Consider the following 572,842-nt stretch of genomic DNA (forward strand, 5'->3'; position numbering starts at 1 on the left):
CCATGGAAACGTATTGGTCGACATGAACCATTAAATTGAATGCTTATTAATATAATGGATAAAATGTATTCTAACTAATAAAGCTCTGGCAGGCGACTTCTCTATTACACTACTCATGGGTATTCTGCTTCTTTGTCTGGGGTCAGTTTATGACCTCTGCTTAGTAAATGCAGTTCTGCCTCATGGGATCCATTCCTAAAGCGGCCCCAAACCACAGCGAAGAAAACTAAATTAGCAATGGCTTTAACTCCAGCAGGCAGTTGCATATTTTAATCTGCGTGTCCTGCTCCTGTTCTTAATGTTGGGAGATAAACATTGTCCCTCAGCTTGGTTTCCCCACTACATTTAGGTGGGGGAGGGGAGGTGGGTGGACACTCCCGCTGCGGGATTTTTAGGACTGGGTTCTCACTATAGAAGACGCTTGCAATTTAACGGGTCGGGAGACCCAAATTCCCCACTCGCTACAAATCGGAGTTCAAGTCCCCGTTTTAGAAATCCGAGGCCGATTCCCCTTATCCCCTGAATAAGGAAATTGTTCTGCACTCTCAACTGGAAAACTGTCAAATATTGTGAGATTTGTGTTTTTATAGGAGTTAACAGTGATACTTTATTAAGTTGCTGTAAGTTGGTCACTTCAACAAATGTCATCGACTGGAAGAAGCAATATTTGTCTTCTCGATTTAAAATGCTGCTCATATTTCATGTTGTGAGGCGGAATGATGCCGAAAAGGGGTTTTATTGCATCAAGAATGATATCGCCTTGCTTGCAAGAGTAAATAAAAACTCTCTTTCATCCATTATAACCTCTGCCTATCTAACTCAGTACATGCCTTACCTGTCCAACCGTCTGTGTCTAGATGTTTGTAAAAGTAGCCTTATCTCTAAAATAAACGCAAAATACTGCGGATGCTGGAATTCTGAAATAAAAACAGAAGATGCTGGAAAAACTCAGCAGATCCAACAGCATCTGTGGAGAGAACGACAGAGTTAACGTTTCGAGTCTGTATGACTTTTCCTCAGAGCTGAAAAAGCGTCATACGCACTCGAAACGTTAACTCTGTCTTTCTCTCCACAGATGCTGTTAGAGCTGCTGAGTTTTTCCAGCATTTTTTGTTTTTGTTTTAGCCTTATCTCTATCTAGCTGGAGATCTATTGGCTCCATGTCGTTGCTGGATTCTGCACTACACATGTGGCTGATTCTCTTGAGTCTTTGGGCGTTCTGATAGCTGGAACCAAAAACCTTCGTTCTGCAGTTTGCTTTGAACCTTGAGACTCGGACCTCGATACCGAGTTAGTGTGCTGCGAGGAGTTACACCACTGGACCATTTCCTCAGCCACTTAACAATTACTTCATTTGATCTGTGATTGCATTGAACAGCTTGAAAAGCATGTGTCACATTTCGAAGCAACTTTCTTCTGTTCAACGGTTTCATTGCAGCTTCGATATTATTATAATTATTTATGGAAAGATTTAAAAGCAAAGCTCTACTTGCCACTAAATGAAAAATGTTCAGCCCCGAGACCTGCAGTCATTTGCAATTCAAATGATGTTTCAGGGCAATTGAGTTTGATTCAATTAGAGTTAGTAAATAATAATTTTGAAAGTAAAAGCCTTTTGGCATTAAAGCAATTTGGGCTAAGCAGAAAGCTATTTTGTCTATCTAATCCCCCAACAAAATCTTCCAGCACTTCGTGGAGGCTGAGAGATCACCCTTGGAGTGAGCAGTGATCCTCCCTCCCCCATTACTTTCACCGTATTTCAAATACAGAATTCAAATCTTAGCATTACAGACTGCAGATAATAATAATAAAAACCGTGTTAATTATTGGAGCCGGGAAGTGATTTTGCCACCTGCTGTTGGATCTTTGAAAACATGTTGTTATTTAGTAATAGTCTAAATGGAAAAGTCCTGGGGCAGAGCCATCAAACAATTCTCTTTATTTTTTGGGCTGAAGAGGTGCGTTTTCTCGATGAGTAAACACTAGATTCCGGGCTCCTGGAGTTTAGAAACGGACGTGGAAACCATTATTTAATATTTGCCCGATTATCAAATCGCATTGCGGGACGTTGTTGTGACATTTGCACCTATGATAACTTATTGTGCATCATTTCGATGGCAGTTCTTTTGTTCGTTTTCAGATCGGACCAGGAATCACTGAAATTTCGGTTTTGTTTTAAGCTGTTACGGTGGGGTGGGGGGGGGCGGCTGAAATCTCACACATTTCAGTGACTCCAAGCATTTATCATTAAGCCCATAGACATTCTACAAAACAGCAGGAAGTGCATTGGTACTGCTCGCCCTGCAGTAGTGGGGGGTGGGGGGGGAGGGGGGCAGCAGAACTGACGTCATAATTTACAGCCTTGCCTCCAGAAGGATCCCAAATACAAGAAATCTGTGGGAATCATTTGACCAAACGTCCTCATGTTTCCGGAATCAGCATAAAGCGATTGCTATAGGATGAAAAGATTGCTATAAACAGTCATTGACGTCTTCCGCTATCTAGGATTAGGCCAAAGCGTATTTTCATCTGCAACAATTTCCCAGATGTAACCAGCGTTTAATGACAGTTAATGATAACCCCTCCGCATGGATCACTGCTGATGGTGTCTCTTAAATCAAGAAATAGTCAATTAACCAAAAAAACAATTAACGTGGCTATAATCATGGGCTTTATGAATAATGCATGCCATTTTCATAATTACAGCTACAGATTGGATTTCGACTAAATGTGTCCAAAACAGTGGGTAGCTTGAAGCAGTAAAGTTTTCTATTATGTGTTTACTACATTGTAAATATTTATAATTTACTATACAGTGTTCCAGGAGGAACTATCAGCAACATGTTCCGTATATGAATTACTTCGTGTTGGTAATGACTGATATTTACAGTAATATTACTTCGAACTATTTTCTGATACTCGTCAGGGCGGGTGCAGCAATTAATTATAACTGCACAGTTTGTAATTCAACGGGGGACTGTCCCTGAAGCGTTATGCGATGACACACAATCTCCAACTTGGGTCAATGTAAAGAAAAATCTAACTATCTCATTGCTGAGGTCCTGACATGCAGTCATTTTCCTGGAGGGCGAAGACAATTGGTCTGTTTTTATTAATATACTGCTTATAATTCAATCAAAAAGTTGATCGATTTTTTGAAATGTCACTGTGAGACTTGTTTTCTCCTCCTAAACTTTCACTCTCTTATTTGAGGAGCCACTAGGGTAAGTTTGCAATAAGACAAACCAGCTAAAGGACGAAGCTCCCGCACTACAAACTAACCCAAGTCTGATACGTGAAGTGCCTGTGCACTTCAAACCTGTGCGGTTCAACCCATTACGCTCCTGCATATATGATGCTGCTGCTGTTTTTTCGCTCTCTCTCTCTCTGGTGTGGAGTCCGGGGTTGTGCAATCAACAGGAGAGTGAGGACCTGTCAATCATAGCGATCTGTACTAATAAAGCTGCCGGCAAGCTCCGCTAGGTAGTGCCAGCTTAGCTCACACACTACCTGGATTTAAACGGGCGTTCCTTATGCTTGGCAGATTCACAGTGCGGCTATAGCAACGGCGTTTCTTTTGTGATGTGGGGTTAGAACAATTCGATCCTTTCCCATTTCCTGACTAGGTCGGCCAGTCCGATATTGATGTAGTTGCCGGAGAACATGGAGAAGACCTATTCTTTGACAGCTCACTACGACGAGTTCCAAGAAGTTAAGTACGTGAATAAATTTAGCTCCGGGACTCTGCACAATGGTTTAAACCTCCACCTGAGCTCCCGCAAGCATGACAGGAATGGTAAAAGTAGAAAGCGAGAACTGAGATGGAGCAAGAGAGAGATCTGTCTGCTTTCTGGCTTAGTGTTTGCCACAGGGCTATGCATCATTCTGGCGAGCATGCTGGTCCTGAAGTATTTAGCATCAGAACAGGAGAGTCACTGCCGGGAGGACTGCAGCCGCAAGAAAACCTTTACGAAGGCGGCCAGGTTAATTGCAAACAGCATCGACCCCACCATAGATCCGTGCAAAGATTTTTACACTTTCTCCTGCGGGGGGTGGCTCAGAAGAAATGGTATCCCCGAGGACAAACTCAGTTACGGGACCGTCACTGCAATCGCCGAGCAGAACGAAGCAAAATTGCAGCGGCTCCTGATGCAACCGGTGAAAAGATATTACAAGAGGTCTGCCGAGAGGAAAGTCAAGCAGTTTTACAAATCGTGCATCAACCTGAAAGAGATAGATCGGCTAGGAGCGAAACCCATGCTGGACATTATTGAAGCTTGCGGAGGCTGGGACATCACTGGGAGCTGGAAGAGGGCGGCGCGGAGTTTTGGTGAACTTTTGTATAAAACGCAAGGAGTGTACAGCACAGCCGCCTTCTTCTCCCTGAATGTGAACGTGGACGATAAAAATTCTTCCCGGAATGTGATCAGAGTAAGTCTTGTGAGATGTGTGTAAACAGAATGGAAGACACAGGTATCCTGCACTAGCTCGCTAAACGAGACCGTTTTCCGCCCTTCAGTCAATTAAGGGATGTAAATAGATCAAATGTAATTAACTGCACACGTTTAATAGTATTGGTTTAAGTAAGTGCACATATAATATCTAGGGTATCCTAATACTCAATTTTTTGACAAAATCTTTCATTGGGAAGGTCCATCATAATACTGTGGCGGATAAATCTGACTGAATAAACGATATGAAAACGCTAAGAGCGGAAACAGGACCAAGCCTGTACTCGAAAACAGACCCAGTCACATTGTGCTCAACATCACAGGTTTTTGATTACAGTCTTGAGACAAATACATTTCTAATTTGCTAACTAAACTCCATTCTAAATTGCTCTACCTATTAGAACTCTTGCACAATAAGACTAGTTTAACCTTTATCTCAAATCTAATTTATCCCACTAACTGTGGGCAAGTTACTAGAATCTATTATTAAAGAGTCTGAGCACGTGGACAAATATGAACTGATCAGAGAGAGCCAGCAAGGACACGTGAAGGGGAAGTCAGTTCTAACAATCTAGTTGATTTTTTTGTGGTAGCGGTATCTAAGGAAGTGGTTATGCATGTTATATGGAATTCCAGAAGACATTCAATAAGGTTCCACACAAGAGGCTGTTCTCAAAAATGAAAGCACATGGAATTGGAAGTAATCTATCACCAGGCTGGGGAACTGTTTAGGAGGTGAGAGAGAGAGAGAGAATATTGGGTATGTGCTCAAACTGACAGGATGTGCCTGGTAGTGCGTCCCACCACGCCCCCCACCCCACCACCACCACCATCCCCCCCAACCCCCAATGATCTATACCAAAACCTCAGCTTTTGGCTATAAATGAATTGGACAAAGGAATATTGAGCCATTTACAAAGTTTGCTGATGCCACCAACTTAGCTGGCATTGTACATGGTGTAGATGGAAGCAGAAAGCTGTAAAGGAATATTGAAATTTTAAGTGAGTGGAGGCTGATGTGAGGTCACCCAGATGGAAGAAAGAAACATAAATCCGAGTACTTCTTAAATGGTGAGAAACTAGGACATGTAGGCAAGTAGAGAGATTTAGGGATTCATGTGCAGTCATCAATAAAATCTAGTACGTAGAAAAACAAGTAAATAGATTAATTTGATGTTGATCTTTATCTCATGGGGGTTATAATACAAAGAGGTAAAAGATATATTACAGTTATATAAGGCTTTGGTTAGAACCCATTTGGAGCTTTGTATTCAACTCTAGGCACCTCACCTCAAGAATGATATCTTGGCCTTGGTTAGTGCAGTGCAGATTTACTGAAATACTTAAAGGGTTAAGTTATGAGGACAGATTGCATAGGCTTGGTTTATATTCGTTTGAGCATAGAAGATTAAGGAGTTACCTAATTGAGCTCTTTAAGATGATTAGAAGATTTGATAGAATAGATAAATTCTGTTTCCTCTGGTGGGGGAGTCTACAAGAAAGAGGCATAACCTTAGAATTAAAGTTAGACAGTTCACGGTCATATCAGGAAGCACTTCTTCATAAAAAGGGAACCAAAAAGGCTCTTGATGTTGGGTCAATTGAAATTTTCAAAACTGAGATTCCTAGTTTGCATGAAGAGCAACAGGTTTGAGGGGCTGGCTGGCCTACTCCTGTTCCTAAATACAACATCAATCTTCTTCTATTTCAAGATACAAGCATTGTTATAATTTTTTTGGGTGGGGGGGGGTCGGTGGGTGGGGGGGGGTAGTGGTCAGACACCTTTTAATCATTAAAAAGCATAATCTTGGCACAGATGAGTTTGGAGAGCAGCTTTTGATTATAGCTGTTTATCATGTGGGGGATTCAGAATGTAGGAGGAGACCCAGCTTCAGTGGATCATTAGGTCTGAGAAGTGACCACTCCCTTCCCCAGACAGAACACTCTGTGTAATGCAGCACAACAATTTCACATGGGTAAAATTTAGTGTCTAATTGACATGAAGTAACAGTGCGGCAAAATATAACTCACAAGCACAATAAAAAGTAGACCTTTGCCCAACAAGTGCATCATGAAAAGTAAAATAAAATCAGCCAAAAAATATAAGTTATATACAACTTCCTTCCTATTGCTTTTAGTTCAATATTAGCTGAGCCTTTCTGGCTTTCAGACTATCAAATATCCAATGGTTTATTTTGCTTTGTGAATTAAGCTTCAGTTGAATAATTTGCATCATAAATATAAAATAATTATTTTAATGTAACAGCAAACTGTAAAGAATGTGTGCCTACTGGTCTCCATCAATTGTAGGGGAAGTAAGCATATTATTAAATTATGTATACATCCTGGATTCTCGGCCTGGTCCACATTTCAACTGGTTTCCACCTGTGATAGATTCTTGTTCCTTTACACTAGGAAGCTACCAACTTATCTTTGCAAACGCTGTGGATAAAATGGATTTTTTGCTGGATCACAGAAATGAATCTGTCCTGCCCTAAGACCTATTCAATAATCTTTCCTTAACTGCCTTTGGGTTGCAAAGAATCATTATGACCCAATCAATTATTTTCCCCAGTTACTACTCTCCATGTCCTGCATCCTTTGTAGCTCTGGTCACAACCTGACCCAGAACCCACTCTCCTTGTCCTAGATCCCTATCCTAGGTACCAAATAAAAACTTAGATTTCTTTTAGCCCAGGTTTTGAATCCAACCATGCATTCCTAGCTCCAGCTGACTTTAATCTCTTTCTCTCAAGAATAACTTTCCCTCCCTTTGGTTGTATCTCCAGTCCAACAAAAAAAAAATACTCTGCAAGTTACCAGCCTAATACTTGCTGCAACCTCTGCTCAAATATCTCATAAAAGTTTTTTCTTTCTAATCATAATCTTGCTCCCAGCAATATTTTCGTCCTGTCTCATACAACATTCAGGTTTCAAGTTGTCCCTTTGCACAAGGTAAAACCTTATAAAAACTTCACAACTGTCAATATTCAACATTAATTAACTGAATCTGCTGGACCATCATTTCTTAAACACATCATGTTATCAGTTCACTGCAGAGATAAAATGTATTATAGCCTGAAAAATGAGTAAGCAGGATAACATATAAGAAAATTAAAGTGTCATATAAATTATAGGACATCGGAAATCATTTGACATTAACTTTGTTGCATTCTCCAGTTGTGAGTTATTAGTTTAGTGACATTTGTGTCATTAAATGAGTCAAACATGTGCCATGTAAGGAAAAGCAAGGAACCAAAGCTAAACCGTCATTTGCAAATTAAGAAAGACCCTTAAGAACAAACAAATTCTACAATAAAGTTGATTGTTAAACAAATTTGCTTCAAGTCAAAAAAAAAAACTTGCATTTATATATCATCTTTCACAACTTCAGGATGTCTGTGTTTTACGGCCCATGAAGCAATTTTTTAACTTCATTGTCTACCATTTTTCCTACATTACAACAATGTGTGCACAGCATGATCCAACAAATAGCCAGGTAATCTGTTTTTACGATATCGGTTGAGGGATATTTGTCAGGACATGGGGAGAACTCCCCTGCTCTTTTTATTCATTTGTGGGATGTGAGCATCACTGGCAAGGGCAGCATTTATTGCCCATTGTGAATGGTCCTTGCAAAGGTGGTTGTACGCCCTCTTTTTAACCACTGCATTCCATGTGGAATAAGTACACCGACAGTGCTATTAGGGAAGATATTCCAGGTTATTGACCAAGCAACTGTGAAGGATCAGTGATATATTTCCAAGCCGGGATGATGAGTGACTTGAAGCGGAACATGATGGTCCTGCCAGGCATTTACTGCCCTTATGCTTCTAGGTGAGTAGTGGTGATGAATTTGGGCAGTTTTGTTGAAGGAGACTTGGTGAGTTCCTACAGTGCATATTGTAGATGATACACACTACTGGTACTGTGTGCCAATGGTGAAAGTGTGAATGTTTAAAAGGTGGATAAAGTGCAGATCAATTGGGCTGCATTGTATTGGATGGTGTCAAACCTCCTGAGTGTTGTTGGAGCTAGACTCATCCAGGTAAGTGGAACATATTCCGCCACACTCCTGGATTCTGCCTTGTAGATGGTGGACAGGCTTTAGGGAATCAGGAATGAGTTATTCACTGAAGAATTCCCAGTCCTTGTCACAGTATTTATATGGCTGGACCAGTTATGTTTCTGGTCAATGATAAGCCCCAGGATGTTGATGGTGGGGTGTTCTGTGATGGTAATGCCATTTAACGTCAAGGGGGGATGATTTGATTCTGTTGTTGGAGATGGTCATTGCCTGGCACTTGTGTGGCATGATCAGCTCTTGACTGAATGTTGCCTAGATCTTGCAGCATGTGGGCACAGACTGCTTCAGAATCTGAGGAATTGTGAATGGTACTCAACATTGTGCAATCATCAGTGAACATCCCCACATTTGACCTCATGTTGGAGGGAAGGTCGTTGATGAACAATCTGAGGATGATTGGGCTGAGGACATTAACTTTAGGAACTCCTGGAGTGATGTTCTAGGGCTGGGATGATTGGTTGCCAACAACAACAACCATCTTCCTTTGTGTTAGGTATAACTCCAACCAGTGGAGAGTTTTCCCCCAACTCCCATTGACTTCAATTTTGTTAGGGCTTCCTGATGCCACACTCAGTCAAATGCTACTTTGAGGTCAGAGGCAGTCACTCTCACCTCATGTCTGGAATTCAGCTTGTAAGGAATATATCTTTTTATTTTCTGTTGGATTGTGAATTGGGATTGCATTGGCTGCAGTTTGAGAGACATGTCCACTGGGACAGGATAAGAGATATATACAATATTGTAGTCCTGGAACAGCGTGCCATGAAAGATAAGATGGTGCTAGAAAGGAGTCCTGGACCAGTGAAGCTGCCTAACAACAGCATTTTAACTGGCTCCTGGCCAGGCGACCAGGGTTTTGTGTGGTAGCAAAGCAACAAAAAGCTCTTGGCCTGCAAAGAGAAAACACCTAAAATCTGTTTTTCATCATATCTCTACAACCTGCTCTTTCTCTGAGGAAACCCCTGTAAAAAGGAAAATGGGAAAACCGCTGTTAGAGACATTAAAAAGCAAGTTCTCTACCAGTGAACTAAATACTGAAAGCCTCCTCGTATCATCAACAAAAGCTGAAAGGAATTTGGAAGACATCAATCAAAATCAATCCATTGAATCTTGTACTCCAGATTGGTGCTATTAGACTGTTTTATCCCACCCTTAAAATCCATGTTTTGTGTCTCTTATGTGTGTGTCTGTGTATGTGTTTTAAGAAGGAGGTAGAGTCTAAGTTATAGTATTAGAAGTTAGAGGTTCATATTTCTTTTGCCACTAGTTAAAGACAATTTGTTAATGAACAGTTATTTACTTATTAAGTTTACAAACGTGGTGCTTGTATTCCGTTAACCTAAATTAACCAGTTAGGTAGAATTGGGGCAATCTGGTGGTTTGGTCAAACTTTTCACATTTGTCATGGCTCAGGGAACAGTGGGGTTTGATATTACAGTGCACCATCCCCAGTAAGTTGTGACAAGCTTTTTGGTCCATGTTTGGACCAACACTGTAAGGAGGTCTAGTGCTGAGTGGCCCTGATGAGCATAAATCTCTGACTTATGAGATTGTTAATAACTGTATGGACCTATGATAGAAAACACTTATAATTTTTCTTTGACAAGACACAAAGGAAAAAGAATATTGAAACTCCATGCACAATTTGGCAGTGCTTCCCAAACATTTTCAGGGTGTGACCCCATTTTAAAGCCTCAGACTTTGTGTGATCCCCCAGAGTGAAAATTGTGGAGGTAGGGGGTGAGGGAAGTGTTGGTGAGCGGGGATGTGTTTTTTTTATTCATTTGTTGAATATGGGCATCACTGATTAGGCCAGCATTCATTGCCTATCCCTAATGGTCCTTGAGGAGGTGGTGATGAACTGTTTTCTTGAACGGCTGCAGTCCATGTGGTGTAGTTGCACCTTTGGTGCTGTTAGTGGGAGTGTTCCAGGATTTTGACCCAGCAACAGTGATGAACGATGATATATTTCCAAATCAGGATGATGAGTGACTTGGAGGGGAACTTCCCATATTCCCATATGTGGTAATATTCCCATATGTCTGCTACCCTTGTCCTTCTAGATGGTAGCAGTTGTGGGTTTGGATGGTGCTGTCTAAAGAGCCTTGGTGAGTTCCTGAAGTGCATCTTGTAGATGGTTCACACTGCTGCCACTGTGTGTCAGAGGTGGAGGGAATGAATGTTTGTGGATGAGGTGCCAACAAAGCGGGGTGCTTTGTCTTGGATGGTATCAAACTTTTTGAGTGTTGTTGGAGCTGCACTCATCCAGGCAAGTGGGGAGTATTCCATTACACTCCTGACTTGTGCCTTGCAGTTGGTGGACAGGCTTTGGGGAGTCAGGAGGTGAGTTACTCACTGAGTTAGCCTCTGACTTGCTCTTGTAGCCATAGTATTTATATGGCTAGCCCAGTTCAGTTTCTGGCCAATGGTAACCCCCAAGATTTTGATAGTGAGGGGTTCAGCAATGATAATGTCATTGAATGTCAAGGGGCGATAGTTGGATTATTTCTTGTTAGGGATGGTCATTGCCTGGCACTTGTATAGCGCGAATGTTACATGCTACTTGTCAGCCCAAGCCTGGAAATTGTCCAGGTCTTGCTGCATTTGAACATGGACTACTTCAGTATCCAAGGAGTCACGAATGGTGTTGAACATTGTGCAATCATCAGCGAAATCCCCACTTCTGACCTCATGATGGAAGGAAGGCCATTGATAAAGCAGCTGAAGATGGTTGGGCCTAGAGATATTCAGCTAGAGAGGGGTTTAAAATTATTGGGTTTGCCCTGAAAAAAGTGACCACCCACCTTTTTACAGGCTGCAGTTATTGCAGCAATCAGGCCTTAAGGAACAGACAGTTAAGCCGTACACATCGACATATAAAAAATGAACATTTCAAGGGGCCTCACAGCTGTCAAAACTCAGGCCGAGCTCCGCTGCTGACATTGCTGCATCAGAAGTCATGGCCTCAAAATCAGAGGCAAGCAACCTGATGAAAATATTCAATGAGGGAAACCCCCTGGGAGCAGGTTAGTCACCAGACCACCTCCCTGGGCTGGTTTTTGGTTGGGGTTGGGTTTGAATTTTTTTTACAATTTTACTTCTCACGACACCCAAGCCCATCCAGTTTTTGGGTTTAAAATTCCGCATTGTGTGAGGGAAGTGATGCCTTTTGGATGAGAACTTTAACTGATTCCATTGCACCATTTGATAATGAACCCAGAGGTTCTCCTGGTGTCCTTCAACCAGGGCCACCAAAATGAAATTACCTGGTGATTCCTCTCACTGCTGTTTGTGGGACAATGCTTTATGAATTGCCTGCTGTCGTGAATGACTATGAAGACATTTCAAAAATAATTTATTGTAAAGTGCTTTGGAACTTCTTGAGGACATGATAAGTGCTGTTTAATATGGCTTTCCATCTCTATCTACATGTTTCCATAACACTGTATGTACAAGTTATACACTTGGTTCAGTAAATTCAACATGTTTGCTATTTAGTAGAAAAATATCTATTCAATAAACTTAATTATGTTTTTTTAATTAAGGGAGTGTTACATTTAAAGACTTTTTGACCATTTTTCCACTGGAAATTTTTCCCAAATCTTATGAAGTTTTGTACTTTAAAAGAAATGTCCCCATAATCATTCAAAATTTATTGCTAGAAATCCTAGGTATATAAGACGCTAATGAATTAGCTTTGATGTTGTTTCCTCATAGACTGTAAACAATAGGTAATTGTTAGCTTGTCTCAATAATCGATAAACACCTCATACCCATTGTGCTGGGAAATCACTGGCCCAGCTGTTTACACAGGTCTTCCCATTCAAGCTGTGAACAGTGAGAATTGAAAAACACAGGCATAAGCATTGAAGCAGAATTTTTGATTCAGAATACAGATTATGCAAATAAGAGGTTATCAGGTGGAAAAAGGCTATCAAAAGATTGAAGTGCAGAGGAATATGCTCAAATTTATTTTCTTTGAGTCAAGTAATTTGTTACAATAAAAATGCTGGAAATAATCAGTAGGTCTGGCAGCACCCAAAGATAGAGAAAGAGTTAATGTTTCAAGTCAATGATGAAAGATAAAACCCTGTTTCTCTTTCACCTGCTGCTTGACCTACTGATTACTTGCGCCATTTTCTGTTTTTATTTCAGATTTCCAGCATCTGCAGTATTTTGCTTTTGTAAGACAACTTGCTGACTGAGGGAAGCATAATTTATTTGACATGATTTTTATTTTGTATTATTACATGAAAATAAGTTGTACTGAAATTAAGTGAATCTGGTTATAACTGTCATTCTCTATGTTCATCTTCCTTTGAAATAAAACAGCTTATTGATTTGTATCTGGCCTCATCTCATCACATGTTAGCTCTGTCCATCTTCAGAGAAACTGAAGAATCACACATGCAAAACAGACAAACTGTTATATAACAGAAGATATTAAAAAGTATAAGACAATATGAATCAACTCCCATAAAATCAAGACACTCAGACTATTTAATGGAGCAACTGATGCCATGAATCCAAGAAGGTATTTATGGTAGATTCTTCATTTGTAAGATGGGGCTAGGATATATTTCCTTAACTACCTTGAATCCTCCTGATCATTCAATGTGAATGTCCTCAAAAGAAGCTCCGCCAATTGTAAATTGAACTAAACACATCACTGTATTAAATAGTTGTATATTCTTTATTGGGGTTATGGATTTATTAGAATTGGAGGTTTATCAAGATAGTGCGTTTATCAGGTTACAGACTTATCAATCCTGTGAGTATGACGTTTAAGGAATTTAGCAACTTAGAGCAGGCAGAGAAAGGTTCTGAGCCAAACACAACAATGTTTAGGAGCATCATGACAAGTTGTAACTTTGTACAGAGATTGATATATGTTGGTATCCTGCGATAAACAGCACCAGTTTGTATACAAGGCAGGATTTGTAGGTGGTGATGCAACTTATTTAGTAGGAGCTATATGAGCTCTGACCTATCTTCCTGAGTGCATATGCATGGCTAATGCCCTTGAGGAAAACTATGGAGGTTGCTCAGGGGAAAAGTGACAAGGAATGAAGTTGGATTTTTCTTGACTGATTCAAAACATTATAAAAAGTGGAATAAGAAAGCAAGCTATGAAGAGCAGAGTGGTGTAGAAAACACATGTATTCCTGCCTCAGCGCTCCACACACACACACTGTGAGAAAGAAAAGATTTTAGTAAAGTTTTGAGTTACATCATACTGATAATATGTGAGATTGAAGAATACTCTTAGCAGCAGCTCCCAGCAACCCCAACTGCCCATACAAAATTACAATCTTATTCCAAAAGATACCAGAGGTAAGTTTATTTTCCATTTGTGAAATGTTTTCCTTCAATCACACTGGTAATTTTAATCTTGTTCAAACTTACACAAGATAATAAGATACAGAAAAGAAAGGCCATTTGTCCAAACTCAGTTAATTGATTCAGAAAAACCTACATTTTCTGCATTGCATCATCTAAATGCCCGTTAAATAATTTCAAGGCTTGCCTCTACTATTCTAGTAAGAAGTTCATCTTAAATGTTGCTTAACTCTTGTGTGATGAAGAACTTTCTTATATCAGTCCTAATGTTGTATTTTGTTCTCGAACTGGTTTTCACTTGCCTAACTCTCCCAGTTTCAGTTAAAATTGTGTTCTGTACCCTTTTCTATTTTATATACCTTTATACTGTTACATCTCAACTGACTCAGTTGAAGCTGAAAAACCTAATGTCTTCAATTCTTCTTAATGACTCAGTAATCTGATGCTAGGAATCAATTTTATGACTCTCCTCTGTGCCACCTCCAGGGTTTGAATGTCTGCCTTTTTTATGTTTCGGTGACTATATTGAACTCATTATTCTTGATCTGATTTAAGCAGAGCATTATACAGTTTAAGCATGACTTCCTTTGACTTGTAGTTTACGGTTCTGACTATGTCAGCCAGCATTTTAATTGTTAAATGAGAACAACCATTGCTGTAAATACACTGCAGGTAAATCAGCATAAATAAAGAGAAAAGCCAGGTTATTTTGGGTGTGTAATGCTCTGTTACAACCCATCTTTTCTCTTTGCAGTTGCTAACTGATCTGAAATGTATTTCCTGCATTTTCTATCTTCATGTTAGGTTCTCAGGATTTGCAATTTTTCTTTGATACTATTTCCATTGTTGAAAATTGATTGTTAAGTCTACTAAAGCTCTAGTGCCAACTTAGCTCACTTGGTTGCTTCAGAATTAAAAATTTGTGGATTCAAGCCCTATTAACCTATTTGCATGTAAAACATAGCCTGACGATTCAGAGTCGTCAGGATTGCTGCATTATCAGAAATATTGTCCTTCGGATGAGATGTTAAATCAAGGCTCCTCTGTATTTTCTGGTGGTTAAAGATCACGGTATTCAAAGAAGAGTTGAATTCTCCTTGTATGCTGACCATCCTTCCTCTTTCAAGCTAAGCCAACAAAACAGATTGGCCATTCATTTGACTGGTGTTCGTGGGACATAACTGTGTGTAAAATGACATTTTTTAAATATAACAGTACCTGCATTTCAAATGTGATTTATTGTCTATAACATGCCTTGGGACATTTCTGAGAGATGTGATGAGGTGTTATATAAATACAAATACTTTCTTTCTTGATCTCTTAGTCAAGATGTACTTATGTCAAAAAGCAGTACGTGCTAGCTTAATTAATAATTTTAAATCTGAGGTTGGTAATTTTTTGCTAGTCATGTGTATTAAGAGATATGGAGCCAAAGCAGCTAAATGAAGTTAGCGTGTAGATCTGCAATGATCTTATGGGATTTGGACATTGCTTTTAAGACCAGCATTGCCCATCTAGAGTTAGCATTGAGAAGATGGTAGTGAGCTACCTTCTTGAATACAACTCAGTTACTTGCTAGGCCACTTCAGAGGGCAGTTTCAAAATCAGCCACATTGCTGTGGGTCAGAATAATATAAGATATAGGAGAAGGAGTATATCACATGGCCTCTTGAGCCTGCACCACCATTCAATACAATCATGAATAATCTTCAGCCTGAACTCAATTATTCTATCTCTCTCCATATCCCTTGATTTCCTGAGAGACCAAAAATCTGTCTATCTCTGCCTTAAATATATTTAACAACGGAGCATCCACAAAATGGAGTGGAAATGGCACCAATGTTAATGTTTACCCTGCAAGCAATGTGCAGGGTCCCTGCCCGAACCCTGTGCGAAATGGACATGGATGGCTATAGCTGAACAAGAAAGTAGGTTTGAAGGAAAAGTGTAAAGATGACTAAACTCAAAATAATGAGTCTAAATGTCAGTAACCTGGGAATACAAATCAAAGGTCTCCAGGAAACAAAGTGGAAGGGCAGCAAGGCAAGATAAATTGATAGTGGATATAAAAACTTCACTATCATGAACAGGATGGGAGAAGAAATGGTGTTAGAATAGTCCTAGGTACTAATAGTATTGTAACTCCCTCCCTAATAGCACTGTGGGTGTACCTACACCACATGGATGCAGCAGTTCAAGAAGGCAGCTCACCACCACCTTCTCAAGAGCAATTAGGGATGGAGAATAAATGCTGGCCTAGCCAGCGACACCCACATCCCATGAATGAATAAAATAAAACTAAGTGAGGAAATGAAGGACAAGGTGCCGGCAGTGGACAGAATCAGTAACAGAATTATTAAAGTAAAGCTAGAAATCAGGGATGAAATGTAGAACACGGTGAGTCATTCTGCACCACAGAGCAGGTGTGGACCAGAGGAGAAAGAAGAAATCTGGGAACAGATGGACAACACAATATAAGCAATACCAAGCAGTGACGGGCTAGTGGTAGCAGGTGACCTAATGGACATGTGAGGAGAGAAAGAGCAGGACACAATATCATTCAGCTGCTGTGGTAGTACTTGAACTCATCTCTGGATTGCTTATCCAGTAACATAACCATTATGCTGTCATATCCCCTACTCCTACTTCTGTTCATAGGTTTTCCAACTGCTGCTTCTAGTTTTGTATCATCTGTGCATCTGAACAATTTCTGCTGAGTTTTTGAATTCAGATCAGTAATGTATGTTAAAAACAGCATGGGACACCATCACTGATCTATGGGCTACTCAACTCAGCACTCCTCCTCCAGCCCAGCGATAATTTTCTAACATCTGCTTGCTATTTCGTAACATTCATTAAATTTCTTAGCCTTTCCCAGAATCTTTCTTTCAGCTTCAGATTTCTGAGCAGAGTTTTGTCAATACCTTTTTGGAAATCTCCATGCACAACATTGTGCAGCTTTTCTCATTCCACTTGGGGTATCACTTTCTCAAAAAACATTAAGACAGTTAATCAGGCAGCTCTTCCCCTTCTCAAGCCATGTTGGGTGCCTCTTTCATAGTTGTTATTATACAGGCAAGCCTCAGCTTTATTCTTGTTTTACCTAATTGATGAATAAACCATCCCCCCCTCCAAATAATTTTCACTTGAGTGTACCACATCTCATGCATTGGTGATGTGCTACTCAACAGGCTGGCTGCAATGAGTTGAGGCTGTTTATTGAATTTATGCCAATATTATTTGACTGCTGTTTGCAATGCATACAAGAAAGCAAGAGAATTTTCCTGGGAAATAGTAGCAGCCTCAGAATCACACACTAATGAAAAGGAAACTTCATTTAAATTCTGCTATAATACTGACACATTGCTGGTGGTTCTTCTGAGGAGCAAGACTGCATGTGAGAAAGTGAACAGAAGTGGTGGGTTCATATAATAAGGGCACACTCTTGTGGTATTTGGATCAGGCACATGGGCAGGATCAGGCAGTGGGTAGCATCTCGGAGCTGAACCAAGGTACAGGTCCTCTTCTGATTGAGGTTGGATCATGGTGGCACTTGGGAATACAATTGAAACAGGGCCATGAATCTTCAGATTTAAAAAATTGTTGTGATAAATTAACTGAGACGGTAATAAATAGAATGATGAATGTGACCATACTAAACTATTTCAAACAGTAACAACAGTTAGTGGTTACTGCTGAAAAATAACCAGTGGCAGATTTAAGTGAGAACTGATTAATTTGGCTTCAGCGACGTATTGATCCAACTTTTGCCAGATGTATATTTTGTGCCAATGTAAATTCTTGTAAATTCATGTAAATCATATAAATTCATTAATTTCTAAGTGTGAGTTTTTTTTTGGAAGATAATTCAATTTATTAAGAACTGTCCAACTAGATTGATTCCTGAGATGAGAGGGCTGCTCGATGAAGAGAGATTGAGCAGAATGTGCCTATATTCCCTGATGTTTAGGAGAATAAGATGTGATCTCATTCAAACATGAAGCTGTAAAAATTTGTCTCGGGCAGCGGCACGAAACAAGTGGTGTCTAATCAGCTGCCCATTACCATCAACATTGGATTTCAGTTCCGTTGCAGAGAATGCAATTAAACATCAGGTGCTGCATGTAATGGGTGGCAAGTCTGTTTTGTGCCATTGCCCAATGGGAAGTTTTACCCCACAGAATTCTTAGACGGCTTGACAGAATAGATACTGGGTGGCTGTTTCCTTGGCTAGAAAGTCTAGAACTAGGGGTTATAGTCTCAGTATAACAGATCAGCCACTTAGAACTGAGATAAGAAGAAATTTCATCACACTGAGGGTCATGTGCCTTAGTAATTATCCGTCCTTGAGGGCTTTAGCCATTCATTGAATACATTCAGCGGAGAATTTTCTCCCCATCGGGGAGATTGGGCGGGAGCGCAGCCGATCGCCACCCGCAATCAGCTGCGCGCTGCCATTTTACATGGGTGGGCCAATTAAGGCCCGCCCAGCATGACATGCACCCAGAGCTGCTATGCACTCCCTGCATGCTCCCTGTGTGGCCGGGAAGAGGAGGCTGTGTCGGGGCTTACACTCTTTAGCGCATGCACGCGCAAGAGCGCAGAAATCTCTCTGAAGCACAGAGCTGCCTCAGGGAGATTAGTTTGAATTTGAACATTTTAAATAAAGAAAAAAAATAAGACATCCCCTCACGTGACAGTGTCACAGGAGCTGGGACCTGTGTATGAATTTTCTTGAAAATTTTTATTAAAATTTAAAAACCTTCATGAAACCTAATCCCATCCGTGAGTGGGGCTGGCAATTCATTGAAATCTCTGTTCACGTTGGTGGGACTGGAAGATCCTGCTGGCATGAGGGACTGGAAAATTCTGGCCTAGGGATATTAAGAGATATGGGGATAAGGGCAAGAAAGTAGAGTTGCAATCCTGGTGGAAATATTTAAGTATATAAGGAAACAAGTATATTCACTCTTGTGCATATAATTAGCAGACGAGAACCTTTACAAATATTATGATGAATAGATTATAAAACCATTAATGATACATTTGTTTCCCTTCAAATTCTCAGTTACAAAAAGAATGCTAGATTGTAGTTACTTTTGTAAAATGAAACATGTTGGGCAGAATTTTCTTGTCGATGTGTGGAGACACGCCCTGCATGCCAACGCATAAACCGACACATGGTGACGTCAGGTGTGCATCTCAATGTCACTGTATGTCATTCCATTCTTTCATTCGGCAGATGCGCGCCAGCGGCAGCTGCGCGAGTGCCGAACTGTTAAAGGCCTGTTAAGGCCATTAATAAGCCAATTAACCAAATTGACAGGGCTACCTGTCCAATCTTAATGTTGGTGGGCAGGCAAAGAGACCAAGTGGCCTTCGTATTTTTCATGAAACCTCATCCATGGGTGGGATGAGGTTTCATGATGGGTTTATTAAATTAATAAATATTTTTGGAACATTTCATAAACATGTCCCAGTTCACGTGATGCTGTCACATGAGGGGACATGTGTAAATTATTTTTTACCTTCTTTATTAAAAATTCTTATTATGAATTTAATCTCCCGGAGGCAGCTCTGTGCCTCAGGGAGATTTCTGCATTCCTTTGCATGCATATGCAGGCCCCGACTCTCCCTCCTCCCCCCACCTGCACAGGTAGCGGGTCACGCTGGGCGGGTCTTAATTGGCCCACCCACGTAAAATGGTGGCGCGCAGCCGATTGCGGGCGGCAATTGGCTCCGCACCCATTCCCGACTGGTCCTCTCAACAGGGAGAAAATTCTCCCCATAATATACTTTATGAATAGCAATCAAAAAACTGTTGTGGTACATGCAAGTGTTAACGTAAGAATATAAGAAATAAGAGCAGGAGTAGGCCATTTGGCCCTTCGAGCCCAGTCTGCCATTCAATGAGGTCATGGCTGATCTTCTTCAACACTATTTTCCTGCACTAACCCCATATTCCGTGATATTTTTAATATGTAGAAATATACGAGCTCAGCCTTGAACATACTCAATGACTGAGCTTCCACAGCACACTGGGGCAGAGAATTCCAAAGATTCACAGCCCTCTGAGTGAAAAAAATCCTCCTCACCTCAGTCCTAAATGGCCTGCCCTTTATTCTGAGACTGTGTCCCCGGGTTCTAGACCCCACAGTCAGATGAAACGTCCTTCCTGCATCTACCTTGTCAAACCCTGTAAAAATTTTGTATTTTTGAATAAGGTCACCTCTCATTCTTCTAAACCCCGGAGAATAAAGGCTCACTCTATTTAATCTTTCCTCGTAATACAATCCCTCCATCCCAGGAATAAGTTTAATGAACTTTCATTGCACCCCCTCTATGGCAAATATATCTTTCCTTAGGTAAGGAGACCAAAATTGCATACAATACTCCCGGTGTGGTCTCACCAAGGCTCTATATAATTGCAGTGAGACATCTTTACTACTATACTCAAATTCTCTTGTAATAAAGGCCAACATACCATTTACCTTCTTAATTGCTTGCTGTACCTACTTGTTAGCTTCCAGTGACTCATGAACAAGGACACCCAAGTTCCTTTGAAGGTCAACACTTCCCAGCCTCTCACCATTTAAGAAACACTCTGTATTTCTATTTTTAATACCAAAATAGATAACCTCAGATTTCTCCACATTGTATTCCATCTGCCAAATTTTTGCCCATTCATTTAACCATAGTGTTGTAGAATATTTATAAAATATCAATTTAATTTCTTCTGTATGACTAGAATACCAATATATTAAAATGGCATTTAGGAAGAAAAAAAATAAAAATGTACTGTGTTTATTAAAATAAGTTTCTCCAGCAAAAATGTAAATCCAAATCCATTTATGGCATTCATCTCCATATGCAGACAAGTGGGTCATTTGCTAATTATGGAACATCGTTCAATCTTCACTGTACATTTAGCATCTCCATGATAAAATCTACCTGAACCTTTATAGTATGGACTTTAAGTCTAGATTTCCAAACATTTCAATCTAATATTTGTAAGTGCTTCAGTTTTGCATATTGCTGCCACTACATGGAGCATTAATGACGTTTGGGACTGAGACCAGTTAAGCAGCTAATTAGCTTCTTGATAAATATGAAACTAGTATAATTATAGGTCTGCTGTGATTGACCAGCTTTTTGTCATTAAAATACTCAAATTCTCATTTCATGAATCTGACAGAAAGGAAAACACTCACTAGTTGCCATTTTGATTAGCAACCAATAAAATTTAGAATAAAAACAGAATAAAAATGTTCTCTTTACAGAGCAGAATTTTGGTTATTTGAATATATCTGCACTATCACATATTAATGTTATCTCGAGACATTGACATGGTTAATGTATATTGTATTCCCTCAACCAAACCAATGACCATTTGATATAGTGTCACAATGTGATAAGCATCAAATTTTTTGAGACAAAAACTCCAATTAAGATATACAACGGATAATAGGTTTTAGTTCTAGTTTGGTTTGCAGACAAATAAGGTATAGTTTTGCAATGTTCTTGTATTTATTCCTGGTCATGTTTTGTTTAATCTTTGAACAGTAAAACTGAACAAATGTTTTTGCTGCTAAAGCCTATGAGCACATAGTCAGAAATATAGGGTCCAACCAATTGCTGGTCTTTTGAATATTCACTAACATTAATTGGTCTTGTTTCAGACAGCTCCTTAAAAATTAACTGAAGGATTTTTTTGGAGAAAAGCCATAATTGACATTTTAGATAAATAAAATATGAAAGTGAAATTAATTTATTACAATGTTTTATAGATTGACCAAGATGGACTCACACTGCCAGAGCGTACACTTTATTTTGGGCAAGATGAAGAAAGTGAAAAGGTAAAGCCACCATGAATCTTCTCGGTATGTTAAAACATAAACAAAATAATCAGAGGAAAACTACAGATGTCACTTTAATTCAGCTGTGGATAAATAGGTATACAAATCAGGTCAGATTGTGCTCAGATGTCAGGTTAATACGATACTGCATTTCACAGAATCATAGAATTGTTATGGTGCAAGAGGAGGCCATTCGACCCATCTTGTCTGCACCAGCTCTCTGAGCATTTTAATTTTGCGCCAATCTCCTGCCACTTCCCCGTAACCCTGCACATTGTTTCTATTTAAATAATCATCCAATGCCCTCTTGAATCCCTCAATTGAACCTGCCTCCACCATACTTCCAGGCAGTGCATTCCAAACCCTAATTACTCACTGTGTGAAAAAGTTTTTTTCTCACATCACATTAGCTTCTTTTGCAAAACACTTTAAACTGTGTCCTCTGGTTCTCGATCCATTTACAAGCAGGAACAGTTTCTCCCTATCTGCTCTGTCCAGACTCCTCATGATTTTGAAAACTTCTATCAAATCTCCTCTTAGCCTTCTCCTCTTCAAGGAAAACAGTCCCAACTTCTGCAATCTTTCCTCATAACTGAAGTGTCTCATCCCTGGAACCATTCTCGTAAACCTTGTCTGCACTCTCTCCAATGCGTGCACATTGTTCCTATACTGTAGCGTCCAGAACTGTGCACAGTACTCCAGCTGAGGTCTAACCAGTATCTTATATAAGTTCATCATAGTCTCCCTGCTTTTGTACTCTGTGCCCCTATTAATGAAGCCTGTTTGCTTCAGAATACTGTATGCTTTAGTAGTAATACTGTACACTACCTGTCCTGTCACCTTTAATGACTTATGTACATATACACCCAGTAGAATAGTATCCTTTATTTTATACTGTCTCTCCATGTTCTTTCTAACAAAGTGTATCACCTTGCATTTCTCTGCATTGAACTTCATCTACCACCTATCTGCCCACTCCACCAATGTGTCAATCTCCTTTTGAAGTTGTACACTGTCCTCTTCACAGTTTACAATTCTCCCAAGTTTTGTGTCATCCGTAAACTTTGAAATTGTCCCCTGCACAGCAAAATCTATATCATTACTATATACCAGCAAAACCCTGGGTACCGATCCCTGGGGAACTCCACTACAAACCTTTCTCCAGCCTGAAAAATACCCATTAACCATTACTCTCTGTTTCCTACCCCTCAGCCAATTTTTTACCACTGTCAGCTACTGTCTCTTTTATTCCACGACCTATAACTTTCCTCACAAGTCTGTTGTGTGGCACTGCATCAAATACCTTTTGGAAGTCCATATACACCACATCAACGGCCTTGCCCTCATCAACCATCTCTGTCACCTCTTCAAAAAACTCCAAGTTAGACACAAATTTCCTTTAACAAATCCATGCTGGCTCTTTTGAATCAATCCACATTTTTCTATGTGACTATAAATTCTATCCTGAATAATTACTTCTAGAAGTTTCCCCACCACCGAAGTTCAACTGACTGGTCTGTAATTGCAGGGCCAATCTTTACAACCTTTTTTGAACAAGGGTGTAATATTTGCAGTTCTCCAGCCCTTTGGCACCTCCCCCGAATCCAGGGAACATTGGGAAATTATTGCCAGTGCCTCTGCAATTTCCATTCTCATTTCCTTCAACACCCTTGGGCCAGAAATTATCTACGTCGGGTAGGCTGGGTGGGAGCGAGCGCGGGTGAGCACGGAGCCGATTGCCCCCTGCGATGGGCTGCGCGCTGCCATTTTACATGGGCGGGCCGATTAAGATGCGCCCAGCGTTATGCAGGGCCGGTAGCACTCAGTGCTACCTGTGGGGGGAGGGAGGAGAGTTGGGGGTTGCGCTCTTTTGCACACGCGCGAGAAATAGCACAGCAATCTCCCTGAGACATGGAGCTGCCTCAGGGAGATTAAGTTGATATTAAAATAATTAAATAAAGCACTTAAAAAGTTTCCTAAACATGCCCCCCCCCCCCCCCCATGTGACTGTGCCACATGAGATGGGACATATTTTTACATTTCGGGAAGTTTTTTTATTTATTTGGTAAAACTTTCAGGAACCCTCATCCCGCCCGTGGATGAGGTTTCCTGAAAAACGCGAAGGTTCCTTGGTCTCTTTGCCTGCCCACCAACCTTAAGGTTGGACAGCCAGTGTTGTTAATAAGCTTAATTGCTTTTTTAATGGCCTTAATATGCCGTTGACACCTCGGCGGGCGTGCGCTGGAGGCGGCTGTGCACCCGCCGAACAGAAGGTCTAAATGACACGCGATGATGCCGGGACGCATGCCTGAAGTCATCTCGCGTCATTTTGCACTTCAGCATTTCGGTCCCGGGCCCGCACACCGACAGCAATATTCTGGCCTTGCGTGCATCTCATCTGGTCCCGGTGCCTTATCAACTTTAAGCACCAACAGCTTATCCAACACCTCCTCCTTATCAATTTTAAACCCTTCTGGTGACTGAGTTTCCTCCTCTGTCTCCATGGCCTGGGCAGCATCTGCCTCTTAGGTGAAGACAGATGCAAAGTATTCATTTAATACCTCAGCCATGCCTCTTGCCTCTATGTGTAAATCCCCTTTTTGGTCCCTACTTCTCCTTTTACCACCCTTTTACTATTGATATGCTTATAGAACCCTTTGGGATTTCCTTTTACTTTAGCTGCTAGTCTTTTTTCATAATCCCTCTTTGCTTCTCCACATCCCTTCTGAACCTTCTGTATTCAGTTTGGTTCTCAATTGTATTTGCTATCTGACACCTGTTGTAAGCACACTTTTTCTTCTTTAACTTAATTTCTATCTCCTTTGTCATCCAGGGAGCTCTGGATTTATTTACCCTACCTTTCCCTTTTGAGGGAACATACCTTAACTGTGCCCAAACCATCTCTTCTTTGAAGGTAGCCCATAGTTCAGCTACTGTTTTTCCCGCCAACCTTTAGTTCCAGTCTATCTGGCCCAGCTCCGTTCTTGCCCCATTGAAGTCTACTCTCTGCCAGTTGATTATTCTTACTCTGGATTGACCAATGTCATTTTCCACCGTCATCCTAAACCTTATGATATAATGATCGCTGTCCTCTAAATGTTCCCTCACTGTCACATGATGATCTTGGCCCACCTCGTTCCCAAGAACCAGATCTAGCAGTGCCTCCTTTCTTGTTGGACCAGACATATACTGCTGTCAGAAATTCTCCTGAGCATAATCTAGGAACGCTTGTCCCTCACACTGCCCCTTACAGTACCACTATCCTAGGCCATATACAGGTAATTAAAGTCCCCCATTGTAACTACTCTATGATGTTTACACGTCTCTGTAATTTCCTTGGAGATTTATTCCTCTATATCCTTCCCACTAGCTGGTGGTCTATATATTACACCAAGCAATGTAATTGTACCTTTCTTATTCCTTAGCTCTAGCCAAATCGATTCTGTCCTTGAATCCTCTGATACATCCTCTTTCTCCAGTACTGCAATACTTTCCTTAGCCAAAAATGCCTCCCCTGCTCCCTTTTTTTCCTTTCTTATCTTTTTTAAACACCTTATAACAGGGATATTTAACACCTAGATCTGCCCTACCTTAAGCCAGATCTCTGATGTTATTATTACAACATCATAATCCCACAAGGCAATCTGTGCCTGTAACTCCCCAATTTTATTAAGTAAACTCCATGCATTCACAGATATGGGGCAGAATTTTACGGCCTTGTTTCAGCAGGGATGGGGCTGTAAAATGCAGTGAGCCATTATAAACCCCATTGACTTCAGTGGGAATGTAAAATCCTACTGCCGTAAAATTTCGCCCATGCAGTGTAATCCTGATTTGGACTTCATTACTTAATGAAGGGAGCTTAAACCGACTCCATCTGTTAACTTACTATTCTCTATTTTAATGCTTTCTGCCTCTCCCAGCATTCCATCCACCCTGGTATTACTTTCTAATATTCTCTCCTGGTTCCCACACCCCTGCTGAGTTAGTTTAATTTCCAAGCTTAATTTAGAGAGTGAATGGTACAGTGACTTACAACATTTTCTTACCTCAATTGGGATCAGAATTTAAATATAGACATTACAAATGGAATCAATCTTCACTTCATATCTTTGAGTAATAGCCCATTTTGATAGGTTTCAGGAAAACGATGCAGTGAGGAGGCCTGTGAAGATGTCACCATGATGTTCATGATGTTTTATGGAGAATGTTACATGTATTCTCCTCATCCCTATATACCTGCATTGTACCAGTTCATTTTTAATTAAGATTCTTTGGCCATGAAATGGGGCTCCCTAGTGCTAGCACAGCCTAACTGTTAAGAGTGCTTACATGGCCATGCAAGTGGATCATTGGCAGAAAGCAGAAGAGGAAGGCTGGTATGAAGCAAGATGGTATCCGTATGCAGCTTGCACTTCATTTCAGATAGCAGGATGAGGGTGAAGTGGTAGATGAGAAGGGGCAAGAGGCAGGAAAGTACTTTTTTAAAATTTGCTTATAACTGCCCTTGTTCAGAAGGCCATTAAGAGTTAACCACATTGCTGTGGGTCTGGAGTCACATGTAGGCCAGACCAGGTAAGGACAGCAGATTTTAGTGAACCAGATGGTTTTTTTTTTACAGCAATTTAATTCCATCATCTGCCATGGTGAGAATCAAACCCTGGTCCCCATAGCATTACCCTGGGTCTCTGGAATACTAGAAGGTAATTCTGTTTTTCTCTGGAATACTAGTCCAGTGACAATACCACTATGCCACCAACTCTCCCATGTCATCCTCAATGTTCTCGGTGTTATCAAATGCAACAGATTCTGTCACAACTGGCCAAATGCTGCAGAGCACTGTCTCCAGACAGCTCTGGAAATGCAGATTTGTTAGACCCTGGCCAGTTCTTTGCTATTCCCTGCTTTTATGGAACACCTTGACCCGCAAGAGAGAGAAAAGATTTGTTATTGGGCAGAAATTTGCACTGAGCGGGTGTAAAATGACACTCGATGACGTTGGATAAGCGTCCCAATGTCATTGCGCACTCTCGTGATCTTTCAGTCAGCAGGCATGTGCGAGAAGCGGCAGCGTGCCTGCCAACAATTAGGAGGTTTATTAAGGCCTTTAAGTAATTAATTAATTAGTATTTTTCGCTGCCCGCTCAACCACTCGGTTGACGGGTGGGCAAATGGGCCAGGCGGCCTTTGTCTTTTTAATGAAACCTTATCCAGCGGGATGAGGTTTCCAATGGTTATCAAAAAAATCAATAAAAATTTGAACATCCTTTTTTACATGTCCCTCTTCATGTGACTGAGTCACATGTGGGGACGTGTTTGTATAATATGTAAAAAGTTTATTTTTCATTTTAAAATCCTTCAGCTTCCTAAGGCAGCTCTGTGCCTTCAGGGAACTGTCAGTGTGCGCTCCCCCACGCATACACAGGCTTCAGCGCTTGTGCTCCTCCTGCCCCCACCCTGGTAGCACTAAGGCTCTTAGTGCACTTTCCATGCTGGCTGGCCATTAATCACGGGTGGTGGTCGGTCTCACTGCCGTTCCTGAGCCTGCCTACTAGGCCCGATGAGGGGAATATTCTGCCCAATGAGTGTGTTTTCATGATGTGCTTGCCATGGCTGAATAGCTGTAGGTATGTGGAAGCAGAGAGAAGTGGGTGTAAGGCTGGCAGCATTGATAAGTGTATTAGGGTGAGGTAGAACTCAGTGAAGCATTTGTCCTGATTCCTGATGAGTGAATTATGAGTGAATCATTGAGCGGTGTGAAAGGTTTGTGGCACCATCGGTAGGAGATGCCATTTTAAGATGTAGTCACTGAGCTTGACTATACATGAAAGGTGACTGAATTTTTTCTGACATTGGAGCCAGGTTCTCGGGGTCAGACTACAGGAACTGATTCATGACCACCTGATCCCATTCCCTTTTCCCGGTATTCCTTGAGGTGCTCCTTCTGTCTGTGAAAACATGGCACCTTTCCTCCTTTCCATCTCCGTTACTAAGGCCTGCAGCACCCCATGTGAAAATCTGGGATCCCTCTCTCTGACCTGTTGCTTCATTTTCCATGCTTTATCTTTCAGCCAAACCTTGCAGAGACAGTTGCAACAGCTTCTGTTGTATGTAGCTTCTCTTTAAAAGAGACACAGTACCTTGAAGAGGTCTAGACTAGTGTATTTTGTTAGACATGCATGCACCTGGGTGCCATACAATCAGTAAACAGTATGTTTTGTGATGGGCTGGATGTTTAAATCATTTAGATGAGCAAGCTGCACAAAGTTTTTAGTATAATTACACACAGAAAGGATCTTATTAAATATTTTCCCCTCTGTGTTCAACTTTCTGATGTTAAAACTTTGGAACAAAGTCTCCTATATCTTGTATTAGTTCATTTGAAGAAGCCAACCGCACATACTTCAGATGTGGCTCCCCACTGCCCAGCTGGAAGCCCCTCTGGACCATGAAACCCCTAGAATGTGGCATGCCACTCGCTGCTTCCATGCTGCCCCTGTTGCCGGGAATTGCCTCAGCCCCCTGAGCTGCTTCAGAGTTTGTGGTCAGGAATTATTTATCCCCATTGCATCTGACAGCTATTGGTCACAGTGTAATAAGGAAAATGATTTTCTCACTTGTACATCTCTTCGGTCTACCAAGTTTATAGTTTTATGTTCAAATATTTAAGGATTAACTAAATATTGTACAGCTCAAATCACATCAATCAACTCGCAAGCTTAAATGTTGGGTTCTGTAGTGCAACATCAAGAACTTGCCATGCAAAAAAAAAAAACCTCAATGGCAAGAGCAAGTCTAATGTACAGTAGATGCTGAAATGCTCTTCTACAGCAAAATCAGGGCCAATGACTAGCCAAGGCCACAAACCATTACCGAATTTTGAATATTACTTAGAAAATGCTTAAAAATTTCTCTAATTTTACTAAATATAAAGCTTTTAGAAGCCAAATAAATCTGTTTAAATTGTTAATGTTGTTTTTTTTCAATTGCATTAATAATTTGTGAATAAACAGATCATTTTGTCAAATTGTGTCCTGCAACATCTCAATCACGAGGCTCTGAATTTTGTCTCAGAACCTCTGACCATAGTCAGCTAAGGATAATAATGGTTATTCTCGTGGTTAGTAACGGAGATGGAAAGGAGGAAAGGTGCCATGTTTTCACAGACAGAAGGAGCACCTCAAGGAATACCGGGAAAAGGGAATGGGATCAGGTGGTCATGAATCAGTTCCTGTAGTCTGACCCCGAGAACCTGGCTCCAATGTCAGAAAAAATTCAGTCACCTTTCATGTATAGTCAAGCTCAGTGACTACATCTTAAAATGATTTTATAAATTTCGAGAATAAGTATCAAATTAATAATCAATACAAACTACAAGGAGAAATTTCCTTTATAGGTCTATTATTTAGCCTTCTGGCATAACCTCACACAAAGGTACTAAATATTTTTAACAACCTTTACATTATTCATGTCAGGAAGCAAAAGCACGATAACCGTTTTCTTGAACTTTACTAACACAAGTGTAAGATTGAAAATATAGGAATGCACAAATATATCACTAAGTTGTTCCAATTCAGTGACAGAAATAATAGAAAGTATTCACTGTATGCATGATACCAATGCAAACCTGTTGTGTAATTTCCTATCTATTGCACATTTAACAATAAATTTGAACATTTTGCCACAATCTGCTGAATCAAGTTACACCTCTAGATTTTACAAAATTTCATTTTGTAAAATCTGGAATCTGCTGAAGGTGTATGGAGGTTACTTGTATGGCTGCAATAGAGTGGAGAACAAATATATAGAAATATATGTACCTACACCACATGGACTGCAGCAGTTCAGGAAGGCAGCTCACCACCACCTTCTCAAGGGCAATTAGGGATGAGCAATATATGCCGGCCTAGCCAGTGTTGCCCACATCCCATGAATGAATTTTTTAAAAATTCTAATAGAGCATTTCTTAGGGAGGACATTTCTATTGGATTGTTGTGCTCCAGAGATTTTGGCATATAATCTAGGCTGATATTCTAGTGCAGTAATGAAGAGGTGCTTCACTATCTCTGGTAGCATCTTCTGGATGAGACCAAGACCCCATCTGTCCTCTTGGGTGGATATAAAAGATAACATGGCATGATTTGAAGAACAGCTGGGGAGTTTTTCTGGAGTCCTGGTCAATATTAATTCTATGTCCAACAGTGCTAAACAAATAATCTGTTCATTTATCTTACTTTTATTTGTGGCAGCTTGCTGTGATCAAATTGGCTGCTGCTTTTATTAGATTACACTTTAAAAGGGCTTAATTGCTTTTAAAATGCTTTATTCTGAGGTCCTGACGAGCACTCCACAAATGCAAGTCTTTCCTTTTTTCTTTGAAAAAAGTAGGGATGAATTTTAGCAGCTATGTAGAGAAGAAGCTTTAATATTCCCACTTATCTATGCATTTAGGCTTGGGTTTAGTGGATATGTTAGGTTGCAGTTAGTCAAACTGTTGCTCTCATTTACACTTAGTTGATCAGTCAGCTGAAATGAGCTACCAGCTTGAGCTTCACTACATGTTTTGGATATCTGTCTTGGATAAATGTCCATGACATTTTGCTTCAATTTTCCTCTCATTTCCTTCAACCCAGTAAAGCAGTTTGTCAGCAACTTGAAGATTATGAAACTAGCAAAATGACAACTAGAGGATTTTTGTTCCTTCAAGGGCAAAATTCAGCGCCGCCTCACAGTCTAGAACAGGCAAATTAATTTAAGAATTAACATTAAAATTGACCTATTAATGTAGGATGCATGTGGCAATCTCACTTCATTGCAATTAGCTGAAAAACCAGAATAGGAAGTAACAGAATTGGTGGATGGGAATTAATAAATCTAGATTTTCAGAAGGCAGTTGATAAAGTATCTCAAAAGAGACTTGTGTCTAAAATGAAAGCTCTTATGATAAAGGAGGATGTTGTAAATTGGATAATAAATTGACTTCATAATTGGAAACCAAAGTTAGATCAATGGTAGTAATTATAATTGGACAGCTGTGATCAGCAGAGTTGCAGAGTTCAATCTTGAAACTTAAGCTGTTCAGAATATAAATGACATTTTATATTTTAAAAATGTGGGTTGACAGATATCGATGCAAAATGTATGACACTAGCTGCAAAGAAAAATAATATGACCTGTTATCCAAGCAGATTCCTAGAATATAAATCTAAGGAAGTGATTCTGACATTTTATAAAGCATCAGAAAAGCCACATAAGAGTATTACATCAAGGTATGATTACCATACATAAAGATGATTTTGAGGCAGTGGAATGGATTCAAAGAAATGCAGCAAAATGATTCCAGGTTCATATTCTTTCAATGAAGAGAGCACAAGCATTTAAATTTATTCCATTACAAAAATGATTAAGGTGGATATGACTCAATTTTCTTAAATAATCAAAGAAATAGATAAGTTGATTAAGAGAGCTACTTTATGTAAAAGTACAACAGAATAATTAGAGAACATGATCATTAACCTAGTCATTGATTTATGCAATAGCGTGCCACCACTTGTGGTAAATTCTCTGCTGAGGTAAGCATATTCATTTTTGATTCAGTAGATAAGGGGGTTTTGGCTGAGAAGTAGGTAAATTATTTCTTTTTGGAAGAAAAGGATACCATCAGATTTTGAGAAAGGACCTGGATCATGGAGAGAATTGATTGGTTTGACTAATTTCCCAAGCTACTTGCCATGAGCTTGTTGCAATGACTAGTTAAGAAATGTTCTGTGCAGTTGTTGTCTTCGTCTGCCTTTAGTGTGATGTTGATGTTTGGTGTTCTTCCCAGAAGAAAAAAACAGTTCGGACCAGTACTCTTATTTCCCAGTTTTACTGGTGCTCCATTTTAAGGTATACAAGACCAGCTTAGACCAGTATACACTACTTTACATACAGTAGCTCTCTTAATCAACTTATCTATTTCTTTGATTATTTAAGAAAATTGAGTCATATCCACCTTAATCATTTTTGTAATGGAATAAATTTAAATGCTTGTGCTCTCTTCATTAAAAGAATATGAACTTGGAATCAAATAATCTTCTCTTGTTCCCATGTCCTTGTGTTCTAATGAATTTTGCTGTCAAATTAAAATATTGGTTATAATATTATATATTATAATATTTCTTTTTATATTCCCAGCAATTCACTTAGGTGATTAGAATAGGTTTGTTCAGGCAATAATTTCCCAAGCTATTTGCCATAAGCTTGTTGCAATGACTAAGAAATGTTCTATGCAGTTGTTGTCTTTGTCTGCCTTTAGTGTGATGTTGATGTTTGGTGTTCTTCCCAGAAGAAAAACACAGTTTGGACCAGTACTCTTATTTCCCAGTTTTACTGGTGCTCCATTTTAAGGTATACGAGACCAGCTTGGACCAGTATTCTTTATTCCCAGTTTTACTGTTTTTTTTTCTCTTCTTGGTTCTGAGGGGTGGTTTCGCTATTTGGGGGAAGGATGCACTAAGTGAGACTCCAAGTACAGGCCCCAGGCTATCCAATACATGGGATAAAACAAACATCACTTGCTTGGTTTGGGGTATGTCCCATAGATGCTTTATATATATGTTTCTTGAAGAAGGCTGAACTCTGCTGCAGTTTGGGATGTACCTTCTAATCCTGCGAGTAGTGAGAACTACATTAGTCTCTGACAGTGATCCATCAATAAACAGAATTTTAAATTTGTGGGTTAACCTCAGTATAGGGCTTCAAAAGATTATCATAATGCTTAAGTAAACTATTAAAATAGAATGATATTTTCAGCTCCATTAGAAGAATAATTTGCAAAATATAATTGGATCATGCAGAGTTTTGGGGAGATAGAGGTTGAAAACATAAAATGGCTGATTTTAATTTGGAAGTCAATGGCAGAACATGAACCTCTTTCCCATTGTTACTGGCATGCGAGCTAAATCATTTTGAGACTTGGGCCTTATTTGCATGCTGTCGGTAAGTTGTTACAGTCAAACTGGGCATTGTGAAGTCCAAAGCCATGCTTAAGAGACAGAGATAGGAGGGAGAGGATCCAGTTCTTGTGGTTCATATGGGTACCATTGATATAGATAGGGATAGGAAAGAGGTTCTGCTTAGGGATTATGAACTAGGAACTAAATTAGAAAGCAGAACCTCAAAGGTTCAACTACAGTGTAACTACTGTTGGGGCGGTGTGGGGGGTCGGTGGTGTTGGTGGTAGGGTGGTGGGGGGGGGGGCTGGTGGGGGAAGCTAGAAACTACTCCCAGAAGTGACTTCTTACCTTTACTATTTTTTGGTGAGTTGTATAACTAGGGTGGTAGAGAGGGCTTTAAACTAAATAGTGAGTGGAGGAGATCATGCGAGAGGAGATATAGTAAATCAAAGTAAAAGGAAACAACAAAGCACAACAGCAGAGTAGTGATTTGGGTAATGAATGTGGCAGGAAGAAACAGAATATGAACTTAAGAGTGCAGCATCAGATAAAGCCAGAGGTTACAAAAATGGTAAAAAGACAGAGGTAAAAGCACTGTATCTGAATTTGTAATAAAATGGGTGAATTGCTAGCACAGATAGAAATAAATATGTATGACCTGATAGCATTACAGGGACATGGTTGCAGGGTGACCAAGGCTGAGATCAGAAAATTGAAGGATATTTGGCATTTCAAAAAGATGGGAAACTAGGAAAAGGTGGTGGGGTAGCTTTGTTAATTAAGGATGTCATTAGTACAATAGTGAGAGATGACCTTGGCTCTCAAGATCAAATTGCAGAATCCATTTGGGTAGAGATAGATAAGAAATAGTAAAGGTAAGAAGTCACTTCTGGGAGTAGTTTCTAGCCTTCCCCCCCCCACCCCCCCCCCCCCCACCACCACCACCACCACCCCAAACAGTAGATCAAAGTATACAGGAAGAAATATCTAGGGTGTGTAAGAAAGGTACCGCAATAATCATGAATGACTTTAATCTAAATGTAGATTGGACAAATCAGTTTGGCAAAGGTAGCCTGGAACATAATTTCACAGAATATATTTGGGGCAGTTTCTTAGAGCAGTATGTTCTAGAGCCAACCAGAGAGCAGGCTTTTTTAGGCTTGGTAATGAGCAATGAGACTGGATTAATTAATAACCTTATGGTAAAGGAGCCTCTACATGACAGTGATCATAACATGATAGAATTTCACATTCAGTTTGAAGGAAGAAGTATGGATCTAAGACTAGGATTTTAAGCTTCAATAAAGGTAATTATAATGGTTTGAAGGCAGAACTAGATAAAGTGAATTGGGAAACTAGGTTAAAAGATATGACAGTCAAGAACAGCAAAAGGCCTTTAAGGAGATATTTAATAACTCTCAGCAAAGATTTATCCCAGTGAGAAAGAAAGGTTCTTTGAGAAGAATGTATCATCCATTTCTAAATAAGGAAGTTAAGGGTAGTATCAAATTGAAAGGAACACTGTACAAATCTGCAAAAATCAGAAGATTGGTCAGATTTTAAGAACCAGCAAAGAGTGACTTAAAAAAAGGAGAAAGTAGAGAATGAGAGAAAGCTAGCTGGTAATATAAAAAACAGATAGTAAGTTTTTCTACAAGTATTTAAATAGGAAAAGAGCAACTAAGCATGAGTGTTGGACCTCTAGAGAGAGTCTTGGGAAATTATAATGGAAAACAAGGAAATGGAAGAAGCATTAAATGGGTATTTTGTGTCTGTCTTCACTATAGAACACTTAGAAAACTTCCCAAAGATACTTGAATGTCAAGAGGTAAACAGGAGGGAGGAACTTAAAACAATCAACATCACCAAGGAAAAGGTGTTGGGAAAACCAATAAACCTAAAGGCTGACAAATCCCCAAGACCAAATGGCCTGCATCCTAGGGTCTTAAAGGAAGTGGCTGCAGAGTTTGTACGTATATTGGTTATAATCTTCCAAAACTCATTAGATTCTGGAAGGGTCCCAACAGGTTGGAAAATAGCTAATCCTTTATTCAAGAAAGGAGGGAGACAGAAATCTGGAAATTATAGGCCAGTTAGCCTAACTTCTTTCATAAGGAAATTGTTAGAATTCATTATTAAGGAGGTTATGACAGGATACTTAGAAATTCATAATGTGATCAGGCAGTATCAACATTGTGAAATGCTTTGGGAAAGAAAATCATGTTTAACTAATTTTTTAGGGTTTTTTGAGGAAGCAACAAGCAAAGTAAATAAAGGGGAACCTGTAGATTTGGTGTACTTGAAGTTCCAAAAGGCATTTAATAAGGTGTACCATGGTGTAGGGGGTAACATATTAGCATGCATAAAGGTTTGGAACTAACAGGAAGCAGAGAGTAGGGATAAATGGGTCTTTTTTGGGTTGCCAAATTGTAACTAGGGGAGTGCCACAGGGATCTGTGCTGGGGCCCCATATATTTACAATCGATATCAATGACTTGTATGAAAGGACCAAATGTAAGGTAATTAAATTTGCCAATGACACCAAGATAGGTAGGAAAGTAAATTGTCAAGAGGAGGAAGATTCTGCAAAAGGGACATAGATGGGTTAAGTGAGCGGACAAAAATTTGACAGATGGAGTATAATGTGGGAAAATGTGAACTTGTCCACTTTGACAGGAAGAATAGAAAAGCAGCATATTATTTAAATTGAGAGAAACTGCAGAACCCAGCGGTACAGAGGGATCTGGGTGTCCTGGTACATGAATCAGAAAAAGTTAGTACACAGGTACAGCAAGTGATTAGAAAGACAAATGGAATGTTGGTGTTTATTGGAAGGGGAATGGAATATAAAAAATAGGGAAGTTTTGCTGCAGCTGTACAGGGCCTTGGTGAGACCACATCTGGAGTACTGTGTACAGTTTTGGTTTCCTTATTTGAAATAAGATAAAATTGCATTAGGATATTTTGTTATGAAGAAATGTTGAACAGATTGGGCCTATACCCAGCGGAGTTTAGAAGAATGAAAGGCGATCTTATTGAGGTGTCTCTTGTAATCTGAGGTGAGGAGATTTTTTTTCTCTGATGGTCATTAGTATGTGAATTCTCTTCCCCGGATAGCAGTGGAGGCTGGGTCATTGAATTTATTCCAAGAAGAGTTTGACAGATTTTTTTATCGACAAGAGAGTTGAAGGTTATGGGGTACAGACAGGAAAATGGAGCTGAGACCACAACCAGATCAGCCGTGATCTGGCAGGACTGGCTCAAAGGGCTGAAAGGCCTACTCCTGCTCCTAATTCCTATATCCCTGGATCACAAAATAATTTAGAATTATACAGAAATTACAAGAAACAAACAGGTTATATGTTCCAAAAAAAGCCTATGTAAGTATTTCTCCTCCACGGGATTATCGCATATTTGTGCTATGTTCCCATATCTCGGTTTCTTCCCTTTCCTTTAGCCACCAATCTGATCAAGAAACTGAGCACTTCCCAGATCTTCTGGTGAGCAGCGGAGTGGGTATGCCCGTCACTGACCTATTTAAACTGCCCACTTTACACTGGAGTCTTTTACACTCCCCGGTCCTGGCTCCAGTTTGAATCCAGCGACAGAGTCTGGAGACCAAGTGGCAAGTGTAATTCCAGCGAAGCCAGCCCTCTTTTACATCATGACCTGAAGACACCTCCCTGAAGGTGTGTCTTCAGTTAATTGACTTACACTGTTTAAATGGACCTGTCAATCTCCAAAACTGCACAGCCTCCCCCCTGACTGTCATGGGGGGTTGGTGGGAGGGGTGGTAATATGTGTGCACAATATTCAGCCCTCCATCCTTATCCCCAACAGTGCTCGCCCCCTCTTATCCCCCGACAATGTTCATCCCCTCAACCCCTGTCAGTGCTTACCCTTCCTCACCCCAGCACCTGCTAGGAAAAGCTCTAAGTAAATCTGCAAAAACCAAGGTAAGTATAGGGTAAACAGTCCAAGTCTGGGTAGATATGGCCTCTCATTCCACTGTTATAAGGAATCTGGACTGGGTAAAACCGGCATCCCGAAATTTAAACTTCCCACATAAGTGCCGCACATCAGGAACTGCGCAGGGTCCCGAGGCATATCAGTGACTGCGCCGCTCCCCGTATTGAAAAATTGAGGTCATTGTCTTTATGGGCCGTAAGATTTTGTACGTGTCCAAGTTGCTCTCCTGTTTTTGACTTGCTTGAGTGCAACTCGCAATTAATTTAAATTATGGATACATTTGTGCCGTTGTCTGACTGAGAACTGGATTAAAGCTACTTCTATGAAAGAAGTACAACGGATTGCAAATTTGCAATGTCAGCCACACTTATAGATGTAAGTGATCTTTATTGTTCAGATGACAGCGGAGACGCAGTTTGTGTTGTGTTTTGCCAGCTGCTGTCAGATCTCTGGTTAAAATTAAGAAGCACAAGCCCTAATTCACTGAATGGCAAGCATGAGTCTTCGACTTCTAGTAGGTCTTTCTTACAAGACGTGGCGCTAGCAAAACCGAAGAAGCGCAATGCATTGTAATTGCAAGCCTACTGTTTGAATATCATGCCCTGAAGCTCTTGAGAAAATATAAAAGCATCTCTAGAATATCCTGACTTCTTTCACTTCGAACATTTACAATCAACAATTAACAAAGCAAGCTCACATCATTTCTGTTTTAAAGAAAAAACTTTGGTTTCAATTTCCAGTGCCAATGTTGACAGTTCGTTGGGCAACTAAATAAGAACATAAGAAACAGAAGCAGGAGCCCGTCATTCAGCCCAATGAGCCTGCTCCGCCATTCAGTAAGATCATGGCTGATCTGATTGTGGCCTCACCGCCACTTTCCTGCCTGCTACCACCAACCCCCAATCAACCGCCCACCCACCCCCCCGACTTATCTGTAGATTAAAAATCTGTCCAACTTGGATAGAGTTAATGACCCAGTCACCACTGTTGTCTGGGGTAGAGAATTTCAAAGATTAATGACCCTTTGAGAAAAGAAATTCCCTCATCTCTCTAACTGGGAGACCCCCTATTCTGAAACTGTGCCCTTTAGTTCTCATTTTCCCTATGAGAAAGCATTCTCTCAGCATCTACCCTGCCAAGTCCCCTTAAAATCTTATGTGTTTCAATAAAACCACCACTCGTGCTTCTAAACTCAAGCGAGTATAGGCTCAGCCTGCTCAACCTTTCTTTGTAAGACAACCCCTTCATCTGGAATCAACCAAGTGAACCTTCTCTGAACTGCCTCCAGTACAAGTATATCCCTCCTTAAGTAAGGACGCCATAACTGTACACAGTATTCCAGATTTGGTCAACTCCACTGCACAAAATATGAATCCCTCTTTTTTTTAAATGTGGCTAATGTTTCTGGCTACTTTTTCAGATGATGGCATTTATTACATTCATGCTTAAAAAATACCTGTTTTTTGTGGAAAACATAATGCAACATTATATAAATACTTGATACTTGTTTGTAATTTGTTATTTGAAAAATCCCCAAAATGTAAGGAAGAGATTTAAATTATTCAGCAACTACAGTGCCACAGGTTGATGCTGTAAAATCTCTTTCATTTTCCTGTTGTCTATTTGCATTTGTGATAGTGAATCAGTGCTTAAATTTTTTTGTTACTAGTAGAATCATTTTAAAACCAAGTCAGAGAACCCTATAGAACAAAAAAAACTATAAATCTTGAAAACCTGCTCTAGGAACAACGTAATTTCAGAGTTCATTCTGACATGAAGGAGTCACGAAGCTCATGAGGAAAAGAAAAATGCTCAGTTTAAAAAAACTACAACAATGTATTGGTATCTTATCCATTAATGGCACACAATTTTATTGAACAGATTTTGGTAGCATACAAAGATCTGATGGAAAAATTAATAAATCTCCTCGGGGGAGATGATGCCAAAAAGAAGACGGAAGAGATATTACAATTAGAGATGCAATTGGCAAATGTAAGTAAAACAACAAACTGGCTGTGACTTACTGTAAGGCTTTGACATAAATCAATTTTAAATTGATTATTCCTCTTTTACTCCTAATTACAGTCATAATTGTTATTCATAAGAGAAGGCAAATGGAATACCATAAAAGTAGGCTATAAATAATGTGCATTGTCAATTCTAGGATGCACTAGATATTACCGAATAGTGTTGGGCGTTAGGTTATGGAACTCTCACACTGATCAATATTTACTTCAGTGTCCTTGACATTACCACAGTGTGATTGAGCGCCAGTTTTGGATCAACATGAACACAGGATGTCATAACAGATAGTTTTTGAAAGATCAGTAAAATACGGTTAAACTATGATGGGACCAGTGAAAAAGAAAATGTACAGTAGGTAAAATGGCCAGAGGTCCACAAATGTAGCCATGGAATGATAAGCCAATATATAGCAGCAAAGCCAGCATTAAGAATACAATACAGCATTTTTATAATCTTATTTTCCAATTTGGCATGACCCACCTGAAAGGGTGGTGGAATCAGATTCCATAGTAGCTTTCAAAAGAGAATTGGATAAGTATTTGAAATGTAAAAAATTGCAGGGCTATGGGGAAAAAGCAGGGGAGTGGGACTAATTGAAACGCTCTTTGAAAGAGTGAGCACAGACATCATGGGCTGCATGGCCTCCTCGGTATAATTCTAATTTCAAGGTCTATTTCATAAATTCTAAATCATCTAAGGTCTCCCTGTTTTCAGGGTGATTTAGCGAAAGACCATTATCAATGAATACTTGCTTGAAGACAACTAACATAAATCAACAGAGTTTGATTACAATAAATAATGGGAAGAATTTGGACAAAAGCATACATCACATGAGAGTGTGCAGTGCACCAAGACACTGTGGCAGTGTCATTGTAAGTTTCCCCAAAGATGTGATTGGAAAGTGCATCCATGTAATATATTTGGTTACATTTCATTGTGAATTTCAAGCATTAAAACTTCCACGAATCGGAGAAATCACAAGAGAAAGGCGAGTTTTGGGACCACAGCCCACATATCTTGTTATCTTGTACTTTTGCTTTGACATTGTTTCCTACACAAGACCCAATGGAAGTGGCCACATATTGACATTGAACTTGGATTGCAAAAAGTCCAATCTGATTGAGAAAGTAGCCAAAGAGTCCACCACTGTGTTTCTGCCTTTGTCAGTATCCAGCAGAGATCAATAGTACAACCAACCAATAATGATTTGTGTTTGTGTTTTCTTTATTGTTGATATGTGAGTAACAGGTCAATTTAAGGAAACTATTTGTTGCAACAGTGCATTTTATGGAAATATCTCATATAATATATTTTCCTTAAAAAAAATAACTAAAGATAACAATTTCTGAATCGGATACTCTAAGAAGAGACATCAATACCATGTACAACAAAATCACTTTGAGAGAGTTGCAGCGCATTGCACCAACTGTGAGTAGCTTTATTGAAAAAATTATTGTAGAGTTAATCTTCTCACCGACAATTGTGCATGTAAGTACCATCCTTTTTCATTCCACAGGTTCAGTGGAAGCGTTTACTGGACAGAATATTTCATGATAACCTTTCAGAGGATGAAGAAATTGTAGTGCTTGCTACTGATTACATGCAGAGAGTTTCAGAACTCATATCAAAGACTTCTCCAAGGTAAAACGTATCAAGACTATTAAATATTTTTAACTTGCTGTAAAGTTATTTTATTGAATCAATTTCTTAATATTCCCTCATCTATGTTTAGTTGATAATTATGGTACTATAATTCATGTAAATTGTGTATTTAATAGGTTTAAGAAATAGAGAAAATACTTCGTAGGAAGTGGAATACAAAATTAGCCTATTACTGGGAACCTGATAAATATTGAGCTATATAGGTGGGCCATCCTTCTAAATGGAATATGTAGATTATACCATAAGATTCCATTGGATATTTCCTGTAGATAGTGATAAATGCTGAATAATTATGCAAACATTCTGAAATTAGGGCTTATTGTTTGATATTACAATATGAAATAAATAGGCTACAAGCCTTCTCTACATTTTGTATATAATATCCTTAGACTCAACTAGCAGGGAGTGCACAAAGTGCCTTTATGCTACAAGTGTGCAGACTACTGTGGATGAAAAGTCTTCCTCTTTCCACTGCACTTCAAAGCAAACCAGGGTTAACAATTAATGGCAGCACAGATTCCTATGTTGGAATAACACTACAGATTTTAGCAATGTTAACTTGGGGAGCTGAACCTTTATGTTAGCTCTCTGAGTCTTCAGTTTCAAAACATTTATATATTTATAGAAACATATTTAAAGAACCAGCTGCTTTAATCCAAGTACAAAATCAGGACAACAGCACATGGAGGATATTCTCAAATTAGATGCAGTGTTAAGAATGACCATAAGACCATAAGACGTAGGAGTAGACATAGGCCATTCGGCCCATCGTGTCTGCTCTGCCATTCAATGAGATCATGGTTGATGTAATAATCCTCAACTCCACTTTCCTGCCTTTTCCCCATAACCCTTGATTCCCTTACTGATTAAAAATCTGTCTATCTCCGCCCTGAATACACTTAATGACCCAGCCTCTACAGCCCTGGAGAATGACTGGAGAAAAATCCTGGGTAATAATTTTAGAAATCTCCTTGTCTCCCCTAAGCATGGTGCGAGCTATATACTTTACATCTCCTGTGATCACTATCGATTTGATTACATATAATAAAACTATGATTTTGTATGCTGTTTTGTTTCATTTTCTATGATTGCATCACTGCATAATGTTGGGCTGTTCCATTAGATCAGCTAAGACAATCTAGAAGCCATAAAAATTTTAATATCTGTTAGGATATAAAGTTTAATACCTGTTTGATATAAAGTAAGCATTCTACCAGCATTTATATACCCATTTCAAATAAGCGACTTTTTCTTTGCTCAGATAAGTCATTAAAGAAAGAATTCAATTAAATTCTAGACAATAAACAGGGTGCAGACATTTTCCTGAAGTTCCAACTCTAAAAGGTACATCTCATTTCTGTGCTTCAGTCTCATTCCTTCAAACTCGGCATCTTTAGAATCACAGAAGGAAAAGATTCAATCAATCATTCCTGTTCACTTGTTTTTCTTTGTAATTATCATAAATTTATGTTCCCTAGAATGCTACAGAGAGAGTTAGAAGAGAGCTATGTCGCTGGTCTCCTCAGCCTGGACAAAGCTGGCCTACAATGAGCTACTAGAGGAAAAAGACAAAAATTGATTTTATTGAGTGAAGAGTCAGGTTAAAGCAGCTTTATTTTTTATTCATTCACGGGATGTGGGCTTCTCTGGCTGGGCCAGCATTTATTGCCCATCCCTAATTACCCTTGAGACGTTGATGGTGAGCTGCCTTCTTGAATCACTGCAGTCCATATGGTGTAGATACATCCACAGTGCTGTTAGGAAGGCAGTTGCAGGATTTTGACCTGGCAACAGTGAAGGAACGGTGAGATATTTCCAAGTCAGGATGGTGAGTAACTTGGAGGGGAACTTCCAGGTCGTGGTGTTCCCATCTATCTACTGCCTTTGTCCTTCTAGGTGGTAATGGTCATTAGTTTGAAAGATGCCGCCTAAGGAGCCTTGGTGAATTTGTGCAGTGGATCTTGTAGATGGTACATGCTGCTGCTACTGTGCGTCAATGGTGGAGGGAGTGAATGTTTATGGATGTGGTGCCAATCAAGTAGGCTGCTTTGTCCTGGACAGTGTCAAGCTTCTTGAGTGTTGTGGGAGCTGTACTCATCCAGGCAAGTGGGAAATATTCCATCACACTCCTGACTTGTGCCTTGTAGATGGTGGACAGGCTTTGGGGAGTCAGGAGGTGAGTTACTCATCGCAGGATTCCTAGTCTCTGACCTGCTCTTGTATCCACAGTATTTGTATGGCTAGTCCAGTTCAGTTTTTGGTCAATGGTAACCCCCAGGATGTTGATTGTAGGGGATTCAGTGATGATAATGCCATTGAACATCAAAAGGCAATTGGTTAGATTCTCTCTTGTTGGAGAAGGTCATTGCCTGGCCCTTGTGTGGCACAAATGTTATTTGCCACTTGTCAGCCCAAGCCTGGATATTGTCCAAGTCTTGTTGCATTTGGGCATGGACTGCTTCAGTATCTGAGGAGTCGTGAATGGTGCTGAACATTGTGCAATTATCAGCAAACATCCCTACTTCTGACCTTATGATGGATGGAAGGTCATTGATGAAGTAGCTGAAGGTGGTTAGGCTGTGGACACTACCCTGAGGAACTCTTGCAATGATGTCCTGGAGCTGAGATGACTGACTTCCAACAACCACAACCATCTTCCTTTGTGGTAAGTACAACTCCAACCAATGAAAAGTTTTCCCTCTGATACCCACTGACTCCAGTTTTACTAGGGCTCCTTGATGCCATACTCGATCAAATAGGGCCTTGATCAAGGGCAGTTACTCTCATCTCACCTCACCTCGGGAGTTCAGCTCTTTTGTCCATGCTTAAACCAAGGCTGTAATGAGGTCAGGAGTTGAGTGGCCCCGGCGGATCCCAAACTGGGCATCAGTGAACAGCTTATTGCTAAAGAGGTGCTGTTTGATAGCACTGTTGATGACCCCTTCCAATACTTCACTGATGATGGCGTGTACACTGATGGGGTGGTAATTGGCCAGGTTGGATTTGTCCAGCTTTTTGTGCACAGGACATACCTGGGCAATTTTCCACATAGCTGTGATGGCCCACAGCACCTCATGGATGCCCAGTCTTGAGTTGCTAGACTTGTTCAAAATCTATCCCATTTAGCATGGTGGTAGTGCCACACAACAGGATGGAGGGTACCCTCAATGTGAAGGTGGGATCATCTCCACAGTGACTGTACAGTGGGCACTCCTACCAATACTCTCATGGACAGGTACAACTGCGGCAGGCAGGTTGTGGAGGATGAGATTCTCCTTCTTGCTGGTTCCCTCACCACCTGCCACAGACCCAGTCTAGCAGCTATGTCCTTTAGGACTGTGCCAGCTCGGTCAGTAGTGGTGCTACCGAGCCACTCTTGGTGATGGACATTGAAGTCCCCCACCCAGAGTACATTCTGTGCCCTTGGCATCCTCAGTGCTTCCTCCAAGTCATGTTCAACATGGAGGAGTACTGATTTATCAGCTGAGGGAGGGCGGTATGTGGTAATCAGCAGGAGGTTTCCTTCCCCATGTTTGACTTGATGCCATGGGACCTCATGGTGTCCAGAGTCAATGTTGAGGACTCCCAGGGCAACTTTCTCCTGACTGTGTACCACTGTGCTGCCCACTCTGCTGGATCTGTCCTGCCGGTGGGACAGGACATACCCAGGGATGGTGATGGTGGTGTATGGGACATTAGCTGTAAGATATGATTCCAAGAGTATGGCTATATCAGGCTGTTGCTTGACTAATCTGTGAGATTACCCTCCCAATTTTGGCACTAGCCCTCAGATGTTAGTAAGGAGGACTTTGCAGGGTTGACAGGGCTGAGTTTGCTGTTGTCATTTCCAATGCCTGGTCGATGCCAGGAGGTCTGTCCCGTTTCATTCCTTTTTTGAGCTAAGAGAGCTGTCAATTGCAACAGCAACCTTTTAAGTAAATGGAGGCCAGTGAGTTGGAAGACCCATTATTTTTACTTGTGGTGTGTGATCAAAGTGAATCCAGCAGGTTTACCTCTGGGTTGTTGCTGGCCATATAAGTCCATTGGGAGCTGGTGGTACTGGCATGGCCTTTAGCTCAACTTAAAAGCAGCTAAAGAAGGAAGCACTGGACAATATCAAATTAAAAATAAATTTAGTTAAAGCAACTTGATATTAGCACTACTTCAGTCACTGTACTGAAACTTAGGGGAGAATTTTCTCCCAGTCAGGGGGCTTGGATGGGAGCAGGTGTGGGCAGGCGCGCAGCCGATTGCGATTGGCTGCACACTGCCATTTTGCGTGGGCAGGCCAATTAAGCTGAGCGCTCCCTGTGTTGTCGGGGGGAGTAGGTTGAGTCGGGGCCTGCGCTCTAAGCACAGAAATCTCCCTGAGGCAAAGAGCTGCCTCAGGGAGATTAGTTTGATGTTTAAAAATTTTAATAAAGAGAAAAAAAAATTTTAAGACATGTCCCCTTGTGTGACAATGTCACATGAGCTGGGACATGTCAATGAACTTTAATAAAAACTTTCATTCAATTTATAAACACTTCATGAAACCTCATCCCGCCTGTGGATGAGGTTTCATGATTAACGTGAAGGTATGGAGCCTCTCTGTTAATTATTCTAATTGGTGTTTAAATGGCCTTAATTGGCCTTTGACAGTTCGGTGGGCGCGCAGCCGACTCCGATGCGCTCCTGCCGAACTGAGGATCAGATTGATGTGCGGTGATGTCGGGACGCACGACCGATGTCACCGCGCGTCATTTTACACGTCAGCAAGCGGGGCCTGCCCTGGTCACGCCGAACAGAAGATTCTATCCTTAATGTAAATTGATATCAAGCCTGCGTTAATTAGCAGGAAAATACTTGATGTTCAGATAGTGATGGGAAGACTCAGAGAAATAAATAATTATGTTACAAACCCCAAAGGATTGATTCATTTACGTAAATGCTGCATGACATACTTTTCTCAGATCAGGATAGTCTGCTTTCTGATAAGAGTAGCAATTGAGACCTTTTTTTTTCTGCACAATTTATTTCTCATATGGCATTTCCCTTTCCCGCTTTCCTAAAGCGGTTGACTTCTCATTATGAGTAGCCCAGGGCTAGTCATTATTTACATATGAACATTGACCATGATTGTTGGCAGACTTTGGATTTGAAGTATTATTGGTGGAAGTGTCTGCATAGCTGGAGTGGCCAAGCAATCCAAAATTACAGTGACAAAAATGTAGAGGTTGAAATGTAGGCCCGATTTTAACTGGGGGACCAGTTTGCGATGAGTGAGTTTAGGGCCTGATTTTCACTAAGTCAAGTTGACTCGGGAGCCCTTTAGAAATTGTAGGCGGGTCCCAATTCCGGAATTCCCAACCCCATTCCAGAGCTATGCGATTTTTGGGAGAGCCTTTAAAAGGTGCGGGCTGCTCCCTGTCAAAAGCCCACATCCAGCACTCACGACCTGACCAGCTCCATTGTGAAAATAGGTATCTCTTACTCCTTTGCAATTTTCATGGAGTCAGGCAAGGTTTTGAAAGAGTCATGGTTCATGGCCCCTTAGAGGAGTCGTGAGCCCCTGTGTGCATGGGGGACCTTTTAAAAGGTAAGCTGAAAAGGTTCCCCTTCATGCCCCCTAAGCCAAGCTCTGCTCTTCCACACCCACCCCCCCCACCCGCCCCCTCATGCCCCGTACCAAATTCTGGCACTTCCATGCCCACTGACCCATTGTACACTTTCTAAAATCAATGAAAACCATAGTGCAAAATGGGGTATGTAAAAATAAGCTTTGAAAAAAATGTAATCTTTTGATCACTTTTCCCTATGCTTGAAAAAATGTCTGGACAAGCCAATAAAAGTGTCAATCATCCAGGCCCTTTGAAGTTTCAAAAACCAAAAACACCTAGGGCTGGAATTTCCCCTTGTTGGTCGGGCGTGGCGGGTGGGCCCAGGAGCAGTCGCAAAAACAGCTGCTGCCTGCAATCGGGCCCCATCCACGATTTCATGCTGGCAGACCAATTAAGGCCCACCCAGTGTGAAACGCAGCTCGTCACTGGCCAGGAAAGGACGAGCGGGGCCAAGGGTCTGTTAGCCGCCGGGTCCAATGGTGACCCAGCAGCCAGTATAAAGAAGGCCCAAGCAGGCCCAGAAAGACAGCCAGGGAAGGACGTCTGGCTGCCATTTGGATGATGCACTCGAGTGCGGCAGCAAACACCAGGCCGGACAGCAGGTCAGGTGAGCGCTCAGCACCCTGCTTTTCCAATGAGTGCCTCACCGTCCTGCTGGAGGAGGTGGCTGCAAGGAGGGACACCCTTGTCCCCATAGATGGGAGGAGGAGGCCACCACATCTCACCAAAAGGGCATGGAAGGAGTTGGCAGCCCAGGTGAGCAGCCATGAAATGGCGCGGCACACATGGGTGCAGTGGCCTAAGTGCTTCAATGACCTGCTGTGCTCAGGAAGGATGAATACTGTGTTGGCGTGGGTCAGTGTGCAGATGTGTTAATGTTTGGCCTCAGGGTTCTAGAGCCTGAGTGCCAACTGTCAATCACACCAGAGCTGGCCAAGCTGGCTGCTTGGACTGACTGCCTTGTGGCTCAAGGGCCACGACTTGGAACTGCCCTGCCCAGATACTCCTTAGCTGGGGTTCACCAGGCTGCAATGGGGCTGCAGGTACAGATTGGACTAATGAATGCTCCTCTGTTGTTTCAGGAGAAGACGGCCCACAACAAAATAGAAAGGTTGCGGACCGGCAGAGGCCCCACTAGCCTCCTAATCCTCTTGAGATACGAGCATGATGTTCTGGGGCTTGAGAGCCAGCATGCCCCATGTGCAACTAGACGTGGAGAGGCGAGGTGCCAAACGAAGGTAAGAGTGCAGTGCACAGACTCTCGGATTGTGCAACCATTCTGGTGCAGTCTCCTCATTGATGTGAGCCTCGAACATGGCATCCCCAATGATCGTTGGAAGACAATGGCACCATGATACAGATCTCCATTGTCTCACCAGGGTGCCTGGCATGCGCAGTGGCAGTGTGATGACTTTAACTGAATGACATGTCCTTGCTCTCCCTCTTAGGTTCACCAGCAGGTGTCCAATCTGCAGACCTCAAAGGGCCACCCCTGTCGCCAGAGGATCACCGGGCATCACTGTCACCAGCACCTCGGTGGGCATTAGTTCTGTGGCTATACCTCAGTGCAAATTGGTGAGGGCACTTCACACTCACTTGAGGTGCAGGCAGAGACAGAGAGTGCCCAGGGTGCTGGCAGTCGGAGGAGAACTGCGGACCTGGATGATGCTCAGTCCAAAGCTGATGATGAGCTTCTGGAGTCATCAGCAGATGCTGGATGTCCAGCAAGATGTGTAGAAGCATCTGGCGGAGATCCATGAGAGTATGTGTGCCATGATCTTCATGATGGAGGAGGCCACGCAGAGCGGCGCACTGCGTTGACCGTCATGGGCAAGCACACTGCCTCCTCCATTGAGAGAGTGGCGATTCTCATGGAGAGGCATCTCCAGAGATAGAATGAGGGGTTCTTGGGATTCCACTCGGACCTGCAAGCCCTCACACAGGCACTGACCTCAGGTGGTCAGTGTCAGTGTGAGAGATGGATGAGGCACCCCAATATCCCAGCTAACTACCTTATGTTGGTGCACAAGCTGCCTGAGGTCTCTGTGGGCTCTTCTCAGGGCACTCCAGATGACAGCAGCAGCTCCTCTGCCCCTCTGCCAGTGACCATGGCATCTGATGAGGCTGGGGCAACTGGGGAGGTGCCAGCTGTGGCACTGGCCACTCTCTCCCAGGCAGGGTCAGCATGGGCTCCACTGGCCAGAGGACGACCACCAAGGTCATCAAGACAGCAGAATCATCAGGCTGTCTCCGATGCTGGTGCCAGCGAGGGTGGAGCACCTGGATGTAACATTCACAAACGTAAGTTAAAGACACCATGAGCACAAGCGGGACAGGTCACAGGTGATTTTATGTTCATTTATGTTTAGTTAATGAGTACTGGCCTGGGACTTAAGACCAGAGAGGTTGATGTAAATAGTCTGTATTTGTCAAAGTGATATAAATCTGGTTTTGTCGTCATGGCCTGAGTATGCTTCACCTTTTTATTTTATTGGTGCATGGTATGCAGTATGTAATGCTGGCCGCAAGTGCCTCTGAACTTTATTGCACAGGTATTGAGTGTTCTCTGTGTTCAAATGAAAGGGTCCTTTCAGACATCCGGGATATAGGCAGCAGCTCTGGCATGTGCTTGAAGCTGATCTTTGGTAGCCTAGCTGAAGGATCAAGGTATCCCTGGTGTCCCTGCCTCCCAGGAGGTTACCGAGGTCTGCCTGCACACCCTCAGCATTCTCCTCACCATGCTCATCTTCTGACTCACTTCTGGTCTTATCATCTGTGGCCTGTGCAGCTACGTCAAGATCTCTTCCTCCAGTGGGTCCCCCCTTGCCAATGCCAGATTGTGGAGAGCGCAGCATGCTACCACTATCAGTGATACCCACTCTGGAGTGTATTGTAATGCTCCCCATGAATGGTCCAGGCATCGGAAGCGCATCTTGAGAAGACTTATGGTCCTCTCCACCACCACCCTTGTGGAGCCATGACTCATATTGTAACGCTTCTCTGCCTCTCGGATATATTGAGGTAGCTGCATTGCCGCTTGTAAACCCTGGCCAAGGGAAAGTGATGTCTTCTGCGGCCCCTTCCGCCTTGCTGGCCTTGCACCCCTTGTGCCTGTGCCTCTCCTTCCACAGGTCCCTCCCCTGGGACCTGCATAGGGATACATGGCCTCCTCTCCCTTCTGCCCCGCCCTTCCTCCTCAGAGGAGGTACCACCAGCAGAGGTTACAATCGCCATTACCAGGGTATGGGAAGGCTGTCTAATACCCGGAAGGGTCCATAGAGTCTGAATCCTCTGGGGTCCTGGCAGACAGAAATGAGTCCTGAAATGAGGCCTAGAAATGCTAAAAATGAAGCCCTGAACAGAGATGAAGCAGCCAAGTACCAATAGGTAATCGGCTGCAAACCTTTTCAAAACTGCTCACTACTCACACTGGCAATGCTGCTGATCCTTTTAATCCCGCCCTTGGATGAGGTTTGAGCAAGTGTTGGCTAGCCACCTCCCTATTTTTTCCATGAGACGAGCAGAAAACTGCATGGGCAATGAAAAATTTCAGACAATTACATTGTTAAACACCTTAAGTGGCCTGTCAATAAGTGGCAGGCACCACTCCAACACCCACTCGGCCAACATCATAATGCACTATTTTACTCCCTTTCGGATCAGGCACGTGCCCGCCCACGGGACAAAAAAATTCAGCCCTTGAACGCACTTGACTTATGTAAACAAACATTGTAAAATTGACCATAGAGATCCTGAGCTGTCAATCAATGTTTTTTCTGGGGAACAGGTGTTCTGTTATTCTGGTAGATAGGTTGGCGGGTCCAGACATTGGAATTTTCTCAACTCCTCCTCAAAGATGAAAATTCAAGCCCCAGGTGTCAGCTCAAAAGACGCCTATTCTGAAAGAAAGAGGCCCTGGGTATTTTAACTTCCAGGCCTCATGTAAATACCACCTGCTGACTTCCCACACACACATTCCAGGCAGCAAACAGTAAACATCTGTGCAAAGAGGCATACTGATGAGCAGTGAAGTCAATCCCTTTCAATATTTGATGCAAGGAATCCCGACATGAAGATCAGAGGGAAGATTTTCTTGAGTCTGTTCAGAGGTATGTGCTGAGTCTGGCAAATATTGGAACAATGAGCAGGTCAGAGCACGCACCACTTCATCACAACTGAAGACTAAAAGGTTAGAAAAACAGAGAAAAGGGAGGCGAGGGTGTTGCAATTAACAGATATGCCAATCACAGAGACAGATTGAACTTGCAAATTGCTTAATGCAAACATGTAGGATGATAAAAATGATAATCAGTGAGGTAATAGAGAAACACAGAAAGGATCAAAACATTGTAAATAATAAGAGAATCAAGAAGGCAACAAAATGGGGGGAAAAAAGAGTAGAAAAAAAGGAGTGCCAAACAAAGCAGAACTGAAATTTCAACAGCAAACCCTGGCTAAATGCTGTGGCTCTGCCAGTCCAATAACATAATTCATCGCAACAGGGTCAGATCTTTCACATGTACTGAGTTCTGATAAACAGTCTCCACTCTAAATGCTATTTCCTATTTCCTTCCAACTAGGAATCCATAGACTCATCTGATCATATCCAGTGTGTGGTATTAAGATGTTTGATCTCAGCTACACACCAAAATTAGTAAAGTCAATGTTCAGATCAGAGAGCTGTAGTGTACTCAGAAGAAAGATAAAATGCTGTTCCTAAAACCTGCATTGATCCTGCACAGAACAGTGCAGGAGACTAAAGACAGAGATATTGTATGGAATCTTTTAGAGGTTACTGGGGTCTGGAGAGCCGGTGAGAGCCCCACATCGCCTCTTTTAATGAAGGCTCGCTGCATCTTGTTCCGTTAGGCACTTGGCAGACCAACTGCGAGCCTTCTGTGAGATCAAGTATCCCAGGGCTGAAAGTCCTGCTCTCCCCCAAGAGCTGCTAGCCAATCAGAGGCCAGCAATTCTATTGAACGGCAGCACTACTGGGAAGGCAGTGGCTACTGCCAGTACAACACCCAACTGAGGCCGAGTATCATCGCTGGATCCCAGGCCAGAAGGAAGTGATGATGGGATGGGAGTGGTTGTAGGGTAGTGGTTGCAGGGGAGGGTGAGGAGCGAGATGTCAGCAGCAAGCGAAGGAAGGTGCCACTTAGTGGACACCCTTTCCCAATGCGAGGTCCCTTGATCAGGCACTGAGTGCCCTTGAACGAGAGACTAGCACCTCCCTGTGGGAACCCGAAAGCAAACCCTGTGTGGGTTTGCTTGTCGTGTCCCCCACATGGCGAGCCCCATGCCTGGCACTGGGTTAATGCCAGCGGTGAAAGGATGAGGCCCTTAAGTGGGCATTAATTGTCCAATTAAGGGCCTCAACTGGCGGTAGGTTGGGAAGGCCATCCACATCCTTCCCAACACAGACTTAATTGGGTGGGGGCGAGAAGGTGACAGGAGAGGGCACAAGATTCCACTCATCAGGTTGGGATAGAAGGGGGAGTTAAATGGCAAGCCACAGGGAATTCATGATCTTGCTTACAAACATAACAGAGGGAACATGCCGCATAACCTACATTTGGTTTGTTTAACAGGACATCCTACTGTGGGTAAATAGACGGTTGTTCACCTCCTGCGATGAATGAGGAAAAACAACTAGAAGTAGAAATTGTGTATAAGAGAACAAGGGTAGAATTGAAGCTTTAGTCTCTCTAGAAAGCAACAAGTGGAAGGGACAATGTTTACTGGAAGCTTAAGCTATTGGAAACAGGACAAATCCAACCAGGCCAATTACAGCCCCATCAGTCTACTCTCCATCATCAGTAAAGTAATGGAAGGGATCATCAACTGTGCTATTAAGCAGCACTTGCTTAGCAACAACCTGCTCACTAATGCCCAGTTTGATTTCCGCCAGGGCCACTCAGCTCCTGACCTCATTACAGATGGTTCAAACATGGACAAAAGAGCTGAACTCCCCGGGTGAGTTGAGAGTGACTGCCCTTGACATCAAGGCTGCATTTGACCAAGTGTGGCATCAAAGAGCCCTAGCAAAACTGAAGTCAATGGTTTTCAGGGGGACTCTCCAGGAGTCATACCTAGCACAAAGGAAGATGATTGTGGTTGTTGAAGGTCAGTCATCTCAGCTCCAGGACATCACTGCAGGAGTTCCTCAGGGTAGTGTCCTCAGTCCTTCCTTCCACCATGAGGTCAGAGGTGAGGATGTTCACTGATGATTGCACAATGTTCAGCACCATTCGCAACTCCTCAGATACTGAAGCAGCCCATGTCCAAATGCAGCAAGAGCTGGACAACATCTAGGCTCAAGCTAACAAGTGGCAAGTAACATTCGCACCACACAAGTGCCAGGCAGTAATCATCTCCAACAAGAGAGAATCTAACCATCGCCCTTTAACGTTCAATGGCATTACCATCACTGAATCCCCCACTATCAACATCCTGGGGGTCACCATTGACCAGAAACTGAACTGGACTAGCCATATAAATACTGTGGCTACAAGAGCAGATCAGAGGCTAGGAATCCTGCAATGAGTAACTCACCTCCTGACTCCCCAAAGCCTGTCCACAATCTACAAGGCACAAGTCAAGAGTGTGATGGAATACTCCCCAGTTGCCTGGATGATTACAGCTCCCACAACACTCAAGAAGCTTGACACTGTCCAGGTCAAAGCAGCCCACTTGATTGGCACCACATCCACAAACATTCACTCCCTCCACCATCAATGCACAATAAAAGCAGTGTGTACCATCTACAAATGCACCAAGGCTCCTTAGACAGCACTTTCCAAACCCACGACCACTACCATCTAGAAGGACAAGGGCAGCAGATAGATGCAAACCCCACCACCTCAAAGTTCCACTCCAAGTCACTCACCATCCTAACTTGGAAATATCTTGCTGTTCCTTCACTGTCGCTAGGTCAAAATCCTGGAACTGCCTTCCTAACAGCATTGTGGGTGTACCTACACCACATGGATTGCAGCGGTTCAAGAAGGCAGCTCCCCACCACCTTCTCAAGGGTAACTAGGGATGGGCAATAAATGCTGGCTCAGTCAGCGAAGCCCACATTCTGTGAATGAACAAAAAATATATGTCAGAGAGGGACTTACGGCAGGGGGTCTGTGGTGGCAGCTTCATGTTGGAAAATCCAGACATAAAAGAAACACAGAGATCCTGCCGAATTTAACAATGGGACCATATCTGAAATTTCCTTTTCCCTTTCATGGCTGGTTAGCAGCCAAGTTGAGGCTGGCTGGTTGTCATGTGGGAAGGTCTATGCTGGAAAACTGAAGACTGGGAACAGAAAGAAGGAAGGGAGCTTTTGTGGTATCAGAGGTTGGGGTTGAGGTTGTATGGGGGAGGTAAGACCATGGGTATGGCGGGAGATTATGGGGGTTTGAAGGTATCAAGGGGGTTAAAAAATTGTGGGGGTCTTGAGGAAATCATAGGCTGTGGGGTGATTTTTGGATGATGAATGGGTGGAGGCATCCGGTTGTGAGTAGGAAGCTGATTGCAGGGATGGATGCGAGATTTTGAGCACCCGGCTATTCTCGCCTCCCTTCAATTACCAGATTTCCTGATGGAAAGTGTAGCCTAAAGTCACTAAAATTTGAAACATATCGCTCCATTAGCACATTTAAATAGAACTCTCGAGGGCAGGTAAATTGCATACACCAACCCATCTCCATTAAAACTAGAAGCGGGAGCATTTACAATTGAAATTTTAACCTGTGCTCCCAGGCCCCCTCCCTCCCATTGTTGGGGTGAGGATGTGGAGAGTGGGGTGTGGTAGTGGTCAGCAGTGTTAAAATTTCCCCCTAATGTAGTGGTACTTGGATTTTCATATATCAATATGATGAACCTGTGACTTGTACACTGGAAATGCATGAGATGATTTGTAAATTTATATAGCTGAATATCCCTGAGGACCTTATTTGGAGTGATATCATCTGATCTTCATATGACCATTACGGGTGAGGACACACTGAAATAGAAAACTGATGAGGATCCATGTCAGTCAAAAACAAAAACAGAATTACTTGGAAAAACTCAGCAGGTCTGGCAGCATCGGCGGAGAAGAAAAGAGTTTCGAGTCCTCATGACCCTTCAACAGAACTAATATTAGGAGAGGGGTGAAATATAAGCTGGTTTAAGGTGGGGGGCGGGGGGGAGTGGAGGTGAGAAGTGGGAGGGGGGTGGTTGTGTGGTTGTAGGGACAAGCAAGCAGTGATAGGAGCAGATAATCAAAAGATGTCACAGACAAAGGAAAAAAGGGGTTTTGAAGGTGGTGATATTATCTAAACGAATATGCTAATTAAGAATGGATGGCAGGGCACTCAAGCTACAACTCTAGTGGGGTTGGGGTGGAAAGACTAGCAGGGCATACAAGATTTAAAAATAATGGAAATAGGTGGGAAAAGAAAAATCTATATAAATTATTGGAAAAAACAAAAGGAAGGGGGAAGAAACAGAAAGGGGGTGAGGATGGAGGAGGGAGTTCAAGATCTAAAGTTGTTGAATTCAATATTCAGTCCGGAAGGCTGTAAAGTGCCTAGTCGGAAGATGAGGTGCTGTTCCTCCAGTTTGCGTTGGGCTTCACTGCAACAATGCAGCAAGCCAAGGACAGACATGTGGGCAAGAGAGCAGGGTGGAGTGTTAAAATGGCAAGCGACAGGGAGGTTTGGGTCTTTCTTGCGGACAGACCGCAGGTGTTCTGCAAAGCGGTCGCCCAGTTTACGTTTGGTCTCTCCAATGTAGAGGAGACTGCATTGGGAGCAACGAATGCAGTAGACTAAGTTGGGGGAAATGCAAGTGAAATGCTGCTTCACTTGAAAGGAGTGTTTGGGCGCTTGGACGGTGAGGAGAGAGGAAGTGAAGGGGCAGGTGTTGCATCTTTTGCGTGGACATGTGGAGGTGCCATAGGTGGGGGTTGAGGAGGAGCGGGTGATGGAGGAGTGGACCAGGCTGTCCTGGAGGGAATGATCCCTATGGAATGCCACCAGGGGGTTGAAGGGAAGATGTGTTTGGTGGTGGCATCATGCTGGAACTGACGGAAATGGCAGAGGATGCTCCTTTGAATGCAGAGGCTGGTGGAGTGATAAGTGAGGACAAGGGGGACCCTATCATGTTTCTGGGAGGGAGGAGAAGGCATGAGGGTGGTTGCTTGGGAGATGAGCCGGACATGGTTGAGGGCCCTGTCAACGACCGTGGGTGGAAAACCTCGGTTAAGGAAGAAGGAGGACATGTCAGAGGAACTGTTTTTGAAGGTAGCATCATCAGAACAGATGTGACGGAGGCGAAGGAACTGAGAGAATGGGATGGAGTCCTTACAGGAAGCGGGGTGTGAGGAGCTGTAGTCGAGGTAGCTGTGGGAGTCGGTAGGCTAGTCTTGGATATTGGTGGACAGCCTATTACTAGAAATTGAGACAGAGAGGTCAAGGAAGGGAAGGGAAGTGTCAGACATGGAACATGTGAAAATGATGGAGGGGTGGAGATTGGAAGCAAAATTAATAAATTGTTCCAAGTCCCGACAAGAGCATGAAGCAGCACCAAAGTAATCATCGATGTACTGGAGAAAGAGTTGTGGAAGGGGGCCAGAGTAGGACTGGAACAAGGAATGTTCCACATACCCCATAAAGAGACAGGCATAGCTGGGGCCCATGCGGGTACCCATAGCCACACCTTTTATTTGGAGGAAGTGAGACGAGTTAAAGGTGAAATTGTTCAGTGTGAGAACAAGTTCAGCCAGACAGAGGACAGTAGTGGTGGATGGAGATTGTTCGGGCCTCTGTTCGCGGAAGAAGCTAAGGGCCCTCAGACCATCGTGGTGGGGGATGGAGGTGTAGAGAGATTGGACGTCCATGGTGAAGAGGAAGCGTTTGGGGCCAGGGAACTGGAAATTGTTGATATGACGTAAGGTGTCAGAGGAATCACGGATGTAGGTGGGAAGGGACTGGACAAGGGGAGAGAGAAGGGAGTCAAGATAACGAGAAATGAGTTCCCTGGGGCAGGAGCAAGCTGACATGATCGGTCTACCGGGACAGTTCTGTTTGTGGATTTTGGGTAGGAGGTAGAAGCGGGCCGACTGATGTTGGGCGACTATCAGGTTGGAAGCTGTGGGAGGAAGATCTCCAGAGGAGATGAGATCAGTGACAGTCCTGGAAACAATGGCTTGATGTTCAGTGGTGGGGTCAAGGTCCAGGGAAAGGTAGGAGGAAGTGTCTGTGAGTTGACGCTCAGCCTCCGTGAGGTAGAGATCAGTGCGCCAGACAACAACACCACCCTTGTCAGCGGGTTTGATGACAATGTTGGGGTTGGAGTGCAGTAAGTTCAGAGAGAGACAGATTAGAATGGGTAAGAGGAGCAAAGAAATTGAGATGACTAATGTCACGCTGACAGTTCTCAATGAAAAGATCAAGAGAAGGTAAGAATCCAGAGGAAGGGAGGGAGGGATCCAGGTGGAGGGAGAATATTGGAGGTGATGACCCCACCACTGAACATCAAGCCATTGTTTCCAGGACTGTCACTGACCTCATCTCCTCTGGAGATCTTCCTCCCATAGCTTCCAACCTGATAGTCGCCCAACCTCGCACGGCCCGCTTCTACCTCCTACCCAAAATCCACAAACAGAACTGTCCCGGTAGACCGATCATGTCAGCCTGTTCCTGCCCCACGGAACTCATTTCTCGTTATCTTGACTCCCTTCTCTCTCCCCTTGTCCAGACCCTTCCCACCTACATCCATGATTCCTCTGACACCTGACGTCATATCAACAATTTCTAGTTCCCTGGCCCCAACCGCTTCCTCTTCACCATGGACGTCCAATCCCTCTACACCTCCATCCCCCACCAGGATGGTCTGAGGGCCCTTAGCTTCTTCCTCGAACAGAGGCCTGAACAATCCCCATCCACCACTACTGTCCTCTGTCTGGCTGAACTTGTTCTCACACTGAACAATTTCTCCTTCAACTCGTCTCACTTCCTCCAAATAAAAGTGCGGCTATGGGTACCCGCATGGGCCCCAGCTATGCCTGTCTCTTTATGGGGTATGTGGAACATACCTTGTTCCAGTCCTACTCCGGCCCCCTCCTACAACTCTTTCTCCGGTACATCGATGATTACTTCGGTGCTGCTTCATGCTCTCGTCAGGACTTGGAAAAATTTATTAATTTTGCTTCCAATCTCCACCCCTCCATCATTTTCACATGTTCCATGTCTGACACTTCCCTTCCCTTCCTTGACCTCTCTGTCTCAATTTCTAGTAATAGACTGTCCACCAATATCCAAGACTAGCCTACCGACTCCCACAGCTACTTCGACTACAGCTCCTCACACCCTGCTTCCTGTAAGGACTCCATCCCATTCTTTCAGTTCCTTCGCCTCCGTCGCATCTGTTCTGATGATGCTACCTTCGAAAACAGTTCCTCTGACATGCCCTCCTTCTTCCTTAACCGAGGTTTTCCACCCACGGTCGTTGACAGGGCCCTCAACCATGTCCGGCCCATCTCCCACGCATCCGCCCTCACGCCTTCTCCTCCCTCCCAGAAACATGATAGGGTCCCCCTTGTCCTCACTTATCACCCCACCAGCCTGTGCCTTCAAAGGATCTCCTCCGCCATTTCCGCCAACTCCAGCATGATGCCACCACCAAACACATCTTCCCTTCACACCTCCGGCGGCATTCCGTAGGGATCGTTCCCTCTGGGAGACCCTGGTCCACTCCTCCATCACCCGCTCCTCCTCAACCCCCACCTATGGCACCTCCCCATGTCCACGCCAAAGATGCAACACCTGCCCCTTCACTTCCTCTCTCCTCACCGTCCAAGCGCCCAAACACTCCTTTCAAGTGAAGCAGCATTTCACTTGCATTTCCCCCAATTTAGTCTACTGCATTTGTTGCTCCCAATGCGGTCTCCTCTAAATTGGAGAGACCAAACGTAAACTGGACGACCGCTTTGCAGAACACCTGCGGTCTGTCCGCAAGAAAGACCCAAACCTCCCTGTCGCTTGCCATTTTAACACTCCACCCTGCTCTCTTGCCCCCATGTCTGTCCTTGGTTTGCTGCATTGTTGCAGTGAAGCCCAACGCAAACTGGAGGAACAACATCTCATCTTCTGACTAGGCACTTTACAGCCTACCGGACTGAATATTGAATTCAACAACTTTAGATCTTGAACTCCCTCCTCCATCCCCACCCCCTTTCCGTTTCTTCCCCCTTCCTTTTGTTTTTTCCAATAATTTATATAGATTTTTCTTTTCCCACCTATTTCCATTATTTTTAAATCTTGTATGCCCTGCTAGTCTTTCCACCCCACCCCCACTAGAGCTGTAGCTTGAATGCCCTGCCATCCATTCTTAATTAGCACATTCGTTTAGATAACATCGCCACCTTCAACACCTCTTTGTTCCTTTGTGACATCTTTTGATTATCTGCTCCTATCACTGCTTGCTTGTCCCTACAACCACACAACCACGCCCCCCCTCCACCTCCACCACTTCTCTCCCCCCCACCCCTCCACCTTAAACCAGCATTTATTTCACCCCTCTCCTAATATTCACTCAATTTTGTTGAAGGGTCATGAGGACTCGAAACGTCAACTCTTTTCTTCTCCACCGATGCTGCCAGACCTGCTGAGTTTTTCCAGGTAATTCTGTTTTTGTTTTGGATTTCCAGCATCTGCAGTTTTTTGTTTTTATCTCCATGTCAGTCATATGTGTATGATGCCCATTACAGTCAGTGCTCAAGACTACACTTACCTGTTTTCAGAATCAAAGGCGTAAGTAAAAAGCTACAAAGATGAGGGAGGATAACGAAACAAAGTACATTTAAAACTGATGAACATGAGGAAGCCTTAGACACTGTTGTAAATTTAATACAATTGACTCATAAAAATGGTAATATTTATTTACAAAGGCCTGGTATTTTGCCAGGCGTACGGTGTTGATTATGCAAACCTACAATGAAGCGTTATATTTGTTTTTCACTCTCCATGACAGGCCATCAATGATAATTCCAAGTGTTTACACTCTAACAGAACCTCTGAATACTCAAGTGGCTTTAAAGCTATTACAAATTCAGTCTGAATTGATTCTATCATTGCACCCCCTAATGCAAACATTAACTCATTTTGTGACCCATTTTAACCCTTATATTGCCAACAGAATATTTGTTTCTAAAGGTGGAGATGGTTTGTTTTAGCAATTAAGTGCACCCTTAAATAATGTGATAGACTAATTGTTCAATCTGTTATTTGGACAAAAAGGCAAACTAAAGAACCTATTCAGGCACGAGTATGAGTTGATTTAAAAATAAATAATATTATGCACATGCTTAATTTCTGAGAGTGACCAAAAAAGGAAAGCGTCAAAATAAAAACTCTGATTGAAAAAGTCAGGGAATGTAATTACTGGGTTTTGTTATTTATTTTACACTGAATTTCTTTTCTAATCTCTTCTGCTGGAGGCATATACTCCTTGCTAGAAGATAGTCCTATAGTGCCAGATATTCTCCTGTGCATTAAGCAAACGGCCGTTGGTGAATCTTGACAGTGGGTATTGGCAGAGTGATCCTAGACGAGTATGAACACCAAGCAATTTTATTCCCCTCTAACCCAGAGGCACTGCAGCTAATTTGAGTATCCCAACCATCACCCTTATTCATGTCCATTAACTTAACTAGACCTAGGGCACAGTTTTCCCTGCAGGTTTCTGAACCCCATCGCAGACTTAAACGGAGGTCAGAGCCTGCACTGTGTGAGAAACAGTCACTCACCTGTGATTTTCCCTGGAATGGCCAGTTAATGCCCAGAGGGCGGGCTCACCATCCAATTAAGGGCAGCGGCCAGGCTTTCAAAGTTAGAAGGCTAATCAGAGGTCTTCCAGCCTGAAAGAAGCAGCAGGATGCCATGACAAGTAAGTCAGGGAGAGGGCGCCTCAAAATGGAGGCACCTTCTCTCCAACTTTCCAAACTTATAATAAAAATTGCCTTTTCAGCCAGGCCGTCATCATGGGGGCCAGGCGGATCAAAGCCCTTTACAGGGCAGCAAACACCTGCAGCCTTACAGGCAGGGAGACAACTAAACTGGAATCTGGAGGCTGACTGGAAATTCCCAGTTAGCCTCCTTCAACATGCCTTAATAGGCCTTTAACTATTTCAGTGGGCTACCCTCCCTTCGGGCAAGTAACTCTTTCAGCTCCACATCCCAACTCTGGAAAAGAACATAAGATAAAAGAAATAGGAGCAGGAGTGGACCATTCAGCCCTTAGAGCCCGCTCTGCCATTCAATGAGATCATGGCTGATCTTCTACTTCAACGCCATTTTCCTGCACTATCCCCATCTCTCTTGGGCCTGAATTTTACCTTCTGAGTACACCCGAAGTCAGCATGGCCAGGAGCAGACATAAAGCCCTCTCCCAGCCAAGATCGCACTGTGAATGCAATCTTACACTGGCTGGGCAATTAATTGGCCTGGAGAAAGGCTGGGCACTGCCGTTGGGGGTGGGAAGAGGGCGGGCGCTGATGTCACCGTGGGTGCAGGTGAGCGCTTCCACTGAGCTCCCTGAAGGCAGACAGATGCCTCAGGAAGCTGCAGACCTCTAAATAATAAAAGAAAGCACAAAAATGATGCAAAAAAATGTCCATGCAGCACAATCAAGCACCTGAAAGCATTCCTCATTAAAAAAAAGTCCCCAGATATTTCTTTTTATTTTAAATGCTAAAGGAGATTTCATCCCACCCTTGGATGAAGTTTCATCAAAAATATAAAGCCTGCCTGCTGCTTGGTCCATCTGCCAACCATAAGGTTGGATGGGTCACAAAAAATCGCTTTCAATTGGGGCGTTAATGAACGTAATTGCCCGCTTAATTGTCGGCGGGCGCTCTTCCGACTTTTGCACACGCCCACCTGTGGGACGTAAAATTCAGTTCTTGATGTTTTTAATATGTAGAAATCTCTCAGTCTCAATCGAACATACTCAACGACTGGACCTGCATAGCCCCCTGGGGCAGAGAATTCCAGAGATTCACCACTCTCTGAGTGAAAATTTCCTCTTCATCTCAGTCCTAAATGACCTGTCTCTTATTCTGAGACTGTGTCCCCTGGTTCTAGACACCCTCCCGCCCAGCCAGGTAAAACATCCTTCCCGCATCAACCCTGTCAAGCCCTGTAAGGATTTTGTATGTTTAAATGAGATCATCTCTCAAAGGCAGAAAGTCCAGAGAATAAAGGCCCAGGCTATTTAATCGTTCCTCATAGGACAATCCCTCTATCCCAGGAATTAATTTAGTGAATCTTTGTTGCACTTTCTGTATGGAAAGCATGTCTTTCATTGAGTAAGGAGACCAAAACTGTACACTATACTCCAAGTATGGTCTCACCAAGGCTCTTTACTCCCATACTCAAATCCTCTTGTAATAAAGGCCAACATACTATTTGCCTTCTTAATTGCTTGCTGTACCTGCATATTAGCTTTCAGTGACTTATGAACAAGGACACCCAAATGCCTTTGATGTTTAACACTTCTATCCTCTCACCATTTAAGAAATATTCTGTATTTCTGATTTTTCTACCAAAGTGGATAACCTCACATTTCTCCACATTGTATTCCATCTGCCAAATCTTTTCCCACTTGCTTAGCATCTCCAAATCCCTTTGAAGCATCCTCCTCACAACTCACACTTCCACCTAGTTTTGTGTCATCTGCAAACTTGGAAATATTGCCTTGAATCCCCACATCCAAATCATTGATATAGATTGTGAATAGTTGGGGCCCAAGCACTGATCCTTGCGCTACCCCAACCTGAAAATGGCTCATTTATTTCTTCTCTCTTTTTTTTGTCCTTAACCAGTTCTCAATCCATGCTAGTATATTTTCCCCAATTCCATGTGCTCTAACTTTGTTTACTAACCTTTTCATCTGGAACCCTATTAAAAGCTTTCCACATCCACATCCACCGGTTCTCCCTTATCCATTCTGCTAGTTACATCCTCAGAAAACTCCAATGGATTTGTTGAACATGATTTCCCTTTCATAAATCCATGTTGACTCTGCCCAATTCTATCATTATTTTCTAAGTGTCCTGTTATCATATCCTTTATTATAGATTCTATAATTTGCAGGGGCGAGGTGGAGCTGGAGAACTGGCACGATGACCAGTATGCAAAATTCCGCAACACCCATCTCCATTCTTGGCCTTGCCAGGGCCTTAAAATTCTCCCCCTAAGATCAAACCTGGGTCTTTCTCATCTGTATGCCTCAGCTAATTAGTGGATAAACTCAGAACCATTGTGGAGCTTTGGTGATCTCTCAGTGGACTGGTAGCTATTATTATCACCAAATTTAGAAGCTCTCTGTGTTAGAAAAAAATTCAAATTCCCTGTTTTCCACTGAAGATGGTGGAGCTGGGACAAAATATGCAGATTACTCACCTGTGCATAGATCTGTATAGATAATAGTGCTAATCATATAAAAATATTGAGAAGCAGACTTAAGTATTTCTAATTTAATAGTGTAATTATGAATAGTCTATTGAATGTGTTCTTTGATGTCTAGCAATGATATATACGATCATAATTTTGCATTTTCAGAGTACTGCATAATTACATGATTTGGCGCATTGTTGTTGCTCTGAGTGAACATCTTTCCACACCATTCAGAGATGCAATTCATGAGTTCTCTAAAGAATTAGATGGCACAGAGAAACAGATTGATCTGGGTAAAATGTGCTTAAACCAAGCCAATAAACAATTTGGTATGGCTTTGGGAGCTCTTTTTGTTGAAGAATACTTCTCATCTTCCAGCAAAATAAAAGTAAGTTCTTTTTCCATTAAGATCCTGACAGCAGAATAATTTAACACTTTTGCATTATCATGCAAATAAGCCATCAGCTTATAGAACTATGATTATTTTTATTGTGATAAGGTACAACAACTAGTTGAAGACATTAAGCATGCATTTGATCGTCAACTAGATGAATTAGATTGGATGGACGAAAAGACAAAAGAAGCAGCAAGAGCAAAGGTCTGTTGCAGTAATCCTACTGAAATATCATTAAATAGCACTAAATAATATTAGGTTTTTATATCGGATTTAGCATCATGTAATTAGCTTTGACGTGAAATGCAGTCTAAGATCAATGATAATCCATCAGTCCTCGTCCCCTTCTGTAATTAGATTACAGCTGTACATTGTCAGTTTGACTTATTTGCATGTGAAAAAGAAAAAATTTGTATTATACAGTACCTTATCATGCCTCTTAGAAATGTCCCAAAGTGTTTGACATAGAACGAATTACATTTTTCAGCTACCCTAGTTACATGGGTAAACCCTGTCTTATAGTATGAAAGCACAATACTGCGGATGCTGGAAATCTGAAACAAAAACAAAAATTGCTGGAAAAACTCAGCAGGTCTGACAGCATCTGTGGAGAGGAAGACAGAGTTAATGTTTCGAGTCCGTATGACTCTTCATTAGAACTAAAGAGACATAGAAATGTGGTGAAATATAAGCTATTTAAGGGGGGGTTGGACAAGTGAAGCTGGGTAGAGGGCCAGTGATAGGTGGAGGCAAAAGAGAGATTGCCAAAGATGTCATAAACAAAAGGTCAAAGGGGTGTTGATGGTGACGATATTAGCTAAAGGATGTGCTAATGGTGACATTAAAGGTAGAAAGCAGGATGAGCAAGTGACAGATGGCCCTAGTCGGGGTGGGGTGGGGGGAGGGGGTGTGGGATCGAAATATGCTAAAAGATGGAGATAAAACAATGGATGGAAGTACATTTTTAAAATAATAATCGAAATAGGTGAGAAAAGAAAAAAAATATAAAAATATATAATAATTATTAGAAAATAGGGGATCAAAAAGGGGGTAAGGATGGATGAGAGATTTCATGATATGAAGTTGTTGAACTCAATGTTACTTCTGGAAGGCTGTAAAGTGCCTAGACGGAAGATGAGGTGCTGTTCCTCCAGTTTGCATTGAGCTTCACTGGAACATTGCAGCAGGCCAAGGACAGACAGGTGGGCATGAGAGCAGGATGGGGTGTTGAAATGGCAAGCAACAAGAAGGTCTAGGTCATGCTTGCGGACAGTCCGAAGGTGTTCTGTAAAGTGGTCACCCAGTCTGCTTTTGGTCTCTCCAATGTAGAGGAGACCGCATTGGGAGCAGCAAATGCAGTAGACTAAATTGTGGGAAGTGCAAGTGAAGTGTTGCTTCGCTTGAAAGGAGTGTTTGGGCCCTTGGACAGTGAGGAGGGGGGAAGTAAAGGGGCAGGTATTGCACCTCCTCCGATTGCATGGGAAGATGCCGTTGGAGGGAGTTGAGGTGTAGGAGGTGATGGAGGAGTGGATCAGGGTGTCCCAGAGGGAATGGTCCCTACAGGGGGGGTGAAGGAAAGATGTGTTTGCTGGTGGCATCATGCTGGAGTTGGCAGAAATGGCGGAGGATGGTCCTTTGAATGCGGAGGCTGGTGGGATGATAAGTGAGGACAAGGGGGAACCTATCATGGTTCTGGGAGGGAGAGGAAGGTGTGAGGACAGATGCGCGGGAAATGGGTCAGACACAGTTGACAGCCCTGTCAACCACCGTGGATGGAAAACCTCAGTTAAGGAAGAAGGAAGACATGTCAGAAGAACTGCTCTGGAAAGCGGCATCATCCGAACAGATGCAACGGAGGCGAAGGAACTGAGAATGGGATGGAGTCCTTACACGAAGCAGGGTGTCTTTTGGTATATATAGTCTTGTAGTGTTTAATGTTGCATGGAATGTGCAGTACTAACTGTAAACACAGTACGGGTTCAGTGTGACCTCTAACAAAAAAAAATTCAAATGTCAGATTGAACTTAAAATTTTAGTAAGTGGCACAACTTAAAAACATGGAATTAAGGATGTTTTTCATTATATTACAAGGCAACAGCATGTCAAGGTTGAAGCTTGAGGACCTTACTAATGAAACTTGAACTCCATCAAATGTTTATACCATAGATTATGTTTCAGAATAATATTCTGTGCAGTAAATACTATATTAACTTTTTGCCAGTATGGCTAATAAGATAGTCAGCAGTTCATGGGAATCTCTTGTCATCAAATCATGTGATTTTAACAGCAGTAGAATTGGGATTTATTTCCCTGCATGATGTAGGAAAACTACAATGTCTCTGAATATTATAATCTAATGTACTTTTATTGTTTGCAGCTTCAGTATATGATGGTCATGATTGGCTATCCAGACTTTTTATTAGTTACTAATGCTGTTGATAATGAATATGGTGTAAGTATTGAAAATTTTTGTTTCCAAGTGTTTCTAAGAAAAATGACTATTATTAGCAAGCATCCTATATATTTTAGCTGGTTTAATTGATATCACCAGATTGCCATATTATACTAGTTTAGAGTTGGTTGAAATGTGAATGATTAGCAACCCGTGATGCACTATTAACACTGTGAAGAATGCCTAACAATATCCTCTTCATATCCAGTAGAGGACTGTTCAGTATTTAACCACAATGGCATGTACATTGATAATCAAAAGATAAACACATACAATATATACATCTTTTTGTAGTTGTTAGTTTTAATTTGTTTCCAGGAAACAAAATTGAGTAATAATTACTTCGTGTTGGGAACCCAGTTTAACTTCTGAAAATTAGTATAGGGAGACTGGGAGTGCTAGCAGTTTGCAGGATACATGGATGGGTGGAGGATGCTCTTCCCCTTTCCTCTTCTCCCCCCAAAAATAAACAAAATAAAACTAACAACCACAAAATTGATAATATGTATTGCTCTGCACTAACAGGCAATAGTAATGCAAGGCTAGCACATGATGCTTGTAGATCTGTTGTTCAGTACATGCTGTCCAGAGATTGAACAGTCCAAACAGTAGTAATAAGATCAAGACCTCTTTGGAATCACAGAAAAACAGTAAAGCAGTAAAATCCCTTTGATAGCATCAGGTATGGGCAAATTTCTGAAATCTATAATTTAAGGTAGAATTATTAAGCGTATAGAAATGGGTTAACCAAGAACAGCCAGTTAAGTTTCTTAAATATATTTGACAAATTTAACAGATTTTTTTAGAAGAAATGTTTAAGAGAATTGACAAAGGCAATGAAGCAGTAGACATAGTATATGTGGGTTTTTAAAAAACATTGAATAAGATATCTCAAAAGAGGCTTGTAAGAAAAATTCAGACAATATGCTAAAGGTGTTTCAAAGAGCTGACACAGGCACAATGGATCAAGTGGCCTTTTTCTGTGCTTTATCATTCTAAGGTTCCATGGTTTTAAATAAGAGGAAATGTGGCAATATGGAAAGAAAGCTGAGTTACAGATAGGAAACAAAGGGTCAGGAATATGTTGCTTGTATCAGAAAAGGGTTGAATGCACTTTTATTTTCAGTATGTATAGGAATAGGAAACACAATTTGAAAGTTTCTGATAAAACAAGAGTAGAAGAGTTTGCAGATGGTGAGAAGAACTACAACAAACTGCAGGAAGATGTAGAAAGGTTAGTGAAATTGACAGATTGATGCCAGGAAGTGCAAACGATATATTTTTGAAGGTAAATCAAGAAATAGGATTATACTCAATGGAAAATTGTTAAATGGTGTGAATGAACAAAGGGACAAATGCACAAAGGATGAAATTCAGCTTTGGTAGGGCAATAGCTATTGGGTCAGCGGGAACGCAGCAAGACCGGCAGGTATAAAGTGGCTGTGCAGAGCGAGAACACCTGGGGAAACGGAGTGAGACAAGCAGGTGTAAAGAGTGGCAGCAGAATAGAGTGAGACAAGCAGCAGGAACACATCAATAGCAGCATTGAGAACTCACTGAGGGCAGCAGTGGGAACACAGTGAGATAAGGAGCAGGAACACAGTGAGAGCAGCAGTGGGGACAGAGTGAGATAAGCAGTGGGGACAGAGTGAGATAAGCAGCGGGTACAGAGTGAGAGCAGCAGAGGGGACAAAGTGAGGGTGGCAGTCGGGACAGTTAGGGCGGCAGCGGGGACACCGAGAGAGCGGCAGCAGGGACACAGGGAGAGCAGCAGCGGGGACACAGAGAGAGAGGCGGCAGGGACACAGAGAGAGCAGCAGCAGGGACACAGGGAGAGAGGCAGCGGGGACACAGGGAGAAAGGCGGCAGGGACACAGAGAGAGCGGCAGCGGGGACACAGAGAGAGCGGCAGCGGGGACACAGGGAGAGCGGCAGCGGGGACACAGGGAGAGCGGCAGCGGGGACACAGGGAGAGCGGCAGCGGGGACACAGGGAGAGCGGCAGCGGGGACACAGGGAGAGTGGCAGCAGGGACACAGAGAGAGCGGCAGTGGGGACACAGAGAGAGCAGCAGCGGGGACACAGGGAGAGAGGCAACGGGGACACAGGGAGAGTGGCAGCAGGGACACAGAGAGAACGGCAGCAGGGACACAGGGAGAGAGGCGGCAGGGACACAGAGAGCGGCAGCGGGGACACAGAGAGCGGCAGCGGGGACACAGTGAGAGTGGCAGCGGGGACACAGTGAGAGCAGCAGCGGGGACACAGTGAGGGTAGCAGTGCGGACACAGAGAGAGTGGCAGCGGGGATACAGTGAGAGCGGCAGCAGGGACACAGAGAGAGTGGCTACAGGCCCACAGTGAGGGCGACAGAGGGGACACAGTTAGGGTGGCAGAGGGGACACAGTGAGGGCGGCAGAGGGGACACAGTGAGGGTGGCAGTGGGGATACAGTGAGGGCGGCAGCGGGGGCACAGAGAGAGCAGTACTGGGGACACAGAGAGAACGGCAGCGGGGATACAGTGAGAGCAGCAGAGGGACACAGTGAGAGCGGTAGCGGGGACACATTGAGAGCAGCAGCGGGGACACAGTGAGAGTGGCAGCGGGGACACAGAGAGAGCAGCACCGGGGACACAGAGAGAGCGGCAGCGGGGACACATTGAGAGCAGCAGCGGGGAGACAGTGAGAGCGGCAGCGGGGAAACAGAGGGAGCAGCAGCGAGGACACAGTGAGGGTGGCAGAGGGGACACAATGAGAGTGGCAGTGGGGTTACAGTGAGAACGGTAGCAGGGATACAGTGAGAGCGGCAGCGGGGACACAAAGAGAACGGCAGAGGGACACAGTGAGGGCGGCAGAGGGACACAGTGAGGGCGGCAGAGGGACACAGTGAGGGCGGCAGAGGGGACACAGGGAGCAGCAGCGAGGACACAGTGAGGGCGGCAGAGGGGACACAGTGAGAGTGGCAGCAGGGTTGCAGTGAGAACGGTAGCAGGGATGCAGTGAGAGTGACAGCGGGGACACAGAGAGAACGGCAGAGGGACACAGCGAGAGTGGCAGGGGGGACACAGAGAGAGCGATGGACATAAAAGCTGGGGTGGTTCAGAACAGAGCAAACAGCATAAGAGCAGGGAAGTCTTGTTAGAACTGTACAGGGCATTGGTGAGACTGCACCTGGAGTACTGTGTACACTTTTGGTCACTTGCATTCACCAGGCTGATTCCTGAGATGGATGGATTGTCTTATGGGAAATGGTTGAGCAGCTTTGGCCTATGCACATTGGAGTTTAGCAGAATGAGAGGTGATCTTTTTGAAGCATACATCTCTGAGGGGGCTTGGCAGGGTAAATACAGAGGGAATGTTTCCCCTGAAGAGGAACATAGAACGACAAGTACAGCTTTAAAATAAGGGGTCTCCCATTTAAGATGGAGATGAGGAGGAATTCCTTCTCTCGGCGCATCATTGGTTTGGAATTCTCTTCCCCAGAGAGCAGTGGAGGCAAGGTCATTCGATATATTCAAGCTGAGTTAGACAGATTTTTGATTGACAGGGGTATGGGGACCAGGCAGGAAAGCCGAGTTAAGGCCATGATCAGATTAGGCATAATCTTATTGAATGGCGAAGCAGATTTAATAGGCCTAATGGCTTACTCCTGTTCCTATTTCTTGTTTTTATTAAGAGGTGACATTTTGAAAATGAAGTATTGAATTTCAGCCTTTATACAACTATATTTCTTAAAATTTCTTCTCCTGTTTTAGTTCGAAGTGGACGAGAGAACGTATTTTAAAAATGTGCTTAACAGCATAATGTACAATATCAAACTCTCAGTGAATAAAATACGGGAACAAGTGGACAAGACTGCGTGAGTATTTTTCTCTTTCACTTTCTGCAACAAACCCAACCCAATAAAAACCATAATATTGTTATTGTGTTGGTGTTATGCATTACTGGCTTAGAGTGCAGACATACTGCTCTATGAATCTTGTCAATCTTAATTTCTGTAGGGACGCACTGAATATAAACCAGATGCTTTACTCAGGTTCCTGAGCTGTATACTTAACAATTGTAAATTGCTGTGTTGTACTCTTTGTTGATAATTATATTGTCACTGAAATAATTTTCAACAGAACTGTGATAAATTTGCAATTCAAAAATATCTTTGTTTACAGATGGCTACTTCCTCCTCAAACTCTAAATGCTTATTATCTATCCACACAAAACCAAATGGGTAAGTAAATATAGATCAAAATATCATTAGGTTGATTATGAGTAAAGTCTCATTTTCTACTACAACTCTTAGCTGTGTTGTACATGTATTTTATTGTTTCATAATTCAGGCTGTTTTATTGTTTTTGCCATTTTTGGATGTATGTCCTAGTTATACCTTCCTGAGACTAGACTTTTCATTTACTAAAACCCTTCACTTGCAGCAATTTCTGGAGAATAGTTCCTCCACACAAGATGAAGCAATTGCCTCACACCGCATCTAAAAGGACATAATTCCCAAGGGAGGTGTTTTGTTGATGTGGATTAGAAAAATTAGGCACCCCAATCAATATTTTCTTGCATCTTGTTATTTCCCTGAATTCCCACTGCTTAAAGTTAATTAGCAACTTTTATGTGGAATTCTTGTTAAATATCTTATGGAAGTCTAAGTGCACAGGACTATGGGATTTACCACAGCCAGCCAGTGTTGTCACTTCCTCAAAGAAATTAAGGAGATTAATCAGGCCTTATTTTCCCTAACTAAAGGTGTACTGACTTCTGTTTACTAGGTTGTTGTTATTGCAGATCAAGTGCAAATTTACTTCTGTTAATGTGTTAAAATGTAGAAATGAAAAATTACATTTTTTTCTGTATTGCATTTCTGTGACAGCTTGATCAGCTAAGAATATAATAATTAGAATGTTGTGTTTGTTATTTGTAAGGATTTGTTATCTGTTTCTTATTTTTACCTTGACATTCCTCTACATTTATAACTGGACTCTAGGCAATGCAAACATTTTTTTCAATCACATGGTCCTAAGTTGTCATTATTGTCAGAAATATAAAACAGATTGATCAAAGAAAAACAATTAATCTTTAAGCTGCAGTGATTTCATGATCCCAGCAGCGAATCTACACTTAGAAAGAGCAAAATACTGCGGATGCTGGAAATCTGAAACAAAAACAAAAATAGCTGAAAAAACTCAGCAGGTCTGACAGCATCTGCGGAGAGGAATACAGTTAACATTTCAAGTCCATTTGACTCTTCATCAGAACTAAGGAAAAACAGAAATGAGGTGAAATGTGGTCCACTCCTCCATCATCTACACCTTGACCCACTCCCACGGCACCTTCCCATGCAACCACAGAAGGTGTAACACCTTCCTCTTTACTTCCCCTCTCCTCACCGTCCAAGGGCCCAAACACTCCTTTCATGCGAAGCAGCACTTCACTTGCACATCCCTCAATTTAGTCTACTGCATTCGCTGCTCCCAGTGCGGTCTCCTCTACATTGGAGAGACCAAACGCAGACTGGGTGACCGCTTTGCAGAACACCTTCGGTCTGTCCGCAAGCATGACCCAGACCTCCTTGTTGCTTGTCATTTCAACACCCCACCCTGCTCTCATGCCAACATGTCCATCCTTGGCCTGCTGCAATGTTCCAGCGAAGCTCAATGCAAACTGGAGGAACAGCACCTCATCTTCCAACTAGGCACTTTGCAGCTTTCTGGGCTTAACATTGAGTTCAACAATTTTAGATCATGAACTCTCTCCTCTATCCCCACCCCCTTTCTGAATCCCCTTTTTCCAATAATTTATCATTTTTAAAAAAATTTTTAAATATATTTTTCTTTTCCCACCTATTTCTATTATTTTTAAATTTATTTCCATTGATTATTTTATCTCCATCTTTTAGCCTATTTCGATCCCTTCCCCCCACTAGGGCTATCTGTCACTTGCTCTTCCTGCTTTCTACCCTTAATGTCACCATTAGCACATTCCTTAGCTAATATCACCACTGTCAACACCCCTTTGTCCTTTTGTCTATGACATCTTTGGCAATCTCGTCTTTGGCCCTATATCCAGCTCTACCTGTCCCACCCCGTTCAACCAGCTTATATTTCACCTCATTTCTATTTTTTCTTAGTTCTGATGAGGAGTCATACGGACTTGAAACATTAATTGTGTTTCTCTCCGCAGATGCTGTTTTTCCAGCTATTTTTGTTTTTATACTCAAAGAACATTGGCCAGAAATAGGGAAACAACTTCATAACCCTAATTTTCTGACTGATACTCACTTCAAGTTCAGCTGCTTGCAGGAAGCACAGTTTGCCCCTAAGTGTATGCATACAAAAATGTGGAAATCAACCTGTTTGCTAGTAATAGATATATAAACTAACATGAACCAGAGTTGTCAGGATGCAAAAATGTTCCTGCAGTTAAAAATGTGTCTGGCATCTTTTGTATTCACCTCCTCAGTCTTTCCAGCTGGGATTCTGCAGCCTCCACTTTATGATCCTGAATTTCCTCAGTAAGTATTTAAAATCAATAACATGTCCTAGCTCAATATATATTAATCTTCTTGACTACATAAACCACTCTTTAAATTGCTTCATGCCAAATTCTCTGTTGACAGGTCCCTGAACTATGGCGGTATTGGAACTATTATAGGACATGAGTTGACACATGGTTATGATGACTGGGGTATGTTTTTGCCTCAGACAACATCTTATACTTTCTGCTGTTATGTGCCTTAAAACTGGATCAAGTATTTCTATTTCCCTTCTAATATGCAGGGCAGCAATTATAACCAGTGCCCTGGTATTAATTCCGTCACTGCAATCTGTCATATTCTGGTGGATGAACAAGGTATGTGGGAATGTGTTTGTGGCTGCAGCTGAAATCCCGGAGACTTATAATGAGTTTTTTTTAATTATGAACACAGAAAATATTAATGGTAAATAAAAATTATAAGCAGCATTGTCTCAAAATGTTCAGAGCTACTTTGTATTAGTTTTCACAGCAAAGGATGAGGATAAAGTACCAGAGAAACAAGAAAACTAAAAATAAATTAAGAGGAGGAAATAACTGGATTCAATATAAGTAAAAAAAAATGTGATGAAGAAAGTAATCAGATTAAAGATGGATAAATCTCCAGGGGCAGGATTTTTCAGTTGGCGTGCAGAGGCGGGCCCAACATGCCGACATGTAAAATGATGCATGATGACGTTGGGCATGCGTCCTGTCGTCATTGCGCTGTGTAGCGATGTTTCATTCGGCGGGCGCATGCCGAAGTCAGCTGTGCACCCGCTGATATGTAAACGGCCTATTAAGGCCATTAAGGATCTAATTAAGGTTACTGTAAACACTGCCCATCCAACCTTAAGGTTGGCAGGTAGGTGAAAAGGCCAAGTGGCCTTCACGTTTTTAGGAAGCCCCATCCACGAGCAGGATGAGGTTTCCTGAAGCTTTTATTAAATAAATTAAAAATTGTTCATAAATATAAAAACATGTCCCATGAGGGGACACAGTCACAAGAGGGGACATATTTAAATAAATTTATAAACCTTTTATTTATTAATTTCAGAAACCCTTCAAGCTCCCTGACACAGCTCCGTGCCTCAGCGAGATTGAAGAGCTCTTTTGCGCGCATGCATGAAAGAGTGCTGGCCCCGATTTTCCCTCCTCCCTCCACCCGCACAGGTAGCGTTGAGTGCTACCGCTTGCATTTTACACTGGGCAGACCTTAATTGGCCCGCCTGCATAAAATGGTGGCGTGGAGCCAATCGCGGGCAGCGATTGGCCCCATGGTTGCCCCTGCCCGCTCCCACCAAGCCCACCTGCCAACTGAAAAATTGTGCCCCAGGAACTGATGGTGTCCATCCCAGGATATTAGAAGTAGTAGATGAGGAAATTGGTGATGTATTAGTCTTGATTTTCTAAAACTCTCTCAATTCAGGAATTGTCGCCTTGGATTGGAAAACTGCCAATGTTTCTCCATTTTTAAAAATTCATTCACGGAAAAGTACCTTTGCATGTTATCTTAGCCAAAATATTTAAAGTTAGATGGATAAATGAGAAAGGTTACTATTTACTTGTGACTCTACCTTAACCTTTAATCTTTCCTTTCATGTTTCTTAATGTTTTAATCATCTCTTCCTCATTTTTGTCTCTTCTTTCATTCCTTGTATTTTTTTATGAACTGTCTGGAACCTGCACAGCCAATATCTCTCTGGGCAGGGTGGAACTTCCACCCATTGGCCCCAATCAAACTGGAGACTTTCGGGGTTGGACACTTTTACAGAGTGGGCGAGTACCCATGTTACTTCTAGTGCATCTGGGATGCCTAACTCAGGAGGATAGAGTAGGGAGCTGGCCAGTTTTGATTGAAGTGGGGGATCCCTGCTCTCCAACAATTTTGTATCTTTCAATGACTTTAGCAATGCCACACTCCAGGGATCCACAGATGTCCTTTATGTTCATCTTTGCTAAGATTTGTAAGTACAGGAATAATGCACCTGTCACAAAATGGCTCAGAAAATTGATTGCCATAAAGGGGGGAGGAGTTTCAGCATAATCAGGTCTTGTCCTATACTTTCACACTCAGTAGCCCTCCCCCACTTTGAATAATATGTTTGAACACCAAAAATGGCAATGGTATTCTACCCTTTCTTTGCTTTCTCTTTGTTTCCTTCTTTGAATGGGTGTTTCTCTTTTTACTACATCTGTCTCATCTCTGCTCGGTTTTCTGTCATCCATTCCTAACCTTATGAAACTGCTAGTCTTGGCCTTTACAATGTGGTTGTGTGTGTTCATATAGATCAGTTCTTTTCCAACCACAAGCACAAAGCTTTCGGTGGGCTAGAATATGAAGTCAAACTGTTTATGTTCACATCATAACATAAATTTGGTTTAAAATATTAATTTGCCATTTCAACCTAATTAGACAGAATAAAGTTATCTTAAAAAGCAACTCCAAAAACTGTCTTTTGATTACTTATGCAACTAGTTGGTCTGAAGGCCTACTTCTACTCAATATAATCATTTTTCATGCTCTTTGTATCCACCGGAGGTCCCCAGCACCACTGATGCCAGTCTTCAGCCAATTTGATTCACTCCACATGGTATCAAGAAGCGGCTGAGGCACTGGATACTGCAAAGGCTATGGGCCCTGACAACATTCAGCTATAGTACTGAAGACTTGTGCTCCAGAACTTGCCACACCCCCAGCCAAACTTTTCCAGTAGAGCTACAACACTGGCATCTACGGACTAAGTGGAAAATTGCCCAGGTATGTCCTGTACACAAAAAGCAGGACAAATCCAACCCGGCCAACTACCGCCCCATCAGTCTACTCTGGATCATCAGTAAAGAAACGTAAGGGGTTATCAACAGTGCTATCAAGTGGCACTTGCTTAGCAATAACCTGCTCACTGATGCCCAGTTTGGGTTCCGCCAGGGCCACTCAACTTGTGACCTCATTACAGGCTTGGTTCAAACATGGACAAAAGAGCTGAACTCCCGAGGTGAGGTGAGAGTGACTGCCTTTGACATCAAGGCCACATTTGACTGGGTGTGGCATCAACAGGTCCTAGCAAAATTGAAGTCAATGGGAATCAGAGGGAAAAATCTCCACTGGTTGTAGTCATACCTAGCACAAAGGAAGATGGTTGTGATTGTTGGAGGTCGGTCGTCTCAGCTCCAGGACATCACTGCAGGAGTTCCTCAGGGTAGTGCTCTCAGCCCAACTATCTTTAGCTGCTTCATCAATGACCTTCCTTCCATCATAAGGTCAGAAGTGAGGACGTTTGCTGATGATTACACAATGTTCAGCACCATTCACAACTCCTCAGATACTGAAGCTGTCCATGTCCAAATGCAGCATGAGCTGGACAATATCCAGGCTTGGGCTGCCAAGTGGCAAGTAATATTTGTGCCACACAAGTGCCAGGCATTGACCATCTCCAATAAAAGAGAATCTAACCATCATTCAATGGCATTACCATCACCAAATCCCCCACTACCAACATCCTCGGGGTGACAATGACCAGAAACTGAACTGGACTAGCCATACAAATACTGTCGCTGCAAGAGCAGGTCAGAGGCTAGGAATCCTGCGATTAGTATCTCACCTCCTGATTCACCAAAGCCTGTCCACCATCTACAAGGCACAAGGCAGGATTGTGATGGAATACTTCCCACTTGCCTGGATGAGTGCAGCTCCCACAACACTCAAGAAGCTTGACACTGTCCAGGACAAAGCAATCCGCTTGATTGGCACCATATCCACAAACATTCACTCCCTCCACCAGCAACGCATAGTAGCAGTAGTATGTACCATTTTCAAGATGCACTGCAGGAATTCACCAAGGGCAGGATTTTCCCGCGGGCAAGCAAGGGGCGGGGCCTGCTCGCCGCTGCCTAAAATTACGCACGATGATGTCAGGCGGAACTCCCGACGTCACCGCGCCCACTTAATTTTTTCGGTAAGTGGGGGCGCAGCAAAATCAGCTGCACGCCCGCTGACCTGTCAATGGCCAATTGAGGCCATTGACAGAGTAATTAAACTAATTAAAGGACCTGCCCGTCCAACCTTAAGGTTGGCGAGCAGGCCAGGAGCCCCGGCAGGAATTAGAAAAAGCATGAAACCTCATCCATGGGCAGGATGAGGTTTTGTGTAGGTTTTTAAACATTTTAATAAAGTTTTGTAAAAATTATGGACATGTCCCAACTGATGTGATACTGTTACATGAGGGGACATGTCAGGGAAATTTTATTTTTCTATTTTTAGCCTCTTTACATTTAGAGCCGATCTTCCTGAAGCAGCACTTAGCCTCAGAGAGATGAGTGTGCTCTTTCGTGCGCATGTGCGAAAGAACGCACTCTTCATTTTGGGATTCCCCACCCCGCCCGCACAGGGAGTGCATTGCGCTCCTATGAGGACATCATGCTGGGCGAGCCTTAATTGGCCCACCCATGTAAAATGGCGCCGCGCCCCCTATTGGGGGCACCAATTGGAAGCGCGCCTGTGCACGCCCGCCCTTCAACTTCGCTCCCGACGAGGAGAAAATCCTGCTCCAAGACTCCTTCAAAAGCACCATCCAAACCCATGACCACTACCACCTTGAAGGACAAGGGCAGCATTTGGATGGGAACACCACCACCTGGAAGTTCCCCTCCAAGTCAATCACCATCCTGACTTGGAAATATATCGCCGTTTCTTCACTGTCACTGGGTCAAAATCCTGGAACTGCCTCCCTAATAGCACTGTGGGTGTACAACACCACATTGGGTGCAGCGGATCAAGAAGGCAGCTCACCATCACCTTCTCAAGAGCAGTTAGGGATGGGCAATAAATGCTGGCCTAACCAGTGAAGCCCACATCCCATGAATGAATTTTAAAAAAGTAATAAATGAAGCTTGGAGAAATGCTTCACTCATTCCAGAGAATGAAATGCATATTACTTAATAGGTGGTACTTATTACACTGAGTTGTCCAACTGTGAAAAACATGAATTTTGGCAGTTGGTTACATAGAGATGTCATATTAGATCAGAGCTTCATATCCTAATTTCATTCTATAGTGAATTGTCAAATGCAAATACAAAATAACCCAGTTGCAATATAACTGATTCCCAAATTACTATGGAGCTGAGTCCCTTGCAGTTTCAAGAATGTTGGTTTTGTCAGTTTATGAATAAGTTATCAAGTAGTGAATTTCATGGGAACAGAACACTCTACTTTGAGTGAAGTTGGAAGAGTAGGAGTAGAAAATCTTTTTTGTCAGAGTACAAAAATGCTTTTAAATGTAAATTTGCATGTCACATAATGTGAAAATGCCATTGTTTAAAGATGTGGCACAATACTTGTTTTGTTTCAGGGAGTCATTATGACAAATATGGAAATCTGAAAAAATGGTGGACAGAAGAATCCTATGATAAATTTATTAGGAGAGCACAATGCATTGTCAATCTATATGAAAACTTCACTGCTTACAACCAAAGGGTAAGTTTTCCATTGCCCCTTTCTTCTGAATACTCATGAGTTCTGAATTCTCATTTATTTATTAAGTCAGAAACATTAATGTAGATGGTTCCTAGTAACACAAAAGCTTATTTAAAATGTGTGTCAGGATGCTGTAAAGAAAAAAAGCAGGAAAATGAAATATTTTGGAGATTGCATTTGGATTCATTTTGCAAAACCATTCAAACTCATTGAACAGAATATTGGAGCAGGGTCTTAAGATCTTAATATGGTAGAGAATCAAGGTTAAGTACATTCATATTTGATATTTTAGGGCTGAATTTTCCTACATTATGGCATCCAAAATCAGGCAGAATAGTGTTGTGAAAAGGGGTGAAATTAGATACCGAGGCCAAAAGCACAGGTTGGTGTTTGATCTCAATTTCCTTTCTTCACCCTGTGTTGATTGCCGCTGATTGATCCTTCCTCACCGGCCACATGCTAAGACAGGGTGGACAAGGCCTTGGTACCTGGCCCATATATGTCTGATGTGCTTCCAATCCCCGTCTCTCTTGAGGCCTCCAGGTAAATTGTAGTGGTAGATCTGAAATAACTATGAGAGTGGAGTGAAACAGCCAATTAGAGGCATTAGAGGCGTTCTTGTCCTCCAATAAGTTGCCTGGTGTTGGTCCTGGTCTCAGCTGAGGATCTAAACTTACTGAGCTCCTCCATTCTTTAGCTCCTGGCGCACTTTAATGTCACTCACGTCTCTACAGATAGTGCAGAACAATTGCACTGAAGTGCTGTAATTTGTCTTTGCGAATGAGAATCCCCTTTGGAACCTGCCATGACAAGATAAAGATTCTCCTACCAGGAAACAGGGCTACGGTCATAGTGGGGTCAAAGCAACAGTCAGAAGTCCTGGCCTGACCCTATCGGTGTGGCACCTCAAAAATCCAACCCTTAATCTGTTGTTCTTAGGATATTTAAAACTGTTTATTTTGATTTCATCAGTACTAATGATCTCTGTAACAAATAAAATATAATTCTACACTCCCATTTCCCATTAGTTATTAAGCATCGGATAGATATACCGTGACGGCCAGACTAACCTTTCTTTTCATGAAGATACCAGAAACTGAATGAATATATGTTAACCAGGGCTTTAGTTTATCATTCATTTCCATTAAAGTATCATGGATTGGACAAGAGTCTAAATTGTTTTGGGGAATCGAAATTGTATGTGTTATGCACTTACAATCTAAATTGATACAAATTTATGATGCATCTCTTCTGGTTCCTGATAACAAATCACATCCTTCAAATTAAGAGTACTTGAAAGTATATTTGTATAACACTGAGAAATCAGTAATACATCTTCATAACTCTTAAGAGTGATCTAAGTAAGGGTTTGAAATTGCTGAAAAGACTGAAAAGAAATCTGCATATTTACAGTGTATATCATACAAATTTCATTCATTCACAGCAATAAGGCTATGATGAAGAGATCACTCATACCTGTAACCCAAAAAGTCAACGTAGCGTCAAGAAATCAAGAAGAGGTTCTAAGGATGTGTTGCTTTTAGAATGGCAGTAATGATTGCTCCATAGATGACCACCTGAACACAAGACTTTCAGGACATAATTATGAAAATTCAACCTGCTCTTATGCAGGCCATTAACTCAACAACATCCATGCCCAGCACTTCCAAGCTGCATAGTGTGAGCATAGATATCAATGCATTGCTCTCCAAAGCAAAAATACTACAGGAATGCATCTGTCCTGGGTACATTGAGCGTGCAAGTGACATTATATTGGAAGGAATGCTTCAAGGACACTAGCTTTACTGAGACAAGTGGTCCTTGAGGGCTCCATCAGTGCAGTCCCAACCACAAAGCTCACAAACTACTGACACTGAGGTTAACATAGGTGTAAGATCATGCATGAAAATAACCTTAGACACACAGGTTAGTTGTAGTGATTTTCTTTCACAGTTGGGCCCAACACAGCCATTCTCCAGGATCACAGCCTCCACTGAACTTTATGGTCATCCTGGTATTGTAATTGCCCCATGTATATCCCTCGTAGTGTGTGTGAGCGCATGCAATTGATAGGCTATGTGGGGGGGGGGGGGGGGCAGTGGGGTGGTGTGGAAATCAATGTACAAGGTCAGATTCTCAAGAAGCAGCTTTTTATAAAGCAATAGTTTTATCCAGTTTTTCAATTTCTTATTCAAGCAACTATAACCAAGTTTCTTCACTTTTTAAAAATAATTATACAAAAAATAACACAAAGAGTAGAAAGGGAATGGTGTACAATATATGGATGAGCACCAAGACTGGGCCAAATCCCTACTCCCACCCCAAACTTGGACAACTCAGACTTGAACAAGGCAAATGGTGAAAGTAAGCACTGTCTCTCTGCCCAACTGAGAATATGCTGATATTCGAGGAACTGTTTCCCTGGGATTTACATATCCACATTAGGCTGCTCGGCAATAAATTTCTTGACAGGAAACTCAGACTGCTAATTACAAATACCAATGCATGAGGAAATTTTACAAAGTAAAACTGGTTCCACTTATAAACTTTAAATTTTCTGCTGTCAAATATCATGATAGAGGAAATATTCAGGCACAACAATAAACTCAAGTCAATCTGAAAAATACTAACCCCCCAAAAAATACAATAAGCTTGTGATTTTCAGAAAATATGTGATACTTTCTGGGAAATCCATCAGATTTTTAAGGGAGTAATTGTACATAGGAATATATCTACAATATACTTTGCTATTATTGGTCTCCCTCTACAGGTCAATGGCCAACTTACACTTGGAGAAAACATTGCTGATTTGGGAGGACTTAAACTTGCGTACTATGTGAGTGAACTTGTGGTATTTCTTGATACAAATGGATTTTTTGAAGTATGCAATAACTATAGTCAACAGCCATCTTACCTATATTCCAGGCTTATCAGAAATGGATTCGAGATCATGGTCCTGAACGTCCCCTTCCAGGCCTGAAATATACCCACAACCAACTTCTCTTCATTGCATTTGCTCAGGTGAAAAGACAAGGTTATTTCACCCAATGATCTGAACAGGTTTATTTGATTTTTGATGAAGGGTCTTTCATAAGCTCCCATTCCTGTTTTTTTGAATGCACAGGAGATACATATCCAATACAGAGCATTGTCCAGAAAGTGTTTATTTCTCAAAGAATGAATGTAATTTTATGTCTGAATTGCTTTTTGTATTATTGGTCAATGACATAAAGGTGTAATTGTTATTTTAGGAATAGGATAGGCACCACCAGAAAACTCAGAAGTTTACATGGAATATGAATTGATCCAGTACCTTCACTAGGCACTTTAGGAAAGCTGTAACCTACTATATTTAAAGACTACGCATGCTCATTCTTCACACAGTGGGTACAAGAGCATAGTGGTAATGTTACTGAAATATAATCCAAAGACCTGGACTAATGCTCCACAGACATGAGTTCAAATCCCACCATGGCAACTGGGGAATTTAAATTCAATTAATTAATATACCTGGAATTAAAAAGCTAATCTCAGTAATGATGATCATGAAACTACTGGGCTGTTTTCCTTGGAGAAGAGGAGATTTGATGGAGGTCTTCAAAAGCATGAGGGGCCTAGACAGATAGGGAGAAGGATCAAGGATCAGAAGACATCAATTTAAGGTGATTGACAAAAGAAGCAACATTATTATGTGGAAAAGCTTTTTTACACAGACAGTGATTAGGATCTGAACACACTGCCTGAGAGTGTGGTTGAGGCAGATTCAATTGAAGCTTCTAAAAAAGAATTGGTTAATTATCTGAAGGGAGACAATTGCAGGGCCACAAGGAAAAGGCAAGGGGACGGGACTAGGTGAGTAGCTTTTGGTAAGAGCCAAACACAGACACAACAAGCTGAATGGCCTCCTGTGCTGTAACCATCCTATGATTCTTCTAGGTCAAACATAGCAAGGAAACCTCCTGCTGATCACCACCTACCCCCTCCCTCAGGTAATGAATCAGTACTCCTCCATGTTGAACACCACTTGGAGGAAGACTGAGGGTATCAAAGGCACAGAATGATGCGGGGCTTCAATGTTCATCACCAAGGGTGGCTCTGTAGCACCACTACTGACCGAATCCTGAAGAACATAAGTTTTTTAACTTATACTTTCATGGGATGTGGGCATTGCTGAGTAGGCCAGCATTTATTGCCCTTCCCTACTTGTCCTTACATATCTCCCAGACTGTGCCTGAGGAAGCTGGTGAGAGAACCATCAAGAGGGAAAAACATACTTGACCTCGTCCTCACCAATCCACCTGCCGTTGGTGCATTTACCCGTGAAAGTATTGGTAGGAGTGACCAGCACACAGTCTTTGTGGAGATGAAATGCCATCTTCACACTGAGGAAACTCTCCATCATGTTGTGTGGCACTACTACAGTGCTAAATGGAAGGGCACAGCAGCAGAATTGTATTCCACAGAGCCCAGCATATCCCTTACTCTACCATTATCATCAAGTCAGTGAACCAACCTTGGTTCAATAAGGAATGTAGGAGAGCATACCAAGAGCAGCATCAGGCATACCCAAAAATGAGATGTTAACCTGGTGAAGCTCCAACTCAGAAGCACATACTTGCTAAATATCAGAAGCAGCATGCAATAGACAGAGCTCAGCAATCCCACAACCAACGGATCAGATCAAAGTTGCACACCTAGTTGCGAATGATGCAGGACAATTAAACACCTAGCTGGAAGTGAAAGCTCCATAAAAGTCCCCATCCTTGATGATGGGGGAGCCCAGCACATCAGTGCAAAAGACAAAGCTGAAGCATTTGCAGCCGTATTTAACCAGAAGTGCTGAGTGGATGATCCATCTTGGCCTGCTCCTGTGGCCCCCACTATCATAGATGTGAATATTCAGACTATTCAGTTCACTCCACATGATAGCAAGAAACATCTGAAGATAATGGATAGTGTAAAGGCTATGGACCCGGAAAACATCTTAGGTGTAGTACTGATGTTGTGTGCTCCAGAACAAAACATGCCCCTAGCCAAGCTGTGCCAGTACAGATACAACACTGGCATCTACCCAACAATGTGGAAAATTGCCCAGCGGGAACCTGTCCACAAGAAAAAGCAGGACAAATTCAATCTGGCCGATTACCACCCCATCAATCTACACTCAATCGTCAGCAAAGAGGTTGTTATCAACAATGCTATCAAGAAGCATTCATACAGCAGTAACCTGCTCACCAATGCTCAATTTGGCTTCTGCCAGGGCCATTCAAGGCCAGACCTCATTCCACCCTTGGAGCAAACAAGGTCAAATTTGCTGAATTCTAGAGGTGAGGTGAGGGTGCCTTGACGTCAAGACACTATTTTACCTAATATGGCATCAGGGAGCCCTAACAAAATTGAAGTCAAAGGGAATCAGGAGGAAATCTCTTTACTGGTTGGAGTTATACCTAGCACAAAGAAAGCACATCTGGTTCTAGTTGTTGGAGGCCAACCATCTCAGTCGCAGAACATTGCTGCAGAAGTTCCTCAGGGTAGTGTCCTAGGCCCAATCATCTTCAGCTGCTTCATCAGTGACCTACTGCTACATAAGGTCAGAGCTGGGGATGTTTGCTAATTGTTGTACAGTGCTCAGTACTATTTTTCAACTTCTCAGATACTGAAACAGTCTATGTTCGCATTCAGCAAGACCAGGACAACTTTCAGGCTTCGGCTGATCTGTGGCAAGTAACACTTGCACCACATAAGAAAGAAACTGACCATCGCCCCTTGACATTCACTGGCATTACCAACGCTGCATCCTCCATTATCAACATCCTGGGGGTTACCATTGACCAGAAACTGAACAGGACCGGCCATATAAATACTGTGGTCAGAGGCTGGGAATTCTGTGGTGAGTAACTTGCCTCCTGACTTCCCGAATTCTCTCCACTAGCTATAAGGCACAAGTTAGGAGTGTGATGAAATACTTTCCACTTGTCTGGATCAGTGCAGATCCAAAAGCAATCCAGATGCTCGACACCATCCAGGACAAATCAGCCCACTGGATTGGCACCCCGTTCAGCACCTTCAACGTTTACTCCCTCTATTGTGGCAGCAGTGTGTAGTATCTACAAGATGCACTGCAGCAACTTGACAAGTTTTCTTTTCCAAACCCACAATCTCTATGACCTAGAAGGTCAAGGGCAGCAGATGCATCAGAACACCATCACCTGCAAGTGCTTTCCCAAATTACACATTATTCTGACTTCAGGCTAGGAGCTTTTCTGCTGCACTGCTCTCACACAAACCTGGTCACCTGGTCAGGAGTCAATTAAATGTTGCCAGGCAGTTCCCCATTAGACTGGACTCTTCCTTGGCAGCATCCTGTCTTTCATGGCACACTCCGTTCCAGGACAGCGACATTTTATATATCCCTCAAACTGTTCCAGTAGACATGTCTTTCAAACTTCAGCCATTGTAATTTTAATCTACAGTCCAACAGAAATAAAAAGATATGTTCTTTACATGCCTCCACCCATAAAAGAGATGAAACACCTTTTCAACCATGTGTTTCATTACAATGTATGAGACATGGACAACAAAACATAAGAGTTACTTCCATTCATCCTTCCTCCCCCTTGTACAATCTTATAAAATCTTCAGCATTTCTTACCCCTTTAACATATTTCAGTATTTTACACCTGGGACAATGCATCCATGATCAAATTATCATTGCTGGCATTGAGAACAATCTTTGCATTGAAATAATAGACTCCATCTAAATAGCCTCTCATTTCAAGTTTTAAACTTTTCAATGAACTCCAATGGATCATGGTCAGTGTAGATTAGTGTTTCTTTGTTATTGTGTCGGACATAAATTTCAAAGTGTTGAGTAGCCAACAACAATGTTAAAGTTTATTTTTCTACTGTAGAGTCCTTCCTCTGATATAGATTTTGTTTCTTGGAAAAGTACCTCACCGGCTTCAGTATCCCTAATTTATCATCTTGTAATAAGACTGTACCTACCTCCAAGTCACTTGCATCAATTGTCACTTTAAAAGGTTTAGTAAAGTCAGGGCTGGCCAACACTGGTTCCTTTATTAAGATTACCTTCAGCTTTTCAAAGGCTGTTTAGCATTCTGCTGACCATAGCACTTAACAAATTGGTGAGAGGTATAGCTATTGTGCCGAAGTTTGGCACAAACTTCCGATAAAACCCACACATTCCCAAAAATTTCATGATTTCTCATTTAGTTTTAGGAATGGGAATTCTATTAAAGCATTAACTTTTGCTGTTCTTGGCAACACTTGCCCTTGTCCTACGATGTGACCTAGGTAAGTTACCCTCACTTTTGCAAACTCACTTTTGACCAGATTTATGACTAAGCCAGCCAACTGCGATTGATTAAACAGGTCCTCTAATTGCTTTACATGTTCTTTCCATATGTGACTATGTATTACAACATGGCCTAAATAAACCACACGTTTGCAATTCAGCTATGACTTGATTCATAAGTCTCTGGAAAGTAGCTAGAGTGTTTTTAAACCCAAATGGCATGACTTGACATTGGTACAATCCACTTGGTGTAACAAAGGTGAATATTTCTTTAACCCTTGATGTCAATGGCACTTGCCAATACCCCTTCAATAGATCAATTTTAGAAAGAAATGCGACTCTGCCAACCCTATCGATGCAATCTTCTAACCGAGGAGTTGGGTACGAATCTGTCCTCATTGCTGTTTTCACTTTCCTGTAGTCTATACAACATCTATTTGATCCATCTGGCTTAGAAACCAACACTACCGGTGAACTCCAGCTGCTTTGGCCAGGCTCAATCAATTAATTTTCCAGCATATATTGGATCTCTGCTTCTACCTGAGCTTGTTTCTCTGGGCTCAGCCAATAAGGATGTTGGGCAGAGTTTTCCCATCGGCAATTTGGGGGCGGGGCCCACTCGCCAATGGGAAAATGACCCGGGATGACATTGGGAGGAACCCCCAACATCATCCCAGTCCATTTAAATATTGAGGAAGGCGGGCGAACAGCGATATCAGGCCATTGACAGGATAATTAAGCTTGTTAAATGCCCTGCCCGTCCAACCTTAAGGTTGACAGGCAGGCCAGGAGCCCCAGCGGGATGAGGTTTCATGTCAGTTTTTAAAAACTCCAATAAAGTTTATGTACTTCTTATGAACATGTCCCATCTCATGTGAGGGAGACATGTTGATAATTTTAATATTTTTCTATTTTTGAAGATTTTTATACTGTCAGTAAACTCCCTGAGACAGCACTTAGTCTCAGGGAGATGTGCGCTCTTTCGCACTTTGACAAATGGGGAATCCCTCCAACCCCCCACACAGGAAGTGCATAGCGTTTCCTGTCGGGCTGGCCACTGGGTAGGCCTTAATTGGCCCGCCCACTCAAAATGGCAGTGGGCCCCGTTTTGGTGGCGGAGCTCGGCTGCCCGCTCACCGCCGAGCCGGTGGGGCCTGCCCACCCATTAAGGTAAAAATTCTGGCCGTTGTTTTATTGACACTGAGTCTCCTACATTATGCTTAGCTAACGTAGTACATCCAGGTGTATCCCTACAAATTCCCTTGTACTTCCTAAGTAACTTTATTAGATCTTCCAGTGGCCCTTCCTCTAAATATGAGAACACAATGTCTAACGGTCCGAATATTTTCATATTGGCTAGTCGACTTGTCAAAGGTTCGTTTTGTGCGCTGTCTACTTCTTCTACTTTACTCTTACTGTCTCTGTCATCCTCCATTTCTCCTACCACGTGGCATGTATAACACGTTTATAAAGCTGCACTACGTCTTTATGAAGTCTTGGCCAGTTTATCGATGCTTCAGTTTCAGTGTGAGCTGACTGTATTAACTTGTTTAACTCTGGATCTGCTTTCTGAGCCTCAATTAATGAAGACATGCCAAGCACTTCCTTTGAATTATCCTCATCCTTAAAGAAAGTTTTGGTTACTCTAACATCTGCTCATGGTATTACTTTGACCTCTGGTGATGGACTTTGTTTAGCCATTGCTCTGGTCACCACACACAATGGAAAAATACCAGGAACCTGTTCTTGTAACTGTTCCGTCTCTTTAGCCTCGATCGGATTTTCCGTAATTATGGGCAAACCTATAAACTTCACTCCTGCCAAATCATTCCCCAGGAGTAAATCAACTCCATGGGTAATTTCTTAACCACTCCTACAACCACCGATACAGACAACAAATCACACGGCAATTGCACTTTGTATTATGGAACCGGGATATAATCCACTTATCCCGTTTACCAATACTTTAGTGTTCGTTGAACTCTCTGGAGGGAAAACTAGGTCCTCCTCCAGCAAAAAAAGTTCGAGTAGCTCCTGTGTTCCTTAATATAGTTATGGGTTTAGCTGCATCATTTGATGAAAAAGGGGTTATCTTTCCTTTAGACAAAAATCCTTTATATTTCTCATCTACCTTATTCACTCACCTGCATTCACAGCAGTAGTTACCTACAGTCCCTTACTTGTAGTTAAAGCCACAATTTGATCTGTGGCATTTTCTTTTTGAGTTCCCTTTTCGGACTCACTCTTACAAACTCCAATAAGTCCCATGGGCTCTCCTCGCAAGTTCCAGCATTCTGAATGAATGTGTCCCACTTCATTACAATGGAAACACTTAGGCTTTTGAGTTTCACCTCCACCCTCAGTAACTTCCTTCCTGATCTGGAAAAGGGATCTCAAGATATTCCCAGCTATCCATTCTTTACCCTGGCTACTTGCCTTCCTTTCACTTTCCCATTGATGGAAAAAATGGTTTAGTTTTATGGGTCAGCTCATAATCGTCAGCCATTACTGCTGCCTGTCTAGAAGTTGTAACCCTTTGGTCTTCAACATGTGTTCTTATTACAGGAGGTAGGGAGTTTTTAAATTCTTCCAAGAGAATGGTCTCCCTGAGAACTTCATAGGTAGCTTCAACTCTCAATGTTCATATCCTCCGGTCAAAATTACTTTGCTTAACCCTTTCAAGTTCAATGTAAGTTTGCCCAGACTGTTTCCTTAAATTTCAAAACTTTTGTCTGCATGTTTCAGATACCAACTCATATGTACTCAAAATGGCCTTTTTCATCACATCATAATGCCTAGAAACCTCCTCTGACAGTGAAGCATAAATTTCCTGCACTCTACCTGTCAAATTGCTCAGCACAGGCAATGTACTGTTTTCCTTTGGCCAGTTCAGCTGTTTAGCTATCTTCTCAAATGAAATAAAGAATGCTTCAACATCCCTTTCCTCAAACTTTGGAAGAGCTTGTACAAATTTAAACATCTCCCCACTAGGTTCTGATCTGGAAATAAGTCCTGCCTCACCTACTGGTGTCTCTTTTTTAACTGTCAGCATTCTAAGCTGGAATTCTCCATCTCTCTCTTTTTCTCTTTCCTCCTTTTCTATCCTCGCCATTTTTAATTCCCTTTCCTGTTTTCTTTCTCTCTCCTGTGTTTCTGCCTGTTCCCTTTGAAATGCCCTTTCTCTTTCATTTTCTGCTGCTTCTAATTCCAATTTTTTTATTTCCAACTGAATTTGAGCCCATTCCAATGAATCACCCCTTGGACAACTCAATCTCTCAGATATTCCTTCCAGTTTTAAATACAGTGCTATCTCTTCAATTATCTCTGCTTTACCAGCTTTGGCAGGCAATCCTACTCTTAATTTACTTGCCAATTTGATTAACCTAGCTTTTGGGATCCCTTGAAAAATTGTCAGGAACATCTCTTCCACTTGCAGGAAAGCTTTAGCAGTTTCTAGTCCCATCTTATTTTTGATAGTACAAACCTGGTGTTTCCTTTTAACTTTTATTACTTACTAAATCTACACCCAAATCGTCTTTGTCTTTTGTTCCAAAATATCTCGGACAAGCCCCCAAAATTTGTCATGACTCACTGGGGATAGTGTGCTGCAATATCAAGCCCCATTGTTCCCTGAGCAGCAACAAATGTGAAACGTTTGATCAAACCATCTAATTGTTTAACTTAGTTTAACAGAATACAAGCACCAGGTTTGTAAAATTAATAAGTAAATAATTGTTTATTGAACAAATTGTCTTTAACCAGTAGCAAAAGAAAGAAATATGAACTGCTAATTCCTAACTGTATAACCTAAATTCTACCCCTTCTTAAATCCCTATACACACACATACAAGACACATAAGACACACAAAAACTTGGATTTTAAGGGCAGGATAAAACAGTTCAACAGTACCGATTCCAGAATACAGAGTTCAGTGGGTTGATTTTGATCAATATCTTCCAAATTCCTTTCAGTTCTTTGTTGATGACATGAGGTGGTCTTCCTAGCACTTTCAGTCTTTAGTTCATTGGTTGAGCACTTGCTTTCAATGTCTCTATGGTGATTTTCCCCTTTTCTTCTTGACAGGATTTTTCAGAGAGAGCAGGTTATAGAGATATGAGGAGAAAAAAACAGTGAGCTATTATTGGAGAATTATTAGAATCTTACACACATAGGAGAAATTGGTTTTAGGTCTTTTCTCTTTTCAGGCTGGGAGCTTTTCTGCTGCATTGTTCTCACACAAATCTGGTCACTTGGCTAGGAACCAATTAAAATGTTGTTGTCAGGCAGTTCATCCTCAGCACCATCCTGTCTTTCATGGCACACTCTGTTCCAGGACAGAGTACATAAATCCCTCACACTGTTCCAGTCAAACTGCAGCCATTGTAATTTTAATCCACATCCAATCAAAATAAAAAGATATGTTCTTTACAGTTCTCAAATTTTCCAAAGATTTCCACCAATGGCAGCTTCTTTTGCCTCATGTTTCAGCCTATTTTAGACTAATTGATAGAAATTGAAACAGCAGGCATTTAAAGCTTTAGAAGTGAATACCACCAACTCAACATTAATAGAGGACCTCCACCCCATTATGGACCTTAAGTATTTTTTTGAAATTTGAAATAAGCCTGAGTGCTGCTTCACTGAAAGTTTTTTTACTGAGGCTGTTGGGCCAAATCTCCTTTGAAGTTATCCTGGTTTCCTGATGTAACTCAAGCACATAGCATCAGAAATGTGGGTGTGGAGCCATTCCACTGGCTCCCCATGATCACCACCATTTCCAGAATTTTCTGCTGGAGGTGACAGTGGGCATTCAATACATCCAACCAAATATGGGCATCCATCCAATTGTGACAATCATATTGTTAGATCTAGCATCATTATGGAAAAGGACAAAGATCGAACAGGAGTAAAAGGTTTAAATTGGGGAAGACAAATTTTACAAAGCTGAGAGGTGAGCTGGCGAGACTGGACTGGACAGCTATTAGAAGGAAAAACTATGTTAAATCAGTGGGAGGCATTCAAAGGTGAGATTCTATGGGCACAGTGTAGACATGTCCCCACAAAGAAAAAGGGTGGTATTGCCAAATCTAGAGTCCTCTGGTTATTCAGAAATATACAGGCCAAGATAAAGGGGAAAAAGAAATCTTATGACAATGACAAAAGACTTAATACTGTAGAAAGTGTAGGGGAGTACAGAAAGTACAAGGGTGAAGTAAAAATAGAAATTTGGAAAGCAAAGAGAGGATATGAAAAAATATTGGCAGATAAAATCAAAGAAAATCCTAAGATGTTTTACCAGGACATTAAGAGGAAGAGAGTAATGAAGGAAAAGGTAGGGCCTATCAGAGATGTACATGACAACTCTGTCTTCATTAAGGAGAGGGATGATGCAGACATTCTAATTAAAGAGGAGAGTGAAATATTAGGTACAATAAAAATAGTAAGAGAGGAAGTAATGGAGGGACTGGCACACTTGAAGGTGGGTAAATAACCAGGGCCAGATGGATTGTATCCCAGGCTGTTGAAGGAAGCCGGGAGGAAATAGTAGAAGCTCTTGGGGATCAATTTCCAATCCTCACTAGATACAGGCGAGATCCCAGAGGATTGGAGGTCTGCGAATGATGTACCATTATTTTAAAAGGGTGTGAGGGATAGACCAGAAAATTATAGGTCAGTCAGTCTGACTTCAGTGGTGGGCAAATTAATGGAAATAATTCTGAGAGACAGGATAAACTCACTTAGAAAGGCACGGATTGAGCAGGGATGGTCAGCATGGTTTTGTTAGGGGAAGATCGTGTCTTACTAACTTAATAGAATTTTCTGAGTAAGTAACAAGGATAATTGGTGAGGGTAGTGCAATGGATGTTGTCTACATGGATTTCAATAAGCATTTGACAAGGCCCCACATGGCAGACCAGTCAGGAAAATGAAATCTCATAGGATACCAGGGAAGATGACAGGTTGGATCCAAAATTGGCTCAGTGACAGGAAACAAAAGGTATAGTCGATGGACATTTTCATGAATGGAAAATGGTTTCCAGTGGTGTTCCATGGGGCTCAGTGTTGGGGCCCTTGCTATTTGTTGTATATATTAATGAGTTAGACTTAAATGTGGGAGGCATGATTGGGAGCTACGAAGAGAGATTGGATAGGCTGGGGTTATTTTTCTTAGAACAGAGGAGGCTAAGGGGTGACCTAATTGAGGTGTACAAAATTATGAGGGGCCTAGTTGAGTAGACAGGAAAGACTTGTTTCCCCTAGCTGAGGGGTCAGTTACCAGGGGGCTTAGATTTAAGGTGATTGGTAGAAGGATTAGAGGGGACATGAGGAAAAACCTTTTCACCCAGATGGTGGTGGGCATCTGGAATTCATGGCATAAGTTGACGGTTAAGGCTGAAATGCTCAACTCATTTAAGAGTTACCTGGATCTGCATCTGAACCGCTGTAACCTGCAAGGCTACAGACCAGGTGCTGGAAAGTGGGACTAAAATGAGCGGCTAGCTTATTTTTTCTCTTTTTGGCTGGTGCAGACAGGATGGGCTGAATGGCCTCTTTTTGCACCATAACTTTTCTATGATTCAAACAAAATGTTAATGACAGGAAAATGAAATGCAACATATTTCCAATTATTACCACAAGGACAATTTGGACACTAGGGGCCAGATTGTTGAGGAGGAGGTGAAGGTCAAGTTGGGAAACTTCCCACCTAGCAAATCATCCCATTTAAAAAGCACCCCACCCCCAACACCATATTTTTGTTCCCGGGAAGCAGGTGCAGGATGGAGTTGGAAACAGGAATAGAGGTGGGAATCCCAGAATCGAGTCCTGCCAGGCATTTTTAAAGGGCTCCCTATTCGTCACAACTTGGCAAACACTTGGGCCTTGGAATTCAGATGTATTGCTGGCTTCTAACATAACCTCATGGCCCCTCCATGCTTCTTCATACTCCCATACTCTGTCCTATTCCCCATGCTCTATCCATGTTCCATCATATTCCCTATGCCACCTCCGTACCCCTTCATATTCTACATGCCCCTTGCTCCTTCATGTTCCCCATACCCCCATGTTTCCTCCATACTCCCATGTATGCTTCATAGCCATTCACCCAGTATCCACTGTGGGCAGACATCAACAGCCATTTTGAGATAAAAAAAAAGAAACTTCTCCCAATCTTAACAGAGCTTTTAAGCAAACATATTTGATTCTGTAAAAGATTTCTTTATAAGCCTACTCAAAATATTTAAATCCTCTCAAGTATCATCCATTCTAAAAACAAATAACCATCTATTTCACTAAACCCAGCAAAGACAGATAATCCTTTAATACCCTCTTAAAACTGTCAATCAAAGTGTGAACTCAGCCCCGTGCTGAGATAAGTAGTCTTGGAGCTTTTGAAACTCAGTCAAGCATTCACACAGCTATAATAACAAACCCTGGGAAATGTAAATAATAGAGGCAATTGAAACTGAGTAACCAGATGTTTGTTTTTCTAAACTATACCGTCAATCAAACCATCCAGAAGCAGGTAGGGGAATTTTTTTTCTCTAAGTGACTGCTGCTAACAACTTTTTCTTCATTTTAAAAGGACTCTAGGTGTTTAAATCACTTCAGATTATTACACTAGAGATTCCAAGCAGCATTTTCTTCAGTTTTAAGAGCACTTTTCCAATGAGAAAATAGACCCAATGGGAAAAATACTCCAAGGCATCTCAGCACTTACAGAATGCTGATCAATGTAATAGTCAACTTACCTTTGCAGGACAAAGCCCTATAATCAATCACTGTGGTAAAAGCACATCTAACTTACAATACAGCATCTAACTATTGAAACTGAAAGAACATTTTTATTTGTATTTAAAGCCTGTCAAGGAAAAAATTCTGAGAGCAGATGACTGTCTTTTTGTGGTTCCTCACTTGGGATTGGGCTCCCCCTGTAGTTCACATCTCCTCTGAGAGAACATAAGCCACATCTACTTACCGAAGTGGCCTGATACCACTAATATTGTGGGGGTGGTGTTTAAACTGCCCACCCCCACTCCCTCCCACCCAATGGAGTTGGCAAGGGTGGGAGTGCTGTGTGTGAGCTGACTGCCCACATCCTTATCCCTCTCCACTGGAAATGGGAATGGGGGCATGAATCCAGGAATTAAGTCCTGCCTGCCATTTTAAAAGGACTCCCAAATCATCCCAACTTGACAAAAATCTGGGTCTAGGAATTCAGATGCATTGGTGGCTTATAACATTCCTATAATGGGGGGGTAGGGATTGAGGGTGGGGGCACAAGATTTAACATCTAGGTAATCAACTAATGTAATGAGCTAACACTGTTCTTGAAGAGACAAGTTAGAAAATGGTCTACCAAATACTGGGTTAGTGTAGCCATTCAAAAATGAGTCTAAACAGTAAAACCACAAATGCAACAAAACATCCCCCTGTGTCCCATGTTAGATACCTTGCAGCAAATATTCTTCTTATGGTTCACAGTAAAAGATTATTCTGTACAGTCATAGGATAGAGTTTAGTCAAGTTCTGGGATTTAGACCTTGCGCCATTCCCTAGCCTTGAGGTTAGATGTGGGGCCTGAGTGATGTCAGAATGCCTACTCTGATCTAAATGTCCTTAGGAAGATCATGAGAATGTGACATATGCTGGAAAAAAATTGGTCAAAAGCAGTAACTTTTAGCCATTAAGAGTTATCCCATGGAGTTATTCCCTCAGCCAATTTTAAGAACAACTTTATAAACCCCAGTTGAGGGGAAATAATTCATCATATCTGAGAAGCAATTTTTTTTTAAAATTTAAACCTGCTCCCTTGAGTTCTCCATTTACCAAAGTACTATGACCTGCACAAATATCCGGAAGGCTCCCTTATGACCAGACAATCTGTTCCCTTGTCTCTGTTATTGCTATCACTACTAATGGCCGCTAGTGGGATGTGTGACAGCAGTTTGCCTCGCTCTCTAAATCTTCCATCTGGGAAGCACCTGGCTTCCCCTCCCAGAAGGAAAAGCCTGTAAAACTTGGGAAATGACTGGTACTGGTCCAAACTGGTCTTGTATACCTTAAAATGGAATTCCAGTTCAGACTAGTACCAGTCATTTCCAAGTTTTACTGTTTTTTCCTTCTGCTCTCTCCTCACCAACATCCCAGCTAAGATCAGGCTTCAAACTACATCCAATCATTCAGCCTGACCGCTGTCGATTTTTTACATGGGAGTCTCACATCTTTTGCACAAAATTTTTGCAGATGTACTTTTACCGTGGTGACATTAACTCTTTCGGTTCTTATTTTCTCTTAACACTGCATATCCACACCAAGAACTTGAAAGACAACCACGAATCCTGTGTGAGATCAAGCTGGCAATATCAGCATGACACAGTTGCAGCTTTTTCTTTTTTTTGCTCTGTTTGAAGTCTCTGGACAGGAAGAGTTGTCTCATCAGAACAATGAGAGGAACATAATGTGTGGCACAACCTGTGATCTAAAATAGAATTTTCTTTTTTTTAAATCATTCTGGCTTAGCATCTGTATAAATTAGATTGTCATGGGAGTATCTAAAGGAAATATAATCTGTATAAATAGAATTATTTGAAATAACACAGAAATCAAAAATATCACAGCATTCAGGCTGGTCGGGACAAAGGTAACTAGTAGCTAATACTTTTGATATAAAGTACAGTACTTGTTTTGTTGCCTCAAACTAAGTCTAACTTGATTGATCACTTGCACAGCAGCAACAGCACCCACCGTTGGGGGTGTTCCAACGCCACATGGACTGCAGCAGTTCAAGAAGATAACTCACCACCACCTTCTCAAGGGCAACTAGGGTGGGCAATAAATGCTGGCCCAGCCAGCGACACCCACATCCCATGAATGAATAAAAAAGAACAGGAGATCCACTTTACTTATGCCAGGTTGGAAAGTCCAAATAAAGAGTTCCAAAAGGCATTGTTCAGTTCAGGCTATTAGTAGAATCTGTGATTTCTTTGAAAGAAAAATCCAGATTATAGAATCATAGATGATACCGCACAGAAAGAGAGCATTCGGCTCATCATGCCTATGCAGTCCTTTGGTCCAACTATCTAACTAGTCTCATTCTCCAGCTTTTTCCCCTTGGCCCTGCAGTTATTTTTTTCTGTTCAAGTATATATCCAATTCCCTTTTGACTATTACTATTGAATCTACCCTACCACAATTTCAGACTATGCACTGTAGACCACAATTCATTGGCCTGAATCTTCCAGTCAGTGGCAATGCTGCGTTCATTGCTACTGCCTATGAGGGTTCTTCTGACCGGACACTGCTGCACATTTCTTCCAAGATCTTCCAATCCTGGCTGAAGAAGAAATGCACAGTGCAGCATCCCCTGGGTAACTCCTTTGGAGCGGAATAGATTCGGGGGAAGAGGAGACATGCGCCTTTTTACAGCACTAGATGCCGTATGATGGTAAGTTTAAAGGCCCAGTCTTTGAGTGCGAGCTAGTGAATGGATGGGTGAGTGGGTGAGTGGATGAATGAGTGAATGGGTGAGCTAAGTAGGTGGGTGAGTGGGTGAATGGGTAGGTGGTTGAATGGGTATGTGGATGAATGGGTAGGTGGATGATTGAGGCATTGTCATGTCAGGTCAGTGGGTAGTCAGGGCCAGTCGGGAGAACAGTCAGGTTGTGGGGGGTCGGGAGGGTAGTTGGGTCAGGTTGTGGGGGGGAGTAGTCGGGCCTGGTTGGGGGTCTGGTCAAGGGGTAATCAGTTCAGGAGGTCGTCGAGTCTGGTCAGGAGGGGGAGTGGTTGAGTCAGGTTTGGGGGTGATGGACAGGTGTTCGGGAGGAATACTTGGGTCAGGTCGGTGGAGGTGGGGAGGTTAGTCGGGTGGTTGGTAGTTGGATGGGCCAGAGGAATACTGGGTTTGGTTCGAGAGATGATCGGATCAGGTGTGATTGGGGGCATAGTTGGGATAGATTGCGGGTTTGTTGTGGAGTTACTCAGGTGTTAGACTAGGTTTTAACCTGTCTAACATTTCCTGGGTAACTAGCGAGATGGGTCTCTAGCTTAGAATCGGAGGCCTTCGCAAAGGGTGCCATGCAGCAGAAAATTGCCCATCAGAGGTTTAAACTTCCTAGGTAATTCCCAAGTCAATTTTTGCATCTGTACTTCTACGGGGTCCTGATGTGCATCTTCTGTCTTATGTCCAGTCTCCAACGATCCAGAGTCTAGAAGATTTAGGCCGTTGTGCAAAAAAAATCCTCATATCACCTCTGGTTCTTTTGCCAATCACCGTAGGTCTGTGTCCTCCGGTTACTGACCCTTCTGCCATTTTAAACAGCTTTTCATTTACTCCATCAAAGCTCTTCATGATCCTGAATCACTTTATCAAATCTCTTTTCCTCTGAATAGTCAAACTAGCTTCTCCAGTCTCTCAACATAACTAAGGACCATTATTCCTGGTATCATTCTAGTATATCTCTTCTTCACCCTCTCTATGACATTCTTCTGAAAGTGTGGTGCTCAAAATTGAGCAGAATACCCCAGCTGAAGCCTATTCAGTGTTTTATAGAGATTCAATAGAACTTCCTTGCTTTTCTATCTATTCCCCTATTAATAAAGCCAAGGATCCCAAATGCTTTTTTAACAACATTCTCAATTTGTTCTGCCCCTTGAACTATTTGTGCACATACGCCTCTGGGTCTCTCTGTTCCTGTGCCTCCTTTAAAATGTATTATCTCTCTTCATTCTTCCCACCAAAATGTATCACTTCACACTTCTCTTCATTAAATGTTCCTGCTCATTTCACCAATATGTCTGTGTCCTCCTGAAGTTTGTTACCATCCTCCCCATTATTTTTTAAGTTTCCAAATTCCATATCATCTGCAGGATTTGAAATTATGCCCTGTATACCCAAGTCCAAGTCCTTAATGCATATTGAAAAAGCAGTGCTTCTAATAGATGCAACCTTCAGTCTGAAAAACAACCATTCACCACTACTCTCTACTTTCTGCCCCTTGGCCAATTTTGTATCCAAGCTGCTACTGTCCCTTTAATCCATTAGATTTTCATTTTGTTAACATGTCTATTATATGTTACTTTGTTAAACACCCTTTTAAAGTCCATTAACGTAACATCAATCACACTATTCTCATCAATGCTCTCCAGTACTGTCAAAAATGTCAATTAAGTTAGTGAAACATGATTAGCCCTTATCAAATCCATGCTAACTTTCATTTATTAGTCCATACTTTTCCAAATACCAGTAAATTTTTTCTTGTATTATTCTCACTAAAAGTTTCCCCACCATCAGCATTAGGCAGACAGCCCTATAGTTGCTGGGCTTATCCCTCTCCCATTTTATAATCGGTGATGCAACATTTGCAATCGTCCAGTCCCCTGACACCAACAACATATCAAAGGAAGATTGTGGCTTTGCCTCTGCAATTTATAATTTCACTTCCCTCAGTGACCCAGGTGAATCCCATCAGGACCTGGTGACCTTCCTACTTTGAGAATTGCTAAGCCCCCCTCTGTATCTAATTTTATCATATCTAATATCACACCTGCCTCCTTTGCTGCAACATTGACAGCATCTTCTTTAGTAAAGACAGATCCAAAGCGCTCATTTAATAGCTCAGCCATGCCCCCTGGTTCCACAAGAAGATTTCCTTTTTGGTTCCTTATTGCCCTTACCCTTCCTTTTGACTACTGTTTTACATTTTGAGTTTATAAAAGATTTTTGGGTTTCCCTAGTAATCTAGTAAACCAGTAATCCATTCTCAAATTCTCCCTTTTCCCCCTCTCATTCCCTTTTTAGATTTCTTTTGTACATTCTTTATTTAGCTTGACTTTTTTACTGTACCATGAGGCTAACATTTGTCATAAGTCTCCTTTTTATAACCTTGAAATTCCTGCGGCCTATTCTGCTGAAATAAATGCAGCTGATCAGAATTCCAGGCTATCCTAGCTTCAAGCCAGGAATCCATCCAAAATTCCAGGGACAGTGTCATTTGAGGTGAACCACCAACGGTTTCTTTCCTGGCCTCGGAAGGTCTTACCAATCCACTTGAGGCCCAAGTTAGCCAAAGAAAAGAAACATTTTTTGAAATTCAGTGGCTCCAATTGGAGTAACTCTACTGTTCATGAAGATAATTGATCTATTTCAGGATCCCTGCTTTAATAAACAGTTGGAACCTTCACAGGGTCGACAAACCAGCAGTCAACTGGTATGCACTCTGATGATGCCTTTCAAAGCACCAAAAGGAGCAATTTTCCAGCAAAGCCCATAAACTCATTCATGACCTCTTGACATGGGGTTGTAGGGAGACCATGCCTAAACCCCCACGCCCCCTCTACTGCTGACCGGAATCTAGAGCAAGTCTGTCCTAAACATGGCAGAATTCTAGAAAATGTGGGTCCTGGTCCATTTTCCAAGCCCACAAGGTGGAAATCAGATTTACAACCAACCCAAAAATTTCAGTCAATGGACTGATTTTAACTTTGAAATTCCTGCAGCTCAATCTGCTAGGATAAATACAGCTGAGCAGAATTCCAAACTGTCCAAGTGGATGGGTTTTGAGTGAGTTAAAATCTTGCCCATTATATCCAAACATTTAAATAATAAGCCCAAATAATTCTTCAGCTGCCTTATTCCCATTTTTTAACTTACCACAATGAGGTCAACTCTGTGGTAGTTTGCATCTTACTTGAAAGGAAAATATAAATCAGAAGGGATGTAAACCAGGCTGCTGATTTGCTATCACCCATTATACAAATTAATTCTATTGTATGATGACTTGTAACTTTGGAAACAAACAGGGTTTTGATTAAACATACTATTAGTTGCATTTATAAGGGGATATAAGGGCTATTAGAGCCATTCCAGTGCAGTACCTTGTGAGTGCTGCCCCATTAGACGTGCTGTCTTTCAGATGAGACGTTAAACCAAGGTGCCCTCTGCTCTCTCAGGTGGATCCAAAGTATCCCATGGCACCATTTCAAAGAAGAGCAGAACAGGTATCCCTGGAGTCCTAGACAATATTTATCCCTCGACCAACATCTCTTAAAAAAAAGATTGGCTGGATCTTCCAAGCAGCGGCAATGAGCCGCTGTGCTCGAAAATTTCCCCAACTCGACGCTGCTGCACAATTCTTCCAGGGTCTTCTGATCCCAGCTTTCACCGAAATGCACAGTTCCCTCAGGGAACTCCAGGAGTAGGGTCGAGGTAAGATAGGACATGCCCCTTTTTTACAGTATCAGTTGCCATATGGTTTGTTTAATGCTAGTGAATGGTGAGTGGATGAATGGGTGAGTGGGTAAATGGGTAGGTGTGTAAGTGAGTAGATGGATTGATTGGGTGGGTAAGGTGGGTAAGATGGGTATGTGGTTAATGTGGGTGAGGTGAGTAGGTCAGTTGGGTGATAGGTAGAGTAGGGTAGTTGAGTTGGCACATAGTCGGTTTGGGGTTAGTTGGTTGGTCGGGTTGGAACGTGTGGGGTCGTCGGGCAGGGGTGTAGTGAAATCAGTTCAGAGACTAGTTGGGTGGTTGGGGGTAATTGAATTGGACCGGGGGGTAGTCAGGTCTAGTTAGGGATGAAGTTGGTGGTGTGGGGAGATCAGGGGTATATCAGGGTATTCAAAGGGGCAGTAATGGAGGATCAGTTGTTTAGTTACCCAGTATAAGATCTGCCTCAAGTCTCTGACTCTAACTCAGAGTCAGAAACATTCACAGAGGGTCCAGGGGACCAGGGGAATCAGCCCACATGAAGTTGAAAGTTCCCAGGCAGTTCCCATGTAGGTCTGTGCATCAGGATTTCCACAGATTCCCAATGCAAATCTTCAGTCATACATCTGGTCTCTGATGATTCAGAGACTGGACGTTTTGGCCCATTAGCTTGTCATTGTCACATTGCTATTTGTGGAAGTTGGCGTGGCGCAAATTAGCTTCCCCTTTTTCTACATTTCAACAGTGCCCACCCTTCCAAAGTACTTAATTTGTTATAAGGTGCTTTGGGACATCTTGAGTTTGTGAAAGGTACAATATAAGTACAAGCCTTTATTTTTTAGGTCTTGGGCCCAACTTTAGGTCTTAGGTCCCAACTTGGAAAGTTCTCACAGGCAGGAGTAATCCCAGCTGAATCTGAGCCTTGCCAGTATTCGGTCCAAATTAATTTGACAGCTGTAAAGAAAATTGTCATTTTTTTCCTATATTTCTGAGGGATAGTGTGAAGCAGGCTTATGGCGACAGTATGTAATCTTGTGTGTCTGACTAATTTAATTAAACTGAAGACAGCCAGACTGCAATGTTTAAATCATCAAAGGGTTAGGTAAAAGCAAGCATTTTGAAGTGGAGTTGAACAACTAAGATGGGCTACCAGTAGATAAAGCATGAATAGAAAATTGCATTAGGAGATAAATGAGGAGTTGATTTTTTTAGCTGTTGAATTTCAAAGGGAAATAAAAGGAAGTTTTACAACTGGCAAAGATCATAAATGGATAAAGCAACGTTAGTAAGTTTATTTTTCCCAAAAGTCGTGGCCATAAAGGGAACATGAAAGATTTTTATATTCTGGGAAAGGTAACTTCCAAAGAAAGTTAAGAACAATTGGTTTAAAGATGAAAGTGCAAAAAACATATTTAAGGAAAGGTTGAAAGCTGTATGAGGTAAGTGCCCATGTGATCTTGAAGAATGTGTACCTGTGAAGTAAGCAGCCTCTAGCCACCCTAGAGAAGTGTTTCAGAAAGCAAAGTTCCATTACAAGCTTTGGATTTCCACCATCATTTGAGAGTGAGAGAGAAGCCCCTGTGAAATACTTCCCCTATAGCAACAGTGGGTGCCTTGCTGTAATATTACTGGATTTTTTATAGATTAAAAATCTATAGGGAATGTTGTCTGGAAAAGGATGCTTATTTGAGTCTAGCTAAGTAAAAATCTCTTGGGAAATGTTTTAAAACTAAATTTAGCTGTGTAACTGTAATCTTGTGTGTTTAAGTTCTCTTTTCTTTTATTAATAAATGTTTTTATTTAATAAGTAAAATCTCTTAAAATGGTAGTGGAATCTTTAATTCTGACTTCAGTATGCATACCTTCTCGTAATTAACACAAATTGTCAATCATTGTGAAAGCTTGACCAAGTTTCCCTTTGGGATTTGGTCAGCCCGGCAATTACCACCTGCCATATCATAACACAGCTAATTCTGGAGCTAGTGTCAGTTAGGTGTGACTGACATGTCAGGAGTCTATGGCTGTGCTTCCCAAATGTTTTCCCTGGTGACCCCATTTTAATGCCTCAGACTTTGTGTGACCCCAGAGTGAAAACTGGAGGGGCGGAGATGGGGTGGGTGGGGGGATTGAGATATGTTCAGCTAGGGAGGGGTTTAAAATTGTTGGTTTTGCCCTGAAAAAAGCAAAGAACAACCATTTTACAGGCTGTGGTTGCAACAGCGATCGGACCTCAAGAGAGCAGACAATTAAGCCATACCCACCGACATATATATAAAAAATACATTTAAAGGGGCCTCGCAGCTGTCAAAACTCAGTACAAATTCTATAGCCATTGCTACCTCGGAGCTCGCAACACCAAAATCACATCTCGCAACAGCACTGGGTGTCATGACTAGGATTGCCAACCATCTAGGGTTGGCCTGGAGTCTCCAGCAATTGAAGATAAATCTCCAGGACACTACTATGTGCAACCCTGGAGAAAAATGACTGGAACATTAAAAAATGTCTTTTTTTTTGTAATTTTCTTTGAATATTTCTCTTTACCAGATATAAAAATATTGAAAGTGGGGGGAAAGAGCTGTTTGGATGACAGTCAAGCATCATCCAATTGGGTAATGAGTCTTCTTATTGGTGTAGGAAGGCTGTACGTCACAAGGATGAATGTTTTAGTCGACTGATGGTTGGCGTGTGGGGAAAATCCAGAAATACATTTAATCACAGATGGCAACCCTAGCCGCGACCCACAGTTTGGGAACCCCCCCCAGGTATTAATGCCTCACTTAATCCGATATATAATCAGCCATATGTCAGGCCATTTGAAATATGGGTCTTTTTCTGCAGTTCAATAGTGCATAATTGATTTTACCCATTACAAACTAAAGGACCTACTAAGTATAATAAATTACAAAGGGGTACATAACAGTAAATAAGTATCTCCTGCAAAAACAAGTCACCACAAAGGTTTGTTTTTCTCAGCAATAATAATCAATGATAACGGTTATCTTTTCCTTCAGATTGTTTAATTCTTAATTTGATGTTGTGGTATTTAATGTAAGCTAGCAAATTAACTATGGACTAATTTTTAATTGTTACACTGTCTCATTAGAACTGGTGTATGAAGAGAAGAATACAGTCCATCTACCTGCAGCTGCTTACTGACAAACATGCACCAGAACACTACAGGTATCGAAATAATTTTAACAAGCAGTCAAGTCAGAATTAACATTCATACCTAAACTGTATTTTTTCATGTGTTCTAGATATTGTCTTATCACAAAATTGTTCCAAATATTTTTCCTCACACCGAAGTGCTGACACAAACAAAAGTTAAATAAATTTTTGAAGATACTGAATGTGAATACCTCAAATCTGCAACATATAATGAACACATATTTGTCATTTGTTCTCTGGGTGTGAGTTCCACTGGTATGGCAATAAATACAGCTCATCCCTAGTTGCTTTGGAAAAATGGTACAGCTTTTTGCTGCATAGCAATTGTTTTTACAGCTGAATGGCTTATATGGCCATTTCAAAGACACTGGGAGTAAATAGGATATATCCTGATTTTATTTGATGATGTAAAATGGGTGATTGCATTGGGCAGCCCCTTTTACATTTCTCCCTTTTACATTTCTCCTTTTTAAAAATTTTTATTTTGTTCAAAGTTTCAAAACGTAATTTCCTTGTTTCATGAGAGGTCACTTATATCTCCAATAACCTCCAAATGCACCATTTTCCTTTCTTGCCAATTTTCCAGACAAGTGCTCCCATTGTGTAATAACTTCATCAATGTCCTTTCAGTCTCACTCACAGCCACCACCCTCTCATCCTACTACTGCTCCCTTGGGCATTGCCAGCAGATCAGCAGTCACTAACACTTCCTGCACTTCTGTCCATAACTTTAGTTCATACAAACATATGAAATAAGAGCAGAAGTAGGCCATTCAGCCCTTGAGCCTGCTCCACCATTCAATAAGGTCATGGCTGATCTGTATGTGTTTCGAGTTCCACCTTCCCATTTACCCCCGATAACCTTTGATTCTCTTGTCTAACAAGAATCTATCTACCCCTGCCTTAAAAATATTCAAAGACCCCGCCTCCACCACCTTCTGAGGCGGAGTTCCAAAGTCGCACAACCCTCAGAGAAAAAATTTCTCCTTATCTCTGTCCTTTAAGGTCGAACCCTAATTTTAAAACCATGCCTCTGTAAACAAGGGCCCTTACCCATCCATAATTTTAGTGAGGATGGGTAACATTGAGAGCCCGTTTTGAAGGAAGCCTAGTTAATGGTAGCAGAATTTTTCTCCTTTCTGAAATTTCCCCAACTAGTCCAACCTAAACTTTCAAGATTGGGATGTGAACCTTATCAGTTACATTATTATGGTAATTTGCTAAATAGTGCAGAAAGGCAATCTGCTAAGTGTACACTTATTTTGTTTTTTAGGTGAAGAATAAATGTTTTGTTTCTCAAGAACAATGCCAATGATCTGGAAAGAGGGCAGATCATTGGAGCAAACTTAAATGGATGATAGCAGTAATTTACAAGTAACGTCTACCTTCATCCATTTGCCTCTTATCAGACAGAAAGCTCAATTTCTATCTCTTGCTTGGTTTCAACTGTTTTTCCTCTGTTTCTTTCAGCTCTGCTATCTTGTTCTTTCTTTGCTGCCTTTAAAAAAAACAATCAATCCACTTAAGACTCTAGTGGAGTCATTTTTTTCCATTCCATGTGTCAGTTTGGAGCAATGGATTTTCTCTTCACTAACACTGCCAAACCATGGTGGCCATTTTCTAATTAAAAGCTGAGTGCAAAATGAAAGTTTTGTTTTTTGTCAGTCTCTTGAGCCCAAGACATTTGTGCCAGTTTAAATGTACATGATTCAATTCAAACCTTTACTAGATCAGGTGGATCCTGTTTTTTAATTTATTTCTAGCTATACTCCTATGTTGCCCTTCCAGCCTTCAAATTGTCCACAGCTGATTTCTATGCTTTTCCACAATAAGAACGTTTCTTCCAGAGCAGACCTGTTGAGTAAAATATCCTGTTTATTTGCTTTAAATTTTGAAATTGGGTCAAAGAATACTAAATCAGTACATTAGTGCACATAATTATTTCCCTGCCCATTTCTTTCTGAATTCTGAATTTCCCTTTAAATAGTGGGGAACTGTAAAACGAAATTCTTTAACCAGTAGTGTATTTCTTAACTATAGCCAATCTATACTCTATATACTTCATATTTCCTAAAATTATTTTCCACAGCACCTAAAACATACTTACTGTAAATAGCTTATTGGAACATGGAATGCTTAATACGGGTGGCTAAAACAAAATTTAAACCGGAAAAACGAAGTATTTAAAAAAGGAAGAATATAAAAGGATTCAGGGAAAGGGAGATGGGATTAGACAGTACAGTTCCAGCTGTAGAGCTCAAAAGACATTATGAGCCAAAGTTCTATGATTTCACAAACTAAAAATTCTCCTGCTCTTCTGAAGAATCAGAGAGAATGGTTCCACAGGCATTAGTTGCATTTCACTGTGTCACCTAAGTGACCATTCAACATCTGTGAGTCTAAAAAGTATGTCAGCAGAACTATTTGATTGTAGAGGACTGACACCAAACCCAAGCTCAATTCTCTTCCCATTCAATATCAACTTTTAACAGAGCTCACTGAATACAATCAGAACTGGGAACTTCTGCTTTTTTGCCCCCCTCCCACCTCCTCCACCCACCCTCCCAGCCTAGGAACACCAATGTCAATTGTAGTGCTTCAGTGCTGTGTAATTTAGCGCACAGACCAGTGACTGACTATAGGGTCTTCTGATCTATGTTTTGGCCAGGTATTTCTTTTACCAACTAACCCATAAGTAGTTGTTACTAAACATTATCCTGACATAATTATTGATTTATCAGAATAGGTTGCGTATCTTGCAAGTGGTAATCTTCCTTTTTATTTTAAACAGGGTTATTGGGAGTGTCTCCCAGTTTGATGAATTTGGAAGGGTATTCCACTGTCCTAAAAGAGCTCCAATGAATCCCGTTGAAAAGTGTTCAGTGTGGTGATTTCAGATTTACATTTTAATCTAAACAACAGTTTTATTTTTTTCCTTAATGTTTAATAAAATGTGGCCAGTTCTTTTTATCTTGATTGCATTTTTAATTTCTGCAATAAAAATAGCTGAATTCTTCTAAATGATTCACCTGGTATGCACACATTTGTGTAAGAGATTCAAATAAAAATCTTTCTCTTTTCACCATGCCTTCTTGTTACCAGTCTTAAACTACTTTAGGAAATCAATGTTTCATGATCGAGCTGTACTTCATGTTAACATAGCAAAATTGTGTTTCAAAGTATGCCAATTGTTAAAAATCAAACAGGATGTTTTAGACTGGTTGAATATTTGTGCACTTTATTAAAAGCTTATCGAAAAATGTCTTGCAAATAAAAAATGTATCATGTTAAGAAGTAATTGAGTTTCTTTTTCTTTAAGTCCATAGCAGAAAGTGGAATAAAATGCACCAAATTACTTGAGTTTATTAATTTTGTGATACGCAGTAAAACGAAAGTTATTCAGTCTACGACTTTTGTGATGAAATTGAAAATATGGCTAGTTGTTTTAATTTAATGTAATGAAATGATAACTATGTTATCTCTTTAAATGTAAGATGGCTGTAAATATCAACTTTATTTACTCATGCTGTTAAAGAAACTGTCATTGGTGCTTTGAAAAATTGTTTACTATTTCTATGTTTACACTTTACTTTGAAGTTAGACCATGGCTATTGATATTGTAAGAGAGCTTGCTTTCAACATCCTGACAAAATATGGTGAGGAAGCAGATGAATCCTTATCATCCTCCTCTAACTCCTCAACAAGGAGTCATGTGGGGTTTTCCTGTCAGTGTAGATTATGTGATGAAATAAGCTTGACTTGACTCACCAAACAGTTTTAACATTTCATCCAGTTCAAATCAAAAGGAATTTAATTTACTAACCCTTAGTTAACCCTGCTGTGTGAATGAAATAACACTTTGTTACTCAAGTATTAAGCAGGAAGACATGCACTGAACACTATTTATTCATTACAAATAACAACTTAAATTTAAAGCTGGGTACAGAAGCACTTAATAGACATGCATAAATATAATCAGAGTTACCTAACAGTTGAGTAGCAAAACATTAATGCACATAGTTACATAAGAGAAGCAAAAATCATGCAGCTAATTCAGTGTATCACCAAGTCATCACTAGCAGTAACCAGACTCTGAGGTTATAAATTTGTGAGAATAATTCTGTAAATAGCTGACAAATTAACACCTCACCTCAATGAATTTCGGGCTCGGCATGATACTGAACTCTTCTTCCGCCGTCTTCGTCTCCGGGCTCACTTCTTTGGGCAGGAGTCCTCTCCCAGTTCAACGGATCCTTTTACCCATCTCCAATATTCTCCCTCCACCTGGACCCCTCCCTCTGGATTCTTACCTTCTCTCGATCTTTTCATTGAGGGGACTCGAACTCAAGTTCTGTCGAAGGGTCATGAGGACTCGAAACGTCAACTCTTTTCTTCTCCGCCGATGCTGCCAGACCTGCTGAGTTTTTCCAGGTAATTCTGTTTTTGTTTTTGACAAATTAACAGCTCTGGACAGCCAAGCTATCACATAGCTCAATTCTACATGTGTGATGACCAATATTCAGGAATGACACAACCTCACCCTCAGGATTGGTGTGGTTGAGTCAATTTCCTTTCTTTCCTGGGATATGGCTGTTAGCTTTTGAAGTATTGATTCATGGTGGGGTGTCTTTTAGGGTGCTGTAGGTTGTAGATTTAGGAGATGCCACATGGGAGACTGGTCAGGAAAGTGAGATCTCATGGGATACAGGGGAGGGTGGCAGGCTGGATCCAAAATTGGCTCAGTGACAGGAAACAAAGTGTAGTGGTCGATGGATGTTTTTGTGAATGGATAATGGATTCCAATGGTGTTACACAGGGCTCAGTGTTGGGGCCCAAGCTGTTTGTTGTATATATTAATGATGTGGGAAGCATAATTGAGAAATTTGCGGGTGACGCAAAAATTGGCCTTGTAGTTGAGAGTAAAGAGGATAACTGTCAGCTCCAGAATAATATCAATGGTTTGGTTTAGTGGACAGAGAAGTGGCAAATGGAATTCAATCTGGAAAAGTGTGAGGTACTGCATTTGGGGTGGGCAAAAAATGCAAGGGAATACTCAATAAACAGGAAGTTATTGAGAGAGTTTGAGGAAGTGAGAGACCTTGGAGTGTAAATCCACGGGTCCTTGAAGGTGGCAGGTCAGGTAGACGTGTGTTCAAAAAGAATATGGAATGCTTTCCTTTACTGGGTAAGGTATTGAATATAAAAGCAGGGATGTAATGATGGGATTGTACAGAAGGCTGGTTAGGCCACAGCTAGAATTTTGTGTACAGTTCTGGTCACATCACAGGAAGGACATAATTGCTCTGGAGAGGGTACAGAGGAGATTTACAAGAACGTTACCAGGGCTTGAAAGTTGCAGCTATGAGGAGAGATTGGATAGGCTGGGGTTGCTTTCCTTAGAACAGAGGAGGCTAAGGGGTGACCTAATGGAGGTGTACAAAATTATGAGGGGCCTAAATAGGGTAGACAGGAAAGAATTGATTCCCCCAGCTGAGGTGTCAATTACCAGGGGCATACTTTTAAAGTGATTGTTAGAAGGATTAGAGGGGTCAAGAGGGAAAACTTTTTCACTGAGAGGGTGATGGGCATCTGGAATTCACTGCCTATGTTGGTGGTTGAGGCTGAAACGCTCAACTCATTTATAAGGTACCAGGATCTGCATCTGAAGTGTTGTAACCTGCAAGGCTACAGGCCAGGTGCTGGAAAGTGGGATTAAAATGAATGGCTAGTTTCCTTTTCCTCTTTTTGGCTGGTGCAGACATAATGGTCTGAATGGCCTCTTTCTGCACTGTAATTTTTCTATGGCTCTAAGAAGCCTTGGCAAATGGCTAAAATTCATCCAGTAGATAGTACACACTGCAACCACAGTACATGAAGGAAGTAGATGTCTTGGCTAGTAAATGAAATGCCAACCACATTAACTGCTTTGGCCTAGATGGTGTTGAGCGTCATCAGTGTTGATACAGCTGCACCCATCCAAACAAGACAGCATTCCATCACACCTCTGATTTGTGTCTTATAAATGGTGGAAAGGCTTTGAAGAGTTAGGAGCTAAGCCACTTACCACAAAATACCTAGCCTCTGCCCTATGCTAGTGGGCCTGGAATTTATATTACTGGCTCAGTAGAGTTTCTGGATATTCAAGGGTAAGGTTATAAGGAGTTTGTGTGAGAGTTTTACCATTGGCAGATGATGAGTATTAGGATTTGAGCAGAAAATGGGAAAGTAGGTTGCAAGAAAGACAAGATGATATAGGGGAGCTCATATCAGATTGAGAGGAGGAAGAATTACCTTGAGGAAATGAGAAGTATGGGAATTAAAATGGAATTTGAAATGATAAAAGTTCACTCAGTGCAGAGGCTAAGAGAATAGAGTGGGGAATATGTCTTAAAGAAAGTCAGCTGGGACCTGAGAGAAATGCAGAACAAGGGTTGTAAATTAAAAGCAGGATAAATAGGAAAGTATGAGGTACTGTAAGGAGGACAGATACTGGAAATATGGGTGAAAAGGGCAGGCAGTAAAGAATATAGCAAAGTTAGGAAGCTACTATAAGTGGAAAGAGGGACTGCTTGTAAGCCATGTTTCTATCAGTGTCAGACTATAAATCCAATTGTCCATGATGAGATTGTGGATGGCCAAAACTTTGTTTGCTAATGAGCAAATATTCTAGAGGGAAAACTGGCAGAGCTAATTATTGAACTGGTGCCAAGGTCCAAAGGTATAGTGATATTGTCACTGGACTAGTAATGTAGAGACCCAGGGTAAAGCTCTGGGCACCCAGGTCTGAACCCCAGCATGGCAGATGGTGAAATGTGAATCTAATAAAAATCTGCAATTAAAAGTCTGATGATGGCAATGAAACTATTGCTGATTGTCATAAAGACCCATCTGGTTCCCTAATGTCCCTTATGGAAGGAAATCTGCCATCCTTGCCTGGCCTACATGCGACTCCAGACCCACAGCAATGTGGTTGGCTCTCAATGCTCTCTGAACAAGAGCAATTAGGGACGGGCAATAAATGCTGGCCTAGCCAATGATGCCCACATCCCATGAATGAATTTTTAAAAAGCTGCACAGGATAAGGAGAGTCTTGGAGAGATTAACACCCAAAGTAGTCTGAGTGAGACAACTGGCTGGAGGAAAGGCTGGAGCAATTAGGATTGTTGCTTCTAAAAGAGGCAGTGACAGATGCCACAGTGGTGCTGGCAGAGAATGCTGAGGAAGATAACCAGAAGAATCATTGTCTTCATTGGGATTCTATGCTTAGATGATGTCAGGAGAAAAGCTAGGTGGAGGACTTGTGTTTTTCTTACTAGCACTCAATGCTAACTCCCTCTCCAGGACAAGTAGAAGTGTCCAGAGTTTGATTCAATGAACTATTCATTTGTGGCATCATTGTCACCATATTCCAGGTTGTGTGATGGTATTGAATTCCCAACCCATATGAATAGGCAATGGGCAAAATTAGTCTGCGACATGCAACATTTGTTGGTTTATAAACATTAGCAATTGTTAACTGACTCAGGTTGTGGTGGCTAGAGATATCAAAAAGTTCAAATCCAAGGAACAGTTGTTCCAGAAAAGTTCTGATTCATTGCCCTACCCAGGTTTTGGTTGGTACTTGGTTCACTACTAATTTATATCCAGCAACTTGATAGTTCAACACTTTATCATGATGTGCAACAATATGATTTCTCAACGTTAAAGGGTCCCTGGCCTGACACGTCCAGTGACTACGAAAGCAAAATACTGCAGATGCTACAAATCTGAAATAAGAACAAGATGCTGGAAAAACGCAGGAGGTCAGGCAGCATCTGTAGACAGAAACAGAGCTAACGTTTCAGCTCGATGATCTTTCATCAGAACTGAAGAACGATAAGCCAGTGATAGGGGGCAGGAAGAGCAAAGGTGAAGGTCTGTAATTGGGTGGAGACCAGGGGAGATTAAATAACAAAAGATTTCACGATGTAACAGCCAAAGAGGGTGGTAATGTATATAGTAAAGAAACAAAGGTTGTATCCAAATGAGGCATGAATGACTACATAAAAACCATCTGAATGCAACAGAAGCGATAAAGAAACAAGACAAGACCAACCTCCAAAAAAATAGAAAAAACAAATAAAACAAGATGGTGGCAGAGGTTATGATATAAAGTTGTTTAACTTCGTGTTGAATCCCGAAGCTATAGAGTGCCGAGTCGAAAGGCAAGGTGCTGTTCCTGAAGCTTGCATTGAGCCTCACTTGAATACTGTAGCAGACCATGGGTAGAAAGGTCCAAGTGGGAGCGTGGAGAATTAAAACGTTCTTATGTCCAATAGCTGTCCTGATATTGTTGACTAAGCAGCTATGTTTCCAGCCTTCACTGCATGAGTCCTCCCCTAACATAGAATAAGAGCGAGCGCGGTTAAAACAGAGGCCGTTCCGCGCGCCGGGGATTTAAATTTAAATCTCCGAATCACGAGACGCTGCCAACGGCTGTACCTCATGAATAAAGTGCGGCGAAGGGGTTACGTCACTAGATCGACAGTAGAGCGAGCAAATAAGAACCCAGATTGGTGAAGGGGGCGGGCCCATGCACGTGTTGCCCCGGCCAATAGACGCAAAGCGGAGGCGCCCAGTTCTCCTCTGAAAGAGGGACTGAGGCAAAGGGGCCTGGGTGCAGGTGAGTTATTTAAAAACGTGCGAGTCATGGATGCTGCAGGAGTAGCTGGCTGGGGGCAGCGATTCCAGGCTCTCTGCTAAGTGCGCTGTTATGAACCCCTGGCTTTTCTAGTCATCAGCACGTTAACCAGTTGTCAGAATAATAGGTCTGGGCCTAGAGCAGCAAGCGTCAAACACGTTGTTCTTTTTGTTTGTGTGTGCTTTAAAGGATAGAACCCTTCCTCTTCGCGGTTATATTAAATATTTCGTGACTTCTCTTCTGGTAAAGATGTGTCCTGTTGTTCACCTGTTTATTGCTCGATATGAGCGGAGAGAATCCCTAAAAATCTTACATCGGGTTTAAAACTGTGATGATCTATAGAGCTAGGATTGAACTGAAGTGCAAACGAGTACAATACATACCAGAACTCATGCACCCGTTTTTGTCACTAGAGCTAATCAGGTTCTTCTGCTTGCACTTGACGAACCAACTTTGGTACTCAGTTGAAGTCGTGATCGTTTTTCTTTGAAAAGTAGGTATTTACCCAAATGAATCGTCAGCATCTATTTCATAAAAGGTAAAAAAAAACGTAATTGGATTTTTTTGAACAATTAGGCAAGAGAAAACGAGGGCAGTACAGTGATGAATTGTGCATGTACTGTAAGGAGGTCTTGGATAAATTGCCACATAACAGAATTATGACAAAGGTCCAGCTATGTAGCGTTAGGGGTCAAGTTGCAAAATGCTGTGTCAGTGTTAAGGGAGGATTTTTATCAGGGATGCTGTTATTTTACCATATAGCTAAATGATTTGGACTCAAAGTTTGAAGCATTGTGTCAAAAATTGCAGATAACACCAAATTGGGAATGTGGAGTATTGCACCAAAATACAGGAAGAGATAAGCAGGCTTGCATTGTTGGTAAATACTGTATAGCCAGATGATTCACTTTAGCAGAAACATAAGAAGTTCAATTACTCTTTGGAAGGTAAATAACTAAATAAGGTAGATGAGCAAAGAGATCCAGGAATACAGATACAGTACATAAATCACTGACAGCAGTACAAGTTGATGAGGATGCAAACAAAGCTCTAGTGTTCATTTCTGGAGGAATATATTACAGAAGGAGGTGATGTTAAATTTATGTAGAACATTAGTTCAAATTCATGGTCTCCAAAGTATATTGAAATTCTAGGAAAAGTGCAAATAATGTTTACAAGAATGTTACCAGAATGGAGAGGATTCAACTGAGGAGCAATTGATCAAGCTGGAGTTCTTCTTTTCCCTCAGACTAAGACAATACTTGGGGGCCTTTAAAATTATGAAGGGGTTTGATAGGATGGTAAAATGTTGGTAAAACCAAAGCCATCCCTTCAGTTATCAATTCCAACACTCCTCTGCTGCAGTTTCTTCCAATAATCTGATTGAATCTATGCAGCACTCCCTTCAAGGCTAATATTCCTTCCTAGGGGCTGGTGCTTGCACTACTCTCAGTTCTCTGTTCAGGTGGTTTACTAACCGAATGTCTGACTCAATCCTGAGCAAACCTTTAAACCTCTGATCAGGGAGACTAGATGTTTTCTCCCCAGGCATTGCCAGATTATGCTACTAACTCTCTTTCACCAACTAAACCCAAATTCATGTTTGTTATCACCTGACAGGTTCTTGTTATCCGATCAATCTCATTTAAAACTTACAGTTGATATAGCTATTTATGGAAGAGCTTTCCAAATGGCTGCTATCCTTTGTGGGTGCAAGTGTTTCCTGATTTCACTCTTGAAGGGGTCTGTCTCTAATTTTTAAACTATGGCCTCAGTCTTAGACATCCCAATGACCAGAAATAGTTTCTCTATCTATCCTATCTTTTCCCTCAAATGTCTTGAAACTTTGATCAAATCACACTTTAAATTTCTAAATTCCAGGGAATACAACCCTAGTTTGTTGAATCTCTCCTTGTAGTTTAACCAATGGAGACTAGGTATCATTCTGGTAAACCCAAGCTGCATTGCCTCCAAGGCTAATGTATCCTTCCTAAGAGGTGGTGCTCACAACTGCTCACAGAACTCCAGGTGTGGAATAATCAGGGCTTTATATGGCTGAAGCATGACCTCTACACTATTTTAGATATAAATACCAGTGTTCCATTAGCCTTTTTGATTATTTTCTATGCCTATTCATGCTATTTTAATGAAATATGTACCTGGATTTCTTCACTCCAAGTCTTTCTGAACCTCCACTGTTGCTAGCTTTTCTCCATTTTTAAAAGTACCCTATTTTATCCTTTTTAGGTCCAAAATGGATGACTTCACATTTACCTACATTTGGGAAGAACTGTGGCAAATGGATTTCATTTATTTAGTCTATCAATATCTCACTCTATTTTTATGCTTCTATCTAAACTGCTTAGAATGCCACCTACCTTTGTCTCATCAGCAAATTTGGATACGAGGCTTTCTATCATATCTAGGCCATTATTATATAAGGTGAATAGTTAAGGCCCAGAAACAAGCCCGTGTGTCACATCACTAGTCACATCCTGCCAGTTAGACTTCCTGCCAGTTATTCCAACTCCATGTCTCCTGCCGATCGATCAGCCATTTTCCTAATTAGATCAATTTGCCTTCAATTCCACAAGCTTCAACTTTTGTTCATAGTATCTTTTGATGAACTTTAGCATCCATAGACATTTCTCTGTACGCTACTTTAGTCACCTCTTCAAAAATTCTAATCAGGTTTGTCAGGAAGACCTACCTTTACAAATCAATGCTGACCCTGTGATCAGCTGAAAATTTTCAAGATGTTCAGTTACCTTACTACTACTTACAGATTCTGGTAATTTTCTGACAACAGATGTTAGGCTCACTGGTCTCTTAATCTGCTGCTTTTCCCCTCTCACCTTAAGTAGCCAGTAATATATGCACTTTTCCAATCTAAAGGAGCAGTTCCTGAATCAAGAGGACTTTGGGACAACATTTAATGTTGTCTCACCTCTTGAAACTTGAGTTATTAGTTTTTTTTGGAAAGTAGAGCTCTTGCTTCTCAGGTATAAGCTTGTTCATGTATCATAAAATATTTTTTCAACAGCACCCCCCCCCCCCCAACCAACACACCCCCCCCCACCCCACCCCCAAACGACCTTCTGTCGGTTTACCCATGAACAGACTTGCCCAGTTTACTGTGGACAGTCTCTGCCTCATCACATTGAATTAGCCTTAGCTAAATCTAGCCTTGGTTAAATCTAGAATCTTCATAGCTGATTTGCGTTTCTCCCTTTCAAACATTACTTTGAATTCCTTCATATTATGATTGCTATTAGATAAATGCTCATGCACTGTTTGACTCAACTAAATCTGAAAATTACTAAATTTAATATGGTATGTCATTTTACTGCTTCCAGGACACATTGAGCAGAATTTTATGGACAACTACCAACAGGTTTGCAAGTTGGGGGCTGTAAAATTCTGTGGGTGTCCTTCCAGCTGCCTACCTTCCTGTCCCCAAACTGGCCAAGATTTTGTGGTGGGGGAAGGGGGGTGCTGACAAGGCCTAGGGAGGTCCTCCTGCCTTCACCCAAATTGAGGCTCTTAAGTGGCCAATTAATGGTTACATAAGGACAGCTGCAATTTGTAGGTCTGTAAGGGATGGTCAGGAATAGGGTGGGATAGGAGTGAGGTGCAGCCCAGCAAGTTAGCCAGCTGGGCCTTGGGCAGCTACAGGGGGGTGTCTTCCTTGCATCCCCCTTTCCCAGTCAGGGACCACCCCCACAACCACTGGCCTCCTCTTCTGGCTCCATTGAGAGACCCTGGATTTACCTGCATTCTGGGCTCATGTCATTTTTATCTGTGGGACTTGCTGTAGTCCCAACAGTGGACACCACTCCCAGTGACGCTAATGGGACCAGAGAGTTGGTGGCCAATAAGATGTCTGAGGTGACACTTCCTCCTCAGGTAAGGGTGAAAGACCTGTCTCTAACCGATAAATGCTCCACAGAATGCTAAATGTCTGCAAGGCAGCCATCGGTGGTGAGATTGTGTTCCCCCTGAACTTTTCAATGGTGGGGCAAGAAACCCTGACACCAGAAGTTTTCTGCAACAACAGCCAGAAACTTAACCCAGGCACACTCAATAAATTCACCAACTTTCTGGCATGTGCTAATCTGTTTATTGCAATCTATATGAAAGTTAAAATCCTACATTAAAATCACTCTGCTTTTGTTATATGCTAGTCTACAGTCCACATTTATGCAAACTACCACTTCACAGCCAATGCCACAACACCCATTTAGGTCTTCAATCCTTTTGCGTTTTTTAATTCCACCCCTGAAGTCCCCACTGCCTGCTTAGTTCTCTTTATATCCTCTCCTACCATTGAAATAATTTCATTCTTAATCACTAAATGATTTTCCTGATCTTTCCTGTACCTATAACCGGGTATATTTGGTCCTTGCTCCTGACTGTCTTGTAGCCATGTTTCAGTAATGGCTGCCATGTATTGCCCTCCAAGTTGAATTTAAGAGGCATCATGCTGATTTAAAAATTGAAAACTGATGGTAGAACCTTGCGCATTAGAGAAGAAACGCAATTGAAGCAGTGGCTACATTGGATGAGATTGGAATGGAACCAGGAGAGCAGTGCTATAAAAATGAACTGTTGTGGAAAGAGCCAAAAACGGAATGAGCCAACAGTGGTAAAGAGGCCTAAGAGGGACTGGAAAACATTGATGCAGTTACAAAAGATGTAAATGCATGTTGAACATGACTGTGGTCAGTGGTAGGTCAGAAGATAAATTGGTGGGGATTCAAACCGGGAGGGTAGTTGTGTAGTTAAATGATCAGCTCAAGGACCTTGGCAGCATAGGGCAGGATGGAGATAGGGTGTTGGGTCAAAAGAGTTTAGTTGAAGGGCAAAGTTAAAAATGGTGGCCCAGAAAAGGACATTTCTCTTTGAGCTGTCTGCTGCCTTCAATTTTTGTCATTTCTTCCCCACTACAATTCATCTGTATGGAATGCACATTCCTGCCTCTTCCAATTGGTCAGAATCTTCCTGGTCCTTTGGAGATGGGAGACAGGGAAAGAAGTGGAAAACCCTGTTGTGATGGCTCTCTGATGTGACCCTGCTTCTGGATATGCTTCATCCCATGGATGAGCTGTCACTGGATTCATCAATCAAGGGTCATTTTCTGACAATGAAATTTTTCCAATGTTGCATAGGCACAATCTGGTCAGCCATCATTTGAATGGCAGAACAGGCTCGAGGGGCCAAGAAGCCTACTCCTGCTCCTATTTCTTATGAGCTACAACGTGGAAAAATCAGCTGGCAATTGGATTGACCCCCTGATTGTTACCAAATGTCTCCTATGATGGAATTTGACGGAATGGATCTAAGTAAATTTTTTTAATGAAGAAAAGATCCAAACATTTGAAGGTGTAAGTTAGTAGGAAAAACAAGTTGGATGGAACCTTTTCACCAAAGGAGTCTTGGACATGAATTATTTTCTGAAAAAGGCCATTATAGTGGACGTATAAAGTGTTCAAGGAGCAATTTTTTTTGGTGACAGGAGATTGAGAAATGTGGTTGAGAAAGTGGTTAGTTGGGGTTGATCTAAGAAAAGAAAAACTTGCATTTATACAAGCAGACATTCCAAGTCAATTTAAGTTCAATGAAATACTTTTGAAGTGCAGTCACTGTTTAAGAAGGGGTGGGATTATTGGGCCTTATACATTTCTTGCAAAAAAAAACTATGTTGCACAGCATACTAGAAGCAAAAAGCTGGTAGACAGTGTATTCTTTCAGGAAATATAAAACTGCAGAGGATAGAAAATCTACATTTGTAACATTAGCACACTGTTTCAATATCTGCTTTCTAAATTTATATACATAGTAGCAGTAAATATTTTGTCTAATGAAGAACCAGATTGCACCGTATTGCTAGTATGTATTAAAAGATAGAAAAGCCAAAGGACTATAGCAAAAATAATGGAGTTTTAAATTGAACAAGATTTGAGGGCAGCTTAAAAGTATCTATCCATGGAATTTATTGAAACAATATTTATCAAACTCTAGATTCTGTTTAAAGATAGAGATTTGTTAGCATTATTGATGCAAAGGTCTGACTTAATTAATTTAACATAATCTGTGCTATCATTTGCCACTTTGACTTTGTCAATATTAGTCATTACTGAACACCTTTGTTAAAAATTCAAAGAAACACAAGGAAAAGTGATTATTTTTATATAATTGACCACACTTTTGGGAAGATGAGGAAAGCATAATAACAAAAGTTCTTTGAATAGTTTTTCTTCATGGCTGCATTAAAAATTGCAAACAAATGGGATTGGCAGTTCCTGCTTTTAAGCCGCACAAGTGTTTTATATTTCTTCCAACAAACAAAAACACACAAAAAAAATTTACAGCTATGAACTCTGCTTATTACAGTACCATTACCACAAGAACAAATTAATTGCTCATTTGTGAGAACTGCAATAATTGGGGAGGAAATTTTACTTTAAAAATAAATCACCTAGAAGCATTTTATACATATATTTTGCAAATAGACAGTACTCTCCTTTTTCACCTTCCCACCCCCAGACTTTTCATCCTCATTACGTGCCCCTGTTGGTAAGTTGGTATTTTTGGTTTCACTGGCAAAGCCTTCTAATGTTCTGCTCAACCCATATTGGAATGACACCAAGTCAGTGTGAACATTGCCAACAATCAGAAAAATGCCTCAATATGTCCTTCACTAGGTGTGAGATCATTGTAGTCATGAGAGATATAATTAGGGGGTCAATTTGACTTGTCTTACCTCATAGATCCAAAATGAAGAGAAACTTGCATTTACTCATAATGTCCTGTAACTCAAAAATGAAGGCTGATACTCTTAAGTGCAGTACTGAGGGAGCGTTGCATTATTGGAGGTGCTGTCTTTCGAATGAGATGTTAAACCAATGCCCCATCGGCATGTTTGGGTGGATGTGAAAGATCCCATAGCACTATTACATAGGAAGGAACTGTGTTCCCGGCGTCTTGACTGATGTTTATTCCTCTAACAACATCACTAAACCCATTATCTGGTCACTATCACGTTGCTCTTTCTGGGAGCTTTCTAGTGGCAAATTGGCTGCCATGTTTCCTACATGACGGTAATGACTTTGTTTCAAAAGTACTTCATTGGCTGTAAAGTGATCAGTAGTGTGAGAAGTGCAACATAAATGAAGGCCGGTCTTTTTTTTCAGTCTGTTGGATGAGGCTAAGCATTTTACCACTTCCTGTCTACTAGAAAGCGTTCCAGGGTGAAGATGTATATCCTGTGATCTGTCTTAAGTGTCCTTTTCAGCTATTTTAATCAGTTCTGCTGTTCTAGATCCTTGAGTAGTGTTCCAAAATAACTGTAGTTATGCTTTTTTAGTACCATGTGAAGTTCTAGGCTAACGGTTTCTCCAATCCTTCCATATAACTGAACCCTCATTATTTGTTCCACTGCTTCCTTGGCTTGTCTGCTTCCCTTTTGTCTTAGGGAGACAAAGTGAACACTGTATTCAAGGTTGAATCTGACCAAAGCACTGTACCGTTCTGGCATGATGCATTCTAATTGAACTCAAGTGACTCAGCAGTATAACTAAGTATCCTGTTTGCTGCACTTATTTCTGTTCCACTTTTAAGTGCCAACTTACTGAGTCACGAATTCCTGTCAATTTCACTGGTAACTATTTTGCACCATCCACAGTATACTTGTCATATCCATATTTTCTAACAGCATGTAGTACCTTACACTTGATTGTTTTGAAAAATTCCCATTTGTGAATTTTATCTACTTTTATAGGTCCCTGGCTGCTTTTTCTTACTTCCTCCTTCATTTATTACTCTTTGCAAATTTATCTAGTTTACAAGGATTTCAAAATCCAAGCCATTACCGTAAATTAGAAACAGTAGGGGCCCCAGCACTGATCCCTGGGCACTCTATCCAGTATCTCCATCCACCTTGATAAAATTCCCTCAAGTAAAGGGTTATTTCTTTCCCCCAGTCAGTTCCTTTTTCACATAATTTGGTTTTCCAGTGGTTCTCTTGGGATGTCACTTATACAAGAAAGTCAAGATCAGTCAAGCAACATATTTCCCTTCTTAATCTAAATTTGGAATTATTTCTTGTACAATCAACTGATATTTTCCATTTGATGTAATGTTTGAGTTTTTCATTATTGCAAGAATAACTGGGACAGAGCCAGGCAGCCCAGAGAAGCTATATAGATAACACGCTGCTTCAGTATGTTTTCTTTATGCAAAATATTCTCTGATTTGGCACCAGTGCAACCTAAAAATACTGACTTTTTTTGTTTTACAGGGAACCACCTTTGTGCAATGGCAGGAGAATCAAAACCTACAAGTAATCCTTTGGAACAGTTCATTTTGTTGTCTAGAAATGCCAAAGGTCCAGCATTAACGACCCTTATCAGCCAAGTGTTAGAGGCTCCAGGAGTTTTTGTTTTTGGTGAACTTCTGGAAACACCAAATATACAGGAGGTAAGAAAGATTGCAATGCAGAATTTTTTTTAAACATTCTCCCTATTGCTATGAATCTTTGCCAAATTTAAAATACAGAAAACCTAAGTAATTTTAAGAAGCTTCTCTCTAGAGTCTTGAGATGTGCTATTTGCTAACTAATTTGAAACATTAAGCATTTTACTATGTGAAATGAACATAAATAAATGTGAAGGTACACTGAGTAATGTGAGTTCGTTTTTGTAGTTTTCCTATTAGAATAAGATTTGAAATTTTAATAGTCGATCACCATGAGGCATTGTAATTGGCTTCAGCGATCCCAGGCTAAAGAGAGACGAGAGAAGCTGGGATTGTTCTCTTCAGAGCAGATAAAGTTATGGGGAGATTTAGCAGTTTGTCAAAATAATGAAGTGTTTTGACAGAGTAAATAGAATCCATTTCCACTGGCACGAAGACCCTGATTTAAAGTAATTGACAAAAGAACCATTTTGGAGACGAGAATTTTTTTTTTGCTGTGAGTTATGATCGGAAAGGATGGTGGAAACAGATTCGATTATAACTTTCAAAAGGGAATTGGATAAATACTTGATAACATAAAATTTGCAGGGCATGGGAGTGGGACTAATTGAATAACTGTTGCAAAGAGCCAGGAGAGGTATGATGAGTTGAATTATCTCCTTCTGGGCCATATGATTCTCGAGGAAAAAAAATCAGATGGTATTGTTGCCCCGCTAGCTTTCCTGTAGAAAAATACAATGCTTGTATATGGATGTTCAGTTTCAACAAAATCAGACTGACTTCTGATGCTCAAAAGATGGAATAGCTTGCTAACACTCACTGCCTACGCTCATGGAGAGAAATTGGTCCCTTTTGCACCCAATTTCTAGGTTTAAATAGGAGTGGGGGACAAATTTCTAGTTATGATCTCCCATACCTGATCAACCCAGAGGGGTGATAGCTGCCCATTACACTTCTGCATGCCCAGGGCATCTGCCTGAGACAGATGTTAGGCCTATTCTAATCAGGGGCTTAATGTATATCTTAAGGCCCACTGCCAAATTTGACAGCAAGAGCAGAGGGCTACAGAGGCATAAGCAGACATCCTTGAGGGGACTTTTGGAGGCTGCCAAAGAAGAGGTAAGTTTTTTTTGTGATACCCTTGTTCAAAAAGGGTGCAAGAATAAGCCCAGCAGCCACAGGTTACTTGGCTTAACTTTGATGAAAAGGAAGCTTTTAAAAGCGATAACTCAGGACAAAATTATTGTCACTCAGGCAAATGTAGGTTAATTAAGGAAAACCTGCATAGATTTCTTAAGGGAAAATTGTGTTTAACTAACTTGAGTATTGCTGACAGAAAGAACATGTGTACACATTGTGCTTGTTTCAGCTGAACCAAATAAGTGACAGCCATTTGCTGACTCATCCCTCAGGGAAATGCCTTGAGCAATTATGGTCAAGCTGCTTGGTTTAAACTTCAAAAAATGTTTGTCAGTCACCATCACTAGTCCATTCTCCGTGGCATCGCCTCTACCGATTGGAGTCTACTTGCCAACCAATCAGCACTCCCTTATCAGTATAAATTGTTGTTTCCACCTTATATTGGTATTCTTGAAAAGTGTCCTGATGAGTGCAAGACAAAAAGCTTCAACGTGTCTTTTTTTTTTCAGCAATTCTCGAGTTCTGCACTACCAAATGTCTATTACCTAACTTGCTTGAGTTTTTTTGAAGTAACAGAGAGGGTAGATGAAGGTAATGAGATTTTATTGGACTTTCAGAAGACATTTGATATTCTCTGGAGTTTACAAGAATGTGGAGATGATCTCATTGAAACATTCAAGATTATGAAGGGGCTTGATAGGGTAGATACTGAGAATTTGTTTCTTCTAGCTGGGAAATCTGGAAAAAGGGGGCAAACTTCCAGGATTTAGGACTGAGATGAGAAATTTCTTCACTGAAAGGGTTCTGAATCTTTGGAATTCTCTACTCAGGAGGGTTGTGGATGCCCCATCTTTGAATATATTTAAGGCTGAGATTTTTGGTGTCTCAGGGAATTGTGGGATATGGGGAGCAGATGAGAAAGTGGAGTTGAAGCCAAAGATCAGCCATGATCATATTGTGTGGAGCAGGCTCGACTGCCATACGGTCATTTCCTGCTCCTATTTCTTATAAAGTGCTGCAGAACAGATTTGTGAGCAAAGCTAAAGCTCACGGAGTAAGAGTGACAGTAGAACATGGATACAAAATTGGCTGAGTGAAGGAAACAGTAATGGTGAATGATTGTTTTCAGACTAGAAGAATGTTGATAGTGGAGTTCCCCAGGGATCCATGTTAGGACCCCTGCTGCTCTTGATATACATTAGTGACCTAAACTTTTGTGTAAAAGGTGCAATTTCAAAATTTGTGGATGACCTGAAACTTGGAAGCATTGTAAAGTGTCATGATATTAGTACAAAACTTCAGGAGGACTTAGACTTGCTGGTGCAATAGGTGGACAAATGGCAGATGAAATTGAATGTAGGGATGTGTGAAGTGATTCATTTTGTTAGGAAGAATGGGGAGAGGCAATATAAAGTAAGGGTACAATTCGAAAGGAGTGCAGGAGCAGAGGGACAGGGGTATATGAAAGTAGTAGGGCAGGTTGAGGGTGTGGTTTTAAAAAATATATTTGGGATGGTTGAGGAGACTTGTTAGAGGTATTCAAAATCTTGAGGGATCTGGACAGAGTAGAGAAGACTCCAGACCCACGGCAATGTGGTTGACTCTTAAATGCCCTCTGAACAAGGGCAATTAGGGATGGCCAATAAATGCTAGCGCAGCCAACGATGCCCAACAATCCTGTGAGTAAATGAAAAAAAAATCAGTTGTGCATCTGTCCTTTAGGTTGTTTCCACTTGGAGCCAAATATACAAAACAAGCAAGGTGGATTTTAGTCCTGACTTTTTGCTCCTCTTTCCACTCACCCCCCCCATGAACCACCCAACTAAACATGTGAGTTAATGACTTTTTAAAATTCCCTATTATGGTAAATACATACATGTATTGGAGACTTAAACAGCAAAGTAAATAATTAAAATATGTATGGAGAGATTTGTATCAAAAATGTATTGCTCTTCTAATAAAATGTAATTGCGAAAAAGTGTGCAAACCATCACACACAGTCCAGCTGAACTGGCTTCATGTTACTTTGATGCACCTTGACCATTAATTGATAGTTTAGGGTATGAACTTGTGTATAGTTTACTTTTGGAAGACTTTGTGAAGATGACATGAAAAGGTAAGATTACAAAAATTAATGTAACAACCATGCACTATAGACCTGACCTTTAAATTTTCTATTTTATGTATTCTAATAATCTGAGCACAGAACAAAAATGAAAACAGTAAGAATAAATATTACATTCATAATAGGTATTCAAGTGCAGAAAGAAAATAAATTAAGAAAAGAAATTGGAGGAACAAGGTATTAAAGATAGAAGTTTTATGCTGTTTTAAATTGTAAGATATTTTGAAAACTTTCAAAAACTTGTTTTAAAATTATTTCTGAGAATTTTTGAATTGCTGATCTATAACCAGTTGTTTTGCCATATCCACAGTTTTTCAATAATAATCCAAGGAGACCTTGATATTTTTTAAATGAGATGTAATGCTGCCATAAAATCTGGTACAGGAGATGTCTTTTTTTTACATGCAACAATATGTTGTGAAATGAGCAGAAAATATTGTTTTAAATTCCAATTGTTTTAAGTTTTGTTGGGTAATTGCAGATCCTGATGTGATCCAGGATGCTAAAAGTGGAAGCACAGTAAGACCTCTGTGTTTAGTGTTGATGAGGTCAAGTGACTGAGGCAAGGCAATTAGTGCAATAGCGGTAATCTACTGAATCTTGGTATGCTTTGAAAATATGAGCATGTTTCCTCCATATAATAATTGTAATCAAAGACAAAATTTCAATATTATACCAGCTTTTTTATTGGTAGATTACCCACTTTGGAAACCTTCTGCATTGTGCAATTGGAATGCTAATCTCTGCTCAATATTGGACATTTAACTAGATCCAATATTGATATAGTAGGATTTTGTGCACCAAAAGGAAAATAGCTCTTATTTTCAGTACATTCTAAGAGGTATTGTGATGGAGAAAATGTTACAATTTCCATCACTTTGATGATTTTCAGCATCTGGAATCTAAAGTATTTTTGCAATTCTTGCTTTCTTCATTTTGAAAACTAGATGTGTTTTTCCAGGAATAGATATCTAAAGATCTTAATTTCAAACAAGGAAATGGATACTTCATTCATTGTTTCTGTACTGCTTTGTGGTTGGGAGTGAGAAACTTTAATGTACAAATATCAGAAATTATTTATATTATTGATGGTTTCAGCATGCTATTAAGGAGTTTGTTTACAAATTCAGAACTTTTAACTTCTTTCCCTAATCCAACAAGGTTTTACTTTGTGTCAGTGGAGTTTGAAGCCAGCTTCCACTAGCCTTATCATGCTTTTATTTGTGTATCTATTACTTTCAAAGATTACTGCCACTTATACTTTTAGTCTTTCTCCACAGCTAGCTAATGGATCACATGCTGCCTACTTTCAACTGTTGAACCTGTTTGCATATGGAACATACCCTGACTATTTAGGTAAGGAAGTGGTATTTATTCTGTCTGTTCTACTATTGCTACAAGATATGACAATTGAAATTGCAGCGCAAAAGAAGGTAATTATGTGCCAATGCTAGCTCTTCATCTGGAGCTATCTGTTCGATTCCATTTTCTTTTATTCCTTTTGAAATTCTTATCCATTTCTTCTTTAAGATGTCATGGTTTTGTGCGCAAGCGTGTTTTAATTCTATGTTCTATGTTCTAATAACCCTCAGTGTAGTGTTGCGGACCGTAATGGGAGGACTGCACTGTTAATTCTAGCCCTACTTCTCCACAGATCATAACAATAGTTTAAATGTTTAATTCATCCACAAAACTGGTCAGTTGTTACCCTTTGATACTGTTATTCCCAGCATAAAAAGACTAACTAGGCTTCTTTCAGTAAACACACACATAATTGATTTATTATAAAACAAACTACTTCTTTAAAAAAAAAGTTAATTAACTGGTTAGCATATAAGTTGTAGTTTAGAAGTGTAATGATTTTCCCCTTGCTTAAAAAAACACATATTCGAACCCCCATACACTCACGCACAAACACAAAACAAGACAAAATAAGCACAGTCCTCTGCAGAGGCTAGAGGCTGGGAACATTTCTTTTTAAAAGGATAAAATTTGAAAAGATCTTGACACTGTTGATCTAACAGAATTCTGGTCACAGTAGATCTGGAAGTTCCTTCAGATGGATTTGTTGGTGAAACTGTCCTTGGTGACACTTACTTATCACAACTTTCCAGACTTTCAAAATAAAATGGAGTTATCCTGATGAGATGTTTCTGAGGAAATTTTAACACAAAAGTGGGGCAGAGAGAGAGGGAAAGAGAGAGTCTTTTCCTTGCAACTTGTTTCAAAGGCGTGCGCGCACACATTCGCTCTCCCTAAGAGTTTTAAAGACTAAGATGTTCAAAGAATACTTCTCTTAGGCCAGATGTTTTTAACCAATCAGCAAGAGTCTTTTGCCTGGTAACAGCAGTTCTTTGTTAACTTAGATATGCAAAGTATCTCTTCCCTAAGCAGGTATTCCCCGTTGAACATCTATCTTGACCAGTGGTTTCTGAAAGAATGGCATACTCACAGCTCGGAATTAATATTACAAACTTCTAAAAATAACTCAGTGTCCAAAATTCAATGTCCTTCAGCTTTTTTCAAAAACTGGTCCCTCACAGAAGTGAAAGAAAATCAGCATTTCCATAATTTCCATCTTTTAAATTTGGCAACCAGTGGAAATAATTTTTTGCTCTCTGAAAGCCTTTCATTTTTGTAAACTAATTGATTTTCAAAAGTTCCAATCTTTTGAGCTTTCTTCATAATTGTAACTCCTCACTCCTGGTACTGTTCTAGTAAATCATTGTACTCTTTTCATGAATATAATGGCCTTCCTATAACTGAGTGCTATGTTCCGACCAGTGTCTTGTACAAATTCAGTGTTGCTCTTTTTAAAAATGATTTAATGTCCCCCTTTTTATATAGCCAACCATCTCATTTGCCATATGGCAAATCTATCTGCACCACAAGTTTGCACTTTTCTCCTCCATTCTTTAAGTGTCTTGTGATCAAGCATATGCTTCCTTGTACTTTTTTTTCACCCAACTGTACTACAGAATCAGCTGAAGATGACTGAATAAAGGATGTTGCTCTGAGGAACTCCTAAAACAACTTTATGAAGCTATTATCAGCCTCTGGAAATTACAGCCACCTTCCTGCATGTGAAATATGACTCCAAACAGTAATTGGCTTTCCCATTGATAGGGCTCCTTATTGTCATACTCAGTCAAACACAGCCTTGATGTTAAGGCCTACTACACCACTTGCCCACGCTTCCTTTCCTTTTGTGTTCAACTTTTTTCACCAATCCTGGATGAAAGTTATGATGTGATCTGGAGCTGACTTATTTGGACAGAACCTGAACTCTGCTAGTGATCAGGTTATTGTTGAATAGGTACTACATCCTCAGTTTATGCTGGACAGATGTCTATTATTGGGTAAGTGGCACTGATCATTAGTGGCAATTGCAATGGCGCTGCTTAAATTATATCAGACGAGCTGGCTGTTTCAGGCAGTTCAAGTAACTGCGTGCTGTGCAGTTACCTGAAATTGGAGTTTATTGGTAATATGACAATTTATAGTACCATTTGCTCCAGATTTGGGGCAACTTTCCATCCACACCAGTCAGTTGAACTGCCTCTTAAATGGTTCAGGGCTTTAATCTCAGCAAATTTGGCATTCATCATTGTACTGAATGCTGCCTCCTTTATTGCTGTTAGTATAAATTTTAATATTTGCTCTTGTGCAATGAGGTTATGTGGCAGTTTGATGGATCTACAGTCCACTGCATATAGTGGGAAAATTGCATTAGTATGAATATGTCCAGTATATGTGGTGGGGACTGTATTGATGACTCCATCATTTTGGCGATTGGGTTACATCTAAGCAAATGTTAATTGGATGAATTAGACTTATCCTGTTCTTTCCTGGATATAACAAAACCTGGGAAGTTTTCCACGTTGTTGGACAGATGGCTATAGCTCTGAAGAAGTCATACGGACTTGAATTTTAACCGTTTCTCTCTGCACAGATGCTGCCAGATCTGCTGAGTTTTTCCAGCATTTTCTGTTTTTATTTCAGATTTCCATCATCTGCAGTACTTTGCTTTTATCCATGGCTATAACATTGTTCCATATGACCAGCTTGGCCAGAGTTGCAGCTTTGTCTAGTGTACAGGTCTTCAGCATTACAGCAAGGAAATATAGTGGATCCCATAGGTTTTAGTGTAGCCAGTCCACTCTTTAATGCAACACTTTTTAATGTCACATGAAATAAACCATATAGGCTGGACCATATCATCTATGATGGTATGGGCTTCAGGGGGGATGTGGTGGTGAATGAAAGGTCACGTTGGTTTATCCATTGGGCACTTTTGACTGAAATTTCTTGTCTTATCTCTTGCGCTACTGCTGCATTCCACCTTGGTTGAGAATCGGAATGTTCTTGAGGCTGCCTCTTCCCATTAGTTGGCTGACTTCCCACCAACATTCTTGACTGATTGTTGTAGGACAACAGAGATTTATTCTGATCCAATAGTTATTGAGACCTTGTATCTTTAGCATTGTGGAACTGCAAGTCTCTGTCACCAGCATGCTGCTTTTGATGTAGGTAACCATCACCAGGTGGGTATCTCGTTCTATGATATACCAGCTGATGCTGCTGGCACACCTTTCTATACTACCCATTGAACTAGTGTTCATTTTGATGGCAATAGAAGAGTGAGAGGTATATATCAAGTCATAGTTTACAGATTTTTGCTTCTATACCAAAGCACATGACCTTAAATTTGAATTAGGCAGTTCAGGAATGATCAGGAGGCACTTTCATCCAAAGAATAGTTGAAATCTGGAACTACCTCCCCAAAAAGCTGTTGAGGCCAGGTCAAGTAGAAATTTCAAAATTGAGATTGATTGTTTTTATCTTCATCGGTGAAGGTATTAAGGAATATAGAATCAAGCTGAATAAGTAGAGTTGACGTACAGATCAGCCATGAACTAATTGAATGGCAAACAGGCTTGAGGGGATAAAGGTCCTACTAGAGTCATGCTTATGATGAGCCATGGTGCCCCAGTTTTGAACTACGAGATTGATCCATTGTTTGTCCCAGTTAACCAGGCAGTAGTGCCCTGTAACACAATGGAAAGTATTATGGCCAGCTTTACCTGAGAGAGAGAGAGGGGTAGGTTGCTGAATATCAGGTCAAGTAAGGTTGTTGCATCGCTGCATGTTGCAAGCTTAGTCTGGCAGCTCTGTCCTTCAGGATGTACAGATTATTGTCAGTGGTAGTGCTCCCGAGCTGCTAAGTGCCCATTCAGAATACATTCTGTCCCTTCCAAGATTGCTATTTTAGTAGTTCCCCCTTCACTACATTTAATCATCTCATCTGCTCTCAATCAAATCCCTTCAATATACCAGACAATACGCAACAGTTCTGGCAGCATCTGTGGAGATAGAAATGGTTTACGTTCCAGATCATTGACTTTTTGTCAGACCTGGAAAAAGTTAGAGGCGTGACAGGTTTTAAGTAAATTAAGGGAAAGAAAAGGAGAGGGACAGGGAAGGTCTGCCCTAAGTTGGAAGGCAGGAGAGATTAAATAACTAAAGGAGTAATGGAGTATGAATTAGAAATTCCTGTTCAAATGTTCCCCTGCCTCAGCTTCACCCGAAAACAAATGTGTATATATATTACAGTGATATTTCTGTTATCCAGCACTCTACCAACTGGAATTCTGGGGTCGGCTCTGTCAAGTCTGTTTTTTGATGGAAGATGTCAAACTCAATGGTAATACTTGAGTGGGCTGACAAGTGGCAAGTAACATTCGTGCCACACAAGTGCCAGGTATTGACCATCTTCAACAAGAGAGAATCTAATCATCGCCTCTTGACATTCAATGGCATTACCATCGCTGAATCCCCATCAACATCCTGGGGGTTACCATTAACCAGAAACTGAACTGGACTAGCCATGTAAATATTGTGGCAAAAGAACAGGTCAGAGGCTAGGAATTCTGCAGTGAATAACTTGCCTCCTGACTCCCCAAAGCATGTCCACCCATCTACAAGGCACAAGTCAGGAGTGCGATGGAATACCCACCATTTGCCTGGATGAGTGCAACTCCAACAACACTCAAGAAGCTTGACGCCATCCAGGACAAAGCAGCCCGCTTGATTGGCACCCTATCCACAAACATTCACTCCCTCCACCACTGAAGTACAGTGGCAACAGTGTGTACCATCTACAAGATGCACTGCAGGGACTCACCAAGGCTTCTTAGGCAACACCTTCCAAACCCACGACCACTACCGTCTAGAAGGACAAGGGCAACAGATGCATGGGAACACCACCACCTGGAAGTTCCCCTCCAAACCACTCACCATCCTGATTTGGAACTATATCGACGTTTCTTCACTGTCACTGGGTCAAAGTCCTGGAACTCCCCCCTCAGCACAGTAGGTGTACCTACATCACAGGGACTGCAGTAGTTCAAGAGGGCAGCTCATCACCACCTCCTCGAGGGCAATTAGGGATGGGCAATAAATGCTGGCCTAGCCAGTGACACCCACATCCCATAAATGAATTTTTTAGAAGTTATCAGCGGCCTGTATTCACTCGGGGTGGTGAATCTATGGAATTCTGTATCACAGAAGGCTGTGAAGGCCAAGTCACTGACTATATTTAAGAAGGAAATAGATTTCTGGACTCTAAAGGCATCAATGGATATGGGGAGAGTGCAGGAGTATGGCATTAAGAGAAAGGATTAGCCATGATTATATTGAATGGTGGAACAGGCTCGAAGGGCCAAATTACCTATTCCTGTTCCTATTTTCTATGTTTCTATGCTCCAGTCTCAGCCTCCCACTGCTCTGCAGCAAGATCTGCCCTTGGCACTGCTCACTCATTCGCATGGACCTGCACCTTTTGTGGGACTTCAACACCCCCGTGATTATCCTGGAGCTTTCTCATTGGACAAAAACGTGGAACTCACCTTTCATCTCAGTTAACTGGCATGTTTGATTAACTGGCACCTCCCATTCCCAGAGCTTGCTATTTACCAGAGATTTTCATGTATCTTTATTAAACTATTACTGATTTTGCTACTTGAAACAATCCTGTCATTTTCCCTATTTAGCTGTTAGAGGGATGATTGCCAGTGTCCTGTAGCAAGTCCAATTATTTTATTTGGAGTTGATATTGTTTTCTAACCTGAAATTATTTAGATCTGCCTGATAGTGGAAAAGCATTATCGATTGCATTGTTGAGCAGTAAAGGGCTTTGATGGGTTTGGTGACAGCATAAAAACATGGCTTAGCGTTATCACATAAACGTCTTTAAGAAAGTTACTCAAGTGATGATTGTAAAAAGAGTTGCTCATTCTTTTAAAAGAAAAGGCATCCTTGATTTATTGTCAATTCTCCATTCTGAATTGTCTGCTGATTATGGTTGGATTCAATGTTACATTTCTACTTATTAAATTCTCCACAAGCATCCAACACACACATCTTTACCAATAAAGTTCTTATGTTGGCGGAGTAAATTTAACAAAATTCTTCTTGGATACATAGCCATAATTGCAGTAAAAACAGAAAATACTGCAAATACTCTACAAGGTTAGCAGCATCTTTCACGAGAGAAACAGAGTTGACAATTCAAATCCTTTCGGTTCTCAGTTCTGAGGATAGGTTATCAACCTGAAATGTTAACTCTGTTTCCCTCTCCACATATGCTGCCAGATCTGCTAGCATTCCCAGCATTTTCTATTTTTATTTCAGATTTCCAGCATCTGCAGTATTTTGCTTTTTCTATTCCTATTTACTGGTTCAAATTCACAGCCACAAGTTTATCTCTTTTTGGTACCAGGTTTGTTCAGGTGGGGCTTCAAGGATTTCAGAAATCCTGTAACTGCCAAAACAGTCCACAAATTTGAATCCCTCCCTCCATTCTTCTAACTATATCTTCAGCTAACTAACCTTCCATTACCCCTTTGTCATCAAGCATGGTCCAGCTATTATCCTGAAAATACTAACCTTAAGTACTTATTTAAGAACAGAAGATGCTGGAAAGTACTTAGCATGTCAGGCAGCATCTGTGGAGAGAGAAACAGATTTAATGTTTCATGTCAATGACATTCCATCAGAATCAGCCTTAAGTTATTTAATATTCTTTTTAATTCCTCATTCCCATGCAGGATATCTCCCAATCCCTACCAACATTGCTTGTTTCCATATGGATTATGATATCAGACTACTCACCTCACCCTCTCCAAAGTTTGTCTATGCTTTCCTGGATGCCAGAGGAATTGGCTAGCTTCAGCCCATTGAGCGCTCATCCTGATTATCAACTGCCTCCTGCACACAGTTTTTAGATTCCGCTCCCTATCTTCACATTCTCCCAGCCCTTGGTTTTCTCTCTTGCCGAAGTTCACCTGTGCTATAGAATGTCTGATGTAAAATTTCTTCCTCAGATTGTGAATTATATAATGTATTAAACCAAGTTAAACAGCCTACGGTAGTAACTCATGATAAATTAGTGAAAATTCATTAATTCTGTTATGCATACATATTGCACTTCATGGTGCAATATGTATGCATAACCTTTATAAATAACCTGTATATTTATCTTTGAAAATACTCTTACGCATGTAATTCATAATTTTACCCTTTGTCAAAGTAAATCCAGAGTGGTTGGGGAAAATAGTAATCTATTTGTAGATTATTATCCATCACCATTCACGATTTACTAAGAGTGACCTCTAAAGCTAAACCAATTTTAAGGAACAAGAAAATTAAGGAGAATTCTCAGCAAGCATCCTGTCTTTAATTCGTGTCTAAGCTTGAGTAGAAGTCAACAGGTTCTATTTCTGTCGGTCATGGTGATCCTTGAACCTAAAGCAATTTCAGTATGTAAATTGAGGAATGGGAGGGTTTGGAAAAATTCTCAGCATGTATCCATTGCTTAAATTTGATTTTTAAAGAAGTTTATTGTTAAAGGCATGGTTCAAAGCCAACTACCAATATAATTTGAACAGTAAAAGAAACAGTCTTACTTTATCGCAAGAGCTCTCCTCCAAGGCTTGTCGGTACTTTTAAGATAGGTCATATTTTCAGGATTTTACACTGGCTTTATATATGTTAATTTCAAAATGACCCTTTTTTACTTTCTATTGGATATTCACCATCATAATATTTTTGTCTCTAGTTTTATTTTGGAATTTGGCCAATTTTGAGTTTCAAATAAATTTAGGGAAGACTAGTTTAGACTCCCCAAAGCCTGTCCACGTCTACAAGGTGCAAGTCAAGAGTGTGATGGAATAATCTCCACTTGCCTGGATGAGTGCAGCTCCAACAGCTCAGGAAGCTCGATACCATCCAGGACAAAGCAGCCTGCTTGATTGCCACCCCATCCAACACCTTAAACATTGGTTCCCTTCACCATTGATGCACAGTGGCAGCAGTGTGTACCATCTACAAGATGCACTGCAACAACTCACCAAGGCTCCTTCAGTAGCACCTCCCATTCCCGGAGCAAATCCACAACCTCTATCACCAAGAAGGACAAGGGCAGCAGATGTATGGAAATTCACCACCTGCAAGTTTCCCTCCACATAGCCCCATACATGGCTAATTCATCTCTTGCCAACTGTATAGTAAATACCAAAGTATTTGTTTCATTTGTCAAATATAATAGGCATCACATCCTAATGATTGATAATACATGTAAGAACATAGTTAGAGTTGTGAAGCCATAGTTATATTAGTATGAAAATATCTGTCTGAAGTTGAACATTGCACAGTATAGCTCTGTTCCAAAAGGAGAAAGTTTGTTTTACATTGATATGAAAATAAATTGCAATACTATAATCTTGTAGATATTAGGATACTTTAGATATTGCACTTACTGCTGAAATAAGAGTGTTACATCTTTGAAGAGACATCATCTAAACTTGCTGCTGGTTATGTTAAGGCACCTACTCAGCATACAACTAGAATAATCACAGTTCAGTAACAAAAGTAAGAAGTGAGAAAATGTACCCTTAGAAGACACTAGGCTATACTTTTTTAGCTTAACCTTTTGTCCTGCCTTTATCTATTGATGTCTGTGGCCTAATTAATGCTTCATATTTCAAAAGAATTCTCGCATTTCCCCATTGCTAAAGCTACTTCGAAGAAAATAGTTTCCTCTTTTGTACATGGCTCATCAACTTAACTCTATACAAAGCTCAAGTAGCCCAAATCTGTACAAGAGTTGAATATTGTTCCCAGGCTTTACTAGCATCATGAATGGCTTGATAGGCTATAAGAAATTTTCTCTTGAGTTTGGAATGGGAAAATTGCAAATTTAATCCCATTATTTATCACCTACTCTACTATTCCAATGCTCCCTCACTGACATCTCCTCATCCACCCTCCCTAAGCTTGAATTTACCCAGAAGTCTATTACTCGTATCTTACCTGACACTCAGTTCCGTTCACCCATAAACTCCTTGCCCACTGACCTACATGGGCTCCCAAGGCCTCAATTTTAAAATTTGCTTTTTTTAAAATTCAAATCCTTCCATGTTTTCACCCTTCCCTATCTTTGTAGCCTCCAATAGCCCTGCATGCCTCCAAGAGTTCTGCATTCCTCCAATTCTGGCCACTTGTGCATCCTTAATTTTCTTTTGCTCCATGGCTTCTGGAATCCCCTCCTTTAAACCTCACTAACTTACTAATCTTCTGCTTTAAAGTCTTCTTTAAAACCTATCCTTTTGATCAAGTTTTTGATCACCTGTCCGGTTATCTCCTTATGTCGCTTGGTATTAGATTTTGACTGACTGACTGGTATTAGATTTTGTGGAGTGCCTTGGAACATTTAACCATGTTAAAGGTGCTATGCAAATGCATTATTTAAGAAAAGGAGAGATAAACCAGGTAGTTGCTGACCTGACAGCCCAACATCAGTTGTGGGGGAAGTGACTGGAAACAGGGACAGAATGGTTGATCAGAGTCAGTCTGCATGGATTTGTGCAGAGTAATCTAGTTCAATCTAATCTTGTTCAAATTTCTAAGGGAGTCACCAACATGATAGATAAGGGGGTGTCCATGCCAACTCTATACATGGACTTCCAGAAGGTGTTTAATAAGATTCTGTATAAGGCTTTTTTTTTTTAAACAAAAAACAAAAATGCATTTAATTGGAGCCAACCTGTGGCAAGGCATGGAAATTGGTCGAGGGAGTAGAGATAAAGGAAGCATACTTTTTTATGGGATCTGACAAGTGGTGTTCCCCCAATATACTTAGGCCACAGTTTTTCAGCATGTATGTCAGTGACTTGGATGCAGCTAAAAGCTAGTGTACAGGTACAAAAATGATCAAAAAGCCTAATGATGCTTTGGATTTTATCTGGTGGTAGAAATTTACACGTGAGCAAGTGGTGCATCAGTTGTACAGAGCCTGCTTGTAGTGCTGTATTCAGTTTTGAGCATCACACCTCAGGAAGGATATATTGGCCTTGGAGAAGTTGCGGGACTAATTTGCATAAGTGACGCTGGAACTGAAAAAGCATAAATTATGATGACTGGTTCCATAAACTTAGCTTATATTGGCGTTATTATAGCAGGTTGAGGAGTGATCTAATTGAGGTGTTTAAAAGACAATGTTCCTGTAAGGTAATTACAAGGAAACTATTTTAGGATTTTAACATGGGTGATTGGGTGCTGTCTGGGGAAATTAAATGGCCAAAAGTTTAAAGCATGCTGGATTTTACTGAGACAGGGATAAGGGACCAACAGCCAACCTGCTCCCAGGAGGCAGGTAAACATTTTAAATATATTAAAGGGATGGAAGCCTTGGATTTAATCTGCTTTGCAGGTTTAATTGTGGCCAACCAGGCCTTGGGGAAACCCAGCAGCTGCAGCAAAGCAAGAACAGCTAGCTCCCAGCACATCCAAGTAAAAACCCACCTCTTGTCTTCTGATGGGGGAATTCAGAATAAGGGGGCATAGTTTTAAAATCAGAGCTGGGTCATTCTGGAGTGAACTAAAGAACCATTTTTTTTACACGAGGTTAGTAGAAATCTAAACTTTATTTCTGCAAAAGGCTGCTGATGCTGGGACAATTGAAATTTCGAAGACTATGATGGATAGATTTTTGTTAAGCTGGATAAGTGGGGTTGAGGTATAGATCAGCCTAGATTCAAAGACTTCTCATGTCCCTATTTTCCTAATAAGTACACTTTTTTGTTTTTTTTTCTCTTGCTGTTCCTTTTTTTCCCTCTCTCCACTATCTTTCTTACCCTTCTGTCTGCCTGTTTTCCTGTCTTAAAATTGGAGCTTTTACACTTGTCTTTTTTTGTAACCTGTTTTCAAAATCAAGAATCTTTATTTCTCCTACTGTTTTAAAACCTAAGTTTTGTGTTTCCTCCTTGCTGCTTTAAGATTTGCCTAGTAATCTGTTCTTTTTTCAAGCTTGATAGCGTCCTGCACCGTAGACCTTAGGTCAACTAGAATTAATTAATCCAGATATGCTGATTGGAACATGCTTTTAGAAGTTTCAAAATTTGAGGAGTTGGGTGCCTTCCAAATGTTTGGACTGGAACATCTTCAGGAATGACTTTGACCCATGTGGAATTTTCTATTTGGTAAGTATCCTCTCTCTGCAAGTGATGCTTTCAGCAATAGCTTAACCAATCCAAACATTGGTGTACAATAACTGAGCAATAACTGATTGTACTTAATTTCTCTAATATTATTTGCTTAGCATGTATGATCTACTCATGTTGACATACCATATTATTGCCTCTAATATGTATTCATTCTCTTCACAGATGAACCTGGACCTTCAAGAAGTTAAAAGTACATAGCATAACCCACAGATACACAGGTCACATATACATAAACAGCAAAACTTTACCATGCAACAGCATCAAACATAAGACTTCTGTGCCTCAAAGTGGAGAATCACCACCACATGATCCTTCACTAAGTTCTGAAGATGCATTATCATTTGGTTGAAAATGAATTGAAGAAGCCAACGAAAAGGCACAAGTACTCTTTTTATTAGCACTTTAGTACAGAACGGAGGTTGGAGTAATACAAACCAGGAAGCGATTTGTGATTGGTGTATGCTATCAGATTGACAAGTATCTTTTATTCCCAAATGTAAAAAAAATCTTGGCGGTACTTTTACTGCTTTCTACATTTTCTTGAAAATAGAGGAGCCTGCAAGTCATCTTCAGCATTTCTCAGGTGAATGATGCAACAGAAGCTGCTTGCAGGAAATTATTATAAACCATCAAAAGCCTGGAAATTCATCAGCAGTGTGACTTTATCTCCAGTTGATTTGCTGAAGGTTGTGAATCAAGAAACCCTTACATAATACACCAGCTCAATACACAACTCTCAAAAGAGCTGTTGAAGACCTTCAATCTCCAAATGCAGGCTTATTTGTTCAATTTAGGTAGGATATTAAAGTCCATGGATAATCTCCTTAGGTTGTTGGCCTTTATGCTCCCACATCACATTCCTTCTCGTGAGAGGTTAATGGCTGCAGTAATTTCTGATCTGAGCTCATTAGATGTGGAAGATGGGTTTCCTGGCATTTGCTGGAGATGCAGTCTGGCAGTAGTAGGGATAAGCCCTGACTGTGCAAAAATTTAGTTAAAGCGTCAAATTTACACCCCTGGCAATATGTGAATACTCTATTGTGCCTCAACAGTATAATTGGATCATGCACCCAGGATCCCTGCAGTAGTAGCTAAAGCTGTGTTTCCCTCATTCTGCAAATCTAGTGGGCTGACAATTTATGCTGCTAGAACTGGGCAGCAGAGTGGAAAGCAACAGTGTTGAATATCCACTAGTTGCTGTCCACTCAGCAAAAAATAGGGAGGGGGCAGGAGAGAGGAAACCTAACTTTTAATGTCCTGTTTATGGTGTAAAAGGCATAAATTTAAATGCTGGGCAAAATTGTGAGGTGAGAGAGATGGAAATGAAGAAAATGTCTTTCCCATTTATACAAAATTACTGCAAATGTAATTAAGCAGACAAGAAGCATTGAGACATCCTGAGGACATAATTGAAGTATTACTTACAATCTATGCCTTTTTAATTCAAATTATTTGATTCAGTTGCCCCTGCATGCAGCAAGACCTGGACGACATCCAAACTTGGGCTAATAAGTGGTGAATAACATTTGGGACATCGCCCACAAAAGAGATCTAACCGCCTCCCTTGACATTCAGTAGCAATATCATTGCTATATCCCACATATTCAATATCCTGGGGGCCACCACTGACCAGAAACTTCGCTGGGCTTGCCACTTAAGTCCTATGGCTGTAAGAGCAGGTCAGAAGTTGGGTATTCTGCAGGGGCTCACTCACTCCTGAAGCCTTTCCGCTATCTACAAGTTGCAAGTCAGCAGTGTAATGGAATATTCTCCACTTGTCTGATTGCAACTCCAACAATACTCAACAAGCTTGACATCATTTAGGACAAAGCAGTCTGGTTTATTGACACCCTACACTATCTTAAACATTTACTCACTCCACAACCATGGCTGCAGTGTGTACCAATGTTCACTCTAAGCTGTGTGGTTTCGCAAAAGGACAAATAGGTTCTACACCAGTAGCTGCCCCTTTAAGATGTGTGGCTGCTTAGCTATCTTAAAGAGACCACATTGTTTCAAACAGGCTGCACACAGCAAAATGAAATTAGAGGGAACATTGGTGTGTACCATCTACAAGATGCATTGCAGCGAATCATCAAGGCTTCTTTGACAGCACCTTCCAAAACCGTGACCTCTACCATCTAGAAGAACCAAGGACAGCAGGTGCATGGGAGGATCACCACGTGCAAGTTCCCCTCAGTCCCGAAGCATCCTGACTAGGAAATATATCATCGTTTCTGGGTCAAAATCCTAAGTTCTCTTCCCAACAGCATTGTGGGTGTACTTTCACCACACAATCTGCAGTGCTTTAAGATGGTGGCTCCCCACCACCTTCGGTTAGCAGTGGACAATAAATGCTGGCCTTGCCAGCCATCCCACATCCCATGAACAAATAAGAAAAGCTATCAGACTTGAAATTTTTGCTTCAAACTTCCACATTGTTGCTTGCCTTGTTTATTTCAAATTATTGCAAACTTATTTCATTATAAGAAAACTAAATTATCTGAAGCAGACTTTTTATTTTTGAGATGTAACACCTTTTATTTATTACCCACCTCAACGGCAAAAGAGTTGTGCACATATTGTGGAATGACAATCGCATCATAGCCCACAAATCACCTCCATTTTCAATCTTTGGCGTGGTAGTCCAGTATCATAAGCGTAAGGCTATCATATTCTGAAATTTAAATGCAGGTTTGTTTCTTTTGACTTGATTTGTAGGGAAAAAGTGCATACTGTATAAATGTTGAAATCAGTTTGTTCTAAGTGCAAGTGACTGTCTCAAAGGTCAAACTGATATTTCTTGCCAATAAGAATATTGCACATTGCATATGATACTGCTTGTGAAAAGTGTTATCAGTTACATCATATTGTAAGAATAATTGTCAGTGTAAATACTTTATTTAAACTGCTTAACTTTACTTTTTAAAATATAGTGCATTATTGAGTTTATTTCAGTTATGAAAAAGCACTTGTTAACTCTCTCATGCTTAGGAATGTATTTGACATTTCCACACAAACTTGACGTTCATGCAAAAACCAAAATGTTCCCAAATCTTACAGGTCATGTTTATTTAAAAGCACGCCTGAACCAAGAATAGAATTCTAATTAGCTCTTCATGTTTACTTGATTCTACAAGTTGCTGGTGTAAACATAAATGCTCCTCCAATTGTCTTTCCTGTGTCCGTTTGTATAGTAGCATACTAAATGTAATTAATGCACTGTCAAAAGTTACCTAAAGGCAACGGGCTATTTTTAAGAGGAGTCTTGCTACTTTTAAAATAAAATAAATGTTTATGTTTAAATTGATTTGAAGAATTAAATGGACTTTCGGGGAATTTAAAGAAAGCATGATCTGAACATAACCTTCTTTGGAAAACTGGTTGTGCACTTAGCAGATTTGAGCTGTGTATGATTCTTGCTTTAATTAACTCTAAAGGTTCTTTCTAGAATTACATATTTTCTGTTGTTTAGCAAATAAGGGAAGTCTACCCGAATTAACATTAGCTCAGAAGAACAAGCTGAAACATCTCACCATAGTAAGCTTGGCTGCAAGAATGAAGGTACTTAAGATTTTGTTTGTGCATACATGCTAGGTGTCCAGGACGCATTGCCATGTAGTGATTTTTCTTTGTGTTCTGATTCAATTTAGTTTTGTAGCCAGCACATTTTTGTAGGAGCGCAATTGAACTTGTGTACATTGTTTACATAGGGATTAATTTTTCTTTATTTAACTTTAATAGCAACTATACTCTATAATTGGTACTGTTAATGCAATATAAAAGTGAATATCAACTACACAGAAACCCATAGCTAATTTAACGCAGTGCAGTAATATTTGAAATTATTGTTCCATCACTTTAGGGCTATGTGGGAGATCTTAGGTCTATTGTGAAATGCCTTAAAGCCATAAGCACCATTTTATAAGCAAATATTTCATAGACAACAGATGCATTCTTAGGTTTAGGAGATTATACAGTTTTCCTCTCTCCTCTCTCTCACACACTCTCTTTCACTCTCTCACATTCTCTCTCTCTCTCACGCTAGTACAGTTGAAATGTTTAATTTTTCATTTTTATTTAATTGTTATATGTACTGTTTCATTTTATCAAAATGAAGAATATTCCAGGGAACTAGGCGATGCTGTGGGGTGTACCCTACCCTTTTCACCTCTAGGATCTAGGTTTGTGTACAGGGCAAACTGATGGGATGAAAATCTCCCTGACTCCTATCTGTCTTGTCTCTACATAAAATGGATTGGCCAGTTTTAATCCAATTCCTAAAGGTTATGGACCAACAGCATAAAACTGCCCCAAATTGGCTATTAATTCAGAATATACTGGATGGTTGATTGGGGGAAAAATGTAAAACTGTTGCACTGTTACTTTTCTAACTTTGAAATAAGGCAGATTTGTTGGGAAATAGAGGGTGCTTTAGTTGGAGTGTTAACATCTAATCATACTGTTGATCCAGGAGTGTTTGATTCTTAAGCTGGCTGCCAATAATACATTTTGTTCCCTCAGCAGTAACATCCTTTGCAAATTTTATCTTAAAATTTGCAATATCTTTGTGGAATGCAGCACTAACATGAGGGTTTTGTTAAAAATTCCTAACATCCTAAGTAACTCTGTAGCGCTTTAAATTGACATCTAAAATCAGTGTTGTCTTTTGTCCACATTCATTTCTCCTTCTAAACTCAATTTCTCACTTGACTTCTGCTTTTGCAGTTCATACCTCTGCCAGCATTGTACTATCATTGCTGTTGCCTCCATAGTCTAATTGCTAAATAAGGATTATAGGAAAAATTAACTAACTGGAAGAAAAGATTTTACCAGACAAATGACCTATTTGAGAATCTATGTTCCAACGGTATGTTAAACTAGTGGTCTGAGAAGAGATAGCTTGTTTGACAACCTCATTCTATTGAATGCTTAACTGACGGTGCTATTACATGTTCGCGGCTCATGAGCTTATACTTTACATCAAGAGAATGTCTTTCAACTAATCTTTGTAAAGCTATGGTTAATGTATGATACTGAGTTTTATGTCTGTATGAGAACAATAACAATTTCATATTAGCTGGATATGTTGTAATCATTAATATTAATGAAAAAGTGAAACCAAAGTTTTTTTTTCTATTAGTTGTAATTTCAGTAAGATCTTTTAGGAATATTACATTGAAAGTAATGAATGGCATCTCAACAATTCTTTGTATTTTTATACTTGGTTCTGTATTGAAAAAAATAATTTCAGATTTGGGTCATCTTATAGGGATACCTATAAATCAGGAATCGTGTTTTTTTTTGGTCATTGCACTGAAGTTGTTAACCATTCTTTTATAACTTGGCAGTGCATTCCATATTCCATGCTCCTGAAAGACCTTGATATAAAAAACCTCAGAGAGTTGGAGGATTTAATTATTGAAGCAATTTATACTGATATAATACAAGGCAAACTTGATCAGCGAAATCAGCTTCTTGAAGTTGACTTTTGCATTGGCAGAGATCTCCAAAAGCAAGACATCAGCAACATTGTTAAAACTCTCCAGGAATGGTAATTGTGATTTTTTTTTTGTTTGTTCTTCTATTTAGTAATAATTATTATATAACAGGACAATATTAGGGGACAATCACAAAAATCCTTAGACTCTTAGTATCTTAATGAAACAAATTAATGGAAAACCTACTTGCATTCATGATGCTTATTTCATGTCTGTGCTGACATGAAGATAAGTACAGCAAGTTTTGGCCACCACATATAATGGTCCTAAAATAGGAACAGGAGTAGGCCATTCAACACATTGAGCCTGCTCCACCATTCTATGGGATAATGGCTGATCATCTACCTTAATGCCATTTTCCTGCACTTTCTCCATATCCCTTGATGTCATGAGTCTCCAGAAATCTATTGATTTCTGCCTTGAACATGCTCAATGACCAAGCTTCCATACCCCACTGAGGGTGAGAATTCAAAAGATTCGCCACCCACTGTGAAGAAATTCCTCCTCATCCCAGTTTCAAATGGCCTACTCTTTAGCCTAAGATTATGTCCGCTGGTTTTAGACTCACCAGCCAGGGGAAACATCTTATCTGCATCCACTCTGTTATGCCCTGTAAGAATTTTGTAAGTTTCAATGAGGTCACCCACATTCTTAGAAACTCTAAGGAATACAGAGATTGTCTCCTCATAAAACAATCCTGCCATCCCAGGTAATCTGATGAACCTCCATTGCGCTCTCTATATCAAGTATATCCCTCCTTAGATAAGCACAACGAAATGTTTCAGATATGGATCGCTCATTTTATGTCCTTTTTGCCATCCTAAAATCAAATCATACAGATGTATCCCCTCCCAGTGCCTGGTTCTTTCATGTTTTTAATGATTTATTTTATAGTGGAAAAGTAATGTCAACTGAGCGGGCCATGTATTGATTTTTTTTATCTAGTTAAATCTGGACCCCTGTAAAATAGAAATATGAAGCACATGTTCAGCACTTGTATTATCTTTTATCATTTGGGCTTTGCAAATGCATTTCACTCTAAACAAAAGGGAGCTAACCTATGTACTCTTAACAAAATCTGACAGGCACTGGAAATAAATCCTCAATATCTGAAAAGTAGGGATGTTACAAAAATATTAGCAAATGGGCCATTTTGAAATATTTTTTGATGTATACGCAGCAGTTATGTTCAAGACCTATGGCTAACTTTAGTGGAAAGATACTCATCTGTTAAACAATGTTACAATTAGAGAGGATTTTGTTATTTGTTAATCATGTGACATTTTAAAGATACGAAATTATGTCTTTTCTGAAATACAGCTCGTCATGTAATTGCATCATATTCTAGATTCACACAAGTTTATGAAAATATATTCACCAGTTATCTTAAGTGTTTTTTTAATGCATTTCTCTATGACAGGCTGTCTGAAAAAAGGTCCTATTCCAACAACTTGTCCTGTTTCTTAACAGGTGCGATTGTTGTCAAGCAGTTCTGCTAGGAATTGAGCAGCAAGTCCTCCGTGTAAATCAGTATAAGGAAGGTCATACAAAAACTCAGCAGCAGGTAGAAACTGAGGTGAGTTAAGAAGATTAAAAGAAGACTATTGACCCATCAATCCTGCTTTTTCCATCGAACCTGTACAATTTAACTTGTTAACTGGATTTTATCATTAATTCCAGAAGCTAGAATGTTACAAAAAAAACCTTCAAATGTGCAAATACCTTCTGACAATCAAATAATTTGCAAAACATTTCTATAGATTGCTTTTTCTTTGCCCATTCCCTCCAATGCTCATATTCATTACCCCACCTAACTTTGCAGGACTGCTTTTGAGCAACTTAATTAAGGAAAGTGGCTAAGTGTATCCTGTGGATAATATATCCAATTAAACCTTATGCTAACATGGACAAGTACACTTATCCTAGCATTATTGGGCTGCGTAGGTTGCCGGTTAGTTTAGTTGCCTTTTGATAACCAAATGTGCTTTTGTAACCAGGTTAACCATCAGACTTTTGAGCTTCAGTTTGGTTTTATCCATTTAAAACCCACCACCAAAATCATGGATGGGAGCTAGGAGGAGGCAGAACATGGATAAGGAAAAAGCTTTGTTTAGGCTACATTAAAGGACAAGCAAAAGTAAAGTGCTTTACAAATCATTTTCTTAAATGTTTACTCTCCGGCTTCCTGTCATTTGAGTAGTTTACTACAGTAATCAGGCTTCTGTATCACACAGTATTATTAAGTATTTATAGCACAGAAACAGGTCCATGCCGATATTTATGCTCCATATGAGCCTCTTTCCACCTCAATTCATCTAACCCTTTCAACATATCCTTCCAATCCTTTCTCCTTTGTGCCTAACTAGCTTGCACGAATACATGTTATTTGCTACTGCAGCCTACTGGCTGTGAATTCTAGTTTCTAACCACTTTGTTGGGTAAAAAAGTTTCTACTGAATTCCTGATTCAATTTATTAATGATTATCTTGTATTGATGGCACCTGGTTCTGGTTTCACCATAAGTGGATACATCTCCTCGTCCACCCAATCAAATCCTGTCATAATCTCAAAGTCGTCATTTAAGTTACCCCTAAGTCATCATCTCTAGAGAAAAAGAGCCCCAGCCTGTTCAATCTTAGTGTCTTCATCATGCTGTGAAAGTTTATCCAGATATTATTTCTGCAGCTGTATCATCAGTTTACAAGTTATAGTTACACAGTCATTGAATTAACCTGACTTTTCTTCGCTGATATTAATTCAACTCCTTCCTGAATTGTGTTTAGTACCTTCTGTCTGGTAACTCCTGTGTTTAGCAAAGCTGTTGAATAAACATATATTTTCCATCCATACCTTCTCTTTATGACTTATTTTAATGTAGTCTACCTTTTTTCTTAATGTTGTGCTTGCTGACACCACAACTGAAGAGGGCAGACATCCTGCACAACAGTTGCAGTGTCTGTGACATCACTGACAGTGACGTCCCAGGCAGCTGCCTGCATCAATGATGGCACAGACCAGAGAGGGAAAAAAACACACAACTGTTTTTGCTCCCTTCCACCACCATTGTCCACTTCCTACTCCCTTTATTGCTCCCTCCTGCTTCCCACTTCGTCCTGATCTCTTCTCCACTCCCTTAGAACCATAAAAAAAATTACAGCACAGAAAGAGGCAATTCAGTCTAGTGTGTGTGTGTCAGCCAGAAAAAAAGAAACTAACCGTTCCTTTTTAATCCCACTTTCCAGTTCTTGGTCCATAGCCTTGCAGGTTACGGCACTTCATTGCAAATCCAGATACCTTTTAAATGAGTTGAATGTTTCAGCCTCAACCATCAATTTAGGCAGTGAGTTCTAGATGCCCACTACCCTCTGGGTGAAAAAGTTTTTCCTCATGTCCCCTCTAAATTCCTTCTCCCAATCACCTAAAATGCTCCCTGGTAATTGACCCCTCAGCTAGGGGGAACAGGTCTTTCCTGTCTACCTTATCTACCTAGGCATCTTAATTTTGTGCACTTCAATTTTGTTACCCCTCAGCCTCCTCTGTTCGAAGGAAAACAACCTTAGCCTATCCAACCTTTCTTTCTGAGCTGTAATTTTCAAGCCCTGGCAACATTCTTGTAAATCTCTGTACTCTCTCCAGAGCAATTATGTCCTTCTAATGTGTTGACTAGAACTGTACACAGAATTCCAGCTGTGGCCCAACCAACATTTTATAATGTTCCATCATTACATCCTTGCTTCTGTATTCAATACCTCATCCAATAAAGGAAAGCATTCCATATGCTTTCTTTAGCACCTTATCGACCTGTCCTGCCATCTTAAGGGACTGGTGGACATGCATTCCAAGGTCTCTCACTTCCTCAGCCCCTCTCAATTTCCTCCCGGTTAACTGAGTATTTTCTTGTGTTTGCCCTCACCAAATGCATTACCTCTCGCTTTTCCAGATTGAATGCCATTGACTTTTCTGTTCACTCAACCAAACTACTGATATCATTCTGGAGACAACAGCTATCTCTTCACTATCAACTACATGGCCAATTTTTGTGTCATCTGCAAATTTCCCAATCCTCCCACATTTAAGTCTAAATCATTAATATGAACAACAAACAGCAAGGGTCCTAACACTGAGCCCTGTGGAATGCCACTGGAAACTGCTTTTCATTTGCAAAAAACAGCCATCAGCCATTACCCTTTGTTTCCTGTTGTTATGATATGGCAGGTGGTATTTACCAGGCTGACCAAATCCATAAGGGAAACTTGGCCACGCTATCACAATGATTTTGCAATTTGTATTTATTACAAGAAGGCTTTTGCACTGAAGTCAGAAGTAATGAAGTCTACTACCACCTTTAGAGATTTTAAAGATTAAGTTAAAACATTTATTATCAAAAGAGGAGAAAAAACTTAACACACACACAAGATTACAGTTACACAGTTATAACTGTTCCCAAAATTCCTACTTAACCAGACTCCCAACTACACACCCATCTTAAGGCAAATAGATTCCAAATTTATGAAGTCATCCAGCAATTTCACCACAAGCACCCACTGGACAATGGATTTCCAAAGGCTTCTAACACAATTTTGGTTACTGGAACAGTAAACTTCTGCAGGGTAGCTAGGTGCTTTTTCTCCAAGTCTGTTTCACTCAGTCATCTTTCAAGATCTCACACGGCTACACCTCTCAGCCTTCCATCCATCTTTAAAAATATTTACCCAGTGAACCACCCGTGGGAGCCATATACCCATGTCTGAAATAAATATGTCTAAAAGGCTGCAGAATAATAAGTGAGCAAAGTAATGCTTGTAGACAGCAAGGAAGGTTTAAAAATGCATAGGCTTGACTGAGTACTTATCAATGGTCCCATATTTCCTCATGGAGCAGACTCCAAAGGTAATTATACAATAAATAGAACAAAAATTGGATAAGCTTGCAAACGGGTATGAACCCACAAACATCAAGATTTTGATTTCTATCTGAAGATTAAAATACGAAAATAAATCTGTAGCTGAAATTGTAAACAGTACTTTTTGTAAATCCCATTGTTTCCACTTGTTTTTAGAAGTTACTGTGCCCAGAATATATAAGAAGTTCTCAAATGGCAGCACTTTTGGGAAAAAATTCAACGTAATAACCTTGCCTTATTTATCTTGCCAGTTGTAACTATTTTCCACATCCCTTTGAAAACCAAACGCTTCTCCACTTATCTAAAAAATCAAATTTCATTCACACCGTATCTGCTGACCTCACCCTAGCGCTACTCATCTCCATTTCAAATGCCTGTTTTACATCTCACTTCTTTGATAATTTAAACCTTGCAGTCTAACCATCTCTAGTTTGATTAAATTAGCCACACCCACAGAATCATACAAACACACACACATAAGCTGGCTAAAAAGTATCCCACAATAATATTAGGAAAAATATGCTAATTACTTGACACTGTTGCTGAACCCATTTTGGATCCAACTCGCCAACTTCCCCTGTACCCCATTGGATCTCACTATTTTGACCAATCTGCCATGTGGAATCTGTCAAATGCCTTGCTAAGCTCCATGTAGACAACATCCATTGCACTACCCTCATCAATCCTCCTTGCTACTTCCTCAAAAAATTCTTTTGAGTTAGTAAGACACGATCTTTCCCTAACAAAACTATGCTGACTATCCCTGATCAGTCCGTGCCTTTAAGTGACACTTTATTATGTCTCTCAGAATTGATTCCAATAATTTGCCCGCCACCGAAGTCAGACTGACCAGCCTATAACTTTCTGATCTATCCCGTGCATTCTTTTTAAATATTGGTACAATGTTCGCAGACCTCCAATCCTCTGGTACTTTAGTTGTTTCTTGTAAGGATTGGAAAATGATCCTCAGAGCATCTGCTATTTCGTCCCTGACTTCCTTTAACAAACTGGGATACAAATCCATGTGGCCCTGCTGATTTATCTGCCTTCAGGGATGTCAGTCCCTCCAGTGCTTCCTCTCGCATTATGCTTATTGTATCTAATATTTCACACTCCTCTAACTAGAATGTCTGCATCGTCCCTCTTCTTAATGAACGCAGAGACAAAGTACTCATTGAGAACCCTGCCCACATCTTCAGCATCAACATGCAAGTTACCATGTACATCTCTGATAAGCCCTACTCTTTTCTTAGTTATTCTCTTGCTTTTAATGTACTGGTAAAACATCTTTGGGTTTTCTTTGATTTTACCTGTCAATATTTTCTCGTATCCTCTTTGCTTTACTAATTTCCTTTTTTACTTTACTCCTGTACTTTCTATACTCCTCTCGGCTTTCTATAGTATTAAGTCTGTGCCGGTCAAACTACTAGTACCTAACCATTCTAATCCCATTTTCCAGCACTAGGCCCATAGCCTTGTATGCCATGGCATCCTTTTTAAATGTTATGAGGGTGTCTGCCTCTACCACCCTTTCAGGCAGTGAGTTCCAGATTCCCACCACCCTCTGGGTGAAAAAATTCTTCCTCACATCCCCTCTAAACCTCCTGCCCCTTAGCTTAAATCTATGCTCCCTGGTCATTGATCCCTCCACCAATGGGAAAAGTTCCTTCCTGTCTACCCTATCTATGCCCCTCATAATTTTATACACCTCAATCATGTGCCCCCTCAATCTCCTCTGCTCCAGGGAAATAACTCCAGTCTATCCAACCTCTCCTCTTAACTAAAACGCTCCAGGCCAGGCATCATCCTAGTAAATTTTCAAATCTTGTGGGCAGGGTTCTCAATGAGAATAAGCTTTTTGTGACTATCAAAAAGCATAAAAAGAAAGCTTATCTTTCTTTTATGCCTCTGAATAACCCAGGGTGCTCCAGATTTGACAGTACCACCCTTTTTCTTAGTGGGAACATGTCTACACTGCCTGTAGAATAGCACTTTTGAATGCCTTCTACTGATTTGACACCATTTTCCCTTCTGGTAGCTGTATCCAGTCTACTTTCACCAGTTCACCTCTCAGCTTTGTAAAATTTGTCCTCCCCCCACCCCCGATTTGGAACTTTTACTCCTGTTCTAGCTTCGTCCTTTTCCATAAAGATGCTAAATCTAACTATTATTGTCACTATTTCCAAAGTGGTTCCCCCACTGCTACTTGATCCACTTGCCCAGCTTCATTTTCTAAGACTAAATCTAGAATTGCACGCCCTATCATTGGGCTTGTTATGTGCTAGCTGAAAAATTTCTCTTGAATGCAGTTCACGAATTTTATGCCCTCTGTGCCCTTCACACTGTTCGTATCCCAATTGATATTAGGGTAGTTGAAATCCCCAATTATTACTGCTCTATTGTTTTTGCGTGCAGAAGTTTGCCTGCATATAAGCTCTTCTAACTCCCTTCCTCTATTTGAGGGTCTATTGTACACTCCTAGCAATGTGGCTGCCCCTTTTCTATTTGAGCTCAGCCCATATGGCCTCATTTGATGCTTCATTTAGAATATTATCCCTTTTCCACAGCTGTAATTGACTCTTTAACCAATAATGCTACACCCTCACCTTTTTTTATCCCCCCTCTCTATCCTGCCTGAAAACTCTATATCCAGGGATGTTAAGCTGCCATGTTGCCCCTTTTTTTAAGCCAAGTTTCTGTTATAGCAATGATATCATGCTGTCATCTATCTATTTGTGCCCTCAGCTCATTAGCTTTATTTGTTACACTCCTTACATTTACATATACACTTTTTAACACTGCCAAATTCCTATGCTGTACACTTTTTAACCTGTGCTGCTTCTGTCTTTCAGAGTCACTCACTAATTATCCATCCCCCATTCCCTGCTTTGAATTTGCCTTCAGGTTCCTACCCCCGTGCCCCAGATAGCACTAGCAAATCTCCTTGTGGGGATATTCGTCCTAGCCCTGTTCAGGTGTAGGCCATCCAGCTTGTATAGGTCCCACCTTCATCAAAACTGGTCCCAAAGCCTCAGAAATCTGATGACACCCCTCCTACATGAGCTTTCCAGTCACGTGTTCAATTGCTGGAGTAATCCTGAGATTACTGCTTTGGAGGTCCTGCTTTTCAATCTCCTTCCTAGCTCCTTTAAAATGTGCTTTCAGGACCTCATCCCCTTTCCTATCTAAGTCATTGGTACCAACGTGGACCAGGACCTCTGATTCATCATCCTCCCCAGAAGAATGTTCTGCAGCCGCTCCATGACATCCTTGGCCCTGGCACCAGGGAGGCAACTACCATCCTGGAGTCATGTCTATGGCCACAGAAACGCCTGTCTGGTCCCCTAACTAATGAATCCCCTATCACTACTGCTCTTCCCCTCCTCTTCCTCCCCTCCTGTACAGCAGAATTGCCTGTGGTGCCACAAACCTGGCTCTGACTCCACTCTTCCAAGGAACCAACTTCCTCACCAGTATTCAAAATGGGAAACTGATTGGCGAACAGGACCCCAGGAGACCCTTGCACTACATGTCTGCTTCTTTTAGACTGCTTAATAGTCGCCTTTTCCCTTCCTGCCTCCAGGCTCCTAAGCTCCAATGTGACCACCTCTCTGAATGAGTATCCATGTAGCTCTCTGCCTTGCAGATGTGCCACAGTGATTCCAGCTGCCGTGTGAGCTCCGAAACCCGGAGCACAAGGTTATGCAGATAATGACACTTCCTGCACGTGTGTGGGCGTCTAGGATACCGTTGCATCCACGGCTTCCCACATTTTGCAGGATATGCATTCCACACGACCGAGCTAACCTGCATGGCTTCAATTTATTTCTCTTTTATTAACTTTATTTTACTTTGGTTAATTTATACTATTTTATTTTACCTGGCCTTGGCTTAACTTTACTTCCCTGTTGCCAGTGTTTCTTACTGAAATCTAAGTAGCTTCTTTTGAAAAGAATGTGTTTTTCTCATTTCCAGCTACTTGAAGACCATCATTAACAGCAATTTCTCACCAGCTGATGAATTTGTTTCTTCTGTGATGTCATTCTTGGATGTTTTCAAAACTTGGCCCTCTCATGCAGTTTTTCAACTCTTGGTCTCCTGCAGGCTGAGAAAGAAAGGAGCACCTCCCTCGTGTCTTCACCGAACTCCCTTCTCACCAAACTCGCAATAATTCCACTATCTACCAGTTGCACTCCTTTCTTTTCATCCTGATCTCTTTGCCACTCCCTTCTGCTTCTGCTCCCTCCTTTCTGTTTGCCACTCTCTCTTGCCCCCATTGTCTGCATTCCGCCACTACTCCCTTCCACAGACAGCGGGGAGGAAGTGGCAGAATAGGTGGCAGGGAGTTGGAAGGAGTGGCAAAGAGAGCAGGAAGCAGAGGGAGGATGGCAGGCAGCCAGGGGAATGGTGCACGATGGCAGGGAGTGGTGAAGCAGACAACAGGAATCAGGAGGGAGCAGCGGCAATGAGTAGCAGTTGCACAATAGTAAATCAATGGTAGGAGAAACCAAATATCCACCGGCAGAGGGTGTAGGAGCCGAGTTCCTGTTCCTGTCCAGTGGCAGGAATTAGTGTTTATTTAAATGTGGTATGGATGGTTACAGTTGTGATTTTAAACTAGGATTCCATTTGAAAGAAACAAATTTTTATCTTACCAAACAACACAAGCAAGCACTTTTGAATTAAATTATGAAAGAAAGAGAAATGTTACTAGTTGTTTATGGTCGTGGTTTAAAAGTAACATTATGATAAAACAGAAGTTTAATTATTTTTGGTAATGTTTAGTTAACTTAGAAGTTTGATTATTTAAACTTTATGTGTTCTTATATTGACTAATTAGTTATGCATTTTGCTGTTTATGAGATCATCCTGTCCTATATTACAACAGTGGGTGCACTTCACAAGTACTTCATTGACTCTAAAGTGCTTTGGAATGCCCCAAGGCCATGAAAGATGCTGTATAAATGTCAGTCTTTTTATAAGTGACTGAATTTCAAAAGTAATCCATTATTGTGGCATATTGAAACATGCTGTGTGTATATGTGAGAGCACTATATACGTTTCTTTCCTCCTCCTCATGAATCTAATTGAAACAGTTTCTGCATTTTAGATAAAATGTTTCAATAATTTTTCTTCCTTTGTAAATTCTCACCTTTTGATTACCTGATCGACCCATCCCAATTGCCAAGAAGATAGAGGATTAACTTGCTGAGAGATGGCCATGAATGTCTTATGTGGCTGGGTGGTAGGAGGTGCTAGATACTGTTAAGTGTATTTTTTCTGCTTCATTTTTTTTCTTCCTTACTTCAACCAACCTGAAACAGCAAGACCCACAGCCGCAATGAGATCTGGGTATAGCACAGCTTTGGGACATTCCTGAGATCATGAAAGGAAAGACACAATGTAAATGCAAGACAGTCTTTCTTCATTTTTCATTCCTCATCTGAATTGTTGTTCAGTACCTTTGGGTTGCCCTAATAGAACCATTTCTCCTGGAGGTATAGATTTTTATGTACATAACCTTACTACACTAAAGAACAGCTGCTGCTGCTTAAGCAAAATATAATCTGTTTTACAGGTTGTGTGTAAATCTCAGTTTACAAGTCTATAATTGTGTCCAACCAAAGTCCTAAATATTTATTGTCTTTTAGAAGTGACTGGTGCAAAATAGGACCTGGAGAAAACATGCACATGATTTTTTTTCTATTGTAGCTGCTTCATTGAAACAATATATTCATAGTTTTAATTACTGTTCGACATTATAAGCTTAATTTAGAATATTGTAGAACAAAAGAGGGGAAAGAAAGCAGGGACTTGAACAATACATTAGGTGAAAGGTGGAGCAAGCACATTCTGATGAGTTTAAATAGATAAACATGAATAAATTAAATTATCTAGCAGAAAACGTACAGCTTATTGGATTTAATAAATGATATTAAAAGTTAGGTGCATGGCAATATGGTGCCAAATTAACTTTTTTTCTAAAAATCTGAAGTAGTTCAAGTGCTCTGCTGTGCATCATGGTTCTACATTATCCAACAAAAAAGGACATGAATTTTTATGGCTGTGATTTTTGTTTAAGGTGGCCAACATAAAGAAGACATTGAAGGCAACAGCCTCTACCTCAACACAAGATCCTGATCAGCATCCCATGGATCGTGACACGCCACAGCTTGTTGAACAACGTCCATCTACAAAGAAACTCTCAAAATCTAAAAGTTTATCATCTAGCCGTCATTAGAAAAATGTGGGAAGGATTATTCCAATTCTTATAGGGAAACTGAAACTGAGAAGAAATGAAAATATAATGAACTGTGCAACGGTTCTCCCAAATGACAAAGAAAAAGATTTAAATAGCTTTTCTTGTGCATTTGAAAATGTTTCTTTTTTTGTAATACACAGGTTTTATAATAGAAAACTGAATGACTACTGAATCATCCTTTCCTATTAAAAGGTACTAGTTACAAACTGACTTCTGAAGTGATACAGGATTTTTGCATTCATATGTTCACATTTGTTCAGTGTGCTCTACAGTGACTGATTATACGTCCATAGGTACACATTGTACCACAAACATTATTCTGTGATGACGTTACTTTAAAAGTAATCTCTACAGTTTATTTTAAAGAAATTTAAACAAAAAGCTAATAACTAGTATTTTGAGATACTCATTCAAATACTTCGCTCCATAAATCTTGTGTTCAATCATCTCAAATTGAGGTACTAAAAATAATCTACAGGCATCAAATGTGGTTGCTCAAAAACACAATTTAAAGAGATGAAAATAGTACTGGGCTCTTTGATGCAATTAATGGTTTCTTTAACATTAGAGCTAAAAAGCCAAACTTTAGCTTGAAAATCCCTTTTCAAAGCAAAATTGCATTTAAGAGTACAAATACGTATAGCTGCATAACTTTATAAATAGGTAATCTTATTAGTTATAACTCAAACATGATTACATTTTTCCAATGAAAAGCAAAAACTCATTTTTAAACAAGGTGAGATGTTTCAGACAATGAGCTAAAAATTAATTTGCATAACACCACTTGTAGCAGTACTACAGATGGGTTGCATCATTTACTGGATGTGGATTGCATCACCTGTTGCTTCCTGCATGGCGTGAAGGCTTCCTCTGATGCTATCCTGATGTCACATGGTCAAACCAGCTGATGCGGCACCAGATTTAAAATTTCATTTTTGGGAACTTAGTCTATGAATTATTACATCGCTCACCAAAGACTGAGGTGCAGCTGTAAGATGGGACCATTGCAAATTAAAGGGCTGCTACACAAGTTGTAGTTGAGGTGGTTTTCAGTAACTTTTAGTTATGCAAAGTTTATGGTAGCTTTGTGCTGGGTTCCTAGAGGTGTTTTATGTCACGTTAGAGTAGCTTCCAATAGCACCAGGGAATGGGATAGAGAAGTAAGGGAAACTAAAGATGGAATTTTACAGCCCCATTGTGACAGGGATGGGGCCATAATATGTGGTGAGCTGTTCAAAAATCCATTGACTTTGGCACGATCGTAAAATCCCACCAGTGTAAAATTCCACCCCAAGTTCTACAAGGAGAGCAGGAAGATGAGGTGGAAGAAGCAGCCATTCTGGACCCTGTGTAAAAAGAAATGAAAAACTTGCATTTATATAGTGCTTTTCATGACAATTGGATGTCTCAAAATGCTTTACAGTCAATGAAGTGCTTTTTGAAGTGTCATTGTTGTAGGAAATGTGGCAACGAATTTGCGCTTAGCAAACACACACAAACAGTGTGATAATTGCTAAATAATCTTTTTTGTGATGTTGATTAAAGGATAAATATCAGGATACCATGGATAACCCCTGCATTTCCTACATGACAACAGTGATAAAACTGGAGGGGAATGTATCCAAATTTGCTGATGATACAAAAATGGGTGGGAGGGTGATGAGAACATTAAGAATTTGCAAGGGGATATAGATAATTTGAGTGAGTGGGCAAAACTTGGCAGATGGAGTTTAATGTAGGAAAGTGTGAAGTCATGCACTTTGGAAGGAGAAATCAAAATACAGACTATTATTTAAATGGAGAGAGACTCCAAAAAAGTGCACCACTGAAGGATCTGGGTATTCTTGTGCATGAATCACACAGACCAGGATTTTCCTGTCGGCGAGTGAGGGGCAGGGCCAGCTCGCCGACACATAAAATGATGCGCAGTCGAGCAGAACTCCCAACATCAACGCGCCCCATTTAAATTTTCAGGTAGGCGGGAGCTCAGCTAAATCAGCTGTGCATCTGCCGGCCTATCAATGGCCAATTGAGGCCATTGACAGAGTCATTAAAGTAATTAATGGACCTGCCCGTCCAACCTTAAGGTTGGTGGGCAGGCTAAGACCCCTGGCAGGCATGAGAAAAAGCATGAAACCTCATTCATGGGCAGAATGAGGTTTTGTGTAGGTTTTTAAAAATTTAATTAAAGTGGTTTTTAAAGTTATGGACATGTCCCAACTCATGGGAATATTTTTTTTCTCTATTTTTAATATTTTTCAATGAACAGCTGATCTCCCTGTGGCAGCACTTTGCCTCAGGGAGATGAATGCGCTCTTTCACATGCATGCACGAAAAAGCACACTCTTCCGATTTAGGGATTCCTCCAACAACCAACACCCCCCCCCCACCCCCCCCCCCCCGCCCGCACAGGGAGCACATAGCGTTTCTGTGTAGACGTTACGCTGGGTGGGCCTTAATTGGGGGAAAATTCTGCCCAAAAAGTTAACATGCAGGTACAACAAGTAATTAAGAAGGCAAATGGAATTTTGGCCTGTATTGCTACGGGATTGGAGTTTAAAAATAGGGAAGTCTTGTTACAACTTTACAGGGTGTTGGTGAGGCCGCATGCAAGATTCTGAGGGGGCTTGACAGGGGTTGATGTTGAGAAAATGTTTCCACTAGTGGGGGATTCTCGAACCAGGGGACATAGTTACAGAATAAGGGGGCGCTCATTTAAAACTGAGATGTGAAGGAATTTCTTCTCTCAGAGGATAGTGAATGTCTGGAATTTTCTACCCTAGAGAGTTGTCATGGCTAGATCACTGAAAGTATTTAAAGAGGAGGTAGAGAGAGTTTTGAAATATTGGGGAGTTGAGGGCTATGAGGAGTTGGCACGAAAGAGGAGTTGAGGCCTGGGGCAGATCAGCCATGAATGGTGGGGCAGGCTTGAGGGGCTGAATGGCCTACTCCTCCTCCTATTTCTTATGTTCTTGTGTAACACTTCAAAAAGAACTCCATTGGCTCTAAAGCTCTTTGGGCCATCTGATGGTCATGAAAGGCAGTAGATAAATGCAAGTCATTTCTCATGTTGCATTCCTTCTGGGGAAGTATATCCTAAAAGCCCTGTACCTACATTACATGGACTGCAGCGGTTTGAGAAGGCAGTTCACCACCACCTTCTCGAGGGCAATTAAGACAGACAACAAAATGCTGGCCTTGCTCACATCGCGTGAGCAAATAAATATTATTCCTTTGGCAAAGAAACATATTCAAATACATTTTTTAATCAATACTCAAAAGTTGACAGTTGAGATTGCTGGAATATTCCTCTTGCACTTTGTCAAGAGAGAACAAAATAAGAAATTGGCAATGCAATTATGAAAGAATTGTAGGTAATTGTCTGAAAACAAGGTACTAATAAAAGAAACTCCAGTGGATCATATGATTGGAATCTTCATGAAATGAGAGTGATATGACTAGGAGTGATAGGATAATTAGCTTAATATTGTCTGTGGAAATGAAGAGATCTGTTGTAAAGCAGTAAGCGCCTTAAATTGTGTTCGAGGATACAATTATTTTTATTAATTCAGGAAATTCAGTAGATTTATCTAGATTTGCTTTTTTTCCCCAGATGAAAGAGATTCCTGTATATGGTGAATAGGGTGTAGCTTACTTCAGAAAGAGGTAGTATATGTAAAATAGATTCCATATCTTACTGCACTTTGAATATATATGAATTTTAATGCCAGATGTTTTGAAACAACCAAAAACACCACAATCATCTTCGTTATGGTTGTTATAATGGAAAGCTATACCATTTACCAATTAGTCCTGAACAACTCTAAAAGCAGCATGTCACATTTTTATACTTTCATGAACATTTCTTAGTACCAAATAAGGTTTTGAAAAATATTGCTTGCTTTTTGAAGTGAAATGTTACTGAATGAGATTGGAACACAATTTTGCTAGCGCAAGGGCATTTCTTCTTGGCGCCTGTTGCAAGTTTTGTTTCTATGTACAGACCTCTCATCCTCCCTTAAAGTTGCGTTTTACCTCTCTGAAGTGCTGTAAGTATTACTTTCTGGAGCAATTCGATATTATATAAATCTAATGGTGTTTACGGGTGGTGCAGAGTGTTTTCAAACAAGTATGATCCCAAAGAGTCATCAGTTAATTTAGTTCCTTATAAAACAGCTTATCATACCAAGTGAATCAAAATAAAGGATGTAACAATTTTTTGTGAATACCTTTTGTAGCAAATGTATTCTATATAGACTAATATGATTTGGCTATAAATAGCGAACACATGAAATCTTCACATTGTGAGTTGGGCCAGGAGTATTTTTAGCCACTTAACAGCCTTCCTGTCAGGGCTTACAAAGAACACTGTATATTGAGGGATTGGAAAAGTTATTTGGACAATTGAGAAGTAGCGGCTCATGACTGTTAGATTATTGTAGCAATAGTATTCCACACTGGCAGTAAATACTGATTTGAATTATTCAGAAGGGATTAGATTGATTCCTTATTCGACAGTAAATTGCAGGAATAAGAGTTTGGAATAGAAAAACGTTTCTAAACAAAAAATGGCCAGATTGGATTCTGAAGCAGAACCTGCAAGACGGAACAAATTGAATGCTTAAAAAAATTTTTTTTTGTTCATGGGATCTGGGCATCACTGGCAAAGTCAGCATTTGTTGTCTATCCCTAACTGCCTGTAAGAAAGTTGTAGTGAGCCTTCTTGAATCGCTGCAGTCCTGGTGATGTAGGTGCACCCACAGTGCTGTTAGGGAAGGGGTTCAAAGATTTTATGTATTTATTTTCTAAATGTTCATTGTTTCCACAGAAGAAATTATAGCATTTAGGCTACTGGCCACAGATGGATATTTGAACCGTTATGGTCATAACAAAATGCATAATATTGAATACCATACTAAAATATCCCTTGGTAAAATATTGGCAATTAGAAATCTGAGAATGAATTTTAAGACCTGAACTATCAACTGGCTGACATATTTCTCCAAAGATACTCTCTGAACTGTTGACTATCACTAGCTTTTTTAGGTTTTTTCAAAATTTCTTACCACATAACAGTTCAAATATCACAATGAAACAAATTGATTTTTGAGCCACTAGAGGGAAGCAAACATCATGTTTTCAGTGTTCTTCATTCTGGCCAAATTAATTTTGTTCAGATAGTCACAGAATCACGGTGCAGAAGAGGCCCTTTGGCCCATTGAGTCTGCACTGACATGTGAGAAACACCTGACCTACCTAACTAATCCCAATTACCAACACTTGGCCCAGAGCCTTGAATGTTATGACGTGCCAAGTGCCCATCCAGGTACTTTTTAAAGGATGCGAGGCAACCCGTCTCCAGCACCCTCCCAGATAGTGCATTCCAGACCGTCACCACCCTCTGGGTAAAAAGGTTTTTCCTCACATCCCCCCAAACCTCCTGCCCCTCCCCTTGAACTTATGCCCCCTTGGGACTGACCCTTCAACTGAGGGGAACAGCTGCTCCCTATCCACCCTGTCCATGCCCCTCATAATCTTGTACACCTCGATCAGGTCGCCCCTCAGCCTTCTCTGCTCTAAAGAAAACAACCCAAGTCTATCCAACCTCTCTTCATAACTTAAATGTTTCATCCCAGGCAACATCCTAGTGAATCTCCTCTGCACCCTCTCCAGTGCAATCACATCCTTCCTATAATGTGGCAACCAGAACTGCACACAGTGCTCCAGCTGTGACCTCACCAAGGTTCTATACAACTCCAACATGATCTCCCTACTTTTGTAATCTATGCCTCAAGTGATAAAGGCAAGTGTCCCATATGCCTTTTTCTCCAACCCACTAACATGCCCCTCCTCCTCCAGAGATCAATGGACACACACGCCAAGGTCCCTTTGTTCCTCAGAACTTTCTAGAGTCATGCCGTTCATTGAATACTTCCCTGTCAAATTACTCCTTCCAAAGTGTATCACCTCACACTTTTCAGGGTTAAATTCCATCTGCCACTTATCTGCCCATTTGACCATCCCATCTCTATCTTGCCCAAGACACTCAACCTCACTGTTAACCACCAGGCCAATCTTTATGTCGTCCGCAAGCTTACTAATCCTACCCCCCACATAGTCATCTATGTCATTTATTTATATGACAAATAATAGGGGACCGAGCACAGATCCCTGTGGTTCGCCACTGGACACTGGCTTCCAGTCACTAAAGCAGCCTTCTGTCATCATACTCTGACTCCTACAACTAAGCCAATTTTGAATCCTCCTTATCAAATCACCCTGTATCCCATGTGCATTTGCCTTCTTTATAAGTCTCCCATGTGGGACCTTGTCAAAGGCTTTGCTGAAATCCATATAAACTACATCAACTACACTACCCTCATCTACACACCTGGTCACCTCCTCAAAAAATTCAATCAAATTTGTTAGGCTTGACCTCCCTATGACAAAGCCATGCTGACTATCCCTGATCAAACCTTGCCTCTCCAAGTGGAGATAGATACTCTCCTTCAGAACTTTTTCCAAAAGTTTCCCTACCACTGACGTGAGACTCACTGGCCTGTAGTACCCTGGCTTATCTCTGCAACCCTTCTTAAATAGCGGAATCACATTAGCTGTTCTCCAGTCCTCTGGCACCTCCCCCGTGGCCAGAGAGGAATTAAAAATTTGGGTCAGAGCCCCTGCGATCTCCTCCCTTGCCTCCCTCAGCAGTCTGGGACACAAAACATCCAGACCTGGAGATTTGTCCACTTTTAAGCCTGCCAACACCTCCAATACTTTGTCACTCCCTATATCAATTTGCTTAAGAACCTTGCAGTTTCTCTCCCCAAGTTTGATATCTTCATCCTCATTTTCTTGGGTGAAGACAGATGTGAAGTACTCATTCAATACTCTACCAATGTCCTCTGGCTCCACATAGATTGCCCCCTTGGTCCCTTATGGGCCCTACTCTTTCCCTGGTTATCCTCTTCCCATTGATATGTTATAGAATATCCTGGGATTGTCCCTACTTTTACCCACCAGAGCTTTCTCAGATCCCCTCTTTGCTCTCCTAATTGCTTTCTTAAGCTCCACCCTGCACTGTCTGTACTCCATTAATGCCTCTGCTGATTTGCTTCCTTTGTACCTGCTAAAAGCCTTTCTTTTCCTTCTCTTCGTAACTTGAATATCTCTGGTGATCCATGGTTCTCTGGGCTTGTTACTCCTTCCTATCACCCTAGAGGGAACATGTTGAGCCTGTACCCTCCCCATTTCCTTTTTGAACACCCCCCACTGTTCCTCTGTAGATTTCCCCACAAGTAACTGTTCCTAATCTACCTTGGTCAGATCCTGCCTTATTTTACTAAAATATGCTCTCTCCCAATCCAAAATATTTTTTTGCAACTTGTCGATGTCTTTGTCCATAACAATCTTAAACTGTACCATGTTGTGGTCGCTATCGCTAAAATGCTCGCCCACCACCACCTCAGCCATCTGTCCGGCTTCATTCCCCAGAATTAGATCCAGCAATGCACCGTCCCTTGTTGGACCCTCTAAATATTGACCTAAAAAGTTCTCCTGTATACATTTCAAGAAATCCACTCCGTCCAAGCCCTTAACACTATGTCTATCTCAATTAATGTTGGGAAAGTTGAAATCACCTAATATAATTACCCTATTGTAATTGTTTTTACACACCTCCACAAATTATGCACATATTTGTTCCTCAATTTCCCACTGACTATCCGGGGATCTATAATAAACACCTAATAATGTGGTTGCCCCTTTTTTATTCCCAAGCTTTACCCACAAAGCTTCATTCGATGCCCCGTCCAAGATATCATCTCTCCTTACTGCAGTAACTGACTCCTTAACTAATAATGCAACGCCTCCTCATCTTTTACCCCCTCTACTGTCTTGCCTGAAGATTCTATATCCCGGAATGTTGAGTTGCCAATCCTGCCCTTCCCTCAACCACGTCTCAGTGATGGCTACTATATCACAATTCCACATGTCAATCCTCACCCTTAACTCATCCGTTTTACCTGTAATACTCCTGGCATTAAAGTAGAGGCCATCCAGCTTTGCCTTACTCCCTTGAAGCTTATTGCAACTGTACTCCCTCTGACTTTATTGTTTTACTGTATTATAATGTGTCCATATTCTGTTAACATTCTGTATCCCCTCCCCCTGCCGAATTAGTTTAAACTCCTCCCAACAGCACTAGCAAACCTGCCCACAAGGATGTTAGTTCTGCTCTGGTTCAGATGTAGTCCGTCTCCCTTGTACAGGTCCCACCTTCCCCAGAAACAGTCCCAGGGATCCAGGAATCTAAAACCCTCCCTCCTGCACCAACTCTTAAGCCATGTATTCATCTGCACTATTCTCCTATTTCTGAGCTCGCTAGCATGTGGTACAGGGAGTAATCCAGAGATTACAACCTGAGAGGTCTTACTTTTTAGTCTACTGCCTAACTCCCTGAAATTTTGATGCAAGACCTGATCCCTCTTTCTACCTATGTCATTGGTACCAACATGTACCATGATCTCTGCCTTATCACCCTCCCCCTTCAGGATGCCCTGCAGCTGTTCAGTGACATCCTGGACCCTGGCACCAGGGAGGCAACATCCTGGAATCACGTTGATGGCGACAGTAGCGCCTATCTGTTCCCCTGACTATGGAATCCCCTATTACTATTGCGCTTCCTCCCTTTTTCCCCTCTTGTACAGACAGGCTGCTTGTGGTGCCAGAAGCTTGGCTCTGTCTGCACTCCCTGGAGGAACCAGCACCTTCATCAGCCTCCAAAACAGAATACCGATTTGCAAACAACCCCAGAGGACTCCTGAACTACCTGCCTGTTTCTCTTAGACTGCCTGGTGGTCACCCATTCCCTTCCTTCCTTAAGTCCCTTCACCTGCGGTGTGACCACTGCTCTAAGTGTGCTATCCACAATGCTTTCAGACTCGCAGATGCTCCACAGTGTCCCCAGTCACCGTTCCTGCTCTGAAACCCAAGCTTCCAGGAGCTGCAGCTGGACACACTCCCTGCACACATGCTGATCCTGGGCACTGGAAATGTCTCCGACTTCCCACATGGAGCACACCATGGCTTTGAGCGCTCCTGCCATGACGTATCCCTTTAAATTCAACCTTTTAAGTCAATTACTCTAGGGCCCTTCTTTCCTGATCCTGGTTACTGTAGAATATAAAACTGTAAACCACTAAAAGACCTTAAACTATAAGCGATTAAAGTAGTAAATAACTTACTCACTACTTACCAGTGATTCCTTTCCCTTGTAGCCTCTCCTGCTGCAGCACCCTCCGAAGATTTAAGAAGTTGGATAGCAAGGAAAAAATGCAAAAAGCACCTTGTTCCCTATGCACCGAATTCCCGCTTTGCACCAAATTCCGAATACCCACTGTGGCTGTGCCTCACTCAGGATGTGCTCTCTCTCCTGTTCATGTGCAAGCACTTTTGTTATTTAGCTTCTTCTGCCTTCCACCCTATAAAAGACCTTCAGTTTTGTTCTTTCCTCAGCTCCCACTTTACCTATGTTTGCAATTGCTTAGAACGCGTTACATCTCTAGTTTTTTCCAATTCTGATGAAAGGCCACCTGCCTCTCATGCAAGTGTTGTCCCTCCTTAAGTAAGGAGACCAAACTGTACACAGTACTCTCGGTGCAGTCTCACCAAAGCCCTGTGGCAAGACACTTCCACATTTGTACTCCATCCCCTTGCAATAAAGGCCAACATTCTGTTTGCCACCTTAACTCCTTGCTGAATCTACATACTAATTTTTTGTGATTCCAGATCCCTCTGTACCATAAGAGTTCTGCAATCTCTATTTAAATAATATTCTGTTTTCTAATCTCCTTCCCAAATTGAATAGCGTCACATTTTCCCACCTTACACTCCGTCCACCAAATGTTTACCCATTCATTTAAGCTATCTATATCCCTTTGTAGACTATTTGTATCCTCCTCACAACTTGCTCTCCTATCTATCTTTGTATTATTAGCAAATTTAGCTACAATACACTCAGCCCTTTGGTCCAAGTCATTGATACAGATTGTAAATAGATGAGGCTTTAATACTGATCCCTGTGACACCCAACTTGTTAGTTTTGCCAGACTGAAAATTACCTATTTCCCCAACTCTCTATTTCCTGTTAGTTAGCCAATCTTTTATCCATGCTAATATATTACCATCAACACTATGAGCTCTACCTTGTGCAATTACCTTTTATGTGACACCTTATCAAATGCCTTTTGGAAATCCAAATATACTATAATTACTGGTTTCCCTTTATCCACCCTATTTGTTGCATCCTCAAAGAATTCGAATCAATTTGTCAAAGATGCCCTCCCTTTAATAAAACAACATTGACTCTGTGTGATTGTATTCTGATTTTCTAAATGTCCTGCTACTATTTCCTTAAGAATGGATTCCAGCATTTTCCCAATGACAGATGTTAGGCTGACTGGTCTAACGATTCTTGCTTTCTGTATCCCTCTCTTCTATAGAAGTGTTATATTTATGGTTTTCTAATCTGCTGGGACCTTTGCAGAATCAAGGGAATTTTGGAAGATTACAAATAATGCATCTGCTATCTCAGCAGCCACTTCTTTTAAGACCCTAGGTTTCAGGCCAACAGGTCCAGGGGATTTATCATCCCTTAGTCCCATTAATTCACCTAGTAGTTTTTCTCTCGTGATAGTAATTTTCAAGTTCCACCCTCCCTTTTGCATCATGATTTTCTACTATACATGGGATGACTTTTGTGTCTTCTACTGTGAAAACAAATGCAATATACTTGTTCAAAGTCTCTGCCATTTCCTTGTTTTGCATTATTAATTCCCAGTCATCCTCTGAGACCAATGCTCATTTTTGTTACTCTATTCCTTTTTATATAATTGTAAAAGCTCTTAATAGCTATTGCTAGTTTATTGTCATTCTAATTTCTTTTTAGTCACCCTTGCTGATTCCTAAATTTTTTTCAATCTTTTAGCCTAGCATTAATCTCTGCAACATTGTACATCTTTTCTTTTCAATTTGATACCTTCCTTAGTTATCTGCGAATGGTACAGCCTTCTCATAGAGTATTTCTTTCCCAGTGGAAATCATCTCTGTTGACGGTTTTCACAGAATCACAGTGCAGAAGGCCCTTCGGCCCATCGAGTCTGCACCAACACATGAGAAACACCTGACCTACCTACCTAATTCCATTTACCAGAACTTGGCCCATAGCCTTGAATGTTATGATGTGCCAAATGTTCATCCAGGTACTTTATAAAGGATGTGAGGCAATCCGCCTCCACCAACCTCCCAGGCAGTGCATTCCAGACCGTCACCACCCTCTGGGCAAAAAAGGTTTTCCTCACATCCCCCCTAAACCTCATTCCCCTCACCTTGAACTTATGCCCCCTTGTGACTGACCCTTCAACTAAGGGGAACAGCTGCTCCCTATCCACCCTGTCCACGCCCTTCATAATCTTGTACACCTCGATCAGGTAGCCCCTCAGTTTTCTCAGCTCCAATGAAAACAACCCAAGTCTATCCAACCTCTCTTCATAACTTAAATGTTTCATCCCAGGCAACATCCTGGTGAATCTTCTCTGCATCCTCTCCAGTGCAATCACATCCTTCCTATAATGTGGCAACCAGAAATATCTCTTTAAATGTCTGCCATTGCTTCTCTACCATCTTACCCTTTAATCTGTTTTCCCAGTCCATTGTAGCCATCTCTGTCTTCATACCTTTGTAATTGCCATTATTTAAGTTTAACACTCTAGTTTCAGACCCACAATTCTCACCCTCAAACTGACTGTGAAATTCTATCATGTTATGATCACTCATGTCTAGAAGACCCTTTAAAATGAGATTATTAATTAATCCTGTCTCATTACACATTACCAGGTGTAAAGTAACCTATTCCCTAGTTGGTTCCAGAACAAATTGTTCGAAGGAATTGACCTGAGTATGTTCAATTAATTTATCCTCAAGGCTGCCATTGCCAATTTGATTTGTCCAATCAAACAAAGATTAAAATTGTCCATGATAATTGCAGTCCTTTTCTTACAAGCCCCATTATTTCTTCTTGTATACTCTGTCCTATAGGGTAGCTGATGTTAGAGGGCCTATAAACTACTCACAGCAATGACTTTATATCCTTGCTACTTCTTATTTCCCACAACCATCCCCCCCCCGCCCCCCAAACTGATTCTACGTCTTGATCTTCCAAGCCAAGATCATTTCTCATTACTGTGCTGATCTCATTCTTTATTAACAGAGTCACTTCCAACTTCTTGTCCTATATTCTGACATTCTAAAATGTCCAATAGTCTTATCTCCAGTGTGCTCACCAATATTTAACTCTCAATCAACAAAAGGCCTGGATTTTGCTGTCATTGACAAAGAAATGGCAGTTGCCACTGACCTAGAAGAAAGCTGCTTACAAACATTTTGTGATCTCTGGGTATGTATTTAACCATTTTGAATTTTAAAGTTATAGGTGATATCTGTTGTTTAGCAAATGTGATGTCTTCAGGCAGGCTTAGCAGCCAATCACATTAAAAAATTCTCTGAAATTAAAAAGCACTTTATCATTTTACAGCAAGGGAAATGAAGATTAGGATGTACACATGGGCTTAAGGTAGAAGCTAAAACTTTAAAAAAAATGTTATTTTAAAAATCTATAGAATTGTATCATAATGGAGAAATTTGATATTCCACAAATATATGTTTTTCAGGGCCAGAGGAGTTAAGCAATAATTATGACTTATACATAGTTACACTTGTAACACAGTAGCAGTACAATAAGGAAAGTTTGTAATTTCTTTACTAAGGTCTGTAACATCTAAATTTATGTGGAATTTTAATTTTTTTCATAGGATATGGGCATCACTGGCTAGGCCAGCACTTGTTGCCCAGCCCTAATTGCCCTTGAGGAGGTGGTGGTGGGTTACCTTCTTGAACTGCTGCAGTCCATGTGGTGTCGGCACACCCACAGTGCTGTTAGGGACGGAGTTCCAGGATTTTGATTTTCCAGTGACAGTGGAGGAATGCTGATATATTTCCAAGTCAGACAGCATGTGGCTTGCAGGGGAACTTGCAGGTGATGGCATTCCCATGCACCTGCGGCCTTTGTCCTTCTAGGTGGTAGAGCACATGGGTTTGGAAGGTGCTGTTGAAGGAGCTTTGGTGAGTTGCTGCATTGCAACTTGTAGATGGTACACATTGCTGCTACAGTATGTCAGTGGTGGTGGGAGTAAACGTTTAAGGTGGTAGATGGGGTGACTATCAAGCAGGCTGCTTAACTTGAATGGTGCTGAGCTTGAATTTAGAACCCAACCATTTAATTTTGAGTGGACAATTCCACATTGACTTCACTTGTATTCCCATGTGGTTTTCACAAGTGCTGTTCATCTCAGGAAATGTTACCATCCATTTTCCATTACTTCAGGATGGGTTCCCCCCCAATTTATCCAATATCTTCTGTGACACTACTGTCCACAGGTGGCTGTCTAGCTTCTGCTGCATTTCCCTGTGGCACTTCAACTAAGTGAGACATCTCCCTCACTTTCCAATTGCCTGTTTTGGAACTTTCCTGGTCCCTACTTAAATCTTAGAAGAAGGCCACTAGTTACCACACCGCTGCTGCATTCACTTCAACCTCTGCTGCTTCTGTTCTAGCACCTTTACGTTCTCTGACGTCCTTTGGTCCAGTTCAGCCTCTTTAAATTCTAGGTGCTCTATCCTGGCCTCTTTAATTTCTACTGGCTTTCCTTTATCTTCCTAATCTTTACTATCCTTATCGCCTGCTGTGGGATCTTTGGGACTCCCTCACCCCTCTGCATCTATGCAAAATTTTGCTTGTTCTCCTCTGTTTGCACAGTCACCATGGAATTCCCTGGAATCTTACATAACTTACAACTGGCTAAGTCATTACCTCACAAAAGGTCCATCCCTGCGCAGGTAACTTGGGATCACCCTCACCATTACTAGCCCAATAACTAGCTTGCTCTGCAGGTATATCTTTATTAAAGGGACCTCTTCACATTCTCCCATGAGTCCCTTAAGCAACACCTTGGTACCCACTCTGTTTTCGAGAAGCAAATCTCAATTTCCTTTCATAAGCAAGATTTGAAACCGGAGCTTCATGCCCAAAGGTATGGACACTACCACCGCACCGTAAGACCACCTCAAAGTGAAATTTAGTTTATTATTTGAAGTATAATCCATCTGTTAATTCATGTTTAATTTACATTGATTTTAATATGTGCTAAAGTAAAAGTAACAAAAAGTGAAATATTGTTGGTAATTTCTTCCTTGGAGGTCATTTGGTAAATTTTGTTGTTTGTTCCATGGTTCCCCCATGGCAATCACAACACACTTCATTTGACAATGTTTAATTTTTTCAATAAGTTTTACAGTGAGACTGTAAAAGTTGGAGTTCGCTTCAATTCAAGTGGTTTGTAAGATTTCCTTCTGCAAGGACTTCTGTAGAGGAATGGGGATTCACTGACAGGAACTTCTGGATTTCCACTTTAACTGCACATGCAGTATCACAGTGTATTGACAGTGAATGCTAACAGTTTTTCTGACAGCTGCAAAATACAAGCCATTATCTGGTCATTATCACATTGCTGTTTGTAGAAGCTTGCAGTGCACAAATCAGTTGCCACATTTCCTACATCACAAGCGACTACACTTCAAAAAGTACTTCATTGACTGTGAAGCACTTTGGTCCATCCTAGAATCATGAAAGGCCCAAAATAATTGCAGCTTGTTCTTCCTTTCAATAATACTGCTGTCTTAGGAGATACTGAGCTGGCACTCAGAATATTTGTCATAAGAGCTCTGACTGAAACCATTTCCATTTTGGAACTGAAGTTCACAATGATGCTTTTGACAATTGAAAAGCGATTATTGTACATACAGAGATTCTTTGTATAATTGAAATCCACATGCCAACCCAATGATGATGCTTGGAATCCATGAGTGGTGAGTATTCCATGTTCTTTTCTAGATATAGACACAAATCTTTTCATTTTTAAAATTAGTTTCATTTCACTTGAATAACAGTTGTGGAACTGGTGTAATCAGCAAGTTTGCTCTTTTCAGAATTTGCTGTAACACTAAAGTCTTTAAGGATCTATTGTGGAATTGTATGCCAATTCAACAAAGGAAGCTAATCCCAGTTTAGAGCCAAACTGATGATGATAACATGACACAATAATGTTCAATTTATTGCAGAAGTGAATGGAAACTTTAAACTAAGTGAGTTCATGTTATCTCAAATAACTTCTTAAAATAAAAGAAAATTTGATCCTAAATTACCAAAAGTTAGGTAGTTCAAGTGATTAAGAAAGCTGTAAGTAAGTTTTATCGAAGTGTGTAAGTATTGTTCAGTGGGTAGATTGCTTTTGCTGTGTTAAGCTGCAGTGCATGCTGCCTTGTAAATAAAGCTGATTATTCAGGGGTTGATAATTAAGTAGACCATCATCTTGTCCTGCACTGCATAAGATGGTATTTAAAAATAATAATTAGTTGCACACCAAACTACATCCTGTTCAGTCTTTGATATCTTTGGGGTGGGCTAAGAGATAAATTGGCTTAGCCAATTCCTGGTGGTGACCATGCCTTAGCTGAGTTAGCTTATAGAACATGACTTGAGAGACAATTATATATCACAGACATAACCCTAAATTTTTAATATTCCTATATTTTTGCCAGTCACCCTCTAACAAAAGTACAGATAGACAAAGCTATCTCTGGCTGTCTCCCATATGCTTTGTGTTGGGAGAAGCAGAAGTATAGTCTTTAGTTATCTACTATGTTTCACAAATTTTACTTCCCTGGAGCCTTTTGCAAGTCACCTACTGTCAGAATAAATATGGATTAGAAAGGTCAAACACCTTAGTTCATTCCCCTGATAGGCACTGCGTACTCCTAAGTGCAACATCTATTTTTTTAAATGATTTCAGTTTAAAGGATTTAAACAATTAAACAGTTTTTCACACTCACAATTCAACCGAGGTATCCATTCCATATATTGATTACTCCAATTTCTTCTGTGGTTATACTTGAGATAATGCAAAAGAAACATGCATTTCTTCCATAAAATGCATGACCTGCAGCTGCTAGATATACCACATATGAAAGAATACCCATCATATTGATAAACACAACATTCACAAAAATAATATTTTTGAATAAATTGATTTGTCAGTTGCCAGACAGAAAGCATTATCCAAATGAATTGGTACCTGTTACAATTTTAAATGAAAGGTCTATCAACTTACCAAATAAAATTGATGTATTTAAACAATGGAACATGGAAAGTTCAGAGTTCTTTCTCCCTTTCAGAAAAATGTTGGTGCTGTTTCTACCCCACTATCTCCACTGGTGAGGACAGTGAGTAATACACCCATACAGATTTTAAAATTCCAGTTTCAGTCTCCATTCTGTGCTGAGTTGGCCAAAAAGGGAATCATCCAAATTTTAATTTAGTCAGAAGAATTGATTTGCTTCAACATTTGTTTTATGGTCATTTACACAAGGGAAAAGTCAGTAAACTGAGCCTGTAGGATAACTTAGATACGGGAATCTTTTCCTGTTTCTGCACCTTCACATTGGATCTTGAGATAAAATGAAGTGTTCAAAAGAAAGGTTTTTTGTGTCATTTCAATCTTTGGTTAGTTATTATTGATGGTAACATTTATGAAATTTGATAAATTCATTACATCCAATGTGAAGAAATGATCACATGCTGATTACTTGTCGTTTTAGCCTGAACCATATGTTCGCTATCTTTCTGCCTATCAAAAAGATCAGGAGTTATGGTGGGCATTCTTAACACTTTTGATCAATTGCTCAGTTATGCAGGAAACATTGTTGACCCTGGAGCACATTCTTCCCATTCAGTACGTGTTTCGAATGGAAAGTTTTGGCTAATAAGGAACATATGTTCATCTATGGAAACTAATCTTCCATGAACACCAGTAATGAAAGCTGAGAGAATTGTACCTTTATTTTAATTGGGGACACCATCTTTTACATGCAATTTACAGCACAGAAACAGGCCAATGAGTCCAACTGATTTCTGTGTGATTTTAAGCTCCACATGATGCTTCTCCTACCCCACTTCATCTAACCCTACTTGCATAAGTATCTTATTTACTGACCTTTAAGTTTTTATTGGCTATTTTTGAATTAGTTGTTATACAAGAATGGGCAAGATGATTTATTACACCCAATAGGTGTTAGGGTTTCAAATGGGAGCTGTTTCTTCACTAAGAACAAAATGGTGGACTTCAGGAATTATATCTGTGAAAACTAGGCAGAGTTATTCATAAATTATCCAATAAGGGGCTTCTTTTAATGTTAATATCTGCAGACTGATATGTGATTTTAATCATTGCCATATGTGAAAATAGTCTTATTGGAATACATATGAAATATAACAATTATATTCTCTACTTAGGAGTACAGACTTTTTTGCTTGACTGCATCAGTAATAGCTCAGAAAGATAAATGACTCCATTCTGGCTATGAGTCCTGGTGAAAATGCAACACTTTCATGGGCGTAACATTTCATCCTAACACAATTGAAGACTGCATGCTGTGTACCACAAAACAGGAGAATACTTGTCGGATTTATCAATAGAAACTATTCCATTAGGAGAATCTGAAAACAACATAGGCAAAAGGTATATTAACCCTTTGTGCACTCTTGCCACTTCTCATACATATATTCTGCTGTTTGTTTTGTTTGTTTTTGCTTCCGTAAGTCATTTTTAAATTGTAACTAAATGCAGACCTCATCCAACTTGCTCAAACTTGCAGTTTCGATTGTGATATTTTCTATCTTACAGGTTGAGATATTCTCCAATAAACAGCTCATCATAAGACAAAAAAAAGCATTAATTGTTAAATGTGAACTTTAGTAGTTTGGCAGAAAATAAAGGATGAGAGTCTCGGGTTTGTAAGTGATATCTTCTGCTCATGGAACTTGTTGTCAAGTCACATCAGAGGAAAAAAAAATGGAGAAAACCACGGATGTAACATTACTACTAATAGGTCCTCTTGCGAATGTCAGTTTGCTTCTCGGTCAGTATAATGATCTGAAAATGGCAAATTTCCATGGAGGAATTAAAATATCCTTTAAGATTTTTTAATGGGCAATAACCCTCAACATTGGTTGAATATCCTAAATTGAAAGCATCCTCATATCCTGATATGATTTTAAATTTAATTTAGTAACAAAGTGCAGCAATAATAATATAGAAATGTACATAAATTAACATTTGGAATAAGCCTATACTACATCACAGTGCTCAGAAAATGTCAAAATATTATTGGAAATCTTGATGTGTTAGAATCCTTAAATCCCCGAAATTATGAATAAAGGTGAAATTTGTAGTGATTTATTTTCATTTTTTTGATGCTGGCAATGGTGGACAGCCAACAGATGGCAAACTACCAACTGAATCATGTGATTTAAAATGAAATGTTAACGTAGCATGTGATTTGAATTGTAATGTCAGGTTTTTATTTCATTGTATAATAGAGAAGTAGCATACTCTGCCTAAGATCTCAAATAACAAATTAGCTTTATTATAGTTTAAATTAAATCTGAAAAACAGTTAAACAGCCTGAATGTGTGATACCTTGTGTTAATTTGTAATACTATCATAATCAATTACAAAAATTATTAAGATGTGCATATTAGTAAAAATAGCATCCGAGTCATTGAGAAAATATATAATATACATGGCAAAATATTGCTATGCTAATTAATCATTACTTCGTTTTAAAGATAATCTGCAAATTTTAGTGCTTTGTTAAAGAAAAAGGAATTTTACCTTCCTTGAACCAATTCAATTTCTTTGTGAAAAATTTGGGTATCTCTGTACATGTACATGGAGAAAAAATGTTGCCTATGGCTGTAAGGTAATATAGTTCTGTGCAAGTAGGAGGAATTACTGTTCCAGATACAATAATTTGAAGCTGTTGCATTCCTGTACTCACATACATATAGATATTGTTTTCTAAAAGTAGCATGTTGCACCCAAGAGGAAATGTTTGAGGTGTCTTTGCCATAGAACAAATGATTATTTTCAATGAAACTGATTAACTCATTTGTGTGGTCCAACTACAGAGATCATATGCACAAATATAAAATTAGAATGTGTACCCTGTACTTAACATGCATTTAATAAAAAAGGAGTAGTTAAATCTGACATCTTAACAGCAATGAAAAATAGCTGCAGATTGGGGGAAAAGAAGGAATGTGTTTATGTTTCATTCAGCAAATGACACAAAATGTGCTAAAGGACATAACATCTACTGAGGTTACCAAGGCAACTGATACTGCCAAATTCTGACAATAAGACTGAAAGAAAAGTATTTTCATTTTGAACTACCAGATTAACAAATGACATGAACAAATTAACAAAGCTCAATGTAACTTCCTTGGTGGAATTTAACTCCTGCATAATGTTGCCGTATTGAATACCATTTTATATTATAGCACTCAGGTGAGTACAATTCTTTTCCCTAGAATACAGAGTTGTCTTTAAAAATCTGCTGCTGGAGATCTGTGTCTTGTCTTTTATTTTTTCTAACCCTCTAGTCAGATCAGCTTTTACTTTCCAGTTTAAACCTAGATCAGAAAACTGAAATTCTCCCTTCTCTGTGGAAGCACAGACCTTGGGTTGCAGTAGACCCAACCTCCTAGTATAAAAAGCTCATAAGGCAGAAATGACTTTCAAATTTGAAAATTTGGCTCTCCAAGGATATGGAAGAGTTCGGAAATTTAAAAAGGGTCATATAGATAATAGTTGGTGAAAGGAGGCAAAGTCTGTTTGAGACTGGGTACACAGTAGATTGTCAGATCTAAAGCAGCTTAAACCTTATGTTTTTCTTTGATGTTATATTGACAATAAGCTGAAAATATTATTGTTAATAGCCCTTCCAGGGGATGAGTAATAAAAATAGATGAATTATCGGAATTTCACCTATAGATTATTTGGGATAGTCAGAAATCACTCTGATTCAATCCTTGCCCATGTTCGATTAGCATTGCAATTATAACCATTATCGTAAAGTCGACCAGAAAACTGCTAGGCGCAACCTGACTAAAAGCTGAATAAAAACAAAAAAACTGCGGATGCTGGAAATCCAAAACAAAAACAGAATTACCTGGAAAAACTCAGCAGGTCTGGCAGCATCGGCGGAGAAGAAAAGAGTTGACGTTTCGAGTCCTCATGACCCTTCGACAGAACTTGAGTTCGAGTCCAGGAAAGGGCTGAAATATAAGCTGGTTTAAGGTGTGTGTGTGGGGGGCGGAGAGATAGAGAGACAGAGAGGTGGAGGGGGTTGGTGTGGTTGTAGCGACAAACAAGCAGTGATAGAAGCAGAATATCAAAAGATGTCAACAACAATAGTACAATAGAACACATAGGTGTTAAAGATAAAGTTGGTGATATTATCTAAACGAATGTGCTAATTAAGAATGGATGGTAGGGCACTCAAGGTATAGCTCTAGTGGGTTTTTTTTTTTTTATTTTATATAATGGAAATAGGTGGGAAAAGGAAAATCTTTATAATTTATTGGGAAAAAAAAAGAGAAGGGGGAAACAGAAAGGGGGTGGGGATGGGGGAGGGGACTCACGACCTAAAGTTGTTGAATTCAATATTCAGTCCGGAAGGCTGTAAAGTCCCTAGTCGGAAGATGAGGTGTTGTTCCTCCAGTTTGCGTTGGGCTTCACTGGAACAATGCAGCAAGCCAAGGACAGACATGTGGGCAAGAGAGCAGGGTGGAGTGTTAAAATGGCAAGCGACAGGGAGGTTTGGGTCATTCTTGCGGACAGACCGCAGGTGTTCTGCAAAGCGGTCGCCCAGTTTACGTTTGGTCTCTCCAATGTAGAGGAGACCACATTGGGAGCAACGAATGCAGTAGACTAAGTTGGGGGAAATGCAAGTGAAATGCTGCTTCACTTGAAAGGAGTGTTTGGGTCCTTGGACGGTGAGGAGAGAGGAAGTGAAGGGGCAGGTGTTGCATCTTTTGCGTGGGCAAGGGGTTGTGCCATAGGAGGGGGTTGAGGAGTAGGGGGTGATGGAGGAGTGGACCAGGGTGTCCCGGAGGGAGCGATCCCTACGGAATGCCGATAAGGGGGGTGAAGGGAAGATGTGTTTGGTAGTGGCATCATGCTGGAGTTGGCGGAAATGGCGGAGGATGATCCTTTGAATGCGGAGGCTGGTGGGGTGATAAGTGAGGACAAGGGGGACCCTATCATGTTTCTGGGAGGGAGGAGAAGGAGTGAGAAAAGCTGAATAATGTAGGCGGCGGTGGCCGTCCTCAGAGAAATTGATTGAGAAGCTATAATCTCACTATTTTGAAGAAAGAACAATCAATAATACGTACTGTCGATCGCTGGGAGTTCTCGATTGACAGATTTAGTACAGACGAGATGAATGTGATAAAAGGAAAGCAGACCTAAATCGCAGAGAAATAACTGCTGATTGTATGACAAGTGCTCTTAAGGACATTGCGCTGAATTTAAACGCGCGCTGCAAAACAAAACAAGAAACTAACACCATAGGGTATTTTTATGTATTGCACGGATTATAATAAATAAGGAGACTTTTTAGACTTTTGTGAAATGCAATTTAACACGAAACAGCTATTAGGACAAATGTTACAAACTTTGTATTTCTTTCACCTGCAATTCATCTGTTCGGTTGTTACATAAATAATTTTTTTTATAAATATCTCTCTTTTATAAACATATAAATAGTTTAAACATAAATACATTTATGCAGAAATGAAATGATCAATTTATAGTAGCGACAGTTTACAGGGCATTAGTTCCTACAAAACTTTCCTTCGCATTTCTTTCCAGTAAAGACGCTGGTGATGTGGTTGGTCGTACCGGGAGTAATGGCATCGTTTTCTTATTAAACGGTACTTTTAGGGAGACAATAAGATACACAAGTGGTTTTCGGAGCCCATCATCAACGCGGTATCCTGTGAATAGAAATGTATTGTCAGTGTGGCAGGGAGCGAGTGTCCGACGCAAACTGCGGCCCGATTTTTAACCCTGTGTAATTAAATGGGGCTCAAAAGATCAATGTATCCCAACCTTGTATGGATGAAAATACCGGGCAAAACATGCATTTTAAATTACACTCGGATACAATCTATATGTAATATTTTGGAAACTTTACACAAGCTATTGAAAACATTGTCGAAAACTGTCGCAATGTAACTAAAACGCTTTACGTTTCTAAGTTGCAACCATAGTTTAAGTAATTTGAATCTGAACAAATCTTGGATTTCTTCCTCCTGAACTGAGTCGTGTGTAGCTGTGGCTGCTGTATCCGTGTAGCAGACATCAGCTGTGAATATTTTATGGGTCACAAAAGGCGGCGACGAGAGGAAGTTTTTCAAAAATGTTTTGAGTTAAATTGCCAGCTAAATAAATCAAGCAATCTGGTACATTTTTTTTGCAGCGGTTACTCACCGTCGCTAGGTGTCGTAGATCTAACAGCCCAGGCCGCTCATCGCTCCTATTCTGTCCAGTTTGCGCCCGAAACAGCCCTTGGACGACCCTTTCTTATTGATTCCTCTGAACTTCCTGGGGTTGTTGTAGTCGTTGAAAAGCCGAGCCCAGGTGCCCTTTGATCTGGTGTTCAAGCTGAGGTCTCGTAAAAACCGGGCCTTGGGATTCCCAGCTGCATGGACAGCCCCTTCTTCAGAGGACAGGTACTCAGAAAATTCTTCATCTAATAAATGTGCAAGATTCTGTAAAGGGAAGCGGAAGTAGACAATCACAGCACATCAGAATCTATGTAAAGTAGCTCAATGCCATTGTTTACCATTATAAACATGAGAAATGCTTTTCCAGTAATGTATTTCAACCTTGCATTTTTAAGGCCACCGTATTTTTACCTGAATTTGTCACCAAATAGTAGGAATGAAACGTGAGATCACAATATCAACTGAACTGAATGCGCTGCGTTTATTAATATATCATTGTAATGTTAAAAAAAAGCTATAGCAGTTACAGGAAGGATTAATAAACGAAGAGAGAATGCACCTGTTTTAAAAACAAATTATATTCATTTCAGATTTATAGTTTCTTTGTAAATATGAAATTTATCAGTTGATTTAACGCGAATCATGCAAAATGTCAATGCACTGACATTCAGGTTTAAAAGGCAGCAAAGCGGTCCGATAAATTCCTGACAGTTACGCAGTTACTCATCTTAGTCGGATTAGTGGTGTGGAGTTAGGTTACACAAAACTATGGATGGTCCTCAATACGGATCGCCCATGTCTAGTTATCCTAACAATTGTCATCAACTTACTTGCTGTGAGCGAAACATGGGACTTGCACTCGTCCTTGTGGTCAAGAGAGCGAGGAATAGTCCAGAAACCAAAATCCAGGAGATGCTCATTCTCGTTTGATAAGGTGGCCAATTCTACACTTAGCTGCAATAAAGTTAAAGTTCGTTGGTTAGGGTTAGAGTTCTGTCTGCCTCGAGATCAAGAGTGGTCTGCTGCTTTCTCCGCTGCTTTTCAATCATTTTATAATGTGAAATGACGTCACCACACGTCTCTTTTTTCTGGAACTTGCTAAGAACAATCAGAGGAAGGAAAGTCCAGCCTTCTCTTCTGCCTTTACTGCTTTTAGATCATTTTTTCCCCTGCTGCTTCACTGCAAACTGCTGGTTTTAAAAATTGCACGCTCTGATGGTTCTCCAACAGTGGGTCTATCAGTAAAATAATTAAATCTTGGCATTCACCCAATGGAAATATTGGTAATTTTATAAGAAGGAATGGGTGGATGGATTGATAACCACTCATCCAGCTATAAAACGGCATTATGCATGGATACAATTTTATTTTAATTGTGCTTTTCTCCCATTCCCTCAGCAAGCTATACTCACTCCCCATATATGAAGCAGAAGTTCCTAATTTGTAGTTACCATGTCCATATTGAGTTTCTCATATCTTCGCACGGGGAGTGCTGGAGAGATCGTTGGGTGGCTTTGACTGGTGCAGTGAATCAGAAATACACAAGTTCCTTTTACAGCGTTATTGTCTGATTTCTATTTCTATGCCATAGTAACTCAGATGCGGCGAGAACAATGTGGAAGAACTGCACAAAACAGTTCTGGTTGAAAACTATTAGCATTTTTTTATCCGGGTACGTTTGGTGCTGCAAACTATATTCTTTGAACAATTACCATTAGAAACACTCACCTAAATTAATAGTGGCGTATAATGCCATTAGAAGTGCATTTTATTTTAATTATAGAAATAATCCTTTGGTGTATATTAATGATTAGATGTAGCACTGAGCTCAAATTTGCAGTTTAGACATGAAAACACGGAGAGCAGTCTGGGTGCACATCGATACAAAAAACTTCTTAAATATTTTCATTTTTTACAAAATTAACAACGTACACAACCGGCAACTGAGCTGAATATTTTTGATTGCAACTGTATTATTGCACACTTCAATATCTTATTACTAAAACTGGAAGTAATCCATCATATCTCGAAGATGTTCTAGATTCAGTAGAAGAGTTCGCTTTATTCGTTAATTTCGCAACGCTTAGAATTTGAGAAAACAACTATACAATTCAGTTTCATATAGCTGTAGGGATATGAAATTTTACACAACAATCATGCAGATATATATTTTCAATATATGTTGCCAGAGATAAGTTAATATGATGCAGCACTGCAAATCCTTGTAACAGATAATGCTACATTTACGAGTATTTGGGGTCTTGCGCTTGGGTCAATTCCTTGCTTCAGCCCCAACAGAACAACTTGCTGAGAATTGGGCGCTGCTGTTGTATCACGTCTGTAAGTTAATTCATCTCATTTATTAAAGCAACAATAAATCTATGTAGATGTTTGCAAAATATCATTTAATAATAGGAAATAAACGCTTGTCCGTTTTAATTGCATAAACACCGTCTCTATATAAAGTGCCCCCTGTCAATTAAAATGTAAGATTAGTAGAATCTAATTCAGCTCCATTGTTCCAGCGCGAAAGCTAATCGAGCTAAAAGATTTTTCAGTCTTTGATAAATCGCCATGTATCAGATATTCCAAACCGCATTCACGAGAGTATAACACACGTGACAGATTTTAAAGAATGGCACAAGTTTTATTTAGGACATGTGTGTCAGAAGAATTTATGTGAACTATGGCTCTACATATTCTAGGATCCAAATATCGAACATTCATTCTTCGTCAAACTCTTGGAGAGGCGCGAAAATTCAGGGCCGTTGCATTAATTGGCATAACAGACTTCTTGCCAAAGATTCTCCGCGGGAAAAATGCCACATTATATCCAATCAACCTGTGAATGGAACTGATATTGTCTCAGACCTGAGCTGAACGGGGATATGGGCAAGTGTTTATATGGATCATATTTGTAGGACAGCCTGGATGGTTCAGATGAACTTTTCCTGTCTGTCGTCGTTCATATGTTCTTCATTAAGTTTTTACAACAAGTGTAATTTTGATGTTTCACAATATTTTCGCTAAGTTTTCTGTTTTGTTTAAAGAGTCCGCCGGAACTCCGGACTAGTTGTACAAGGGGCTATCCCTGGTCTGTCTATAATTTGTATTTATGTTTGTGTGTGCGCTTGGAGGGTGGGGGGAGGAGAGTCAGGCTCTAAATTGGAGGTATCGAAGCTGCAACCCACAGGCCACGTAGCCCATCACACCCCAGCCTCCCCCGCCCCCTGGCCCTGGCAATGTTTAGTCCAGAATGGACCGTTTTAATTTTGTAGGCATAGGGCTTTAGGAAGGGTTGTCTCATTGCAGTTCCCTCCTTGGAATACGGCTAAACCGGACACCAACATTTCTTCGTATGAACAATTTAAGTTATTTAGAGGCTCGACCGTAAGTACCGAATGTGGCCAAATCTCTGGTCAAACTGGTAATGGTAGGATCATTTTTCACGTTAGGAAGTGCAGAAACAGTTGACCACGAATAAATGCATGACTAGATTATCAATACGGGTGCAATCCAACTTCTGCAAACTGCCAGTAAAATGATTACTTTGGCATCGTAGCTGGGACATTCAATCCGAAGTGAACAAAAACGCATTTCACACAAAGATTTTACAAAATCCCTTTTGTGTTATTATGAAAAGATGAGTATTTTTAAATGTGCCTAGAGTCAAAATCTGAACGAATGGGAATGACCTGTTCTACAGTCTTAGATCAAGATTTTATCTGCACTTGTAATGCTTCTTATGCATTGGATTTCCATGTTGGGAGTCCATTGTAATAAATGTCTCAGTCTTTACAATTTCTTACTGGTTTATATTTTCACTTAATTTTCTTATTTGATTTCTTTTCCTGCATCATTGTACTATCAATTGATTTCCCCTGACCTTAAACTCGTTTCCACTGAAACCTTAATCCATTGGTCATCTCCGGGCTTGCTATCCATGACGGCCTCCACGAAAGGTAGACTTTACCTCACAAAGCTCTGTTCCCTGTTCTTCTTTCAGTTTAGTATACTGTATTCACTCTACACTGGGGAGACCAAGTGCAGAAGAGGTGACTGCTTTGAGGAATATCTCCTTTCAATCAGCAACTGCTCCCACGCTGACCTTTGTCCTCGGCCTCCTGCAGTGTTCCAGTAAGCTCAACATAAGTCTCAAGGAACAGCATTTCATCTTTCCATTGGGCACTTCACAGCCTTCCAGACCTAACACTGAGTTCAATAGTTTCAGACCTTAACCTTTGCCCTCATTTTCTTTCCTTTTTCTTTGCTTGAATTGGTTTTACTCTTTTTATTTTGCTTTTGGACAGCAGCTGGACGTCATTCTGCCATTTACATTTCTCTAGATACACCTTTCGTTTCTTGTCCCAGTCCCACCCACTTCGGCCCTGCACCACCCTCCCTTTTGGTCATTTAATCTCTCCCGCCTTCCACTCCACAGACCTTCCCTTTTGTTGTTTTTCCATTCACGGCCACTCACTCCCCACATTCACTTGCTTAAAACCTGTTACATCTCCAACTTTTCCCAGTTCTGACGAAAGGTCATTGACCTGAAACGTTAACTCAGTTTCGCACTCCACAGATGCTGGCAGACCTGCTGAGGATTTCCAGCATTTTCTGTTTTTATTTCGGTTCCCTGCACTCCCTTTTGCTCCACTATCACTCTTGTCCTTACACATATTAGTTCTCCCGAAGTACTTGTCTTTACAAATCGCTCCTGCAACCTCCAAAATGTGCCCTGCATTCTTCAGTGGCAAAGCTGCCTAAACTTTCAAACCATCTCCCTAAAACCTTTCGACCTTGCAACATCGTTGTTCATGTTCAAAAGTCATCGCAAAACTTACTTCTGCTACCATGTTTTCCCTCACCCCCGACATGCTGCGACTGTTTTTTGCCTCTCTCAGAGACCAAAGGATTGGATACCACTTTGAGAGTATTGTACAAATGCAGATTTCCACTCTACCAGCGGATGGTTGATGGTTGTCGACAACGGGATGTAACAAATACGGTCCCTTTCTCCCACTAAACTGAGTTAAGTAATCCGCATAGAGTGGATTATGCCTCGCTTGTAATTAAAATGTTTATTCCCCCAAACACGATGGTGAAATGCAAAAAAAAACCTTACCTGTGATATTGTAAGTAAACAGTGAGATTTGTTAAGGATAAGAGTCAACAACTACCCTCGGGTATCTAATTATGCATGAGTTCATTGAAACACAAGGAATTATCACGTTAAATGATTCTTTGAGAAAATTAAGGCACGGTAATCAGTTGGGCTTCCGTCAGGTTGCATTATAGAAAATCTAATTAGCTCGGTACTTTAAAAACATTTACGCTAAGTCCCACAATATTTTAAGTTACATGTAATAACAATGTAGCGTCTCATCTTTTTCATTCGATGCTTATATTTTATTAACAATTTATGATTTTTCACGCATGGTATTTCTTTCTCGTGTTCGGTTCCTCGTGTTTTTTTGCGTTCTCTGGCCAACACAGATCCACTTGATGGAAGTAGTCACCAAGAGAGAACATTATTTATTGCTTTGCAAGGAAGTGGCGCACCATCTCCCCTTCGGTTAAACTCTTCGTGGACGTTTGAAGTAACGTTGTGGTTGAATGGCACAATCAAAGGAAGGAAGTTGTCATTGCAAAATTTAGTTCATGCCGAATTAAAAATATTGCATAAATATTGATGTGAAGCATCAGATGATCCTTGTACATATATGTGATTCTAAATGTTCCATTTGGTTCAGTTCCTTTGTTCCTTATTTGCTTATTTTCATCGTTACATACTGGGGGTAATGCGCTTCGAACCGTCAACTTCACATGCTTACCTCTAAAGAACAAATCAAAACATTTATATCTTTTATTAAATCGGGACAAATCCTTCCCTAGAGAAGATCCGATTATAAGGCTGTAGGTCAACATAGTCCAACACTCTGTATATCAAATGCGGTCGACTTCCAATAGACCAGCGAAATTGCCCCGAGTGTTGCACAGCTAATTCCATCTTATGGATTTCACCAAGTCATACAAACATGAATAGGAAAACCCCTGAGGACAAGCAGTGGATTCGATCGTGGCTCAACTTGGTTTCTTATATTTTAAAATAAATGCATTTTTATCATTGTTTATTTTGTCAGGAACTGCATCTTCTTAAAAACGCACAAAATAGTTATAAAATAATGTTTTCATACGTAACTTTTTATTTAGTTTAAGATTACTAAGGCAGGCTGTTGTTATGTCATCCAATTTGTCGTTAAAACATTTATTTTGTTCACGCTTCATGGCAAAGTAAAAGGACCCTGATTTCAGTTACATTGCAGCCAGGTAGTAAAGTGGATTATGATAGTTTTGGCAGATCATGTATGCGTGCATTATCGAATGGCAACCCGAATTAAACATAAAAGATTGCGCAGTATTGGCATCGACAATACATGGTCGCATTTCCAACAGTTGTACAGAGGAGCTGTCCTGGGTAATGTACTACGATATGTCCCATTCGATATTATTAATGTAACAATCACTTCAGGATAATGTCACACTGTCGATTCGTTGTATATATGAAATTTATCTATGTATTAGGGAATTTAAATCAAATGCGAAACTGGGAACATCAAAAACCTAAATACAGCGTCCATCCGCATGGCGATCTCGCGGCATTGTTGCCATTTTTATGTATGATCATTTCGCAGATTTTACCCAACAGAATAATAATCAATGACACTGAATATACCAGTCGCTTAAAAGCATTCCCAATTCAATATTTCCCAGGAACTGATTTGTTTAAACAAAATAGGAAACTGACCAAGTTAGGAGTTTTGATATGAAAACGGTTGTATAGTGTAGGTTATATTGGTACCATACTAAATTATGGACGCGTAAATATTCGGATTATTTGGAGCTACGAGGAAAATTCGTGTTTCGCGGAATCGACTGTGGTTTTCATTCTAATATTTAACTATTTCTAAAAATAAAGGAGGAAATCGCTGCAACTACGTCAAGGAAAGCAGATTGATGTCAGCTTTGTTGTGTTTTCCTGTGTTACGAGGTACCATTTGTCACTTCTAAATCATTTATTAATTTTAATGCAGACGCATCCTATCGTCGGCTGCTTTGTTATCTGAGTAGTTGCTGTCCAAGGTGGTGACAGTGATTGATAGTGGTCAAAAACAGGCAGCTGTTTCAATAAAGCAGCAAAATTCGACATTTTAACTTGTTTTTAAAGATGAACCTTGCAAAGGAGCGAAAGAATGCACATGTTATAAGACGATGCATGTTTTTGATGTAAGGGATGACAACAGAGGGACTACAAGTCTGGCTGCAGGTTCTGGGGCCACTAAACACCAACACGAGGGATCGAACAGAACACTTCTCCCACAATGCACAGCACCGGGCCCCCTGGCTTCCGGGGGGAAGGTGACCCGGAAGTAGTTCTCTGGTGTATAGCTCTCGAGCGGCTCCCGCAACGGTTTAAAGAGAAATTTCATCAGCATTTGTCAGCCTTTCCCCCTGTAAGTTAGAGGAGTTGGGAGTGGGTGTTTTGTTTAATACATTGTAATGATGGCGAAGTTTGGAAGGGAAAAACATGTTTGAGTCGCACCGAGTCTGAAGCCGTTTATTTTGTGGCCTTTCTGGTTATGTGAGCGCATTGCAACAATGGCCTTAAATTGGTAAAATACACTGTCTCCAATTCCTTATCTTGTGCCTGGACACGGCCTTGCTGGGGGGCCCAATGCTAGGCTCTCAATATGAGATTCCTTCCTTGTGCATTGGGATCTAGACTGAATTGTTCTGCGTGCGCAGTAGGGGACGATTTCTTTTTTCTCCATTTGACAGACTCCTAGGCTGCTTGCAGCATTTTCCACTCAGATGAGCCCGTTATACATTTTTCTTTGTGGAATGTGAGAGCTTGTAGCCTATATTTAATTATTTGTGGGGCGGCCTTTGAGAAGATGGCGGTGAGCCACTGTCTTGAACCACTGTGTGGTGTGGAGCTGCAGGCAAGGGAGTTTCAGGATTTTGACTCAGTGATGGTAAAAGAATGGTGATATTGTTCCAAGTCAAGATGGTGAGTGACTTGGAAAGGAGCTTGCAGGTGGCTATATTCCCAAAATCTGGTGCGCTTGCTCTTCTAGGTGGTAGAGATCACCAGTTTGGAAGGTGCTGTCGAAGGAGACATTGCAAGTATTTGCAGTGCATCTTGGAGATGGTATACACTGCTGCTACTGTGCATTAAGGGCGGAGGGAGTGAATATTTACTGTGGTGGTTGGGATTTTGATCAAGTGGGCTGCTTTGACCTGGATGGTGTTAAGCTTCTTGTGTTCTTGGAGCTGCACTGATCTAGGCAAGTGAAGAGTATTCCGTCACATTCCTGACTTGTGCCTTGTAGATAGTGGATAGGCTTTGGGGAGTCAGGAGCTGAGTTACTTGCTGTAGAATTCCCAGCCTCTGACCTGTTCTTGTAGTCACAGTATTTATGTGGCTGGTCCAGATCAGTTTCTGGTCAATGGTAACCCCCAGGTTGTTGATGGGGTGGTTGGGGAATTCAGTGATGCTAATGTCATTGAATGTCAGGGGGAGGTGGTTGGTTTCTATCTTGTTGGAAGTAGTCATTGCCTGGCATTTATTGATGTTACTTGCCAACTCAGGCCTGACTGTTGCCCAGATTGTGCTGTATGCGCACATGGACTGCTTCAGTTTCTGAGGAATTGTGAATGGAACTGAACATTGTATAATCATTAGTGAACAAATCCACTTCTGACATTTTGGAGGGCAGGTCGTTGATGAATCAACTAACGTTGGTTGGGCTTTGGCCTTTGGCTACTTTGTGTGGGGTGGGGAGGTAGAGAGTAAATTGGGTAGGGTAAATTAGATGCCCTAGTCAGTCTGCTCCTTGACCAGGTGAAGATGGCAATTCACAGGTTGAGGTGAACTCCACCAAAAGGGAGGGGCCTTTTGGCTGCCTGCCTCACCTCTATGGTCTTGTCTGCACCTAGGTAGCCCTGGAGAGGGTGCATGTAATGTCCACTGGTGCCACAGAGAATGGAGTATCAACAAGACATGCAATAATATTATGATTTATTTTTAAGTTTCTTTTTGGTTTTGTTGAAGTCTGTCTTTATCTTTCAATTTTTTTATATTAGTTGTGCCTCCTTTACGTATCATTTTTTTAAAACAACTAATCACTCCAGCTCTTTTGCTTAATCCTTCTTATGCCCCTCTCCATCATCAACCAACATCTGTTGTTATCTCTCAAGATTATGAGTAAATGTATGACTATATTAGTCAACTAACCAGGTTCTCATTCTAATCCAATAAACATGCACAGCCACAAACTTAAATTTGAGTCGCTGTGAAGTAAACAAGCTGCCCATTTATTCTTGGACTTTAGTTTGTGAATTAGAAAAATAACATTTTTGACAAAGGTTTTAATGATGGCTTAATTGAGCTACTGAATCATGCAAACCAGTAAAGTACCATTTTCAATCAGGTCCGTGCTGGGTTAGCAGACCTCAGCAGTAGCAATAATGGAGATGTTGCAATTAGTCTCAGTTTCTTGGGGTGTAGAGAAATCAACCAGGGTATGCATTCTGATTACTGCCCAAGTGATCTTTTGCAGAAAATAATGATGTGTGGCAAATTGTATTACGATAGGATTGGGTTCAGCTGGTACACCTGTGCTTAAATAGCCTTTCATGGAGAGGAATCAAATGATGATTGTAATTTCATGAAGTATTCTGGAATTGTAATCCATTAGGATGCTATCTTCTAAACACCAAAGGAGTAAAGTCTTAAAATACACTTCTGTAGAGATCACCACCGTTAGATAATAAGTATTAAATTTAGAATAATGGACTTCAGTGATTTTATAAATCAAGTGCAATAACATGAATGTACTTTTTTTAACTCTCCTGTGAAGTGCCTTGGAATGTTTACTATGTTAAGTTTGTTGGCAAGTTAGCAAGTTGCATGGTTTAAAAAAGAATGTTGAAGAATGAATGTTGGGTAAGTTTTGATTAATGATTGAGCAAAGTGTTTCAAACTCTTTTTTTCCTAATATCTGAAGAAAGTAAAATGACAGTTGATTTCAGTATGTGTAAATTCTTATGATAGCAATTTCCAATGTATGAATCTTAAAATTATTATTGAATTAAAGAAGTTAGTCTCCAGTGTCATTGCTTAAATGAAGAGGGTTTAGAGAGTATATTTATTCAAAAAGGGAGAGAGATAGAAAGCAGGAAACTATAGGCTAGTTAGCCTAACACCTGCCATAGGGAAAATGTTAGAAGCTATTATTAAAGATGTTATAGCAAGGCACTTAGAAAATTTAAGGGCAATCAGGCAGAGTCAACATGGTTTTGTGAAAGAGAAATCATGTTTAACCTATTTATCAGAGTGCTTTGAAGGAGCCACATGCTGTGGATAAAGGGGAACTGGTGGATGTACTGTACTTGGATTTCCAGAAGGCATTTGCTAAAGTGCCACATCAAAGGTTATTGCAGAAAATAAAAGCTCATTGTGTAGGGAGTAACATATTGGCATGGATAGAAGATTGGCTAGCTAACAAGAAGCAGAGAGTTGGCATAAATGGTCTTATTATCTAAAGCTTATTATCTAAATGGTAAGAGCCCTGAGATTCAGAAGGATCTGGGTGTCCTAGTGCATGAATCACAAAAGATTAATACAGCAGATAATTGAGAAAGCTAATAGAATAGTTATCTTTTCTTGGAAGGGGAATTGATTACAAAAGTAGGGCAGTTATGCTTTAGTTGTACAGGGCATCAGTGAGACCACATCTAGAGTGTTGTGCACAGCATTGATCTCCTTATTTAAAGAAAGATGTAAATGCATTAGAAGCGGTTTGGAGAAGGTTTACTAGACTAATACCAGGAATGGGCACGTTGTCTTACGAGGAAAGGCTGGACAGGTTGGGCTTGTGTCCACTGGAACTTAGAAGAGTAAGAGGTGACTTAATTGAAACCTTTAAGATCCTGAGGGGTTTTGAGAGGGTGCATGTGGAGAGGATGTTTCCTCTTGTAGGAGAACCTAGGACGAGGGGTCACTGTTTAAAAATAAGGGGCTCCTCATTTAAGACAGTTGAGACATTTTTTGAGGGTTGAGTGTCTTTGGAACTCTTCCTCAAAAGGCAGTGGAAGCAATCTTTGAATATTTTGAAGGCACAGGTAGATTCCTGATTAACAAGAAGGGTGGTGGTGGTGGTGGTGAAGAGAGAGAGAGAGATGGTGAGAGGTTATCAGGAGTAGGCAGAAATGTAGGGTTGAGGTTACATTCAGATCAGCCATGATCTTATTGAATGGCGGAGCAGGCTCAAGGGGCTGAGTGGCCTATTCCGCTCCTCTAATTTGTATGTTATGATATGAAACTTTGTTTGGATGAGCAGCTGACAAAATTGAACTTTATTCTGATTGGAAGCAAATGAGAGGTGTACAAAATCTGCAAAGGCATGGATTTCTTTTTGATCATTGGGGTCAAAATTGTATACTGTAGCCCATGGTTGCACCTTATGCCTTTGCACCACTATCCTAACCATACAAATCAGTTCTCTTGCTTTTTTCTTTTTTATTTGTTGATTTGCCTATTTTGATTTTTGTAGGCTGGAGGCCTGTTTATAGATTTATTGTTTTATTTATCCAAAGACCATGTTTTCCAGCATTCAGAAATGTGTAGCAAACAGGTAACAGAAGTATGATTTGAAAAACAAAAGGTTTTGAATAAACATCATTAAATGTTGAGTAGAACATCTTTATCTTATTAAACTGCTTTTTATGTGATGGGACATTGTTTTAAAGCTATTTCAAGCATTTAATTTTGGATTTTCAAGGCTAATATGTTATTTATATCAGATATTGATGAGTATTGTTTCCTCTACAGCTTCTCTTGGTCTGTTTTGTGACTGTCAACGTCACCAATGGATCATTCAGGGCAAACAAAGGAAACATTACCCGCTATTGTTGCAAAAAAGACTATTTATCCACCAAAAAATGCTTATTCCAGGCTGGTAAATCAGCACCGTAGTGGAAGATTTAGAGCGTATCTAAACCAATTTGCTCAGCAAATTAATTATATGGACCAAAATGATGAAAGTGGAATTATTCCTGAGACTGGTTTGAATCTTTCAGAAATGGAAGTGGTGCAACCAAAGGATGTTAATAATGGACAAAATCTAGGAGGAATTCCAAAATACAGTCATTCTGTGGACATTGATAGCCCTGCCCCGTTTACAAACACACCTGCTAATTGTTTGGAAAAAGTTGGGGATTCTGGTGTGACAGATATGCTTGACTCTTGGAGGAAGAAGCAGGGTCTGACAGCCAGAAAGCAAAACAAGCAAAGAGATATCAACAACAGCCAGGATGGAGATACTGAATTGGGAAATGAAGTTATGTTCAAAGAAACTAGACCTAAACAAGTCCATACAAATACACATTCAGATCGCCACAAAGAGTTTGCAGGGCTTGCAAAAACAGTAACTGCTGGGGACAGTGATAATTACTCTGATTCTGCGTTGCCAAGGCATAAGCAAACTTCTGACAATTGTATCCAGGATATTGATCTAGGGAAAACAGCGAGTAATTTGCAAATAACTAATGAGTTGGAATTGCAGAATAATAAGAAAAAGAGAAATAGAAGAAAGAGCAAAGGGAAAAATGACCAAAACTTGGGTGTAACTCAGTGTTCTAGTGGAGTCTGCATTGGAGACCAAGTTGCTGCACTTCATGACTTGGAACCTACTCTGCCAGAGAAAACCATTGTCAACCATGTGCAAAGTAAGGCAATAGACGACATATTTCACTGTTAAACTTTGTTGAATTTTTTGCTATAAGTATTAATGGATCAATTTTTATCTGATTGCAAAATGTTCTAAGAATTAATTAAGTTTGAAAATTAGTTTCCTCAAACATACTGCTGTAATTTGCATGAGCCTTGCAATTGTTCAAAGTCAAGTCAATGTCTTTTAACCGGGTTAGCAGATGCGAGTGAAAACTGAGCTAAGAAGAAAGTAAAGCTTTAAAAACTTTGGGAGTTGATTTGATTTTGGCAAAAATGAAACCATTACATGCATCCTGTTTGTTGTGATCTTGCAGATAATTACATTGCATGTATAAATTCCTATCCCCAAGCATTACTTCCTGTAACACCTTTCAGTTCAAAATTGGCAATAGAATTGCCAATCAGAAATAATTACAATAGGAAAATCCTGAACTAAATGTTACAAATTTTGGTCTGCCTTACACTCTGGTATAAGAGAGGTCACTGCCACAAATGGTCTGAGCGTTCTCTTTTCAGAGTACTGCTTAATGTCTAATTAATATCACTCAAAGGTACAGAAATAGGATCTTTTATGTTCTGAACAGAATATTGTGTCTTTTACAGATGTCATCATATGTATTACTTTCCAAATGCAATTTTTAAAATGCTGTGGTCCGATATGAATTGTTAAGCTGCTTTATTTGCAGAAAAAAAATTTGCATTTGTAAAATGCCTTCCATGACCACAAGATTCAGGGTATCCCAAAGCTCTTTACAGTTAATAAGGTACTATTTTAATTGTGGTCACTGTTGTAATGCAAGAAACATGGCAGCCAGTTTGTGCACAGCAAGCCCCCACAAAGAGCAGTTTGATAACGAGGTAACCTGTTTTTGTGATGCTGATTGAGGAATAAATATTGGACAAGACATTGGGGATAACTCCCTTGCTCTTCTTTGTAATTGTGCTATGAGATTGTCTATGACTATCTGAGGGGCAGACAGGCCTGTGTTTAACATTTCCTCTGAAAGCTAGTACCTGCAACAGTGCACAGATTCCTCAGTACTGCACTAGATTGTCAACCCTGAATTTTGTGCTCAAGTCCTAGGATTAAGACTTAAATCTGTAACCTTCTGACTTGTGCAAGAATGCTACCAACTGAGGCAACTCTGACATTGAAATTAATGTGTAGAACAAGAGTATGAATCAAATCTTCTCCTGATTCAACTAACTACACACCCCTTCTTCTTAGGGTAGAAAGTAATAAAAATGTACCACACGATTCCATTTAACTTTTCCGGGCCAGGCTCCTTAACCTGACTAGTTCTGGGCTTTTGATGCCTGCGTTTCCTCTCATTAGCATGCTTCCTTCCTCAGCTTAGCTGACTGGGTGACTGCTTAAGTGCCTCTTTGTTCTTTTCTTTCTCTGTTCCAACCAAGTCAGATGGCTGCCTGATTACACAATCAATGACGTTGGTAGACATGTCAACTGTACTATATGCTTTTCCTCCTTTGAGGTGTGGCTCTCCACTGATCATCTCCTGTTGCAACCAAAATGAATAAGGACTATCATTACCTCTGCCACTGAAGGTGGGTGGAGGTAATGTTTTCACCCCTGTCTGTTAGTGTGTTACTGTTTGTAACAATATATGTCAAAAATTAATGGATGGATTTCAACAAAACTAGGTGCATAGATAGGGTATGGCTTAAAGAAGAACTGATTAGTTTTTAGCACAAATGCAGATCCAGATCCTGGAATTTTTTTTAAAGGACCTGTTAACATTCTGAGATTGGGCAAATTGACTTTATTTTTTAGAATGTTGTTTATTGTTTTAGAATATTGTGGATTGTCTCAGCAGCTGTGGTGGAATTTGTCACAGCTGTCAAAATGTGAGCAGAGTTTTCAAAGCAGGTTGTTGGATGTGGATTGGCCTGAAGGCTCTTCAGTGCAATGGAAGCTATTAATAAATATAATTTAGGCTTTTTAGCTTTGAGCATTAACCAGGCAGGGAAAAGCCTCAAGGAAGAGCTGCATACTTTTAATAATGTTGAGTTAACACAGTGTGGCAGAGGTATGTGCTCCACTGAATGACCTCTTCACTTGTTGGCATAATGAATCAGGGATGAGTGAATTTATTTTCCTTGTCTCCATTTGAAGTGGATAGCTAGCCAACATTCTGCATGTTAGTTTGTCTACCTTTGGCAAACATCCTTAATTATTGCAGTGGGTGATTTTTAAACCTGCATAAATTAATTTTGTTTTTGAATGCAACATTTAAATATCTCCCAAATCCTATTTGGCTGTCTGATGCTAACTTATGGCAAAGTCAGAATTCATTTGCAATTGAGCATCAGGAAGAGCAAAACAATTGAGGCGGAATTTTCTGCAGTGTTGAGATTACCAACGTACATTGTAGCTTTTGACATTTTGAGCACTGATCTCCCCATTGCTAATTTAGTCGAAAATTTCTGAGCCTTCTAATTAGGAAGTGTTGCAGCAAACAGTAATTCAGAAGGAGCATAGTATATTAATTCCTTAGTGCAAATGGTGCAGGTGATAATCATTCCATATTCAACAGAGATGCTATAATAAAAGAAAATCCTTTCGCTGCTACAGAGACATGTATCCATATAACCTTTGCTGAACTCAGTAGAGACTCTCGTTCTGTAAAGCATTCAGCTGCAAATGTATAGTTTATAATAATTGGCATTTGTCAATTTCACAATATAAAATAAGCATTTGAAGCTGGAAAAATGTCATGATTCTATATAAATCTGTAAGAAAAGACAAAGTAATACGTAGTATTTACTATTATGTGGATATGAAGAAATCAGTCCTGATTGCAGGCGACAGTTTGCAGACCCAGTGAATTGTCCCCTGCTGTTCCCCATATTGGACAAAAACATACACAATATACCTGTACTAGCTACTTGGCATGTATTCATTTAAAATATTCTAGCCTATCAGCACGATGATCTCTTAGAGCTTCGTAATTTCATTCAAATCATCTCATTCGTATGGAAGACATGGCTCTAATTTGGTAATGTTCTTTTAACACTAGTTGATTCCAGAACTTAATTTGTTCTACCTGCTAGATATGATAGAATTCCTGACCCTGGGCACAAGGATTAGTACTTCCTCCGCTAATATCTTCCTTAATTGTCTAATACCTCTGTTAAACCTTTCTCGCCATTGTTAATGCAAATGTTCGACAATGGCAATACCAATTAAAACAGCATACCCCTCATACTTTCACTGCAAGTTAAAGATCTTTAAATCCACAAATCACACTGCTGCCAGGTCACTCCCCATATTTGTCAGTCCAAGTGGAAAGAAAACATTACTTAATTCAGGAAAATGCAATAACCATTGATTTTAATGGGAGGAGCTATGTTAATTTTTCATTTTTCCACTGAGTGTTGTCACAGAGTAGTTCCAGGAAATTATGGCAGGGCATAAGTCACTTGGGCCATTATTCGTTCTTTTGCAGCATAAAATGAGAGTAGGGAAAAATGGGTCTTTGTCAGGTTGGCAAGCTGCAATTAGTGGAGTGCCACTGGGACCTCAACTATTTACAATCTACATCAATGATTTGGTTGAAGGGACTGCTTGTGTGGTTGCTAAATTTGCCGATGGCACAAAAATAGGTAGAAAAGTAAGTTGTCAAAAGGAGGTAGAGAGTTTGTAAAGGCTTATAGACCTGAGTGGGAAAAAAATTGGTAGGTTGAGTATAATGTAGGCAAATGTGAATTTGCCCACTTTGGCAGGAAGATTAAAAAAGCAGTATACTATTTAAATGGAGCAGGAGATTTCAGAACTTGGTGCTACACAGGGATCTGGGTGTCCTGTTACATGAATCACAAAAAGTCAGTATCTTGGTGCAGCAAGTAATTAGGAAGGTAAATGGAGTGTTGGCATTTGTTGAAAGAGGAATGGAATATATGAACTTATGTACACTCTCCTCCATCCCCACCCCTTTTCCGATCCCCCTCTTTTTCCAATAATTTATATATATTTTTCTTTTCCCACCTATTTCCATTTTTTAAAATGTATTTCCTTCCATTGTTTTATCTCTACCTGTTAGCCTATTTCGATCCCTTCCCCCCACCCCACTAGGGCTATCTGTACCTTATTTGTCCTGCTTTCTACCCTTAATGTCACCATTAGCACATTTCTTAGATAATATCACCACCATCAACTCCTCTTTGTCCTTTTGTCCATGACATCTTTTGGCAATCTCTAGCTATCATTGGCCCTCTATCCAGTTCTACCTGTCCCATTCCCCCCTTAAACCAGCTTATATCCCTTTTCTATTTTTCCTTTGTTCTGCTGAAGAGTCATACGGACTCGAAATGTTAACTGTGTTCCTCTCCGTAGATGCTGTCAGACCTGCTGAGTTTTTCCAGGTATTTTTGTTTTGGTTATGGAATATAATAGGGTAGTTTTACTAGAGTTGTACAGGGCCTTGGAGAGACCACCTGTGGACTACTGCATACAGTTTTGGTCTCCTTATTTGAAAAATTATATAATTGTGTTAGAAGCAATTCAGAGAAGGTTCATTCAATTAATTCTTGCGATGAAGGGCTTAACTTATGAAGAACGGTTGGACATGTACCCATTGGAGTTTAAAAGAATGCGAGGTGATCTTATTGAAACATATGAGATCCTGATGGGACTTGATTGGGTGGAGACCAGGAGGATGTTTCCTCTTGTGGGGGAGACTAGAACTAGGGGACATAGTTTAAGAATAAGAGCTTTCCCTTTTAAGATGATGATGAGAAATGTTTTCTCTAAAGGGTCGTCAGTCTGTAAAATGCTCTTCCCCAGAGAGTGCTGGAAACTGGGTCATTGAGTATATTCAAGGCTGTGTTTGATAGCGTTTTCATAGACAAGGAAATCAGGGGTTATGGGGGTACCAGACAGGAAAGTGCTGTTGAGACCACAACCAGATCAACCATGATTTTATTGAATGGCAGAGCTGACTTGAAGGGCTAAATGACCTACTGCTGCTCTTAAGTCCTATGTTTCTATGTAAAATGAGCCTACTGCATTGAGTACCATGACAAAGTAGGACCCAAGAACTGAAAACTATGTCACCAATGGTGAAGTGATGTGTGGGGTGTTGGGGGATGTACAAAAGGTGAGAGACAGAGAACAGCGTGTTTGGGTTAGGGGAGCTATCATCTCTGACCCCTCTGCTGCCTTTGTGTTGTGTCTAACATCCAGCCTTGAAGAGTTGTAACTGCGTCCGCCAAATATTCGGAAAACCGAAGACATGACCTTTGGACTTGCCATTGACCCCCCTTCTCCCTACCTGACCATTATCTTGGACAGAACCATAATGCAACCTCTGTCCTGTTCAACCTGGAGCTGAGTTTCTGACTACATATCTTCATGACAAAGACTGCCTGCTTCTATCTCTGCAACATTGCACACTTCAGCCCATCTGCCCAGTGAAACACCATTCAAACCGCTGTCATCTATTCCGCTCTTGTTCTGGCTGGCCTCCCATTCTTCATCCTTCTTAAACTTCAGCTCATCTAGAACTTTGCTGCCCTTGATCCTGTTCTGCATGATGTGATATTTAACCACCCTGCCTATGCAACTTGTCCTGGGTGATCTACCATAATACTGAGTTCTTAAGCCTCAGAATTAAAATTCTCATCCTTGTATATACATTTAATATTGGTATGGCCCTTGACAGATCTTTGCTCCATCCCTCACATACATCCTTCACTCTATTCTGACAGGCCCTGTAATTCAGCTCCCCCATGCCCCATCATCTGCAGTTCTAGAGGATGTTGGGTGTCTACACCACAGAACTGCCAGATCAAAGGATCCTCTTTAACTATTGAATTCCAGGATCTCAGTAGCAACACTACCTGCAACAGATTTGCTGAAGCTCAAGAGTGTCCCTAGGAACAAGTAAACCCTACTTCCTCTGCCCTGTATTGTTAGTACCAGACAATTGACAGTTTTCATAGAATAGTGGACAGTTATGAAGTTCTCTCCCTAAAGCATCCCAGTTAAAAATCCTAACATTTAATAAAAATGGAATTTGATTTATTTGGCCTTTGTAAATTAGTGGAGCACCTATTTGACCTGAATTCTGGGGTCAGAAACAAACAGGCATAATTAGCTGTTCACACAAGCTTTCCACAGGCTTTTGCAATGGAACTTGCTGTGATTAGAGAGCCAAAACAGTGCAGTGCCCTCTACAATGGATCTGAGACCTGTGAACAGAGCAAGCAACAGTGTATTTACTTAACCAATCAGATTGAGGAATCCTTCCAAAGCATGCAAAGAGTGAAGCAGAAGTGTTTAAAATAGCTAATTCATTGTCAAACCAAGAAGAAAAGCGAAATAGAGAGAAAGAGAGATGGAGCAGTGTGTGTGAGAGAGAGGAGACAAAAAGTTTAAAAAGTTATTTAAGTTTTTAAAACTCTGCATCCATAATTAAAATCTGAAAGAATCAGATACCTCAATTGTAAAAGTAAATTTTCAGTGCCAGAGAAGTTGTTTGACAGTAATTAAGGCTTACTATGCCACTAATAAAATACACATATTGAAATGGGCAAGCCCTAATTTTCTGGTGAGTTTTGTGACTTACTTTCAGGTTAAGTACTACAACTTCCACATGTTTTAATGCTGAATTTCTGGATAATATACTGATATAGCAAAACTTCTGGAGAAGCAGCTTCCTAATTTGAGTTTAACTGTGTATGTCATTTGTCAGATGCTGCTGTTCAGCGAATAGAAAAGCAAATCATGGGAGAGCCAATAGCAATATGTTAAAATTATATGAATACATGGTTAAGATCCCCATAGAGGATGATGATGTTTAAAAAGAAATTCAAATTTGTAGTTTATAGCTGTAAAGGATGATATGACAAGATTTCATGTTTTAAGATTTTTACACTAACAAATGACTAAAAACACTTAGCCACTTTTCCGTAGGCAACTTATGCTTTAAACTACAGAAAGGAACATTCCTCTTTTATACTTAGCACACATTGTGCTGTCCACAGAATTACAATCCTTACCAAACAGTTGCTTCCAGCTAACAAAGGGCTCATGTTTTCCCATTTTGCCGAGTAGTAACCTCGAGTGGCCATCTCGAGGTGCTTCCCTCAATTTTCAGAGAGTTTCCCATATCTATTACCAGCAGGAAAGCCTACTCTGATGATTTTCTTCTGCCCTGGCTAGGCCAGGATGAATCTCCTGGATTCTCTGGATGACTGTAGAATACATATCTTTGACGAAAGACTGTCCCCCTCTTTATGACTTCAGTAGCTGTCAAAGAGCCTACAGCCTCTTCTCTTTGCTGACCACACCAACTGCTGTTCTTTTCCTATCTCTCTTTTTCTCTTATGCCCCCAAAAGCTTGGGACTGGCAAATGTATTTACTATCAGCACAGCTGTCCTTGCCCTTTGTTCCCAGGCATGAGAACTTTGCACCTTGCTCAGCCAGTCCCTTGACTTAGCCAGGCTTGTTGTCAGGCTGATTTGGAATAGTACACATGACCCCCTTAATTTTTAACCTAAATTTATAAAGACACCGTCCAAAACACAATGTTATAAAGCTCACAATTGTAACAAAATAGTTCCATTACACATTCTTTTTACATTTATAATGGGAACTGCATATGGAATTATCACACCGTAATTACTTCCTGCTGCAATAGGAGGTGGTGCAATACAACCACTAACCAGAGGAATTTAATTACAGTGTGAGATATTTACAGTTTAATTTTAAAAATGTGGATACATACATTTATAATGTAAATATAAAACGAAATATATGACTTGTAAATTACATCTTTGTATTCTGAATTTTCTCAATTCCTGTGATCACATATCACTTGAAAACTGCCCTCAAACTTGACTCTTCATCTGCAATATCATGTGATACTGATTAAGAACATAATACATAGGAGCAGGAGTAATCCGTAAGGCCCTTCAAACCTACTTCACCATTCCATAAGATCATGGCTGATCTGATTTTGCCTTCAACTCCATGTTCCTCCCTGTTCCCCATAATCCTTCACTCCCCTATAGTTCAAAATGTGTCTTTGTCAGCCTTGAATATATTCAATGATTTAACTTCCAAAATTTAGTAATATAAATAATATATAATAGCATATTAAATATTTGAGTATATTCATTATAAAACCCTGTGACAATATTTATAACAAACACCACTATATAAGCAACTGTGTTTCTCAAATTGCTGTCAGTTTTGCTAATTAAATGTATTAAGTTATAAGGATTACATGAAAAAAATAATTCCCCGTGTTAGTCATATATCATGGGCAGAATTTTATGGCCCTGATGGGGGTGGGGTCATAAAACGTGGCGAGCCATTCAAAAGTCCATTGACTTCGGGACTGTAAAATCCCATTGACGTAAAATTCCGCCCCATGCCTACATGCTGGCCTACTTACACCATGTACATTACCCCTTTCATCTGAATACTATACTTATTTTTGACTCTCTGTTTAACAGCATAGGAAATCAACTAGTACCCTATTTAGAAAAAGTATCTACCTTCAGACATTTCCAGACAGCAAACTTTTCTTACAGCTATTTTGTATTTTGGTTCCAGCTTTGTGCCAACTTTTTCATTTTAAGTTCCTACATGTCCAGTTTCCATTTGCTTATGTTAACTGCCACATTTGTAATTGCACTCAGGGAGGCTGTGGTATTGTCACTGGACTGGTAATCCAGAGACCCAGGGTAATGTTTTGGGGACCTGGGATCAAATCCCAACACGGCAGATGATGGAATTTGAATTCAATAAAAATCTGGAATTAAAAGGCTGATGATGACCATGAAACCATTGTCAATTGTTGTAAAAATCCATCTGGTTCACTAATGTCCTTTAGGGAAGGAAATCTGCTGTCCTTACTTGGCCTGGCCTACATGTGACTCCAGACCCACAGCAATGTGGTTGACTCTTAATTGTCCTCTGAACAAGGGGAATTAGGGATGGGCAATAAATACTGGCCTAACCAGCGACACTCACATCTTGTGAACAAATAAAGAAAAAAAGGTTTGTGTCCCTGCTTGCCCCTCTTCTCCCCACCCCCCCCCCCCCCCCCCCCCCCCAAAAAATTATGACTGCAGAGCCTGAAAAATGCCTCTAGTTGCAGACAGAATCTCCTTTTCCTTAACAGCATGTTCCAGCTGCTGCATGGTCTCGAAGGCTACCATTGGAGGTTCTTATGATTATTTTAACAACTGTTGCAGATGGATGGCCTGCAAGAAAAAGGTGAAAAATCTTGGGGAAGGAAACAAGATGAAAGAGAGAGAAGTGGGGGATTGGTGGAAAGAAAGCAGAGAAGTTGAGAGATGAGGACAGGGAGATGGAGAGGGTCCAAAGACAGATGTTCGGGGAGGGAAGAGATCGAAAACAAGTTCAGAATAGAAAAGTACCAAGCACGGAGTGAAACAACAGTGCCAACAAATGTTAGAGGGACATAAACCAGTGCAAAAGGGACACATAACCATAGAAAAGTTACAGCGCAGAAAGAGTCCATTCAACCCATTGTGGAAACATGGGGGAATAACAACAGTACTGACACAAATATAGGAGGAAGGAAAAACAACATTCAGGATAAAAAATGGGAAAGTATCAGGTACACAATGTGATGGCTTGCATAAAGAAAAAGGCATTGAGGTACTTAGATACCCTGTACCACTGCTGATCCCTTACCGATATCAGAACGGCATCCAATGCTAATAAATCAGTATCCCTGCTAAACTACTTGGGATAATGCTGTTTTTAATAAAACCTCCAACTAATTGAGAGATCTGTATTTTTGTGCCTGCACTTACCTACATATCTAACGTAAATTCAGAGTTCGACCAGCAGTAAAATAACATCTTGCTAGTGGCAACTTACTCTGAAATTTCCTATCAGTATATAATGTAAAACAAGCAGAAATTAGCATTCAGAGCTTGAAGAAAACACAGAATATGCATTATCTATCTTCTTTATGCCCCTCTATCTTATTGGCGTTATGCCAATTAAAGTTTGAAGTCATCAGACTTTCATTTATGCACATTAAACACAGCATGTTTAATAAAATGCAATTGTGGAAGCTTTTATCCTTTTAGTACTATTGATTCTGATGCAATAAAAAGGCATTCAAATATATAAAAAATATGCAGCAATCTCTTGATAAGAAATTAAAAAAGTGAATTGCTATAAAGTACTGGGGACCTGCTGTGTCTAAAAGTTCAATCGTAAATTTATGTTCATTCAGCGCTGTTGTAAATGCCAGGCAAAATCATTCTGTGCTCTCTTGCATTTGGGTGGAGCTATGCTAACGAGCTAAGCAGGGTTTTGATAGATTTAACCCCGGAGTGGTGCAAACGATTGACAAAATTTGCACAGAGCAAGATTTCAGTGTAATCTGGCAATCTGTTATACTTAAATTCCCTTGGTGATAGAATAGCACAACTCTGTACTCAAGCTATAGTTACATCAATATTCCAGAAAATTCTGCCCATTATTTGTATTTAAGAGGATCCATTCATAGAAATTCCCCAGCCTTTGATTAACATTTGAAGTGGGCTCCTTTCTAATTTGGATTGGAAGACTTCATTGTTTCTTGGATTAAAAAAGGAATGAAGTAAGTTAAGATTTTTCCAGGTAATTCTGTTTTTGTTTAAGAGTTGTGACCTCCTCTGACATTTACTATCCAAACTTAAATGAAGCATGGCTGCCTGGTGAGGTTATGGAGAGTGGCTGGTCTCTGTGGAATACATTGTTCCAAGGAGTCAATGCTTTCAGAAAAGGAGACAATAAAATAATTTAAACCATAATTATTTTTGGGTCGATTACAATTTTTGACCCACTTACAGGCTCCTAGTTGTGCCATGGTGTAACTAGTTACTTGGTGGTGCTTGAAAGTAATTCAGGATGTTTGCTGTAAAATTTAATATTTTTGCACCCATCCTCTGAAGATTCACAATATTTTCTGTTTGTTTCGCCATAGCCAAGGGAAGAGGCATATGAATTACTGTTCGATCTTGCTTTTCTGATCAGATTTGCATCAAGTCATGGCTCTCCATAAATTGCACATTGCCAGTATGGAAATATTTACATTGCATGTTGGTTTAAATTTAGTCTGGAGAACTTTTTAGCTGGTTGAGAATGGGCCTACTGACCAAATGTTGTCTAAGATGATATCAGTATTTGCCGCCTCCAACTAATCCTGCCCATCTTACTGGTGTGATAGATAATGTTCTATAATATGGACATCAGGACTTTTGCATTCTTTGTAGACAAATGTTGTTTGATAACACATCTATGGAGCACCTTGAAATATTATATTACACCAGAGAGATTATGCAAATGAAAGTTGACATCAGGATCAAGGCTCTTTGGATGCACTTGGGTGGCATTTATATGCAAGCAAAATAATTCGTTTGCCTAAATCTGTGAAGCCGAGTGTCATGTTAGAGGGTTGATCACCAGGACAGCTGTTTCTGCTGCATAAGCTGAAAGGATATTTTTCAAAACTGAGCTAAAACGTAATTTGTAAAATTACAATGGATAATATAGCCTCTTGATCTTGTTACCAAAGGGTCATGCAGATTTGTACTTGGAGGGGAAGGAAAGCATGGGGCGTGAACAAATAACTTCTATTCACACGCTTCCCCACCCTATCTTCATTGAAAAAACAAATAAATGTATTTATATTGTCTTTATGAAAATTTTATTGACTTTTACTGTTTGACACAGCCCTGTCATTTCTTCCCTATCCAGCTGCCAGTGTCCTGCAGCAAGTACATTTATTTCATTTGGAGTTGGTATTTCGTTTCAACGTGCAATTATTTAGAGCTGTCTGACTCTGGAAAAGCATTACTGACTGCATTCCTGGGCATTAGAGGGCTTTCGTAGTTTCGTAGACAGCATAAAAACATATTTGTGTGATAACACCAAACTAACGTTAAGAAAGTGAATTGATTGATGATAGGAAAAGGGAGTTACTCTTAAAAGAAAATGTATCCTTGATTTATTTTCAATTCTCCATTCTGTATTGTCCAGTGATTATGCTTAGATTCAGTTTTGCATTTCTACTTGTTAAATTTTCAACAAGTATCCAACGCATATGGGATAACTATACTAATAAAGCGCTTGTTGGCAGAGTAAAGTTGACAAAATTCTACTTAGACCCAATTCTATAATTGCAGTAAAAACGGAAAATGCTGGAAATACTCAGCAGGTTTGGCAGCATTTTTGGAGAGGGAAACAGAGTTGTCGGTTTAGGTCCCAGTTCTGAAGGTCATAAACCTGAAACTTTAACTCTGTTTCTCCACCGATGCTGCCAGATCTGCTGTGAGTACTTCCAGCATTTTCTGTTTTTTCTTCAGATTTTCAGCATCTGCAGTATTTTTGCTTTTCCATAATTTCAGTGTTCTGGCAAGATAATGTCTGCCAGAGCAAACAAACTTGTAAGATGTTAATTTGGTGACATAAGTGATATTTGCCACTTGCTTTGATAATATGAGCATTTTACTTAATTCATGTGACAGTTCACATTGCTAACGCTATGTAGTGTGATTCCTTCAGTTGAATTTCTAGTGAGAAGGTAAACCTCAACTAAATTTCTTGAGGTTGGTGTTTGTTCTGAATCCTGCCTTTGAATGCCATTTGAACAAAGCATTTAATACACATTCTGTGTGTGCAGTTAATAAGAGCTTTGCAAAAAAAAAACTGGATGGTTAATGCAGACATCCAAACACAGACATATGAAGAAAGGTGTATGCGATTTAAAGAAGCTTGTTGAAGTAATGAAGCTAAAATGGACTTTATCCAGAATTGGTCAGAGATGACACTAATGTTGGTGATCAGAATTGAAATGATGTACATAATGCATTCATTTTCCAAGTCAGTATGTTACAAATACATTGAGAAAACCTGCAGTAATCAACTTGGTTCTGTGCAAAATTAGTTGACGACACTATAAGGAAGAATGCCTTTGAATTCAGGTGGTTTATAGACAGGTTAGAGGGCTTGGACGGATAAGTAATAAATACAGTTCACCTAAATAAATGTGAAGTATATTTTTGGGGAAAATAAAAGAATGAAAATCTTAAATGGAAGTATTTCTCTTGTGGAAGAACAAATGTTAGGGGTACAAATGCTTATACTTTCAAAGGATTGCAGATGGAAAAAAAACATAAAAAGTATTCTCTATTTCAGTATAAAAACAAGTGTACCATGAATTTGATTGAGGCATTGGTTCATTAAAATGTTAATGAAATACAGTTACACCCATTGTTATGCAACTTGCTTAACTGCAATTCTTGTTTTAATAATCATTATTAAAGTCACATTTTGCACTTCATACTTAGAATTGTGAAAAGTTTGTTTTATTCCTAAATCTCACTATCTGTTTCTTTCTCTCTCTCTCTCTCTCTCTCTCTCATAGTTCAAGATGCTTATGAAAATCTACCAAGCTTTTGGCTTTCTGCCTTAATTTCACCTATGTGGCATCATTTTCTTATGTTAAAGGCGTGATATAAATATAACTTCTTACGGCAATTCTGTTTATAGCAGTCCCTACTTATTTGTTAGAGTGATGCATAAAAATTCTACTTAAATGATAATTGTCACCTTTGGTGTCTTTCACCTCTCAAGCTAATTGGGTTCAGTGGTCAATATGCCTAAGAACAGGTTTGAACAGGTAAGAACCTGCTTGTTAGTATTGTTTGGGTAAGGGAGGAATGTGAGCCAGGTTTCCATATTGTTCAACAAACAAAGCACTGTGACTTGTTGCTTTGTGGGCAAGTGGATGTTTTGAACAGCTTGATGGAATTGAGGATTCAAAAGCTAGTTGCACTGAAAGCACAGCAATTCTGAATGACAAGTTCCTAAAATTTGTGAAAATATAAGCACACGCCTTGAATAATGAAGAAAGAAATTGAAATTATGATCGGAAACTAAAGCGCAAAGCTGAGTTTAAGTGAATAGTGAAAAGTTTTAATGAATTTTATACAGAAGGAAAAATGCAGATGTTGATTTCTGATTTCCACAAAAACAATCACAGAATTCATTGCAGGAGCATTTTAAAAGATGTTTTACTGTATTAACCCATGTTTTAAGATGTATATAATTTAGACAAATAAAAGTTGTTATGAACCACAACGGCCTTGAACTTTGTGGAAGTTCCAGTTTCTTTGCAATTTGCAAAGTTGTCTTAAGTAGTTGCAATTAAAAGGATTCCACTTCGCTGTGTAGTTTGGGGTACTTCGTGATAATGCATATTGCAGCAATGTGAAACTGGGATTCATTGGATGATATCGGGATGAAAGGGACATAGTTTTATTGGAGGTAGAAAAACTAGACCTGTCTAAATTGTAGCAGAGAAGGTTAAGGGAATGATCTAATTGGAGTGCTGTCATTTTTTGACAGGGTTGCAAGGCCAAGTAATGAAAGATTTCTGCTCTGTGAAACATTACTGAAGGGGCAGAAACTTCGAATTTGTGGAAAAGAGTTATAAAGAGGTGGAATGCATAAGTCAAAAGTTTGTAGCTTCAGTGGCTAATTAATGTAGAATGACCTCATCCATATCTGTCATTCATTTACTGCTTTAGTTATGTGGGAGTGGTGTGGGGGGGCTGAAACAATTATGATTGGATTGATTAGTATCAGCCAGGCATTTAGTCTTTAACTGCACAGCACTGAAATAGATTTGGAAAATGACAATATAGTTGAGAAAAACCACTTACCCAGAGTGCAAAAGAGGCAATTTGCATTCCCTTCAATATATCAGTAGTCTTGAATTTATTCAAGGCTGATTTAGATAGATTTTTGTTAGACAAGGGAGTCAAGGCTTATTGGTGGGGGGCAGACTGGGAATTGGAATTGAAATTGAAATTAGAAAGCTGCGATCGCAATCAGATCAGCCATGATTTTATCAATTGGCGGAGCAGGCTCGAAGGACCAAATGATCTAATCCATCTAAGATCTATATTCCTATGAACGAGTTCAAGCTTTTTGCTTTTATTGTTCTACCCAAACTCCTGTTACAAGTGTTAATTATTCTTTGTATGTAGTTTTGTTCCTGACATTTGTCTTAAATTTTCCATTTTATCACAAGACCCCTTATCCTGTTATAATGTTATGATGTGGCAGATGATGGTGTCAGGCGGACCAAATCCATGAGGGAAACTTGGCCGTGTTATCTCAACGGTTTTGCAATTTGTATTTATTATGAGATGTGTGCACTGAATTCAGAAGTAATAAATCCACCAAGACCTTTTAGAGATTTTAAAAATTAAATTAAAATATTTATGAACAAAATATAAAAGCTGTCAAGCACATCCACAAGACCACAATTACTTACTACTATAATAACTCCTAAAATTCCTAATTACCTTGAACTGCATTTACACCCCCTTTTAAGGCAATGGTCCAAAATAGATTTTAGATTTAAAACAGAACCGGCAAATCAGCACAATACCCACTTGACAGTGGAATTCAAAATGGCTTTTTCCCCAACTTCAGTTTCGTTATATAGGAGACTTATGCATAAATACTTGAGGCTACATTAAGGCTATTTCACACCTGTTAGATCTTACATGGCCTTCCAAATAGCCTTTCATTATATATATATATATATATATATATATATATATATATATAATATTTATTTCTCTCTTTAACATGTAAATTCCATTGTTCCATATGCCTTTGAAACTGTATCTTCCTCATAATATAAATACTCCCATGTTGCCGATATATTGTTAGTAACCTTTGGGAAAAATAAACACACTTCTTAGCCTTGCTTATCTGGCTAGTTGTAAAGAGACTGAGATCCCTTTGAAATCCAAATCTCTCATTTATCTAAAAATGCAAATTCCGTTCACACCTTACTTGCTAAGCAAGCATCCATGTTTACTAATCAGTGTGTCAAGCACCAAGCTTCTTTTGATGATTTCAAACTTGCAGTCTACTTGAGGCCAAATGTAATTAATTCACGCACAGACCCAACTATACTTACCCCATAAATCTACTTCACAAGCCAGAAAAATATTATGAAAATTATTATGCTTTCATCATAATAGTGGTACATTTTGAAGTTGTGCTGTGGATTAGCTTAGTCTTTTCCTTAATATCATGCACACTTCCTTTAGCTTCTAACTGTTGAAACATATTTTCAAGGTTGAGGAACTCCAGTTTCTCCAATCTTTACTCATAACTCAGTCTTTTGAAGTTGGGGATTAGCATTATGCCTCTTTCTGCTTGGCTTAGATAAGGCACTGGTTTTATTTTTTGTTCAATGGATATAATTGTATAAATAAGCATTCTGTCGGCCTTGTTTATTACGGCTTCCAAGTGATTTCAAATTAATTCCTGAATGTGCTGTTGACTAGGTTAATTTTTTTTCACCTGTGAGCTGTTTTTACATTGTGCATTAGACGTTAACTTTTGTTGCCCATGTCCCTCTCTTAGAGAGTTGGTACCTGTAGAACTAGATCAGGAGAGGAGGGGTGGGATTGGGCTGTGAACAACAGTGACACTTGTCAGTTTATTTTAATGGATCTGTAACAGACAATAAAGGGTTGGTAGTGAGCAAACCATTGCCTGGTCATGTTACTAGGCTGTTGTACTCAGAGAAATATAGCAGGTGAAGTAAGAAAAATGAAAGATGCCTGTCTTTCTCCATAATTAACAAAATTGATGGAATGTGTAATGTTGAATTTGTGTGATTTTTGAAGTTGCAGTTTTTAAAATTATAGACAAAAAGGGTGTTCTTCATTTTTAAAGAAATTTACACCCTGTGGTTTTTATTTCCACCTGGATTTCTGCCCACATGACATATAAAGTGTTGCCTGCCTACTGCTTAGAAACACATTACATATTATAATATTACTACCCCAAACGTAGATTTGAAGTAAGTAGATACTTCATGTGGTACGTTGTGTTCCTTTTACAATGCAACATGTGTGTTTAATTTTAAAATGCAGACTACTAGAAAATTTTCTAAGAATTGTAAGTCATCTGGGGATTGCTGGGCAGCAAAATGGCAGCATTGGTAATCTCTTATTCTGGGTGTAGAGGATTCTGCAAACGAAGCTTCATCTATAAATTTATTGAATCCAAATTGGTTCCTGCAATTTAGTTGATAAAATTATTTTTAATGTAAATCCTAATTTCTTGGCAGTTTGGGTGTTAAAGTTAAGAAATTGCTACATTAGATTAGTGCTTTACAGATGGAACTACTTTTAATGGTTTTGTTGCCAAAAATTGCCACTATATTTTGCATGATATGTGAAAATGCAATTTTTTTTTAGAAGTAGGAACTGGCACTAATTTAGCCAAGAGTAGTGCACTGATCACTAAATATAATTTTCATAATCAAGCTTATTCCTTTGCCGATGATTCCATTGCTAAATGCAGTTAGGAATACAGGAACAGGAAAGGCCATTCGGTCCATCGAGCCTGCTCCCCCATTTAATACAATCATGGCTGATTGTTGAGGGGTTACTTGGCCTATGTTAGCTCATTATTTAGAAGGAGCCAACACTCCTGCTCATCTTGGTATCTAACTTTTTAAAAGATGATTCCACGGATTGTTTTGCCTTCAGTGCGTTGACTGTTCTTGAGTAGAAAAGCAAGCTTCTGATGTCAATCCTAAATTTTGCTCATGGTTTTCTTTGAAGTTGTGTTCTGAATTTGGCTTTTTCTTGAAGAATATTCCTACAAAATTACCTTCAACCTAGGTTTCTATTAAAAGAGTAGTAACATACAAAATTGGAGCAGGAGTAGACCATAAGGTCCTTTGAGCTTCCTCTGGCATTCAATATGACCATAGTTGATCTGCTTCAACTCCACTTTACTACCTACCCCTGTAGCCCTTGATTCCCTGAAAAATCAAAAATCTATCTCAATCTAAAATATATTCAACGTTGGAGCATCCACAACCCTCTGAGATAGACAATCTCAAAGATTCACAACCTTCTGAAATTTTGCCTCAACTCAGTCCTAAATGATGGACTCATTACATTGAGACTGTGCCCCTGTGTCCTAGAATAGAAGAAAATCAAGAGGCAAAAGAAAGAGGAAAATGTACTAAGAAAACTATTGGGACTAAAGGCTCTCAAGTCCCCTGGACCTGATGGCCAGCATCCTAAGGTCTTTAAAAGAAATGGTTGCAGCAATAGTGGATGCAATGTTTCTAATCTCCCAAAATTCCCAAGATTCTGGGAATGTCCCAGTCGATTGGAAACTCACAAATGTAACGTATCTATTCAAGAAAGGAAGGAGACAGAAAGCAGGAAACTATAGACCTGTTAATCTAACCTCTGTCATTGGAATCTTTTATTACAAAAGTAGTAGCAGGAAATTTAGAGAACCATAATAAAATTGGGCAGAGTCAACATGGTTTTATGAAAGGAAAATTGTTTTTGTCAAATTTATTAGAGTTTTTTGAGGATGTAACAAAGAGGGTGGATAAAGGAGAAGCAGTGTAGTATAGTTGTAATTTCAAAAGACATTCAATAAAATGCCACATAAAAGATTACTACGCAGGAAAGGAGTTCATGGTGTTGGGGATCATTAGCATGGTTAAAGGATTGGCTAACTAACAAAACAGAGTCGGGATAAATGGGTCATTTTTGGGTTGGCAAAATAACTGTGGGGTGCCATAGGGATCTTTGTTGGGGCCTCTATTTACAATCTATATTAATAACTTGAATAATGGGACCAAGTGTATTGTAGTGAAATTTGTTGATGATACAGAGATAAGTAGGAAAGCAAGTTGTGAGGAGGAGCCAAAGAGGATACAGAAAGGTTATGTTAGTGGGCAAAAGTTTTGGAGATGGTGTATAATGTGTGAAAATGTGATGTCATCCACTTTGGCAGGAAGAATAGAAAAGCAGAAGATTATTTAAATGGAGGTGGAGACTGCAAAATACTGTAGTATAGAGGAATCTGGTTGTCCTTGTACATGAATTACAAAATGTTAGCATGCAGGTACAGCAAGTGATTTGGAGTATGCAAGTAGGGAAATCTTGCTACAGCTGTACAGGGTATTGGTGAGATTGCATCTAGATTACTGTTTACAGTTTTGGTGGTCTTACTTAAGGTATATACTTCATTGGAAGCAATTCAGAGAAGGTTCGCTAGGTTGATTCCTGGGATGAATGGGGTTGTCTTATGAGGAAAGGTTGAGTAGGATGGACCTATGTTCATTGGAGTTTAGAAGAATGAAAGGTGATTTTATTGAAACATATAAGATTTTGAGGGGGCTTGACAGGATAGATGGGGAGAGGATGTTTCCCCTCATGGGGAAATCTAGAACGAGGAGGCATTTTTAAAAATAAAGGATCTCCCATTTGAGATGGATGAGGAGGAATTTCTTCTGAGGGTCATTAAGCTTTGGAATTCTCTTACCCGGAGAGCAGTGGAGGCTGGCTCATTGACTTCCTCTGGAGGCCCCCAGCATCACAGATTCCGGTCTTCAGCCAATTCAATTCATTCCAAGTGATAAGAAATGGCTGAAGGCACTGGAAACTGCAAAGGCTATGGGCCCTGACAATATTTCAGCAATAGTATGGAAGACTTGTGCTTCAGAATTTGCCACATCCCTAGCCAAGTTGTTAAAGCTACAGCACTGGCATCTACCCAGCTATGTGGAAAACCACCCCATCAGTCTACTTTCGATCAGTAAAGTAATGGAAGGGGCCATCAACAATGCTATCAAGTGGCACTTGCTTAGCAGTAACCTACTCACTAATGCCCATTTTGGGTTCTGCCATGGCCACTCAGGTCCTGATCTCATTACAGCCCTGGTTCAAACATAGAAAAAAGAGCTGAACTCCTGAGATGAGGTGAGAGTGACTGTCCTTGACATCAAGATCGCATTTGATCAAGTATGGCATTAGGGAGCCCTAGCAAAACTGGAGTCAATGGGAATCGGCTAAACTCTCCACTGGTTGGAGTCATACCTAGCACAAAGGAAGATGGTTGTGGTTGTTGGGGTTCAGTCATCTCAGCTCCAGGACACCACTGCAGGAGTTCCCCAGGGTAGTGTCCTTGGCCCAATCATCTTCAGCTGCTTCATCAATGACCTTCCATCATAAGGTCAGAGGTGGGGATGTTCACTGATGATTGCACAGTGTTAAGCACCATTCGTGACTCCTCAGATGCTGAAGCAGTTTATGTTCAAACACAGCATGACCTCCTTGATAGGCTTGGGCTGAGAAGTGGCAAGTAACATTCATGCCACACAGGTGGCAATGACCATCTTCAACAAGAGAGAATCTAACCATCGCCTTGATGTTCAATGGCATTACCATCACTGAATCCTTCACTATAAACATCCTGGGGGTTACCAGAAACTGAACTGGACTAGCCATATAAATAATGTGGTTGCAAGAGCAGATCAGAGGCTAGAAATCCTACAACGAGTAATTCAACTCCTGACTCCTCAAAGCCTGTCCATCATCTACAAGGCACATGTCAGGACTGTGATGGAATACTCCCCACTTGCCTGGATGAGTGCAGCTCCCACAACACCTCAAGAAGCTTGACACCGTCCAGGACAAAGCAGCCCGCTTGACTGGCACCACATCCACAAAAAACATTCATTCCCTCCACCAGTGATATACCATATCAGCAGTGTGTACCATCTGTAAGGTGGACTGCAGGAATTCACCAAGGCTCCTTAGCACCCTCCGAACCCATGACACTACCATCTAGAAGGACAAGGGCAGCAGATAGATGGGAACACCACCACCTGGAAGCTCCCCTCCAAGTCACTCACCATCCTGACTTGGAAATATATCGCTGTTCCTTCACTGTTGCTGGGTCAAAATCCTAGAACTCCCTTCCTAGCAGCACTGTGGGTGACTTACACCACATGGACTGCAGCGTTTTAAGAAGGCAGCCTACCACCACCTTCTGAAGGGTAATTAGGGATGGGCAATAAATGCTGGCCCAGCCAGCGAAGCCCACATCCTGTGAATGAATAAAAAAAATATGTTCAAGGCTGCGTTTGACTGATTTTTCATCTACAATGGAGTTGAAGGATATGGGGGTCTGGCAGGAAAGTGAACTTAAAGCCACTATCAGCACAGCCATGATCTTATTGTCTGGCAGATCAGGCTTGAGGGGCCTAATGGCTTACTCCTATTTCTTATAACCTTGTGTTAGTTTCCCCACCTGAGGAAACAACCTCTGTTTCTATCCTGCCAAGCCCCTTGAGGGTGGTCTTTCTTTCAATGAGATGACACTTCATTCTTCTAACTTCCAGAGAGTATAAGCCTAATTTACTCAACCTATCATATAATAGAATAAATCATAATATTATTACAGCACAGATGCCGACCATTCGGCCCATTGTTTTTTGTGCTGACTCTCATTGTAGGATATTCCAAGTACCAATTTAATGAATCTTTGCTGTACTGCTTCCAATGCAAGTATATCCTGCCTTAAAAATGGAGACCAAAACTGCACAAAACACTCTAAGTGTGGTCTCACCATGCCATGTACATTGGTAGTGAGATTTATTCATTCTTGTACTCCAACCCCCTTACAATACAGGCCAACATGCCATTTGCGTTCCTAATTGTTTGCTGTACCTGCACAATAATTTTGTGTTCTTGTACAAGTATACCCAAGTCCCTCTGTAATCAACATTTACAAGTTTCGCACGTTTAAAAAATATGTTGCTTTTCCATTCTTAACGTTACACTTCTCTACATTATACTCCATCCACCATCTTGTTGCCTACTAAGTTAACCTGACTATAATTCTTTGCAGTGTCTTTGTGCCCTCCTCTCAATTTACGTTCCCACCTAACTCTCCTGTTGACAAAGTTGCATTCATTACTCTTTGTTTCTTTGTCTAAGTCCTTATTATAGTTTTGTGATCATGATCCTTATGGCACTCCACTAGTCACTGCCTACCTACTTGAAAATGCCCCTTTAATCCCTGCTCTCTGCTTTCTGTCTCATAACCAATCCTCTGTTCTTGCTAATATATTACTCCATGAGCCCTTATCTTGCATATCAACCTTTGTGTTGTAACTTATTGAATGCCTTTTGGAAATCCAAGTAAATTGCATCTCGCTTCCCCTTTACTGCATTAGTTATATCCTCAAAATTTTATTAAATTTATTGAACACAATTTCCCTCTTGTAAAACCATGTTGATTTTGAGTGATCGTTGTATCATTTTCTTTGCATTGTTCAGTCTTCCTTAATAATAGATTCCAGCATTTTCCCAACAACTGATGTCAGGCCAACTGACCACTAGTTCCCCGTGTGTTCTCTCCCTCCTTTCTTGAATAGCATTTTCTGACTTCCAGTCTGCTGGAGCCATTCTGGAGTCCAGGCAATTTTGAAAAATCATAATCAATGCATTCACGGTCTCTGTAGCTACCTCTTTTAGAACCCTCGGATACAGGTCGTTAGGTTCTGGGAATTTGTCAGCTTTTAGTTCCTTAAGTTTCTCCATTATATTTCCTCTGCTGATATTAATTGCCTTAAGTATCTCCCTCTTATTAACCCCTTAGTTACAAACTACATACCAGAATTAGATGGCATCTTTGACTGTGAAGAGATGCACAAAATATTTGTTCAATGTCTGCCATTTCTTTATTCCCTTTTAAACTGCTTTCTCAACTGGCCCTGTCACTTTTAACAATTTCTGCATGTCTACCCCCAGGTCTCTCTGTTCCTGCGCTCCCTTACAATTGTCTGGTCAACATGTTAACCACATGTGGATTTTAACGTGTGAAATTTTCTTCATATTCCATCAAGTTTGGGGAAAACAACTCAAAATGATCTTTTTGCACTTATTTTAGAAAATTGCTATGATATCATGAAAGGCTTCACAGTTGGTATCACTACATATGCTTGCTTTGTTATATATGTTAAGGTTATATTTCCTTGTACCTGAATCCCCAATTGGAGAGGAGTCACTTCCTATCAACCCAGTCCAATTTTCTTAATTATTTGAAATAACTCAATCATGTCACCATTTAATTTTCCAATTTCTAGAGAATGGAACCCATTTACCAATTTTGTCATGAGAGGCAAACCCCTTCGTTCCATTAAATATCCCTGAATAATCACACAATTTAGATTTGTCATGAACTTTTTATGGCAATGAATTTGCCATATTTCTGAGATGATACCTTTCTTATAAATACCTAATTATATTTTCATCAAGTTTATATGCCCATGTAAAGTCTATTTTTGAGTTTTGATTTTAAGATTTTGACCAGGTATAGGATGTTCTGTGATGTCATCACATATGTATGACTGAATAGCCCAAATATCACAATGCTTAAAATTCTACATGAAAACATGGCAATCCTGTCTCCTTTCAAACCTGCAAACTTCACTGCTTAAAAGGATGAGGACAGCAGATGTGTGGGAACACCATCACCTGCAAGTTCTCTAAGTTATTCACCATCTTGACTTGGAACTATATCACCATTCCTTCACTGTCAAAATCCTGGAACTCCTGCCTCAACAGCACCGTGGTTGCAACTATACCATATGGACTGCATTAGTTCAGGATAGCAGCTCACACCACCCTCTCAAGAGTAATTGGGGATGAGCAATAAATGCTGGCTTTGCTAGCAATGCCCACATCCCAAGACCAAAATAAAATAAGTCCAATCTTCTGAACCAATATGTAAAAGTAAGGGCAGCGCAGGTACATCTGCTATAGCAGCAGCATAATTGGTTTTATAAGAGGAAGTACACACGGATGTAATATTTCTAATAAGATATATAGATAAAACTGCAGCAGGTAGGTTTACAAAAAGAAATGGATTGAATGAAAGATCCTAAAAGTGACATGAAAGCATGTGACCAAAGGATCGCAATTGCCTATTCCCTTAACATGAAATCACATGGCTGAAGGATAGAAACTTTTGGTGTTGTAGCATCTTAATAATAATTATATTTGTCCGATAATACCTTAAATTCTTCCATTATTGCCCCTGAGTATGTTTTGCCCCATCATTAAGATGGACCCACCAGATGTGCGAGCACATTGCTCTGTGGTTGGGAGGGAGTGGTCCTTGAATTCTTCAACAGTGACGCTGAACTCTATGACGTCTCATAGCTTTAGGCCAAACATGCCAAAGAAACCTGCTGATCACTACAGATGACCTTTTGCAAACTGATGAATCCTGTTTTCCTCCACGTTGAACATCACTTGGAGGAATTCTTAGCGAAGCATGGGCACAGAATCCACTTTGGGTTGGGGATTTCACTGTCCACTAAAAGAGTCACTCAGCAGTATCACCACTGCTTGAACTGACTGAATGCTGAAGATCATAACTTCCAGATTGGGTTTGCTCAGGCATTCAGCAAATTGACATGAAGTTTCCTTCTTAACCTCAGTGTGACACTACCACAGTACTAAAAAGGACAAGCGAAGGACTGAGGTTCTGGGGGCATCAGCAGCAGAATTGTATGACAGCACAATTTCCAACTTTGTGTCTTGGCACATCCCTCACTCTTTGATAACCATCAAGCCAAGAGACCAACTCTGTTATATTGTGGATTTGAGAAGGAATGCCTTAGAATGAGATATGAACCTAGCAAAGTTTTTATACAATAAAACCAAAAGCAGCAGACTATAAACAGATTCAAGCAGTCCTACAGTCAATGGATTAGAGCAAGGCTCTGTATCTCAGCCAGATCCAGTGAAAAATGATTGTGCACGGACTACTATTAGGATGAGAAGGCTTCATGAACATCTGCAGCATGAACCACAGTTGAGCCCAGCATGATGCAAGAGTTGTTTACAAGTGACTTCAGCTAAAGTGCAGGGTGGATGATCCTACTCTGCCTCCATCTGAGGCCCTCAAATCCATAAATGTCAGTGTCCAGGCATTTGGTTCATTCTGCATGGTTAAGCACCATCCGAGTGCTCTGGCCATAGCATTGGGCCTTGAATGTGTTCCAGTTGAATTGCTAAAGACTTGTGCCATCACTGTTTTAGCACAGCTATGAACTGGCATCTGCCTGACAATATGGATGATTACCTAGGTATGTCCAAACCACTCAATTCCACCCTATCAATAGGAAATGATGGAAGGTGTTATGAGTAATACTGTCAAGGAACCTTCTCACCAGTACTCTGCTCAATGATGCTCTGTTTAGGTTCTGCCAGAAAGACATGGCTCCAGACATCATCAGCTTTGATATAGACTAGGACATGGCTGAATGCCAGAGAAGCAATGGCAGTGGCTACTCTTGATAAGAAAACATTAGATTAAGTATGCCACGTAGGAGCCCTACCAAACCTGAGACCAGTGGAAATCCAATGAAATTTCTTAAGTGGTTAGTAATATCAGCACAAAGGAAGATCATTGTGGTTGACAGACATCAATTAACACAACTTCAGAACACCGCTGCAGGAATTTCTCTGGAAAATGTTGATAGTCCAATTCTTGGTTAAACAAGTTACAGATAACACTCACTCTACGTGAGGGCCACATGATGACCATTTTGAATGAGAGAGAGCCCAGTAATCTCCCCTTGATTTTGTATGGCACAATCATCATCAAGTCCCCCACCATGAACATCCTGAGAGATCACAGGGTGGAGGCTGGGTATATTACAACAAATGGTTCAGCACTTGAATCCTTAAAACTCCTACAATTTAGAAGGTTTGCCAAGGACGTGATGGAATACTTCTACTTGCATGGATGATATAACAGTATTAACGTTCAGGAAGCTTGACATCCATTCTGGACATATCAGTGCACCTGCCACTGGACTCAATATCAACCCCTCTGCCATGTCTGCATTGTGGTTGCAGTATATTCGATCTATAGGATGCAATGGAGCAAAATGTCGTGGGAACATGGAGCAGGAGTAGGCCTTTTGGCCCTTTGAGCCTGCTCCGCCAATCAGTAAGATCATGGCTGATCTGGTTGTGGTCTCAGCTCCACTTTCCTGTCTGCCCAACCCTTGGGTCCCTTGCCTAGCACAAATCTGTCTAACTCAGCCTTGAATAAATTTAAAGACCCAGCCTCCTCCACCTTATGGGGAAGACCATTCCACACATCCAATGACTCTTTGGAAGAAAAGTATTATCCCCATCTCTGTCTTAAAAGGGAGACCTCCTATTTTTAAACTATCTCCCTTAGCTTTAGTCTTTCCCACATGAGGAAACATCCTAGGGTATCCACCTATCAAGGCCCCTCATATGTTTCAAGAAGATTACCTCTTGTTCTTCTAAACTCCAATGGGTATAGGCCTAACCTGTTCAACCTTTCTTCAAAAGATAAGCCCTTCATCTCAGGAATGAGTCTAGTGAACTTTCTCTGAACTGTTTCTAAAGCAATTATATCTTTTTTTTAAAATAGGAGACCAAAACTATACACAGTACTCCAGATGTGGCCTCACCAAGGTCCTGTACAGCTGCAGTGAAACTTCCCTACTTTTATATTCCTTTTCTCTTGTGATAAATGCCAGCATTCCATTTGCTTTCCTAATCACTTGCTGTACCTGCCTCCCAACTTTATATGATTCATGTACCAGGTCACCTAGATCTCTCTGTACCATAGAGTTCTGCAATTTCTCTCCATTTAAATAGTATACTGTTTTTCTATGCTTCCTGCCAAAGTGAAGAATTCCATATTTACAAATGTTATACTGCATCTGCCAAACTTTTCCCACTCAGTTAACCTGTCTATATCCCTTTGCAGACTCTGACTCCTCTTGACAACTTACTTTCCCACCTATCTTTGTGTCATTGGCAAATTTAGCTACCATACGTTTGGCCCGTTAATCCAGGTTATTTCTGTAGATTGTAAATAGTTGAGGACCAAGCACTGTCATGGTTATTTTGATAATTCTTTCCTCCCCGACAACCTCCACCACCAGGAATGTCAACAGCAGTAATGTGTGGGAATACAATCACCTCCAAGCTCCACTTCAAGTTACACATCATTATACATTGGACATATATTACTTTTACAAAAACAGAATTACCTGGAAAAACTCAGCAGATCTGGCAGCATTGGCGGAGAAGAAAAGAGTTGATGTTTCGAGTCCTCATGACCCTTCCACAGAACTGAGTGAATATAAGGAGAGGGGTGAAATATAAACTGGTTTAAAGGGGGGTTGGGGAGAGGAGGAGTGGGTTGGGGTGCGGTGGGTTGCGGGGGGGTGGTGTTGGTTGCGGTGTGGTTGTAGGGACAAGCAAGCAGCATATATTATTTTTACTTCATTGTCACTGGGCTAGAATCTTGGAGATCTGGGCTTAACACCATTTTTAAAAATTCATTCGTGGGATTTGGGATTTGCTGGCTGGGCCAGCATTTATTGCCCATCCCTGTTTCCCTTGAGAAGGTGGTGGTGAGCTGCCTTTTTGAACTGATGCAGTCCAGGTGGTGTAGGTACACCCATGGTGCTGTTAGGAAGGGAGTTCCAGGATTTTGACCCAGCGACAGTGAAGGAATGGTGATATTTTGTAGTAATTTTTTTTACATAAACCTTTTCCGTTATTAATTTTAGATAGTGCTGCACAGACATATCAGACACACTCATCACTCAATGCTTTCTGTACATTTTCATCTCCATGGGCAGAATTTTACAGTCCTGTTTCTGTAGGGATGGGGCCATAAAATGCGGCGAGACATTATAAACCCCATTGACTTCAGCAGGAATGTAAAATCCCGCTGCCATAAAATTCTGCCCCATTTTTTTCAGTTTCCATTTCTCTCAGTAATTCAAATTTCTAACATCCAAAATAAAATGCAAGCACAATTTTAGAAAATCAAAATAGACACATTTCACAGTAACACAATTGAATTTATCTATTCAATTATCCTTAATGTCTTTTACTACCTTTTTTTAAAGTTTTTACTTGAAGGCCTTGGCCTTTCCACAGAAACCTGGGGTTTGGGCTGTATGTTTTTGCCCAGAGCTGGGATGCTTGCAGTTGAATTCACATTCTCAGCCAGCCAGCATATGCAGGGCACCAGCTTCCCAGGTTTATTATTACTATACAGTTAGCATTACTGACGGAGTATTTTTCTTCAGCTTCCAGCAATTTGTGTTCTGCTTTCAGAATTATTTGAAGAAAAGCTAGGGGACAAATTTCAAAATTTTTAAAGGTAAAGTTCACATGGAGGTTTTTTTTTAGGTGGTATGCTATGCTTAGCTTAAAAAAACTTAGAATGGTGATCACATACAGTAAAATCTCAATGAGGCGAAATGCAGGGGAACTGTCTCCAAATTTATGTTAAGTTAGCTTCGTAATAGCCAAGGAGGCCCCATTCTCACATGAATGCACCTTGATGTGCCTACAAATGCAGTCTCTATCATAACCAAGATTCAAATTGTGAATGAAAATGCAGTAAAGCAGCTAATGTGTGAAAAAGTCTTTTCAATTATTTCACAACTTACAATGTCCTGACCTGGCAAAAGGCTGGGCTTTGCATTGGATGAGGCCAGGAGTTGGCTCTGAAAAACTTGGTAATTTTTTTTAGCTTAAGCATGCTGTTTTTTGACATGTACAATACAGTCCACCATGTCGTCAATGTAGTGAAACATTTTTTCAGTGTTTTCGTGCCGCAATGCAATATCCCAGACCATCTCTATGACCATTGCGGCATGAGCTAGGGAAACAGGTAGATGAACAGGCAGGCATTCATCAGACTCTTCAGGGTTGTCGGGTTGCTCAGTTGAAGTACGTACTGCATCTAAAATAGCATCATCTGTCCGTTCTGTCGTGCATTGTACTGCATTGTCCACTTCTGTGTAAGTTTCCATGGTTGACTCTGCTGGAATTTCCATGCCAGCCTCCTACAGCCGAGTGAAAAATGCCTTGTCCTGGGGCTGGTTGACCTCACCCTGCTCCTCCTCGTTCTTGTCCTCTTGTGCAGTTGTAAGCTGTTTGAACCCAGTGTGCTGAAAACTGTTGGCAATTGGCTTCCATCATTATCTTCCACACCTTTTTCATCATGAAAATGGCCTCTAGCTTGGTTAGACTGTACTCCAGCTTCTTTTCAATGACCTTGATAATCTGAATGATCTCCCACTCCTTTCTGATGTCCACTTTCCGCTTCATGCCACGTTTTTTCACTTGCTGTATCAACTTCACTTTCTCTCTGACAACTTTTAACTTTTTCCCAGGTTTAGCCATACTTGCAGGTTTTGCATGTCCTTTCACAGGGAGATCTTGATCTCAAATAATGCCTTGCCCAGCACACCATGATTTTGTGCTCTTGTGTGCTCTAACTCTGCTCTGAAAATTACCAAGTTTTTCAGAGCCAACTCCTGGCCTTATCCAATGCAAAGCCCAGCCTTTTGCCAGGACAGGACATTGTAAGATGTGAAATAATTGCATAGACTTTTTCACACATTAGCTGCTTTACTGCGTTTTCATTCACAATTTGAATCTTGGTTATGATAGAGACTGCATTTGTAGGCACATCAAGGTGCATTCATGTGAGAATGGGGCCTTCTTGGCTATTATGAAGCTAACTTAAACGGTCACATAACAAGTTTAGACTAATCCGGAGTCACCAGTGCAGAATTTCTGCTCATCGCGGGCATTGTTCTATGGGATTTGCTATTCTGCTAGCAGAAATGGTTAATGACTTGAATGTAACCATTCATAGGATTTCTTGCCATCCAAGTTTGACTCATTGTAGCTTGTAGCTTTTGCTTTGTGGTCTTCAAACCTACCAAAGAAGTTAAGCCATGAGTTTTTTTCATTATAATTTTGAGTTTTTAAAAGTTGCATTTAGTTATGAAAGGTGCTTTTGTTGAAAATTAGGACCCCACTATAGTTGAAATATTTACAGCCCTCAGACACAGAGCCAGATTAGGGCATTTTTAACCCCATCTCCCAGTTGGAAACTGGCAGGAGGGCAATTAAACTCACCCATGTTACTTAATGGCCAGAAAGATACAAGGGATTCATTCCTAAATTTTAATCTGCCTTAATGAGCAGGTGGAAAGAACATCTGTTAAAGTCAGTGGCGTTCTTCTTTATGTATGCACGTGGGCCCTGATGTCAAAATCGGGACCCAACTACAAATTTAACTAGTGACTTGAGCGGGAAGCCGCCGTATCTTCACTGCCAGGTGAAAACAGTTGGAGAGATCAGCCAGAATCAAAATGACCAAACAGTTTTTTTTTTACTTGTAGGCTCCCCTGACAAAAGTTTCTTTTAAGTTTGTGGATAACCCAACTGCAGGAAGGAAATTTAAATAATTATGAAGCAAACCTAATATAAGGTTCTGATTATAGGCAAATAGCACATAACGTGGATGAATAGAAAAGTAATGAGACTAGAGAAAGGAAAATAAAGAGTGGAAAGTTAAACTAATTGGTCCTCTGGTACACAGGGCACAATATGAGAGAGGAATGTGGAGGTGTTTGTAGATAACTGTCTGAAACAAACAGCTCACAGTGAAGCTGGAGTAATGAAAGTCGACTGGATCTTGGGATAATTAACCAGAGATGAAGGGCACAAATTCTAGGAGGTGGTAAATTGATGTGTAAGTCATTAGTACAGCCTCATCTAGTATTGTACATGCCTTGTTGCCGTACGTAATTCAGACGTTTGAGCCATTATCAAAAAGGCTCTTAGCTCAAAGCATCAGAGTTATGAGGAGAGACTGAGAAGCTTGGGATTGTTTACTCTGGAAAAGAGAATGGTGAAAGGAGGTATAGCTGGCAGTTAAGGGAATAGATAAATTGAACCAAAGGAGTTGCTTTGGGATTGCGGCAAACTGTGGAGCACAGACTTCCATTTAGAAAAGAAAGGACATAGGCAGTTTAGATTGAACCAGTTTACCGAGGGATTAATGAGTGGAATGATCTGCTAAGAGATAGTGAGGATAGATAATGTGAAAAAATTCAAGGGGAAAATTAAATAGTTATTTGGGATTGAGAGGTATTAGTGTTTAGGACCGACTAGATGGACTGGAATTTTTTTGGTCCTATACCTTCCTATATTTGACCTACAGAGTTGTCTGCTTGAGTATAAAGGAAGAAAATACCACATATATTGAACAAAAGCAAAATACTGTGGATGCTGGAAACCTAGAACAAAAAGAAAAATACCTGGAAAAACTCAGCAGGCCTGACAGCATCTGCGGAGAGGGATACAGTTGACGTTTCGAGTCCGTATGACCATATTTTGATTGTCTGTTTTCAGGTGAAATTGCAGACAAACGACCTGGTCCAAAAGCTAAGCACAGTCACGAGTCAGTCAAAAGTAATCAACCTTTTGACAGAAGAAAAAAATCTGAACCACTGGAAGGAACTGATGAGATGAATTTTAAACCTGTGATCACTAAAGGTATGATCCATATTGATTTCATTGGAATGGATGTTATCTTGTCCCTCCCTAAAGCCAAAAATATATTCACTGAAGATTTGTAATTGAATTTAACATAAAACTTGTTTGAAGCTTTTTATGGTGAGACCAGCAACATTGAGTAAGATCATTTTAGATTACACAGTGTAAAATTTGCTCTGAAAAGAGCAGTTGTTGCCTTAAGGGTTCCTTAGAAGAACCAGTAGGCCTTTAAACATTAAGATAAAAGCAAAAAACTGCGGATGCTGGAAATCCAAAACAAAAACAAAAATACCTGGAAAAGCTCAGCAGGCCTGACAGCATCTACGGAGAGGAACACAATTAACCTTTAAACATGTTAGACAAATGATGGTCTATTAGTAAAGCGTTGTTATATTGTGGTAAATATTGTTAGATTAAATTTAAATGAGTTGTATACTTACATCTTTAGTAAGTTTAGATTGGTACAACAGACCAATGATGTTTTTGTAATGTCCAGATTCAAAAATTACTGGATGTTTATGGGAGTTCATTGCATGGATGAGGATTGCTTCATCAAACCACACATTCTTTGCACTATTTAGTTACAAGGTCAGGTAGAATAAATTATGAATATTGAAACAAGAGTAGGCCATTCAGCTCATCAAGTCTGTTCCCTTATTCAGTTAGACCATTGCTGATCTGTACGGCAACTCTATTTATCCACAGTGATTCATATTTCTTGCTGTGCTACCCCTAGCTAAGAAATATCTGTCAGTCTCAGTCTTGAAAATTTCTATTGACCCAGCACCCACAGTCTTTTGGTGTAGAGAGTTCCAGGCTTCCTCTTTCCCCCTTCCTTGAAAAGTAATTCCTGGTTTTACTCATGAATGACCTGTCTAATTTTAGGATGCATTTACTTATATTGCAGCAATAGTGGGAGCACTTCTGTACATGCACAGATGCTGTGTCAGTTGCAGTGAATCAGTCTGTGACATTATCATTTGCAGCTAGACAGACATCCTAAATTAAGTTTTGAGATGCAAACTGAAAACGGGTACGAAGGAATAAATTAAAACAGAATCGTGTTAGGATTGACTGTTCCCCAAAATGTTCTGTTTGTTTGTCAGTCATTATTATTAAAATGCTTATCAGAAATAAAATTGGGGTATTGCTTTTTAATAGGAATTTCTGCAGATGCTATCAAAAAGATTTATTCTCTTTTCTACGATTAAATTTATTCTTTGGTAAATAAATAATAACCAATAATAAGCAAAAAATTCATCACCTAACATGGGGATTTGAGATCATACCTCTGGTAACTGCCAACTGGCTATTCCGAATTGCCTTCACAAAGGCTTTCTGACTTGCTTCAGAGGATTGTTACTTAAACCTGCAATCGCTATTTCCATTTTGGATATCTTTGATGCATTGCAAATTCACAAGCTTATCCCCAATAGTAAAGCAGAAACCTGAACTGGGATTTGATCTCTGCAGTCACACATGCAACACTGATGCTCCTGTCGCTGAGTTGAAAGATGTCAGGATCAGTTGCACGTGCGTCAGTACAGGCCGAGTGCACATGCGCAACTGATCCTGACACCTTTTCTAAAATAAAAGCAAAAAACTGCGGATGCTGGAAATCCAAAACAAAAACAAAAATACCTGGAAAAGCTCAGCAGGTCTGGCAGCATCTATGGAGAGGAGCACAGTTAACGTTTCGAGTACACATGACTCTTCAACAGAACTAAGGAAAAATAGAAAAGGGGTGAAATATAAGCTGGTTTGGGGGGAGGTGGGGTGGTGTGTAGGTGGGACAAGAAGAGCTGGAGAGCGGGCCAGTGATAGGTGGAGATAACCAAAAGATGTCACAGACAAAAGGACAAAGAGATGTTGAACACCTTTTCTAGTTGGCTGCATGGATTACAGTTGCTAATTTTAAGCTTGTGCCACCTCCCACCACCTGGCTCTGGATTCACTTACAAGGAAATAATTTAGCTGGCCAATGAAGCCCTCAGATCATTTTAAATGCTCCAATTTGATCACCCTAAACTTAAGAGATGGCAAGCCTAGCTTGTGTAACCTCGCTTAATAATTTGATCATTTAAGCCCTGGAATCATTCTGGTCAATTTGCATTTTATCCCTCCCAATGCCAGTATATCCTTCCTGAGGTGTGGGCCCAGAACTGATCTCTGTACTCTAGATGGAATCCCTGGCCACGGCTCTATACTGCTGAAGTATACCTTCCTCCCTTTTGTATTCCAATTAATGTTCCATTTAAGTTTTTGATTACTTTGTGTTCCTCTCTACCAGCATTTAGGGCTGTCTAACTGGACAGATCCTTTGCTCCTCCACAGTTCCTAGCCTTTTGCCATTAAGCTGTCCCTGTATGCAATGGAAATGAGTCAGAGGGAAGACTGATGGGACTACTTTTCCTTGGTCTGACTATATTTTCATAAAATGCAGATTACATTAAACACATCATCAGTGGGAGAATTTGAATAGAAGTGCTGTAAAGATGAGATAAATTTTCTGTATTAAGATTTTGCTCTCATGGATACCTGTCATTTTAGTTCTTTGTTTGCATCTATGTGTGCCACAGTTTGTTATGGACAAACTACGTAAATTATAGAACAGCATTATTCAATAATGTTGATTGAGGCCAAAAGCTGGTGCTATAGAGCAACTGACCTTGAAGTATTTAAGGTAGTAAACTGTTTGTTCTAGTCATCTATTGATGTTATAAATTCATTTGAAAGTATTCAGTTGCATTTAGACTAAGGTGGTTGAATAACTGCAAGAATTCAACAGCATTGAAGTGAATAGTCATCTGCAAGACTAAACTTCAATATCAGAAAATTCATATGACTAAGAAATACCAGTTTTCTCAGAAATTTGAGTTGGCTAGTTAAGGAATGAATCTCAAAAATTGTCTCCCTGCCTGCTGATTGCTCTCCCACAATCTCCCTTACACCCTCATTCCCATTCTCTTTATCACCATATCTTGGTACTTCGAAGTATTGTGAACTGTGCGGAGGATAGTGTGGAACTTCAAAAGGACAAAGACAAGTTGATAGAATGGGCAGACGGGTGACAGATGACGTTCAATGCAGAGAAATGTGAGGTGACTCATTTTGTTGGGAAGAACAAGGGTATATAAAATGAAGGGTACAATTCTAAAGGGGGTGCTGGAACAGAGGGACCTAGGTGTAAATGCAGAAGTCATTTAAGGCAGCAGGGCAGGTTGAGAGAGCAGTTAATAAAGCATGCTGTGCCTTGGGCTTAATTAATGGGGGCATAGAATACAAGAGCAAGGAGATTATGTTGAACTTGTATAAGTCACCAGTTTGATTTCAGCTGGGGTATTGCATCCAGTTCTGGGTGCCGAACTGTTGGAAGGATGTGAAGGCATTAGAGAGGGTGCAGGAAAGATTCACAAGAATGGTTCCAGGGATAAAGAACTTCTCTTATGAAGATAAATTGGAGAAGTTAGGTCTGTCTTCCTTAGAGAAAAGAAGGCTGAGAGGAGATCTGATACAGGAATTCAAAATCATGAGAGGTCTGGACAGAGCAGATAGGGAGAAATTGTCTCCAATTAGGCATAAGAGGGGACAGATGTAAAGTAATTAGTAAAAGAAGTAAAAGTGATGTGAGGAAAATCTTTTTCACACAGCATATGGTTGGGGTCTGGAATGCAGTGCCTGAGAGTGTGGTGGAGGCAGGTTCAATTGAAGCATTCATAAGGGAATTGGACTGTTATCTGAAAAGGAAGAATGTGCAGCGTTATGGGGAGAAGGCGGGGGAATGGCACTAGGTCAACTGCTCATTCAGAGAGTTGGTGCAGACACAATGGACCAAATGATCTCCTTCTGTGCTATAACAGTTATGTGATTCTGGGATATCTGGCTAGATAGATCTCTGCAAGATTTAAATATAAATAAATATTTTCATATGTATAATTGGATAGAAATATAAAGAGAATAATGGACCTTGTGGCACCCCAAAGCATGAGTAAAACCTCAGAGAAACATTTAGTAAAAATGGAATTTGACTTAGTCACTAAATCAGTGGTGCAAATGTTATCTGCTATATGGCATAAACACACCTGTTGTTATAAAACAGTGAATCCATTAGCTTGCCAAAATGCATTTGTTTTGCTAGAAATGCTGAAAAACTGCCTGTTTGCCTGGAGACAGCTTTGAATATATGGTTCATATCTTCAATTAAAGGCATTAGCTTGCTGTATGGGTAACACTCAAAACAACTTTTAATGTATTACTGAAAAAAGAGATGTGTCTAAGTTTTTCATTTTGCACTCATCAGCACACTCGCAAGAATACCTTATATTGGTATTCTTGCAAGTGTTCTGATGAGTGTAAGATGAAAAGCTTGGACATGTCTCTCTTTCCAGCAACACTCAAGTTCTGAACTTTTAATGTGCAAGTCTGGAAAAGCATTCTTCTACAAACTAACAAATTACATTTATATAGCACCTTTAATAAAGAAACAAGTACCAAGATACATCATAACCAGAATATGTGACAAGCCCATTATTTTATTGATGACCTGCCTATTGTTCTTTGCAGTGGAAAATCTAACTATACAATCAACTCCTAATGATAAACGGAATCGGAGACGATCTGGCCGAGGGAGGAAGAAGATATTTGAAAACTATTTGTCAAACAGTGATGTTTCAACTGGCTTAAAGAGAGGAGAACTTATACAGGTAACTAAGACCATATATTACTTTTGCCACTTAACTGAAGAGCCCACAGGTAAAAATGAAAATGTTATGACAAAGATAGGTGGAGGGACAGGTAGTAATGAGGAGGCGGGGAGGCTGCAGAAGGATTTGGACAGGTTAGGAGAATGGGCAAAGAAGTGGCAGATGGAGTACAACGTGGGGAATTGTGAGGTCATGCACTTTGGTAGGAAGAATAGAGGCATTGCCTATTTTCTAAATGGGGAGAGAACTCAGAAATCTGGAGTGCAAAGGGACTTGGGAGTCCTAGTCCAGGATTCTCTTAAGGTTAACTTGCAGGTTGAGTCGGTAGTTAGGAAGGCAAATGCAATGTTGGCATTTATTTCGAGAGGACTAGAATATAAAAGCAGGAATATGCTGTTGAGGCTTTATAAGGTTCTGGTTAGACCACATTTAGAATATTGTGAGCTATTTTGGGCCCCGTATCTCAGGAAGGATGTGCTGGCCCTGGAGAGGGTCCAGAGGAGGTTCACGAGAACGATCCCAGGAATGAAAGGCTTAACATATGAGGAACGTTTGAGGACTCTGGGTCTATACTCAATGGAGTGTAGAAGGACAAGGGGGGATCTGATTGAAACTTACAGAATACTGAAAGGCCTGAATAGAGTGGATGTGAGGAAGATGTTTCCATTAGTAGGAGAGACTAGGACCTGAGGGCACAGCCTCAGAGTAAAAGGAAGACCTTTTAAAACAGAGAGGAGGAGAAACTACTTTAGCCAGAGAGTGGTGAATCTATGGAATTCATTGCCACAGAAGGCTGTTGAGGCCAGGTCATTGAGTGTACTTAAGACCGAGATAGATAGGTTCTTGATTGGTAAGGGGATCAAAGGTTACGGGGAGAAGACAGGAGAATGGTGTTGAGAAACTTATCAGCCATGATTGAATGGTGGAGCAGACTCGATGGGCCGATTCGCCTAATTTCTGCTCCTCTGTCTTATGGTCTTACGGTCTTATGGACTTGCTGTTGTATCTCAAAAATAAAACCATTGAACCTAGAATTAGATGCTCCAATAGTATAAGTCAGTTGATATGTATAAATGGTACATTAAACCTTTAATTTGATATAGTTTAGTCACAGTAGTAAAGAACATAACCTAGACGTATTGTGTGTATTAATGCACACATTTGGAGTAACTGCATCCTCATTTGGCTGCAATTCACTTGCCCACTTAAATTTTGAATTGAAACATATAAGAAAAGCAAGAAGTGCAATACATATAATGACCACAGCAATTGTTGTAATACTAATTGAGAGCATAGAAGGTGAATTGTCTATCTTCTTTTCTCAATGATTTGAGGTTGTTTCTTCTCTGTTCCAAGGCTGCTCCCTGGATAGACGATGTCACCATGGAATCTCTATGTCTGCTGTTGATAAAGGTGTTGATTTGCTGGGGGCTGTGATAAATCAGATCACCGAATCAGATGTGCTGCAAACTCCCTGAGCCCTGAAAGCATTTTCAAAAAAAATGACATCTAATTTAAAATTAACAGCAATCACTTTTTATACATGGAATTACCATTATTGACAGCTTTTGTTTGCCATTAAATTTGATCCACTTAGTCTTAAGCTGCAATTGAATTTAGGTACAAGACAGAAAGTAATAGGCTAAAGTTTATTTAGCACAAAAGAACATAAGAAATGGGAATTGAGGCAAACCATGTGGCCCCTCAAGCTGCCATTCAATATGATCATGGCTGAACATCAGCCTTAACTCCATTTTAGTTGCCTGTTCCCCATATCCTTTGATTCCCCGAAAGACAAGAACCTGTCTATTTCTGCCTTTAATATATTCAACGATGGAGTACCACAAACCACTGGAGTAGAGAATTCCAAAGAATTCACAACCTTCTTAGTGAAGAAAATTTTCCTTGTCTTAGTCCTAAATGATTGGCCCCTTATCCTGAAACTGTGCTCCCATATTCCAGATTCCCCAGCCTGGGGAAACAACCTCTCGGTATCTAGCCCATCAAGTTCCTTTGGAATCTTGCATGTTTCCATGAGATCACCCCTCATTCTTCTGAAATCCAGAGGGTATAGACCCAATATATTGAGCTTCTCATAGGCCAACCTTCTCATCCCAAGACCCAAGCTAGTGAACCTTAGCTGCACCACCATTAATGTAAGTATATCCTTTCTTCAGTATGAAGACCAAAACCACACACACTACTTCAGTGTGGCTTTACTAAAGCCCTGTACAATTGTAGCATGACTTCTTTACCCTTCTACTCCAATCCCTTTGCGATAAAGGTCAATATGCCACTTGCTTAATTTTTTTTTATTCATTCATGGGATGTGGGCTAGCCAGCATTAATTGCCCATCCCTAATTGCCCTTGAAAAAGTGGTGCTGAGCTGCCTTCTTGAACTGCTGCAGTCCGTTATTTGCTGTAACTGCAGGCTAACTTTGAGTTTGTTGTACGAGTATACCCAGGTCCCTCTGAATAGCAACATTTACAGATTTCATGTCTTTTAGAAAATATGCTTTTATATTCTTAGTACAGAAGTGAGTAATCTCTCACCTCCCACATTATACTCTACCTGCCACCCTTATGCCCATTTATTTAACTTATCTAATTCTCTTTGCAGCCTCTTTGTATCCTCACAATTTACATTATCACTTAGCTTTGTATTTTTAGATACGTTACTTTCTGTCTCTTCTAAGTCCTTAATGTAGATCGTAAATAGTTGAGACACCAGCATTGATCCTTGCGGCACTATAGCCACAACCTGCCAACTTGAAAATGCCCTTTTTATCCCTACTCTCTACTTCTTGTTCGTTAACCACTCCTCTATCCATGCCAATACGTTACCCCCAACTGCATGAGCCATTACCTTGCGTATTAACTTTTTTTTGTGGCACCTTATCAAATGCCTTTTGGAAATCCAGACGGAACACTGGTTTCCCTTTATCTACGCTACCAGTTACACCTTCAAAAAACTCTAATAAATTTATCAAGTACTATTTCCCTTTCTTAAAACCACGTTGATTTTGTTTGATCATGCTATGATTCTCAAAGTGCATTGTTAAGATTTCTTTAATAAGAGATTCCAGCATTTTCCCAACAACTGATGTCAGGCTAACTGGTCTGTAGTTCCTCTTTTCTCTCTAAGATAAAAGCAAAAAACTGCGGATGCTGGAAATTCAAAATAAAAACAAAAATACCTGGAAAAACCTCTTTTCTCTCTCCCTGTTTACGTGAATAGCAGTTGCATATGCTAACTTAGAATCTACTGGGACCATTCTAGAGTCTAGGGAATTTTGGAAAATAATAACCAGTGCATACACTACCTGTGCATCAGCTTCTTTTTGAACCCAAGAATGTAGGCCATCAGATCTCGGAGATTTGTTGGATTTTAGTCCTGAAAGTTTCTCTAGTATATTTCCTCTGCTGGTATTAATTTTCTTCACTCAATTTGCTCCTCACTCTTATTAGCCCCTTGGTTACCCTCTATTTCTGGTATGTAATTTGTGTCTTCTACTGTGAAGACAGACATAAATTTTTGTTCAATGTCTGCCATTTCCTCATTCCCCATGATAATTCCTCCTGTCTCTGCCTTTAAGACCAGTGTTTACTTTAGCTGCTTCCTTCCTTTGTATTTACTTATAAAAGCCCCTATAAGCTGTTTTATTTATATTCCTGGTTAGTTTAGTTTTGTTCTATTTTTTCCCCTCTTTCTATCAACTCTTTGGCCCTTTGCTGGTTTCTAAAACACTCCCGATCTTCAGGCTTGCCACACTATGAGCCTCTTCTTTTAATCCAATAGTATCCTTAACTACCTTAGTAAACCATGAAATTCTTGCTGAGTTTTCGTTTCTCAATGGATGGATTGTATTTTTGTTGAACATTTTGAATTGTTTCTTTAAATGTTTCACACTGTTTATTTATTGCCATACCTCTTCACTCAATCAACCTTAGCCAGCTGCCCTCTCATTTCTATGTAATTGGCTTTGTTGAGGATTAAGAATTTTCTTTGGGAGTGGAGGATGTTGCTTTCAAACTTGATATGGAATTTAATTACAGTATCACTTTTTTTTTCCAGAGAATCTTTTGCTATGAGATTACTAATTAAACCTGCCTCATTGTGCACTAGACCTAAAATAGCTTTATCCCTTGTCAGTTCCAGAATGCATTGTTCCAGGAATCTGTCATGAAAACATTCTACAAGCTCATCTTCCAGACCAACTTTGCCAATTTGCTTGGACCAGCCTACATGAATCTTAAAAGTCCCACATAGCTGTTACATTGCCTTTGTTATGAAATGCTTAATACTCTATACAAAGGCATAACTATTGTTAGGGGTCCTATAAACTACTACCACTATTGTTTTCTGACCCTTGTTCCTAATCTCCATCCATATTGATTTTACTCCTGATCTTCTGAGCCAAAACCCTTTTTCACTGCTGCCCTTATGTCATCCTTTACTATTATGGCTACTCCTCCTTTCCAAATCTGTTTGTCTTTTTGAAATATTGTATACCCTAAAATAATTATTGGTCATCCTGTAACCATGTAATGCCGATTAGATTGAAACCATTTATCTCTATTTGTGCCACCAATTCATCTATTTTATTGTGAAGACTTCACACATTCAGATAAAAGTCTTTAATTTTATTTTCTTACTACAATTGTTTGAATAGACCTTATTTGTTGATGCAGTATTACCATTAAACTTCCTGTTCCACTCTTCTTATCTTTACCTAAATCACTACACTGCTCTGTTGCCATGACTTTTCTCTTTACATTTCCCTTCAACTGAGCCCTGCACCCCCCTCCCCCAATCTCCTCATGCCAACTGGTTATCTAACTGGTTTAGGAGGGTATGGTACCATTTTGGTTACATTGCTTGGCTAGAAATCCAGAAGCCTGATCTAATGATCTGGAGACATAAGAATATTAGAGCTGATGATATAGAATTAGGTGTGATAGTAAGCTATGAAGAGGGCACAAAGGCTGCAAAAAGATTTAGGCAGGCTAAGTGAGTGGGCAAGAGTGTGGTGAGGGAGGAGGCAGGGAGATGTTTTGTAGTGGAGAGAAGAACCCGGTAGTTATCGTTGCTTTCTAGGAATGATCTCGGAATAGTGAGCAGTTTGGCAGAGGAGAGAATGGCCCATTAATGTTTGATGTGGTCATTGTGGTGATAAATAGCTAAACTAGTTGTAAACTACATGCTTATGTCTGCACCCCTTGGACTTCAGGGAGCAGAGATTGGGCTGCATCAGGAGGAGCAGTTGGGAAGGAACCAGAGTTAAAACAGGGACAAAGGCATCAAAGGTGGAGGTGAGTGCGTGATTAAACTGATCCATAGCTGCAAAGATATCCTGAGTAATGGAAGGCCAAAGGCTCGATAGTTGGGTGTTTGAAAATGCCAAAGTTGCTTGGAAGGGTTCTTTCTAGGGACAGACTTGGAGGAAGTGGCTTTAAAAGGGGATGTGAGTGGTGAGGGCTGCTTTTCTATGGTTGATATGATGGGAATAAAGAAGGGTGAATCAGTGTGGCAGTGTTTATATGAGGGAGAAGTTAAGGAAGGATAGGAGTAATGTTGCCGCTGAGCTGCGCAGGTGTTTGGCCAAAAAGCAACCCAAAAGGCACTGTGCAGGCCCTGATCCAGGATAAATACTGTGTGTGTGCAGCTTTGCAAACAAATTAAAGTGACCATGCACTGAAAAAAACTGACTGCAGAACAACTGAATTTTAAAGGGAGCATTGGATAGGATGTTAGTGAACTCAGAGGAAAGAGGAAAGTTGAATTGAGGTGAAGGTTGAAATCACTGTGAACAAGGCTGTTTGGTACAGAGGTTGTGCAAGGAAAAGATGGAGGATATCTTGGTGTGAAACTTGTGGTTAGTGGTGGAGAACAAGGATTTTAAAGACGAGATGAGAAGGATGAAATAAGCTGAGGTGCTCAAAGGATGGGGTGTATGAGATTGGGGGACAGACCAAGGTGAGCTTTGATGTGGACTAAACTGCGACTGCCTTACTTTGGGCGGAGCAGTTGGATGAAGGTATGGTGAGGCTGGGAGGCTTCAGTAAGGAGGGAAGTGTCATCACTCATTAGCTAAATTTCCATCACAGTCAAGATGTCAATTTAATCATCCACCACGATGTAATGCATGACCAGTGAGCAGAGTATCTGGAGGGAGTTGAGAGGGAAAGTGATTTTTGATCCACAGGCAGAGTCCATGTGGGCAGTGGTGGGAGGAGTGAGTAGGATAGGAAGGAGGTTGATAAAATTAACTCCCAGCAGGCAAATGTCACATGGGCAAGATTTAAAAAAAGAGGTTAGTGCCTAGCTGTTTTCACTTTAGTTACCAAGGCCCTAAGTGCTGGAATTCCCTCCCTTCTCCTCTCTACCCCACTTTCCTTCTTTAAGAAGCTCCTTAAGACCCACCACTTTGATCAGGTTTTATTCATTTGCTGTAATATCTCCTTATGTAGCCTGGTGTCAGCTTTTGTTTGTTATAATGCCTTGGGATGTTTTACAACTTCAAAGCTGTTACAGGAATGCAAGTTACTGTTTTGGTGTAAATTAGACAGGAATAGCTATTCAAGAGTTTTATTTTGACTAAAATATGATCGGCTTATTGTCATAAATTCAAATGTAGATTTGGATGGGTCTGGGGTGACTGCAAAACCGCGTGCAAATGAAACTTAAACTAGGGAACAAGTAAAGTGAAGAATCTACTAAAAATTCTCAAAGCCTACTCATGAAAGTATGGAGAACAAAAGGGCACAGATTCAATGTAATTAGCAAAAGAAGCAATGGAGGCACGAGGAGAAATGTTTTCACTCAGTGAGTGGTTAGGATCTGGAATTCACTGCCTGAGTGTGTGATGGAGGCAGGCCAAATTGAGGCATTCAAGAGGGAATTAGATGACCACCTGAAAAGGAAGTATGTACAAGTTTACAGTGAGAAGGTGGGGAAATGGCAAAAGGTGAATTGCTCATTTGGGGAGCTGGTGCAGACATGATGGGCTGAATTTGGCTTCTTGTGCTGTAACAATTATGTGATTGTGTGAAAAGGCTTCTCAATCCATTAGCAGCAATTTGACAAGGTGGAAGAATCATGGAACAGGACTGAGAAAGGAAGGATAAGGAAACCCAAGGTGCAGGCAGTTGATGGGGGATTACAACATGCAACCACCTGTGGGATAGCTGTTGAGGTGGAGGAAGTTCTACATGAAATTTATGCAGTGAAGGGGTTTCTTCTTCCACTCCCTTTGGTCAGCATTGTAGCTTGCCTGCAAGAAGGTGGGGACGTGACAGGCAACAGCTTCTGTGAAAAACATTCTGCTTGACAGCAATTCAAAAGTGATAATATAACTCTAGTCAGGTTCTGATATTCTCAAGCAATGTTTTTGCGGGATCCACATTGGGAAAGCCAATACATACACCATGTGTTCTACATGTAGTCAAATGTAATTCCAGGGTGTTGTTGGTCAGATCTTAAAAATGCATCAAACAGCTTTTTAATGTTTAGAGTGCATCAACATTTCATCCATAATATCAAAACATGGAAAATTTACCAAAAGATCAATAGTGTATTTTTGTGTGTGTGTGTGTGTTTTGTTTTACAAGTTGTATCAAAATACCCTAAGCCTTTAGAAAGCCGCCCTTTGGTTTCATAGTGAAAGTTTTTCTTGTTAGAGAGTAATTAATGATGTATATGATAGGCTACAGTATTTTTAAAAAGGACTGACTTGCATTTATGTAATGCTTTACATAATCCCAGGACATTTGTAAGTGCTTTGCAGCCAGTGAAGTGAAGTCACTGTTGTAACATTGAGGCACTCTAGTGAAAGGAAAATATTATTTTGGAAACCATTTAATTTGGCCAATATTTAATTAGTTTCACTATTACTTGGTAAATACCAATATTTTAATATAAAAGCAAAAAACTGCGGATGCTGGAAATCCAAAACAAAAACAAAAATAAAAATATCTGGAAAATCTCAGCAGCTCTGACAGCATCTGTGGAGAGGAACACAGTTAGCGTTTCGAGTCCATATGACTCTTCAACAGAACTAAGGAAAAATAGAAAGAGATTGATTTTAGAAGAATATTTTAACATTCTTTTTATGGTTTTGTAGATTTTTGAAAATTATAATTGTGGTCCATTCCAGTTTGCTGGTTAACGTTAAATTGAAGAAATTATGTGAGGCAGTGAATGTTAAGTATATGATTTAAAATGCTATGGTTTGAAAAATTAAGATCTACACTTTTTCCTTTGGCATTTACAGGGCCCACTGAGGATAAATCCGAAAAACTACCAGGAAGCTTTTATTCCTTCTCCTGTAAGTAAAAATGATCTTCAAGATATGTTGAAGCTAGTCTTGGCAATGTACTTCCTTCCTCTTGTCCTGGATATTTGTAGACCAATGCTGTGGTATCATATTTTTATACTTGACTGAAGTAAATTTTGATTTGTTTGCAGTATTGCATGAAAGATGTTGTTTTGTGATTTCACCATATGCTACATTTGTCTAGCAACAGATATTGTGCAAAATTTGTTATGGATTGACACCCAAATCCAGTGGCCTAATTGACATGTTTTTGCTACAATCACTGGGAATATTTACACACATTGCTTTGAAACCAGTAAAGCTTTCTAATTTTAAGGTTTTTTTGCAAGGATTTTGTATGTTGAGTCTGTCACTTGTCTCAGCTATTGGACCATTTGTCAGTTTAAATATGGCTTTAGGTATGTATTACATTCAGAAAATGCTGGAAATACACAGGTCTTCAGCATTTGTGGAGAGAAATGGTTAACGTTTCAGGATGATGCTGACCCTTCATCAGAATTGAGGAAAGATAAAAATATAGTAACTTTTGAGCAAATGAAAGGGTGGAGGGTGGCGGTGAGGAAGAACATAAGGGAAGGTCAGTGATAGTGTTGAGGGCAGGAGAGATTAAATGACAAAAGATTTGATGGTGATGGATGAAGTAAAGAAATAAAAATGTGTCCAGATGAGGTGTGAATGGCTGGATAGCAGCTGCCTGAATGCAAAATGACAGAATAAAGAAAGAAATGAGAAAAAATGAACCAGCAAAAAAAATGAAATAAAGTAGAGGCAGATGTTATGAACCAAATTTGTTGAACTCAATGTTGAGTGCAGAGGCTATAGAGTGCTGCATCAAAAGATGCAACGCTGTTCCTCAAGCTTGAATTAAACTTCATTGGAACACTTTAGCAAACCAAGGTCAGAATGGGAACAAGGTGGAGAATTGAAATGACTAGTGATGGGAAGCTCAAGTCCATGCTTTGGACTGAATAGAGGTGTTATGCAAGGTGGTCTCCCAGTCTGCATTTGGTCATCTCAATGTAGGGGAAGCCACATCGTGAACAGCAAATACAGTATACTAAATTGAAAGAAACAAGTAAATTGCTGTTTATCATGGAAGGAGTGTTCGTAGCTTTGGATGGTGAGAAGGGAGGAGGTAAAAGGGCAAGTGTTGCATCTCCTGCGCTTGCATGGTAAGGTGCCATAGGAAAGAGAAGGAGTATTGGGGATGACCAGGATGTCGTGGAGGGAACAGAACATTGAAAGGGGAGAACAGGAGAATGTGTAATTGGTGGTGGCATCATGCTGGTGGTGGAGGAAAGGGTGGAGAATGATCCGTTGAATGTGGATGCTGGTGGAAGATGAGAACGAGGGGAACTTCCTGGTTCTTGGTGGGAGAGGAAGTGGTGAGAACAGAAGTGTGTGTGAAATTATTGGACACGGTGGAGGGCCCTGTCAACCACACTGGGGGGGTGAGGTGGGGGTGGGGAATTCCACAGTTGAAGAAAAAGGAAGACTATTGGCACTGTTGAGAACTTTTAAAAATCATAGTTTTAAGGGATTATTTTATTGCATCTTAATCATGATCTGGAAAAAAGTTGAGAACCTGACCTTAAAACATGGATGACAAAATGGCAGAGAATAACTTTACAAAAAGGGCTGTTACCAGGAAGCAATATGACCCCAGTTCTTTTAAAGAATCCTGGGCAATAATAGACCATGCCACACACTCCGGTTGTGGTAATGTCCTGTTCAAGCAATTCAGTCTATCAACAACATCAAGTGCTTCCCAAATATAAAGACCAAAGAAATTTATGTTGCAGATAGAAACCATTCAGCCCATTGTGTCTGTATCAACTCTTTGTTAGACTATTCATAAATAATCCATTGGCACATGCTCTCTGAACAGTCCTGTGTTTTCCTATGCTTCTATAATAATCCAATTTTACCTTAAAAGAAGCAGTGGTTTCACATCCATTCTCTGTGGCAAGCCATTTTATGGTCTAACAGCTCCATATATTTCTAAATACTCATTAATTTTATCTTTAATTTTGAAGTTTAAAGCCCTGATTTTATGAAGTGGGTTTGAATCAGATCCTCATTTATGCTCCATAATTTTTATTTTGGTTCTTTGACATCAATACCAGGCATGTTATGGTAAAATCTGGGCTCAAGAATTTGCCCATGCCTTATTTTGGACGAATGACTTTTTAATTATCTGATTTATCTTTCACTGTCTTCCTGCACATAGATATTATATTAATAATGTTCTGTCTCATGGCACAATTTGTATCTACTGAGAATTGAAAACCTGACTTAAAATTATGTACCATGCTCCTGAAGTTATAACGACTGGCAAATGAGGAGAGGGAGAGCAGAGCAACAATGCATGAGTTCCTTTTGAATAGCTTTAGCATCAGCATTGGCAAAGGGAGTAATATCAAATTCACACAAACCTTCCAACAAACAAGCCTCAGTGTGGCCCAAAGGCTATGATCTAAGTTGGAAAAGTCGTTGGTGGGTTTGGTGTTAGATCAGGTTAAGCTCTCAGTTTCCAAACCAGTTTAACCTGGGGGGTGTGTGTGCAAACAACTTGCCTTTTTAAAGTATCCCCCTTCTGATTGGCAGGGGTAGTGGGGGGGGGGGGGGGGGGGGGGGGGGGTGCAGCTCAATAGGGCTTATAAGGAAAAGCGAAAAAAATACAAGTAGGAAGCAGTAAAGATTAAAGGGTATTGAAGGGAACTGGATGTATAGTCAGAGGCTTTTAAAGAATGAGAGAGTGGTAACAAAGAAGGAGTGATTTAGGCAGAGAATTTTGAAAATTATTTTCACCATCATAAACCAAGCATTACTGAATAAAGGTTGAATGGAGTTGTTGCAGTTTAACAGTCAAGATGTATATTTTCTTGGCTTTGGCCCAGATTTGTAACAGGTTAAGTAAACTGACACAGATTACTTGTAGGTGGCATAATGTAAATGTTCTAATTTTTAAAAAAAAAATCAAAATACCTAACATAGAATAAATTTGTTACAAATTTGAATTGTCATAGTTCTCAAGTTGATCGTGCCTCTCACCTCTGTGTGGGTCCCACACTTCTGATCATTCAGCTTCTAGCTTCACCCAATATGTATGCCCCAATTTTTATTTTTCTCTCTGTAAATTTTTTTTAAAAGTGATATTTTTGTGCTTTTCATTTCCTGGTTGGCGCTCTCTGAGAATTCTTTAATGTGATACTTGAACAGCTTGATTACATCATGGCAGCTCCTTGCTAGTAATCTTTAAAAATGCTGCAAGCAATTGCACGGTGAGAAAGTTAAATTTCGTGCCACAAAGATCACTATCTCTCAGCGAGGTTTTCTTTGAGGTCAGCAGCAAGTGCCCTTGCTTTACTGTTGGCTGCAAAATTCAGGCAGATGATGTTGATTTAGGAGTGTCTCCTCACAGATTCTTAAGCAATTGAAGACTAACTGTATGTTAGGATAAGCCATGTTAAATGTAGAGCAGTTCACAAATTCTCAATTTTTAGCTGAGTTGTCGCATATATACCTGAAGCATCAGCTCATGCTACAAATTTGATGAAGCATTAAAAAATTGTTCCAAGAGCAATTATTTTCCTTTAATATATGTATTATTTTAACCTATCAAGGCCAGCAGGTCTCTTCCCAGTTTATTTTGGGACATTTACATGCCTGGCACTGCTGTTGTTATTGACAAACTGCCAAAGTAATTGCAGCAATACTAGTGTCGAAGTGCTGTTCTGCACCTTAGCTTTTATTGAAGATACTGTGTATCATGTTGAGATAAAAGAGCTTTAAAAATGTTTTTGAGAGTTGAACTGTCTTATCCATACAGGCAGTAATAAAGGTGGGGGCCAGATAAAGCACTCCTCCATAGAAGGGAAATCCAAGCACATCAACCTTATAGAACAGCATTAATCAGAAGGAGAAAAATAATCCAAATCTTTTGGTGAATGCATATTCACTAACAATTGCAAATCATCTCCTCTGCACCCCCTCACCCTTCAAATTAAAGACAAATAAATTCCATAGTGTAATTCACAAAATCAATACTTTACCAATGTGCACTCAGCTAACTTATCTATGACTGAATCCATATGAATAAGTGCTGGGAGATGAGCTTGGTACTGTATCCCAGCAGAGATGGAGTTGGAGAGTTTTTTAAATAAATTAAGCTTATAGAGCTGCCATTTTTGGCTTCCTTTCACCACCATTTTTTAGTTAATTGTAAAAATGACGAATTCTAAAACAAGTACATCCACTTTTATACTTACAGAATAAAGCATATCAGCTTGCACCATCTTTATCAAATAGTTTTATGGGCATAAATACATTGAATAGTGGTGGAATCGTTCTGTAGAGTTGTGAAATGAAGTTCTCCCATAATGCAGTGCGCACAAGTCTAGTTGGACCCATTCAGAGCATGGATTATGAGGAAACTCTCTTTGCCAATGGTGCAAAATCATCATCCTCAGCCAGGAGATCTTGATTTTGCATGTGATACTCCCAGTAAATATGAGCATTGGTGTTTCTGTCTTTCTCACTTGTGTTACTCCCTGATAAGTTAGGAACATTGCAGAAAGATAAAGTTCAGTCTACTTGGACTAACTTGTATGGTATTTCCTTAGAGGCCAGTTTGTAAAGCAGCTACTTGGAACAGGTTTCATGCTTTTTTTATGGTATCAAGGGATTGATGATGGTTCAACCGTATTGTTCTCCAGGCCTGTTTGAGGCTCTTGACGTGGATATAGCATATTTCCTTCTTGGGTAATGACTTAGGAAATGAAAAAGGATGGTGAATTACTTCATAGATAGTGTTCTTTCTTCTTTGTTTGAAATTTTCTAGATTCCACTGGCTTGGGATAATTCTATTAGGTATTAAACACGATTTGGTATACCTGTTGTATTTTACAGCATGATGCTGCTTCAGATTTAAAAACAAGACAGTCCAAATAAGGTCATATGTACACAGATGACAGTTAGGTAGCTGTATAGTGCACAAACTTCTTAGTGGTTGTGTCCATAGATCATTTCCTCCATAATTTGATAACATTTCTGTGCATCCTACTTATAGGCAGGGTTTGAAGTTTGTGGAAGTGCAATGAATGTCATGTTCAAGACAGCTAATCTAATGTCCTTAGACATCATCTCAGTATTATGGGATGCTTTTGTCGTTAATTCTATAAATACTTTTTCTTTCAGGATGGAAACCGAGATATTTTTATCGATGGTATCATTTCTCGGAATAGAGCTTTGAATGGTGATGTGGTGGTAGTAAAACTCCTGCCCAAGGAGAAGTGGAAGGTAAAGTTTCAGATCTGAAATAAAAAAAAACAATATTTTTCTTTCTTCTCTCCCATGTCCACCAAAAAAAAAATCAGAATATATAGAAATTCTGACTAGGAATTAGGTGCACTTGCAGGACAGAATTTAATCCAGGCAACTCGGGTCTTGCCTGCATTACTGGAGAGCCAGCAAGAGCACTGCATCGCCGCCTTTGAGGAAGGTCCCCCATTATGGCCAATGGTGGGGCTGAAATCCTTAACCCCGTCTCCCCACCCCACCCTACCGCAGCCCCTGAAGAGTTGCCAGCCAGTGAGAGGATATCAGCTGTCCATTGCAGGCAGCAGGAGCAGTGGCAGCTTCAGCGGTAATGCACCCACCAGAACCCAGGATCAGCGAGGGACCCCCTGATCACAGATGAGTGAGGGTGGAAAGGAGGTCATGTTAAAGGGGTCACGAAGAAGGTGGTTGGCAGCAAAGGCTGGGTGGGTGACTTTCAGCGGCTCCCTCCCTTCCCAATGAGCACTTATTTTCATATGCATAACATTGCCCAATTCGGCCCCTGTCTCAGCCCATCTGCTGCTGAAACCCTCATCTCGGCCTTTGTTACCTCTAGACTTGACTATTCCAATGCATCCCTTGGCCCCCACCTCACTTTCTATAAATTTAAGCTTATCCAAAACTCTGCCCAATTATAACTTGCATCAGTCCCATTCACCTCTCACCCCCTCTGCTTGCTGACCTACATTGGATTTGGGTTGAGCAACATCTTGATTTAAAATTCTTATTCTTGTTTTCAAACCCCTCCATTGCCTCACCCCTACCCTATCTCTATAATCTCCTCCAGGCCCACAGCCCTCTAAGATATCTATGTTCCTCCAATTTGGGCTTTGTGCGCCTTTGATGGCTATGCCTTTAGATTCTGGAATTCCCTCCCTAAACTTCTCTACCTCCCTTTCCTCCTTTTAAGATGTTCCTTAAAACCTTTTTGACCAAGTTTTTGGTCATCTACCCTAATATTTCCTTATGTGACTGGGTGTTCAATTTTGTCTGTTCCAGTGCATTCCTTAGCCCCCACCTCACCCTCTATAAATTTAAGCTTATCCAAACTTCTATGAAGCACATTACAATGATTTACTATGTTAAAGGTGCTATATAAATGCTTGATAAAGTGGTGATTGTTGTAACAGTAATAGTAGTAATAAACTGGGTGTTCACTGTAGCACTCCAAGGACAATTTATTCTTAGGTGAGAGGTTGCCTGATTTGTATTGGGCACCTCACCCCAATCACATAACTAAGATCAAGAGCTTATCAGAATGGAGTATTGCACCCGCTTCCCAATAGAGTGCACTTTTGTATTTCAAGAAGTATTTTTAATTATTTTGATTTTGCACTTTTGATCGCTGTGCTTGCTCTATTAAAAAAGCAAACTTCAGAGATTTTCTGCCACTTGGTCCTTAATTGATCATTTTTTTGAAAATCTATATTTGAAAACAGTATCTTGAAAGTTGTATTACCTTTACTTTCAAAATTTGATTTATTTTTTGGAATATACCCAGTGAAGTGCAAACTACAGCTTGAATTTTGGTTAAGATTAAGATTTAAACTGTTACTAGGCTGCCTTGAAATATCTGAATTTTTGGAAAATAAATTGTATTCATAAATAATGTATTATATGTGGATTAGCAAAAAGTGTGGTTTATTTTTGTAAATTAGATGATTGTAATTATTGGCCATTTGAAATGTCTGTTAAAACTATAGTGCTTCTATAAAAATTAATTTTATGAATTGTCAGATTGTGTAGTTGGCCATTAATAACACACATGGATTAATGTGAGTCGCTTGAAACATTTTAGTATGTTATTTACTAGTTTTGGCTAGTTTCTCAACTTGACAATGCTAAATTAATTTCAAAGTTAGAGAATGGCAAAAGACTTTGAACGTAGAATTACTTGTTCGTTCTCATTTGATCATGTAATCACCATAAATAGACAACTTCAATAACCATTTCAGAATGTATGTTATATTTTTGTACAGCAGGGGGCAGAAATATTATTAAAGGTCAAGCCCAGGGCATATGACATGCACACAATCATTTTGAACAAAAGAATTTTTTAAAAGCAAAAAACTGCGGATGCTGGAAATCCAAAACAAAAATAAAAATACCTGGAAAAACTCAGCAGGTCTGGCAGCATCTGTGGAGAGGAACACAGTTAACGTTTCGCCGAAACGTTAACTGTGTTCCTCTCCGCAAATGCTGCCAGACCTAAAAAGAATTTTTTACTCTTCTAGTGGTTTCTGTTTCTTTTTTAGTTGCTTTGGATTGTTCTAGATTCTTGCGCAGTTTTTTTAGCTTAAGTATAGAAAGCATTCAGGGATTATGCTTTAATATAGCTTTTTCTTAATTAGTGATTCGGCTATAAACACAATCCATTGTGGAGTAACATAGCATCTAGTATACTCAATATATGCTGCAAATTGAAAGTGTTTTAAATGCTTCAAAATTGGTATTGTGCACTTAAAACATTAATTATAGTAGTGGCTAATGATCAAACAATCTGTTTTCTGTTCCAGTTTGAACTTCATTACCCCTATTCTCATTAATTCTCTTAACCTCATGTGTTGTTTACCTTTTGAGTCTTTTACTATCTTTGCCATTGAAGGTGAGCAGAGGAAATGTGTTTGCCCCTGTTAGTTTGTTAGTCTGCTTGTGTTTAAGCAATATATCTCAAAAACTAAGGGATAGATTTTGACAAAACTTGGTACACAGGGTATGGACTGATTAGTTTTTGGGAAAGATGTGGATCTAGATCCTGGACTTTTTAAAGAGGATCCCGTAACATTGAGAGATAGAACAAACCAACTTTTTTAATAGAATGTTGTGGATTGTCTTGGCTAGTGTGATGGAATTTGTCATAACTGTCAAAAAGTGAGCAGAGTTTTCAGAGCAGGTTGTTGGATGTGGATTGGCGTGAAGCCTCCTCAGTGACATGGAAGCTCTTAATAAAAAGATTTGTTTTTTCATCTTTGTAGTTACTGAACATCAACTAGGCAGGGAAAAGCTACCTAAGCTGAGGAAGAGCTACCTAATTATAATAAGTAAAAAGAGGGCCTATCATATCTGTGCTGGCCAAAAAAGAGAAAATAAAAGAAACTAGCTGCTCATTTTAATCCCACTTTCCAGCACCTGGTCCATAGCCTTGCAGGTTACAGCAATTCAGGTGCAAACCCAGTTACTTTTTAAAAGAGTTGAGCGTTTCAGCCTCAACCACTAAACCTGGCGATGAATTCCAGATGTCTGCCACCCTCTGGGTGAAACGGTTTTTCCTCATGTCTCCTCTAATCTTTCTACCAGTCACCTCCTACCAATTAAACCTATGGGAAGAATTTTCACATCAGTGTGCGGGGGCGGGCCTTGCACGCTAACGCATAAAATGATGTGTGGTGATGTTAGGCATGCGTCCCAACATCACCGCACGTCATCCTGACCTTTTGTTTGGCAGGCGAGTGTCAGAGGCGGTTGTGCATATGCCGAACTGTTAAAGGCCTGCTAAGGCCATTAGTAAACCAATTTAGGCAATTGACAAGGCTCTCCGTCCAACTTTAAGGTTGGCGGGCAGGTAAAGAGCCCAAGTGGCCTTCATGTTTTTCAGAAAACCTCATCCACGGGCGGATGAAGGTTTTATTAAATAGATAAAAATATTTTGACAATTCATAAACAATTCAGCTCATGTGACACTGCAAGTCACGCTAGGCAGGCCTTAATTGGCCCGCCCACTTAAAATGGTGGCACGAAGCCAATAGCAGGCAGCGATCAGCTCCGCTCCTGCCCGCCCAACAGGCAGAAAATCCTGCCCTATGTCCCCAGTAATTGACCTCTCATTTAGGGGAAACTTGTCTTTCCTGTCTAACCTATCTAGGCCCCTCATAATTTTGTACACCTCAATTAGGTGACCCCTTAGCCTCCTCTGATCTAGAGAAAGCAACCCTAGCCTATCCAATCTTTGCTCATAACTGCAATTTTCAAGCCCTGGCAACATTCTTGTAAATCTCCTCCGCACTCTCTCCAGAGCAAATATGTCCATCCTGTAATATGCTTACCAGAACTGTGTACACAATTCCAGCTGTGGCCTAACCAGTGTTTCATAGTTCCAGCATTACATCCCTGCATTTGCATTCAGTGCCTTGCCCAATAAAGGAAAGCATTCCATGCTTTCTTTACCACCTTGTCCACCCGTTCTGCCACCTTCAGAGACCTGTGGACTTGCACTCCAAGGTCGCTCACTTCCTCAACCCCTCTCAATATCATCCGATTTATTGAGTATTCCTTTGCTTTGTTTGCCCTCACCAAATGCATTACCTCACACTTTTCCGGATTTAATTCCATTTCTCACTTTTCTGCCCACTCAACCAAACAAGACAACACCTATCCTTTTCACTAGTAACCATACGGCCAATTCTTGTGTCATCCACATATTTCCCAATCATGCCTCCCACATTTAAGCCCACATCATTAATATATACTGAGTGCCCTCTTCACTTGTTCACTATATTTTGCATTTCTACACTTAAACTAAGGTTTTCAATCAGAGTATGTATTTACGTTTACCCATAATTTAAAAGCCTTTTGTTGCGTGTGCGATTTTACCAATGTGAAAGTCTTTGTGCTGTTATAATAGAAACCGTCATCTCAAACGTGTCTGAGCCAAAGTGTTGCATAGCCATGTGGTACAAGGTTGTGATTGGCTGAAATGGCTACTTAACCTCTTAAGTTGTCAATTTAGTACAAACAAAATCAATGTGGAAAAAATTATTGTTGAGCATTTAGCTGCCAGCAGAAAATAGAACAATCGAGTCCCTTGATCTTATTCCAAGTCATCATTCGTGAAGCAGTAAGTACCACAAAGCTAACCAATTCGATTGTGCTAACAATTTTGAAAGAATTGCTTAGAATATACAGCATAGAAACAAGCCATTCTGCCCAGCTAGCCTGTGCTCGTTTTTATCTTCCATGAATCTCCTCCCATTCTAGCTACCTCATCTCAACCTTCAACACATCTTTAAATTCCCTTGTACTGCTCTGTTTTCCTCTTGAAACAATCTGAGCCTCAACCACTTCCTTTGATAGCGAATTTCACATTCTAGCCATTCTAGGAGTGAAGAAATTTCTCCTCATCTCCTTATTGGATTTATGAGTAACCATCTTGTATTTATGATATGTGGCTTTGGATTTTCCTCCAGGAAGAAACATTCTCTCCATATCTATGATATCCAACCCATTAATATTTTTAAAAGATCTCCATTAGGTCTTCTCTAATTTAGTAGTTCTCAAAGTATTTGGTTAGAGGACTCCTTTTGAAGTGTAACCATTGACCTCCCATCTAAATGATAATACTTTGGGGTCTATCCTTTGAGTTTAACTAGTATAAATATCTTTTTAAAAACTCCCCTCTTGCACAAGGCTGAACTCACCTGGTGTGTTTCTTACTGAAGTTTTTGTTGGTCCAGTTTAAGCCACCATTTTTCTCCTTCATGCAATTCTTCTAAGTGGCTAAAAATAGTCTTAACGAACACACATGCAATTCTGTATGGATGCATGCAAGTATTGCAGTTATAGTTTGCACCCTGTTCCTATCAGACAGCGATGCCTACATTGTAATGTGACAACCAGGTATAAAAATTGTGCATAGTTGCAAAAAAAAATCTTGCTTTATGCAGTTTAAATAATTAAATAAAACATCTGAGCATACAGGATTTGGTATGTGGGTTTTTTTGTAATATGGAGGGAACAGAAGTTTTCACCAGGGACGTGGGGTTCTTTGAGCTGTTTTGTTGCTTTGAGGACAGAATGGGAATGAGCTCTTGTTTAATGCTGCTCTGTTTTAGAATATCTTGCCAGCAATCACTGTTTAAGCTTATATGTGGACACTTGAACAAGTTACTGGAAGATGGACAGTACCCAGGGGAACTACACTCAAGCATGAGTAGGCGATTTCAGCAGAAGAGAGAAGAAAATAGGAGGGATAAAACTTATTATGGTTCTTGTCAGTGCATCACGTCCATGGAAATAACTTAAGATGCTGGTCATTAGAGACCCAGCAGTGGAAAGGCACATGAAGTTCTGTACCAAAAAATCTTCAGAAGCAACCACTGTGGCAAGTAAAGAGAAGAAAATATATTTTATAATTAACTAAGTGAAAAATGGTAAGGTTTTGTGGAAGGAAGAATAATTAAATCTTTAATAAATACCATATCCACAATGGGAGGTAAATCTTTTCTAATCTATCTCTTGTGATATTGCACATGGGAAGTTGAGACTAAGTATACTCATTAGGTGAAATGTGGTTTAGAGAGTGGCAGATAACTGGGCCAGTGCAACCAGATGCATTTCAGTTCCCTTTTTGAAATTAGAAATGCTACTCTTATTTTTATATACTTCAATATTATTTGCGATTGAAAAACAAAGCTTTCAACAATTTAAGAAACTGAGAGGGTAGTGTTGGTTAGAGATTAGCAGTTCCTCTGCTGAGGAGGAGGAGGAGGCTGAGGAGTTAGGAGATGCAAAATTGAGGGTTGTATTTAAGGTGTAACAGGTTTTCATCGTTTTCATTATAAATGTGAAGAGAAATTTATATTATGAAACATGGCAGAATGGTTTGACAAAACTGTGACAACAGGAAATAGGGTTCTGTATACAGGAAGTGTATGCAGTCATAGGATTTTTGATAAATATAGCATTGACAGTTTTTGAGGGAGAAGAATAATTAAAGTAATTTACATTTCAAAACAAGTTTAGTAAAGTGGTGGGTAAATAATATTTTTGTGAGAACTGTATCTTTTATTGTCAGTGCTGAGAATTGTACTTCCTGACTTAATGTCAGTTCATCTGTGCCCAGATGAAGAGGATGCCCTGCTCTACCATTGTGGATTCCATTTTGGATTTTCAGTTCCCACTATTGTCAGGATATTTGACTCTTTCAACTCTGAATTGTTTGTGCTGTGAGGACTAGGAATTGGGTTCAGGCTCTCTATGCTCATTTTTCATTGAACCCTGGCGCGGAGGGAGACAGGATTTTCATCTAATGAATTTGGCCTGTTCTCACTCACAGAATTGAATGAACCATGCACTAATCCAATGTACTGTTCATTTTCCCATAAATGTCTATAATTTTTTAAAAAAAAAAATCATTTTGAATTGCATCCTGGTGTTTTTTCTATTTTCCTGCATCCCTTCTCCCCATATTCCAAATTTAATTTCTGTTTTGGATCCTGCAGCCATGTGACCAATTTAATTGCGCTGAAGTATGTTCCCTCGTTTCTTTTGGATATTTTATGTTTCATTTTCAAATGTTAATCATAAAGCAAGACAGTAAATGTAAATATTTAAAACAATGGCATAAATGTGCTCAAGAATTTTTAAAAAATTTTGTTTGTTCTATCAAAAAGGATTAACTGATTGATAAATCATTGTCTATCCAAATGTTCATTTTGGGTGGTAGTGGGAAGAATTGTATTGAAAAAATGTGTACATGCCATTGGATCGTCCATCTCAATTAAAAACTGCAGAATAAAAATGTTATTGATCATAATGAATATAGTTAAGTTTTCCTTGTTCTGAGTGCCTTCGAGGCTTGGTGTGTTTAATCAGTATTAGTTTTGAGAATGGATTCCACAATGGTTGCTTTCTGTAAATTTTAAACATTTTAGCACAATCTGTTAATTGTATACATAATAAAAATGTTTGTTAATTGTATACTAACTCCTGTCAACATAAAAATCGCCAAATTAAAAGAAAAGAAAATCTCCAAATGTTTTGGATTTCCTCACCAGGAAGGGTGGATATTCTATTTAGGGAGGTGCGGAGAAACTGTGAACAAGACTGAATTACTGTTTATATGGGAAATGTAGTGCTATGTATATATTCACACAGCTTTGTAGATTATTAGTATGTTTCCCCTTGGGTGTAGCGCATTTGACAATATTCTACAATAGAATATGAGTAGTTAGGTGTGGTGCTGAGTATGCCAAAGCTTTCAAAGCAAGAAAACACAGGAAAGGGAAATTGCTTTGTGACTGTTAGGTAATGATTTAAGATAGGACTGAGTGCAGAGCTTTATCCTGGAAGGACAAGCGAGACACAGTTGTTGGCCTGAGATCTTTTAATATTGGAATCACAAAGGAAGATTATTGGGTGGAGTACAAAATCCTATTTTACTGTTGAGGGGTTTTCTTTAATGTTGTCAGTTCGTTGAGGCTGTGCAGGTGACTTATTATTTAAATGCTTATCACAAATTCTATTTTTTGATGAGTACTAAGTACACTTTATTGAAATTCTTAGACCCAAAATTAAGATGTGTGATATTAGTATGAGAATGTTTAATGTATCTACTTGAAATTTCTCTTTCTCATTTTAGTGGTGTTGAACTGTTTAAAATAAATGGTCAATTCTCTCATAGAATAATGGAAAGAAATTTCAGATGAGTATGAAGTATTCTTGTGCTGTTATTGTATGCATAATAATAGGACATTAAAGTTTTTACTAACACCTGAAAAAGGGTTTATTATAGTGTGATTTCTGCATCTACATCATTTGGAAATCTTCTGCAGAAAGGTTAAAGGAGCAAGTTGCTCTCTGGATGGGGGAAGAGAAATACATTGAATGCTAATATTTGTCTCTTCCTTTCTTTTTCTAACATGACTGGCTCAGTTGAGCACAAGACTGCACAATTGGATTGAGATCTGTGCTAAAGAACAAAGGAGGTACATTCCCAAGTTGATGTAGTAGAACTACATGGCTAATTAAACAATCAGCTGTGTAGTATCTGTATTTTGGGTGCTAAGTGCCTTACTAAGTCCCCAGTATGAAGAGTAGGAGGCTATATGCAATCCTCTTGGCAGAGCTATTGAATACCATCATACTTTCTAACACTCCATTAGCTGAGAGGTCAATGACCAGGGAGCATAGATTTAAAGTAATTGGTCGAAGAATTAGAGGGGAGTTGAGTAATTATTTCCATCTAGGAGTGTGGTGAGGTCTGGGGCTCTCTGCCTGAAAGAAACCGTCATCACGTTTAAAAGACATTTTCCATCCTTGAAGTGCCCTAACTTCCAACCAAGAGCTGGAAGGTGGGATTAGGCTAGATTGCTCTTATTTGGCTGGCATGGAAACAACGGGCTGAATAGTTTTCCTCCATGCCGTAAATCTTTCCATGCTTTAATGTTTACAGGTTAGCTGTTATTTTAGCATTTATGACTATTACTTGACGTCTAGATGATTTTTGTTGTGCTGTCTTACTTAGCTGGAGAACTGGAGACCTAATGTCCAGACAGAGATTTTATTTTGGGAGTTAGAGCTAAATTAGTTTAAAAACATTCAGTGAACTCTGAAAGGCTGTGTTGTCATGGAGATGGGTGGAACTTAAGGCTCTCTGGTTTCAATTTATCTGCACGTTCAGCAGCAGGGAAAGAGTTTGATGCAACTGTTAGTTGCAGTTTAGATCTTGTGTAGTTTGCAGCTCACTGAGAAGGCCTGGGAGCCATTTGATGCAGTTGGGCTCATGAGAAGTCCTGGCAATCTGAGATGGTGGCGGAAGGTTACTGGTTCTATGGTGGGGGCAGTTAGGGCCCAGAGAAGCCCTAGGAGCTACATATAGCTCAGTGCAGCTAGGAGACTGAAGAAACCCAGGGGCACTGCCAGCTTAGTGAAGCTAGTGGTCTGCAAAAGAATTGGAAGCGTGCCAGCAATTAGAAGTGGGAGTGCAGCTTTGTGAACCCATGAAACACAGTCTTAGGAGGAGAGATTGAACCATTAGGAGGTGAGCAGTCATTGAGGCAGTCCGAATCAGTGCTGGGTTTGAGGGAATTCAGATGCTGCATCTTCAAAAGGGAAGTGCTGAAATTCCTCGAAGGATATAGAGTTTTAATGAGACTCTCAGTGATCACTGATGCCTGCGTGGGATTGATCTTGGTCGCATCTGCCATTTAATATGCCATGTGGTGTGATTTACCTCAGTTTGCCTGTTAATTCATATTTGCCTCGTTAATTCTGAATGTTAAAGTGTAGATATTGTAGATTATTTTACTTTTCTGACTTTGTATAGTGAAGCTAATTCTATTTGTTTAAAACCATCAAATCCTATGGCTTTATTCTCCTAGTGGGTATAAAGTTTGTCTACTTTAAACAAAAGGTGACTGGTCCTCTAACTGAATCATAACAGCTCCCTATCACCATTCTGATATCTTCATCAGTTGAAAAGGATTCTGCTGCATTAATATACGCCTGATTTGTGACCACAAGCAGCACATGTTACAGGTCTGTGACTGCTATTCTGGGAGCAGTCATGACTCTCTTATCCTGTGCCAGTTTTCTCTGCCACCTTTATTTCAAGGGCACCAACGCTGTTGGGTGACGAGGGAAATCGCCTCTGAAAATAATTAATAACTTCAGTTCGGAATCAATACACAACTGCAAAGCACATAGATAGCAAAAGCCATGTTATCATAAGAACCATCATGAGAAAACAATCAGCATACTCAAATAGCACTTCTCCTGGTTGGACTGTTCTGGAGAAGCTTTGCAGTACATTTGAGTGGGTATCCTGCTTTGTTGCTGTCCACGGTATGCTTCTCAACATTGCTGTGATGAGAGACCAGTCTTTACTAACGTGTGCAGCCATAGAATGAGGAAGAAGAGGCAGAGCAACCATCAACCCCTAGTTACCTAAGCTGTGAGAGAAGTTCATCGAGAAGTGCTTCTACTAAATGTGACCTTGCATTCACCATCTACTCTCAATCCTTAGCAATTTTCTTGCAACAACGATCTGATGCTTTCCTTCACTCCAAACTTTATTGTTCCTGCCCTCAATTCACTAATAAGAGATATTCCAAGACCAAATCTAAATGAGAGGTGGCAGGTTAATGAGCTTGTATTGAGAGTAGTTCTGATGGCCTTGGAGCGTCACCTCAAGCAACTATGAGTCTAGAGGGCCTGGGTGCCAATTGAAGCATCTTGGCAAAAATAAAAGCAAAATACTGTGGATACTGGAAATCTGAAACAAAAACAGAAATGCTGGAAAAACTCAGCAGGTCTAGCAGTATTTGTGGGGAGAGAAACAGAATTAGCATTTCGAGTCCATATGACCCTTCTTCACAGCATTCAGACTCTTCTGAAGAAGGGCCATACGGACTCAATACGTCAACCCAGTTTCTCTCCCCACAGATGCTGCTAGACCTGCTGAGTTTTTCCAGCATTTTCTGTTTTTGTTGCAGCATTTTGGCATTGGCTGCAGCAGTTGTGGCAAGTTATCTGACTCTAGCAAGGGTTTGACAGAGGGGCTGGTGGTGATGCAGAGAAACTTTGATCCTGAGAGAGGCGCTTCTCCCTTGGAGCCAAAGCCATTTTCTTGGGTTGGCACCTTAGTCCTCCTGGGGATTTCCTGGAAAACAGAGTGCACGAGTGATGTTACACCCTGGAAGTCCCTTTCAAAATTGTTCCCCGAAGCCAAAATTGCTGCCATGCCAACAGTGTGCTTCCATATCATCACTATGACCTGCCCTTGTGGCCATCTGAACTTCCACGGCAACGTGGACAAGCTGTCAAAATTGTCAAAGGATGCTCCATGCTTTGTGACATCGTGCATCAATTATTTATGATTGTGTGCCTGAGTCTTCAGTAGCCTGTGTCCTCGGAATTAGCATCTTCTGCAGCAGAACCAATAGATTTCTAGGCCTGTGTCTCAAATCAGCTGAGCGACCACCTAGCAACTTGCAGACCAAACATCCCTTTTCCAGAAGGGTGCAGAAAAGAAGTATAAAAAAATTCCTGCAGGAAGGGCTCAGACAATTTAAGTGTATTTGCGATAAAAATTGATCGTCAGCAATAAATCCTACAATTAATTAAGTTTGCTTCCAAAAATAAGCTTGCTTTTCAGAAAAGATTATACTGTAAAACAGTTTGTCTCGTTTTATGTGCATGTTCTTATCCAAGCACATAATGACTTGGCAAAATAGCAGTGTCTATCAAGATAGAACTGTAGTCACACCAGATGCATCAAAAAACTTCATAAGAATCCAACCGTATCAAATGTAATAACCTACCGCTCCCAATAAATAAATAAATAAATGCTACTGTAGTTTAGAGTAGACCACCAAAAGGAAGTTCCCACTAGTATGAATACCCTTGAGAACTTCCATAAATTGTTACTTAATATGACAGGTTTCAAATCTAACTTTTACAGGAAAGAACTATTGCCAGAAGCCAAAGTGAACTGTGGAAAGTTGAATTGCTTTTCTTGGCTTTAACCTGAACTTTCTCAACAGTGTTTTGCTTTGTTTCTTTGCTGAGCTTGTAAAATGTGCTAAAATTGCATGTACTCTGGGCTTCATTAAGGTGCTGGAACTTCATATTAATAGGAATAATGGCTTGTGTTCAGAAGTCATTGTTAGTGAATGTCTCTTAAAGGAGAAATGTCTATTTGGATAACTTTTAATGCCCCTGCAAGAAAATAAGTTCATCATATTGGCTTATGTACATGAGAGCCAACTTAGCACCATAATAAATAAACCACTTTGAAATTTTTAAGCCTGACTTATTGAATGCAGCTTTTAACTAGGATCTTGAACTTAATTTGTATAGACTTTTTCTCAATTATTTTTGTGGGTTTGGTTTTCTTACATTGGACTATAGGTACAACAATTACAAATGAAAGAAACAAAATAAATTAAACACAATCTGTTTCTTTCAGCTGGATAGGCTTTGCCATAGAGAGGCTACCCACCTTTCTCCTGAACTTTTACGTTGAATGAAATTTGTGATCAGAGAAACACCCATGCAATTTTTTTTTGCTGTGCAGCCCTGCATATTTAAAACAGCTTTCAATGAAAAACGGAATGCTGTGAAATGTTAGCCTTTTTTGGATTCACTTTGGAACAAAAATTGTGGCAAATAAGCTGCGGTACTTTGTAGATTTTGTTGAGGCATCATTGATATACTACTGTGTCAGCTAGAAATCTGATCCAACATGAGACAAGATTTGAATATTTAGTCAGTGCAATGCAGTTTGTAGTGAAACTGATTGTGAAAGCATTTTTTAAATGTTCTTTGTACATTTGTATTAATTATTAATAATGTATTATTCCTGTAAACTTTGAAGTTTAAATAAGAAAATGGTCAACATTATAACAACTTTATCCTTTTTAAGTTGGTGTTTTGCTTTCAGGATCACAAAGCTGTTCCTTGGCAGAACTGAGCACACACTGTTTTTTGACTCTCAAGCGATTCGACAGACCTCTGGAATCCTCAAGTATCCATTCTAGGCCCCCTCCTGTTTCTCATCAATATGTTGGTCCTCAGTGACATCACCCAAATATACAAAACAAAAACAGAAATACCTGAAAAAACTCAGCAGGCCTGGCAGCATTGACAGAGAAGAACAAAGTTGACGTTTCGAGTCCTCATGACCCTTCAACAGTTGAAGGGTCTGTTGAAGGGTCATGAGGATTTGAAATGTCAACTTTGTTCTTCTCCGTTGATGTTGCCAGACCTGCTGAGTTTTTCCAGGTATTTCTGTTGTTTTGGATTTCCAGCATCCGCAGTTTTTTGTTTTTATCCAAATATACAATGTCAGACTAAGGATACCCAATTCTACCTTAGCACCAGTTCTGTCAAACTCTCCACTGCTTCTGTATTGTCAGCCTGCTTGATCAGTTCCTAGATGAGCAGCAAATACTTGCAACTAAACGTTAGTAAGACCAAAACTATTGCCTTTCAACATTGCCGCAAACTCTGTATCCTTGGCACTGATTCTGCCCTTCTCCCAGGCACTGTCTTGCATTGAACTAAACTGTTTGTAATTTTGGTGCCCTTTTTGACCCAGAGCTGAGCTTGTGACTGCCTATCCTCTCTGCCCCTGCCTCAGTTCATCTGCTGCTGAAAATCTCATCCATGTTTTTGTTACTTCCATCTGTGGCCATTCCATGGCTGGTCTACCACCCATATTCCACCCACCATAAACTTGAGCTAATCCAAAATTCTGCTGCCTATATCTGAACTGGCACTCAGTCTTGTTCGCCTATCACCTCTGCATTCACCCCTGCCATTGACCAGAAACTGAACTAGAACTCCGCATAAGTATCCAGGAGAGCAGATCAGAGGCTGGGTATTCTGCATCAAATGGCTTACCTCCTGATTCCAGTCAGGAACGTATTGGAATACTCCCAACTTGCCAGACTGGGTGCAGCTGCAAAAACACTCACAAAGCTGAGCAACATCTGTGACAAGGCAGTCTGCCTGATCAGCCCATCCAACACCTTAAATGTTCATTCTCTCCACCAAAGTGCACTGTAGCTACAGTGTGTACTATCTACAAGACAGCTCGCCAAGGATTCCTCAACAGCACCTCCAAAACTAATGACCTCAACCACCTAGAAGGACAAAGGCAGCGATGCATGGCAACACAATAACCTCTGTCATATACCTTCCCAACTTGGACATATATTGCCGATTCTTCATTGTCACTTGATTAAAATTCTGGAACTCTCTACCTAACAGAACTGTGGGCACACCTTCCATATGGACTGCAGCAGACAAGAAGACTTCACACCCCCACCTTCTTGAGGGAAACTAGGAATGGGCAATAATTGCTGGCCTTGCTAGTGATGAGCATATCCAGAGAATTAATTTAATAAAGTGTTACTGACGTTTGGGCCTCTAGCTAACCTTGTGATTGAGATGGTTGGACTTTCAAGTCTAACAGTGCGGCAGTAATAGACCATATATAACTCCATCCTCTGTGTCCTTTGTTAAACACAATTAACCTGCTAAAGGATGATTCTGGTAAGTGTACCCAAATCCATTTCCAAATTTTAGGCTGTTTGGATTGAAGCAGTCTGGTTGTGAATTAGCATTAAATCCATGGCTTTGGAGTTTTTGCATGATTTCTGCCCAGATAAGAGCATAATGTAGGTGGAATCAAATTAAATGGTGCAAAAGATTGCAAACCTTTTAAGCATTTTAGCGAGTTGCGGTATTACAACTTGACGTCTGAGAATCTGCAGTCTCTTAAAGTGGTTCAAAAGTCCCTTCATTTGAAGCAAACCCTTGCCCTCAGAACTGGCCCCAGGTTGGAATGGTGGCTTTTTGTCAGTTGCGCCCAGTCAGGGGTGATTGTTACATTGCGCTCATTTTCTCAGGTGAACAGGCAACTATGGTCACATGAACACAGCATTAATAGTCTAGACCAGTCAATTAAAGCCAATTTAAAAAGTAGATTTAAGGGCATTAAGTTTGTGATTGATCTGCTCTGCTCTGTTGCCAATCAATCAGTTACAAAATCAGTTTTAAAAACGTAGAGGAAGGAGTTTCACTCCTCTTTGTGTTGCTCAAGGTTGCCCTGTTTTAGTCTTGAAACAAAATACAATCAACTACGTTGCTTGATTGGGCTAGCTCAAGGAATATTTAATGTTTGGACTTATGTTAACGAGTTCCACAAAATATTCAGCATTATTTCACTTCTAAAACTTGCGCTGTGCTTCCTAGGTAAAATTTGTTGATAGTGCCCCATGTTGTAGGCAGCTCATCTCCAGTATTGGCTTCTCTTCCAGCCCCTGCATAGATATCTCTAGAATCCATCAAGACTCTATCCTTGACTCCTTCCTTGTTCTCATCTGTTTCCCTGTGACTGCATTGTCCAAAGAGATGGTGTCAGTTTACACATGTCTACTGAGAACATCCAGCAACGCCCCGCCACCACTTTTCTCAACTCTTGTCCTTCCTGTTTGACACCTAGTATAGGATGAACTGCAGTTTCCTCCTATTAAATACCAGGAAGTCTGAAGTCATAATCTTATGCCTCCACCACAAATTGTCTGGCTGTCATTAACCCGACTGTAATTACAATGTTTTATTCAACCCTGACCTGAGCTTCTGACCCATATTCTCTTCATCACCAAGATTGCTTTCATCCACCTCCATAATTCACCTGCCTTCGCTTGCCCCATCTGCTGCTGAGAAGCTTTTCAGTTACACGCTCAACTATTCCAAAGCCCTCCTGGCTAGCTTCCAATTTACCAAGCTCTGAATACATCAGCTTATCCAATATTCTCCTGCTCTTAACCTAACCTATGTCATCGTTTTGACATGGTTGACAATACCTTCCTCCTCTAATGCCTCTCCGCTGTCATCCAGCTGGGTAGGACTGTTCTCATCCTCTTCCAATCTTACCTATTTAATCATAGATGGAGAATCACTTGCTATGGCTTCTCTTCCTATTGCCCCACAACCACCTTTAGTAACCTCTCAAATCTATCCTTGACCCCCTCCTCAGCCGAAGGCACCATGTTCGTTTTCACATGTACGTAGCCGACACCCAGCTCTACCTCACCACAACCTCTCTCGACTCCCCCATTGTTGCTAAGTTATCAGACTGCTTATCTGGCATCCAGTACTGGATGAGCAGAAGTTTCCTCCAATTAAATATTGAGAAGACCGAAGACATTGTTTTTGGTCCCCAATACAAAATCTGTCCCTGGCTGCTGACTCTATCCCTATCCCTGCTAACATTGGAACATACCATGAAATATAGGACCAGCAGTAGGCCAATTGGGCCTTGGTGCCTGCTCTGCCATTCAGTTTGATTGTGGCTGATCTTCTAGCTCAGTGCCATTTCCCTGCACTATCCCCATATCCCTTGATGTCTCTACTATCTAGAAACCTATTGATTTCTGTCTTGAACAAACTCAATGACTAAGCCTCCACAGCCTGCTGGTGAGATTTACCACCCTCTGAGTGAAGAAATTTCTCCTCATCTCAGTCCTAAAAGGCCTACCTCTTATTCTGAGACTGTGTCCCCTGGTCCTAGGAACCCCCCCCCCCACCCCCCCACCCCAGCGAGGGAAAACATTATTCCTGCATCTAGTCGAGCTCTGTAAGAATTTTGTATATTTGAATGAGGTCACCTCTCATTCTTCTAAACTCCAGAGAATAAAGGCCCAGTCTTCTCAATCTCTCCTCACAGGAAGAAAATCTCACAGCCCAGGAATCAGTCTGGGGAACCTTTGTTGCACTCTCTCTATGGCATGTATATCCATCTTTAGGTAAGGAGACCAAAGTGTACAGTGTTCCAGGTGTGGTCTCACCAAGGCTGTATTACCAAAAGCTTGATCAAAGAGATAGGTTTTAAGAAATGACTTCAAGGAGGAAAGTGAGAGAGAGAGGCAGAGAGATGTATGAAGGGAATTCTAGAGCTTGGGCTGAATGTGTGGAACCAACCAGGAGTGTGTTGGAATAGTCAAGTCTAAAGGTCAAGAGTGCATGGAAGAAGATTTCAGCAGCAGATGGGCTGAGATAAGGTGAATTCAAGCAATGTTACAGAGGTGGCCTTAATGATGGCACAAATATGAGGTCAGAAGTTCATCTTATGATGGAATGCAAAGTCAAGGTTGCAAACAGAGTGACAATCTCATTGTTGTTAAGAGATTGGGAAGTATTGATGTCCAAAGTGTCTTGGGTGTCCTTGCGCTGGTCCTGAGAGTGGAAGACAATGAAAAAATAACAAAGGATGAAGCATCAGCAAACCATGAGCCAAGAACCTGCCTTTGGGCAGAGCACACATGGATGAATGAATTCCCATTAAATAGTACTTTGACCAAGTTTGTTTAATTTAGATGTTATTGCCAGTTTATTTTAGTGCAGAATTTCCATGGTCCTCTTTTTGTGTTTCTGCAGGTTATTGTCCCTGAAGGAGATGGCTCAGAAACTAATACAGCTGCTCAATCGGACATGGCTGGTGGTGGTAATAATGTTAACTTTGAAGACCTTCCAGCTCAGGATGAAGTTGAAGTGCTTGAAACCAGTCCTGATGTAATTATTGAGGAGCAATATGATGACAGCCAAGATGATAATGGAATGAGTGATTTGAAGAAAATCATATTTGATGGAAGCATTAGCAAAATAAGCTTCAGTCCTTCAGAAAAGGGTGAGATTATCTTGGTCAGTTTATATGCTTCTAATGGCTGTAGTTTTAGACTGCAACTTGTTTCACTTTAGGAGGTAAGTAATCGGAAGGTATCGTTTAATTTTGCATCATCGTGGTTTACCAACTATGTTTTGGAAAAGCTACAGCCATTTAAGTGGTGACTTATCTTTGAATATCTAACAGATTTTAAGAACAAGTTGTAAGTATATCACAGAATCTCAGAATTTTAACAGCACAGAAGGAGGCCATTCAGCCCATCGTGCCTGCACAGGCTCTCCAAATAAGATAGTATAATCTTGTCCAGACTATTGTGATAAATGTGTAGCAATGCATGAAAGCCTATTTTTGACATGAAGTTGAGAGATCAATATTGTCATGCATTTTATTGACTTGGTTTGTTTAAGTTGATGGTTATTTCCACCATGAACCATTTGTTACACTAGAAACTTGAGTCCAGATTTAGAATTTTTTTTCTAAAAACAAACCCTTGGAAATAATTGTGATTAACCATTAGATACTTAGTTTAATGTTAATGGTGAGAGGAAACTTTGACAGAGATGGTTCTTGAATAAGTTTCTTATAGCAATTCATGAGTGTTGAGCTGACAGTCAACAGAATGCTTGATCTACGAATCTGCCTTGGAATTTGGTCACTGGAGCTCCTTTCACAATTTCAGCTCACTATGTGATAGCATTTATTATTTGTACAATTAGTCAAAATATTAAGTACCTCAAATGATAATGGAGTCAGAACTATGTACTTGATTGAAATGTTAGCAAGATAAACTTCAGGACTTGAGAAAATGTTTATATTGGGTTTGTAGGTCAATTTGATGTATGATTTCTTTCATAAATGAATATAGTAAATAGAAAGTACTGCCAATGTGCAACAGGAGCAGGTGGTGGACTAACGAGGAAGGAGATGAGAATAACAGGTAAAAGTAAAGTAGTTGAGATGAATGATGCTTTCCCCCTGACAAAGAAAATTTTTTTTGCATCTGATGACCTGGCAAAAATCTATCAAAAACCTATAAAGGTAAGAATAAAAGGAATATGAGCAGGAGAAAACCATTCAGCCCATCGAGCCTGCTCCACCATTCAGTATGATCATGGTTGATCTTGGGCTTCAACTCCACTTTTCCCCTGCTTCCTATATCCTTTGATTCCCTGAGAGATCAAAAATCTATCTCAGCCTTTCAATGATTTTGCACCCACAATCTTTTTGGGGGTAGGAAATTCCAAAGATTCATAACCCTTTGAGTGTAGGAATTTCTCCTGATCTCAGTCCTAAATGATCGGCCCCTAATGCTGAAGCTGTGCCCCTTGTTGTTTTCCCAGCCTGGAGAAACAATGTCTCGGTGTCTTCCTTATCAAGCCCCTTCATAATCTTGAATGTTGCAATGAGATCACCTCTTATTCTCCTAAACTCCAGAGAACATAGAACCAATCTACTCAGCCTCTCATCACAGGACAATCCTGTCATCCCAGGGACCAATCTAGTGAACCTTCTCTGTACTGTCTTTAATGCAGGTATATTCTTCCTTAAATATGGAGATCGAAATTGCACACAGTATTCTAGGTGTGGTCTCACCAAAGACCAGTACAATAGTAGCAAGACCTCTTTATTCTTGTACTTCAATCCCTTTGCAATAAAGGCAACATGCCGTTTGCTTTTTTAATTCTTGCTGTACCTGCATGCTAACTTTTTGTGTTCCTTATATGAGTACACCCAAGCCTGTGATAAACTACTGTGTAATCTACACAAGCCACCCTAGAAAGTGAAAATATATTAAAAAGAAGAAGAGGTGGCAAACAGGTACCATTGACATAGGCTATGGTACTGGACTGGTAATCCAGGCCTGGGCTAATGACCTGAGTCATGAGTTCAAGTACCATCATGGCAGCTGGGAGATTTAATCAATTATTTTATCATTATGCTAAATATAAATTAAACGCAATTACCTAAATATATCTGACATAAAAAGTTATCAACAGTAATGCTGACTATGAAACTGCTGGATTGTCAGAAAAAAAATCTGGTTCGCTGATGTCCTTTAGGGAAGGAAATGCAGTTGTTACCCGACCTCATTTACTTGTGACTCCAGATGGACAGCTATGCTTTTGATTCTTAACTGCTATCTGAAATGGCTGAACAAGTCACTCAGTTGTATCAAACTGATCTGAAAATGTCTAATAATAAAATCGGATGGACGACCTGGCATTGATCTAGACACTGGCCACGACAAAGCTACACCCAGTGCAGTCAACTTTGCAAAGTCCTCCTCGCTAATAGCTGGGGAGTTGTGCTAAAATTGGCAGAACTGTCTTGTAGACTACTTGAGCAACAGCCTGACGTAGTCACATGCACAGAATGATACCTTTCAGCCAATGTCCCAGACTCCATCATCATACCTGATTATGCCCTGTCCCACTAGCAAGATATACACGCCAGAGGTGGCAGCACAGTGGTATATAATTTTGAGGGAGTGGCTCTGGGAATCCTCAACATTGACTCTGGACCTCATGAAGCCTCATGGCATCAGGTCAAACATGGGCAAGGGAAACCTCCAGCTGATTACCACCTACAGCTCTCCATCAGTTGAGTCAGTACTTATCTATGTTTGATACTACTTGGAAGTACACAGTATGTGGTCTGGCTGGGGACTTCTGTATCCATCACAAAGAGTGACTCTGTAGCATCAGTACTTACCAATCTGGGCAAACCCTGAAGGACACAGCTGCCACACTGGGCCTGCAGCAGGTGGTGAGAGAACTAACATAAAGGAAAACTTGACCTCATCCTCACCAATTTCTCACCTTCGTACTGAGGACACCTTCCATCATGACACTATCACTGTACTAAATAGGTTAGGTTCAGAATAGATCTGGGAGCTAAACACGGGGCATCCATGAAGTGCTGAACAGCAACAAAATGCAGGCATGATGGTCCATCACAGCCTTTTTTGACGTCCCCTTCACAGAATCCAGCCTTGAACCAATCAAGTGGGCTGCCTTGCCTTGGATGGTGTCAAGTTTCTTGAGTGCTGTTAGAGCTGCACTCATCCAGACTGACTTGTGCCTTGTAGTTGGTGGACAGGTTTTGGGGAGTCAGGAGGTGAATTACTCACTGCACGATTTCTAACCTTTGACCTTCTCTTGCAGTCACAGTATTTATATGGCTAGTCCAGTTCAGATCCTGGTCAATGGTAACCCACAAGATATTAAAAGTAGGGGTTTCAGCGATGGTAATGCCATTGAATGTCAAGGGATGATGGTTAGATTCTCTCTTATTGGAGATGGTCATTGCCTGGGCATCTTAACATTTGTCAGCCCAAGCCTGGATGTTGTCCAGGTCTTGCTGCATTTGAACATGGACTGCTTCAATATCTGAGGAGTTGCGAATAGTGCTGAACATTGTGCAATCATTAGCGACCATCCCCACTTCTGACCTTATGATGAAAGGAAGGTCATTGATGAAGCAGCTGAAGATAATTGGGCCTAGGACACTACCCTGAGGAACTCCTGCAGTGATGTTCTGGACCTGAGATGATTGACCTCCAACAACTACGGCCATCTTCCTTTGTGTAAGGTATTACTCCAACCAGCGGAGAGTTTTCCAGCTGAGTCCCATTGACTCCACTTTTGCTAGGACTCCTTGATGTCACATTTGGTCAAATGCTGCCTTGATATCGAGGGCAGTCACTCTCACCTTACCTTGGGAGCTCAGCTCCTTTGTCCATGTTAGAACCAAGGCTGTAATGAGGTCAGGAGCTGAGTGACCCTGGCAGAACCACAAACCCATCAGTGAGCAGGTTATTGCTAAGCAATTGCTTGATAGCACTGTTGATGACCCCTTCCATCACTTTATTGATGATTGAGAGTAGACTGATGGGGTGGTAATTGGCTGGGTTGGATTAGTCTTGCTTTTTGTGTACAGGACATACCTGGGTAATTTTCCACGTAGCCAGGTAGATGCCCGTGTTGTAGCTGTACTGGAACAGCTTGGTTAGGGGTGCAGCAGGTGCTGGAGCTCAAGTCTTCAGTACTATTGCCGGAACATTGTTAGGGCCCATTGTCTTTACTATCTGGTGCCTTTAGCCGTTTCTTGATACCACGTGAAGTGAATCAAATTGGCCGAAGACTGACATCTGTGATGCTGGGTTCCTTTGGAGGAGGCCGAGATGGATCATCCACTCGTCACTTCTGGCTGAAGATTGTTGTGAATGCTTCAGCCTTGCCCTTTGCACTAAGGCACTGGGCTCCCCCATAATTGAAGATGGGGATATTTGTGGAGCTGCCTCCTCCAGTTTGTTCTTTAATTGTCCACCATCTTTCACGACTGGATGTAGCAGAACTGCAGAGCTTAGATCTGATCCATTGGTTGTGGGTTCGCATGGTTCTGTCTATCACTTGCTGCTTATGCTGTTTGGCACACAAGTAGTTCTGAGTTGTAGCTTCACCAGGTTGACATCTCACTTTTAGGTATTCATGGTGCTGCTCGTGGCATGCCCTCCTGCGCTCATCATTGAAGCAGGGTTGATCCCCTGGCTTGGTGGTAATGGTAGAGTGGGGGGATATGTTGGGCCATGAGGTTGCAGATTGTGGCTGAGTACATTGCTGCCCACAGCACCTCATAGATGCCCATGTTTGAAATCTATCCTCTTTAGCACAGTGGTAGTGCCACACCACACAGTGGATGGTATCCTCATCATGGAGGTGGAACTTTGTCTCCACAATGACTGTTCAATGGTCACTCCGACTGATGCTGTCATGGACAGATGCATCTGCGGCAGGCAGTTTTGTGAGGATGAGGTCAAATATGTTTTTCCCTCTTGTTGGATCCCTCACCTCGTGCTGCTGACCCGATCTAGCAGCTATGTCCTTTAAGGCTAGGCAAGCCTGGTTAATAGTGATGCTACTGAGCCGCTCTTGGTGATGGAGAGGCCTGGTCAGTAGTGGTGCTACTGAGCCACTCTTGGTGGTGGACATTGAAGTACCCCATCCAGAGTACATTCTGCACCCCTGTCACCTTCAGTGATTCCTCAAAGTGGTGTTCAACATTGAGGAGTACAGATTCATCAGCTGATGGGAAGCGGTACGTCGTAATCAGCAGGAGGTTTCCTTGCCCATGTTTGACCTGATGCCATGAGCCTTCATGGGGGCCAGAGTCTATGTTGAGGAATCCCATGGCAACTCCCTCCCAACTGTATGCCACTGTGGTGCCACCTCTGGTGGGTGGTGGTGCTAGTGTCTGGTATTTGATCTGTGAGGTATGACTCCATTTGTATCACTATGTCAGGCTGCTTGACCCATCTGTGAGACTGCACTCCCAATTTTGGCACAAGTCTCCAGATATTAGCAAGGAAGACTTTGCATGGTTGGCAGGGCTGGGTTTGCCATTGTTGTTTCCAGTGCCTAGATCGATGCCTGGTGGTCCATCCGGTTTCATTCCTTTTTTGTAACTTTGTAGCGGTTTGATACAACTGAGCAGCTTGCTAGGCCATTTGAGAGGGCATTTAAGAGTCAATCACATTGCTGTGACTCTGGAGTCACCTGTAAGCCAGACCAGGTAAGGACGGCAGATTTCCTTCCCTAAAGGACATTAGTGAACCAGATGGGTTTTTACAGCAATGGACAATGGTTACATGGTCAAATTTCACCATCTACAGTGGTGAGATTCGAATCCGGGTCCCCAGAGCATTACCCTGCGTCTCTAGATTACTAGTCCAGCGACAATACCACTACGCCATCACCTTCAATTATAGAGAAATGTGAAGTGATCCATTTGGTAGGAAGAACATGGAGTGAAATATAAAAGATATAATTCTACAGAGGTTGCAGGAGTAGAGGGACCTTGGTGTATATGTGCTAGGTCATTGAAGGTGGCAGGACATGTTGAGAGAGTGGTTAATGAAGCATACTGCACCCTGGGCTTTATTAATAAGGGCATAGAATACAAAAGCAAGGATGCTGTGTTGAACTTGTATGAGGCATTAGTGCAGCCTCCTGCACTGTAACATTTCTGTGCCAGCACTGCCCACATCCCATGAATGAATAAAAAAAATCTCTGCTACCCATGCCTTTACTTGCACCACCTATCACCCCAGTTCTTGCTGGCGCCTACTTTGCCTCCCAGTTATGCAAGGCCCCAATTTTAAAATTTTCATCCTTGTTTTCAAATCCCTCTGTTGCCTTTCCCTTCCCTATCTCTTACCTCTTCAAGCCCCCCAAATCCCCCGAGATGTCTATGCTCTTCCAATTCTGGCCTCTTTATTTTAGTTGCTCCACCATTAGTGACCGTGTCTTCAGCTTTTGAGGCCCTAAGCTCTGAAATTGCCTGCTAAACCTCTCCGCCTCTCTTTCCTCCATTAAGACACACCTTAAAACCTACCCCTTTGACCAAGCTTTCGCCATCCATCCAAATAATGCTTTATGTGCTCAGTGTCAAATCACAGAATCACAGAAATGTTACTTTACAATTCTCCTGTTAAGTGCCTTAGGATATTTTACTACCTTAAACATTCTATACAAAATGATAGTTGATGTTGTGCAAGAGAAAACCTGCAGTTGAAGTTTAAGTTATATGCTATTAATTACTTCCTAAATGCAAACTATAGTTACATTTGCTTTGTTTTTTTGATAAGGCTATAAATAAATTAGGTATGTTCAAAATTATAAGTACCACCATTTTGCTTGTAATGTAAATAGTATTTCATTGCTGGCTGTTTTGACTAGTTATCGCAAACTCTTTAACTTTTATTGCCAGGGTTTATCAGTCACCCTGGTTAAGCCAGAGAGAGTGACTGGAAAGAACTAATGATGTTGTAAGCATCCATCGAATCATTGCTTTCATTTTGAAGATTGAAAATTGAAAGTTGCATAGGAATTAGTGTAAGAAGCTGAATGGCTTTACATGAATTATTTCCATTTGGGAATTTACCATGTTCCAGAATTATATAATGCAAAGTCCCGCAGAACTTCAATATTTGGGTGATGAAATCAGAATTTACTGAGACTGTGCAGCATTTTTGAATACAGCATTACAGTTAGCATTGGGATGTAATATCTACACTACATAGCCTCATGATTTCATATTTGTACTTTCATCTTTTATCAGTAACTTGGATAAGCAATTACGATGTAGTAATTTAACATCAAATTATTTGTGCTGTATACATTCATTGTTCAACCTCATGCTATTTATTGGATTATTTCTCCCCACTCTTCCTGAACGTTTATGGTAAGAATGCAGTTAACAGAAGAAATAGGAACAGAGGTAGGCCACATAGTCCTTTGAGCTTGCTCCATCATTCAGTCAGATTATGGCTAATCTTTGACTTCAAATGTGCTTTCATAATCAATCCATATATCTCTTGATTCCTTTTGAGTCCAAAAACCTATTCCACCTGAGCCTTGAATATACTTAATGAATGAGTGTCCACAGCCCTTTGCGATAGAGAGTTCCGGATATTGACAATTTTCTGAGTGAAGAAACTTCTCATCTTAGCTCTAAATGGCCAATCCCTTATCCTGACGCTTTGCCCCCTTATTCTAGGCTCTCTGACCTGGGAAGCACAGAAAATTAACATGCAAGCACAGCAAGCAATTGGGAAGGCACATGGTATGTTGTCTTTTACTGTGAAGGGATTGGGGTACAAGTATGTGGAAGTCTTGCTGAAATTACGTTGGGCTATCGGGAGACCACACCTGGAACACTATATACTGTTTTGGTCTCCATACCTAAAGAAGGATGTACTTGCCCTTGAGAGGATGTAACAAAGATTCTCTAGATTGATTATTTGGAAGATAGGATTGTCCTATGAGAAGAGATTCAGTGGAATGGGTCTATGCTGTCTGGAATTCAATGACTGAGATTTGATTTCGTTGAGAAATGTGAGACTTTGAGAAGGCATAATAGGTAGATGCTGAGAGACTGTCCCACTGATAGAAGAGCCTAGAACAATGGGGCATAGTTTCAGGATAAGAATATGGCCATTTAGGAAGGGCTGAGTTGAGAAGTTACTTCACTCAGGATTGTGAATCCTTTGAATTCTCTACTCCAGAGGGCTCTCAATGCTTAGTCATTGAGCATATGTAAAGCTGAGATCAATAGATTGTTGGATACTAAAAGAATTAAGGGTTATGGAGATCAGGTGGGAAAGCGGAATGTCAAAGGTCAGCCTGATCGTATAAGACATTGGAGCAGACTTGAGCGGCCGTACGGCCTACTCCTCCTATTTCTGCTGTTCTACCATTGGTGGTTGAAACTTCAACAGCCTAGTCCCTAAGCTCTGGCATTCCCTCCCTTAATCTCTCTGCTTTGTTTGTTCTCTCCCTCTCCCTCTATCTCTCCCCCCAACCCCCCTCTTCCTTTAAGACACTTCTTCAAACTTACCTATTTGGCAGTTTTTAGCCTTCAGTTCTAATATTACCTCATGTGGCTCAATTTCAAATTTTGCTTTATAATGCTTCTGTGAAATGCCTTAGGACTTTTCTTTACATTGAAGATAACACAAGCCTCAGTCCTTTCCCATAAACCCAGGCCTTTCGAAGAAAGCATGTTATGTATATTTCTGAAACATAGAAAATGAAATTGTATAGTTAGGTTTTCTTCCATGTTTTAGAATTTTCTATTATTACTAACTTTATTTCCAACTATAACTGCTTATTTATTGTTTGTATAATTTTGAACTTCAATGCTGGCAGCTTCTTCATAAGTACAGCACCTATTTCTCAGTAGTAATTTGTTGTATTATGAATGCAAAATTTAAAGCAATCAATTCCATGAAACCTGGCAGGAAAAAAGGCATGTTTCACACAAACATATGAATTAGGAGCAGGAGTAGGCCACTCAGCCCTTTGAGCCTGCTCAGCCATTTAATATGATCATGGTTGATCTGACTGTAACCTCGTGCCTACCCCCGAAAGTCTTTCACCCTTGTTTATCAAGAATCTTATCTATCTCTGCCATGAAAACATTCAAAGACTCTGCTTCCACTGCTGCTTGTTAAGGGAGTTCCAATGACTCAGTAGCACCAAGAGAAAAAAAATCCTTCTTGCCTCTGTCTTAAATGAGCTACCCCATATTTTTAAACAGTGACCCCTATTTCTAGATTCTCCCACAAGAGCAAACGTTCCCTCCACATCCACCCTATCAAGACCTTGTATGTTTCAATTAAGTTTCAATGTTTCAATCTTACTCTTCTAAACTCCAGTGGGTACAAGTCTAGTCTAGCCTAGCCTAGCCTCCCCAGTCTTTCCTCATAAGACAATCCACCCATTCCTGGTATTAGTTTAGTAGACCTTCTCTGAACTGCAAATGTATTTACATCCTTCCTTAAATAAGGAGACCAATACTGTACACAGTACTCCAGATGTGGTCTCATCAGTCTCTTGTACAATTGAAGCATAATCTCCCTACGTTTATATTCAGTTCCCTGCGCAATAAACAATAACATTAGATTAGCTCTCTTAATTACTTGCTGTACCTGCATACTAGCCTTTTGTGATTCATGCACTTGGGCACCCAGATCCTCCTGCATCTCAGAGCTCTGCAATCTCTCACCATTTAGTTAATATGCTTCTTTTTTATTCTTCCTGCCAAAGTGGACAATTTCACCTTTTCTCACATTATTTTCCATTTACCAGATCTTTGCCTACTCGCTTAACCTATGTCCCTTTGTAGCCTCTTTATGTCCTCTTCACAACTTACTTTCCTACCTATCTTTGTTTCAGCAAATTTAGCAACCACGCCTTCTGTCCCTTTCAGGTCTTTTATATAAATTGTACAAAGCTGAGCCCCCAGCAATGATTGCTGTTGGACACCGCTCGTTACATGCCGCCAGTCAGAAAAAGTCAGATTTATGGCTACCCTCTGTTTCCTGTTAACTAGCCAATCTTCTATCCATGCCAATATGTTACTGCCTATACCAGGGGCTTTTATTTTCTGCAATAACCTTTGATGTGGCACCTTATCAAATGTGTGTTGCTGGAAGTTGATAAATTTGCATCTTGAGATTCTCTATTTAATATAATTAGAGCAGAAGTTCAGACCATTGTTTATACGGAATCAGATGTTATGCCCTTCATTTAGGCTGGTGGGGAATTCTTTGGTGTAGGTCTGGAAGTGGTGGAGGATGAGTAAAGGAATTTGGAAAGAAACTTCTAAGCTTTTTATCCAGAGGCTGTGATGTGAGCAAGTGCTTTTGATGTGGATAAATAAACACCACAGCTGCATAAATATTTTTGGTGAACCATAGCTTTTGTTAAACTTCCAGTATAAACATAAAAAGGCAGTGTCTGTTATCATCTGTGACTGCCTCTGAAGTAAAAGAGCACTTGAAAATTGTTTTATTTATTCATCCATGGGATGTGGGTGTCACTGGCCAAGCCAGCTTTTATTGCCCATCCCAAATTGCCGTTGAGAAGGTGATGGTGAGCTGCCTTCTTGAACCGCTGCAGTCCATGTGGTGTAGGTACACCCACAGTGCCGTTAGGGAGAGAGTTCCAGGATTTTGACCCAGCAACAGTGAAGGAACAGTGATACATTTCCAAGTCAGGATAGTGCGTGGGTTGGGAGGGGAACTCCCAGGTGGTGGTGTTCTCATGCGTCTGCTGCCCTTGTTGGTAGTGGTCATGGGTTTGGAAGGTGCTGTCTGAGGAGGCTTGGTGAATTCCTGCAGTGCATCTTGTAGATGGTACATACTGCTGCCACTGTGCGTCAGTGGTGGAGGGAGTGAATGTTTGTGGATGTGGTGCTAACCAAGCGGGCTGCTTTGTTCTGGATGGTGTCAGTTTCTTGAGTGTTAGAGCTGCACTCAACCAGGCTGACTTGTGCCTTGTAGCTTCTCCAGTCCGCTGATCACCAACAGGCTTCTTGCTGTCCCCTTTTCACCATACAGTTTTTTGAGAGCAATGTTGTAACCAACTTTCTTGGTAACTTGGAAATCTATTTGATACTTTGAAGCTCTCCATGCTGAATTATTTGGCAAGCCCATGAGCCTTAGCTTTCTAGAAACTTGAGATTTGTATATGGCATGCTTCTGTGTGACTGCCCTTTGAATCCCCCATTCTTTCAAACTGTTCAAATCATTCACAAGCTTGTGTAGTGACAAGTCATGGAGCTTTTTTTGTTCAGCTTACTAGAAAATTGACCTTCATTTCTCCCTCCCTTGGGATTGATGAAATTAGCAATCTTTGTCATGAAATTTGACAAAATCCAAAAGCTAATTATGCTATCACAGTAGCAAATGAAATGGATTAAGCTTCTACACAATGCACTGAGAAGAGATCATTTGTTCATGTTCCTGTGTGTACGTATTCCACACTTGGTTGTTTTGCTATACGGATCCATATGCTGCTTGCTTGGTTTTCACTTTCTGTACCAACAATCAACTGGAAGGAACATGTGGGAGCAGTGTGCAAACTTATTGTTTCTTCACTTTTCCAGGCTTGAATGACCAAGTGCCTGCTGAACCATACAATTGACCAAATTTTGAAAATTGCTTAGTTGGTAGATGATTACAATTTAAGGATCTTTGCAGTATTGTACTTAGGCCTCAAATGCTCATTAATTTATGGCCAGGATTTTCCGGTTGGTAGGAGGGCCCAGGAGTGGTCGGGCAGCCGAGTGCCGCCCGTGATCGGGCCCTGACAGTGATTTCACGCTGGCTGACCAATTAACAGACAGCCAGCGTGAATTGCGTACTGTAGCGCTGCCGGGATGGGGGCAGGAGGAGGGCGAGCATGCACGCGGATGTGCGAAGATTTTTTAAATAAAAAATAAAGATATTAAAAATAATGAAAACATCCCCTCAAGTGACTCTGTCACATGATTAGGAACGTGCAAAACGAGTGTTAAAAGGTATTTTTGAATCCCTGGTTTTTGTCACATGAGTAGGGTTATGTTAAAAACGAGTGTTAAAAGGTATTTTGAATCACTTGTCGAAACCTCATCCGTGGATGAGGTTTCACCAAAAATGCAAAGGCAGCTTGGCCTTTTCACCCACCCGCTTACTGAACAGTTGGACGGGCAATGAAAACTTCTAGTTGATTAAGGGCCTTCAGATGCCGCTTAATTGTGTGGGCGGACTGCTGTGCACGCCTGCTGATTGAAATATCGTGTGAGTGCGCGATGACATCTGGATGCTCGGCCGACATCATTGCGCGTTATTTTATGCTAATTTAGGTCAGGCGCACGCCTGCCTGACGAGAAAAATTCTGCCCTGTGACTTCACTTACAATTAAGGGTTTTATCCAACTTGTATATGGAACCTAAACAAAAATTGTTGTATAGCCTAGTTTTGTTTCAGGAGAGAAAAAAGTGCAACATTCCTATTTATATGTTATTGTGATTTTTAAAATATTGATTTTATAGCCGCTGGATTTAGCGGAATACAGCCTGTTGATAAGAGTGGCACCAGAACGCGAACTTCAAAACAAAGGAAGTCTTGCAGTATGGCAGTAAATGATTCAAGAATTCATCCAGATAGATTTCTTCAAAAAACTGGCAAGGTAAATATCTATGAAAATATTTTTCACCTTATTTGTTTTATTTACCGCCACATAGCTAATAATCTGAAGTTACAGTAACCTGCAGTGGATAGCAGATTTCTTGAAAATACGCTATGCTGTTCAAGAAACGGGCATTCTTTTTCCTTCCTCCTCCTATCTTCCTCTATTTTCTGTTAAGATATTTTTGTTCTCTTTTGATACCTATTTATATTGGCAATTTTAATACTGAATAAAAATGTTTTTGGAGCTAGTTTGATAGTTTTTGTTATGTTTCACGTTGCAGATCAGTACTGCTGGATGAGTTAAACAAATGACGCTGTTATCCATATTCCATGGGATTTTGTTTAATTGTCAGAAAAAAGTTATTTATTCCTTATTTCTCCTCTTTCTTCCTCACATCTCCCACTCTGAAATCCTAATTCAAGTTTTTGGAATTTTGCTCCTTCTTGTTCACAGATCCATGAAATGAGTGGATTTCTTGAAATGTGTACAAGAGAGCTTTTTAGGTCAATATGTTGAGGGTCCACAAGGCACGGCGCAGTGCTGGACCTAATTCTGGTGAATGAAGCCGTACAGATGGCTGAGGTGGTGGTGGGGGAGCATTTTAGTGATAGCGACCACAACATGGTACAATTTAAACTTGTTATCAACAAAGAAATAGACAAATTGCAAAAAAATGTTTTGGATTCGGGGAGAGCAGATTTTAGTAAAAGAAGACAGGATCTGGCCAATGTAGACTGGGAACACCTACTTTTGGGGAGATCTACAGAAGAGCAGTGGGGGGTGTTCAAAAAGGAAATGGGGAGGGTACAGGCTCAACATGTTCCCTCTAGGGTGATAGGAAGGAGTAACAAGCCCAGAGAACCATGGATCACCAGAGATATTCAGGTTACGATGAGAAGGAAAAGAGAGGCTTTTAGCAGGTACAAAGGAAGCAAATCAGCAGAGGCATTAGTGGAGTGCAGACAGTGCAGGGTGGGGCTTAAGAAAGCAATTAGGAGAGCAAAGAGGGGATATGAGAAAGCTCTAGCTGCTAAAAATAGGGAAAATCCCAAGATATTCTATGTATATCAATGGGAAGAGGATAACCAAGGAAAGAGTAGAGCCCATAAGGGACCAAGGGGGCAATCTATGGGTGGAGCCAGAGGACATTGGTAGAGTGTTGAACGAATACTTCACATCCGTCTTCACCCAAGAGAATGAGGATGAAGGTATAGAACTCAGGGAGAGAGATTGCGAGGTTCTTGAGGAAAGTGATATAGGGAGTGACAAGGTATTGGAGTGTTGGCAGGCTTAAAAGTGGACAAATCTCCAGGCCTGGATGATTTGTGTCCGAGACTGCTAAGGGAGGAAATCGCAGGGGCTCTGAACCAAATTTTTAATTCCTCTCTGGCCATGGGGGAGGTGCCAGAGGACTGGAGAACAGTGAAAGTGGTTCTGCTATTTAAGAAGGGTTGTAGAGATAAGCCAGGGAACTTCAGGCCAGTGAGTGTCACGTCAGTGGTAGGGAAACTATTGGAGAAAGTTCTGAAGGAGAGTATCTATCTCCACTTGGAGAGGCAAGGTTTGATCAGGGATAGTCAGCATGGCTTTGTCAGAGGGAGGTCATGCCTTACAAATTTGATTGAATTTTTTGAGGAGGTGACCAGGTGTGTAGATGAGGGTAGTGCAGTTGATGTGGTTTATATGGATTTCAGCAAAGCCTTTGACAAGGTCCCACTTGGGAGACTTATAAAGAAGGCAAATGCGCATGGTAATTTGATAAGGTAGATTCAAAATTGGCTTAGTTGTAGGAGTCAGAGGGTGATGACAGAAGGCTGCTTTAGTGACTGGAAGCCAGTGTTCAGTGGCATACCACAGGGTTCTGTGCTCGGTCCCCTATTATTTGTCATTTTTATAAATGACATAGATGACTATCTGGGGGGTAGGATTAGTAAGTTTGCGAACGACACAAAGATTGGTCGGGTGGTTAACAGTGAGGTTGAGTGTCTTGGGCTACAGGAAGATATAGACGGGATGGTCAAATGGGCAGATAAGTGGCAGATGGAATTTAACCCTGAAAAGTGTGAGGTGATACAATTTGGAAGGAGTAATTTGATAAGTATTCAATGAACGGCACGACACTAGGAAGTTCTGAGGAACAAAGGGACCTTGGCGTGTGTGTCCTTAGATCTCTGAAGGCAGAGCGGCATGTTAGTGGGGTGGTGAAAAAGGCATATGGAACATTTGCCTTTATCATTCGAGGCGTAGATTACAAAAGTAGGGAGATCATGTTGGAGTTGTATGGAACATTGGTGAGGCCACAGCTGGAGTACGATGTGCAGTTCTGGTCGCCACATTGTAAGAAGGATGTGATTGCACTGGGAGGGTGCAGAGGAGATTCACCAGGATGTTGCCTGGGATGAAATATTTAAGTTATGAAGAGAGGTTGGATAGCCTTGGGTTGTTTTCGTTGGAGCAGAGAAGACTGAGGGGCGACCTGATCGAGGTGAACAAGATTATGAGGGGTATGGACAGGGTGGATAGGGAGCAGCTGTTCCCTTTAGTTGAAGGGTCAGTCCCGAGGGGGACACAAGTTCAAGGTGAGGGACAGGAGGTTTAGGGGGGATGTGAGGAAAAACTTTTTTACCCAGAGGGTGGTGACAGTCTGGGACACGCTGCCTGGGAGGGTGGTGGAGGCGGGTTGCCTCACATCCTTTCAAAAGTACTTGGATGAGCACTTGGCACATCATAACATTCAAGGCTATTGGCCAAGTGCTGGTAAATGGGATTAGGTAGGTAGGTCAGGTGTTTCTCAAATTTTGGTGCAGACTCGATGGGCTGAAGGGCCTCTTCTACACTGTGTGATTCTGTGATTCTGAAATATTATTGATTTGTTGCTGTCTATTTCAGTCTAGGAAAAATTTCAGTATAGTGCCAATGCATCAATTTTATATATGAATTCGTGTCTAATCCAAGTAGTGCAACAAACTTGTAACTACATTTCTGTCACCAGCCTTGAGAACGTTCAGCAACAGCAACAACTTGGATTACATAGTGCCTTTAATGTCCTAAGGCACTTAAAGGAGTGTTAAACAAAATTTAACTCTGAGCCCCATAGGAGATATTAGGACAGGTTGGTTGAAGAGGCAAATTTTATGGAGCATCTTAAAGGAGAGCACCAGAGGTGGACACAGAAAACATTTAGGAAAGGAACTCCTGAGCTTAGGGCCTCGGCAGCCTCAAACTGAACATGAAATTCTAATGTGTTATGATCGCTGTCACCCAGAGGCTCCTTTACCGTGAGGTTATTGATTAACCCTGTCTCATTGCACATGGCCGTGTTTAGGATAACCTGCTCTGTGGTTGGCTGTAGAACGTACTGTTCTAAGAAATTGCCCCAAAAACACTTTGTGAACTCATTTTCCAGGCTACCTTTGCCAATCTGATTTTCCTAATATATATTTATAGATTAAAATCACTCATGATTATCTCAGAACCTTTCTTACATACTCCATTTATTTATTTCTGTATGCTCTGTCCCAATGCAACTACTATAAACTATTCCCACAAATGACCTCTTACCTTTACCATTTCTTATCTCTATCCAAACTAATTCTACATCTTGCTCTTTCAAGCTAAGGTCTTCTCTCAGTGCAGAACTAATGCTGTCCTGAATGAACAGAGCTACCTCGCCATCAATTCCTAGCTTCCTGTCGTTCTGGTATGTCAAATACCTTTCGACATTCAGGTCCCAGCCTTGGTCTACTTTCAACCAAGTATCTGTAATGCCTATCAGTTCATGCATATTTACCTCTATCTGTGCTAACAATTGACCTCTTTTGTTAGAAATGCTACAAACATTCAGTTACGGGTCCATAAACTTTTTTATTTACCATTTTCGGCTTTATCTGCTGGTGCCCGCTTATAATTGTATGTTCTGCCCCTTCCTGTCATACTCTGGAACTCATTACCCAAATTACTGCCCTGTTCTATTACTTTATTGTATCCTTTACTACTTCGCCTACTTTCACATGATCTCTCCCCACCCCTCCCCCACCACCAACTATTTAGATGAAAGTTCTCCCTACTGGCCCTAGTTATATGATTTTCCAGAACACTGGTCCCAGCTTGGTTCAGGTGTAGACTGTCCCAGTACTTTCTCCAGTACTGATGCCCGTGCCCCATGAATCGAAACCTATTTCTCTCACACCAATCTTTGGACCACACATTCATCTCTCTAGTCTCATTTATCTTATGCCAATTTGCTTGTGGCTCAGGTAATAATCCAGGGATTATTACCCTTGAGGTTCTGCTTTTCATTTAGACTCTAGCTGCTCATACTCCCTATGCAGAACCTCTTTCTTAGTTCTATCGATGTCATTGGCTTATAAACTACTCCCACAAATGACCTGTTACCTTTGCTATTTCTTATCTCTACCCAATCTGAAGCTACATCTTGCTTTTTCAAGCTAAGGTCTTCTTACTCTGGGTTCCTAGGCAGCAGTGCAGCCATATTGATAGTGAATTCTTTAGTGATTGATTCAAGTTTCAATTGCTGCAAGGATGTGGGCTGCTGAGTTTAAATTAGATTAATGAAAATTGAACATGGCAATATTGAGAGACCTGGTGTCCTTAGATGGTTGTGAAATGACCCATGGCACTATTCAATAGTGAGATCTTGTGTCCTGGCCAGATTTTATCCCTCAACCAGCATCACTAAAGCAGATTATCTGGAATTAAACCTTACATTCAACAGTGAAAGTCTTAGAGGGACAGGGTACTTTGTTCCTTACTATGGTTTGTTAGAGTTCAAAATCTTAACTGTGCAGGATGGCTTGTGAGCACCTACTTGTAGTAACCTGATATGTGATATACCTTTAAGATCAGTATTGTAATGTAAGGTTACATGATCTTAATACCCAATAGCAGAGTTGCATGGGCTACCTCTCTATGAGAAAGTCTTGAGTTCGTCACTGATGAGTGAAGACAGTTTTATGTTGAGAACACAAGTATAGCTGCAGAGTTTTGTTTGTTAATGAACAGCATGTGCTTATTCTAACAACGATTTCCTGATGTTCTCTGTCTCTGTACCAACTCGGTTACCCCAGTACAAGGCTGCAACCCAGATCCTTTAGCCCAACAAACCTCAGGGGCACTGGATCCAACACTACCACTGTTAAAAAGTAAGGAATTTGTTTAGGTTCACAAGTGAAATGTTGAATGCTTGTTTAAAAAAATGCTGTTGAGGATTTTCTTGTAAATGTGAAGATGACTGAAGACTAAAGAATAACAGTGTTATTATTCTCATAAACACAGGTCATTTACATTGTGGAGAGGAAACATTCCAGAGCTGTGACTGGATTTGTCAAACCATTACCTGATAAAAACAGTGAACTTTATAAGGAGTTCTTCCTTTTTTCACCTGTTGATCACAGAGTACCTAGAATCTTGGTACCTTCAGAAGACTGCCCAAAAGACTTAATGGCCAGGCCTGCAGATTATGCAAATGTTCTTTTTGTTTGCCGCATTGTGGACTGGAGGGACGACAGCAGTTATGCAGATGGGTATGAGAAATTTGTTGTTGAAACGTGCTAAATTTAAATTGAAATACTAACAATTAGTATAGTGTTGTATTATAAACAGCATTTTCCATCATGGTGCCTTAAGTATGCTTCTTAAGAAGTATAATTCAAATAATTTTTGACTAATGTCGACTAAATTAAAATCATTTTCAATAAGAAAGTAACTTGGTTTTGGGAATGATAAAACCTGAGAAAAGACAAACATGGAAAAAATATTTGCTCTCTATGAGTACTTAAAAAGAAATAGGAGCAGGAGCAGATAATTCGGCTCCCCTAGCTTGCCCTGCCAGTCAATAAGATCAGCCTCAGTTCTACTTTTCTGCCTGTCCCCCACAACCAGTCGATCAAAAATCTGTTTAACTCAGCCTTTAATGTATTCATTACCCAGCCTCCACTGTTCGCTGAGGGAGAGAATTTCGTGTTCAAACAACCCTCTGAGAATAAATTCCTCCTCACCTTCATCTCAAATGGGAGACCCCTTATTTTGAAAATGCAGTGCAAGGGCCGGAGTGGAATGGGGTGTGATCTGCAGCACACCCCTCCCCTGCCCCCCTGGACCTACTGCTGGGTTCCTGTTTGGGCACAGAGTGCCAGGTAACGAGGGACCCCCCCTGAGAGAACACTGGAAAAACTGATAGGTTTGCTGGACAGCCTTCACAGGGTATGGAAAAGCTGTGCAGCTCCCATTTAACCCCTGAGCCATCACTGAATTGTTCGAGGTGGTTGCTGTTGGAAATAGGTGACAATGATAGCATGAATATGAAGTTGGAAGTTCATCTCGGGATCAAGTGTGACACCAAGGTTGTGAACAGATTGACTTAATCTCAAACCGTTGCCAAGGAGAGGGTTGGAGTTGGGGCTAGAGAGCCGAGTTTTGAGCAGGGAATGAAAATGGTTGGCTGCAGTCTTCCCAGTATTTAGGTGGAGGACATTTTTGTTCATCCAATACATTGTTGGATAAGCAGTCTTATGATGTAGCAATAGTGGAGGAGTCGAGAGAGGTGGTGGTGAGGTAGAGCTGGGTGTTGTCAGGCAGTGTACATGTGAACAGTAATGCTTTGCCTTAGGCTGATGCCACCAAAGGGCAGCATGCAGATAAAAAAAATAGGAGAGGGCCAAGGATAGATCTTTGGGGATACCAGAGAAAACTGTGGGAGTAGGAAGCGAAGCCATGGCAAGTGTTTCTCTGGCTATGGTTAGATAGTTAAGATTGGAAACAAATTAGAGCAGTCCCACCCAGCTAGATCACAGCAGAGAGGCATTGGAGGGGTTGCTGTGGTTAACCTTGTTAAAGGCTGCAGGCAGGATGAAAGGACAAAGAGGAAAAATTTACCTTTTACACAGCCACATAGGATGTCACTTGTGACTTTGATAAGTGCTGGTTCTGTACTGTGGCAGAGTTGGAAAACTGGAGGGATTCAAACAGTGTTCTGGGAAAGATGGGAATGGATTTGGGAGGCAGCAATGTGTTCTAGGTCTTTGGAGACGAAAGGGAGGTTGGAGATGGGATGGTGGTTTGCAAGGACAGTGGGAGTCAAGGTTGTTTTTTTGAAGCGAGGGGTGATGACGGCAGAATTAAAGAAAAGAGGGATAACACCTAACGTCTCAGCCGGTCAGTTGCTGAAATGCTTATCCATGCATTCTTTACCTCCAGATTCAACTAATAATGCCTTCCTGGCCAACCCCCCATCTTCCATCCTTCCTTCATAAACTTGAGCTCATCCAAAATTCTTCTGCCCATATCCTAAACCCACACCATGGTCCTAGTCACCCATCACTCCAGCACTCACTGACCTTTGTTGGCTCCTGATGCACCAACACCTCAAATCTAAAATTCTTATCCCCATGTTCAAATTTTTTCATGACCTTAACTCTCTTTGTCTCTAACTACCTCCAGCTCTACAGTCCTTCAGAAACTTAGTGTTCCTCCAGCTCTCTCTTGCTCAATCCTTTCATCTTCCAATGATAGCTGCTTCTTCAACCATCTACACCCTAAACTTTGAAATCCTCTGTCTAAGTCTCTCCTCCTCTTTCAAATTCCTTTGGGCCCTTCTTCTGACCTACTCTTGACCAAACTTTTAGTCTTGCCTCTTATTACCTCAAATGCACCTTGGTGTCAGTTTTTGCTGCATTACGCTCCTGTGAAGCGCTGTGAGGTGTGCCCTTGTGTTAAAGAATCTGTGTCAATGCATGTTGTTGACTAAGATAATACCACTGAGTCAATGTTGACACAGAAATAGAGTTAAAATGATGCAAGGAAGTTGATGTAATGTTAGCTGAGATTTAATCCTTAACCTAACCAGCTTGGCAAAGTATCATGACAAATCCATTAAAGGATTGAGACCCCTCAAAACAAATAAAGACACTGACAAAGTGAAATGCACAGTACAACTTTGCTTGTTTTGTGTTTATTTGTGAACAGGCATTTAGCCAAAAGTCTAGGGCAAGCTGGCGAAATTGAACCTGAAACTGAGGGCATCCTTATTGAGTATGATGTGGATTTCTCAGACTTCCCTAACGAGGTTTTGGAATGTCTACCAAAATCTATACCATGGACCATCCCAAAAGAAGAATTAGAAAAACGTAAAGATTTACGGTAAGTATATTTAGTATAAAAGCAAATTTTAATGCTGTTTTAGTTGACATGTACGTATGCTTTGATTTATATATCATGTTGGAGGCTGACACTTAAACTAGAAATTCGACCATCGAGTGGAAGTAGTTTATTCGGGAGGGTGTTATAGACTCTAGCTGTGAGTGAACTCTAAACCTGGATGCTGAGGGTTAAATTTGAAGCAAACCAAGAATGTACTTCACAGCAGGAATCTAATGAATAAGACTTCAATACCCCAAAACAAGTATGTCAAGTGAGATTTTGTAGCAACCTACGTATTGCCTATTCACTAAACAGTTTATTATGTTGAATAATAGTGATTGTACAGTTTAACTGCCCAATTTATGAGTATGTGGTTGACCTCTTCCTAAAGATAGTAGTTTTATAGGTGTTTCTATGGGTATCATGTTTGGCTTGGCTCAGTTACTTTCATTCTTTCTTGAGCCAATACGCTGTGGATTCAAGCCCCATTCCAGGAGTTGAGAAAATAATCTGGGCCGATACTTCAGTATGGTACTGACTTGTAAGAGATGCCTTCTTTCAGATGAGCTGTTAAATTAAGGACCATTTTGCTTGTTTAGGCGATCATAGAATTATAGAAATTTACAGCATGGAATCAGGTGAAATGCTAATTTTGCACCCCATCCAATATTACTAGTTGACTTGAATGGAGAGTAAAATTGGATATGTTGTCAAACCAACACTGTATCTAAACCATCAGTTTTCCTACTGGTTTAAATTGAATAAAAACAAGTCTAAAATTGCCTCCATTAGTTGGGGTATAAAATCAACATTGCGCATGACCCCATGGCTTTCCAACCTGTGAGTTATGTAAAAATTGTAACCCTTAAGTCTGCCTTCAGGTTGTTGGGATGGTGAGAGGGGAGGGAAGAGAAAGATAGAGCTGAATTTTACAGGCGATGGGCTTCTCCCCCCCAACCCCCTGTTACAGAATGCCCGCAGCAATAATGTGCAGGGTCAGCTGAAACGAAGAGTGAGACTTCTGTCCATTAGTGGGAGGAAGTCCTACCCTCAAACTGCCAGCATAATTTGATTGGCTGGCAGCTCTAGTAGTCCCAGCAGTGCCAGATCTCAGTAGTGGTTGCTGCTGGGACTGCAACCAGCCCCCGTGAAGAGAAACAATGGATCCTGGACTAATGAATAAGTCCTGGGCTTTTAGGGCGGGAAGGGATCTGGCACCCTAGGGAGAAGCTGAGCGGTGGCAGGATTTGGAGGCTAGGCTGGGAAGCACAAAGTGAGTGTGGTGGTAGGGTGTGCCCCCTATGTGCACAGGGCACACCCCAAAGAAATATCCTCTCCTTCCTTCCCACCTTTTTACCTGTTGAGTAAAAAAGAAATGGCCTTCCCACTCCTGCCTGCCAGTCCAAACCAACTGTATTAAGGCATGGGCAGTGAAATGTTCAGGTCAATTGGCTTATAACAAGCTCAATTGCCTGTTAATTATATTTCTAAAAATGGTGGCAGGCTGCAGATTTTGCCTACCATTTTATGGGTATAGGGTCGGGAGTGAGTGGGACAATAGTGGTTTAGCTACCCATGTATTAAGTGCCCCCCTGCTGAAAGCACACATGGCGAGGGGCCATAAAATCCAGCCCATAGAGGAGCTGTTTGGACAACATACAGAACAGGAGATATATATATATAAAGGTAGAGAAGAATTGTGCAAGGCGCACAGAAATAGTTTTGAGAGATGGGGAACAGGAAATATAGAAGCAACAAGATATAGTGTGTGTGAGCTGTATAAGTTAGGAAAAGAATAGAAGGCAAAGACAATATTTCACCTGTGACAATTCTGTGAAGAACTTGTCCCTCGAGTAAATTCTCAAGGAATATCATCCAATATGATTTTCTCCAGAGGACTCCAAATATGTATCCTATTTGTGTAGAAGTTGAACTATAGTCAAACATGGAGGAAGGCCACTTGTGAAAGTAAGACATGGAAAGATACAGTTATGCACTTTAGGAATTTGTGTGTTAGATTCATGTCAACCATGGACATCTTTCAGCATTGCCAATGTGACGCTGGTCATTGTTGATAGCTTCACAAACCTAGGCCCTACAAGCATCTGCAATCTTTCACTTGCTGCTGAAATCAACACCCACATCATAAAAGCTGCAAGCTGTTATGTCCAAGTAAGAGAGCTTGGAACAACAACAACCTGACTGAGAATATGAAACTGCAAATCTACAAAGACTGTATCCTCAGTGCACTCCTCTACATATGCGAGGCAGGAGAAAAGGTTGAAGAGTTGCCACCTTTGCTGTCTCAGACATCTCCTTGGCATCTCTTTGCAGGACGAAGTCACCAACTCTGAGGTCTTGTAATGTGATACACGTTACTAAGCCAACAGTACCAGCACCGGCATGGTCACATTCATTAGATGGATGACAACCGTCTACCCAAAGACCTTCTGTATGGTATGGTAAACTGGCCACTGGGTCACAACCTCCTGGGTGTCCATAGCTCCACTGCAAGGATACCTGCAAGTGAAATATGAAGACGGTGGACATTGCCACAGCCAACTGGGAGATACTTGCTGATGGCGGTGACCTCTGGAAGCTGACTGTTTGGAGGGGCGTTGGTAGAGGAAAGCAGAAATTAAAAGCTCAGCTGGCCGAGAAGAAGGCCTTGAGAAAACAGGTGCCAGAAAATCCTGCACCTTCTCAGCCCACTGTCTTCATCTGCAGCAAATGTGACAGCGACTGCCATGCCAGAGTGGGGCCTTGAGCCACACCAAGAAATGTTTAATACATAACTGGGTTAGTCATAGTGTGATAGGTTTAGAGGGAGTGGAATTCTTAAAATGCATCCAGGCAAACTTTTTAAGTCAGTACGTAGAAGGTCCTACAAGAGAGTCTTGGACTTAATTTTTAGGGAATGAAGCTAGGCACGTAGCCTGGGGGAGCATTTTGCAGATAGTGATCATAACTCCATTAGATTCAAGGTTGTTATGGAAAAGGACAAGGCTGGGCCAGAAATCAAAGTTCTAAATTGGGGGAAGGCCGATTTTAATAAGATCAGATATGATTTGGCCAAAGTGGACTGGGAGCAGCTACTTTTAGGTAAATCTCCATCAGCGTAGTGGGACTCATTCAAGAGGGAAATAGGAAGAGTACAGGGCCAACATGTTCCAGTAAAGACATAGGGTGGGACCAACAAATCCGGGGAATCCCGGATGTCAAGTGAAAAACAGGATTGGATAAAGAGAAAAAGGGAGGATTATGGTAGAAACCGAGGGCACAAAACAGCAGAAGCCCTAGAGGTGTGTAGAATGTGTAGGGGGAACTTAAAAAGGAACTTAGGAGAGCAAACAGGGAGCATGAAAAACATTGGCAGGTAAAATAAAGGAAAATCCAAAATTATTTTACAAGTACATTAAGAGTAAGAGGACAACTAGGGAAAGAGTCGGGCCCATTAAGGACCACAATGGTAATTTGTGTGCAGAGCCGGAAGACGTAGGTAGGGTTCTAAATGAATACTTTGTGTCGGTATTCACAAGCGAGAGAGACGACGTTGGTATGGAAATCAGGCAGAAGGACTGTGATTTAATTAAAGAATTTAGCATAGAAAGGGAGGAGGTTCTCAGTGGCCTGGCAGGCTTAAAAGTAGATAAATCTCCAGGCCCGGGTGAAATATATCCCAGGCTGTTGAGTGAGGCAAGGGAGGAGATCGCAGGGGCGCAGGCAATAATTTTCAATACCTCTCTGGCCACAGGAGAGGTGTCAGAGGACTGGAGGACAGCCAATGTGGTACCTTTATTCAAGAAGGGAGGAAGGGATAAACCAGGGAACTACAGGCCAGTCAGTCTAACCTCAGTGGTAGGGAAACTATTGGAAGCAATTCTGAGAGACAGAATTAATCTACACTTGGAAAGGCAGGGATTAATCAAGGACAGTCAGCATAGTTTTGTTAAGGGGAGGTCATGTCTGACCAATTTGAATTTTTCGAAGAGGTGACCAGGTGTGTAGATGAGGGCAATGCTTTTGACTTCAGCAAAGCTTTCAATAAGGTGCTGCATGGGAGACTGATATCGAAGGTAAGAGCCCACGGGATCCAAGGCAGTTTGGCAAATTGGATCCAGAATTGGCTGAGTGGCAGGAAGCAGAGGGTGATGGTCGAGGGGTGTTTTTGTGACTGGATGCCTGTGTCCACAGGGATCGGTGTTGGGTCCCTTGCTGTTAGTGGTTATATATAAACAATTTAGACTTGAATGTAGGAGGGTTGATCATTAAGTTCGCTGATGACATGAAAATTGGTGGGATGGTAAATAGTGAGGAGGAGAGCCTTAGATTACAGGAGGATGTAGATGGGCTGATCAGTGGCAAATGGAATTTAATCCAGATAAGTGTGAGGTGATGCACTGGGGCAGGACAGACAAGGCACGGGAATACGCGATGAATGTTAGGACCCTGGGAAGTACCGAGGATCAAAGGGACCTTGATGTGCATGTCCACCGGTCCCTTAAGATAGCAGGACAGGTAGCTAAGGTGGTTAAGAAGGCATATGGGATACTTGCTTTTATTAGCTGAGGCATAGAATATAAGAGCAGGGAGGTTATGCTGGAACTGTATAAAACGCTGGCTAGGCCACAGCTAAAGTATTGCGTGCAGTTCTGGAATACACATTATAGGAAGGATGTGATTGCGCTAGAGTGAGTGCAGAGGAGATCTACCAGGATGTTGACTGGGCTGGAGAGTTTTAGGTATGAGGAGAGATTGGGTAGACTGGGGTTATTTTCCCTGGAGCAGAGGAGATTGAAGGGGGACAGGATTGAGGTGTATAAAATTATGAGGGGCATAGATAGGGGAGACAGGAAGGAACTTTTCCCCTTGGTGGAGGGGTCAATAACCAGGGGGAATAGATTTAAGGTGAAGGGCAGGAGGTTTAGAGGGGATGTGAGGAAGAATTTTTTCACCCAAAGGGTGGTGGGAATCTGGAACTCACTGCCTGAAAGGGTGGCAGAAGGAGAAACCATCATAACATTTAAGAAGTATTTGGATGTGCACTTTTGATGCCATGGCATACAAGTCTTATGGGCCTCGTGCTGGAAAATGGGGTTAGAATAGTTAGGCACTAGTAGTTTGGCCGGCACAGACTTGATGGGCTGAAAGGCCTTTTTCTGTGCTGTCGACCTCTATGATTCTGAGGGTGGAGCAGCAAAGTGCAAACCATCATCTCACAAGATTGAAGGTTGCCAATATGTGTTAAAGTCAAATTGAGCCATTTTGGATATCTGCAAAATCCATGCTAACTTCATATGAAGTGGATTTACAATTTTAATGTAATTAGATCACTGCAGAAAGAGTTTAAAATAAATCCCAAGTTGCAAAAAAGCTGTAAAACATTTTGAGAGGTATTACAATACTGATATTGAGCTTTCCTTTGTTCAGTGCAATATTTGGAGAGTTTTCTTGTTGCTATGGTAATCTGTGTTGTGTGAGACATGCAAGTAAGCAGTAATTTGAAAACTGACGAGATTTTGGACAGCAATCAGCAGCTAGTATGATGGCTTTCAGGTGCAGAGATATTTTGGCAAACTTGGCAAGATAGATATGATATCCTAGAAGAAAAATACAAAAATCATGAAACAGTCTTTCAAAGCAAACTATGCAGAACAATTAGATGTTAGTTACCTTATATTAATTTTGAAATACAATCATGTTTATTAAACAGTAACTTGTAGTTTTGACTGTAAATTGAACCGTCCATTTCCTGAAAGGTTAATTCTGATAAAACAATTAGCCTTTGGCATGATGTTGCTACAGACTATACCTCAAGCCCATTTGTATTTGACACTTGTAGTGCAGCACTTTATTGATTCAATTTACGTAATTAACAGGAATGCACTATAATATATATATATATATATATATATATATATATCGATCTGCAACTTTTAAAGATATGTATGAATGGATTTTGATGTTCCCATCATGGAAACACTTTCCATTTTTTAGGCAAGTATGGAATTCTAATACCAAGCAATGTTGAAATGGTTCATTAAAATTGATCTATATTTTTGCTTTGAGTGGATGGATGTACTAAATGTGCGTGTGCATGTTTCGTTTTGCTATAACTAAGGAATGGTAGAGAAAGATAATTCTGGTAATATTTATGCAAAGAGAAAGCAATCTTTAATTAATTAAAAGAATTTGTGTTTTCATTTTAACTCCCTTCTTTTTCATTACCAAATTAGTTAACATTTTTGAACTGAATTCAGTGATTTGGATATCGACATTTGGGACTGGAAGGGCAGCACTCCCACATACATATTTCAGGTGCTAACGAATGAGCCTATGGATAGTCGTTTCTTTTTGCTTAGTAATACTGTAGCCATGGATACATCAAATAAAACAAGTTATGCTTTCTTTTAAGCAAATGGAACTTGAAACAGATTTTTAAATAGTGTAATTGTATATTACTCAGATTGAAGCTGAATTGTATCTGCATTGTAAACTGATGAGCCTCACTCTGAATACTATAGAAAGAAATTAACTCCTGGCCCAGAATACTACACACTTGTTTTTTTGTTTCAGTTGTAGTATTATGTGCTGGTAATAAAAATTGAACTTGTTTTAACTGAAAAGGAAAGCACTTTTTGAATATTTATTATCTTCCAACTACTCATCTTAAGTTTGCAAAAAGCCTGCTAAGTTTTTACTTGTTTTAGCATTAAATATTAAATTGAGATTTAAATTATTTGATTCTAACTCTGATTTTGTAAAACTGGCTGCATTATGTTCAAAGTAAATATCTCTAAATTTAGGTAGGTTTTCCTGAAGAATGCTGATTGCGGCTTCAAATTTCACATTCAGGTTTTAGCTTTGAATGTGTTTTCTGCTGGCAATCTATCTTTATTTCATTAATCCCGGGTAATATGTCCTTTTACATCTCAACTGAATGCATTTTAACAAGAAAATATAAAAATCCTGTGTCAAGTAGGGATAGAGATGTGATTTTCCTGGTCTTGGGGTAAAACTTGGTGAGATTGATGCACAAGCTTTTGTTTGCAATCTAAGAGGGTTTTGGCCTGAGTATTTGGCCTACAGCTGGATTGTAGGACTATCACTTGCCATCTGACTAGTGCTGGACCTTATCCCTAGCCATAGCATGCATTTGCCCTGCCCATACATTGGGCCAGTTTGTACACTTTCTTTCTAGTTTCCTTGAAATGTGTCACTTCCATGCTGACTGGTCCTGCCATTTGAGTGGCTCCATACAAGCAGACACCGCTTTCTGTGACTTGAGAGTGAGATCAGTTTTTCTCACTATAACAGATGGACCAACTCCTATAAATTAGTTGAAAGAGATACAACTTTGAAGTAAAATTGCACATTACTCATGAATGAGAAAGTGCTCTGAAACCTCAAGATTTTGCTGTGAAACAGAAGGCCATTTTCTGATGTCGCAAATAATGAAATTAATGGCAATTTGTAAAGCAAAAAATGCCCTGTTGTATCCCTGCATTGACAAGTGCCCGAGTGCATTCTGGGCATTTCTCAAGCCTTGCTCCCTCACCAGTTGCTCTTTGCCGTGCATGTTTGGGGAGGGGTGGGGATGTTGCAGACACAGATGTTTTTGATTTAAAATGTGATTGCAGAAGGGGCAGTGGATGTCAAAAAAAATTAAATGGTAAAAGTTAGAAAAAAAATTGTGGGGCCTGTATTCTGGAAGATTGAGCAATATGTGTGTCAATGCTACACATTTAAACAAAACTAAAAAGTTAGAAAAAAATAACTTGAGGATTAGATGATATTCTCTTTCATTGCACTTCTTCCTCTATCAAAGGCTCACTACCCTCCTCTAGGCACTTGACTGCTCAATGCTGTCGACATTTTCTGCAGATAGCAAAGTTACTTAGCCACCGTCTAGCACACGTGAGAAAAAGAATTTGCATTTATACAGTACCTTTTAAGACCTCATGACAGCCCAAAGCAATTTACAAATTATAAAATTAATAGCCAGGTCACTTGCTTCTTTAGGTGTTGTTTGAAGGTTAAAAGTTGGCACGGACACCTGGAGTACACACCTAATGTATTTCAAATAATGTCATGGGCTTACCCATCTGAGAGAACAGATCGGACCTCTGCGTAATGTCTTATCCAGAAGACAGCATCTCTGACAGTACAGAACTCCCACAGTATTCCATTGAAACGTCAACCTAAATTATGTGCATTGAAGTCTCTGGAGTTGAGCTTGAACTCACGAACTTCTGGTTAAAAGGCAAAAATGCTACTATTGAGCCAAGGCTGACACTTTCTACTATCATTATGGTGGCAGATTTTATCTTCTGACCTGACAAATGGAGCAGAGAGTGGGTGAGGAAAAGGGGAATGATTTGGCGGTGTTAGTGATGGATACTAACAAAGTGCTAAAATGTCAGGACGTCCTAAGAGATTGTGTTATGACAGAATCCATAATGGACACGGTTAAGAAATAGGAAGGGAAATGTCACAATTTATTGTGTGCACTATAGGTCAGCAAAAAGTAGAGGTGAGGCTAGACTTAGAAATTTGCAGATAGTTCAAGTAACAGCCATAGGGTGATAACATTGGCTGATTTTGAAAATGGACAAATAAAATTAATTCAGCTGGTCAAAGTGGAGAAACATTTTTAGAATGCATCCAAGACTGCTTTCTGGATTAGTTTGTTTCTATTCCTTAATATTTATTTATTGCTAGAGTGGTTGGGATGGGTTTAAACTAAAATGGCAGGGGGATGGGAACCTATGCAAGGAGTCAGAGGAGGGGGAGTCAAGGACAAGAACAAAAGACAAAAAGGGGAATAAGAAAAGTGATAGGCAGAGAAATCAAGGGCAAGAATCACACAGGGCCTTAGTGAAAAAGTGGGAACGGGACAAGTAATGTTAAAAAGACAAGCCTTAAGGCTTTTGTGCCTTAAAGCAAGGAGCATTCGCAATAAAGTGGATGAATTAACTGCGCAAATAGATGTAAACAGGTATGATATAGTCGGGATTACGGAGACATGGCTGCAGGGTGACCAGGGACGGGAACTGAACATCCAGGGATATTCAGTATTTAGGAAGTACAGACAAAAAGGAAAAGGCGGCGGAGTTGCATTGCTGGTTAAAGAGGAAATTAACGCAATAATGAAGAAAGATATTAGCTCCGCCGATGTGGAATCTGTATGGATAGAGCTGAGAAACACTAAGGGGCAGAAAACGTTAATGGGGGTTGTAGATAGACCCCCAAACTGTAATGGCGATGTTGGAAATGGCATTAAAAAGGAAATTAGAGACGCATACAATAAAGGAACATTTGTAATTATGACTTTAATCTGCATAAAGATTGGTCAAATCAAATTAATAACACTGCCATAGAGGAGGAATTCCTGGAATGTATACGGGGTGGTTTTCTGGACCAATACATTGAGGGACTAACTTGAGAACAGGCCATTCTAGACTGGGTATTGTGTAATGAGAAAGGAATAATTGGCAATCTAGTTGTGCAAGCCCCTTGGGAATGAGCAACCATAATGTGATAGAATTCTTCATCAAGATGGAGAGTGAAGTAGTTGATTCTGAGACTAGGGTCCTGAATCTTAATAAAGGAACCTACGATGGTATGAGGCGCGAGTTGGCTATGATTGATTGGGAAATGTTACTTAGAGGGATGCTGGTGGATAGGCAATGGCATACATTCAAAGAGTGCATGGGTGAACTGCAACAATTATTTATTCCTGTCTGGCGCAAAAGTAAAACAGGAAAGCTGGCCAAACCATGGCTTAAAAGGGAAATTAGAGATAGTATTAGATCCAAGGAAGAGGCATACAAATTGACTAAAAAAAAAACAGACCTGAAGATTGGGAGCAGTTTAGAATTCAGCAAAGGAAGACCAAGGGATTGATTAAGAAGGGGAAAATAGAATACTAGAGTGTGGGGAAATAAAAACTGACTGTAAAAGTTTCTATAGGTATGTGAAGAGAAAAAGATTGGTGAAGACAAATATAGGTCCCTTACAGTCAGAGACAGGGGAATTTATAATGGGGACCAAGGAAATGGCAGACCAACTAAATGCGTACTTTGGCTTTCTCTTCAAAAAGGAGGACATAAGTAACATACCAGAAATGTTGGGGAACGCAGGCTTTAGTGAGAGGGAGGAACTGAAAGAAATCAGTATTAGAGGGGAAATGGTGTTGGGAAAATTGATGGGATTGAAGGCCGATAAATCCCCAGGGCCTGATAATCTACATCCCAGAGTACTTAAGGAAGTGGCCCTAGAAATAGTGGATGCATTGGTGGACATCCTCCCAGATTCTGTAGACTCTGGAACAGTTCTTACATATTGGAGGGTAGTTAATGTAACCCCACTATTTAAAAAGGGAGGTAGAGAAAAAACAGGGAATTATAGATCAGTCAGCCTGACGTCGGTAGTGGGGAAAATTCTAGAGTTCATTATAAAAGATTTAATAGTTGAGCACTTGGAAAACAGTGGCAGAATCGGACAGAGTCATGGATTTATGAAAGGGGAATCATGCCTAACAAATCTACTGGAATTTTTCAGGGGTGTAACTAATAGAGCTGATGAGGGGGAACCAGTGGTTTATTTGGACTTTCAGAAGGCTTTCGACAAAGTCCCACATAAGAGATTAGCGTGTAAAATTAAAGCGCATGGGACTGGGAGTAGTGTATTGAATTGGATAGAAAACTGGTTGGCAGACAGGAAACAAAGTGTAGGAATAAATGGGTCTTTTTCCGAATGGCAGGCAGTGACTAGTGGGGTACCGCAGGGATCGGTGCTGGGACCCCAGCTATTCACAATATATATTAATGATTTAGATGAGGGAACTAAATGTAATATCTCCAAATTTGCAAATGACAAAGCTGGATGGGAGGGTGAGCTGTGAGGAGGATGCAGAGATGCTTCAGTGTGATTTGGACAAGCTGAGTGGGCAAATGCATGGCAGATGCAGTATAGTGTTGGATAGATGTGAGGTTTTCCACTTTGGTAGCAAAAACAGGAAGGCAGATTATTATCTGAATGGCTATAAATTGCGAGAGGGGAATGTGGAACGAGACCTGGATGTCCTCATACCCCAGTCGCTGAAGGTAAGCATAAAGGTGCAACAGGCGGTAAAGAAGGCAAATAGAACGTTGGCCTTCATAGCCAGAGGATTTGAGTATAGGAGCAGAGATGTTTTGCTGCAATTATACAGGGCCTTGATGAGATCACACCTGGAATATTGTGTACAGTTTTGGTCTCCTTGTCTGAGGAAGGATGTTCTTGCTATAGAGGGAGTGCAGCGAAGGTTTACCAGACTGATTCCTGGGATGGCGGGACTGATGTATGAGGAGAGATTGAGTCGGTTAGGATTATATTCACTAGAGTTCAGAAGAATGGGGGTTGGGGTGGGGGGGGTTCTCATTAGAAACCTATAAAATTCTAACAGGACTAGGCAGGGTAGATGCAGGAAGGATGTTCCCATTGGTGGGGGAGTCCAGAACCAGGGGTCACAGTCTGAGGATACAGGGTAGACCATTTAGGGCTGAGACGAGGAGAAATTTCTTCACCCAGAGAGTGGTGAGCCTGTGGAATTCGCTACCACAGAAAGTTGTTGACGCCAAAACATTGTATGTTTTCAAGAAGGACTTAGATAAAGCTCTTTGGGCACAAGGGATACGGGGAGAAAGTGGGGGCAGGCTATTGAGTTGGATGATCAGCCATGGTCATGATGAATGGTGGAGCAGGCTCGAAGGGCTGAATGGCCTACTCATATTTGCTATGTTTCCTATTTTTTTTATGTAAAGAAAGAAAAGTACCAGATTTTGTTCTGAGAAATGAATTGGGGAAAACTGCTGATGTGAGAGTAAGTGAACAGTTAGAAAACAGTAATTGAAACATAGTCAAGTTCAATTTAAGACTAAAAGACAATGAAGAGTCAGATAGGACTGCCGGACTGAAAACGTGCAAGGTACAGAGATAAAGTGTGGCCTAGCCAAAATTATAAGACAAAAAAGTTTGCAAACAAGTTGAAGCATAAACAGTGGAAAATCTTAAAATATGCGATGCATATAGTGCAAAATTGAAGATATTTCTATAAGATAAACAGAGGTTGCATGATGCTATGGAGATCCATAAATAAATGGTGTAAAATTCAACTCGAGCTTGAAAAAGAAATATATGATAAGGGTATAGTTACCAATAATAAGGATAATCATAAGGAGTATATAAAATGTAGAAATGAAGAAAGAAACTAAATAAAAAGTTTAGGGATGTGAAAACATTGATTAGGACAGCTAAAATTGATTATGACAAATACCAGTAAAATAAATAGTAAAGATATAAAAAGTAAATGTTTAGAGAGGGCGAGATCAAATCAGAGATGAATAAGGGGCAGTCCAGTTCTCAGGGAGAAAGATATAACAAATTGCATTTATATAGTAGTAAAACTATCCAAGGTGCTTTACTGGAGGGGTTTCAGACAAAAACTGACAAGGCCAAAGAAGGAGACGTTAGTACATATGATCAAAAGGCTGCCTAATGAGGTTGCTTTAAGTAACCTCTTACTGTAGGAGGAGAGAGATAGAGCTTAGCACCTAAATCACTGCAGGCTTGACAACGAGAGAGGGAGATAGACTATTTTGCATTAATATTCACAAAAGAAGTGAGAATGTAGGTATTCTAGAGAAAGATGGGAAACATTTGATGGAACTAACTGTAGAAAAGGACTGGGTTCTGAAACAGAGGAACTTAGTGGACATTTCACTGGCCTTGATGTCCATCAGTGGCTGTTGAAAGAAATCAGGGAGAAGGTACCAGAGGCACTGGTCACAATTTTTCAGTTTTTACAGGACTCGGACCAATGTGCTCGCAAGGTTCACTAGTGTGGCTGGGAGATGGGCACCAGCATATAGAAGTAGAAAAGACAAATAGGATACATAAATGAGTGAGGGTGTTGGATAGTATTGGAGAAAGAAATTATACCCCAAAGGATAGGAGCAAACTAAGAAGGACTAAGGCAGTTTTAGAATGCATGTATGCAAGCGCACAAAGTGCAGTGAATAAGGTTGATGAGCTACAAGTACCGATAGCAGTGTGGGAATATGATATTGGGGCAATAACAGAAACCTGGTTAAAAATGGTGAGGACTGGGACTTAATATTCAAAAATGCAAAGTGTACGGAAAAGATAGGAAAAGGTCAGTACTGATTAGGGAAGACATTGTAGTGTTGGAAAGAGATGTCCTTGAGCAGACAAGGACAAAATCCATTTGGCCAGAGTTGAGGGGCCAAATTGGAATGAAGAGGCTAGTGAGAGTACTCCATAAACCTCCATATAGTGAGTGAGAGAGGAACAAATCTGCAGGGAAATCACAGAAATGCAAGGATGATAGAGTGGTGATACTGGGAGATTTTAATTATCCAATTATTAATTGGGATAATGTTAGACTAAAGGGAAAGGCAAAGGAGGAATTCCTGAAATGTGTTCAGGAGAACTCCCTTGACCAGTATGTTCTTGGTTCAACAAGGAAGGAGGCATGGTGAATATGATGAAACAAAGAGGTGTATGGTATATTTCAGGTGAGTTCTTCAAATGACAACAAGGCCAAATACAATAAGTGAGAGGGGAAGTGAAGAAAAATTATAACTGGCAAAGGGAGAATTTGGACTAGAATGGCAGTTAACATAAAAGGGAACCCAAAAATCTTCTACCAGCACGTAAATAGTAAGCAGATTTGGAGTTGGTCTTATTAGGGACAAAGAGAGAGATATATGGTTAGAGGTGCAGGGCAAGGCGAGAATACTTAATACTTTGTATAGATGTTTACTAAGGAGAGGGTGCCAACAAAATATCAGTAGAAGCCAAGATGGTGTGGGAATTGACAGGAAAATTGCATTGGAATGACTGTAAAATTTGTAAAAGGCAGATTGTGCTTAATCTAATTGAATGTTTTGATGAATAACTGGGAAGATTGATAAAGGGGATGCAATGGATATTGTCAATGTAGATTTTAAGAATGCCTTTGAAAAAGTACCACATGATAGACTGATTTAACAAAATTGAGAATCCTGGAATAGCAGTGTCAGATTGGATAAAAAATTGGCTTCAGGACAATTGGCTTAACTGTGTCCAGTTCTGGTCACCACGTTTTAGGAAAGATGGCAAATTGTTGTTTTTCAGACTGGAGGATGGTAAACAGTGTTCCCCAAGGTTCAGTGCAAAGACTGTTGCTTTTTTTTGATATGACTTTATGGTCCCAGCTGGTGTTACTACTGGATAAGTCAGATCCCAGGGTGGAACCCGACTTCATAAATCCTAACTTATATTTTTTGTTTAGAAACATGGAGGGTGGCCACTGAACAGTCACAGGAGTCACCTGATGAACTTTTAACAAAAGAACAAAACATTTATTAAACAAGAAAATATTAACTGTACGACCATACTCCTTCATCCACAACTATACCTTTGCAGCTTCGTAAGGATAACACAAGTTACAAAAGCTATCTTATACTCTCATGTTCACAGGAAGTACACAGTCTAAATAATAGGTGACCTGTGATCAGGCACACCACACTCTGAAACCAAATAACAGATGCCATCCCAAACTGATGCTTATGGATCCCTCATCAACTGCCCCAGACACTTGTCACACCATGAGCCACCAGTCTCACTGAACTCTGTCTTTCACATGAGAGAGTCTCCAAATCCAATCTTAACCCATTTGGGAATCTTCTGCCAAACAACGCTTTCTCTCAGATGCCTTCCACAGAGGTCCATCTCCAGGGTTTTGAACTCTCCTTCCGTTGTTCCTCTCCCATGGATCGCTATATGCATTCAAGCTTTGCCTTCCGTGCGGTCTCTCAGATACTCAGCGGGACCAGCAGAACAGCACTGCTTCAGGTGCTGCTTCTTCGAATCTTCTGGCTTCTCTGAAGCCTATTTTGCTTTAAGTCTGCATCCTGCAGCTTTCTCCCTTTAAGCTTGGAGCCTTCCTCTGCTCCTCACTCTTAACTTCACTTAACAGGACCTTTTCCAGACTCCTGTTCTTCCTTTGACTAGAAGGTCTTCTTGGGACTTTCTCTTGTTCTTTAGCTTGTTCAAGAAGCAACATAAGAAAATAACAGTTAAACTAATGTTAATATATGCATAAACTCTCATTTCCATAATAGCTTTAAGCGGTGTCTCCTAAATATCAGTGCTAACTACGATTTTATTTTCAGTATATATAGATGATTTGAACTTTGTTATGGGGAACAAAAGCTCAACATTTCTTGGCAACATAAAAATCTAAGTGACTTGGCTAACATTAAATAACAAAGACTTACATTTAACTAACACTTTTCATGGCTTCACGATGTTTCAAAGTGCTTTACAGCCAGTGAAGTACCTTTTGAAGTGTAATCACTGTTGTAATGTAAAGAGGACCGTAAGAATGCTCAGAAAGACAAGCAGAGGATAGGCAACCTGGGAAAATACAGAAGTAAGTAATGTTGTACAGTTTGGAAGACAAAAAAGCAATGTATGGTCATATATGCTTGGGAAAGATGGTAGTGTGTGAACTGAGACACCTAGGGATTCAAATATATAATGTAATGTGAATCAGAGGTTTTGTAACAAAATTATGCCAAGTAGGGACCAGTAATTTATCATTGTTGGGGAATACTCTGCAATTGGCAAGGAATCCTCTGGGTTACATAACACTGCAGACACTGGTTCTGTGAACACAGGGATGGAACCTGGAATCACTGGGAGAAGTCTCCTAGGATCAAAGAACATAAGTTTGGCAGGTCACAGGGAATGACAGCATTAGGCATGCTCTTGCATCATGGAGCATTGAAAGTAAATTTTAGTGCCTTTTATAACACTGGGGTTGTGATATTGGCACCCAGCAAGACTGAGGAAGTATTTTGGGACTTTGGCAACTGAATCTGGTACCATTTGAGGTGATTGCTAGGATTTGGCATGTATTGGAGAGCAGGACCTAGTCTAATTGGGGAGGAGTCTTGATGAAGGAGACCCGAACTGCCATCCCCTCCCCTCACCCATGCAGCTTTTGCACTACAGGTTTTTCGGCTTTACCTCCCAGAAGTATTTAATCTGCCGGCTTCCTTCTGAGACCTGTCAACAGTTATTGGAAAAACTTTACAACTCTACAAAACTTTCATGGTTATTCTCCTGTTCCTGTTTTTGCCTCCCTGCCTTAAAGTATTTAGTACACTATTTGTTGGCGCCTCACTTAAACCAATGTTAATAATAAATGTTAACTTATACAAAGAAATAAAAATGACCTCAAAACTTTATCGCTTTCATGACATTTTACTTTATACAGTTAAAAACAATTGCCAAATCACAAAATGGTTCTGAAGAGGAAGGAATCTGCTAAAATTTCAACCTTCGTACATTTTTAAAATCGATACATTTTCTTGTTTTAACTGAGCAAGGAAAACGTAGCTGCTGCTAATCAAATGTATTAATCACCATTATTCATTAAGTGAGCAGTTTTTAATAGAAAGAAAGCAGTGTTTAATATTTTAATTGACTTTTCAAATAATTATGCAATGCAGCACGAGTCCATTCAGCTCCTTGACCCTGTGTTGGTTCTTTGAAACCAATTAATCTCGCTCTTTGTACTTTCCCCATAGCCCTACAGATTTTTCCTTATGAAGCGTATATCCAATTCCTTTTCGAAACTTGCTATTGAATCTGCTTCCACCACCCTTCTAGACAGTGCATTTCAGATCATCATCACTCATTACGTAATTATTTGAATTGCCCGAGAGCTTGGGGAGCCTATATTTCCCTTTAGTGAGAGATGACCTTAATTCTAAAGATCAAGATGTAGAATCAGTTTGGGTGGAACTAAGAAATAGCAAGGAGCAGAAAACATTGGTGAGAGTTGTTTATAAGCCACCAAACAGTAGTGGTAATGTAAATCACAGTATAGATCAGGAAATTAGAGGTAAGTGTACAAGGGTAACAATAATCATGGGGGATTTCAATCTACATATAGACTGGGTAAATCTAATTAGTACTAATGTTGTGGAGGATAAATTCTTGGAATATATGCAAAATGGCTTTCTAGAACAGTATATTGAGGAACCAACTAGGGAACATGCTATTTTAGCTCTAGTATTGTGCAATGAAAAAGGGGATAATTAATAATCTTGTTGTAAAGGAGTCTTTAGGAAAGAGTGACCATAATAAGATAAGAATTTTTGCATTAAGTTTGAAAGTGATGCAGTTCAATCAGAGACTTGGGCCTTAAATTTAAACAAGGAGACTATGAATGTATGAAGGGCAAATTGGCTATGGTAGATTGGAAACTATGTTAAAAAGGTAGGATGATAGATAGGTAATGGCTAACATTTAAAGAGCAAATACATAGTTTACAACAAAAAATACATTCCTTTAATGCGCAAACCCAACAAGGAAAGTGTTCCAACCCTGGCTAACAAAAGAAACCAGTTACTGCATTTGATCAAAGGAAGAGGCGTAGAAAGTTGCCAAAAAGTCTGGTAAACCTGAGAACTGGGAGCATTTTAGAGTCCTGCAAAGTAGGAGTAAGAAAAAGATTAAGAAAGGAGAAGTAGAATGAGAGTAAACGAGGGAGAAACATAAAAACAGTCTGTAAAAGCTTATATTGGTGTGTGAAAAAGAAAAGATTAGCAAAATCAAATGTGCCTCCATTACAAGTGGAGTCAGGAGAATTTATAATGGGGAAATAAGGAAATGGCGTAGAAACTAAACAAATACTTTGTGTGTCTTCACAAAGGAAAATGCTGAACATCTCCCAGATATAATGGGGAATCAAGGGACGAGTGTAAATGAGGAAGTGTAAGATATTACTATTAGTCTTTTAAAAAGTACTGCAGAAATTGATGGGACTTAGTAGATAAATCACTTGGACCTGATGATCTACATCCCAGAGTGTTGAAAGAGGCAGCTGCAAAGATAGTAGATGCATTGGTGGTCATCTTTCAAAATTCTATAGACTCTGAAATGGTTCCTGCAGATTGGAAAGTGGCAAATGTAACCCCACTATTTAAGAAAAAAAAAAGTTAACGTGAGCGTTGAGTCCGATAGGAAGTGAGTCTGGAGAATTAATAATGGAAACAAGGAGATGGCAAATGAATTGAACACGTACCGTGCATCAGTTTTCACTATAGAGGATACAAGCAACATCCCAGAAGCAGCTATAAACCAGGAAATGGAAGTGGGGAAACAAGTCAAATTTGCCAAATTTGCTGGTGTAACAAAGATATGTAGGAAAGTAAGTTGTGAAGAGGACATAAGGAGGCTACAAAAAGATATAGATAAGTTAAGTGAGTGGGCAAAGATCTGGCAAATGGAGTATAATATGGGCAAATGGGAAATGAGAAAAATATCTAAATGGTGAGAGATTGCAGAGCTTGAGGTGTAGAGAGACCTGGTGTCCTAATGCATTAATCACTAAATGCTAGTATGCAAGTACAGCAAGTAATTAAGAAAGCTAAAAGAATATTATCATTTATTGCGAGGGTAATTGAATACAAAAGTAGGGAGGTTGTGCTTCAGTTGGACAGGGCACTAGTGAGACCACATTTGAAGGACTTTGTGCAGTATAAGTCACCTTATTTAAGAAAAGATGTAAATGCGTTGGAAGCAGTTCAGCAAAGGTTTATCAGACTAATACCTGGAATGGGTGGGTTGTCTTATGAGGAAAGCTTGACAGACTAGGCTTGTATCCACTGTAATTTAAAAGTGTAAGAGGTGACTTGATTGAAACATATAAGATCCTGAGGGGTCATGACAGGATGGATGTGGAGAGGATGTTTCTTCTTGTAGGAGAATCTAAAACTAAGAGTCACTGTTTAAACATAAGGGGTTGCCGATTTAAAACAGAGATTAGGTGAAAATTTTTCACTAAGGGTCATGAGTCTTTGGAACTCTCTCCCTGGAAGGGTGGTGGAAGCAGGGTCCTTGAATATTTTTAAGGCAGAGGTGGATAGATTCTTGGTAAGCAAGGGGCTGATAGGTTATTGGGGGTAGGTGGGATGCAGATTTCAGGTTACTATCAGATCGGCCATGATCTGATCGGAGGAGGCTCGAGGGGCTGAATGGCCTACTCCTGTTCCTTGTTCATACGTAAGAAAGGAGAAAAAGAGAGAAAATGGAGAACTACAGACCTGTTAGCCTGACATCAGTAGTAGAGAAAATGCTAGATTCTATATTGAAGGATGTGATAACAGGACACATACAAAATAAGGGTAGGAGTCGGCAGAGTCAACATGGATTTATGAAAGGGAAATCATGTTTAACAAATCTGTTGGAGTTTTTTGAGGATGTAACGAGCTGAATTGATGAGGGGGAACTGGTGGATGTGGAATATTTAGATTTTCAGAAAGCTTTTGATAAGGTACCACACAAGAGATTAGTAAACAAAATTAAAGCACATGAGATTGGGCAGAATATACTGGCTTGGATTAAAAGCTGGTTAACAGACAGAAAACAGAGAGTAAGAATAAATGGGGGTTGTTTTCAGGTTGGCAAGCTGTGACCGGTGGGGTACTGCAAGGATCAGTGCTTGGGCCTCAGCTATTTACAATCTATATCAATGATTTTGATGTGGGGAATTAAATGTAATATATTTCCAAACTTGCAAATGACATAAAACTTAGTGGGAATGTGAGTTGTGAGGAGGATGCAAAGACGCTTCAAGGGGATTTGGAGAGGCTAAGCGAGATGGCAAGAATTTGGCAGATGGATTAATGTATGGAGAAATGTGAGGCTATCCACTTTGATAGGAAAAACATACAAAATTCTTACAGGAATTGAAAGGATAAATGTAGGAAGGATGCTTCTCATGGCTGGGAGGCTTAGAACCAGGGGTCACAGTCTCAGAATAAAGGGCAGGCCATTTTGGACTGAGATGAAGAGGAATTTCTTGATGTAAAGGGAATTCTCTGCCCCAGGGGGCTGTTGGAGCTCAGTTGTTGAATATGTTGAAGACTGAGATTGATAAATTTCTACATATTAAAAACAGCAAGGGATATGGGGATAGTGCAAGAAAATGGTGTTGAAGTAGATGATCAGCCATTACCTCGTTGAATGGCCAAGTGGGCTCAAAGAGCTGAATGTCCTACTCCTCCTATTTCTTATGTTCTTTTTTTCTGTAGTATAAATTGCTGTGATTGTTTGAAATTTGGCATTCTTGCATTTGGCCTGATGAGTGCAAAACGAAACCTTTTGCCAACATGTCTCTCTTTTCAGTAAAATTCAAGTTCTGTACTACTAAGTGATTGTTTACAATAAATTTTGCTAATTTCTTTCCTGGTCCTTGTTATTGATTATCTTAAGTCTGTGTCCTCGGAGCACTGACGTTCCTTCCAGTGGAAGCATTTTCTCCTTATTTACACTTCTCAAAACTTCTCAATTTTCAATACCTTTATTAAATCTCCCCATAACTTCTTTGCTCTAAAAATTACAGTTCAATTTTATCTAATCTTTCAACTAACTGAAGCCTGTCATCTCCAGTAAATCTCCTCAACACTGCTCCAAGGCCATGACATCCTTCCCAGAATTGAATACAATACTCCAGTTGATGCCTAATCAGTGAAAAGTTGAGCATCATTTCCTTGCTTTTGTACTGCCTGTCTCTATTCATAAATTCAAGGACCCCTATGCTTTTTTTAAAAACAGATTTATCAATTTGTTCTGCTATCCTCAAAGATTTGTGTGTGAAAGCCCAAGTTTCTCTGTTCCTATGCCTCCTTCAAAGTTGTTCCGTTTAGCTTCTTTTTATTGCCTGTCCTCCATCTTCCTTCTAAAATACATCACTTTACACTTCTCTGCATTAAATTTCATCTACCCATTTCACCAGTCTGTCCCCCCTGGAAATCTGCTTATAACCTCCTCACTGTTATGTTTCTGAGTTTTGTGCCAAATTTTTGCCTGAAATAAAGCTTGGGAATTCAATCTGATTTATTTCACAGTCTTTTGGAAAAAGCTGAGACATCTGAAATTTTAACAGGATGAGGGAGAAACACTCTACTTTAGTCAGCCGATGTATGCTGGGAAATTCATGTACATGCTCTCAATCTCCAGATGTGTTGAAAACTGTCAACCTTTCAGGGAATAAAATGTCCAGTTGAAATCAAAACTTATAAATCAGGTTGAATCCTTGTAACAAACTCTCAGCAAGACATTTGAAGGCATAGAAGTCAATACGATGGGCTAATTTAATCAATTTTTAAAAGTATAAAAATGTAACAATTCTGAATAATATCAAAATCAAATCTGATCTATTTTTTGACCACAGAAGTGACGCTTAGACACTTCTACTCATGTCATAGGAAAAGCTCTTAATTTAATCTGCTTGATTTAATTTTTAAATATGAGACTTATCATTGGCTATATTTACTGTGGACTATCCAAGAGGACAAAGTTTAACTAGCTATGTACTGCACTTGTCAAAACTGAATCTTAAATGTGGTAGAAATCTCAGAATGGAACCTTACTATAAGGAATGAAATAATATTCAAGTATGATGTCATCTTGAGATAAGGAGAAATTATTTTACTTGGAGGGTTGTGAATCTTTGGAATTTTCTGCCCCAGGGGCTGTGGAAGCTGTGATTGAGTATATTTAAAGCAGAGATTAACAGATTTCTAAATACCAATGACATAAAGGGATATGGGGATAGTGTGGGGGAAAAAAGCATTGGAGTGGATGATCAGCCATGCTTGTATTGAATGGCAGAGCAGGCTCGATGGGCTGAATCCCCTACCCCTGCTCCTATGAATGAAGTATGAAGAAATTATCTTTGGATTGTTATCTTTTCCTCCTTTTCCTTGTCCAATTAGTACAGCTGAGATTGGTCAAATGTCATCTCCTCCACCCCAGTGGAGATCAGTATCAATTTCAGGCAGGAATAGGAGTGGGTTTTACCATGCCATATTTGATAATCCAAAATTCTAATTTTTCAATTAATGAGGTAAAATAACTAAAATCTACCTTTGGAAGAGTTCATATTCTAGCAAGGGGCTTTGCTTGTGCTTTGAAACTTCGTGTACTTTATTGTAACAGTAAGGTCATAGCCATAAATTATTTTGTCTCAAGTTTCAAAGTTGCAATTGACAAAACTGGATTTCTGTAAAGAAGTTTCAAAAGATTTGCATAATGATACATTCATAACATCTAACAATTTCCTATGCCGTTTTCTAGAAACTTGTAATTGCTTTGTATTAGCTATAAGATATTGCAAGATGAGAAAATTTGATATTTTTTTTTCAATAGGCAAGAGTGCATATTCACGATTGATCCAGCCACTGCTAGAGACTTGGATGACGCACTATCTTGTTGCAAACTCCCAGATGGTATGTTTCTTTTTTGAACTTCTCTCTTTTTGAAATTCATTAATGAAAATTTGATATTACTTTGTATTCCATTTGAAAAGAAATGTAAAAATATAAGAATGGCAAAACCACATGACTTTTAAATAGAGCACCAAGTGGAGACAAGTGCAGTGTTTCTGTTACCAAGATTGAGGAAACAACATGGCCTAGATTTCGCATTCAAGAGTCAAGCGATGGCACTTGTTGCTGACCTCAAAGAAAGCTGCCCACGCTGATCCAGCAATTTCTGTGGCGTGGTTTCCCTCTTTCCTGACAGCAGTTTAAATCTGGCACTAAGTCAAGGGCATGTCTTAGCACGTAGCAGCCAAGCACAGCGAAGTATCCATGCACAGGCCTCCACTATTAATATAGATTTTCAAATAGCAAAATAAATGATTACACTTGGATTAAGAGAGAAGCTTAAATAAAGATAAAGATTTTCAAATATATATTTTTTAAAACATAAATTTTTACCATAATGGAAAACTTTGACATTCCATAAATATAAAATTAACTTCTCAGGGCGCTTAATAGAAATTATGAAGTTAGTGTGCTGTAAAAAAATGTAGTCACACCACATTTAAAAAGGTTAACTTTTTAAAGAACCTTTGCAGTGAGACTAATGGTGTAAAAGTAGAGGCTGTCGTCAGTTCTGAAACTTTCCCATTGATTGCTGTTCCAGGGGATCTCAAGAATATGCACTAACTGCTAGCAACTTCTGGAATTGCCTGTTATCCTGCATGTGGGCGGACTCCAGAAGTTGCTGTCAGTTTTTGTGGAGTAATGTTGATGGGTTTGTCATCATTACATTGTAAAATCCAGGCCCTTAGCAAGTGGAAAGGTTCCAAATGAGCCTAGTCTTTCATTTTGGTGGAAATAAAATTGCTATTTCCCTGTCATCTCTAGAGTATAGAAAATACAGTACTTGTGCATTGTATACATAAGGATTTCACACATTCGTAAATTATTTTTATTAAGGCCCATTGCAAGCATGAACTGTTGGATAAGCTACCTTTCATCTTTGAAGAAGTGACTGTTAGCATGAAAGTCTCCTCATTAGAAGATGCTTAAATTGTAGGGAAAGAAAGAAGGAAACATTACATATGCTTTAAATTTGAAACAAAAATGCTAAGATGCAAGAATACAGAGCAGGCCAGACACAATCTGTAAAAAGACCAGACTGGTTATGACTGTTTGGGTGTGTACCTGTCAAAGGCATCATAACCACCCTTTCCTTGATTCAGCTGTGGATTTCCTGAATTTTGTATTATAAGTGAATATAGTTCCACAATTTAGCTCTGACTGATGTCGATGCAGAAAGAATTTACATTTATCATGGGCTTGTTCAGGGAAAAGAAATTACTATATCATTTCCGTAATGTGAGACTGAGTGGTACTGCTGCAATACAATTACTTAAACTAGTTCATCTCCTGTGGCATTACCAACAATGAGTCTGTGGCATTACCAACAATGAGTCAGAGGATAGAATCTGTCACTAATGTGTAGCTGATGTTCTGGTGGAGTTGTTGATGTTGTTGTCTATTTACACTGTATCCTTGGTAATATTATTATAGTTATATATGATGGTGTCATGTCTCATATTCATGAATACACTACCATTAATTTGTGGGATTTTAAAAATAATGAAAGATGAAATTTGGATAATAAAATAAACTCAAAGTCATGATTTACCTAATCTTTGTATCACATTTTAATAATTTCTGTATTTAAAACTAAGCTATTTAAATGACAAATAATCTAATGAAACAGGAAAATGTTAAAATAACCACCTTTTAAATGAATTGGCTGTGAATGGGATTTAATTTGTATTGAACTTTGTGATTAGATATATTCATGTGAATTGAAATTTGAAATAGTTGATGTGATGTGAAGAGGTTGAGGGAAAATATGATGCCTTAAATAGTTTAAAAGTATCAAAAAGTAATAGCAAACAGACCAAAAATTAAGTTGAAAAGTTATCTGGTGAGAGTTTAAAGGAGCAGCAGGGAGAACTTTAGAATTCTGTCCTCAGAAAATGCTTTAGGCAGGCTGGGTCTGGAGAAATTTAGTTGTCCATGAGACCCACTCCCTGCTTCCTTGATCCTAATCCATCTAAACTACTAACCACATAACCTCCTGGCTCCCACATTAGCTGATATTGCAAACAGCCATCTTTTCTCAGGTACTCCTCAAGTACTTGGGTATCCTTCAAATGTACTGTATGTAAGAAGAAAAAGATTAGTGAAGACAAATGTTGGTCCCTTACAATTTGAAACAGGAGAATTTATAATAGAGAACAAGAACATGGCAGAGCAATTAAGAACTACTTTAGTTCTGTCTTCATGGAGAAAGACACAAATAACTTCCCAGGGAACCAGAGGTCTAGTGAGAAGGAGAACTTGAAGGACATTAGTATTACTGAAAAAAAAAAGCAGTGCTGGAGAAATTAATGGGACTGAAAGCCGATAAATTCCCTGGACCTGATAATCTACATACAGGGGTACTAAAGGTGGTGATTGTGGAAATAGTGGATGCGTTGGTTGTCATCTTCAAAAATTCTGCAGATTCTGGAACAGTCCTGGCAGGTTGGAGGGTGGAAAATTTAACCCTACTATTTAAAAAAGGAGGGAGGGAAAAAAAACAGGGAATTACAAACCAGTTAGTCTAACATCAGTGGTAGGGAAAATGCTACAGTCTATTATAAAGAATGTGAAAACAGGACACTTAGAAAATATCAATGGGATTAGACAATATCAATGGGATTAGACAAAGTCAACATGGATTTATGAAAGGAAAATCATGTTTGACAAACCTACTGGAGTTTTTTTGAGGATGAAACTAGCAGAATAGGTAATGGAAAACCAGTAGATGTGATGTATTTGAATTTTCAGAAAGCTTTTGATAAAGTCCCAAAAAAGAGGTTAGTGTGCAATATTAAAGCACATGGGATTGGGATTAACATATTGGCATGGATTAAGAATTGGTTAACAGACAGGAAACAGATAGTAGGAATAAATGGGCGTTTTTCTGAATGGCAGGCGGTGACTGGTGGGGTACCCCAGGGATCTGTGTTTGGGCCCCAGCTATTCACAATACATATCAATGATTTGGATGAGGGAACCAAATGTAATATTTCCAAGCTTGCTGATGATTCAGTGATTCAGACAAGTTGAGTGAGTGGGCAAATACATGGCAGATGCAGTATAACATGGATAAGTATGAAGTTATCCACTTTGGTAGGAAAAACAGAACGGCATGATAGATTGGGAAATATTGATGTACAAAGGGACCTGGGTGTCCTTGTACACCAATCACTGAAAGCAAGCATGCAGGTGCAGCAAGCAGTTAAAAAGGCAAATGGTATGTTGGCCTTCATTGCGAGAGGACTTGAGTACTGGAGCAAGGATGTCTTAATACAGCTATTCAGGGCCTTGGTGAGACCATACCTGGAATATTGTGTGTAGTTTTGGTCTCCTTGCCCAAGAAAGGATGTACCTGTCATAGAGGGAGTACAGCGAAGTTTCACCAGACTGATTCGTGGGATGGCAGGATTGCCGTATGAGGAAAGATTGGGCCGACTCGGCCTGTATTCACTGTAGTTTCTAAGAATGAAAGGGGATCTCATTGAAATGTATAAAATTCTGACAGAGCTGGAAAAAGTAGATGCAGGGGTGATGTTTCCTCTGGCTGGGGGGTCTGGAACAAAGGGTCACAATCTCAGGATACGGGGTAGGCCATTTATGACTGAGATGAGGAGAAACTTCTTCACTGAGGTGGTGAACCTATGGAATCCTCTACCATAGAGGGCTGTGGAAGCCAAGTCACTGAATATATTTAAGAAGGAAATAAATAGATTTTTGGACTCTAAAGACATCAAGGGGTATGGGAAGAGAGTGGGAGTATGGCATTGAGATAGAAGATCAGCCACGATTATAATGAATGACGGAGCAGGCTCAAAAGGCCGAATAACCTACCCTTCCTATTTTTCTATGTTTCTACTGTCATCACATCTCCTTAAATAAATCCCTTGACCTCTGTTCTTGGAAAATATCTTACCATCTCCAATCTCCTTTTCCTCTCGGTCATTAGATGTATTGTTGTCTCCCAAATCTGATCCCACCTTTTCCGGAACACCATGTTTGAATCACTTCAATCCGGCTTCCTCCCCTGCCTTAGTACCAAAATAGTTCTTATCAAAATCTCAAACTACAACTAATGTGACTGTGTCAAAGGTAAACTCTTCCTCCCCTTGTCTGCAGCCTTTGACACAGTTGACCACACCCTCCTTTTCCAATGCCTTTCCATCATTGTCCAGCTGGGTGAACGGCACTCGTTGTCTTCTTATCTGTTAACTCATAGCCAGAGAAACCTGCAATGGTTCTGTTCCTGCTCCTACACTGTTGCCTCTAGTGTCCCCCAAGGATCTATCCTCGGGACGCCTCCTATTCTTAAATACATTCTGACATTACGTCATTTGAAAACAGTCCCTGTTTGCTCATGAACATTGGTAATGAACAATTATACCCCTAAATTTTAGTTGTGCTCAAGCTGTTTATTTCAATGCGTGGTGCCTTTAAATTTCTTCGTGCAGCCATGCTTGTGCAATGCCTTAAAAGGGGTATCTTTGAATGCCCTTTGCAATACCTATACAATTAGTGCATTGTCAGACACTTGCGCAGCTTAGTGGGAACATTGCTCACCGCTGCCTTTCTCAACCACTCTATTATCTATAAATTGTCGGTCTGCTCATGAATTTCCTTAACTAAATATTGGGAAGATTGAAGCCATTGTCTTCAATCATCACCACAAGCTCTGCTCCCCATCCCCTGACTACAACTCCTAAGGCTGAGCCAACCTGTTCACAACCTTGGTGTCACATTTGACCGGAGATGAGGTTCTACGTGACTAAAATTCATTCATGGGATGTGGACATTGCTGTAAAGACCAGCATTTATTCCCTTATTTCTAATAGTCGTTTGTAGTGCAGAACCTGAGTATTGCTGAAAAAGAGACATTTTTTGTCAAAGCTTTTCATCTTGTACTCATCAGGACAGTTCTCAAGAAAATACGAATGTCAGGGGAAACAACATATTTATAGTGTCTGAGAAGAGAATACTGATTGGTTGGCAAGTGTACTCAGATTGGTAGAGGTGTTGCCATGGTGAATGCACCAGCATGTGGCGACTGACAGTTAACTGCCAAGCATTGTTTGAAATTTAAACCAGACAGCTTGACTCTGCTTAAGATATTGCCTTGGGAAATGAACCACTGAATGGCTGCCATTTCTTTTGTTTAGCTGAAACAGATGCAAAATGTGTACATGTTCATTCTGTCTGCAAAGAACAGGGCCTTGTGTATTAATATATGTAGCTTCCAGTTCATGCAAATGCACCATACTGTGAGCCCGACTGACAATCTTAAATCAGTTGTCAGCGTAATTCTTAGCACACTGAGGATCATTTAGCAAATGTTGTCCAATCACAGAATCACATCTAATGTTGAACACTGTGTTTTGAGTTTTATAAGCATGGGCTGGTTGGGTAAGGTCTGTAGCTTGCCTGTTGTGAACAACAAAAGGGACATGCTGTTTGATACGATCCACCAGTTTTTGGGACATACCAGCCTACTAGGTTCATTCCCCAGAGCAACATCTTGATCAGAGTCAAGTTGTCTGGTTTAAATTGCAAACAGTGCTTGGCAGTTAACTGTCAGTCACCATCCACTGGTGCATTCTCCATGGCTTCACTTGTACCAATTAGCACTCTCTTCTCATACAGTATAAATATGTTGTTTCCCCTGACGTTGGCATTTTCTTGTGCATTGTCCTGATAAGTGCAGAGCAAAAAGTTTCAACAAAAAAGTCTCTCTTTTCAGCAAGATCCCTTATTTCTCTTCAGAAGATCATGGTGAGCCACCTTTTAGGACATTGGAATGGTTTGCTAGGCCATATCAAAGAGTAGTTAAGAGTCAACTACTTTGCTGTGGGTCTGGAGTTGCATTTAGGCTAGACCAGGTCAGGATGACAGATTTCCTTCCCTAAAGGACAAGAGTGAACCAGATGGGTTTCTATCACAATCCGGTGGTTACATGGTTGACATTACTGAGTGCGTTTTTTCTTATTTCAGATTTATTTAAATTAACTGAATTTAAATTCCCCAACTACTGTGGCTGCATTTGAAATCATGTCTTCAGATCATTAGCCAATGCCTCTGGGTCGCTAGTCCAGTAATATAACCACTATACTACTGTTTTCGCTTAGTGACAAGGCCCCACTCTGACCCGACCTCATTTCATCTGCTGCTACAACCATCATTCATACCTTTGTTATTTTGAGATTTGACTATTCTAAGGCCAACCTCCCATTTTACACCCTCTGTAAACTTGACATAATTGAAAACTCTGCCATCCATGTCCTATCTTGAACAGAGTCCAATTTACTCATCACCTCTGTGCTCACTGACCTATGTTGGTCCTGGTTAAGCCACGCCTTAATTTTAAAATTCTCATCCATGTTTTAAAATCTGTCCATGGCCTTGCCCTTCTCTATTTCTGTAATCTCCTACGAATCTCCTCCAATTTTGGCCTCGAGCATCTCCGATTTTAATCACTCCACCATTGGCAGCTATGCCTTCAACTGGCTAGAGTCTACGCTCTTGAATTTCATATCTAAACTTCCCCACTTCTGTTGAAGGTACTCCTTTGAGCAAGCCTGCCCCAATATCTTCTTATGTTACTTGATGTTAAATTTTGCATGTTACTGCTAGCATGAAGCATTTTGGGATGTTTTACAATGTTAAAAGTGCCAAATAATTAGTTGTTATTGATTTTGGAGTAAACAAGAGTAAAGGATTAAATTACTTACAAATTAAAAATGAAAAGGAACGTTTAATAAAGAAACAAAACTATTTTTAATACAGTATTCAGGTTTGGGTTACTTACAGCATCCTAAGACTGGGTAGGCTTTGAAGCTGTGTTATAGTTTGGCAAAGGGGACTTGGAGCTTCTGAAGCTCCCCTTAGTGTTAGGAGTGTGTTTGATGGTGTAACTGGGACCCCTGACAATTGATAACAGCTTATTTAGTTAACCGATTAAGGTGCCATCAAGAGGCATAATAGGAAATTATACATCCAGAAAAGAGTATGATGTATGGACTGTTTCTAACATATATAGATAAGTATAGATTGCAGTAGAAAAACTCAAGTGAATGGCCTTTGTTGAATTAAAGTGGTTTCTGTTCGGTAGATAAATCATGCAAACAAAAGCAAAATACTGCAGATTCTGGAAACCTGAAATAACAGAAAATGCTGCAAGGACTCAGCAGTTTAAGCATCTTCTGTGACAGATAACTTGAAGGTTAATGACTTTTCATCAGAGGAAATATTGGTTTGACAGTTGTACACCTATGTAGATAGTATCACCCCTAAATTTGTAACAAGACCTAAGCCTCTCTGCTTCTGTCTGTTTTCATGGAAGAAACCTCTTAACAGCTTTTCTACTTTTAACATTGAGTGTTTTGGACAAACTGATGAGGTTCTAAAGGAAACAGAAATAACTGATGATGATGTGATCAGCAGGTGAAGGAAGCCAAAGACCTGGGTCCTGACAGATTGCATCCTCAAGTACCTAGAGGAAGTAGCTCATAAAATTTGATATGTTCTAACAGGTGTCTTGTAAACTAATATTATGCATGTGGATTGGAGAAAAGGATATGATCTACCGATCTCTCAGAAAAATGACCAAGATAATGTAGAAAACTACAGGCCAGTCGGCCTTATATTTATTGTAGTAAAATTATTAGTGAGTATCAAACGGATCCAAGATGATATATATGCCTGTATAAGTACAGAGCCCTGGTGACACACTATAGAAAGAAATCATGGAGGTGATAACAGAAGCTCTGGCCACATTTTTTTTCTCCTCTTGAAATGAGCAAATTATGCCCTGTGACTGGGCATAATTTCTAGTTTGACTAGAACTTTGTACATGAATATAGTATTGGCAGTTGAAATCATATTATTTGCCAGAAAACTCAGCATTTCGAGTAACAAAACTGACTTGAGTTCAAGCATGCAAACTTTGTTTGCTCATCTACTTTCAGTGTTGTATATGAAAAGAAATAAGGTGAGGCATCTTCATTGATTTAAAATGAATATATTTGCCTCTGCATTCTTAGATTGAGCTAACACCTTTCATTTTCAAGCACTATCTCAAGGCTAAAACTCCAGTGCAATACTGACAGAGTACTGCGCAGCCAGAGATGCCATCTTTTGGCTGAAATGTTAAACTAAGGCCCCATTTGCCTGCCTAGGTGGAAGGAAAAGACCTTGCGGCACAATTTCAAAGAAGAGCAGGGGAGTTATCCTTGATGTCCTGGACAATACTTATCCCTCAATCAACATTACAAAAAACAGATTATCTAGTCATTATCACATTACTGTTTGTGGGAATTTGCTGAGTGCCAATTGGCTGCTGGGTTTTCTCCATTACAGCTGTGATACACTTCAAAAAGTACTTCATTGGCTGTAAGATGCTTTGATGTCTGATGGTGATGGAAAGTGCTCTATAAATGCAAGTCTTTCTTTTCAGTACTGAAGTTCAGCTATCAGAGCTTTTAAGCAAAACAACTTAGAAACAATCTGTGAAGCTTTTCTTCTAACTTGATCGTACAAAATTAAATTTTCAAGTTTTGCATTTGCATTTTGGTAGAGAGAACTGAGGAATTCCTGTTGAGCATTTCCATTGGGTCTATGAAATGAAACGGCTTGTTAAATCTGGCAATGTTATGCAAGTTGCACAAAATTTTTTGAAGCAATGTAGAGAGAAATTTCTCTTGTAATTTTCTGACACATATTTTTCCTTTTTTGGGATTTCATGTACCAGGAATCCAAAGCAAAATGAGTGGTAGAAAATAGGCGTGCAGATTGTGTGTGTCTTAAAGTGCTAGTCTCATATTGGGGGTAATCATAAATTCTAAATATCATGTATGGTTATAATTGTATCTTTTCAAAGTCAAGTTTCTTAAAAGTACATCACAGTACATGGATCTTCAGAAGCAAAGGAAGTGTCAGGTTCTTTGATTCAGTATACTGTGCAAGGAAATTGAAATATATCTACATTTATTTTTCGGTCTGTTTGGGGCTGAGTGGTGAGTGGACAGAGCAGATAGAAACTTCAGATCTTAATACAGGTTGGATGTTTTTCACAGGAAAGTGTGTAGGGCTTTTTCAGCAGATTTCAGAGAAACAGCACACAGCTGGAGGAGACAACTGTAAAACAGACATAAATTGAAATTGACCCTGACAATTGCTGGGAGGACAAAGAATTGAAAAATTGGTATGATGGCCATCAGAGTTACAATAGGCTGATGCAAACTAATTCACTAATTTAGTTCAGCAAGTGATAGTTTTTTCTGGACTTTTGAGTGCAAGAGCTCTACCAAACACTATTGGAGAAGGAAATTCTACCTAGGGAAGAGGCATATGGAGCTTCATTGGTGGTATTCTTTATGACCATTAATGAGTAAAGAATGTTGAGGAGCAGCTCTTGTTTACCTTAAGAATATAAGAACTAGGAGCAGGAGTAGGCAATTCAACCCCTTGAGCCTGCCCCACCATTCAGTACAATTACGGCTGATCTCATTTCGGCCTTAACTCCAATTTCCCGCCCTCTCCCCATAACCTTTCAACCCATTACTAATTAAAAATCTGTCTATCTCAAATTTATTCAGCGTCCCAGCATCCACTGCACTGAGGTAGTGAATTCCACAGATTCACGACACTTTGAAAAAAGTAATTCCTCCTCATCTCTGATTTCATTCTACCATCCCTTAGCCTAAAACTATCGCCTCTCGTTCTAGAATGCCCCACAAGGGGAAACGTCCGTTCCGTGTCTACTTTGTCTATCCCCTTTAGCATCTTATATACCTCAATTAGATCTCCTCTCCTCCTTCTAAACTCTAGCGAGTAAAGGCCTAAATCTCCTAAATGCTCAATCTCCTCATAAGACAAGCCCTGCATCTCTGGAATCAATCTATTGAATCTCCTCTGAACTGCCTCCAATGCAACTACATCCCATAAGGGGACCAAAACTGTGCATAGTACTCCAGGTGCGGCCTCACCAATACCTTGTACAGTTGCAACAACACTGCCCTATTTTTATACTCTATTCCTTTAGCAATAAATGCCAAAATTCCATTTGCCTTCCTTATTACCTGCTGTACCTGCATATTAACTTTCAGCGATTCATGCACGAGGACACCCAGATCCCTCTGCACGGATGCATTCTGAAGTTTCTCTCCATTTAAATAATAAGTCGCCTTTTTATTCTTCCACCCAAAATGGATAACCTCTCATTTATCCACATTAAGCTCCATCTGCCAAATTTTGGCCCATTCACCTAGTCCATATCCATTTGTAAATTTCTTATTTCTTCATTGCAACTTATTTCCCACCTATTTTGGTGTCATCTGCAAATTTAGCTATAATACCTTCTATCCCTGAATCCAAGTCATTAATATGGATTGTAAATAGTTGGGGCCCAAGGACTAACCCTGTGGCACCCCATTAGTTACAGCTTACCATCCAGAAAAAGACCCATTTATCCCAATTCTCTGCTTTCTGTTAGTTAGCCAATCCTCTATCCAAACTAATATATTACCCCTAACTCTGTGTCATCTTATCTTGTGTATTAACCTTTTGTGCAGCACCTTATCAAAGGCCTACTGGAAGTCCAGATATACTACATCTACAGGATCCTCATGATCCACTTTGCTTGTCACATCTTCAAAGAACTCTAGCAAATTAATCAAACACGATTTACTTTTCATAAAACCATGCTGACTCTGATGGATTGCATTTTGACTTTCCAAATGCTCCATTACTACTTCCTTAATAATGGATTCCAACGTTTTCCCAAAGACAGATGTTAAACTAACTGGCCTATAGTTTCCTACTTTCTGCCTTCACCACCCCCCCCTTTTGAATAAGGATGTTATATTAGCATTTTTCCAATCCACTGGAACCTTTCCAGAATCCATTGAATTTTGGAATATTATAGCCGATGCATCCACTTCTCTGCTGCCACTTCCTTTAAGACCCTGGGATGTAGGCCATCAGGTCCTGGGGACTTGTCACCCTTTAATCCCAATAGTTTGCTCAGTACTTTTTTATCTAGAGATGGTGATTGTTCTAAGTTCCTCCTTCCTTAAGTGCTTGTAGCTTCTGTGATTATAATGTTGTACAGTACTGGCTGCCAGTCACATAGATTATAACAGAGTAGGCTATGTTCAACTAGTCAACTGATTTGTATGCCTTTGTAAGGTAATGGCTGCTGAAATCATATTCATCGCTTGAGTAACTGTTACAATAGTCCTTCTGATATGTTTAAAGAATCTTGTAATTGTTGAAAGTAGGACAGTTTTTTTTTTAATGATTTACACTTTAAAACAGCTTTTCCAGTCATTTTTGCCACCTTCCTTCTGTGATTACGATGTCAAGACACTTTACAGCTGAATAAGAGTTTACATGGATTTAGAGATTGGTAGGCAAGATCATGATTCAATTTTCTTGTCAGAATTTCTGTCTTGGTTTCAGTACTAAAGATGACAAACTATTTGTTCTTATATTCTATATATTTGTCTATATTTGGTTATAGTGATTTTCTTTTCAGGCGTGGGAGTAAACCAATCTGTATTGGAGAGGTATCAGCAACCAAGAACATGATGAAATCCATCATCTTATTGAAAAAGATGAGAAACAAAGGGCATAAGTACTTATTCCTGCGTGATTACTGCATGTGTGTTGAGATAAGTGCCCATTTATTGTGAATGTCTGTTTACATTCTTGAAGTCAACATATCTGGTTCAAAATCTCAACAGGTAGGCCACAAGAGAACTTTTCAGTAGGGTGTTAGGACTACCTTATTGAAGACATGTGGGAATGTTGAAATTGATTGCTCTAACTTAGAGCAAAGTATTGAGGCAGTTCTTCAATTTCTGAACCATAAAATTGAGAACATTACAAGGTGACCAGTTTGGTCTGAAGCTATTTGGAAAGCTAGTTTGTTTGCTGAGTATGAGGTGCCTCAAAATCTTTCCATTTATCGTATAGCTTTTATCGAGTTTTGACACAATAAATCAGTAAGTAAATTACTTTGTGTTTATCCGGGTCTGACGATGGAGTTAGATCTGTGTTGGGAACTGATTGGTACATATCAATTACCAGCCGTCATGGTCTACCAAAGAATCATGAAGCTTGAAATTGACCTTGGATGTGTGCCTCCTGCAAGCTGTTGTTACATTGGTGTGTCAGGGAAGAATGCACTTTCCTGTGTTTTTTTGTCCAATCTTTCCAATCAAGTTTTCTATTAGTTAACTGATGGCTAGTTGACCATACTCGTGAACCAATGTTTACATTAAGCTACTTGGATAGAATGTGGCATTCAACAACATAAGATTGCTTGATTTGAGCCCAAACAACATTGGAACTTTTGATTTGTGAATGTACTTTTATTACTATGTAGCAGGCTTCATTTTGAAACTTTTGTAAATCAGTGGAATTGGTGTACAGATCGGTGAAGACTTTAACTTTTTAAAGGTAGAGCTGAAGCTCTGTTCCTCTTCATTTCTCTGCTTTTAGATTCTCCTTAAATTCAAAGTCTTTGAGAAACTTTTTAATCATCTTTTAATGTCCCCTCCTTTGTTTCAGTGTTGTTTTATTCAGCTTCTAGCTACAGATTCCACCTCTCTTTGACCATAGTCTGAGGCTGAACCAGGCTGGTTTGCACACTTGCATCTGTTTGATCCTGAAATTAAATTCTGACCCCATTTAATCCCCATCAGCAAGACCACCTACTTCCACCTCAATAATGTCTCCCATCTTTGTCTGAAGCACTTACCCATGCTTTTGTTACATTCCAATGTTCCCCTAGCCAGCATGCTATTGCTTGAGCTGATCTAAACGTCTGCTGTATCCAAAATGACACCAAATGCCATTCACCATTGCCCCTGTGCTCATTGACCTACATTGGTTCCCAGTTTTAAAATTTTCATCCTTGTGTTCAAATCTGTCCATTAGCTCATTCCTCCCTATCTCTGTAGCTTCCTCAATTCCTATAACTTGCCAAGAACACCGTTTCTTCAGTTCAGGCTTCTTGAGAAATTGATTTCTTTCACCCCATTCACAGCCAGATTCAGCTCTCCAGGCTTAAGCTCTGGAATTCCCTTCCTTAATTTCCCCGAATTCCTACCACCCTGTCTTGCTGTAAGCCACTCCTTAAAACCTACCTATGTGACCAAGCTTTTGGTCATCTGTCCTTATGTTGCTCAGTGTCAAATTTGTCCAATAATGCCCTGTAAAGAATCTTGGGACAACTTACTGAGCTAAATTGCCAGAGAAATGTAAGCTGATGTTAAAAAGGTGTTATATAAACGCAAGCTGTTGTTGAGCTTGCTAGTGCCATAAGTAATTGGAGTACATAAGAATGCAAGTTCCCACAACTCTTTCTCCTGTACATCGATGACTGCTTCGGTGCTGCTTTATGCTCTTGTCTGGACCTGGAAAAATTTATTAATTTTGCTTCCAATTTCCACTCCTCCATCATTTTCACATGATCCATCTCTGACACTTCCCTTCCCTGACCTCTGTCTCAATTTCTGGTGATAGGCTGTCCACCAATATTCATTACAAGCCTACCGATTCCCACAGCTACCTCGACTATAGCTCCTCACACCCCGCTTCCTGTAAGGACTCCATCCCATTCTTAGTTCCTCCGCCTCCATCGCATATATTCTGATGGCACCACTTTCAAAAACAGTTCCTCTGTCATGCCTTTCTTCACAGGTTTTCCACCCACGGTGTTAGACACAGTCCTCAACCGGGTCCGGCCCATCTCCCGTGCATCGGCCCTCACCACCTTCTCCCTCCCAGAACCATGATAGGGTCCCCCTTGTCCTCATTTATCACCCCACCAGCCTCTGCAGTCAATGGATAATCCTTCGCCATTTCCACAAACTCCAGCATGATGCCACTACCAAACACATCTTCCCTTCATGCCCCCAGCAGCATTCTGCAGGAATCGTTCCCTCCAGGACACCCTGGTCCACTCCTCCATCACCCCCTACACCTCAACGCCCTCCCACGGCACCTTCTGAAGATGCAACACCTGCCCCTTTACTTCGCCCCTCCTCACTGTCCAAGGGCCCAAACACAGCTTTCAAGTGAAGCAGCATTTCACTTGCTCTTCCCTCAATTTAGTCTACTGCATTCGCTGCTCCCAATGCAGTCTCCTCTACATTGGAGAGACCAAACGCAGACTGGGTGACCGCTTTGCGGAACACCTGTCTGTCCGCAAGCGTAACCCAGACCTCCCTGTCGCTTGCCATTTCAACACTCCACCCTGCTCCCATGCCCACATCGCCATCCTTGGCCTGCTGCAATGTTCCAGTGCAACTCAACGCAAACTGGAGGAACAGCACCTCATCTTCCAACTGGGCACTTTACAGCCTTCCGGACTGAATATTGAGTTCAACAACTTCAGATGGTGAACTTCCTCCTCCATCTACCCCCCCCCCACCTGCTTTCCCAATAATTTTTACTACTTTATTTATTTATTTTTTAAATATATATTTTTCTTTTCCCAACTATTTCCATTATTTAAATGTATTTCCATCCATTGTTTTATCTCTACCTTTTAGCCTATTTCGATCCCTTCCCCCACCCCACCCTCACCAGGGCTATCTGTCACTTGCTTGTCCTGCTTTCTGCCCTTAATGTCATCATTAGCACATTCCTCAGCTAATATCACCACTGTCAACACCCCTTTGTTCTCTTGTCAATGGCATCTCTGGCAATCACTTCTTTGCCTCCACCTATCACTGGCCCTCTATCCAGCTTTACCTGTCCCACCCCCGTCAACCAACTTATATTTCACCTCATTTCTATATTTCTTAGTTCTGATGAAGAGTCATACAGACTCGAAACTTTAACTGCATTTCTCTCCGCAGACGCTGTCAGACCTGCTGAGTTTTTCCAGCTGTTTTTGTTTCAGATTTCCAGCATCTGCAGTATTTTGCTTTTTTTCATAGAATTTATATTTGGCTGGTAAAATGCTGCAGAATTAGAGACAGGCCATAAATGATCATTGAATCACATTTTTAAAAATATATTTTAGTGGTTAATTTTAACAAGCCACAGCCACTTTTATGCCAGACCAGATGGGACTTCTTAATTGATTATAACTCAGTTTAGTAAACAGATCTTACAAACATATAACCTATTCAGTTTGGATAAAAATGAGTTGCAAAGTGTTATAGCCAGGTTTGTGGTGTACATGACAGTATTGCAATGTTTAGGGTTTACTGCGTAGATATGTTGACCTTACCATGTGTGAAACTGTACTCTGTTAGAAATGATTGAAATTAAATTTTCCTTTAGTCCACAAGGCATTTACAGCAGACATTCATTTAGTCCAACAGATGCACACAACTCTCCTCCCACATCTCTTCATTCAGCCTGATCAAAATATTGTTATTGTTTTCTCTCTTGTGGTGCTTATCTCGTTTCCTCTTAAATGCATCCATGCTGTTTGCCTCGACTACTCTTGCAGTAGTGAGTTCCACATTTTAATCATTCTCTGGGGAATAAAGTTTCTCCTAATTTTGCTACTGGATTAACAGTGGCTATCTTATAATTATATAATTGCAGAGGTGCAAAAAATATAAAGTAATAATGGGGGACTTGAATGCATAACAATGCTTATTATTGAACTAGAAAATGCTGTCATGCAAACTCAACTGGTAAATTTCAGAGTGAGCCTCTGTTGTGTATCTAAATTAAATATTTATAGTTAATATTTGTAATTTATTCAAAGGAAACTTTGAAGTTGGCGTGCATATTGCAGATGTGAGTTACTTTGTTCAAGAAGGCACTGCTCTCGATATGATTGCCAGCAAGAGGGCAACCAGTGTCTATCTGGTTCAGAAGGTAAGTAATATAAAGTTAAACCTATGCTGTTTAGTATACAAAAATGGTTAAAGGTCATCCAAAACAGGCTTCATAATTAGGAGTGCATTGTAACAAAATTGAAGATAAATTAGTCTTTTACAAGAAACCTACAGAACGATTTAACCTGTTGTTATGACCGATGCAGTTGGTAAAGCAGCGTCATTTAAAGATCTGACGGAAATTTTAAAGAACTGTCATAACCTATAATTTTAAGTGTTATGTTTGAGATGCGACTCTAAATGCAGGAATTAGACCATCAATTCGAGGTTTTACATTAAACTAAAGGAAACATTTTATTAATTTGCACAGTTTAAAATAGATATTCACATGGCTACAAATTACAACTATCATAACTTTTAACAAATTCCCAAACTAATCTCCATTAAGGCAATAGCAACCCATAGACTTAACCAAACATCAGGCAAAGCATTTTCACCTTACGAATTCAAAATGAGGCTCTTTCACTTGGTTCCTGTGGAGCCAGTTGGAGGCTTGCAGCTGCCTTTTGATCTGTCTCTGCTCTGCACACCCGAAAACTATTGAAGTTATACCTAGCAGCCCCATTCAATGTTGATTCTCATTGTATCAACAATCTCAACTAAACCTCTCTAACAATAAAACCCCTTTCATAGTACCAACTTTATTAGTAATATAAACATATTGCTTGGTAGCTGCTAGAAAGGCATCAGTTTTCACCCCACTTCTTGAATGCTCCATTCAAAAAATGCCAATGCATGCTATCTCTTACATATCAAAACTAACCGATCAAAGCACCCAGACTAGCTGGCTTTAATCCAATTAAGACACACCTGCAGACTAAACCTCTGCTTTAAAAGAAAAATGTTTTCCAAAATATTATATACATTAATAGCTTCATGACACCTGCACTAATGGATAAATGCTGTTATTTAAAATTTCAGTATGCTCTTTCGCTGTGATTGATCCAGATCAATAAGCAGAACTTAAAGATACAGCCTACATGGCTTGAATAAAAATTAGTTCTTCAACTGTTGAATTATCACCAAGATTGAGGTGTACACGAGAGCATTGCAACATTGCAAGGTTACTGCTTAAACATGTTTACAAGACCATATGTGAAATTGTACTTGATTAGAAATTATTGAAATTAAATTCTCCTGTAGTCTACAAAGTATTTATGGCACAGAAACATCCATTCAGCCTCCTCCCACAGCTCTTAATCTAATACCATTAACACACCCTTCTGTTGCTTCCTGCCTCATGTACTTATCTAGTTGCCCCTTATATACATCTATGCTCTTTGCCTTGACTACTCCTGAGGGAGTGAGTTCCATGTTCTAATAATTCCCTGGGTAGAGAAATTTATGCTGAGTTCTCTATTGGATTTATTAATGGCCATCTTATATTATAATTACAGAGTTGCAAGAACTATTGAGTAGTAATTATGGGAAACTTTACATTATTACCATCTCAGTTTATATCAAGATAAAGGGTAGAGAGGGGGGAAGACTTTTTGAAATGTTCAGGAGAATTTTACCACTGTTTCTGGCCCACTGAGAAAGGAGGTATTGCTGGATCTGGTTCTGGGGAATTAAGTTGGGTCAAGTGGATCATATGTTATAGGGGGAACATGTACAGAACAGTGGTCATATCATTAGGGTTTAGGTTAGTTATGGAAAAGGACAAGAAGCAAACTAGACTAAACTTACTTAATTGGAGGAGGGCCATTTTCAATGGAGTATGAACAAATCTAGCCCAGGTAAATTGGAAACAAAAATTCGCCGGCTAGTGGAACAATGGGCTGTCGAGGAGGTGGTTCACATACAGTCAAGGTACGTTTCTATGGGAGGGTAAAGGTAGGGCAATCAAAGTCAGAACTCCCTGGATGGCAAAAGAGAGAGAGTAAGATGAAGCACAAAAAGGGATACATGTGACAGATGTCAAGTTGATAATACATGTAAGAACCAAGCCAAATATAGAACATTCAGTGGGGAATGTTAAAAGGAAATGAAAGCTAAAGGAGGAGACTGACAGCCAACATAAAGGGACTCCAAAAGTCTTCTTGAAAGGCATTTGAATAGTAAAAAAAAGTGGGACCGATTAGGGACCTAAAAAAGGAGATTTACGCACAGAAGGAAAGAGCATGGCTGAGGTACTAAATGAGTACTTTGCATTTGACTTTACCAAGGAAACAGTTGCCACTGAAGTCATAGTGAAAGAAGTAGTAGTTGAGACCCTGGGTGAGCAAAGTATTGTTCGAGGAGGTATTCAAAAGGCTTTTAAGTATTTTGTTTAAAGTAGATAAATCACATTGGACCCGATATGGTGTATCTGAGGATATCGATGGGATGAAGGGAGGAAATTTTGAAGGTACTGGCAAAAACTTGCAATCCACCATTGCATGTGCAGAGGTGGTGCCAGAGGAATGGGCAATTGCAAAAGTTACAAAGAGATATAAGCTGGTTTAAGAGAGAGGGGGGTGGGGGGGGGGGGGGTGCTGGGGTGGGGAGGAGTGTGGTTGTAGGGACAAGCAAGCAGTGATAGGAGCAGATAATCAAAAGATGTCAGACAAAAGAACAAAAGAACACAGGTGTTGAAGTTGGTGATATTATCTAAGCAAATGTGCTAATTAAGAATGGATGGTAGGGCACTCAAGGTATAGCTCTAGCGCTTTTTAAACGCATTGACCTCTACCTCAGAGGCTGAACGTCAACTCGCAGACACTTCCTCCTACCTCTCCCTGGCCCATGACCCCACCACTGAACATCAAGCCATTGTTTTCAGGACTGTCACTGACCTCATCTCCTCTGGAGATCTTCCTCCCACAGCTTCCAACCTGATAGTTGCCCAACCTTGGACAGCCCGCTTCTACCTCCTACCCAAAATCCACAAACAGAACTGTCCCGGTAGACCGATCGTGTCAGCTTGCTCCTGCCCCACAGAACTCATTTCTCGTTATCTTGACTCCCTTCTCTCTCCCCTTGTCCAGTCCCTTCCCACCTACATCCGTGATTCCTCTGACACCTTACATCACATCAACAATTTCCAGTTCCCCGGCCCCAACCGCTTCCTCTTCACCATGGATGTTCAATCTCTCTACACCTCCATCCCCCACCAGGATGGTCTGAGGGCCCTTAGCTTCTTCCTCGAATAGAGGCCCGAACAATCCCCATCCACCACTACTGTCCTCTGTCTGGCTGAACTTGTTCTCACACTGAACAATTTCTCCTTCAACTCCTCTCACTTCCTCCAAATAAAAGGTGTGGCTATGGGTACCCGCATGGGCCCCAGCTATGCCTGTCTCTTTATGGGGTATGTGGAACATTCCTTGTTCCAGTCCTACTCCGGCCTCCTTTCACAACTCTTTCTCCGGTACATAGATGATTACTTCGGTGCTGCTTCATGCTCTCGTCGGGACTTGGAAAAATTTATTAATTTTGCTTCCAATCTCCACCCCTCCATCATTTTCACATGTTCCATCTCTGACACTTCCCTTCCTTGACCTCTCAGTCTCAATTTCTGGTGATAGACTGTCCACCAATATCCATTACAAGCCTACTGATTCCCACAGCTACCTCGACTACAGCTCCTCACACCCCGCTTCCTGTAAGGACTCCATCCCATTCTCTCAGTTCCTTCGCCTCAATCGCATCTGTTCTGATGATGCTACCTTCAAAAACAGTTCCTCTGACATGTCCTCCTTCTTTCTTAACAGAGGTTTTCCACCCACGGTCGTTGACAGGGCCCTCAACCGTGTCCAGCCCATCTCCCGCGCATCCGCCCTTACGCCTTCTCCTCCCTCCCAGAAACATGATAGGGTCCCCCTTGTCCTCACTTATCACCCCACCAGCCTGTGCCTTCAAAGGATCTCCTCCGCCATTTCTGCCAACTCCAGCATGATGCCACTACCAAACACATCTTCCCTTCAGCCCCACTGGCAGCATTCCATAGGGATCGTTCCCTCTGGGACGCCCTGGTCCACTCCTCCATCACCCCTACTCCTCAACCCCCACCTATGGCACCTCCCCATGCCCATGCAAAAGATGCAACACCTGCCCCTTCACTTCCTCTCTCCTCACTGTCCAAGGGCCCAAACACTCCTTTCAAGTGAAGCAGCATTTCACTTGCATTTCCCCCAACTTAGTCTACTGCATTCATTGCTCCCAATGTGGTCTCCTCTACATTGGAGACACCAAACATAAACTGGGCGACTGCTTTGCAGAACACCTGCAGTCTATCTGCAAGAAAGACCCAAACCTCCCTGTCGCTTGCCATTTTAACGCTCCACCTTGCTCTCTTGCCCCCATGTCTGTCCTTGGCTTACTGCGTTGTTCCAGTGAAGCCCAATGCAAACTGGAGGAACAGCACCTCATCTTCCGACTAGGCACTTTATAGCCTTCCGGACTGAATATTGAGTTCAACAATTTTAGATCTTGACCTCCCTCCTCCATCCCCACCCCCTTTGTTTCTTCCCCCTTCCTTTTGTTTTTTTCCCAATAATTTATATAGATTTTTCTTTTCCCACCTATTTCCATTATTTTTAAATCTTCTATGCCCCCCACCCCCACTAGAGCTATACCTTGAGTGCCCTACCGTCCATTCGTAATTAGCACATTTGTTTAGATAATATCACCAACTTCAGCACCTGTATTCTTTTGTCTGTGACATCTTTTGATTATCTGCAGTTCTGCTGAAGGGTCATGAGGACTCGAAACGTCAACTTCTCCGCCCATGCTGCCAGACCTGCTGAGTTTTTCCAGGTAATTCTGTTTTTGTTTTGCAAAAGTTACAGCCTTGTTCAATAAAGAGTGGAAGCATAAACCCAGCATTACAGACCAGTCAGTTTAACCTCACTGGTGAGGAAAGGTTTTAGAAATGATATTCCGGGACAAAGTTAACATTCTCTTGGACAAGTGTAGATTAATTAAGGAAAACCAGCATGGATTTGTTGAAGGCAAATTATGTTTAACTAACTTAATTAAGTTTTTGATGAGGTAATAGAGGATTGATGTCATTTATATGGACTTACAAAAAGCATTTAATGAAGTGCCACATATTGGCTTGCTGGCAAAGTTGAAATCTGTGAAATGAAAGGGAAGGTGGCATCGCAATTAGCCAAATGACAGGAAACAGAAAATAGCGGTGAGCTGTTGTTTTCTCAGACGGGAGGACGGTATGCAGTCAGGATCCCCAGGGGTCAATTCCAAGACTACTGCTTTTCTTGACATATATACAGTTCACATCCTTCCTTTCTCTCATTGTCACCTCTAGATCCATTTATCTCTTGACTGTTTCATTCTTTTTCCATTTTTTCTGGAAAACATAGTATGATCTTGCTGTAATCCAAATGGATTTGAAATTGTATCCTTGGTGCTTCTTTTTAAAATACTGGATTTGTTTAGCTTGTGGACCAACGATTTGAGCCATGAGTCAGGACCAGCTTTACTAATTTTTCTGAGGGAGGTTTACAGGTGCTCTCTCAAAGATATATGGTAAGTAATTAAATCATATCAATCATGTTTCCATTAAGATCGATCCCTTATCCAGTAAGTTTAGATCTTGGGAAGTTCCGTTATATGTCAGTAGGCAGGAATTACCCTATTCACTAACCACTGTGGATCTTCCATTACGACATCACCACCGTACACCATGTCCAGCGTGTAATAAATTCAATAGAGTAAGTTGAGACGGAGTTTAGTAAATGGGACAGAGGTTGTGAAATAGTTCTAATATTTGGATATAAAAAGTGAGATGAAAAATAAAAATTCTAAGCAGTTAGCTGCAAGAGAATCAGTAGTACCTTGAGAGGTAATGAGGAATATAGAAAATGGAAACAGTTTTCACTTTCTTAGTTGGTAAAAGAAGCAACCATGAACCTATAGCTCATGACCGGGACATTTTATTATCATAGAAAAGTTTAAAAAAAAACCAAGCTTTGGTACCATAGCAAACAACATAACTGGCAGGAAAAATGTCTAAGAATGATTTGGATACAACAGCATTTGTGATGTGTACATATTTGTCAATAAACCTTTGCATTAAAGTTCACAACACTTTTACCATTGGAACTCCAATTGGATTACAGCAGGATCATATAAATTTAAATAGCAGCTATTCTTTTCCAGAAAAACACAATGAGATAGAACCAAGAAATAAACAGATTGAGAGGTGACAATGAGAGGAAGCATAAGAAGCATTAGGGGGAGGCGATGGCGTAGTGGTAGTACTGGACTAGTAATCCAGAGACCCAGGGCAATGCTCCTGCCATGGCAGATGGTGGAATTTGAATTGAATAAAAATCTTGAATCAAAAGTCTGATGGTGAAACCATTGTCAAAGGAAATCTTTCGTCTTTATCTGGTCTGGCCTACATGTGACTCCAGACCCACAGCCATGTGTGGTTGACTCTTAAAATGCCCTCTGAAGTCCCACCTTCACAGACTGCTACAAGGTCACAGAAAAAAAAAGGAATGAAACTAGACGGACCACCTGGCATCGACCTAGATACCAGAAATGACAACATCCACCTGTAAAGTCCTCCTTACTAATACCTGGGGGCTAGTACCAAAATTGGGAGAGCTGTCTCAGACTAGTCAAGAATTATACCTAACAGATAATTTCCCAGACTCCGCTATCACCATCCCTAGGTATGTCCTGTCCCACTGGCAGGACAGACCCAGCAGAGGTGGCGGCAGAGTGGTATACTGTCAGGAGGGAGTTGCCCTGCGAGTCCTCAACATTGACTCCGGACCCCATGGAGTCTCATGGCATCAGGTCAAACATAGGCAAGGAAACTTCCTGCTGATAACCACATATCGCCCTCCCTCAGCTGATGAATCAGTGCTCCTCCATGTTGAACACCGCTTGGAGGAAGCACTGAGGGTGGCAAGGGTGCAGAATGTACTCTGGGTGGGGGACTTCAATGTCCATCACCAAGAGTGACTTGGTAGCACCACTACTGACCGAGCCCTAAATGACATAGCTGCTAGACTGGGTCTGCAGTAGGTGGTGAGGGAACCAACAAGAGGGAAAAACATACTTGACCTCATCCTCACCAACCTGCTTGCCTAGAGTGACCACCACGTAATCTGGAGACGAAGTCCCACCTTCACATTGAGGATACCCTCTATCCGTGCTCTACCACCATGCTAAATGGGATAGATTTTGAACAAATCTAGCAACTTAAGACTGGGCATCCATGAGACGCTGTGGACCATCAACAACAGAATTGTACTAGAACACAATCTGTAACCTCATGGCCCGGCATATCCCCCACTCTGCCATTGCCATCAAGCCAGGGGATCAACCCTGGTTCAGTGATGAGTGCAGGAGGGTATGCCAGGAGCAGCACTGGGCATACCTAAAGATGAGTTGTCAACCTGGTAAGCTATAACAGGGCTACTCGCATGCCAAACAGCATAAGCAGCAAGTGATAGACAGAGCTAAGCAATCCCACAACCAACGGATCCGATCTAAGCTCTGCAGTCCTGCCACATCCAGTCGTGAATGGTGGTGGACAATTAAACAACTAGCTGGAGGAAGAGGCTCCACAAATATCCTCATCCTCAATGGTGGAGCCCAGCACATCAGTGCAAAAGATAAAGCTTTTGCTACAATATTCAGCCAAGAGTGCTGAGTGGATGATCCATCTTGGCCTCTTCCTGACGTCCCCTGCATCACAGATGTCAGTCTTCAGCCAATTCGATTTACTCCACGTGATATCAAGAAACGGCTGAAGGCACTGGATACTGCAAAGGCTATGGGCCCTGACAATGTTGTGGCAATAGTACTGAAGACTTTGTGCTCCAGATCTTGCCGTGCCTCTAGCCAAGCTGTTCCAGTACAGATACAACACTGGCATCTACCCAGCTATGTGGAAAATTGCCCAGGTATGCCCTGTACGCAAAGCAGGACAAATCCAACCTGGCCAATTACCGCCCCATCATTCCACTCTCCATCATCAGTAAAGTAATGGAATGGCTTATCAATGCTATGAAGCGGCACTTGCTTAGCAATAACCTGATCACTGTTGTCCATTTGGGTTCTGCCAGGGCCATTCAGCTCCTGACCTTTTTACAGCCTTGTTTCAAACCTGGACAAAAGAGCTGAACTCCCGAGGTGAGGTGAGAGTGACTGCCCTTGACGTCAAGGCCACATTTCACTGAGTATGGCATCAAGGAGACCTAGCAAAACTGGCATCAATGGGAATCGGAGGGAAAACTCTCCGCTGGTTGGAGTCATACCCAGCAGAGGGGAAAATAGTTGTGGTTGTTGTAGGTTAGTCATCTCAGTCACCACAGGAGTTCCTCAGGGTAGTGTCATCTGCCCAGCCATCTTCAGCAGCTTCATCAATGACCTTCCTTCCATCAAATGTTCAGAAGTGGGGATGTTTGCACAATGTTTAGTGCCATTCATGACGCCTCAGATGCTGAAGCTGTCCATGTCCAAATGCAGCAAGACCTGGACCAGGCTTGGTCTGACAAATGGCAAGTAACATTCGCACTACACAATCGATAGGCAATGACTATCTCCAACAAGCCAGAATCCAACCATCACCACTTGATGTTTAATGGCATTATGATCACTGAATCTCCCATTATCAACACCTTGGGGGTTACTGTTACTCAGCAATTGAACTGGACTAGCTACATAAATACTATGGCTACAAGAGCAGGTCAGGTTAGGAATTGAGCGAAGAGTAACCCACCTCCTGACTCCCCAAAGCTTCTCCATCAGCTACAATGCACAAGTCAGGAGTGTGAACAATACTCCCTATTTGTCTGGATGAGTGCAGCTCCCACGACACTCAAGAAGCTTGACACCATCCAGGGCAAAGCAGCCCACTTGATTGGCACCCCATCCACAACATTCACCCCCTCCACCACCAAAAGACAGTAGCAGCAGTGTGTACCATCTACAAGATGCACTGTAGGAATTCACAAAGGCTCCTTCAACATCACCTTCCAAACCTATGACCACTACTATCTGGAAGGACAAGAGCAGCAGATAGATTGGAACACCACCACCTGGAAGTTCTCCTCCAAGTCACTCACCATCTTGACTTTGAAATATATCGCTGTTCTTTCACTGTCGCTGGGTCAAAATCCTGGAACTCCCTTCCTAACAGCACTGTGGGTGTACCTACAACACATGGACTGCAGCAGTTCACCACCTTCTCAAGGGTAATTAAGGATGGACAATAAATTATGGCCCAGCCAGCAAAGCTCACATCCCATGAATGAATTGAAAAAACCTAACAGCAAGAGAGAACAATTGGTAGACAAAGACAGAATGGGAGTTTCAGGAATTTATGTACAATTTGTTTTACTCTTTCAGCAAGCGGTGGTGAGAGAGATCAACTGTTCAGCTGCAAATAGTTTTGAGCCATTAAATGTAATAACTCCTTTGATAGAAATTAATGCAAAGTTGTTTCTTATGTAGGACCCTTAGTGATTTTAAATTTATCTTCACTTTCTCTTGTGTGTTGGTTATGTTCTATTACAGGTGATCCCAATGCTCCCAAGACTTCTCTGTGAAGAACTCTGTAGCTTGAACCCAATGCAGGACAAGCTAACATTTTCTGTCATTTGGAAGTTGACTCCACAAGGAAAGGTACAGCTTTTACCATTTTTAAAATATCAATCCAAAGGGGGCTTTGAGTCTGAATGTTGAGACAATGCTCTGGGCCTAGCAGTACTTTGAGGGAGGGTTCCCACAGTTTATGACTATGAGTGTTGCGATCCCCACAGAGACTGATAACTTAAGATTTTTGAATTTCCAGTGACTGACTGAAAGGATCAGCTAACAAGATTTCATATTTTAGGACTTTCGCTAACAAAAAAAGCTAAAAGCAAAAATAACTAAGCACTATATGTAGACAACTTTTACTCTGAACTACAGAAAGATTTCCCCATGTGATTTTTAACACAACTAACAATCTTATGCCATATACTTTATGCTGTCCCTTATGTGGACACTTTATGCTCAAATCCAGTCCAAAGCTATTCTCAGCTCCCTTCAGCTTGCTTCTTTTCTCCTTTTCCAGCCAGGTAACTTATAATCCCAGAATTGACTTTCACTCTGAGGATTTCATTAGAGATTCCTTCCCTCTCACCAAGTTAGGTGAATCTTCCTTTAAGCCTCCTTTAAATCCTCTCAAACTTGGCCTGTTCAATCTGAAGGTGAGCTCCCACCTGTGTTCTGCATGCAGAACAAGAGAGTCAGCATTTTCTCTGCTTAAGGTGCAGGACTGGCTGCCTGTATCTCCTGCTCTCTGCCTCTCAGATGGCTGCAGATTGCCTTGTGACAGAGCTTCAGGGTAATGAAAGAAACCCTCTAACCTCAGACAATGGCTTTGTGGACTTTTCTCTTCCCAAACTTTATTTCCATGGCAACAAAAAAAAATCACTTGGGCCTTGGATCCAAGTAGAAATGCTAATTAGTTTTCCTCTAGAATCCCAACTCCATTCTATCTTGGAATTAAACAGACAGCTCAGAGTATAACTGTCCATAAAATCTGACATTCCTAACACCTCCCTGTGTGACTCGGAGACTAACAGTCTACCTGCAAACAGTACAGCTGCTGTCTCCATTGTCTACAGGTGTAAGCATCTTGCACCACCTTCCCAGTAATTCAACCTGGGCCCCACTGTCCCCATTGCAACTAAGCCACCCAGACTTGTTGTTGGGCAGAATTCAGAGCAGGTCACATGACTCCACTTCATTGACACATCTTCAAAATTGTAGAGAGTTGCAAAATGTAACCATCTTATAAACTTTGTATTCATCATAAGGGAGATTTTTTTTCCTCCTTAGGAAGCTTAATTTTCCATTAATCATTTTTGCAGCTTATTGCTGATTATAATTAGAACAGCACAATGCCTCAGAGAAATAGTGTACAAAAGGTTTAAAAAACATCCAACTTCCCATTTGCAGCAATTTTGTCCATTGCCCAGAGCTGTTTGCATACTTTTAATTTCTTCCTTTCAACTATTTTCAGTATCGGAATTTTTCTGCTTTAGACATGATTTCATGTGTCAAGATTCTGGCCTACCTTGAAAATATAGTCACCGGACCCAGTCAGCCTACCCAGCTGCCCTGGCAGCTTGGAGGCTGGTTGATCCCTGGTTAGTGTGTGCAGCCGTCCTGGGAGATTAGAGGCTGGTTGAAAACTGGCTAGCGGGCGCTCATCCTACATTGAGTTGAAGGGCTGTTGGTGTTGATTGCTAGCTCTTCAGCTGCTAGTGGTGGGAAGCAGTAATCCCAGGTTGGGCCTTATGAGCCATGATATTGTTCCTGACTCCTCCATATTGAAAGTTTGTGCATCACCACATTATTGCTGTGTGTGATTGTGAAAATCCAGTGAAGACTCCGGCTGAGCTCGGTTTCAAGCTTACTGGGGAAAAATTGAATTAAGTCAACACAACTGCTGTATAAGTTTTTGAATTCCTAATATCCCAGAAGACCCACCCTGAATGATCAATTCGGCCTTAAGTGTGTAGGAATGATGTGCAGAATTGTAACTAAACTGTTGATCAAGAAACTGAAGTAGCTGACTTCAAGATTCTGTTGTTAAAAACAGAAATGAAAAAATGCAAAACTCTACTGAAGGTAGCATGTCATTTACAAAATCAAGCACAACTAAAATAAACTGCGGCTTCTTGTTCGGGTTCTGATTTTTTTCTGAAATGTCATTCATCTTCCTCATTTCTTTTCATATATCCTCCGCACTTGTGCCCTGGGTGAGGAGCTGGGGTATGAAACATGCTGGTGGGCAGAGAAGACCAAGATTACAACCAGGAAACTATAGGCCAGTTAGCTTGACATCTGTTGTGGGGAAGGTAATTGGGAAGAGTGAGCATGGTTTTGTGAAAGGGAAATCATGTTTAACCAATTTATTGGAGTTCTTTGAAGGACTAACATGAGCTGAGGATAAAGTGGAGCCTGTAGACATGCTGTACTTGGCTTTAAAGAATGTCATTGATGAGGTGCCACGTTCTAAGGTTATTGCGGAAAATAAAAGCTCATTGTAGCAGGTAACATATTAGCATGGATGGAAGACTGGCTGGCAGAAATGGAGTGTATGTATAAATGGGTCTTTTTCTGATTGGCAGGATGTGATGAGTGGAGTCCCATAGGGGTCTGCATTGGGGCTTCAACTTTTTAACAATTTATATCAATGACTTAGATGAGAGGTGTAAAGGCATGGCAAATTTGCAGATGACACAAAGATAAGTAAGTTGTGAAGAGGACATGAGGTTGCAGAAAGATATAGATAAGTTGAGTGAGTGGGCAAAAATCCGGCAGATGGAGTATAATGTGGGAAAATGTGAAGTTGTTCACTTTGGCAAGAAGAATAAAAAAGCAGCGTATTAATTTAGTGGAGAATGACTGCAAAATTGAGAGGTGCAGAGGGATCTAGGTGTTCTAGTGCACGAGTCACGAAAAGTTAGCGTGGATGTACAGCAAACAATAAAGAAGGCTAATGGAATGCTATCTTTTATTACAAGAAGAATAGGATGTAAAAAGGCAGGATGTTATGCTTCATTTGTATAGGTAATAAATTCTCTTTATGTACTCAATTGATTCCTCTTATTTTAAAGAACTTGATTAGATCACCCCTCAATCTCCTCAACTCAAGGGAATATATGCCATTGTTATATGTTCTCATCATTCTGATGAATTTGCACTGCACCCCCTCCAACTTTTCCTTCTTGTTGTGCAAAGTCCAGAACTAGACATAGAATTTCCAAAGGCTTATGACCATGGCTCTATAACAGTTGAAGCTCTTCTTTGCTTCCTTTTTGTACCTATCCACTAGCCTTTAGTGATTTAACTAGACAGCTAAATCTGTTTGCTCTTCCAGTGTCTAGTATTTTACCATAAATATTTTGATTTGCCTTTCCAGAATGGATGAATGCCATTTGCCACAGTTTCTTACTTGCTTAATCTACTTATATTGCTTTATAACTTCCTGCTCTCCCATCTGTACAATTTCTTTCACCCTAGTCCTAAATCTCTTATTCTGAGACTGTGACCTCTTACCTAGAATCCCCAGCCAGAAGAAACATTTGTCTCAGCATCCCCCCCTGTCAAACCTCTGAAGAAACCTATATATTTCAACGAGATTATCTCTCATTCATCTAAACTCAACTCCAGGGAATGTAGGCGAAGTCCACCAAATCTACTGGATATAGCAGCATGGTGGCTATGTTACTGGACTAGTAATCCAGAGAACTGAATAATGATCCAGAATCATGAATTCAAATCCCACAATGGGATGTGGGGAATTTAAACTCAGTCAGTTAAATAAATCTGACAAAAAAGCTAGAATCAGACTTTTCACCATGCAACCAAAGGATTCTTGTTAAAAATCTACCTGGTTCACTATTGTCCTTTAGGGAAGGAAATCTGCTGTCTTTACCTAATTTGGTGATCATATGACTCCAGAGCCACAGCAATGTGGTTGACTCTTAACTGCCCCAGAGGTGGCAGCACAGTACGCAGTCAGGAGGGAGTGACTCTGGACTCCATGAAGTCTCATGGCATCAGCTCAAAGGATAAAGAAAGCTGCTGATTACTACCTAAAATTCTCCAGCAGTTGATGAATCATTGCTGCTCCATGTTGAACACCACTTGGAGGAAGCACTGAGGGTAACAAGGGCACAGAATTTACTGTAGGTCAGGGACTTCCATGCCATCAAGAACGGCTCAGTACTACCATTACTGACTGAGCCCTGAACGAACTAGCAGCCCCCATGAAATCTCATGGCATCAGGTCAAACATGGGAAAGGAAACTTCCTACTGAATAACACCAACCGCACCCCCTCAACTGATGACTCAATACTCCTCCATGTTGAACACCAATTGGAGGAAGCACTGAGGTTGGCAGGGGTGCAACATGTACTCAGGATGGGGGACTTAAATGTCCATCATCAGGAGTGATTTGGTAGCACCACAACTGACCGAGCCCTAAAGGACATAGTTGCTACATAGGGTCTGCGACAGGTGGTAAGGGAACCAGCTGGTAAAAACCTACTTGACCTCATCCTCACCAATCTGCCATGGATGCATCTATGACAGTACTGGTAGGAGTGACCACCGCACAGTTCTCGTGGAGATAAAGTCTTAGCTTCACGTTGAGGAAACCCTCCATTGTGTTGTGTGACACTACCACCATACTAAAAGGGATAGATTTCAAATAGATCTAGCTCAAAACTGGGCATCCATGAGGCGCTGTGGACCATTAGCAGCAGAACTGTACTCAACCACAGACTGTAACCTCATGCCTGGCATATCCCCCACTCCACCACAACTATCAAGCTGGGGGTTGATCAACCCTGGTTCAATGAAGAGAGCAGGAGATCATGCCAGGAACAACACCAAGCATACCTAAAAATGAGGTGTCAACCTGGTGAACCTACAGCACAATGACTTGCATGTCAAACAGCAGAAGCAGCATGCAATAGACAGAGGTAAGTGGTCGGATATAAGCTCTGCAGTCCTGCCACATCCAGTCGTGAATGGTGTTCAACAATTAAACTAGCAGGAGGTTCCATAAATATCCCATCCGCAATAATGGGGGAGCCAGCACATCAGTGCAAAAGGCAAGGCTGAAACATTTGCAACAATCTTCAATCAGAAGTGATGAGTGGATGATCCATCTCAGCCTCCTCCTGAGCTCTCGAGCATCACAGATGCCAGTCTTGAGACAATGTGTTGAAGGCACTGGATGCTGCAAAGGCTATGGGCCCTGACGACATTCTGGCAGTAGTACTGAAGATTTGTGCTGCAGAACTAGCTGCATCCCTAACCAAGCTGTTTCTGTACAACTGAAACACTGGCATCCGTCTGGCGATGTGGGAAGTGGTCCAGGTATGTGCTATTCACAAAAAGCAGGACAAATCATCAGCAAAGTGATGAAAAGTGTCATCAGTGCTATAAGCAGCATTTACTGAGCAATAGCCTGCTCACTAACGCTCAGTTTGGGTTCTACCAGGGCCACGGCTCCTGACTTTATTCAAGCCTTGGTCCAAACATAGGCAAAAGAGCTGAACTCCAAGATGTAAGTTGAGTGATTGCCCTTGACATCAAGGCAGCATTTGACCAAGGGTGGCATCAAGGAGCTCTAGCCAACTGAAGCCAATGGGAATCTAGGGGAAAACTCTCCACTGTTTGGAATCATACCTCACACAAAGGTTGTGGTTGTTGGAGGTCTATCACCTCAGTCCTGGGACATCGCTGCAGGAGTTCAGGGCAGTGAAGTAGGCCCAACCATCTTCAGCTGCTTCATCAATGACCTTCCCTCCGTCATAAGGTCAGAAGTGGGGATGTCCACTGATGATTGTGCAATGTTCAGCACCATTCATGATTCCTCAGCAGTCCCTGTAAATATGCAGCAAGACCAGGACAATATTCAGGCTTGGACTGATAAGTGGCAAGTATCATTCACGCAACACAAGTGCCAGGCAATGACCATCTCCAAAAGAGAATCTGATCATCTCCCAATGGCATTGCCATCATTGAACCCCCCACTATCAATATCTTGGGGTTCTTGACCAGAAATCTAACTGGATCAACCATTTAACTACTGTGGCTACCAGAGGTCAGAGGCTAGGAGTTCTCTGGAGTGTAACTCCAGATGTGGTGCCTTGTGATGCCTCAAAATCTGTCCACCATCTACAAGGCACAAGTCAGAAGGGTGATCCACTATTCTCCACTTGCCTGAATGAGTGCAGCTCCAACAATACTCAAGAAGCTTGACTCCATCCAGGACAAAGCAGCCCACTTGATTGACACCTCATCCACCAGAATAAATATTCACTCCCTTTGCTGATGCTCAGTGGCAGCAATGTGTACCATCTACAAGATGCACTGCAGCAACTCACCTAGGCTCCTGCGACAGCACCCTCCAAACCCACGACCTCAATCACCTATGAGGTGAAGGGAAGCAGATGCATTGAAACACCACCCCCTACAAGTTCCCCTCCAATCACACACCATCCTGACTTATTATTCATCCATGGGATGTGGGCGTCGCTAGCTAGACCAGCACTTATTACCCATCCCTAATTGCTCTTGTTCAGAGGGCATTTTAAAAGTCACCCACATTGCTGTGGGTCGGAAGGCACATGTAGGCCGGATTGGATAAGGACAGCAGATTTCCTTCCCTAAAGGACATTAGTGAACCAGGTGGGTTTTTAATGACAATCGGCAATGATTTCATGGTTATCGTTAGACTTTAAGTTCAACGTTTTTTTTGTGAATTCAAATTCCACCATCTGCCATGGTGGGATTCCAACCTGGGTTGCCAGAGCATTAAGCTGGGTTTCTGGATTGCCAGTCTAGTGACAATACCACTACCTCCCCTGACATGGAACTGTATCGCTGTTCTTTCACTGTTGTTGGGTCAAAATCCTGGAACTCCCTTCCTAACAGCACTGTGGGTGGTCCTACAACACTGACTGCAGTGGTTCAAGATGACATCATCACCACCTCAAGGACAATTAGAGCAAGAAATGCTTGCCTAGCCAGTGGCACCCACCTCCCATGAAAAGACAAAAAAAAATCCCACATGTCAGTACCAAAGGCAAAGTTCAAGCATTTGAAACTATTGATAATCAGAACTGTCAAGTGCACAGTCCATCTTGGCCTCTTCCTGAGGTCCCCAGTCTCATGGATGCTGGTCATCAACCAATTGATTCACTTCACCTGATATGAAGAAATGTCTGAGCAGTGGGTGGACTGACAATATTCTGGTTGTAGTGCTGAAGTCTTAAAGTCCAAAAAAAAAAAGCCAACCTGTTCCAGTGTTGGCAGAACACTGGCATCTAATCAAATCTAACCAGTTACTGTCCACACTCAAATCAGTAGTGTGATGGATGGGGTTGTGGACAGTGCGATCACATGGTATTTATTCACTGATAACCTGCTCACTGGGTTTGGGTTCTGCCAGGACCTTCATTACAACCTTGGTCTGAGCATGGACAGAGATGAATTTCAGAGCTGCCATGAGTGTGATTGTCCTTGACATAAAGGCAACATTTGACTGACTGTACCATCAAGGAGCCTGAGTAAAATTGAAGTCAATGAGAATCAGGGAAAACTCTCAACTGGCTGGAGACATATCTGACAGCAGAAAATAGCTGTGATTGTTGGAGGCCAATCATTTGAACCCCAGGACATTGAAGATGGTTGGACCTAGAACCCTGAGGAATTCTTGCATCAGCTACTTGAACAATGACCTTCCCTCTATCATAAGGTCAGAAGTGGTGATGTTCACAACTCTTGATTAACAAAGGGGGTGAAAGGTTATCAGGGGTGGGCAGGAATGTGGAGTTTAGGTTACATTCACATCAGCCATGATGTTATTGAATGGCGGAGCAGGCTGGAAGGGTTGGGTGGCCTACTCTTCCTAATCCATATGGATGTCCTCAGATAATGAAGCAGTCCATGCCCACGTGCAGCAAGACCTGGACAATATAAGTCTTATAAGTGACAATTTATATTGGATGAAGGGATCAAATGTTTGCTTGCTATATTTGCTGATGGAATACCCTCCACTTGTCTGGATGAGTGCAGCTCCAGCAACACACTCAGCAGAATCCAGGACAAAGCAGCCCTCTTGACTGGCACCCTATCCAGCATCTTAAACATTCACTGCAAACACCATCTGTACACCCTGGCTGCAGAGCATACCATTTAAGGAATGCATTGCAACTTCAGGCTTCCTCAACAGCATCTTCTAAACCTGCAGCCTTCTATCACCTAGAAGCACAGGGGCAGCAGGTGCACAGGAACATGACGACCTACAAATTTCCCTTCATGTTATACAAACCTGACTTGGAACTACAATGCTGTTTCTATGTTGTTACTGGATCAAGATTTGCGATCTCCCTATCTAAATAGGACTATGGGTGAATCAAACCCCACAAACTGCAGGATGCAAGAAGGTGGCTTACCACCATTTTCTCAAGGGCAGGTCAGGATCAGCACCAAATGCCACTGATGCCCATATTCCAGGAATGAATTAAAAATAAATAACCTCATAGGACAATCCCTTTCTTCCTGTATTCAATCTAGTGAACCTCCACTGCACACCCTTAGGTAAGGGAACCAATACAGTACTGTTCCCCAGGTGTTGGCTCACCAAGGTCCTATGCAATTGCAGTAAGACATTTCTTCAGTTATATGGTGATATTCCCAATGAAATGGATATGCTGAATAATTACTTTGCATCAGTATTTACAGTAGAGGAATAGGTTAGCAAATTCCAAGGGAACTAATTTTGGATTGGGGCAGGGACTCCCAAAATGAACAAACAAAATAACACTAATGGAGAATAATGGCACTTAAGAATGCAAAGCCATGGGACCAGAGTTTTAAAGGAACAGGTGATAACATTGCAGGCAAGATAATCTTCCAAAATTCTTTTATTCGGGAACTATTCTTTAGATTGGAATATTGTGCATGTCAATCCGTTATTTAAGAAAGAGACAGTGAAACTAGGGAATTTTACAGCAGTTTGCCTAACACTTGTTTTCAGCAAATTGCTTGAATCTGTAATAACTGAACACCTTAAAATTTTCATCTGGGCAGGGAGAGCCTGCATGGATTTGTAATGGGTGGGTCATGCAGAACTAGATTGAATTTTTTGATGAGATGATTTAAGTAGTGGACAGAGGCATGTCAATGAATGTTTAAGTATATGGTGTTTCAGAAAGCATTTATGAAAGACTTTATCAAAAGATGGTCAGCTAAAGTTAAAACCCAAGGAATTGAAGGCAAATTATTGACCTGGTTAGGAAATTGGCTTGAGCAGGAAACAGTAAGGATAATGGGCAAGTACTCTAATTGACAGGATATGATTAGTGGTATCCCACAAGGACCTGAGTTAGGGCCTCAACAATTCACTGTACTTATAAATGACTTAAATGATGGGTTAGAAAGCCACATATGCAAATTTGCTGATGACGCAAATATAGACAGTATTGCAAGCAGTGTAAATGGCGTAAATAAAATAGTTAAAGTAATGGGTAGAGCTCTAGCACAGATTTCAATGTGGATAAATGCGATGACATCCACTTTGGACCTCAAAAGAATAGAATTGGGAAGTTTTTAAATGGCGAAAAACTAGAAACAGTGGACGCCCAAAGAGACTTGGAAGGTAGGGGTAGGGGGAATCCAGGCACACAGGTCATTAAAATGTTTTTTTTAAACAGGTACAGAAAATAATCAAAACTGCTAATGGAATATTAGTTTGAAATCTAGGGGACTAGAGTATAAGGATGCAGAAAAAGTTCTTCAGCTATAAAAAGTCTTTGCTGGACCACACCTGGAATACTATGAGGAGTTCTGGGCACCACACCTTGGAAACAAGTGAAGAGGATACTCAGATCTCTTACTTCTTCTATGCTGTGTGAACTCAACAGTATTACAATAATGCAGATCTTCCTTGAGGCTTTTCCCTGCCTGATTGATGCATTGTAGCGACTAAGCTGAAAAATATAAGTCTTTTTCTTCAGAGATTCCATCTCATTAAGGAGGCTTCAAACCAATTCATATCCAACAACCTGCTCTGAAAACTCTGCTCACATTGACAGCTGAGACAATCCACAGCATTATAAAACAAACATTCTAAATAGAACAACCCACAGCATTCTAAAAATAGTCAATTTACCCTAAATCCCATGTTAAGACATCCTTTAAAAATTCCAGGATCTGGATCTGCGACTTTGCTAACCAGTTCTTCCTTGGGCCATACCCTGTCTGTCTACCAAGTTTCATTGAAATCTGGCCATTAGTTTGAGATATGTTGTTTACAGACAAAGGGACTAATAGGAGTGAAAATATTATCTCTGCTTCCCTTCAGTGGAAGAGGTAATTATGTATTTGCCTCGGAAGGAGTGCAGTGTAGCTTTACCATACTGATACCAAGAGTTAAGTTGCAAGAAGCGATTGGGCAAGCAAGGATTGCATTTTCTGGAATTTAGTAGTTTAAGGGTATTCATTTCTTTTGCCAATTTTAAGGGGAACACAGGGTTGATAGTGAAAAACTATTGCCCCTCATTGGGGAGTCTAAGACCAGCGGATGTCGTCTAAATATTAGATCGGGAATGAATTTGGTAAACACTTCTATACACAAAGGGCAGTAGAAGTTTGGAACACTCTTCCACAAATGACAGTTTATGGTAGATCAACTATAAATTGATAGATTTTTGTTATCCATAAATGTTATGGGATATGGGACAAAGATAGCTTTATGGAGTTAGGTCACAGCTCAACCATGATCTCATTGAATGGTGGAACAGGCTCGAGGGGCTAAATGGCAGCCTTCTATTGCTATGTTACTCTAATTCCTTTGTAATAAAAGATAGCATACATTTGGTTTCATAATTACTTGCTGTACCTGTGTATTAACTTGTGGTTCATGTTCCAGGCACCTAAGAAATATTTCCCAATCTCTCACCATTTAAAATATTTAAATTTTCTATTTTTCATTCCAGTGTAAGTGATTTAACATTATATTCAATTTGCTACATTCTCAACCATGCAGCTGGCCAGTCTAAATCCTTTTGCAGCCACTTTGTGTCCTCCTAATAATTTACTCTCCCATCTAATTTTGTATTATCAGCAAACTTGGATACGTTATGCCCTGTGAAGACTGATACAAAGTACGACTTTAAATAAATCTGCCATTTTCTTCATGTTGATTATTTTTAAATGGGCCCTTATCTCCCTAATCACTCCAGTTCTTATATTTATTAAAATATTTATTGTTAGCCTTAATATTCTTTAAGATTATTTTTCTATAACTTCTTAGGGCTGTTAATATTGTCTTTGTATTTTTGTTGCTCTCCCAGGTCACTGGATTTCCATTTTTCTTTGCATTCCTATTCGCCTCTTCTTTCAGCTGTTTACTGTGGTCCAGATCTTCCAATCTGGATCAGAACTCTTTTTCGACCCTGATCAGACAGAATCATGCACACTTAACTTACTCTGATTTTTCTGAACAATCTGATGGAGGATCCTTCACATCTGACCCAGTATAGCAAACCTTGTAGGGAGCAGTACAGAAACTGTGCTGAAACCATGACCCCCTTTTTGCAGAACTAGGTGTTCCAAAGCTGCTTTGAAAAGTGCTGCAGAGAGAAGATAATGAGGTTAGGGTGGATAGGTGGGTCAGGGAGGGGAGTTGTGTTGGGGGCTTGTCAGGTCAGGGGATCGTCAGGGGTGGGGCTCAGTTGTACAGTTACCCAAGTGTTAGGCTAGGCTTTTTCTGTTTAACATTTCTTAGGTAACTATTCAGGTAGTTAAGTCAGAACTGTCTGAAGTCTCCAACTCTAACTTTTTTTGGAGGGTCCCAGGAGCAGGGGAATTGCCCATTCAAAGTTCAAACTTCCCAGGCATTTTCCTCAGGGTTCCTTCCATAGCACATCTTCCGGGGTACGTCTGGTCTCCAACTATCTGAAGACCTAAGCCTATATCTTACCTCACCGAGTGACCATGTTAAACCTTTGCCCTTTAGGGGTATGAACTGGCTATGTATTGCAACAAATGCTACTTTGAATAGACCCCATTCTTACTCACAATAAGAGGTTGTGGTGGAAGAATTAATCCAGGCAGGTCTCTTGGTTAAAGCTGGTTTATTTCCAAGACAACTCCTCAGTGCCACTAGCTTCCTAGCAGCTTTCCCACAGCCATACCTTATATCCACTTGGGATAATTAATGCCCATCACCTGTTTAACTACCAATTGGTTTTAACAAGATGATTGCCATATTAACAGATTCCCCTCTTTTTTAAAACTTGAACACTCTTTTTAAACAAACAGAAGAAAATAATGTCATGTATTTCCATGTCCATAATTCCCGAATTTCTTTTAGCAAAACAGTCTGATAGTTGGTGACTTGCGTCAACCCATTTTATCTTAGAGATCTCCTTTATGCTGGCTAGGTCTATTCATAGTCTTTTTTCCATGACACTTTGTGGAATGAACGTTGTTCCAAAGAGACCGGTTATCAACATAACATTCTATGGGCAAACTTTTCCCACATTGCCCCTTATATAATATTTGTCTATATTGGACAAGAAAACCCCCATATCTAATGCCTCTACTAAGGCTAACATTTCAGCAGTGAGGGTGCTTTTCACTACCCTTTTTATTTTCTTGGCCTCCCAAGCCAGTGGGCAACATTTATCATTCTTTCCCTCCAAGAATACAATGAACCCTGCTGTGCTAAAGTACCCATCTGGAAGATTGGCATGTGAAGCATCATTAAAAATTACCAATCTCATATCTTCTGGATCACCCAAGGCTGGAAACCTGAGCACACATCAAAAAAAAAATTAAATTGCAGTGTGTTTTATTTGCTCTCGGAACTTGCTCAAATGTTGCATGTTTTATCATGGTACTCAGCTCCAACACATCACAACTAGCGTCAGGCCTAGTCTGAGTGCACAACCAGTTCAACTGCCCAATCAAACTTCCCAACTGTTCCATTTCTTCCTTGATAGGAGGATCCTCTTTGTGAGGATCTACCACAAGTTATTGGGATATTAGTAACATTTTCTAGATAAGATTGTTGATTCAGTGTCACTCCTAACTTGCTCTGCTTAATGTATTTAAAGGCCCCAGAAGCCTGACTTCCAACCTGGAACTCCTTTATCTTTTTGATTACCTATTGTTCAAGTTTTACAGATCCTCCCCACAGTAAATCAATATGCATGATAAAGATCCCAGCTAGTTTCTCCTTATGGTACCAGTAGAACATTGCCCTTTAATTGAATGCAACCTATTTTCAACAAGACAGACCTCAGAAAAATACCATACTCTTGACACATCATTCAACCCATAAAACACATTTATTCAATTTTCATGGCTTTCCTTCTACATCTCCAGCTTTTTTGGGTGGTTTCAAAAAACTTCCCTTGAAACTTCTCCCCCTGTAAAAATGCAGCCTTTATATCATTCAATTTGCACTCCCAGGAATAGGATGCCAAAATAGCTAAAAAATCTTCAAACTCACTTTCCCTGCAGTAGGAGAGTCCACTCTGACATCCTGATCTCCCAGTCACTCTTCAAAGCCTTGAGCTACTAATCTCACTTTGGCCTTATAGGTGCTGTCTGGAGTACCTTCTGTACAAATCTGAAATAAAGCTGGCTGTCCTCTGTCAGGTATTTCAGAATAAACCACAAAGTCCTTCCAACTTTAACTCTTTCCGTTTGGCTTCCTTTATAAGCTTACTTTCCAGTTTATTAGCAGCTACTAGAATCTGTCATAAGGACTTCTGTGAGAATGTTAGCATGCTCTTCCTTGTTAAGCTACAGCCTCTACTCACATTCCCCTCCCTTTTGGGACTGCTACAAACAATTGTCCTCCCGTGTGAGCAGAACTCCGTTTGTAAGTCCATGATCTTTTTCTAGAGCCACGACCTCTGTGGTCCACTGTCAGAACTCTCACTGTGCTTTCTGGGTTTCCACATCTTTCCTTCAGTTTGCTAATCGATAGGTCTTGTCTCCTGTCCTTCATCCTACACATTTAGCCAATGTTTGTATCTACCAGTGGCCTTTCCTGCTCTCCCTATGATGGTGGCATCCCTCCACACACTGGTACCTTCTGGCATTTATGTTACCTTTGTTCCTACTTTGGGTAAATGCCCTTTTGGATGAATAGCGTTGTCCTGTACCTCAGTCAACCCTATATCTGCCATTGTCTGCTCCTCATAACTACTCAGTGTGTGAAGTGCATGGTGCCTCCTCGCGTTTTTTGTCCTGTTCAGAACCTGTAACAGGTATAGTCAGTACCAATTAACCGTGAAGAATGTACCCTAACAGTTTGATTACCATGCTGCACAATTACTACTTTCCCATCACTCCCTATAACCTTGCCAGGCCCTTTCCACTCTTCCTGGCCTTCCCTTTTATAATATACCATGTCTCCTTGTCTAAACTGTATTCCTGATGGTCTTATGCCATAGGGCCTGCTGAATTTTCTGAAATCTCAGCTTTAATGAAAGCTTTTCTGCCCGCATGCAAAGCATTCAGATGAGCAGAAAAAGTAGAGCTAATGCTACTCCCTTCTAGAGCAGGGGGAGCATCTGACAACACCAAAGGCAACTTCGAATTTCTTCCGTACACCACCTGATACGGACTGTACCCCCCAACCATTTGCAGAGAGTTCTTTGCGTGTACCGCCTATGCTAGTGCTGTTTGCAATTTACAGCCTGGTTGATCAGTTAATATTTTATGTAACATGTCATCTATTACTGCATGGTTTCTTTCACAAAGACCATTACTGAACGGGCTTTCAGCTGCAGTGTGCATCAATGATGCTGTTTAAATTTTTGCACATTGAAATTCCTCATTGGTGAATTCCCCACCATTATCTGTAAAGTGTTTCATTAGCATTCCTAATCCTGTTCCTACCCATTTCTCCATGGCCTTATCGACAGTGGTTCTTTTGTCTTTACTATGTATCGCAGTGGATAGACTAAATCTGGTTGCCATATCTATGTAGTAAAATAAATACCCCTATCCTTGTCACAAACTTTCAAGTCCATGGCCACTGCATTGTTAAACTAATATAAAAACAAAACTGCGGATGCTGGAAATCCAAAACAAAAACAGAATTACCTGGAAAAACTCAGCAGGTCTGGCAGCATTAGCTGAGAAGAAAGGTTGACGTTTCAAGTCCTCGTGACCCTTCAACAGAACTAGGTGAATCCAAGGAAGGGGTGAAATATAAGCTGGTTTAAGGTGTGTGTTTGTGGACAAGCAAGCAGTAATAGAAGCAGATCATCAAAAGATGTCACAGACAACAGAACAAAAGAACACATAGGTGTTGAAGTTGGTGATATATATCTAAAGGAATGTGCTAATTAAGAATGGATGGTTGGGGAATTAATGTATAGCTCTAGTGGGGGTGGGGGGAGCATAAAAGATTTTAAAATATTTAAAAATAATGGAAATAGGTGGGAAAAGAAAAATCTATATAATTTATTGGAAAAAACACAAGGAAGGGGGAAGAAACAAAGGGAGTGGGGATGGAGGAGGGAGTTCAGGACCTAAAGTTGCTGAATTCAATTCGGAAGGCTGTAAAGTGCCTAGGTGGAAGATGAGGTGTTGTTCCTCCTGTTTGCATTGGGCTTCACCGGAACAATGCAGCAAGCCAAGGACAGACATGTGGGCAAGAGAGCAGGGTGGAGTGTTAAAATGGCAAGCGACAGGGAGGTTTGGGTCATTCTTGCGGACAGACCGCAGGTGTTTTGCAAAGCAGTCGCCCAGTTTACATTTGGTCTCTCCAATGTAGAGGAGACCACATTGGGAGCAACGAATACAGTAGACTAAGTTGGGGGAAATGCAAGTGAAATGCTGCTTCACTTGAAAGGAGTGTTTGGGCCCTTGGACAGTGAGGAGAGAGGAAGTGAAGGGGCAGGTGTTGCATCTTTTGCGTGGGCATGGGGTGGTGCCATAGGTGGGGGTTGAGGAGTAGGGGGTGATGGAGGAGTGGACCAGGGTGTCCCAGAGGGAACGATCCCTACAGAATGCCAACAGGGGGGGGGGGGGGTGAAGGGAAGATGTGTTTGGTGGTGGCATCATGCTGGAGTTGGCAGAAATGGCGGAGGATGATCCTTTGAATGCGGAGGCTGGTGGGGTGATAAGTGAGGACAAGGGGGACCCTATCATGTTTCTGGGAGGGAGGACAAGGCGTGAGGGCGGATGCACGGGAGATGGGCTGGATACGGTTGAGGGCCCTGTCAACGACTGTGGGTGGAAAACCTCGGTTAAGGAAGAAGGAGGACATGTCAGAGGAACTGTTTTTGAAGGTAGCATCATCAGAACAGATGCGACAGAGGCAAAGGAACTGAGAGAATGGGATGGAGTCCTTACAGGAAGCGGGGTGTGAGGAGCTGTAGTCAAGGTAGCTTGTAGGCTTGTAATGGATATTGGTGGACAGTCTATCACCAGAGATTGAGACAGAAAGGTCAAGGAAGGGAATGGAAGTGTCAGATGGACCATGTGAAAATGATGGAGGGGTGGAGATTGGAAGCAAAATTAATAAATTTTTCCAAGTCCCGATGAGAGCATGAAGCAGCACCGAAGTAATCATCGATGTACCGGAGAAAGAGTTGTGGGAGGGGGGCTGGAGTAGGACTGGAACAAGGAATGTTAAACTCCCTGGCTAGTGACAAGCTCAGGTCATGGTGGTATCTTGCGATATTTAAGGCAAATTTTCACACTGAACAATGACTCGTTCAATAAGATCATCATATCCTTTATCGACCGCTCCCACACCTCAAAGCAGAGTCTTCAGCTTCTGTGGCACCGGATGTGCAAACTGTGTAATTTCCAAATGATCTTTTTGTCCACCAAATCCTCAGCACAGTTAACAAAACTTCATGAACCTTTTGATAAGAAATCGCTGGCTCCCTTAGTGGCAAGCAATAATGGCCTGACCGACTAAAATGGAGATCCATGTTTTTCCCCAAACACAACTGCTCGATCATTCTTCATATCTAGCGTCATCTGAGCCTTCTTTATCACGATCAACTCAATAGCAGTATCTTGCTAGAAGCCACATCAGTACTGAAACAGATTGATCCCTGCTATCTTACAAGGGAGGACCACCCGTTTGGAGGATGTTAATGTATTGTCATCTCCGAACCTGAAGCAGGTAGAGCTTTCATACTCCTTGACCTTCTGCCGGTCTGCCAGTTTGCACATCCGGCACCACAGAAGCTGAAGACTCAGGTTGATAAAGGATATGATGATCTTATTGAACGAGTCAGTGTGAAATTTGCCTTAAATATTGCAAGACACCACCATGACCTGAGCTTGCCACTAGCCAGGGAGTTTAACAATGCAGTGGCAATGGACTTGAAAGTTTGGGACAAGGATAAGGGTATTTATTTTACCACGCTTCATAGATATGGCAACCAGATTTAGAGAGAGAGACTCTAGATAGCAGTTAAGCCAGTCCATGCCGCACACCGTAGAAGTGCAACCAGAACAGCACAGTTGAAGGAACCTACCATCAAGATACTTATCACCAGATTCAAACGCAGTGATCAATACAATTCCATCATGGCTGTCACCATTATCATTTTCAGTTTCAGTTGAATCCGTGTCGTGGGTCACTTCAAAAACCACGATTCCTTCACTGTGGGCAGTTCATTGCGTAATGGTACTGGGAATCACACCAAAAATACCGATTAACCATTCCCCATTTTTTGGGTTTAAACGTCAACAGTCACCATCCCAGACACGCTTCTTGTCCCAACTCTCAAATTGGCTAGGGTTACAATTATTTTCAGACCTCTTGTCATTAACCCCATCTTTGTATTGGAATCTTCATCTAATAGTTGGTCAACAGCAAAATTCAGCTACCATTGAATCCTCTATCCTTTGTTTTACAGCATAGTTGTTCGCATTTGCTAAAAAGTTGTAGGGAACAACTGTTTCCCCAGAAATTTTTTTAGGGCAGTAGCCATTTGATCTGAGAGGTTCTTTCCCCCAGAACTGAACCCATTAGTACTAAAAGACTAACAACATGGGAAATGCAAGCACAGTCCCATATTTTAAATGCCAATACGGATTCTGGAATTGCAACTTCAAATCACTATAGTCTTCTGTACCATTTATCAAAATCATGATATATTCTTCAATGGACTGATCATCTGATTTCCTAAATCTACCCATCAAAGATCATCCAAGCTTCATACACTTCCAACAACTCATCCTTTTTATAGAACTAACCCAAAAATTGTATCAGACAGTTTAATCCCTCTTCATGATCCAAATCATCCACTTTCCACCCTGAAAATACTCCTTATCTTACTTTTGACTGGTAATGATAACACAAAAGCCATACCTTGCTTCTTCGAGGGTACAGCAGTAACCCAGGTCCACATTTCAACTTCAGCCTACCATTGCTGATAAGGTTCAGAAAAAATTGGTGGATTGTCAAAGCTTGCAACTTTGCACCATCTCATAACTTAAATTGTTACCAACATATACTTCTTTTCCCTAAGAGGACTAAGACAGAAAGCTTCATATACAGCAATCAATCAGCAAAGCTTAAACTTCACCCTCTGCTACCATGTTACTCACAATAATAGGTTGTGGTGGAAGAATTAATCCAGACAGGTCTTTTATTTCCAAGGCAACTCCTTAGTACTAGTAACATCCCCACATAGTGTTCCAGCTGTACCTTTTTATTCTATTCAGCTGGGATAATTAATGCCCATCACCTGTTTAACTACCAATTGGTTTTAACAAGATGATTGCCATTGTTTGTAGGTTTACTTGTAAACAATTCATCCTAGTTTACTGTCAGCCACATGCTCTAATTCCTATGCCTATACCTCTCTACAAAGTAGTACTATGTTGGGACATTGGACAGAATTTTGCCCTCGGCGATTTGGGGGCAGGGCCCGCTCGCCGAGGGGAAAATGACACGGGATGACGTCGGGAGGAATCCCCGACGTCATCCCAGTCCCTTTAAATTTTTAGGAAGGCGGGCGGACAGCAAAATCAGCTGTCCGCCTGCCGACATGTCAATGGCCAATTGAGGGCATTGACAGGCTCATTAAGATAATTAAAGACCTGCGGGCTCCAGATTATTCGTGAAACTTCATCCACTGGCGGGATAAAGTTTCATGTCCGTTTTTTAAACATTTAATAAATTTTGTGTGTTTATTATTAATATGTCCCATCTCATGTGACATTGTCACATGAGGGAGACATGTTAATAATTTCAATGTTTATCTATTTTTAGATTTTACTTACATGTCATGAATCTCCCTGAGACAGGACTTTGACAGATGGGGAATCCCTCCACCCCCAGCACAGGAAGCGCTTAGCCTTAATTGGCCCACCCACTCAAAGTGGCGGCGGGCCCTGTTTCAATGGTGGGGCTCGGCTGTCCGCACACCATCTGAGGGCAAAATTCTGCCCATTGACTTTCAGCAGGACCGGACAATCGTGGCAGTGGACAGGGCCAGAAAATCCCACCCAATGTCTTTTGGATTTTACCCTTCATTTATTGACCTCCCCAGGCCACTCTTTTAGATCAATTTCTCCAACTGTCTGGATTGAATTGTTCAGAAATGCTGATTTAGATGAGGGTCAGTACCCATTGTTTTTGCCAACAGCATAAATGCTTCATGGTGTTTTCGTAAACTTACTGGACACTGGATCAGATCTCAGCCTTCCTTTTCTTTACTGATTGCATGCATGCATTTCCCTATGTCAAGATGACTTGAATTATCTGAACAGAGACACTTTAACTGAATGTTGTTAAAATTTCAAAGGGTAGGAAAAGCTGCAACCTTCCTCAAAAACCCAAAGAGTGCTAAGAGTGTGGAACTTGCTACCACAGGGAGTTGTTAAATTGAGTTGAATAGTAAAGATGCATTAAAGGAAAAACTAGACAAGCATATGAGGGAGAAGCATATAGATAGTTACAATGGTAGGTGTAGATGAGGAATGAAGAGAGTGGGCTCAAGTGAAACATAAACACTGACATGGACTGGTTGTACCGAATGGCCTGTTTCTGTGCCGTATATCCTATGTAATCCTATGTAAACATAAAAAAGCCTTAGTTAACCAAACCTGGACATGGAGAGCAGAGATGAATAGAGGGATGTCAAATATTATTGTTTGGATCAGAGCTATGATTTTACAAAGAGCACAGATACACCTTAAGATCTTGCTGGATTTGGCATTTTTCTTGACATATTATTTACTACCATCATACAGTAACTTGATTACTTCGTAACTAGTTAATGGTGATTGCGGTTGGTGAATGAGTCTGCAGTACTAATTTCCACATATCACTAGTGCAGTTGCGAACTGGAATTAGTCTCCAAGGAAGCAAAATTAAACTGTTTGCACGTTGTATAACCAGAAAGGAGATAGAATGTGTCATTGCATGTTTTACCTTCTGTTGTGTAATTGGCCATGTTTTTTCAGAGAGTAGTTTCATTATTCTAGGGGCATCTTCAAGGCTAGCTCCATGTTTTCTAGTGATGCCATTCATAACGATAGAAGCCACGAAGGAGTTGATGCGTTTCTTGTCTCTCTCTGCTTTAAAACGTCAGAGTAGTGTTCAATTTGTCATGAACCATTTCAACATTTTATCAGTGCGTGCTCAAAATGCGCTTGACTGGTTATAAAGCAGAATGTGCAATCTTTCAATAGCTGTCTCCCTATATATCAAAGCATCATACAACTGATGATCACCACCAAGTTATAGAAACGTAGAACAATGACAGACAGGAAAAGATCCTCTGGTCCATTCAGTCTGTTGCATAGAATTGTAACACCTTGTTCATCATAATATGTATACATCCCATCCTAACATCTAACCTATCAAACAGCTTAGGAATTTTATATGTTTCAATGAGATCAGCTAACATTCTTCTAAATTCCGGGGAATATGGATCCAATCTACCCAGTCTGTCCTCATGGGACATCCCTCATCTTGGGTATCAACCTTAGTTGCACTCCTTCCAAAATTAACATATCCTTTCTTAGGTAAGGAGACAATAGTGTACACAGTACTCCAGGTATGGTCTCACTAGGCTCTGTACAATTTTTAAAAATTATTTTTCACTGAATGTAGCCGTCACTGGTTAAGCCAACGTTTATTTCCCAACCCTAATTTCCCATGAGAAGGTGGTGGTGAGCCACCTTCTTGAAATACTGCAGTCCATAGGTACACCCACAGTGCTGTTAAGGAAGGATTTTCACCCAGCGACAGTGCAATAATGGTAACATAGTTCCAAGTCAGGATGGCATGTTGCTTGGAGGGGAAATTGTAGGTGGCAGTGTTCCCATGTATCTGCTACCCTTGTCTTTCTAGGTGGTAGAGATTGTGGGTTTGCAAGGTGCTGTCGATGGAGCCTGAGTGTAGTCAGACTTCAATCTTATAGTCCAATCTCTTTGTAATAAAAACTAAAAAACAATCAGCTTTCCTAATTGCTGTACCTGTAGGTTTAACTTCCTGTGCTTTGTATACAAGGACAAACAGGTCCCTCTGAAATACCAGCATTTCCCTGTCACCCTCTATTTAAATAGTACTCTGCTTTTTTACTTTTTCTTCCAAAGTGGAATGTTCACACTCCGAACATTATATTCCATTTGCCATGTTCTTGCCCACCCACTTAACTTGTCTTTATCCCTTTGCAACCATTTTGCATTCTCCTCACAGCTTACTTTCTCATCTAACTTTATAGCTTGAGCAAACTTGGATACATTACACTTGGGCCCCTCACCTAAGTCATTGACATAGTTTGTAAATAGTTAAGGCCCAAGCACTGATCATTACAGTACTCTACTAGTAAAAGAAAACAAAGCAAGATTCGCTTTTGTATTGCGCTTTTCATGACCACTGGACGTCTTAAAACACTTTATAGCCTACTATTAAGGTAGTCAGTCATGTAGTGTAGGAAGCGCAACACCCAATTTGCACCCAGCAAATACCCACAAACAGCAAAGTGATAATGACCAGAAAATCATTTTTTTGTAATGTTGCCTGAAGGATAAATATTGGCCAGGGCACTGGGGTTTACTCCCTTTGTGTTCTTTGAAATAGTGCTGTAGGATCTTTTGCATTCACCTGAGCAGGCAGATTGGGCTTTGGTTTACCATCTCATTCTAAAGACAATACCTACAACAATGGAGTACTCCCTCAGTACCTTACCAGAGTGCCAACCTTTACTTTTGTACCATGGAGTAGTAACTCTTTCGAGTACAAACATGTTTCTATCTGTTTCGGATGAAGTTACATTGTTTCATAGTTTGCCATTGTGAGATTTGAACTCTTGATCTTGGGGTTACAAACCCAGTACCATAACCACTTGGCTATTTAGGCCAAGCACCATGGAGTAGTATTTGAACCTGGAACCTTGTAATTGAGCGACAAGAGCACTACCAGCTGAGCCACAGCTGATGCTAGTTGCAGCTTGTCAACCTGGAAAAGATTTGCTGTTCCTACTCTCAAACAAAAGCAAAATACTATGGATGTTGGAAATCCGAAATAAAAACAAAATGCTAGAAATACTCAGCAGGTCTGGCAGCATCTGTGGAGAGTAAGCAGAGTTCAGTTCAGGGACAAATCTGTTTCTCTGTTTCTTTCTTCATAGAGGTTGCCTGCCGAGTATTTCCATCATTTTCTGTTTTCATTATGTGATTCCTACTCTCTGCTTTTTGTCCTTAGCCAATCCTTAATTCATGCTAATAAACTGCCCTCAATCCCTTAAGTCTTAATTTTATGTCATAACCTCTTGTGTGGTGCCTTATTGAATGTTTTCTGAAAATCCAAATATACTGCACTCACTGATTTCCCCCTTATTTACCTTAATGGTTACAACCTCAAAAATCCTCTTAACAGATTTGTCAAATATTATTTTCCTTTCATAAATCCTTGTTGACTGAGCCTAAATCATATTATGATTCTCTAAGTGCTCTGTTACTACTTCCCTAATAATAGATTCTGACATTTTCCTTACTATTTATGTCAGGCTAAATTGGCCTATGGATTCATGTTTTCCCTCTCCCTCCTTTCTTGAATAGTGAGACTATGTTTGCTACCTTCCAATCAAGACTGTCCTTGAAGATATAACCCAATATACCCACTATGTGTGCAACTACTTATTTTAAAACCCTAGGTTGGCAGCCATCAGGTCCTGGGTATTTGTCAACTTTGTCAAATTTATTTCTTCAGTACTATATTAACACTGATTTCCTCTAGCCCACTGGTTCCACATTGTTTGCAGAATGTGTTTGTTCCATCTCTTCTGCTGTGAAGACAGATACAAAGTATAAATATAATGTTTCTATCATTTCCTTATTTCTATTATTTTTTTCTTCTGCCTCCGCCTGCAAGGGACCCACATTTATTTTTATGCCTTTTTACATTTTTACATGCTTACAGAAACTTTTGTATTCTCTTTTTATTTTTTTATCCTTGGGGGTAAGTGCTAATTGCTACCAACCAATCTGCTAGCACTGAAAATTAATTTTTGAAAATTTGGAGTGTCATTCCTTCACATTTTAATCGTTGTTGGCACTTCGCTTTTACTCCTTTTCTTTCTACCCTTTCTATCTCATTGTCTCTGTTACGGGCAGGGGAGAGAGATAGACTGGAACTCCCAATTCTCTTTCCTTCTGTCCATAATCAGTATAATTTAATTTTGAAATGCGTGATATGTGTTCCCAAGCCCCCGTTAGTGTGCGGTCAATTTAACTGTCACCATGCATGGTGACTGGCATGGATTTAAACAAGGAGCATTATTTATTCACATGCTCATCCCAGAAAGGTTTATCACTGCATGTATCACACAACACATGCCCAAGAATGATACAGTTTAAAAAAAAGTTGTGCACTTCTAAAATATTAAAACAAAACAGAATAGTTGGCAGTTCACGTGTCTTTGAGAGTCCAGTGCATGAGAAAAGTTTTACCACCTGGAGTTGAATTTCAGCTAAATTCAGATGACTGGGGTCAAACCCGGATTAACTGCTGGGTTCCTTCAAGGAAAAGTGTATTCAGTAGGTCATGTAGACAGGCCCTGATGGCTGTTGTAAGCAGAGGCCTAATTTCTTACAGGTGAACTCAGAGCTGTCTGAAACAGGTTAGAGGAGGCTTTTAAAAGACTTGAAGCTTCACAGGTCTTGCAAAGGCAAGATAACACAGCCTTCCCTTGCAGCTGTGATATTGCTGCTGGTGTTCTGCAGACTGCCCAGTCTCCCTCACAGTTTTTGAATGAAAGGATGTCAAACTCAGAGGGTAGTTTCAACCAAATGATGAATGGCCATTAATACACAATGGAAGGCAAATTATGGTCTTTCATCACAAAGGAGTTTCAGTCACATGGTCAAAAGTCATTGATATACAATGGAATGTAGATAGTGGTTTTTAGTACTTAATTATGGATACTCAGTCTTGATAGCCTAGCCCTCCTTTGTTACATGGCAAACCCGGAGTTGGAGAATCTGAGAGTTTATTGATATTGTGTTTTGGAGTGAGCCTTGACAAATAGCAGGTGTGAAATACTGTGGAAGAGTGCTGTTTAGGCATGTCCATTCAAGGGAGACCTCTGCCTATTATTTGGAACTTTCTAGAAAGCTTGCAAGGCTGTTGAAGTTGCAAAAGTCAGGTAACTCTTTGGCAGCCACCTTATAGTTTATCAGGGTCCACTTTAAAAGGAATATAGTTTTAAAAAAGATTGTAATATCTTGCATGACACTCCTCCTTAATCTAGTCTTTTTCCCCCTGCCTTTAGTTTACTCTCATTATTTTTCCATTGAACAAAATATTCTAACTGGTACCGGTTCAGACATTGTGCTGTTCATGAATGATCCTTTATTTTGATTTGTTCAGGTCATTTGCCCTGGTCAGACTGGTTTCAGATGTTCTACAGAATGCACTGCACTTTTTTTAGTAGTTGGCTGAGAGTGACTTCCAGTTAAAAAGCCCATTTGAAAGTCCGTGGGCCAGTGAAAGTGTAACCTTGGCACCGATTTGCAAGTTCCAAGCATACATCCCCGAACTTAATAACCATTGTTTTAGTTTATTTATAGGCACAAGTGAATCTTCGTTAATGCCCACCACTTAGAATTCAATAGAAATAATAAACAACACCATCATATTTTTTTGTCATCCAGTTGAAATATTCTCCAAATACTTGGCGCTCCCAGCCTTTTCTTCTGCTTGTTCTTCCCTGTGTGCCTCTTCCCTACCTACCATCCTTTCCTGTCTTTTACAAAGCCCCACCTTTCCTCTCTTTTCCACTTTTCACCCATTGTATGTGCTCCTTTCCCCTCTTGAAGCTCCTATCCTCACTCCCTCTCACTGCTCTTTTCCTTGACCCCCTCACCACTACTTTACTCATTGCTCCGCTCTTTCCCTTGTTTGTTCCCTCCTGGCTCCTTTCCTCGCTTTCTCCTTCCCCACCCCTTTCATGGTTTGTTCCCTCCCCATGCTGCTTTCTCCCTCCCCGCTCCTTTCCTCATTTTCTCCCTTGTCACTCCTTTCCTCATTTTCTCCCTCGTTCCTCGTTTTCTCCCTCCCTGCTCCTTTCCACGTTTTCTCCCTCATTCCTTGTTTTCTCCCTCCTTGCTCCTTTCCTTGTTTTCTCCCTCCCTGCTCTTTTCCTTGTGTTCTCCCTCCCTGCTCTTTTCCTTGTGCTCTCCCTCCCTGCTCTTTTCCTTGTGTTCTCCCTCCCTGCTCTTTTCCTTGTTTTCTCCCTCCCTGCTCTTTTCCTCGTTTTCTCCCTTGTCACCCCTTTCCTCGTTTTCTCCCTCCCTGCTCCTTTCCTCGTTTTCTCATTCCATGCTCTTTTCCTCAGTTTCTCGTTCCCTGCTCCTTTCCTCGTTTTCTCCCTCCCTGCTCCTTTCCATGTTTTCTCATTCCATGCTCTTTTCCTCAGTTTCTCGTTCCCTGCTCCTTTCCTCATTTTCTCCCTCCCTGCTCCTTTCCTCGTTTTCTCATTCCATGCTCTTTTCCTCAGTTTCTCGTTCCCTGCTCCTTTCCTCGTTTTCTCATTCCCTGCTCCTTTTCTCGCTATCTCATTCTCCGCTCCTTTCCTCGTTTTCTCCCTCCCTGCTCCTTTCCTCACTTTCTCCCTCCCTGCTTCTTTCCTCATTATTTCATTCCCCGCTCCTTTCCTCCTCCTGCTCCCCACTTCTTTTTCATTCAATGCTAAATCCGGAGGTTTTGGAAGTAACTGAAGTCGCCAAACAAAACTTTAGATGAAGGGAAGTATATAATAATTCGTGTGTATATTTAGTCATTAATCCAAAAGCAAAATACTGTGAATGCTGGAAATGTGAAATAAGAACAGAAAATACTAGAAATACTTAGCAGACCTGACAGCAATGGAAAAAGAAAACAAGTTATTGTTTCAGGTTGTCACTTTTCATCAGAACACTTAAGCATGTTAGTGTGAATCGTCACTTTTTAATTTATCTTTTAAAATCGTTGCTTTGGAGTTTGAAAATTTCAGTTAGCAAGAACAGATAGGTGGTTGAATAATTTTAGAAAACATTTTATGCAATTTGTGGAGAACAGATTTAGAGCGCACTCTGGTGGCCAGATTCTGCAATTAGTGTGTTGTGTTTACATTGGTGGGTGCTGTTGTGAATGTGGATGTAGGAATTTATAATGGTAAAATCAACAATGTGACAGCAAGCAAGGTATTTGAAGACATGAAATGTGCACAGATATGAGGATTTTAATATATTTTGGATAGATATATTGAGGACAGGATCATGCTTGGATATAGTGCCCTCATGTTGCACTATCTTGGCTTTGCTTGCAAATTGGTTGGAGTAGGTTGTCATTTCAGCATGTTGTATTTTCAAAAAGTTCAAATAAGCATGAAGGCAATTTTAATATTATGAAGATTAGAGTCTTTTAGGGTTTATAGTTTCTTTTCTTTCAATATATACCTCTATATTTGTATAGTTTATCTTGGCTTAAAGCTGCATTTTTCTGTGCTGATCTCATTGCGCTGAACTCTTTTTGCTTGTCTTATTACACCATTACAGCATTATTATTGTAGGCTTGCTGAACCTGTGATATCAGTGATCTCCCCAAGATGATTGCTGCTTGTGTGTTCAGCTGTTGTATTTATTGTACACAGCAATTGCAGTCCTACTTATTGAACCTAAATGAACTGTTAAAGAAAATCTTGGTCCTAATGATTATATTGTATACTATATTAGAATTTATGAATAATTGCAATTTAATAATTCATTGCCTTCTCAAATGGGTCAGCAAATATACAAACATGTTTAGTTCGTCCACTGGATCAGCTTCATTTAGCTATGTTTAGATAAATTTGGGGTTGGAGCTTTCTCTATTCCCAGTAATTTAACAAAAGCATTTACAATACACTATCAGGAGAGTTCATCCCAATTTTATAAGACCAGAAAAGACTGCAAAAGACTCAAATGCAAGAAAATATCTTAATATTGCCACTCATTTAAAGGAAGTATAGAAAGACTAGTTTTTGGACGAATTTAGATCGTAGTTTATATTTCAAAAATACACAGTGAAAAAAATCGTCCATGACATTTAGAAAAAATCACTAGGTTGAGTTTCCTATTTGTTCTTAGTCCACCCTAGAACATTACTGCTAAGGAATCTGAAGTAGCATAATTGACAACAAAGGTGTGAAATGACAACTCCCTATCTGAAATATGCAATATTGAGAAATGTACAACCAGCTTGACATGCAGAATGCCCAATTTAAAAACTGTTCACATACCAGGAAAAGCTTTATTCCAATAATTCTGAACTACTAAATCAAACACCTAAAACCGCATTTCACAAAAAAATACAAAATACTTGACCTATTATCTCTCTTCTTCCTTTTTCTTTGTGATATTAAATATCTTATATGCACTTATAAAAGAAGTATAAAGGGACCATGGGCAGAATTTAGCCCTCCATGGGCAGGCAGGCCCCCACCGACTTGGCGGCGGGCGGGCAGCCGAACTCCGCCGTCGAAACGGGCCCCGCCGCCATTTTAAGTGGGCAGGCCGGCTGCCCGACGGGAAGCGCTATGTGCTTCCTGTGCAGGGGGGGAGGGATTCCCCAACTGTCAAAGTGCGCTCTTTCGGGCATGTGCACAAAAGAGCACACTGCTCCCTGAAACTAAGTGCTGCTTCAGGGAGAGCGCTGAAAGGTTTGTAAACTTAAAAAATAGAAAAATAAAAAAATTATTAACATGTCCCCCTCATGAGTCAATGTCACACGAGATGGGACATGTTAAATATTACATAAATTTTATTAAATATTTTTTAAACAGACATGAAACCTCATCCCACTAGTGGATGGGGTTTCATGTTTTTTCTCCTTCCCGCCGGGGCTCCTGGCCTGCCCGCCAGCCTTAAGATTGGACAGGCAGGGCCTTTAATTTCCTTAATTATCCTGTCAATGGCCTCAATTGGCCATTGACATGTCAGCGGGCGGGCAGCTGATTTCTCTGTCCACCCGCCTTCCTGAATATTTAAATGGGGCAGGATGACATCTGGGGTTTCTCCCGACGTCATCCTGCATCGTTTTCCCATCGGCAAGCGTGCCCCGCCCCCAAACCGCCGATGGGAAAATTCTGGCCCGTGTATTTATAATGTACCAACAAACTCAGAAACAGGATGCTCTTTTTTGGACAAATAAGAGGAAATTATGTGGGACCACTGTGAGACGAAGAGGGACATTTTGTACTTGACAGTGCTAGAATAGTAAAGATATTTTATATTAGTTCCACGACAAGCTAAGAATTTTAGAAGGTATTAGTATTTTTTTTAAGAAATCAATAGGAGTAAAAATGCAAATGTCTCCAAGCTGCTATAGTATGCACCCCAAATGCTTAAGAGGTTGAGTAAGAGGTAGTGCAGGCATAAGATGCCAAAAATCTTCAGAGATGGGAATTGTACCAAAGAATGAAAAGTGGTAAATATAATACACTTTGAATAACAGTGAAAGAAAGAATTCACATTTATTTAGCACCTTTCGCAGCATCTCAAAGCATTTTCCAGACAATGAAGGGCTCTTGAAGGGCAGTCATAGAGTGGTAACAGTACGGAAGGAGGCCATTTGTCCCATTGCGCCTGTGTTCGCCCTTTGAAGAAGCAATTCACCCAGTGCCACTGCCTTGCCTTTTCCCTGTAGCTATGTAAAAAAAAAATATTCAGATAGCTATCTAATTTCCTTTTGAAAGCATCAATTGAGCTGCCTCCACCACCCACTCAGGAACCTCTTAGAAGAGAAAAGTCAGGTAGAGAGGTGGAGGTGTTTAGGGAGGGAATTCCAATGCTTGGGGTCTAGGCAGCTGAAGGCACTGCCTATGGCAAAGTGATTAAAATTGGGGGTGCACAAGAGGCTTGTGAATTGGAGAAGCGCAGAGACCTCAGAGATTAGTGAGGCTGGAGGAGGTTGCAGGGATGAGAATGGACGAGACCATGGAGGGATTTGAGAAGGAGGATGAGAATTTGAAATTTGAAGTGTTGCCAGACTGTGGGAGCCTTGTTGCTCAGAGCACGGGGTAATGGATGAATGGGTCAGTGTAAATTAGAATACTAGTAGCAGAGTTTTTGATATCTTTAAGTTTATTGAGAGTGGAGGGTGAGAGGCCAGCCAGGGGAGCATTTAAATAGTCAACTCTAGAGGTAACAAAGGCATGATCAGAGTTTCAGTTGCAGTTGAGCTGAAGCAGATGATTTTAGGGAGGTGGAATTAGGCAGTCTTGGTGATGAAGAGAAGCTGTGGTCAGAAGTTTATCGCAGACTCATGTACAACACCAAAGCTGCAAATTGTCTAGTTCAACTTTAGATAGTTGCCAGGAGAGGGATGGAGTCAGTAACTAAGGAGTGCGGTTTGTTGGGGGGGACCAAAGAGCATGGCTTCCACCTTCTCAATATTTAGTTGGAGAAAATTTCTGCTTATCCAGTACTGAATGCCAGGGAAACAGTGTGACACATCAGAGACAATGTAGGTGTTGAGAGAGGTGGTGATGAGGGAAAGCTAGGTGTTATCAGTGTACATGTGGAACCTGACGTGTTTTCATTTGATGTCGTCAAGAAACAGTGTAAAGATGATAAGTAGGTGGCCCAGGTTGGATCCTTGGAGGACTCCAGAGGCAACTGTGCAGCAGCAGAAAGTGAAACCTTTGCATGTAATTTCTCTGGCAATGATTGGATAGGTATGGATGGGGACCAGGTAAGTGCCATTCCACCCAGCTGGATGACCGTGGAGAGACGTTGGAAGAGGATGGCGTGGTCAACCATGTCAAAGCTGCAGGCAGGTTGAGCAGGAGGGTTGTTTCAGTACTGTGACTCAGGATTCGTACATGGAGCTCCACACAAGATAGGCACATCTCTACTTTTCGTCTTTGGAGAAGAAAGTGAGGTTGGAGATGGACCGCGGATTGCAAGGGTATTAAATATGGGTATTGTGATGATGACAGATTTAAAGGGGAGGGACACAGAACCTAAAGATAGAGAACTTCAACAATATCAGCTAATTTGGAGGCCAGGAAGAGAAGTTAAGTGTTTAACAGTTTGGTAGGAATAGGATCAAGGGAGCAATCTTATGAACAAGAAGAACTAGAATAGAACATGAGGGCAGATAAGAGAGAAGTAGAGAAAGATGCAAGTTCAGCACTAAGGCAGGGGAAGCCTTCATAGACATTTGGTACAGTGGACAAGGGGCAGTGAGGAAAGTGACAGAGGCAGTTGACGTATTCCATCTTGAAGAAATGTACTCCTCACACTTGTTGACTTGAACATAAGCCGTTTCAGTGCTGTGCCATGTGTAGAAACTGGATTGGAACATAGGAACTCAGGAAATAGGGGCAAGAGTAGAACAGCCTACTCCACCATTCAAACAGACCATGGCTGATTATCTACCTCTTATACCATTTTTCCCACTATCCCAATATCCCTTGATGTCACAAGTATACAGAAATCTTATCAATTTCTGTCTTGAACATGCTCAATAACTGAGCTTCTACAGCCCTCTGGGGTAGAGAACTCCAAAGCTTCACCATCCTCTGGAGTGAAGAAATTCCTCCTCTTCTGAGCCTTAAATGACCTGCCCCTTATTCTGAGACTCTGTCCCCTAGTTCTAGACTCACCAGCCAGGGAAACATCCTATCTACTTCTACCCTGTCACGCCCTGTTAAGAATTTTTAAAGTTTCAATAAGATCACCTCTCGTTTTTCGAATACAGGCCCATTTCCCTCAATCTGTCTTCATAAGACGAACCCACCATCCCATGGATTAGTCTGCTGAGCCTCTGTTGCACTCCCTGTATGGCAAACACATCATTCCTTAGGTAAGAAGACCAAAACTGCACATAATACTGAAGGGGTGGTCTCACCAAGGCTGTATACAATTGCAGCAAGACACCTTTACTCCTGTACTCAAATCCGTTTGTGATGAAGGCCAACATACAATTTGCCTTCCTAATTGCTTGCTGCACCTGCGTGCTAGCTTTTTGTGACTCTGGATCAAGGACACCCACATCCCGTTGGACATCAACATTTCCCAACATCTCACCATTTAAGAAATACTCTGTCTTTCTGTTTTTTTCTATCAAAGTGGATAACTTCACAATTATTGCCATGTTCTTGCCCATTCACTTAGCCTGTCCAAATCCCCTGAAGCCTCCTTACATCCTCCTCACAACTCACATTCCCATCCAGTTTGGTGTTATCAGCAAACTTGGGAAAATTACATTTGATCGCCACATCCAAATCATTTATATAGATTGTGAACAGCTGTGGCATATTAGGCCATCATTTCCTTGGCCTTACGTCCTCTTCTAATCATTGGTTCCATTTGTTTGGAACTGGAAACAAATGTTTTATGCTTTTTTTCATGTTTACTTCAGTGCAAAAACCGAATCTAATACTTATTTTAAACTGTGTGCATGTAGTTTTCATAATTATAATTATATCTTTTAAAAATGGATCTTGACCTATAAAGATATAAACCATGATACGTTTTAACTCCACACTGGCAGAATATAACCTTTAACTGTCAGTGTTGGTTTTAAAGGAACTGTGTATCTTGCAACATTACAATTACAATTTTTGGTCATGCATTTACAAGGCCTCAAATGGTATGCAAGATATTTTTGAATCATCATTAATATATACAAAAAATATGGTGCGTATTTTTGTAGCGAATATTTGTGCATTCTACACATTTTATAGTGACTTCATATATGTGCTTTTATTTGATCAAATGAATAATCTGTTATATGAAAATCATATGCATACTGAAAGAGAAAATTTAAATAAATAAATTGATTAATTTGCCTTGAAGAGCAAATTAAAGCAGCTGTTTTTGTTGTTCCATAATGCTTTTGGAAGCTCATTGGCTAGGGTTTGGCTATACATCAAGGTGTGCATGTTTTTCATGAGTCATTCTTTTCTGAGAAATGTGATGAAGCGCTGGATAAATATAAATCTTCCAAAAAAATTGCTTCTTCAATTTTATTTTGCAGATCCTTAGTCAATGGCAAGGCCGAACTATTATTCGCTCTTGTGTAAAGCTGAGTTATAATCATGCACAAAGCATAATTGAGGATGCAGAAAAGATATTCACTCCTGATGAATTACCACCTGTTTCACCTGATCACCGTATTACTGAAATAAAGACTGCTGTATTAAATCTTCATAACATCGCCAAACATCTTCGTAGGCAAAGGTTTGATGGGGGTGCTTTGCGACTGGACCAGGTGAGCATCTTTTATTTTGTAAGGAATACACAAAAAAAGTATTATTTTAACTGTCAATGTACAAGCATTTTTGGGATATTCATATTTTAATATCTGAGGTAGATTTCAGATTCATACTTAATAAGGTTTTGAGAGCAATGCCTCAACGCATTTGTGAATAACTGACCATCGGCACTTTTTAGCAAAATACTGTCGATGCTGGAAAACTGAAATAAAAAACATCATAAAACTGATGAAATGTCTTCTCAGCCTGAAATGCCTTTATCTCCAGATGCTGATTGACCTGCTGAGTATTATCAGCAATTTTTGTTTTTATTTTGGACATTTTCCAGTTAGCCTGCGCAACGCAAAGTACTTTGTACTGAAGTAAAAAAAAACTTCTAGATGGTGCATTTTATGAGAACATTAAAGTTCCATACTATATAAAAAAAAAACTTGCATTTATGTGTCGTCTTTCATGACCACAGGAAACCTCAGCACAATCAATTAAGTACTTTTGAAGTGTAGTCACTGTTTGGAAGGAAACTATAGATTGGAATGGTGCTGGCTCACAGTTGTTCTACCCCACATGTTGCGTAGCCAATTAAAAGAGAAAATGCTGGAAATATTCTTCAAGTCAGACACCATCTCTGGAGACAAAACAAACATAACATTTCAGGTCGATGACTTTTCATCAAAACTTGGAAAAGTTAGAGATACCTGAAGCAGGTACAGTGATGAGGAATGATCAGAAGGGATGCGGTGAAATACTGGAGAGAGTAAATGACAAAGGAATGATAGTCCTTTTTGCCTTTTAACCTCGCCTTGCCTTCCACCCAATCACAGACCTTGCCCCCATCCTTCCTTTCCCTGCCACTGCACTTGCTTAAATACATCTCTTACTTTTCTCAGTTCTGATGAAAGATCATCGCCCTGAAACTTTAACACTACCTCTGTCCACAGATGCTGCCTGACCTGCTGAGTATGTCCAGTATTTTCTGTTTCTATTTTGGATTTCCAGCACCTGTGGTATTATGCTACTGTTCAGCCAAGTTGTTGTGGAGAACCGCTGACTGAGGTCATGTCATGTCTTTCCTCACAAGGAGAGAAGATCCTCTTTGTACTGTAGTTATGCAACTTTTATCTGACAACCCAGACTTGCACTGAAGGACTTGGGAAACAGTTTATTAATCTGCCATTCCTTTCAACTAGCATGGCTAGTTGTATGGCTTAAGAAGCACAGGATAAAAAGAGGCAGCCTTGCCTTTTAGGACTGTAACTTTCGTGGAGTGGCAGTCACAGACAGATTGCCTGTCCACTACTAGTTGCTTACCATGAAATGCAGCCTTACCTCTCTTGACGACTTTTCAACTTGGACCAGGTGAGAGAGGTGCAGTGCAGTAGGTTACTGAGGCCTTGTGTCAAGCGCAACTTTTTTTAAAGCACTAGCTGCTGTAAAGCAGGTAGATTTATAGATAAAAACAAAAAAACTGCGGATGCTGGAAATCCAAAACAAAAACAGAATTACCTGGAAAAACTCAGCAGGTCTGGCAGCATCGGCGGAGAAGAAGCATCTCCGCCGATGCTGCCAGACCTGCTGAGTTTTTCCAGGTAATTCTGTTTTTGTTGAGGTAGATTTATAGGTCCAGCTACTTTGAGAAGCCCAGGGAGGGTGGGGGGATTGCAGGTGGAGGGAAGCTAGTGTGGAGAGTGGGAGGGTAGCTGGTGTGGAGTGGGAGGGTATATGATGGGGATGGAAGGGTAGTTGGGGTGGAGTTGTAGTCGATGATTGTAGTCAGTGAATGGAGGATAGTTGGGCGGTTCTTTAGGGGTTTGGGGGGCTGTGGGGGGTTAGGATGGGTTAGTACAATAGTTACCCAGAAGTTAGAGGTGGTTTTAAATCTTCTAACTTTTTCTGGGTAACTATTAATGTCAGACAGCTGGAACCATCGAAGTTTACAATTTAAATCAGAGTTTTGGATGGTTCCAATTGAGGACGATTTCCCAATGGAAGTTTGAAGTTTCTTGGCAATTGCCATGCAATCCTTACATGAAGACTTCTGGGGGGATGTCCCCCAGTGCATCTTTGGGTACCTCCCAGGTATGATACCCCAGGGCTCGGAAGTTATGGGCCCTAGTAAATCTGTATTGTGTTTAGCTGGTGGTAAGACGGGCAGCGGTACTTTTTGTTTTAAAGCATGAAGTCAGAAGCAGATAAATCCACTTATCTTAGTTCCTACTTTCTGTAGCCTGTATTTGAAATATTTAGGTATTCCAAAGTAGAGAATACCGTTGACTTATAAAATTTAAATTTCAGGTGTCAAAAGTCAGATTTTTTTTCATATGCAGTTATTTTTACAGTGTCCATGATGCTCAATGTAAATTTTACTATGTATCCTAGAAGCAATTTGACAAAGAAGTATTATCTAAAAGTTCGATGGATTTTAAAGAAACAGCTCCAATCTCATGCTAATTCAATATTTTACACTTAAAGTGAAATTGTATAGTAATTGATATTATGCAATGTGAATAACAAATCAAAATTCAGATAATTCAAATTGGCTTCTAAGGCTCCCAACAGTTGTTTGAATTTCTGGCTCCTTTATTCCTGAAAGGAAGAAACTTTTATTTTTGTTAACTTGCTGGATGAGGTAAAGGACACTAATGAACTGAGGGTTCTGCCAACTTTGAACTGATGTGAGTTGCTGCTCAATAGAGGTACTGAGAGCATGGTGCATGGTGAAGAAAATGAATTTCATGAAAGGGCAAAGCAGCAGTTAGAGGAGAAGAAAAGCGCATTTATATCACGCTTTTCAAAATCATCGAATGTCTATAATTGATTTACAGCCAATGACGTACAATGAAGGAGAGCAAAATATAATGGTGATATCTGTGATCATGAGTAGCTGTGAAGCAGGAAAGATGAAAGCAGAAGTTGTTTAAGTAACATCAGAGCTGACATGGGAGATATTGGAATAAAATTCCCAGAAACAAGAAAATAGTGGGCAAAACAAAAATGAGTAGGAAGCCAGATTTGGGAAGAATTGGAAGGCCATAATATCCCAAAGCCAGATTGGATGATCTAGATAAAACACAGTAAACTTCAAATTAGACTCAGCTGCAAGCCTGGCAGGCTAGGATCAAACCAATAAAACCAGTGAATAAGTCCACTATTTTAGTATATTGCATCTTGCCCTAAGATGAACCAAGTTTTTTCTTTCTCAAAGTATTGACTCATCTCTGAAATATGATTAATTTGTCACTTTTAAGTGTTTATTTAAACTTGCTTCAAAATTTCAGTTTTAATTTCAATGTTGTATTTTCAATTTGCTATCTGAATTTTGGAGCTACGTGCTTGGTTTTTGGAGTCCAAGAATACTTTTATGAAGTCATACTAATTTTGATAAGTTCTTTGTTTTTCAAGCCTTTTCCCCAATGTAAAAATTTGCATTTGTAATAATAATTAGTCCCTGGCATGCAGTAAGCTGAGCACATCATATCTCGTACTTTACACAGATTCGTGCTGTACTGAGCTGAAGAGAAAGGGTGGGGTTTTCTCTCCACCTGGAAAACATAGGCCTGAATTTTTAGCTCGGCAGGCAGGTGGGCCTGGGATCGGCTGAGAAACGGACTGCCATCAGCGATCAGCCCCCGACCGCGGGTTCACGCTGGCTGGTCGACTAACAGCCAGCCAGCGTGAAGCGCACGCTGAAAAGCTCAGCACTGCCGGGGTGGGGGCGGGAGGATGGTGGGCGATGATGTCAATGTGGGCGCGGGTGAGCACTGAGTGAAAGCTCCCTGAAGGCAGAGAGCTGCCTCAGGAAGCTGCAGACCTGAAAATGTTCTAATAAAGTTTTAAAAAGAAAAAAAATGTCTGAGCATTACAATCAGGTAGCTGAAACTATAGATGATAAAAATGCTGCCCACAGATTTTTATTTTATTTCATAACAGAAACTTCATCCTGCTCTTGGATGAGGTTTCATGAAAAATATAAAGGCCGCCTGACCGATTTGCCCATCCGCCAACTGTTAGATTATACAGGCGATGTAAAATAGCAGCCGGTTGGACCATTAATGGACTTAATTGCCCTCTTAATTGTCGGTGGGCGCGCTTCCGACATTTGCACACGCCAGCTGACCGAAATATCGTGCGAGCGCATGATGATGTCAGGATGCTCGCCTGATGTCATCTCACGTAATTTCATGCCCGATCGGGTCAGCTGCATGCCTGCCTGATCAACATAAAATTCAGCCTGTAGTTATGGTGACTTTAGATTTTTTAGAACCTTGAAACTATTGACAATTCTTAGTATTCACCTATATGAAATACCTTGGGACATTTTACTGTATTTAAGGTTCAAGTTGTTATAGTAACAGGAGTTTCTTAAGAATTCTTGCTCATCTATCTGTTTTCCTGCTATTTTCATCATTTTTTGTTCCTTGTATATTAAATGTGATTAACAAGTTTAAAAAATAGTAAAGCTATTATAATTGGTGACAATCTGTTTCATTTTTAAAATAGAATTCAATGTGCAACTTAATTGATTATTTTGCTCTGGTGCCGAACATAATTATAATAGTTTCGCTCATTACCCATGCAGCTCCTATTAGATAATCATTTATTTGCATAAAAACATTAAGGAAAGGAGCAACCCTTATGGCTCTTCGAGCCTCTCTGCCCACCCAATCCCCATAATCCCTTGATTCCTATGGTGCCCAAAAATCTGTCAATCTCAATACTCAATATACTCAATGACTGAGCTTTCACAGCCCCCTCCAAGAGAGAATTCCAAAGCTTCACAGCCTTGAGTATATTCAGTAACATGGTCTCTATAGAAGAGAATTCCAAAGATTAATAAGCCTCTGAGAGAAGAAATTCCACCAAATCTCCCATTACATGAACTCCCTTTCCCCACCCCGCCCTCCCGCACAACAATTTAGTTTAAAGCCCTTTTCCACAGTCCTAGTTATACGGTTCATCAAAAATGACAGTACAGCTCCCTCTTTCCCCAGTACTGGTGCCAGTGTGCCATGAATTGAAACCCATTTCTCCCACACCAATCTTTGGACCATGTAATCAACTCTGTTATTATTTACCATGTGCCAGTTTACTTGTTGTTCAGGTAGTAATACAGATATTATTAGCTTTTATAATTATTAGGCTCTGCTTTTTAATTTTGCCTAGCTGCTCATACTCTCTCAGCAGAATCTTTTTCTTAGTCTTATCCATGTCATTAGTACCCACATGGACCACAACAATTGGATCCTTTCCTCCTACTCCAATTTCCTCTCCAACCCTGAAGAGATGTCCTTAACTCTGGCAGCTGGCAGGCAACACAGCCTCCGGGACTCTCACTCTCAGCTGCAGAGAACAGTGTCTAACCCATTTACTATACCATCCCCTACTACCTTTACATTTCTTTTTGTCCCTCCACTCAAATGGCCACTTGCACAATGATGCTGTGATCAGTTTGCTCATCCTCCCTGGAGTTCCTGCTCTCATCCACTCAAGCTGCAAGAGCATCAAACTGTTGGAAATTGCAAAGGCTGAAGCTCCTCCATTTCTACCTTCTGGATTCCCATATGTGCCTCTCTTACAGTCACACCCTTCTGTCCCTGATCACTGACCAAATCTGAAGTACCTAGCCTAAGGGCTGTGACTGTCTCCTGGAACAAAATGTCCAGGTAACTTTCCACCTTCCTGATGCATCACAGTGTCTAAAGTTCGGACTCCAGCTCATCAAACCTGAGCTGAGGTTTTTTGAGCTGCAGACACTTACCACAGGTGTGGTTGCCATGGATCACACAGGTGTTCACCAGCCCCCACTAGAACAATATTTTAATGAGTTTTGATGCTAAAGGATATAAGAAACTAATGGAAAAATCAACAAGGATGTGGGTAATGAATGAGTGGAAAAGAATTCAGGGAGTATTAGAGTTTGAGGCAGTGGGAATTTGTGTTGTGTAATCCCTGGTTATTGGGTGAATCAAATCTGGAGAAATGTGGTTAAGGGTTTCAGTGTTGATAGGAATGAGGTAAAAACAGAAATGAATGATATTATGGAGATAAAGTAAATAATGTTGGTGATGGATAAATATGGGGTTTGAAGTTCATGGCAGTCCAATAGCTCATTAAGGCTCCATTTTATCTGAAGAAGCCAATGCTGAAGATTGCTTTTATTGTTTATATTCAGACTTTCACACTAAACATAGTGTGGAAAAATATAAGATATAATTGAAGAAAAATCCCTCTCTAATGGGGCAGTTACGTTTGATGCAACTCTCTAAACAGCCAGGAGAAGCTACACTTGTCATAACTTCATCAATAGATGCTTTCTAAGACTTTCTGGTTTAAATTACTGAAAATGTCAAAATTTTGAAAATAAATTTGTTCTAAGTTTAATTTTGAATTTTGTAGAATGATGTTGAGTGGAAGCAGGCAGATGAGAAATATGAGAGTGCTATTAGCACAGCCCTTCAAAGGTGTTTCCCCAAAGTTGCCCATGAGCATGTATTTGTATTTGTATGTGTATGTGTATTTCCTTACCCCTGGAGCGAGAAATTCAATTTAAAATAGCTCAACAATGAAGACTTTTTACTTTAAAAAAAAGCTTAATTCATTTTACTCTGTTGCTCTGAAGGTTACCTAAGAAAAGGTAAAGTTACTAACATAAACACACACAAAAATTAATTACAAATGAAGATCAAATACTTATAAACATAAATCAGGATTAGTACATATTCCGTGCAGGCCTGATATGTTTTGAAGTTGAGGTGTTGCATTGTCTGAAGTGAAGGTCTTGAGGCTGTAGAGTTGTCTGCATTTGCATTGGCTTTCACAATCAAAATGTCAGAGGTTGCTTTTACAATTGAGCTTAGCAGACAGAATCAGGGTTTACAGGGAGGAGAGAAAGTTCCTTCCTTCTGATTATGCAGGCGGGGTGCTTTCAAACCGCCCAGCTACTTACAGCAGAAGTCATGGCTGTGTCTAGATGCCTTTCTTTGTTCCTCCCTGGGTTGAGGCTTCATCAAAATGGTTCTCTGCGCATCTGCCAGCTTCCTGCCCTTTTCAATTCTTTTTGCAGGTAAGGCAAATTGGTCACCATTATCATGTGACCTGTACAATGATGCGGAGTCACTTTCCGTGTAAGGCAAGTGGTAATTCCATTACAGTTATCCAAAGCCTCCTTGCCTCATCTGGTGATCAAAAGGGTCAAGGTTTTTCATACCTTATGGTGGCTTTTTAAGTGTTGTCTTTGTATTTGGAGGAAAAACCATCAAGTTAATAATTTTCTGTTTACCCTTTTGGAACACTTATTGAATTTTAAGTGTGTATGTCTGAGGATGTCTCTTTGGCTGACTGAAGAGATTCCAGTCCGAATCCAAAAGGAGGAAGTGACCATTGAAGTCCATTTTGGAAACAGTCTTTAAACTCAGTGCAAGGTGTCCTCCAAAGTTATTTTTTCTAAAAATGTGTAATATAACTGTACATTGTAACAGCCATGAACAGATTTTTAGGAACACCAGAGGTAACAGTGTTGGAGCAGCTGAATTGCACGATCCAATGCAGAACTAATGACCAGACTAATATCTTACTTCAAACAATACCATTCTAAACAATTATTTGCATTATTGCCTGTTTGTATGGCATTACTGCATTCATGCTTGCTAATGAAATACTTACTAAAAAAGTAATTGATAGTGGGAAGCACTCTGTAAAATTTCACCAAGATTGGGCGCAGATAAATAGAAGAATGAAGTGGAAAACAAACAGATTTTTGGTATATACATTCACTGGGCGCTGCATAAGTAACTTGTGATGTTGGCTAAGGAATGTTTTAAAAAACTCCAGAGGTGTTTCTATTAATATAATATTCCACAATGTTTTGACATCTCTCCACTTCAGATGATAAAATTGGAAAGAACAAGTCTATATGCACTTGCTGTTTGCAAGTGGAATCTTTCAGGAGGTACAAAATTTGACAATGGAAATTTCATGGAACATTATCCTATTGCATTACACTATCAGTAGATATGATTTACAACTACAGAGTGTCACATTGGTATAACATATATAATGAATCACTCTTGTTTAGTAAATTTTACCCCATAACAGTTTAAGTGATGAAGCCTATTGGGAGAGGACATATTTGATTTACACTACAACTAGAGGTGGTGGCACGGTGTATACAGTTGGAAGGGAATTGTCCTGGGAGTCCTCAACATTGCCTCCAGACCCTATGAAGTCTCATGCCATCAGGTCAAACATGGGCAAGGAAGCCTCCTGCTGATTACCCCCTACCGCCCCCCCCTCCCAACCCCCTCAGCTGACGAATCAGTACTACTCCATGTTGAACACCAGTTGGAAGAAGTACTAAGGATGGCAAGGGCACTGAATATACTTGAGTGGGGATTTCAAAGTCCATCACCAAGAGTGTGTCAGCAGTACCAGTACAGACAGAGTTGGCAAAGTTCTGAAGGATGTAGCTGCTAGACTGGGCCTGAGGCAGGTGGCGAGGGAACCAACAAGAGGGAAAATCCTATTTGACCTAATGATCACCAATCTACCAGTCACAAATGCATTTGTCCATGATAGTATTTAAAGGAGAGAAGTCCCGTCTTTACATTGAGGATACCCTCCATCGTGTTGTTTGACACTACCACCGTGCTAAAAGAGAAAAATTTAAAACAGATCTAATAGTTCACAACAGGGCATCAATGAGGCACTGTGGGCCTTCAGCAGAATTGTATTCAACCACAGTCTGTGACCTCATGGCTTGGTATCTCCCTCACTCTACCATTACCATTAATACGAATCAATCCTATTCAATGAAGATTGCAGGAGCAGCACCCTGCAGACGGACCTAAAAATGAGATGCCAACCTTTTGAAACTACAATATTGGACCACTTGCATGCCAAACAGAAGGAGCAGCATACTATAAAGCTAAACAATCCCACAACTAACGGATCTGACCAAAGCTCTGCGGTCTTGCCACACCCAGTCGTGAATGGTGATGGACAATTAAATGACTAACTGGAGGAGGCGGCTCCACAAATATCGCCATCCTCAATGATGGGGGTGCCCAGCACATCAGTGTAAAAGGTAAGCCTGAAACATTTGCAACCATCTTCAGCCAGAAGTGCCAAGTGGGTGATCCATCATGGACTCCTCCCGAGGTCCCCAGCATCACAGATGCTAATTCAATTCACTCCACATGATATCAAAAAACAGCTGAAGGCACTGGATATTGCAAAGGCTATAGGCCCTGACAACATTCTGGCAGTATTGCTAAAGACTTGTGCTCCAAAACTAGCAGAACCCATGGCCAAGCTGTTCCAGTACAGCTTCAACAATGGCATCTACCCAACAATGTGGAAAATTACCCAGGTATGTCCTGTCCACAAATTGCAGGACAGATCCAACCCAGCCAATTACTGTCCATCAGCCTACTCTTGATCATCGGCAGTGTTGAAAAGTGTCATTGACATTGCTATCAAGTGGCACTTACACAGCAATAACCTGCTAATTGACACTCCATTTGGGTTCAGATAGGGCCTATTAGCTCCTGACCTCTTACATCCTTGAGGTGAAAGTGATTGCCCTTGACATCAAGGCAACATTTGACTGAGCGTGGATCAAGGAACCCAAGCAAAACTGAAGTCTGGGAATCGGGGGAAAACTTTCCACTGGTTGTTAGAGGTCATTCATCTCAGCCCCAGGACATCGCAGCAGGAGTTCTTCAGGGTTGTGTTCTAGGCCCCAACCGCCTTTAGCTGCTTCAACAATCACCTTCCCTCCATCAGAAGGTCAGAAGTGGGGATGTTCCCTGATGATTGCACAATGTTCTGTACCATTCACAACTCCTTAAATACTGAAGCAGTTTGTGTCCATATGCAGCAAAACCTGGACAGCATTTAGGCTTTGGGCTGAAAAGTGGCAAATAAAATTCGTGCCACACAAGTGCCAGGCAATGACCATCTCCAACAAGAGAGAATCTAACCATCTCTCCTCGACATTCAGTGGCATTACCATCCTGAATTCTCCAGCATCAGCATCCTGGGCGATTACCATTGACCAGAAACTTAAATGGTCCAGCCAGTAAATATTATGGCTACAAGAGCAGCTGAAAGGCTGGGAATTCTGCAGCTTGTAACTAACCACCTGACCCCCCAGTGTGTATCCACTATCTACAAGGCTCAAGTCATTAGTGTGGTGGAATGTTCTCCATTTGCCTGGATGAGTGCAATTCCAATGACACTCAAAAGAAGCTCAACACCATCCAGGGCAAAGGAGCCCGCTTTTGATTGACACCCCATCCACCATCTTAAACATTCACTCCCTCCACCACTGACACACAGTGGCAGCAGTGTGTACCACATACCAGATGCACCGCAGCAACTCACCAAGACTCCTTCAACAGCACCTTCCAAACCCATGATCTCTACCACCTTTAAGGGCAAGGACAGCAGATGCATGGGATCACCACAAACTGCAAGTTCCCCTCCGAGCCATACAGCATCTTGACTTGGAACCATATTACCATTCTTTTCACTGTTGTTGGGTCAAAATCCTGGAAATCCCTCCCAAACAGCACTGTGGGTGTACCTACATCACATGGACTGCAGCGGTTCAAGAAGGCGACATCACTACCTGCTCAAGGGCAATCAGGGATGGGCAAAAAATGTTGACCGAGTCAGTGATACCCACATTCCCTAAAAGAATAAAAACAAATTGCCACCCTGTTGCTTTTAGTCTAACTAAATGAGTTAATTGGGCACTCAGCACATCTATTTAATAAGCCGCGTGTAACACATACTGAATCAGAACAGTTTGTTTTGTGGAATGTCAATTGTTGATTGATGTCTCATCTGGAATTAACAGTAGGTGCACAGACTTATTGCAACTATTTCCATATTACTATCTGAAAAGACAGTAGGAGCAAAGTAGTAGAGTATTGCAATAGCAGAAATAGCAGTTAGCCTTGCTCCATATATGTGAATAACCTGCACAGAGGATTACAAAGCTATAACTGAAACATACTTTCAATATAAATAAATAATACAATGGCTAAACTGAGATGATAAACTTAATTTCAATTACTTCTTTCCCTATAGCCATTAATTGGTGAAAAGCTAAAAACTCTGTTTGATAAAGTTCCCCTGATGGTTCAGTAGGTGTATATATATTTTCATAACTCTTAAAGACTTTTTAACAAATAATGATAAAAGGAAACATTCCAGAAATTTTGTAAGGGGGAGCATTGCTGTTTAATTCCATTCCTTTGCTAAACATTGCAGATAGACCTTAATAACACAAGAGTGCATAAAAGTTTTTTTTATTCATTCATGGGATGTGGGCTTCGCTGGCTGGACCAGCAGTTATTGCCCATCCCTAGTTGCCCTGAAGAAAGTGGTGGTGAGCTTCCTTCTTGAACTGCTGCAGTCTATGTGGTGTAGGTACACCCACAGTGCTGTTAGGAAGGGAGTTCCAGGATTTTGACCCAGTGACAGTGAAGGAACGGCGATATAGTTCCAGGTCAGAATGGTGCGTGGCTTGGAGGGGAACATCCAGGTGATGGTGTTCCCATGTATCTGCTGCCCCTGTCCTTCTAGATAGTAGCTGTTGTGGATTTGGAAGGTGCTGCCTAAGGAGGCTTGATGAATTCCTGCAGTATCTTGTACACACTGCTGGTACCGTGTGTCAGTGGTGGAGGGAGTGAATGTTTCTGGATGTGGTTTCAATTGAGCTGGCTGCTTTGTCCTGGACGGTGTCAAGCTTCTTAAATGTTGTGCGAGTTTGTGTGCATATGCACTTTCCAGTATTAATATAATATTTTAAAATATCATTTTTTGCCACCTATGCCTGTCATCTCCTGAAACACTTAATCTGTAGATAACCCTTTTATTGTGTCTAAGACATGTGGACAAGAAAGTCCCATGTTTGACTCCTAGTCTTTGCTGGGCTAGCATTGATCATTCTTGTGCTCCAGGTTTATACCTTTAGAGGTCATGCTGAAATGTTTCTTTTGAGTGAAATGGGTGCTCATTGCTCACACCATCCATCTGCTTTGCAACAACACCCAACCCTGCTCTGCAGATGTTCTTTGCAGTTTTTGCAAGGATGTTGCTAGAATTTAAGAATTTTTTGTTGTTTTCTCTGGAACGGAGGAAGCTGTGGGGAGATTTAATTGAGGTGTAAAACATTATGAGGGGACTTAGATCATAGAGTGGATAGGAAGGACATATTTCCATTAGTAGAGAGGTCAAGAACCCGGATGAATAGATTTTAAAGTAATGGATTGAAGGAGTAGAGGGAAGTTGAAGATAATTTTTTTCATCCTGAGAATGGTCAGGATCTAGAACTCACTGGCTAAACGAATGTTAGAAGCAGAAGCCCTCATTGCATTTAAAACATATTTGGATATGCACGTAATGTGCTGTAAACTACAAGGTTACAGACCAAACGCTGGAAAGTTAGATTAGGCTGGGATAGCTCTTATTCAACCTGCATTGACACAATGGGCTGAATGTCCTCCTCCTGTGCAGTAAATGTCTATTATTCTAATCTTAAATTGATTCAAGACTGCAGAACAATGGACATTTCTCTGAATAGATGCACCATGATTTTCTGGAAGCATGAGCGAACATATCTAATCAGTTTTAACAACATTAAAAATTTGTATTTATGTAGTATCTTATCACACCTGTCAAAATCTTCTCAAAGTTGAATAAAATGTTGATACTTCCTAATTATCTAACAAGCCAATTGGACTTTTTCAAGCTTTTTTTTCTAATACATGCTATTTTCTGTCCATTAAAATCTGAGTACCTATACATTCCCAGTTCCCTGCTCTATTTTTCCTCCGCCTCTACCTCCCTCCTCATCACCGCCATTTGAACTGATAGATTTCACCATGAATATTTCTTATTCTTTCTCAAAATGTTTTATGGGCTTGTTTACCCTTCATTATATATCATATTTTTGCATCATATTGAAATTAGAATTGTTATTTTAGTCAAAACAAAAGCAAAATACTGTTGAGTCTGGAAACCTGAACTAAAAATAGGGAATGCTGGAAACATTCAGCTGACAGCGCAGCATCTGCGAAAGAGAAACAGTTAATTTTAGATGACCTTTTGTCCAAACTGGCAAAAGTTAGAGAGATAACCAGTTTTAAGCAAGCAGAGAGGCAGGGAAAAGTGGGAGGGAGGAAAGGAGAAAGGGGAAAGCAGGAGTAATAAAATTAAAAAAGGGATGATGATGAAAGGTAAAATGGTATTGGCACAAATAAGCCAAAGATTGGTCTTAGAAAAGCTTTAATCAATTCCCTTTCAACATCGCACCATTTTGGACTGTACATTTTTTCCCAGATTATAAGCCCTCTTCAGAAGAGATGTAGAACAGATTTCCTTCCTGGACCTCCGCTCACTAAAAGTTCAGCAAGGCACAACGCCTACCTGCGATCTCATCTGATTTCTGGAAACTTTGTAAATTAAATACGTTTTCACTGTAAAGGAGAAGGCTGAGAGGTGATCTGATTGTTTTAGGATTCTAATAGTACTAGGTCATGCAGACCACTGTGAGCTATTTCATCTTGTCCAGAACAATAAAATCAGAGGACACTGCCTGTGCTTGAAATAAGGTAAATTCACAACCAATCTGCAGAAACAATATTTCACTCAGGAGATAATCAAATCTATGGAACAGTTTCCCAGGTCATGAAATGTACACAATAGAGCTACTTGTAGATTGGTTATGATCTTCCAAAATTCCCTAGGTTCCAGTGAGTCGGAAAATCGCAAATGTAACCCTTCTATTCGAAAAAGCAAGGAGACAGAAAGCAGGAAACTATAGGCCAGTTAGCCTAACACATGTCACAGGAAAAATGTTAGAATCCATTATTAAGAAGATAATAGCAGGACATTTATAAAATCATAATAGGATCAGGCAGAGTCAACATGGTTTTGTGAAACGGAAATCATGTTTAATTAATTTACTAGAGTTCTTTGAGGAAGCAACAAGCAAGGTGGATGAAGGGGAATCTGAAGATGTGGTGTTCTTGGATTTGCAGAAGGCATCCAATAAGGTGACACATCAAAGGTTACTTTGCAAACTAACAGGAAGCAGAAATTAGAGATAAATGGGTCGTCTTCAGTTTGGCAAGCTGTTGCTAATGGAGTGCCACAGGGATCAGTGTTGGGGTCTCAACTATTTACAATCTATATCAATGATTTGATGAAGGGACCAAATGTATGGTGGCTAAATTTACTGATGAGATAAAAATAGGCAGGAAATTAAGTTGTCAAGAGGACTGAAAGGTTTACAAAGAGTTTGAGATATGCTAAGTGAGTGGGCAAAAATTTGGCAGATGGAGTATAGTGTGGGAATTATAAACCTGTCCACTTTGACAGGAAGAATAGAAAAGCAGTATATTCTTTGAATGGAGAGTGACTGCAGAACTCTACGATGCAGTGGGACCTGGGTTTCATGGTATGTGACTCACAATACAGCAAGTGATTAAGAAGGAAAGTGGTACGTTGGTGTTTATTGCAAGGGGAATCAAGTGTAAAATAGAGGTGTTGCTACTGCTTTTCAGAGTCTTCGTTAGATCACATCTGGAGTATTGTGTACAGTTTTGGCATCCTTAAATAAGAGACAGTTCAGTTGACTGATTCCTGGGATGAAGAGGTTGTTTTATGAGGGCAGATTGAGCCAGGACCCATTGGAGTTGAGAAGAATGAGAGATGACCTTATTAAAACATACACAATGCAGAGGGAACGTCTCAGGTTGGATACTGAGAGGATGATTCTCCTTGTGGGGGAGTCTAAAACGGACACAATTGAAAATTTAGGGGTTGTCTTAAGACTAAGGTGAGGAGAAATAGTTTCTTTCAGATGGTTGTTAGTCTGGGGAACTCTCTTCCCCAGAGAGCAGTGGAGGCTGGGTCATTGAATATATTCAAGACTGAGTTAGATAGTTTTGATTGACAAGGCGATCAAGGGTTATGGGGGCAGATGGGAAAGTGAAGTTGAGGGCACAATCAGAGCAGCCATGATCTTATCGAATGGTGGAGAAGGCTCGAGGGGCTGAGTGGCCTACTCCTGCTCCTAGTTTTTGTGTTCTTCATAGGTGAGCGCATTCTGATGTATTATGTCTCCCAACCATCCGTTCAGTGGCTAATGCCTCGTTTTAGTAATTTCTTGCTGAAGTTCATATAAATTAACTTTACTACTGTATAATCATTGTTAAAAGATAATTTTATAATAACCTAGGAGCATTTCTATAGTAAGGACACACATACTATTTCTAAGAATTCTTGAGGTTGTAATTGTTTCATTCCAGTCTAGACATGTCTAACTGGTGTTTGGTCCAATATCAAAACCAGCAGTGTAAGAATCTTAGAGCAGCCAAAATCTGTACAGTTTAATTCACTGGGAGTGAAAAAATCCAACTGCTGCAGAAAGTTGTAAATCTGTCAATTAAAAGAAATCATTATAGCGACAGGTTTAGAATTATGTTTGCACTGTTTTTTTGCCTGTAATGTAGCAGATGAAATTAATTTAAGATGAAATCTTCCAATACCGCAGTATTCCATTTGTTCCAATTAGCATTTAAGTCTTTCCTTTTCTGAGAGGAAGATAATGCAGTGTGTTCAGACATGGTCCTTTCACCTCAGGGATCTATTTGAATCCAGCCCTGATTACACAGTCTTCCCTCTACTGACTCGAAGAGTCCTCTGTGAAATGAATTTGTTCTGTTTCAATCTAGTTCTTAACAAGAAGAAATGATGTTAGGGATTGCAGAAACATGCCTTTCCCCAAGAGATCAGATTTAGTTCACTGTACAGGATTATAGGCTTTTCTGGGATTTAGTGGACTTTGAATCTAGATTCGGAGCACAGGAAGTTCAGAATTGCTTGGTGTTACAAAACTTGAATATTGCTGAAAGGAGTGACATATTGCCAAAGCAACATGTCGGGCATGCGTCCCGACGTCATAGGGCAGTCCCACGATATTTCGTTCGACAGATGCGCACTGGAGCCATTAAGAAAGTAATTCATGTAATTAGTAACACTGCCAGTCCAACCTTAAGGTTGGCGGGCAGACGAAAAGCTCAAGTGACCTTCGCGTTTTTTAGGAAACCTCATCCACGAGCGGGATGAGGTTTCCTAAAGATTTTATTAAATAAATAAATAAAGTTTTCATGAAAATAAAAACAAGTCCCATCTCATGTGACACAGACACATGAGGGGATATGTTTAAATAAATGTTGAAATCATTTATTTAATTATTTTAATATCCATTCAATCTCCCTGAGGCAGCTTTGTGCCTCAGGAGATTGTTGCACTCTTTCATGCGCATGCGCGAAAGAGGGCTGGCCCCGATTCTCCCTCCTCCCCTCGCCCTCACAAGTAGCGCTGAGTGCTATCGGTCGCATATTAAGGCCCGCCCGCCATATGAAAAATTCTGCCCCAGGAAAACATGCACAAAATTGAAGCTGTACCTTAGAACAAATGAGAGAGGTTATGAACATAATAAGAGGATTAATGTTTAATGATTAATGGATCAAGCTTGCAGTGTTCCTTGGCAAATTGCGTTGCAAATGTACATAGCATCAGAAATGATCTAGATACATTAATTGAACCAGAGGAGTATGATATAACCTGGACAGTTTCAGCTACAAAATGTTCAGGAGAGATAACGAACAGAAGAAGCAGTGGCCTTATTAAAGTATAGCCATAGAAGAAAAAGTTTTTACTAAAAAGAATCTGTCTGGGTTTAATTAAGAAATGAGGGATTTATTATTAAGTGCTTATAGACTAATGAAACTCCAGCAGTTCAAGAAGACTCATTGTTGAGAGCAGCAATGGTTGGGCAACAAATACCGACCCTGCTCACGAGACCACATACTGAGAAAAAAAAATAAAGTATGAAAGAAGTTAAGGCTGAGATTTCTATTGAAATAAGATATTTTGCAGTAATAACAGTCATAATAATGGGAGACTTTAACTGTCATGGGACAAAGGAAATGTTCCTGGTCAGAATGGAGAGTGGTTCTCAGAATTCATCCAGAACTTTTGCTTTAAAATGTTGCATGTCCAGAAAAGATACAGTTCTCCATCTGGTTCACAGAAATTACGTCTGATTGCTCGGAGATCTAAAGTTCAAGAATACTCTTACAAATTTCATCGTGTAGATAAAGCAGTGGTTCAGATATTTAAAAGATGGATCTGATGGAAGTTAAGTACATGCTGAATAGGAAGAACGTAAATGTGTTAAAAGCATGTAAGGTAGGCAGGTTAGAGGAAAATGACGCCATTCCAAATTGTGTGGATGGAATTGTTAGCAAAATTGAAGCCCATGGGGTTGAAGGAGTAGTGGCAGCAGTAGTGTGCATATGAATTTGGCTAAGGGATAGAAAGCAGAAAATAGTGATAAAACGTTTTTCAGACTGCAAAGAAGTATACACTGGTGTCCCAAGTGCTTGGTACATAGGACCACTGATCTTTTTGATATATATTAATGCCTTATACTTGGATACACAGAATATAATTTCAAGGTTTTCAGGCTATACAAAACTCAGAAGGATGAGCAGGATGATAGAGCAGACAAGTGCTGGTGAAATGGACAGACACATGGCAGATGAAATTTAGCAGAGAGGTGTGAAGTGATTTATTTTGATGGGAAGAATGGTATCATGCCCAGTAAAGACATGTTATATTCATAACTTTATGCATGGACTGAGCTTTTATGGAAGCTTCTGGAATTGTCTTTTATTTATTTAGAATGGACCTGATAAACTGTTAAGATGGCTGTCAATGGGTCAGGTGACCTTTGCTTATTCAACACAGACTATCAAGCTTCCAGAAAGTTACAAACTTAATAACCATGGAATGGACATACCAAGACAAATGATATCTGTGGAATTCACATTTCCCATTGCTCAAAGCTTACTCAAAACACAGGCCAGAATCTTTCGCTCCCCCACCGATGGGATTTTAGGCGGGCAGAGCATGAAATTGAAGGAATGGGGTTCCCGCCTGCCCTGACCAAGCGGCGATTTTACACTGGGCGGCAAAGCCTTGGAAGGGAAGCCTGCCCTTACCTCAATTTTTAGGGAGGATTTACCTTGCATAGGGGAAGCCTAATGAAGAATGGGCCTAGATCTCAGGCAGGAAGTCGGGGGGCACCTCCATTAGAAGCCCTTTCTGACTGTGGGTGACCCCCCCCAACCACTTAAGATCCACTGGCCGCTGGACACCCCCTCCCCCCCCCCCCCCCAAACCCTCCACCCCGGCCTTTTTCCCCGCGAAACCCTGATCGTCCTCTTTGCACCCCACCCAGGCCTTCCCTACCCTCCCCTCCCAGGGACTCTTTAAACTTACCTTGTCCTCCGGTCCTGGGCCTTAGGCTCAGGCATATTGGTGCACTTCCTCTTCTGTCTGCATCTCTTGTTGCTTCAAGGTCTGGAGAGCTGTCAGCCAATTTGATTGGCTAGCAGTCTTCTAAGATGGGACTTCCTCCCGAGTGTGGGGCGGAAGTCTTGTCTGCAGCCACTTAACATTCATTTGAATGTAAATGGCTGCAGGATGCTCAGAGTCGGCGGGGATGTGCTGCCTGCTGACTCTTCGGATGGCAGGAAGGGAGACCCTGCTATCTGTAAAATTCAGGACATGGAGCCAATGGACACCTAGACTATTATGTCTCCAGGTTTGTAATTCAGTGAAGGAAAACTGATGAAACCAGTTATCCACAAGTTAAGTGTGAAAGATCAACACCCATCTCCTGTTGTATATCAATGGCGTTTTAGCTTAAAGCTATCCTGGGTTAATTTTAGCTGTTGTCCATGTTACTGAAACTGGCTTCTGATACTGAGATCCTTTATTATCGCAAGACCCAGAAGAGGTCTGGGCAGACTGCAGAAGAACACCAACAAGACAACAGCTGCAGAGAAAAGGCTGTGCCATCTTTGCCTTTTAAGAACTATTGGTCGCCAGCCAGTCTGCAAACCAGTCTCTGAAACTAGCTGCAAGCCATCAAGCAGCAAAAGTACTTAACCTGTTCCAGTTTCAAAGTTTACATAAGAATCAACCTTCTAGATATTCGACTACAAGAAATCTTGCAACCTGCTAGAAACCGTTTGCTTCATAAGATCCTCACTCTTAATCATTAAATTGATTCAACAAACCACAGACCTGCCATGTGGGAGACTGGAAAGTGCAAGTCAGAGACTGAATTAACTCTAATATGTAAAAGCCCATTATCTTTATCTATGTCCAATCTTTGTGCCTGTGTGTCTGTGTGTGTGCAACCGAGTTGCATTAATTCAAGGTACATTTGTGAGAATAAATAACCTCCTTTGTTTTGAACACATGAAAGCCTGCTGGGGAATTATTTAATTGGAATACATACTGCAAGGTCAGGAGAAGACACACCTCTTTCCATACAAAACTTACTGATTACAAGTAGTAAGAGAGCAAATTCATTCTGTCCATGACAATGGGGAGAGGCAAGATTTACTAAATGGTCCAATTTTAAAGGGAAGAAAGGAGCAGAGAGATCCGGGGATTTATGTACACAACTCTTTGAAAGTGGCAGGTAAGTTGATAAAGCTGTTTGTAAAAGCATATGGGATCTTTGACTTAATAAATAGAGGCATAGATTACAAAAGCAAGGAAGTTATGTCAGACCTTTATGAAACATTAATTATGCCTCAGTTGGAGCATTGTGTTCAATCCTGGGCACCACACTCTAGAAAGAGTGTCAAGACCTTGCAGAAGGTGCAGAGGAGATTAAATTGAATGGAATTGGGGATGAGGGACTTGAGTGGAGTGATTTGAGAAGGTGGGGTAGAGTGGAGTGATTAGAGAGTGGGGATTGTTTCTTTTAGTGTGTAGAAGGTTAATAGAGGTGTTCAAAATTTTGAGGAGTTATGATAGAGTACTGACGGAGAAATTATTTTCACTGGTGGGAGTATCAGTAACTTGAAGACATGGATTTAAAATACCAGAGGGGAAATAATTTTTTTAACACAACTAATTATGATCTGGATATCACTATCACTATCTGAAGGTGAAAGCAGATTCAGTAGTAACTTTCAAAAGGAAATTGGATAAATACCTAAAAAGAAAACATTGTAGGGAGAATATTCCCCATATTGGGGAAGTGGGCGCTGGCGGTCAGCAGCGATCAGGTCCGCGCCGCCATTTTGCGCAGGTGGGCCAATTAAGGCCTGCCCAGCACGTTTGGCCAGTCCTGGGCGCGGCAGGAGTGGGCGGGCGCACACGGAACGGCAATCACCGCCGGGTCCAATGGCGACCCGGCAGCCTGTTTAAAGGCCAAGTTGCAGCCACACCAAGGCTGCTGTACATGGCCAGAGGTTGGGGGAAAGGCACATCTGAAACAGCCATGCAGGAGGGTAGAACAGGTGGCCACCGTGCGCGCAGATTTTCTGATGAGTGCCTTGCTGCCCTCCTCAAGGAGGTGGCAGCACGGCGGGATGTGCTTGTCCCCAAGGACGGGAGGAGGAGACCACCCCACTTGACGAAGCATGCGTGGGAGGAAGTTGCGGAGGTCATGAGCTCCCACAACATGGTGCGGCGCTCATGGACCCAGTGCTGTAAGCACTTCAATGACCTAAGCACAGGCAGGGTGAGTAGCATGTTAGCATCATTCACTGCACCCATCATGTAACCTTCTTCCCCGCTTGTGTTGGGGGTGGGGTGGGGAAGAGCCTAGTGGGGTGCACAGGGGAAAGGACACACCAGGCATATTTGTGAGAGTGCCAGCCACCAGCGTGGTAAGGATGCATTGCAGCCCTGCAATGGCCAAATGGGCTTGGGGTGGGCCAGCCCCGAGGAGATTGACAGCACACGCCCAGGTCCACTGGAGCCGGAGAGGTTGGTGTTCCACAGGCAGGTATGTATGGCCAGCACTCACGTCACCAGTAGTCTCCCAACATCCATGCCATTGCTGATTGTTCAGTGAGTGACGTTACCAACATGGCTTGCCCAGTGTGTGTGGAATGATGAGCCGGGGGACAGGCATGTACTTTGACATTGTCCACAGACTAACTGATCGAATTTCCTTACTCTTCCTTTCAGTATCATTGGCACATGGCCGGGAGCAGGAGCAGCAGGGGTCCCCTCTGAAACCTGAGGGTCATGAAGTTGCACCTTAAGAAGTGTCACACCATTTCTGCCAGGCAGGCACCTGTGCAGATACTGGCACCTCAGTGGGCATCATGTCTTCGGCTAGTGTCCCAGGTCACAGCGGTGAGGGCACTTCACAGTCGCTGGAGCAGCTGGCAGAGACAGAGAGTGCCGATGGTGCCTCAGTCGGAGGACTGAAAGGGCCCAGGTACATGCTCAGACCGTGGCAAATGATGAGCCTCTGGAGTCATCACTGGTGCTTTTCTGTTGCCTTCCCACCCCCATGAGTTGTTTCGAGCTTTGTGTGAAGTCCAACACCATTTTATTTCTGTTATGTGAAGAGACTTTGGTTACAATATTAAATTAATGTCGTCTCAAATGGCTGTGGGTTCCTTTTTTGGAATGGTGCATGGATTCCTGAGATTTGATGACTGATTTGTGTGCCTTTTAGATTTATTCACTGCGCCCATCGCCAATCCTCCTATCCAGACAGATGAGGTCTCCAGGATGGAGGATACAAGCCAGGCTTGTGTTGCAGATCCATATGTGCTGTGCTAGCTAAAGGTTCCTTGGATTAGAGCGTCCTGGTTGTCCCTGCCTCCCTGGAGCATGCCCGGATCGGCCTGTGCCCACTCATCATTTCCCTGTGCGTGCTCATTCTCGGACTCACTGCTGGACTCATCGTGCTCAACCCCAGCCACTCCATCTACATATTCTTCATCCACAGCATCTCCCCTTTGCAGAGTTAGATTGTGCAGAACGCAGCATGCAACCACTATAAGCGATACTCGATCTGGGGGGTACTGGAGTGCGTCCCCGGAACAGTCCAGGAATCTGAAGCACATTTTGAGAAGACCGATGGCTCTCTCCACCACTGCCCTTGCGGGGGCATGACTTCTATTATACCACTGCTCAGCTTCTATTCTTGGATGGTGGAGAGGCGTAATGAGCCACTTTTGAGGGGATAGCCCTTGTCTCCCAACAGCCATCCATCAGTCCGGGCTGGAGCACTGAAGAGCCCCGGCACCTGGGAGCTTCTGAGGATGTAGGTGTCGTGGGAAGCTGCCTGGGTACCTTGCACAGACTTGCAGGATCTGCATCCTGTGATCACACACTATCTGCACATTCACGGAATGGAAGGCCCTCCTGTTGACAAAGGCACTGGGCTCACCTGCTATCTATTGCACCCTGGACGCGGGGGAAGCCAGCAATCGCCGCGAAGCCTCTGGCTCGCGCTGTCTGGCTGGCCTCATGCCAGCTGTAGTGGATGAAGGTCAGTGCACGCCTGAACAGAGCGTTTGTGACCTGCTTGACACAAGTGTGGACAGCCAATTGGGAAACACCGCAGAGCTCACCCACTGAGCCCTGGAAAGAGCCAGCGGCATTGAAGTTGAGGGCAGCTGTGATCTTTAGAGTCACGGGCATGGGGTGTCCACCCACACAGTTAGCTGAGATCACTGGACCAATCATCTGACAGTTAGTGTTGACTGTCTCCTTCGGCACTGCACCTCAGACATACTGAGGTAGGTGCTTCGTGCTCTGTATACCCTGACAGCAGGATAGTGGCATCTTCTGAGACCCCTTGCACCTTGGACTACCTCCTGGACCTGCACCCCTTGTGGCTGCGCCTGTCCTCCCAAAGGTGACTCCCCTGGAGGCTGAATGAGCACTCTTGGCCTCCTCCCCCTTCTAACCCTCCCTTGCCCCTCAGATGAGGTGCCTCCAGTGGAGAGATCACCTCCCATTCCCAGGCTCAGGGAGGCTTGCTGAAACCCACAGACCCCAAGACAAATCCTCACTGAAAAGTGCTGACCTGAAGGCTATGAGTGCAGTCCAAGCTGCTGCTGTGTGTTTGAGAATTCTCCACCTCACACCTGCAACTTTCAATAACTTATGAGCACTAACTGTTAAATGTTTGGATTCGCAAAAACAATGATCCCTCTTTCCTGTCCATGGATGAGCATCATTAAAGTTTCAGATAGCTGCCTGCCCGTTGCGCCCATTCGACCAGCCGAATATTGCACGGGCACCATAAAATCCACAACAATTGGAGCCTCAACTACCTTAATTGGCTCGGTAATTACTGGTGGGCGCATAACGGACATAGTCGCGCGCACGCCCAGCAAAATATCACAATGGTGCGCGGTTTTGTCGGGACGCGCGCCCAACATCACCGTGCGTCATTTTACGCATCGACGTTCAGGACCTGCCCCCTGCCCGCCGACGGAAAAATTCTTCCCTGTATGTTTGGAGGAAAGACTATGGGCAGAATTCTTTGTGCCTGCTGGTGTCAGGGGTGTTTGGCAGTGTGAGTGGACAATATGGCGAGAAGGCTAAAATTTGGCTTCACGATGTCGGTGAAACCAGTTTGCAGTCATCCACTCTGTCGTCAATGGTGGGCCACGTTTTCTGCCGTCGGACATCAGGAACCTCATTGTCATACATCTACATATCATTATAAGCCAAGCTTGCTGGAATCATACCCCCTATGCTGAGTCATCCAAGCACATTGGCAGGAAAACATGCCGGTACAGAATACGCCTTGACAAGTGTAATGTGCAGAAGTTGGCACTTGTCATCAGGGCCTTGCTCACATCTCGGACATCCAAGGAGCAGAAGATGCTGGAGCCTGAGAGCAACAGAACCCTGGAGGAACATCCATCTGATGGACATGGCTCCACCATGAAGCAGCTCACGGAAGGTGGAAAGTCACCATTGAGGGTCTGTTCACAATGGCTGATCATCGAGAGGGTGGAGAGGAAGGTCCAGCTGTGTTTGGAAGATACACCAGAGGGTGGAAGAGGTCTAGGAGAGGAAGGTGGTCGGGGGTGGGGAGGTGGAAGCAAAGGTGTTGGGAGGAGGGTGAAAGTAGTTGACAGAAAGGGTGAGGTTGGGAGGGGGAGGGGAACAAAGGTGTCGGGGGTAATGAAGGTGTCGGGTGGGAGGGAGTATGGGGAGGAAGGGGTATGGGGGAGAATATGACAACTGGGGAGGTAGGTGTAAGGGAAGGAGTCAGGAGAGTGGAAGGAGCCCGGCAGGGAGGAAGAAATCAGGATGGTGGGGGATGGTGATGGAAAGAGTCCCGGTGGTGTGGGGAAGGAGCAGTCTGGTGTGGGGGAGGAAGGAGTCAGGTGGAACGACTAAGTGAGGTGAAGGAGTTCCAAGGAAGGAAGGAGTCCGAAGGGGTCCTGGTGAAAATGCAAGGGAAGGGTCTGTGGAGCTGATGACTGCTTCTTGGGGAGCAAACTGAGGGTGGGAGTGGTAGGAAGGAATGGTGAGAATGTCCAAGGGCAGAATGAGGCAGTAGGGTGGAAGGGTGAGGGTGCAATGGTAGAAGGGACGGCAAGGGTGGTTGGTGGGGACTCAAAGGCAGGCACGGACACTGGGGGTGGGAATGATTAATGTGGATGGGGATTTTCGGGAAGGAAGGGAACACGCACTTTCCCCTGGACACCCCTGAAAAAAAAGGGTAGTGGCTGGTAAGTGACGGTGTGGAGGTGGAAGGTGATGCCAGGGGGGTCAACAGTGATTGGGGAAAGGAAAGGGGTGCCTGGGGGAGGGAAAAGGACTAGGGACCTCAAGAAAAACTACAGCTACCATGCTTGTTAAATCAAAAGTGAAATGAGACTCATGGTTCACGAGAACAGATGCTGCATGGGATTGTGATCAGTTGGGGGGCAGAGATGCGGGTCAGCTCAATGGACAACTGAAAGTAAACCCCAGCAGGCAGCATTGAAAATGCTCAGAACATTGAGATAACTGTGAAGGGGGAAGGATCTGTGTGCGTGGGAGAGTGCTTGCATGAGGCTTTGAAAGGCCCTGCTACACACAAATTCTCCCTCCAGAATCATTCTTGGGCCAGCTGCATGCAGCTGAACTGCTCATGGAGGTGGGGAGGGGTGCAGGGGGCTTTCTCACGAAGCCTGAAAATTAAGCTGAAACACACCATTACGCATTATTCAGTGAAAGTGAATATTTTCAGATTGTAAAGTGACAGAATGTGTCCACCCGTGCAACCAACTGATCAGAATTTATTAACTTTTCTAAGCCTTAGACTTCTAGATGCTGCCCTGACATCCGCAGCAGGAATGGAGATAGCCTGTGCAATGGTTGACCCTGTTGCCTCCGATAACTTTGGCTGGGTCCTCTGGAGAGCCGCGGCCTTGGGGCCCAGGCTTGCTTTGGCAGTCCTCCCGTAGGCCAGCTGCTTCCTCTGCGGTGACAGAGGACAAGGTTGAGGGGATCAAGGCAAAAGGGACTCTGAGGGTGAGGGCAGCCTCTGAGATTCCTGAGCGGATGACCCAGTGGGGTGTCCAGCTTCCACTCCTCCTCCCTCTGTGTGCCCGAGGGCCCTGGCTTGAAACCTTGAGGGGAAGGAGCACTTGGAGGGACATTGAGGTGCCCTGTTTGTCTCTTGCTTTACTACTGCAGTAACTCACCCCTAACTATCACTGTTGAGTGCAGGTTTGCGCACATTTCCGTGTTCTGCTGGACCAGGATTCCCATTGGCATCTGCCATCCTCCCCATGGAGACCTCCATACGCATACATCTGGGCACCACTTCATCAGAGAGCAGGCAAACACACTCCTCCGACTCATATGCTACTCTGTTGAGGGCTTCCAACAGCTCTACTTGATGTTTCCTCGCCATCTGCCGACTCTCCATGACGCGTTGGAAAGCCATTTCGTCATCTAACTCTGACCTCACTCAGATGCCTCTTTCCCAGCAGTCCTCTGAGTGTCAGGGAGCTCAGCTGAACTTGCCTCCTGCTGCGGACACCTGTCCCCGTGCTGACCACCAGATTGTGAACCCGAGCCTGTTCTAGATCTAGGTCCCACTGAGGTGTGTGTCTGTGCTGGTGGAGGGTGTGAGTAGGTGTCGTGATGGGTCTTCTAGGCTGCTTATTTCCAGGTCTTCAATGGAGGAGGGGTCGTCTTGGCTGGAGATGAGGACCTGGATGGAGCTGAGGGACTGGTTGGCTGAGGCTGTCGGTTGCTTGGCAGAGCTCCCTGTGAACCAAAGTGCAGATAATTAGTGCATGGCAGCAGAGTCAAAAGCAGGAAAGAGCACACACTTTTGCATTGTGAGGGGGATGACGTGGTGCAGGATTCTGATGAGGTGTTTGCCGCCAACACCTCACTGTCATTGCAGGCGCGGTCCACATCCTCACCATTCAGCACGATGGCACACTCCTCAAAGTGAGTGGGCCTAACGTAGGCCACTCCACCCTTGGTCTGGGATCTCTCCCTGCTGTTGTAAACCAGCTTCTCCAACATGAAAACAGATGGAAGGATTGTGAGCAGGACACATGGCAGTGTGTGGAATGTTTGTGGTGTGAGTGGAGCCATGGACGGGATGAGGACATGAACTTGAGAGGATATGAACCTGATAGAGATGTTAGTGGTGGTGTCCCTTGAGCTGTGAGATCCCTGTGTATGTGTGGTGTGTTTATTAGTGTGAGAGTTGAGAGTAATGAGAAGAGTGACTTAGCCTGGCCGAACGGATGAGACCATTCATCCTTTTGTGGCACTGGGTGGTGGCTGTCCTCTTTTGTAGGGTATTGGCACTGACCACCGCTGCCACTGCCTCCCATGTTGGATTGATGACCTTGCTTGCTGGCCTTTGCCCAGAATGGGGTAGAGTCATCACAGAGGGCCCCCAAGGCATCCAAAAGGCGCTCAAAGGATGCATCATTAAACCAGGGGGCTGAAGTCTTCTTGCCTTTCGGGGCCCGGTCGTCTTTGCAGCTGTCCTGGGCTGGAAGCACTGAGAGGTGTGTATGCAGCTGGACCTTACGTATGGTGCCCAGCGTAAAGAAGCGGTGAGGTGATGGCATGGCTGGTGAATGAGGGCCCGCCCGCCACCAAAACGGCGTGTTTCCTGGGAATGCATGATTAATGAGGCAGGATTGGGACGATTCACCGTGAAAAGCCAGCATTGTGGCTGGTGGGAAAAATGTTCTTTTTCCTGCCTGCTACCACATTTAGTGCAAATCTGGGACAATTCCACCATTTATGATTAATTGGATGGTTCTTTCCAAGACCCAGCACAAGCATGATGAGCTGAATGGCCTGATTCTGCTCTATATGATTCTATGATTCATGTGGTTTGGGTTAACCTTGCCACTCTGAAGCAGAGATCTGGTAAGGACTCAAATGTACTGTTGATCTAATTTTACATATCCTGATACAGTAGAGGATCATATTAAGTTTGGGTAATCATAATGCCAGACTGAATACAATCTCCACAAAACAAAAATGAAGAACTGTGCTTTGTTTTACCTCATCTACTTCAAAAATTTAAAGAATATTTCTGCAGATGTTCAAATAGGAAATTTATCCATACTGCTGCAAAAAATTAAGTGCTCATGTTTCATATCCTCATTTGGTAGGATAAGAATGTTTTAAGCTGAGGAAGCTTTCTCAATTTACATTGGAAAACTAATTTCTCACAAATTTTATATAAAATACACGATAAAGCTCAGATGCTTTGGTCTCAAATATTTCTTTTTTACATATGTTGATATCTCTTCCATACTCATTTGTAAATTGAAATGCATTTATATTGTACTTTGCTGCTTGTTTTCATGGTATTACAGAAGTTTGTATGTTCTGAAATATTGGCTACACTGAGCTATATTTTTAACCATTGCAATATTTGATAACTATAAAATGTTGAAGAGTTGGTTCTAAAATGTCTTTGCATTCAGAAATAGTGTTGGGACTAATGCAGAATTAAGATTGTTTTCTTACTGCAAATTAGTACCACTGAGATGGTTTCCTGTTTATTTGGGTATTACAATACAGTGCAGGCTGAATTAAAACTTCCACACAGTATGAAAAGAATGTAGGGCAAGCAGTTAGTGGTTTATTTTGATTTCTGTCCCTGTGCCCTTTTCCTAGGAACAAATTCAATTTAAGAATGCGTACTTGAAATCATCTCTATAAATGATAGATGAGGTTCTGTCGTTTTTAAAATACACTTGCAACATCTGAGAATCTGAACATAAATTTAACTTAATGCACTCTGTTTCCAACTGCAGTTGCATTATGTGGCTAAATGGCACGTGATATGACCTTATCGTCAACTTAAGCCATGCTGGAGACTACCCCTGCTGGTGATGTGGAATAGCTCAAACAATACCACTTTCAGTAACGCACTGATGTGAATGGCTATTTTGTCTAGTTTTCAAAAGAATAAAATTGGTTTTGGCACCTCAGTCTACCCATTGCAGAGAATTGGTGGTTTCCCAGTAACTCAAAGGATGAGAGTTTTAAATAATGAAGCGCTGGCTTTTGAGTGTGTTGTAAATTTCTTAACCTAATCATATTAAAGTTTGCCACAATGACCATTGCTTTTCTAACATTATATTGGCAGTTGTTTTGATCTTTGCTGATTGATAACTTGGGTTTTGTGGTTTAGCCAAGCATTACATTATGTAGAGATAATTAGAAATGCTGAGGCTTTTGTTCAGTACCACATGGAGCAACATGGTCATGAGAACTAACTGGAGTGCCATTATTTTCAGGTAATTAAACTAAATCACACAAACACATTTCAGATTTGCAATGTTACAGGGAATAAAGCTCTGGCCAGGCTGTTGCACACCCAATTCAATTGAAATAAATATGACAAACTAATACTGTCCCTAACAGGTTTGTTCCCTAATGTTCCATTTTTTATACTCCATTCATTGTTTTTAAAAAACGGCAAATGAAAAATACAGTTTACTTTTGACTTATTGTTCAAACCTTGTTCTTAGGAAAATGATTAAAAGTTCCTCAATGTTTATGGAAAAATAGACAAAATAAATGGCTTTAGTGGCGAAACTAGAATGCACTTACAAGGAAATATACAACACAAATCTTTGATGTCACCAGAAAACACACAACAAATTGAAAGGTGATATAATGAGCATCAAAAGTGTAAGAAGTCATTTGAGTTTGAACATTCAAAACTTGAGTGCATATAGAAAGCTCAGGAAGCTAAATAATTATCCACAGTACTTGAAAGTTCAAATTCTAGTAAATATTCTGGTTGTAATTTGATTTCTTTAAACGTTTTAATGCCTTCATAATATCAGAAGAAATAATTGATGTTGCAGATTTTTAGTGTAGATTATGTAAATGTTTGTGTTTCTGTTGTCTTATGTACACAGAAGCAAAATCACACTTCAGGCAATTTCTGAAACAAACCAGACATTTTGGTTCATGATAAAAAAAACATAGAAAGCTTAAGAAGAAATGCATAATATAAATAAAATATAAAAAGTTAACTTTTTTTTTTGCAGGGGTCTGTAAATTGTCTCTTGTGTATATCTTCAATCCGATTCACAGCGAAATCATAGATTGCCAAGATTATGTTAACATCTGTGCTGCTGTTATAGTTTGAATGGGTTGGAAGAGCAATGATGGTTGCTGAGATCTCTGCAGAATTGAGGCAGCCATTCTGAAGTTTGTAGGGACACCAACAGCAAGAACATATTGATATTGTGTTGCATTCCATCTGTTTATTATATATTAAAATTAAAGAGCTCATTGCAACATTCCATTTTAAAATACTTTGAAAATTCCCGGTTGTGGCTCTGTCGAAGGAAAGGTATCTTCGTAAAAGTATGAACGTCTTCTTACTGTAACTGGCCTACAGGTGGTATTAAGTGACTGGTATCATTTTAAATCTGTCACAGTAATGACCTCATAAGTAGAACAAACATCATCTGCTGATCTGATCGCAATGAAAATGTGAAGAGAAAGATGTTCACCACTAATAGGATTACAGGCTTTAGGATGTAAAGATGTAACTTGCCACATCTCAACCAAACCCTTCTTTTCCTCAGTGGATTGCAACATTTCATGCGGTACCTGGTGGGTGGCACTGTGATGGGACTGGAAGTGTAAAATAGTAATGTAACAACAGTTTTCAAATTTCTTGAAGTGTTGTACCTGTACTGGTAATTGGAGCCCTCTATCGTTTCCACACATCAAGCTTTGTCTAGCTTGCATCTGATTGCATGTTGTGAGAGTTTCTTATGCATTGAGTACTTCTACAAATTGCTCTTTTCAGTGGGTGTTGATATTGTCCATGTCTTTGAGGAGAGTATTGCCATCTTTGGATCTTCCCAGTGTTTGTCCATGTGTTGAAGGTCCATAGATCGCTTTGCTTGCTTTGAAAAAGGTGAATCCATGCATGTCAGTGAGGAGGTGAATTTCCTCAGCCTTCTCTGTCCACCATTTGTTCTTCAAATCGCAGGTTCTTTTATTCCAAATTATGTGAAGGCAGATTATACAGAAAAATGGATGAGTATTTTATTGAGGGCAGGTAATTTGATTTTTTTGGCCTTGCACCGCTGAAGGATATCAATAATTTAGATGGATAATTTAGTGCTTCTCACTAAAAGCATAGAAAGAAAAAACATTTATATCACACTATGACAGTCAAAGCACTTCACAACAATTTGAAGAGCAGTCATTATATACCTGCAAACTTGGCAGCCAATTGCATAAGGCAAGGCTCCCAATCAGCAGCATCTCATCCAAAAGACTTCTAACAATGTGGTAGTTCCTCAGCACAACATAGAGATGTCAGTCGAGAGTTTGAATAGTCACCATTTAAGAATAGTCTTCAAGTTTCCAAGGAGAACTTGTGACTTCTTACACCACATTGTGACTTAATGGCCAGTAACTTCAGGTGGAGTGGAAATTGAGTCAGATTGCCACTCCTCTCGTAGTTCCTTACTTGGAAATACAGCTGCTTCTATCACCCCCGACCTTCTAACCCAGGCTGGGCAAGATCTGTATAGCACAGCAAGTTCCCACAGCCTTCTGCCCAGGGCTGCACTGTCAGAAAAAGGAGGACATGCTCCATTTTTTATGGTACTAGCCGTCTTAAAGCAGGTAAGTTTAAAGGTCCAGTAACTCTGAACAGCTGGGGAAAAGGTAGGCTTATAAGGTCAGTGGGCAGGATTGGTGGCATGGGGGTGGTTAGGATGCGTCGGGGGAGTTGGGTGGCCAGTGGGTTGGGGGGTGGGGGGGTGGTCGGTGGTGGCTGTGGGGGTGGAAGGGTGCTTGTGGAGGGTGGCCTTTTGGAGGACTTGGCAGTGGAGGTGGGGGTGGGTGTTCAGTGGGGGGTGGTCAGGTGTGGAGAAGGCAGTCGGGGGCATGGGGGTGTAGTTGGGAGGTGGGGTGGGCAGTCAGGGGGTGGGTGGGGGTGATAGTCGGGGAGTGGGTTGGACAGTGAAGGGCTCCCATTAGCGGTCAGGAGGTGGGGAGGGCAGTTGGGATGTAGTCGGGGGTGGTTGGGGGGGGGAGGCGGGGTGCACGATTGGTCCTGTGGGTGTTCAGGGTGTGGGGTGTACTCGGGATGGGAGGTGGAGGCTAGTAGCGGGGTGGGGAGGAGTGCAGGGCTAGTGAAGGGGTGGGGGGGGGATCCCGTGGCCCGGAAGTGCTGGGGGTGGTTGAGTGTGTCAGAGGTTTGTCCCGGGGGGGGGTCAGAGTGGATCAGTGCTACAGCTACCCAGAAGCAAGAAGTGGTTTTAATTCTTCTAACTTTTTCTGGGTAACTATTACTGTAACACAGTCGGAACCATCCGAAGTTTGTGATTTAATTCGCATTATCAGATGGTCCCCAGTGTAGATCAATTGCACATCAGAAGTTTGAACTTCCTAGTCAGTTGCCTTTTAATCCTCACCTGGGAACTTCCGATGGGGATTTCCCAGCGCATCCGACCCCAGTTACTCTGTCCAGGAGCTCAGAAGTTATGGGCCATTATCTCTTTTTTTTGTCTTTTCCTGGCAGTGAACTCCAGCATCACTGCTACATGTAAAGGTTCACATTTTTTTTTAGAAAATATCTGTGTTCCGTGCATTTAGAACTTAAATCCAACTGGGAAATGTGATCTGATTAGATATCATTAATATGAATTGGATCTAATTCATTATACTAAGTTGTACTATGAAGAGAATTACTGGCCCAAGAGGTCGTATTGTTATAAGTGCTGGATGCATGTTTTGCAATACGATGCCCATATGATACAGAAGGAATACAAAGGAGGATCGATGATTTGCAGTTTTTCCATTCTGCTTCATTTAATAATTTACTGTGTGTATTTGGAGCAGACAGGGTAGAACAAGAAGGAAAAGTTGGAAGGAACAGCAGACATAGGTTTGCCAAACCTGGTTCGAGGTATTCCTGGAAGTTTCAGAACAATATTGCTGTTTCTTCGCTGTTGTTCGGTCAAAAACCTGGAACTTCCTACATCAGCACTATTGATGTATCTACATCACACGGACTACAGCAGTTCAAGAAAATGGCTCACCCCCACCTTCTCAAGGGCAATTAGGAACGGCAACAAAAGCTGACCTTGCCAGTGATGCTTACACCCATGAGGAATAAACATGTTTGCTCATGGGACACCTGATCATGCTGCATCTGCAAATGTTGTTGCAATTGTTTTATAAAGATTGGATACCCTATAGTTGAGTATATTTTCTTGTGATTTTGTGCTAGCATTTGTTGCATGAGAAGTTTCTAGAACCTGAAGGCCACCCATGAGCAGGCTAAGTAGAGAAACGGAAAGGGGGAAGAAATCAAAGATTGGGGAGAGATCGGAGGGTTGGAAACCAGAACTGGGAGGAACTTTGATTCGATCAGTAACATAACAACTCACTGAAATTGCGCTAATAACTAATAGCAATACTGATTACACTAAAAATTCCCTCATAATCAATAGTAAAGCAACAATTCATTAATGGCCTATATGTAGCTGGCAGTAATAAGTGTAAATGCCTCACTATCCTACCTGTAACTCATTGTAATCTGGTAACCTGCTAACATTCGTCCTGTAACAACAGCCAGGATCACCTTGCACAAGATAAGGTCAGGCTCCCTCAGTAATGCCACTTTAAAAGGGTTCATCCCACACCCTATATCCTCGGACTCAAGTTTTGTGTGAAGGCAACACTTCTGAATTGGGAGCTTCAGTCGAAGCTAGTCTGTATTTGGATTTTGCACATCAAAGCCGCTCAGACCAACCTGAACCGCAGAGATTGCACAAAGGTCATTGGGTCCGTGCTTCTCATAAGGTGCATTGTCCTAAGCGCAGCTTAATGTTTTGAAACCACTTTCTGGACTCAGACTTAATAAAAACTCTTCTCAAAGATTAAGAGAAATTACAACCCAGGAAGAGGCCATATGGCACCTGCCAGCTGGTGACTGTACCAATGCTGCCGCTTTCTCTTTTAATCTCATTTTTCTGCCCCCCCCCCCCACTTCTTCTCCACCATCTTTAATAAGTTATATTCTTGGTTTGCAAGTATTTACCCCATTGCTGTTTAAATTATGTTCTCATCTCTGCCTCGAAGGCCACTTGTTATGAAGCACCCTGTGGTCTAACAGCCTTCTGTTCAAAAGCCTTCCCTTACCCTTTCTTCGCTTGGACTGTTTCACTATTTGCCCACAGTAATGTCTCCAGGTTTCACATAACCTTTTACTGGCTGCTCCTTTCAGCACTGCTTCTTTTTGCCATGCTGCTGCTGTTCCTGCCAGGAAATGCTGAATCACCCCTTTCCTCATTCTTCCTTCCCCCTAACTTTCCCAACAGAACACGAATCTTCTCTTACCTGAACTCTGATTCTCCACTCTCCCTCTCTTACCTGAAAGCCCTTCTCTTATCTCCTCTTTCCCCAACCCTTAGCTTCCTAGTTGTTTCTTCACCAGATAGTTACAGGAGTAGACCAATCAGCTCCTCGAGCCTGTTTCGCTACCATTCAATTAGAACATGACTGATTTCTGACCTAACTCTATTCTCATCTTTGTCCATATCCTTTAATACCTTTGGTTAACAAGCACTACATTCACCCCTAAGCTCTGTATTGTAACAGCCAGTTATAGTGAAGAAATTCTGCAACTGCAGCAGCAAATTTAAAAGGCAGATTTCTCCCAGGCTGCTAGCTGCAATTACCAGGAGATTCATGCCCTGTTCAAAACTCTTAGACAATCCAGGAGGATTGGCAACCTTAAGTTGACCATTACCTCTTTTGAGAGAATCATTTGAAGCAGTTGGTATTCAATCTGATATCTGTACTAATAAGCAGAAGTTAGTAAGGATCTTTAAAATGAACAGTTCAAGATTATAAATAAAGTTACCACATTTCATTCAGTTGATAAGTTCAGGAGAATTGTAGTAACTGAAGAATTCAAGAAATCCCACAAATTAATAACAGTCCCAGAGAAGAAATGTTTCAATGCGGAGGAAGTCAGTTTTGAATACTAAAGTTTTTCCATTCAATGTGACCATTCAAGTCCATACTAAGAGTTTTTTCTCTAACTGCTGCACCTTCAAATCTATCTGTGTCTAGGTAATTGGCTCATTACAGCTCCCTCAGAGCAGAACATCTTTGCAAATCCTCAACAATTATGGCAAATCCCAGTTGGTGCTAAAATAGATACGCCATTTATAGACACCTGACTCTAGGAATATCTTGCTGCCACCAGACTAAGTCAGGACCATGCAACCCAAATGTTGTACCGTATGTTTAATTGTGAAGCTTCAGTTGGAGTATACACTGTGGTATAAGCTTTATGAAAATAAATAAAACTATGCAATTAATTGTACGTGGCCAACATGACATTGTGCCTTTAATTTTTAGAATTTGTATTCTAAAGTTTGTATTTGTATTGTAAAGTTCATATTGCCAAGTTTTCATTACTGGTTGGATTGATTATTGTCTATTTTTGTCTCAACTTTTAAAGAGTTATATTTATTTTGGAAAATCAGATGATGGTAATTTTGCCTGCTCGGTAATCATCTCGTAGGAAAAAAAAATATTTTTTGGTACATATAGAATCAAGGGATTTTTTTTAACATAAACAGGGTAGGTTGTAAAATCTACCTTGTTTCATTGTAGAACTGTTTATAAATGCTAAGAAAATTGGAAGCACATTCTTCTGATCCTAAATGTACATCTTGGGCTTCTCTTGATTCAATTTGCAAGCAATGTGCATTGAGTAGTTTACATGGTTGTACAAAGCATTGTTGCCTTGTTCGGTGAGTTCAAGCAAATAAATGCTTCAGCATTTTAAAATTAGATCATCAATTCCTAGCCAAGCTTTGTGTTTCATTTTGACATAATTTATTTTCACATGGACAATGCAAAAGTTGGTACAGTCTTCTTTGAATGTAGAGTAAAGATTCACATCTGTTCAACAAATAATATCCATTTATAGGAACTCAGGAATAGGGTTATGGTATTTAGCCCCTCGGGCCTTCTCTGCCATTCAATTAGAGCAAGGCTGATCCATGACCTAACTCCATATATGGCACCGTATATATAGTAAAGTTTCCCAACACTTTACATGCGCGTAATCAGATAAAGAAATTGACACTGAGCTAAAAGAGGAGACATTTGTGCAGGTGACCAAAAGTTTGGTTAGAGGTAGTTTTTAAGGAACACCCTAAAGGAGGAGAGAAGAGAGGTTTAGGGAGGGAATTCTACAGCTTAGGGTCAAGATAACTGAACAGATTGATGCCAGTGGTGAGAACAAAGAAAGTCAGGTCTGCACAAAATGCTAGAATTGGAGGATCACAAAGTTTTCGCAGGGTTGTAGGGCTGCAGGAAGTTACACGATGGAGACGGACAAGACTATGGATGGATTTAATGATGATAAGAATTTAAATCTGAGATGGTGGTGAATTGCGAGCCACTGTCGGTCAGCAAGAACAGGGCTTGGTGCGAGTTAGGCTGTGGGAAGCCATGTTTTGGGTGAGCTCACGTGTTCAGGGAGTGGAAGCTGGGAGAGCATTGGGAAAGTCGAGTGTCACGGAAGTATAATAATTCTCAATATTATTGTGATTTATTGTAAAAGGTTAATAATCGGGTTTGGATAGTTTGTGTGTGTGTGTGTGTGTGTTAGAAGGGAGGGATTTGATTGAATTGGAGTCGGCTAGTCTGGAGGCTTTGACTTATCAAAAGAAGCTGGGTTTGAAATGTTACATACGTAAACATGGCTGAAGTCTTAAAATGTAAGATGAGGAGAATTTGCATCTTTAGATAAATCAGGGCAGTTTGACTTTCAAAGAGATGGTAGGATGTTTATACCTAGCCAGAGAAGCTAGGTCAAGCAGTGTATTTTTCCCAAAGGTTACTGACATGGAAAGATTTACATTATGAGAAAGATAAAGTTCCAAAGACATATGGGAACAATGAAGTTTACATTGCAAGGGAGAAACATGTATAAAGGAGAATGAGACGATGTGTCAGGGACGGCATTGTAAGATCAACAGGAGTATGAGAAGCCTCCAGTATTTGTGCATTAAGCCTGCTGTCTACAGAAACCAAAGCTGGGAAAAGCCATTTTGAATTCTACTATCCAAAGTATTGTGTTGACTTGCCTGGATCTGTTTAAAATTTTTTTTTAACTGTTGCCTTAAGGGAAGCCAGATTAATTAGGGGTTTTAGGAGTCATTATAGTAGTAATTTGCAAACCTATGTATGTACTTGAAATCTTTTCTTTTGTTAATAAATGTTTAATTTAGTTTTTTAAAAAATCTCAAGTCTTGGTGGACTAATTACTTATGAATTCAGGGCACGCATCTTGAAATAAATATAACTTGCAAAACCATTGTAATAGTGTGATCAAGTTTCCCTCGTGGATTTGATCTGCCTGGTACACATCATCTGTCACGTCATAATATGAGTCTGGAATTAACAAAAGCATGGATGACAGTTTCACCAGCAGATGGACTGAGGCAAAGAGAGCCGATATAATTTTGATTAGGCCTGTTTCAGTGCTTTGGCAACGATGGAAACTTGAAACTTGCAAGAGAGATCAGCATGGATTTGGGAGGCAACATATTCAGGGACCTTGGAGAGAAAAGTTGTAAATGGAGCAGTAGTTTGCAAAGATGGAGGAGTTAGAGTGATTTTTTTGAGTGGGTGATGTTTGAATGGGAGCCTGACAGTACCAAAAAAGAAGGAACTGTTTACAATGCAGTCAGCCCAGGGACCAGGGAGGGAAGTTGAGTGGTGACATTTTTGTGAGCATAGAATCCCTTATTCCTTTCTATTATGTGAGCACTATGTGCTTACTGGCTTTCTGCTGGTAACTTGTCTCATTGGATCAAAAGTTTTTCTGCTGCAACTTCTATTCAAAAGAACTAAACCTTTTTGTGTGGTAGGGTTTGAAAAGAACATACACACTGCAAAAACTTCAAAGATGCTTTCCCAGTGGTTCTGCCAACCTTTTTGCTATTTTGGTGAAGGCATATTCATTCATAGATGGAGACTGAACAACATTCAATGTAGTATTAAGACCACACTGTTGTGTTGTAGACTTGACATTTAGCAAAACTGGAAGTATTCCTTTATTTTTGCTTGAAGCATTAATCCAGTGCCATTGAACGTGTCCCTCTATTACAGTCGAAGATCGCCTTTACCTTGGATAGCGAGACAGGAATGCCTCAAGGATGCTACATCTATCAGTATAAGGACAGCAATAAGTAAGTTGTCCTTTTTGGAAGTATTTCTAACAGCTTTTCTTCTGCTTTAATCAAACTTCAAGTTTTATATCCTATAACCTTAAATAACAGGTGGTGAGAAATGACAAAAAAATTGTACATTTCACATTTGTCCCCTTTCTAAGAATTGTTTTATGTGTATTAATGTAGCAAGAAGCAGTTATTGTGAATTTTTGAACTTTTTTGTTTCACTGAACTGCGCTGTAACAATTCTGTAATTCTATGACCTTTGATTTTTGTGAGATGGTAAAATTGGGGTAAGGAGGTACATTGGGAGACAGTTTTGAACGTTAGCTTTGGTCCTCCAAATTAATCGTCATAGCACAATCCAAGGTATAAGGTGAAGCACCATGTGAGAGATAGAGACCTGATGATAGACTGGTTGCCTGAGTTTGCTTTCAGTGTAGAAATAAAGAATAACATTTAAAATTCTATGCTGTGATTCTCTCAGGTCCATTCTTGCCCATTGAGCCTATCCATGAGGAATTAAGGATCCCCTACAACTTGTAAAGAAGCCTCTAATTTTGAAACAAAACGCTCTGCTATGTTGAAATGTCCCTTTCCAACTCACAAAAGTGGCCATTTGTTTTTCAGAGCAAGTAAATTTAAACTACACACAAGACAGGAAATTTACTAAGTAGTTTAGCCTCCCTTCTTAAAACAAGATCACACTCACAAACCGTATACCTCAGCTTCACAGAGGGAGGGGCAGGCTAATACAAGAGGGATGATCACTGAGTACACTGACTCCTGCTTTGGATACTGAACAATAGTGGCCCAACCCTGGAGAAGATGATGAGTGCCCGTATCTACTTCTTTTGCCTCCTCCCCATGACCTGATCCAGAAGTATGTAATGCAACTAGTATATACAAGGTATAAACAGATTTGTATTGAAGACTCTTGTGATGCTTGTAACCAAAATTTACAGCAACTAAAATCTGTAAAGCATAAAGTTCGGAAAATTAAAAAAAACCTGAGGCAAGTGTGGTAAGATGAGAGCAACTGCTATGCACAAAAATACAGTTGAAATTTCCAGCCATTACTTGACTAGTTTTGGCAACAATAGAATGTTCCATTGTAGATTTCACTAAGTTTTATAAAATGCCAAGAGAGTGCAACATACTACTTTCACAATGGAAAAGCACAACCCAGTGTTATTTCATACATGTTGAAAGAGCACTTTATTTAAATATGCAGGTTCGATAAAATAATTATTCTAGAAATAAATGGCTTGTTACCAGCTTGATTATATATCTTACCTCTTGCTATTTCTTAATTCAGTCTCCCTAAAAAATCAGAAAAAACCTCCAATGTATGCAAATTCTAAAGAGGATATTGAACTTTACCCACAAAGACATTTATTTCTGTATTTTCTGGTAGTGTTTAGAGCACGTCTTTGTGCTTTTCTTTTGTACTTAAAATGCCTGGAAAAAAATTTGTATTTGGATCATTGTTAATTACTGTTTGAAAATTCTTCATGTTTAATATTATGCGTAATATCAATCAGAGGCAGACCGTGGTGAACTGGTGATGATCATTGGAAAAACGATATTCCTGGGCAGTGTTTTGCTAGCTGCAGCTTCGACCACATCTGTGAATCTACATTGGGGAGTAAGGGAGAGACTTATTGGTCCAGGTTTTGTGTAGATAATAATGGTGTGGTTAGCAGCACTCCTTGTTACAACAGAGTAAATCAGGCAACAACCTTTGGTGTTTGCAGCTAAATATAGAAATCCTGATGTTGCTGTCATAAATAGCTCACACTTCCTCAGTATCTTGTACTGGATCAGTCGTCACCTAGACGTGGCACTAAAATCAATGCAATGGCATGAACTCAGAGTTAAAGATGCCAAAAATGTTAATGCATTAAGTGAATTTTTAATAGCATAATAAATAATAATTATTGCCAAGCAACCTCGCTAGCCCTGAAAATTTAATTTTATGTATGTGTAGTCTCATTCCTTCAGATTTTAATTATTGTTGGAGATTGGAGAAAAACATTTTTAACTTTTTTTTTCTCATGCCTCTCAATCTCATTTTTCATTTCCCTTCTCCTTCACGTTCTACACATGGGGCAGAATTTTCTGCCTGTTGGGTGGGGTGGGCCGGACCCAATCTCCGGTGGGCGGGGAGCCGATCCCCGCCGGAGAAGCGGGCCCCGCCGACATTTTATGTGGGCAGGCCAATTAAGGCCCACCCAGCGTGACATCCGGCGGGAAGTGCTATGCGCTTCCTGTGCGGGCGTGGGGGCGGATTCCCTAAAAGCGAGAGCGCACATCTCCCTGAGGCAAAGTGCTGCCTCAGGGAGATCGCTTACACTTTTAAAAATATGAAAAATAAGGAAAAAAAAATTCCCTAATATGTCCCCCTCGTGTGACAATGTCACATGAGATGGGACATGTTCATAATTTACATAATAAGTTTATTAAACTTTTTAAAACCCTACATGAAACCTTTAATTGTATAATTGATCATAACAATGGCCTCAATTGGCCATTGACAGGTCAGCTGGCCCGCAGCTGATTTTGCTGCGGGCCCGCCTTCATGAAAATTTAAATGGGCCAGGATGACGTCGGGGGTTCCGCCTGACATCATCCTGTGTCATTTTATGGGTTGGCGAGTGGGCCCCGCCCCCTGCTCACCGACAGCAAAATTCTGCCCATGGTTTTCATTGATTTAAATACTCTTAATTTACACCTCCTAGTGTAGACCCTGCATGTCTCAATGAGGATTCTTCAATCTGATTGAAGAATGCTGTTGCTTGCCCTGCTGACACATGTCCCAAATCCCCAGAGGGTGCCAGGCTGTTTCAGACACCCGATGACCATAAGTTGCCTCTGAGAAGTACATATAAAATCTATGGGAAGCTGTAAGCAATATGAACAACGAGTGCCATTTGTTCACCACTGCAAAATCCAGATCACTGTTTTCATCATTAATATTTATTAAAATATCTTGCATAGGACATGCACTTGTAGCCCACAACTCATACATCCTATTGATCATGCAGTTCTATTAACATTTATCATAATGAATTGTTCTGTCATTTTGCTAAGTCATCTGACAAGATACAGTTTGAAACTCGCCCCTAGCTGGCTTATCTGAGTGAGTTTCTGAAGTCTCAATTCTGTCATATTTTTTATTATTAAAAAAAAAACCTGTATTCGTCAACTAACTGTGGGTAATGCCACGGGTGAGTTACTAGTCACATATGAATAAGTATAAATGAAGATAGAAACGTAATCGTGAATTTTGTAGTATAATAGCTCCTTTAATTTAAGTTACAGTGAGTAACACCGTCAGGGATCTTATTTATGTGTATATTATAACTAATTATGTTATTCATAAACTTGGATCAAATTTTTTTCCAATAAGCCCACATGGAAAACAACTTGAGAAAAGCATGGAAACTGTTTTTAGTATGCAGGAAACACAATTAAACTATCAAACTACAGGGAAAAATGTGATGTACAGGAAATGTCTGATCAAGAGCATGGTTACTGGCAATTAAATTCAGCCCAAATATATAGAGTTCATATTTGGGTGATGTGAATTTATGACTCTGAAAGGCGAATCCCTGAAAGGTGAGGTGGAAGTTCAGATTTTATTGTAATTGTTATTACAAAACAATTAAAATAGTTTTGCAAGGACCAAAGCCATCACCTTTAGTCCCCACCAGAAACTTTGTATTATTACTGACTGATTCCATCCCCACCCCAACTACTGTTTCATACTTAACCAGATTGCTCACAACCTTGCCATTCCATTTGACCCCAAGCTAAGATTCTAACTCCATAGCTTCTCCACTACCTACTTCCACCTCCAAAACATCATCTATCTCCTCTCCTACATCAGCCATCTGCTGGTTTGAATCCCCTGCCATGCAGTTGTCACCTCCAGACTTGACTATTCCATTGTTCTGCTAGGCAGCTGATCACCCTCCACCCTCCAAATTTCTGCTGCCCAGGTCCTGCTCACCCATAACCATAATCCTTGATGACCTATCTTGGTTCCTGGTCCTCTAATACCACTCATAAATTCCTCATTCTCCTGTTTGAATTTCGTGTCCTTGCACTCTGTAACTTCCCGCAGTCCTATTCCGCCTCCCTTCCCTTTCTTTGACTCTGGCAGCATATTTATTGGTCCCTGCCGTTCACCTCACCCTTTGTGGCGTTCAACAACCTGAGCCCAATGCTCTAGAATTCACTTCCTAAACTGCTCGTGACTCCTCATTCCTCTTCTCTTTTAAGACCCACTTTAAAACTTAACTTTTTTACCAAGCATTTGGTCACACCTCCTAATATTCCCTCCTTTGTAACATATGAGCAAGCATAAGCCACTCATCCCCTTGAATATTTTCTGCTGTCCAATTAGATCATGGCTAATCTGCACTGCAACTGATCTGTTAACCTGCCTTTACTCCATAACACTTGATACCCTTACCTTAAAAAAATTCATAAATTGGCACAGTCTTGAAAATTAATAAATAGAAGTTGGAGCTGGATGACAATGGAGAAGTACTGGAGGAGGATGGCTTAATTAACTACATCAAACACTGCAGAAAATCAAGGAGGACAGGACCATTAATTTACTATGGTCGCAATCACAGCAGATGTCATTTGTAACTTTGGCCAGGGCAATCCCTGTGTTTGTAGGGTGAAAGCTGGACCAAAGAGATTTGAACAGCAAGTTTGACACAGGAGATCATGGAGCTTGAAGGTGAGGACATGTTCAAGGATCCTAGAGAAAAAAGGGAAGTTGAGTTGGGACTGTAGTTAAACAGTATGGATGGGAGAAGGGCAGGCTTTTCAGAGGCAATTTTGAAAGGAAAATAGGCAGTTCTTGTGCAAATAGAACTACAAACACTTTTGGCAAATGTCAGAACCAAAAAAAGGATGGCACTTACAGCAATGCTATAGACTCTCAATAACATGTGTAGTATACACAAAGGTTAAGTGGTTAAGTTATTGAGTTGACCTTCAATCCACAATCTTTGAATGTCGGCAGCAAAGCATTCCTTAAATGTGGAATAATGCATACCTCTGGAAGATAAAATGAAAGTAATTCAAAATGGCAAAATAAGAGCAGGAGAGGAAAATAATTAATCTTTGTAAATTATCAGTACATTGTTCACAGTGAGATGAGGGCCAAAATATGTCTTTATTTTTAGTCATTGTCTCACCTCTTAATTGCAGTAGATGCTTATTGTGTAGTAGTAGATTGAGTTAAATTGAACTAATTACGGTCCTGTGGCCTATGCACCACATCATTCAAACACAACTGTCCTGCAGTATTACAAGAAACATAGGGCAGAATTTTCCCGTTGGCGATTTGTGGGTGGGGTCCCCTCGCCGGCGGGAATATGACGCGGGATGACGTCGGGAGGAGCCCCCGATGTCATCCCAGTCCATTTAAATATTGAGGAAGGCGGGCGGACAGCGAAATCAGCTGTCCGCATGCCAACCTGTCAATGGTCAATTAAGGCCATTGACAGGATAATTAAGCTTGTTAAATGCCCTGCCCGTTCAACCTTAAGGTTGGCGGGCAGGCCAGGAGCCCCAGCGGGCTTCTGATAATGCATGAAACCTCATCCACTAGCAGGATGAGGTCTCATGTCCGTTTTTAAAAACTTCAATAAAGTTTATGTGCTTCTTATGAACATTGTCACATGAAGGGGACATGTTAATTTTAATATTTTTCTATTTTTAAAGATTTTTATACTGTCAGTAATCTCTCTGAAACAGCACTTAGTCTCAGGGAGATGTGTGCTCTTTCGCGCGCATGCGTGGAAGAGTGCACTTTGACAGATGGGAAATCCTTCCACCCCCCCACACAGGAAGTGCATAGCACTTCCTATTGGGCAGGCCGCTGGGCAGGCCTTAATTTGCCCGCCCACTCAAAATGGCGGCGGGCCCCGTTTTGGCGGTGAAGTTCGGCTGCCCTCCTGCTGCAGAGCTGGTGGGGCCCGCCTGCCCATCAAGGTAAAAATTCTGGCCATAGTTTGTAAAATTTTGCAACTTTGTTTGCTATGTTCTTATAATAATGTACCATTTAGATCATCAATAATAAGATACCATGATGTCTGAAGTAACAATGCAGGCAAGAGTTGTAGTACTTCCAGAAATGTTTTACCTCATTTATTAGTAGTATGCAAAGTAATTTTAAGATTACTCTGTAAGTAGTCAAAAAGCCAAAGTTCTACAATATGGATGCCATTGTACTATGGAAACTTTTGCGGTATTGTTGGATCAAGAAAATAAAACCCTATTAGTCACTTGTTATCTTTGGCTTAGCTATATCTACGATTCTGAAAGGAAAACATTTCATCCATAATCAGCAATGTTCTCTAATCAGATGTGGCACATTGATTTCATAAATTGGTACTTAAATGAGATACCTAATTGTATTTTGGCTTTGAACATTGAAACATTATCCCAAAATAGAAAATCCTTTCCATGAAACACACAGGATTGATTGTGTGCTCAGCTAATATTCCTTGACAGAATAAAATGTCACTATTTTAAAATTATGTGTAGCTCCATATTAGGACACTGACTAACTCTTTTAATATTGCAGAACTAGTTTGTCAGAAACTTATGTACTATTATTTATCATTCGCCAGAAGTTTAGTTGCAATTTAAAGGTTTTGTATGGTTCCAGTGCCCAATTCTTTGATGTGGTGGTTTCCATTGTCCCTTGAATTTGAAGTTGATGTCACATGACTTAGACAGTATTGCCAAATTTATGAACTAGGACTAATTATTTATATATTGGGTCACACTCCCCAAATAGAACCTGCAGTTACTTTTTCTCGCAATTTACAGAAAATATCTATTGTAAAGTACACAGGTTATGTCATTGTCAAAGATTACATTCTTTTTCATGAGTTTATCTTCTGAAAACAACAGCTTGCATCTCCATAGCATCTCCCTTAAGACAAAAACATCCCAAGGATCTTCACAGATTGGTTTGAGGAAAACGGACACATCAGAAAGAGAAAGCTGGGAAGGATGATTTAAGGTTTATTAGAGGAAGAGAAGTTGTGGAAATTAATTTCAGTGAGTGGGGCCCAGGCTGCTGAAGGCTGTGCCAACAAGGGAGGAAAGGATACACAGAATGCCATACAAAGTGGGATATAAAGCCTTTGGAGGGTGAGGGAATATAGGGACGGTGGTGATTTGCAGGGAATGAGTGGACCAAGACAATGGATTGATTTAAAGACAAGGACAAGATTTTTAGATTTAAGGTGTTGGCAAACAAAGAACCAATGTATGTCAGCAAGGTCAGTTAGTGGACAAGGGGAATATTGGGCAGGATGTGTATGACAGAGTTTTGCAAAAATTAGAGTTTAAGTTGGAAAAAAGAGGGTCAGGCAGGAGGATGCACTAGTAGTTGCTCAGGAAAGCTGATTATGAAGTAAAGTAACATGACTAAGACAGTGAATATATCTGTCAACAGATTTATGTGCTCTAGTTCATTTGAAAGTTTGTAATCATTCACCATTTTGTACTCCCTGAAGGCTCCACTCGCAGGCAGCAGCATTATGCCTGCTATTCAATTTATCAAATTTCTTCTCTAGAATCAGCCAATACTAACTTGAAGAGCTTCCACATCTTGTATTAGTTGTAGACAATTTTAATAATTTCACTTTAGTTTTTTAAACCTGCTCTGGCACATGAAGGAAGGAGAAAGGAGGAAGGAAATACCATTTAGCATTCTAACTAGGGTAGTGACCAGGATTTTGGTAAATCACTGTGGTGTATGCCACTCCTTTAGAATCTTGCACTCCTATTTTCTCTTTCGCACAGCTTTTTTTTCACTTTACTACTTGGTCACTGCTCTCATGTTTGTTTTTTCTCTCTCTCTCTACTTCTTTCCCTCCCCTGGTTCAGTTGTTGCTCACTTGCTCTGCCCATCCCTCTCCACACAGTTTATCTTTCTTATTTTCTCAACTTGCTGAGCTTCATATGTAATCTGTCACCCTGCCACTTGGCTTCTGCTCATTCGCTTTGCCTCCATTTGATTTTTCTCCATCACATTCTATCCCTGTTCTCTCACTAAATTGCTGTATTTTCTCGATTTCTTTGCCTCTGTCCCCGCTCTGAGTGAGTTGTACTTTGCTGACTTGAATATTTATTTGCTGCTGTATCTTTGAAGTCATGCTGCATGTTGCCACCAACAGCATTTAGTCTTGTATATCTAGTCTGCTGAGAAATATAAATTATGTAGATATAAGCGTGCTTTTTGACTTGGATTGGATTTGATAAAATTCTTTATGCAAAGCAATATGGGGGGGGTAGAATGTTGTCTAGGGGGTGGCACATTTGGAAATCTGAAAACAGATGAACTTACTATAGAGTTTTACTTCATGATTCTTTGGAATCATTTATTTCCTGTGCACAACTTTTCTTCAGGATTGGATGTAGATTATACATGGTTTGTGCAAGGAACATCTTAATTAGCCAATTAGCCTTAGCTTATTCAGACTTTATAATGTCATAAGTGGTGAAGTGAATACTGCCACCTTTTACTTGAGAGAAAAGGAGTGGTAGGAATCTTTAATAAACATTTCACCTCACTTTTGCAGAGGAATGCCAAAACTATGCAAGTGCCTGGAGTGGTGTAAAAGAGCCACTGTAAGATAAATGTTCAGAAGGAAACTGTATTAGAAAAAAAATATTGGGTGTAAAAGTAGAAAAGTCATCAAGCCCAGATGGTATGCAAATTAGAATACTAAGCAAAGTTGTGAAAGAGATAGTGGGAGGAGGCACCATCTATAATTTTCCAAAACAATGGAAGTTATGCCTGAGGACTAGAGGTTGTCAGATGTTACACCCTTTGTCAGGAAAGGTGAAATGGATAGATCAAGAAATAGTAAAAGTCTGGCTTCATAGGTTAATTTTTGAAGATGGATATTCTAGGGCCATAGTCCTGTCTGTGGATTACATTGTTGCTCACATTTCTGTCCTCTGCTTGCCATAGTGTTCCAGTGAAGCCCAAAACAAGCTGGAGGAACAGCACCTCATCTTTCATTTAGGCACTTTACAGCTTTCTGGACTCAACATTGAGTTCAACACCTTCAAACCATGAATTCTGCCCTCCATTTTGAATTTTGTTCCCCCCCCCCACCCCCCGCAGTGCAGGTCTGTATCTTGTTCTCATGTTTTTGCACTCGAGCAGCATTGACGTTTATTCTGCTGTTAACAAATTCTGCTATTTTCCTTTCAAGCAGCGTTGACCTTTACTCTGCAATTCATACCCACTCTGAGCTAATCTTTCTTTTCTTTAATACTATCAGCACCACCCCCTTTGCCTTTGGTTCCATGACATTTTTGCCCTTTAATCTCCCCTATCACTGACCTTCTCTTTTGCTCTTCGCCCCCGCCTTTTTCAACAGCATAAAACCCATCACACTCCCACCTCTCCTCAGTTCCAAAGAAGAGTCATATTGACTTGAAATGTTAACTCTGTTTCTCTCTCCATAGATGCTGCCAGACCTGAGTTTTTCCAGGGTCACTTTCTCTTTTTTATTCAGATCTCCAGCATCTGCAGCATTTTGCTTTTAATCTCAGGATTACTCCTGGTGCCACACACTAATATGTATAGAAATAGGATAGAGCAAATGCATACGTGATTAGAGAGGTGGTTCAGGAGGGAGGGCTTTAAATTGCTGGGACTTTGGAACTGGTTGTTGGCGAGGTGGGACTTTGTAGGCTAGACTGGTATATTTATCGGCCACAAACTAGTGGGAAAGATACGGAGGGACGAGTTTGCAAGCAAGTTGCAGAAAGGTGTGAAAAAAAACCCATAAAATGGTTATAATGGGGGAGTTTATCTTGCCAAAGGCTGGGATAGTACTAGTGTGAAGGGCAGAGAGGGGGGAGTTTCTGAAGTGTGATCAGGAGAATTCTCCTGAGCAGTACATTTCTGGCCCAATTAAGAAGAATGCATTTTGAAATTTGGTTCTGGTAAATGAGGTGGGTCAAGTGGATGAAGTGTCAGTTTGGAAACATTTGGGGAACCGTGATCATGATACCATAAGGTTTAGATTAACGATGGAAAATGACAAAGAGCAATGTGGTTGAAGGAGGACCAATTACAACGGGGCTTTTTTCATTCTTTCATGGGATGTGGGAGTCGCTGGCTAGGCCAGTATTTTTTGCCCATCCCTAATTGCCCTTGAGAAGATGGTGAGCCACTTTCTTGAACTGCTGCAGTCCATACACCCACAGCGTTCTTAGGAAGGGAGTTCCAGGATTTTGATCTAGTGACAGTGAAGGAACGATAGTTCCAAGTCAGAATGATGTATGGATTGGAGGGGCAGGTTGTGGTGTTCACATGCACCTATTGCCCTTGTCCTTCTAGATGGTAAGGGTTGGAAGGTGCTGTCAAAGGAGCCTTGGTGAGTTGCTGCAATGGATCTTGTAGATGGTACACACTGTTGCCAATACGTGTTGGTGGCAGATGGAGTGAATATTTAAGGTGATGGATGGGGCATCAATCAAGTGGGCTGCTTTGTCCCTGGATGGTGTTGATCTTCTTGAGTGTTGTTGGAGCTGCATTCATCCAGGCAAGTGGAGAGTATTCCATTTCACTCCAAACTTGTGCCTGGTAGATGGTAGACAGGCTTTGGGGAGTGAGGTGATGAGTTACTCGCCGTAGAATTCTCAGCGTCTGACCTGCTGTTTTAGCCACAGTTTTTATGTGGCTGGTCCAGTTCAGTTTCTGGTCAATGGTAACCCCAGGCTGTTGATATTTGAGGATCCAGTGATGGTAATGCCATTGAATGACATGGGGAGATGGTCTCCAGTTGGTGATGGTCTTGTGTGGTGCGGATGCTACTTGTCACTTATCAGCCCAAGTCTGAATATTGTCCAGGTCTTGCTGCATGGTGAGTATAGATCAGGCCCAGGTAAATTAGAATCAAAGCTTGGTAGACAAATCCAGCAGAACAGTGGGCTTTCTTTAAAGAGGAGATTGTTCGAGCACAGTTGAGGGGTAAAGGTAGGGCAAACAAAGCCAGAACCTGCTGGATGATGAAAGAGATGGAGTGTAAAATAAAGCAGGAAAAGGGTGCGTATAGCAGATGTCAGGTTGATCATACAAGTCAGAACCAGTCTGAATATAGAAAGTTCAGAAGGGAAGTAAAAATAAGAGACAAAGAGAGAACATGAGAAAAGACTGGTAACTAACAGAAAGAGGAACCCAAAAGGCATATAAATAGGAAAAGGGTTGTAAGAGGAGAATTGGGATCCGATAGGGACCACAAAGGGGTCTATGCATGGGGGTAGAGGGCATGACTGAGGTACTAAATGGTACTTTGCAGCTGTCTTTATCAAGGAAGAAGATGCTGCCAAAGTCATTGTGGGCAAATGTGGGTCCATTACATGAGGAGACAGGAGAAATTATATTGGAGAATAGGGAAATGACAGAAAAACTAAATTACTTTGTGTCTCTCTTCACGGGGGAAGATACAGAAAATCTCCCAGAAAGAACAAAGGAACTAGGGAAGCAAGAGGCTTGTGAAAATAAGGAACTGAAAGAAATTAGTATTAATAAAGAGGTAGTACTTAAAAAATTAATTGGTTTGACAGTTGATAAATCACCTGGATCTGATGAGCTACATACCAGTGTTGAAGGAGGTGGCTATAGAATGCATTGGTGGTTACCTTTCATAACTCTACAGATTCTGGAAAGGTTCCTGCAGAATGTGAAGTAGCAAATGTAACCCTATATTTAAGAAAGCAGGGAGAAAGAAAACAGAACTAAAACCTATTAGTTTGATGTCAGTCGTAGTTAAATGTTAGTTTATTATAAAGGATGTGATAACCAGACACATGGAAAATAATGACATGATTGGGCTGAGTCTACATGGATTTATGAAAGGGAAATCATGCTTGACAAGCTTTATTTTGTGGATGTTACCTGTAACATAAATAAAGGAGAATCAGTGGATGTGATGCATTTGGATTTTCAGATGGCTTTGATAAGGTCCCACACAAGAGGTTAGTAAACAAATTAGAGCACATGGGATTGGGGTAATACACTGGTGTGGATTGAGAATTAGCTAACAGACAGAAAACATAGTAAGAATAAATGGGTCATTCTCAGGATGGCAGGCTGTCACTCATGGGTTATTGCAAGGATCAGTGCTGGGGCCACAGCTGTTCACAATCCATGTAAGTGATCTGGATGTGGGGACCAAATGTAATATTTCCAAATTTGCTGATGACGTAAAACGAGTTGGGAATTTAAGTTGTGAGGAGGGTGTAAGGTGGTTTCAAGGGGATTTAGATAGTCTAAGTGAATGGGCAAGAAGATGGCAGATGGAATAAAATGTGAATAAATGTGAAATTACCTACTTTGGTTAAAAAAAACAGGAAGGCTGAGTACTTCTTAAATGGTGGAATGTTGGGAAGTGTTGATGTCCAAAGGGTGTCCTTGTTCATAAGTTGCTAAAAGCTAGCATGCAGGTGCAGCAAGCAATTAAAAGGCCAAATGGCATGTTGGCCTTCATTGCAAGGGGCTTTGAGCACTGGAGTAAAGATGTCTTGCTTCCAATTGTATAGTGCCTTGGTGAGACCACACGTGGGGCAGAATTTTACGAGTTGGCGAGCGGGAGCAGGGCCCACTCGCTGATGCGCGGTGACGTTGGGGGAAACTCCCAGCGTCACCGCGTCCAATTTAAATTTTCAGGAAGGCGGAGGTGCAGTGAAATCAGCTGCGCGCCCGCCAACCTGTCAATGGCCAATTGAGGCCATTGACCGGATCAATTAAGTAATTAAAGGACCTGCCCATCCAACCCTAAGGTTGGCAGGCAGGCCAGGAGCCCCGGTGGGAACTAGGAAAAACATGAAACCTCATCCATGGGCGGGATGAGGTTCCATGTAGGCTTTAAAAAATTTAAATAAAGATTTTGTAAAAATTATGGCCATGTCTGAACTCATGTGACATTGTCACATGAGAGGGTGTATTAGGGAAATATTATTTTTCTATTTTTATCTTTTTGACATGTACAGCTGATCTCTCTGAGGCAGCACCGAGCCTCAGGGAGATGAGTGCGCTCTTTCGTGCACATGAGCAAAAGAATGCACTCTTGATTTTGGGATTCTACCCACCCACCACCCCCCCCCACCCCCCAACCCACCCGCACAGGGAGTGCATAGCACTTCTGTGTGGATGTCACGCTTAATTGGCCCATCCACGTAAAATGGTGCCGCGCCGATCGGAAGTGTGCCCGTACGCGCCTGCCCAGCAACTCTCCCCCCCTCCCAATGGGGGGAATATTCAGTCGCTGGAGTATTGTGTACAGTTTTGGTCTCTTTATCGAAGGAAATATGTACTTGCCATGGAGGGAGTGCAATGAAGGTTCACCAGACTAATCCCTGGGATAACAGGATTGTCTTATGAGGAGAGATTGAGGAAATTGGGCCTGTATTCTCTAGAGATAATCTCATTGAAGCTTACAAAATTCTTGCAGGGCATGACAAGACAGATGTAGATATGATGTTTCCCCTGGCTGGTGAGCCTCGCACCAGAGGACAAAGTCTCAGAATAAGGGACAGGCCATTTAGGACTGAGATGAGGAGGAATTTCTTTACTCAGTGGGTGGTGACTCTTTAAAATTCTCTGTTCCAGAGGACTTAGGAAGCTCAATCATTGAGCCTGTTCAAGACAGAAATTGATAGATTTCTAGATACTAATGACATCAAGGGATATGGGGTAGTGCAGGAAAGTGGCATTGAGGTAGATGATCGGCTCAACAGGCCGAATGGGCTATTCCTGATCTTATGTTCCTCTGAAAGAAGAGGTAGTTAAGACACTGGGTAGGCTAAAAATTGATAAAATGGAGGCATTAGAAAGACTGGTTGTACTTAAAGTTGGTATGTCGTTTCTTAGACTGGTGGAAAGTACAGAATGGGGTTTCCTGAAGGTCAGTACCAAGGCCATTGCTTTTCTAGATACATAACGAATGACCGTGACAGGCGTACGGGGCAGATTTCAAAATTTGGAGTTGACACAAAACCTGGCAGTATTGTGAATGTTGAAGCAGATATTGATGTACTTCAAGAGGACAGAGGTAGATACATGGCAGATGAAATTTAATGCAGAGAAATGAGAAGTAATACATTTTGGTAGAAAGAAGAAGGAGAAGCAATACAAAACAAAGGGTACAATTCTCAAGGGGTTGCAGGAACAGAGAGATTTGAGCGTATATGTGCACAAATAATTAGAGGTGGCAGGGCCGGTTGAGTAAGTGATCCAAAGGAATACAGGCTCCTGGGCTTTATAAATAGAGGCAAATATGCACCTTTATAAAACACTGGTTTGGCCTCAGCTGAAATATTGTGTTCAATTCTGGGAACCACGCTTTAGGAAGAATGTGAAGATTTAAGAGAGGGTGCAGAAATGATTTACAGGAATGAGAGACTTCAGTCATGTGGATAGATTGGAGAAGAGAAGGTTGCGAGGCGATTTGATAGAGGTGTCCAAAATCATGAGGGCCATACACAGAGTAGATAGAGAGAATTTTTTTTCATTGGCAGAAAGGTCATTGGCTATGCATCTAAGGTGTTTGTCAAAAGAACCAACGGCAACATGAAGTTTTTATTTTTACACAGTGAGTGGCTAGATTCTGGAATACACTGCCTGAGAGTTTGGTGGAGGCAAATTTAATTGTAGCTTTCAAAAGGAAATTAGATGAGCACCTAAAGAGAGAATATTTGCAGGGCCACAGGGAAAAGGAAGGGAATTGGGACTAGTTGAGATGCTCTTGCAGAGAGACTACCCAAACGTAATGGATCTAGTGGCCCCCTTCTGTGCTGAAACCATTCTGTAATTCTGAGAATGGAGTAATTCTGAGGAGAGAACCGTTAATAATATCAGCTAATGTAGGAACCAGGAAGGAAAATAGGATGGTCAGCAGTTTAGTATGGAATAGGATCAAGGGAGCAGGAGTTGGGTCCTCTGGACAAGATGAGCTCAGAAGGGGCATGAGGAGAGATAGGAGAGAAACTAGAGAAAGATGCAAGCTCAGGGCTAGGGTAGGGTGGACATTAGTGAAAGTTTGGCCCAGTTGGCTTGTGGAAGGGTAGGGAGCAGCAGAGAAACTGACATGTGATCTCCATTTTGGTGACTAAGAAACTCATGAGCGCCTTGCATTTGTTGTTAGAAGTGAAGGAGAAGGATATGCTGGGGAGGGATGTAAGGAGAGGTTTGCAGTAGTGGAAAGGAACTGGGATTATACTTAATTTGCAAGATGATCCTGAAATACTGAGCAGTTTTTGTAGAGAGGAGGAGGGCCTGATAATGTTTTATATGATCCAGCTGGATATGGTGGTGAATGGTTAAACCGGTTGTCCACTATATCTGTTTAAGTCAACCTTCCTTGCACTTAAGGGAGCAGCTGTTCCCCTTAGTTAAAGGGTCAGTCACGAGGGGGCATAAGTTCAAGGTGAGGGGCAGGAGGTTTAGGGGGGATGTGAGGAAAAACTTTTTTACCCAGAGGGTGGTGACATCTGGAATGCACTGCCTGGGAGGGCCCTGGTGGAGGCGGGTTGCCTTACGTCCTTTAAAAAGTACCTGGATGAGCACTTGGCACATCATAACATTCAAGGCTATGGGCCAAGTGTTGGTAAATGGGATTAGGTAGGTAGGTCAGGTGTTTTCACATGTCGGTGCAGACTCGACGGGCCAAAGGGCCTCTTCTGCACTGTGATTCTGTTATAAACTTGAATTGAAACCCCTAAATCTTTGCACCTCAGGCCAAATGCGTTACAAAAATTTGGAACCAAGCACTTATTTGCCTGGTAAGTTTTACGTAGTTTCATCCAGTTAAGCGTCTCTTAATAGTGGATCATTAGGCTTTAGGCAGCAAAATTATTTCCATTCTTTCTTGCTATAATATATGTGCATTCCTTGTTAGTTGTAAATAGTGTAAATAGCACCCAACTAAATGCTAATAGGGGAGGGAGAAACTGGAAGCAAGAAGAATTAAAACTTCTCTAAAATAAAATATTCCACTGGTATCAACTGCATTATTTCGGAATTATCATGTCCAATAGTCTGGCAAAAAGAAGAGAGCAACATAATTCTGGTGATAAAATTTGGTCTGGACAGATAGAAATTTAAATCTTCCATAACTGACCGAGTTTTCGTTTAAAGAGAAAACTTAGTAATTTAAATGAAAAGAAAGATTTCAAATATATTTTACAGGAATAGATCTGAGAACTGTCCAAAGAATGAAGCAGAATAGAGTTTATAAAGACCATTTCACAAAAACAATAGTTTTAATTTGATGACCTGTTTCTTAATTTACTGCCATTTAACTTGATTCCACATTTTTCATTGTGCAGGCAGTAGTTTACTTTTATAATATTATTGTGTTGCTCAAATGTGAAAATTTGGACTTCTGAATTTGAATGCAATATTAATTTCATTCTCCCCCCCCCCATACAACTTTCTTTTTTTGTAAACTTACAAAGTGTGAAATTTACTGCAACTGGGGCAGAACATTAAAAATTAACCTCTCTGAATGAATCACATTTTTTTCCCATATTGAATCCTAAGCTCCAATCATATATTACAGCTAAAAGGATGACCAGGGCAGGTTTTTCCAGTCGGTGAGCGGGGGCGGGGCCCGCTAGCTGACGTGGGGATACGTTGGGCATGTGTTCCAACATCACCCTGCGTCATTTAGATTTTCAGTTCTGCGGGTACGCAGCCGATTGCGAAAGAGCACACTCACAGCTGAGGGAATTCCATCCAACTCCTCTCCCCCCACCCCCCTAGCATAGGAAGTGCACAGTGCTTCCTGGCGGACATCACGCTGAGTGGGCCTTAATTGGCCCACCCACGTAAAATGGCTGCGCCCCACTGACCAGGGAGGCCGATCGGAAGGCCGGCACCCACTCCCGCACTTCCCCCTCAATGGGGGAAAATGTTCCCCCAGATTTCACTGCAACCTCTTCCATTACTGTTTTGTGATTGGCATTTAGTGAGTACCAAAATGCAGTGCCCCTATTTTTATTTCAAATTCATCAGTTTTCTTCCTCCCCATCTGCTTGGCACCTTCAAGTGTGTGTTAGTTAATCTGAAGGTTACAGTTAAAAGAATTAGGAAATGATTTGAACTCAGGTATACAATCAGCATACTGCAAGCCAAATTTGTGGCTGTTTTGAAATGAATACATTTTGTATGTAAGCACCTGTGTGTCATTGATAAAATAATTTCCCTATACCACTGTTCAGGTTAAAAAGAAAGTAACATTTTTACTTTAGAAAAAGCACAAAAACAATTTGACGTGCAGAACACAGGGATATATTTATAATTTTCAATCATTTTCCTTACTTTGTGTCTTATTGATATTATCAAAATAGCCGTCACATATTTCTATTAAGGAAAATTTTGTTGGACTTTACAGGTTATAGCTAAAGTCAGAGCCTGGCCTGTTCAAATCATTTTCATTTTATTCAAAGAAACAGGTCATGCTAGTTCTTCAAATGGGAAGAATAACTGTAAATAAGGGTTAATTTTAAAATACTAGTTTCATGTGGAGTTTGCACATATGTTGTTGTATTTTGAAAAAATGTGTTCCTTTATTTATATTTTGTCCATATTTTATTCAGTATTTGCACAATAGTTCAAGTCTGAACTTATGTTTGATGTGACACTCTTGCTGCAATGTTCCCTCTAACCTGCACAAGTGCATGGCTGGGTATCAATACAGAACATACTGCACAAGGAACAAGCAGGCCATGCAAAAGCAACATTCCCTTTAAAATGCATGCCTGCATGGCCCCATGGCTGTCTTAAAGGACTACACAGTGCAGCACACATGCCATGCACAGCAAACGGAAATTAGAGGGAATGTTGCTTTACTGCTTTGCCTTCTGAAATTTGGGGAAAGATCATGGGAAGGCACAGGATGATCCATCAGCCAAAGAATATTTTTTAAAATCTTACTTATTATCCTGGGAAAATGTTAAATATACTTAGACATCACCATCAATGAAGATACCTTCAAAGTCATACACATAAGAACTCATGAGTAATCTAAAATGCAAAGTATGTAGTTTAAGAAGGGAAGAAATAGCTCAAAAACATGACATTTATGTTTAAAAAAACTTTCATTTTAGATTTACTTTGACCTTCACAGATCTTCAAAGGGAAAGTCAAACATTTCTATTTTATAATGTTTTTAGCAAGATATGGCAATAATGTTATAACTCATTAGGAGTGTTGAGCTGAGCTGTATGGATCTATGGGATTTTGAAGCTGACAGAAAGAGCTTCCACCAATGAAAAATCTGGTTTATGACTTCAAGGCCTTCAGCAGTGCAGAAATTCCTGCTCACTGATTGATTGAACATCAAAGCCATGTTGGTAGTCTCTCACAAGATTCAAATGAGTCAAATCTAGAAGTATAAGTAGGGTCAGCAGAGTTCAAGTCAAGTGTAAAGGAAACGTGCAAAGCTGAGTTTATGTTGTGTAATTTGGAAAGGGAAATAATCTCCATGAATTTCATTGTGCAAAAAAAGTACAAGTTTTACAAAATGTGCTGTACAATTTTTTTGAACTGTCTGTTCTCCCTGTTGAATAAGCTACATGATTTGCATTATCCAAGAGAGCAATTTGTTGTGTAAGAAAAATCTTCTACTGAGCACTGACTTCTGAAATAAGATGATAAATTATACAGATCAATCAAATTGTCAGAAAAAGTTGGCATGAATAGAAGAGTAGTTAAACGTCAATATCTTATGTGTGAGACTTTAAAATAATTTACTGGTGTATATATTGGAATTATATTCTTAGTTGAAGCAAAACTAATTTGCACAAGTTGTTTGGATTATCAACAAGATTAGGAACAAAACAAGAATTCTTGGATATTTGACTCAAGCATGAATGGGTCTTAGAATGTTGACATAGAAGATGTCTGACTGGGTTCTGTTTTGCCCTGGTTATTTCAGCACTAGGCATTATAGTGAGGGTTGTCATGGGGCTGCTTATTTATCCAGTATACTTAATGGATTCTTTACAGTTCATTTGTTTCTTTGATGTCTCATTATACAACAAAAGGTCATTTTTTTTTATTAGAAGTGTTTATGCAAGATTTTTAGTGCAGTGAAGAGTAGCAGGAATCTTAATATAAGCATCTGAGGAAGACGTGCTTTGAATTTTAAAATAGTTAATAAACCCTTCAGTAATGGTTTTAAGTAGCAGTGTGTAATATAAATTCCATGTAGATGATAGCTTGTTGGGAGCAGTTAAGTTTACATCATCAGTCATTAGACAATGAAAAGCTTTAATGCTGTTGAACTGGACTCTTCCTAAACAAAGTAACTGTAGTTACTTTCTTTTGTGGCCATCTGCCAAGTATAGTTCTTTGCAAACAAGTCGTTTAATTTCTGTCACTTTTTTAAAAAAAAAGAATGCTATAAGTCAACTGAGTGTTTTATTTCAAAACCTCATTTATACATATTTGCGAATGAACACTGAGGAGAGCATTTTGTGTTGCATTTGAGAGAATATCATAAAACTGATCAGGAGAATTTTTCTATTAATTATATTGGCACTCAAATGATATATTTATTTGTTCATATTTTTGTAATTATATTATCATTGAATTCTGTTGGTAAAGTTTGAAATTTGTACATTTTTACCTACCATTGAGTTTCACACTCCCTTCCAAAATTTTGATGCGAAGGGTGGAGTTCAACACCCTGACTCAGTGACGAATGTTTTCTTTGGTTATAGGCCAAAAATTTCTTGCAAGTGACTGAATTTTACAAGGTCCGAAACCCCTTCAATGCATCCTACAGACTAGGTTTTCGTCGTTAACTGTAGTCTAGATAAATACAGCTTCATATCAAGTATTCAGGCATTCATCATTGAAACAACACCTGCAACTCTGCCTTGCTACACATTTTACCTAGATGCAGAAATGGAACTTGGTGGGAACTTCTTACCTTGCTGAGAAGAATGGTAAATGGAAACTCATTCCAGAAGTAAAGCGGAATCCAGTCTTAACATCCCACATTCACATTATGCAATAATTGCTTCAGCTTCCCCACATTCTCCCTTGAACAAAGAGCCCCATTTCCTCTCTATTCAATTAAGCCCCTGGCAACAAGTATCAGGCATTGAGTACAGACTGGATGAGCCACATACTAAATACTACTTTGCTGATATTTATAATGACCCTAATTTCAGTCCATAAAGCACCTTTTACAGACCAAAATAGAGCACCTGTCTTGAAGGAGCAGTGCACACCGTAGTGAAATAGATACGTTTTGAGGCATTTTAAGTTGCAGAGAGAGAAAGCAAGGCAAAGCAATTTAGCAAGAGAATTCTAGAGTACAGGACACACTAATTTAAAAGATGAAGGAAGGCCAAAAACAGGAACTGCTTGGAAAGTTGGAGAGAATGGAGTGAGGCCATCAGGGTTTGAAAATGACTTTGATTCTGTGTCCTGAGGGACAGTGGAGGATCACAAGATTGGAGTGATGGGTTTCTTTGTGCAGGATAGGAACGCAGACTCCTGGATGAGTTAACATTTATATTTAATGGAACTGGAAACACCAGCTAGGCAAACATTGGATAAATAGAGCATTGGAAGAGAAGAGCATGCATGAGGTATTGGTACTAATTGGGGGAGGTGGGAGAGGGATGAGGTAGAGCTGTAGATAACAACATTCAAGAGGCAGAACTGGGTTGCCTTGGCAATGATTTTGAGCTGGAGTTTGGAAATTAGCTAAGAATCCAACAGGACAGGGAAAGTTGAATTTCTGGCACATCTGGCTGATGTTGAGCTGAAGGTGATTCTGCATCCTTCTGTATTTAAGCTGTCAAGCACCATATCAAAAAGTTGACACTTGAGGGTGGAGGCAGAGAAGTAGAGTTCCATACATAAAAACAAAAAACTGCGGATGCTTGAAATCCAAAACAAAAACAGAATTACCTGGAAGAACTCAGCAGGTCTGGCAGCATCGGTGGAGAAGAAAAGAGTTGACGTTTCGAGTCCTCATGACACTTCAACAGAACTAGGTGAATCCAAGGAGAGGGGTGAAATATAAGCTGGTTTAAGGTGGGGGGTGGGGTGTTGGGTGGGGGGAGAGAAGTGAGGGGAGGTGGTGTGGTTGTAGGGACAAGCAAGCAGTGATAGGAGCAGATCATCAAAAGATGTCACAGACAAAAGAACAAAAGAACACAGGTGTTGAAGTTGGTGATATTATCTAAACGAATATGCTAATTAAGAATAGATGGTAGGGCATTCAAGGTATAGCTCTAGTGGGAGTGGGGGGAGCATAAAAGATTTAAAAATAATGGAAATAGGTGGGAAAAGAAAAATCTACATAAATTATTGGAAAAAAACAAAAGCAAGGGGGAAGAAACAGAAAAGGGGTGGGGATGGAGGAGGGAGTTCAAAACCTAAAGTTGTTGAATTCAATATTCAGTCCAAAAGGCTGTAAAGTGTCTAGTCGGAAGATGAGGTGCTGTTCCTCCAGTTTGCGTTGGGCTTCACTGGAACAATGCAGCAAGCCAAGGACAGACATGTGGGCAAGAGAGCAGGGTGGAGTGTTAAAATGGCAAGCAACAGGGAGGTTTGGGTCATTCTTGCGGACAGACCGCAGGTGTTCTGCAAAGCGGTCGCCCAGTTTACGTTTGGTCTCTCCAATGTAGAGGAGACTGCATTGGGAGCAACGAATACAGTAGACTTAAGTTGGGGGAAATGCAAGTGAAATGCTGTTTCACTTGAAAGGAGTGTTTGGGCCCTTGGACGGTGAGGAGAGAGGAAGTGAAGGGGCAGGTGTTACATCTTTTGCATAGGCATGGGGAGGTGCCATAGGTGGGGGTTGAGGAGTAGGGGGTGATGGAGGAGTAGACCAGGGTGTCCCGGAGGGAACGATCCCTACGGAATGCCGACAGGGGGGTTGAAGGGAAGATGTGTTTGGTGGTGGCATCATGCTGGAGTTGGCGGAAATGGCCCTCAACTGTGTCCGGCCCATCTCCCGCACATCCGCCTTCACGCCTTCTCCTCCCTCCCAGTAACATGATAGGGTCCCCCTTGTCCTCACTTATCACCCCACCAGCCTCCGCATTCAAAGGATCATCCTCCGCCATTTCTGCCAACTCCAGCATGATGCCACCACCAAACACATCTTCCCTTCAACCCCCCGTCGGCATTCCTTAGGGATCATTCCCTCCGGGACACCCTGCTCCATTCCTCCATTACCCCCCTACTCCTCAACCCCCACCTATGGCACCTCCCCATGCCCACACAAAAGATGTAACACCTGCCCCTTCACTTCCCCTCTCCTCACCGACCAAGGGCCCAAACACTCCTTTCAAGTGAAGCAGCATTTCACTTGCATTTCCCCCAACTTGGTCTACTGTATTCATTGCTCCCAATGCGGTCTCCTCTACATTGGAGAGACCAAATGTAAACTGGGCGACCGCTTTGCAGAACACCTGCGATCTGTCCGCAAGAATGACCCAAACCTCCCTGTCGCTTGCCATTTTAACACTCCACCCTGCTCTCTTGCCCACATGTCTGTCCTTGGCTTGCTGCATTGTTCCAGTGAAGCCCAACACAAACTGGAGGAACAGCACCTCATCTTCCGACTAGGCACTTTACAGCCTTCCGGACTGAATATTGAATTCAACAATTTTAGATCTTGAACTCCCTCCTCCAACCCCACCCCCTTTCTGTTTCTTCCCCCTTCCTTTTGTTTTTTTCCAATAATTTATATAGATTTTTCTTTTCCCACCTATTTCCATTATTTTTAAATCTTTTATGCTCCCCCCACCCCTACTGGAGCTATACCTTGAGTGCCCTACCATCCATTCTTAATTAGCACATTCGTTGAGATAATATCATCAATTTCAACACCTCTGTGTTCTTTTGTTCTTTTGTCTGTGACATCTTTTGACCAACCCCTCCACTTCTCTCCCCCTACCCAACCACCACCCCCCCCACCTTAAACCAGCTTATATTTCACCCCTCTCCTTGGATTCACCTAGTTCTGTTGAAGGGTCATGAGGACTCAAAACGTCAACTCTTTTCTTCTCCACCAATGCTGCCAGACTTGCTGACTTTTTCCAGGTAATTCTGTTTTTGTTTTAGAGTTCCATACACATGGAAGCGTACTTTGAGCTTGTGGATGATATTGCTGAGGTCTGACATTTAAGTATCTAGGGAGGACCAACAAGTGAGCTTCCCATGGGAAATTAAGAAAGGACTCATGTAGTTGGTAGGAATGGAACTGAAAACAGGACCGAGCCATGGAGGCAAAACACTGTGAAACCACTAGTGGAGGATAGAATTGAATGCTGTAGACAGATTGTTGATGATGAAGCAGAGTCATGTGCCATAATCACTGTTAAATAGGATGTTATTGGGTACTCTAACCACAGTGAAAGCAACGCTATGGGAGGACATAAACCAGACTGAAGTAACACGGAGAGAATTGTTAAAAGAAATAGTAGGGAGTTTGGTCACAGTGGCATACTTTCGAAATTTTTAAAGAAAGGCATGTTGAAAATGGAGCAGTAGTTCAACAAAATGGAATGTTTATCTCTCAAATTTCAAATCTCTGAATTAAAGTTTGCTTGAAAGCAGCAGTGAGAGCTGTGTCAAATTTTTGCATTATCAGATTACTTATGATTTGAAGCCTTATATATTAGCAGTATATTACTGATAGACATTTGTTTTTAGTAGCATCATAGGCATGAGTAAATCCTTCTCTAAATAGTAGAAAGTCCGAGCTGATGGAATATTTATATCTAATACAAGGTATGTAATGTTGGCTTCACAATTCTTAGAACTACGACGTCACAGTGATATTGTGCAGTGTAAATGCTGAGAAGTATCAGTACTTGCATTCTAATTGTCTTCCAGTTAAATATATTTTAAAACTTCATTTTTAGTGCATTGATTCTGTAGAGATGTTTCAGTGTATCCCCAGCATGCCATTGTTGCATCAGGTTACTACCATTCAGACTGGGTTACCACTTTGCAGAACACCTTCGGTCTGTCTGCAAGCATTACCCAGACCTCCCTGTCGCTTGCCATTTCAACACTCCACCCTGCTCTCATACCCACATGTCTGTCCTTGGCTTGCTGCATTGTTCCAGTGAAGCTCAACGCAAACTGGAGGAACAGCACCTCATCTTCCGACTAGGCACTTTACAGCCTTCCAGACTGAATATTGAGTTCAACAATTTTAGATCATGAACTCTATCCTCCATCCCCACCCCCTTTCCAACCATCCCCCCTTTTTTTTCCAATAATTTATATAGATTTTTCTTTTCCCACCTTTTTCCATTATTTTTAAATGTATTTCCATCCATTGTTTTATCTCTACCTTTTAGCCTTTTTTGATTCCTTCACCCCACCCCCACTAGGGCTATCTGTACCATGCTTGTCCTTTCTACACTTAACTAGCACATTCCTTAGATAATTTCATCACCTCCAACACCTCTTTGTCCTTTTGTCTGTGACATCTTTTGGTTATCTCCACCTATCACTGGCCCTCTATCTAGCTGTACTTGTCCCACACCACCCCCCTCCCCCACCCTTATACCAGCTTATATTTCACCTCTCTTCTATTTTTACTTAGTTGAAGGGTCATTCAGACTCAAAACGTTAACTGTGTTCCTCTCCGCAGATGCTGTCAGACCTGCTGAGTTTTTCCAGGTATTTTTGTTTTTGCTACCATTCATTGTTACCCTGCTAAGATGTTTTTTTCCATTTGTTTTATCCTGGTAAGTTATTGATAGTTTAGTTTATTGAAGCTATAAAATTATTTAAATAAATCACTTATTTAAAGCATTAGAAAATGTATATTGTGTGCATGTAATATGTAAGAGATTTAGCACTTTTAATGGACATTACACTTAGTAATGAACTTCACTATCAACCATTATCAATTCTGCCACTAAAGTATTAAATTCTGCCTTCAGGCAGAGCTCATTAAATTACAACATTTAAATTTCCACATGTTTGAGTTTAGGCTAATTGAACAGTTGAGAATATGCTCCAGCCTTTTATGCATACACCAGTTGGGGGAGCCGGGGTGTTGCATTTTATGAAAAAGATCAACTGTGTTTTATGATATTGTTCTTTTTAACATTAATTCAGTTTCTTAACAGGAAGTTTTAATGTATGTAAGAAGATATAAGGAGAGACAACTCAGACTTAATTCATTCTACTGTAACCGTCATTTTTAACTTACTGAGTTTATTTAATTTATTGAATTAATACTTACAAAATAGTAAAAATGTTTTCTTATATTTATCTTACAATAAGAAACAATAAATTTGCAGCAGGAAGCCAAAAGTATAGTTGTAATAAAAAGACTTGTCCCTACATTTGTTGTTTTATACCACTGCATTTATCTATCCTATGATTTAGCTTGCTACTGGATTCAGGCATAACTTTTTATAAGATGTGTGTAGATGTGGCAGCAGAAGGCTAGGTACTTTATTTACATTAATGACTAAACACCAATTCTGTAATTTTGAGCTTCAGTTGGTGCTTCCATTTTGTCATTTATATGTAGGTCAGTGACTAAATGACTCTTTTTTGTAATAAATTATAGATGTAGACAAGGTATTGTTCACTTACAAAAGCATGTTTTCTGAGACTACAATTGCTGGTTCAGTTCATTTCATTCCCGTTTACAAAGTAAAAAGCTCCAAAATGAATGTCAATGCCACTTTTTTTATGTTCACCCTTCAAATTAATTGCACATACCAATAAAGATTCTCTTTGATGCATCAGGTTGCTATTGTAATTGGTACATTTCATTGGAAGCTGTTGAAAAGAATGTGCCCATTTCTGCATTCCATTGCTGTGTGATAGCTGTTGTGGTTATAGTTGGTGAATGTGTGTGTGAATGTGTCATGTTACAGCTGTGTGACTGTTGAAATTTTCTGTGGATCCCAGAAACTAATACAATATGACTTAAATATTGACATAAGTTTTCATGAGAAGAATGAATCCCATGGTTTACTATTATATGTATCTAGTATTACACATAGCAGACCTGTTCTATGTAATGATTTCTTAGAATAATAAAATAAATTCACATGACGGGTAGAACTATGCTTTTATAAACTACTATATAGACATTAAGGCATCACTGTTACTAAATAACTTTGTTCCTTAATGCAGAAATTGATTTTTTCCAAGCATTTTTACATGGCTTGTGACTGTGGTTCTATAGTAACATTAACTTTTTGTTGTTAACAAAACAGTTATTTTCTTAACATTCCTTTTGTTCAAAATACTGCATATCTTTCCCATATAATGCTTTTGTCTGTTTGTAGAATTTTTCTATTCTGCAGCCACCAACAGTATACCGTACAATGAAAAGGCTTACAAGCATCATTACAAAACGACTGAGTATTTGAAATAAAGACAGATTAAATTGTAACAATTATTATAGATTTGAATTTGACTGACTTTGGGCGTAATGCAGAAGACAGACAATTCCAATTATGAAAGTGACACAAATGACATCCCAGTAAATTCATAATAATAACAGAAAATACTGGAAATACTCAGCAGGTCAGAAAGCATCTGTGGGGAAAGAAATAGAGTTGATGTTTCAGGTTGATGACCTTTCAACAGATTAGTAACTTCCTATCCTAGCTAACTCTTACCAAATTAAAAGATACTACATTAAAATGCACTCTACAAAGCATATTTTTTAAGCCCAAGGCTGCAATTCAATAGCTTTTATTACAAGTGTAAAACCAAAAGTGTAACATTTATACATGTGTGACATATGAACAGTGTTTATTTTCTCTGATTTTTGAAAATAGCAGAATGCCTCCCGTTTTATGGCTAGCAAAAACTTGTATCTCTGCTTAAACTGTTTTTTTTATTGTTTTAAGTTCTTCATGAGCCTTGATTTGTAGAACTACCTTTCTATTTATTCTTAAACTATATCCAAGCTGCTAAGGGCATCATGTGAAGAATTATACTCTTGGATGCAGCAAGCAATAAATATTACTACAATATACATTATATCATCAATTAATGATTGATGTCAAGAAGTTTTCCAAATTATTAGATTGGTATTCTGGACAGCAATCTGTTGCTGCCTCAAATGAAGGGTTAAATAATGAAGGTGCGTTGCATAAAGCTGCCTTGTATTTCCTTGTGTTAACAGTTTTGAGGAGCTGAATGGCTTAATCCTGTTCCTGTGTACAATAAATGAGCAGCTCTCCTGTAACATTACAGATGATAAATTTGAAGGAATGTAATTTATAAGAACAGGAACAGTGTGCAATTAACACGTCTTATGCTACTGCTATAGTGCAACTGTATTTAAGCCAGGTTATTATGTTACAGTCAGCGAGCCTAATTGATACAAATAAAGACGGCTTAAAGTTGCTGTGAGTGTAATTGTTTGGTGAAGTCAGCAACTTTGCAGATTGAAATGTTCTTGTCATTTAGCTCGCAGCTGAGAAGCATCCAGCATTTTAATATTGTTTTACATCTATAACAGAGTTTGATACCTCTGTGCTTTGATGTACCATTTTTAATATAACTAACTGTTCTCCCTTGCTAGTATTTAGTATAAGTTGAATTGTATGCTGTTTTATAAGGATAGAAGCATTATGCCATGTAATGCACAAAATGTTATTTTTCCAGTACAGTTAAGCTCTGTTTTCTTAATGTTATAGGGGTAATTTTAACCGAACCCACCTGGCCCGGCAGGAATGATTTCATTTTGCCAGTGCTTTTACAAGTTTCCTTTCTAAGTTTTTGACAGTCCAGTAATTACATTATTCTATTACCATCAATTTCTTCAATCTGGAAAGCTGATACATATGTATGAAATAGAATTTAATTTGACCACGATATTATTTAGAAATCAAGGTACCAACCCAATATTGACTGTCGAAATGATACAGACCTAGATGTTGATATTCTTTCATCTGTCAAACATTAATATCTGCACTATGCTAATTATAAAAATAAGCTTTTGATATACATAAATGACTTGGATATTGGAATACAGAGTAAAATTTCAAAATTTACTGATGATTTCAAACTTGGAGGTGTGGCTGATAGTGAGGATGGTACCATTCGATGGCTAGCGGAATGAGCAGACAAGTGGCAGATGGAATTTAATACAGAGAACTGTGAGATGATGCATTTTGGCAGAAGGGATAGGGACAGGCAATACAGAATAAATGGCACAGCTCTAGAGAGTGTACAGGAACAGAGGTTTCTAGAGGTTCATGTGCATGTACCTGTGAAGATTGCAGGACATATTGAGAGAGCAGTTAGCAAAGGATATGGGAGATAAATAGAGGTATTAAGTACAAAAGCAGAGAAGTTATACTGAACCTGAGTAAAGCTCTGGTTAGATCACAACTAGAGTATTGCCTCTAGTAACCACACTTTAGAAAGGATTTGAGGTTCCTTTAGAGGATGCAGAGGAGATTTACCAGAATAGTTCCAGGAATGAGACTTTAGCTACATGATTAGATTGGAGAATGTGGGCTTGCTCTCCAAGGAGCAAATGAGAATGACGGGAGATCTAATATTGATATGCAGTACAAGATTATGACAGGTTTAGATAAAGTAGACAAAGGCACACTGTTCCCATTAGCTGATGATACAAGGACTAGGGGACACAGATTTAAGGTTCTGGGCAAGAGATATGGGGGAAGGTGAGTAAGAACTTTTTTTACGTAGTGAGTGTTATGATCCTGTGCCAGAGTCCCTAGTTTTTGGTAAGATCCATTTAGGGACCAATAACATTTTGTTTAAAGCAGACAAAAATTAAGATTCATGACACTTGCTAAGAGAATACAGCCACGAGATTCCAAGGGGTTTGAACAAACAAAAATAAACTTTAGGATGCAAGGTCAGAAAGATAAAACAGTTTATAATATCTACCATATACTCTAACATTCAGGGCTAATATGAAGTACATGTGAATTAACAGGCAAACTGTGGTCGAACGTTCCACACTGTACAATAAATGGCAGATGCAACCAAGACAAATTCCATGAATTTCTCAACAACCCACCCAGTTGTCAGTTACACTGCAACCAATCTCATTGAGACTGTCTCTCATTAGGGATTCCATCTTCACCTTCAAAGATCTTGCCTTGGAATCCTCTCCAAAAGTCACGCCAACTCAAAGTGCCTCAACAACAGCACACCTCACAGGGTTTCATTCTAGTCTCCTGAGACTCCATTTCCCTGGATTCCCAAGTCTGCACTCCCGCACCAACTCACAAGCACAACTTCAGTTCTTCGGCTGGACCGAGCAGAATACTACTGCTCCAAAGGGGTATCTTCGCCCCAACAGCCTGCAGCACACTGTCACCAACCTTCTGCTGCCTCCTTAGATCTTCATGACTTCTCCTCAGCTCTTCTCGATTACCAGGGCTTCTCCTGAGCCCTCATCACTTAAAATGTGCCAAACACAGCCCAATTTTCTGCATGGAGCCTCTTTCTCTGCTCTTCTTTCTTCTTAACTGGAACCCCTCCCTGTCCCCTGTCTGGGACTCTTGTTTTGGAACACCTCCCTGCCTCAAACTCTGTTTTGGTGCTCTGCTCCTGGGTCACATGACTCTGTTTCCACACTATTTTCTTTTTTTTCTCTTCCCAGTCTCCTGACAATGAGGTAAGTGGATTTCTTGACTCAAGTGATAATGATTTGCAGCTTGTTGCCTACAATGGTGGTGGAAACAAAGACAGTGAATGATTTCAAAAGGAAATTGGATGGGCACTTGAGAGAAAGAAATTTATAGGGCTACAGGAAGAGAGCAGGAGAATGGGATTGATTGGATTGGTCTGCAGAGAGCTGGGATGGACCTGATGGGCCAAATGGCTGCCTACTGTGCCCATGTGACTCCATGACTATATGACAAGTTGTGGTCTTTTGAAGGAAAAAAGGTAATAAATAGTTCATAGATTTAACAGTTTTGTCTATTCTCTCATATTTTCTTGTGTTTGCAATTAAAAGTCAGTTCCTGTGCACATTCTAGGGGCTTTTAGAAAACAATAATTGCACTTTTATTAACTCCGTGTGGTTTAGCCCACCAAATTTAACAGTTAATCTCTATTTGTTGTGTGAGAACATGTGGGATATACACTACATTCTCAGCTCACTTCCAAAGGTGAAAAATAGCACATTGTCAGAGCAGTATTTTCAGCTGAAAAAGTTTTCTCAAATTTACAAGTTTGTAAAAGTTTGTAAAAGACCAGAAGCCAAAAGAACAGCAAGATAATCATAAAACCATAAGACATAGGATCAGAAGTATATTACTTGCTAGTTTGCCCTCAAAGTTTATTTGCCCCCTCCTTATTTTCTTTGTCTTCTTTTGTTGGTTTTTAAAACTTTCCCAATCGTCTGGCTTACCACTAATGGCTGCCACATTGTATAATTTTTCTTTCAACTTGATACTATCCTTAACTTCCTTGGTTAACCATGGTTGGTTTATCCCCTTCCTAGAATCCTTCTTCCACTGGGATATATCTGTGTTGTGTCATGAACTATTTTCTTAAATGTCTGCCATTGTTCATCAACCGTCTTGTCTGCTAAACCCCTTTCCCAGTCCACTCCAGCCAACTCTGCCCTCATTCCTTTGTAATTACCCTTATTTAAGTTTAGCACAGTTATTTCCTACCCAAGTTTCTCACTCTCAAACTGAATGCTAAACACTACCATGTTATGGTCACTGTTTCCGAGGGGATCTTTGACTCTGAGAACATTTATTAAACTTGCCTCATTACACATTACCAGATCCAAAATAGTCTGATCCCTGGTTGGATCCATAACATATTGCTCTAGGAAACTGTTCTGAAGACACTCCATGAATTCTTGCTCGTGGCTATCTCTGCCAATTTGACTTTCCCAATCTACATGAAGATTAAAATCACCCATGATTATCGTACTGCCTATCTTACATGCCCTCATTTTGTCCTGATTTATTCTCTGTCCTACATTATAGCTACTATTAGCAGGCCAAAAGACTACTCCCATCAGTGTTTTCTTCCTCTTGTTATTTCTTACCTTCACCCATATGGATTCTATATCTTCGGATCCAAGATCATTTCTTGCTATCATATTTATTCCATCTCATACTAACAAAGCTACCCCACCACACTTTCCTTCTTGCTTGTCCTTTCGAAAAGTCACATACCCCTGCATATTTAGTTCCCAGCTTTGATCTCCATGTAACCATGTCTCTGTTATGGCTATAAGGTCATACACATTAACCTCTCTTTGTGCTGTTATTTCATTTATTTTGTTCCAAATTCTGCGTGCATTTAAGTAAAGAGCCATTAATTTTGTTTTTTTTTTGACTATTTGTAGTTTTTAAAAAAATGTTTGTACACTCTGTCCTTTCCTGTCACACTGTGGGTATCATTACCTAAATAGCTACCCTGCAATGCTGCCATATCCTTTTGCTTTGTAAGCCTACATATCCCCTCTCCAGAACCCTCGCCCCCTCTATCTAGTTTAAAGCCCTCTCTACAGGCCTAGTTATTCGATTCACCAGGACACTGGTCCTACCATAGTTCAAGTGAAGCCCGTCCCACTGAAACAGCTCCCTCCTGCCCCAGTACCGGTGCCAGTGCCCCATGAACTGAAATCCATTCCTCTCACACCAATCTTTGAGCCACACATTTAACTCCATGACTTTATTTACCCTATGCCAGTTTGCTGTGGCCTAGATGGAAATCCTGAGATTATCAGCTTGGAGGTTCTGCTTATTAATTTAGCTCCTAACTATTCAAATTCTTTCAGCAGAGCCTCCTTCCTAGTTCTATCAATATCGTTGATATCAATGTGGACGATCACAACTGGATCCCTCCCCTCCCACTTCAAGTTCCTCTCCAGCCCCGAGGAGATGTCCTTAACCCTGGCACCAGGCAGCAACACAGCTTTTGGGGCTCACGCTCTCAGCTGCAGAGAACAGTACCTATCCCCCTAATTATACTGTCCCCTACCACTACTACGTTCCTATTTCCTCCTCCCACATGAATGGCTCCCTGTACTATGGTGCCTTGGTCAGTTCGCTCATCCTCCCTGCAATCCCTGTTCTTGTCCACACAGTTTGCAAGAACCTCGTAACTGTTGGACAGTTTCAAGGACCAAGGCTCCTTGAAAACTATCCCATGGGTCCCCATACCTGCCTCACCTGCGGTCACACCCTCCTTGGGGTCCCTGATCACAGACCAAATTTGAATCACCTAATCTGAGGGGTGTGACTGCCTTCAGGAGCAAAGTGTCCAGGTAACTTCCCCCTTCCTGATGTGGCACAATGTCTGCAGCTCAGATTCTAGCTCCTCAACTGGGACCTGAAGTTCCTTGAACTACAAGCACTTACTACAGACGTAATCGCTCTGGATCACTTTTGTGTCCCAACAGCCCCCACATGTTGCAGCAGCAGCACATCACCCATCCTGCTATCACTATTGTATTTTATTTAATTTATTAATGAATTACTCTAGTATCCCTGCTCTTTACACTCAAAGAATCCCCCAAACTTTACACTTCATTGTAATTCATTTTTTTTACACCAGTATCGATCTTATACGTAACAAGCTACTTTAAGAAAAAGAGAAAAAAAGACTGGAGACCTAAACACAAACTAAAGTCCTTACTTAATCGAACAACACAACCCATTAAAACCAAACTGAAGCAAATCCACCAAAAGTTAATATTCCTTTTTCAATTTCCTCAACAATCTGTTGAAAATATGGTCTCACGTGATAAGCTACCTGGTGACATCTCCTCAGAGATTCATTTGGGTATGTGGTAGCTATGAATCAGACAATGGAACTGAAGATTACAAACCTTACCTGAATTCTGTATGGGTATTTGATAAGATATAAAAGCAAACCCTTTGAGATGCTGTGGACCTCTTCAGTCGAGCTCTCAATGTATTGAAACGGCTAGGAAAAGTAACTTAATATCTGTCTGATTGCCTATAAATCGTGCTTTCTACGCTAGCTTCTGTTAGAAGGTGGCACAACATTAAAATTTTATTTTTATTTACATATCTAATGAGAGGAATGCTTATTTTTTATACTGCCCTCATGATGGACAATATTTATTCATCTGGATAAATTGACAAGTAATGCAAATGACTATTTTGACTTGCATGAAATTTTTCATAAAATTGAACCTATGGCTCTTCTAGATCTTTTTCTAGCTTTTTTACGCTTTTTCGTAAAATATTTAATTTTAATGGTACAACTTGCAACTGCAATATATCAAACATCTGTTTTCATTTTGTTCTTCAAGTTTTGGATTCATGAAGAATTCTTTTATGTGTGGGTTAGCCTTTGCCTATTTCTGACGATCATTTCTGGTATTTGTGGTCGGTTAGCTACTGCCATCTAGTGAAATGATAATGTACTGACCACCTTTAGTGGATTTATTTGTTGTATGATCCCAGCAACTTAAAAATTATTTTTAAAAAACCTGTTAGAGTAGCAAAGGTTTTGTGTTTAGTCCTATTTTCAGAATGCTACATGTGTAAGATAATTATACATTTAAAATGCTTGATTGTATAACTTATACGTTTATAATGTTACTTCATGGACAGCATTTATTAAATTTCAACAAATACAACCTTTAACTTTTTGGCTGTTTTCTGTTCATGGTATCTTCAACCATACTTCTTTGATAGGTCCATGGTTCTGAAATGATACTGCTGTTAATTTAATCACTAGAGAAGCTGCATGTTACTGTCAAAATCTTCTTTAAAATTTGGACTTTTTTCTTAGTTTTTTCCCACTCTATAACATAACATAACTTTATAAGAACTATTTTGACGTTCGATTTTTATTAAAATCTGTTGAGGTGCAAAATTGTTTATTCATCAATACAGAAATTTGTTGAATTTCTCACCAAAAACATGATCTTTGTGTTGCTGGACATGCATGCGTGGGTAGAAAGTCTCTGTAGGGTTATGGTTTATTATCAACAAGAAGTTGTATTTATATAATGTTTTAACATTTTATAACATCTCAAGGTGCTTCACAGGACCGCTTTCAAATAAAACGTAACATTAGGCCACATTATGAGATAAGCCCCTTAATGGAGGAGAGAGATTTAAGAAGAGATTTAGCAACTAGATAGCTGAAAGCACAGCTGCTAATGCTTAGGCAATCGAAATCGAGGCTGCAGTGACACCAGAATGGGCAGAATCCAAAGATCTCAGATGGTTATTGGACTGGCGAAGGTTATAGAGTTAGGAAAGAGCACGGCTATGAAGATGAGAGTGAGAGTTTTAAAACTGAGACAGTGCTAGACTAGAGTCAGTGCTGGTTAGTGAGCACAGGGGTGATGGGTGGATAAGATTTGGGGTGAGTTCGGATAAAGGCAGTAGAGTTTTGGATGAGCATGGAAGATGGGAGGCTAGCAAGGAGGGCATTGCAATATTTGAGTCTGAAGGTAACAAAGGCTTAGATGAGGGCTTGGGCAGAAGATGGATCTTGTGATAGAAAGAATATGGGGTTCGAAGCTCAGTTCAGGATCATAGGACCACAAGGTTGCAGCCTGATGTAGTGGTCAGGGAGGGGAATGGAATTGGTAGTTTGGGAATGGACTTTGTTACAGCGTGAAAAGAATGGTTTCCGTCTTCCTAATGTTTAACTGGAGGAGACTTTGGTTTATGTGAAACTGAATGATGGAGAGGCAGTCTGACAGCACCGAAGCATTGGCGGGTTGAAAGGGGTGGTGGTTAGAAAGAACTGCATAGCATCAGGGTACATGTGGAACCTAACATTGTGCCTTCAAATGATGTCATTGAGGGGCATGATGTAGATAGGGTGAAAGATGGATCCTTGGGATATTCCAGAGGTACAGTGGTGGAAAGAGAAGCCCTATGCATCATTTTACAGGTGAACGTAGTTATTACCCAACACACACAAGTTTAATATCATTATCTATCTTCATAGTGCTTTCCGCAAACTACTTTTATTATTATCAAAGCCAAACCTTCTCATATCTTGGCCTTTTGTACAATTTGGTGTGACCAAAGACTTAAGCACATTCAGTACTTCTAGTGATGATCCTATGTCTAGAGGAAGTAGCTTGAAGCTTCTCCACATTTATTTCAAATACGTCTCCACAACTGCAGAGAAAGGAGATTATCATCCCACCAATCTAGAATGAATTTGAGCTCAAGCCCCAAAGGCAAAAAGATCATAGACACTTGCACATTTAGTGCTTCTATTTTTGGGTGACAGTGAGTGGCCTGCAGTATTAAGCTGTAAGCAAAGCGGACATGAATTTGATTTAAGACAAGAAAATTCACGAGTGTGGTAAACATGAAGAATAAAATGCATAAGGTAGTTGATAATGTTAAAAATTCTAAGGAAAGTCAATAATGTAATTTTCAGCAATGCAGACAACTGCTGGAAATCTGAAGTGAAGACAGAAAATGTTGGAAATACCCAGCAGGTCAGGTTGCATCATTGAAAAGAGAAAACGTTAATGGCCTAAGTCTTCTGAGGAGTGGCAATCGCTGTCAGATTACCAGTCCACTCCTATTTTTCTGCTCCACACCAGAGCTCAGCATTTCTGGCCAGGCTTTCCGATCCTGGCTTCTCTAGAAATGTGGAGAAAACCTGAAATGGAACTGCTTCCTCATAGCGCTGGATTGTTGGGGAAAGACAAACAATGCCCCCTTTTTACAGCACCAGCTGCAATATTTAAGTGTTTGGTAACAAATTCACAAGCTGGGACATTTAAACAGTTTTTCAATGTGTTGGTGTATGAGTGAATAGGTGGATGAAATGTGTATGTGGGTAGGGTGGGTGAGGTAAGTGGTTAAGGGGGTAGGTGGCAGGTGGGTAGGGCAATGAGATCAGATCAAGTTGGGGGGTCATGGGGGGGAAGTCGGGGGTCAAGCCAGTGGCAGTCAGGGAGGGTCATTGGGGGGAGTCGGAAGGGTAGTCAGCTGGTTAAGGGGGGAGTCTGAGGGGTCAGTTGTATCGTCACCCCGGAGTTAGACTAGAAATTTTCTCTCTCACATTTCCCAGGTAGCTATCAAGGTAAGTAAGTTGGAACCATCTGAAGTGTCTGATTCTAACTTAGAGTTGGAGACTTTTTCCTAAGGTCCCGGGGAGCAGAGGAATTGCTCGTCGGATGTTCAAACTTCCCAGGAAATTCCCATGGAGTCAGTGCATCAGGATTTCCAAGGAGTTTGAATGTATAACTTGGGGGGTACGTCCAGTCTCCGACGATCTGGAGACCAGAAGATCTGAGCAAATGTTTCAGGTTGATGACCTTTCGCCAGAATCAAAGTTCATCAACCTGAAATGTAAACTCTGTTTCTCTGTCTATTTGTTAGAGCGATATCTATTTTTATTAGTAACTAATATAAATAGCAAACTAGATTAAAAAGGATTTTTTAAAGCAAAATGCTGAGACCACTTGTCTTCAATTCCTGCACCATATAGGAACTCCAGGAGTTCATGTGTTCTGGATGACCAAATGTGCAGGAAGTGTCTTCAGCTGCTCAAACGCAAGAGTTTCTGAGCTTGAGGAATGGCTGGAGTCATGCAGAGCATGTGAGAAGCTAAGAGATGCCTGGAGTGCACATGCCAAGAGGTGGTCACCCTGCAGCTACAGAGAGTTCAGGGTAGCCATCCAGCAAGACAGAGGAGGTAGACAGTGCAGGAATCCATCCAGAATATGGCACACTCAAACCGGTTTTGAGTACTGAAAACCAATGAGGGTGACGAGACCTTATGGGGAAGTGCAGTCCACATTCCCAACATTGTGGGGCAGATGATTACATAGGGCCACGGCAAAGTTATAGATATTCAGTAGTCACAGCGGATCATAGTAGTCATTAGGGGGATAGAGAGGCATCATTGTAAGTGTTGACTTGAGTCCCGCATGGTGTGTTGCTTCCCTGGTGCTAGGGTAAAGGAGGCTACTTGTTACTAGGAGGCTACAGAATATTTTGTTGGGGGGAAAAGGGAACAGCGATAAGTTATGGTCCATGTAGAAAAACTAATGACACAAGAAGAAAAGCATTGGGATCCTGCAATCAGAGTTTCAGGAGCTAGGGAAAAAATTAAAAAGCAGAACTCAAATGTAGTGATTTCTAAATTACTCCCAATGTCACGCAATGGTGAGAGGGGAAGTAGGATCAAACTGATTAATGTGTGGCTGGCAAAATAGTGCAAAAGAGAAAGTTTCAGATTCCTGGGGCAGGAGAGACCTTTGGGTAGTTGCACCTTGACACAGTTGAGACCAATATCGTTGCGGAAGACTAAGCAGTACTGTGGGGAAGGAATTAAACTAATTTAGCAGAAGGGTCGTCAATAGGATGGAACATTAGAGAGGAGAAATAAGATGTACAGAGGATTGAGAGAGAAAAATAGTACTAGAATAAAGAATAGTTCAGAAATAGGAAAATTTCAGTAGAGGGCAAATGTGAAGCAGCCTAAGATGGGTTTGGAGTGCATGTCAATGTACGCACTGATAAATAAAGTTAGTGAGCTGCAGGCAGAAGTTGCTACATGGAACCATGGGATAGTGGCAATAACAGAGGCCCTGTTCAAAGAACAGGGAACTGGGAACTTATTCCAGACTATAAGGTATTCAAGGAAGATAGAAAAAGACAAAAAGTAGCCTGCAAGGTGGCAGTATTGATCAAATAAATTATTATAGCTTTGGAAAAGGATGATGTAATTGAGGGGTTGAAGAAAAAATCTATTTGGTTAGAATTAAGGAACAATAGAAGAGCTATTATGAGACTAGGTGATTACTATAGGTTGCCAGATGGTGAGAAGGAGATAGAGGAGCAAATTTGCAGGCAAATTGCAGAAAGATGCAAGAACTACAAAGGAGGGACGACGCGAGACCCTAATATAAACTGTGATAATAGTATAAAGTTTAAAGAGAGAGTGGAATTCCTGAAATGTGTACCAGAGTGCTTTCTTGATCAGTGTGTTTTCACTGATGAAGGAAGCAGTTCTGGTGAATGAAGTGGACCAATTAAAGCATTTGGGGAACAGTAATCCTATAATCAGATTTACAATAATTATGGATAAGGACAGAGTACAGTCAAGCATAAAAATGCCTAACTAAACGAGGGCTAAAATACAGAGGTGATCTAAAGAAAGAGAATGAGAGAGACAGAGAATATGAGAGTAGACCAGCAGCTAACATAAAAGGGAACCCAGAAGTTTTTTTATAAACACATGGGAGAAGGGTAACCAAAGGAAGGTTGGGATTGATTGGGGACCAAAAGAAGGCAGAGGGAATGGATGAGGTACTAAATCAGTACTGTGCATCTGTTTTTGCTAGAAACCACTAATGCAGCAGTAAAGGAGGAGGCAGTACTTGTGTGAAGTCTTTTACTTATTATCAATGACAATATTAGATAAAATGCACTTTCCATTTTTATTACTTAAAAATGTTTTGCTCTTTCTAGATTAATAGAAGAGTTCATGTTACTGGCAAACATGGCAGTTGCCCACAGCATCTACAATTCATTCCATGAACAAGCTTTACTGCGGCGACATCCACCACCACAAACAAATATGCTTGATGACCTCACCGCATTCTTTGAACAGATGGGGATTGAGCTTGACTTCAGTACTGCAGGCACATTACACGTAAGTTTTCAGAAAAATTTGTTACAAAACTAGGTGATGATTTAAGATAGACTTCTACCTATAATTAAAATCAAATGATTTGTAAAGCATTCAAAAAAAAACTGTCAAATGTTTCAATTGTATTTCTAACTGGTTAAGTATCAAGGATGTTTCCCCTTGTGGGTGGGTCCAGAACTAGGAGGCGCTGTTTTAAAGTTAGGGGTTGCCCTTTTAGGACAGAGATGAGGATAAATTTTTTCTCGGAACGTTGTGCAACTTTGGAACTCTGCCTCCAAAGGTGTTGGAGGTGGGATCATTGGATATTTTTAAGGCAGAGGTAGATAGATTCTTGTTAGGCAAGAGAATCAAAGGTTATTGAAGGTAGATGGAAATGTAGAATTTGAAACACAAACAGAACAGCCATGATCTTATTGAATGGCAGAGCAGGCTCGGGGAGCCTAATGCTACTGCTCCTGTTTCGCATGTTCGTTATTGTAAAGGTCAAATTTTACCTGTTCTTTTAAGTGATCATCCTGAAGGATACCAACTCTTGTCTTACATAATCCTGGAGGTTTAATCATGTGGCATCCAGTCATGTGACATCCAATCACATCATATTTGCACACTGCAAATATTATTGTTATTGCCCCACAGTTTTTACTGCAAGCTACTGTTATGATCCCAGCTGATGTTAACACTGGAAAAGTCAAATCCCAGAGTGAAACCTTGTTTGATAGATTCTAACTTTTTTTTTAGAAACCCTGGAGGAAAGTTACTGAACAAATTCACAGGATGAACTTTTAACATAAAGAATAAAACATTTATTAAACAAGGAAAATTGAACTATATTACACCAGACAAAAAGGTTGGAAAGATTTCAATGCAAACACAAGAAAATGATTCAAACTCACACTATTCCTTTTATCCCAGCAATACCCTTACAGATACAAAAACCCAATGAAGATTTACCACTATCTTAACACCTTGCTTGGGCTGGCCCAGTTGCAAACAGTTTTATTCCAGCAGATTTCTGACCATTCACTAAATACTTTTTCCCCAGATGGTATCTTTTCCTGAGATGCCCAAAACTACATTCTAAACTTGCGTTTGCTCTGCAGTTGAAGTAATATTGAGTTCCCTAAACTCAGGCTCCCAGCAGCCTTTTAGTATTTCTTATCAGAGAGCTTAGAACTCCTGTCTTCATTATTTGACATACACACACACTGACATCCTTTCTGTCTTTCTCTGTGTGCCACTGGACCCCATCACTAGACGGCAGCACAGTTTTTTCTACCTTGTGTTTTTTCCCCTGAATTTACTAAACCACTAATCTCTCTTTAACCCGTCTCTTCACTTTAAGGGTTGTAAAACCTCAGTAAAAATGCATGTATACAAACAAATCCAAAAAACCTGACCTTTTTGCTAGGAGGCCCTCCAGACTTCCTGGCACCAAGCTCACAAAAAACCTAACTGAAACTGAAACCATGTTCCACCTTTCTTAAAACACAAATATAAACATAAATTAAACATAACGCTATACATTGTTCCTAACACTACCCAAGTAGGTGATGCAAACAATCTGTAAAACTTGGATTGCGTTTTTATCCTTTTTCATGATTACACATGAGAATAGATATTGGCACCTGAGATAATAACTTTTTCTTTCAAAATCAGACAATGTGTTTTAAGAAAGGTGGAACATGGTTTCAGTTTCAGTTAGGTTTTTTGTGAGCTTGGTGCCAAGAAGTCTGGAGGGCCTCCTAGCAAAAAGGTCTGGTTTTTTTGGATTTGTTTGTATACATGCATTTTTAATGAGGTTTTACAACCCTTAAAGTGAAGAGACCGGTTAAAGAGAGATTAGTGGTTTAGTAAATTCAGGGGAAAAAACATAAGGTAGAAAAAACTGTTCTGCTGTCTAGCGATGGGGTCCAGTGGCACACAGAGAAAGACAGAAAGGATGTCAGTGTGTGTGTATGTCAGAGAATGAAGACAGGAATTCTAAGCTCTCTGATAAGAAATACTAAAAGGCTGCTGGGAGCCTGAGTTTAGGGAACTCAATATTACTTCAACTGCAGAACAAATGCAAGTCTAGAATGTGGTTTTGGGCATCTCAGTTGTCAGTTAATCAAGAGCAGGATTAATGCTCCATTAGTACAATAGTTAACTGGCCATCAAACTGCTTGGAAACACAAACTTGAGAATTGGTGTAGGTGGATCCTGATTGACCAGATTTCTGCTGGTAAGACGGGGCAGAATTTTCCCCCCATCGTGGGGGGAGGTTCAGAAGCGGGTGTGTGCAGGCGTGCCTCTGATCAGTGCCCCCAATAGGGGGCCCGCTGCCATTTTGCGTGGGTGAGCCAATTAAGGCCTGCCCAGCGTGACGTCCACCAGGAAGCACTATGCGCCCCCTATGCGGGCAGGAAGGGGGATTCCCTCAGCTGGGAGTGTGCCGTTTTGCACATGCGCGCAAAAGAGGGCGCTCATCTCCCTGAGGCTAAGTACTGCCTCAGGGAGATCAGCGCCAAATTCAAAAATGGTAAATGTAGAGAAATAAAATTTCCCTGGCATATCCCCTTGTCACATGAATTGGGACATGTCCATCACTTTTAATTAAACTTTTATTAAATTTAAAAAACCTACATGAAACCTCATCCTGCCCGTGGATGAGGTTTCATGCTTTTCCTGAAGCCCGCCAGGGCTCCTGGCCTGCCCGCCAATCTTAAGGTTGGACTGGCAGGTCCATTAACTAGTATAATTATATTTTAAATGGCCTCAATTGGCCGTTGATAGGTCGGTAAGCGCACAGCTGATTCGGCTGTGCCCCCGCTGACCTGGAAATTGAAATGACACTGAGTGACGTCGGGAGTTCCGTCCAACAACATCCCATGTCATTTTACATGTCGGCGAGTGGGCCCCGCCGCCCCCCCACTCACCGACCTCAATATTCTGGCCTCTGAAATTATTGGTATAATCAATACAAAGGGCCCCTTATGCACTGCATGACGGTTTCCACTAAAGTTGCTAGGGCATGTTCCAGTACTCAGTTTATTCTGGGTAGTGGCATCTGCCATTAGAATCCAGAAAAACAAAACAAATTCCATTAGATCAGGCAGGTGAAAATCCCATTTGGAGCAGGAATTAATAAAGTTGATTATTGTTGTGCATTCCATGGCTGCAATTTGGGTGCACCTGTGACCCACAGGAAGTAAAAGTACATAGGTGCAAACCACAAGTACAAAGGACTTTTCTCCCAGGCTCGACAATCTGGGAGGATTGGCAACCTATTAGTAGATGGTCAAAATGTATGGATTTGTTTTATGATTGTTTAAATGTTTGTCTAATATTCAGAACTGTTTCTTGCAAACAATATTGAGTATCTCGATCAAAAATGGAACAAACAGCACCTCCCTTTATTTTATAGAATTTGAAACATTCCAGACGAGGTTGCATGAGATTCCCTTTAGCGACTAGAAATTTTTTGCACTAAATGAAAATTATCTGTTCAACGAAATGTTCTGTTTGGCTGGTGATGGTTGTTTTTCATCTCAAGTTGTCATGTGAAGGGTTGATTTTGATTGCATGAGAATAAGTGAGTCAAAACAAGGGTGTATTGATGACAATGTTCAAATAAATGTTAAATTTGTTCAGAAAATCTAGAATTTCTGTATATTTAACATAACTAATTAGGCTTCTTGTATTGTTAAAGAAAACCATGTTCATACTAATTCTCCTTGGCAGTTTTCTTTTAAGTTACAGTGATTAAGCACCAAATCATTTGTAAAATTGCTTTGGCACTAGAAGCCCCATTCAAGGGGGCATCTCTGAAATCAAATCTGATATTTTTACTTTTAAAATTAATTCAAATTTCACATTAAGGAAGAAGGAAGACAACCAAAAGGGGAATGCTATTTTAAAAGCTTTTCTTCTTGCCCACCCACCCCCTAAACATTTCTCTTTGAAACCAGAGCTACTGAAGATACCATTTGTGATTTGCAATTCAGATCTAAAACAGTTGTTTGAGCTGGGTCTGGAGATCTATTCAATCTGTCAATCATGCTATTTAGGCATTATCTATAGCAACTTCAGAGAGATTACAGATGCCACACTAAATAATAAACTAGATGCTGGAAACAGAAATTGCAGAGAAAGATAGAAGCATCTCATTACACCTAACACATAAACTGAAAAATATCCACTGGACGAGAATGTGATATAATTGCTTCCTCTTAATGAAGTTATAATAACTAGCTTAAATCACTAGGGTTGTATTAACCTAATTTTGAATATAGTTATGCTTTATTTCCCAGATAATGCAGTCTTTTTTTTTTATTCATTCATGGGATTTGGGCATTGGGGCTAGGCCAGCATTTATTGCATATCCCTAACTGCCCTTGAGAAGGTGATAGTGAGCTGCCTGTTTGAACTGCTGCAGTCCATGTGTTGTAGGTATACGCACAGTGCTGTTGGAAGGAAGTTCAAAGATTTTGACCCAGAGACAGTGAAGGAATGGCGATTTAGTTCCAAAAAGAAGTATTGTGCTGTTAGTGAGCTCATTATGAGCTGGATTTTATGCATCCTTGTTGGTGGGTTTGAAGATGGCGGGGGGCTTATAAAATGCAGCACTTGGCCTACCCACCACCTACCCGCTCACCCCTGACCTGTATGAAATTTTGAGGGGCAGTGGAGGCATCAGGCAGCCCACACACCATTGGCCCTTTTGAAACCCTTAATGGCCTCCCTTGGTGTTGTTTTACCCATGGCAGGGCGAGGCCCATGCCAAGCAACTGGTACAGCAGCTTTAGCTGCACTGTTGTCAGGCAAGCAGGAGGGTATTTCCTTTTCAGGGCCCCTGTGCTCATCAGAGGCGCACCACCACCCCCCCCGTAATGTTTGTGAATGGGTTGGGTGAGATAGCAGGTGGATGAGGTGGCAGGGAGGTCGGAGGTAACTGGGTTGGGCTGGGGGTGATAATTGGGTGGTAGGAGGGGTAGTTGGGTCGGGGGGTAATCTGGCTGCCGGAGCGGGTGTAGTGGGTCAGCAGGGGCCAGTTCTGTAATTAACTATTCAGGCAAGTACCGCGGAACTGTCCAAAGTCTCCAACTTTGTCCAAAGCCTCCAACTCTAGTTCAGAGTAGGAGATTTTCGCAGAGGGTATCAGGAGCGGGGAATTGCTCAACACAAGTTCAAACAGTTTCTGCTGTAGTCAGCATGTCAAGACGTCTGAGGGGTCCTGACACTCATCTTGGGTCGTACGTCTGGCCTCTGAGAATCTGGAAACCAGAAGATCTATGTCCATATATTAAATTATAGATACAAGTGCACACCAAATTCAATTTTTCCTTCATTTTGATCTCCAGGGACAGAATATTGAGCTTGGCGGGCAGGCAGGTGCCTTACCCGGCCGAGTGTAAAATGACGCACGATGACATCGGGCGAGCATTCCGCCATCATCATGTAGTCCCACGATATTTCGTTCAGCGGGCGCGTGCAAGAATTGGCTTCACGCCCGTCGACATTAAAAGGCCTATTAAGGCCATTAAAGAGGTAATTAAATTCAAATTTACGCTGCCTGTCCAACTTTTCGGCAGCTCCATGCCTCAGGGAGATTGAAGCGCTCTTTTGCATGCATGTGCGAAGTTCGCGCTAGGCCCACTCGCCCTCCTCCCCCCCCCCCCCCCCCCCCCCCCCCCCCCCCCCCCCCCCAACCACACAGGCAGTGCTGAGCACTGCTGCTCATGTTCTGTGCTGGGCGGGCCCTTATTGGCTCACCCATGTAAAATCGCGGTGCCAATCGCAGGTGGCAGTCGGCTTCCCAACCACCCCCGCCGAGCATCCCTGCCAAGGGCAAAATTCTGCCCTAGGATCATGAAACTCCCAATTATTACATAGTGGAATTGTAACATCTACCTTCCAAGCAGCAATGAAAATTGCCCTGTTTTGAATATATTTTCACTTTCTCACAAAAAACTCACTTTAATATGTTTTCACCTGATGTTTGCCAAATTCGAAGAATATGAGGAATTAAATCTTTGATCAATTGTCACATAACATTAAAAGTCTTTTTTGATTAGGTATATAGCTTACAATTTGTGCAGGCAATGTGTATCCAAAGTTAACTGTTTCTTCTTGCTGTTTTGTTAAACAGAAGAGCCTAAATGAAATTGTAGGGAAAGACGAATATGCCAGGAAGGAAATACTGACCCACATGTGCTCTCGACCAATGCAGGTAAGAGAGTTTAAATTTTATGAAGATCTCTTGTTTGTACAAGAATAGTTTATTAGTTTGCTGACAAAAATGTAGATGACTCTGGACTTCAAGAAGACATATGTGAATTCATTTACAACTGTATATGCATGTAATGACAAATACATTGTTATTAAGAGTTGAACTTTGTATTCTATAAATTTATCTACGTTTCTGTAAACTCACCCAACTTAAGTAATAACGTACTCTACTCAAATGTAAGTTGATTGTACAAACAGAATGTTTGGTGAAAGTTCATTATGTTGTACTTTGAAGCCTTGATCACAAAGGGTTGGGGTTCATTTTGTCTTTGATTACAGAACTATTCTTAAATTCAGTACAAGGTGCCACATTCCTAATTCTGATTGGTTGGGTTCACAAAGAAAGGAATTTTCCCCAAAATGTACATAAATATTTTAAGTTTACTGCACCATAATTCACAATTAAATATTTATGACTTATGACAGTGTAACACAGATGTAAGAAATGTATTTATGGCAGGACAAACATTGTTCATGCTCAGTTTACTTCTGGAAGACACTAAAACTTATCCACAAAACACATTTATTTGCCAAAAAGATGCTGTCAATCATGGTTTGATGTCAAAATAACAAACTGAGAGCAGATCAAGCTGTCAATTCATTACCTTTCAGACTTGAGTTTTCTTGCCATAATTTAAATTGTCTCATTTCCTTGTGGAACTGTTAATATATCAGTGGCTGTCTGCAGTTACACTGGCAAGTTTACAAAACTAATGAAATTGGATAAAAGCCAGACCCAAATTTGTGTTTCCTAATTTTGTAAATTCATCTGTTCCATCTAAATTTTTTTCAGTCTGCATCAATCATATATTAAGAAAATCAAATCAAAATAAAATATATTTTTCAAAGCACAGAGGTTGTTCCTGAACATTTTAGATGTTAAAAGTTGCAGGAGACTAGGGACACAATTATATAATGTGGATAAGCCAGTCAAATCTGTGTTGCAGAACCATGATGAAGCCAGCAGGACATTTTTTGAAAATGTTGTTTATAAGAAACAAAACCATTCATTCAGCTTTCACGTTGTTTTCTCGCATTTGGTACTCTGGTATAATTATTTAGTTCTGCTTCTTCCATTGTTTTTAATTAAGTGGAGCGTCTCTAGTGCTTTAAAAACATAGAGACTTAATATAAGACAGGATTTATATTGTATGATTCTTTGAGATAAGAATATTTGGAAACATGAAATTATGTGCTAGAACACTGTTGGTATGTAAACTCCCTGGATATTTTTTCAGTCTATATCGCTAGTGCTAACTGAGTGATCTTTAATGTTAACTTAGTTTCTTCTGCTCAGTTTTATAAATTTATTAGTTCTATATGTTTATTTAAGGCCTATTTATTTATTAGGTTTACTTATTATTTACCCTTGCTTCTAATGCATTATTAAGCTAATTAGCTTCACAATCAACTATATTATTAAAATTAGAGTGTGGATAATACATTGAACACACAGATTAAATTCCTCAGGCTGTATTTCTCATTCCCTACATTGACTATAATGCAATTTTTAGATTTAATGTCTTTTGGATTTTACCCTTCATTTATTTGACCTCTCCATGCCACTCTTTTAGATTAGTTTCTGCCACTGGCTGGACTGAATTGTTCAGAAATGCTGATTTAGATGAGGGTCAGCACACATGGTCATAAATGCTTCATAGAGTTTTCATGGACTTCCTGGACTCTTGATCAGATTTCAGCTTTCCTTTTTTTGTATGATTGTATCCATGCATTTCCCTGTGTCAGGATGACTTGAAGTATCTCAACAGAGACATTTTAACTGAATGTTGTTGGAATTTTAAAGAGTAGGAAGAGCTTCAACCTTCCTCAAAAACCCGAAGAGCACTAAGAATGTGGTGCTACCAAAGGGAGTGGTTGAATTGAATAGTACAGATGGATTTAAGGAGAAACTAGACAAGCATATGAGGGAGAAGTACATAGATGGTTACAACGGTAGGCTTAGATGAGAAAAGATGGGAGGAGGCTCAAGTGGAGTATAAACACCAACGTGGACTGGTTGGGCCAAATGGCCTGTTTCTGTGCCATATATCCTATGTTATACTTTAGAGTTTTCTATCTCTAGTGCAATTAATATTGTGATTTACATTTCGTGTGCAGTATTTTGAACATAATTGTATCAACCCATATCCGTTATTTAAAAATGCGGTAGTAATACCAATTGTCATTTTCTCTGCAACTGGCAATTTCAAGAGGAAATCCAAAAAGTAGATTTTTCAATAATGCTTTTTTTATTAAAGATAAACTTGATGGCTGACTCCCTAGAGTTTTAAAAGAGGTGGCTACAAAAATAGTGGATCCATTGTTTTGATCTTCCAGAAGTTCACAGGTTCCAGAATGGTTCCATTGTCATGAGGCAATGTCCCTTTACTTTTGAAAATATGATTTTTCAACTTTCAACTGACTGGATTCAATTCCAGTTTGAATTGAGACAGGGCAAATTGCTTAAAATTGCAAATCCACATTCCAAGAACAAACAAATCACCCTCAGGAGTGTGAAGAGGGAGACATTTCCTATAATCCAGACACCCTTCGAAACTTGTAACTGTTTTAGGGAAGAGATATTAAAAATGCAAAGTACTGAATATTGAAACAATGGCTGCCACAGACAGATACACCCAAAACCTCTTGTAAATACACAATATGTGAAATATTTCAAGGCAAGACTGCCCAGCCACTAGAGAGAGATTGCAAGTGACATAGGCCCACAGTACCTCATGGATACCAGTTTTGAGCTGCCAGACACATTCTGAGTCTATCCCGTTTAGCACTTGTGGTAGTACCACATAACACAATGGAGGGTGTCCTCAGTGTTAAGACAGGACTTTGTCTCCACAGGAACTGTGCGGTAGTCACTCTTACCAATACTGTCGTAGACACATGCGCCTGTGACAGGTAGATTTGTGAGGATGAGGTCAAATAAGTTTTTCTCTCATGCTGGTTCTGTCACTACCTGCCGCAGGATCAGTCTGGCAGATATGTCCTCAGAACTTGGCTAGCTTGATCAGTAGTGGACACTGAAGCCCCCCACCCAGAGTAAATTCTGCCCTCTTGCTGGCTTCAGTGCTTCTTCCAGGTGGTTCATCAGTTGAAGGAGGGTGGTAGGCAGTAATCAGCAGGAGGTTTCTTATAACTTCTCTATTTATTTCTACCTAAATGGATTATTTCATATTTCTCTACATTATGCAAGCCAGGAGCAGCACCAGGCTTACCTAAAAATGAGGTGCCAATCTGGTGAAGCTGCAACACAGGTCTACATGCATGCTAAACAGCAGAAGCAGCCGCTATAACAGAGCTAAGCAATCCCAATCTTGCAGCAGCATCCCTATCCTCAATAAGACAGAGTCCTGGATGCGCAAGTGCAAAAGACAAGGAATGGGCTATAAATGCTGACCTAGTGAACAATGCCCACATTGCAAGAATGAATAGGAATAAAAATTGGTGAGAAACTGGGTAATTTTGATAATTCAGAGGGAATTTGATAGGGTCTGTGTCACTTGTAGTCTCTCTAATGGCTGGGCAGCCTTGCCTTGAAATACTTCACCCATTGTGTATTTCCAAGAGGTTTTGGGTGTATCTGTCTTGGCAGCCATTGTTTCAATATTCAGTACTTTGCATTTTAAATATCTGTTCCTTAAGGTGCCGCCCCCTGGCCTTTCTTCCCCCCCCACCCCCCGCCACCCGAGCACCCTCTTTGGGCCCCCCCACCAGGCCTCCCCTACCCTTTAAACTTACCTTGTCCTCCAGTCCCAGGAATTAGGCTCAGGCATTCAAGCATGTTGATGCACTTCCTCTTCAGTCCACCACAGCTCTTGTTGTTGCAGGAACCAGAGAGCTGCCAGCCAATTTTATTGGCCAGCAGGCTCTCTAAGGCAGGAATTCCTCCTGAGTGAGCAGAGGAAGTCCCGCCTGCTGCCACTTACCACTCATTTGAGTGTGAAATGGCTGCAGAACACTTGGAGTTGGCGGGGATGTGTTCCCCACCGACTCATTGAATAGCGGAAAGCGAGACCCCGCCATCTGAAAAAATCAGGCCATTGTTTCCATTTCTTGGGGAATCTAAAACACGGGGGCAAGGTCTCAGGATAAGACCCAGGACTGAGATGTGGAGAAATTACTTCACTCAGAGGACTGTGAATCTTTGGAATTTTCTACCCCAGAGGGCTGTGGATGCTTCATCCAGGCCCATGTGATTCACATTACCATGGAGAAGGGCTTTGGAGGGAAAGGTTTCTATGATATGAGAGGCATAGATAGAGTGAATAGGAAGGCAATTTTTCCATTAGTAGAAGGGTCAATAACCAGGGGGCATAGATTTAAGGTAAGAGGCTAAGAGGGGAGTTGAGGAGAAACTTTTTCACGCAGGGGATGGTGGGAGTCTAGAACTCGCTTCCTGAAAGGGTGGCTGAGTCAGAAACTCTCGTAACATTTAAGAAGTATTTAGATATTCAGTTGTGTTACCATAGCCTCCAGGGCTATGAGCCAAGCACTGGAAAATGGGATTAGTGTATTCAGATCTTTGTTGACCAGTGCAGACATGATGGGCTGAATGGCCTCCTTCTGTCCTGTAAATGTATATGAGTCTATGATATCCCTAAAAACTCAGACACAGGCAGTCTGCTATGATCCAGGAGAGAGGGAGCAGGTAGTGGCCAGAAATCTCCAAGGTTTACCGTGCAGGAATGCGAATGGGAGCTTGCAGTTGGATTGAAAAGACCAACTTTGGGAGGATTTGAAAAGAGGCTGGAAGATTCACCTGTGCTAGAGGCAGAATTGCTAGGAAAACACTCACCTTGAAAGATAATTTTGGGGTTAAATGTTACCTTAAATTGATTTAAGGCTGGGGTTGAAAGATTTTTGGTCTCTCTGGGAATTAAGGGATATGGGGAGCAGGCGGGAAAATGGAGCTGAAGCTCTAGATCAACCATGATCATATTGAATGGCGGAGTAGGCTTGATTGACCATATGAATCACAGAATCACAGAATTGTTATGGTGTAGAAGGAGGCCATTGGGCCCATTGTGTCTGCACCGGTTCTCTGAGCATTTTAACTTAGTGCCAATCTCCTGCCTTTTCCCCATAACCCTGCACATTGTTTCTATTTAAATAATCATCCAATGCCCTCTTGAATGCCTCAATTGAACCTGCCTCCGCCACACTTCCAAGCAGTGCATTCCAAACCCTAACTACTCGCTGTGTGCAAAAGTTTTTTCTCACCTTGCATTTGCTTCTTTGGCAAAACACTTTAAAACTGTGCCCTCTGGTTCTCAATCCGTTTATGAGCAGGTACAGTTTCTCCCTATGTACTCTGTCCAGACCCCTCATGATTTTGAAAACTTCTATCTATTCCTCCTATTCTCATGTTCTTATGTACAAGAATATATGATTGGAATATTTTCCACTGCTTGACTTGTCTGTAGAGATATGAGCTAGTGTAGTCGTGTAATTATTAAGGTACCCCATGATCTTAAAGTGCTTATCGCAACAAAATGTCAGGTCCACTGTTGTAAAGTTAGATGGGCTTTTCCAAAGTAGAGAAGGAAAACATTTCACATCTGTGTTTGGAGAAGGATAATATGGCAGTGAAGTGTAACACTTGGATTGTTGCCACCCTCACAGCTGACTGAGGTGAATCATGATAGGCAGATGGTATGGAAGTATTTTGAGGGCATGTGAGAGAGGGGAATGTAAATTTAAAACATTTCAGCCACCAGTGCTTGCAGAGTAACTTGAAGACAAATTAAATGGTTTCATTCTGAAATACAAAAATCCTTGGCCTTCCCTGCATCTCTTTTTTCCTCATTCTTTTAATTCTGTCAGCACAATTTCACTCATGTGATATACGCTAGCCAGAAATACTTTCCATATCAAATAATTATAATTTCAAGTACATCCTTTTATAATAAATCAGTAGTCTATTTGTGAAAGTTTAAGATTTGCATTATAAATTTTGCTTCTATACCTAAACATTTTAATGACTACAGTCACACAAAAAGAAAATATTGCAGATGCTGGAATGCAGTTTTTCCTGCTGGAAAACTCAGCAGGTCAGACAGCATCTGTGGAGAGAGAAACCTTCTGATGAAAGATTATTGACCTGAAACATAAACCCTGTTTCACCCTTTAATGACTATAATGTTTATTATCGTGGCATTACAAGAATAATTTGAATCAAAAACAGATTCCCTCTAAATGTCAGATTGCTAAAAATAGTAACAAACTTGGTTTTGCATATTATATAAATTTTAGCAGATTTCTCATCTTTAGATTTTAACAATGTAAAACTGAAATCTACTAACCTGTACTTTCTCTTCGAACCATTGGTTGAATGCAGCTGTAAAGACAAAACCAGCAGGAGGTTTTCTGCCCCTTAATTAAGTAGAGAAAGAAAGACTTGAGTTTATGTAATGTCTTTCATGACTACTGCATGTTCCAATGTGCTTTACAGCCAATGACCTACTCTTTTGAATTGTCATCATAGTTGTAACGTAGGAAATGTGGAAGCTAATTTGCACACAGCAAGTTCCGATAAATAGCAGTGTGATAATGACCAGATAATCTGTTTTTGTGATGAGGGATAAATATAGGCCAGAGCACTGAGGGAAAACTCTCCTGCACTTTTTCGAACTAGTGCAGGTTTCAGTGCATGCACTAGACAACTTGATCTAGTGTTTCCAATTTACATTACACATCTAATAATATGTAAAGCATACTTGTTACAAATCTAAGGTTTATAATTTCATGTTTTGCGACTGGGCCTTTAATATAGGATAAAATGAAGGGGTCACATGACCTGTTCTGAAGTCTGCCTAACAACAGTCCTGGGTGACATGGCTGTTAAATATTAAAGGGAAGCCCATGCTGTTTAGCTGGATAGTAGGTGCAAGGTGTTCACATTTACTGCAAGTCACCTAAGTCCCAGAAAGGCAGTGAGAATGTCAAGTTGTAAACAATTATGGTTTAAACTGTAAGTTTACTGTATTTTCTTTTCCCTTTATAGACGCTAACTTCTGTATTTGGGTTTTAAAGAATAGCCAATTATCATTTCTACCTGGATACCAGGCCTATGTGATTCATGTTATCATGGAGGAGGGCTTTGAGAGGGAAGGGTGTCTAAGATACCCTTGAAAACTCAGACACAGGCAGTCTGCCAGGATCCAGGAGAGAGGGTGCAGGTAGTGGCAAAAAGTCTCCCAAGGTTCACCATGCAGGAATGTGAGTAGGAGCTCGCAATTGGATTGAAAAGGCCAAAGTTGTGAGGGTTTGAAATGAGGCTGGAAGATTTACCTAGCTAGGAAAAACTCTCACCGTGAAAGGTAGTTCTGGGATTAAATGTTACCAGATTATGAAAGCAAAGGAATGGGAGTAAACCCTAGAGAGCTAAGAATCACTCTGGATTGGGTTTGGGAAAATCGAATGACTACTTAAGGGACAATGTAAAATACACCTGTGAAGTGTTTTGTTCAGTTGTGTTTAAAGTAAAAGGGATATGTTCTATTCTGTAGTTTTAAGTATCAATTACCTACAACAATAGTGGTTAGTCAATAGTGCTTTTAGTCTGTTAGTTTGTAAAAGTTTTAAAACGTAAAATCTTGTTGTGTCATTCTTTCGGCTATCAACTGGCAGTTTGAATTTCCTTTTTTTAAAGTTATTGGTTCTAAAGGGTTTGTAACATACTTCAAAACTTTGTAACATACCACAAAGTCTTTTCATATTATTTGTCCTTTTAGATAACTAACCTTTCATATTTTAATTTTAAAAGCTTGCCTTGAATATAATTAAGTGGAATTCACATTAATAGATGTGTTTTGACTGATTTATGCTGACTGGCAAGGAATAGATCGATGGTTGGAGTCTTACATTCCAAAACCAAATGTGAATTTGAAGTTCAAAACTATACAAACGCAACCTTCATATTATTAATAAAAGTGTGGAAATTGGCAAATTATTCATGATATCCTTAATGTTTGTAGATTCTAAACTCACTGACAACAGAAAACTAAAAATTGTTTTCAAAATGGTATGGCTTATTCTATCTCCAACAAGAAAGAATCCAAGCATCGCCCCTTGATGGTCAATGGCATTACCACCACTGAATCCCCCACTAACAACATCCTGGGGGGTTACCATTGACCAGAAATTGAACTGGACTAGCCATATAAATATTGTGGCTACAAGAGTAGGTCTGAGGCTAGGAATCATGTGACGAATAACCCACCTCCTGACTCCCCAAAGCCTGTCGTCCATCAACGAGGCACGTCAGGAGTGTGATGGAATTTTCCCCACTTGGATGAGCGCAGCTTTCACAACACTCGAGAAGCTTGACACCATCCAGGACAAAGCAGCCAACTTGATGGCACCCCATCCACATACATTCACTCCCTCCACCACCAACGCAGAGTAGCAGCAGTGCGTACCATCTACAAGATTCACTGCAGGAATTCACAAAGGCTCCTTCGACATAACCTTCCAAACCCACAACCACTACCATCTAGAAGGACAAGGGCAGCAGATAGATGGGAACACCACCACCTGGAAGTTCCCCTCCAAGTCACTCACCATCCTGACTTGGAAATATATTGCTGTTCCTTCAATGTTGCTGGGTCAAAATCCTGGAACTCCCTTCCTAATAGCACTGCGGGTGTACCTACGCCACATGGACTGCAGTAGTTCAAGAAGGCAACTCACTACCACCTTCTGAAGGGCAATTAGGAATGGGCAATAAATGCTGGCCCAGCCAGTGAAGCTCACATCCCATAATTGATTTTTTTTTAATTCTAATTTTTTCTTGGCAGTGCTTTCTGCTCCTACCAAAACAGCTCTAATGAAAGTCACAAATGACATCCTCTGTGATGGTGACAAGGTTTACTGTCCGTCCTCACCATGTACATTGATGACATCCAACTGTACCTCATCACCGCCTCTCTTGACTCCTTTGCTCTTGCTAAATTATCAGACTGTTTATCCAATACCCAATACTGGATGTGCGGAAATTTCCTCAAATGAAACATTGGAAAGACCAAAGCTATTGTCTTCCTCAGCCTGGCTTTGGCACAGTTGACCACACAATACTCCCACAATGCCTCTCCACTCTCATCCAGCCGGGTGGGACTGCACTCACTTTGTTCCATCCTTTTATTTATATATATATATATATACACATACACACACACACACACACACACACACACACACACACAGCGATAGACTCCACATGTACACTGTCGACCATCCAAATCTATCTCACCAGCACTTCTCTCAACTCCTCTGCTGTTGCTAAGTTATCAGAATGTTTATCCAACACCAAGTACTGGATGTGCAGACACTTCCTCAAGTGAAACCTTGGAAAGACCAAAGCTATTGCCTTTGGTCCCTGCTTCAAAATCTATTCCCCACTTGCCAACTCCATCGCTCTCTCTAGCAACTGTCTGAGGCAGACCCAGACTGTTAGTAACCTTGATGTCACATTTGACCTCGAGGTGAACTTCTAACCACGTATCCACACAATCACAAAGACTGCCTAACATTGCCTGCCTCAGCTCATTGGCTGCCAGAATCTTCTTCCATTGCACAAGATGACGTATAAAAGGTTACTATATAAGATACGAGCTCATGGTGTTGGGGGTAATATATTAACATGGGTAGAAGATTGGCTAAGTAACAGGAAGCAGAGTCGGGATAAGTGGGTAATCATCAGGTTGGCAAACTGTAACTAGTGAAATGCCACAGGGACAAGTAATGAGGCCTCAACTATTTACCACCTAAATTAACAACTTGGATACAAGAACAGAATGAATTGTAGACAAATTTGCTAATGATACAAAAATAGGTTTGAAAGCAAGTTGTGAGGAAGACATACAGATTCTGCAAGGGAATATAAATAGGTTAAGTGAGTGGGCAAAAATATAGCAGATGGAGTATGATGTGGGAAAATGTGAGGTTGTCCACTTTGGTAGGAAGAATAGAAAAGCAAAGTATTATTTAACTAGAGACATAACCCAATACTGTGGTATGGAGACACCTGGGTATTCTCTTCCATGAATTACATAAAGTTGACATGCAAGTATGACGAGGAATTAAGAAGGCAAACGGAATGTTGGGCTTCATTGTAAAGGAGATGGAGTATAAAGTATGGAAGTCTTGTTACAACTATACAGGGCATTAGTGAGGCCACACTAGAGTATTGCTTACAGATTTGGCCTCCGTATTTAAGGAGGAATGTACTTGGCATTGGAGGCAATTCAGCGAAGGTTCATCAGGTTGATTCCTGGAATGAAGGGGAAAGGTTGAGGCAGATTTTTCAGGAGTCCAGAGTTATGGAGGGCAGACAGGAAAGTAGATTTGAGGCCATGATCAGATTAATCATGATTTTGTTGAATGACGCAGTAGGCTCGAGAGGCCAAATGGTTTACTCCTTCTCCTATTTCTTATTTGTCCTGTGCTTGCTGATCTCCATTGTTTCCCTGTCAAGCGACATCTGAATTTTAAACTTCTCAGCCTGGTTTTCAAATCTGTTCATGGCCTTGCCCTTCCCTATCTTTGTAATCTCCTCCTGCTCCACAAACTTCTGAGATATCTGCAGTCCTCTAAATCTGGTGTCTTGAACTGGCCTGATTTTAATTGCTGCACCATTGGTGGCTATGCCTTCAGCTGCCGAGGCCCTAAGCCCTGGAATTCCCTTCCTAATCCTCTCCATCTCGCTGCCTCTCTTCTTCATTTAAGATGCTCCTTAAAACCTATCTCTTTTACCAAGCTGTTGGCCTTCTGCCTTATTTCATATCACTTTATTGTGGCTCAGTGTCAGGTTTTGCTTTATAATACTCCTCTGAAAAGCCTTGAGATGTTTTATAATGTTAAAGACATTACATAAATACAAGTTGTCAATTTGAAAATGAATTTATTTATTTGCATAATAACTGCATGCTCTTCAATTTTTACAGCATTATCAATATTCACCTCCTTTATATATTGTGTCCTTGAGTACACTTGTCTCCCTCATTCCATGGCTGCTTTTTGCATATTTGTAATTGAATATTTGGGGCCATTTTTAAATACACTGTACTGGACATTACTGCTTGGTTAGCAGTTGTGCAGAACACAGATTTTGGCACATGTGCTTTGACTTACGGGACTTTATTGCACAGAAGGCTTCCTCCACCTCCCAATATCATTAATCAGCCAGTGTGAATGATGACAGGAATGAAAAAACAAACAAGTAAGTACCCAGAAGAGTTATCTTCATTCATTGAAGGGAACGATACCTCTACACACTTCCCTGCTTGTCGATCCCGCAGGATTCCTCTATTGAATGTTGTTATGGCTTATGTTTTCATGGTGACCACCATGACCTGAAATATCTTTGAAAGCTCTACCTTAGATCAGGGCTTTTGAAACTGTGGGTTGCAGTCCCTAGTGGGGTCACAAGACGGATTTTGGATTCATGAGCTCTGAGGCTGCCGTGGAGCTCTGACTGAATGTTAATAGCTGCGAGGCCCCTTTAAATCCACGTGTTTTTTTAATGCTGGGTGTGGCCCAACTGCCCAATCCTTGAAGCCCGATTCCTGCTCCAGAAAAGTCAATGAAAAGGTAGGTGCTTTTTGTTTAGAAACCCTGCTGTTTAAGCAGTGCCCCGATCTCGCAGCTCTCCAACCCACCCCAGTCCCACCGCTCTTCCCCAACCCACTCTGCTTAGTAGGTTTATTCAATAATAAGCTCTGTCGTTTGTTTTACATGTAGTGGAGACAACTTCAGTATAAGTGTATTTAATCTCTTTCCAGATGGCGCAGTACTTCTGTGCAGGAGTCCTTTATGATGAAGCATTATTCCACCATTATGCACTCAATGTGCCTTTGTACACTCACTTCACTTCCCCCATTCGCCGTTACGCTGATATCATTGTGCATCGACTTCTTGCTGCAAAACTTGGTAGGTTACATGACCTTTGTTTCAGATGTGTGTGTATGTATTGTGAAATATCAAATAAATTGGTTATGTAATGTTTTTAATAGAGTTGTACTGCAGAGTATTGTCATACTTAGATGTGGTTCTCCCAAAGATTGACCTTAGTCTTTTAAACTTAGGCTTCCATTGGCTGGAAAACCGACCTTTGGTGTTTATTTTCAGCCAATAAAAGCCCAACCTGAGCCAGACAAATAGAGAAGTTTTCAGAATTCCTGCGCTCAAGAAAATTAGTGTTCTGGCCCTGACCTTTTATCAGGTGACCAATATCTCCCTACAACTATCGTTACATTTAATTTATTTGTAACATCCCGTGTGAGAAGTTTATTATGAAAAGTTGTGTTCCTGTTTGCAGTTGCTTCTGCAAGTAGACTGCTTCTCCTTTCGTTGACAAGATATTTACAGAATTTTCTTTGAACCAGTCTCTTAACAGGTATTTTATCTCAAAAATGCCACTGCATTGATACACTCAGACAGGCCATTTTAAATAAGACCATAAGGTGTAGGAGTAGATGTATGCCATTCAGCCCATTGAGTCTGCTCAGCCATTCAATGAGATCATGGCTGATCTGATAATCCTCAACTCCATATTCCTGTCTTTTCCTCATAACCCTTGATTCCCTTACTGATTAAAAATCTGTCTATCTCAGCCTTGAATGAACATAACGACCCAGCCTCTACAGCTGTCTGCAGTAAAGAATTCCACAGATACACTACCCTCTAAAAGAAGAAATTCCTCCTCATCTCTGTTTTAAATGGGCGACCCCTTACTCTGAGATTATGCCCTCTGGCCCTAGGCTCTCCCACAAGGGGAAATGGCCTCTCAACATCTACCCTGTCAAGGTCCTTAAGAATCTTATATGTTTCAATAAGGTGGCTTCTCATTCTTCTAAACTCCAATGAGTACAGTCCCAACTTACTCAATCTCCCCTCATAAGAAAATCCCTCCATACCTGGGATCAACCCAGTGAACCTTCTCTGGACTGTCTTCAGTGCCAGTATATCTTTCCTTAGATAAGGGGGCCAAAACTGTTCTAGGTGTGGTGTTACTAGTGCCTTGTATAATTTTAGCAAGACTTCCCGATGAATATTTCCAAACCATTTGAATCCTTGGGTTCTCTTTTGTCCTTATTGAAGAAGGGGACTTGGTGTCTGTTACAAATTAAGATTTCTATGTCAATTACTGAATGTGGCTGCTTAGTTTTAAACAACAGTGTTTATCCGTTTTACATTAAATTCTCTTTCACCTGGAGATGATGTGCTAGATAACTGCTATCCAACTGAAGGTCAACATAACATTCACAGATCTCATCATGCAATAACCCCTGGAGAGTACAGTTAAAAGGGTACATTGGTGAAAATAGGTTTTTAGTACGTTAACCATTGTTTGCGCTCCTTGGTTTTGATGCTTCTCTTGTGTAATTATTGATGTAAGGGCATCGCCAAAATTTGGGTATGGATCATCTAGGCTGAAATTGAAATAAATAGTACAGAAAATTACAAAGCTAAATTGTAGATTTTTTGACTGGTAAACTCATTACTGGCATTTGAAACTAGAGTTCATCTGGAAGCCATTGAATAAATTAATCACATTATATGAACTCACAAATAACTGCTGTGGATTGATTTAGATGGTGCCCTGTTCTATTTAAATGAGATTAGTTATTTAAAATTTTTCATTAATTCCAAACTCAATGTAAGTATGTATGCATTAAATTATTCTAAAAGTTGCTAAATAACTTAGAACCTTGCACCAGCTAAATTATTGCATTTTAAATGCAACATTTAAGCTCAGCTATCCAGTAGAATAGTTAAGCAAAAAATACTGGAAATGGTCAGCAAGTCAGGCAATGTTTTGATGAAAGTCATCAGCCTGAAAAGCTAACTCTCTATTTCTCTCCACAGTTGCTGCCTGACTTGCTGAGTACTTCCAGCATTTTCTGTTTTTTTGTTATTCAGTACCTGCAGTATTTTGCTTTTGTTTTTGTTTTAGAATAACGAGCCGGTTTCATAAACTGCAGCCGAACCAATCACAAAGCTTCAAATATAATTGAGGCATTTTGAGTCATTTTACTAAATAAATTTGCTGGTCAATGGACTTTCTATGATGCTAAAGAAAAGTTGATTTTACTAGTAGTTAGCATTCTTGATTTTTTTTAGATTCTGGTCAACAGATTGGTCTGGATAAAAGTGACATTCAGAAACAAGCCGACCATTGCAATGCGAAAAAGAGTGCTTCAAAAAAAGTGCAAGAACTTAGCACTGAGATTTTTTTCTCTGTTTTTGTGAAGGTAAGAAGCTTTGCAAACTACCAAAGAAATAATTGTAATTGTTTTGCCGATGAGATATACCTTAGTACAGCAGGAATGAAGCATTGAATCATTTGGAGTCAGCATTGGAAGAGACCTTGTCGAGGGGGACTAGCAGCAATTGCATAGATGCCAACTATCAGTGTTCTTTGGGCCAGGTCCATGTCAGTATTTGTTGACAAAAATTAGTGCAGACCAGTCCTCTTGCCACATAGTGTCACCCCTGCCCAAGTCCTGTTGCTAATCAAAGTGATTTCACCCGCTGCATACTACATATGGGAATTAGTTGTGAGTGCAACAGCCAGAATCAATACCATTAGCTGCAGTTTTCTGGAAGGAGTGGCACGAAGGAAAACAGAAGAGGAGAAATTAATGGCAATGAAAAGGAGGGAAACAGAGGGAGAGAAAATGTAGCAGAAGTTGCAAACAATTCCATGGGAAGGGAAAGAGAAAAAGATAGAAATAGCACTGTGAGTGGGAAACAAAATGCAGTGCCAACAATAACAAGTGAACAGTGGGAGGAAGAAGAGTATCAGCTTGGACTAAAAAGCTAAAGGTGGAGAAGTGTGTCAGAGAAGGGCATAGTTCCCTGCAGGAGAAAGGTGGCTCAGTCAGCATACAGTGGTAAGATACATCTGTAAGAACTATGTAATTTTTGATGTAATGAAATTGTCATAAATTTAATTGCTAGTGCTTTTTGCACCAAGTGCCATTCACCCGATCACCCCTGACCAATATCAACTCCCAGTCCAACAATGCCTCGATTTTAAAATTCTCATCTTAATGTTTAAATCCTTTGCCCCTCCCTATCTCTGTAATGTCCTACTGCCCTTCAAGTTTTTTTTATATTTGTTCATGGGATGTGGGCATCGCTGGTTAGACCAGCATTTATTGCCCATCCATAATTGCCCTTGAGAAGGTGGTGGTGAGCTGCCTTCTTAAACCACTACAGTCCATGTGCTGTAGGTACACCCACAGCGCTGTTAAGAAGGGAGTCCCAGGATTTTTACCCAGCGACAGTGAAGAAACAATGATATATTTCCAAGTCAGGATGGTGAGTGACTTGGAGGGGAATTTCCAGGTGGTGGTGTTCTCATCTATCTGCTGCCCTTGCCCTTCTAGATGGTAGTGGTTGTGGGTTTAGAAAGTGCTGTCTACGGCGCCTTTGACCTGGATGGAATCAAGCTTCTTGAGTGTTGTTAGAGCTGCACTCATCCAGGCATGGAGAGTATTGCATCACACTGCTGATTTGTGCCTTGTAGATGGTGGACAAGCTTTGGAGAGTCAGGAGGTGAGTTACTTGCTGGAGGATTCCTAGCCTCTGACTTGTCGGACTATTTATATCACTAGTCCAGTTCAGTTCCTGGTCAATGTAACCCCTCCCCCCCTGCCAGGATATCGATAATGGGGGCTTCAGTGATGATAATGCCATTAAATGTCATGGGGCGATGGTTAGCTTCTCTCATTGGGAGATGGTCATTGCCTGGCATTTGTGTGGCATAAATGTTACTTGCCAATTGGCAGTCCAAGCCTGGGCAATTTTCCACATTGCCAGGTGGATGCCCATTTTGTAGCTGTACTGGAACAGCTTGGCTAGGGGTGCAGCAAATTCTGGAGCACAAGTCTTCAGTACTATTGCCGGAATATTGTCAGGGCCCATAGCCTTTGCAGTATCCAGTGCCTTCACCCGTTTCTTGATGATATGTGGAGTGAATTGAATTGGCTGATGACTGGCATCTGTGAAGCTGGGGACCTCCGGAGAAGCCGAGATGGATCGTCCACTCGGCACTTCTGGCTGAAGATTGTTGCAGATGCTTCAACCTTATTTTTGGCACTAATGTGCTGGGCTTCCCCCATCATTGAGGGTAGGGATATTTGTGGAGCCTTCTCCTCCAGTAAGTTGTTTAATTGTCCACCACCATTCATTACAGAATGTGGCAGGACTCCAGAGCTTGGATCTGACCTATTGGTGTGGAATCGCTTAACTATGTCTATCGCATGCAGCTTATGCTGTTTGGCATTACAGGTAGTCCTGTGTTATAGCTTCACCAGGCTGACACACATCATTTTTAGGTATGCCAGGTGCTGGTCCTGGCATGCCCTCCTGCACCCTTCTTTGAACCAGGGTTGATCCCCTGTTTTGGTAGTAATGGTAGAGTGGGAGATATGCCAGGCCATGAGATTACAGGTTGTGGTTGAGTACAGTTCTGCTGCTGCTGAAGGCGCACAGGCCTCATGGTTGCCTAGTCTTGAGTTGCTAGATCTGTTTGAAATCTATCTCATTTAGCAAGGTGGTTACACAACATAATTGAGGGTATCTTCAATATGAAGGCGGGACTTCGTCTCCACAATGACTTGTGTAGTGGTCATTCCTACCGATACTATCATGGACAGATACATCTTTTTTTTATTCGTTCATGGGATGTAGGCTTCGCTGGCTAGACCAGCATTTATTGCCCATCCCTAGTTGCCCTTGAGAAGGTGGTGGTGAGCTGCCTGGTGGTGATCTGCGGCAGGCAGGTTGGTGAGGACGAGTTAAGGTTTGTTTTTCCCTCTTGTTCGCTCCCTCACCACCTGCCGCAGACACAGTCTAGCAGCTATGTGCATTAGGTCTCAGCCAGCTTGGTCTGTGATGGACATTAAAGCCCCCCACCCAGAGTAACTTCTGCACCCTTGCCACCCTTTGTGTTTCCTTCAAGTGGTGTTCAACATGGAGGAGTACTGATTCTTCAGCTGAGGGGGGTGCGGTACATGGTAATCAGCAGGAGATTTCCTTGCCCATGTTTGACCTGATGCCATGAGACTTCGTGGGGATTAGTTGATGTTGAGGACTCCCAGGGCAACTCCCTCCCGCCTCTATACCACTGTGCTGCCACCTCTGCTGGGTGTGTCCAGCCCATGGGACAGGATATGCCCAGGGAACGTGATGGTGATGTCTGGGAAATGATCTGTAAAGTATGATTCCATGAGTATGACTATGTCAGACTGTTGCTTGACTAATCTATAAGACAGCTCTCCCAATTTTGGCACAAGCCCCCAGGTGTTAGTAAGGAGGACTTTGCAGGGTTGACAGGGCTGAATTTGCCATTGTTGTTTCCCATACCTAGGTCGATGCCGGGTGGTCCATCTAGTTTCATTCATTTTAGACTTCGATTTGATGGTAGTGGTTTGCAAGGCCATCAGAGGGCAGTTTAAAAATCAACTACATTGTTGTGGGTCTGGAGTCACATGTAGGCCAGACCAGGGAAGGACAGCAGATTTCCTTTCCTAAAGGACATAGTGAAACAGATGAGTTTTTATGATAATTGACAATGGTTTCACGGCCGTCATCAGACTTTTAATTCCAGATTTTTATTTGCCTGGTCCCCAAAGCGTTACCCTGGGTCTCTGGATTACTAGTCCAGTGATAATACCACTACGCTACCGCCTCCCCTCTCTGTGATCATCCAACTTTGGTTTCTTATACGTCCCTAATTTTCTTCACTGCCCCCATTAGTGGCAGTACCATCAACTGCCTAGGCCCCAAGTTCTGTTTCTCTAAACATCTCCACTTTTCTATCTTTCTGTCCTTGATTAAACTTCTCCATAAAACCTATTTTTTTACCAAGCTTTTGGACACCTGCCCTATTATCTCTTTATGTGCCTTGGTGTCAAATTTTGTATGATAACACACTGTGATGCGCTTTGGGGTGATTTTACTCTGATCACTTCCTTGTATCACTCTCCACCCACATTCCCCTTCCCTCACCAATCACTGCTTCCTTCAGTATCCACCCCAAGAGAAAACTCTCCTAATTCACTCACACTGCACTGCACTTTCAAAATCTCAACTGCTTCATTTTTGGCCCTTCATTTACTACAGCATTTCTGCATCTACCATACCCTCACCCTCTACCTTTGGTTCCCTAGTCTCTGTCAAAGCTATAACTCTCTTTCACCTTAGCCATTTCTCTTGTAGGCCCTCATATCCACTCCCTTAAGTCAATGGATTTGAACGGACAACTAGTTTAGCCATTCACCACCAGACCTGGCTGGACCACATAAAGCACTTATAAGGTCCTGCTGTCATCTTCTGAAAGTGCTCACTATCCAGGATCATCCTGGGTTGCAGACTTTTTTTCTCTACTGCAAATTGTCTTCAGAAAACCCATTCACCTGTTTCCTGCACCCCACCTCGATAAATACATGCAAGGAGCTCATGGACTTCTTTGACACTAAGATTGAGATCGCCCATCAACTGCCTCTGCCACTTCCCTCCCTTCCCTTGGCCACCAGGTCAAACTTCCTCTAAAATTCCATAAAAAGCTCTTCTCAAAGGGGAGGGGTTTTAGCAGACTAGAGCTGGACCCAGTGTGCCGCCATATCCATTCCAGCCCTTATCCCTTGGACTTAAGGAAGCCCAGATGAGGGCCGTATAAGGGGAAATAGCCAGGGTGAAAGAGTGGAATGGTTTTAGTCAGGACTGTGGCATTAAAGGTGGAGTTGAGGATGTGGTTCAGCAAATCAGTAGCTGCAGAAATCCCATGGTGAATGCAGGCCCAAGGTTGGGACACCGAAAGTGAATAAATAAAGATGTGTCGATAACCTGCTGTAATTAAATGCATGCCAAATGAAGATCACAGTTAAATAACGCTTTGCATCTCAAGTGTTCCTTGTGCTTATAATGATAGCTGTACAATAAATAACCAGGGAAAATATTTTAAGATATATAAATAAAATATATGCAGTATGTCAAAGTAAGAATTATGTGTAATTGCACGAATACATATATTGTTCCTCAGCAACCGAAATTTGTAATATCCCTACATGAAGTCTTTAATTAAAGTCTTTAAGTAAAATAATTTCAAATACATATTTTACAAAATATGATCAAATGTACCTATAGAATTGTTGAATTGTTTTCTGTGTTTTTCAATATCTTCATGAAAAATTCAGAGTCCTTCTGCAGGTTTCAAATTCTAGGCTTCAACTCCGTATTTTTGCCTCACAATAATGGACATTATTATAATCCTCATAATAAGGGTTTTCAATCATACCTGTGCATTCAGAACATATACAGTTGCTGAATTTCTCAGACAATGGAAAATATTAGGGCAAGGATGCGGGCTTATGGAGCTGAGGTGTGACGGTTTGAAAGGATCTCATTCTCCCAGGTTCTGCCCTATAAGGTTTCTTGTCCCTGCTTTCCACCACCCTATACTCTCAGATCCTAATAACTCTTATTACTGTCAAGTTCTACTTTCCATGCTTCAAAACCCTCTCTCCACTCCTCCAGTACCCAGGAACTGCTATCCAACATATATCCTCTCCAAAATCCCAGTATCACCACTCAGTGATTCTCGGTAAATTACTAGATGATATTTCGATGACCTCAGAGCCACTTACAATGTTCCCAGATCTTAAACCCTCTCCCTTTGACTCTAGATCCCCAGATCTGCCTTAGTATTTGCAGAAATTCCCACTCCAATGTTTAAAAAAACCTAATTCCTCTACTGGTAGCCCTCTCACCCACACTGCACCCCTCAAAATCCTGCTAGTCTGAGACCCTGTCCCCTTTGCAATATTCCCAGACCCCATAACTACACCAATGCCAATGATACCATGCTCTGGTAATACTACTTTGCATAATAACTCCATCATAAACCTTCAACTCACTTTGAGCAACACCATGGGAGATCTGATTGTTGAAAAATACAATTGTTGATAAGCATATGTGTCCAATTTTAATATGCAGTTTCACATAAATAACGCAATTATAAATGTAAGTATGTAGACAGCGATGGTTAGACTGGTTTTGTGCTGATGCTTGGGCTAAATAAGTGGGACTAGATGGCAGGTGAACAAAAATGTAATTTATTTACTGTTTAATACATTTGTTTGACAATTATATCCTAAGCTACTGTCCAGGCTTTGTGGCACTGGAATCAAATATAAACAGACTAATTATCAGAATGAAGACAACAGCTATTTGAATCTTATATTTTCAAATTTTTTGACAGTGTTTGTAGTTGGGTTTCAGTAGAACAATTCCAACAAGACATAGCCTGAACTAAGAGACTATCTTGATGGTGCTACAGCCAATGTGAAAATTATTTAAGTCAGAAGAGAAAATTACCCTTGACAATTTGCATTTCACCATTGGGAAATAGCAATTTAGTCTGCTAGACTACTTGTGAGCTTGAATGAAAGTTACTTTTAACACTGTTCAATTCATGCTTTAGGAAAACCTTTTTTCTGCAGGAAGTTTTTTTTTGCATGTATGTAATCATTATAAAGACACTATCACTACGTAGAGTTTTAGTTTAGAATTTTATTTTCAGTTTATTTTCTCCACTCATTAACTGATCAATGCTATAGTACAATTCTATAGACACTAGCAGGCTGTTTGGTCATGGGAGTTATCACAACTGAGCTTAATCCTGTCCTTCATCTGATATTCATATGCATTTTTTTAGGAATACCAATCACGAGCAAAAATATTGACTTTTTTTCATTCTAAGGCTCAGGGCATAAAAGCTCCTTACTACTGCTAAATCTGAGATCACTTGACAGATCCACACACCATGGTTTCAGCCTGTGACCTTCCATAGCTTGTATTCCTTAGTACCACTCAGACAATACATTTATCCAATGAACCATTGGCAGAGCCCAGTATCAGTTTTATTTAATGTATAAGAATAAACCTCTTTCAGACTGTAGGCTTGATGCTGGACTGAATTACCTCTCTTCCAAAGTAAATACTTGTGTAAGCAAAATGAAAATGCACCTGGAAAAGTGAATGGAACACAAATATTAAACAGTCTTGTTGAATTAATGCCATTACCAAGATAGAGTTTAGTATGGTGGGACCAACATAGAGCAGGAAATGGAGAACAATTTTATTAACTTTTATAATTAGAATTGTTGCAAATGTATTATGCAAGCAACTTCATAAAGAGAGTAGCACTGTCTTTTTTAAGATGCTGCAGGTTGGTTTTAAAAAATCTGCAAAGATATTAATGATTTTTAACCCCTCCTCCCCCTCCCGTGAATTAGATTCACAACTGGTGAGGTGCAACACTGTGAGTTATGAACAGTTAACTTCTCATCATTAGTAGGAAAAATGTTTCAGAGCATTTTATGGGATGCTAATGAAGTCTATCTAAAGAATAGCCAATAGATTCAGAACTAGAAGCCATGCCCCACCTTATGTGTTGGAATTTATACAGATGAAACTAACAAGGGCAATCCAGTGATCCAATAATCTACATGGATTTTCAGAAAACATTTGAAAAACTATACATTTAAGACTTATTAAAAAAAATTGATTGAAACATGTGGAATTAATTGCAAACTACTTGCGTTTAAAAATACTTTGCAAAAGTCAGTGTGATGATGAAGAAACCCTGGTAGTGGATAGTCACAAGTGGAATTAATTCGGGACCTGCTATAAGTTAGTTTTTGTTCAGTCTATTCACAAAATGATGTATTTATTGTTTATATATGTAATATAAAATGAACATGTTATGCTTCTGATTGATAAGGACAATAACTTGTATTTACAAAGCCTCTTTAATGTAATAAAATGTCCTGAGGTGCTTCACTGAACCACGTAAGGAGATATTAGGATAGACGACTAAAAGCTTGTAAAAGAGGTGGGTTTTAAGGAGGTCATAAAGGAGGAAAGCAGCTGAAAACAGGTGGCCATCAGTGGTGAAATGATTAAAATTTGTGTATGCTCAAGCGGCCGGAATTAGATGAGCACTGATCTCTTGGAGGGCTGTCAGGCTAGAGGAAATCGCAGAAATAAGGAGGACAAGACCATGGAGGGCTTTGAAAACAAAAGAATTTTAAAATTCCGCTGTTGTTTAGTAGGGAAGCCAGTGTGGCTCACCGTGCAGGGATGACGGGTGATTGGCATTTCGGGAAAGCTAGGACACAGGCAGCAGAACTTTGGATGAATTCAAGTTTACAGAAGGTGGGAACCCAGCCAGGAGTGCAGTAGAATATTCAAGCCTGGAGATATCGAAGATGTAGGTGAGGGTTTCGGAAGCGAAGAGCTGCATAAGGTCCAGGCAAGTGATGTCATGGAGTTGGAAGTAGGTAGTCGAACATGCGGTTCCTGGAAAGACGGGCACAAATTTGGGTGGCAACAACATGTTCAAGGACTTTGGAGTGGAAAGGGAAGATGGAGATGGTGCTAGGAGGCGAGGATGGAGGGGTCAGGGTTTTTTTTTTGAGGAGCAGAATGATGATGGCATATTTGAAGGAGAGAGGGACAGAACCTGAGCAGAGAGAACTGTTAGCCACGTCAGGTAGCATGGGAGCCATAAAGCAAAATAGGGTGGTCAGTAATTTAGTAGAAGTAAGATCCAGGGAGCAGGACGTAGGTCTCATGGACAAGTTGAGCTCATAGAAAGCATGAGGGGCAACAGGAGAAAAAATGCAGAAGGAAACAAGTTTAGGGCTAGGGCAGGGAGAATCCTTAGCAGAGGTTTATCCGGTGGGCTAGGGGATAGGAAAGAGTGATAAAGACAGCTGGTCTCAATCTTGGTGACAAACCCATGAGCTCCTCGCTCTTGTCATTGGAGATGTGTGGAGGAGACAGAATAGAAGGTTTCTAGAAGATAAGAGCTGGGGTTGTCTTTGCTTTTCAGAATGATCCTCAAATAGTGAGCAATTTTAGCAGAGCAGGACCTGATGGAGCTTTATGTCAGATCTGGCAGTGAATCGCTCAGCCAGTTGCCACCATATCCATTAAAATCTGCTTCTCTTGGACTTGAGGGAATGAAGGTGAGATCCATACTGAGGGAATGGCCAGGATGAGAGAGAGTAGTGGTTTTAATGGAGGTGGAAGCGAGGGTGTGGTTGAACAGCGTGTTAGCTGCAGAAATGTGATGAATGGCGTGCCAAAAGCCAGACAGTTGAGAATTTGAGGGTGCAGTTCTAAGTGAATTGGAGAACTTGTTCTGGGGCGGACAAGAAGTAGAGTTTGGGAGCGGGGGGGCAGGGTGCAGATGTGGGTGGAGAGTGAAAGTGATCAGAGATGTCGTTATCTGATTGATTTTATGGGGTAGCAAGACCATATGAGATGACAAGGTCAAGTGGGTGGCTGTGAATATAGATTGGGGAATTTACATGGTGGGTGAAATTAAGGGAGAATGGAAGGGTATTGAACTTGGAAGAAAGAGAAAGCATGACGAATTGGACTACCAGCACTGTTTAGATCAGTTCTAGGAGAGCAGAGTCCATCAGCCAGCTCATACAGTTTGCACTAATAAATCCAGCTTAATTGACCTAGGTTTTGAACTTTACATGATTTATTGTGGGTCTGTGATTCTGCCAACAGATTAAAGGAGCCAGATTTAATAGTGCAACCCCCATAAATTTTCTTAGGATGCCCTTAAGTCAGATCTGGTTTATGAAATTGGCTTGAAAGAGATTATTACCATCCAAAGATACCAGGATTGGCAGGTGGATATCAATAAGCCACTTGTTTGCACTATGTAAATGATGCATTTATGCTGCATTCCCTAAGAGTAGTAATTGTTTTATTGTAGATTAGATGGGCTAAGTTTTGTTATAACAATCCAGCAGCTTTTCATAGTCAGTTGTTTACAGAGGCAGCCCACAAATTGCCAGGTTTATTGATTTCAGTTTACCATTGTTTAATTTGAACTCAGCCTTAAGGTTACTTACTAGTCCAACACTATAGTCACCACACCACCATACCCTGGATTCATCAGGTTATATACACTGAAGTGAATGATCTAAAAGGTATATACTCGATGAAGGATTTGTCATTAGCAAATCCTTCTTCCAGATGAGTCATTAAACCGAGGCCTAATCTGCCTGCTAGTATGGATCAAGGACGTGGGTGGGCTAAGATTTGGCTCTCTTCCAACCTGTGCTTTTCCTGACCCTGTAACACTGTCTTTCAAAATCATTTTATTTTCATTAAAGTGCCATGCTACCCCTACTTCTCCATTAATGCTTAACAATGACAGTCTATGAAAATCTAAAACAAGCAGAACAGAAAACAAATTGAACTGTATCAAAGATGAAATTACACAGTAAGTGATAATTTCAGGTTAACTATAAAAGACTCAATACTCATGACTGGTAGTAAAACTTGTTCTGAAGTTATCAATTACATGTAGGTGCCTGGAAGGCTGAGAGAGAGAGAGAGAGAGACCCTGCAGTTATCCAGGGAAAGAGGAACATATTTGAGGATACATAGGTTCCAAGGCTTTTGGTAAATAAATACAAAAGATGTGTGGTTATACAACAGCATAATAGTGTCTACACACCAGTAGTATAAAACATTGAGTATACTTCTAACATAGGCTAGAATTCCCCTCAACAATTCTGCCCAAAATTGGGTGAAATTTTGGCAGAGCTTACCACTGTCTCACCGCTTAACATGTATCGATTGCCCTTTCCCTGCCATTAGACTCTCCTTTGCATGTAAATGTAAGATGGTGGCAAGATCCAGATCTCCAGCTAATTTTCCCCTCATTCACCAGTTACTGCCATTTCCTGGCCAACATGGGAAAGGTGGCAGTAGGCCTTAGGAAGCAGCAGTAACCACCAAAGAGAGAGAGGGTCTTATGGAGGCCTACTCTCCCTCCAGCTAGGCCCCAAGCACTGATCTGCAGAAGACTTCTATATTGGTCAGGGCCTTCAGTGAGAGATACATTCTGATGTTTGGGATGCTTCCCTTTTAGACCCCTTGTAGTCTTCTGCAGCATTGTCACAGTTCTGCTCTTCGCAATGACAGGCTCCCTTTTGATTAAAATATTCCCCCCAGGAGTCCTCCATGCAGTTATGAAATGGTTTAGGGTTCAGGATGAGTTCCAAGGAATGAAAGTCCCAGACTTACAGAACTTTGCCCCAAAGTGGAGAATCCTAGTCACGGAGTCCCAGTCTTTTGAGGAGCAGTGTACTTTTAAATAGCGTTGGTATTTAGAAGGACTGAAATAGCAAGTCAGTCACTAACAGTCTACAATTATTAACTATACATTTAGGATAGAAATTTTACAGTTGGGATTTGTTAGGGGCAACATTTTGAACCTGAATAGCCATATAGCACAATGAAGTGCCAAACCTTCTCTTATCAATACAGAGCTTTATGATGATCCCAGTGGTGGACCTAACACCTTTGATATATCCTATAGGATGCTATTGACTTTATTTTGCAGGAAAGCAAATTAATAAAATTTCTAAGATCTATTGGAATAAAGAGGAATTTAACATTCATTCATTCTGAAGCAACCTTCTTAGTCATAGTTCTTTATTCAGGGCTGCTTTGGAGTTGCTTCAGCTTTTTGAAGATGTTGATCAACATTTCTGAGTTTTGCAAGTTGGCATGTATGGTGAGGATATGAAGTTTTTGGCAAGTCAATAAACTTGTTTTAGTCTTGCTAATGGTTAGTTGGATCAGGTAACGGCTACTTCACAATTAGATGCTGGGCAAGCAACCTAACAGCACAGTTGTGATCATGGGTTTGAAGGTATTGAAGAAATACAACTGATGAAACACTTGGCCCAGATTTTTATCCCAGGGTTGGGGCATGCAGAGTTGGGAGATTTCCTGGCTCAGCAAACCCGACCTTTTAAAAAAAAGTCTACCCACAGGCAGATTTTTGATTGGGAGGCGCAGGCTAAAGTAGGTCGGGGCCAGCACCCCCGGAACAAGTGCAGCAGCTGCCAGATGAGAGACGGAAGGGGCGCAAGGCCTGGCCCTGTGCTCCTGCACTGTGTCTAGATAAATTAAAAAAAACAAAAAACATCCCTCCAGCCCTCACCCCACACACTCCCTATGCCTCATCCATGCCAACCTGTCAGCCCATACCTCCCACCCACCCTTCATAGCCCCTCGTATCCCTTTGCCAACCTATAACCTCTGCCCACCAGCATGGCCCCACTCCCATGCCAACTTAGTGCCAACTCATGCCAGCCCTTGGACCCACCACCACCCTTTACCCTTACCTGCTCCATGCCAACTCATCTAGTATCCTTGGACATTTCCTGGACAGCTTGACAGTTCCAGTGAATTTGAATGTAAAAAGTGCATAATTGTGTTTAATTCTAACAATCCCAAAGGGTGCCTAGCCTCTCTCAAAGGTGGCCCAGGACCCTTTCCAAAGGTGTAGCTTACGTTTCCAAAGGGATATCCTGGCTATCCAACAAACCCACCAAGTTCAGACCTCTTCTTACCTGGTCTACTTAGCTCACTCCCAAGATCCACACAGCTGGGGTGCAAAAATCAGAGGACAGTGGAGGCAGCTGCTGATTTAAATGGCTAGTGCCTCCATGAATCTCTCATGTGCGAACTTCAGCCTGACTCCAGTCTCACCCCCCACGAAGATGGGAAAGGCCAAGTTCAGGGATGGGACTTAGAAAATTTGGCCATTTCCAGGATTTTCGCCATGACAAAGAGCCCTTCCATTGTGGCAAGAAATCTGGGCCTTTTTTTTCTTGTATTGTTGCTTATGATTTTCATGATAGTGTCAACGCAGTGTAGAACTGGGAGGAGGTAATTTAATACATTATATCTCTGATCCATAAGCAGCAATATACTAAAGCAGTACTGGCAAAAGTCGTAATTATTTTCAAATTAACTTAAAATTGCTTCACTTTTAAATCACCTGGCTATAGCATTTGCCATGAATGTCTTGTGGGAAATAGTATGATTCATAGTGAAAAATTTGCAGTTTATTCAATAGTTTTGACATTTAATAATGTATTTTATTAGGAATGTGGCCCTCTGGAATCTGAAGCCATGGTGATGGGGGTTTTGGACCAATCCTTTGATGTATTGGTTCTACGATATGGTATCCAGAAGCGAATCTACTGTAATGTAAGTATTGTTTATTAAAATGTTCAAAAGGTTACATATTTTCCAAATTAGTCATTCACTCATGTTATATTCTGGTGTTTGTTTTATAGAAGTTTCCAGATATAGTACTGTTAAGTACATTATTTTTGAAATCAATTTTGTCAGTGTGGGCGATTCTTAGAGACCAACAGAATTTTCCAACCCAACAGAAAAAGAAACCTCTTTTAACTGCAATTGTCAAGATGTCACCTTTCCATTATAACTGATTAATCCCAAAGCTGGTAAATAGGAGGCAGATTGCTCTCAAATGGAGTCATGTGTATACACAGCATAGTGCATTGCTGAAACCCAAATGAAATATTTCATATCTAACAGCTCATTAGGAAAATCAGAAGCAACAATTTGTTGCTGAAATAAATTGCCAAACATAATTTTTTTGTTATGAATAGTGTGTTCTGAGACTTGTCATATGATTGTGATTCATTAGTGGCTGTTTAATGGTCCCAAGGGATCATCTTAGATCACTGAGATGAGCTAAAGCTGAACAATTAGTGTGGCAAACAGCCTGTATTTAATAACATTTTATTGTAGAAATCCACTTAGAAAATTTGTTAATGTTTTCACCCTACCCTCGTGTTAAACTTACAAAATTGGTGCTGTAAAATTGACAGTTCATTTAAAATACTGGTGACTCTGGAAGAAAAAAAGTACAATTTGGATTCATTAAAGTTTTAATGAGCTAAGATTTCACTATTTGTAAATTAAAGTTTCAGCTATATTGGCATTGTGATGTGAGACCCAATCCTTTAGGAAGGATTATGGCGTTTCAGAACATCTCATTTGTGGTATTCAGGTTATACTGGGGTCTCTGAATTTTTGTAAAATTTGAAGTATTACTAAATACCTGCAGCATGAATGTGTAGAAAGTAACAATGTGATGCATTAGGTGTGCAGGTGTTTGTTATTTATGGTGAATTTTGGAAAAACTTTTTTTAAGTTAGTACAATTTCACAAACTGGTGCAACATTTGCCAACTCACTCATTTGCAGCCATACTAGCAGGTGACAGTGATGTACTTTCTAATGCATATTAGGTTCTGAAACATTCTCCTAGTTCTGGTTGTTTTCTAACAAAGCCACTTGCACATCATTCATGGTGCTGTCAGCAATACCCTTTGTAGATTGCCTGAACTACCATGTAGCAAAGATTCATTTTTCATGAATTTTTAGATCTGTCATCACAGCATCTTGCTATGAGAATCCAAAGTGCCAACAAAAGACCTGTGGGTGAATCTGTTATAGAAAGCTATTTTATTAACTTAAGCATCATTTACTAAACTAAGGTTTGATTTATCAAAATTGAAGATGAAGACAATATATGAGGACATTGTTGGAAAGATAATACTGCAGCTGTATGTAATTGTCTGTGTTCTATTTTGTGATTTCTCTCTAAATTAAGCATCTCTATCACTTTCAAACAATTGTGAATTTATCTCAGAAAGCTGCTTTGAGTTGGTAAGAATTTTAAGAAACTTAAAATGATTATTGTTGCATTACATGCCACTTAGTTGTGAAATCAACTTATTGTAGCATAAACCCAAATATCAGTTCAGAAAATTACCTCATTTGACTTTTTAATCCAGTTTACTGTTTCACTTTTGTCAAATTCAGCATCAGGATAGTATGTTGAATAAATGTAACCAAAATGGTCTTTAACCCATCAGCATACTTTTCTAGATTATTTAAACATCTAGATTATTTAAAGTCTATGCTATCTGTAGGTGTGTATCAGTGTTTTAGCATCAGGTAGAGTTAGCCTCAAATATGATCTGGTTAATGCCTTGTGAGATGCCAGTTCAGAGGGAATTACGTAGCAATAAAAACCTTTTGTGAGGCTGATTCACACTGATGAGAATGAGTACCCCATGTAGTGACATATATTAGCAACTTAAATTGCAGTTGTATTAATATATTTAAGTTTCAATTCATGCCAATATCTGGAAGGTTAAGCATGTCCCCTAATATGGAAGTGCAATGTTTTCACTCTGTGAACTATTGCTAATATTTTGTGTAAGCTTCTGTATGGTTCTGAACTCCTACTATAAATTTTTACTTGGAAAATACAACTTTTTTTTTAACTCCATCGCTCTGCTCTGTCAGCGTTGCAGATTTTCAAATGATTTAAATCAACTTCTGTTGGTCGAATGCTGGATACATATTGCTATGGTAATTTAAGAGCATTATGAATAAAATTTTCCATTTTGGAACCTCACAAAGCAGTTGTCCATCCAAAAGATCTTACAAGTGATTTAAGCAACTTAAGCCCAACCTGTGGAAAGGTTAAATGTGCATGGGAAATACTTTTCTCCATATGAAGTTGCAAGCCTGACTTTCAACTCTGAAAGCGTGGAAACATTTTGCATAAACATTAATCACTTCAGTGTGTTCACTTTTTCTCTTTATTCAAGCTGCCAAAAATTTTATTCCATTCAGTTAATGTTAAATATTCACCCCCTCCTTTGCCTTTGCTGTAGGGCCTTCCTCTCCAAAGATTTACTTTTCAAAAAGTAGGAAAGAACCCTGAACTAAGATTGATGTGGGAACCAGAGACATTGGACCAAAAGCCAATTTGTCAGGTACTTGTTTATGGCTGTGTGACTGAGCAATAAATATGTGGTGAAGTATTGAAATTATTTTGCCACTAAGTCTGCAAATTTTTTTTCCATTTTATTACTTTAAAAAAATAGTACTGTAAGACATTATTGCATTCTTTCAATTTTGTTGACTACGGTGAAAATAAGAAGAAAATAAGAAATAGGAGCAGGAGTAAACCATATTACCCCTCAAGCCTGCTCTGATATTCAGATATGATTATGGCTGATCTTCTGCCTCAGCTCCACTTTCCTACCCACACCCCATATCCCATGATTTCCCAGGAGACCAAAAATCTATATCTAGTCTTAAATATAATCAGTGATGGAGCACCCCAACCCTCTGGGTTAGGGAATTCCAAAGATTCTGAACCACCATTTGAGTGAAGAAGTTTCTCCTCATCTCAGTCCTAAATGATAAACCCTTATCCCAAAGCTCTGCCCCCTTGTTCTAGATTTCCCAGCCAGGAGAAAAAGCCTCTCTGTGTCTACCCTATCAATCCCCTTATGACATCACCTCTCATTCTTCTAACCTCCAGAGCTTATAGGCCAAATTTACTCAACCTCTCATCATAAGACAGCCCTCTCATCCAAGGAACCAATCTATAGAGCCTTTGCTGTATCGCCTCCAAAGCACATTTATCCTTCCTTAAAAATACAGAGCAAAACTGCACACAAATGTGGTCTCAGCAAAGCCCTGTACAATCGTAGCAATACTTTCTTATTCTTGGACTCCAATCCCCTTACAATAAATGGCAATATATCATTTGTCGTCTTAATTGCTTGCTGTACCTGTATGCTGACTTTGTGTTCCTCGTACAGAGTATACCCAAGTTTCCCTGAGCATCAACATTTAGACATTCTACTTTATTGATCTTGCTAACAAAGTGAATAACCTCATATTTCCCTACATTGTGTATTCACTTAACCAGTCTATATCTCTTTGCTGCCTCTTTGTATCCTCCTCACAGCTTACATTCCCAACTATTTAGTATCATCAGCAAACTTAGAATCGTTACTCTTCATCTCAGTGATTTGTACAGATTGTAATCAGTGACATGAGGAAAAACGTTTTTACACAACATGTGGTTAGGACCTGGAATGCTCTCCCTCAGAGTGTGATAGAAGCAGATTCAATCAATGCCTTTAACAGAGAATCAGATAATTATCTGAAGTGGAAAAATTTACTGGACTATGGCAAGGAATGGCACCTTTTGTGAGGCACCTTATCAAATGCCTTTTGGGCAGACTTTTCCCCCCATTGGGGTGGAAGTTGAAGAGCAGGCACGCGAAGGCCCCCAATTGGGGGCGCACCGCCATTTTACATGGTGGGGAGGAATCCCTCAGCAGACAGTGCGCACGAAAGAGCGCACTCATCTCCCTGAGGCAAATTGTTGCCTCAAAGAGATCAGCTCTACAATAAAAAATATTAAAAATTGAAAAAAAAAATCCCTGACATGTCCATAACTTTTAAAAACACTTTTATTAAATTTTTTAAAACCTACATGAAACCAGTGGATGAGGTTTCATGCTTTTTCTAATGCCCGCCAGGGCTCCTGGCTTGCTCACCAACCTTAAGGTTGGATGGGCAGGTCCTTTAAATACTTAAATGACTCTGTCAATGGCCTCAATTGGCTGGTGCACAGCTGATTTTGCTGAGCCCCTGCCTACCTGAAAATTTAAATGGGGCGCAATGAAATCGGGAGTTCCACCCAACGTCACTATATGTCCTTTTACACGTCAGTGAGCAGGGCCCCCCCCCCCCCCCCCCCCCAACCCCTCCAACCTCACCTCACCTCACTCTTGGACAGGGAAATCCTGGCCTATATCTGCTGGTTCCTCTTTATCTACCCTACTAGTTACATCCTCAAAAAACCCTAATAAATTTGTCAAAACAAGATTTTCCTTTCATAAAACCATGATGACTTCATGCAAATGCATTTTTAAGATGATCTTAATAATAGATTCCAGCATTTTCCCAGCAACAGATGTCAGGCTAACTCACCTGCAGTTTTCTCTCTCCCTCCTTTCCTGAATAGCAGCGTTACTTTAAATTATCTAAATTGAATGAAAGATGCTAACCTCTACGGATAGTTAATTTAGTTACATTGAGGTCACAAAGTAAATATTTGTGTGCACTTAATGAACTTTTGGAAGTCCTGTTCAAGGTTTACACATTTACGTTTATTGAATAAGATAATTATCACTTGTGAAAGAGTATACAGGTGTACTCCAGTTCAAAAGAAATGTATTTGTAATGGAATTGGCTCTTTGTTTACTTAGCAACACTCTCTGACTTAGCAATGAACTTTGTCATTCAGGTAATAACCATTTTTGCACTGGTGGAGATTGTCTTAAAGTCGGACAACACAGCCTTCAAGTACAGCGCCATTCTCAAGAAACCAACTGGAGCTGCTGAATGAAGACATATCTGAACTTCGAAAAATGCTGCTGAAGCCAAATAGTTTCTGTTAACTGGAAAGTTTTTTTAAAGCGCAAAAAATTGTTTGAAAATTAAATAACATTTTAATGGTAATTTTAAATTTTGATTTAGCTGCACAGAACTGTTGTAGCAAGTTTTATTTGAAGTAAAATTGTGTTGTGTGGTAAGGAGCTTAAAAAATGCAATCTGTTGCATATGTTTTTACAGCTATATCAGTTTCATTGTGCATCACAATATTGTTAGAAACTGAGGTTAGAAAAGAGCAATAATATTTGAAACTAGTAGAGTGGTAAACATGAAGTGATGTTGAAATCAAGCATTGTTTGATGTTGAATACATATCTAGACCAGCACTATACACAGAGTAATGAGAACTAACTGTTGTAATGTATTCTGCAGCAAATAATAAAACAAAGCCTGCTTCCAAATATTTATCAGTTACAATTTTCTGACTGATAACAGTTTATGTTCTCAATATATTTTAGAAAAAGCCAGAGAAAAACATTTATTTTAAAAACTACATGATTTGGTATTAGTGTCAGCTTTGTTTCAGAGGTGAAAGTCTTACCATTGAGTTGGAAGGTGGTGGATCCAAGTCCCAAGGCAAGATTGAGCTCAGGATCCTGGCTGACACTTCAGTATGGTGTTGAGCAAATGTTACACTGTTCACACTGCTGTCTTTCAGATGAGATGTTAAACTGATGTCCCAGATAAGAACTAGGAGCAGGAGTAGGCCACGCAGCCCTTCATATTTACTCTCATTCAAAACTATCATGGCTGATCTTTGACCTCAAATCCACTTTCCCACAGTATTCCCACATCCCTTTCTTCCTTAGTATCCAAAAATCTGTCTTGAATGTATTCAGCGATTGAATGTCCACTGCTATCTGATTTCCAAAGATTCAGAACCTTTTGAGTGAAAAAAAATTCTCCTAATTTCAGTCTGAAGTGAGTGAAACAGTATCCCTTATTTTGAGACTCTGGTCTCTAACTCTAGACTCCCCAACCAGGCGAAATCTCCTCCAAGCATTTACTCTGTTTAAGTCCCTTAAGAATTTTGTTATTGTCAATGAGATTACCTCTCTTCTTCTGAACTCTAGGGAACATAGGCCTAGTCTACATAATCTCTCCTCATAGGAAAATCCCTTCATCCCAAGAATCAGTTTAATGAACTTTGGTTGCACTCCTAAGGTAAGTTTATTCTTCCTAAGTTAAAGAGACCAAGACCACAGGTGTGTGGTCTCTCCAAGGTCCTATATAACTGCAGTAAGATTTATTTATCCGTATATTCCAATCCCTTTGTAATAAAGGTAAAGCATACCATGTGCTTTCCTAATTGCTTGCTGTACCTGATAACTTTGTGATTCATGTACAAGGAGACCCAGGTCTCCCTCAATCGTTTTTTTTTAAATTCTGCTTTTCTATTTTAACCTTCCAAAATGGATAATTTCATGCTTCCACACATTAAATTCCATTTGCCATGTTCTTGCCCATTCGCTCAACTTGCCTAAATGCCTTTTCAGCCTCTTTATGTCCTCATCATACCTTACTTTTGCACCCAGCTTTGTATTATCAATAAAATTGGAAACATTGCACTCGGTGCCTTGATCTATGAGATTGTGATAGATTGCAAACAACTGAGGTCCAAGTACTGCCAACCCAAAAATTACCCATTTATTCCTACCACTCTATGGACAGAATTTTGCTGTCGGCAAGCAGGGGGCGGGGCCCGCTCGCCAATGCATAAAATGGCACGGGATGACGTCGGGCGGAACCCCTGACATCGTCCCGGCCCATTTAAATTTTCAGGAAGGCAGGGGCGCAGCAAAATCAACTGCAGGCCCGCCGACCTGTCAATGGCCAATTGAGGCCATTGACAGGATCATTTAAACAATTAAAGGACCTGACCGTCCAACTTTAAGGTTGGCAGGTCAGCCAGGAGCCTGGTGGCAAATAGAAAAAACATGAAACCTCATCCACTGGCAGGATAAGGTTTCATGCAGGGTTTTAAAAAGTTTAATAAAGTTTTACTATAATTTATGAACATGTCCCATCTCATGTGACATTGTCACATGAAGGGGACATTTTAGGGATTTTTTTTCCTATTTTTAATCTTTTTCAATGTGGACGCGATCTCCCTGAGACAGCACTTAGCCTCAGGGAGATGCAGGCTCTTTTGTGTGCATGCGCGAAAGAGCACACTCTCGCTTTTGGGGAATCCCCTTCCCTGCCCGCACAGGAAGTGCATAGCGCTTCCCGCTGGACATCACACTGGGTGAGCCTTAATTGGCCCGCCCATGTAAAATGGCGGCGGGACCCGGTTCTCCGGCAGGGATCGTCTCCCCGCCCGCTGGAGATTGGGTCGGGCCCGCCCACCCGACAGGCAGAAAATTTTGCCCTATTTTCTGTCCATTAATCAATCCTCAGGCATGCTTATTATCCCATAATCCTGTCTGTTCTTAGATGGCGGGAAAAGATCCCATGATGATAGTTGAATAAGAGCAACAAGTATCTTGGCTAATATTCATCCCTCAAGCAAACACCACAAGCTGATTATTTGGTTTTTACTTTTGCTGATTGTAGGCCTTGTGTGTAAATATGTTGCTGCATTTCTTTACATTACAATAGGGACTATACTACAAAAGTACAAAATTGGCCATGAAATGCTTTGGGACATTGTGTAGGTTTGAAAGTAATTATATAAATACAAGTTTGTTTATTGAAATATTTTTCTTCATTGTTTTGACACCTAAATGTATTCAATTAAAAGAAAATTGATACCCATTAGGGAATATTAGATTTTGTGTAAAGCATTCCCTATCTCACTTCTTTTTTAAAGTATGAAGCTGTACGTATTTCTAGGTGGTGATCAGCATTCCCTTTCACAGGCAGAGCTGCACACATGCTGGGCCACACAGTTACCTTGAATGGACCACATGGTGTAATAAACAGCCTGTGCACAACAGAAACATTAGAGAGAACATTGGTGGTGTTGTGACCTTTTTATTTCAGCCCCCAACTTCCCTCTAAAGTGGCTTTGGTGGGATGGGTTATATCTGCATCTTATAATATTTTCATGCATTAAGTGGGTACTTTGAAGAGGCCTTGAGCCATATAAAACCTTCCAACAGTTGAGGATACAAAGGGGCCCAGAGAAGGCTAATTCGTACTACTCTCACTGAATTCAATGGAGCTTGTTGGGAAGATGTCAGCGAAGTAGCTCTGGAAGGGAGCTTAAAATCATTAATAAAAGTCAATCAAACCTTCCAACTGGGTTTTGTGGTTTGATATTTTTCAGAGAGATGGAGAAGTTTTTTTTACCTCTGCTGCTAGGTCTTCTCTCTTTTACATGACAGGATTAAGAGTTTGTTGTTTAATGTAAAATGATAATGCCCTCTAGAGGGTTAAGTCACAATATGGTTTAGTACTAAGCCATATTGTAAAGTTCTGGGGTACTGATCGGTACTTAGTTCATTTATCTGAGGCCATTAATTACCCTCTTTGGTCCTGGGATAGGGAGAAGAGGAAAATAAATCAAGATTACCTTTTCTTTTAATCTAGCAATTCCTTTTAGCATGTTCATGCTTTCCCAATGCAACAAGGATAAAAGGGAAACAGGCCAAACGTGACACAGTATATTTCTATTTTGCTCATTTACATAATGTAACAGTCAGAGGTGAATTGAAGACTTGCATGCAGATTGAATTTTGACTTGACACAGCCATAATTGCACATATGATAAATATCTGCAATTTATCCTGAGACATTACTTTCGCCTTCCCTCCCACCATTTTCTTTGGAAATTATTACTGGTTAAGATAAGCTAATGACACTGACACAGATAACAAATTAAAGAGTAAGCAAATGTTACGCTGAGCATAGCTAACATTTAACATCTGAATATGCAGGTAATAAGAATTTCCAGATTCTCCAGATAATGTGGTATGGTCTTAAAAAAGTAATTCAATGCAGGTAATATGTGGTTACTTTATATTGACTAATCTAGCCTGTACAAGGCACTTTCATTAACACAATTTTTGTTTTACTACTGCAGCCAGGATATCCAGAGATAGTTGGCAGTGCAGTAAGAGCAACCAAACAAATAGCTAACCTAAGGCAATTGAACTAGAAGGAGAGATTGAAGACTGCAGGATTGTTCACTCAGAACATTGAGGGGAGATCATGAATTATTCAAGATTTTTAAGGGAAGAGCTAAATTGAATGCTGGTAATATATATGTGACTGCCACAAGTTGTAGACTTGGGAGATACAATTGCAACATTATAATAAGGCAGGTAAGCAGAAAATTTAGATTTATTAACTTGAAGGTTACGAAGCTGGAATGGCCTGCCCAGACAGATATTGGAGACAGCTGTCATGCAGCCATAGTGTATGGAAGAGAATTAACAGAAAACTACATAAATCTTTGAGGAAATGTGTGATTGAGAGTTATTAGTTTTGGGGATTGGGTCAATAGACCGCAGAGTCTTTCCCAGTACTTGAATTTCCACTGTTTTTCCAGCACTTGGTGGTCATGAGTAATGGCCAAACACTGATAAGGAAATTACTAATGAACTATTCTTTCCCAGCTCTGTAACTTAATAAGCCTGAAGTTTGTGATTTTTTTTTCAAATAAGTAATTATGGACTATATAACCCAATTTAGGAATGATTAATAACTATTTGGTGATTTTTTTTGTCCCTGTTCAGACCCAAAAAAGAACTACTTGAATTCATAGTGAGTACAATATCAATGCACTAGATGAAATGCCTAATGAGGTTCCCCCATTTTGACTGGCATTTCAATACAAATATGAAGCTCCATGATTTTGATTTACATTTTGATACAAGTGGAGCATGAAATACAGTTGAAATTTGTTTGTGGTTCACAAAGATGTTTTAATGTCTATAAATTTATGAAACAATATTTCTTGACAAATGATAGTAAGTTCAATATGCAGATTCTAATTCAGATTATAATAAATTAATACTATTCGGAATTTTTAAAAATAATCTTCTACCATAAGAGCAGCACAGGTTTTATTTGCAATGTCAAGAATGTTTAGTTTGATGTTATGTATTGAACTTCACTGGTTCAGTCTTGATGCTTTAAAATGTGTTTGTCCATTTTAGAACCAAATCCAATGTTTGGCTGTTAAGCATGCAACTCATTGGCTAAAACCATTATAAAAAAAGAGGGGCTGATCTCAAGAATTGCAATTCTAAAAAAAACTTGTATTCATTTGAAGCATTAGGAGAATGAGGGCAGATAAATATTTAGCTCAGTTGCAAAAGGAAGAGATTGGCACTGCAATCACTGCTTATAAAAAAATCTTTGGAAAGTAGTCCATATTTCAACAGGCATTTGTGGAATGTTCAAGGTCTTTTATGGAATTTTTATAGGGCTGCTTGGAGCCAATACATTTCATGTTTTCTTCAGTAAAACCCCTTTTACTCCGAGAAACACAATCTGAAATCTTGGACAAATGCTAAAACCTAAAGGGGATGTTTGATTGTCTTCTACGCAATGAAAAATCTTACTGTTTTTGAGGTCACCAGTGACCCTCTCAGCTCTGCTTTATCCAGATGTTTAAAGGTCTCAATAGTTGTGATGTATTAAAGTGCATCAAAATAATATATCACTTTTATATGTAAAAATGGCAAATACTATCCTCTGATGATTGCAGAATTTTTGTTGGCAGTAGTCACCAGCAATTATGTCTTGCTTTCTAGAATCCCCTACCTAATACCTTCCATCTCTCTCCTTTTAAAAACTTCCCCAACCTCATCTCTTTGCTCAAGCTTCAGGTCATCTTTCAAATCTTTCCTTTGTTGACACAATGTGCATAAATGCCATGCAATGATTTTCATTTTAAAAGCACTATTTAAGTACAAGTTGTTAAACAAGCTTTCTGTGATTCTCAAATTAGCAACAAAGATTAATTTTCTTCCTGACTCAAAAAAATCATTTTGCATGACACTTTTAATTCCTTGTTGATAAATTTCTTTGTGGGAGATAACAGCATAGAACTAAGTTTGGAGGGTGTATGTGTGTGTTTGAAAACATGATGATATGCCATTGCCTCAGGCTGAACCAAACTGAGTTCTGTTAGATTCTGAGCTGAATGACAGACCACATATCTTGTTTATGCAACCTACCATCTGTAACATTGCCCACCTCCTCTACCTCAACCACTTTGTTACTCAAATGTTTAATTATGTTTTCTGTCAACTCCAGACTCAACTACAAAATTCTCATTTTTGGCTGCCCAAACCCTGTCCTCCACCCTCTATAAATTCCAAATTATCCAAAGTCTAGGCCACAAGTCCCTAATTCCACAGTAACAACCCTCCCTGGGATTATATTTCCCTTAATATACGTGCACCAACTGGGCTGCGCACTGAAGTTGCCGCATTTTCAGTTGTCTCAGGTATGGGAAATGAAGCTGGAACATAACGTTGTCTAGAGTTGCCAATTTTGGTTTGACATATTCCTGGAGATTTGATCATGTGATATCCCTCATATGATGCTCAATCACATGACATTTTCCCACTTTGCAAATGGTTTTGCAGTTTCTTCGTTAAGTGTCTCCGTATCACTAAGTTCTGAATAAAATATTTGAATTTTTGTTTTATACTGAGATGAATAACATTATTCTTTTGTGTTCTTTAATTTATAAATTGAGAGATGAAAGGATGAATATTGTTTAAATAAAATTACTTCTGTGATTTTCTTTATATTTGTTAATGGGATGTAGGTGTCACTGACCAGGCCAGCATTTGTTGCCCATCCCTATTTGCTTGACAGCAGTTAAGAGTCAACCATATTGCTGTGGGTTTGGAGTCACACATAGACCAGACCAGTAAGGACAGCAGATGTCCTTCCCTAAAGGGCATTAGTGAACCAGATGAGTTTTTATGAGTATCGATGAGTTTCATGGTCACCTTTATCAAGCCCAGATTCCAATTTCAGATTTTTAAAATTAATTATTGTAATTTAAATTCCACCAGCTGCCATGGTGGGATTTGAGCCTATGTGTCATTAGCCTGGGTCTCTGGATTATTAGTCCAGTGACATTAGCACTCTGCCACCATCTTATTGACTGCAATGAAAATCAACAGGAAAATATCACTGATTTAACAAAAATGATTTAATTAACTTCTAACTAAAGTTTTCAGACAATTGTGTTTTTGGGTGACCAGCAAGGTTCAGACAGCCCAGCTTGGCTGCAAGTCCCAACAAAGCACGCTTGTGGACCGCATATACAAAGACTGCTTCTCCCAAGTAACCAGCAGCAGCACAGGGGAGAACAGTCTTTTATTCCAGTAGACTCCACCTGCCCAGCAGATGATTAGAAATGCTTGTTGAGATTCAGGCATTAAATTGGGCATGTGAAAATGTAACTAGTTTAGTGATAATCAACTTCTTAAGGAGAAAGAAAAGTAAGGATTATGCTCAGCATGCACAATTTTCCAACCAGGAGTAGAAAAAATTTGCTGACCATTCAGATACTCTTGCTAACCACTTTGTGAAATGAGTCTTGCAATGGGGTATCTTCCATCACTTGGACTGAAAGTAACAAATAGTGAGTCAACACAGCAAACTTGTGCAAGTGTGTGCTGTTTGTAGGTTTGAACTGCAACTTAAAATATCCTCATCAGTTGTGTTTTATTGCATGTGTCAGAGTATCCTCATCTGCTTTAATAAACTAATTAGGTTAATCAATTATCTGTTTTCCCGATAACAATTTGGAGTAAATAATGTTACTATCACTTGCACATATACATTTATTAATTTTATTTCATTGGCAATTATTCAATAATTGTGAATCAGCAATTACATTGTTTAGTCATATCATAGGAAAAATAGCAGACTAGGTGGCCTGAATCGCATGCACAGTAATAAGAAACATCTGAGAAACATCCAGCACAAATGGATAGAAAAGTGAGTAATATTCTAAAATAAGAGTCATCAATATCCTAGTGTTGCCCTTTAAACTTTGTGCTGAATAATGTGTTTTCGATACAGCTGTAATTTCACTGCTCTGTTCCACTGGATAATGAGACGTTTGAAAGAAGCTGGGCAAGTCGGTCAGCTTATGAGCATTGCATAGCCAGTTTTCCTCTTCCTCATGTCATCTCTCTGTTTAACTCTCTCCTGCAGAATGTCATTCTAGTAACTTCAAACTTTTACTGCTTGTCTGCATCCTTCAGATTTATCTTATTCTTGCTTTTAGCTCTGCTTAAAAAAATACAATCAAAAGTACAGACTCTAGTTTAAATAGCCACCTCACTGCATTTCATCAGGATACTTTACATTTTCAGCTGTGTCTTGATGTAAAGCCCAATTTTTGTTTAACATCAGCAAATCTGCTGTTGCTATACATCTGTGCCAGAGGCATCAACTAATGATTTTACAGGGGTGAATCATCACAGCTCCATAGGAGTGGTCGGGAGTGGAGCTGTTTTCTGATGTTTCTGTAAGTGTTCAGCTCATTTACAACTCTTCTAATAATGAAGTCACTCCTACCAACCTACTGCAAAATTTGCATTATATTCAAATTTTGGCTGATGGGTGGCAGATATAATGTTCATGACACACAAGTTTCATATAAGAATCATCTCAAGCAAGAGAAAAACTATTTCTACTTGATGTTCACCAACACCACCATCAACAAATCTTCCACCAACATCACAGGGGTCACAGCTTAACGGGAGCAACTTTATAAAAAATGTGGCAACCAGAATAGGGTAGAGGCTGGCAAAGAATGTCACAAACGATAAATCCTCCATCCATATAATTCTCAGACCAGAGTGACAGAATACCATTCATTTAAGGGGGAGGCAGTGCTTTAGTGGCATTGTCACTGGACAAGTAATCCAGAGATCCAGGGTAATGCCCTGAGGAACCAGGTTTGAAACTCCCGCCCCCATGGCAGATGGTGGAATTTGAATTCAATAAAAATCTGGAATTAAATGTCTGATGATGACCATGAAACCATTGTCGATTGTGGTAAAAACTCATTCCTTAGGGGAGGAAATCTGCTGTCCTCACCTGGGCTGGCCTACATGTGACTCCAGACCCACAGCAATGTAGTTGACTCTTAAATGCCCTCTGAAATGGCCTAGCAAGCCACTCAATTGTATCAAACACTGAAAAGTCTAAAAGGAGTGAAACCAGAAGGACAATCTGGCACCAGCCTAGGCACCGGAAACGACAATGGCAAACTCAGTCCCTCTTGGCCCTGCAAAGTCCTCCTCACTAATATCTAGGGACCAACATAGTCATACTCATGGAATCATACCTGACAAAGAAGAATGCAGGAGGGCATGCCAGGAGCAACACCAGGCATACCTAAAAATGTGTCAACCTGGTGAAGCTACAACACAGGACTACTTGCGTGCCAAGCAACATAAGAAACAAGTGATAGGGCTAAGCAATTCCACAACCAATGGATCATTAATGACCTTCCTTCCATCATAAGATCAGAAGTGGGGATGTTCGATGATGATTGTACAATATTCAGCACCATTTGCGGCTCCTCAGATACCAAAGCAGTCCATGTCCAAATGTAGCAAGACCTGGACAATATCCAGGCTTGGGCTGACAAGTGGCAAAAAACATTCGGGCCACACAAGTGCCAGGCAATGACCATCTCCAACAAGAGAGAATCTAACCATCTCCCCTTGTCATTCACTGGCATTACCATTGCCGAATCCTCCATTGTCAACATCCTGGAGGTCACCATTGATCAGAAACTGAACTGAACTAGCCATAACAATACTATTGGCTACAAAAGCAGGTCAGAGGTTAGCAATCCTGTGGCAAGTAACTCGCCTCCTGACTCCCCAAAGCCTGCCCACCATCTACGAGGCATAAATCAGGAGTGTGCTGGAATACTTTCCACTTGTCTGGATGAGTGCAGCCTCCAAAACACTCAAGAAACTTGACACGATCCAGGACAAAGCAGCCTGCTTGATTGGCACCCCATCTACAACATTTATTTCCTCCACCACTGACTCATATTGGCAGCAGTGTGTACCATTTACAAGGCGAACTACAGAAACTCACCAAGGCCCCTTAGACAACATCTTCCAAATCCACAACAGGTACCATCTAGAAGTACAGGGGCAGCAGATACATGGGGCACCATCACCTGGAAGTTCCCCTCCAAGCCACTCATTATCCTAACTTGGAAATATATCGCTGTTCCTTCACTGTCGCTGGGTCAAAATCCTGGAACTCCCTCCCTAACAATGCTGTGAGTGTACCTACACCAAATGGACTGCAGCGGTTCAAGAAGGCAGCTCGCCACCATCTTCTCAAGGGCAATTAGGGATGGGCAATAAATGCTGGCCTAGCCAGCAAAGCCCACATCCCATGAATGAATAAATGAAATAAAAGGTGAATTCTGGTGCAACCACTTACAAAGAGCAGTTCACTTAATCAAAGTCCCACATTGGATTCAGTGTCCACCACAGGCACACTGTAGCTGCACTGTGTACTATTTACAGGATTCAGCAATTCACTGAGGTTACTTCAATAGCACCTCCGTATCTTTTGACCTCTGCAACTAATGATGGTGGAGAGAAACAATGTTGTGGGAGCAACATCACCTCCAAGTCAAATATCAGAATTGTTTGAAAAAAAAATCACAGTCCCCTCTTTCCTGTTGGGTCAGAATTTTGGATCTCCCTACCTAATATCATTGTGAGAACACCAGCAAAACAAACACTGCAGTGGTTGAAAGTGAAGGCCCAGCACTGTCTCAGGCCAACTGAAGTTAGACGTTACATGCAGCCTTGCCTGCATTGCCCGCATGCCAAAAGCAAATAAACAAGTGTAGTCAGAGCCTTAGGCTCAGTGGGACAGAGCAAAGAACCAATGAATTTGCCCACAGGAAAATTGGTGTCCCAGCATCTCATAGGCTTTTAGCTGAAGTGTAGAAGCAGAAATTGAGAATGTACAGCCACTGGAAAAGGAGGGTGAGAGTCTGGTGTTGGCGACAACAGAAGGTGAAACATCTGAAAAGAGCAGGCCAGGTCAGAGAAGGACTGGATGGGTGGACAACATCAGAAACTGGAAGGATGGAGGAAATGACGATGGCATACAGAATTGCAGCGAACAGAGAGATGCAATGGTATGTAGACACATTGCCTGAAAAATTCCCTCTGAGCTTCTCCCATTCTTACCCATAAGCTCTCTGGAAGTTCATCTGAAATGTTATTTATCTCATACCTGGTAAAATTTCAAAGCAGCTCCAAGAAAATTCCTGGCCATTTTCAAGACAAGTCTGTACATACACAATTGTCAATACACCACGAGGGAGAAATTTTCTGGTGCAAAGTGACCACCATAATCACATCACATACCCAAAGACATTGGCCTGTGGTTCGATCAAAATTGGGCTTCAACCTCATCTAGATTAACCCTTGAGCTGCAGGTACTAACTCAATGTAACATTCAGTTAGTAGGTCTGTGCCTTGGGAATTTTGTCCGACTCCAAATAGGTTTCACGGTTAGTTCCTGGCGACGGAATGCGATATGAAGGAGGAGGGGAGGGTGGGCAGTGAGCACAGACTGGCAGCAACCTGGCATTTTTTTCTAAAACCAAGAGAAATTCTTTTTCTCCAAGCTCCACAGTTGAAACCCAAAATCAGCCATGATCGTATTGAATGACGGAACAGGCGCGTTGGGCCATGTGGTCTACTCCTGCTCTTATTTCTTATGTTCACAGAAATTGAACTATTAAAACTTACCTTTTTCTGAGCAACTTCTAGGGTATCCCTTGAAAGTCTAGATAATTGAAGATCTGGAACAACTGGAGCATGCAAGGTGACTAACAGCCATTTCACTCAGGCATTCTGGATGTTGTTGGTTTCCAAGTTGGCAGCTGGCGTTCCTTTGAGAGAGATGATATCCCAAAATTGGCTTTGCCAATCTTATTGTTTCCTCCCAAACAATGAGTGCAATGATAATTTCTGCCCTCACATCTCTGTACAATTTTGGAAGCAATCAAAAAGAAATTAGTCAAGTGAAAGGGAGGATAGAGATAAAAAAACAAAAGTTAAAAAATGAAACATTCAAGTAGATGGACAAGAATTATAAAGAGAAACCAAAGGGAGAGAGAAGAAAGAGTTTTGATTTCAAGGTTTTGTCAGTATCATCTTTCTCTGACTACTTTTTTTGGGAGAATTTCAGCATAATGTGTTGTATAAACATTATGTGTATATTGATCATTTAGTATATAGATATATCAAAATCCAATTGCAACTTCACAGTGTTTTGCTTTTGATAAGGAAAAGCATTCAGATTACTTTAAAAAGTTATTTGCCATTGTTAGAATGGGGGTTGTTATTGTTGATGAGAGTGGGATTTAGTTTCTGGATTCCATAATGATTTTCACATACACCAAAAGATGGATTTAATAAAGTTATATAATCATAAAGTGAAGAAAGTGCAAGTAAATTTTTGCTTGCTCAGACAGACAATATTAATAGCATAACATGTATATACACAGCCTAGATCATGCTTTAATATACTTTTGTGCTTCACGTCATACGAACATATGAACAAGGATTAAGAGTAGACCATTTGGCCCCTCGAGCCTGCTCTGCCATTTAATAAGATCGTGGCTGATCTGATAGTAACCTCAAATTTGCAACCCGCCTGACCCTTGCTTACCAAGAATCAATCCATAGAACAAAAGAAAAATTACAGCACAGAAGGGGGCCATTCAGCCTATCTTGTCCGTGCCAGCCTGAGGACACCCAGGTGCCCTTTCTAATCCCACCTTCCTGCACCTGGCCCATAGCCCTGCAACTTACAGCACTTTTGGTGCAGATCCAGGTACTTTTTAAAAGAGTTTAAGGTTTCTGCCTCTACTACCAACTTGGGCAACGATTTCCAGATATCCACTACCCTCTGCGTAAAAAAAGTTCTCCCTCATGTCCCCCCTACACCTTCTGCCACTTATCTTGAATCTATATCTCCTGGTTCTAGAACTCTCCATCAAGGGAAACAATTTTATCCTGTCTACTCTATCTATTCCCCTCATAATTTTATACACCTCAGTCGTCACCTTTCAGCCTTCTTTGTTCTAAGGAAAATAACCCCAACCTATCCAATCTCTCCTCGTAGCTACTCTTTTCTAACCCTGGCAACATTCTTGTAAACCTAACTGTGCCTTTCCAAATACTCAAAGACTCTTCTTCCACCACCTTTTCAGAGATTGCAGAGCTCTGAAATGCAGAGGGATCCAGATGTCTTAGTGCATGAATCGCAAAAGGCTAGTATGCAGTACAGCAAGTAATTAGGAAATCTAATAGAATGTTATCATTTATTGTGAGGGGAGTTGATTACAAAAGTAGGGAGGTTATGCTTCAGTTACACAGAGCACCAGTGAGACCACAGCTCAAGTACTGTATACAGTATTGGTCACCTTATTTAAGAGAGGATGTAAACGTGTTGGAAGCAATTCAGAGAAGGTTTACCAGACTAATACCTGGAATGGGCAGGTTGTCTTATGAGGACGCGCGACCCTCTGAGAGAAAAATTTTGCCCCATCTCAGTTTTAAATGGTCGACCCTTTATTTTTAAACAGTGATCCCTATTTCTAGGTTCTCCTACAAGAGGAAATACCTTCTCCACATCCACCCTGTCAAGACCCCTGTCAGGATCTTATACGCTTCAATCAAGTTGCCTCTTACTCTTCTAAGCTCCAGCAGATACAAGCCTAGTCTGTCCAACCTTTCCTCATAAGACAACCTACCCATTCCAGGTATTAGTCTGGTAAACCTTCTCTGAATTGCTTCCAACACGTTTACATCCTCTCTTAAATAAGGTGACCAATACTGTATACAGTACTTGAGTTGTGGTCTCACTGGTGCTCTGTGTAACTGAAGCATAACCTCCCTACTTTTGTAATCAACTCCCCTCACAATAAATGATAACATTCTATTAGATTTCCTAATTACTTGCTGTACTGCATACTAGCCTTTTGCGATTCATGCACTAAGACATCTGGATCCCTCTGCATTTCAGAGCTCTGCAATCTCTGACCATTTAGATAATATGCTTCCCTTTTATTCTCCTTGCCAAAATGGACAATTTCACATTTTCCCACATTATATTCCATTTGCCATGTCTTTGCCCACTCACTTAACCTATCTATGGGCGGACTTTTCTGTGTCCGTTGGCGTCAGGTGTGTTCAGCGACATGAGTGGACAATGTGGCAAGAAGACCAAAAATTGGTTTCACGATGTCGGTGGGTGGGGAATGGGGTCAAGGGCTGCCCTGCAGTTGAAGCTTGTGCACAAGAACGTGTAGGGTTAGGGGGAGGGAAGTGGCCACGCATTAGGGAAACCTTGTATAAAGCGACCATTCCTCTGCAGCTGAGACAGTTCAGAAGCAGCCACCTTGACATGCGTGGAGTCAGACTTCTAGCTGATCTGCCCACTCAAGTGATGCTGAGGCATGAAAGTACCACCATGCGCTCCAGAGCTTTTCACCCTTCGGGCACAGTCTGCAAACTAATGAGCATTTTAGTGGACTACAGGACAGTTGGATGCCTGGGCATGGTGTACAATCTCCTTGCTAAAGCTGACTGTGAAGTAGTCGCTGGTGGAGGCGCTCACAGCCCCTTGCAATGTCGTCATCCCAGTTTAAGCCAGTTTCCCTCATGGTTCAAGCTAACCGTGCAGCCTTGCAGTGCAAGTTAAGAGAATGCTTGTGTCTGAGCTGAGAGGACAACATGCAGTCCAGTGGGTGAAGCTGCCGCCAATCGGTCAGGTGGAGTGGGGCAGAGGTGATTGGGGTTTCGGGCAGCCTGCAGTGCACTAAACTCTGGCCATCCAAGTGGTGGCCGGTACTCTCCGGGATGCACTAAGGGGCCTTCAGAAATAACCAAATGAGGTTCTTATACCCATGCATCTCTGTCTTCCATCCTGCGGGAGGAGTACCATGGAGCCTGGTGAACTAGCTGTGTGCCTCATGGCGTACAGAGAGCAGAAACAACAGAGAAGAGAGTGATGGAGGTACCTGGCTGTGCAGAGGGAGGAGCAGCACCCTCAGGAAGAAGGGATGGCTGGGGCTCCCACACAAGCCACTGAAAAGCCACAGCGAGCCATCTTTGGTCAGCCCCTGGCAAAACCAAGGGTCTATAGATGCTGCCTTCCATTCCTGCAGATGACCGAGAACCTGTGTCACCAAAAGACTGCGAATGTCTAGGGAACAGCTCAGTTACATCTGCAGGATTTGGCGCCACAGGGAAATGGAGGCTATCCACTGCCGATGGCCATGAAAGTGACCATGGCACTTAATTTTTTCTGCCAGTAGCTCCTTGCAGGACTCCACAGGCAACTTCTGTGGGATGTCACAATCTCAACCCACAAATGCATCCACGAGGTCACGGATGCCATCTTCACAAGGGCACACAACTTTGTGCATTTTGCCCAGGATTAAGAGAGCCAGGGGCTTCCATTCGCTGAATGTACAGCAGGTGTGCAACCACCGCAAATACATCCTGCAGAGAATGTCCACAACTCCTACATTCTCAATAGGTCACAAATCCCTGACGTCTTCTAGGGTCCACTGAGGCTGCAAGGTTGGCTCCTCAGGGAAGGACGTAGCTGATGACACCTGTGCGGCAGCCTCAGACTGCAGCAGAGCGAAGGTACAATGAGGCTCATGCTGCAACTCACAACTTGGTGGAGAAAACCATCGGGATGCTGAAAATGAGGTTTCGGTGCCTGGACAGGTCTAGTGGAGCCCTGCAATATAGTTCACTGAGGGTGTCAGGCATCATCATCGCCTGTTGCGCCCTTTACAACCTGGTGCTGCAACAGGAGAGGAGCTGGCTGAGGAGGAGATGCAGGAGCTGGAGTCCCCTTTAATGAGGAGGACATCAACGGTGATGAGGGTGAGGAGGTCCTCAAAGGCGATGATGACGGTGATGAGGCCCTCACACTGGCCAGACAAGGCAGGGTGTGCTCGAGAGGCCCTTATAGCCAATAGATTTGTGGAGGTTTATGACGACATGCAGTGTGGAGACATCATGGATCCTCACATTGCATCTATGAATGTTTGACTCCAGTCTGGCTTATGGCAGCACACATACCCTCTGTGATAATGGTCCTGTCATTGAGATGCAGTGGAGGCCCTAATAATCGTTCTATTGCAGGAGGATAATGACGACATGCAGTAAGGACACTCCATAGATCTTCACATAGCCTCTGGCTGAGGGCAGCTCGCTTGCGCTCTGTGATCAGGCTCACATCATAGAGGCGCAGCCATGAAACTTTAAAAGCACCTGATCCTTTGTCCACCTTAAAGGTGAGAACAGACAGAGAGAATGACTGAACTCTGTGACGCCTGACCACAACATTCCAGCAGCAATGACAAGACCATTGAGGTGCAGGCATCACTAATATGTCCAGGGAGTGTGAGGCTGAACCATCACTTTGGTCTGAAGGCTGCAAGGCACAGGGAAGAGGCGATGGAGTTCAGCCGGCGCAGCAGTGCAGGAGCTACATCCTGGACCAAGGTGTCCATGGCAACCACCATCTTACCAGTGTTGACCTCAGTGTGTTGGCATCTGGCGCTATCACATCAGCCTGAAAGCGGATGGACTTCTCCATTGTGCCTTGCAATCTGAGGACTGCGCGGCTGCACATTAAATATGGTGCCCGACATGATGAAGCGATGAGGTGATGGCATAGCGGGCAAAGGAGAGTCGGCCCACCTTGGAAACAGTGTGTTTCTTGGGAATGCATAAGTAATGCAATGGGTTTGGGATGATATGGTATGAGAAGCTGCCATTGTGGTTGGCAGGTAAAACGTCATTTATCCCACCTGCTATCGCACTTAGTACAAATCTAGGATGATTCCACCCCTTGGGCAGAGTTTTGCCCTTGGCATGTGGGTTCAGCGGGGGTGGGTGGGGGCGGTTTGGAAGCTGACTGTCGCACATGATTGAGGTCGGAAGGCAATTTCACACTGGGGTGGGCCAATTAAGGCCCACCCAGCGTGAAATGCGAGCGGCAGTGCTGAGCGCAGCCTGTGTGGGTGGGGGGAGGAGTGTGAGTGGGGTGAGTGCCACCTTTGCGCATATGTATGAGTGCGTGCTTCATAATCTTGAGGCAGAGAGCTGCCTCAGGGAGATGAACTGATATCAAAAAAAAAAGATTTTATAAATGTTATGAAACATGTCCCCTCGTGTGACAGATTCACATGAGCAGGGACATGTTATTAATGAAAAAATAAAGTTTTTATTTGATTTTCATTTTCTTTTGGAAATTTCATCCCACCTGTGGATGAGGTTTTCAAAAAAGTGCAAAGGCCACTTGGCCTTTTCGCCTGCCCGCCAACCATAAGGTTGGACAGGCAATTAAAAATTTCTTTTAATTAACTTTTTAATGGCCTAAATAGGCCTGTTAATTGTCAGCGGGCGCACTGCCGACTCCAGCGCGCGCCCGCCAACCGAAATATCGCGTGAGTGTGCAATGACGTCATCATGCATCATTTTACACTTGGTCGGGTCAAGCACGCGCATGCCTGTCGAGCTAAAAATTTTACCCTATGTCTTTTTCTGGCCCCCTTTTGTCCTCTTCACTACTTACTTTCCTTCCTATCTTTGTGTCATCAGCAAATTTGGCAACTATCCCTTCATCCAAGTCATTTATATAAATTATAAACACTTGAGGTCCCTGCACTGATCCCTGTGGCACACCACTCCTTACATCTTGCCAACCTGAAAAAGACCCACTTATGCCTACTCTCTGTTTCCTGTTAGCCAGCCAATTTTCTCAATCAGACCATATGTATGTAAAAAAAAACATACCTTGAAAAATATGTAAGCAGAAATGACATTTTAATAATATCACTTGCTATGTTTTTAGGATTTCACCGAATGTCTCTTTAATGCAGTGTCTGCCTTGGATCAATAATAGTACTCTTGTCTCTGGCCTACAGGCATCGGACCTATGGGATTGGTTCCCTGGGGCACCACCAAGTACGAGAAAGCCAAGTATAAAATATTTTGTTTGAGAGGATCATGTGGGGCAGTGCGAAGGGGCCTCAAAGATTTTCAGTCCAGCTCTGGTTGGAGAAGCCACCTGTTGGATGCAATGTTAAACTGAGGCCCCCTCTGTTTGTAAAAGATCCCAGGGCGTTACCTAAGGAAAAGCAAGGAAGTTCTCCTGATGTCCTGACCAACATTTACCCCTCAACCAGCAATACTCAAACAAATGAACTGCTTATTTATTTCACTGCAATTTGTGGAATCTCACTGCAAATTGGCTGAGTGGCTGGCTACTAAACAAGTAATTGAACTTTAAAAGTATTTAATTGACTATAAAGCAATTTGTGATGTCTTGCAATGTAAAAACGTGCAGGATGATTTCTGTAAACAAGCATTTCCTGCAAACAATAGTGTGACCTTATATACACACTTAATAATTTTCCAAGTGTTAATCAGATACCTTTGTCATTGTAATTAATTCACTGTAGTTGATACAACACTCCAGTGTTCTCCCTACTTCAAGATAGCAGAAATATAAATATTCTATTAGACTATATGACTCAGATAAAATATAAAACATGTCTATCAAAGTGAAAATCAATAGCAGAAAGCTAGTCAAGCAGGTCTCATGTGACTGCAAAACTTTTAATGTGGATTTTACGTGAATAGCCACAAATTGGAAGCTGGGGCTAGAAGGAGATGGCACTGGCTCTCCTGATCTGATCCTTGATGGCACTGCTATCTTGCGCTGGCTGGCCATTTACTGCCAGCAGGCAGGGGGTTGCAGGGTCGCCTAATTCAGTAGTTGGAGGCAGGTAATGAGGCAGTGGCCACAGCATTCACTGACAATGATAGATGTGCGAGAGCCATCTTTAAAGAGCTGCCAGCAGCGGTACACACCCAAAGCCCTTCTGCAGCCAAGACAGCTATCACCTGAAAACCTGCTTCAGTCCAACCAGTCATTCCCTGTAGATCCAGTCTGCAGCACAGCCCTGCCTGTGGGGAATGGCCTACTGGCCATTGAAAGCCTGCAGGAAGAGGCAGTTGTCGACATGGTGGAAGGAAGATCCAGGGTGGCCCTGGATTCTCTAAATCTGAAATGTGTATGTATGAGCACCTCACAAGGCTCTCTAGCACCTATGTAATTGCGTCTTCCATGTGGCCCGTCATGTCTTTCAGGATGCTGAGGCTGGTCATTAGATTCCTCATCATCCTCCTTGTCTGAGGATGTCTCATGTTCCACTACATTCTCATTGGCCAGGGCCTCCCCCCTCTGCAGTGCCAGATAATGCAGTGCACAGGTTATGCAGTGCACAGCAGACCATCACGATTCGTGAAACCTTTGCTGAAGTATATTGAAGTGCCCCACCAGGATGATCCAGGCATCTGAATCTCATCTGCAGGAGCATGTTCTGCTCAATCATGACTCAAGTTGCCTCTTGGCTGATGTTGTGTTTCTCCTCCTGTTCCATCCTCATTGGAGTCAATAGCTATCTCTTCAATGAGTAGTTCTTGTCATCAAGAATCCAATCTTGAAGGTGCACGGTGGGAGTAACAAACTTGGGCACCTGGGAGTGTCTGAGTATGTCGGTATCGTGGCTACTTCCAGAGTAGTGATCACACACCTGTAGGATTCGTTGGCAGTGATTGCAGACCAGTTTCACGTTGGGCGAATGGAATCCCTTCCAATTAACGAATGCCACTGGCTGGCTGTGGTACATGCAGTACATCACACCTTGAGCCTGGGGGAACCCAGTGATGGTGTCAAATCTTCTGGATCTCAGAATGACTGTCTGATAATGTATGGACTGACTGGCCATCCTAAAGAGGACAACGGTCAGCACTTTGATGCAATGATTGGGGGATGCCACACATGTCTCCAATGAGCCCCTGGAATGGACAGGAGTTGTGGAAATTAAGGGCCATGATGACCTTCACTGACACTAGCATTGGATGACAACCAATCGCAATGGGGCTCAGCCTGTCCACCATCATGGGGCAAGGATCTGTGACATCTATTGAGAGAGGTGCAGTTTTTGATGACATTGCTGCTCTGGAGCTAGCTCAACCTCTGTCCCTATACTCTTGCTAAGGATGTCTTCTCTGTGTTGGCACCTTCTCGTGGCTCCCTCTGCTGCCTTCCCATCCGGAGACAGCCCATGTAGGCGGCTCTGAGGTTGCTACTGTCCAGATTTCTGGTGTTGCAGCTCCCTCCCTTTAAGGTTCTCTTCCTTGCTGGAGGACCTGCCTCCTGAGTAGACGATGCCCATGGCAGGTGGGCACTGCCAGTCTGAAGGGCCATTCTCCCAGATGCTTTTTCTAACCACCCCACCTCACCCTGCCTTCTCTCTGGCCTCATTGCAATGCACCCAAGTGGCAGCAGCCAGAATGCACTATAGCAGCTCCATCCCAAAGCCCTGAAAACTGAACTCCGGAGGAGGCCGACAAGGATCATCCACTTGGCACTTCTGGCTAAAGTTTGTAGCAAATGCTTCAGCCTTATCTTTTGCACTGATGTGTTGGGCTTCTCCATCATTAAGGATGGGGATATTTGTGGAGTCTTCGCCTCCAGTGAGTGGTTTAATTGTCCACCACCATTCATGACTGGATGTGGCAGGACTGCAGAGCTTAGATCTGATCCGTTAGTTGTGGGATCACTTAGCCCTGTCTATCACTTGCTGCTTATGCTGTTTGGCATATAAGTAGTCCTGTGTAATAGCTTCACTAGGTTGACACCTAGTTTTAATTTTTAGGTATGCCTGGTGCTGCTCCTGGCATGCCCTCCTGCACTCTTCATTGAACCAGGGTTGATACCCTGGCCTCATGGTAATGGTAGAATGGGGATACGCTGGGCCATGAGGGTACAGATTGTGTTCGTGTACAATTTTGCTGCTGATGGCTCACAGCGCCTCATGGATGCCCAGACTTGAGTTGCTAGATCTGCTGGAAATCTATCCCATTTAGCACGATGATGGAGGGTATCCTCAATGTGAAGGCGGGACTTCGTCTCCGCAATGACTGTGCAATGGTCACTCCTACCGATACTGCCATGGAGAGATGCATCTGTGGCAGGCAGGTCAGTGAGGATGAGGTCAAGTATGTTTTTCCCTCTTGTTTGTCCTCTCACCACCTGCCGCAAACCCAGCCTAGCAGCTATGTCATTTAGGACTCAGCCAGTAGTGGTGCTACTGAGTCACTCCTGATGATGGACATTGAAATCCCCCACCCAGAGTACATTCTGCACCCTTGCAACCCTCAGTGCTTCTTCCAAATGGTGTTCAGCATGGAGGAGCACTGGTTCATCAGCTGAGGGAGGGCGATACATGGTAATCAGCAGAAGGTTTCCTTGCCCATGAGACTTCATGGGACCCGGAGTCAATGTTGAGGATTCCCAGGGCAACTCCCTCCCAAATGTATACCACAGTGCCACCATCTCTGCTGGGGCAGTCCTGCCGGTGGGACTGGGCATGTCGGGGGATGGTGCTTGGTGGTGTCTCAGTGTCTGGACAGTGTCATTAGCTGTAAGGTATGATTCCATGAGGATGACTATGTCAGGCTGTTGCTTGACTAGTCTGTGAGACAGCTCTCCAAATTTTGGCACTTCTCCGGAGGTCCCCAGCATCATAGATGCCAGTCACCAGCCAATTCAATTCACTCCACGTGATATCAAGAAACGGCTGAAGGCCTTGGATACTGCAAAGTATCCAGCAATAGTATTGTAGACTTGTGCCCCAGAACTTGCCACGCCCCTAGCCAAGCTGTTCCAGTACAGCTACAACAATCTACCCAGCTATGTGGAAAATTGCCTAAGTATGTCCTGTACACAAAAAGCAAGACAAATCCAACCCGGCCAATTACTGCCCCATCAGTCCACTCTCCATCATCAGTAAAGTAATGGAAGGGGTCTTCAACAGTGCTATTGCTTAACAATAGCCTGCTCACTGACGCCCATTTTGGGTTCCACCAGGGCCACTCAGCTCCTGACCTCATTACAGCCTTGGTTCAAACATGGACAAAAGAGCTGAACTCCAGAGGTGAGGTGAGAGTGACTGCCCTTGACATCAAGGCCGCATTTGATAGCATGTGGCATCAAGGAGCCGTAGCAAAACTGGAGTCAATGGGAATTGGAAGGAAAACTCTCCACTGGTTGGAGTCTTACCTAGCACAAAGGAAGATGGTTGTGGTTGTTGGAGGTCAGTCATCTCAGCTCCAGAACATCACTGCAGGAGTACCTCAGGGTGGTGTCCTTGGCCCAACCATCTTCAACTGCTTCATCAATGACCTCCCGTAAGGTCGGAAGTGGGGATGTTCGCTGATGACTGCACAATATTCAGCACCATTCGTGACACCTCAGATATTGAAGCAGTCCACGTCCAAATGCAGCAAGACCTGGACAATATCCAGGCTTGGGTTGACAAGTGGCAAGTAACATTCGTGCCACACAAATGTCAGGTACTGACCATCTCCAACAAGAGAGAATCCAACCATCGACCCTTGATGTTCAATGGCATTACCATCAATAAATTCCCCACTATCAACATCCTGGGAGTTACCATTGACCAGAAACTGAAATGGATTAGCCATAAAAATACTGTGGCTACAAGAGCAGGTCAGAGGCTAGGAATCGTGTGACGAGTAACTCACCTCCTGACTCCCCAAAGCCTGACCACCACCTACAAGGTACAAGTCAGGAGTGTGATGGAATACTCCCCACTTGCCTGGATGAATGCAGCTCCCACAACACTCAAGAAGTTTGACAACATCCAGGACAAAGCAGCCCACTTGATTGGCACCACATCCACAAACATTCACTCACTCTACCACCCACACAGTAGCAGCAATGTGTACCATCTACAAGATGCACTGCAAGAATTCGCCAAGGCTCCTTCGACAGCACCTTCTAAACCCACATCCACTACCATCTAGAAGGACAAGGGCAGCAGATAGATGGGAACACCACCACCTAGAAATTCCCCTCAAAGTCACTCACCATCCTGACTCGGAAATATATCGCCATTCCTTCAGTATCGCTGGGTCAAAATCCTGGAACTCCCTTCCTAACAGCACTGTGGGTGTACCTACACCATATGGACTGCAGTGGTTCAAGAAGGAAGCTCACCACCACCTTCTCAAGAGCAACTAGGGATGGGCAATAAATGCTGGCCCAGCCAGCGAAGCCCAAATCCCATGAATGAATAAAAAAAAAAATTCTCTGACTTTCCTCACAATAGCCAAACATGGACACTTAGGTTGGGCCAAATTCTGGATTTATAGAGCAGCTTCAATGTTGCATGCAAAGTGGAAATGTGTGAGGTTGTATTCCACCATGGAGTTTCCACATGTCTCTCTCAACTAGAACTGTAGTATGAAAACAGGAAGAGTGGTAGCATGTTTGGGTGAGAAACGCCTTGGCATTCTTGATATATAAACTGGGACAAAGGAAATCAAATATGTGTGTTTCACAATTGAATAAAGCTGTTTTTATCCATATCAGTAACTCTCAGGGGTGGTCTACTGCCATGGAATTGATCCTGCCCCTGATGGGCCAACAGTTTCACATGGATCTGACACCCCTAGTCACTCCACTGGCTCTCCACAGAACAAAGTAGGCAGTAGTGTCAAGTGGTTACTTAATTGTGTTCTCTCCAAGCTTAGCGAGTTTGCAATCCTAACATATTCACATGAAAAGAACGCAAGACCTCTGAGCATTTTCCAAATAATGGCAGTATTTAGTCATACGTAAGGAACTGCCCATCTGTTATACTTAACCTCACCACAAAATTTGACATTACTCTCATTATCTATTGTATTGACTCATAGACGTTTACAGCACAGAAGGAGCCCATTCGGCCCATCGTGTCCACGCCGATCAACAAAGGTCTGACTACCTAATCCCATTTTCCAGCGCTTGGCCCATAGCCCTGGAGGCTTTGGCAACTTTCACTTTATTAAGCCACTCCAAGCCACTCACCATCCTGACTTGGAAATATATCGCCATTCCTTCACTGTCGCTGAGTCAAAATCCTGGAACTCCCTTCCTAACAGCACTGTGGGTGGTCCTACACCACATAGACTGCTTCGGTTCAAGAAGGCAGCTCACCACCACTTTCTCAAGGGCAATTAGGGATGGGCAATAAATGCTGGCCTAGCCAGAGATGCCCACATCCCATGAATGAATTAAAAAAAACTTTATTGAGATGGAATCTACCCACAAGTCTTAGAACCTCAATTCCAGGAGAAAATAATGAGAGAAGCAGTTAATATATGCATTTTTGTTATGTTACAAATGTGTATACTGTGGTATTTATTATCACTCCAACTGTTGCAACAACAGACGTCAGTATCTGCATCTAGACTTTTATTCTAGTACAAAGGTAAGTCCAAGGTTGCACTTAAAAAATCTGCAACTGCGTAAATAGCTCTCTTCAGAAAGTAAGTACCATAGAGATACAGCAAGATGAAGGCTGCCAACTTTCTAGTGAATGCTATACTATTATCTGCTATGGTGCTTGGATCAAGCGTTGGTACACCAGGTAAAAAAATATGATACAGGGTATTCATCTCTGCTCAAAAATACAATTGTTTTAATTGCTTCCATTGTATTTATTAAAAACATTGATTTTTTTCAGTGTTTAATCTGTTGGAATCTTATATTGAAATTATGTTCCCAGTTGGGTAATGCCAGACAGGCTGACTTTGCTGCTCTTTATTTCAGAATTTCCAGTGCTGCCTTAATTCACCAGCATTTTCTGTTTGGCCAATATTTAGATGTGACTCCTAAGACCTATGAAGATTTTACACTTGGTTGAGGTGACGGGGTGGCAACACTGAATATATTGGCATTTCTCTGTAATTGCATTTATGCTGCAACTTTAATGTCATTGCAAAATTATTTCCACTTTGCATGCTTTAACACTGAAGTTGCTCTATAAATCCAGAATCTGACCCCAGCCTAAGTGTACCTTCAATTCATTGTCAAATGGATTTTTTTAATTGTTAGGGGGATGTGTTCCAATCCAACCACTTGGAGTTGATTTAAATGATTAGATTCCGCAAATACTTCCATTCTCTAAACCTATACAGTTTAATTGCTGAGAGAAGAACTTTGCTGAGACAAGTAGCTGCAGAATAAAAATAGTAAGAGCTCATTCTACAAGACCTATATATGTAAGAGGTTGAACACAAATCAGCATTGGTGTGGAAGTCATGAAAATGATCAGTTTTCTCCTCGCCAACCAAGTTTTAACTTCTCTTTCATATGCAAACACAAAGTTTATCTCTGAAACCTTGCCGAATACTCTGAATATTGAAGATCTTGTTCATGGCTCATTGAAAATACCTTTTGTGTATGAAGTCACAATTTTTCAACACCTTCTGACACCTTTTAATGAAAATACTAGAACATCACAGGCTAAATTTTCTGTGAAAAATTCATAAAACCTTTGTTAAGAGTTAAGATGCTTGGGACTGCGCTCCATGTGATAAAAATAGGTATTTTATTCATAGTTTAATTTTGCCTTCTTTCCTTCATGGTATTTGAATTTATTTTAAAGGAATCTATTTTGCACTCAATCTGAATAACTTGCAGTTTTGCAGGAACTGTAATTACCCCCAACTAAATCTCAGGAAGACTGAAGGCATCAAATTTGGATCCCAACACAAAATCTACGTCTTCCCCATTGTGCTGTTCCTCATCTCACACATACACACCACAGTATAAATATATTTGCTTTACTAAGCCTTATTCAAATTAGGGCATATTTTGATTAGAATGATTAGCCTTTCATGATCTGAAAAATGGGAAATGACACAAACCTGTGCCATCAGTACTTGTTGAGGCTAAACTGATGCTAGCATCCAACCAAATGGAATCATTCTTCATTGAAAACCAGATAAACTGTCCACTTAGTTTATTACTTTTTAAGCAATAAATGCATCCCAATTTAGCCAAAAATGGCAATGTCACTCAGAGAAGCTCAATGAATTGTTAAAATATGTTGGAAAGATACAGAGAGGCAATGCTTTTGACGATGTTTCTATACCACAAAGAACAGGAAGCTTTAATATGTATCTGTACGTAACCTTCTAATAGCTGACCTTGGAAATGCTTAAGACAGAGACTTAGGGCAGGATTTTTAAGCCCTGCTGAGGATGGGCATGGAAAAGTGAGGATGCACCAAAAATAGTAGCACTGGCTGATGTGTGAGTTCTCTAGCTTCACTCCTCAAATGGAGGTTAGTCAATTAAACTGATTTAAGACGTATTGAGGCCTGACTGATTTTCCAGTCAGCCCTCAGGCCCCCACAGGCCAGGGGGAATGTTTAGCTGCCTGGAGGTGGCCTCCCAGTAGTGGGCCATGGGGCCCAGGCTTCACGCAGGTTTAGAAGCACTCCCTGCCTGCTTGGGTCCTGATGCAGCTCCCACTGGCCCTCAAGCTTTGAGATCCTGCCCACCATCCGACTGCAAGCCTGTCTCCAGGCCACTAATCAGCCAATTTGGGGAAACTCACAGATGAGTGACTGTTTTCCATACTGTGTTGGCTTCTGACCTCCATTTGAGCCTGACGGCAGAGTCCTGAACTCTGCAGGAACATCCTGCCCTTGGTATCCAACACACTTGTTCACCTGTATACCTTAATTAACCCAAAATTCGCCACATTAGATTTTAGGTGTTTCCCCATAGCATTGAAGAAATGAATAGAATGCAAATCCCAGGTTACACTCATGTACCTTTCAGCCACAGCCATCCTCACCCCTACCCTTACCTTACACATCACCCCCTCACGAGCAACTCCAGAAACAATTGACAGAGAGCAACTATTAGGAGATTGAAAGAGGAGAAAGAATAAAACTAGTTGCAAAAAGACAGCACAATAACTCAGGGCTGGTTAGCACATTAGTACTATGAAAGTCTGAAAGGTTTGTCCATCTGTTCATTTTCTTGACTGCAGTCAGAGCTTGCCCCAATGAGGCCAGATGGACTGGGAAGACATTCATATCCTAAAAATATACTTTAAAAAATGTGATGCATCACCTATTGCTTTTGTGAATTTCATCTGATTTACTTTGCATTAAAAACCTTTCAAGATCTGAACCAGTTGTCAGATATCTTCTGCAACGTCAATCCAGAAATGCAGTTCTGTTTAATCCTGTTGGTAAATAGTCCTCATTCTCTTTGTACAGACTTTGCTGCTTAAGCACAGCAGCTACAAAGTGTAAGAACACCATATGCTGACAGATAAACTGTACTATGCAAACACACATACCCAGTCTGACATCCCATCACCAACAGATGGTAACAATTTGGAAAGGCTTGTGCTGCTTTTGGCTGATGTGACAGAACTCCAGCATACTGGGAATATTATTAAATTAGGACACAGTTGGAGCAGAAAATAAACATTTTACCAGAACCAAGTGCACAGATTATTTCTGTATATTTGCTAGTGCAATCAGTGATTGACTTGGGACAATGAACATTTTGGACATGGAAACTTGGTAAAAGAACTATATTCAGTTTTTATTTACATATAAAAGTAAGTTATTTTAATACTTTTCGTGACTAATATTGAATCAAATAAGTCCTTGTCCAGCTCCAGGAAGTTTTTTAGTAAAACTTTAAAAGAACAAAATAGCAAACGTGGAGAGATGTAATCTCTTATGCTTTACCAAATTGAAATCTATTGGAAAATAAAAGATATATGCCCGGTTCAGCTTCTTGAAGGGGGAGTTCTTGAAAATTCACCCTTTCTTATAATGGGATGGCATCCTTGAATGCTGCAGTCCTGTGGGCACTGATTGTCTTCAGTACCTTGCCCAAGCCATCCTTCATTTCTGGGTTTAAATAGCCAGCTCTGAGAAATATCACAAATTAACCTAAATTGTGTCTCCATTGAACTTTCTGACATGTGGAACCACCTTTGGATCAAGAGGAAGCCTGGCTTAGCACACGCACACACACAAGCACAAACACACCCTTTTTCCCTCCTAACTTAAACCTAGGTTGCCAATTTAGCACAGATTTGAACCTAGGACCTTTCAGGTCTCTATTGCTCATGCTGTATCACTGAAAAACTGAACCATTGGACAACTTTTGACCTTAAACACCTAGAACGGTTTGTGCATAGGTTTAATAATCAGATCTGCTTCACCAAGCCTGCAGGGTGTGAGAGGGAATTGATAGGTGACCTGCTACAGGTTTCTGTGATTCCAGCAGCCAGGATGGTTGGGGGAGGCTCTGGTATAGATGCTCAGAAGAGAAAGAAAACAAGTGGGTGGGGCAGGCTGGGTTTTTGGTAGATGTAGGGAAATAGTTGGTATAACATTACAAGGTTGTTTCGTGTTCTGTAAAACACTTAAATTCCCCCCCCCATTCAGTGTACCATAGATCTCGCAGTATAGCAGCTCCCTCTACAGGTCTTGAAGCTTACTGCATTATTTTGGTTACAACACCCGTGACAATGCTGCCGACAAATTTCAATACACAGCAGTTTTGTATCATTTGTGTTGCTGTCAGAGACATCAGATGTCTGATATATTTACCTTGGGTCGAATTAAGTTACAAATTATTATTTACAATTTGCTGGGACTTGGTAGATGGAACAGAAAAGTTGTTAACTGATTTTTAATTTTATTTTTCTAAATGATCTTGCGGTCCCAGCAAAGTTAGGATTGTCGTGAAAAGTATTTTCAAATATCAATTTATTTACAAATTAAACCCTTTTTATAGTCTTGGTCTCCTTACTTAAGAAAAGGTATAATTGTACAAGAACCAGTTCAGAGCAAGTTCACTCGACTGTTTTCTGGGATGGAGGGAAAGGGTGAACAGGTTGGGCCTGTATCCATTGGAGTTTGGGAGAATGAGAGGTGATCTTACTTAAACACATAAGCTCCCAAGGGGACTTGACATGGTGGATGCCGAGAAGATATTTCCCCTCGTGGGAAGTACCAGAACTAGGAGATACAGTTTAAGAATAAAGGATCCCCCATTTAAGACTAAGATGAGGAGTATTTTTTTTTCCTTCTGAGGGTCATTAGCCTGTGGAATTCTCTTCTGCAGAGAGCTATGGAGGAAGGGTTATTGAATATTTTTAAGGCTGAGTTAGATAGACTCTTGATTAACAAGGGAGTCAAAGGTTATAGGCAGTAGACAGGAAAGTGGGGTTGAGGCCACAATCAGATCAGCCATGATCTTATCACATCATGGAGCGGGGAGATAGTGATGTTGTGATAATGTCGTTGGGCTAAGTAATCCAGAGACCCAGGCTGATACCCTGACGGCAGTGGCTCAAATCCCACCCTGGCAGCTGGTGGAATTTAAATTCAAGTAATAAATCTGAAACTGAAAGCTAGTCTCATAATGGTGACCATGAAACTATCATCAATTGTAGTAAAGACTCATCTGGTTCATTAATGTCCTTTAGGGAAGGGACTCTGCCTCCGTACCTGTGACTCCAGACCCACTGCAATGTGATTGATTCTTAACTGTCCAATGAAATGACTTAGCAAGCCACTCAGTTCAAGAGATGGCCTTGCCAGCGATGCCCACATCCCATTAAAGAATGAAAAAAAAATGGTGGAGCACATGGAGGGGCTAATTTGCTCCTGATTTGTAGATTTATTTGTACGCATAGTTTAATTGTGATACAAGACAAAACTGAAACTTCAAAACAAATATTTTATAACATTGTAGCGGATGAAGAGGACCCATCATTTTGGAATGTGAAAGCTAAACAAACACTGAAGATTGCTTTGGAAATCCAACCATTGAAACATAGAGCGAAAAATGTTATATTGTTTCTTGGCGATGGTGAGTATTTCCTCCCTACTCTCATTAAAGGATCTTTTTTCTTATTTTATATTTGCTCCAGGATAGCATTGCACCTCTGCTGATCCTTCAGGCTGGTGGGACACTACGTTTTCTAATATTTACACTTATTATTAAGCCAGCATATACTGCACAATCTTGGTGATAAAAAGATTCATATTCTAATGGTGGGCAAGTTGACAATTAATAAATCTTCCATGTTGCCAGATTTCAGTTTACAAAATATAATTGAACAATACCAGAATGATTTTATCAGGAAACTGTTCATAAAGATGAGGAAAGACCACAAAGGGGTAATGAAAATGATAACTCTATTGATAGGAGGAATGAAATAAAGGAGTGGTAAGTTTCTATTTCCAGAAAATTATAATAGAAAGAGTTGACAGGAAATGGAAGCAGTCATAAGATTTTAAATATATCATAGATAATAATAATATTAATCAGTTGATACAATCCCCTTAGAGACCAATAGCTTCTTTAAAAAAATACATGAATTTCTCAGTGAACCACATGAACCCCTTATAGATGACAAGCATGTACCGAGGGTTTTTCTCACCTTTCCAGCTGACATTGTGGCAGATGAGTGAGAGAACCCCCATGAATTTTTACCTTCCTTTTGTTGTTGCTGGTAAAAATTGAAGGAGCTCATTGGCTCATGTTGCCAGTCAGGTTTGAGCATAGGTCAAAATGCTCCCTTCCAAAGCAGACAGGAGCTACTTTAAAATATGCAAATAGTAGCCTGGTTGCCCTGAACAAAATTTTATGATATACAGACTGTTATGATCCCAGTGGGGAAACTGTAAACCAAAATAACTAAATTTACTAAACAACCCCCACATGAAGAAATCACCAACAAGATTTCACTTTTTGTAACTTTTACTTTAACATGAATGAGAACCAATGCAAATTAAACATGAATTAACAGGCAAGTGATACTGCAAATAAAAGGGTAAGTTTCAATTTAAATAGTCAATACAACAAAGATACATTTTGCACAACCACAAGCATCTGCAACGCTCCCCGCACAAATGTGGCAGCACATTGTTACACAGTTCCACAATTTGCTGTTCTTTATTCACCAAAGATAGGTCAGGAATTCTATCTGACATCAACTATCACCTTTGAGCTTCACAGCTATGATTATCATCAGCATAGCATACTTGTACAAACCCTCATCTCTCTTGGGTCACAACAACCCTGACAGTGTAGCTTCCAAGAGTTCCTCTTCAACCTACCAACCAAAAACACCCTGGTTCATGGTTTGGCCAATTCTGGGAAAGCACCCAGTTCTTTCACACACCTGAGCTATTCACTCTGCTTTTTAGGCTTCAGTCCCTTTTAGCTCCCTCATACACCACTTCTCTAAGAGTTTCTGGAATTTTATTTTTCTTTTTACTGTCAAACAGAAAACCTGACCACTTCCTGAGGGTGATTTGTTTCTTCTCCTCTCTCTGTGTTCCTCTTTTTGACTCCTTTTTCTTTATGTCTGCATCTGTGTGCTGATTGCCTTCACCTTCCAGCTCCTTTGCTTGTAGCTCTCTATTGTGCCTGCAGCTCTCTCTTGTGTCTGGTTATATGGTTATTTTATATTTTAACTTCCTTTCTGTTGGTACTACTTCCAGGTCTAGGGTCGGCAGATCACATGGAGCAGTATTTCTTATTATCAAAGAAAATTACAATTGATCCCTTTACAACTGATGCAAACTCTTAGAAATCTATCTCAAATATTCTTAAAAACAATCACAGATTCCCTGGCATTTTAACAAAAGTACAAATATTCCTTATTGTACTGTTTCTGGGTCAGAGATCATCACATAGGCACACAGGCGTCAAGTGCAACCAATGTCCTGGAAACCACACCCAGAGATGCTAAGCACTGACCATTTAGGCATAAGTTATTTTATATCTGATCTGCCACCTAGGTTCTCATGATGTTCTTAATTATTTTATGAAGACTATGAATTATGATTTTGTCCCTGCATCATTATTGACAGTAACTGACGAGTTTGGAAGAAGAGGAGGATGCAGAGAGCGATGCTCATGTGGTCATGCTGTGCAACAATCTGACAGTACTTAAACACACATAAATGCAAATAAGTGAAATGATTTCACCTTGGCAGACAAACATAGTACATGAGGGGGCTCCTCTTTTGAGAAGAAGCTGTAACAGCAAACCCTTGATGGCATCATTTACATGCATTAATGCCTAGCTGTTAAGTTTTACCTGGTATTGCATGAGAAAAGGCTTACCTGGTTTATCATTAGCAATTGTCTGCCCCTTCCAGGATGCCACCAAGCATTTCTGTGGACCACCACATACTTATCTGGCCATAACTGTGAGGAACTGCCTTCTCATGGTTTGAATCAACAAAAAAACTGATGCAAAATGATACCATCACCTGGAATGAACCATAAAGCTGGCACAGGCACAATGGGCTGAAAGGCTTCCTTCTGTGCTCTATCATTAAATGATTCTAATTATGGGGCTGGCACATGCAGAGGATAGTAATGCCCATCTTTGGTTTGAAACTTGGTATGCTGGCCTATGAGGATGGTGCCATAGACTGGCACTAGAGGAATCATGAAATAAAAGCAAAATACTGCAGATGCTGGGGATCTGAAATAAAAACAGAAAATGCTGGAAAAGCTCAACAGGTCTGGCAGCATCTGTGGAGAGAGAAACGAAGTTAACATTTTGAGTCCAATATGATTCTTCTGGACACAAAAATCAGTCCAGTGAATAGAAACCATTTGAGTTGTAACTTTATTCAGGAAAAAGATTATCTCTTGTGACAGCCTCAGTGACAGCACTTTATGCTGTGGTATATGGGCAAAGAATATCATTCAAAGGGGAAGAGCTTGTTTTGAGAACCACATCTCTTAAAGGTGATTAATCATTGATGTGGTTAAGTGTAAAATTGCCTTGGTCAAAGATCTCATTGAGGACTTTTATAATGGAAACGTTGGCCGGGATTTTCCGGCTACGTCACGGGGGGACCCACCATGGGTGAGGCGGCGCCCCAGCCAGAAGTCCATTGACTTGTGGTGGGACTGGAAGATTGCGGTGGCGGGCGGGCGCAGAAAATCCCACCTGATAACTCTGTTTCTCCCCCCTCTGCTGCTGCCAGACCTGCTGAGTTTTTCCAGCATTTTCTGTTTTTATTTCTTTTTAAGCGAGCTCATCATCTTCCTGTTTTATAATCAAAACACCCATTGAACAATTTTCTGTGATGAATTAATAAATTAACATTTAACCAGATCAATAATGTGCTTTAGGAATGGGAGTATCCACAGTGACAGCTACCCGAATTCTGAAAGGACAACTCCAAGGAAACCCTGGAGAAGAAACCATTCTAGCAATGGAGTCCTTCCCACATCTTGGTCTCTCCAAGGTCAGCCACAAAACTATAATATTCTAAAATTCTATGAAGTCATAATTTCTCATGTTCTCAATGACAGAAAAAATGTTTTGAACAAATATATGCATCTAATCATCCAATGATTAAACATTTTCATCATGTACTCACAGCCAATAATTTTAAGCAGCTGACTCTGATACTAAGGTAAGGATTATTAATGTTGTTGCATTTGTTGACAATGAACAAGAAGGTAGATATTTATTATGCATTTCAGTGCACTGCCTGCAGCTTAGATACAAGATTTAAATGCTCTGAAGTGGAGAGGAGTACATATCTCTGATTTCAGTTTTACTGTTACATTGTAGATAGTTTTGTATCTTTTTTCTTATTTCAGTTGCCACCTGTGATTATTTTGCTAAGGTGAAAGCAACAGTTGTGATCCCTAGTGGAACACCGATGGTAATAATTTTACTTTGCAGCATGTGATCTAACTAAGTTCAGATCTGAAAAAAGGAAATTTTTTGGATTTAACTTCTTAATTGTCCTAAATGTTGAGCAGCTTGGCGCAGTAAAAATATGAAGAAATGTCAAAAAGGAGAAAAGATTATTTAGTCTTTCAAAATTGGTCCCTGTAGCTCTCTGCCTTTAGGGATTTTATGTTTCACTACACTGTCAAGCCAATTATTCCCAACATGTATCAGTCTAATCTTTCTCCTCATTTTGCTACATTTACTTTTTATGAATTTATGTTCTCTGGTCCCATTTTTCTGGTTTAATTTGAAGTAACATTTTGCCTTACTTTACAGATAACATTTAATAGTTAAATGAGATCAGATCCTTTTGTAGTTATTTTCTTTCCAGACTGTAGAGTTTGAAACCTTTCTCAAAGTTCAGTCCTTTGACATTTAAGATTAAGGGCAGAATTTTCCCGTTGGTGTGTGGGGGTGGGCCCCGCACACCCATGCGTAATTGGATGAGCATCCCGACGTCACCAAGCACCATGATATTTGGGAAGGCGGGTGCGCTATAAGTTCGGATGCGCACCTACCATCAATTAACAGACCAATTAAGGTCCTTGAGGCAGGAATTAATTTTGATTTTTCACAGCCCGTGTGATCTTCAGGATGTCGCACGGGTGCAATGGGCAGGTGGGTAGGAGACATTTGTATAAACCTCATCCACAGGCGGGATAAGAGGGGTGAGTGGGGTTGTGAATATGGTGTTTCAGGTATTTAAGCGTGAAAGTTACTCACACTTGCCTGTGTGAGCACAAGCTTCAAAACTCACACCAGCTGCTAGGACAGGAGTAAAAGCCTTGGTCAGGACTTTACCGTGAAGAACATTTCTGGGCCTGCAGCTATCAGGAAGTCTTCCCTTAGCCTGGGAATGGGAGTTGTGCTCTCCACTGGAGGCACCTCCTCTAAGGAGGAAGGAAGGAGGCCAGGTGTCCACATTCAGCCTCCAGGGGATCCACCTTTGGGAGGAAAAGCGCAGGCACAAGGGGCATAGGGCCAACAGAAAGTGCAAGGCCAAAGGGGCCACAGAAGATGCCAATATCCTGCTGCCAGGGTTTACAGGCTGCAAAGCAGCTACCTCATTATGTCTGAGGTCCAGTGCCAAAGGAGGCTCCATCTCTCAAGGGAGACAGTCACTTCCATCTGTCAGATAATAGGCCCTGAGATCTCCACAAACTGTATGGGTGGACACCCCATGCCAATGGCTCTAAAGATCATGGTTGCCCTCAGCTTCTAAGCCTCCAGCTCTTTCCAGGGGTCGGTGGGTGATCCCTGTGGAGTCTCCCAGTCAGCTGTCCACCCTTGTGTCAAGCAGGTGACAGACACTCTGTTCAGGCGTGCATTGACTTTCAGCCACTACCACTGGGACCAGGCCAGCCAGATAGAGCAAGCCAGCGGGGATGCAATAGACTGTACACATGTGGCCATCAAGGCGCCAGCAGGTGAGCCCTGTGCCTTTGTCAACAGGAAGGGTTTCTACTCCTTGAACGTGCAGATAGTGTGTGATCACAGGATGCCGGTTCTGCAAGTCTGTGCAAGGTACCCAGGCAGCTCCCATGATGCCTCCATACTCAGACACTCCCATGTGCTGAGGCTCTTCAGTGCTCCAGCACAGCTGGATGGATGGCTGCTGGGTGACAAGGGCTATCTCCTCAAAAGGTGGCTCATGATGCCTCTCCTCCATCCAAGAACAGAGGCTGAGCAGCGGTACAATAGGAGCCCTACCTCCACAAGGGCTGTGATGAAGAGAACCACCGGTCTTCTTAAGATGCACTTGTGATGCCTGGACCACTCAGGGTGTGAACTCCAATACCCACCAGATCATGTGTCGCTGATTGTGGTTGCATGCTGCACTCTCCACAATCTGGCACTGGAAAGCAGCGATGTAGTGGACGAGGAAGACTTAGATGCAGTTGCTCCGGATGCACACGATGAGTCCAGCAGCGAAACCAAGGATGAGCATGCACAGGAGAATGCTGAGGGGTAGGCGCTGACCCAGGCATACACCAGGGAGGCAGGGTCATCCGGGAGACTTTAATCCAAAGAACCTTCAGCTAACCCACCATAGATGGACCTTCAACACACGCCAGGGCTGCAGACTCTACACTCGATACCTGAGTGCTAAATCTGCCTGGATACTGACATTAACTAAGGCCAACCCTGGTCAATAGAGCTCAATGTCAAACAAGTCACTCATAACATCATGGCTTCCCATCCAGATGTGAGGAATCACCCTGACGCATGGCAACATGTCAAAATTTATTGAGTGAACAAATGTAACTTCATAATGCAAAACAAAAGCGGTGTTGGACATCACACCAAGTCTTCCACAAAGTACTATGGGCCAACATAAAAGCACCAATGAGAAACCCGTGATGTGCCTAAGGTGCCTTAAATTTACGCTTACGGGTGCTACGTCTAGGTGCTGGCACTGGCATCTGAGAAAGCCTGCTCACTGTGCTGTCCTGTTGGCATCGATGACCTTGGAGGCTATTCTCTGCCCTGTGGAGCCTTTGATGGCCCCGCCTGGGAGGGAACGGCCAGATCCACAGCTGGCTTCTCCCCAGTCGCTGCAGCCTCATCGGATGCCACGGTCACTGGCAGAGGAGCAGAGGAGCTGCTGCCCTCATCCAGAGTGCCCTGAGAGGAGCCCGCAGAGATGACAGGCAGCTGCTGTGTTGATGTGAGGTCATTTCGGACCTCCCTGCTCAGCATAGATGGATGGGCACCAAACTGGGATACTTGGTGCCCAAACCATCTCCCACACTGGCACTGACCGGCTGAGGCCAATACCACTGTGAGGCTTGCAGGTCCGAGTGCAACCCCAGGAGACCTTGGTTGTTCTCCTGGAGGAGCCTCTCCATGAGAGTCACCCCTCCGTCCATGAAAGAAGCATGGTGCTCAGCCATGAGGCTCACTGCATCGGTGATGCTCCACGTAGACTCCTCCAGCACGGGCACCATGCCACGCTTGGCCACATGTATCTCTGCCAGATCATCCCGCACACTCTGCTGCACTTCCAGCATTCACTGCCTCATAGACGACTCCAGAGGCACATCATCAACCATCGACCGAGCATGTACCTGGTCCCCAGCAGTCCTTCAAGCGAGTTTGAAGTGCCCTCATTGCTGTGCCCTGGGATACTAGCCAAATATCTAATCCCCTCCGAGGCGCTAGTATCTGCTCTGGTGCCTGCCTGGCAGAGATGGTGTGACGCAGGTGAGTGGATTTGCTCAGGGGCTTCAGGGGTGAGAGGCAGGGCCTCTGCCTCCTCCTTCCATCTCTGCTCCGGTGACACTGAAAGGAAGAAAAAGGACATTTGATTCGTTACAGTGCAGACAATATCAATTTGCATGCTGCTCACCCGGATCATTATGCGTTCATCCTTTCACAATCAATGGTAAACCCATGTTGCTAACTTCAATCACTGAGCATTCAGCAGTGCCATGGCTTCTGTGACACACATAGTGACCTGAGTGTTCGCCAAACATGCCTCCCTATGGAACCCCAGCCTCACCGCCACCATTGGACCTGGGGGGCATGAGGCCTCTCAAGATCCATGGCCTGCTGTTTGAAAGCCGTTAGGATAGCCAACTGGGCCTGCCCTCTGCCAGTCCACAATTGTTCCGCAGCCTTGTGAGCAGGCTTCTTCTGAAAAGGAGAGAGGAGCATTGATTAATTCAGCCTGCACCTGAATTCCCATCGCATCCCTGCCAACCCAGCCAGAGTGGGACATTGCAGGACTCCAGTTCTTCGTCACCCCGCAGCTGCCGTACACTCACCCAAACAAGCCAGGGCTGACCAAAAGAGTGCAGCAATCTCCCTGAGGCACAGAGCTGCCTCAGGGAGGTTGAATAGAGAATAAAACATTTTAATAAATGATGTAAAAATTGATTTAAACATGTCCCTTCATTTGACAGTGTCACATGAGTTGGGACTGGTTTGTGAAGGTGGGAAAACTTATTTATTTATTTTACAAAAGCTTCAGGAAACGTCATCCCGCTGGTAGGTGAGGCTTCCTGAAAAATGCGAAGGCCGCTTAGGCTTTTCGCCTGCCTGCCAACGTTAAGGTTGGACGGGCAGTGTTGTAAAGTACTTTAATTCATTTCTCAATGGCCTTAATAGGCCCTTAACATTCCGGCAGACACGCAGCCGACTCCAGTGTGTGCCTGCCGCACGAAATATCGCGATGGCGCACGATGATGTCAGGTCGCAAGCCCAACGTCATCGCGCATCATTCTACACATTGGCCTGTTGGCCCCCTACCCACCCATCGCACACCAACCGGAAGATTCTGCCCCTGAGGTGGAACCGTGCCGGTAAACTGCCACACCTGCCAGCACCAGAAATTTGTGACTTTGTCGCATGAACTGGGACATGTTTTTAATTCAAAAATAAAGTTTTTATTTAATGTTTATTTGCTTTAGGAAACCTCATCCCGCTCGTGGATGAGGGTTCCTAAAAAATGTAAAGGCCACTCGGCCTTTTCGAAATTTGAATTTAATTAGATTGTTAATGGCTTTGATAGGCCTTTTAATTATCGGCAGACACACAGCCAACTCCGGTGCCCGCCCGCCAAACAAAATATCACGAGACTGTGCGATGACATCGGGACACACGCCCAACGTCAACACTCGTCATTTTACGTTTGGGCGTGTCGGGCACGCGCCCACATGCCGAGTGTAATATTCTGCCCAATGAACGGCAAGCTCTGTTTGAACACCACTGACTGCAAATTCTAGGCCAATATCAACACAAAACAATGGCGCTGAAGATTTAAATGTAATTGTAAACTAAGGGGATAAAGTTATTTGACCTTGCGTTTTGAAACAGGCCATACAATTCAGCTGTTAATTTTCTTTTTCAGGTTCTTTCTTATCCCACAGTGACAAATTACAGTACCATGTCTTGGATCTTCTACTCGACTCTATAGCTGATTGTGACTTAAACACTCATGGTGGGAATCAATAACATAATAAGAATATAATTTGAATTATTTATGTGGTATCAGAATATTAGCATTTCCTGAAGCCTAAATTAAGTTTAAAGTTATTTGTTCAGTATTATTTTAATCTACTAAGATGCTACTCCAGGAAGCGGGAGGAAAATGATCATCCTTACCTACATTAGAGCTCAATTACATCAGAATTGATACATTGGGCAGAATCTTCTATTTGGCATGTGGGGGCGGTCTCCGCACGCTGACGTGCTAAATGACACGTGGTGATGTCAGGTGTGCATCCTGATGTCACCATGCATCATTCCGATCTTCAGATCGGTGGGCATGCACCTGAGTCGGCTGCACGCCTACTGAATTGTCAAAGGCCAATTAAGGCCATTAATTAACTAATTAAAGTACTTATCAAGGCTGCCCATCCAACCTTAAGGTTGACGGGCAGGCAAAGAGCCCAGGCAGCCTTCGCATTTTTCATGAAACCTCATCTACCGGCGGGATGAGGTTTCATGAAGGATTTATTAATGAAATAAATTTTTGTATCAAAATTCATAAGCATGCTCCAGCTCATGTGACACTGTTACATGAGGGGACATGTCTGAATAATTTTTCTTAATTCTTTTTTTCAATCATTCCATAATGAAATTAATCTGCCTGAGGCAGCTCTGTGCCTCAGGGAGATTTCTGTGCTCTTTCGCACACAGGCCCCAACATGCCCTCCTCCTCCCGCCTACACAGGTAGCGCTGAGTGCTTCGATGTGCGCGTCACACTGGGCGGGCAGCGATTGGCTCTGTGCCCACTCCCGACCAGCTCATCTGACGGGGAGAAAATTCTCCCCATAGTTACATTGACTCCAAGAGAACTGAATGTATGTGATTATTATTAAATTCCTCCATTTTTCATGACATTCTGGTTCTGTAGTGCTTTGGGGGACCCTGCAATGCCTGCATTTGCCCCAATATACAAGATGGCAACAGGCTATAAAATCAGCAATTAATCCCAGTAAGCTCAAAGTTAATTTATGAACTGAGTAGATGTCAGATTCTTGGGGAACACTCTCAAAGTCTGAGATTTCTTTTCATATTCTCCTTATTACTATGAGAAGGAGGCATTTTTTTTTTCACACACAGATCAAATCCTCTTACAGAGATCCACAAATAGGATCAGTGGCCTTCTCCTTCCAAGCTATACATGACTGGATGTTGTAAGATGACATTGGGAACAGGTGGAAATCCATAGAAGTCTTGAGTATATAATTTGTTGCACATAAATACCAGTTCACTAGCGCTCTGAAAATGTCTTTTTTTTTGTTTTAGACATACAATGTTGATCATCAAGCTTCTGATAGTGCAGGGACAGCCACTGCTTACCTTTGTGGAGTGAAAGCAAACTATGGAACCATTGGACTGAGTGCAGCTGCCAGACGAGGACAATGTCGTACAACTTTTGGCAATGAGGTCATGTCAGTACTTAAGAGGGCAAAAGATGCAGGTGTGGCATATTTTATGTGTTCAAATTTACCTTCAATAATCATTTTATCCTCAGCAAATAAAACTTTGAGGGGAAAATCCAAAAAATAGTTGAAACCGTAAAGGCGACCATCATGATTTTTCAAACTGCTGTACTTTCAATGCAGTGAGGGAAGAATTGCCCTGGTGGCCCATGTGTAACAGTTTAAGTGTGTTCAAAAACTATTGCCACACATAGTAACCAGAACACTCTTCCCCAAAATGCTCTCTATTGCCCAGTCATAACTGAAAATTGTTTGAAGTCCCACAATGCCTGAAGTCAGTCCAATGCTGACTATATTTACAATGAATTTCGCTATAACACAATTTATATGTACACTTAGCACTAACAGGTGATCTACCTTCAAGGAAGAAAACTTGTGTTGGGAATTATTTTGGTGAAAATAATGCTAAATGTGTGTGGTGCTAATAAGACATGCTAGTTTGAAAGTCTGGTTTTAACATGCAATTTTAGTCTTAGTTGCTAATTACCATAATTTGAACTTGCCAGTGATCTGCAGAAGCAGATACACCTACAGGTTTAGCACTCCAGCACTGATTAGACATAGTTTTTCTGGGGCCGTATATGTGAGCTCCTTACAACCACTTCCACTGAAGGAGTGGAGTGTGCTGGCTGACACACGGAACCATGTTTCAGGATGGCTCAGGAACCAAATGAGAGGGCACACAAGTTTTTGGATGTGGCACAGGAAGTCTTGGTGGAGGAGGTCCAGGGAGAATGGAAGTTCTATACCTGCAAGGGAAGTAAAGAGTCCACCTGACCCTCCCCTGAAGAAACTGTTACTACTTGCCTGGCCTCATGTCCTCCTCCTGCACACTAAGGAGGATCTCTAACAAATTGTTGATGACTAGCCACTCTTTTTTCTCCTGGTGACTCCTATAAGTTGTGCAGTGAGGTATTAATGAGGCTCCCACTGGAGCTCAATGATAGCTTCATCCACCACGAAAACTAGCAGATTTAAAACGGTGAAAACTGAGCTGCTCCATTTTAACTTCTCCCCCACTCCTTTCCTGCATGTTTGGGCAGTTATAATTCATGCTATTATACTTAAGGACATTATTGAGCATTGGCTACTCAAACTTCCTAGTCTTTTCCTCTGCTACTTCTCGACTCAACCCTCTCAGTTCCCTCACTTTACTCCTCACCCAAATTGAACTAATTTCCTCCCTGTTCCCTCAATCCTCTTCTGACTCAGCTTCTTGTACCTATCTTCATTAATATTGTTCACCATTCCCCATTCACTTCCATCACTTCCTTTTAAACCTACCATCATACCTCCTCCATCTAAAAAAAGACCACCTGCCCTTTCTCTCCATCCATTTTATTTGAGTGCCTTTTTCAGAAAATATTAGCCAATATTTCATTCATGATAACTTCCACTTGAAATTCCTAAAACTCTTTCAATTTTCCCTTTTCCTTCAAAAGCCTCACAAAAGCCTATCGCTCCAAATATACTTGTACTTTACATTTTCTGCATTAATCCTTTAATATTTCCCATCCTCTGAACATTTCTTCACCTTTTTCCAATGACACAGCTGCATCTCATCCTGCTGGCATTGGGTTGGCCCTGAAGTGCTGATAAAAATTGGTAACAGGAGGGATCCAGGCAGGACATTGTGGGTTAATCACCCAGTGGACTTTAACTGCTTTCTTGCCCAGTTTCTACCGAGAAGGGTTATAATCACCTCCCCAGCTTTTTTCTTTCACTGTAACTTGGTTGCCATGGGGTAAGGGGCATAGGTGAAGCCCTTTTGTAAGCAAAAGTTAATCTTTAACATCTGGAGACAAAGGAAAAGACAGCTGGCCTTATTGCTGCCAGACTTCCTGACTTGGAGACCCTGGACAAGGAAAGAGAATCCCATAGAGGGAGAGAGATGAAAAACAACAGCTGCTATGAAAAGATTTCTTTTCTGTCAGTCACCAGGCAGGATACTTGACCTCTTGTTGAAGAGACTGGACCTGTGTTGACATAAGGAAACTAGAAAATTCACCCTGGTATGGATGGGAGAATAGATTCTAGAGTGGGCATTGCTGCTGGAAGTCGGTTTGGGGATTCTCAGAAGATGAGGGATACGACACTGGGCATTATGACTCATCAAAACTAGGTGAAGTGAGCTGATTGGATGCTGGGAGCAACTTTGGACTGGTTCCAACAAAGACTACAATTCTGTGGAGAGTGCAGTGTGATGTATAAACACAGTGTGGGGTTTTCAGTCATGTTACTACCTTTTCTGTAGTTCAATGCTTTAGTTGCCTACCAAGTAATGCTTAGTCAATGTCGATTTTAGATTGTTGCAGTAAATTCTTAAAACATGAAATCTTGTCTTGTGATGCTTTGAGTCAGTTACTGGGAATTCAAATCTCTTTTTAAATGTAATTGGTCTCCACAGGAATCATAACAATTGATAACATATGGGACATCAAATCCTTTCAGCTATTTCTTAGTCTTATGATCTTATAACCAAAATTTGGCGTTTCTTGTTTCTCTGATTTATAGTTGAGTAACCTGTCTGGTGGCAAATATGTTTGGTGCTTGGTCAATCATTTAGTCTCTTATTTTCATTCAATTTCTCATTCTCTTTATGCTTCCCCTCTTGTCTTAACTGAGTCTGCAAAAAGGAACGCTTTAATATCTCTGAAGCGAGACTCAATTTTTATTGAAGCAACAAGATGTTTGGACAGGTTCTCAAATATAGTAAATCAACTGGATGTCAAAGAAAACAGGATGTTTCTACCTAGAGCTCTGCACAGAGTTTTGCCATGTCAGCTATTGAACAAAATTAACAAATATGTTTGTCCAGAACAACATTTCTTTATTGATAAATACAGACTGACGTATTTACATTCTTGATAAACAGATGACCCTTGATGACTCAGATAAACAGATTTATGTACTTTTTTGAAAAGTATCTTGTCCCATCTCATTACAAATGTTGAAAATTTTTTGTAAAGTTTTTGTGAAATTTATGCCCATCAAGGTAAAGGATGTCATGAAATTCTAATGATTCTTCACCACTAAATGGCTAATATTACATAGAATTAGAATTACATAGAATAGCAACTTCCACATTCTAACCACTCTCTGCTTAGATCCCTTTTGGATTTGTTGGTACCTATCTTATACTTATGGCTCCTAGTTTTGATTCAACGTGAACTTTACTGTGACATTTTCTCTACACTAAATTTCATCCATATTTGCTAATCTTTAAATTTGTCCTTTTGCACAGGAAAGTCAGTTGGCATTGTGACAACCACTCGGGTTCAACATGCTTCTCCAGCTGGTACCTATGCCCATGTTGCAGACAGAAATTGGTACAGTGATGCCAATTTGCCAGCTGATGCAATTAAGGATGGTTGCAAAGACATTGCTTTTCAGCTCATAAATAATGTAGAAATTGATGTAAGTTTTGTTTAATTTTATAAGGTTCAGAGATTAGTTTTGTTTTATTCTTTCACGGGATGTGAGCCACTGGCAAGGCTAGCATTAAAAATCCATCCCGAACTGCCCTTGAGAAAGTGGTGCCCTACGAGTCACTTTCTTGAACTTCTGCAGTCCATGTGGTGTAGATAAGCCAACAGTGCTGTTATTGAAACTGCAATACCATCAAGTCTTGCATTTTGAACAAAGGATTAATTAAATTAATCTGTTCATCTAATAATCATACATTTAGATTAGGTGACTGGTTAAACATTCAGTTTCCATACTTCTAATGCAAATTTAGCCATTTAAAGCCTTTTGCTGAGGCTATTTTCATTTAAGTATATGCCAGAACAGTGACCAGATCATTTAAAAAACATTTTCCAATATTGATCTGTGTTCTGTTCCTCCATTGTCCAACTTCTTAGGACTGTCATCGCATAACTCCATTCTTATTTTAGCAACATTGTTGACCTCTGTCTCTACCCAAGCTCCTCTGCCTCTTACATACATTTATCACATCCCATTGCAATTACTGCAATGTTTTCCTTGCTGGACACCCATGCTCTATCTTCCATAGATCCCAACTTATCCTGTCCCACATTGTCCCACATATTAAACATCACTATCATTGCTGATCAGCAATAAGGCAAATACCCAGCTTAAAACATCAAGTAAACTCTGGTACACACATAATGATGCTACCCTCAAATTTCTTCGATCATTTAGACTCATTGATAGATAGCTGAACTCCAATGCATCTTGGCTCCACCGCTGCTAAGGAGCTCTACATGCAAATTTCCCTGCAGTCAATTTTTCGTTTCTTTCAAAAGATTTTTATGGCTTCAGTATGAGTCACATTAAAAACTAGAAAAATATTCATGATTACATGTTCTTTAAACATGCTGTGTTAGAGTTTCTGCTTGGTGGTGCTGCTTTCTCTAGTGCAATTTGTCCAATATCGCCATAACAAGCGCACTAAAAAAAACCCGAAATTTTAAAAGCAAATTAAATGGTATTTCCATGATCTTTTGCGTTGTTTTGAAAACATCGAGCTAGAAGCAGTCCCTGCCCACAAACAGGCAACAACCTCAAGATGAATTAATCACCATTTCCGCTAATTGCACTTGTTTGCTGACCTTCGAGAATGCTCTAAAACATCACGTCTTTTGGGCGCAATGACACCAATAGGCATGATTTTAAAGTTTTTGAATGTACAAAAAAATTGACAGGCATAATCTAGTTTTTTAGTAAATGATCCTGTATATTTTTGAAAAGTCCTTTTCAACCATTTAAAATCTGGTTACTCACAGATGGTGGATTGGTGATGCTATAGGGGTAGGCAGGTATGTGAAGTTAAGGTTAAAATTCAATCAGCCAAGATCTCACTGAATGGTGGAGCAGGCACCAGGGGCCAAGTATTCTGCTCCTGCTCCTAATTCATATGTTCATATGTTAATAAAATTGCTTTCTCTTGTGATGAACCAATTTTCATTTGTAGTAATCAAGTTGCTATCACTTTTAAATGGCGCCAATTTTAAAAACAAATTATGGACAGAATTTTGCCCTTGGTGTGCAGGCTCGGTGGGGGTGGGCGGGGGTGGTCGGGAAGCTAACATGAGCAGCAGTGCTGAGCACTGCCTGTGCGGGCGAGGGGAGGAGTGCAAGCCCGGTGAACGCAACCTTTGCGTGTGCACATGAGTGCGCTTCATGATCTCCCTGAGACAGAGAGCTGCCTCAGGGAGATGAACTGATTTCAAAAAATAAATTAAAGATTTGATAAACGTTATGAAACATGGCCCTTCATGTGATACTGTCACATGAGCAGGACATGTTATTTATGAAGAATTGAAGTTTTTATTTAATTTTTATTTGCTTTTAGAAACCTCACCCTGCCCGTAGATGAGGTTTCCACAAGAGTGCAAAGGCTGCTTGGCCTTTTTGACTACCCGGCAACTGTAAGGTTGAACGGGCAGTGAAAAATTTACTTTATTTTACTTAATAGGCGTTTTAATTGTCGGCGGGCGTGCTCCCGACCCCGGTGCCAGTCCACCGCCTGAAATATCACGAGAATACGCGATGACTTCAGGACGCATGCCCGACATCATCAAGCATCATTTTACACTCAGTCGGGTCGGGCACGTGGCCACCCACCGAGCTAAAAATCCTGCCCTATGTTTTAAAATGCTGCCCAGTTTTGCTGGTTTATGCAAATTTTGTATTTGGCAATATGCAAATGAACTTGAATGGAAACAATTGCAAGTTGTGCACCTTTCACTGATTGTGACAAAGCAGAAACTCTATGCCAGAGTTTCAATTGTAAAGTATTGACAAATCACAGATTAAATAGGAGTTGGCAAACATTCTGCCATCTAATCTACTGACTAGTATTAGGAAACAGCAAATTTAAAATTGTGCTAAACAAATAGACAGAAATTAATTAAATTAAAAATAAAGGTATAATCTCAACCTGCAATAAAGACTAATTGCACTTTGATCAATGTTCGTCAGTACAATAGTTTACCTGAAAAAGCAATCCAATGTGATTGTTGGACTCTCAACTAGGAGAAAAAGTTCAACATGGGAACATAGGAAAAATTCCCAGTCTTTACTGTCATTCACACATAATCTGACAAAATACGTAAAGAGACATAGATATTCAAACACCGAAACATACCAATTGGCCTAACAGGGTGTTACACAAGTATAGCCCCAATCCCATCTGCTAGCTCTGTGTCCACATCCCTTTAATGTCAGCCATTTATCTGAGCCCTGTTGGCACTGGCCAAATGATAAATCTGCAGGAGAGGTGAAGTAATGGGGCGGGGTGGGTGGGAGGCACAGGGATTAATCGGGACCCTGTGCAATCAATGGAGCACTCCTGCTTCTCTTGGCTCCACAGGAATGTTTTGAAACATTTTTAAAGAAAGCTATGATTTTGTTGGTGTCAGCTGTTCAGACCAATGAGGTTGCTGAAAAGTCACAATGGAGCAGGAGTGCTTCTCCTAGCTCCACATTAAAACTGTGGACCTCTGAGATTGCCTCCACCTCCTCTAGATTCACCTTAAATTCCTGCTGGACAATTTTACTATTCCATCATCATGGGCAAGCTGCCTTCTCGGCTGATGTGTACAGCTCACTGGTACTATAATAATAACCATTTTGCCACGGCTGTGCCTGTGGCCATATTAGGTGCATGCAGTATTTGTTAAATGTGGATTGTACCCTGATTCAGGTTAGAGACAACGTCTCGGCTCATGATTTTGAGAAGTTATATTTTATGTGAAAGTACCTGCTAATTTGGCTGCAATTCACAGCATTGCTACAATTGTGAGAACAATTCTCAAGAAATAATCTGAAAGGACTAAGTATACTTATATAGCTTCTTATCATATTCTTGCTATGATGCGGCAGATGATGTGTGCCTGGTGGGTCAAATCTACAAGGGAAACTTGATCACATGGTCACAACTGTTTTGCAATTTGTATTTTTTTTGAGATTCATGCTCTGAATTCAATAGTGATAAGACTAACATGACTTCAGAGGTTTTTAGAAAACTAAATTAAACATCTATTAACAAAAGAAAAGATTTCAAGCACATACAAATTCTACAAATTCAAAGTCTACAAATTACTACTATAATAACTCCTAAAACACCTAATTGTTCTGGCTCTCAGTTACTCCTCCATTAAGGCAACAGTAGGAAAACAAAAAGATTTAAACAGATCCAGGCAAAGCAACATGATACTGTGAAGAGTGATATTCAAATTGAGTTTTCTGAGCTTCGGTTCCTGTAGACTGCAACTTGATGCGCAGAAGCTGGCGGCTTTTCACACTTGTTTTAGATCTTAGAATTCCTTCTCCTTTTACACATAGTCTCATCTCTTTTATACATGTTTCTCCCTTTTTAATGTAAATTCCATTGTTCTAATACGTCTTTGGAACTTTACTTTTCTCATAATATAAATCTTTTCATAGTGCTAATTTTATCAACATCCTTTGAGAAAAAGAGACACTATTTGGCTGAGCTTCTTCTGGCTAGGTGTAATATCTTGCCGTCTCTTTGAAATTCAAACTAACTTAATTTATCTAAAAATGCAAATATTCCTCACCCCTCACATTCTAAAACTTTAGCCATGTTTACCTATTTAGCATTTCAAACCTAGCTGCTTGTTGATAACTCAAAGCTTCCAGACCAGCTGTCTTCAATTCAATTAAATCCCACACACATTGGGCAGAATATTGTGCTTGTAGAGTGAGCTCACGCCAGATCCGAACAAGCATAAAATGACGTGTGATGACGCCAGGCAAGCGTCCCGATGTCATCACACACTTGCGCAATATTTCAACTGGCAGGGGTGCATGGGAGTCAGCAGCATGCCCACCGACAATTAACAGGCCTATTAAAGCTATTAAAGTTCTAATTAAATGAAATTTTTCGCGCCTATCCAACCTTATGATTGGCAGGCAGGCAAAACGGCCAACCAGCCTTTGGATTTTTTTAGGAAACCTCATCCATGGGCGGGATGATGTTTCCAAAAGCAAATAAAAATTAAATAAAAATTTTTAAATTTCATTCATAACATATCCCTGTAACAGAGTCACATGAGGGTACATGTTTTTAACATTGCTTAAGTTTTTAATTTTTGAGTTTATAAATCTTCAGCTCCCTGAAGCAGATCTGTGCCTCAGCGAGCTTTCATTGTGTGCACCCGTGCACATTCATGGACCTTAGCACTTGTGCACCTCCCACCCCCACCCAGCAGCACTGAGCGCTGCAGTGTGGCTGGCCGTTGATTGGCCAGGCAGCATGAAATCCATGTTGGGGCTTGATCGTGGGCAGCAGTCAGCTTCCCAACCATTCCCAGGCCCGCCTCCCCGCCCCCGCCTAACGCGGGCAAAATTCTGTCCCTACACACAGAGAAACTAATTTAAACCCCACTATTAACCCACTTTTACAATACGTCACAATAATATTATGAAAATTATTATATTTTCATGACAATTCTTAAGACATGCTAAAAGCATTTTATAACAAATGAGTAACTTTTTACTGTTAACACATTGGCAAGCTTGGCAATTGATTTTAAAAATGTAGATTCTACAAACAAAATTATTATCCAGTCATCCTGTTTTTGGTGGTGTTAGTTGAGGAAGGAATGTTGGACCAGATAGAATTCCTATTCTTTCAATTCTGTCCTTGGGATCTTTTATGCTCACCAGCAAGACAGATGGGGCCTCAGTTTAAGAGTGCATCACTGTCTATGGCTCAAATATCAGCATAGATAACGTGATTAGATCATGAAGTGTGGCTCAAACCCATGGGCTTCTTACTCACAAGTGAGTGGTACTAATTTTGCCAAAAAATATATTTTATGAAAGCGGGTATCCGGATCCAGTTATGTGAGAAAATGTAATTATGTGGAAAATATATATTGGTATATAATTTTGTAGGGCACCATGCACAATAAATAAGGATTGTCTTTATCACATCAATTTTCACCTGTGATTATATTGTAGCTTCTGGTTTTGGATCTATTTCTGTGAAACAAGGCACCAGCCAGCGGAACAATTTTAATTATAAACTTCACTGAGGTTAGCTGGAAAGGATCTCTGCGCATGCACAATTCATTGAGTAATAGCAATGGGTCTGCAGCCTTTTCCTGGTTGACGGTTCATCCCAATTTAAATTTCACGTGAGAGAGAAAATGTTTGTTTATTTTTCCAGGTCATACTTGGAGGAGGAAGAACGTACATGACTCCAGAAGGAACTCCTGACCCTGAATATCCAAGTATTAAAGCACAAAATGGCATTCGAAAAGATAAAGAAAATCTGATTACCAAATGGCTCAATGGCAGAAAAGTACATACTGAGATTTTTCACAGTAGATATTCCATTGAATGTTTTATCCAATAATTATATGCAAATATATTAAGTGTTGCATTCTAACATTTTCCAGGACGCAAACTATGTGTGGAATAAAAAGCAATTTGATGCCATTGATGTGAAGAAAACCAAGTATTTGATGGGTAAGTCCACCAGAAGTTATTCTTTGCAGCACCATTTTAAAAAGAGTTATACCTTCTGTAGGAAAGGCTGACATGGACTTGCATTGTCGGGTATATTCTGAATATTGTTACGACCATGTTAACAGAGGTGAACTGACTCCTCTCTTTGTCCCACTCCTGAGTTGGTTATAACAGAATTCGAAGTTAAAAGGGAAGTGATATATATTTATCTGTGTACAGCTTGGTGTAAGAAATAAGCCAGCAAGGTTCCTTAAGTTAACAAGTAAAGAGTTAGTTTTATTGTTAAAACTTGCTCAGGTAAAAATGCAGAAATTATGAACAGAAGGTTGAGCATGTACGACTATGTGCAACTACCCACTAATGCAAAAACAACATACACGCAATCCCCCAAAGCATGCAAAAAAGTAGTAAAACTCAGCTGAGTATCAGATTTTAAAAACTTGTAAAGTTTTTTAACAAGCAAAGTCAGAAAAAAATATTATCCACGAATTGTCCAGAGGCCTGTTTATGGCTGAGGAGTCCTGGTCCACATTAGTTGGTTCTTGGGGTTTCTCATTGGGGACAATGGTGCTGTTTCAGAATTCTCCTTTTAAGAAATCCCGGTTGGCAGCAGTGAGGCTTTTCAAATCACAAGTAGCTCAGCTTTGATGGGAGAGGTTTCAGAAGAAAGAGAGATGGGGTAAGGCTGTTGCCCCTATGGCTATCTCTCTCTTGCTATCCAAAAATCCAGTATCTTTTCTACAACCAAGAGCTGGATCATGTGACCTCTCTCTGAAAGCCCCATAGACTCTGGGCAGAATGGTCCCAGACTTGCACTAAATGCAGTAGCGGCCGGAAAAAGGGCGTTTTACCCGCTGGCTGCAATGGAGCTTTTCACGCCGTATCGTCCCATTCCCGCCTCATTAATTATGCATTCTCGGGAAACATGCTGGGTCGCTGGCAGGGCAGCCTCTGAATCAGCCACCCCGCCATCACCTCAGGCCTTCAGTAAACCGGGCACCATATTTAAAGGCCGCCTCTCCTCAGAGCTAGCACTTTTCAAGGGATAGGAAGCTGCTGGGAACTGATGGCTGCCAAAGGGAGGAAACATGCTGCCCCCAGATTTAGCAACGCCTCCTTCAAGTGCCTACTGGACGCAGAGGAGGCACACTGTGACGTCTTCTACCCCAGCTCTGGGTGAAGGCCAGCAAGCAAGGTCACCAATCCAGCTTGGAAGGTGATGGCAGCGGTGGTCAGTGCCAACACCCTGCAAAAGAAGACAGCCACCCAGTGTCACAAAGGATGAATGGTCTCATCCGTTTTGCCAGGGTAAGTTACTCTTCTCATCACTCTCAACTCACACACACACACACTCATCAGACATCCACAGGGATCTCACATCTCAAGGGACAACAACACTAACTCTCACACACACCCTCACATCTCCATCAGGCTCACACCCTCTTGAGCTCACGTCCTCATCCTCTCCATGGCTCTGCTCACCATATGTCCTATTCACACTCTCTCCATTTGTTTTCATGCAGGAGAAGCTGGCTCACAATAGCAGGAAGAGGTCCCAGACCAGGGGTGGAGTGGCCCACGTTAGACCCCTCACTCACTTTGAGGAGTGTGCCATCGTGCTGACTGGTGAGAATGTGGACCCTGCCTGCAGTGACAGTGAGGTCGGTGGTGAACACCCTCGTGAGGATCCTGCAGCACATCATCCCTCTCTCAAGGCAACTGTGAGTGTTCTTTCTCCTGATTTTAACTCTGCTGCCATGCACTAATTATATCTACTTTGGTTCACAGGGAGCTCTGCAAGCGAGTGACACCCTCAGCCAGCCAGTCCTTCAGTTCCATCCAGGCCCACACCTCCAGCGAAGAGGACACCTCCTCCATTGAAGAGCTGGAAATAAGCAGCCTGAAAGACCCATCACAGCGCTTACTGACATTTTCCATCAACGCAGAGACACACACCTTGGTGGGACGTAGGTCTAGAGCAGGCTCAGGTTCACAATCTGATGGTCACTGCACTAACATGTGTCCATAGCAGGGGGAGACAAGTTCAGCCGAGTTCCCCAGCACTCAGAGGACAGCTGGGGAAGAAGCATCTGTCAGGTTTGTGTCAGATGACGAGCCTCTGGAATCGGCCTTCTAACTCATCATGGAAAGTCAGCAGAAGGCGAGGGAACATCACGCAGAGCTGTTGGAAGCCCTCAACATGAGTCGGAGGAGTACTCCGCCTGCTCTCTGATCAAGTGGTGCCCACATGTGTGTGTATGGTGGTCTCCATGGGAAGGATGGCAGACGCCATAGAGATCCTGGTCCAGCAGAACACAGACGTGTGCTGATGGGTGTCTTCCTGCAGTGGCAATGTAAGAGGGAAACAGGGCACCTCAACATCCCTCCCAGGTGCTTTTTCCCTCGGGCACTTGAAGGGAGGAGGAGCGGCAGCTGTACACCCCTGGGTCATCCACTCAGAAATCTTAGGGGCTGTCCTCTCCCTCCAATCTCCCCTTGCCTGTGGCCTTCCTCAACCTCATCCTCTGTCACCTTAGAGGGAGCAGCTGGCCCACAGGAGGACAGCTAAAGCAAGTCAGGGCCCTTGAGATCTCGGCTCTCCAGAGGACCCATGCCAAAGTCATCAGAGGCAACAAGGCCAACCATTGCACAGGCTGTCTCCGTTCCTGCTGCAGATATCAGTGTAGACCCTAGAAAAGCTAAGAAATTCTGATCACAAGCGGTTGTACAGGTGGACACATTTTGTCACTTTATAATGTGAAAATGAATTCACTTCCACTGAATAATATGTAATGCTGTCTTTCAGCTTCATTTTCAGACTTCATGAGTCCTCCCCCGACCACCCCCCGCCACCCCCCCCCCCCCCCCCCCCCCCCCCCCCCCCCCCCCCACCCCCCTCCACCCCACTAGCAGTCCAGCTGTGTGTAGCCAGACCACAAGTGATTCTGGAGGGAGAAGTGCGTGTGTGGCTGGGCCTTTCACAGCCTCGTGCAGGCACTTCCCACACGTGCAGAGCCTTTCTCCATCACACTCATCTCAAAGTCCCAAGCATTTTCAATGCTGCCTGCTGGGGTTCACTTTCAGTTGTCCATCTGAGCTGACCTTCATCTCCACCCACCCACTGGCCACACTCCCATACAGCACCTGTGCCTGTCCAACATGAGGCTCTGCTCACTTTCAATTTTGGAAGCATGGTAGTTGCTAAATATGTTTTAAGCTCCTCTGCCCTTTGCCCCCCACTCATCAATGTCCTCTCCCCCATCACTGTTGACCCCGCCCCGGCATCACCTTCCACCTCCCCATTGTCACCTACCAACCAGAACCCTTTTCTTTCCAGGGTATCCAAGTGAATGTGCACATTCCCTATCTTCCCAAGAATCCCACCCCCATCCACATGGACCTCATTGACTTCCTCCTCCTTCCCACCCCCAGAGTCCATGTCTGCCTCTGAGTCCCCACCATCCACCCTCACCGTCCCTTCTACCACTACTGTCACACCCTCACCGTTCCACCCTACCCCACCAGCTCACTCTGCCCTCTCTCATAGTCACCATTCCCTCCCACCATACCCACCCTCATTTCGCTCCCCAGGAGGCAGTCATTGACTCCACAGACCCCTCCCTTGCACGTTTGCCTGGACATCCCACCCTCCCCTTCCTTCTTCCTCCACCCTTACTCCTTCCTCCCCCCAGACTCATTCCTCCCCCTGGACTTCTTCCCCACTGCAAACTCCCTTCCCTTACACCTTCCTCCCCCCTTACACCTACCTCCTCAGTTGCTTCATTCTCCCAGTTATGCCCTCCTCCCCCCTGTACACACCCTCCCCCCTCCCAAGCTTACCCCTGCCAATACCATCGTTCTCCCACTCCAAACCTCACCACCCTCTGACCATCATTCCCCCCTCTCCCCAACCTCAACTCCCTCCCCTTCCCCGGTACACCTTCCTCTCCCAGGCAAACCTAGACCTTGCTATCCACCCCTTCAACGATCATCAGTAGCAGACTGTGGCCAAGACCATGATGTCCTGAAGCAGACCCCAGACATCAACGGTGATTTTCCACCTTCTGTGAGCTGCTTCACAGCAGAATCTACCCAGCATGCGATGCACATGTTCCTCCAGAGTCCGGTGGCTGTAAAGCTGCAGCATCTTCTGCTCCTTGGATGGCCGCGATGTGAGCAAAGCCCTAACGGTAAATCCTGGCTTCTGCACGTCACACTTGTTAAGATGTGTTCTGGGCTGGCATGTTTTCCCGCTGATGCGGGCGGTAAATTTGGCGTGGGGTGGGGGAGGGGGTGGTGGGGGTGATACCAGTGAACAGGATTTATAGTTAGATGCATTAAAATGATGTTTCCAACATGCGGCAGTGGGAAACGCAGCCCACCATTGATGGGTAGAGCAGATGATGGCAAACTGGTTTCATGACGTCATGAAACCAATATTTGGCCTTCCCGCTATATTGTCTGCTCATGTCAGCCATGACACCTGACGCCAACAGGGATGGAAAACTCCTTCCTCTGTGTCGGCAGATGCAAATGGAACATAGTAGCTGCTGTAAGCCAGCGTCCTTTCAAATAACTTCATTACATGAGTATGTCCAGCCAATTACATTATAAATGAATATTTTATATAATACATCTTCAAAACAATATTAAATTGTACATTATCGTTCTTTGCTGTCACTAACATGTAAGTTCCTACATTCTACCCTCCCGAAACTTGAGGTCATCCAAAACTCTGCTGCCCATGTTCTAGCTCACAGCAAACCCCTAGGGATCCTTTTATCCTATTAAAGACTATACATAATTAAAAGTTGTTGCAAACAATTAAATTATATTTAGAGAACAGAACAAAGAGATGTTAATTTATTTCTAAAGAAATTATTTTAAAAACACCAACTTACAAATTTCTCTTAACAGAAGCTTGAGCTTCAAATTTAACTCCACACATGTTTTGGGCAGGCAGTGTTAGTGAGAAACTTGCCCACTGCAGCAGAAAATAGACCCAGGATCTCATTACAATCTGATGAGAAGGTTTCCCACCCATTTGGCTGATACAACAGGCAAGGCTTTGATATTGCAATTTCCTGCGGGTCAGCCAGCGGTGATTTTAAAATGTGAATGAGCCTCTTAAGAGAAGGTTGCAATCCTGTTTGGCTGATTTTGTTCAGGAAGAAACTGTATAGGTAAATTGCGAGAAAACTCCATGCATCTCAGAAGCTTCCTTGGGGGTTCTCATAGTTAAGGTGAGGGTGGACAGAACTCCTCTTTCCAGACATCAATGGATGAACAACACAGCTTTCTCCCCTCCCCCAGCACACTCACCTCCATCATAGAGCAAATGTGCACACTGAAACCACTTTCATTATTATTCCAAACATACTGTCACTCCTACAAAAGCCAAATACTGATGCACATGCTGGAAATATGAAATATATCAGAAATGCTGGAAATATTCAGCAGATCAGACAGGCTTCTATGGAGAGAGAAAGAAGTTAAGCGAAATTTACATTTCCCTGCCAGCTCGTGAAGGGCCTGCTGCCTACCCACCTGCTCCCCCCCAACCCTGACCTGTTTCCCATTTTACAGGGGGCAGTGGAGGTGTTGTGGTCTACCTGCCCTCAGGCCTACTGAGGCCTTTGAATGTTTAATTAATGGCCACTTAAGTGTTTCATCCTGCCTCCACTGCCATTTTACCCATGCCAAGTCCTGGTGCTTTAGTTACACTGGCTGATGTTGGGTGTAACTCCTATGAGGGGGATCCCCTGTGCCCATCAGAGGCACTCTGCCTCCTTCCTCTAAGGCCATACCAACCCCTATTTAAACCTTCCCCCTCCCCCCAGCCTCTCCAACCCTCTGTGCTCACAGTCACACACTTGGGCTCTCAAAGCTATAATCAATAACGTGGAATTTCCTGTGGCAGCATAACCAGGAATTCAGATTTTTGCCAGTTTGTACATCAATTTTGCAAATGCCAATTTACACTGATTTTTTTTGTAGAATTAGACTACTCTGCAGCAATCCTCTATGTCACTGAGTTACAAAGGGTATCAGCTCCAGCCATGGCCCATGGCTCATGTCAGGAACCTGTATAAGACACAGAATTAATCTATAATGAGAGTAATGCCATCACCAGAAATATCATTGAAGAGACCAATAACATGCTCAAGCAATGCTTCCACAATTTGTACCATTCAAGAGGTGCTCTGCAGTCCACCACTGAGTTTCCAGATTTATTGACATCCACTTTATGATAATGAGAAATCAGCCTTTACTACCACCCAGTAAGCAAGCAGTGGAAGAGGAGGAGGAGCAAGAAGAAGAGTAGCATGAAAAGGAGGAAGAGCAAGAACAGCTTTACTGATAATGACTGTGGCTGCCAGAGCTCTCCAAGAACTCAGCCATGAGCGCTTCATGTGAACCTTTCCTCCAACCCTAATACACAAACAGTCCTGCAATCCTTATCACTATCATCCTTAACACTACCATCTGATTGCCTTCCTTCACTCATGCCTTGTGGCTCTTACACTCACCTTATTACAAATAATAATATAAACACCAAATACAGAAGAAGAATATGCAGAATTTCTATTCAATATGTGAATAATAGTCAACAGGAAAATTAACAATAATCTTTGGGGAATTCCTTGGTGCCTGTCTTGTATGCTTGATTACCTACCCTAGTGCTCCTATGATGTGTAATGGAGATTCAACAAAATATGTCAGAATTCTCAAAGCATCTGTGTTCCATTGAGAAGTTAAAAATTCCACAGCAAAAGAGATCCATCTGTGGCTAACCAAAGAGGTTAAGGAGAGTATGAGATTAAAAGTATGAGATTTATAATATTGCCAAGAAGAGTAGTAAGCCTGAGAGTGGGGAGAGTTTTAGATACCAACAAAGGATGACCAAAAAATTGATAAAGAGGGAGAAAATAGAAAATGAGAGTAAATGAGAGCATCTACAAATATATGAAAAGGAAGAAAATAGCCCAAGTCAATGTGCCTCCTTTGAAGGCTGAGTTAGGAAGAACTATAATGAGGAATGAGATGGCATTAGAGTTACATTTTGTATCTCTCTTCTCATTAGGAGACACAAAATGCATAGTGTTATTAGGGAACCAAAGGTCTACTGAGAGTGAGGAACTTAAAATAATTAATATTAGTCAAGAAAAGACACTGGAGAAACTAATGGACTGAAATCTGACAAATCCCCTGGAGCTGATGGCCTACATCCAAGGGTTCTAAAAGAGGAAACTGCAGAGGTAGCGGATACACTTGTGATCTTGCGAAATTCTCTAGATTCTGGGACGGTGCCAGTGGATTGGAAGGTATTAATATAACACTACTATTCAAGAAACGAAGGAAAAGGGAAAATGGGGACCCCCAGTTAGTCTGACATCAGTCTGGGAAAATACCGGAACCATTATTAACGAAGTGTAACAGAGAAAATCACAATATGATTGGGCAGAGTAAACATGGTTTTATGAAACAGAAATCTTGTTTAACAAATCTATTAGAGGAAGCAACTAGTAGGGTAGTAAAGGGGATGTAGTATATTCAGATATTCAAATGATATTCAATAAGGTGCCATACAAATGGTTGTTTTACAAAATAAGGACTTATGGGGTATAATTTTCCCCCCATTGGGGGGGTTGTGCGGGGGCGGGTGGGGGCAGGTACTGACATGATCGGCGTCCCCGATCGGGTCCGCGTCACCATTTTATGTGGGCGGGCCAATTAAGGCCTGCCGGGGTGATGTGCACCCAGAAGTGCTGAATGCTCCCTGTGAGGGCGGAGATGGGGGTTCCCTGAGTCAGAGCCTGCACCAAAGAGTGCAGAAATCTGCAGAGTGCAGAGATTAGTTTAAGTGTTAAAAATTTAAATGAAGAAAAAAAAAATTTTAAGACATGTCCCCTCATGTGATAGTGTCACATGAGCTGGGACATGTCAATGAACATTAATGAAAAAATGTATTTAATTTATAAACCCTTCATGAAACCTCATCCTGCCCGTGGATGAGGTTCCATGAAAAATGTGAAGGCCGCCGGGGCTCTTTGCCTGCCTGCCAACCTTAAGGTTGGATGGGCAGCTCAGTTTATTAGTTTAATTGATATTTAAATGGCCTTAATAGGCCTTTGACAGTTTGGCGGGCATGCAGCCAACTCAGCTAGATGCTCGCCGAACTGAAAATCTAAATGGTGCGCGGTGACATTGGGACACAGGGTCAATGTCACGCACGTCATTTTACGTGTCAGCGAGCGGGCCCTGTCCCCGCTTGCCGACCCAAAAATTCTGGTCATGATGTTAGGGGTAATATATTGGCATGCAGAGAGGATTGGTCAAAGAACAAATAAAATAGAGTAGTAATAGATGGGTAATTTTCAAGTTGGCAGGCTGTTACTAGTGAAGTGGCACAAGAATCAGTTCTTGAGTCTCAGCTACTTAAAATCTATATCAATGACTTTGATGAAGAACCGAGTGTAATATATCAAAATTTGATGATACAAAGCTGGGCAGGACAGTAAGCTGTGAGGAGGGCACAATGGACTGAATTTTCCTGGCTTAGGTTTTTTTTCAGCCACTGAGTCAATTTTCAGGTCACAAACCTGATCTCTGGAGTAGTGGGCCTAATATTGCTCTTCGTCAGGGCGAACCAATTAGGAGTCTGCCTCCGGATTTCTCTCCTGCCCTCTATAGATGGTCGAGATTACATTTTATCAGAAGAAGGATTTCTAATTAAAGGGACCAAGGCATATTTCAGAGAATCTCACCGGGGTGGATCTTTTAAGCTGCAGCACCCACAGGATTGGTGGGTAAAAGGCTGGCCTCCTGAGTTTTCCACTCTTACCTGGAGATCCATCTAAGGGAGGAGAGGGTCTTGAGTGTGGTGAGCTCTTCTAAGGCCTGGAGGCAGAGGGCACTTTCTTCAACCAAGCAGGCATGGCTGGAAGTTGTTAAGGGATTAAGCAGCAGCAGTATGCCCCCTCTAATCTGGCGATAGTGGACCAGGAGGACCTGGAACCTTAGGATAACATGACAGTAAGTGGCATGACACTGTCAGGTGTCAAGCCCCACATTCTGAATGCACAGTATTCTCCTACACAGCAAGTCTTAGGTCAAGACATGTTGTCCACTTATTCCACTTGCTGCAGGCATGTACATCCCCATCTGAACAGCCAAAACTCAAAATGACCCTCAATGTTCTTGCACTCATGCCTTCACTTTCTGAACACAAACCATCCCTAACAATCTCACTACCCTGCTTTCTCTCCTTGCAGAAGAAGAGATCATACAAGTTGGTAAGTGTCAGAGATGCAGGATGATGGGATGCAGGGGGCGGTGGGCCTTCTATGACAAAACCTTGTTAAGGTTGGTATTGTGTCCAGCTGGTTCACTGTTAAGGCAGTCTTGCAGCAGGAGGAAGAAAATGTCAGCAGTGATCTGCCATGACAGGCTGAGCCTTATGAGGCACTGGTATTTGCACCTGTTGGGTTAGCTGCTCCTCTATTGGGGTCTTGCCTCCTAGCACCTGCATCTCCCTGGTCATCCTCTCTGTCCTGTCGAGGTGCATGCGGCAGTGGAAAAAGCATGTACAGCTCCCATGCCACTCCAAAAGCTGGTAGCAGCGAAGGGCAGCTAGGTGGGTGAAGTGCTGGTCAGGTGAAGCCCATTCCAAGTAGTTGGCACTCACCCATCAAGCAATAATAACACTCTCTGACAGAAGGAATGCTTTATAAGACACCATCTCAGTCTGGCCATTCCTGCACCTCTTCAGTACAACTGATCAAAGCCCTCACAACTTGTCAGTTTCACTGATGCAGTCCCTCTGGCTATGCCCTCACCTTCTCTTCACTGCTGGATTAGAAACACTGTGTAACACTGCTTTCCTTTTAGCCTCCTTAATGACTTTAATTGCTTTCTCGCCTGGGACATGGCCATTCCCGACTTCTCCACCAACCCACCATAGGGAGAAGCGGCTGGAGGTAGGAACATGCTGACAAACTGGCCCAATGCATTTTTTCTACCTCCAAATCCACCTCCAAGGGCCTGGGAAAATTCCCATCCCATCCCTCCCCCACCAAAGAGTCTGTAAAGGGATAAAAACAAAAAACTGCGGATGCTGGAAATCCAAAACAAAAACAGAATTACCTGGAAAAACTCAGCAGGTCTGGCAGCATCGGCGGAGAAGAAAAGAGTTGACATTTCGAGTCCTCATGACCCTTCAACAGAACACTCGAAACGTCAACTCTTTTCTTCTCCGCCGATGCTGCCAGTCTGTAAAGGGATGTTGTCAGGTTAAGTGAGTGGGAAAGAATGTGACAGATGGAATATGATGCAAGGAAAGGCAAGGTTATTCATTTTGCTAAGAGTGATAGAAAAAGAAAATATTTTTGAAATGGTGACAAACTATTAAATGTTGGTGTTCATAGGGATTTGTCTTTGTACAAGAAGAACAAAGTTAACATGCTGGTATAGCAAGCAATAAGATAGGTAGATGGCAAGCTGGTGTTTATTTCAGGGGGGTTCGAGTACTGGAGTATGGAAGTCATGCTGCAAGTTAACAGGACACTGGTGAGACCTCAAATGAAGTACTACGTACAGTTTTGGTGCAGAATTTTACATTCCCTCACCTGCTGGTTTGTAGGCAGTGGATAAGCGTAAGATTTATCAGATGGCCTTCCCAGCAGATTCCCACACCCTGACTTCTCTGCAATTTTACACTGGGACGGTGAGACCCACCCGCCCTTGTCCCAACTGAGGCCCTTAAGTGGCCAATTATTGACCACTTAAGGGCCGTTTCCCACTCAGCCTCAATTTCAGGCGGGTGGGAGGAGTTCCAATTATGGGGGAAGCCCAAAAATAAATCGGGTTCAGGCCATCAGCAGTTCCCTTTTACTTTGGGTGCCCCCCCCATAAGATCTGATAAGCACAGGTCCACCCCCTGCCCCCTGGGCTCTCCATCGACACCCCAATCATCTTCTGTCAATACCTCCAGGCATCCCCTACCCTCCCCGCCCTGAAACCCTTGAAACCTACCTGTTTCTGGAATCCCAGATCTTGCAGTCCCAGTCCTAGCCACTTCAGCTTCTGGCATAGCACAGACTAGCGAGATGTCAGCCAATCAGGTTAACTGGCTGCTCCGTAAGGTGGGACCTCCTCCTGAGTGAGGGACAGAAGTCCTGTCTCCAGCCAATTAATGCATATTGGAGTGTGAAATTGCTGCAGGACAGAAGATGTTGACAGGGATGTGTTCCCCGCCGACACTTCAGATGGCAGGAAGGGAAACCCCACCATCCTAAAAATCTTGGCCTTGGTCTCTGTACTGAAGGAAGTACATACTTGCCTTAGAGCAGGTGCAACAAAAGGTTCACAATTGATTGCTGAGGTGAGATGGGTGTCCTATAAGGAAGGATTGAGTAGAATAGATCTGTACTCTCTGGAATTTAGAAGACTAGAGAGAAAGTGTTCCCATTGGCAGAAGGGCTGAGAACCAGAGGACACAAATTTAAAATGATTGGCAAAAGAGGTAAAGGCGGCATGAGGGTTTTTTTTCAAGGTTACAATCTGGAATGCACTGCTCAAAAGGGTTGTAGAGGCAGAATCAATTGTAGCTTTCGAAAAGGAATTGGATAGACACCTGAAGAGAGAGAATTTGCAGGGCTATGCTGAGAGGGCCAAACAGGGGGACTAGCTAAATTGCTCTTGCAGATTTTTGCATGAGCTTAAAGGTTGAATGGCTTTTTTTCTGTGCTATAACCATTCCATGACTCGATGTATTAAGACTTAGCAGTGCACTTTTTACCATTATACAGACAAACCTTTCTCCACAAATATTCAATATTACAAAATAATGAATAAATGACATCTCTTGTTTCAATTTTAGGTTTGTTTGAACCCAAGGATATGAAATTTGAGTTAAACCGAAATAAGACTATGGATCCTTCAATTGTTGAAATGACTGATAAAGCCATTAGAATTCTTCGTAATAACCCCAAAGGATTTTTCCTGTTTGTTGAAGATAAGTAGTTTAAACCTTTGTTAGATTTGCTGAAAAATATTGTGTGTTATAGCTTTCCAGAATAATTACACAATGTTCAAAGCAATTTTCCTCTTCATGTCATTGGAGTTGAAATAACTTTTGGAGAATGAAACATTGTTCACTGTCAGTTTGGTAATTAATATTTATAAATTAGTATGAGTTGTTGATGATGATGCAAGACACCTCAGCATTATTAATGACCGTGATGGAAATTATTGTCATGGTTGTACATTTAAGTGCCAGTGTCTGATAAGGGTTGTATTTATCAGCCAGTTTAGTAAAATGAGTTGGAATACTATACATTCACCACCAAGGGCCTGGAGTTGAATCTAGCCCAACCAAATGGGATGAAAGTCTATTCTTTCTGATGATTGTATGGTGTGAATTCACAGCAGAAATATTGCACTAAATTGGCACTGTCATCCCCAAGAACTGATGATGGCTGACAAGGTTACACTTGTAGTTTACTTCAAGCCACAGTAAACAGCACTTTAGAGCAGAAACCCTGAGTAATTTTTCTCCCTCCAGCCAGGGGCACAGTAACCATTTATCACTCTGTTGTTGCTGTTTGTGCTGAGATTGGATAATTCAACATAGTCTTGGGATTACAAATGGAAACTTCCATTTTAAAATCCTGTGTAATATTACCAGAATCGAGAGGATATACCCATCAAGAAAGATTGAACATGTTGGAACTCTTAACTCTGGAAAAGAAAAGACTGACGGAATATTGGAAAGGGGTCTTTATTATGGAAGGTTTTGACAAGACATATGTAAAGAAACTGTTCCCACATGTGGAGGAGTCCAAAACTAGGGGTCATAAATATAAGATGGTCACTAATAAATGAAATAGGGATTTCGGGAGGAACAACTTTACCCAGAGAGTGGTTGGAGTATGGAACCCACTAGCAGATGGAACAATTGAGGTGAATAACTTGAGTGTATTTAAGGGAAAACTAGGTAAACATGTGGGGAGAAAGGAATAGAAGGTTATGGTGTTAGGATTAGATGGCGAGTTGGGAGGAGGTTTGTGTGGAACATAAACTAGTTAAGCTGAATGCCCTGTTTTGTATTGTAAATCCTATGTAATTTTGTGTAAGGTCACAATTGTAGATTTGTGATTAAGGGACACTTTTGAGGATGGAACTTTTCTCTTGAGCTGAACCATAAGCTTATCTGAATTGGGTGTTCACAAGTACTAAATCAGTTTTTATGTTTTTATTAAGTGGGAGAATTGATCATGGACACCATGATGGAAAAGCGATGCAAGCTTTAACTGAAGCAGTTAAATTTGATGAAGCTATTGAGAGAGCCAGTCACCTGACAAGTGATTTTGACACCCTCTCTGTAGTAACTGCAGATCATTCACATATGTTTGCCTTTGGTGGAAAAGCTCTTCGTGGCAATTCAATATTTGGTGAGTGTCAGTACTTTCCCTACATTGGTAAAAGAAAGGCCTAACTGTGCTTTGAATTAGTGCATTTTGTTCAATAACACTACTGTGAAACTCCTTGGGATGTTTTGCTACATTAAAGGCGCCATTTAAATGCAAATTGCTGCTGTTATTATTTAATGGAATTCGGTTGTTTAAAAAACTTTTAAAAGCATTTTGCAGTTCCACAAAAATATTTAAAGAACAAAATTTCTGTGTGAGAAACTTGGTTTAATTTTACAGGAAAAATTAGTGAAATCATAAATTGCTACAAGTTATGATGAACTATATTCATTCAAACTTGCTAGCAAAAACATTGGCATCTGAGTTCATTTAGAATGAATTAACAAATTAGTTTGATAACTCAGAACTTGAAAGCTAATCACCGGCACAATTTTAACTTCAATCTCCTCTCCAATATTGAGGACCATTATCTTTTGGGTGCTATGTTTAACAATTGTAAAGACATTCTCTATAAATGGCCTTACAATTTTGGTAAATATTGTGCACAAAAGTAATTTTCCATCTATCTTTTCAACTAATATCTGCTGAACTGCAGCCATTGTTAATTTTGTTCTTTAAAGTTGTCCATTGATTGAATTTCATCCAGATGTTGAATTTAAATGATTGTGATTCCTCCGTATTGGGGAGTAATTCTTGTTTCCTGATCTCTTGTTTGGTTATATATTATGATCATTAAGCATCAATTTTGTGACACTGTCTTCAGACCAATTAATGATGTTGACAAATAACTTCTCAGTAGATTTTATCCAAAAGATCAATCTTGATGGTATAAAATGGTCCACGCTCCAAATATCAGCGATTCTCCTCAGGAGCTAGTTTCGTACATGGATAATCACAGGAGCAGTTGAGTAACAGTATTGTCAGCAGCAGTTCTGGGTCACCACATAGCTCAATTCATAGAATGATTTACCAGCACTGTGCATTTTCTGAGGGGTGAAGAAAAATTGTACTCATCAAACTAGTGGATCACCAGGCCTAAATTTTTCAGGCAGCGGGCAGGCTTGGCGGGAGCAGGCCAGGGCAGGCGTGGAGTCGATTACTGCCGGTGATCAGCTGTCATTTTATGTGGGCAGGCCAATTAAGGTCCGCCGAGCATAAGATGCGAGTGGTAGTGCTCAGTGCTACCTGTGCCGGCAGGGGGAGGAGAGAGAGTCAGGGTGCAAAGCTGCCTCAGGGAGATTGAATCATTAGTGAAAATATTAAATACATGGAGTAAGAATTTATTTAAACATGTCTCATCTCATGTGACTGTGTCACATGAAATGGGACATGTTTTTGTATGTAGGAATTGGCTACGCGCCTGCTGACCTGAAAATCTAAATGATGTGGGGTGATGTCGGGACACATGCCCAATGTATCCCCGCATCATTTTACGCGTTGGCAAGTGGGCTCCGCCCCTTCTTGCCGACCGGAAATACCTGCCCCAGGTGTGTTTTTGAGGGAAATCCATAATAGCATAGTCATCTATCAACTCTGGATGGAGCAGGTTTGATGGACTAAATGGCCTATTCACGCTGTGAATTTTCTAATGTTGCCTTCAACACGGTTTAACAGGCTTTACAAGCAATTTTTGTCAAACTTTCATTTGCATATTTTAATATCAGAGTAAGACTCAGAATCACAGAATTTTAACGGCATAGAAGGAAGCCATTTGGCCCATCATGTCTGCACCAGTTCTCCAACTGAGCATTATGACCTAGTGCCATTGCCCTGTCTTTTCCCCGTACTACTGCACATTGTTTCTATTCAAATAATCATCTAATGCTCTCTTGAATGCCTTGATTGAATCTGCCTCCACCATACTTCCAGGTAGTGCATTCCAGACCTGAACCACTTGTTGTGTGAAGAAGTTTTTTCTCACATCACATTTGCTTCTTTTGCAAATCACTTTAAATCTGTGCTCCCTTTCTTGATCCTTTTACGAGCCGGAACAACTTCTGCCTATCTACTCTGTCCAGCGCCCTCATGATTTTGAACATCTCTATCAAATCTCCTCTCAGCCTTCTTCTCTCCAAGGAGAACAGTCCCAAACTTTCCAATCTATCCTCATAGCTGAAGTTTCTCATCCCTGGAACCATTCTTGTAAACCTCTTCTACACTCTCTCCAATGTCTTCACATCCGCCCAGAACTGTACACAATATTTCAGCTGAGGCCAAAGCAGAGATAAAAATCTTTTAAAGCTTTTTGCTAATTTTGATCCTCTATTTACCCTCATTTGCTTTTTCTTTAAACATAACACCCAGAGAAATAAATGGGCCACAGCTGTTCAGTTACCTAAAGATTTTTGCTGTGAAGACATGGCATTTGATTTTACACAATTGATGTAATTGATGAAGGAACAATTGATGTAATCAGAATTGAGATTGGCAAGTTGTCTGTAATTTATATAATGTCACATCTGAGTGATTGAGCTGATCATGAGACTTTAACTGAAGCTTTGAGAATCACATTACACCAAGGTTATGATCTAGTTTCAAAGCTTAAAATTTACTTTTCAAATTTAGTAATTATCATCATTGTTATGCATACGATTGTTTACATTTGATATACAAAATGGTTTATTCCTCTGATTGTATTTAGACTTGTGTTAAAAGTATGCTTGTTTTACAATATATCTAGACATTAGATTTAAGTTATAATTCTGTGCATTAATGGTCACTGGGAGGAAAATCTACTCAGAGTGCATGTGCCATTGGGGAGACAAGTGAATAGTACAAATTGGTCTTGTAACACTCAGTTAAATGTAAGAATTAATTTTAAATTGGTTTAAAAAGTTCTGTTTGGAATATTACCCCCAATTGTACACACATGAAATATAATTTTTACTGACCTTTTATCTACCAGACTGAATTTTAAAAGCTGAACTTGAAGTTAAAATGACAAATCCTCTGCAGAAGGAATTGGGCGAGATCAGTTCTTTGCTAGTCCACAGTCAGTTTTGTGCTTTGCTTGTTTGGGGTTATTTTTTTTTAAATTGAAACTAAATGTGTAACAAATGATCTTAAAAGTTGAGTGTTAATTCATCAGTACATTTTACATTTTTGATGTTAACATATTGAATTGAACCAAACTACAGTGTTTCCTAATTGTGGCAACTCTACATGTGGTTGATACACACAGGAAATAAATTGAGTTACATTTTGTTGACAGTATTGCTATGGCTAGCATCAATTACTGAATGCATGTATTGATTAGGTAGCTGTGAATCAATGAATAATAAACAATATTTTCAATTATTTAATATAGGACTGGCACCTTCATTGGCTAAGGACAAAAAGCCATTTACAAGTATCTTGTATGGAAATGGACCCGGCTATGCAATCAGTAAAGGCAGTCGACCAAACATAACCTCAACTGACTATAGTAAGAAAGTCTGAGTTTTACATCTGTTGCGCTTTATGGATTAAGATGAGCATTATAGTATTTAAATGCTACATTGGCTATACCATTTTACCACCAAACTGCCTGTGTTAATTAAGGCACATTAAAGTCTGTTTATATTACTACAACAGGAGTTAGTTCGGTTTAATAGTTTAAATTTGATGTTAATTTCAGAATAAAAACTTTCCTCATTTCGGGAGGATTTAGTCTGGCACTTATATATTGGACTGCTATGAGCAATTAATGTGAATTTCCATACAGTATTGGATCCCCTTGGCTTTGCCTTTGAAAAGCTAGAACAAAGAAAATTTCCCTGAATGCATTGGTGATGTCCTGGGCTTAGATATAGGGATTTGCAGCTTCTGGAATTTATGTAGCTCTATTTTGTGGTAGATCTCTGTACCTTCAGAATGGTCTGTCACAGAATACTGATGCTGATCATAACTAGTCTGTGTTTATTAGTACTGCAACATTAGGGGGAGCACATCCTGCACATGCAAATGGAAAGACGTAAGGATCAGTTACGCATGCACTGGCAGTCACAGCGCAGGCCGAGTGATGCCTTTCCAGTCAGCAGCAGGAGTTACAGTGATTGAACGTAATATACAGGCAGTAATTTTATCAAGGGGGAAAGGGACAGGAAAGGTCCCAGTGGATTGGAAAACTGCAAATGTAAAGCCTCTATTCAGGAAAGGAGGGAGTCAGAAAGCAGGCAGTATTAAGGAAGTAGTAGCAGGACTTTTAGACAATCATAATACAATCAGGCAAAGTCAATATGGTTTTGTGAAAGGGAAATCATGTTTGACAATTTTTTTGAGTTCTTTGAAGATGTAACAAGCAGGGTGGCTAAAGGGAAGCCAATAGATGTAGGCCTGGATTTTTGCCACAAACATTCTCCATCATGGCAAAAATGGCAGAAGTGCCCAAAAGCTGCAAGTACCGCCCCGGAACATACACTTCTCATTTTCATGGGGGAGGGGATGGGAGTGGTTCATGTTGTTATAAGGCTTTACGTAGTAGAAGGAATGTAATTGTCGTAAATGGGTTTTTATGAATGAGAGTTTTTTTTCAGTCTAGTGAAGTCTGAAATAAATGCTTAGAACTTCATTTTATCTCATCGCTGAGGTCTGCTCATGGTGGGTGAGTTAGCATGGTGGGTGTGGTAGGTGTAAGGGCAAAGGATGGTGGGTGGGGGGCATGGATTGGCATCAGTTGGCAACAGGGCTATAAAGGGCCTTGGGATCAGTACGGTGGCATAGGTTGGCATGGAGGATATGAGAAGCCATAGAGGGTAGGTACAGGGATGTAGGTTGACATGGAGGGTAGAAAGGGTTGTGGAGCGGGTAAAGGAGTGTAGATTGGCATGGATGGCATGAAAGATTGGGGAGGTGGGTCAAGGCATGAGGTGACATGGGTTGGCATGGGTGGGGTATATGGAGTGTGTGGGCTGTGAGGAATGAAGGCTGGAGGGCTGTTTCATGTTTAATTCTGTTTTAAAAAAAGAATTGGACGCAATACCAGAGCCCTCAGGTAGGCCATCCACCCAGCCGGCCTCTGCACCCAGCGTCCTCCTCTGTACTTCCTAGGACACCTGCTCCAAATCCTATTCTAGCCCCAAACCCAGACAAACATCTGCCGTCCAGACATCCATTTTTTAAAAGTTGGGTTTGCAGAACCAAGAATTCTTCCAACTCTGACACTTGACTTGTGGATGAAAATCCAGGCCATAGAGTATTTGGATTTCCAAAAGGCATTCGATAAGGCGCCACATAAAAGGTTATTACACAAGATGAGAGCTCATGGTATTGGATAGAGGATTGGATAACTATCAGGAAACAGTGAGCAGAATTTTATGAATTGAGTGGTGTTCCGACAGCAGCCAGAAATGTGTGTCAGCAGCACCCACTGATGGCCGGTGGCACTTACCCCTTGATTTTACTGGGAGCAGTTCATTATTAAGCTGTCGCAGGTTTGTTTTCCTATGCTGGTGCCCCCAGAGATGCCAGCCCAATCAGAGGGCCAACAGCTCAGCAGTGCCACCAGGAGTGGTGGTCGCTGCTGAGGCAGGCAGGAATCCGGATGTCTACACCATTAAATTTTAATAAAACTCAACTGATGGAGGGGAAGCCCCTTTGTATTCCCTGACTATGCCCCTCTCCACCTGGGCTGCAGTTAGGAGGTCTCCTGCATTCAGTTTCCAGCCTTACCACCCAGTGTGGGGTTTGATCCTCTGTCGGCAAAATGTCGACAGCCTGGTAAAAATTACCATTAATGGGCTATTTCCATGTATAAATTTGATTTCCACCTCTTTGAGGTAGGAAGCCTGTCGGAAGCCGATTCTGCCATCAGGACCACATCAGGAAGCCAATCCGGCCTGAGTTTCCATAATTTTACCAGTCCACCCTCCACCGTGACCCTGCTTCCCGGGGCTGGTAAAATTTTCTCCAGAGAGTTGGGGTAAATAGTTGGCAAACTGTAACTAGTGGAGTGCTGCAGGGATCAGTTCTCGGTCCACAACTATTTACAATCTATATTAATGACTTGGATGAAGGGACCAAGTGTATTGTAACCAAATTTGTTCAGGATACAAAAATAGGAAAACAAGTTGTGAGAACACAAAGGCCAGAATTTTCCCATTGGCGATTTGGGGGTGGGGCCCACTCGCCGACGGGAAAGTGACACGGGAGGATGTCGGGAGGAACCCCCGACTTCTTCCCGGTCCATTTAAATTTTTAGGAAGGTGGGCAGACAGCGAAATCAGCTGTTCGCCCACCGACCTGTCAATGGCCAACAGAGGCCATTGACAGGATCATTAAGCTCATTGAAAGACCTGCCCGTCCAACCTTAAGGCTGGCGGGCAGGCCAGGAGCCCCAGCGGGTTTCTGAAAAAAGATAAAACCTCATCCACTGGCGGGATGAGGTTTCATCTCAGTTTTTTAAAAGTTTATTAAAGTTTCACTCATGTTTATTAACCATCTCGTGTGACAGTGTCACATGAGGGGAACATGTTAATAATGTTTTTCTTTCTCTATTTTTAAAGCTTTTTAAACATTCAGCGCTCTCCCTTAGACAGCACTTAGTCTCAGGGAGCAGTGCACTCTCGTGCACATGCGTGAAAGAGCGCAGTTTGACAGATGGGGAATCCCTCCCCCACCCCCGCGCACAGGAAGCACATAGTGCTTCCTGTCGAGCAGGTCGCTGGGCGGGCCCCAATTGGCCCGCCCATGCAAAATGGCGGCCGGCCCCATTTCGGCTGCAAAGTTCGGCTACCACCACCACCACCACCACCCCCCCTCCCCCCCCCCCCACCAAACCCTGCCGCCGAGCCAGTGGGGCCTGCCCGCCCATCAAGGTCAAAATTCTGGCAAAAGTCTGCAAATGGATATGGATACCGCAGGTTAAGTGAATGGACAAAAATTTGGCAGATGGAGTGAAATATGGGGAAATGTGAGCCTATCCACTTCAGCGGGAAGAATAGAAAAACGGAACATTATTTAAATGGAGAGAGACTGTAGAATGCTGCCTTACAAAGGGATCTGGGTGTCTTTTGCATGAATCACAAAAAGTTAGTATGCAGGTACAGCAAGTAATTAGGAAGGCAAATGGAATTTTGGCCTTTGTTCCAAGGCGAATGCAGTATAAAAGTAGGGAAGGCTCACTACAACTGTACAGAGCATTGGTGAGGTTGCACCTGTGTACAGTTTTCGTTTTCTTACTTCAGGAAGGATATACTTGCATTGCAGTTCAGGGAAGGTTCACTAGGCTGATTCCTCGGATGAAGGTGTTGTCTTAGGAGGAAAGCTTGAGCAGGCTGTGCCTCTACCCATTGAATGAGTTCAGGAGAATGAGAGGTGATCTTATTGAAACATAAAAGATTCTGATGCTGAGAGGATGTTTTCCCTCATGGGGTTATCTAAAACTTGGGGCAAAGTTTAAAAATAAGGGGTCTCCTATTTAAGACAGAGATGGGGAGGATTTTTTTCTCTCAGAAGGCCAGTAATCTGCAGAATTTTCTTCCCCAGAGAACAGTGGAGGCTGAGTCATTGAATATATTCACGGCTAAATTAGACAGATTTTGATCTCCACGTGAGTCAATGGTTTTGGGGATGGGTAGGAAAGAGGAGTTAAGGCCACGATCAGATCAGACATGACCTTATTAAATAGCAAAGCAGGCTTGAGGAGACTAAGGTGGTAGTGGTGCTTGGGCGATGGTGAGAACTAACTTAGTTGGTGAATCAAGTCGGACAAAATGGGCCATAACTTCCAAGCTCCCCAGTGTTGGTTTGCCAGGGGTGAGGGGGTACCCCAAGATGCACTGGGGAATCCCCTTCGGAAGTTCACAGGTAAGGGTTTACTCTGTAATTGCCCAGAAGTGCAACCTTCCCTTGGGCAATTACTCAGCACTGGGAACCATCTGAAAATGTGATTTAAATTGCAAATTTCAATGGTTCTGACTGGGTTACACCAATAGTTACCCAGAAAAAGGTAGAAGAATTAAAACCTCTTCTAACTTCTGTGTAACTATTATACAAACCCAGACCAAACCCCCCACCGGATTTGTCCCACCCCCAACCCCCCAGGGGACACCCCCAACCCCTGACTACCCCACCCTGCCACGGGACTCCTCCAAACCCCTGACCACCACCACCGCAACCACCACCCCCCCGCCCCCCCACCCCGGGGTCGTCCCCCACCCCCGACTATCCCACCCCTGGGATTCCCCCAACCCCCCGACCACCCAGGAGTCTCCCACAAGCCCCCCTCCCACTATGGGATTGTCTCCCACTACCATCCACCCCCACAGGATTTCCCCCACCCACACGGCACTTCTCCCCAACCACCCCCTTCCCCCCCGCAGGCCCGACATTCCCCCTAATCAGGATAAAAAAAAATTTGATGGAAGTAATTGGGTATGGAGTGGCATTCCGACACTGATTGCCACTTCAAGGAAGTTCAAGTCCAATGTTCTGTGATGGCTGGGAGATCCCTCTAAAGACTATGGTGGAGAGATTACTGTTGCCCTGACAGGCACAAGACCTTACCTTGTTACATCTGTGAACATCCAGTAAGTTGCAAACTGACTTGAATGGTGACACAAATAATATTTTGTAGCCAGTCCAACCATGCTAAGGTAACTGTAAAAGAGGAGATTACTAGGGATTATTGCCAGCAGTGGATGGTGTTGAGCTGGGTCTTAGTGACATTGGAGCAGGATTCAGTCATTTTCATCAGGTCACTGCAATGATAGCAGCATTTGGATTTAATTACTGTCTGATCATAGTTATCCGCTTTCTTGGTCCTGAGCTTGAATGTTTCCTAGAAAAGTAGAAAGAAATTCTCCTTGCTTCAACAGCCGTGCGAGTCACAAGTAAAATGTCCTGTGTAGTTGCATGCCTTCCATTACGTTATGATTCTATGGTATGAAACTCAAATGGCAAAGCAGATTCGATGGGTTGAATGGCTTACTCTTGCTTCTATTTCTTATGATCTTTTGATCTTATAATTCAGCATTAATCTGTTACTTTCGCACAATGCAGCTAAAAGACTGGCTCATGGAGCAAATAGTAATGGAATTTCTTCTAAGAAGCTTGAAGCATGTATTTCATGTGGTGACTGAATATTTTCATCATATTACTTCTAAATATAGCTTGGCAAAATGGTGTAGGTACATCAACTTTCATTTTATAATGCCTTTGACATAATAAAATGTCCCTAAGGGATTTATATAAGTGCTGATAACTGAATACCAAGCAGTATGATTGAAGGATTAGAACTGGTGACCAAAAGTTTTGTAATGGTTTTAGAAACAGAGGAGAGAGACATCAAGGTAGAGGGATTTATGGAGAGCATTCTGGAGAGCAGAGCTGAAATGGCTGAACATAATGCCGCTGAAAGTGGGGTGGTGCGAAGTAGGGGTGTAAAGGAAGCCAAGGTTGAAGAGCGGAGGGCACTTGCAAACACTTGTGGTTGAAGAAGGTTACACTGATTGGGTCACGTTTAGACCAAGGAGGCATTTAATGAGATTTTCTGTTATTTGCAGAGAGTAAGGATTATAGACAACAAGCTGCTGTTCCACTGTCATCTGAAACTCATGGAGCGGAAGATGTGGCAATTTTTTCTAAAGGTCCCATGGCTTATCTGTTCCACAAGATACATGAAGAGAGTTACATTGCCCATGTGATTGCATATGCTGCTTGTCTTGAACCATATGCACAGTGCCCACCAAATCCCAGGACCAACAGTGGATCTTCAATCCAGCCTCTGAGCTTTCTCAGTGTTTTACTAGTGACACTTTTATTTGCTCAAGTATTAAATAATCTTTAACTTCCTTTATTATTCTTAATTCCAGATTATTTTTAATTCTACAAGCAAACTGAATAGTATAGGAATCAATGCTTGATCATAGTAACTCCTATTTTGCTTTCTCTTTTTGCCCATTAGCTAAGGAAACAAATAATTTCTTTAATATTTGATATCTTTGAAATCTTGTTTTTTTTTAATCATCCATGGGATATGGGTATTACTGGCAAGGCCAACATTTATTACCCATCCCTAATTGCTCTTGAGAAGATGGAGGTGAACTATCTCCATGAAGGGCTACAGTCTGTGCAGTACTGTTAGGTTAGGAGTTCCAGGATTCTGACTCCGTGTCAGTGAAGGAACAACAATGTATTTCCAAGTCGTGAAGTTGTGTGACTTGGAGGGTCTGTAGGTGCAGGTGTTCCCATGTGCCTACTGTCCTTGAACTCTAGGGGGTAGAAGTCATTGGTTGCAAGGTGCATTAAAATAATAATTAGTTCATAATAATAAAAAAAATGGAAAATTGTAATTGTGGAATAATGTGGATAATTCAGTATGTTCTGCAAATAAAATAATAGAAATATTAATTATGTTCTCCTTGCCTTTTTCTTTAAAAGATATTTATTATTTTATGATTCTCCTAGAATTTAATTCCAGTTTTCTGCTGGCTGTTGTTGAATCTGAACTAGGAACTTGAGTGAGGCTGTCAGTCCAATTCATAAACATTAGTTAGGTGAGGACACTGACCACTGAATTCTTTCACTAACACTTATAGAACATCATCCACAACACTGTTTAATAAAATCAGCAAAGCTGCTCAGGTTAGATTTTCTCCTGAATCCATGTTGTCTAATTTTTACTTGGTTATTGTCATATACATAGGCCGGGAATTTTTCAGTCTGAGAGGGGTCATATCCACCGATTGGAGAACCGGCAGGGAACCCCTATCAGTTCTGTGGGGAAGACCTGATTCAGGCACTTAGTTGGCCACCATTGTGCTTTCCCCATGATTAAGGGTCCATCAGCGGAGGTCCTGTCAGTAAGAACTGCCAGTCAATCAGAGGTTGGCAGCTCATCATTGTTGTCAGCGGGAGTGATGGCTAGTAATGGCAATGCATCCAGCTGAGGCCCAAGATTGCGAGGGGACCCCAGGCCACAGGTGAATGAAGGCATGAATGTGGTTACAGGAGAGTGGTGTCGAAGGCAAGAACAAGGGGTTGGCGTGGTCAGTGACCAACCGTCCTGCCCGACTGGGTTGCTCAATTGGACACAAGGGTGCCTTGATGATAAGGGATCTCCTCCCAAATCCATGGGAGGCCACTGGCAAACCCAACATGTTTTGCTGGCATTCCGAGGATGAGGGAGATCCATTGAGCCTCCATTTAAACCTTAAGCCACCAGTAAATTTCAGGGAGCTCAGGGATAATGGCTCATTAATCAGTCTAACTGACATCCCTCTACAAGTGGACAGGTATCCCACATCAGCCCCCTCTGCCCTCCAACTTGATTAAGAGGTTTTCCACCACAGGGAGAATGACTAGGGGGATTCTCTCATGGGTAAGTGGACCTGGCTGCCATGGTTTCTGCTGCGATGGGCTGCATAAAATCAAGCCCATAGTCTTAAAATTTACTTCTCATAATCTGTTCTATTTGTTTTAGAGAATATTGAAGAAATGCTTAAAGATTTGTAATTGCTTCCGTCTGCTTTGCTGCCCTTTTTGTAAGTTGCCACATTTGCCTATTTTCATTCTGTCAGCTCCTCCCAGGTATTCAGAGTCCCTCTTTTCTTGGTTCTTAGTGTTGACCTTCTCCTGGTATCTGATTCCTGTAAATAGGACTCTTTGTGTTGAATTTTCCTCCATTATCTCATGTGGACTAGTGGTGGCCACAAAAACTGTTGCTCACTTCTTGAGCACCTTCTTTCCTTTTAACTATACAGTGTTAGGTGATTGTGGTGGTTCTGCTACAGCAATGCTAGCTCCTTTTCTTTAAAAATGGTGGACTCTTGTATTTTACTTGTTTTTGGGGCGTAATTATTACCCACCAAAGGTTCCATGAGGCAATAAGAGTCAACCACACAGGTCCAGATTTTTGTCAAGGAGACAGGTATCAGGAGTTGGGAATATTTCAGAGTATTGAAAGCCCAAACCTGGTAAGAAGACTCCCAACAGCTCTATTTTAGTTTTGGGGAGGTGGTTGGGATGGAGTTGGGTCTCCGTCACGTGGGGCAGCAACAGAGGTGGGCGGATGGTAAGGCTGGCAGGCTAGAAGGCCTACCTCTGTTTACTGGAATATTGACCAATTTCTTCAATCATGGCTGCCAGGCCTCACACCCCCACCCCGGTGCTCCCTCATATCTCGCATGCCACCTCCATGCCGCCCATAACTCCTATCCTCCTTCCATTACCCTCTTGCCCCTTCCATGTCCAGCCCCCTGACATTTTTCATACCCACTCTTCCTGTATCCACTATGTACAGAATCAGTGAGCCATTGCCAAGTCTTTAAAATGATTTTGAAACTGACAATATAAGCAGAGTCTTTAAAAAATACTTTGGGAAAAAAAACTGCTCATCTATCAACCTCTTAGGTGCCAATCGACTATAGCCATTCAGAATGTCAATTTGGAAAAGCTTTTCTATCTTATTCAAGCCTCCTAATCTGCATAAATAAACACACAGAAATTGAAAACCCATATTAAAGAAAGAGTAGGCTACTACCAGGTAATAGAGATAACAATCAAACAAAGCTGGCACTCCCTTTCAGGCTGTGTAAACATTGCCTGTTGAGCTAAATGGATTAGTAATTCTTGAAGCTCAACTAGGCATTTGTAATGAGACCATTTGGAGAAACAGGTATCTGCTTCTTTGGATAGAGCCAACAAGATTGGGAGTGCTGTGTGTGGGCTGGTTTATGCTGATGAAAGTTGCTGGAAATAGGAATGGTGCTGGGAATTCTGGAATGGAGTCCTGCTTGCTGTTTATAAAGGCCTCCCAACTTGGCCTGACTCAGCAAAAATCGAAGCCACAGTGTGAGTCTGGTGTCACATGTTGACTGGATAGGCCTAATAGGTTTCCTTCCCTGTATTAGTTAGCCTGCCAGCCTCACCTTCTGCCCACCTCCATTGCTGCACTAGTTTATGACAATTTGACAGATTTATGGTAATTTCTGGTGCCATAAATTACCAGATTTATTGGATTCCATTAGATGACTTGGCAGGACAGGATTCAAACTCTCAACTTCAGTATAACAACAACTTAGGGGAGTCCACAGTATGGTTGGAAGAAGAGACAGAAATCTGTTTAACTGTGTTCAACCTGCCAATATTCTCTTCCACTCAACAGTTTGTCTTGTCAGGGATTGAATTTCATTACCAGGTAACAATAAAGAAATGACAGAAATATTGAAAAATTATTTGCTTTAGTATTGTTTTGAATATGAAGTTTATAAGATTGTTATTTTTTGAGATTGTCTCTTTAAGGTAGAATGGAGTAGTGAAGGGCGTCATGTGACATATTCTGAATTCTGCTGGACAACAAGCCAGAGTGGCATGGTTGTTATTGGAATGGTTGACTTGCTGGGAAGAAGATGCAAGATGTTCACACCTGTAGACAATGGTAAGAGTAGTTGTGCTGACAGTGGGTGGACTGTTAGTCTCCAAGTCTCACAGGGAAATGTTAGGAATGTCAAGTTTTACAAATGGCTATACTTAAAACTATGTGTTTAATTCCAAGATAAAATGGAGTTGAGGGTCTTATAGCATAGCTAATTAATATTTCTACCTGGATACAAGACTCACTTTGCTATGCGGATGGCTTTGAGAGTGGAAAAGTCAATAGAAAGCCATTGTTGATTGCAAGTTTCCTAAGGTATCACTGAACTTCACGGACACAAGTCAGTCTGCAGCTATCTGAGAGATAGAGGCAGCCAGTCCTACACCTGAAGCAGAGAAAATTCTGACTCTGTTGTACACCATGCAGTATGTGGATGGGAGATTGCGCTCAGATTGAAGAAACAGAGGGCAGAATCATCCAGTCTTGTTGGCAGTGGACGTAACGGTGGGCTTGAGCAGTAAATATGGCAAGAAGGCCAAAAATTGGTTTTATGCCATTGTGAAACCAGATTGTGATTGTCTGCTCCACTCATCAATGCCGGGCCACGTTTCTAGCCGTTGCATGTCGGGAACCTAATTCCAATACTTTAGCAGCTTATTATAAGCCCTTCTTGCCAGAATCATCCCCAATGTCAAATTTACTGCCCACGTCTACAGAATGGCGTGCTTCACAACTGCCTTTAAAAGGTGTATAACTGACAACCTGAACTTGGAGGGGAACTTGGAGGTGAGTACACACAACCTTGTACAGTACTCGTGAGCAGAGGTGCCACACATTTGGGGGGCCACAGACTAGTCACTTTTTCCCAGCTGGCTTTCAATGTGGTGCCAGGACATGGGCTCCAGTATGAGTGAGGCGGGTGGGGTGGTGGGTGAGGGGATGCGGCAAAGCAGCACAGGCTGATGGAAGTGCACTGCACATGCCAGAGGGGTGTTGGGGGAAGCGGTCACGCACTTGGAAAAGCTTGTCAAAAGTGAGCATTTTTCCATAGCTGAGAATGTTCAGCAGCAGCTCCATTGACATGCTTGGAGTTGGGCCTCTGAAGTTTTTCTGCCCACTCAAGCATTGCAAAAGCATGAAAGTGCCACCAAATGTTCCAAAACTTTTCACCCTCTGGTGCAGACTGCAAATTAATATGTGTTTTAGGGAGCAGCAGAACAATTGGCCGACTGGACAATTGTAGAATCCCCTTGTGAGTGATGGTCATGGAGCAGTCACTGGTGGTGGTGCTCACAGCCCTTTGCAATGTCTTTATTAAGGTTTGGACCAGTATCCCTCATGGTTCAAGCTAACAGCACAGCCCTGCTGAGAGCACAGCATGCTGTAAGTAGCCGAAGCTGCCGCCAATTGGTAAAGTGGAGTGGGGCAGAGGAGGATGGGGTTTTGGACAGCTCTGAAGCGCCCTACACATTGGCCATCCAAGTTGTGGCCAGCACTCTCCTTCATGCATAAAGGGGTCTTCACACTTAACGAAGAGAGGTTCTTAGGACAAATATGCTAACCATCATCTCTCTCTTTGATCCTGCAGGAGGAGAACATCAGGATCATGGAGCCTGGTGATTTAGCAATGTGCCTCATGGTTTACAGGGAGCAAAGGAGAAGAAGAAAAGAGCGGCAGAAGCACCTGGCTTGATTGGGATCAGGAAAACCAGGAAGCAACAGCGCCGGGATTTGTGCAGATCGCTGGTTTTCCACAGGTGCACAATGCCATCAACTGCACTTATGTGGCACTCAGATCTCTGTGGCAACATGCAGTCAACTACGTCAGCCTCAAGGGCTTCCATTTGCTGAATGTTCAGCTGGTGCATGACCACCACAAGTGCATCCTACAGGTCTGTGCACAATTCCCAGGGACCGTCCGCGACTCCTACATCCTTGGCAGGTCTCAGATTCCTGACATCTTCCAGAGTCCACAGAGACTTCAGGATTGTCTCCTCGGGGACAAGGGCTACCCACAGAGAATGTAGCTGATGATACCTATGCGGCAGTCTTAAGCTGCAGCAGAGCGATAATACAACAAGGCTCATGGAGCGACCCAGGCTTCAGTGGAGCAAATGATAGGCATTCTGAAAATGAGGCTCTGGTGCCTCAACAGATCTGGTGGAACACTGCAATACAGTCCACTGAAGGTGTCACACATCATTGTAGCTTGCTGCATACTACCCAAACTGGCGCTGCACCGGGGGAGGATCTGGCTGAAGAGGCGATAGAAGATCTGCATGCCTCCTCCGATGAACGGAATGTGTCTGCATTACCTCAGACTGAAGGTGAACATTCTCCTCCATTGTCCCTTGCAATCTGAGCATAGCACTGGACATCCTTTCCCGATCTTCCTGTGATTGCCTTTGCTCCACCATCTGATTGAGGACCCAGTCCTGAGGCTCATCAACTGACTCAGACTCAGCAGATTCCTTGCCTCCAGCAGTCCTCTGAGTGCTGGCGACCAAGGATGTCCCTGCCTCCACCTGCTGTGGAACATATTGTGTGGTGTGCTCACCAGATTGTGATCGTGAGGCTGCTCTACATCTAGGTATCACCACTGCGCTGGTGGAGGTGTGGGTGAGCGTTGTGACAGTTCTTCAATGTTGCTGCCCTCAGGGTCCTCATGAGAGGTGCTCTCGGCACTGAGGTGGGTGTCACGGTCGCCTGAGGGCAACATGTCAGATGTGCCTAGCCTATCAAATCTTTCTTCATAGCTGGAATGCTCCAGCCCAGGCAACATCCTGGTGACTCTCCTCTAGTGCAATCAAATTCTTCCTATAGTGTGGTGACCAGAACTGCACACAATACTTCAACTGTGGCCTAACTAGCATTTTATACTGCTCCAACATAACTTCCCTGCTCTTATATTCAATACCTTGGCGAATAAAGGCAAGCCTTCTTGACCACCTTATCCCTGCGCTGCTTCCTTCAGGGATCTATGGACATGAACACTAAGGTCCCTCTGATCCTCTGTGCTTCCTAGGGCCCTGCCAATCATTGTGTATTCCCTTGTTAGTCTTCCCAAAATGCATTACCTCACACTTCTCAGGATTAAATTCTATTTGCCACTGCTCTGCCCATCTATATCATTCTGTAATCTAAGGCTTTCCTTCTCACTATTTACGACACCACCAATTTTCATGTCATCTGTGAACTTACTGATCATACCTCCTATACTCACGCCCAAATCATTAACGTACATGACAAACAGTAAGGGTCCCAGCACCAATCCTGCAGTACACCACTTGTCACAGGCTTCCAATTGCAAAAACAACCTTCGACCATCACCTTCTGCCTCCTGCCGCTAAGTTGGTTCCAGTTTGCCAAATTGCCCTGGATCCCATGGGCTCCTACCTTCTTGACCATTCTCCTATGCGGGAACTTGTCAAAAGTCTTACTGAAGTCCGTGTAGACTACATCAACTGCACTACCCTCATCTACACAACCAGTCACCTCCTTCAAAAATTCAATCAAATTTGTTCTCCCCCTGACAAAGCCATGCTGACTATCCCTGATTAAGCCCTGCCTCTCCAAATGGAAATTAATCCTGTCCCTCAGAATTTATTCCAATAGTTTCCCTACCACTGATATTAGACTCACTGGCCTGTAATTACCTAATTTATGCTACTACCCTTCTTGAATAATGGTACCATATTCACTGTCTTCCAGTCCTCTGGCACCTCTCCTGTGGTCAGAGAGGATTTGAAAATTAGTGTCAGAGCACCTGCAATCTCCTCCCTTGCCTCACACAGCAGCCTGGGGTACATCTCATCTGGGCCTGGGGATGTATCCACTTTTAAGCCCACTAAAACCTCCTTCCTTTCAATGCTAATTTGTTCAAGTATATCACAGACCCCTCCCTGATTTCTACACCTATATCATCCTTCTTCATAGTGAACACAGATGAAAAGTAATCATTTTAAACCTCACCTACGTCCTCCGGTTCCACGCACAGATTGCCACTTTGGTCCCTAATGGGCCCTACTCTTTCCCTGTTATCCTCCTGCCCTTAAGATATTTATAAAATGCCTTGGGATTTTCCCTTATCTTGCCCACCAGTGTTTTTTCATGCCCCCTCTTCGCTCTCCTGGTTACTTTTTTAAATAGCCCCCTACACTTTCTATACTCCTCTAGGGCTTCTGCTATTTTCAGCCCTCTGTATCTGCCATAAGCTTCCCTTTTTCCCTTATCCAATCTTCTTAATCCCTTGACATCAAAGGTTCCCTGGACTTGGTTCTATCCTTCACCTTAATGGGAACATGTTGGCCCTGAACTCTCACTATTTCCTTTTTGAATGACTCCCATGTTCTGATGTAGACTTTCCTAGAAGTAGCTGCTCCCAGTTCACTTTGGCCAGATCCTATCTTATCAAATTGAAATTGGCCTTCCCCCATTCAGGGCCTTTATTTCTGGTCCATCTTTGTCCTTTTTCATAACTACCTTAAATCTTACAGAGTAATGGTCACTATTCCCGAAATGCTCCCCCACTGACACTTCTATCACTTGCCCAGCTTCATTCCCTAAGATTATGTCCAGTACTGCCCCTTCTCTTGTAGGACTTTCTACATGCTGGCTCAGAAGCTCTCCTGGATGCACTTTAAGAATTCTGCCCCCTCTAAACCTTTCACACTAAGACTATCCCAGTTAATATTGGGGAAGTTGAAATCCTCTACTATGATTACCCTATTATATACCCTATTATTTTTACACTTCTCTGAGATTTGTCTGCACATCTGCTCCTCTATCTCCTCATGACTGGAGGCTTGGGAGTACACTCCCAGCAAAGTGATTGCCCGCTTTCTGTTTTTAAGTTCTACCCATATGGCCTCATTTGAGGAACCTTCTAAGATACCATCCCTCCTTACTGCAGTAATTGACTCCTTGATCAATAGTGCAATGCCACCTCCTCTTTTACAACCCCCGTCATGCCTGAAGATTCTATACCCTGGAATATTGAGCTGCCAGTCCTGCCCTTCCCTCAACCATGATTCTGTGATAACAACAATGTCCTATTCCTATGTGTTAATCAAGGCCATTAATTCATCTGCCTTACATGTAAGGCTCCTTGCGTTAAAATAGATGCAATCCAGCCTTGCATTATTCAATTGTGCCTTAACAGGTCTATATTTGCTCTGCCTTCCAGGCTGACTTAGCTTCTCTTCTATATCTGGTTGTGCATCACCCCTTACTGTACCTCCACTCTGTATCCCATCCCCCCGCCAAATTAGTTTAAAACATTCCCCCCAAGAGCACTAGCAAACTCTCCGCAAAGATGTTGGTCCCATTCTGGTTCAGGTGCAATCCGTTGGCTTGTACAGCTCCCACCTTCACCAGAAACAGACCTAGTGATCCAGGAAACTAACATCTACCCTCCTAAACAGCCACACATTCATCCTCTTTATCCTCCTATTCCTATACTCACTAGCATATGGCACAGGGAATAATCCAGAGATTACAACTTTGACGTCATGCTTTTTAATCTGCTACGTAGCTCCCTAAATTCTTTTTGCAGGATCTCATCCCTCTTTCTAACTATGTCGTTGGTACCAATGTGAACCACAACATCTGACTGTTCGCCCTGCCCCTTCAGAATTCCCTGCAGCTGTTTTGCGACATCCTTGACTCTGGCATCAGGGAGGCATCGCACCATCCTGGAGTCATGGCTACAGCCGCAGAAGCGCCTATCCGCACCCCTCACTATTGAGTCTCCTACCACTATTGCTCTCGCATTCTTAATCCTCCCGCCTTGTGCAGCTGATCCATCCACAGTGCTATGTTCTTGGCTCTGGCTGCTCTCTCTAGAGGGACCCTCACCCTCACTGTTTTCCAACACAGAAAAACAGTTCTTGAGTAAGATGCACTCTGGACAGCCTCGGGACCAGGACAGCCAGGATGCCAGAGCAATTGGATTCGCCCAGATCTTAGGTTTCGCATAGGTGGAGGGTGCAATTGACTGCACTTGTGGTGCTCAGATCCCCATCGCAATATACAGTGAACTCCATCAACCGCAAGGGCTTCCATTTGCTGAATGTGCAGCTGGTGTGCGATCACCAGAAACGCATCCTGCAGGTGTGCACACGGTTTCCAGGCACTGTGCACGACTCCTACATCCTGAGTTGCTCACAGATCCCTGGAATCTTCCAGGGTTCACAAAAGCTGCAGGGATAGCTCCTTGGGGACAAGGGCTACCCGCAGAGCCCATGGCTGATGACACCCGTGCAGCGGCCTCAAACTGCAGCAGAGTGACTGTATAATGAGGCTTACGCAGCAGCTTGAAACTTTGTGGAACAGACCAACAGGATGCTGAAGATGAGATTCCGGTGCCTCGACTAGTCTGGTGGAGCCCTGCAATACAGTCCACAGAGGGTGTCGTGCATCATTGTCATCTGCTGCATCCTTTACAACCTGGCATTCCAGTGGGGAGATGAGCTGGCTGAGGAGGAGTTGCATGTCTCCTCCGATGAGGAGGATGCCAACGGGGATGAGGTCCTCGGAGGCAACGATAACAGGGATAAGCCCCTTACACTGGCTAGATGAGGCAGGCATGATCGGGACGCCTCTTGGCTGCTAGATTTGTGGAGGACGATGACGACATGCAGTGAGGTGACCCCATAGTTTCTCACATCGCATCTGTGAATGTTTGTCTCCAGTCTGGTTTATGGTAGCGTAAATGCCCTCTGTGAGAATGCTCCTGTCATGGAGAGGCAGTGGAGGCCCTAATAGTTGCTTGATTGTGGGAGGATGATGATGATAACGTGCAGTGAGGACACTCCATAAATTCTCACAAAGCCTCTGAGAATGTCTGACTCCTGTCTGGCTGAAGGCAGATTGTTTGCACTCTGATCAGGGTCATATCATAGAGACGCAGCCATGAAACTTTAGAAGCATCTGATGTTTTGTCCACATTCAGCACCTGAGCCCTTCAGGAGCTGGAGCACAGCATCAGTGGTCACAGATGCTGAAGAGAGGGGGGCCAGCCCCTCTGTAAAGGTGCTGAGAGCACATTGAGAGAATGAGAGAACCCTGTGGCGCCTGCCCACTACATTCTGGCTTCAATGACAAGAACCATTAGTAATTAGCAGGCATTAGTAATGTTTCCAGGGCGTATGAGGTCAGACCATCACTTTGGTCTAAAGGCTGCACAGAGCACATGCAAGAGGCCTGGACTGAGACACCTGCCTTTATCTTGTGCAGAAAGGTTTCACATCTGAGTGACAAGAACACTGCTCATCAGAACAAGGAGCCATAGGCAGGGAGACATTCTTGGGAGTTTATTGAAAATAGTGAACAGTGTGTACAGGCAATTAACACCCCTGCCCAGGCTCGTTAATTCTCCTTAACAGTCCTAACCCTGACGTTACGTCTTGGTGCTCCCCAGACATCCACAGCGGAGGTTGAAGCAAACTGCTGACTTGGACGCCTTGTCTGTGATGACTTTGGTGGGGGTCCCCTGGAGAGCCAAGACTTGGAGGGCCCCAGCCTGCTTTCGGGGTCCTGCCATGGCACCCTCCTCAGCCTGTGAAGCTGAAGCTGCTGAGGTCACAGGAAGAGGGGAGTCGAATGGGCTGGGCACTCTCTGAGTCACCTGGATGGATGGGCCTGGAATGTGCACCTCCTAATCCTCCACCTTATGGGTACCCAGGAGCCCCAGGCTTACTCTTTGTGGAGTAGGGCTAGCAGCAGTGAGATCGAGCTGCCCGGCACCCCTCTCGTGTGCACACTGTTGCAGGCCAACTATTGCATCAGCGATGGAGTTGAGTCCAAACAGCAATGTAGGAGCGACATCCTGGACCAAGGTCTCCATGGCGGCTGCCATCCTACCAGCAGTAACCTTGGTGTGTTGGCATGCTGGTGCTATCACCTCAGACTGAAGGCGGAGACACACCTCCATTGTGCATTGCAATCTGAGGAGTGCAGCGGATATCCCTTTCTGATGTTCCCAAGCCTGGCTTTGCAGCTCCAGCAACTGTGACATGACCAAATCCAGAGGCTCATCATCTGACTCCGACACAGCAAAGTTCTGGCCTCCAGACGTCCCCCGAGTTCCAGAAACCTGGGAAGTCCCTGCCTCCACTTGCTGTGGATTAAACAGTGCAATGTGCTCACCAGATTGTGATCCTGGAGCTATTCTAAAGCTAGGTCCCACCAAGGCATGTGTCTCTGCGCTGGTTGATGGTGTGGCAAGCGCTGTGATGAGACTTCAAGGAGGGTGCCACCAGATTCCTCTTCAGAGGTTTCTTCGGAGCTTGATTGGAGTCCCTGGGTCGTGAACTCTGTCGGCTGATCGGCAGATGTGTCTGCAAAAGCAAGGAGACATAATTAGTGCATGGCAGCGGCCTGTGAAACAGGACACATCACTCACAACATGGATGTCTGATGGATGTTGCACTCACTTGGTAGAACACTACCGACCTCGCCGTCAGCACAGGATGGGTCCAGATCCTCGCCGACCAGCTGGATGGCTCTGTTTTCAAAGTCCATGAGGACCTTGATTTCAAGCATTCCATACTGGGTCTGCGACCTTTCCCTCTTGTTGTGTACCAGCTTGTCTTGCATGAATAGAGGCGGAGAAAGTGTAAGCAGGACACCTGCTAGGCCAGAAGTATGCCTGGCCTGTGTAGGTGATGAGTGGTCCTATGGACGGCATCAGGATCATAAAGGCGTGTATGAGAGAGTGAACGATGATGTCCCTTGAACGGACAGTGATTGAGGGCCCTGTGGATTGTGATAGATATGTGATTTGAGAGTGATGAGAAGAGTGAGTTACCCTGGTGGAACGGAAGAGATCATTCATCCTCTTGCAGCACTAGGTGGCTGTCCTCTTTTAAAGGGCGTTGGCATTGACCACCATTGCCACCTCCTCCCAAGCCGGGTTAGTGGTGTTCGTGCCTATCCTGTGGCCAAAGCGGGGGTAGGGAACATACTGGTGGGCCTCCACGGCATCCAAAAGGTGCTCGAAGGATGCATCGCTGAAACTGGGGGCTGGAGTCTTCTTCAGTTTCAGGGCCATGTCTTCAATGCAGCAGTGGTGGTCTGGAAGCACTGAGATATGTGCATGCGACTGAACTTTAAATATGGTGCCCGGCATGATGCAGCAGTGGGGTGATGGCGGAAGTGCGAATGAGACCCTGTCCGACATGGAAACAGCCTGTTTTCTGGGAGTGCATAAATAATGTGGTGGGTTTGGGACGATACGGCGTGAAAACCTGCCATTGTGGCTGGCAGGTTTTACCCGCCCGCTACTGCACTAAGTGTGAACCTGGGAAAATTCTGCCCCTGGGTTTGATTTCGTTTTAGAGTTTTTGTGAGATGGAGCTGGAAGGTCTGGGGACCTGTTTGTATACATGCATTTTTAATGAGGTTTTACGACTCTTAAAGTGAAGAGATGGGTTACCAAGGGGTTACTATGTTAGTGAAGTTAAAACAAAAAAAAACGAAGTAGAAGAACTGTGCTGTTGTCTAGCAACAACGGATCAGAAAGAGACCCACAGAGATACATGGAGAGATAAGAAAAGCAGTTTTTAGTTTCTGTTGGTATGGGTATATCACAGTGTGAAAACAGAAAAGGTCTAAGACTGTATCTAGCTGGAAAAGATGCCAGACTGCTGAGGAAATGATTTTAAGAAACTCATATGTATTGCTCTGAACCTCTTTGCAACTGAACCAGCTCTAGCCTTGGTATGGAAATAGTGGTACCTCTTCACTGGAGTGTTGGGTCTGTAAGGGTACTGCTGGGATAAAGAGGATAGTGTGGGTTTGAATCCATTTTTTCCTTTGTGTCTGTGTTGAAACCTTTCCAACCTTTTTGTCGTCTAGTGTAATATAGTTAAAGTTTCTTGTTTAATAAATGTTCTATCTTTTTGTTAAAAAAATCAATAGCAGCTTCCTGTGAATCTGTCTCAGTAAGTAGCCTCCATGGTTTAAAAAAAATACAAACAAATGATGATCTATCAAGCTGGGTTCCATTCTGGGATCTGATTTGTTCAGTAATAACATCAGCTCGGATCATAACACCTCTTAATCGGAAATGTTACAGTCTCCATCAGGCATTTCACCACATACCATGGTTTAGATTGGGAATTGTGTGTAACACAGTAAATCCGCATCAATCTCCAGTGTCTGGCAAAAAGTAGTAATGCCAGAATCACAAACTCTCATACATACTGGCATGATCATGATACATACTGCCATGTTTTTGGACCAGTGCTCTAGAGGCCTGGACTAATGACCTAGAGACATGAGATCAAATCCCATTTGGCAGCTGGAGAATTTAAATTCAGTTAATTGTTTCTTTTATTCCAGATTTATTTAGTATCAGTAATGATGACCATAGAACTATTGGATTGTCATAAAAACTCATCTGCTTCACTAATAACTTATAGGGACTTGAAGACTGTGACTCCAGACTCGCAACAATGTGGCTGACACTTGACTGCCCTCTGAAATGTCCTAGAAAGCCACTACTTGTATTGTAGAAGGGGACATAGCACCACCTTCTCAATGGCAATTAGGGATGGGTGATGCTATTAGTGACGCCCACATCCCATGAGTGAATAAAGGAAAAAATGAAAGTCCTACAGTTTAACAGAAGAGGCTTATGTAAACAGGGTGGAAAGCAACAAGAGACAGATGCTGAGGAAAAGAGTTCCAGATTGCGAGACCACATCATGGAAAGAACAGCCAACGAAAACAATTTGCATTTATAAATGTAGTAAAACATCCCAAGGAGTTTCACAGAAGCAATTATCAAACAAAATTTGACATTGGGTGACATAAATAAAGATTAGGATAGGTGATCAAATGTTTGGCCAAAGAGAGATGTCTTTGAGGAGTGTCATGAAGGAGAAGAGGTAGAGAGGTGGAGAGATTTAGAGAGGGAGTTCTGGGGCTTATGGCTTAGAAACTGAAGACGTTGTCACCAATAATAGTGAAGAAATTTGGAGATGCAGAATAGATCAGAACTGGAGGAACACGGAGGTCTCTGAGCATTGTGGCGCTGGATAGGCATAGTGGCGGGCAGGAAAGTTGATGTGATTCCCACTGAGCAGCAGGATGGCTGAACTCGTGCAAACCTCCATTTTTCAGCTCATTAATTATGCATCCGCGAGGAGCTCAGTGAATCTCGCAGTGGAGCAGCCAGGGATTCAACTGACATGCCATTACCTCACAAGTACCATATTTAAATGTCAAATGGATAGATATTCACTCACTGCAGGTCAGATGTTGTGTTGGACAGGAAAGCAATGGCCCCGAGGAGAACCAAACCCTCTGCACCACAGTTCAATGAAGCTTCCTGGAAATTCTCCTGCAAGTTGTCCAGAAATGTGGGAGGTTCTCTTTCCTTGGGATGGGAAAAGGAAGTCCTCCCACCTGACCATGCTGGCGCCTGGGAGGAGGTCACTAAGGAGTTCAGCGCCCATGGCACTCAAAAAATGACGGCGCTGCAGTGCCACAAAAGAATGAATGATCTGATGCACTCCACCAGGGTAAGTGAAATTTCTACTCACTCCAAACTCACACCCTAATAAGGGCATCAGGCAGTCTAAGGGTTAGAGTCCACAGGGATGTCACACAGGATCAGCAGATGGGATATCAGCGCTGAAAGTCTGCCTGCCACTTTAAACTCACCATCCCATGTAAGTTCCTACACAAACAGCATCTTAATTTCTTATTGGGGAGGGTTCTGCAGACAAAACAGGATTCTGAACTGCTCTTTCAACCATAGTCTTCACACTTAATCCATCTGACTTTACGCAGGTCAAAAAGATCTCATAACAAAAGGGAGAGAGCCAAAACTGGTGGGGGAACCCCCGGAGTTGCAGACCCTCTCACAGCTCACAGAGCTGGCGGGTAGGAATAGGGATCATTCCTGCATGGAAGGTGAGATTGACCTCCCCCAACAAGCCAGTGAGGGTGCATCGAGTATACATTGACATTATGTGGACAATGACTGTGAGTGACCTATATTGTAGAAGGCTGCCTAGTCAATCACTAATTCTCTCTACTCCAGGTGCCAGTAAGAAAAGGGGAGGACGTCCTCAAAAAGAATACTCAGCACCAGTCCCCAGGCCACCTCTGAGGAGGAAGCAGACGTATGGAAATAACTAAATAAATAAATAAGTCCCCAGGACCTGATGGCCTACATCCCAGGGTCTTAAAGGAAGTGGCAACAGAGATAGTGGATGCATTGGTTATAATATTCCAAAATTCCCTGGATTCTGGAAAGGTTCCAGTGGATTGGAAAAATGGTAATATAACGGCCTTATTCAAAAAGGGGGGGAGGCAGAAAGTAGGAAACTATAGACCAGTTAGTTTAACATCTGTTGTTAGGAAATTGTTGGAATCCACTATTAAGGAAGAAGTAATGGGGCATTTGGAAAGTCATAATGCAATCCATCAGAGTCAGCATGGTTTTATGAAGAGTAAATCATGTTTGACTAGTTTGCTATAGTTCTTTGAAGGTATGACAAGCAAAGTGGATAATGGGGATCCTGAAGATGTAGCATATCTGGACTTCCAGAAGGCCTTTGATAAGGTGCCGCACAAAAGATTAATACACAAGATCACATGGAGTTAGGGGTAATATATTAGCTTGGTTGGAGGATTGGCTAACCAACAGAAAGCAGAGAGTCAGGATAAATGTGTCTTTTTCTGGATGGCAAGCTGTAACTAGTGGGGTGCCACAGGGTTCGGCCCTTGAGACCCCAACTATTTATAATCTATATTAATGACTTGGATTCAGGGATAGAAGGTACAATAGCTAAATTTGCAGATGACACCCAAATAGGCGGGAAAGTAAGTTGCAATGAAGAAGTAAGAAATTTACAAATGGATAGGGACAGGTTAGGTGAATGGGCCAAAATTTGGCAGGTGGGATTTAACGTGGATAAGTGAGAGGTTATCCATTTTGGCTGGAAGAATAAAGAGGCGACTTATTATTTAAATGGAGAGAAACTTCAGAATGCTTCAGTGCAGAGGGATCTGGGTGTCCTCGTGCATGAATCGCTGAAAGCTAATATGCAGGTACAGCAGGTAATAAGGAAGGCAAATGGAATTTTGGCATTTATTGCTAAAAGAATAGAGCATAACAATAGGGGAGTGTGGTTGCAACTGTATAAGACATTGGTGAGACCGCACCTGGAGGACTGTGCACAGTTTTGGTCCCGTTACTTGAGGAAGGATGTAGTTGCATTGGAGGCCGTTCAGAGGAGGTTCACTAGATTGATTCCAGAGATGCAGGGTTTGTCTTATGAGGAGAGATTGAGCAGTTTAGGCCTTTACTGGCTAGAGTTTAGAAGGATGAGGAGAGATCTAATTGAGGTATATAAGATGCTAAAGAGGATAGACAAAGTAGATGTGGAGCAGATGTTTCCCCTTGTGAGGCATTCTAGAATGAGAGGCCATAGTTTTAGGCTAAGGGGTGGTAGATTTAAATCAGAGATGAGGAGGAATTACTTTTCTCAAAGGGTCATGAATCTGTGGAATTCACTACCTTAGAGTGCAGTGGATGCTGCGACACTGGATGAATTTAAGGAGGAGATAGACAGATTTTTAATTAGTAACGGGTTGAAAGGTTACGGGGAGAGGGCGGGAAATTGGAGTTGAGGCCGAACTGAGATCAGCCATATCAGATTGTATTGAATGGCAGGGCAGGCTCGAGGGGCTGAATTGCCGACTCTTGCTCCTGCTATGTATCCTCAGATGAAGAACTGTCACTGTGTTCACCTGCACCCTCCACCAGTGCAGGTACATACACCTTAGCAGGGTCTAGTCCTAGGTCAGGCTCAGGGGTCACAATCTGGTAACAACCTCACAGACACGGATCCAAGCAGGCGGAGGCAGTGGTAGTGAGTCTCTGACACTTGGAAGATTGCTGGAGACCAGGCCCCTGATGTGCCCGAGTCTGATGACGAGCCTCTGGAATCGGCCCCAAGAGATATGTTGGAGATGCAGAGACATGCAGGAGAATATCAGACAGAGATGTCAGAGGTTGTCAGCATACTTGAACGAAGGATACAGGAGTCCGTCATGTTCTGTCTGTTGTCATACCTTTGGCATGCAAACACATCAATTTCCAATGTAAGGGCAGCAGTCGCCATGGATACCCAGGTACAGCAGTTTCTGCTGGATTTGCACTTGGACCTGCATTCCTTCACTTTAGCCATGGCTGCGCACCAACAGTGGCTAGGCAAGGGGGGGTGTTGGTGATGGGGTGGACACCTCAACCTCCCTCCAGGTGCCCTTCTTCCCAAAGAGTCAGAATGAGACCAATAGTCACCCATAGGGAGGAGGAGCACCAGCCAGACACCCCGTGGATATCCACCCAGGACACTCCAAGGATGCCTTGACCCTCCACCTCCCTTCTGCCAGTGACCCTCATTAACTCCAGCAGGTAAGGCCAAGGTGGGTGCACCTACAGAACAAGAAACACTTGGGCCCTCAAGCTTCGGAGCACCAGAGGACGTCTGCCAAAGTCACCTCATACAACAGAGCATAGCAGTAAGCAGGCTGTCTCCACCTCTGCTGCGGATGTTGGGGCTGCACCTAAACATCGTGGTAGGAAAAGAAAAATAAAGAAGCTTTGAATGCACATTGGTGGCACAGGGTGTTCACTTTTCACTTCTGTAAATATATGTTGCATTCATTCTTCTCCAAGTCTCATGGATTGAATTGATATTCAATGTGATATAAGGTCCCATGTTCATTCAAGGGTCAAAAATGTACTCCATCCTCCGGCCTCACCAAATAACTCCCATCTGGATCTTCAGTTGCATTAATTCTCACACAATCTCACAACAGTGGGTGCCTGATAACTTGTGAATGTGGAACTGAGCCACAGACTATGCAACTTCTCCTGCAATGCCTATCATTAGAGGAAGCCTGCACTGTTGCAGATCTTGCTGAATTCAACAACAAGGTACAAAAATGTGTCCAGTTCTGGCTGGGCCATGTATAGACTGTCCGTGGACACGATAAGAAGAACAACAGTGAGTAGCCTTTACTTCCACATTAGCGATATCAGCAAAGGCACATCAAATGTGACGCTGATGGCTGGCCAAGACACCTGTCAGCCTTACATATCATACAGACATTATTAGGGCTCAGGATAAGTGCTTGTTATGGTTAGTGATTATCCTGCTCCTGTTGCACTAATGTCTGTTGTATGTGAATGGCAGAAGTAGTCATCGTGCTTAACATTATAATTATTTCTGCACAGTGTAGTTTGCAATGATGTTTACTTTAACAGAGCGAGTTACTGGGAAAAGTGGTATCAAATGTTGAACCGCATAGGCTTCCAAGCCTCTCTGCAGGTAGCTCTTGATTCTGTGTTTAAGGCTGAACATCATTCCAAGCTTCGTTCCCACTCTCCCCATGCATGACGCTGAACTAGGGAGGTAAGGATCAATCGGGAAAATTACAAATGACTGCAAGAGGGGGATGATTGTGTGACATCAGAAGTATGTGATCATCTTGATGAAGCTGTCTCCTTACCTGTGCAGATCTTACATTGCTCCTGGAAGGCTGCCTAGCAGTGCTTTACGTGATCCTTGTATAAAGGCACAGCATACAACTTGAAATGGAATTCATTGCATGACAGTGCACTCATTGCCTTAGGGTATTTGGAAAGGATTGGCTTTTGTGAGCTGGGCCATGCCGAGGACTGTTATGCTCTGAAAGTGATGCTATGCACGTCTCCTAAGTCCTTAGCAGAGTCTATGAAGGGAAGATGCTATCAATGACTGCAGTGTCAAGAATGACTAGGCCACATTTCTGCCTAATGCAAAGGTTATCCAGGACAGAACCTTGTCAGGCTTCCAATGATTGCAGAGTCCTGAGTGTTTGTAACGAATCAAGTCATTGTCCTGCTGAGGCACTCTCTGTGAGGCTAATGCAAACAAACCTCACAGCTTTGGGTGTATGATGTAGAGTTAAAGGTCACTGTGTCCTGACATGTGAAGGGCGATTGGGGTTCAGCAGCAAGTTCATGCCTCTGTATTATGCATTGATGAAAGCTGGCAATCGGAGAAATGGAGTCCTCTGGATGCTGCTCCCTCTTGAGACGTCCAAGCGCAAACCATTGAAGCATGTTTTGTGTATTCGGGCCGTCTTACTATGCTGGTGTCATACTGACGTGAGTGAATCAATCTGCGAATTGGCTTTTCATCTGCTTGAAAGCTGCCATGGTTTGGTGACACCATGGTTGAAAGGACTGTACTATGAGGAGTTTCTCAAGGACATGCGCTAAGGGAGTGCTAATCACATTCCACAGTGGCCACATGTTGCTAATGCTCCTTTGCCTTCCAAGGCATCTTTAGGGCAGAAGACAACTAATGCTTCTTCCGTGATCATTGTAAGATTTCTGAGATGTTCAAGCTGAGAATGAAGGTGTTGGTGCATCCCCTACAGCAAAGGCTGAAGGAAGCTTCAATTGTGAAAATTTGTCTTCAACTTATTTCTCCTGGAATCTTGTAGCTATGAGATTGTCATGAGCACATCTGCCATGTTGTGGCATGCTATGGCATCCTCATGTTCATCTGAATCCTCACCCTCTTCAGAGCCATCCCCTTTAACATCCTCTTTGTCCAAAAGGAGGCGTCTAGCTCCTCAACATCTCTCTCAGGCACACAGCCCCCTTTGCAGCACAAAGTTGTGCAGGGCGCATTCAACAACAATGATGCGGGACATACTGTGTGGTGAGTATTGGAGAGGCCCACCTGATCAATCCAAACATTGGAAACGCATCTTCAGGAGGCTAATAGTTTACTCTATTAAGGACCTTGAGGCAGTGGCGGATTTACAATGAAACACACCAAATGATAGGAGGGGGCCCAAAATGATGAGTGAGTGCTGGACTGTTCGAAGTGTCATCTTTCAGCTGAGACATTAAACTGTCTGATCAGCATTATATAAAAAAACTCCTGGCAGTTTCCCCCCTCTCAAGACACTAAAACAAACCATTATGTGATTTGCAAGCTTGATGTGGCTAGTGCAAAGTGGAGGGAGAGGAAGACTGTGGGGGGAAGGAGAATTCAGGATAAGCAGCCTCAGCATGCTCCAGGCAATGTGGATGGATGGCTGAGATCTGAGAGATGGGATACACTTTCCAGTGATGCCCCTGTAATAATCCCGCCTTTTGCAGCTTTCAGATTCACCCTTCTGTGCTTACTTAGTTATAGTGTGAGGGCTGCTTTTGCCAAGGTGCTGCAGGTTCAGTTGTGCAGGGTGAGTACAAAGCGTACAACACAGTTCCAGGGAGAAGAATGGTGACATGGTTCTAACTTTCAGGGGCCCCAGGTTGCATTGCTGGATCGTTAGTTTTCAACATAGGTTATAAAACAAGAGGGGTGGGGAACAGAGAGAAATGATCTGGATGCACAGCACATTGATCTTACTGCATAATAATCCTCTTTGTCAGCAGTACGGCAGCAGGAAAGAAAGCCTGAATATTACAAAAACCAGCTGGGGATTTGAGTTGAACTGGACAATGGCTGGGAGGACAGGAGCGACAGGGCAAGAGGCAATAGGATGCCATTCTATTGTGGTGCTAATTAATTCAGAGGGAACTGTGTGGGAAAAGGGTGGGTTTTGATGCTTTCTTGAAGCTTCTGCCCGTTTTGTTGTGTGTGTTAATGGGAGTTTGGGCTGGCACTGTTTTCTAGAAGAGTAGGGGAATTTTCCCTGCAGTCCTGCTATCCATTGGCCAGCATAACAAAAGCAGGTTATCTGGTGAAGGTCACATGTTATTTGTTGGAGCTGCCTGTGTGCAACAGTGACTACAACTGAACAATACTTTATTGGCTGTATTGTCATTGTTCACAACCACTGGATGTCTCAAAGCATTATTAAATTTCAGTCTTTCTATTAAAAATCCCATCATAAAGATGGAAAGAGAGATCAAAGAGAGTCACAGGTTGAATTAACCTGGGGCAAAATTCTTACCTCGGCACGCAGGCACGCGCCCAACCCGCTCAAGCATAAAATTACGCATGTTAATGTCGGGTGAGCGTCCTGACATCAATGTGCAGTTGCGCAATATTTCAATCGGCTGGTGCACGTTGGAGTTGGCAGTGTGCCTGTTGACAATTAAAAAGGCCTATTAAGGCCATTAAAGGATCAATTAAATAGAATTTTTCATTGCCTGTTCAACCTTACAGTTGGCGGGCAAATAAAAAGGCCAAGCGGCCTTTGCACTTTCTTGGAAATCTCATCCACGGGTGGGATGAGGTTTCCAACATCAATTAAAAATGAAATAAAATTTTTCAGATTTCACTTCAGCGTCACATGAGGGGACATGTTTCATAATATTTTTCTAATCTTTATTTTTTAAAACTCATCTTCCTGAGTCAGCTCTGTGCTGAGGCAATGCTGCTGCTCGCGTTTCATGCTAAGCAGGCTTTAATTGGCCTGCCATAGAACCATAGAAAACTGCAGCACAGAAAACAGGCCATTCGGCCCTTCTAGTCTGTGCCGAAATATTATTTCACTAGTCCCATTGACCTGTACCTAGTCCATAACCCTCCAGACCTCTGCCAACAAGAAATTGCCTTCCGGCCTCGATTGCGGGTGGCGATCAGCTTCCTGACTGCCACCGCTGAGCCTGCCCGACAAGGGCTAAATTCTGCCCCTGGAGATCGCTAGTCGGAAAACTACATGACGAACCCCTCGCACCCACGCCGCCTAACGTACTTCAAGATTTCTATTGGCTACTTCATATATTGATGCATTTGAAAGGGCAATAAATAAGTTGTAAGATAAGAACATAACAAATAGGAGGAGTAGGCCATTCAGCCCCTCGAGCCTGCTTCACCATTCAATAAGATCAAGGCTGATCTGCTTAATTCGAATTTCAGATTCCGATCTACCCCCGATAACTTTTGATTCTCTTGTCTAACAAGAATTATTCATCTCTGCCTTAAAAATATTCAATGATCCTGCCTCCACTGCCTTCTGAGGCAGAGAGTTCCAAAGTTGCACAACCCTCTGAGAGAAAAAATTTCTCATCTCTGTCCTAAAAGGCCAACCCCTAATTTTAAAACAGTGTGGTTCTGGACTCACCCATAAAAGGAAACAACCTTTCCACATCCACCTTGTCAAAACCATTCGGGATCTTACATACTTCAGTCAAATCACCCTTCACTCGTCTAAACTCCAATGGAAACAAGCCAAGTCTGTCCAACCTTTCCTCATAAGACAACCCCGCTTGGATATAAATTGATTGTTTTATAAGATTGAGCTTAACCATGGAATTTAATCTCTATCCTGAATGTTTATTCTATTCATAACATCTTATATTACTGATAAAGATTGGATGGTTTAGATTATTGTAATCATCACTGTGACTTTTATCGATCCATGAAATCGACAACAAATTGAACATGAAATGAGCTAAAGAGTGATGTGGTGTCTTTGATGAATGGACCACTGGAGACTCAGGTACAGGTTACAATCGTTTATTCGAGCAATTGCAAGGAGGGCACCATCTCAATACAGCTTGAGACAGTACTCTGCTAAACTACAAGTGTTCATCATATTTATACATTATTGGTCATGTACAAGAACAGTTTCCAGATTTCAATATTGTCAACATATAGGTTTACATTAAACTGACAAGTCTAGTGACAAGTACATGTATTGTATGTCCCTATTTGTTTCTCACCCAGGTAGAGACCCCTCCCTCCTACCTAAACCAAGACCATCTGTTCTTTCCTTATCTGCTGCAAACAGGCTCAATCTTAGTTGTTTTCCAACCGAAGGCTCCAGTCTGACTTCCAAAACACCCAATCTATCATATTTACATTCTTCTTCGTCCAATATGGCCTTGCTGAAACTCACAAGCCCTGAGAATGTGCAAGGTTTAGATTTCTCTCTGTCCAGTCTGGCCTTTAACTGTTAACTGCTTACACAGACAAGTTTTGGCTGCTTGGATATTTTAAGTATTGATTCCCTTCAATGGGTTCTTACTGTATCCCTATACTGTATCCCTATATTTCCCCCTAACAAGAGTTACTACCAAGATGAAACACACAGTGCAGGATCAGTGATATCAGAAGGTTCATCACCTTTGTTTCTCTTTTTCTCTCTCCATAGAAGCTGCTTCATCTGCTGAGTATTTGCAGCAGTTATGTTGATACTTGAGACATTTAACCAGGACAGATCCATTCTCAATCTACAGAAATTGGTCCTTTCCAATTAAATTATTTTATTGCTCAAGATTGCACCATGTCCTGTTCCACAGCCAGTTGAAAGGTCATGTTTTTCGCAACATGAGCCGCTCAACAGAAGTTCCTCTAGGTTTGGCTTGAACTCATAACCTTGGCATTGCACACGCCTTAAACCTGCCATTAATATATCATGTGCAAACCGATTGAACCAAGAGAGCAAAGCAATGCACATTTGCATAGACGTTTTAAGTTGTATCATCTCATTAGAGGCACTAGGTTTCTTCGACTGAGCGGTGAGAACTGAGTTTATATGATAATATGCACAAGTAGTTACGTGACTGAAAAGGCTGGTGAAATAACCAATGCTCAGTAGTTTTGGTTTGTGTCCAGTTCAGGGGATCCTGAGAGGGGGCCAAAAAATGAAGCTGAACACTAACTGTAAATCTGCCACTGCATTGTGGTGGTATGTGCTGCATTATGTCTCTCCTTCAATGCACACTGTGGTTGATGGACAGGCATCATTAACCATGTCTTCTGGGGGTATCCTTTGTCACCGAGGAGCCAACCCTCTAAGCTCCAAAGGCCCTCAAAGATATGTGGGAACTGTGACTGACTCAAGATGTAAGAGTCATGAGAGCTCCCTGGATACCTAGCACAAACATCCAAGATCTGCTTTCTGTGATCACACATTAGCTGGATGTTCAGAGAGTGAAATCCTTTTCTATTAATGAATCTTACAGGAGCTGCCAGGGAGCAAAGGCCACATGTATGCAGTCATTGGCATCCTGCACTTGTGGGAAACCTGAGATCGCAGCGAATCCCATAGCTCTGGCGGCCTGGTTTGCATCATCTATGTGGAACTGGACGTAATGGTGAGCTTTATTGAAAAGAGCATTTGTCACCTCCCTTATGCATTTGTGTGTCACTGATTGTGAGATACCGCAGACATCCCCAGTTACCAAAAACGTTCAGTGCAGTGGTGACCTTCAAAGTAATCAGCATGGGATGCCCCCCAAGTCCTTGAGGCATGAGTCCCTCATGGAGGAGGTGGCAAATGTGAGCTACCACATCCCTAGACAAGTGAAGGTGCCTCTGACACTGTCTTTTGTTCATCTCCATGTATGAGCTGTGTCTTCTATAGACCCCCTTGGTCATGCCAAACGTCTTTGTGGATATTACCTCACCTCGGCAACCTCTGGGAATTCCTGGGGCCCCACTGGCTCTTGCTTCTGATGGACTTCCCAGAGCTGTGCCAATCGGTTATGGGCCCTTCTTTTCCTCATTCTAACCATAGCTACCAACATGGCAGCATTACCTGCATTCTCCACTCCTCCTTGTATCTGTGAATGGATACAACTGAGTAATCCAATGTACTCTTTGAAAGGCCTCCCTCCAATCTCAAGTACTTGACCTGCCTTGAGTCTATACATGGCATCCCCAGGCCACCCTTTGCAGGGTAATAACATCCTGAGGTCGACAGGTGGCTAAGCATTCCCCTTAAACGTGACTGTGCATTCACGGGGGTCCACATTAGGCTCAATAGACCCATGTGCTACAACTGTCAGTCAGGCTATCGTCAGTTTGCCTCCAGTAGCCTATACAATAGCTATCAATACCCAAACTTTGTACTTACATCATGGCTGTAGGCATGGTGTCTTGTAAACCATGAGCAGTAAACTAGAAACATTGCGGTTGTGGTGTCCATTTCGCTTCTAAGCAGTAGCCGTGGCCCTTGATTGTTTGAACCTCCTTCCCTTTTCACAAGTCTCAGGGGATCAAACGGCCATTAAGACCAAAACAAAAATAAAAATACCTGGAAAAACTCAGCAGGTCTGGCAGCATCTGCAGAGAGGAACACAGTTAACGTTTCGAGTCCGTATGACTCTTTAACAGAACCAACTGCACTGCAGCCCCAAAAATTAATGGATTCTTGCTTGAATTTGCACTATTAGCAAAGGAGCAAAGCTTATTCATTGTGCATTAGATCCTCATGTCCAGCACTCAGCTGAGCCATGCTCTCCATAACTTGAGCAGGAAATTGATAGGGTGCCTCTTCAATTGGCCCAAAATTGTTGTGCTGGACTCCTCCCACACACGTTGAGACCTTTCCCATATTGATTTTTTCAAGCTTGGTTTTCCGACTGCGATTTTGATTACGGAATACGAACACGGTGCTCTTCATTTTTGTAATTGCGACCAGCTTTCAAACTCCCCTGATTACTCACCAAGTTCCTCCCAGCTTCCTCCAGTCACCTCTTAATAAACCATTGAGCCTCCCCGTTACCCTTGACCCCATCATTGTACATGGCAATATTCCTGTTCTTCCCCCGAATCCTTCAATGTTAATGTTGCCATGCCCTTTTCGATCTCACCCCTCCCATTCTCGAGGCCACATGTATCCTTACTTTTTGGGACACTCCCATGAGACCATCCAATACTACCCACAATTACTTTTCAGCTACCGACATACAGAACACAGATGCCTCCCTTGAGGCATCTGTGTCGTCTGTACCCCAATACCATGGTTTGAAGCCCCATAACTAAATTGACTGACCATGCTCTGCACACCATTCTGTGTATAACTGTCACTGCCCAGAGAGGCCTTCCCCTGCCCAAGACAGAACCAAGGCATGCGTGCCATGCAGAGCACCCTAACATGGCCTGTAGAGACCCAGGACAGTCTCTGAAATTTGCCCCCTAAAGCACAGGACATTCTCTGAACTTTCCCTGGACAGTCTTTTAATTTTTGCCCCTGGGCAGACTTTCACTCCCCCCCATCATCCTGTCTCCATCTCACACCTCTCTGCTGGTCGCGCCTCCCGTGCTCAGCCTTGGAGCAGCTTGTGCCACAGGCACCTAATAGATAGCAGCTATGGTGTTATAGGAACGTGAAAGCAGCATCTACTGACCTCCAAGTCGTGGATAAAGTGAAGTTCGCCACTTATATACAATTGTAAAACAGACCATTCAAATTATCTGCTGGCAGGGCACTTAATTTGGAGGGGGAACTTGATTCCAGCAAGTTAGCCTTTTAATGAACATTTAATGAGATGCAAACACAAGCAAATGTGGTTCCCAACGTTGCTTAGCAGAAGCTCAATCTGCCTTTTATCCAGCTTAGAAATCAGGAGAACAAAATTCCAAACTTTTTTTCTGCCAGCAGGAAACAGTTTATTTCATTCATGCCAACCTTAGTGCTTCTGCCTGCCACAATTCCTGCCACTGGTGGGAGCAGAAAATTCCACCCATAGAATGACTGGGAAAGAGTAAAGCAGCAGCAGGCTGGTGCTGGAGAAGCTGAGTGTATGGAGAGACATGTGGTGGGGAAATGTATAAAGGCAGATAGAAGCAAGACCAATAAAGGATTTCATGAGGACTAAAAAGACACTTGCATTTATATAGCACCTTTCACCTCCACTGGATGTCCCAAAGCGCTATACAACTAATTAAGTACTTTTGAAGTGTAGTTAGTTACTGTTGTAATGTAGGAAATGCGGTATCCAATTTGTGCACCCACAAACAGCAATCAGATAATGACCAGATAATCTGTTTTTAGTGATCTTGTTAAAGGATAAATATTGGTCAGGATACTGGGGATAAATCCCCTCCTATTCTTTGAAATAGTACCATAGGATCTTTTATGGCCACTGACAGAGCCTTGATTTAATATCTTATCCAAAAGACAATGCAATACTCCCTCAATGCTGTACTGGAGTGCCAGTCTAGATTGTTGTGCTCAAACCCTGAAGTGGGTCCTGAACCCACAAATTTGTGACCACCACTTGAGCTGCCCTCAGTAAGGTAGATTTTGTCATCTGGCTTGAGGAAAGAGCAGGACAGGAAACTGCGACCTATGGATGCCAGAGAGGAGAAAAGTGAGAAGAACAAAGACAACTGTACAGGTTACCTCAATTTTGATTAACATGAGTTTGTCACATTCGATTGCCAAGGTGAGTAATAGAGGGAGATCAGGGCGACCAGTTTGTGGCAAAAAGTGTTTGCAGATGTTCTTTCTCTGAGGATGATCTTGGTTCAGTAGGTAGATTTTATCAATGGCAAAAAAAAGCAACTTCACAGCTCCAGGTGGCTAGGCAGCATTTGGTGATCATCCAGTCTAATCTCTTGTCATCTTCATTCAAACATGTGACAATGTATTTAAGCATATGGAGTTGGCTGTTGTACAAGATGGAGAGGTTGTAAGGGTGGGATTTTCAAGAAATCAATAATGTCATTCTTGCAGCAACCAAGGCAGTTTGTATGGCAGATTGAGATAGATATGAAACTTGTCTTGAACGACAGGCCAAAGGAAGGGGTATCCGGACTCTGAGCTGATGCCTGTGAGGTTTCAGTGGGGGTAGCAGTGTGAAAGGGAAAGTGGCTGGAATGAACCTTGGGAGATTTAAAATTTTTTTTTTTTGAAAAATTTACTTTATTCATAAAATACCTGGCAGAACATTCCAAACCATTTCAAAATCACCATCACATAAGTACAATCAGATTCAACTTTTACACATGTATTAAAAGTGCATCAATACAGTCAATGAATATTACAATCATTTCAATATGGTCAATGCAGACAATCAGACAAAGGTATTGGAGTTATCAACATACATCATGTTGCACTCTGAGGTGCTTCAATACATTTATAATACACCTAGTATTCACTGCATACATTCATTTTGAGCTGTACAGCCTGAGGGGCTTTCAACAGTTCCCAGCCCCTCGGTGCACTGTGGCAAAAAGGTCTTAGACAGCGACCTTTCCCGATTGCACCTTTGCGGCGGCTGCCCCAAGTTTTAGTGTGTCCCTCAGCACGTGGTCCTGGACTTTGGAATGTGCCACTGCAACACTCGGTTGGGGACAACTCTTTGCACTGGAAGACCAATAAGTTTCGGGCAGACCAAAGAGCGTCTTTCACCAAGCTGATGATCCTCCAGCTGCAGTTGATGTTTGTCTCGGTGTGTCCCCCTGGGAACAGCCCGTAGAGCACAGAGTCCTGTGTCACAGAACTGCTCGGGATGAACATCGACAGAAACCACTGCATCTCTCTCCAGACCTTCTTTGCAAAGGCACATTCCACAAGGAGGTGAACAACGGTCTTGTCTCCACCACAGCCACCTCGAGGGCAATGTGCAGAGGGGGTGAGACTCCTGGCGTGTTGAAAGGATCTGACGGGGAGGGCCTTTCTCACTGCTTGTTGGAAAGTTCTGGTGATGAGGCATCCTGCCAAATGACTTTGACAGTCTGCTTGGGGAACCATCCCACAGGATCCACCCTCTCCTTTTCCTGCAGGGCCTCTAAGATGTTACGTGCCGCCACTGCCTGATGGACTTGTGGTCAAAGGTGTTTCTATGCATAAATTTTTCCACCAGGGACAGGTGGTACGGCACGGTTCAACTACTTGGAGTGTTCCGCGGCAGCGTGGCCAGACCCATCCTTCGCAACACCAGGGACAGGTAGAACCTCAGACACATGGTGTTTGCGTACCGAGGGTCTAATCACAGCTTGATGCAGCCGCACACATAGGTGGCCATCAGTATGAGGGCGATGTTGGGTACATTTTTTCCACCTTTATCCAGAGGCTTGTACATTACATCCCTGCGGACAAGATCCATTTTCGACCTCCAGATAAAGCGAAAGATGGCTCGGGTGATTGCCATCACGCAGGAGTCTGGAATGGGCCAGACCTGCGCCACATACAACAACAGCAAGAGTGCCTCACACCAGATGACCAGGTTCTTACCCTCAATGGAGAGGAAGCATCGCTCCCACATGCCCAGTTTTCTCTCCACCATTAGACACT

General features: G+C 41.3%; 5 protein-coding genes across 13 annotated transcripts; 4 read left to right on the plus strand and 1 right to left on the minus strand.

The window, feature by feature from the left end:
- The first annotated feature begins 3,504 nt into the window (after positions 1–3,504).
- On the plus strand, positions 3,505–105,131 carry LOC121272638 (endothelin-converting enzyme-like 1). Of its 2 annotated transcripts, XM_041179330.1 has the most exons (17): positions 3,505–4,431; positions 21,666–21,734; positions 38,522–38,632; positions 40,001–40,093; positions 40,182–40,306; positions 62,529–62,751; positions 62,863–62,961; positions 65,135–65,209; positions 68,959–69,062; positions 69,370–69,428; positions 71,666–71,717; positions 71,823–71,890; positions 77,067–77,191; positions 79,962–80,027; positions 80,117–80,212; positions 101,820–101,896; positions 104,676–105,131. In XM_041179330.1, exons 1-17 carry the CDS (start codon positions 3,664–3,666, stop codon positions 104,773–104,775), a joined length of 2,310 nt encoding a protein of 769 aa, XP_041035264.1. In that variant the 5' UTR covers positions 3,505–3,663; the 3' UTR covers positions 104,776–105,131. The 2 variants fall into 2 exon arrangements, with proteins under 2 accessions (XP_041035264.1, XP_041035273.1); XM_041179339.1 differs by lacking the exons at positions 77,067–77,191; positions 79,962–80,027; positions 80,117–80,212; positions 101,820–101,896; positions 104,676–105,131 and adding an exon at positions 71,983–72,004.
- A 5,345-nt stretch (positions 105,132–110,476) lies between these two features.
- Positions 110,477–151,743, plus strand: cops7a (COP9 constitutive photomorphogenic homolog subunit 7A). Of its 7 annotated transcripts, none has more exons than XM_041175521.1 (8): positions 110,487–110,546; positions 110,978–111,102; positions 118,864–119,042; positions 123,585–123,660; positions 138,343–138,431; positions 140,219–140,421; positions 141,839–141,944; positions 142,366–143,215. In XM_041175521.1, exons 3-8 carry the CDS (start codon positions 118,881–118,883, stop codon positions 142,441–142,443), a joined length of 714 nt encoding a protein of 237 aa, XP_041031455.1. In that variant the 5' UTR covers positions 110,487–110,546; positions 110,978–111,102; positions 118,864–118,880; the 3' UTR covers positions 142,444–143,215. The 7 variants fall into 7 exon arrangements, with proteins under 7 accessions (XP_041031448.1, XP_041031455.1, XP_041031463.1 ...); XM_041175529.1 differs by lacking the exon at positions 142,366–143,215 and adding an exon at positions 150,596–150,676 and having other exon boundaries at positions 110,489–110,546; XM_041175506.1 differs by lacking the exon at positions 142,366–143,215 and adding an exon at positions 151,354–151,743 and having other exon boundaries at positions 110,501–110,546.
- A 21,379-nt stretch (positions 151,744–173,122) lies between these two features.
- Positions 173,123–175,100, minus strand: LOC121274192 (C-type natriuretic peptide 2-like). The gene is made up of 3 exons (XM_041181393.1): positions 174,889–175,100; positions 174,042–174,322; positions 173,123–173,545 (listed from the first exon to the last, which is right to left on the minus strand). Exons 1-2 carry the CDS (start codon positions 174,976–174,978, stop codon positions 174,062–174,064), a joined length of 351 nt encoding a protein of 116 aa, XP_041037327.1. The 5' UTR covers positions 174,979–175,100; the 3' UTR covers positions 173,123–173,545; positions 174,042–174,061.
- A 6,359-nt stretch (positions 175,101–181,459) lies between these two features.
- dis3l2 (DIS3 like 3'-5' exoribonuclease 2) lies at positions 181,460–470,886 on the plus strand. 2 transcript variants are annotated; one of them, XM_041176033.1, is made up of 22 exons: positions 181,471–181,572; positions 185,955–186,850; positions 218,002–218,145; positions 222,709–222,848; positions 231,123–231,176; positions 236,385–236,486; positions 254,190–254,439; positions 266,815–266,951; positions 272,250–272,497; positions 274,938–275,111; positions 297,387–297,466; positions 313,353–313,465; positions 322,969–323,076; positions 355,488–355,721; positions 393,271–393,350; positions 431,814–431,997; positions 438,122–438,202; positions 450,057–450,204; positions 452,398–452,528; positions 465,283–465,387; positions 467,900–468,001; positions 470,338–470,886. In XM_041176033.1, the coding sequence occupies exons 2-22, from the start codon at positions 185,992–185,994 to the stop codon at positions 470,437–470,439; spliced, it is 3,576 nt and encodes a 1,191-aa protein (XP_041031967.1). In that variant the 5' UTR covers positions 181,471–181,572; positions 185,955–185,991; the 3' UTR covers positions 470,440–470,886. The 2 variants fall into 2 exon arrangements, with proteins under 2 accessions (XP_041031968.1, XP_041031967.1); XM_041176034.1 differs by lacking the exon at positions 185,955–186,850 and having other exon boundaries at positions 181,460–181,572.
- Positions 470,887–500,182: 29,296 nt separating this feature from the next.
- On the plus strand, positions 500,183–543,307 carry LOC121287275 (intestinal-type alkaline phosphatase-like). The gene is made up of 10 exons (XM_041204996.1): positions 500,183–500,283; positions 503,578–503,693; positions 510,447–510,621; positions 513,888–514,060; positions 519,807–519,941; positions 520,039–520,108; positions 531,990–532,128; positions 533,372–533,562; positions 536,849–536,965; positions 543,024–543,307. Exons 2-10 carry the CDS (start codon positions 503,580–503,582, stop codon positions 543,305–543,307), a joined length of 1,398 nt encoding a protein of 465 aa, XP_041060930.1. The 5' UTR covers positions 500,183–500,283; positions 503,578–503,579.
- The last annotated feature ends 29,535 nt before the right edge of the window (positions 543,308–572,842 follow it).

Source organism: Carcharodon carcharias, chromosome 2 (assembly GCF_017639515.1).
Source record: "Carcharodon carcharias isolate sCarCar2 chromosome 2, sCarCar2.pri, whole genome shotgun sequence".
Taxonomy (NCBI): Eukaryota; Metazoa; Chordata; class Chondrichthyes; order Lamniformes; family Lamnidae; genus Carcharodon; species Carcharodon carcharias.

What these genes read in the sequence shown, in the direction of transcription:
- LOC121287275 (XM_041204996.1), top strand. Translation starts at nt 503,580, where the DNA reads ATGGGAGTATCCACAGTGACAGCTACCCGAATTCTGAAAGGACAACTC. An exon ending in AATGGCTCAATGGCAGAAAA is followed by an intron (nt 519,942 to 520,038) that starts GTACATACTGAG and finishes AACATTTTCCAG; the next exon opens with GACGCAAACTATGTGTGGAA. An exon ending in GAAAACCAAGTATTTGATGG is followed by an intron (nt 520,109 to 531,989) that starts GTAAGTCCACCA and finishes TTTCAATTTTAG; the next exon opens with GTTTGTTTGAACCCAAGGAT.
- LOC121272638 (XM_041179330.1), top strand. Translation starts at nt 3,664, where the DNA reads ATGGAGAAGACCTATTCTTTGACAGCTCACTACGACGAGTTCCAAGAA. An exon ending in CTTCCCGGAATGTGATCAGA is followed by an intron (nt 4,432 to 21,665) that starts GTAAGTCTTGTG and finishes AATGTTTTATAG; the next exon opens with ATTGACCAAGATGGACTCAC. An exon ending in TGCAGCGCATTGCACCAACT is followed by an intron (nt 40,094 to 40,181) that starts GTGAGTAGCTTT and finishes TTCATTCCACAG; the next exon opens with GTTCAGTGGAAGCGTTTACT.
- LOC121274192 (XM_041181393.1), bottom strand. Translation starts at nt 174,978, where the DNA reads ATGAGCATCTCCTGGATTTTGGTTTCTGGACTATTCCTCGCTCTCTTG. An exon ending in CCATGTTTCGCTCACAGCAA is followed by an intron (nt 174,323 to 174,888) that starts GTAAGTTGATGA and finishes TTCCCTTTACAG; the next exon opens with AATCTTGCACATTTATTAGA.
- dis3l2 (XM_041176033.1), top strand. Translation starts at nt 185,992, where the DNA reads ATGGATCATTCAGGGCAAACAAAGGAAACATTACCCGCTATTGTTGCA. An exon ending in GTGCTTTGCGACTGGACCAG is followed by an intron (nt 355,722 to 393,270) that starts GTGAGCATCTTT and finishes CCTCTATTACAG; the next exon opens with TCGAAGATCGCCTTTACCTT. An exon ending in CAGTATAAGGACAGCAATAA is followed by an intron (nt 393,351 to 431,813) that starts GTAAGTTGTCCT and finishes TGCTCTTTCTAG; the next exon opens with ATTAATAGAAGAGTTCATGT.
- cops7a (XM_041175514.1), top strand. Translation starts at nt 118,881, where the DNA reads ATGGCAGGAGAATCAAAACCTACAAGTAATCCTTTGGAACAGTTCATT. An exon ending in GCTTGGCTGCAAGAATGAAG is followed by an intron (nt 138,432 to 140,218) that starts GTACTTAAGATT and finishes ATAACTTGGCAG; the next exon opens with TGCATTCCATATTCCATGCT. An exon ending in GTTAAAACTCTCCAGGAATG is followed by an intron (nt 140,422 to 141,838) that starts GTAATTGTGATT and finishes GTTTCTTAACAG; the next exon opens with GTGCGATTGTTGTCAAGCAG.